This window comes from Apteryx mantelli, chromosome 2, assembly GCF_036417845.1.
Source record: "Apteryx mantelli isolate bAptMan1 chromosome 2, bAptMan1.hap1, whole genome shotgun sequence".
NCBI classification, from domain to species: domain Eukaryota; kingdom Metazoa; phylum Chordata; class Aves; order Apterygiformes; family Apterygidae; genus Apteryx; species Apteryx mantelli.
In genome coordinates, this window is record NC_089979.1 from 58,205,796 (window position 1) to 58,782,511 (window position 576,716).

Genomic DNA, 576,716 nt, shown 5'->3' on the forward strand with positions numbered 1-576,716 from the left:
TTTGGAAAAGTTTCATGTGTTAAAACACATCTGATGATCAAACTGGGTTAACAGTCAAAGTTGTTTTAGAATGATTGACAATGTAGATTGGGGAAGAAGTCAGTAGTGCTGTATTGTTATGCTGATAATCATGTGTCTAGATCTGTGATACAATTTCCCTTCTCCATTTGTATTATGTCCTTTTTAACAGAAAGCAGAGCTGATATCAAGCTAACTGGAGTAACTTTGGTGTTTTGCTGCTTGTTGCATGCACACAGGAATGGAAAGTGAACTCCTTTTTTCCCTCCCCAACGCCGTTTGACCTCTCCCAAGACACCAGCAGCCAGCTAACTACTAAACACAGTTCAAAAGGCCTTTCTAAAACACATTGTATACTTTTTTTGTACTAGCCAACACAGTTTGATACTGTTAGAACTTCTGATAGAAAAATAATTAGGCTCCTATGGAAAAAATTTCCATCAAAACAGCTTTTTGGAAAGTTAAATTAAAATTAAATTAAAAGACTAGTTCATGAGTAAAAATAAGATTTTTTTGTCCTTGATTGGGATGGGAGGAGGGAAGTGAGCATTAAAATAGTTTTCATTGAAATTGTTTCGATAGCTGATTGTTTTACATTTCATAGTGTTTAATATCTGATTAAGGTTCCCAAACATCACAACTCTGTAACTGCTTTGTAATATATGAAACTGTAGTCTTAAAGGAATAAGAAAACAGTGTGCTTTGACAATTGTACAGATAGTAGCTTTTAATAGTTTGGTATTGCTTCATTTATAACTTAGTACAACTTCAAATAAATGTTTTGTAAGTACTGTCATATTTTATTCATCCTAACGAAGAGTACTTTTTCTGATATGTATTTGTACGTTCCTGTGACAATGATTCTATGGAGTAACTAAAATTCTGAGCATAGTATCCTAAAAAAAGCATGCATATGAGCCATACAGAAATCGAAAACCAAAATGCAGCTTGATGTGGATTGTCCCATAATTTTATTAATCACGTAGCATTCTTCTCTAAGTCCACAGAACTGTAAACAAGACAGAAAAACCTTTAGGTATCTAAAAACTATACTAAAATGCGCAAGTATTACGGGTAAGATATAATAAAAATGGCAGGAAAATGACATGAAATGGCATAATTCTGAGCCTTGCATTTACCAGAAAAATTTTCTCTGACGATTTTGCAGAAATATGTAAATACATACAAAGACTGTATTTCATTGGAAGTAGTTATTCTCTGTAAATATATATTATTAAATTTAAAGTATTGTAAAAACAAAATGATTGTTTTTACGTCTATTCTAGAAGTGCTGTGAACTTAATCTGAATTAGATGCGTATGCAGAACATGTACTTGCATAATATTTAATGCAACTTTTGTTGCATCTTTTGTTGCAAATGAAGCGTTACTAAAAGCTGTTAACAAATCACAGGAATTCTGGGAGAGTGAAAGCAGGTTAATAGTTGTGCTACAGAATCTCTTCAATTTCCAAAGCAATCTATTCTTTGGAAAATGTATGCTAGGATTACTTTTACAATATTCTTTTCTATGAACTTCAGTGGAAAAGGTTGTACTTTCTATTTAGAGAACAGCTTCTAGATTTGTCTTGTTTTGAATTACAGCCTTGATTTCTGCTATTATGTTCTATTGGTTTTGGCATGGATATACTAAAGCATTTTATTTTAATTTTTTTTCCAGCATGTCTTTTCTCCCCTTTGGTTCTCCTTGTATTTACTACCTTTCTCTTTTTCTTCTGTTTTTTGTTTTGTTTTTGTTTTGGTGTTTTGTTCCTGTCTTAACTGTTTCAGGTATTTCTTTCCCCCTCTGGATTCCCCACGGGCTGGATCGAGATGGTCCAGTCATGCCCAGCTCCTTCCTCCTCCTCCTCTGATAGAGCACTCTTGCGATGCTGACACTGCCAACCTTCTGTATCCACACCCTCGCAGACGATGTGTCTCTCGGCCTCTTAATCTATTACCTGAGAATGAAGGGGTTTAACATACATTAAATAAACTTTAAAGGGCCTTACTCTGATGTTTGCAAATACTTCAATTTCTGGCTGCTTTTGTTTCTTCTTTCCTACAGAAGATTTTCAAAAATTGGGGGCTTTATTGCATGTTTTGCAAAACAAACCACAATATTTGGAACATGTTATTTGTGCTTTTGCAGCAAAGGAACAATTTAATCTGTACCCTTTGAACTATAGCAACACAAACAGTATTAACCATGAGCTATCTACAGAGTAGCTGACTTCAAAGTGCCTGTCTTTGTTATTATTATTATTTTGAAATCAGTTTATTGTGGTCTTGATTTTTTTTTTTTATATTGCACTGACAAATGTGAAACTTACTGTCAAAATTCAACATGCCTTCAAGAAGCTGTTCAGTAACTAAAGGATGATGTTGGATCAACTCATAAAAGAAACCATTCCTGTGTATACTGCAGCAAAAAATAGTTTGGAGCCTTGGGTTGCTTTAAGAATTTTCCATCTTGCTGTATAAATATTTAAATTTTATAATTGTATTTGACTAATAAACTTATTTTAAAAGGTCTTTATTAGTATGCTAGTTTTATAATAGGCTAATTTTTTTCATAACAGGTTCTTGCTCAAGGAGCTCTTTGGATTCAGGTGTCCATTCTCAGGACTTTGCTTTTATAATGTCACGTGCCATTCTGAATGTATAATGGCACATCTTATTTTTCTACCAAGTGTTACGCTCTTTGACTTTTCTCATAGTGTGCGGAGGGTCTGCAGAGAATTGTTAGATTTCAAATCAAATTATCTCTTTCTTCAGTGATTGAATAATTTATTTACAACATCTTGAAGAAATAGTACTGACTTTAAAGCCCTGTCTTTAGTGTGTTAGCACAAGAAAAGCCTTGCTGTGGGTCAACATGTTGACATTAACTGTCAGCTTTGGCTGGCTTGAGACACAGGAAGGGGAAGGATAAAACTGGACAAGTTACCACATGGTATTTCTACATTAACATTACTCCATTGCTGAGCTTGTTTAGCAGATCTTAGTCAGGAAGGATGAAGGTGGATGTTCTGTGCAGCACAAAAAGTGTAGCAGAGTATTTCCTGGTTGTTGATGTGCTTCAGACTAGGCTTATACTGATGGTCTCATCTTGGAAGGAGTAGTGTATGGAGAGGACAGCCTCTATGTTTGCTATAGCAAATTCCTGTGGGTTTCACTTTATTCTAAAAAAATGTGTTTGCTCTTTTATTATAAAGCTTTCAACTATTTTTGCTCAGATACACTATACATTTGTTTCTCTGTTTATCTTTGAGGAATTTAGTTTTAGTTTACTAAAGAAATGCAAGGTGGTAATGGCACTATGGAGCGCACAGAGGTAGGCTGCTGCTAATTTTCAGCTTGCAGGAATACAATTGTGAAATACCATGTGTATAAAAGCAGTTGCTTGTACCTTTTTATCAAGAAGTTAATGTTTTTATGGAACCATGCCAACTTTTGTATGGTAAATGGCAACAGAGATGTCATGTGATTAAAAAAAAAAAGGTTTAAATGTGGGTAGGAAGTGGGAATTTAGAGGTGTCTATAACAATATTACTCTGTGGGGGAGTGAGTCATACGAAAAAAAAGAGATCCAAACTATTGTACTGGAATTGATTCCTACAGTAGAAGAAATGTGTCTGTATATACAAACAGCAAAATATACTTCTGAAGGGTTAGCTGTTTCCAGAATTTCTATCTTATCCTTAAAGGATCCCCCCTCCCCCCCCCCACCAATACAGCAATTAATTTTTTTCTTATCAGGGAAAAAATAGGGCTCCTTTCTAAGAAGCTACCGAAGTGCTTTTGTCTATATATGTTGCTGTGTCCCTGTGTTGAAGGTTTGTACTACAAAACCCTACGGTGTTTGTCAGATATGCCTCAGTTACTGCAGTGTAACAAAAAATGGTGTAAAATACATGAAAAGAGAAATCTTTATATATACCCCTGAGAAGTAAGGGAAAGTTTTCCAAGGAAAAACTTTCTGCTAGTTTTTTTTTTTTTTTTAAACTTGCTGCTATTGTTATGGAGCCCAGAATAACCACTTACAGTAATTGGCAAGTAATGGCAATTGTTTGCAGCTTCTAATGTATTTGGTTCCAGTTAATTCAGCATGGCTACATTATTCTCCTCTATGTTGAACATGTATTATTAGATATCCTGACTAATTCCAGTTGCACTTTTTATTAATGGCAATATGCTATTACATATTCAGTGCAAATGAGTTACATTTCCAATAGTGGCCAAGTGCTTTGATCTCAATAGCTGAGCTCTAGTATTTTTGTGTGCCTGATAGTTGCTTTTTTTCCCTGTCTGGTATTCTGCGTTGATGTCTCTCCAAACCAGGTACTTTTACTTCATGTCCTTGACTGTCCAACTCTACTCTCTCAAACTCATGCTTCCCTCCTCACAAATCTCTTGTTCCCAGGAGTCCAGCTTATGAACACAGAGATGAACCCCAAGGAAGGATGAATAAGGTTACAGAAGGGCTTAGAGAGGGAGGATTACAGCATGTACATACAGTAAATTTCTGCAGCAGTTAATAAAGCTGTTGTCCCTTCTGTTTCTCTTCTGAAAGATGTACTTTACCCCATATATTGTTGACCCCTTGGAGCACATCTCAGCCTGAACTTCCAAGACTGTTTCTCCCCTGTCAGTTCTAGGGCCTTGTTGCTTTAACAAGTTGGTTTTTTTGAACAGGATGTGACTTTCAAATGATATTGTTATTTATTTATTTTTTTAACTCTGTTCTTTTGCAATGTCCATACCTGGAACATGACTGTAGAAGAACTGTATTGTAGGAATGTCCATCCTGGAGTAACACTGCATTCAATTTAGATTTTTTCAAATTTGCCAGTATATGTATATCCATATTTTTATGTACTTTGTTTTGAAGGTGCCCACTGGCTTCTCAACTCTTAGTATAACATTTATGCTTCAAAATTGAAATGATTCTGAATGTACTATATGTAAACTGTACATTGTCCAACCTCATGTAAATAAAGTGACTCACATAGCAACAACCGTAATGAACCATATAAATAAATCTGACTAAAGTTTTTCCATTGTGTGTGGTTATCCCCTGGCACAGGACTGCAGGGAACAGAGCGACTGGTAAACCATTACTTGTAACACATCTAAACGGCAACTCGGGGGCTACAGCCTCTTCTCTCAAAGACCCTGAGCTACTCGCCAATATTGCTTTCAAACATCATCAGTCTGCAATGAAATATCTAAAATAATCAATTTAATTATTTCCTTCTAACAATCTCTTGAGGCAGTATTAACCTAAAACTAGCTGTCTCCAGGTTGACTCTTTGGGGGGGGGGGGAAAGGAAGCTCTTTCCCCCAGCGCCCGCTGCCCGCTGTGGCAGAGGCGCCGCGCACGGCGGCCACCGCCGCGCTTAACGGACCTAACGGCCCGCCCCTGCCGCCCCGCCCCCCATCCGGCGGGGCGGGCAGAGCACGTGGGGGGCGGGGGGGAACTGAGCTACGCCACGCGCCCCTCGTCCAATCAGCAGCCTTCCCCCCAAACTTTTTCTTTCTGGGGTGCCCTGGCGGCCAATCGCCAGCTCTCGCTCCCTTCTTCTTGTGCGCCGGGGGGGGGGGGGGGCGAGCGCACCGCCCATTGGCTGGCCGCGGAGTGGGGCGTGGGCGGGAGGGAGAAGCGCGCGCGCGGGCTCGGTAAAGTTTGGGCGGTGAGCGCGGGCCTGCGCAGGCGCTGGGCCGGGCGGGCTGGGCCTGACGCTCGGGGCGGCGTGTGGGGCGGGCGGAGCGGCGGTGTGGGCCGCGCGCCGCGTGAGCTGGCGGGGCCCGCGCGCGCCCTGGGGGCGGAGGCAGGCGGTGCGGGACGGCGCGTGCGGAAGCAGCGGCGGTTTGAAGTTTTGGCGGTTGGGCTGCCGCTCGGCGAGGGCGGCCGGTCTCGGTTCCTGCCTCCCCCCTCACCTTCCGCTCAGGCGAGTAGTGACGGGACGCGGTGCACCCCTGGGGGGACCGGCCCGCTCCTTCCTCCGCGCCCTTGGGGCTTCGGAGGGAGGGTCAGGCCGGTCTCTTCCCTTCTGGGGAAGAAGCGGTCTCTCGCTTCGCGCTTCTCCCTGGCCCAGCCCCTGGGGTGGAGACTGTCGGCGGCCGCCAGGCAGCGGCCCCCCCCCGCGAAGCCGTGTGGCCGCCCGCGGGCGAAGCAGGCCTCGTGTCTTTCGCGGAGTCGGGACGCGGTGGTGAAGGGACAGGGCCGCGATCTTCTGCGCTGAGATCAGCGGCGCGGCTGTAGCCAGCCAAGCAGTGGCTCGGGATAAATCGCGTTATGCCATTTGTAACCCCCCAGGTGCTTTGCTGCTGTAGAAATGGAGGAAGGCTGTCTTGGTCCAAGCAGCTTTACAGGCTAAATATAGGCTGGCACCTCTTGCCGTGTCAGTGCTCTGATTTACAGTAGTGCTGCTCTTTTTAGAAAGTCCAAGAGGTTCATAAAACTCTGTGTGGTGCCCAAAAGGCTTGGGGAGGGGGAAGATTGGGAGTAGTTTTTAAACATGTTTGTAGATGAAGTGGGGCAATTGCCAAAGGATATTGGCTGTTGTGTATAGATACTTTAGTTTTGAGAGCACTACTGTGACTTATGTAACTGTATAGTTGTTTTGTTCTTATTTTCAGATGCTTCTGGACTAGGGCTGATGCGTTGCCAAGCAGAGTGTTATTTTGAGCAGCTTAATATTGTACAGGATAATGGAAGACTTCAGAACTATTGCTGATGAGACATTTCCAAGCTTCTTTGGCAATTCACTGAGTAGCAGTACAAGTGTAATGTTTGAAAACGTCACAATTTCCTCAAACCCTGGCTTACCTGTTGCAGCTTCAACTGTTGCCAAGAGTAAAACAGGCTGTGATAACAGGTGAGACTGTCAGTTAAAACAACTTAACTTTTTTTATTTTGTTAAATTATAAAAAAATACAATAGAATTTTAAAACATCTAACCTTTGGGGGGGGGATTTTTTTGACATCTTACTTGGTGGATGATAAAGCTATTCAGTAATCAATAGCATGGAATGATTGTATTAGCAGTGAAAAATCTTGGTTAAATTCATGCTTGTCATAAAATACTTTAAATTTAATCAATTATCCTTTAAAAGGATATTTCACTTTTTAGATTGGATAGATAATGATTTATTTTAACTCAGTTCTTCAGAGTTCAGTTTACTCAAGATTGAGATCATTTAGGGAATAATTTTTTTTTACACGTTGTTTTTATGTTCAATTAACTAGATCTGACACATTTTAGTGTACTGTAAGAACTACTACTATATGGATACTGGTTAAAATTCAATGTATTTTATAATAACTTGCTCAATAGAGAGTAGAGCAAAGAGTAACAATCAGAAACCTGTAGTCACTTTTACTCCATTCCCATATGATTTAGCAGGAAGTAAAATGAGACTTTTATGCTGTGTCTTTCCAGAATTGTATATTCCAAATGGGACAGAATCTTGCCAAATCAAAGCAATAACCACTAAAAATGAAATAAAGTATTTCCTTAAAGAATTTCAGAGGGTTGAAGAAGATCCTTTGGGTACTATGTATACCTGTAAATACAGATGTGTTAGAAAAGGCTGAAAATATTCAAATAATGGAATATATAGGAGAGCTGTGACCATCAAGATTATTTTTGTTGAGTCTTTGAAAAACAGGAGAGGTGTATGTTAAAACAATTGGGTGATGTGTGTTTCCTCCTGCCCTTACAGGCTTTCTGATGTCCAGGCATCTTATTTAGAAGAAGGTAGACGTTCACTTCCATCAGGATCTTCTCTCAGTATTCAGTCTGATCCAGAACCAGTGGGGAGATTTGCCCTCAGCTTTCAGGATGACATGTAAGTGATGTTATCTCACCCTTCTGAAAAGAAAATTGAGACAGCAACTAAAATTAATTCTGTCCTAAAATGCACATAGTGGTATATAGGATGTAGACGTATATGTACTATCAGCTAATGGTATATTTCAGAATTTAGAAAATAACCTTGGCAGCTGTAAGAGCCAAGTTTTGGATTTTGGGTGTTACATAATAATAATTCTGGCTTATATAAATCTAGTTTATATTTACTTAGTTTTCATTAATTTTAGATTAAGCTGATGTTTCTGATTCATGTCATATATACAAATAATGGTTTCCACTTATTTAAACTTGTTTCAGTTAAGTATCATGCTGTTTGCATACAGAAAGGAACATACATTTCTACTAACTTTAGCTTCCTTGTAATCTCAGTGTTTGCCATTTCTTAGGAAATACCTAGGGTGTGTTGTTGTGTAGGGACCAAGTCAATGAAATAACTTACAGCATTACTAGTGGTAGAAATGTTGGAAGCTGTCATATAGGTCAACTCTGTTCCTATTGTTGTGATAGAAGCAGCAGTATGCACCTTTCTCACTGATAAAAATGCAAGCAAGATGTCCCAAATAAAATGAAGAATATAAGATTTAAGAGAGTGAGTCAAATTCTTGCTTGTACTCAAGTAAAAAAAAAAAAAAAAAAGAAAAAAGAAAAATGGAATAATGGCATTTTAGATTTTTACCTCTATAAAGAAAACTATTTGAACATTTAAAGTGCTGAAGTAGAAGTATGTTTCAGTTTACTCAATGTGGAAATTTTAACATATTATATGGTTAGTCTGGCTGCGTGGAAGTTCTACAAAACCAGAAATGAGACTTCCTTTCCTGCAGAATTACAATAATTGATATTTAACAAAACTATATGGAATTTTAATAAGTCATGTTCTTTATGATTTAGGCCCTGTTTTAATGTTATGAAAGGTATGGTGGAGTTTTGGGCTTACGATAATCTTGTCTAGTGTTTGTGTGACTTGGATCATGGAACTGATCCAGCATAAGAGGTTTATGTTTATCCCCCTTTTTGCAAACAAGTAAGGGAAAGGAACAAACGGAGAAAAGTAGAGAGGCAATGATATGGTTAGCAAAGCTACCTTGAGCCAGTGTTTCTGTGGAACACTTTAGGTTGTGAAACTGCAGCCCTTTCCATCTTGTTAATTATTCCTTTATAATAAAGTGGCAGCTGACAGGTCTGTAGAATCTATGTTGATCGGGAACGGCAGAACTTCTAGAGACAAAGGCATTAAAATTGGAGAATGTATCAAATTTTTCTGTTGAGAGATGTTATATACTAATGTTGATTGTGTATGTTATTGAGCAATTTTTCATTGAAATAGTTCTCTTTCTAGGGAAGTTGTTACACAAATTAAAGAACCTCAGCCAACTTCTGTTAGTCTGAAAGAGTCCCACTCAGTATGTGGAGAGGAAGACCAGAATGTCATGGAGCATTCAAATCACAGTCAAGATACCTTGCTTGAGGTATTACCACTTGAACGATTGGAAGGTATTAAATTTTGAAAAAATCATATGCTTATTCTCAGTGTAATTAGCTTCTTATACTTTAGATGTCCTCTCTTGACCCTTTCAATGTTTTGTGGCATAGTGTAAATGAGTTTTGAAAAAGAATCTCTTACTTTGTAGGAACTGAAATAGCTTGTAGTTATGTTCTTAGATTTGTCCCCAAAGCACAAAGCTGGACAGGAAGCTGGTGAAAATCACGTTTGCTGTAAGATATCATAACTAGAGTGTTAGCAGGAATCTGAATTAATTTCAGGGACTTCGCTTGTGAAATAGTATATGTAAGTTGTTTTCAACCCCTTCTCTTTCAGTAGGTACAAGTCTACGAGATTGTATTTTAACTAATGTCTCTTTTCCTGTCCTGTTCTGATGGATGATATATGGTCTTTATTTACAGCTGTAGAAGCTAGAAATTCATACTTTTCTAGTGTGATGATGTATAAAAAAGTAGTTTAGAATACTTGCTATTAAAACTAAGTTTTCTTGAAACATGCATAGAGTCGTGGAAGCAAAATAGTATACTGTAACTTGTTTTAAAAGCATGGCTATTGATATTAAACTTGTTTGTTATTTACTTATGCCAATCCTGTGATTAGATTCCACCGCTTCTTTAAAATTCAGTAAATATATTTAGTAAATATATGCTTCTAGTCACTACCTCACTCAAAACTGTATCAAATACTTGCATAAATTTTCATGAGGTAACTATTAATAATAATTTAATAAAGAACACTTTACATTAAAAAGGAATATATTTTGTAACATACATGGGCCCTCACAAAACATGTTTCTTCTATCAGTGAACTGTTGACTTCAGTTGTTCATTTTTGTAGTCTTGAGGAAGTGGCAGTAACCATGACAATAAAAATCTCGACATTTTAGAAAACTGGGGCTGTCTGGTGTTTGTACTTGATAATGTCCAATGGTATTTAGTTACCCAGTTTTAACCTGTAGTTTATTCAAGGTTTAGGGCTGCAGTCTGGAGTCTGCTTTTTATTCCTATCTATGACTTAAGAATTAGGAGTCTTTTTTGCTAAAATTGGTATGTGCGTGTCTAAAACATTCTCTGTCTAATGGGACTTGCAATTTGATTATGGATGGATATAATAAAAAGAAAAGTAGGAGCTACTTGGAATTGTCCCAGTAGATGAAATGCAACAGTGAAGCACAGTGCGTGTTCCTGTTCCTACTTCTGCTGCTGTGGCAGCCTGGGATTCTTTGCTTTCTTTTCACTGCCTTGTAGAAGTTAAGGCAGTGATTGTCAAATGTGTGTGTGTGTGTGTTTGTTTTTTTTTTTTTAATAGTGCTAGTCCTGCAGAAGCCCTGCCTTTTTAATAACTTCCAAATACTACTGAAGTTTCAATCCGCTCTCCTTTTACAGGATAACTAGCATTTAATAGTATAACATAGCAAAATACTGATTACACCTCATTCTTTTGTTCCAGATTTGTCAACTGGAATATGTTTTCTTCCAGGCAGTAAGAATAACAAGGTAACAACTCTTCTAAATACGGGAAAGGTTTTCCTAATAATGATCTTATACTATAATTAACTCTGAGAGGAGGAGGGAGGAAACTGAACTCTTTATTGTTTTATGTCATGTATTCATTAAGCTTGTAACAGTGCTGAGTGTGTCATGCCTCCCTGTCCCTCCTTTTCCCAGATCACTTAATGTAGTTATCACCGTGGGAGCATGACTCCACCTGACCTTTCTCTGTTGTGAGAATTGTTGTTTACTCCTACCTTCTGTTTACTGTCTTTTCATTCTTTATCTATGTAAGGACCTTACTTCCTATTTCAGTAGTGGTTTAGCTTGATGAAGAGCTTTTGCTGAGGAACCTTATTGAATATTTTTGGAAACTGAAGTAGACAATATATACCTGATTTGACTTGCCCCTGTACTTGTTAATTGAGGAATAGTAGATTAGGGAGGGAGGACTTCTTCAGTGTCCTCAACATAGAAACCACACCATATCGAGGAATCCAGCCTTCCTGCTGCCTCTCGGTTTGTGGTGTGTGTGTGTGTGTCTCTATCTCAGAACTAGCAAATGACTCCATCACCTATTGACGGGTAGGGCTATGCTTCAGCTGCTTGCATCTACCATTTTAGAGAAGGTGGCAATGACTGGCATGGGGACAAAGGGCATACAGGCACCAGAGATGTTGTGCCCATTATAGGATGTAGCCGGATGCTGTCCAGGTGTGTGGTCCATGATGTGTCAGCTGATACTTACTAAATATACTTAGCTTTATTTCATTTTCCTTTGTCTAAAGAACACGGTGGGGATAGTAAGTAGCAGTTGAATGCTGACAGGCAACCATTTGAACACCCTAATATAAGTTCCTAGAAAAATATTTATTGTCTGCTCCTTTCTGAAATTTTGTTTTTGATAGCTGTTGAATATGATGTATTTATTACAAAAGAATCCAAGACTAGAACCAAAACAGACACTGTATCATGCTGTTTTAAAAAAAGCTCATATATAAAAAAGATTGAATAATTTCAACTTAGTCTACTTAACTGTAATGCTACTTCAGAAGCAGTTTAATGTTATTTAAAGAAATTAGAACAAAGGGTTAATTTGGGTGTACAGTTTCTACAGAAGTATAGAAATGTATTGAGGGTTGTCCTAGTTTGTACCTTAAGGTGGGATTGCAGCTTAATAAATGGAGGGGTTGATTTATTCAAGAATAAATTCTTAATGTGATGGTTCAGTATTTTAGTTTTGAAATCTTTGCAAGTTTCATGTCATTCAGTTGCTTTTTCTTCTAGCTCTCTTATAATCCCTATGTTTCTTGCATATATCCATTTTGGAAGCTAAACTGAATACCGGCAAAGTCCGCTGGAACTAGAATGTTACTGGGATAAGACAAAAAAGGGGAGTTTCAGAATGTTATCAACCTCATTAATTGTTTATAAATAAGTGGATTTATACAATAACTAGTAACTCCTAGAAGCATTTATATATGAATGTTTTCCCCAGGTTGGTGCATTTGAACCTTCTGAAAAGCTGATAGAAGGTGAAGTCCTAAGTGAGCATCTCAGCACTAGCCTTTCAAGTTTTTTAGAGAATGAGAAACTCTCATCTCTTGCAAGCTTAGAAGGAGACTCCACTGGTAAGTATATTTATAAGTTCATAGCTATCTGTGGCTATTTGAGTCTAGAATTCTGACAGAGTGTTACTGCCTACTTGAAAAGAAAGGTATTATTTTAATGAAGTTTTCTTTTTTTTAATGGGATTACACTTAATCAAAAACTTATATTAAGAGAGCAGACTTTGGCCTGTTCAGAGACCTGCTTGGAAGAGTCCCATGGGGTCCTAGATAGGGTCCTAGAAAGAAGAGAGTCCAGGATTGCTGGTTGATATTCAAGGACCACCTCCTCCAAGCTCAAGAATAGCCCATCACAATGAGAAAGAAGTTAAGCAAAGGAAGCAGGAGACCTGCATGGATGAACAAGTTGTTCCTGGCAAAACTCAAATGTAAGAAGGAAGTATACAGAAGGTAGAAGCAGGGACAGATAACCTGGGAGGAATGTAGGGATGATGTTTGAGTATGCAGGTACAGGGCTAGGAAGGCCAAGGCCTATCTGGAGTTTAATCTGGTGAGGGATGTCAAGGACAACAAGAAGGGCTTCTATAAGTGCTTCAGTAACAAAGGAGGACTAGGAGAAATGCAAGCCTGCTGCTGAATGTGACAAGGTCTCTGGTGACAAGGGATATTGCAAAGGCAGAGATACTGAATGCCTTCATCACCTCAGTCTTTACTGGTAAGACCAGCCCTCAGGAATCCCAGACCCTGGAGAGCAGAGAGAAAGTCTGGAGAAAGGAAGACTTTCCCTTGGTCGAGGAGGATCAGGTTAACGATCACTTAAGTAAACTTGACATACCCAAGTCCATGGGCCCTGATGGGGTACACCCATGAGTGTTCAGGGAATTGGCTGATGTCATTGCAAGGTCACTCTAAATCATCTTTGAAATTATGGAGATCAGGAGAGGTGCCTGAGGACTGGAAGAAAGCTGATGTCACTCCAGTATTCAAATAGGGCAAGTTGGACCCAGGGAACTACAGGCCAATCAGCCCTACCTCCATCCCTGGTAAGGTGATGGAGCAGCTCATCCTGGATACCATTTCCAAGCACATGAAGGACAAGAAGGTGATCAGGAGTAGTCAGCATGGCTTCACAAAGAGGAAATCATGCTTAACCAATCTGATAGCCTTCTCTGATGGAATGACTGGCTGGGTAGATGAGGGGAGAGCAGTGGATGTTGTCTCCCTAGACTCCAGCAAGGCTTTTGACACTGTCTCCCATAACATCCTCATAGACAAGCTCAGGAAGTGTGGGCTAGATGAGTGGACAGGGTGGTGGATTGAGAACTGGCTGAATGGCAGAGCTCAGAGGGTTGTGATCAGCGGTGCAGAGTCTAGTTGGAGGCCTGTAGCTAGCGGTGTCCCCCAGGGGTCAGTGCTGGGTCCAGTCTTGTTCAACTTCTTCATCAATGACCTGGATGAAGGCACAGAGTGCACCCTCAGCAAGTTTGCTGACCATACAAAACTGGGAGGAGTGGCGGATACGCCAGAGGGCTGTGCTGCCATTCAGAGAGACCTGGACAGGCTGGAGAGGTGGGCAGAGAGGAACCTCATGAAGTTCAACAAAGGCAAGTGCAGGGTCCTGCACCTAGGGAGGAATAACCCCACGCACCAGTACAGGCTGGGGGTTGACCTGCTGGAAAGCAGCTCTGCAGAATCCTGGTGGACGCCAAGTTAAGCATGAGGCAGCAATGTGCCCTTGTGGCCAAGAAGGCCAATGGTGTCCTGGGGTGCATTAGGCAGAGTCTTGCCAGCAGGTCGAGGGAGGTGATTCTCCCCCTCTCCTCAGCCCTGGTGAGGCCACATCTGGAGTGGTGCATCCAGTTCTGGGCTTCCCAGTACAAGAGACATGGAGCTACTGGAGTGAGTCCAGAAGGGCCACAGAGATGATTAAAGGTCTGGAGCATCTCTCTTATGAGGAAAGGCTGAGAGAGCTGGGACTATTCAGCCTGGAGAAGAGAAGACTTAGGGGGGATCTTATCAATATGTATAAGTGTCTGAAGGAAGGGTGTAAAGAGGATGGGGCCAGACTCTTCTCAGGGGTGCCCAGTGAGAGGATGAGAGGCAACAGGCACAAACTGAAACACAGGCAGTTCTGTCTGAGCATGAGGAGAAACTTCTTGACTGTGAGAGTGACAGAGCACTGGCACAGGTTGCCCAGAGAGGTTGTGGAGTCTCCTTCTCTGGAGATATTCAAAACCCGCCTGGATGCAATCCTGTGCAACGTGCTCTAGGTGACCCTGCTTGAGCAGGGAGGTTGGACTAGATGATCTCCAGAGGTCCCTTCCAACTTCAACCATTCTGCGATTCTGTGATTAGGAATATTAAAGAAAGTTAGTATAGTTCATCAGGGAAACTGGCTGTTTTAAAATAGTAATAGGAGTAAGGTGTTATGGAATTTGTTAGAGATGATCAGAAAGGGAAGTTTAATCTGAAAATTCTCAGTTGTTATTGTGAATCAAAAATATAGGGAGAAAAATAGGCATTCATTTAATGAAGTTGTAACCTTAGATACAGTTTCAGTTGGAATTAATTGAGCCAAACAGAACTTTTATGATGAAGAACATGTCCACGCAGCACAGCTGGCAACTCTTCTACTGGAGTTTTAGTCCAAACTCCTTAGGTGGCACGTATGCAGGGTGAGACCTAGGTTTGCAAGCAGGGATACAAGTGAAGCTTGAGTTTTGTATAGTGAAACAAAGGTTTTGAACTTCCTTGCTCCGACAGTGGTTGCTGCTGAAAGATAGACATGTTCTCATTTATTAATGCAGTAGGCTTTGCACATAACATGCTGCATGACAGGATATGTCCTCAAATGCCCAGAGAATGAAGGCAGAGTGATACATCAGTTTACTGTAGTCTGAATTCAAGGAACTCTGCAATCAGGTAGAGTAACTGGACTTCTCCATGTCTGTTGCATCTACTGTTGTAATAACTTGCTTTTGGAGTCTTTTGATTCTTTCTTGTTGCATAACTTTTAATTTCAATTGTGCATTAAGTGTATAAAAATGAAGCTACTAGACTGCTGAGTAAAAAATACAGATCATCTCCTCTCTCTCTCTTCCCCCTCCCCACCACCCCCAAAGATGGGATTAACTTAATCCCTGCACTTGGGAGTTGGTAGTCTTTAACTGGAAATACTTTTCTATTCAGGGTTCCAGTGATGATGGAGCTGATATTTTTATTTTTCCTGGCCAGCGGGCAACTCATGTTTTATCTTGTAATTCTGCATTCAGTGTTAATTTGATAGCCAGAGAGTAATGAATATTTTTAAAATTAGGCAGGAAATCTCTGGTATCTGAAGTGAAGGGCATTAATCTACTTTACAGTTATTTGGGAAATAGCAGATTATTATTTCAGTTTCGCCAAGAAGAAATTAAGGCAGAGCTAAATGAAATTAAATCACTCAAAACCATGTTGCTGCTAATTTGAGTTTAAATTTGAGTTGTGGGTTTTGGTCTACCATTCAGGTAACTAATTAATTCTTCTATAATTTTTAAAGCCCTGTGTGGATGTTTGTGTTAAGGATAGGCATTAGTCCTGTTACAGACTGAAGAGATTTAGCCTGCTGCAATCCCTCTACCTCCTCCAGTATGATACGTGGAAACAGAGCTATGATTCATATTTTTCATCTGCTGACTGTCAAATATAACAGGTCTAGATCACCTTGCTATAATATCAAAGTTGCTGGCCATGCATAGTTTCCAGTTGGCTTAAATCTCATTTCACTGAAAGACTGGAACTTGATGTTTCTGTAAATCAGGCTCTAGTCTTACAGGACACCAAACAAAACCAGAAATGCAAAAATAATGGTTACTTATGTATATTTTCTGTACATTCTTGGCATTGTGTAAACTTCCTTGGCAGAAGGAAATACTGAGAAAATTCCTGAGGATGATATTTTATTGGCAGAAGAATTGACATATGCAGTCCAAAGTCAGAATCATTGGGAGAACTGTCACCAGCAACCTGAAAACAAATATTTCTTAAATTATGCGGAAAACAAAATCTGATTGTGAGCTTATAAATACAGGGTCTGTTTGAGTATACTGTCTTTTATAAAGAAAAACACAAGCAGTCCTGTTTTCTAGAATTGAAAGAGTAAAAAATAAAAAATGTTAGATTTCCTCTTGAAATGTATTTTACAATGGTTATGAGAGTGCTTTTAATCATGTCCTAAAAAGCTGACTGATGTTTAGTTCTAAAACAACCCAAAACCTGAACTCCTTCCCCCCAATCAAAAAAAAAAAAAAGTATTGGTAAACTTTTCACTTAGTAAATAGCCATAGTGCTGGTCTTAATAATAGCATATAACATTTTTTGTCATTGAAACAAAACTATGCTATGTTACTATATATTACTCTTTGATGAGTATGTTTATGATTTGCTGGCTGGAATGTGGTGGAACATGGATTATGAGAAGAAGAGTCACTTGACCTGAGAGTTAAGATACTGGCATCTTTTTATTTTGCTGCATACCACTAATCACAGTAAAAGCCAATTACATGTTTCTGTGCCCAGTTATTTTGAGGGAAAATAAGATAATGCTGCTCTGACTATGTGAGTGTGTTACGAAAAATCAATACGTTAAAGATTGTGGAGTTGCTGTGACAGAGGCATTATGAAATATCTGTGGAGGGTGAATGGAATTTTTTCTTCTGTTTCGATAGATGATGATATTGATGATGAAGAGTTCTTTGATAATCAGCTAGAAGCCTATTTTGAGCAGCTGGTACCACCAGAAATGACAAGAGGAGACACCAACATGCAAGAATTCTCAGAATGCTGTACAGCACTGAAACTTTCTGAAAACAGCTTACTTCGAGTAGGTTTCAAATGAAGTTCAAAGCTCAGCATACCTAATGACTCTTCAATATGGTGATATATTGAATGTTCCCCGCCAGGGCAAACACTTCCTTTTCTGACCAACTCAAATACTCTGTTGGAGAATAGCCTATACAGCAAAGGATTTTTTTATTTAGTAGCAAATAAAGCTTGAAAATAGAATCAAAGCAGTTCAATTAGGATTTTGACTTCCTTTCCCCTCTGTCAGGTTTTCCCTGGGGGGAGGGAAAAAAAAGAAACAAACCATTCCTTTTTTTCTTTCCCCTCTTTCTTGTAGTGCAGATCCAACAGCTGCTACATCTGTTTGTCACAGAAGTTCCTGCTGTTTATGGAACAAGGAGTGAGGGAGTTGGTTAAGTAGCTGCCTGTCCCAAGAGGCATTAGTCTGGAGGTTTCCAGCAAAGCTGAGGAGTGTTGTGTTATAGTGCCAACTTTATTCAAGTCTGTGTTTGAGTTTGCCATCCCTTTCTACCCTCGCTCCCCGCACTCACCTTTTTCCTGTAGGTAGCCTTCTTTCTACTGGTAAGCAGTTCTGGTAAAGGATTTTGTGCAGGTCAGTTCTGTTGCTTTTCCTGCAATGGAAAAAATCCCCAAACCATAAAGATTTGTCTTGTCTTTGCGATGATGGGGGCTTGTCCTTAGAGGAAAACCTGTAATAACTAATGTAGCGTCAGTAGTAATTCCTGAAGATGGACTTTCAACTGGATTACTTAAGACTGCATTTCCTAATCCATATTACAAAAAACATCTTTTTAGATAAAGATATTCCACCTCTAAGCTGTGGGATAGTTGCTATAAAGAAAAGGAATAATGTCCTGAGCAGCACATTAATTGAGGATACATTAATGTGTGATATTGAATTGTGTTAGCTTGACCTTTCAGAGTAACACTAATGGAGGGTATACATCAGCACTTGCTGTAGTTAGAGCTAGACTCTCTAATTGACAAGTTTAATGGGTATTGAAGTTCACTGCATCCTTTCTGGATTGCTTTTTAGAGTTTTGGACCATGTACTTTAGTCTGATCTTATTGCACCTTTGAGGCATTCTTTGGAACATTTTAAGTATGATCTTTCTTCTAACATTGCTTCTTCTCCCAGCTTCCCAGCGGTTATTTTTAGTACTAAAGATGGTGAGATGTTGTAGATAAGCATTTGGAATCCTCTCAAGTCCCCTAAAGAAAAAAGGTATATATTGTCTGTAGCTAAGCAGATGCCTGTACTGATACCATGGTCTTGTGAAGACAGGATTTACTTTTGGTTAGCAGCCTCTGAATGCAGAGAATTCCTAATGAGGCATAAGGAGATGTCTGATATCTGTGAAGTGCTTGGTTTGCCTCCTTTTCTTTTCCCCCCCCACTAAACAAGCTGAAGGGAAACTAATACCATCTTTTGATCTTGCTTGTAACTTGCTCATAATTTCCAGGATTTTGGCATATTGTCTCTATAGTAACTGCTTAATTGAATCATATTTTCTGTGAGAAAACTACTCTCGGTAGTTTTGACTTGTTGCTATTCTTATTTAGAATTGCAGTTTCAGCTACAACAATGTTCAAAGGAAAGAATGGAGCTTTCTTTCAAGGCAATGATTAAACTTGTTGAAAACAATCTGTACTTGCTTCTGACAAAGGATTCTGTTTTATTTTTCATTTCTGTAAAATATTAAGACAACACTAGCACTAATGTTTATTTTTTTTACCATACAGCTGGTTTCATAATAGCTTTTGGATCACTGTTTTATTATCTTGAGTAGCAGTCTCCAAGGTTTTGTTAAGTGTATGGCATCATGGAGACTTGTTTTTCCAGGGGAATAAATGAGTCTCTTTAGATAGCAGTTCTGCATGTGAAGAGTAAGCCTAGAGCAGCATCTGTCTGCCTTTTAGTCAGTCACTGAGCAGCAGTTTGCTCTATCATGTACAGATTGCCTGGGGTTAAAGGCCTTTCCATTTTCTTGGTTTCTGCGTTCTTAGATGAGATCCTGGCAGTTGCATACTTGGCCAAAATGGGAAAATGTAATGGTTTTAAACCTCTAGACCAATCGTAGCTTCTGAAAATAGTATCATAAAATTGACTATTGCTTAAAAATAACTGTAGCAAGTAGCAAAGATTGTGATTCTGTTGAGGTGTTGCTCGACAAATTTGGAGATTTTGGAGTTTCCAAGCAGTGGGAAGTGGTATATTAATGCTTGCAGCAGTAGTCTGCACAGGCTGCCAGTTGCTGGATGAGTTTTCTGTGCGTTAGCTACTTGCGTTGGAGCAGTCATTCGGTCTGTAGGCCTGTACGTGAAGAAAGCAATAAGTGACTGTTGGAGACCACGTGGCTATTGAGAAGAGTGAGAATAGCGGAGTGTAGTAAAGGATTGCTCAAGTCCTCTCTGCTTGTACGATGAGGTGTTCTTGCTTCACTGCTGTCTAGATAGACAGTGGGGTTGGTACAACAGATTCCAAACTGGAGTTGTAGTCGTTTTCTGGCAGTGTGTTCCAGGAGGTTGAAGGGGAACAGGAGTAGTATGGAATGGGAATTGATGCCCTTGTTAAAGGGAATGAAAGGATGTAATAGGAGGAAAGAGAAGAGATCCTCCATCTTGTTGCATATGCCGTTAGTGGGGGCAAATGCATGGATTGGCATAGCCAGAAATTATTGCCCTCATCGGTGGTGCTAGCAGCCATGGTTGCCACTGGCAGTGGCAAATGAGCAAATTAAGTTTGATAAATTCTTTACTGGAGAATGTTTTAACACTGTAAAAGCAATGGAAGCTGAATAATTTCTTAAATGTATCTGTTGTAGTGGAATTTAAATCTTAATTTTTTAGGAGAACTTTCAGGTTCCTGGTGCTTATCAGGCTGTGACAGGAGGAGACCCTGGTACTACTAGTGATGAAGATTCACAAAAACAAGGGATAACTGGATGTCCTGTACAAAGAGAAACACTGCTAAGAGCAGTACAGCAACTGGTATGGAATTGTCATTTAAGTTTCTATTTATCATATCCGGAGTAAGACTATATTAAAAGACGGCAGTTCATTTGAAAATTTGTTACTTGTTGAACTAACAGCCTAAACTTTCATTACAAAAAAAGCCTAATAATACCACTTTGTTTTTAGATAAAGTTTTCAAACATAGTTAACTTAGACTATTTTGTACCTGTAATTATTAACATAAACAGATAACAAATGCAAAACTTCTGACACTTTTTGGTCATTATTATTGTTTTCTAAGAATTCCATGACTGGTGGAGATGTGCTAGATTCTTGCAGCGCTTTTGAGTTGAAGTTAGATTCACTGTATCTTCAATGCATGGACAGCGATAAAGCTGATGTTCTGGGTGCCCTCCCAAAGCAAGAAATAAAATCATCCGAGTGTCAGGTTTCTTCTTCCGATGCAGAAATATTACCCTCAGCAGGAGGATTTTTGGAGTATTACACCACTCCTAAGATTCCTCTTAGTGCAAGTGCAGCTGCAACAGATGCAAATTCAACTGAATGTGATGTTGGTCTTGCTGATACTTACCTGTCTCCAACTGCAGACAGCTGTGAGGATATGTGCTTAACTACTAAAGACAAAGGTAGGTTGCTTTAGAAATAGCCCATCTATAAAACTGAGACCAGACTCTGTTGCATGAAAAAAGAAATAAAATTGTAAGCTATGCCTTTTTTGCTCCTAATTGTGCAAGTTAGCAACAAATCCTACATTTCTTTGTAAATAAGAAAAAAGTAGTTTGAATAAATTTTTAGTTTTTTTTAAACAAAGACAACTAATGTTTAGTGTATTGCACTAAACTGTTGCTTGTTTCAAAATTAAAGTTATTTTTAGCTTGCAACTGCAGCAACTTGAGCTATGTTTTTTTAAAACTTGTGGATGACCTTTGGCAAGTGAATTCTTTCATACCCAAATTTAAGAGATTTTGCTATGTTCCTTTTATCTTAATCAACAGTGCAGCATTTGATATGTCTTTCAGGTGATATACCACATAGCATTGTTTATCAAAATGAAGAAGGCAAGTGGGTGACTGACCTTGCGTATTACACCTCATTTGATGAAGAGCAAGATTTAAATCTGTCTGAAGATGATAAAATAAATGAGGAGTTCATAACTGGATGTATGTAACCCTTTTCCTTCTTAGCTAGCTGTTATCTGTAGTAGTGTTAGGTAAACTTTTTTCCTCTTTGCTCATTTTTCACAAATCAGTGTTTGGTGTTGCAAAACTTCCAGTCTTTAGATACTGCAAATTATTTGAAAGCTGATATTGATAGCAGCTTATAATATTATCATTACCAGAGTTGATGATAGCGGTTTCTTTCTGTTTCCCACTCTTCTAGTGAAGAGGTTTTTTTTTGTTTGGGAGGTGTACTAACATGACACTGGTACCTATTGTATAAGTATGTTCATGTTCTTTATTTGAATTTTAATTATTGTTATCCTTTCATTCAAGAAGAATAAATGATAGTCATTCTGTATTGCATGATGGTTCTAATACAGGAAACCATTGTAAACGATAAATTACTGTGGCGCTGACTAGAATGTGGAAGTGGCTGCTGAATTCACTAGCTGGTCATTATGCAGATCTCCTAAATGTCCTGGTGTTTAGTTGTCTTAACCTAACAGTACTGCAATATGTTGGAATTTATTGGGGCCTTACTGGACTCCAGCTTCTGTCAAACTTCAGGCTCTTTGAACATCTGTCTACTTACAAATTTGTTCATTTTCCTTATACTATCTCAGACTGATCTTCATGGTAGCCTGAATGTTTGTCATCTGTTGTGCAGACTTGGATAGTATGCCTGCAGTATTGTAGACAAATTTGTTTCCTAGCACAAAAATGCAATATGATCATCTGTTTTAATGGACAGATTCAAACAATGTATGCAACAGTATTTCTCGTAATACTCTTCCAATGTCCAAAGTTGGCATCTGGATGAGCTAATGTATTCTGAAATTGTCTGTTGTTGGATATAACCACTCAAGGTTAGTGTTCCTTTCGGAGAGGATGATGTGTATGTTGGTGTCTAAGAGTTGTTTATTTTTAATGCGAGATCTAACAGGGTTGAGCTGTTGAAATGATGTTAGTCAACCCTGTGGTGCTTTCTGCCAGAACAAACAAATGAGGTCCTGTGTGCTGGAAACTCCTGTCTGTTATGCCAGCAAAGCAGCACTCCTCCATTATTTTCTAAATCCTAGCATATTTTAGACTCTCTTTGCATCTCAGACACAGGTTGTCAAATGATTCGGATACTTAATTGCTGTAACTCTTTTCCAAGGCTGTTTAACTTTTTCCCCACATGATGTTTTTAAAGGAATTCTGCTTTTCAGTTGATTAGCTTACCTCTTCATGTGCTAGACTAAGACCTGTGCTTGCAGATTGTGTGGATAGCATTTTTCTGGCTCCTAGTTTGCCTGTCTGCAGTGATCATTATGATGCTTGACAGTTGAGAGATTTATAGAGTCAGAAAGGAGATGTTACATCTGATGCTTCTGAGTCTCATTAATGAACATGTCTGTCTCTGTGAGCAAACTATGCACACTGTGTATCCTTGTATAGAATAGTGCAGAATTGCTCACTTGACAGAGTTCGGGGCTTTAGAAAGTCCCCAGAATTGCCATATGGCTTATACAGAGGACTAAAGATGAACCAATATTGATTTGGGGTTCAATTGGATATAACATTGTGTCACTGATGGTGCTAAGTTGCCTCTATGAAACATAGCTGGATTTCTCAACAAAAAAGTATTCCAATTTGTTATCTTCCTTAGAAGAACATATTACAACTTTCTATAAGTAATTTTATGGAAAACGAGCGTATTCACTTCACAACTTAGCATCCATTCTGAATGTATTCTTCCATTTATCTTGTGTCTTCCATGAGAAGGGATGCTGTGCATACAAGATCACATACTTTAAATGTTGTAACATGCTTAATGATATATTAAGATGGAAGTAAAGTGGTACAGCAATACCTGTTGGTGAGTAGTTTTTCAAATCATTTCACGGAAGAAACTTTAGGTATTCATTGTTCTGTAAATGCTAATTGTGAAAATAATTTAAGCATTTGAATTTAAAAGAAGCATTAACTAACTGGGCCTATGAATTTGCACAGGTATTTCATAAACTGGTATAAGCCAGTATTGTTTTGTTTGCTTCAATTTACAGGTATTACCTTGACCAAACTTTCAAAACCCGGTGTAGTCAAAGTTTTGTTTGGAGGTGGCCATGTGATGCAGAAATCTAGCTAATATGGAAAGCATAACCAATAAGCATACTTTGGTTTGGGGTTAACATCAAAAAAGAGAAGTTTCTTTATTCATCTCCAGGTTGTCTATCTAAATACTTTTTATTTTGGCTCCTGAAGTTGCAGGGTATACTTTTTTTTTTTAAAAGTGAAGTCTCCTATAAACTTTTTGTACTGTAATTTGGTGGAATAACTCCTGTTGTGTGCCAAAGTCTTGGATATAGAACTAAGTTTTGTGTTATTTTTCCTTCAAAGTTTAATAATGCAAAATAGTAATGATGGCACTTAATTACTTATGCTTTATTTTAATAAATGTCCTCTATGATTTTAAGCTGAAGCAGCGGCTATGATTGCACAAGACCAGGAAGAATTTGAGAAAGCACACAGGCTTGTACAGGTAAGTAATTATCTCAATGTAAACAGAGTAATTCTCTAATGTATTTGCAAGTAACAACTTCTGAAATCTCTTTCTCTGCAGGCAGAAAAAGTAGACTTTTTAAATGCATCTGAATTAGCAGATTCTTCGTGGAAATCTGCCAATAGCTGCATTCTGCTGAGAACATCTGATCTTAATAAAGATGCCAGTTATTTACGCTTGTCTTTGGGGGAGTTCTTTGGTCAGAGATCTGAAGCTCTTGGTTGTCTTGGTGGAGGCAGTGATGTGAAACGGGTATGTATCGTAATATTAAGAAACAAGGAAATTACAAGAAGAAAAACACTAGCACTACTTCTGTTTGTATATTCTCTATTTCTTCTGAGATTTGCTTTTCTAACTTTACTTGCTAGGAAAATTCTGTATGTAAATGACAGATCTGGACTGATTTTTGTTTCCAGGTTGGAATTTTTGATGTGAAGTGACTGGCATGTATTACCAGTGAATGCTGATCTTCATATTTTGTTCTGGAATGTGTGAGCAAGGGGAGGAAGAAGTCAAATACGAATGTGTACTTTAGTTGTGTCCTGGAGAATGAGTAGAGTCAGCATGTTCTGTCTTGGTGCATTCAAAGGCCGAGTGGCAGAGCATGCCTCCAGATAGAGTTGATGAGAGCATGTGTACTTTATTTTGTCTGACTAACTGGTGTGTATATATATATATTTTATGTGAAGTGCATGTATTTGGATTAGGCATTTGCCAGGCTGGGAAGCATACATTATTTCCCAGCCATATGAGAGCAAAACCTCAATTAGGGAGGTGCTGTGGCCGAAATTATTTTGCAGGGCCACTATTTACTAATCTGTATTCTGGGGTAACTTTTTTTTTATAGCCATCTTTTGGTTACCATATTACATCTCCGAAGAAAAGGCAACCTGTTGCTTTGTTAAGCCAGTCTGATGCATCAGGAGGTTATGCTGGCCAAGAGACTTCACAATTTTCTGAAGTGTTTCCAGGTAATAACAGAACAGAAGAGACAGCCTGGGTCAGTGGTTACATGCAAGTAATTATTCACTAATGTTGTAACTAGTGAAGACTGTATTAAGAGTAATCTGACACAAAAATTTTAGCTTTCTTTCATGGAATCATCTCCTGGTGTTAATCTCCCCCTTCTCCCTGCCCCCCCCCCCCCAATACAAAACAAATGAACCAAGAAAAAAATCCCCAAACGAAAACACACTTGTAAAAGAGAGTGTTCTAATACTGAAAACGAGCCTAAATTGTTTTAGTCATTTTCAGCATTTCCAGATACTGGTAAACAACAGAATGTACTGTAATACTTACAGTCTGTTCAGAGTTTTCCTGTTGGAAAAGCCATGTAAATGTATTGCAAAAAAGTTACTCATATCTAGAAAAATAGATTATTTGTCCATGTAATTACAGAGGATGTAGGGAAAGTTGGATTCCCCCCCCCGCAAGGAATCTCTCTCTCTCTGCTTTTGGCATAATTGTGGCAACATCAGTCTTTGTGAACCTGCTTGCAGAGTCAGTGCAGTGACTTAAATGCTTTTTGGCATCTGTGAAAAATACCCATCTGGCTTTTATGGACCATATTTCCTTAACATTTTTACACCTGTGACTTTTCCTTATGCTGACACCTTGCAAATATTTTTAATGGGTCTCAAATAGTAACTAAAAATATTTAGTGTTAGTGTGCTTTAATTCGCTATACAATAGTCTGGATTTCTGTCAGAAAAATTCTAGGAATTTGCTGAATTTATGATCTCTGTTCACTTAAGTGATAGCTACAGTTGTTACTTTGAATAGTAGGCAGGTACACTAAAACGTTCTGCAGTTCTCTTGATATGCGAGTTGCTATAAATGCTAGAGAAAGTAAGCATTTAGGTCACTTTTTGATAAAAATATTAATAGTTGCTGCCATCTGATTTTTCAGTAGTACTGCTAATAATAGATCTTTATCAGCAATATCAGTATGCAGTACCTCTTTAGGAGCAATAGATGGAAAAGAAGTTGAAAAGTCAGCAACCTGGAAAGGGTGTTACTTGAAACTAGGTTTATCCAAACCCAAAATATCTACTAAAAGCAGAAAAAATTTTTTTAAACAAAAAAAGCCAGGCCCTCTTAAACATAATCCTTCAGAGTCACCAGTTCATTCACATCTGCCTGTGTCAAAACCTGTCCCCAGTATGAGAAGAGAAAATTGGTTTTCTTCAAATTGAGCTGTTCTAGTTTTCTACTGGAGTCAGATCTGTATTCATGTTATCATTCAAACACAATGTAATGCGAAGGTTTATTTAGCTTATGCTAAAGTAGTAAAGCTACCTGAAAGTAAAATTTGAGGAGTGTGAACATGAAGAACTATACAGGAAGCAGTTGATACTATTAGACTTAAAGCCGCAAGATTTGGTGGTGCGACTCTAGAACAGTGTGTGGGGTTTTTTTTCCCCTACAGAAAACTTGAGGAACATGCATGTCGTAAGAGTGCAGGCATTTAGATAATTTACTTATTGGAAATTAATCCCCAATCTTTTTCTTTTGTCTTAGATGACTTGGGAGCACATATGAAAGAACATGCAAATTCTGCCAACTGTGAAAATGGATGGCGTAGAATGGAGGCTGCAGCTGGAATACATAAAAGCTTTACTACAGAAACTGCTACCAAAAGTAAAGCAAAGGTATTTCTGTGTATTTTCTACTAATTGTAAATATGAACTTGAAAAAAATTGAAATGACTGTTAGTATTCCTAGGTGTTTTTTGGGATAATGCTAAATTTGGACTGCCTTTTGTTGTATTAATCATTTGAATCATAGTAGGTGCACTATTTATTAGCAGATAGTTTCATTAGAATGCCATGACCCTGTGGAGAATCAGATGTTACCATCACCACCTCATTTTACTTCCTCCCCCCACTTCAGGAGCTGCTTGTCCTGACAGCCCCTTATTATTATTATTATTATTATTATTATTATTATTATTTTCATTGATATTTAGACTAATGGTATTCTGTGATCTGGAGCCTGCATTTCAGAACTACAACTATGTCTTTCTCCTTGGATTTTCTTTTCTTTAAAGATTTTTTGACTGAAGCAACTTGTATTTAGCAATCGAATGAGGTCATTTATTTGATAGAAGACCAAAATAAGTATGTGGCTTAAGTTTGAAAACAGTGTATTTTCAATTTGTGAATCCTAGGCTCGTACCTCCTCTGCCTTGATATGTAGTTTTTTGCTGAGCTTTATGAGGTTCCTCTCTGTCTAGCTGTCCAGCCTGTCAAGGTCCCTCTGAACGGCAGCACAGCCCTCTGGTGTATCCGCCACTCCTCCCAGTTTTGTATCATCAGCAAACTTGCTGAGGGTGCACTTTACCCCGTTGTCTAGGTCATTTAAGAACTTGAGTTCATTGGTAGAAAAAACTGTAGAAATAGCTCTGTCTTCCACCTATAGAGAAGCAAGTGATTTAAAAAAGTTAGCTGAGATGATACTGTGTATTTGGTTAGGGTAGTTTCTTCTCTGCTGTGTGTACGTTCATGATGGGAGTTTAATCCCAGTTCTTCCAACTGAATTACAAGAGACATGAAGAGGATTTTAACTGTAGTAGGCTCCTAAGTTTTATATGAGCTGGGGTATCCTAACAGGCAATCTTTATTTAGTTTTGGAAATACTTTTTTTGTGGAATAGATTTACAAAGTCAGTGTAATGAGAGAAATTATGCCTTTGCAGTGTTCGTTCTTGACAGTAGATTAAAAGTGTGGTAACAATGTGGTAAACTGCATTACTGTGGAAAGAATGTGCTGAAACGCAAAATAATAATAAAAAACCTCCAAAACCCCAAACAGACTTCTTCATTTGATGCTTAACTCATTTTGGTTTGTTGTAGGATGGAATTCATAAAGGCAAGCTTGAAGACAGTTCTTCTGATCATTCGGACTCTGTCCTGAGTATTAGTACAATTGCCTCTGCTATTGCCAATGCTTCTGCCAGTACTGATCCTTCCCAGCTAGCTGCTATGATGATGGCACTCTCAAATAAAAATAAAAAGAAGTGTTTCCTTCTTGGAATTGTTAAAGACATGGAACTATCCACTAATGGCGTTTCATCCAGCAATGTGGAAAATAGTGCATTTGATATGGAAAAATATCTCAAAAAAACAGATGAGATGGGACATGAAAGTGAATATGAGAGTATTGTGAAACATGAAGCATCTGTCCAGAACTTTCTTTATGATAGCTTTTTAGTGGATGAAAATAAAAATCAAGATACTCTTGCAGAAGATTTGTTAAATAATCATAACAAGCAGCAAGAAATAGAGAAGCAGTTTGTGGATTATTTTCATGAAGAAGGTGGCATTCAGGATTTCTCTTGTCCATCCAGTGTTCCCAAGGATGAAGGCAGAACTGCAAATAGTGCTAATTGTTCAGAAAAATTATCTGATTTAATAAATGGTAAACATTCACAGTCAGTGAGAGTTAATCTTGTATCAGATATGCTTGATACCCCAAACCCATCTGCTGGAAATGGAGCAAGAGCATGTGGAACTCCATTAGCAACAAAAATGGAAGTGGCACACAGAGGTCAGTTTGGCTATCAAACCAACGTTCGTTCTTCTAGATGTTATTCTAGGGAAGATGCAGAAACAGTAGATCAGGTAACAGATGCTGTTCCTGAACCATGTAATGGTTTGGTGAAAAAAACTACAGGAAACACTACGTCACTCAGCAACTTAAACCTTGCCAAGCAATCTAGCACATATATGTCAGTAAGTCCTACAAAAGCAAAACCTGTGCAGAAATTGAACAATCTTGAAAGGAAGCAAGGTGGAAAAACACCAAAGAGAAACAAAGATGCTGGTGCTGCTTGCAGTGGGAATGTGAAACATGTAACTTTTGAGAAGTTCTCCATGACTTACCAGAATAGTAGTGGTAAGTAAACCTATATAAAAGTAACCAGTTGTAGAAAAGGCTCTTCTTGAAAACAAACATGTTCACTGTGCTTAAATAAATATTGTTATTAAATTCTATTTACCAGAGCATAAATCCGCTCTTCCTGAATGTGACTTGCAGTCTTCAGAGGATGAGCAGTGCAGCTTCAGACCTTCAACTTCACCACTAATTCACTCATCTCCTAGTGATACTTCTGGAACAACGTTTTCAGGGTAAATTTCTTGGTGTAGCTTATAAGAATTATTAATGCACTGTGGTGATTTTTTGAGTGATTAAGTTTCAGTTGAAATGTTGTTCTTGACCTCAGTTTATAGAAGATGCTTATTGAGCCATGACTTCATTCTTTGACTAAGCTTTCTGTTTATTCTTATTATGTGTATAGGGAGCAGATCTTAAGCAATTGTTGGCTTTTTATCTTCCTCACTGGCATGATGAGACTGAGATGCTGGATGGGAATATGGTTGTTTCTGCCTGGGGTTGTCCAGTTTATAACGTAAAGGAAGAATGCAAAATATCCAGCTTGTTAGTTATTCAGATACCTCAGACACCTAAGATTTTGTGATGCTAGAGCTGTAAAATGCCCTATTTATTTTAACTGTTTTTCTACTGTGATTCATCCAATACAAATAAAAGCTATTTGATTGGTGGCTATGGTGCACTTGTTATACAATACAAAGCCTGACATGTCAGTACTGATGATGTTTTGTTGCTTCATTTTGCCACAGTGAAGTAGATCAGGAAACTGATTAATTTTAAAACCTACACTTCATGGTTTGAAACTGCAACTTGTATCTAGGGTTTGAGGATTTCCTAGCAGCTAAAAGGGCAACATTTTGAAATGAACTTTGTGAGCCTTTATTATTCTTGTTATTGTTGTTATTGCTATATAAATATAATTTATAAGATTGCCACCATGGCAGTTTTCTTTTTAACTTGAACTAGGTGATCATGTAGTCTTTAACATGTTTGACTAGTTTGGCCAGTAGCTGATGTCTATATATCCTCTTGTAAAAGAAGAGATACTGATTTGTTTGGCTTGATCTTTAAGTTCACTATTTGATGTTTAACTACAGTTGGTGTGTTGGAGGTGATATTAGAATTATGGAGTGTTTGGTATTTCTCAGAAATTAAAATTTACAGACATATTTTTGCAAGTGTGGAATACAGACACTAAGATTTCACTAAGATTTAAAATTATCAGTGATTTAATTAAATTATTTTCATGTTATTCTTCTCTTGTTTGACGAAAAAAATTCCATGTTTTCAGGTGTGTGAAATGAAGAGAATCTGATCAGTGAATAAGAAATACCAATGTGTGCTGCCTGAAATACTGAATGATTTCATTTTGGTATTCTGCTATCTAATTAGATGGTGTATTGATTTGCTCTTTTATTAATAAGTTGTTGTATTGTTTCTGTGACCCTAGTATCTGAGTTCAGTTTTGGAACTCTCGTGCTTTGCCTTATGAATTTATATTCAATGAAAATGAGTTGTATGTACATCAAGGCCAGAATTTGTAAAAGTTAATTGATAGTTAAGAAACTCATTTCTGCTGATTGTACTAAACAAAGCAGCTCAATAAGCTGATTTAAAATAGTATAGCTAACGTAACATTCATGGTTTTTTGGTCAGTGATGTAATGTATTCCAATATTGACATACTTGGAAACTGTTTTTCAGGTCTGAGACTGACTTTATTTCTACATCACGTTGCCAGAAGTCCTGCAATGAGACAGTGCTTCCTCAGTCAGTTTACTCAAGTCCTAGCATGAGCAGATTAACATATATCTCTGCATCTGACAGTACCCTTAAGAATACAGCCATAATACATAATCCAGAGATGTGTTGGGTAAGAAAATTTTTAACAGTAACTGTATACTAACTGTATGCTGTGTACCTGTGCACGCACACCCCTTTGTGCCTGCGTGCACAAGCCTGTATATGTATATAAAAAACTGTATACTTTTGGTCTCTAGTGAAAGCTTAGTGAGGCCTTCACTTCCTCTTAGGAATACCAACAGCAACTTTCCCTCATGCTCAGTCAATCAGGAAAAAGGAAGAGCATGTTCTGCGCTAAAGCCATTTTCTTCTAAGTCTAGCTGCTCTGGTAACACAGCGGAATATCTGTTCTTTTCTATCCTGGTATTTCCAGTGGGGATCTTAGTCCCATAAGAAGGAACCCAAGGGCAAATCTGAATGGGTGTGTATTTGTAGTCCATGCTGGTGCAGCATCAGCTCTTGATTCTTCTCCGTGTTTGAAGTGCATATGGTTCTAGAGTCTTGTCACCTCATACAACTGAGTGTTTCTTGATGCTTGTACATGGCTGGCTGCATACTAGTTTGCCCCTTTGTCTTGAAGAGACATTACTGTTTGAATTGTCTTTCTTCCCCAGGACAATTCAACAAGGAGATCCTCAAGCAGCTTTTTTGCAAAGTTCTGTCTTTGTACTAATGAGAATATTTATAAATTACTGTTACTCTGTTCCTTTGGGTTAATAATTTTTTGCTAAGAGAAATATGTTTATCTTGTCTATGCTTAAGAGCCACTTTCATGCCCCTGGCCTCAGGCCTCTTACAGACAAAAGGAATGTTTGTGTTGGTGTTATTTTCAGGTCTGAATACCTATTATAATGCAATCTGTTTAGGCAGTGGAGCTCCCCTCTCCCTTGAATGCTAGGGTCAGGTTGATAAGGTGTTTTTGGTTTTTTGTGTGTTTTTGGTTTTTTGTGTGTTTTTGGTTTTTTGTGTGTTTTTGGTTTTTTGTGTGTTTTTGGTTTTTTGTGTGTTTTTGGTTTTTTGTGTGTTTTTGGTTTTTTGTGTGTTTTTGGTTTTTTGTGTGTTTTTGGTTTTTTGTGTGTTTTTGGTTTTTTGTGTGTTTTTGGTTTTTTGTGTGTTTTTGGTTTTTTGTGTGTTTTTGGTTTTTTGTGTGTTTTTGGTTTTTTGTGTGTTTTTGGTTTTTTGTGTGTTTTTGGTTTTTTGTGTGTTTTTGGTTTTTTGTGTGTTTTTGGTTTTTTGTGTGTTTTTGGCCTGGAGCCATCTTACCTCAGATACTGGTGCTGAATGCACTTTTAGAGTGTTGTAACTTGCAATTTACTTTCCTGCAACAATCCAGTGGCCCCTGTCTTGTCCTTTCCCCTTCTTTCACCCTCCTTCCCTGACCTCCCAAGTCCTACTTGCTTAGTGTTGAACAATTGCTTTGTACTGCAAATGCTCTGTGCCTTCTTGTACAGCTTTTTTGTTCCTATGTCAGAGATCTCTAGGTACAGCTGTTCTAAGCCAGGGCCTGATTCTTCTAATATCAGACTGTCAAATTTGGTTTTTGAAACTGCTAAAATGGAATCAGTGATCTGGGTATGCTTTGCAAGAGAAATTTAACCTCTGTAGCATATCTAAAGAATATTTTCATTTCTGAATCTGCAGAGGAGCTACCTAGAGTTCCATCCGCTGTATTGTAAAGTCTGATAAGCGTGATGCCAGTTATGAGAGGGTGGTTCCCCTACGATCAATTCTTCCTCCAGATAATCTGTACTGACTAGCACCATTAATATTGTTACTAGTCATGCACAGTGCATGAGAGGGGTGTTCGCTTCTGTTCTTGACAGCTAACTCAACAGGAAGTTCCTTCAAACATGTTGTGTGTATGTGTATTCGTGACTCATACTTTTTTCTCCTGGTTTATTTACCAGTACAAACAAGAAGATTCTGGGTTTGAGAGAAACTGAGAATGTGGATGAGGTGGGCTCATTCCACCTACACCATGCATGTTTGCCAAAATGGAAGGTCTCTGGGCTTGAATGATTTCTTCGTGCAAGTGGACAAAAAAAGAAAGTGTTTGGATCAGTGCATTTTTATGTATCTCAGACTAATCCTTTTTGATTTAGTGATTTGGCTCAGGATCCTTCAGTTCATGTTTTTGTTCTTAAAGAAAAAGCTGGCAAGGATGACTTTAGTGGAGTTATCCTTGTTTTTAACAAATCTCTCTGTTATTATTTTACCATAATTTACTGCTTTAGTTCCTCAGCTTTTACTAAGAACTCTGCCCAAGTATAGATTTGATATGCTACCAAATCTGCTTTTTGTTAGTGGGCCCTAACACTCAGGGATTACTCAGATCTAAGTTTCTTCTGACAAAAAATGAGAAACACCTTTGCGTTACTTCAACAAAGTTGTAAAGAATGGGGAGAAATGTAATCTATATTGCTCTTGGATGCTGCTATTTAGGGCTGATTCTTGCATATTTAAATATGAAAATCCTCCTATATTGGACCCAAAGACAATAAATAAGAAAATTGTATTTGTTTCTCTCAATAAATTAATTCACTCATTTATTCATTTATTTTTTAATAATAGTGTCTATGAATCTGTCAGTGAGTCTAGGAAGCTGCCCCCATTTTTTTTTCAGGGTACAGTTACTTTCCCACAGAATGACTTCATAAAATCATAAATATTGTTGGCTCTGTGGAAGCTGTTTTAGCTGCTGGTAATTTCAGAGAGCAGAACATTCTTCTGGTATTAATTATTGGCTAGAATGTGACTTTAAATAACAAGCAGCTTGAAGTTAACAGTTTTTCTTTTTTGGGTTGAAGAGCCACAGATGTTACAAAAGTAGAACTGCAGACCAGACTTGACAAACTTCATCATTTACATTGAATGGCAATGTCAATATTAGTCTGTCTTGCTTTATGTACCCTGTTTTTCCTATAATTTATAATTTATATATTATATTTGTTTACCTAGAGTGAAAATGCCAGTGAACTGAGCACAACAATAATTCAAGCCAGCCCAACTCCTTCGCTGGAACATGAAAATCTAAAAGACTACTTGTGTCAAAGAAATAGAAAAGGAACACAATTTATTATTGATCAGAAATCAGAAGAAAAAGAACCTCTAAGTCTTAAAAGTAAACTTGAAAGTGAAGTATTGGGTGAAAAACTGTCCAAGGAAGGTTTTCCAACCAATGAAAATCAGGTTGCATCCAATCCTTCAAATGTAACATCAAATCATAAAGAGTTAGACCATGTTAAATCGGCTTTACCAAGTAAACCATGCATCTTTCAGCCACTGTCTGATAATGTTGATAAACCAGAAGTGTGGCAGGATCATACAAGCAACGCACAGAGACCAGGATTACCATCCTTAAATGTATTACCCATATATCCTGGATTAAGCACTTATATTCCGTTAAATCAGAACTCATCTGATGAACAGTATGTTCCTATTTCAAGCTTTAAGTCCCATGTCACTGCTTCTGAGAGTCAAACAAGTTCATCTGTTCCCACATTGCTTACGGGACGTTCACTTGCAACAACTCCATTTGCACAACAGCATCTGGGAAAAATACCATCTACTGGAAGTACGGCTTTGTCTCAGTTTCATGGCAGCAGCTCTGCAGGTTTTGGTCTTCCAGGAGGGCTTCCTGGCTCTGGTATCCCAGCAGGACATGTTCAGAATCCAGTTACTTTGGGAATTCCTTTAGGTCCAAATATTGGTCCTGGATCTTTGGGTGCAGCTTCACTTTGTAATCTCCATTCTGCTTGGAACAAGAATATCTTAAATATAAAATCATATACTGGACAACCTTTTGGAGTTGGTAGAAATGAGTGGGAGTTGTCAGTGTCACCTGGTTTTGGTAAGACATTTTTTAAAGTACATTTAAAATATAGCTGTGGACATAAGTGGCTAAAATGAAAATGGTGAGATTACAGTAAATAAAAATTGACTACTGAAATATAACTACAACTATTCTTTATGAAAGCTTAATATTTTAAAAAAGGTATTCCTAATTTTCCGTATTTAACAATGTTTTCTGAATTCAATAATCTTCTAACAGTCTCAAAGGATATGTTAGTAAAGAGGCTAAATTTCAGCATTCTTATGTTTTTGTGTTTATTTAAAAGATCCAGCATTGTCTTTGATAATCATGAGGAAGAGAAACTCTAGCTGCAGGTCAGGCTGGGGAGAAGACAAGACGGATCACACACTTGAAATTCAGTTTGATTTTAGTTGGAAAGTAGAAGGCATTTCTGCTCTTGCCAAACTTGGTATTAGCAGGCAGTTAAACCAAAAAAAGCAGGAGGAGGGTGGAAGGCTTAAGCCCTTTTCTGGTTATAAAGGGCAAAGAAGAGCTGCCAGTTGCCTTTGGTACTTTATGCATTTTCTCTGTATCTTGACTTTCATCTAAACCAAAGCAATATAATTAACTTTTTCATTTTAAAGAGTTTTTGTTTTGTTTTAAACTATGATCCCTTTAGTTGTTTCTGCGCTTTTTTTTGGCTAGTTCTTTGAGATGAAATGACAAGCTAGTGGGACAGAAGGTTTGCATTTGTTAGTGATTCACCTCTGGTGGTAAGGATTCTGTGGTTTTTTTGATCTTTTAAAATGAATACGATTACTGGCTTTGAGCAGGTTCTTGTGTGTTTGCTTTTTTTTTTTTTTAATACAGTTTATAGCTTATTTTCTCTGTATTGAACTGTAGAAGTCAGAATTTTATCATCGTTGGTTTAAGGAAGCATTTGTCAGATGAGGTTACGAACTTGACATAACGACAGCCTGAGTAGCCTGTGGTTAATGTCTTGCTTCTGGGTGCTTGCAACTAACAGGAGCATGCTTTCTTCCCAAGGACATGTGAAAGTACCAGAAGAATTGAAGTTTCCTAATGCTTGTTGTGTGGGAATTGCCTCACAGACGACTCTCAGCATTTTTAATCCAACTGAACGGTGGTTGCAGGTCAGCGTTGGCATAATCAGTACTTCGGTTAATGGGGAAAAGGTAAGACTTTATTAAAAGAAAGTTGTGAGCCTAATTCTATAACCTTATCAGAAGTCAAGCTGTAAAATTGTAGCAGATTGCAGCAGACTGCATCATGTGTCCTTCCAGGGGCATGGCTTCTGGTTTTGTTCTCAGTTCCTCTGAATAATTCCTTAAAAAAAAAATAAATCCACAATAGTGTGTGTGTGTGTACACATGAGTTAAGATTTCTTCCTGTTGTATTTATTTCCCTACTCACTCAATATCATGAGGCTCTTACATAGCTCTTCAAACCTGAGATTTATTTTTACTACTCTGAATAGCTTAGTATTGCTTGCAGACAGTCACTCCTGCTTGCAGACTGTTTGTGAATATGTTCAACAAGAAGCTTAAAGGCATCTGCACTAGGATTTACTGGTGACCTTTCCCTTACTCTTCTCCCTCCCCCTCCCATTTTTGATAGGAAGCACTAAGTCAGATTAATTGTTGTTGCTATTGATCTTTACCAAAATCAGGTTCTTAGCTACAAGCTCCTTTTCAAACATAACACATACTGTGATCCCAATATTAATCTCTACCACTAGATGCTGGATAGAAATCACAGCAACTTTCAGGCTGAGTCGTGGTTTTAACTCTTTTAATTTAAAACCAAATGCAACATTTGAATGATACGGAAATGGGACATAGATATGAAGAAACAGTAATTAATACTGCGCAAAAACATGTACAAAATCGATGTGCTGAGCAACAGTTACCAGATAAATGTATGCTGTAGGTGTTTTGAGGAAGCTGTGCTACAGCCCTTTTGCCTGAGAAATTGACAGAGATTTTTTTGTTGTTTGTCTGTTTGCTTTTCAGATGGATCCTGTGAAATACCAGTGTCTTGTGTTCAAGAACAAAACCATCGTAGGACCCCATTCTACTGATGACCTGAAAATACTTTTCTTGCCTTGTCATTCGGGAATCTTTCAGTGTATTCTCAGTATTGCATCTTGGCCGGTTTCTGCAGATGCTGAGACAGTGGTTCAGGCAGAAGCTTTGGCAAGTAGAGTAGTTCTGACAGCAGTTGCTGAAAATCCTAATATAGAAGTAAGTAGCTAAACATGTTTTTTTGTTGGAATTTTATGAATAGTTTAATGATACTGAAAATAAATTGGAATGCGAGGTTGTTTGTGAAAGGAACCAAGTATGAAGAATGAGAGTATTTGGGAGAGCAGTTATTAAAAGCTTAAAACTACTTAAGTAGTTTTATTTGTGGAAGGGCACCTTGCTGTGCATGAAGAATTATTATGCAAATGTCTGATAATAATGAATTAAAAGATACTACTTTTTCATTATTAGAAGAATTAGGTGAGATGATAGGATGAGAGCTTTAACATTTGATGCTTTCTCAGGATTTGTTATTGGCTATGTTAGATATTACCAGGCATCAAAATATAACAAATAACAGCATTCATTTCCAGTTCTAGGGATTTTTGTATTGGTTTTTGCATGAAGTAGCTTTTGTCTTGATTAGTTCTTACTTTCAGTTTATATAAGGGTCAAAGAGAATATTTTCTTAATTCAGACTAGCTCAAAATTAAAAATAACTGGAAGTATAAAATATTTTCTTCATCTTCTGTCTTAAGAAGAATAACCAAGTGCGAGAGGGTGTGATATTAACTCTAAGAATTAAATTTGGCTCTGTGTAGTCCTAAATTTAGAGTTATTGTGAGGCAGAAACGTGCATGATGTCACTTTCCAAATGTGCCTCAGGACAATATGTTATAGTCTGAGACCTTGCTGACAAAAGTTAAATTCTCAGTGCATTAACCACAGATAATTTTTTTCATTTTAAATTGATTTGTTAACCTTTTTTGGTTAAACACAAATTTTAAAGTAATTATGTATGAATGAATATACTGATTTTTTTGTTTTCATGCTCTTCCATAAATTTGAGTTTAATATTCAATGCACTTTTCATAAGTTTGGCAAAAATCCATCATTCTCAATGTTCTTCATGGTGTAGTTTGTTCAAACTTGCTTCATGTTTAAATTAAAATTAAACCCTATACTATATATCTGCATTTTTTATTCTATTTTTGAGGCTGGGAAAAGGCTGTATTACAAAGCCTGTAAACAAAGGCTGTATTTAGCTGCAGATTACAGTGCTCAAGTGTTCTTATACTAACAAAAATTAACTCCTCTTTACTTATTTTCCTAAAGTTTAAATAGAAAAAAATGTTGCAATTGATGTTTCCTACTTGCTAGTAATAATCATGGCTTTTTTTTTTTTTAAACTTTAAATTAGCCAAAATAATTTGACTGTGTACTGGGTTTTGATGGATAAATATTGCACTGAATTTGATTTAATTGATTCAGGATCAAAGGAAACTTTTTTTTTTTCTTACCTTTCAACTCGGATAGGAGGAGTGTATCGTATGTGAATATAGCGTTACAGGATGGAGTAGGTGAATAATATCTTTAGTGTCCTGCTGCCTTCTTGTGGTAGTGTGTTCTGGAAGCTTTCCTTCCTTCTTATAAGTGTTGCTTTGCTTTAAAACCAGGTGGAAACGGGAAAAACAGATTGCCTGGATTTTGGTGACTTGGCTTCTGGCAGTTGGAAGGCTCTTCCACTAAAACTTATCAACAAAACCCATGCTTTTGTGCCAATTAGACTTATTATCAATGCAGTAAGTACAGCAAACTTCCTATTACAAAAAGTTAACTTTTTGTAATATTTAATTTTAATACTAAGAAACTTTATGGTAACTCTCATTAAGAAATATATTCTTAATATTAGATGCAAAATTCCAAAGAAATCTAGGGTTAGTAAGAAAAACAAATTTTGCAGGGTGAGGAGCCTGATTTAGCTATAATGGTACCTATAAGAATGCTTCTGGGACAGTTGAACCTTGCCTGGGGCATGCCAGCTCAAACTCTGGGCTCGTCTTTGGTTGGTTTCTTGCATTTGGAACATCCAGAGCTTGCCTTGTGTTTCTCAGCTTTGCCAGCCTGTTATTATTAATGACAGTAGAGGATTTAATATTTTTAAAACTGTATTTCATTGACAGAATGCAGTAGCTTGGCGTTGCTTCACATTTTCCAAGGAACCAGTTAATCCTTCTAATGAACACTCCTTCCAAATGGATGCAGTTTCTCAGATAGCAGCTCCATCAGTTGTAAATCATGTGATACATGCAAGCTATGATGGACAAGTGAGTAGTTCATAGGTCACTGATTCTTATAGCTACTTACTGTCTGAAATGACAGTTCTGGATATCTGAATTCGCAATAATAATTGCTGGGGAGCTACCGATATGAGCAATAATTTTTTGTCGCAGTAACTGTTGTGTTTTTTCTTTTCAGTAATTCCTTCACCCCCTTAAGATGAGTCAACTGATTTCTTTTTCAGGATCCTGAAGCTTTAACAGTTTGGGTTCTGTTCCATGCACCTAAGAAACAAATTTCTTCTTCAGGTATGGCAATTTGATTTTTTCCTTTTAACTAAAAGTATATTTGATTTTTTTTTTTAATGTATGCATGCTTTAGAATTGCAGAAACAAGCTGCAAATTTGAAACAAAATGTTTCAGCTTTGGTTTGTGTGTCCTAATACTTCAGGTGCCATGTTCAGTTTTAGTAACTGAAGGAGAAGGAATATTTTTGTTATTAATTTGTTGTTTTTTCTGTGCTATGTATCAGTATTAGTCTTTTAGAAGTTAACGGGGCACTTACACTTCAATATCAAGCTATACAAAGTGGTTATCTACTGTAAGATGTGTGGAATTTTCTTTACTCCTTTTGCCAAGGAAGTTACATAATCACTTCAAGAGAAAGCCTGAATGCTGGGTTGATCATAGTATAGACAAGGGATCTGAAGAAGTCTATGAGAGTTTTTGGTTTCCTAAGGGAAGTAGTGTATAGTTTATCAATCTTGTCCTTAATCTTAAATAACACAAGATCTTAAATAAGATCATGTGAGACCTGCAAAAATTGTTGACTGGGTAAGGGAGAGTTTCTGTTGATGTCCCTGCTGAGGGAAGGGTTGGGAAGTATTGATGTGAGACTCAAATTCATAGGAATGGCCTTTGCTGCTGGCAGACTTGATTGGTTTTGTCACTTACGGAATTGCTCCTAGATACCTTGGGTCCAGCAGATGAATTCTCGGCAAGAGTTGATGTGGAAGTGGATAGTCCAGGACCTAGTAGTGTGATTAAAAATATTCCTCTTCGAGCAAGAGCTGGAACAGCAAGGATACATGCTCCGAAGGACTTACAGGTTTGAGTGGATTTATGAGGACAGTGTGTTTTAAGAATACTCTGCCTCTTACAGCCTACTTCTTTTTGTATTATGTTTGTGTGTGTGTGTGTGTGTGTGTGTGTGTGTGTGTGTATATACATAAATTTTTTTTTTTTCCAGACAATATGTCTGTCTGCTAGTGTGGGTTCGTCATCCAAACGGCAGCTGCCATTGAAAAATGCTGGAAACATTGGTGTATATTTAAAAATTAAGGTAGGTTGGCTGCTTCCTCTTGAAATCATGGATTTTGTACTGTAAACATTGTATCAAAACTAGAGCTAACCCTTGGGATGCTAGCTTAACTGTGTGGTTTCACAAAGGGGTTAACAAATTTCCAAGAGGGTGAAAAGTAGCCAAGAGGTCAGCTCACACCACTGGGAAAAACGGATAGGTGTTTTGTTGCTAAGCTTGTGTTATATTTGGTGAAAGCAGCAAATCATGTGGAGTAATGCCCATTTAGAGCAGAGTTATATTAGCATGAGGCAACATTTTTAATTTCTAACAAAGCTGCACTAATTTTCACTGGACATCTTGCCAAGTCATATATGATGCTTAGTGCTTTTCAGGTATATATGTTCTCTTCATCTGACTCTAATTTTCCTGAGAATCCATGGAAGTTATGGTCCTAGACTGAAACATAACTAGACTTATTTGAAACAAGCATTTCGAAGGCAACACAAGGAGCAATCAGGGCCACTTTTACATTTAAAAAAATAAATAAAATTGAGGGCTGTGAGGCTGTCATTTGAGACATTAAGTGAACAGAAGATCAGAGCTAAAACATGTGGAATTGGTGATTGTTCCAGATCGTAATTACATTGCAGAAATATTTTTGTGAATAACCTGAAATACTGCAGAACCATTATAGAAGTTCTTCAGAAAACATCAGCCTCTGACCTTTAGCTTCTGAACATATTTGAAGAACATGTTTTTAACTGTTCCTGAACATTTTGGTAATTGTTATAGGGACCATTCTAATCTGCTTAAATTCTGTAGTAGCAGGTGTTAGGTAACTTTTTTTTATCCTTCCTATGAGTTGAACTGATGGCACACTAGATCTATTCCTCATGGTTTTGAAATCCTGAGTTTAGTCCTAATTCACTGGGAGATGCTTAAGACTTGATTTTATTTTTTAGGTTAGCCTTGAATTGCAAGACTAAGACAGGGTAATGAAGATTTTTTTCTTGTTTCAAATATATTAAAGCTGTCAGTATTTTTGAGAGTTGTGTGATTTGTGACAATGATCTATTTTTAGAATAGGTAATCTTGCTGAAAAAAGGTTTTGATTATTTTAGAGCAAAAAATGCTTAGCTAAGAAGTTGGCTAACTTCCATTTGTTTTAATGCAGTGACTATTTTCCCAGTTTTCAACTGAGATTTAATGGCCTAATGTTAATGGTATTTTTTTCAGATGGCTATGTTTCAGAAAATGACTTCCAGACTTGGAAATGTAGTGTGATTTTGATTTGCATTTAGTTCGGTCTCTTAAAGGCTGTATTTTAAACAAAAAGTATGACTTCTGGAGTACAGAGTTGTAGCTTTTTGCTCTGTGGCTTTATGGAAGTTACAATCAAAGGCATGTGTATTGATTTACTAACAAATCACAACACTCTAATATGCTGAAATGATATTATATTTTAGATATACTAGAAATTAAGTTTAAACTAATTGCGGTTCATGGGAAGAATATTTGCATGACCTGTGACCTGTAAGGCCTTTTAAAAGAGATGTAGGTTTTCTAATACAAAAAAGTTAGTTTCTTTAGAAATGTCTTACAATGCGTCCATAGGATATTAAGGGATTAGTCCTGTTTCCAGCAGTCATAAATTGTATCCTGTGCATTCAACTAGCCATGCAGCTCATGATTTGAGCGTTCACAAGAGTGAATTTAGGAAAAAGAACTATTCCTTTTTAATGATTTACTGCCTTAAGAAAATGAGATCCATGATACAAAGCTGGTGGAAGGACAGCCCTCCATCTTTGCAGCATGACAATTCAGGTGTCAGGAAACCCTCTAGCATTAATCCTTGGTTTGGTAACATGGCTGAGCAGCATGTTCTACATAATATAGCAAGATAGTTAACTCAGAATCTGGACTTTACTCTTTTCCATTTTTACCACAGTTGCTACCAAATGGTGGTTTAACTGCAAACTCATCCAAATTGATGAGCTAATGGTCTTGATTGTCTTAGGGCAGCACTTCTGTACAAGCTAGTAATATCCCTCTTTCAAGATCTTCTCTTCTCCCACTGTTGAAGTTCATAGCCTATCCATTAAGAAATGCTAGCTTCTGACCTGGGAATTGCTTTTACACATAGGCATATTGTTTGGTTATAGTTGTATAAAATCCTCTCCAACTTCTGTCAGAGAAGTCTAGACCTAGAATAGAAAAATTCTGTGTCAGATTAAAAGAAAAACCCTTCTCTATCAGCCTTTGCTAGTAAGGAGCTGTACTATTTGATTCTTTTGAGATATCAGTAAACTTCTTTTTTTTTTTCCCCTGCTGGTATTGTGGTACTGTTAAATTGTGATATGAGGGGCTGGAAATAGTGCTACTTTCAGAGGTTTACTTCCAACCTGGGGCCTGCTTAGTCCAAGTATTAGTGTTCTTCTCATTTTGCTTCAGAGAGTTATGAATAATGATCACAGATAACCATTGGTACTCATCATTCCTGATGATCATCAGTGATTGAGTAGGAATGATAGAGAAGTGGCCTTATCTCAAGGTTTTCTTTTTGCATTTCTTGGGGCAGAGGCCATGGAAATAGGATGCAAGTCTAACGCGATGATATTGGGCGCCAATTGCGCAATGATATTGGGCACTAATTAATATTAGGATTGGTTGGTATCACATGTTGAGACTAGTGATGTTACACTGCTACTGGCATGCCACTGTTACGTTGTACTATTCAATTCTCTGAATCTCTGTGAGGTTCTTTCAGCATCATATATGCAGTTGATGTCTTAAGATGTTTCTGTTAGAGGTTTCTCTGCTATACCATCCAACTTTGGAAGAATTTAACTTGGGCAGGAATATACATAGCATCATCAGAACTTTCACATATTTAAATTGGCTGAAGTGCATGTATAACAGGGGCATAGTCAAATAGTTTTGCTCTTTGCAGATGTGTTTACTCCCTTAAAAGAAGTAACACACCCTCTCTCTCTTACTCCCTTCCCCCTTTTTTTTCAGACATCAGATCAGGACAGCTGCTTTTCTGTTGAACCTGAGGATCTTTCACTTCTTCCTGGAGAAGAACGAGAAGTGGCTGTCCTGTTTTTTCCAAAAAACTTAAAGACTGCAGAAAGGTAACATAACTGATTATATGCTGTCTTTTTTTAAACAGAGTTATTCTCGGCCTGAAGGTCATGAACAAATAGGAAGCTTTATCCATGGGGGAAACTTTGACATCAGTTGTTTTGGGGAGGGTCCTCATTCACAACAAAGTAGATATTTTGCCAGGATATACCTGCTCCATAGATTCCCTGCCTCATTTGCTGTACAGTGCTAAATGAGTAGCTCATTTTTCCATCATAGGTCAACAGGTGCCTTGTGACTTGTTTAGTTTAAATAAATGGAGCAATTCTCAAGAGCCTCTTATAAGATACTTGCCTCTAAAGTACCAAAATGCTTTAAAATATTTATCTTCAGCAGCCCCTTCACATGCTTCCCTCTTCTTCACCCCACTAAGGTGAGGGATATGTTCTTTCCATTTTACAACTGGTAAAAATCAAAGCACAGGTCAGGATCAAAGGTATTCATAAATTCTGGCTGCCAAAATTGAATGGATGTTCAGACCTAGGTTCTGCATAACACTAATGTGCATGTTCCATTTGCAGCTATAAGCATTCAAACATTTGTATGTTATTACCTATGAATCTCCTTGTTCTCTCCCAAATAGACTTGTTTGGTTCAAGTGACCATTTTGGTATCATGTAAGAGTTTTTTGGCAATGGAAGGGTCAGACTTCACTTCTCCAGAGCAGTTTTTCATTACATATCTTCCCAATTCTGCTGTAATGAAGCAAGAATGGATAAAGGAATCTGGCCAAAATATGTTCAGCTTCACTATCCAGCTTACTTGGGCCTAGCCAGTGATATTAGATGATAAGTTCTGTGCTAATGAGTATGATCCTAATGGATAGACACAAAGTGGTTAACTTTCCATATCATGCGGCCTTATGCATAACTTCTTTGCTTTACAGCCTTAAGGTACTCGGAGTTGGAGTCTTTGTAGTCCACTTGCAAATGCTTGCCAAATGACTAATAAAGTAATTAAAGCAATAACAAGTGTTAATATTGCCTACTGATAATAGAGGACTCTGTCAATAGGCTTCATAGAAATTCAATGACAGCTAGACTGATGGCTCTAAGTGGGTCTCTGGTATAGTGAGTACTTCTGTCTATTCCTTACAAGCTTGATTTTCTTCCTGCCCTATGGCTCTCTTTTTTCTTTTCTCTCCCCTCTCCTCCTGCCCTATGGCTCTCTTTTTTCTTTTCTCTCCCCTCTCCTCCTGCCCTATGGCTCTCTTTTTTCTTTTCCCTGCCCTCTCCTCCTGCCCTCTCCTCCTGCCCTATGGCTCTCTTTTTTCTTTTCCCTGCCCTCTCCTCCTGCCCTCTCCTCCTGCCCTATGGCTCTCTTTTTTCTTTTCCCTCCCCTCTCCTCCTGCCCTCTCCTCCTGCCCTATGGCTCTCTTTTCTTTTCTCTCCCCTCTCCTCCTGCCCTCTCCTCCTGCCCTCTCCTCCTGCCCTCTCCTCCTGCCCTCTCCTCCTGCCCTCTCCTCCTGCCCTCTCCTCCTGCCCTCTCCTCCTGCCCTCTCCTCCTGCCCTCTCCTCCTGCCCTCTCCTCCTGCCCTCTCCTCCTGCCCTCTCCTCCTGCCCTCTCCTCCTGCCCTCTCCTCCTGCCCTCTCCTCCTGCCCTCTCCTCCTGCCCTCTCCTCCTGCCCTCTCCTCCTGCCCTCTCCTCCTGCCCTCTCCTCCTGCCCTCTCCTCCTGCCCTCTCCTCCTGCCCTCTCCTCCTGCCCTCTCCTCCTGCCCTCTCCTCCTGCCCTCTCCTCCTGCCCTCTCCTCCTGCCCTCTCCTCCTGCCCTCTCCATCTTGAAGACCCTGGGGCAGCTGATTCCTTGTCTGTGGGCCTAGTATTCTTTCCTGCAGTGATCCCAGGAAGCAAAGTGTGAAGACAATCTTGGTTTTGTGTATTATAACACTCCCGTTGTGAACAGGACTTAGAGTTTAACTTTGAAACTCTTGGGTATCTCATATTTAGTAACAACTTCTTGAAGTTTCACAGATATTACAAAAGGTACTTCTTTAATGTGCGTAGAGACAATCAGATTTCATGTTTCTCTCCAAAATCAGTCTATTGAAGCAATCAGAAGTTAGCATGGGCAAAAAATAACTCTACATCACTGTAGTCTCTGAAATACTTACCTGAATCATCTCCAGATGAAACACTTCAAAAGACAGCTTGAGGTGCAGGGGCCTGCAGCCCAAAGGATTTAAAGTTTGCCATGTATAAAGATGACCTTTATTCTAAAACTAAAATAAATAAATAATATATAAATATGAATGTATATATGTATGTATGTATTTTTTCCTTAATGGAAAAGATAATATAAAAAGGCTTGTCTATTATTTTTTCATTTTTTTTGTATTCATCTGCTAATCTTATTTTGTGGTGAGGTCTTTATTTATTTACTTATTTATTTTTAAGTACTTTGAAAATCCTTGTGCTGCCTTCCGGGCCTCAGTATGAAGTGGTGCTGAAAGGCGAGGTGGAGAACATGGAAAACAGACCTGTGTCCACTGCTGCTGCCTGCACAGACATCCCACCCATTCTCTCCAACAAGCAGTTCATTGCCTGGGGAGGTGTAACGCTTGGAAGATCAGTGTAAGTATAAGTAGGGCAGCCATTCATACAGAATATTATGTTAAGGATTTTATAATGCATTTACTTACAGTAAAACCCCTGTATTGTCTCTATTCAGATTAACAATCCACAGGTGATAAGCTAAGCAGTTTTGTGCACTCAATGAGAGAAACAGTATGTTACAAATCTTTTTTTATACATAAAAATTTTGGAAACCAACTGTGATCTTCTTGAAACTTTTTGTATTCTTCATGACTCTTTAGTTATAGTTAGAATAATAACAGGTTTTGTAAGATTGTTATGTAAATAGAACTGTAGGAAAAAATATTTTCCAAGTAAGTTGATGTAAAAATTCTATAGATTCTTTTGACATCTATCTTTTGCTAGTAGTGAATCTTTTGGATTTTTTTTTCCACTTCGTAGGTGTTAAGTCTAGAAGAATCTGCTTTGGTAATGTTTGACCTTCTGAATAGCACAAGCTGTTGTATTTCCCTGAATTTGAATTTGAATGTATTCTGATATTAACACTCTTAGTGATGGAGAATCCATTGCACCCCTGATTATGGTTACCTACCCTTCAGACAATGAAGAGTTCCTGTCTAAATTTTTAGTTAGTTTCAAGTTTCCAGCTTCAGTGTTTCAAGTTTTAATGAAACTGTTCAGAATTGTCTAGATATGCTTTGCTGCTTTTGTATGTTGAGGCTGTAAGTTTTGCAGATTTCTGGACTTTTAAGTATTACTTTCTGGACTAATCCACTGTCATTTTGGTACTGAACTTTTTGAGTAATATAATGATGTTCCCTGTTAATATTTTTAAGTGATCCATATTTGTAGCCAACAAGTCTGTTAGCTACATTCCCTTTTTTTGTTAGTCAAAATAGTGTATTTCTAAAATAGTATCTTTGCCTGTTTGTTTGGGGATAACTTTCTCTTCCTTTTATGCTGCTACCTTTTTATTTTCTTTCCATCCTGAAAAATAGTTCTGTTTTACCACTGGGTTTAGGAAGCAGAAATTATTTTTGAAATTTTAGTTCCAACAGAATACAAAGTCTCTGCCACTGAAATTTGGGGGGAGGCTTTGCCCTCTCTTCCTCTTTCCATCCTTGCATCTAATTGCATGATTTCTTCCTTTTTGTCAGCCTTAGGAGTTGTTAGACCCTGTTGTGATTGGCTTTTTACTCACTAAAATGACAGAAGTTTCCTACCTCTGTTAAGGAAGGGTCTGAGTGCTAGAAGTCTTAAAGTGAATGGTGGGAGTGAGCAGCTGGTAGTAGTGAATGAGTTAAAGCGAGGAGCCAAACCTCTACTTTGAGCCAGGACAAGCCATTTTGTTGGCTTTCTGCATATGGTGGGGTCTTACCCTGAAGAAAGTATTAAGGGTTTCTGATTTCTATCTGTAATCTGTGTTAATTTGTAATTAATCTGCATTGTTACCAGAATGCTCTGCTAACATAACATTATTATAACATTTTAAAGAAAAAGTATCTAGTAAAGCTGTTGATTTTTGTTTTTCTTATTTGTAAATAACATGTTTTGGATACTTAAATATTTTCCAGTCAATGCCAGGATATGTCAGAGGAAAAATAATTTTTTTGATCAAACTGATGCAGCCATAACTTTCTGTGGCGCCATCATTGTTGAGAAGTATATTAAAAGGAAAAACTATGCTTAGCTTAATTTAGTTCTCTAATACTGTTCCAGTGAAGCTGGGTCAAACTTACTTCCCCTATGTAGGATCAGAGGGAAAGGTTTCATTTCTAAATTCTAGTCTCTTGAGAGTTAAAAAGAATAATTACAAAAGACTGAGGATTTTGAGGATAAAATTTTCAGTGATATATTCTTGTAATGATTTGAGTGAATATTACATTCACTGAAATGTAAGCCATTTCTGTATGACCAATAATACACTTAAATCAAAGCACTTCTCCACCTCTGTTTACTCTCACCTTTCTGATGGTTGAAGGACTTTGACTTTGCATAAATTAGTGGTCCTGAATATTTGATCATAACTACGTCTTTAAAATTTTTTTTTTTTAAGGAGTCTTTTGTATTGACGCAACTGCTGCTTGCTTCAAGAATTTAAGCTACTAAGTGCAATACTTGAGCTTCAGAAAAACTCTTTCCTGCATGAGGAGTGATGTAATGGTATATAATGTTGTAATGTGTAATTTTGAGAATGCAGAAATAACTCATGAACTAATATATTATGCTGTAACAGGAGGTGATTTTTTTTTAATGAAATGGCTGTAAAACTGGCTGTCCCACTTCCATCATTTCCATGAATAAATAGATGCATTTAATTTAAGTTTTCTGCACAATATAATTTAACTTCATATTTTTCAGTCAGCAGAAGTTAACTCTAAGAAATAACTCTTTGTCTGTGACTCAACATTTAAGACTCTTGATAAGAGGCCAGGATCAGGACTGCTTTCAGGTAACTAATGTAAACTTCTATTTCATGTTTATGACAAAACTATCAAGGTAATCTGTTTATAATAAAACTGTCAAAACTTGTTTAATACTTGTAGTAGCATTTGCTCAGTAATAGCTGAATTAGACTGGGAATCAAATTGCAGGGGACTTCTGCAATTGAATTTCATCACAGAAAGCAAATTTCAGATTTGCTATTTTGGAATAGCAGATCATTGATCTGCCTTCAGTCTAGAAGGGTTAAATGAGGTTAAGGGTTAAACGTCTAGTTTTGCTAGTTCAGTGGAACAGACCAAACTGAATAGTTTTTCTGCTTTGAATAGAATTTTGTAGGTACATTCATGCAGTAAGCATACATTAAGAGTTGAGGTGGGGAAATCTTTTTAATTTTCTGCCTGCCTTTCAACAATTGTTTTGGTTCACCGTGGGGTCCTGTATTGTTGCCTGCTTGATTCTGAAGCTGGTTGGGATCAAAGCTGGTTTACTCTTTTCTGCCTGTGGTCTGTTAGATCTTGACACTAAGGTGAGATGCCTTCCTCATCTTTGTCTTGGGAAGGCATCTGTAATCAGAGAGGAGTCAGACACATTCTGAAAATGTTATTGATGGACTTGTAACAGTGCTTGGAAAGATGTGGCACGTTTTAAGTGCCATATAGGTTTTGGATTTTGGACTTCTCACAGAGAAGAATTTTGCTAACTATATGTAATGATACATGAGATACCATGGTCATTGTACAGAGTTCTGGACATCAGGCCTGATTTTCATTCTGGAAGTACTTCAGAGATGGTTTTCCTGGGTTCATTAGAAAATTTGTCTTCCAGTTGTTAACTGGTTCATCTGTATTCTTTCCTTTGAAGGGTGGCTGGATTTCTCTGGCTCATTCTGGAGGATGATCCTGAGTTTAAGAATCTGAGAGATCCTTCACCAATATGGCTCAAATTTCATTACTCATCAATAAAGGCTGTTTCTGACCTGGACAGAATTGTTTAGTAGATTCTTGCTTACTGTTCCTGTTGTGACCAGAAAATCAACTGGCAGTGCTAGGTGCCCAAAACTTTTTTTATATGCCTCCCTCTGTAATCATCTCTATTTGTCCTGACTGCTTTAGAGAAAATAAGGCAACAAAATGAAACAGGTTGGCTGGGAATCTGTGGCTGGTAAAAGCTGTAAAAATGCAATACTCCAACTGAAAAGCCATGTCTCTCCACTACTACTCTGTTTAGAGTCATTGCAGCCTCAAATATTTCCTGCTGTCAACTTAATCCAGTGCCTGATGAAGTTAATTTTGGGTTGTTAATGAAGGAAGTCTTATTACTCTATATTTTCTTATTGTACTTGCTCACTTTTGATATCTTGTGGTTTTTTTAATAGTTGCAAAGTATATTTGGAACAGAGGAACGCTTAACTAGTAATTGGGAGCTCAAAATCCGTCCCAGAGAAGATACTAATATATACTTGAAGTTTGCACCTACTCGTATAACTTGCATGTTTGCAAAGCTGGAAATCAAACAGCTGGGGGTTCGATCACAGCCAGGAATTAAGTTTACTGTAAGAGTCCCATCCTAATTTCTACTAATTTGAAGCATTTCTTGTGTGTGGGGGTGTGTTTTTTTTTTTTTTTTTTAAAGAAAAGTCTAGCACTGAGTAGTGCTCTCTACTTAAAAATTTAAACTTCTCAAGATATTCAGTACGTGTATCTGTTTACTTGCTAAATATGGTATGGGCACTAAATTTTAGTCTGAACATTCAACAGCTTGACTTCACACATTTTCCCCTCTTGAAATAAAAAAGATGTTATGTAGTATGTTAAAAGTTGCCCAAGATTTTAACTCTAGAACTGTCAAAAAAAATTCTGAACTTGCCTGGTTTTATAGAAAAACCTTAAACTAATTTTCAGCAAAACTTGAAACTGAAGTTGAATAAATTTAGGCTTATTTTCTTCCTTGCAAAGTCATTTCAGTTCACATTTTGAGTGTTTTGTCATGCTGTGTAGTATATGCTCTTTGTATAGTTTAACCCTAATATTATCTTTTACAGAAATTTAGTAAGAAATACTTTTCATCTGAAGTGTACTGCTTATTTTCAGATACCTCTGTCTGGATATGGAGGAACAAGCAATATCATTTTAGAAAATGTTAAAAAACTGTCGGACAATTACATGATAACACTGAATGGATTATTGCCTGCAAGATTAAGAAAAGTTTCTTTCCGCATGAGAAACACAGGTTCTCGCGCTGCCTATGTTAGAGCATTGTGCTTTGCTGATCTTGAGACAAAAACAGTTATGGATCCTCATGCAATGACGGTGTCTCCAGAGAGGTTTGTGTTAAAAGAAGGAACACATGAGGTAAGTATACCTAATTGTGGACAAATTTCATTAATTTAAAATAGATGTGTTCAATGACTATGCATATCAGAAGTTTCTCATTAAAGTTTCACTTAACTTGTGTTTAACATTGTTTCACTTGTATTGCAGTAATTTTCCAATCAGTACCAACTACAAGAATTTTTTTCTGAGTATGTTGACTATGTCTTTTATCAGGTGATTACTGTAACATGGAATCCTGTGGAAAAAGAAAAAAACTTCCATAAAACAAAGATGTTATCAGCAATATGTTTTTTTTGGGGAGATGAAATTTCCAGACAGCAATATCGTAGGTAAGATGGAATACTGTGGGTTGCTATTATAAAGTAGACAGATGTTTAATAGAATGTTAAAACTAAAGGTGTAATGCTACCAACAGTATGGGTTTTAACATGCTTATAAAAGTGGCAAGAACAAAACAAAAGACCTTGATATGGAGAGTTCCAGTAAGTCTTATGTTTGGCAGTTTTTTTACATACTGCGGCTATGATACTAGTTAGTTTTCCTTTTTTTCTTCTTTTTTCTTTTTATGTTCTCTGAAGTTGTGCATATTGGTTGGGGGGGGGGCGTTTTTGTTTTGGAAGAGAGTTGTTGTTTCTCTTGTTATCCCTTTTCCAACATGTATGTAGCCTTAATTTTTAAACAAAATTCTTTTGAAAGGAGTAGTGTAGAAATTCAATAGTATTAAATTTTGAGCGAGATCCACATTTTCTTTTGCTGACTTAAGTTGAGGAAGATAGAGTGTGAGTGGATGTGTGTTTGAGAGAAATAACAGCTACATATGGTCATAACAGATGCAAATGAAATTTCTAGGATATATCTTACCTTACCATGCTTAAAGGAGGTCACTCTATTTCAATTTGTATAACTCAAATGCACAAAAATTGGCTGGGATACTCTGCTTCTAATGACACTTTTGTCTTCTACTGTGTATGGTGTACAATGATGATGCAAAACATTAAGAATGAGCAGAGTAGTAGGATGCTGATCATGATTCAGTGCAAAATTTTCTTCAATGGATGGCAGTCTCTTGCTATTGCTCTCAGATGTGATTGCCAGAAACTTTAGGAAAGCCATCATATTTATTATTATCTAAACCAAATATTAAATGTAACTGAATTTAAACGTATGACTTTGAATAAAAAGCTCATGAAATAGTTGTGTGTATGGTATTCTTGATAGCAAACCGGTCTGAGATTTTTCAGATGTTTATTACTGATTTTTATATGAACTCTTTCTGAGGCAGTGCTCACTATCTCTGAAACCACCTTGGAGGGCAGAATGCTAAGGTAAAAGATTTTCTCTACTGATCAACAGAAAACTAGCTGAGAAGCTTGGTACACCTGTGTAGGTAGTGTCTGGAACTTCTTTGTGTTTGGCTTGAGGACACTGATATGTATGTGAATGAAACTTCTAGTTGCTGGTTTTATTAGTCAGCAGACATTTAGGTTCGTGAACATAGTGGTCTAGTTGGTTGTTTCCTGGTGAGAGCTTTTCTGAAGTCTCCTTTGAATCCCAAAATAGGGACGTTCATCTCTTGAGGTGAAGGACTGTAGTAAGGCAGTGAAGCCCTATTCGGTAGGTGTGTAATACAGTGAGACCCTGATTTGGAATTCGGGCGCAACTGTGAAATGAAAAAGTCTGCCCAATGTGCCAACTTCTGGCTCAAGTTCTTTGCTCTGAAAATATACCCAGTCAGCAGCCCGGTAAGTGTCTTGAGACTTAGGGGGAAGAGGGGAGGTCACAATTACTCGTGCTGAGGCAGTTGGGTTCTGCATAGGCATTCCATTCTTGCTACCTTCAAGACTCTGACTCCTTCTGAAGTTTGAGTGCCAGGCTCTCCATTACTGCCCTGTAGCTTCCTATTCTCTCCCCAGACTATTTATATCCCCATGCCTGCCAGTATTTTCTGCTCCATTTTCAGTCATGTTCTTCAGCCCTGTGTCCCAGCTGTTTGCTGGCACCTGCTGCCACTCTGCCATTGACTAGTTGATTTTTCTCCCCAAGAGACTTTTCCTCAGCATCTAAATAGCATTCTCATCTTTACTGTGATGATTTAAAAATGACTTGTACACCTGAAGTGCTTACCAAAAATCTAGGTAGATGTAACTCAGGGTAGAGAATAAGTGTGCACCTTGGAAAGATAGGCCTATGATAGCCATGATTTGGTACCTTTTACTTTGCAGCGATAGAGCAGTGTGAGTTTTTGTGTGGTTTTTTTTTTTTTTTTGGTTGTTTTTTTTTCTCTCCAAGTTTTAAGCTTATGAGAAGGCTTCAAACTTAAAAGTATGTTCACAAATGTGAGCTTGGTGTATTCCAGAAATGATACAAGTTAAAACGATGGTAGATTCTTACCCTGGGAATCCTTTTCAGATTGATGTTTCCAGTAATATGTAAAATTTAAAGTCTGTTTCTTATCTCTTTAATAGAGCCATGATGTGTAACCCTCAGGTAGCAAAATACATAGTCCCAGAAAACAGTCTGTTGAGAAACATGATATTTGATGAAGAATTTCAAGGGGAGCAGCTAGTGACAGAAGGTGAGCCTATGACTTGTTAAAGGAAATATGTAATACTTGTTTTGGGGGGAAGAAATGTGATTTAGGCTTGAATTCTAGTTATTTTTCCATGATTTTTTGTTAAATGCGGAAGTGAAATGCCCGATTTGGACAAAACTTGCTTTCTTTTTTGCATACCTGTCCATTTAGACTTACTATGCTTTTCTCTGAGCAGAGCAGAAGCCCTCATCTGTGTGTTATGACACTAGAAATGTTCAGTTTATTCTGAGAGTTTTTACCTTATTAATACTTGAGAAAGACTTGAGGTACAATTTTACTGAAAGTTGCAGAGTTAATCTTGTACACGGGTAATATATTCTGTATCTGAAAACTAAGAGGCAGAAAACAAGTTTGCTGACGTTTGAAGATGTTTTTCCCCTCCCAAAGTAAGTAACTCTAAACTTTTCTTCAACTTCTGCTTGTATTATCAAGGAATTAAGAAATCTGCAATTTAGTCTAGCAATGTCCTTAACTTTAAGCCCTTTAACACCATATTTCTTGAACTAATTCTTCTCACCTATGGAAAGATTTTGCTGTCCGAAGGTTGTTATGACACCAGAGTAAAACTTATAGCCTGATTCTTTCCCTGTAGATCTTTTATACGTTGCTTTTACTTGGAGGGGTGATCATTCATCGTGGCTAGGTTGAGGTGAAGTCCTACTGAAGATACTTGAGGTTTTCATGTGTGCTCTGAAGTTGTTAACACACTGTGAGAGAGCCCAGACAGTCTTTGATTAACTATAGTTGGCTTATTACTAGTGACTTGCTAATAGTAGTTAAAAATACGTTTCTGTAGAAAACAAGGCCTACCTCTTGCATCTTAGTTGTTTTTTTTATTGTCTTTGACACCATACTTTGCTGAAATTGTCTAATGTAGCTTATTGTTTCTTATTTGGTCACAACCATTTCATTTACTCAAACTTATTTATCTTGGATATACAAAACTTGTCTGGTACGGCACTGCTTTCTGTACTGAAGTCAATAGATTTGAGGTGAAGCTGCTATCCCAAAAAACTGGGAGACAGGCTGGTGTAACACTGCAAATATGTCTTCAAGGATGGATGCTGGAAGTGTAGTTTTTAGAGTTGAATGGGTTATTTGTGCTTGCCTTTTTTTTTTTTTTTTTTTTTTTTAAAGCAGTGATGTAAACAAGACCTTCCTTACCTTGTCACCCAGTGGTGTCCAGTATGAATACCACAATCATATTCATAGTGTTTTTTTTTTAAGTGGGATATCTGTGGGCTTTTCTGTTACTTGTTCTCATAAGTCAAATATTTAGCTTGCCAGCAAACATGCGATTAGGAAGCAAACATGCGAGTAGGAAGCAAACATGCGAGTAGGAAGCAAACATGCGAGTAGGAAGCAAACATGCGAGTAGGAAGCAAACATGCGAGTAGGAAGCAAACATGCGAGTAGGAAGCAAACATGCGAGTAGGAAGCAAACATGCGAGTAGGAAGCAAACATGCGAGTAGGAAGCAAACATGCGAGTAGGAAGCAAACATGCGAGTAGGAAGCAAACATGCGAGTAGGAAGCAAACATGCGAGTAGGAAGCAAACATGCGAGTAGGAAGCAAACATGCGAGTAGGAAGCAAACATGCGAGTAGGAAGCAAACATGCGAGTAGGAAGCAAACATGCGAGTAGGAAGCAAACATGCGAGTAGGAAGCAAACATGCGAGTAGGAAGCAAACATGCGAGTAGGAAGCAAACATGCGAGTATTCTTTTTCTCTAAGATATCTTTCAATTGAAAAGTGAGTTTTATTTTTTCAATGTTTAACTGCTTTGTTGCTTTTCAACCTTTTAAATTAAAAGCGTGTTAAAGAGAGACTGTGGAATAAAGTTAAAAGATTAAAGTCAATCCTCAGAGCTGGGAAGTTCTAATCTGAAGCTACATACTGGTAAAGCTATAACCCTAGACCATTTTGGTCTCTATTCTACATTGCCTTAATCCACAGAGGTTTTTGAAAAATCTACTAAGAAATTATATTTTAACTTCAGTGTTTGAAATAGTGTGGTGTTAGTTTTCACTGGTCTGCTCACTTGATGTATCAGTGTGATATGTAACTATGTAGTTAGACTAGATGGTCAGCTTTCATACTCATAAGAGAACTAGAATCTTACAGATATTCCTATGTTTTGATATTGTCCTATATTCATTGTTAGGTTATGCGATTAAAAGCTCGTCTTCACACATGCATGCACAATGCAGAGCAGAGGAACAAGGGTGGATGGGGGAACCCGAGCAATACTCTGCCTGGGCTGCTCTTAGGGCCATTGCAGGAGGGGGCTCAGCCTGTAAAAAGCCCATTTATGCCTGCCTGCCTGCATGCACACACACACATGCGCATACACACACACACACACAGAGGTTGTCCAGGTGTGAAATGCACCCCTTGCAGGAAAGGCTCTCCAGATCACCTTACAGACTGCGGGAGGAGGGGGCGGGGTTATTGCCTAAGGGCTGTGGGACTCATTATGGGATGCAGGGAAGAGCATTTGGTGCTTGCACAAGACTTATTGTGGGGTCTTTATGGGGGGAACCAAAGGTGGGGAAAGGGAGGGATCAGGGTGGTTTGGGCAGGAACAGACATGGGAAAAATAGAGGGGTAATAGGATGCAGAGGGGCTGGTGGCACGTGAACAGGTTGCTGGTCAGTCTGCTTGCCTGGCCGTGCCCTGCACCTCATCGCCGCCGCTTGTCCTGTCTGCTCACCAAACTCTGTTTCCAGCTGTCTTCCTGGGTGAGGGGCTCTCTATCTGTGTGCATGTGCGTGCATGGAGGTCAAAGCGCCGGCAACCAGAGTCAGATGACAGGTCGCAGGGGGCCGGGTGCCTGCGGTGCCGGTGACTGGAGAGGCTGCTGTGAGCAGTGCCAGCACCAGGAGCGGGACTGCGGGTCACAGGGGCCCAGGTGCGTCTGTGGTGCTGGCAACAGGAGAGCCAGGGTGCGTGTGTCAGTGTGTGACCACTAGCAAATATCAGGCCGAACTAGCTGAGGAGTTAAGTGGCTTGGGAGCTCTGTGTGTGTTGCCTGAGGGACCCGTTCGTGTGTGTTTCTGGGTTTGTGTGTGTTTGTGCCAGCTGCTACACAGACTGAGTGTTTAAGCCCAGCTACTGGAGGGATCCACACTGTGTGTGTGTGTGTGTGTGTGTGTGTGTGAGTGCTGAGTGTTTCTGTCTGTGCTGATATCTGTGGTTGGCTGTGTGTATGTATAATCACATGTTGTATATGTGTGTTTGTGTGTGTGTGCCTCCTAGAAACACATGCTCCGCCTTGATGGTTGGATGTGGGGGCATGGAGCTGCAGCAGTCTTGCATCTCTCAGGCTGCTGATTCAGCTCCCTTACATTCAGTTGCTTTGCTGTAGTAGTTAAATTTCTCTTGCTCGTGTAATATATTTCTAGTTGCTAAGATGTGCATAAATTGCTAATTGAATAGATAAAGTGGTGGTTGTTATTTAATACATAGCGATTTTTATTCTAAATATTTTATTTGAAAGCAGTCTAGAATGTTTTGTGAATTGCATACTTCCTGTGTTGTCAAAATGAATCTAGTTTGCAATGAAGATTAGCAACTCATCTGCATATGCATATTTGTAAAAGAGCGGGGAAAGAATTTTGATCAAGTATCCTTTGTGAGATCCTCCTAAGAATAATTCATTTCTAGGTATCACGTGACATGCTTAATTACATTTGATAGAATTTATGCCTTTATACAAAATTGCTTGTCCCTTGTGGTTGGGAAGATTGCACCATTATGCTGTTTACATGCTCTAAGTCTGACCTTTAGTATCTGAAATATGTGCACTATGGCCTTACAATTGAGTTAACTTTAAATGTCGTCATAAACTGGTCATTTTGATACTTTTAGTTAATGAAAATGAGAGAGCACATTTCACTTTTACATCCTAATGAAGTGTTTTAAAACTGGAATTTCCTGACAGGAATGGAGTTCAAATAATGGGGTGGGGGAAGGAGACCAAAAATTGAGAGTAGCAATAAGGGCCATCCTACAGGTGAATATATTTCTATGCTGGGCTCTATGAAATATGACAGATTAGAACTCTAGTTGCTTCAGAAAAACATATTCTGCTAGAAATCCTTTTGTACGACTCCTGGTTTTGTTAACAAGTTCCAGGATGCATGTAAATGCTTCTATAGTAGGTGTTGCTCTGTCTTATCCTCAGCTGAAGTGTAGAAGCTATATACAAATATTAATAATCGTCCCTGCTATCTACAGTGCAGCAAAGGCAATAACAGTTGGCTCAAATGTATCCTGTGTGAGAAGTGCTCTTTTCCTCATTCTGCCAGTTCAAGAAGTAGCTTAAAGCAAAGCAGAGAACTTCTTTGACTTGATTAATTAAACATTTTGAGCTAATATTTTAGTATTTTTAAATGGTATTCTGACATTTCTGGCCTTTTAGGCAGTTATAGGGATATTGAATTAAATACTGAAGTGTTAATCCGTTGTCTTTGATTTAGAAGTAATTTCTGTCAAAATCTCACTTTCCATAACACCATTAAAATGTTCAGATTGCTTTGTGCTTAGATTCTTATGTTACATCTAATGTTAATGTTGATTTATGTTCCAAAAATTATTTACTACAGGTTCAATTATCAGGCAATCTACAGTATCTTAGCCACCTGATGATTGACTAGGATTATATCTCAAATCTCTGTGTGATTTCAGGGTATTGTTGATTTGTTCTTACTAGAATTGCTCTATTCCTCTTATTTTTAGTATATGATATCCCAAGAAGGGCAAATGACGTCCATCTCTTCTATGGAAATATGCGTAAGGTTATCCTTTCTGTAGTTGGATATTCCATTTTTGATCAGGATGATTTTCAGCAGTATCCTCAATGTCATTTGGAATCAGACAGGTAATGTGACTATAAAGATTACCTTCAGATAACACCAAACTGAACTGCATCTGCTTTCGTTTAAAACCTTTGAGATTTTTTTAAGGGTTGCACCCTTATATCAGTGATGAAAATTGACTTGCTGTGTGAGTGAAAGAGCTGACTATGCTGAAAATTTGCCTCTCTGAATATTTAGCTGAGTCTTCTCTGCATTTTTATATAGTCTATTTAAACTGTTAGGATAATTTTTAAACTATTCTCTAAACTGATGTCACTCACTTGCTTGCAACTTTCTATTCTTCATCTCAAAAAGCTGTTTTTTCCATGGGTACTTCCAAAGTGCATTTCTTATAGTCCCAGTAACATAATAAAGTTTTATGTCTCTGATAGAAATAGAGATATACCAAGGATTAGTGACCGTTCCTTGTCCAGCTCGTACGCCAATATGACTTTCAGTGTAGTACGTGCCACAGCTCATCAAGAGGATGAGCAGTGCTGAGGTTGATTTCTCCCCCCTCTCTCCCCCCCCCCCCCCCCAATCAAGTTGTCTGGTTCTGGGAGAATTTCTTTGGAGGACTGACAGAGACTTAGTTTGTAATTTGGACTTGTCATTTTTATATATTCAGGCTGTTCTTGTATTTGGAGCCCTGACATAGGGGAAGAAGCATCCAAATGCTGCACAGGTCCTTCTTAAGACAAGCCATTTTTACTTTGTCTTCATGCTATGTTAACTGTAAGAAAGATAATTTTATAGGTTGTTTCTTGAGTCTTCAAGCATTTTCCTTCTCAAGATCCTGTAACATAAGCACAGAAAGAGCCTACTAGTTCTGTTGAGTCTAATCTCTACATATGTAGCTGCTATCTTAAAATCATTTGTGCCTGTTGCACTCCAGATGCTGAACACTTCTGGGCAGTTGACAGACTTACCAGCTAGTGAGGTGTTTGCCAGACATACTGGGATTACACAACTAGAGGTTGGAAACCAGTATCTCCAGCAGCAAGCGGGACTTACTTTTTTCTTCTTCCCCACACACCCCTCCACTTGGTGATAGCCTGATCAGTTCTTTCTCTTTTGAATTTAACACAGGCAGTTCCATCTGAACATGAGGAAAAACTTCTTCACTGTGAGGGTGACAGAGCACTGGCTCAGGTTGCCCAGAGAGGTTGTGGAGTCTCCTTCTCTGGAGATATTCAAAAGCTGCCTGGACATGATCCTGTGCAATGTGCTCTAGGTGACCCTGCTTGAGCAGGAGGGTTGGACTAGATGATCTCCAGAGGTCCCTTCCAACCTCAACCATTCTGTGATTCTGTGAATTTATTCCCTGGTTAAACAGCATGAGGATCTTCACTTTTTGAGTGCACTGCAATTCTTAGAAATCTGATTGTGTTTAGTAATCTGACCATTATGAAATTTCATGTTAAGGAATTCTGTGAATCAATTGCCTTGCTGGTTCCATTGTTATCTTAAGGGATGAATCCACAGGTATTAATTCAGATGTCCTGAACTGAGTCAGGATTCTCAGAAGCATTAAAAAGTAAAAGTACAAATAATAGGAACAAAAGCTCTGTTTGCACAATGTTGTATGGATCAAGAGAGTTACCTATTTTACCTTTAACTGCTGATTTCTGGTTTGTATTTTAGTATTTAAAATCTACCTTGTTGTCAATTAAACTTGCTGTGAGAAATACTCTGAATGCTAGAATAAGAAAGCTTCTTAGCTTTCATATATGAGCTTATCTGCCATCTGTCTTGCAAGCAAAGATGTGAAGTGTTAGGCCATGAAGATGATTAAGGAATTGGAGCTTCTGTCATACAAGGAGAGACTGGGAGAGTCGGAACTGTTTAGCCTTGAAGAGAGAAGGCTCGGCAGGGAGGATCTTAACGGTGTGCATAAATACTTTATGGGGGTCAGTAGAGAAGATGGAGCCAAACTCTTCTCAGTGGTACACAGTGAATAGACAAGAGGCAATGGGCACAAATTAAAATACAATAAATTCCATTTAAACATAAGAACTTTTTTATGGTGAGGATGGTCAAACACTGCAACAAAGTCAAAACCTGACTGGACAAGTTCCTGAGCAATCTGCTCTAGTTGACCCTGCTTTTAGCAGGTAGGTTGGACTGGGTGATCTCTAGAGATCCCTTCCAACCTCAACTGTTCTGTGGTTCTGTGAACTCTTATTTCTCCCTGCAGTACCTTCTTAATCTGAATAAAGTATGTATAGAGAAAGCCTTTTACTTTATTATCACCTGAAAATAATTGTTTGTTTTAATCCCTTCCATTATGATCTTTTTAAACATCCTGTAAATAAGCTTTGTCATGATATAGCTGATTTAATTTTTTTAATAATGGAGAACTGAATTAAATTGAAGGCCCTTGTGAAGAGCTTTATATGTAAGTATGACTCATTTTATCGACTAATAAAAGTAGGTTGATACAATTACTTGTAAGCTATTTTTATGAATACTTTTGCTTAATGCAATTTTGTTTTCAGATTTGCCAACTCTATCAGACACATGAATGCAACTTTGGATGTTCTTCCTGTTAAAGGACCTCAAGGTCCTCCATTACCTGTAAAAACTGATGATATCATTCAGAATAAATTACTTGATCAACAGACTTGGGCTGTTAAACCTGAATACTTGATTTTGACATCTCCTTCTATTAGTGAGTATTTTTCAAAGTTAATAAAATAACCATTCTAGTAGTAAAATAACTGTACTACTTATCATGCCTGTAATTATTTTGGATTTGTAAATTTGGCTTGATGAGTAATCTTGCTGAAGTAGCATTTCATCTAAACAGTAAACTTGGTTTGAATGTAGTTTTGGTGAAATTGTCAACAGAAAGATGAATTGGGTAGTATACATGAACTAAACTGGAATTTTTATGATATGCAGTGCATTAGCAAGAGAAACTGAAGGCTTTAAAGCATGCAAAGGTAAAAATAGGACAAATTATCTTAATTGGTGCATCTCTCAATTTGGGACATCTTAATTTTTGTTCGTGTTAACTTTTTATAGCTTTTTTATATTACAGGTGGAAGAGCTGATACTGGACATGTACAAATTATCAACAATTCTAACAGGATGTTGACATTTGAGCTTTCTTGGCCAGCTCACTGCCTTACTATAACCCCACAACATGGAAATATTGAACCAGAGTGAGTTTCTTTCTGTAGGTTTCCTTAACTTATGAAAGTGTGTTGATGTTTTAGGGGAGTTTATTCTAGTGAGTTCTAGGTTGTAGTCTTTTTGTCAGTTAACATGTAAATCTAACTTTTATATTTCAGGATCTTATCCTTTTATATTTCCGTGCATAGGTATACATTTGTCACATGCAAAATTACATAGAAGCCAAGAGTTTTCTGTGCTGGGAAATACTGTTATTGTTCTTGTATAGTTCTCTGGGAACTGGATGGTTGACAAAGCAGAAGCTTAGAAAAAAATCTTCCTTTCACAGTAGTGTTTTTGTTAAAAATGTTCCTGTAGAAAAAGCTTAGCTGTTCTTATAAAGTGCTTCTCTTCCGGATATTAGTATGACTTGTTCACATTTTCTTTTGCTGATGTGCTGATAGTCATCTGAATTTTTTTTGTTGTTGTTGTTGTATTCTGACAAATCTGTTTTTTTGCTGCTTAATCTCTGGCTTCTCAATACTTGTAATATAAAAAGAATAACAAGCCAGTGTCAGGTCACCTCTACTTTACTATTAGTATTTTGTCACAATACTCATAACATTACTGCATGTGTGTGAAATTTCTCTCAGATGTCAGCAAAAAGTCTATCATGGTAAAATGCTTGAAAGTTCTGGCCACCTCTGATTTCTGAAATTCCTTTTTTTTTTTTTTTTTTTTTTTTTTTTTTTTTAAGGTCAGTACAGATAGACTTTTAAGATCCCACTGTTAAACTGGTCTCATTTCCCCCCAAATGGCTCTTGTTCCACAATAAATAGTTTTGCTGCTTGAGTATTATTTAATTTAGCAGTTGCTTTAATTTTGTAGATGTTTGTCCAAAGCAGATGCTTGCTTTTCAGTCTGGCATCACTGTTCAAGATTTGATGCATTTAAAAAACACTTAATTCTATCTTCATATATGTGTAAATACCTGGATATGTTGAGTGGGAGAGACTTCCATCACCAGTGAGAACAAGAGGCTTGTCTGGAGGGACTTGGATATTTGCCTCTCCTTGCAGATGCTGTCAATGCTAAGAACAACAGTTTCAAAAAGAGAAATAGCAATGAACGACTTTCCAGTAGCTAAAAGTAAGGACGTAGCAAGTGTCCTGTACCTTGGATTCATGATTCTCTGTAGAATGATTTCTTAATAAGAGGGAATTGAAGTGGTTCTTCAAGCAACTTTCTTGCTTTGCATAATTCTAATTTTTTTTTGACCCTTCATTGGAGAAGAATGAACTGAAACCTGGTATGTTGGGTCTGAATAAGTAGTTTGGATCAAGAACAGAGCTGCAAGTGGGAAACAGATCTGTGGGAACAGTTGACTTAGGCTCAACAAGCTGCACTTACCTGTTTTTCTGCTTTTCATGACCATGTCTCTGCAGTGCCAAGAGCAGGCATGCTGTCGGGTTAGGAGCCAGCTAGAATCTGCGTAATGCAGTGATGCCTGGGACCGCCCAGAATTCCTGAACTGATTTAGTCCAGGAAAAGGAGGGCGTCTGAGATCTCAGTGAGAGTGAAGGACAGTCCTAAGACTAAGAATGTGCTTTGCCATGCTAGAGCATGTAAGATCATGCTGGCCGCCCCCCTCTAAAACTCTCAAGTTCCAAGGGATGTGGTAAAGGCAATCACTAGCCTGTCTGAATATGGAATAACAAAGTCCTGTGTCCCTACTGCGTTTGGTAGCATTCTAACAGATTTTCTCATGGAGGAAAGTGAAACTAGCTTCTGGGATGTTGCTACTGCACCTCAGTGTTGGGAGTATAGATAAGTGCTGAGAAAAAAACTGCACTTTTGAAGCCAGGACTGTTGGAATCTGGAAGGGTTGCAAGAGCCTTCTTTGGAAAACATTTTTGGAGTTTCCTTTCTGGATAAGATTTGAAAAGATGCTTAGACTTTTTTCTGCTAGACTCCACTCCATTCAGAATGGAAGCAATGAAAGCAGAGAGGTAATATCTTTAGGTTTGGATATGACCCTTGTGAGAGACATATGGTCTGTGACTCCATGTGAGTTGGATTGGCAGATGAAGTTTGTAGCAAATGTCAAAAAGAAGCTGAAAGGAGCAAAGGCAATGGAATGGTTTGTGACAACAGATAGTAACAGAGATGGTGTGTGCACATTGCAAATCCTGTTCTTGCATACACAGCCTGTACATGAGAGAGGAGCACGAGTGCAGAGATTCCAAAGACTGCTGAGCATTAGAAAATTGTCATCTAGAGTGATGAAGCTGTGTTTGCTTGTTGTTTGAATGTACTTGCTGGCTGTACCCCTGAAAGACTTCCTGCTGCTGGAAACTAAAACCCCATCCCTTTCTGTTGAAAAGAATATTTCAAGAAATACCAGTATCCTGATTTAATATTTTAAAACTATTAACAGCTGTTCATTGAAGTTTATATGAGATGGCCATATTATGATTCCTGTGGATTGATTTTGCTCCTACACTAAACTTGTGTGCTGTGCTAATTACATCTCAAGCTAATTCTTCAGGTGTAACTTGAATAATTCTGCTAATTGGTTCTCTTTGCTTACTGTCAATGACCTTTATTTCAGTGATCTAGTGCTAATCTTGAAATTCTTCCTTGCTTACTTTCTGCCCTCTTTTATTTAAATTTATACAGTATAGAATATGGAATGCTCTAAATCAGAATATACTTATGTTCTCGGTGGTCAAATTCTGTGTGATGTCCTAACTGCTTCAAATGAATACTATTCTTACTATCTATAGAAACCACTGATAACATTGGAAGGCTTTTCTTTTTTCTCCAAAATTGGTGGTTCTGCATGGGAGAAAGGAAGGAAAGCTCTTTCTCTAAAACTGGAACTTTTTTCAAAGATGCCTTAAATGCAATTTGTGCAGGATAATTTGTTTAAATAATACAATTTCATTTTTGAAATTTGAAGCTTATTTTTTCTGAAACATGTAATCATATGTCTACTTCCTGTTGCCTGACAGGATGTGCATGTTAGTGATAGATGTTTTACTCTTTTCCTATACCTCCCACCCCATACAACCATCACTGACAAGTTTATAAAGTATGTTAGTGTTTCATGTTTCTGACTATTAAATCTCTATAATAAATCACATATCTAAGAATCTTAAATTTATCTCTAGATCTTTTCCACTTAGCTGCTATCCTAAAAATACATCCTTTCTTGAGCTAGTTACACATCAGTTATAGATGTTCAGTCTAATATGAGGATAATGCTAGCAATTTTTTCTTTTGATAGGAGCAGTATACTAATTCTGGTGAGTCCTAATCCATCACTTGCTACAAAACCTTCAGTAATCCCTTGGAGTGGCCTAATCTATATACATTGTGATAATGGACAAAAGGTACGTCTTACCTGAGAGATGGGTTGTGACAGTGTATTTTGGTTTGATGGGTAAGGACTAGAAGTGTTGCTATAACCTTTTAGGTGTAGGACACCAGTTCTGTCAACTTCATGTACTTTCATTAAAATCATTTTTCCCCTCCATAATTTTAAAGCTTTCCTAAAGAAAATGTTCTGAATAAAAGTAGCTAAATTGCTGTTCTGTAAATTGAGATTTTTGGTTCATTCATCTCTGAATAAATACTGTGAGGGGAACACATAGACTGAATTAATTACTAACAAAATTGCATCTGCTTACCCACCACTGATTTATGCATTGTCAGCTAGAAATTCTAAATTAATACTTCATATATATATATATGTAAAATAAATACGAAAAGCTAAAGTAAGTTATTGAACAAGACACCACTGCTCCTTTTGGTCTCTTTTAAGGTAAAATTAGCCTTCTGGCAGATGAGTCTGTGGGAAAGAAACAGTAGAACAGGTTCTTGATCTTCTTGCATTTTAATCCAAGATTTTTTCCCTGCTTGAATTAAGGAGTATATATGAAATCAATTTACTAAGTCAAGAGTTTTTTCTTTCATCAGTGTAAAAGCAGAAAGACTCTTTGGTAGTCTTCCCCAAAGAAATAGACATCTATTTGTGGATTTTTTTGGAATTTGCTTGGTTTGTTTTTTAAAGCCAGTATGTATTTTGGTGGTATTGATAGGGGTGCATGGAGAGAGAAATGAAGAAGACAAAGAATAAAACAGCATATCTACTTTTCCATATCTTCTCTTGAAGGAGAAAGATGATGTATATGATACAGAATTGGAAACTGCCTTTAAAAACACGGGGAAATTGATGAAAATAATGAGTTGAGAAGGCAATAGACACTGTACATGTCCTTAACTATGTTGTGTTCTGCAATATGAGAATAGGATTAAAGAGAAGAAAACTAGTATAACAAAAATAAAGGATGTAGCAAAAACAGTCGAATATAAATGATCTGGTAGTTGATAATACTTTTACCATTTCCTTGCTACCTGTCCAGTTAAGCAAAAAGTATTCTAATATTTTAATGGTATTAACCTAGGTATTTAGGAAGTTAGCTGTTAAAAATTTTATGGTTGTAAGTAAATACTGTTTGTAGGTATATTTATATTTATGGAAAACAGCTCTAGTGAGAGAGGGATTCAGTCTTAATAGGTTACTGTAATAGTACTTGCATATAGCCTATTGAATTAAACCCTCCAGTTGGTAAACATTGAGTAAATTTTCCTGTTCTCCTAAATTAATTTTTTTCCCTGAAAAGCTTTAAGCTTTATGAACTGAAGTTAGAGAAGACTTGGTTATCCAACTTGAGGTTTTTTTCCCACTGTTGGGATGTAGAGTTGAACGATGTGAGCTCTTACAGCTCAGGAAAATAGAGTTAAGTAGTATAACAATATTCAGTATTTAAATCTTTCTTACTCTCTTCAAATTGTGTTAAAGTTTATCAAAGTGCAGATTCGGGATGCAGTTGCACAGGATGCGTCTGAGGCAGGCTCTCCGTCTAGAAAACTTGATGCATTCACTCTACAGTCTGAAAATCCTATTACTTATATGGCAAAACCTCTTTCAATGCCCCCTTTAACAAAAATGGAAATAAAGAACAGAACTGTTGTTTTTCCTAAAACAAGATCTGGTGAGAGCTCAGGTAATTTCACTTATTTGTAATTGCAACATCTGTAGTATTTTGTGTTTAAAGTTTTTTTGTTTGCTGTATTGCACGTTTAGAAACTTGAATGCCTTGACTCTTTTTAATTCTTTTTTTATCTTGACAAGTGTGATTGGGCAGGTCTACTCTCTTGATTTTGTTTCTTGAAATGTTAATCTTTGTGATGTAACTTTTCTCTGAAATCTTTTTTGCTTATACAGTATAGCATTCTTGTTTTCTGTAGACAGGTTTGCATACAGATAGATAACTTGGCAATTTTTAGGCAATTGTGATGGATGGTACCATACTGTGCCATGGGCTAAGATGACACTGTGTGGTTACTGTGTTTTACTGAAGCTATTCCAGATCACTGCACTTCTGCAGTAGACCACATTCTCCCTGTATTTGTATGTGTCTCTGTGATGCTAGATAAATTTCTATGCATATAGCAGAGAAATAAATTACTTCCTTAAGCCTGAGGGAATGGTAACTACAAGACTGGCCATCTCTGTCTTGTACTTAAGGATCTAAGATGATGATGTTGAAAATAGAGCCTTGAATCCTCAGTCTGTATTTTTAGTTCCAATAATGCTTAAAATTCTCCAAATTACTATATGAAACTGCCATTCTCTTATCTAGATACCAGATTTTCCCTAGTGCTTAGTTCTCTTTTCTAGCTAATGAAGATTTTTGTAATGATTACTGACATTATAATTTTTTCATTTAGCAGTCCTTAGAACTTTTTTTGTAGTTTTTGCACTCTATTATGTGAAGATACTGGCCAAAAATCTGAATGCTATAATAAATTGAGACTATTAGAAGTGACTTGGAGGATATCTTTGCTATTTGTCATGTTGTTCTGAATTTATAGAAGCCAACTTCCTGGTCCAAACAGTGCATTCACTTCACATTGTCTTTGATACACTCCCCCCCAACCCCGTAAGCATCTTCAGTTTGATTCTTAATTAGAAGACTTTACCTCCAAATTTACTTTAAGCTTTCAAGAATTTTGATAGTGTGTTTTGTTTGATTCTGCTCTAGAAGTTTCTAATCTATGTGGCATCTTGAAAACTGTTTCTGTTAAACTTGTGTTGTGTCTTGAAATAGTCTTTTTGTTTAAACTCTTTTACCTAAAAATACAAAAGTTTAATAACACTTCAGAACAAAGACGTTCAATATATTTATCATTCTGATACCTCTTTTCTAGAGAGTTATCTGGAAATGGAAAATAAGGGGGATGAAAACCTGAAGTGGCATTTGTCATCATTTGCGCCACCCTATGTTAAGGTGAGTGAATGCTGCCTTGCTAATGCATGTTTTAGGCAAATCTCTTATTTTCTTTTTTCCCTTTCTTCCTTCCACTTTCTCTTTCTCCCCCTACCCTCTTCAGAAAGAATATATATTACATAATACACTTAAGTTTCTTCTCAGGCTATCTTTCTTTTCTAACCATAGTAGGGAAATATTTTACTGCTTTTTTCACCTAACGTACTACCTAACGGTGAATCAGTGGGCCAGAAACTGTCCCATAGAGCACTTACTAGCTCATAAGGTTTGCTGGTGCTCATCCAATACATCTTCCAGATTGCATTAAGTAGTCAAACATACATGAAAGATGTGTTCATTTCAGATCCAGAATGTCAGACTAACTTACCTTGTATTGAGACTTGTGCTGCTGGGATTATACTGTATGTGGTATCTCTGTAGGTAATTTAAAGTTAGGTCAAAGATACTTGATTCACACTGCTGCCACTCCTGCAATTATTGTAGCTGTAGTATTGATATTTGTAAATACTTTCCCCTCTGTGTGTGTTGTGTTTTTTTTTATTTTTGTATAATCTTAGTACTGTGATAGTTGTGCTGATTTTGTGCTAGAATCATTATGGTCTTGTCATGAAACGATAGAAAAAAGGATTATGAAACACTCTTAGCTGTAGCCCAGATTGTGAAGACTGTGTATGCAGTGTTCTAGCCAGTGTGCCCCTTCTAAATTGCAAGTCAGTAGTCATGATGATTGCATAAATATTGTAGTAGTTTCAATCCTTATTCATTTGCTTTGGGGATTTGATATTATCCTTTGACCTGAAAGTAGCTTTATTTGGTATGTTTTTTTCAGTCCTTTGCAAGGCTGATATATTTTTTCCCTCCAAATCTAACTCATAACTTAATTTGCAGGATGTGGATGAAAGTGGTCATGTTTATAGGGTTACTTACTCCGCTTTCAGATGTTCCTGTGTTTCTGGTACTCTTGAAGCTCATAGAGAAGAGAAGGTAAACTGCTATTCATATGTCAAGAATATTTGTTTGTCTTAACTGTAAAATAGTACCTTACATGACAAATTCTCTGAAATAGCAGTTGAATTTGTGAAGCTGGTTGTACTTTATCTGATAATGATAAAATACTGGCCTCCCATAATTGGGTACTGGAGTGTATCAGGTGTTCAGCATCTACTTACCCACAACTGATATAATGTCAGCTGAACTGATTATAAAAATACAGGCAGTCTGTAGTTTTACTTTGTGCAGAGTGTTTTTTTTTTTTTTTTTTTTTTTTTTAGTTCCAAAAGGTAAACCATTCCAGAACAGAAAAGTGTTTTAAAATGCTTTGTAAAATCTACAACAAAATCCTGAATAATACCCTGTTCTTATGAAACTAGTTGAGAGGACCATTTTCCCTTTCTTATGCAAGGTATTGTTGTACTTGTTCAAGAACAGTTTTCTATTCCTTAAGGTGATTTCATTTGACTTACAGTTTTATCTCCTGGCCAGTAGAGGGTTTCATAACCACAATGATAAAACATATCCAAGCACATCTTGAACAGGTTTCTGTGGGGCTTTTTGTCCCTCACCTCCCCAAGTGCTACTTTGACACTAAATGTTCATCTTCATGAACTCTCATTGATTAATAGTTATGTGTTATTGTGACATTTCTTACATAGATTATTCCTAAGATGATGCAATTTATGATCTATTTACAAGAAATAGAAAACTTGTTCCCTTTTCAGTTTGATTGGTTATCTCCTAATAGGGAAAAGCAGTATTTGAATTTAAACAAATGTCTCTGCCTCAGCAGTCCTAGTTCAGGTTTGTTTATTAGGTCTTATTTCATTATTGGCATGTCAGGCTGTTGCCTGAAGCTGAATAGGTGCAGACTGCTATCGTGATTTGCTGTTTTTTTGCAGTGACTATGATAATATTTGGCAAATAGATTCAGTTGTAGTGATCTATTCTGGTCTGCTATGCCCCTTCTCTTTTCTTTCCCCCAACTTTGAAATCAGTGCAAGTTTACTCTTGAACTAAACTGCTACAGCACTATATAGAGAGGAGTCTTTGTTTTATAGGTGACCTTTAAGGTTGTTCAAATGCATAGCCTGCAAGTGAGTTTTAATTTCTGTCCTCTACTAACTATAGCACTGTAGTTTACAAGTTTGCTTACAGATTTGGAGCTGGAGGGGTACAGTTGTTCACAGTTTAGCTGTTAGATGAAAGTATTGCTGCCTTCCAGCTGCAGGCATATTCCCCTCCTCATCCCCCTTCTCTCCTATTTTAGTAATAGAAACAATTGTACAAGCACTTACTGACTTTCCTTAAAGCAGATTAGCTGAACTCAAATCCTGTTTGGGAGTGCTTGCACCACCCATTTTGTCAGATCTTTCATTTGAGGGTAAAGGAGGATGGAGAGTAATGTCTTCTGCAAGATCATCTGTGTGTGGCATGTATATATCTATTTAGTGTGTAATTGTTGTGCTGGCTTAACTGTAACTGTATGTAGGTGAAACTGTGTAAACAACAAAAAAAAATTGACAAATGTTTTCTTTTGGTAGGTTGCTCTAATCTTTCTACCCAGAGATAGAGGAGATTACTCCCAGTTCTGGGACCTTGAGTGTTACCCAGTTGAAAAACCATATAGGAAACACAAATTAAGATTTCAGCTTTCTGGAGCAGTAAGTATATAAATATTATAAACTCTCTTTCTCCTAGGTGAAAATTCCTGATAAGCATCTTAATGTAATTATACAGTACTGTCTCTGGTATGCCCCAGAATATTTTGAAAGAATCTGATAATACTTTTATCTCAGACTTAAATGCACTATTTTTCTTATCTTACAAACATACCTTTCTCATCTTGCCTAGGGGATAATGCATTTTCTTTTGCCATGTAAGATGCACAATTTTTGCTTTCTGCTCAAAGAAAATAGAGAAGAAACTTGTCTTCTCTGGGAATTTTCTGTAGAGGCAGATTTGTTTATATCAGATGTTAAATACATCATGCTACAAAGAATTATAGCAAAGTACCTGACCTTTGTTATAATATGTAATGATGCAATCTTGAAAATTTCAAACATCCTTTTGGGAGATATGGGTATGTTTCTGATAGAATCTCTTTTTCTGAGCATTTTTATATTTAACATTATTCAATTATATCCTTAAGCTGTATTAACTACATTGATAATATTTTTTAATGTGGAAAAGTGATAGGGAATTTTACTAAATACATTATGTAGTTGGTTTGGAAAGAACTAGTAGTTTTCTGTTCATTTTTGATCCTCGTTTTAGTCCTGGCGCACTTGTAAGAAATGAGTGTTTCAATACAATAAACCATTATTTAGTCAGTGAATCTGGTATGATTTTAGGCTCATTGTTTTTTGAATTTACGTTCAGTCTGCGTGGGGAGGGACTGACTTGCTTTCTTAAGTGTGTGTTTGCAGATTTTAAGAGCATCAAAAACAATGATGAAAATATTTTAATTAGACTTTTCTTAGGATCTCTTGAATAGAAGAAAGCAGGAATTCAGGGGAAGAACGGGGGGTCAGGGAGGAAGGAAGGAATTAAGCTTGGGCTAATAAGGCTATGCATCCATCTGTGTGAAGATTGTTGCACTGAGTAATGCAGTACTGTTCCTGACCTACTTCTGAAGTCTCCCTTATCTCTTTTGTAAGAAAAAAGACATGCAAAACCACTAGGCAAAAAAAAAGAAAAAAAACCGGAAACTGTCAGGCATCTAAAAAGATCATCCTGTAAGTGTATAGATCAGAATAACAGCACAGGTGGGGTATTTTTTGAGGCTTATTCATAGGAGCAATTGGAGCTCCCCTTCAGCTCTCCTGTTGCTCCTCAGCTCTAATTTTACACTGAGGCCTGGAGATAGGGGCTTGGGAGTTGGAACTGATTTTCTGTGCTCTGTCCTTCGCTTGCTTTTAATCCCTGCCTCACTACCCATCTGAATGTGAATAGCTTTGTGCGTTCAGTATTGCATGGTCAATATATATGGTTTGCTGTCCTCTCCAGAAAGCTTGTGTTTTTTCTAAGTCGTCCAGATGAAGATTTGAGATCTTTTAGAGAACCAAGCCTGTTTTGGTAGTGAGAGTCTTGCTTGCTGTTGTTGCCAGCTCATCTTACCTCCACTGGAAAGCAACAATTGCACAGGATGCTTGTTCTTCCCAGTTGTTACTTATGCTGAAAAGGCGACCTGTTCGCAAAGTATATGTTAAATGACTTCTAACTTTAGGAAAAATGAGACCTGGGCAGTTTTTGTTTAAGAGGTTTTTTATTAAGCTTTCGTCTAATTCTTTTAGCTTTTCATCAGAAATCTAGTTATAAATAATTCACTTCTGAGAATGTGACTAGGTGCCAAAGTTGTGTAAATATTTGAGCAGCACAATTTGATATTGATGTTTATGAACTAGCATGTCAAATTTGTTCCTCTTGATTTTTCAAAGCTGTTAAAAATTAGTTCTTTCAAACATCTTGTACGTATGGGAAAAATTTTGTAGAAAATATTTGAAAAATGTCAAGATCACTTTGAAAGTCACAGCTGAAAATGAAAGATTTCCTTAATCAAATAGGTAAGGAATTATAAATCTGTTTACAAGAGGAGTCAGTGCAGATTATTTACTTAGATTGTTGCTTTTTTTAATCAGGTGCACTTCTAGTTGAGAAGACAAGTTAATTGCAATCTGTTATGTCCCAGGGATCAAGAGTTTAGTCTGCATTACTACAACTTTGAAAAGAGCTTGAATCCTGCTGGGTTTGCTGAGGCAAAGAGGGCTACTGCTATGGTTAATGTGACTCTTGATAGAATAAAGTGGGAAGACTGACTGTCATTCATAATGACTGAGTAGTATTTATTTGTAGCACCACTTCAAAAGAAATGAAAAATTTGAAAGAGCTTAGGAAAGAACTAAAAGAATGACGTGAAGTTAGGAAAATCAGTGATACTGTATTCATTTTTTTCCTTAAAACAACAAACAATTAACTGACTCGGATCATGCACTGTGTGCAGTTGCAGTCCCCCACCATTAGGAAACAGTCAGCAGCTCAGAAGGGTCTGTCTTTACAAAATTCCTCCTAGAGACAATGAAAGGAGGTATTCTGTATGCTCTTTGCAGCCCCTCCCAGTCTCAGTACTGGTTATTCAAACTTATTTTTTTCTTCTTCTAATAAACATTGATTAGGCTGCTATTAGGTACCTCACTGGTTTAAGAATGAGCATTCTTAAATCAATGACAGTACCACTGTGCATGCCAGTTCTGGATTATTTTGGTCTAATTATTGGTCCCTTTGGGATGAAACTGAACCAATAAGAACCTGCCAGAAGACTGAGGCAGAACCTAAGTTGTTCTGATTTCTCCTTTGTTATGTAGAACAGTCGAGGACTGCGTAAAAGTGACCCCCTGCCATAATTTGAACAAATGTTAACTGCATAACATAACTGCATAACATTTTTAATTTACATGGCTTATCTTCTTTACCTGTATAACTATGCAACTTCTTAATGTATCATTTTGCAACAGGGGAAGTGAACCAACTGAGCTGTCACTTAATGAATTTCTTAGTGAATAATTGTTTACCAAGATTCCCGATTGGATTACTGTTATCAGCAGTCCAGAAGCTTTGTTTTATTTTGTATATTCCAGGAGCAAGAGAAGGAGAGGAAGAAAACCTTTCTAAGCTCAGTGAGCAAAAAAAAATCCCATTTTAAGGCTAAATAGACACTAGTTTTATTCATACGCTCCTGAGGTTTCTTTGGAACAAAAGCACTTTAACATTGTCCAAATAGTTACATTTATGTACTGCTCTGGGTTTGAAGCAGGAAAAATCAGTAAATAGGGGTGTCAGTTAAATGATGCAATAGTAGAAGATGCCATTATAAAGACTGGGGAAAACCTCTGACAATTTTCCATAATGTTTCTCATTCTCATGGAGTAAACTTGCCTTATTGATAAATTAGAATTTGAATGATAACACTGAGGTATGGCACTCATCGTTTTTTTCCCTTACAAGCTCTTGAAGCAAGAGATATATATGAAACCTTTCTTGTCTTTACATATCAGGTTCTACTGTAGTTCACGGGTTATTTGCAACTGAAGAATATTCTTTTAAAATTAAGATAACTTGGCTGCTGCTATTTCTGACAGACTGATTAGAAGCTCTCTCAATAAAAGAAACGACTGTCTAAAAGACAAATTTGTCATACCAGCTCTATTGAAGATGAATCTATTTTTTTTAGCCTTCCCGGGGTAAGGGAATCAACTGCTTGTCTAAAATGTCAGCAGCTTTTGAAAAATTTGAGACAATGTTTTATGACTAAGCGTAGGAGATTTTCAGATTCTTTGACTTTGTCAAGGTACTGTGACCCAAGGGTATCAAACAGTATCTGTCTGGCTATGTCAAACAATGCAGAATTTGAAATTGTGTATCTGGCAAAGCATTCCCTTAGGATGATCTAGTTGCCTTGTGTTAGTGAGTACACTGAACGTAGGTCCCCACTGGCATAACAGTGGTAAATATTACGGCTGAATTTCAGAATGTAGAAGTTACAGTATAATGCATTTTCAGATTCTGTTTCTCTGCAGAGTTCTTCCTCTGTTGAGAAGGATGTATTGTTCATAATGCAAAAGCATTACAAAGCTTTTTGCTTTTGTGAGAATTCAAACTATAATGATGTCTTATTCCTTCCTTCTCTTTCTGAGCAGTTATTTTGCTGACTTTGCTGCTCTTGAGGCATATGGGTAGAATATCTGTAGAGATAGTGAGGGCTTTTTTTTTTAATCTTCATTGTTAGCAGTGGTCTCAAGTCTCCATCTGCGCTGCTAGTTTGTTGCAAACTGGCTTGTAACAAATAAAGTATTTGTAAGACACAGAAACACATTATAGCGTTCCTCCCCAAATCATTGTCCCTGTCACAGTGATCCAGACTCTGCTATTCTGGAAAGATACTATAAACATAAAACTTCAATTCAGAGAAGAGAAATGGTTTAAATACTTAAAGATTAAAATTTTAAGTGCAAATGTTAAAGACTACTTTATTTTTGTCAACAGGGTACTAAAACGGAAAATAAAACTTTAATTCTGAAAGCTTCCACAGATGCCCTTACAGAAACTGAGCTTCCACCTATACCAGGAAGGAAGGCTTACTCTGAAGCATCTACAGTTAAAACAGGGTAGGTATGGGCATAAATTGAAATGAGAGGTTCCAGCTGGATAGAACAGAAAAAAACCGTTTCTCACCATGAGAATAGTTAGGCAGTGGAGCAGGTTGCCTAGTGCTGTGCAGTCTCTGTCCTTGGAGGTTTTCAAGACCCAAGAAGCCAAAGCCCTGAACAACCTGATGTGACCTCAGAGCTGACCCTGCTTGGAGCAAGAGTTTGGACTAGAGACCTCCTGAGGGTCCCTTCCAACCTCAATTATCCCGTGTTAAACAGTAAATAGCTGCAGAAACATATCTGGCAAATCACTTAATGACTTTGTATTAGTCACAAGCAGTTTCCCATACCTTTTCCTTCCAGCTGGGTTCCAGAGTAGCCTAACCATGATTCACTGTTGTAGCAGTAAAATCTCTTGCACGCTCTACTGTTCTGGAATCTCTACAATATCTTAAAGTTGCCTTTGCAAAAGACCACTGTACTACATGTCTTAACCTTGCTGCTGTTCAGTGTAAGGTGGCTCTCCAAGTCTCATACTGTGGGATGATGTGGGTATCAGGGGAATAAAATCTTTTTGTTAAAGATGGCATCAAGACTTCAGGATGGTTTTTTTCCTTTTCATTTATTTATTTAATTTAGTATTGTCAGAAAATACAAGTATTGTTTTGAAGTACAGAATTAATATATTCAAACCATATAAATAGGAAATCTTAATATCTTAAATTTCTTTTCAAAATCAGACAAAATGGGATAATTCGAGGATTGTATGCACCAGAAGACCTGTATACCTTTCCTCCAACCAGAGTTGGGGAGTCACGCACATTAAAGGTCAACTTGCGGAATAATTCTTTTATGACACACTTGGTAAGTTTGACAGACTTTCAAATATATTTTTGTAAGTCAATGATTCAGTTGCACTGGGGGTTTTTTTGTTTGCTTCTGACAGAAGATTGCAATAGTATGCCACTCTTAACTTGTTAGTTCCAAAAGTCAATACTAGTAGCTATATTTGAAGAATGCTTTTTTTCTCTCATTTGAAGAATGGTTTTTTTGTTCTCCTGTAATTTTTATCTTTTCTTTTGTCTGACTCTGAACTGCTGAGGGCTTTTAACATATTTGCAACTGAAAAAATAATAGGTTGTAGTTCACATATATTTGTTATTAGCCTTATGTCTTTTTTGTTAACTTTGTTAAAACATCCTGAGATGTAAATTTTTTTTATTACGCAAAAAGCTGGGCATGCTTTATTTTTAAGCCCTGTGTCTATCTAAAGCTGTATTTGTAAATGACATGACTAATCTCAAGCATATGGGAAACTGAATATGGTGGTCTTGGATGTGGTGGAGTTTTTTAAGCATTTTGTATTAAATTACAGCTGAAGTTTGTAAGTCCCAGAGAACCTTTTCACATCAAGCACTTGAAGTACTCTCTAAGGTGAGTAATGCCTATGCTAACATTGTTCTTGCATAACAAAAAAAAATTAAACCCAAGTAATTCAGTAAGGTAAGTATCTTCTGTATATATACAGTGCTGACATGTAGCTATAAATATTCAATATTCTGGCTGTCTAGTTAAATGTATGTTTTTTGCTAATGCTGTGCTTTGTAATCTTGGTTAGAAGCAGAATGAGCCCACACACTTATTTCTGCATCTGCCAATTTCTTCCCTGCAAATTGTTTCTAACAGTGCTGCTGCTTTTGATGCTAAGCCTAATGCTTCATTTAACCATTTGGCATGCTGTGCACAATCAAGTCACTCCTTCCATTTATACTTTCTGCACAACAGACCAAGCAAATTGCCTTCATCATGCTCCTAATTTGACAGTCCTGCAGAACTGCACCTAAGATTCTTTGCAAATACCAGGTTTGAGCAGCCAGTGGAATTGCCTGGTTATACCAAGTATTTCAGCATATTACCTGCATAAAAGGAATATTCAAGCTGGTGATAACAATCCCTTCAAAATAGAATCCAGTCATCTTTGGAGTTGATTACAACAAGTATTTGACAGTACCATTAGTCATGTCTTCAGGAAAAAAAGTATCTTGGTCATTCAGCTGTAACAGTGGGATTGTCACAAAGATAGAATGCAACTGTTTGCATTAAAAGTCATCTAGCATGCATTCTTGGTGTTTCAACAGGTCCCAGTTTTAAATACAGGGAAACTAAGTATGTATAGAATAGAAATTATGTGAGCAAAATCACAAATGGAACTAGATCCTCTGACTCCTAATCTAGTTTCCTGTCTGCCAGTCCATGGCACATCTCTATGCAAAATGTCATAACTGCTTAGATAATTTTTCCAGTCTCCCTACTTAATTGGCATCTTTTTATTGTGTATGCCACACCAGACAGCATAAAAAGGTTTTTTGTGGAAGTAGTAACCAGGATCAAATCTAGTCAAATCAAGATGTCCAGCTAGATCTGTCTGAGGCTGTACAGCTGTAGACCAAGGACAGGATGACTTAGTAGTTCCTCCAAAAAGGATGAGTAACTTCACTGGAAATCACTTAAATATTTCAAAAAGATTTTTGAGGGATACTGTCAAAGCTATTTGGTATATTTTCTGTGAGAGATAGTAAACCCAGTTGCTTTTACCTGAAGTAGTTGGCAATAAGTTAAAATTCCACCTATCATTTATAAATGGTATCAAGTGAACACATTGTACCATTTAATAACATTCTATAAGCTTTATTCTAGCCACTTTGACTATTTTTGCTCCAGTTATAAATACTGACCTCTTCTAGTGTGGTGTGAGTGTTTTTGTTTTTGTTTTTCTTAATTCTTTTATCTGAAAGTCAGCATAGTTCTCTGAAAAAGCTTTCTGGCTTGAGATCATAAACCATAGAAGAGTTACTTGACTTGGAGAGATGCTTTTAAGAAAAGTGCTAAAAGAATTTCTTTAAATGGCTTTTATTTAAGGTTTATGAACAGTGTCAAGGAGAATTTAAAGAAAGCCAGTTAAGTTAGGTTAACTGAGCATGCTGTAACGTAATGTTCAAAAGTAAATGGAGAAGAAAACTGTGTTTGCAGGAGCTTGAATAGTTAGTCTGTAAATAAGAGTGTAAAAATACTAAGTATTGCCTAGCCACACTTTTGGACTTTGTTATGTAGTAAAGCCATGGTCTGTTGCACTCTCTTTGTTTTCAGGTTCAGATTTGAAAGTAATCCTCAGTAATCAAGTATTAAATCTGGGTAATGGAATTGCAGGGGTTTATTATATTTAAAATCAAGAGCTTGACCTTCAGAAGTTGATGCAGTGGTTTGCCAGTTTTTATTCAACTGGTTGTGTGTTCACAAGTACCAAAACTTAACAGTCCTCCTTTTTTCCATAGTTGGCTCAATTGAAAATAGTAATTGACTTAATCCAAGCACAGTATCTTGCAGCCAAAACTGCAGTGAAAAGAGTAAGGAATTTTAAGTCTTCACCAAATGCCTCAAAACATAAATCCTGTTAACCACAGAGGAATCATTTAGCTAGTATTGTAAGTCTTGCAAAGAATAGAAAGGAGTTGTCTGGAATTTGCATTCAAGAGAGGAGTTCTATTTGTTGATGAATAGTAGATTTTACTGCAAAGCTGAGTATCTTTAACAAGATTACTTTCAAATGATATAAAGATACAGATGAAATATTAAAACACTTGATAAATGTTCAAAGGTTTTTAGAGTTAAGTTCTGTTTCTGGAAGGACTATGAGACTATGCTTACCTAAAAAGAAGTTTGAAAACTAACGTATTCATGTTACTTTCAGCAGTCATCTGAAATAGGCTGATTATATAGTAGCAGATATTTCAAATAGTACTAAAAGGTAAAACTTCTGTTTGTGAATAATTGTTTCCAGTAGCTACCATTCTGGGTGTCAGAAGTCACTGTTCATTGCCAGTAGACCTGGTTACTGTGGCTTAGATAGAGCTTATCCATTCTATTCCTTTTGAACTTACCTGTTGCTGCTATTGTGTTTGGAGGACAACAATATCGGTTTGGCTGTCCTTGAAATAGCCTTCAGTCATACCTGACTGTTCAGAAATACCACTTGAAACTGATGCAGTATCCTGTGAAGCCCATGCAGTATTTACAGACTAATTGAGTTATAGACAGTGAAAAGTTTGAAGTAAAGTAAAACGTCTCATTATGAGAAAAATCAGTGCAGGTGAATTCCATTTGTCTTGACACTGCTGTACTTGACTGTTTCTGGCTACTGTACTTCAGAAATCCTCCAGGTTGCTTCATTTCTAGCAGTATGTATTCTGTATAGTAGCCCAAAGCATGATTGTCATTGAAGGAGTTTGAACTTTCCAGTTTTTTTAGTGGAAGAAAATGAAAATAGCTCTCTTCCTTTGGATTAGGACATATGAAGATTCAAGTGTGTTGAGCCATATCCTGGGCATAAAAAATCAACTCACTGCTACAAAATAATTTTCAAATAATGTCTGACTAATTCTGCTTTTAGAGAAGAAAAATAATGTGTATAGCACCAAATGAATACTTGAACTTCAGTGGTCAAATGAAATTCAATACAGCTGCTGTATGCTAAGAAACTTTGCTCTGCCCCAATTTCATGAAAGTCACATAATATGTATTTTGGAAATTAATATTTGACATCCAGATGTGGCCATCTCTTTGAAAGAGTGATACATGACTTACTATTACGTTTTTGATATTATAATTTTGAGTTTGGGTATGTGATTTTTTGAGTAAATGTTAGGATGTGTAGGCAAACATCTTTTTGGAGTGCTCTATTTGATAGACTTGTACATTCTTCCTGTCTTTCCTCCTAATGCTTTCTTTTTTATAGTCTCGGATGGACTGGTTGTATGGATTGAGTTCGGTCTTAATTCTTGCTAAAATTGGTGTAATCTAATACATCTGTAACATAGAAATAGTCATACTAACATTCCTCATTTGTAGATCAGGGTGTGTGGGTTTTTTGACTAAATGGATAGAGACACATCTTGGCAGAATTGTTGTACAATACTCATCAGTCAAGTATGAGACATGAAACCCTGATCTGACCTTACTCCTTTGCTGTATTGTGTATTGTAGTTCAGTAATATAGAATGTGTACTTTGTATTAACCCAATTAAAAAAAAATACAGTAGTGCTTCAGTCTGTGTTCTGAAAGTGTTCTCTTAGTAGATTGCTTGATTGATGAGGTTCTGTAGAAAGATTTCAAGCCACATTTTGCTAATATAACTATTCTGGCACTAGGGATAATGAAGCTGGAATCAAGTTTATATGCAGGGGGAAATACTGTGATTTCCAAATAGAGGAGGAGGGTCAGAACATAGACTAATAGGTTGGATTAGTGTAGAGGAAAGTGTGGAGCAAAGGAGAGTAAAGGTATAGGAGCAAAATAAGAAATAGTATGGGAAACATGTCAGAGAAAGTTGAATAATAGTAAATATACTGCTAAAGGGAGAAAATTAGAGTCATAATAAAAAACAGTAGTTCCTTCTCTCTCTGTATTACTAAGTGTTGCTGTTCCTTTTTCACTTATTCCAATATGCGCTTATTACTATTACTTGCCTGTTCTGGATCATGACTGTTAGATCCCACGGAATCTAATAGACTGCCACTCAGCATTTCCAGCTTTTTAGCTTGTGTAGCTTTTATACTTTTAAAACTTGCGCTCTAGGCTTTGAAAGTTAAGACAGTCACCTATTACATTCTACTGTGGTAGAATAATTTCTTTACCATTTGGAATGTTTTTATGCCTTCTGAGTAGAAGAGGAATTACAGAACCTAAAAGGAAAGACATGTGATGTAAAATCTTTCAAATACTGATTGAGCATGAGTATATTGATTTGCAGTGATTTAGCAGAATATTTACTCATGTGGAAAACATTAGAAGTAATTGAAATTAAATTTACTAGCTTCGAATTGATCAAGAATTGGAAAAATTAGTACACTTGTCAAGTGACTTCTGAAATAAGTGTGTATTTACTTTGCTGTAAATATAGTTTATACACTGTCAATATATTGTAGAAAGGCAGACCAGACTTATCCAGGTAAACTGGCAGCAATAGCTAATAAAATACTATAATACTTTGTCTAGCCAGTAGGAAAGCATCATCTTTAGAATCTAAGTCCCTCAGAAGAATAATAGGTAGTCAAAACTATAAAAATACACTTGATTTGATTCCAGTACATATCCTATGTACTATTTTGGTGAAAGTCAAAACTAGAAAAAAGTCTATATCTAATAGGATTTACTTGGTTTTAAACATCAAATATGCACATAATTGTCTTTTTACAGATCCCATCATTACATCAACGTGCCAGTCCAGTTCAAGCCAAAGGCAGAAGGCAGATATGAAGCTCTCTTGGTTGTGCAAACAAACAAATATGGCACTCTTGGTATTCGGCTATGTGGTAAAGCTATTGCAAAAGAATAGACAGGACAGTTTTAAAACATGTCACTTAAAATATTCAAAGATTTGCTACTACAGTTCCATACTGACTTCCCCTGTTTTTTTACCCTGTGATGCTGCTTTGATGGAAGGTCTGGAAGGTGAATCATGGTGCTTGTTTTACAAATCTGTTTTCATAGTAAAAAAATCTGAGAAATAATGTATGTTTTAAAGTTATGTTATAACTTACATTACTGCGCTTTTGTTAAACAGGGAAGTTTTCTATTTTTGCATTTATTAGGAGTGGCTAGATACTGATGTATTTATTTTAAATATTGTAAATACAAAAATAAAAACTATGTGCTAACAGTTGCTTCTACCTGACTTCTGTCTTTGGTTAAACAGTTCATTGCTGAAGGTAAGGGGTGACCAAGATTCCTGCCAGTGTTTTTTTAGGTGGGTGGATGAGGGGAATAAATTTGTGATACAGAAGCTGGACTGGTCAGGGTTGTTCCTCCATCTGGTAAAGCTGGGACTAGATATCTGACAGTTGGCCATTTTGCACAGTTCAGTGGTATGGATAAGTATTATTTTTTAACTGCCCCCAGCCCTCCAAATAATCCATCTAACCTAGCTGCTTTCTTTGGCCTACTTTCTGTGCACTTCCCCAGCATTCACTGTCATTGGATTAGGGATGGGAAGCAGAGTTTTCCACTTACTCCTTTTACCATTTATGGATGTGTTTGTGAATTTCTGTTCATGTTTTTGAACCTCCTGATACTCTGCCTCCACAACTTCATGTGGCAGCAAGTTCCAAGAGTTCACTGCTCTTTAAAATAAAAGTTTTTTTTATGCCTGTTGCACTGGTCTCTTACTAATTCCGTTGAGTGCCCTCTAGTTCTTATACTGTGGAATTCGGTGAACAACAGTTCCACCTTCAGCTTGTCCATTGTTACCACACCCTTTGTAGCCCTTGAACATTAATTCTTTCAGACTGATAGAAGTTTGAGTGAAACTCCTTTCAGTTTGAGATTGTGTTGAATCATGTTTTCCAACAACTGAAATTTGAAAGACTGAGGAAAAACCTGGAGTACCCAATGCTTTGCCTTTTGAACACTCCACCAGAATTATATTTAAGTGTAGTGTAGTTCTCCTACAGCTGCCACTAATTCACAAAAACTAATTTTTCGGCAGTCTGGACACCAGGAAAGGAAGGTTTACTGGGAGAAATTAAGCTAGCCGTAAAATGATTTGCCATCTCCTTATTTTTCCATCAACAAGATCCTTGCAACAAGATATTAGCTGCTCCTGTCTGCTAGCTACTGTGACCATGTTCCTTCTACTTTCTCTCCAACTGATGCCGTTTGTCACTTTCGCCAACTGGTGTGCCCGGTTGGTGTCCCTTTCTGCTCCTCCTGAATATTGAGTAGGAATGGAGAGGATCTTCCTCTGTCTACTCCCCTCCCCAACAGACTTGGTGGCCTCATTTGAGAAATACCTCAAGAATAGCCTTTCTTGGTTCAGTTTTAGGTGCACAATCATAAGTCTCTTCTAAAGTTGGAGAAAGTATGGAGTTCAGTGTGCATATCTTCAAAGTCTTTGCATTTTCTAATTGATATCTCCCAGCTGCCCTTGGTTCTGAAGGTGCCTTTGCCTCTTGATCTCAGCCTGTGCAATCAGGCAAGCTTCAGCATCACCTAAGGCTGTATCCTGAAGAGTGATTAAAATCAACATTTCTCTATGGAAGGGGAAATAATTTTCTAATCACTTAATATAACATTTCTTCATTGATGACAGTTCTTTTTACTGAATGGAGTAGGCAGCCTAGGGCAGTGGCTTCTTTTTAAGGGGTTTTAGTATAGAGAATTAGTACTATAAAAAAAAACCCTATAATTCTCAACAACTTTTGTGGTTGCAGCAAGCAGTTAAAGTTTTTGGTGAAGGTATGCACAAGTTACAATTACTGTCTGCCTATTTGGATGCCTTCAGTAGAGCTTAAAAAGGACTTCAATTTATTTCTCATCAGAAATTAATAAGCATTGATATCAACACTAGTGCTGATCTTAGCCACTTCTAAAGCCGTAGCAAGATGTGTTACCACAAGGCCTGTCTTGGAAAATCAAAATCATTCACAGCTATGATCATTTAGCCTACTGAAGAAGTCCTATGGCCCTGTAAATAAGATTTTGCCCTTATTCATAAAAAGACTACAAGTTTTGGCTGATAGCACAGGGACTCGGGATGTGCCTTGACTTGAGCTGGGTTTAGCTTGTTTTGACAACTCTTCAGCGGTCAAGTGACTATTGCCCCACCTGTTTAAGCTTAACCTCTCTAAATACCTTATATGGTAATGCTTTGAGGACTTAGGTGAAGTCAGGGTGTAACAAACAACGGCCCTTTATGTCAGAGGCCTGGGGGAGGCAACTGTGCAACTTTCAGATGTACTATGAGCCTGAAAGCACCAACATCGTGCTCCTTACAGCAAAGAGGAGGAAGTCTGTACCATGAACATACTCCTCCGGGTGAAGACCTCAGGATGCCAGCACCTTGTTTTAACCCTCCCCTGTTCTTGAGGAAGACTGGAGTTGTAAGCCTTAGGACTGAGAGGAACACAGAAAGAAAGGGTGAGCATAACACCCTTGGGTGTAGATACTAAGAAGTTTTTGTATAGCAATTTTAACTGTATTCCTTATGACGTTTTTCTGTGTTCTGTAGATAACTTGGAACACCAAACTTAAAAGGCTAATTGGATTGGCTATAAATTCTTAGCTCAATATGTAAAGTGTATTCCATTTTGCCTGTAAAAAGAGTAAGGGTAACAGTTCCATCTCTGGTGGAGGACCTTAATTTCAAGGGCAGAGTTCTCTTCTGTCCATCTACAGAAAACTTCGGCAGAGCGTATCGTGTCCCTGGGTGATGTTCAGCCCTTTAGGAATTTTAGTTAACTCTCAGAATTCTTTTATTAACCCTACTTACTGAGACCCTGCAGCCCATTTCCACCCGTTTCTTTATAGGGTTTTACCAGGTAATCTTTAAAGAGCAGGCAGGACTCCATTCATTATTGCCTAGAAATAGTCTGTGCCCAGTCTTAGTGCTGAAATGAAACTTCTGAAAGTATACTCCAGAGGCGTAACAGAAATTCCCAGTGCACCACCTTTTCACTGACCTCTTCAATTTTCCATCTGAAAAGACAGTTCTAAGACATTTTAAAATGATTTTAGATACTATAACCCAGAGTCATTTTATCCAGTTTTCTAGAATGTTACCTCAAAGCTTTTCTTCACTTTTCATAAGATCCTACTTTGGCAAAAAACTCAATTTACTGCTCAACGTAAATGTTACAGACCCAATCCCCCTATCCTTGAAATTGAAGGTATTTTACAGCAGCTGGTTCTTAATAGGAAGGCTGATGATCAGCACCAAGTGTCTGATACTCTGTTCTGAAGCAGTCCTGACCCCAGGTAGTTAAGGGCTGATGCGTACAATTTCTCATAATTGGTCTTTTGTGAGCAAACCTCAAGGAGAGGCTGGGCAGGCATCAGTTGATTGCCACACACACCCCTGCCTCCCCACCCCTCAACTAGTTCCAGCAGGGTTTCAGGATCTTCTGAGTCTTTCAGGTAGCAGTTCTAGTTCCTTATACTTGTGTGAGGTCAAATTTCACAGTAATTCCCTCAAATACCTCTTTTGAAACTATACACTCCTCATGAGATGCCTGAATGCTACCTCACTCGTGTTCAGAACAAACCAGACGTTCCTCTGTGAGAAATGTCCTCGTAAATAGTAGAAGTCCCTTTGAAACAAACCTCAGCATTTTAGTAACTGTCACTTTCCCAGCAATAAGGCTAAGTGAAGGCCCCTCCTGTGGTAAGAGTCTTCGTAACACTGATTTCCATAAGGACAAAATAATTCTTAGAACCCCTCAAAAATTTTTGTAAAAGATTGTTTCTGATTTTATTTATCCCAGAAGATTATTTTATGTCTTTATTCTTAAATTTTGTTCTTTACTTGCTGGAGTAAGTCTTCATGACTTAGATGTTGGACCAGCCTTTGTTCCTTCAATATTAATAGGACAAGCCTCTTCAAAAAGACCCCTTGTTTGTTTGCCTGTGGCTAAGAAATTGAAAGGGCTGTCAATATTGTCACAGCGAATTTCCTACTAAACAGTGAACTTTGTGAAAGACTATTACTGAATTGCAGCAAGAAAACTCAATTTCAGTTAATGGCTTACTTGATCTGAGTTCAAAATCATGTTTGTATGCTGTTCGTATGATAGGGCTGCTATCTGGGGCTCTGTTCACACTTTTATTGTAAGCTTTTCTTGAATTCTTGAGATGAGAAGAATTGAGAGGAAAGGATATGCCCTTCCTCTGGTGTTACTACTGGCTTGCACATAAGGGAGGAGGAGGGCTCACAATGTGCCATGATGGATACTCTCTGTTTAGCTGTGCTTTGTGTATGTGTACGAATGTGTAAATATGTATAGGTGAAACATGTTTTGAAGAACAAGTTTGGGTAGGTAGCCTCTGCCTCATACTCAAGGGAATTGTAGTTTGCAGCTGTTACTAAATGTTTTGGCATGTTATTTGCAGCCCATTTTTCTTGATTTGCTTCTAATAACAATGATTTACTTTGTAGCATGAAGGGGAAGGGTGCTGGGAAATATCCCTAGAACTCTTGTTCTCAGCTGTTTTGACTATTGGAATTATATTGCTGTGCTTGTTATTCACAAGACCAATCAAAATAATTCCGAGTGAGACAACAAGAAGGATAGCTTATCTTTTAATGTTTTAGTTATTCGTCCTCTTGGGCCCTTGTTTCACAAATGTTTATTTGACAAAAGTATCTGTTGGTGCTACGTGATATGTCATTATCCTACTTACTGAAGAATAAATTGGACACCACTGTTTGGTTTTTTTTTGAAGTACCCCACATGGTTACAAGAGTCATTGGAAGTATTGGAAATAATCAGCACTTCTAGACATGGACCTTGTCACATGTGGGTAGAATAATTATTTTTAGGAAAAATAAGGTGTATAATACATATATGTATATACCTATAATATAGGTATATAAGGTGTATAATACAAACTCAAAAACATTTTTTTCTGAGGGACAAAGAAAGTGAAGAAGTGGAAAGGAATACTTAAAGTGGAAGCCCTGATCTTTGCTGGATAGTTGTTTGGGATAAGCCTGTTCTCCAGTAATGAAGGTCCAAGAGTTGGAGCATTGCCAATATACTTTGAGTTGCAAAATGAAAATTTGAAGGGAGGAGAAAGCGAAGAGAAAGGAGAAGGTCATGATGTCTGGGAAGCAAGAATTCTGCTAGTTCTAGAAGTAGTCTAGGTTACTGATTCTCCTTTGAGGTTAGAGGCAGGCTTTTAGCAAAGGCTGCAGTAAATAACAATTGGTATGGTACTCTTTAAGAAACATCAGTGGGAGTTTAAAAGCAGTTAAAAATTGAGCAAGTTACTTGAAACTGCTTCCATTCCTTCTCTGTAAAATAAAACTGCTTCCTTTCTCCACAGTTGTGTTGTCTAAACAGATTATAAACTTTTATAGTCAGCAATCTTGCTTTGAGTTGTCCAGTACCTACTCTGAAGGAGCCCTGCTCTCTTTCCCTGCATCTTTTAATGATACGAAAAAAATACAACGAAGTTATTAAAAACAAAATATTTTGACCAATTCTCAAGCATTTCAAAGGCAACAAATTTAATTAAGAACGTAAGCCATGATAGTTTTGATAAAGGAACCAGAATTAGCTTTGAGTATAGTTCTTGCTTCTCATCTTAGTTGTTGTCAGTTTTGAAACCTTTTTCGATTTTCTCCTGTTGTAGGGTAAAATACTTTGTCTCAGACTGGGAAGATTGGCTCAAACATGCCAAGTAGGCAAACAAAAGCAAAAACAACAAAAAAAAGACTTTGTCTTTTTAATTATAGTAATCTTAGATGTTGGTTTTAAGAACAGTCAGGGAAAAAAGTCCAAAATAAATTATTTTTTAGAATTCATTAAGTGCCTACAGTCTTTGTACCTGATCAACCTAATTGGGATATTAGTAATCATAATTATTCAACAGCTTTGTGAAGTTTTCACATCATTGACTACAAATGGAGTAATAATACATTCTGTACACGTGCTTCAGTGTGTTTTGGAGATTGTTGCCCTGGCATCTGAAACTAATTAGGGTTCAGAAAACCTAGTAAAAGGGGCGTGTTGAGGCCTGGCTGTCTCAAAAATAGTTTTGATCATATAGAAAATTAAGAGAATTTTCATAGGGGTTTTTAGTGCATAAAACAAGCTTTTGGTGGTGATAGTGGTTTTTCAAAGTAGAGCATAAAAGGCATAGGGGCATTTCTATGGTAGGCGATTTCTATGGTGCCTATTTGGTGAAATGCTGGTATATCCTTTCTCTTAGGATTTGTGGAAGTGTTGGGGGCTACAGGGCTATCAAAGTTTGCTATGAGGTTAGTGGGTAAGGCATCCTATACATGTGCAGTATGTTAGGTTTCTGTATTATTGCATCTTTGGGTGAAATAAAGCATTATGGGAACAAAAGTTCATGGAAGCTAGTGAAAGCGTGAGCATTTGATGTAAGATCAGTTGTCCCCGGAACTGTCCTGGAGTATCCTTTTATTCACAGCTATCTTGTTCTAACTTTCTTACAAAACTAGGTCACAAGTTCATGCCCTACTCCTTTTTATAGCATAGGTAAAAAGTATGCATGTCTTTAATCAGTATGTAGGACACAGAATATTTGTGCGAAGAATCCACTTGCCTGCAGTGATGCCTGATATTTAGTAAGAAAGTTGACTGTTAGTAATTTAAGTGGCACTGTGAAAAATCAGTGTTTGTGAATTACCAATTTTCCTACCAAATCTACCAGTTAAGTAGAATGTTGATTCTAGTTTCCCATTTGATAATTTGATTTGGCATGAAAAGTAAAAGAGAGTTTTCTTCAATGTACTTATTAATATTAATGAATATTTTTAATTACAACATTACATTAGTTCATTGATGCCTCATCCCATCTAGAATCTGCCTTATAGGTTCCTAGGCACTGCAAACTTAAAGTACAAAAGTAAGTAGATGTTGCAAGCTGGACTACATAGGGTTAAAAGGATATTTTTATATCATGTTTACCTAAACTGTTCCTTAAACATTTCTGAACTTATTGTAATGTTTTGCTGAGCTATGGTAAGAACATGAACACCTTACTTGCAGCATAAGAAAGTTAATATAGAAAATGAACAATTCGGCTTTCAATAACTTACTGTTGGATCACAAAGCTTTCCTATGACTATCCTTCAAGCTCATGTGCTTTATTTTTGCTGTATGATTGCCTGAAGAAATCTACATGATCTGTTTTTAGATGTGAAATCGGGTGGATATAAAGTACTTAGATTAGTTATATGTAAATGTTATCATCTCGGAAAGCTTGTATGTCTGAATGGTGTATTTTGGCTGACCTGTAGACATTCTAATTTGAAAATGTTTGCTTTCTACCTCCTCTTTCTCACCCTGGGAATGTGTATTTCTGAAGCTACTCAAGAGCTCAGAATGATGCAACAACTTTTTTTTTTCTCCCTAAATATTCAAAATATTTAGAATCTCCTTCACCCCTATTCCCAAAATTCTGATCTTTTTCTGAAAAAATTGGAGGTCAGTGGTGACAAAATGAGGGTTTTAATAGAGAAATACCACTTAAAAACCTGGAAGCTTTACTAGTATAAGATACTTTGTAAAGTGCTCTACCTTAATGTTTTTCCTGATTAATGTTCCTCATTGCTCTTTTATTAGTCAGTTATTTGTAATACTACTTTATGTATTAATGTCTCAAAATGCTGAATTCTGAAATAGTTTCTGTGTTTGATTCCAGTAGCAGTTTGTAGTCTGGGGATGCATTTTCAGGTATTGTCCTCCTTATGGGCTATCATCTTTTGCCACCTGCCTAAATCTGACAGTTGAGCACCAGCTGGGAGTTATGACCCGGAGAAGCATAAAAGGGCCATGGAGAGACAAAATGATCCATCAAGTCCTACTTTTGTAAGTCAGGTCTCCAAACACGCATTTTCTCCTCTATAAATTCAAAATTAAAATACTAATGGGCATTCTTTTGTATTCATCCGACAATTGGTTCATTAGGTAAGTATGTACAAAGAGGCTCTGCTTGTCAATGCTGTTTGGCTCTAAAAGGAGGAAAAATCGGTAGGGGTTAGGCTAGTCGTGAAATGCCCCCACCCCTTTTTTACCTTCCTTCCATGTTTGTTCTGTGAGGCTGGCGGTAGGTAATACTCATCCTGCATAGAGCTGGTTTTCATTGTGAGTATTCTGTCAGCAGTCACAGCTGTCAGGTATGTCAGTCATGTAGTATTGTGGTGGTGTCAGAGACATAATCGGAGAGATTAGGTGGACACAAAGAGCTCTGAATGAGGTGGTAATTGCGTTCAGGGGGAAAAGAGAGTTAAAGAAAGAAACTTTCCTTTCTCACAAGATCCATTAAAGAGGTGACAGCTAATATATTAAAGCTGGAACAAGATAATTGTGGTAAGAATCTTTGTGTGTTCTCCCTAAAATGCAATGTGCTCACAATAAATATTCAAATGCTTATTTTGTGTTTTGAATACCAGATAACCATTTACAGTGAAATGCAACCTCTTTCAAAAAGTTTAAATTCATTGCCAAGAATGTTCTAGGAACAGTTATAAAACTCAAAAGGAATATTGGTGCTATACTGAATCACAAAAATGCCATCTTATGAAAGCTTCTTTGCAGGGATTTTCTTCAGATTGGTCTAAGTGATGGAAAAATACTGAGACGCCAGCCATGGGCCATACTCTTCCAGGCTTTACTCTCTTTGAGTAATACTTTGAATAGTACCTCCCCCCCCCTTTTTTTTTTTTAACATTGAGACTACTTGAGTATCTTTTTACATTATACTTGTGCTGTATTAGTGCCATGCTTCAGAATTGCTACTCACCTGTGGGATCCAGGAAGGAATCCTCTACCTCTACGCCCTACCCTTCCATGGCTTCTGGAAGGGTTTTTTACTTTGTTCCAATTTCCCTCCCTACCTTCTGGTGAAGCACTGAAGATTGCTACAAGTGTACCCAAAAAGTAGTCGGAGTGCCCTGGTACTTTCTTCGGCGATAAAGTCTCCCAAGCACCTGTTTAGTGTATCCTGCTTTCCATCACTAGATTTTGGGGTCCTCCTCCATCCCCTCCAGTCCAGATAGGCAGGGATGGATGCTTTGTGTTTCTTTATGGTATGAATCTCTTTCTATGATCCTTTGAGAGCTTCTAAAATAAATCTTCAGATATTCCAAAGACTTCAGAAACTGTTGATTCTTTGCTCTCTCCTGCTCTTATTCAGGGGCTCGTACTTACTGTAGATTTTAGTCATTTAATGTGGGCCAACGTTTTGCAAGTGGGACATTGGAAAAAACCTTAGTGGCTTTTGGGGTATTATATATTAACAGAAGAGAGGTTATGTAGACCTTTCTGAGTTAGGAACTGATTCCATGGCTAGTTGTGATTGTGGAAAAATAGGATTCCATGACCAAGGTGCCCCTTTCCAGCCCTGTCTTCTCTATGTGCTTGGTGGACAGCTACATTGATTCCCTGCCACTGCACAGCTACTATTGAGCGGTTAACCTGAATCAGCAGCACTGCTGAGCATTGGACAATATCAATCAGTGTAAAACTTCAGCTCAAAGCAACAAATAGTGGCAAAAACAGTCCAACAGCAAGTTTATATAGTATCAAACATAGCCCATCCATTGTAACATTTGTCATCGGAAAACATGAAAAAGCCGGTTTCATTTCCTGGTATCTTACTAGAATTTTAACATTGGCTGAAGTCTAGCAATCTTTCATCACAAAATTTTCACAGGCTTCATGAGATCTATGTATGTACAAGAGATACAGTGTTAGACCCTACAATGATGATTTTTTTGTGTCTGCCATAACATTCAAAATAGTATTTTGCCATTTTCTTTTGTAGCAGCGAATCCTAGTAAACCTTTTTATGATGGAAAATTAGAAATTAGTGATAGCAAGATAAAGGTGTCAGTCTGAAAATCTTATTTGAATGTTTCTTCATATAAATGAAAGTATTTTCAGGTTTCTCATAGTATTTCTGGTTGGCCATGGTGGTTTTTCAAATTTTCCATGTCTTGCTAGCTATTCTGATTGATACTGAAATGGTTTGAGAAGTGTCACCTCCAAAGACAGAGAAAGATTTGACATGTTTCCATTGTAACAATCCCGCAAGTGCTTTTAAGACACCTGAGCCACCATATGTTAGTTACTGGATTGATTAATTTGATCCTTTGATACAGGTAGACCAGTTTGCAGGTTAGTTCAGGCTATGTTTACTCTGATCCCTTTTTGAGGATACTATGTGTTTTAAAAGAAACAATACCAAAAACCTATACAGAGTGAAAGCTCATTCCTCCTTATTTACAGAGCAATGTTTTTCCTTCTAAACTAGAAGCCTAACAAAATGTCTTATTTTCATCATAATCTGTTACGAGTTTTTTAATCTATTTTTTTAAGTTGGCAATTTTAAATGGTTCCTGGTGACTAGAGTCCTGGTGAGCTTCAAAACCACACACAGTTTCAATGAAGCTGTGTGAACCTGCTTCAAAATCTCTGCAAGTTTTCCAAGCTTTTATGCTCTCGTATGGTTTACAGACAAAAACCTACAGGGGTCCCATTTAAAGCCTCCTAGCAGCTAAAAGATAGAGAAAAAATGGCTTTTAAAAAACCTGAAGTACCCTCTTATGAGTGCATTAAAAGCAATTTTGTTTGCTTTCCACTTTCAAAATGCTTCAAGCCGCCAAAGGCACGATGTTAGAAAATGACTCATGAGTACTAGAGAGAAACACTCTTTGAAAGTTTGTTCATAGTAAAGGATGCTAGCTAGGCAAGTGGGGTTTCTGTATTCAGAATGAAGTATCTTGTGTCCTCATATCGCAGATTTTTTTCTCCTTTTTCAATAACCCGTTCAGATGTTCTTCACATTTATCTTACAGGTTTTCAGCAATTGTGTGAAAATCAGCTCAGAACCTCTGTTTTTTCCTGCAGGTGCTATCCGTGTTTGGAGACCAGGGCCTCCAAGGAGAGGGAAAGGAATGTCAAAGCAATGAAGGCTCATATTTGAACCTGCCAGCACGTGTAAGATCCGAAGAGTGGGAACAATCTCTCTTCCTTTCAGGTAAATCAGGATGTGTCACCCCTGTTGATTCTTTGAGAATATCTGCCTGTCCACTGTCCTGTAGGGCTTGGGTGCTTTTAGTATTTGTTTTTATCTTCATTGCAGTGTCTGATCTTAGAGTGGTTTCTCAATTTATTTTCTATCTGGAAACATTGTGTGCAAATGCAAAGTATTAAAAAGTCCTTCTCTCTTTGCTCATCAGCTCCTCACAGTTCACTCTTTCTCCCCCAGTGTAAAAGAAGACAACAGTATGGATTAGATTTTCTAAAATTTAGGGGTGTTTGGACCTTTTGGTCTGTTCTGAGCCTCTCTCGAACAACTATGCTTTCTAAATTGTTTTGGTGAATATTAAAAACAATGGTATCTAATTTAATGGAATCTACAGGTTAGCTGACATCAAATTTTAGTGGAATTCCAAAATTTATTTTATAATGTTTTTAAATAGGTGGTACCTATAAGAATTTTCTCACAAAGCCATCCCTTTTGAAGAGTTACGTTGCCTACTTCACAATCCCTTCTATAGAATAAACTGAAATTGTGCATTAGAATCAGAAGGGTATTTCCTGCAGTTTGGTACAATCTCTGTTTTATTACAAGTAGAAACTTTACAAATGTAAATTATAGTAATTATATAAATATGTAGGTTGTCATTATCAGAGTATTGTTCTACAGAATAAGGAAAATTCCATTTTGATTTTTGTTTTTTAGAATTGGATGTACTGGCCATTGGAAAAGTCTTTCTTCTAAGTGTAGCGTATTTTATATGAAAACCATGAAAAATATTGACTAGCAACATTAACTTTTAATGTTTTAGTTTTCAAATTTTAAACTTAATAAACACATTTACCAGCCCTTAGCTGAAAATTGAATAAGAATTAAAATTAATGAATTGGAAGAATTAAACCAAAGGACAGAAGGGTAGTACAATGTACCTAAGCTGCATTGTCCACTGTGACAAAACAGAAAGCAAAATGTGTGTGAACAGTGAAGAAGATATGAACATAAAGTGAGATGATGAGATGAAGATTCTTACCTTTTTTTATTTGTGAAAACATGACCATGTGCTTAAAAGCTGTCTCTGCAATGAATGCTGACTTAAAGACTGGCAACCTATTCTGTAGTTGAATAGTATTGAAATATTTAAGAGGTTTGGTGTTTTTAGAAATGGAATAGATTAGATCATGGGATAGAATTTTCAAAGCATTTATGTACCTAAAACAGCAATTGATGCTTAGTCTTGCCATTTAGTTGCATAAACCATACAATGTAGGCAAATTACACAGTTTTCAAATGTCTTTCTGTTCCCTTTCCCACCTACCTAGCTTGTCCTGTGTTTGAACATGCATGTTAGGCAGCTGACTTATGTTAGGAAGTCATTCAAAGCCTGTTCCATATACTATGTATTCCTTGTGTAATCTTTATAGTTTCTGTGTGTCTGCCTCCCTGTTGACCACCCCTAGAGTCCTCAGATGAACTATTGTCATAGCTCCAGGCATCTGTGTGATGTACAGGAACTAGTCAGTTAGGATTTTCAGTACTGCTGTAAGCAAGTAAAGGTGTTTGAGTTTAAAAAAAGATAAACTGAGGCTATTTTTCAGAGCTGCTATAATATTACAAAATTATTTCAGCAGGAATTAAACCAACTATTCTATAGCAGCATAGTAGTTGCCCTGTTATAAAGGATCTAGTTAAGATATTTCTGCACCAGTTTAACTAGGAGGTTATCATGTATCTTATTTTATGGCATGGAGGCGCTCATCCAGACTTTTGTAGAAAGATGAATTTTATTTTGTGTAATTGCAAAGATGCATTTATGAATGCAGAATAACCTCTGCTGGATGGAGTAGAAGTTCATACACTGAAATGAGGCTTGCATTTGGAATATAAAAATGGTTTGAAATTATTTTTAATTTTGGTGTAACAGAAAATGAGAGAAATGGGTTGAAAGAAGTGTACAAACTTTTTGAAGGTAAGAGAGTTGCTACATCTTTTAACAAGGATTTTTGGAGGAGACTTTGGATACTTTGACACCTGGCTGTGCAGATGTTAATGGATTAAGCAGAAGATGCTAGCATTAGCAACACAGATGAATAATTACGCTAATATAATTTTTCTTGATTAATGTATAGAAAAGTGATGTATACGTCATGTAAACATCATTCTATACATCTTGAGTGATGTATAGAAAACTTGCATTTCAGCAGACAAAGGTGTAATTTATTAAAGTCACAGGCAGAAATTATTGCTATGCTTGTAGAAGAAGTAACTGCCCCTCAGCTGCTTGACACCATCTTTCAGCTGGTGATTATCATCATCTCAGATCTGCTAGTTGCTTGTGTAGGCATTCTCTAACCTGTCAAAATGAGTTAGCTTAGAAAGACTTTTTTTGAGTTAACATAGTTCACTTTGATGGAAACAGATTGTGGAGCATTTGTACTAAAGAGTCCCTCCAGGAGGTAATCTCTAGCAGAGGGGTGATGACAGGCAGCTGGAGATGAGCTGGAGGTGGTAACCTCTTCCAAGCTGGAGGATTTTTAAGACATTAGTTATTCCAAAACTCAGGCAGAGGCAAGTGTAGCTGCTGCAGGGGTCCTGGAGACACCCATGATCTTGGAAAGTTGCTGCTGGCATTACCACAGCCAGAAGCTACTCGGGCTGCTGATCTGTCCCCTTCTCCAGGCATGGGAACTATATGTGACCTATGTCTCGGTAGAAAGCCCAGTCAGGTCAGAAAGACATCCTGGAATGGAAAGCAGGCCACCTGGGAACAGTGGTACTATGGATTAGGATGCTTTTATCAGCTTGACTGAAAACCAGCCACTCCAGGGTGCCTTCCCCACCCCCCCCCACCCCCGAATTTCTGAGATTAGGCTGTGAAACCCAAAACCTCTCACCCCCCAACTGCAACAAAAGGGGGAATAGCTGCTTCAGCAGCAACAGCAGATATTGTGTGGTGTATTAATGACTTGGAGTGCACTTCAGTTCCTGAAAACTTCCTTCCTCAGTAATATGTACCCAATGTATATATGCCAAAGGGAGGTCATCAAGACCCTAAGATGCTTTTTTCTTAATTTGATAATGTGGGAGTTGCTCAAAGTTGCCTTGGGGAACAGTGGGTTCCATACATTGCACTTTTGATGGATAAAGCCCAAGCTGCTTACTTGAGCAGATTCTTGTCCTATGAAAGACATGGCATGAAGTGATGCACAAACCACCAATATCAACTGGCCTTTTCTCCTGGACAGAACACTTAGTTACTTTGACACATCAAGAAAAACCTCCAAGAAAGAAGGTGGGCTACCACTTGACGAGTTCTGAGAAAAAGATGGTATCCTGCTTCTTGAATAGGGAGGGTGGGAAGCGGCCTGGGGTGAGATTGCCCCTTTATGAACAGCAATTTTCAACAGGTCTGTAAACGGTGCAAAAATGAACTTAATGCCCCACTTAAAACAACAAAGCCAATGCAGGTTAGTGTGCCAAGACTTCTGCTCTTCTAGATGCAGGATGTGAGGACTTACTGATACGGGAGGCAGTTCTTCTCTGCAAGGAATGACTCCGCAGTGCTCTGCCCAGTTAAAATGTGTATCTGGGAATGTGAAACATTAGCATAAACATTAATGTCTAAAGGAGGCAAATTTTGATTTCCCTTTCTCTGCTTGACTATCCAGGGATAGGATTGGGCCCATTTACTGCAATAATACGCTAGTCCTCTGATCTATCAGGTCAGATTACTATGTTGTGCCTCAAGTTATCTTCCTGTTTGAAGATGAAGGTCTATTCGTACTTGGTCCCAGGGCCCAAGAAGCCATGACAGGGAAAGTGGGTGAACAGCCATACCTGTAGGATTAGGCATGTTGGAGCCTAACTCTGAACCGAAAGAGACAAAACCTCATCTTGTGTAGATGAAATGCAAGTAGAAATGGTGTGAGTACAAGGCTAGCACCACAGTCCTTGGGCCACAAGAATAAGAGCTGGAGGAAGGCAAGTCCATTGACCTGTTCTGGGATACGAAGTGTTGATGTGCACCGCTAAGTCCAACTTAGATAAGCAGAAGGACCTAAGTGGAGAGGGTGTTTTATCTGATCTTATCTCCTCTAATGATAGAGTATGGGCCTAAACTTGTAACTCCACGTTTCTGCATCTCTGTCTTGAATCACCAAGAACACTGTAATCACAAGGACTTTAGACTTCTTGGTATGACTTACAGACCGTGCTGGTAGTTTAACACAGCATCCCTGCATCAAGGTCAGTACTCCTGTTTCAGCACCAAGCTTCTGTAGATTGTCAGTCTTCTTAAACTGAAACTCTCAAAACACTGAAGGGTAACCCATGTCTATTATAGCTAACTCCTGTGATGTTTGTTTTAGAAATGATTCAACTACTTGTTTGCCCAAGAATGGTAAGTGTAAATTGCTGAAACAATCTACTTACTGGGATACAACTGAAGAAAAGGATTTTTCTTTCACACAGCTTTCTATCTGACCATCTCTTACTCAGTTCTTCATTTAGAACCCTAGAAGAAAGAGTGACTTGGAAGAAAGTTACTAGCTCAAGGTCTGTACTGAGTGGTAATATCTATTACAATAAAGGGATTTCATTATTGTATGACCACAGTGTTTTCTTAAACAAAAAAGCCCAACTTTAGTAATATTACCATTTTCTTTCTGAAATTTACCTTGCTGTGGCAAAAATCTAAACAATTTTTTTATGGAAAACCTGCAGTTGGGCTTAAAGATACGTATAGTACGTCTATGCAGAACTTAATGAGGAGCATGCAGCAGAATCATTAAAATAAACATGTTTTCCTGGAGGTGCAACTGCATGTGCCTGGTTAAAAGACACTTTTAATTCCTTTCTGAGATGGAATTTTGCAAGGCAGTTAGGGGCCAACTGATTTTAAAAGAATTACTGTGAGGCTGAGACAGTGTTGGGGCTGGATACTCTCTGAATGGCTTGATGTCAGCCTGGCCCTGTGCTGATTTTGCTTTCTTTCTTATTCTTATGGAAAAGCTAAATGACACCCATTCTTCCTCCTGTTGATGAGGTAATTTGTAAACATCCCTTTGGACTCCTAGATTCACCTTCTAGAGTGATCTCTCTCAGCTGAGGCAATGCAAAGTTCCTTTCATACAATTAATGGGACAATTATATCAGAATGATGAGATCATGTCTTTTGGTGAAAAGAATAGAGATCTTTCATGAACAAAGAGAGCTTTATTGAAATCATTGCAAATAAAGCACCATTTTAGTCAGTGGAAGTGGGTGACTGCTGTAATTTGGGCAGGCACAGCATGGCATGGAGGTGAACTCACTCTGTATAGAGCGGTAGGTAGAGCTTTGGGGTGTCTGTCTCTCTGTCTGAACAAAATAAGCAAAATGTTTTTCCTGCCTGCACCCACTGATAGAGTGGTGTGCAGGCAATTCTAATATTGTCTAAGAAAGCCTAAACTGTCCTGAAAGTATTTCATTTGTTTGTTAAATACATGTAGAAAATCCATTCTTGTTTTTTTCCCAGTGTATGAAGAGTTTTCATGTAGGTAGATACTGTGCATGCAAATCAGACTATATGGGTGGCTAGTTCTTACTCCAGGGGGCTACTGAGACTCATAAATTAAGGATGAGTTATGAGCCATATGCAGACAGACGCACAGAAAAAGTGTCCACTCTTGATTCTTTGGGCTCATGTGTTTGTATGAGAGGAAAACCCAATGACACTGCTAAGAGATACATTAAGTTTGAGGTATTTTTACAATTCCTTCTTTAAAATGCAGAGCATATTTTTTTCTTTCAAAAAGTCCTTCAGATGAATACTAACTTTAGTCTGACTTTTGACACTGTTCTAAATGACATCTGGACTTATAAGATCATGTGTCTGGTAGAAAGCTGAGACTACAAACTGACAAATACATTCCTATGCTCACGTAATTCTCTTTGAGAACAGACAAGTGGCAGCTTTATTGACTCCAGAGCATTTTTGTTTTATTTCTGGTGGCAGAGCACAGACATGATTCTGAAGTTCTCCTAGGCCTCTTTAAATGAACTCAGCATCTAGCCTAAGCCCAGATTGTTATAGTTAACTATGACATTGAGTCTACACCAGTCAACAGCAGGACTTGTGGAGGAGGAGAAGTCTGCTTGATATTGTTACTACCTCCACTGTAGCAGCAAGAGATCTGTGAAAGGAGAGCAGTTCAGTCGGTGAGAGGATAGCTTGGAGTCTCTTCCAGCAGCAGCTGTGCGGCCGCTGGCTGAACGCCCCATGCAACTGTTAAAACGCTCCAAGTTGTGGTGTTCCCTGCCAAGATCACCCTGCCGCTGTTGGGATGCGGTGCCAGGAATGGTGTTGAAGAGAACAATATCTTCTTTGCTTTGTTGTCCTGTCTCCAGCACCCAGCAGCAGGGCAGATATCTGGAGGGAGAACTGACTCGGAGATAACATTTTGCCCGTTTCCCTGGGGAAGCTGTGAGGTCCCTGTAGGAAAGGCCTCACTGCTTGTTGTATAAGTCAAGCTTTGATATCACACATCTCCCATGCTTTCAGGATAACAAATGCTCATGAGTACAGCAGAAAAATAAATATCATTGTAAAGAAGAACATACAAGAATAAACAGTACGAAGATAGTTCTAATAGCTGTGAGGAGCAATAGCCTTTATTGTGCTATAATTGTCTAGTTTTGAAGCAATGCAGTTTGGTATAGTTATGTGCTAAAAGCTGAGAATGACAGAGCTATATAAACCATAAGCACATGTTTATTTGCCCATGTACGCACCCTGGTGAAGTGTCTTGAAGTTTTAGGAACAAAGAGATTATTTCACACATTTGTCATCTTGCCGGAAAGACATAGCTTGAAGAGGTGAAATTTTCTGGAAACAATGTAACATTAATTGGCATAAGATATAGGTGTGGCTATAGTTTATACAAAGGTTGCCAGACTGTCTGACATAATGTAAGTGCATGTATAGTGAAAGTATTTATATGTACATGTATAACCTGCTTTAACTCCTTATTCTAAGTAAATTACCACAGGGCAGCTGTTTTGCATTAACTGCCTGCTTGCAAATTGTTATTGTCAGGTCAATGTGAGATAATTCAAAGCTGTTTATTTTCTCGGTTGAAGACCAACTACTTTTGTATTTGTTACTGGGGAAGAGGGTACACCTTATTCAGATTACTGCAGATCAACTGATTTGTAGTAAATTTGCCATCCTTGCTTAACTTGTAGCAATTTGTTCATGTATTCCTACTGTTAGAGAAAATGTGGTTTAGTGGGTATGATACTAAACAAGAGCAAGATGTTAATCTGCACAAGTGAGGTAGAGCTTCTATCAAATGGAGCTTCTTTCCTGATTCGTCCTTTGGGCAGTCTCCATTCTGTACATTGAAGGAGCAAACTACTGTAGAGAAGATAATATATAATAATAATAAAAAAAACTAAATTAGAGGTTAAAGTCACAGGGTAGATTGACCCTTACATTTCTATAAATGATACTATACCAGAAGAACATCTGAAGTTACGTTAATCTGCAACAAATGTTTTTCAATGTTAGAAATACAATCAACCTTTTCACTTAATGTTTAAAAAAATGATAATGTCTGGCATCGTTAGCTATTCTGTAAATTGTCTCCTAACCAGGGATTTTTTTTTTCATTTTTACATCTATATAACACCATTTATAATACAGTGTTTCTAAACAGTTTCAGAAAACCATCCTTCAACATAGTAGAGCATGCTTTCACTCCTTAGCTTTGGGAGAGAAAATACTTTTTTTTTTTTTTTTTTTTCTATCTGACATCTCATTATGCTAAACTTATGAATCGGGGTATCATTTTCACAACATGACAGGGCACATCTTGGTGCTTTAGCATTCACTGGAGAAATATGTGAATATATTGATCTGTTTAGGAGAATACATCTTATGGTACCAATATTGATGATATATGCAAGCTTTGGTGTTGAAATGTAGAAACATTTGTTTTCACAATTTTTTTAATATTTTTTTTTCCGGTAGTGTCATCTTTAAAGTGATTCAACTGTCAGTGAAGAGCTGTTGAAGATCCAGCCAAACGAATAGTCGGTGTGTTGAACAGAAAAGAGAGGTAAAAATTTATCATTTTTATGCATTTCATATTCTTGCAACTTGTTATATTGATACTAAAATAATTGGGAAAGATTATTTTTAATGTCCTTTTTTGTATTGGCCTCTGTTCTCTGGAGCTTATAAAGAACGCTTAAGATCTGTGTAGGTAGTCTGCTTATAAATAAATGAGAAGCTATAAGTATCTGAGATAAGAGACAGCAAATGTTAATGCAGTCATTCAGATCTGAGCATTAGAGCATGGTTTGTTTTTCTTCAGTCTGTTTGTAATCTAGTGATGAGAGTTTAGGACTGCAGGAATGAATTCTGCCACTCAGCTTCTCCGAGGTTGTTTCCTTGCGTATAGAATAGGAATAATGCTTGTGTATGTTTGAGTTGGTAAGTGCGAACTGGTTAGTGTCAGCAAAATGCTTTGAGAGCCTTTCATGAAGGGCACTAAACAGCTGTACACTATGTAGATTATTCAATATTAAAAATGTTACAGATGACCTACAAAAGCAGCAGGGAGGGTAAAAGGGTCACTGAGGTAACCTTTAACATTTAAAGAGCAAAGACTCCCTAAAATCCCTTTGGGAGCAGTCAGTTTGAGAGTAATAATGCGATGGTGTTGTTTTCAGTACTTCTGTAAGCAAAAGTAGAAACACATTTTTTCAGACGTGAAAAATGCTTTTGGTCACAGCAGCAAATGAAGCAAACCAGATGTGTAGTCAACAGCAGGTTGTATGTGCCTCTCATTGCAGACAATACGGGTATCTGATGCAGTGGGCGGTGTTAGCCTGTGATGCCTGAAGGTGACTGAAAGTTGTTTCTTAGACATGGAAGAGACCTGGCTGCTATTCATATGACAATATATGTGATTAGAGTAGTGGAATCTATCCAACCTATGCGCTTTCATTTTAATTGTTTTCCTTTGTAGTAAAACCTTCAGATCTTCAAAAATTCCAAAAAATTGGGAACCAGAATTCTGAAATGATTCCCTGGCTAACAAATATTTCAAATACCAAATTGACTAGTTTGCTTAAATGTTGACAGCACTACTACAATAAAAGGAAAGATGTATAGTAACTTCCACATCTTTCAGGACTTTCACATTCATTTCTCTACTTTACAAAGCAGGCAGGAAAAAAGCCCCCCAGTATGCAAAATAATAATGATGATAAAATGTTATTTCAAAATCCTCTCATAGCATTAAGGCATTTTGGACACAGCTTTAGTAATTTAGCATGTGAATTAATACACAGGATATACTCTGATGCATTTACAACAAATTTACAAACAAACATCCTATTTTCTGCTTTGCAAAAAAAAAAAAGGTCTCTGCTATGTGAAAGATTATATAAGATTCTTTTTTATTAAAAAAAAAAATCACAAATATATTTTGATTTTCATTTCTGATCCTCAGATTGATGTGTGTTGGAGGATAAACCTTAATATTTCCATGGCAGAGACAGAGAATCCAAGTCATAGAAGAAATGTGATTTGCCTTAAGGATGTACTATAAGAAGAGTCAGCATCATGAACTGATCTGATCTCTCCTGATTTATTCTACAGTGCTGTGTCTACTGGGCCACAAAGCAGCTATTGCCTTTGCTATGAATTAGGCTTTGATCTCATTTAGTATGTAAATTTGAATACTCTGAAAATATATAAGCACATGCAAACTTAAACTACTATGACTATTTCCATGTGCCTCTCTGTATTAGTGTTCAAAGAATTAATGTGTTTTATAAGCTTTAATTTGATATTTATAGATCTCTGACATTAAACTTGGGGATTAAAACAGTCCCCCAAATGCCTGAAATTACTTTCTATTCAAGATGTAACACCAGTAGCTCAACAGTGTACAGACCTCTCAGTGTAATTACATATCCAGGCACATTACCGTGATACTATGAAGGAGTACAGTGTTACAGTGCCCCAGCCAGAAATGTAAATGTCATCTGGTCATGAAGACATTTTTTGACTATTATGATTTCATTGTAATTATTGAGTAGTATGAGAAGAAAATAAGATGTAATTAAATTACAGTTAATACTTGTGTAAGAGGAGTTAAGAATTCTTGTTATTTTACAAATTTTGATTTTTAAAGTATTACCAAATTCCCCTTCCTCTCCAAAAACCTAGTCATAATTACTTTCTCAGCCACCAATTCTACTGTAGCATTTTATGTTACTTGTGGAGGAAGTAATTAGCTTGCAAAGCACTTTTAAATGAAAGAATTGCCAAACATTGTTGGACAGGATCCTAACTCTTTTGAGGTCCATGTCAGAAATCCCACTGACTTTAGCAGGATCAAGATCGGGCTCGTTTTACACACACACACACACACACACACACACCCTCAATAGAAAATGTATTTCGTAAAGAAAGCTATGCCCATCTTGTACTGAAATGTAGCCATGACCCAAAAACTTTGGATGCCCTTATAGGAAAAGAGGGAAGTCATATGAAAAGGATGCGTGACAGAACTGAATATCAGTAAGAGTATCGTCTTTTACACTTATTTGTAATGGGAGAATCAATATTACAGTCTGTGAGCCTTTGTCTTTTCTGTTCACTAATATTGTCATTCCTATTCAGCTGATCATGCTCCGGGCTTTCAAATCCTTCCCAAAGACTTGACACATCCACATGTTTTTAAAAGCTATTCTGTTCTCCCTCCTTAGGGCTTCAGAGAATTTTTTCATCTTTCTACTTAATATACTTCCTCAAAAACACCCTCATTTTTTAAGATAAAGATCATCTTCATTGTCCCTAGTACAGTACAGAGCACCTTGTCAATGCTTAAATTTTAAAATATAATTTCCTTCATTTTAAGAACACTACATTGCAATAAATTTCTTCTAGTTCTGCCCTTCGACTCCCCAAGAATAAAGTGAAGAGCTCTGAAAGTTTCCATTGTCTACTCACTATGACTACTCTTTTTCTCCCTGTTTTAATTTTTGGACTCCTTTTAAATTAATCACTTTGCGTTAATGCAGCACAATTTTTTATTTTAAAGCAATGCTGTCAAAAGGAAAAACTCCATTTCAGGTTAGGATTCCATTCTTTCAATCTATGCTGCCTCATAAGATGTTTGGTACATTTACAAGGATCTACTAACTCCAAGATAATTGATTTGAGGCTCTTTTATAGAGAAGGATAGCCAGCTTAAGACAAGTATTTAATATTTCTTATTTGATGATCAAGTATTATCAAATTGCTGCATACAATATTGACTCTATATAATAACATGTTGATACAGAAATCCTCTTTTTTACTGCTGTTCAGTCATCCAGCTCATCTTAACAGGGAATAAAATCTCTGTCTTTATTATGGTAGCATATGTATTAGGTAGTTTATACGATATGATCTGATTCCAGTCCATTTCTCTTGGTTCCTTGCAGCCTGGTTTCCCCATCATAGCTTCTTTGGCTGACTTGTCAGAAGCTAAGGATAGAACTGGCAACTTAATCTACACTCATTCCTAGTGGAGTTCTTTTTTGGATTAAACTTTCTTTTAGCAAAAAGGGTTAAAGGGCTTACTGCTGTTGTGGCTTGAAGAGCCTTGGGGCCTCTCTGTACTCTACTAGTTGTGTACCACTCCTGTGTAAATTCTCAGACAAAAACAGTTGCCAAAACTTTTCATCCATTGTTTTTTGCAGGCTCTAAGTTCAGTGGTGTTTTGGTGTTGTCTTTAGAAATGTCACCGTGACGAAAAGGACGGTTTTTTAAATTTCAACAAGAGAATGTATGTCCAACTGAGATCACTGCCATGCCTCTTCCAAGCTCTTACATTACTGTGTACAATAGCTGACTCTGGAAGAGTTCTACTCCGGACTCAGCTGATTGCCTTCTCTATGTTGCTTTGTCTAATCATGTCCTTTCCAAGACTTTTTATTGTCTAAAGTCTTTTTAAAACAAAGAAATCTATGCTCTGTAATGTTAGCTCATTGTTAAAACCTGAGGATGCAATCCAGATATTCACAGAGTACTCACTAAGTTTACAGTCTCACACTGCATTTTACTTATTGTGAAAACCTTTTTTTAGTTATGCCCAATAGGACGAGAACCAAAACATCTCTTACAGATTTTTGTGGTTATCTAAAACTGAGATTGACATCTAGTGGAGAGGTCTGCAGGGATGCAGGTGGAACTGGTGGATGAACAACACAGTGCAGAATGAGTGTGTGTGTGTGTGTGTGTGTGTATGTGCGTGCACACACATAAACAACATTCTAGACAGTATAATTTTAGTGAATGACTAGAGCAAATAGAGAATTTTTGTACAACAGCAAAATGTTTTAAGTAATTTTTCTTGTACTGATCTTCTTATAACCTTACATACATTTTCTTTTTCCTTGTCGCTGCTTTAATACCTATTACCTATTTAATAAGGCACACAGAGTGGTGATTTTCAGTGTGAAGCCACAGTCATTAGGACGACATAATTGCATACCAGTCTAACACACTGTTGAAAATAAAGTCTGGATTCTAGAAGCCCGTGAGGTCAAGGGACCGCACGAGTCCAGCTGCATAAATCTGCTTTTGACATCAGGGTGCAAGCTAAGGCCTTGTTCCCACTCTGAAGCTCTTTGCAGGCATAGTTCTCCATCCCTCTAAGACTGAAAGTTTTGGGGGCTTTAGCCATTTACAGTGCTAGAAAGTTTGCAGTCATCAGACAAGGAAAAATCTCAGCAAGTGCTAATATGGAAAATGGCAGCAGGTGGAAACAGGAACGCTTCAGAAAGGTGAGAGAGAGATTCCGACATTAGAATTTGCATCGTTAAGACCTTGAGCCACTTTGCAAAATTTCAGCATCCTTTATTAAAATATTTTACATCCCTTTTTCCTTTGCAATGACCAAAAATGTTTTGGCAAGTTTGTTTTTTGTATATTACTGATTTTTATAATTTTGAAGAGATTTGCTTTCTTGCCAAAAAAATATCCTGATACAGAAATTTTCTTCCCTGACTTGCTGCTCATAGCTTCCACTGTCCTTGGTTAGACTCTTGAAAGGAATCATCCAAGAAAAAAAATATAACTTCCTGGCATAGGGAGAGAGAATTGTTGCTTCTTTCTCTGCTGTCATTTCTGCTCTCACTGTCTTCTGCTGTGAAGAAAGCCCAGGGGCTTGACTGAGTGATGTCTTTTGGAAGTTATCATAATGGAGATTTTTCTGCCCCTATATATTACAGGGGGCCATTCAGGATGCAGTCTTTTTTTGCAAAACAGCATCAGGTTGCAATTGTGAGCAGCTTGCCTGCTCGTAGTGGACAACAGGGAGATTAATCTGTATGACCTGTGGGGTGTTTAAAAAAAAGGGGGGGGGAACTTATAGAATGTTCTTCTAGCTAGTTTTAGGTGCTTTATTTGTAGTATGCTTTTACTTGTAGTTTAGTAAAACTGGCTTATTACATTTTCCCATATGTTATTTAGCTATGTTCTTACTGCAGTTTGAATGTTTTTAATTTGATCTTCCTTGTTCTCTCAGTGTTAGAGATAATAGGAGTCAGTAATGCTTGGAATACACTGATTTGTGGCTTCCTAGTGGGAAACAAGGGGAGTCACCAGTAACCAAAACCGACAGCCGTTGTATCCCTGGATTCAAATTTGTTCCTCTTAGTTTAATTATTCAAATACTTACTTTCCTCACTGGCTTTATTCCTAGACACATGGCACATCCTGTAGACTGCAAGAGTAGGAGGAAAGAGATAAGTGTCAGGATCAGTAGCAAGTCCAGATAAGGGACCCTATCAATGATATGTATGGACACCCTGACCATGTGCTTCACCAGCTTGTGTGTCTGTTACAATATCTAATAGTAAGATTGGTCCAAGTCTTTGTTAATAGACTCAGTACAGAGCGTATAGATTCTGGTAGTCATCCCCTGTCCAAGTGCTTTGCCAAGAAGGTCCTCTTTAACATGGGAAGATGTTCCTGCACACCGCCACCCTCCCAGGTGAGGCTGTGCAGCTTTGTGGTGGACCAGTTCTGCTGCCTCCCAGGGGCCTTGGCTCTTTGCACTGAGGTTCTGGACATGGCACGGATGACTGATTGCTCCTGTTGTAGCCTTAGGAATGCAGTGCCACGTTGTCCACTGGTAACACTGAGTCACTCTTACTACCAGATAAATGATAAAGTAGTAAAAATAACAGTAATAAATAAATTAACCCCCCACCCCCAACAATCCAAATATTAACTACATTGTTACTAGGTTTAGACATGAGGGTACAGAAAAGAAAGAAAATCATATACAGCTCTACCTATGCCTTTAGCTCAGTTCTAAGGGTTTTCACTTGTTTGTCCAGGAAACAAACTGTCAGGATGCCTGTACAACCTTGTAGGTAGGAAAACCCATTATCACGAGTATTGTTTTCACTGAAAAGACACTTTTAAGATAGTCTCTTAATATGTACCCAAACTTTCCCTGGGATTCTCTTTAGAGTGAAACATCTACACTGTTCCAGGATCTCCTGTGATTCATAACTTTATCAGGAGATAAATGTTAACACTTCTCTTAGACTCTTCCTCTTTAAACTTTAGAAATGCTGGCATTCTTTAGACACATTTAAGTGGAGCTGTACTCCATCCAGATACTGAACAGAAATAGTAAGTGATAATTTCAATGATTAACAGGCAAGGAATTTATATCTGTGAGGAACTGTTGTCCTTTGGTGGGTTCCAGTGAGTCAGGTTTCAGATTGTATCTTCTAGGGATATCTCAGATACGAACTAGGGTACGGCAGTACTAAGTATTGTTATCTTTGTTTCACTTTCCTGGCATAGATGAATATATATAGGACTGTGTATGAGTCTATGTATTTTAATGTTTTTTTTTCTCTCTTCTTTCTACGTGCCCTAATATCCCAAATGGCTGCCATTATAATTCTCTATAAACTTCGAAGTGCATAAATCTTGGAGTCAGAATTAGATGATGGTTTGGTTAAAATCTCTGAAGATGGCATGAAAACTTAACTAATTTAATAGCATAAAACTATGGTATTAAATGGGAAATGAATAAACTTTGGGAAAATTTATTGACCTTTTGATGTCTGTCAGAAGTTAGAAAAAGAAAACTTGAAAATATGAGGAAACATAACAATACTGTGCATGTTTGTTAGCTGTAAGGAGTTATATAAGTAAACGAAATATATTTCTGGCAGTAGCTAAACTAGTAATTCTTTAACCTGCTCAACCAACTTTTGAGGATTCAGGTCTGACAGGTATTTGGCATTATGAACAAATGGCACAAATCCCTTCAAACCAACATTAACAAAAAAAAGAGCAGCACCTCCAAAAACATGGAGGGTTATATCTAAGAGTGTAATATTGTCCACTACTGAACTTGTAATAGATTATGCCAGTTTATATGGGACCATATGTGCCAGAAGTAGTTTCAGGGAAGAGCAGACATTCATTGTGGTGTTATCACAATAAAAGATTAGCTTTCTGTGTAAAAGTAAACAGAAATAGTCTACTTCATCTTTTCCCATATCTTTCCCTTCTAGAGGCAAATCTTTCTTCTCTAGAGATATTGTATAGAGATAATTTGTTACTTGATAGGTGATTTGCTATGCTTTGCACAGTTTTCCTTGGGTTAAGGATAGTAGTTTGCACATGGCAAGACTCTTTGAAGTGAATGACTTTTGTTTTCCTTGAAGTGTCATTGAGGAGAACAGGGCTGAAGCATGTCAAACTCATTTGGTATGAAGTTCTTGGAAACAGATTACTTAATTCTTGACTGCCAAATATAGAGCAAACTTGAAAGCCAGGTTTTCCCAATTTGAGTCAGTAAAAGGAGATTATAGTCTATTGGGGTGATTAGTAATACTGTGCCCTTTTTATACATTTGGAACTTTCAGGACAAGTAGACCCGGTCTATCCTCTTGATTTTTGGAAGCCCTTTTTTCCCGTCTTGTTTGAAACTTCTCTGGCTCATGGCTGATTCATCCAAAATATGTTTGCTAAAATAATCTTTAGCTCCTGATCTAACTATCTGTCCTGGAATTCACCCACTGGTTCGCCATTTTCTGTCACAGCCAGTGACCCACAGCTCAGACCACAAGCTGTCATCTTCAAGATCTTCCCAAGGTGGCCCATGAGTATGTAACTGTTGCTATCTTGTACTGCGTTGTATCGCTTCTGTGTAATGCTGGTGTGGATGTTGTGTTCATCAGCTTTTCCCACAGTCATTCTGGTGCCTTTTAAGCGTTGTGCCTTGTAGGCATAGAGAGTGCCTGTTGTTCTGGCACCCAGAACTGAGAAGCCCTGCTGCGTCCCAGCCTCCTTCAGCCAGACTTGCATCTTCCTTTTGCCGTGTTAAACTTGTTCCCACCTCGCGTGGACAGGGCTGAGATAAGCTGGTCATTTCACGGAAGATCCATACAGCAGCCCTATATCCCAGAGGGTGACAAGGGAAAGCTTGGCTGCTTTATTATACAGCACTGTGTTACTACATCCAAATGGACAGTGTTTGCAAGTGAACACAGGTTCAGTTCTCAAAGGCAGGGCAAAATCCTCCATTGGGTTCATGCCTAGAACTGGGTTTTCCTGTCTGGCAGCATTTTTTTGGAATGTCAAAAAATTTCTCCTTCTGCATGGGACACCAGAGGCGCCGGGCCTCCCTCTCGCGCGGTCGGTGCCGCCTGGCACACGCGGCCCAGCAGGTGTCAGTGTGGGCTGCGGATCCGCGCCGCGCAGGGAGGCAGAGAGGGAGGGAGGGAGGGAGCGCGGCCGCCCCTCCCCCGCTCGCTCCCTCCCTCCCCCCCCCGCCGCCGCCGCCGCCGCCTCCGCCCGCCCTCGCCGGCGGCCCCGCGCCGGCCGCCCCAGCCAGACGCGCCGCAGACAGGCGGCAGCCAGCGGAGCGGGGGAGGAGGCGGGAGGCCGGGGATGAGTTGGAGGCAGACGCAGCCTCAGCGCGCGCACACAGGCTGCCGGGGACAGAGCGGCGGAGGCGCCCGGGCGCCCCGTCCGCCCCGCCGCAGGAGGAGGCCGGCGCCGCGCCGGGGCGCGCCGCGGGAGGTGAGTGCCGCCGCCGCCGCGCAAAGTGCCGCGCAAAGTGCGGCGAGGCCCAAGTTCAGGGCTGCGAGTCTCGGGGGGACCCGTCCGGGCGGCCGCGTCCTGCTGGGCGCTGCGGGGGCGGCAGCGGGTGCGGGGCGCCGCCGACCTGCCCGCCCGGGGGCTGCCCCGGCCGGCCGGCCGCGGGGACGGCGCCCGGCGGGGGATGCTCGGGAGAGCGGCGGCGGTGGCGCGCGCCCGCCCCCGGCGGCCGTTGGCCGGCGCGAGGGCAGTGGTGACAGGTAGAGCCGTTAGAGCCGTTAGCGCCGGGCGGGCGGCGCCGCGGGGCTGCCGCCGCGGGGCTGGTCCCGGCCCCGGCCCCCGCGTCGCCCTCCTTGCCGGCGGAGGGGGCGGCGGAGCTGGCTGCCGCTGCCGCCGCCGCTGCCGCCTCGCCCGGCCGACGGCTGGTAGCGGGCGGCTCCGCGGGCTGCCGCGGGGGCGGGCGCGCCGGGGCACAGGGGTCCCGTCCTGTCCCGTCCCGTCCCGCCGGGGATCTCCCGAATAAGCGCTTCCAGTTGCAGAGGGGCGCTTACCTCGCCTCAGTTTTGTCTGGCTCGGGAGGGTAATACTGCTGCCACCGGCCTGTTATTTAATCCCGTGCTGCCCCACAGGAGAGATTGTAACAGAGATGTCTGCGTCTTTTAAAAGGAACTGTTCACTCAGATCCAAGCAGATAAGTTTTGCAGAAAGGAAAAGAAGCAACGTAGCTGCAGGGTTCACACAAAAATGACCTATATTTAACAAAGTTCTTTTTTTAAAAAAAAGTTTATTAGAAGTTTAGCAGTGCCTGTCTCTCTCTCTTGTCTGCCTACACTGTTTGCGTTGAATATATACATCTCAAATTTCCTGAATTGTATGCTAGTTTTTCCATCATGTAAGTGGGTAGGCACTTATATGTAGGTTATAATCTGATACTTGCTAAAGAGACAAATACACCATTGTATATATAAGTTCTCTATTGAATAGATAGGAAATAGGCAAAATCCAAAACTGACTTCTTTATGTTATGAGATCGTAAAGGAGCAACTAGAATGGTAAAGTTCTAGTGGGATTTTTTTTCCTTTACTGTTCAGGGCTTTTTATGAGTAGCAAACAATGGTTGTGCAAGAGAATAGAAATCCTATGAATAATTTTGTGTGGTACTAGAAATGGTGTTTGGTGTTATAAAAGTTTATTAATTTAGAACATAGGTAACTTCTTGTCCGGAAGGAAGGCTGTTAAGTATCTGTTCTCGTGAACAGACAAAAAAACCTCTTGCGTTAAAACGTTTGTGGAACAGAAAGGTGCACCACATAATATGAAGACTAAAATGTACTCAGCACCTTACCTCTGAGGCTAGCCAAAAAGGGAGAGAGTTTTTGCCAATAAGAAAGCCCAGGAGGCAGTTACTGGTAGGCACAAATGAGGTAAGAAATTAGATGCTGTGTAAGTACAGCGATGTTCCTTTCTGGAAAGTATCTTTTGCCTTTCATCCTTCAACCCCTGAGTATTGTTTGTTAGACAGAATTTTTGTTCTGCCTTCCAAGTTCTTTTCTAGAGTAATGTTTTAAGAAACCTACTCCTCACAACAATGCAGAAGCATTTAAATAATGTTTGATGCACTGTTGAGTAGAGCTGAATAACTGTGCGTGTGGTGCACACGTGTGTGGTTCCACTAATGAGAATATAAATATTATGGCTTCATGACTGTAAATAGAGCGGGAGGTTTTCCTGGAAGAACAGTGCACTGGTAGGAAGTAGTTGAATCAACATCCCTGCGTCCCTGTTAGCTGGAATGGTGATGGTGCTCTGAATGTCTATATCTGCACTGGTGTTTTAGCACCAGGTATTAAGTTACTGTGATGCATATAAAGCAACCAGTGAGGCGAACTTAACTTGGAATGTGTCGAATATACGCAGTTACGTCTAGAAATGGAATTTTTTTTTATGTATTGGGTTTATAGCAGTATATTTAATTCTGACTCTTATTTGTGTGAAGATCATTGTTGTGCACATATGACACATCTTAGTATTCTCCAGTAAATTAAGACGCCCATGCAGGCCTAAATGATGATAAATGTGCAACACAGAATGAGTTAACAATGTGAGACAGTGTATTTCAGACCATTGGTTTGTGTTAATTGAAACATTACAGGCAGCGTTTGATTGATGAAGTTTTGAGTTCAGTCTTCAGTGTCTCAGACTTGTTATAAGAACACTTGTAGAAGTAGGAAGATATGGGGATGCAAGATTGAGGCACAGTTGTCTTAAGTTTGGGAACATTAAAACTATTGAACAATAGTATAACGTAATACTTCAGAACTAACTTGTCCTTCATCGTTTTGAAGTAGATAAAATGCTGTTTTCTCTGCATAGGACCTTTAAGGTGGGACCCGAAGAGAAGAGATGATGTAGTTTTCTGTGCACTAAAGATACCATGTTGTTTATTTTTGTGGAGAAGTTTTCTCCCTGGTTTTCTTGACCAGAATGTAGTTATTTTCTCTTTCACAGCTGCCCTAGAGTATTCTGTCTAGCTGCTCCTGCCCTTCTACCAATAACTGGTTGCATTTAAGTGATGCTGTCTGAAATAATTTGGAATACCTTCAGGATATGATGTGCCAGAAAGAAGTAAATTATTATTAACATAATCGGTATCTTGAGAATAATTTAATTCAATAAAACCTCTAAGAGAAATGAACTGTTAAAAAGTGCCTGCTTGCATATCAGCTTTTTGTATGATCAGGAAGCATAGCTGCATTTAACTTATGCATGGCCTAGGAACATTTTTGTTCCATCTGTAGTTTTTCTAATAGTTCAAAACAGCTCCTTGCACATGAATTGCCATTTAGGGAGCACAGATACTTCCAGGAGATGTAAACCCAGTTTTGCTGCAGATTGGTTCTGTGGTAACCATGAAATTCTTCAATGGCACCAAGCTAGTATCAGCTGCTTGTTAAAGGCACTGAAGCCAGAACAGTGGTGCATCAGTTGCTGGGAATCTAGCCCTGTAGTCAAATGATTCATGCATATACATTTTCTTTTCTCAGTTGACAGCTATTTTTAAGAATAGCCTTCTTGCTTAGAAGGTTGATATCTAAGCGAAGGCAGCATAGATAGCTAAAAATTTCTTTCTCACCGAACATGATCTTATGTACTTCTAATATGTACACTAAAACATTTAAATTGAGTTGATTTTAATTGATTTCTTCTTGTTAAGTCTGTGTTGTTAATTAGTCATTAGAAAGGGATGATGATATTTTGAAACTGCTATATTGGGAAATCAGCAAAGTTTTGCACAAATCAAAATGGTAATTTTGAAGTAATTGACTGTCAGTTTAAAGCAAATTCTTTTTAATAATGGATAGTGATATCTAAAAGACTGCAGAGTACTTAATTAGCTGAAGACCTCCTTGACATTAGTGGGATTCTTTAGGTTTGTAAGTCTGCAGAAACTGTCTGTGAGAACAAAACAGTGATACATTTGCCCACTGTCCTTTACCTTTCTCCATGTGTTGCACAGACAAAATATTCCACTGAAAGAAAGCTGTTGACCTGTTAATGCATCCTTTCAAACTTTGTATTTGAAAGAGAAATATAAGAAATATAAGAAATGTTAGAGAGGAGTTTTATTTGCTTTCTTCTGAGATTGTCTTTTGAGTAATAGTAGGTATAAGGGGAATGCAGTAGAAAGAATGCTTGCAGATTAATAAAGAGTGCTCACAACATTACAGTGTTTCCTGTACTTCATGCTGGTGAAATGTCTCTGTATTCATCATTTGTATTTATTTAATATATGCATTTTGGTAGCATATGCTTTGATTTTACATATTTGGAATATGCTAAATGTAGGTACATTTTACTAAACGTTTTTTGTTATTGTGGTGTTTAGTTAAGCAATGGAAATTTGCAAATACCCATATTACCTTTCATTATCACTCAAAATAATAGCAGGTAAATTTAATCTTCCTGATTAAGATTATTTCAGTCACAAGAAACAAGGGAGTGAAAATGAGTCTTTTTCTTGATATTGTGCCGTGTCTGTGTTGTCTTCATCTGCCTTTCTTTTCTCTAAACCCTTATGAAAAACAGCACCCTGACCTTTTAAACTGTATTTGGAGGCTCTTGCTTTCCATCAAACTTCTCTTTCAGAGAGGAGACAGAGAAATTAAGAAGAACCTAAATGTAATTTCTCTTTTTATTGCCAATGGAAAGCTTTCCTAGATTTGAAGTAAGCTTTCTTTGTGCCAAATGGTTGACTTTTCTAGAATAAAATCTCTTTAGGGTATGCAAAAAGTCCTCTGGTTAATATATTGGCATTCCCAGAACCCACTAAAACTTAGGCAGGTTGCCAGACACCACTTAATGAGGATGCCGAATGTCTGGCACAAATCCGCATGAAAAACAGCAAAGAAGTTGGGGGTTGGAAGTGCGTGAAATAGGGAGAGGTCTGGGAAACCAGAGCGTCCATACCCATTATTTATTTTTGATGACTGCATTTTGCAGATACACTGATCAGAAATCCTTCGCACTGGATTTTGAAAACTTGACAGGCCCAAGAGTTTGGACATACAAAATTGACGTAGCTGTGTTCTTATGGCAAAATAGTTTTATTGTAGAAGGAGTTTATGAGTTAGGGGGCTTTGTTTTTGAGGAGGGTGCCAGAAGAGGATTGGAAGTGGTAGTGATTTTATGTTTTATTGTTTACTAAAACAGAAAAACATTTAAAAATTTTGTCAGACAGTTCTGGGGACATTGCAAGTCAGTGCTTGCCAGCATCCACACAGATAAACTGCTGAAGTTACACTGCAGGGATATATAAACTACTGCTGCAGGAATGCTGGTACACAATGTAAACCTGTGGTGTGGCTCTGCCTGATGCAACTGTGCTTAGGTTTTGCTATGTGATAAGAAGAAATATAGTTGTAATAGACTTTCTGGTCTGATGGCTGGCTAAACAGCTGTTTAAATAATAAGTCATAGAGTTGAATTAAATGTTTAGTCTTAAAGGTTGAAACTGATTAACCCATCAAATTTAACTATATTCTGAACTGAACATTATTTCAAACCTTTGAAACATTTGAATATTTTCAGTGTTTTTCCAGGTTTTAGCCTCTTTCCTACCCAGCCAAAAGCATTGGTCCTATCTAGACAAATTTGTTAGTAGGCATCTAGTTGATGGGCATCATTGAAAAAAAATTTTTTTCATCCAAAATAATTATTTCAGTTCTAATAGGAGCTACTTTGCTATTTGCATGTTTTATGACTAAATTCAGAAACCTGTGTGCATGTTACTTGCTTTTCAGTAAATGTTTCAGTCATGTGTTTTGCGGTTTTGGAGAGCTGTTCCTCTTACGAGGAAATTTACTCACTAGAGTAACAGCATGTACTTGACGTCTGCTTTTGGATAGGACTAAATTTAATTTCATTCAGATGCTCTTGTTCGGTTTTGCTAAGATGCTGTAATACATGGAAGTATTAAAGTCTTCTCTTCCAGAATGCACCCATGGAAAAAGAGATGAGTGTGTAGAGTATTTTGACAGTGGTATAGGGACCTTTGAGTAAGGTATTACAAAGTCTGATCTGTGGTGACACAGATTCCTAGCTGGCTATAGGACAAGGGAAAAAAGTTTGATGGTCTGAGAGTGGTGGACGTTGTACCCAGGTTTTCAAACTAGCATATGTTTCGTTCTAAAAGGCAGGACAGTGTCCCGTAGGAAAAGACGCACTGGTAAGATGCTGCACATCAGAATGGAGTGTGTTAACAAAGTGTCTATAGGAATTTCATTGTCTTTGTACCTCCTAGTACTCTTGTTTTCTTCCTTGCTAGGCAAAGTTTGATACTCTTTTTGTTAAAAATGAAGACTAATAATACAAGTGTGTCTTGTTACACAGGCCTAAGTCTGCATCTTAAAAAATATAGTCACAATACTGAACTTACTATTGCCTATAAAGCACAACTTCAGAGATTTTCTTCTCTTTTTTTTGGTATTCAGTATATCATTTTGACTGTAATCTCTCTATATATTCTGAAATTGTAGAAGGTGTGATGGCTTTTAGGGAAGATCGGCTGTTAAAAATGTTTGGATGATAAATATATTGGCATTTTAATGGTTGTGTTGTAATCCTTGGTCTCTGAATATTTTCTGTCATGATTTTAGAGCACTATATGAAATTGTCAGAATTTCTATTAGAAAGAATATTAATGCTTAATAAAGTAAAATCTGAAATTTCATCCATATTCAGAGAACACTGGAAAAACAGTGTTTTCTTCTGGAGAAATTCTGATTTTATTCAGAATTCTAAAATAGGAGTTGTCTGATCTGTCTAGTGACATCCAGTATATGCCAGTACAAGGCTACCCGTCTTTCATTTTCAGCTTCCAGTTCTAAGCATGTTCTAATGGTACTCTATTTTTTAAACATGACTTCTACTCTTCTCGGTTCCATAGAATATTAGAAGGGAAATGTGTGATTCTTTTTTAATTGCCTTTTTATGTTGCATAACTGTGCCTATTATTTTGACTTCTCACACCTGTAACCTACTTGTTCTCCATTTCATAGAGGGAAAGGAGGGGGCAGTCTGTGACTGAGATATGAAGCATCTTTTTAGCAACTCTTTTCTTCCACTGAGGCTTTCATGAAATTTTTACTGTGTGTTAATTAAGAATGATCCATTATTACTTTGGGCTTGTAAACACCTTTGAACGTTTCATTAGGTGTTAATGACACATGGAGCAAGAATTAATACGAATTTGTTAATCCTGTCTAGTAGAGATGTGCTATATGCAATTGCCTAAATTAAGAAGTGGTTTTTTTTTAACTATTGGATATAAATGGTACTGCCTCATTTTCTGCTCTTGCTTAAATGCTAGTTATTGGGTCAAGTAATGCTAATTTTGTATTTTGGCCTCTATATGCAGAATTTCAGCTGGACATTCATCGTTGTTTGCTTGGGCTTTTCATATATCAAAAGCGATTTGCTTGGCTTCTGCCCTTTTGGTCAGAGTTGAGGAGGTGTGGGAGAGAGGATGATGTGAGGAATATTTATAAAGTACCTCATTTGGTCTCTATAGCTGTTGGACTGACATCTATTATGAAACACCAAATTGCTATGTGTTCTTTTATAATTTCATCTTAACTGATTTTGTAGGTTTTGCTTAACTAGCCTTAAGCAAAATGAAATTGAATGTTTGTAAAATATGTTAGATAAGATACAAAGTATTTTAAGACTCCTAAATTAAAGATTGTACCTAGTAATATAAAACCTAAACTTTGGGCAGACTAATAGACTGTGGACCAGTGTAGCTGATGTGTAGATGTTTTGTTTTACAAAGGGTTTGTGTTAATTATAATTCCTCACAAAACTTGTATGGGTAGTGGAAAGCAAGGGGATGAGCAGGGGGTTCTGTAAACATTTCCAACACAGATGTTGGCTACGTTTGTGGCCTTTTCCCTTTCCTCTGTTTTAATAATCTCCTAACAGGTTTCTAGAAACAGCACAGTTGAGATTAACTTTTTGCAGTTATGTTAAATTTTCGCTTAAAATGTCTTAAATATGAGTTATCTTCATTTATTTGAGAAGCATAACATGTGATTCATCTGTCCAATCAAAACTGCTTGTATTATGTTGCATACAGGTATTATTTGATGCATACTTTCACATAGCTTATAATAATTAAAAAAACTTGCCATCTGTTGATGAACAGAAATACTGCCAATGTTTGTCAAATGTGTGCTTTATCTGACCTACTCTACTTAGCACCTTATGGCAGTGCTTCCTCATCAAAGCAATTTACAAATATCTTTATTCTTGTAATGCCTTATTAGTTTGATAACAATGGTATTATCACTTTTTAATGCAGAGATTAATGTACCAAGGATTTGGGAGATACCAATCTCTTTAGCTGCAGGAGGAAGTCACCTGCAATGGGTACAGAGATTAGGATTCTAACTCACACTTGTAAGTAAAAAACACTATTTTGTTCTATTGATCTTTACTGCCTTTTAGAGAAATGATGTGAAGTTTCTAAAGCAGAAAACTCTAGTAATCTGTGCAGATTGGTCTGCTGTACAGTAGGATTTAGGTGTGTAAGATATGCTAAAGGTACCTTGTGAGATGCTGAGTTGTTTCTTCAGTTGAGTATGCAACCAGCAGCAGACTGTGTCTTTTCCCATTCCCTGTTTTCCTCTGGGTATTGTTAGAGGTTGGAGATAAAAACCTTTAATCATGTCTACATGGAGACACCAAAGCAAATCAGCTTAAGTGTCAAGGCAAGACATTTATGTTAAAGTATGTTAAACTTGCGTGTGAATGCTATGTTGAATATAAAACAGCCTTATATCTCTGTAGCATGAAAGAATCAAAGGTCACTTTACATCTGAATAGGAACATCATTCAGAACATAAATTAAGTTACAGAGATTTAAAACCATTCTCTTTATGAATGAGAGTCTCCTGATATAGATGTGTAATAACCTTTAACTTGCATGTTTTATATCTGTACTTGATTTATCTTGGCTTTCCTCAGTGTCACTTATTATTGATCAGTTTTCATGATGCTGCCATCAAGTGGTGTCTTAGATGTAGCAAATTGTAAACTTTCCAGTAACATAAGGTAGTCAGGAAATGTCAGTTCATTGAACTTGAGATGTTTCATTGCAAGTATCTTCAATTTGACAGACTTTAACTGAAACTAAACTAAGATGCAACCTCTCCTTGAATTCTGGTGAACCATGTTTTGGCCAGAGGCCTGGTGTTTTCAGGGTCCGTGGTATGTAGCAAAGCTGCCAAGGATACTATGTTGTGGCCAGGGACACTGTTTCTAGGAACATGTTTTTCTTGGGCAGCTTGCATGAGAGGTCTGCTGCAGAGACCAAGACTGAGGAAATACTGTGGACCCACCTCAAATTTGGGACCTGTGGTGATAATGAAACTGACAATCCGCTTCCCAGTAAACTGAAAAAAAAAAAAAAAAATCAGTTCTATGGGGAAGTTATAAAACTGGAGTCTTCAGTTGATAGGAAATGTAGAGATTTTTAGGTTTTGTCTGCTTTGAAACAAAACCCAATAATAGTAATGAAAATTATCTTGCAGCTGAGAAACTGGCTAGTTCTAGTCTGAGCTGTGTTTCATTATGCATTCATGGATGCCAATTAATATCTCTCTTCCTATTTCTTTTCAATCTGGAACTCAGGTGGAGAACCAAAGCCTTCATTGCCTAGGGGCTTTAATTTATACTTTGTCTTGTCAACTCTGACCACAGAGGTTTGCAAGTCTCTTTTTCCTATGTCTTGCTTAGGAATACTTACATAAAGCAAAGAATATCCTGAAGCCTTTATCTTTTAGGAGGTCAGAAAGAACTGGAGCATATGTTCTTCAGGTTTCTGAGAAGGAAGGGAGATATTCTTATTTTTCTGTTTTTGTCCAGCTGAACTTGTCTCCCTGAGGGACTGTCTGATTGCAGAGAACAGGAACCATCCCAGTAAAGTAGTCACAGAGACTACCTAAGGAAGTCTCCTTAAAAGTTATGTGAATTAAAGCTTGGGAGCAGCTCTAATTTCAAAACCTGAACTGGCTGTAGAGCTGAAGATACTGAGAACACAAGTGTCCCTTTAGAACATGAAGAGGCAAGCAAGTTATGATATATTAGCTGTTGTACTTTTAGCTCACACTTCCAAGATGTTTGCATACTTGTTAAGTTTATGGCCTCTGCAGTGGAGGTAAATAGATGTTAGCATTTTAAACATCTCCCTTAGTGATGAATGTAGAGAAATCCAAACATATTCCCAGGGTCAGTGAGCTGATTCATTTTTTAAATTGAAAAGTTTTGTGACAAAGTTATAACAGTCTCAGAGATCTAACTTTCATGGTTTGCATGGTATGGTAGAGAAAATATTTTAAGAAGTCACCATCATGGTATTTTGAGTTTCTGACCCATCTTGTGTTTGGGTGAAGGAGAAGAGCAAACTTGTTATAGGATGCTACAGGATTCTCACAGTGTAAAAATGTCAGGCAATTTTTTTTTCCTCTTCTGTTTCTGTCCCTTATATGTAAAATATGTCTTTGTCCCCGCACGTACTTCATGTTCTCAGGTGTCCCTGACCCCTACAAAAAAACAGATGCTGTATGCAACTGATTCTGTTACCTTCTACATACTTCCGCTAGTCTTCCGGTCACTCCTGTCACTGTATAGCTAAGGATGTTTCTCCCTTTGTTTCAAGTGCTTTAGGATACAGACATTTCAGAGCAGTCATGCATCTGTAATGTCTAAATGGCTTCCTCCTCTTTCCTTTCCCCTTCCACACCAGTCAAGAAATTCCAGATGGAAGCTCTTTGGTGTCAGTAACAGCTGCATGGCAGATAATTTTTACATCCTCAGATCTGCAATACTTGTAACTCCATATATCTAGAGATGATACTCATTTAGATTCAGGATCTTCCAGTCTTTAAGTTTCCTTAAAGCTCTTCTGATCATCCTTGGTATAGCATTTTCCCCCATTTTCTGTTCCTGGTTAAAAGTAGCTTCTTTCAACAGAAAGAAGTTACAGTTCTGTTGTAAACTTGATTTTTAGCAAGTCTGATTATTTCAGAGTCTTGTGTTGTGATTCAAAAATTGTGCTCCCTTCTTTCATCTCTGGGGTTTATAATAAGGTGTCAGCAATGATCTAGTCCATCTGGGAGCTTGCATCAATACTTTGGAGAGCCATATGTGTCTGCCTCAAACAAGGCTATAGAAAAGTGTTCCACTAGCAACCAAGATGTCATCCATCTGCTAGACAATCCTGTAGCTAGTTAGCTTAATGACGTATTTATTTGACTAGATGTTTCTGTGTAGCAGACTCCAGCTTTCCATTCTGTTCACATTAATACCAAAACCTCCGAGCTCTGGAGAAAAAAAGCTGCCCATTCTGGAGAATGTCAGGAAGTTTGTGGTCTGATGGATTCAGACTATTTATCTACTGCAGGATGTTGCAGTCGTGGATTCCAAGTGAGCACATTGTTAGGAGATTGCTCCAGTCTTCCTGCGTAGGGAGCCTGTGCAGTGCAGGTGTCGGAGTGGCAGAGGGATCAACAGATGAGACACAAGACCTGTGTGACCTTAGATGCCTGTAGAAATCCAATCATGCTGCTACTACTTAGAGTATTATTTTAGCACAGAGCTGTGTGTGGATTTCCTTCTGCAGCAGTTAGAGCTTGAATTTTCATAGTAAATGTTTCACACAGATATCTACGCATAGTACGCTACATGATTATGCATTTCACTTTGTTGCTTAACATAATTTTTTTATTACAAGATTGAGGGGTTCATAGTCTTTGTCATAGATATTTGTATTCTTCGAAGATCCTGTAAAGTTAGAGCTACAGGAATTGTGGTGAAAATGTACTGTGGGAAGATAAACTCTGTAAACTTCACATATTGCTTCTCCTTACTGTGGTAAAATAGAGAACATGGGAACTGGCTGTCATTGATATTTTTTCCTCCAGCCGCTCTCTCTGCTGTTTATTTTTAGTCCAAAGAGGCTAAGTCACTGTTGCAAATTCTGGCTGATCTGATTTCTAATCTGTCTACGAGTCAGAGAGTTGAGTTGAGAAGGGGGCAAAACAACTGTTGTTTCCTTATTGTGGTGATCAGTAAAAACAGACAGCGTGACCTGAGTAAATCTACAGGAAAAATGCAAGCTTAGGTGAAAAGTGTTTTATGTTGATAGCAGTTACTTTAATCTTTGTTGAGGCAATTTTGTGAATTTAATGTGGAAAAACTTGTACGTGTATTCAGACAAGCAGCAATACCATCCGGTCCATCAGCAGATCTTCAATAGTATCTTGCAAGAGTTAGCTAAAATCAAAGCGTTTACATGCAGAGTCACATTAACTTTGGTGGGAGTCGAGAGAGCATCACAGTTCTTTCTGAATACAGCCATTTGGATGAGCTAACACAGTGCTACCTACTGAGTTTGGTAAATTTTACCTGACAATCCTTGTTTAAAAATTAGTAGAATTTAGGTCTTAAAGAATGTTGAAAAATAGATCCTAAAAAAGGCACAAAATTGTTTTGTTGCTGTACAATAGAAGCCTCTCTTCGGACAGGTCTAAAACATTTTTTGTGGGAATAATGGCAGCTCTAAGCTGAAGTTAAAGTAGATTACAGTAAAATCAGAACAATTCCATGGAGGAATGTACATTTGTCCAAGCAAAACAGAGATTGGAGAGGTGAACCGTACTCACTCTTGCTTCATCTTCTAATGATACAAAGAGATTTGTAGAATAATTTAGTTTGGAAGGGACTTCTGGAGTTCATCTAGTCCAACTCCTAGTATTAGTACTAAGGCTTTTCTGAAGAAATACTCTTGAATCTAGAAGTGTATTATTCAGATCTTTGTTTTCAAAACTTGACCTTTTCATACTTTTTGAAATGCTTGTGTTTAGGCATTAGCACAGTAAAGGTGAAGTGGACGAAAATACAGAGTAAGAAAAAAAGACATCGATTGCAACCTTAATTCTAAAGATTCTGAATAAGTGCTGAAAAAGAGCAAAGTTTACACCAATTCTTGTTGCAAGTGGGAGGGAGTTACAAACTCATGAGTAGCTGGAAGCTGTTACATGTGTTTAAAGCAATCAACAGTTTTATTTCCTTGAGATGTTCTCTGTGTGTTGTCTACGTGATTAGTAAAGAATCTTGCAGTTTTAGTTTCTGAGAAGGGAACCAGCAGGCAGAATTCTTCATTGATATGAATGTATGTATTTTTATATGTATCAGTTCCCCCCTTTATTCTACAGTGTTACTATCCAGTGTTAAGAAAACACAATCAATCTTTTCCACATTTTATAAAAATACAGTGTATATTGTTTGGTTGAAATCATCTCGGAGGTAACAGTCTGATGGGTTAGAATAATATTGATTGCTGTAAGTATTTGGTGAGAAAGTGATTTTATATCTTAATGGAAAGCCGACAGTATCAAAACTTTTCTGTTTTAAAACAATGATATTTTTAAAACATTTTTCCACAAAAGTAAAATTTATTTATTTTGGATCGGTTGAAGTGTTCTGCTGTAGGCTTGTATGATACCATGAAAAATAAAGTAAAAACATTTAGAATGAAAAATCAAAATGCTATGAAATGTTGTAAAATTTCTACCTTATAAAATGCCTATTTCAGCTTTTATTTCTTGATTAGTGTCATCAAAATGATACGTTACATGGATATATTTCTTCAATGCATTGTATTACTAATGGAAAACAGATCCACAGGAGTATTTCTGACAAGGTCTCTAAACTTCTTATTTGGGAACTTTGTTTTGGTTTCTATTATTTAGTTGTATTTTTTAAAATCTTTTACTTCCATTGCATTTTGTTGCAAATATGGAATTTTATTTTATGAGAGAGATTACTAACACTCTGTAGTTCTGATTCAGTGCTTCATTCCTCTTTGTTTGTTTTGTCACGTAAGAGCATATGTTATTATATAGAAGATATTACATAGAAGATCTTCTGATGAGTCTCTGCTTTGAATATGTTCGCCTTGATTGCTAGCTATTTCAATCTTCTTGTTATTACTTAAAAGTACAGATCCTGTAGAAGATACTCATTCTTTTGTTAATTTTTATATCCTCTACTGCTGATTTCCCAGTTTCATTTATCTGCTGCTAATCCTATGTAGTTGGTAGCTTCCGCAGATGGAAGAAGACTTATACTGAAACCTAATCATTCTGAACCAGCTCTGTGTTTCTCTTCACTTTGAATTGAGGCTAATTATAAACCAAACTATGTTTTGCTTCTGAAGAGCAGAGTGCTGGCTATGTCAAGTCTTTGCCCCGTTAGCCAAGTGTTTTACTTCTCACAGCACCTCATATGTGTGGATGCATATATGATTTTCCTGTCACTAAACGTTCCTGTCCATTGATGCCAAAGTGCTATGTTATAAAAGAAGATTATGTGCTTGACTTCTGCTCAGGCAATTAGCATAAAATTTGACTGTCTTATCCAATTTAGGTTATGTCTGCTAAGGTAGCTTTGTAATACAGACTGACCCAAAATAATTAAAAATAATATGCAGAATGGTGGTATATCTTTGTAATTTCTGGAATGCTGTTTCTTGGGTCTCTCAGTAATACAGGGGTTTTAAGTCACAGTATTTTGAATCTGGACGTTCAGGATAGAAAAAAAAATAGGGGGGTTGCAAGTATTTAACTTTGGAAAGCCCTTATTCACAATGCTGAGTGGTTTCTGTTTAGCACTGTTTTGTGTCACAACCTTTTTGCTACATATGTTAAAAGAAAAAGGTTTAGAAAATAAATGAGAAGGGTGTCCTTGACTTCTGCTTTCAAAGTTTCTTCTGTGAGCTTGCATGTGTGGTAGGCTTGAATGCTGTAAGAGCCAACAGGCTTATTTCAAGATTGCTCAACAGTGGGGCTAGACCCTGAATACACAATTAAGGATGGAGACAATGTTTAATAGGGAACAACCTATAGTGAGTTATCACATGGAGCCTGAACTACTAGAAATTGTAGATGATATGAAAAATTTGACTTTATTTTCAAGTATTGGCTATTTAGGTCTGCCAAAGTAATCAGCTCACCTTTTTAATTTCTGTTTAGCCATCTGATTGCTGACATGGCAACATTTTTTCTTGAAAGTTTTTCATATCAAAGTAAATCACGTGCTACAGGGCACATTTGTTTTGTGAACATCACTTTTAGAATCAAAACTGTAGGCTGCTGGATAAACAAGTCATGTTCTAATTAGGTATGTCTGTTTTTAGCAAAACTATGTTAGAATGTAAAACCATCCGATTAATTAGAGTTTGATTAAAGTGACATGAGTATCATTGTGCAATCTCCTCTGCACTGTTTCTGTGGCTGTGCTGTTAACACTGTACTCCCTTTGTAGTGTCAAATGGTCCTGCAAAGAGCTGTCCAGGGGAATTTTTTTTTTGCGTTGATGTTTTTTAATTAGAAATAATTGTTTAGCAAAATGACTAAATTTATGATGAGACTTACTGAAAACCTTGTTTTATCCTGATAACATTAAAAAATAATGCATAGTTTTGCATCCGAAATTTAGAGATCCTGTAAAAGGTAATAGAATGAATACAGTACCCAGATAACTGAGAGTTATCTTACAAAATCGATAATGCAAAAACCAAACATTCATATAATGCTGTAGATAGCTAATTAGCCTTCGAAATTTTGCTTGGTCTAAATACCGTTAAAATGAAGCTAGCACATAGAAAACCTAAAATGAAAGTTCTTGAATGTTTGAAATCTGGTATGAACTAAAGCAAGGAACAAGGCGTTCCCCCCAAAATTCCTAGGTATATGTTGCGGAAGCTTGTAACAATTTTACAAATACATACATACCTACATATATATATAGGGTATATATATACATATATATGTATGTATGTATGTATTTTAATTCCCTATGCAGGAGCAGCTTTTAGATTCCTGCCATCTCAGAAGTTTTAGGAAGGAACAAGGGTCCATTTCTTGTGTTCTTTTACACGCACTTGTTGCATATGCTATTTAATTAAAGTGGTGGGTGTAGGGGACCATCAGCCACCACAATGACTTCTGGACATTCTTGTCACTGTTAATTTAATTTTTATCCCACTGCTGATCAGACCTTTTCTCCATCCATTTCCCCACGCTTTGGGAATCTTTCCTCAGAAGGAGTTTATATAAACACGAAGGACCAGGTCTGTATCTGACCTTGTGAGTATTCAAGTCGCCTTCTTCAGTAGGTTATTTGTGGATGCTGCATGGGATGAAGAGCTTACATTATCACTCTGGTCCAAGAAACTGTGCCAAGGTATGGGGCAAATATCGTCACCTCCCCCCCTCCCCCCTTTTCCTTCAAGGCTGAAAAGTGAGACAGACATGTCAGTTTGTTCTTATGGTTTGAGTTCTGTATTTAAAAAACAAAAGCAAATCAACAACCTCTTCCCACCCTGAATTTAAGTTCACAGAAAAAAGGGAAAGTGGAGGAGATGGAAATGTATTCATAAACCAGTAGATAGCAGTGTATTTTCCCTGGTCAGTACTTTTAAAATTTTTAATAAAACATGGTTTTCCTCCCTCCCCAGGCCCCCCCTCCCCCCACTTATCAGGTGATTGTACTTAAATTAAATACTTCCTGTTTATGATTGTCAGAAATGTAAATTTACGGATCCCAATTCGGCAGGAATCCTGTGCTAAGATTGATGGCTAAATGTACCCACTGGCAAGAATATAGTTTGCAAGAGAAATTATAACCAGTAAAATGTGTTGAATACTCTCAAGACAGCTTCCCCTTTTATATCTAAGCCTGTGTTCATAAATGAAAATGTGGGATATATTCAAACTGCAACTTCCATTTTGTTCATGTCTGTAAGTGAGGGGAAAAATGCGTTCATGAGTAAGTTACTACATATTGTGTCTGTACAAATATAGGTCCTGCTGATATGAGGAGAGTTAGTATTGAACAGATCAGGGCTTGCTTTCTATAAAGTGTTAGCTAGATTCACATTGGCATTTTATGTATTTGGGAGGTGGGTAAGAGAAAAAGAATGCTTTAACTGAAGGTTAGTAGACTATGTAGAGGGATTCCAGCAGCTAGATAGTCCTCTGATTGTAGCTGTTAGAAAGAGAAATGTTAACAGTGTAATTTTAGCAGTGTGAACAAATCTGTGGTGATTTGTTCATATTTCATGCTGATACAGAAAATTATGGTTAACTGATAGACTTTCAAAAAGGAAGATTCTTCTTTTCTAAAACCAGCCCCAGACAGACATGAATACAACGTGACAATATGGCTTACTGCTCATGCTTAGGAATCAGCATATTTTGAGCATCTGAAGAACTTTGTTTTCTTGCTAGGTATCAAAACTGTGCAGAGTCAAATGCTGAAATTTTTAATTTTGATATGATGCTTGTGGTGTAATATTGAAGATATTGAAAGAAACAATAATTTTTTTTTATCCCAAAAGCAAAAAGAAAAGATTCTGCAAGTCTTAATATTAAATGATAGTAAAAACAACAACCCAGGCAACTGTAGCCTTCGTTCATGATGTGTAGTGTTCAAACTGTTGTTGGAAGTACATACGGAAACTTCAGGGAAAAGAAACATGCCTTAATAGACTACTCCATTGGTGGCACTGTTTAATGCAAACTAAGTGATCCATTTAGACGTTATTGGGGCTGCATTGCCACATGTTGAAAATTACCAGTGAGGTAAAAATAAAACATACTACTTAAGAAGGAAAGGCAAATAATTCCAGAAGGTTTGAATCCGCCAAATGAGTGCCTGATGTCTTGGCTGAACTGAGGAGCTATTCCAACACAGCATCCATAGGGATCAGGAAACAACATTCTCAAGTCTCTGAAAATGCAAATTTGATAAAACTGCCTGTGGCTCAGGAGAACTGCTTCCAATTCTCCAGACGCCTTGCCCACAAATCCGTCACTATGGCATACTGAGGGAGGTTATTTGTACCTTGATGTTCTGTTCTTGTTCTTTTTCCACTTGTCTCCTCCACTTCTTTGTTTTGCTGCCAGTGAGCTATTGTGGTCTCTTGCAATGTTGATATTTCAGGTAGTTTATTCCCATCTGTTCTTGCAATAAAATAAATGTTCTAACTAAATGTTACAGGTATTTATGAAGCATTTCTTTGGTGGGAGAGGATGGCATCTGACGTTGGGATTTAGGATACAGTTGCTTTCTTTAAGTTAAACTAAGTATATATTTAGGGAGGCAGAATAAGAGTACCTGGGGGTTTGTGTGTGTGTGTACATATATGTAAAGAAAAAGTGATTAGTGTTATCTCAAATGTTTTTCACACAGATCCTTCTTTAAAATAAATGATGATACCTGACTCTAATTCCTTTAGAGTGTTCTGAGCACAGTAACCCCGAATATCCCTTCTTCTGTCCTTTTCTCATATATTGCATGAATACCAGTGGGGTGGAAATAATGCCTTGGGTAGACCATTACCCTGTTGTTTGAACTATACTCACGTAAACCTAAAGACTATGGCAACAGTTATATTGGAAAGCGTGAGCAGATTATGTAGCTATCTCTCTGAGAGCTGCACGCTGTTCCGTATTTATACATGAGAACAATTTGTGTTCACAACACAACAGTGAAAATTGCGATGAGCTTGGGAATCTACAGAGGATATCCACATTACATAATTTTGTTGATCTATTGGGTTTTTGAAAAATAGAAAATAGTTATTTTGAAAGAAAAATAGGGCATAAGCTAAAAAAAGTGATTCTAGGATACTTTGATTTACAAAATTTAAACTGCTCATTGGCAGGCTCTCCCATGGTGCCTTGTGGACAGATAGCAAACTTGTGAATTACAGATTTGGGGTGTTGCATTAGGTTTATGTTGCATTAGGTTTGTTGCTATCATGCATACATCACATAAGTCTAAAAAGAACAGTCTCTGTTGCACATTCATTTTCTCTCACAGCACAAGCCTTGACCTAATTTCTAGAAGCACATTCCTTTTTCCCCCATTGCTATGCATGGGATATGTTCAGTACATAACAACTGTCATGTTCCTCTAATTTCATTTCTCTGGTAATATGAATTCATTGCATTATAATGCATTTTACCATTTGTTTTTTTCTTCTAGGTAAAGAATGACTTTATTTGTTGTCTTTGGCCATATACCAAAGTATCTCTAATATATGAAATTATTTTTTTCTCTATTGAAACATATACATTCATTGGTTATCTTATGCAAATCATACTCTACTTTGGAGTGGCCATTTTAGTAACGTACTGCACAGAAGCCTAGTTGGGCAGTCCGTCCTGTCTAAGGTGTTGTGCTCCTTGAATACCTCGGTTTCTGCCAGATAGATGTGATCTTTTACAAATATCCAGTCATCTAGTCTGTTCTGATGGCAGCCTGACCCTATCCTAATGAGATATGCTTATTTCCTGGCTATAGACAAGGCCAATCTGATGAACTTCTGATGTCGACTGTGATATTTTGCTTACAGTTAAATCATTTTGTAGAAGTGAAAACTGTTGTCTTGACAACTAAATTCCAGCTAATAATAGATAACTAAAAAAACTGAAAGTCCAAATATATCGTAATTCCATACAAAATTGAAAGTTATCCTTGAATTTGAGAGCTGATCTCAAGACAAATGTGTTTGAGGTTTAGATTTGTAGTAATGAATTCAAGAACATCACTATGACACAATAGTTTTACAGTAAATTTTGCCTGTATCTATTTTAAATGCTTTTTTTCTGCAATAAAATGTGTCTTTTAAGCTAGTTTGTTTGCAAAGAAGACTGTTTATTTGCACTGTAATGGCTCCTCCTTACATTTTAGTGATTTAAAATTTGAAAAGTGCATTGAGTTTTGTTTGGGAATCGTCATGTCAATCCAACATACTAGACATGGTTCAGAAGAACGGTGGCTTGTGCTCAGAGGCGCAAGTAGTAGATTCAGTGTGCTTTATATCCTCCACTAGGAAATTCGTCATTTCCTTTTTCTTCCCTACTTATTCTTTTAATCGCTTTAAAGCTAGATTTCCAGTATAATTTGTTTTGTGATTGAGAGGTAAGAGGGTAGAAACAGTGGCATGCAATGTGACAGTTATTCTCTGGGTTTCTTAATGCAGCAAGAAAATTTTAGGTGAATTTGGAAGTTGCTAGAATATGCTGATTTGTGAATTTTTTTCTTGGTATGAGCTTCAGTTTTCAGATTTGCCAATACCAAAGACAGAGATCTAATGATGAAATACGAAAAATGCTAAAAGAGCTAAGCTTCCTCAATTTCTGTTTAAGCTACACTGATGTAAAGCTCTGAACTGAACTGAACTATACTTTCTGCATCCAAAACCCTTTAGCTGGCATAATTATTGTTACTTCTTTGTCTTAAAATTACAGCTGCATTCATTTTTAAAAAAAATTTTTGTGTACCTTGATGTATGTATAATTCATTTTACTTATTTTCAAACATTGGAAAAACTGTTTCTCCTTCATATGGGGAGGAGCTGTTTAGTTTTACCATTTTCCTTCATTTTTTCAATGGGTCCATTCCAGTCCTTTTTAAGATGAAAGGCTGTTACCCAATCTTCATTCGACTGCACTTGGCAGATAGTTTAAGGTGCTTAGATTCTACAGTAATATGAATAATATAAAAGCATATGTGGAATAGAATATTAGACTAGTGTCTCTTTTTTGTCAGAAGAGCTATATAGCTGCCCAACACTTCTGCTGTGTGTGTTCTCCTTCCCAAAGAAGGATGTGAATAGGCCTCAAAACATGGAACCTAAGTTGTGATCCTCATTCTGAGGAGGAACAGTATTTCTGGCTCAACAGTAAGTTGTTCCTCTGGGTATGAGGTACTTTATAGGAGGTAGCATAAATAATTAATATCAGAAATCACATGTTGGGTTACAGCATGAAACAACAGAACTGAGCTATCTCCAAAACATTTCTGAAGTAGAAAGAGAAAACTAGTAAACAACCCTAAAAAGGTCCTCTGTAGTGAGGGCTATTGTGGGATGGTATTTTGGAGAGGGAGTTAGTGTTAGCATGTTTGGACAAAATCACATTTTACAGTTCCATCTGTGGTTTTAAAACAGAGATTTAACAGTCGTCGTCGTCGTCTTCTTCTTCTTCTTCTTCTTTTTTTTTTAAGTCTTAGTGAAAGAAAGAACAATATATTTAAAATCATTTATGCTAATAACATTACTACCCTACTGGCACTTTGAAAAATACACTCTAAGAAAAGCCATTTTATTGCAGAATGTTTTTATTCAGGAATACATCATTCAAACACCACATTAACACTGGAGATGATTGGGGTGTGATGTGACACTGTAACTGTGTTCCCCTCGGACTAGAAATACCCCCTTGCTGTCCATCCTGCTCTTCTTTCTGTTGCCTTCTGCAGGATACGCGCTGAGTAGCTGATTCGCCTTGGTGCCAGTCTATGAAGCCTTTGTACATAGCGTGCTCTGCTGAGGGTGGCAGGGAAGGCTCTCCTGTAAAATTTCAGGTCTCCAGAGAAGTAGCCTAAAAGCATATCTGTGTCAATTTTGTAACCTATAGGAATGTGAATAATCACTGTAGGCTATTTTACATGAAATTGCAGACACAGGAGGTGCTACTTGCACTGTTCAGTATTCTGTTTCACTTAAATTTATGGTAGAAAGATCGTAATTTTTCTCACATTTACTTGAAATTTGTATCTTAAAATCTGGTGTTATGGTGGGAAGAAAGCTGTAAGTCAGGACCATTAAATTGGTGGTAGGACATGCAGATTTTGAGTTTCCATTCTGTTATTTCTGGAGGATACCTTTAACATTATATACCTACTTTTTTTTCCATACCTCATTTCACATCTTTAGGTATTAGACTTGTAACTACTGCAGCTGTTTCTCATTGTCTCAAGTATGGAGAATTATATTTTGTGTCTGCTCAAGTGGAGGTGCAGCTCTGTTCTTCTTTTGCCTCCACCCAACTGTCAGGTTTAAATTTAATCTTGAGAAATTTTTATGGATGAGAATCCTCTCAAGTTTGGGTCTAACCAGAAGGAACCAGCTTTATGCTTTCTTTTGCCTTTTCCTTGGAAAACTGTAAAACTAGGCATTCAACAGAAGTTAGAGAAGCTGGTTGTGTCTTGAATAACATTTTTCACCTTTCATTTTTGTAGGTGATTTTGGGGGCTGTCGTGATACATAAGGCCTTAGTATCCCAATTAATAAAGCTAACTAGGTTGTATGGACAAAGAACTTAATTTTTCTGGGTTATGCTTAAAACTTTAATTTATATGCCTTTATGAAAATATCAGTTCAAGAGAAAAATTTCAGATAAAAAGTAGATATAATAATAACCTGCACAAAATACTTTCTAGTGATCTTCAGGAGTGAAAAATGCAAAAATGTTACACCATATTGTATATGAAGTAGTATAATGGGGAAATACATATTCAGCTATACTTGTAATAGACTGAGCATCTTAACTGAGGTTGCCTGTTGCTTTCTGTCATAAGACTGTTTCAGTAGCCTGTAACTTTCTCAAACTTTAACCGTCTGAGCTGAAATTTTCCATGCTGATTATCTGCTTTGGCCTGATTATTTTAGGCTGAAATTGTTTTGGCTGAAATAAATCATCTGAGCATGAGGTTAGGGAAGAAAACAATCGCAGTTCCTTCAGTGGGAAGGTCCCTCTCTGTGTTAGGGGAGCCCTGGGCAGTTGGTGGTTGACCACTGCTGGAGTTGTGTCAGTACAGCTGTTTGTGGGGCTATGCTTAAAACTAGGTTGCTGAAATGATCCAGGTTTAGAATAACCTTCCACAAAAAATAGAAATAGGAAGGGAGTTATTGTTAATGTGGATTGTTTCAGCCATCCAGTATGATTACAGTCCTGCAAGCAAGCATGCAGGCACAACTGGGATGGGGGAGAAGAGTGAGGGACAGCAATGTGCAGACTGTGGGTGGGACGACCAGCCAGGGTGGTAATCTCTTAAGCAAGTTTTGCTGCTGAAGCCAGTCTTCCATCTAGCAGGAGTACCATGTTATATTTTGCTCAGAAGAGTCTTGTTTAAGGAAATAAACTGTGTTTAAATGATAATTTCTTGATAGATTGAATCTAACCATCAACACTTTGGGAGCATATATGTATGCATCTTGTGATATTGGTCTGCCCAGACGTACATGAACATAGAACACTCATTTGTTTAGGGAAAATACCTCTCCAGGGGTCCTAAGTCCTGTATGCATTTAAAAAACTGTAGGAGGTGGCACTAGGAATTTATAAGAAAAATAACAAGAAAAACTATTTAGAAACAAGGTGTCTCTGTAATAGACCCAGTATGGAACCAGTATTGTAAAAATGGTTGTTGAATGTGTCAGCAGCCAGAAGTAGCTGTATTCAGGAGTAATTTAAAGAGGGAATGATATAGTGGGTGATGTGAAGAATAACTCTAGAAAAATAACTTTGCATACCACATTGTATCACATCCTTTGGATAGCTTTTTAAAATAACTGTCTTATGAACAGTTATAAAGGCATGAAAAGATGTCCCCTTTGGTTGGACTTATGTATATGATGCTAGTCATTGACTTTCGAAGTGCCAGGTTTCCACATGGATGGATGTATCCATGTGTATATTAGGATTTATCTGGTAAGATATGTTGTTTCTAACTGTCTTCCTATTTGTCCTTTCCATTTTGTCAAAATTATTCTGTAGGTTCTTGCAGAGGGATTGTTGATTGCCAGTGGGATTTGAAGACCTGCAGAATCCAAAAATTCCTGGATTTCTATTTAAAGGAGGAAGTAGTGAAGCTAATAGAATTATTTCACTTTAAGCCATCAAGCTAAATATAGAAATACACATTGTTATGAGTTAGGTCAAAGAAGCAGAAAAAAGAGGTTGCTGTAAAGTTAGCCAGTAACCTGTGTAATCATTCCCAATAAATAACAACATATGCTGTCATATAAAATGGAAATGGAACTGGAATGTCTGGTTAAAGCAGACTTCTGTCCATCTGTCACGCAGGCTAATAAGTAACTTCTCTTTGTTTTAGTGTTTAATAAGTGTAGCCCCATCAAAATGTCAATAAATATTGTTAGGAATGTAGAGGACCCATGTTGGTTCTGGATGGATCAGAGCCAGTGGAGTTTTTCCATCTTCTGTATTTGTAATGAAAAGAAAGGGAATACTGATGTACAAACAGAATGTGCTAAAACGTCTATATCCAGCTTTTGGGCACTTACTGAAAATGCTGTTTCATGTTAAGATTGTGTCTTTTTGATCGAGATGCGATGCAGAGAGCTGCTGAGCATCTCTGAGTTGCGCTGCCTCGTTTGGAAAGTGCATATCCACCTTGCAGCTCATGTTTGCAGCAGCCACCACTGTGTACAAGTGACTCTTCCAAATATATACAGTTCAACTTTGTGTCTTTTATTCATATTCAGTCATATATTGGTCACTTCAAAGTTGTTTTTCTCAATGCTAATAAGGTATGCACATTTTTTAAATATTAAAAATGTATTCTGTGACGCAACCTATGCAGGCTATGGTAGTGTCTTAGCCCTCTGATATCTAGCCCATATTTACATTAGAAATTTCACTTTGTGTGCATTTTTTTTTTTTTTTTAACATTCCAATAGTCTGATAGTCTTTTATTTGAAAGTGTCTGAAGCACCAGGATTCTTGTTCACATACTGCTTTCTATGATAAACTGTATAAGACAACATTTCTGTAGTACAGGCAGAGCACTCTAAAGAAGGCAGGGTGTGCTTGTGTCTCCCTGGGTATCTCAGCGTGCTTCTGTTCTACCCTGTTCTTGAGGTCTTTTTTTCCAAAACCCATTTGCAGTTTGTGCTAGCAACACAGTGAAACTGGAATCAGTCTCTGCCATACCCTGCAGTGATGCGTCAGTGACTGGGTAAGAATTAGTCAGGTTCGTTCTGCTGTTGGTGAAACACAAGCGAGGTGGTAACATCTGGAGAGCGAGTGTGGAGCTGCTGTGTAAGGTAAAGGCTGAGAAAGAAGCCGCAAATGGAAGCAAAGTGAACACAGTAGAGCAGGGAAGATCTGAGACAATACTGTAGGTCCGAGGTGGATGGGGATAAAGTGATGGACAAGCCACAAGCAAAACGCAGGAGTGGTGAATTGTGCCTGAGAAGGTGTAGATTCTGTTAAAAAATATCCAGAAATAGTAATGAGGAGCTTTATTACTATTCAGTTGTTTTTAATTCTTCTCATTTTTGAAGAATTTTGGAACGGGTTACAGTGAATTTCACCTATAGTTTATTCATTTGCTTCTAGCTCAGGCCTGAAAATTCTTACCTTATATTTGATGTCATGTGAACTCTGGGGCAGACTCACAAATGCACTAGGTTATGGTGCTCCTGATTTTCAGGTGCTTGCTTCTGGAGTGGATGTCTTACATCCATCTTAGCTCTCGAGAGCATTTAGTTCCCTCTGCAATGAAAAGGGAGAATTAAACACATGAAAATAGATTTAACACAGAAGTCAGTACTATGGCTGTGAAGCAGTAAATAAAAAACCCCCCAACAAAACATAAAGAGGAATGTTTTCCTTTTATCCAGTGAGTATTTAATGTAACGTCTTGGTGAGAATGACTGCGTTGAGAGAATCTTCCTCAATGGTGAGTTTCAGAATAAAGCTATTAGGTTTGGTATGCAAGTTCAATTTACTTTTTCTTTAGCCAGTTATATAAGAACTGTTCTAAACTTGGGAGGATACCAAAATCTGAGTTGAAAGTTGCATTCTCTTCTTGTTTTTTTTTTTTTTTTTTTGTCTTTAATTTCTAAGAAGTGCTGTGCTAATATCCCCCACTGCCACCACATGAATCTGCAATTAACCACTGAGGCAGCTAAGCACTGGCTGTTGACATACCTGTGCTGCCTGTGCTGCTCTCCCTTTTGCCTTTTGGATTTGCTTTATTGCATGGAGAGTCCCTGTATCGCATTTGGCTTATAGCTGTTCTGGATAAGATTTTTTTATTTTTTTTTAATCAGATTTTCAGCAGATCTTTTGCTACTTACATAAGCAGTTACAACATAAAAATACCACTGTGAGAACTTTCTCATGGGAGTGTAGCAGGGCTTTGTTCCCACTGCCTGTAGGTGATCGCGGCCATTTCTAGTGCCCCCTATTGGGTGCTTCTTACATAACTGCTTAGCCTTTGCAGGAGCAGTGCGACCCTTCGAGTGGAGACCGTCATTCGCATTTGAAGTGAAGTATAAAGAAGCGGCTGGAAAGAAATTACAGAATAGCCAACATTCTTCATAGGTTGTAAGGAGACAGCTTTGTTGCCATCAAGAGTACCCTGAAGGTACTGTGATTGCTCATTTTGCTTGAACACTCTTTGTGTTCACACATATGGCTTCCTCTTTGTATTTTTTTGGCTTATCATGACTATTTGGTGTGTTTTCTAAGTTAAAATACATGTCGTAGTAAAAATGCAATTACGGATCTATAATTCCATGTGTAAGAAATATTTCCATAGTTAAGATGATGCTAAATATTTCATTTGAAAATAGAAATACTTTTAATTTGAAGTTCATTTAATTTTTGTCTTAAAGCATAATTTCTGTACAAAAGAAAACAATTTTCAGTACTTGTTATATTCTTCTTCAAAAAAACCCCCCCCTTTTAAATAAAAATAGAGGAAAGTTTTAAATTGATCTTTGGCTTAAGCCCTATTTTTGTATGGCTGCAACTTAATGATTACAATGACTATAATTTAAAATTTTCTTCCTCATTTTGGGGTGGGACAGCATGAGCTATCAGTTCTGATAATTGTTGGGCAATTCAAAGTCTTCAACAATATTTATAGCCTTCAAAATCTGAAAATGAAGAACATAAAATGTATTCCCTTTCTGCTGTAGCCAGTCATATTCACACATAAGGGAATTCAGCTGGTATGGTAGCATACGTTAGCTGAATCTGATTTTAAAACCTTGGGAAAAACACATAAAACATCTTTGCTTTCGGGTTAGTGGATGTCTGTCTTTGACTAGAAAATTTTGTTAAAATCCTGTGGCTTAAGGTTGCTTCTTTTAAATAATAAAATTTAGAATAATTTCTTGATATATTTTTTACATTAAGAATTTAAGAAGCCTGGATGAGTGCTGTTGAGCAGTTTGTGATCTGAAGTGATCTTTTTGCGCAAGCTACACTTGATACACAGAGACTTAGCGGCAGAAACGTTATATACAGAGAGAGTAATAACTACCTGTATGAAATATCTCCCCCCACTCAGTTTCTGGAACAGAAATATTTTGTTGAAAATTCATTGGAATTGAGGCAAAAAGGTCAACTGTAAAGGATGCACCCAGGCTAGACAGGAAAGCTGACATAAGGGACAAATTGCTTGGAGAGGGTCAGTATGAAACGTTGTTCAAGTACTCCAATTTATAGGAAATGTGGGATCATCTATAACATCTGTGAGATGAAAATATGAATGTGATTAAAAAATAATAGTAATTTTACTGACAGTGCAGTTTTTTTGGAAAACAGAACATAGCCTTATGTAAAAGCCATTCCTTATTTTTGACTTGAATGAAAACATTCCTGTCAGAATAATGGAAAAATGAAATGTTTAACAGTTCACTAAGTGCAAATTTTAAAATAAATTTTCTGATAATAAAATATATTTTAGGTACTGTTTATATGCTCTCACAGAACTCTCTTCCCATATATTCTGTAGCTATTGTAAAGTATGTTTGAGACTGGTATGTTTGGGAAAGTGGAGAGTGTGCAGTACAGAAAAATTAACTCATGTTGAAATGTTTGCATCTGGTAGTTAGAATTCTGTTTAAGCTTGGTAGAATTTATTAGAAGTGTGTGCATTATGTCTAGCGACATGAGAGAATAAACAAATTTCCAGTTTTCCTCAAGGCACATCCTTAGCTGATGTAAACTATCAAAATGCCAATGATGATAATAGAGATTTGATTATGCTTTTTTTAACCACTGGAGAATCTGTCCCTCTGTTTCTCATTTCACAGAAGTGCTGCTGTTTTGTCTGCTTGACTGGAGTCATTTTTTATTAAGAAATTCTTAGCATTTAGAAATTGGTGAATGAACTCCAGATGAGCAGTTCCTCTCACTGAAATAGTGATTCTCATTTTACCCTTTCTACAGAAATGTTGTAACTTTTTCTTCTTGTCCTTTTCCATTGTCCTCCATCAGCAGCCTTTGAGGTTGGCTTGGTTCACTTTGGTTGGCTTAATTTAGTCCAGGACTGGAACTTGAGTTCCATAAAAAGAGAGGATAAATACTGTTAAATGTTTTTGGAGAAGAGGGTTAGGAACACAATCCAGAATTGGCAAATTTGGAACAATGCAAATGTGTTGGATGCATTTTATGTGTTCCAAAAGCATTTGATGCTCTGCATAAAGGAGATACTGTTTTTTAGAGTACATGGGATGTCTTTTATATTTTGTTTTGTTTTTCTAATTTGTATGTTTAAGGAAATTTGCGACAGCTTCTACTTGGTTAAAATAGTTAGATTGTAAATAAGACACTACAGATTAGCATAGCCAAAGTTTAGTTGGAAGTTCATCTGGATGACCTTGTTTTTGTCAAAGTTTTTGGACTGTAAATGGCTAATTCTGTATTCTACCCAGTGTCATTTATTGTTAGTTTGTTCCTAGGAAATGATAAAACTCGTGTTTTTTTTAATGTGTTCTTCTAAGCAAAGTGTTAAATGCAAGAGTCAAAAGGGACAGAGAGTTATTATATTAGAGTAATTCTCAATAATCAAATGATTAAAAACAAAACTGTGCTTAATGATAAGTGTCCTTTGAAGATGACCTGTGATTACAACCCATGGTTTTGCTGTCATTTAAGCTAGAGGGCACGTGTTAATGTCTTGCTCAATTGATGAGATTGGATGGATGATGGAATGATGAGACTGCAAGCCAGGTCTTTAGCGTGTCAACTCGTGCCTAGTTCAGAATGACAGTGTGCATGCAAGGCAAGTGTCTTTAGTCTGTCATATCTAGGCTTCTAGTTACAGCCTTCTCTGTGTGTTAATGCTGTAGATGCTCCGGAACAGACCAGAGAAGACAAAGATGGCCATGGACAGAAAGAAGAGAGTGTATATGACACTTGCTGGCTTTTTTTTTCTTTTAATGTTTTTATATAGAAATAAATATTAAGGAAATGTTATCTATGGATAAAAATACTTAACTGTCTGGCAAAACAGTCTCTGTTTTTATGAAATAAGTTTGCAGTTAACTGCCTGCCTTTACCGTTTCCAGAGCTGCTTGAGTCTGTTATCTTTCATTTTCCTTGTGATTTTCACACCCATTTCTACTGTTCTTCCCCCTTCTCCCTGACTTGGCTCTCCACCGCCAGATGTTTTCATTGCTGGGAAACGTGCTGATACTGGTAATAGTTAGTGACGTAATCAGTCTTAACTACTGCATGAAGCTGACTAAACTGCAAGGAGTTCCATATACTAAAGCTGCTGAAATCTAACAATTTCTGTTGATTTTAATGTTTTTGTATCTTATTGTACTGATTTTATTCCTACAGTTTAGCAGAAACCTATGACAGGAAAAAGGAAAGTAGCTGTCTGAACCTACTGTTTATTCAATGAACATCTAAAAAGGCAAAAATGAAATGCTGTGACAAGAGAAAATAGTTATAAAGTGTTACTGTTAAAGCAATTCAGATGGAATTGGGATCTTCTGGAAGTTGGTGTCATTTTATTATAGATGATATAGATTTTGGTTATATACTTTAAAATCTACAGACATAGTTACCAGTGAATCACTTTTTTCTTCCTTGTTTTATGTGGTTTCACAAATTAACTAGCTTATGAAAGAAGCTCTGCTTTCTTTTCAAAAATTCTTACAAGTTTCATAGCAAGAACCACTCCAGGGAAGATACTCCATATATAATAAATCTACCCATCATTTTTTCATAGGTTTTATTTTCACCCATGTGTTTTGCTTCACTCTATTCCTAGTGATTGTCGCCCCCTCAAAGTTGCAAGTGCTACTTTTTCTCTGTTTTGTTGGTTCGCTCGATCTCTGTCAGCCCTGCATAGTTACTGTTCTCTAGGCAGTCAGAGGCAATAGGTAGTTGGTTTTTATCCTATGATAGGATCAGATGAGAGTGGTATTTAATGCTATCAAGCAATGCAGAAGTGTAGGAGAGTATTCAGAAACAGTGTGAATTGTGTGCCATTAACTAGTTTTGAGTCCTAACAAGTCTAATGAGCCACGTGGCTTCCAGAGGCAGCAAACAGACGCAGCAGTTTGCGCAGCAGTGTTTGGGCTCTGACTAGAACTTGAGGATCTTATTGGAAGTTGTGGGCTTTCTGAGGACTCCCGAGGAACTAAAAGGTGATTGCTGTGAACAGGAAAGGGGAAGCTAGGCCAGGACAACTGCAGGAGGCCTTGACTTCTCCCGGGAGAAGCTCTAGCTAGGAGTGGCTGCTGCTAACGAGCTCTCTTGGTTGCCCCTGACCAGAGGGAGTTGGGGCCTTTGATCCCGGTGGCCCTTGATTAGGGCAGGTCAAGCACCCTCTTAGCCAGTGCTAGGGAGAGGCCTATATAAGAGCCAGGCCTAGAGCACAGCTCCCAGAGGCAGTGAACAGAGGCAGCAGTTTGCGCAGAAGGGCGCGCGAAGGAACCTTCGTTTCTGTTCCCTGTGGTGTACGTTTCCTCAAGTATGGTTGTGACACGCTGCAGAGCGCGTTCCCCAGCGGCTGTTGGAGTTGCTGTGTCAGAGGCTTGGACCCAGACCGACCCTCTGACAGTAGATGCAGCTCTACAGGTCTCAGGCTGCAGGGAGTGCTTGGGGCCTCTCCGGGAGGCCTGGGCTGGCAGCCAGCTCTCCTGCAGGAGGTGTGCTGCTGTTGACGAGTTGTCGTCAGGTAAGGGAGTTACAGGAGGAGGTCAGTAGGCTGCGCAGCATCCGGGAAGATGAGCAAGAGATAGACAGGGTATCCTCAGAGACTGTACAGCTCTGGGAGTCCCAACCCCCTGCAGCAGTGGAGTTGCCAGAGGGCTCTGTGCCGTGTGAAACGGTACATCATAACATCGTAGAAGAAGGCTGGAAACTGGTCACTGCTCATGGGAGGAGAAAGGCTCCTACTCCTCCCGAAGACTTGCAGCTGAAGAACAGGTTTAGTGCCCTCCAGGGTGAGGAGGAGATGGGCATGGCTGCAAGGGAAGTACCTGGGACAACAGACCCTGTGCCCTGCCGAAACGCCCAGAAAAAGCGGCGGGTGATTGTTGTGGGGGACTCCCTGCTGCAGGGGACGGAGGCATCTATCTGCCGACCTGACCTCATGTCTAGAGAGGTTTGTGGCCTGCCAGGGGCTCACGTGAGAGATGTCATGGAAAGACTGCCAAGGCTTGTCCGTGCTTCGGACTATTACCCACTGCTGCTCTTCCATGTGGGCGCTAATGACACCAAGGGCAAACTGGAGACCATCAAGCAGGATTTCAGAGCTCTGGGGATGGTGGTCAAGGGTCTGGGAGCCCAGGTGATCTTCTCCTCAATCCTGCCAGTGAGGGGGATGGATGAGAGGAGGAGGAGACGGACTTTCCAAGTTAACCACTGGCTGTGCTGCTGGTGTTGGCAACAGGGTTTTGGTTTCTACAACCATGGGACCCTGTTTGAAGATCGACAACTGCTGGGGAGAGATGGGATCCTCCTCACTAAGCGGGGCACGCGTGCCTTTGCCAACAGGTTGGCCAACCTGGTAAGGAGGGCTTTAAACTAGGAAAGACGGGGGAAGGGGAGAGTTATAGTGCCAGGGTAGTTGGCAAAAGACAGCTCAAGTCGGGACGCCTCCAGCAGGTGAATGCAGCCAGGGAAGTGCGCATGGGATGTGGCTATGGAGGACCCTCTTTTACCCCTCCTGGGAAACCTGCATGCTCGATCACCTCCCTGAAATGCCTGTACACCAACGCACGCAGCATGGGGAACAAACAGGAAGAACTAGAGATCCGTGTGTGGTCGCAGGGCCATGATCTCATTGCCATTACAGAGACATGGTGGGATAGCTCGCATGACTGGAGTGCTGTCATGGATGGCTACGTGCTTTTTAGGAAAGACAGGCCAGGAAAGCGAGGTGGTGGAGTTGCTCTTTATGTGAGAGAGCAACTGGAATGTATTGAGCTGTGCCTAGGGGAGGATGAAGAGCGAGTCGAGAGCTTATGGGTAAGGATTAAAGGGCAGGCTAGCATGGGTGACACTGTTGTGGCTGTTAACTACAGGCCACCTGATCAGGAAGAGGAAGTCGATGAGGCCTTCTGCAGACAGCTGGAAGTAGCCTCACGATGCCAGGCCCTGGTTCTCATGGGGGACTTCAACCACCCTGATATCTGCTGGAAAGAAAACACAGCTAGGCACAAACAGTCCCGGAGGTTCCTGCAGAGCATTGGTGACAGCTTCTTGACACAGGTGGTGGAGGAGCCAACAAGGAGAGGTGTGCTGCTGGACCTCGTACTAACAAACAAAGAAGGACTGGTGGAAGATGTGAAGGTCGGGGGCAGCCTTGGCTGCAGTGACCGTGAGATGGTGGAGTTCAGGATCCTGCGAGGAGGCAGCAGGGCACTAAGTAGGATTGCAACCCTGGACTTCAGGAGAGCAAACTTTGGCCTCTTCAGGGACCTACTTGGAGGAATCCCATGGGTTAGAGCCCTAGAAGGAAGGGAGGTCCAAGAGAGCTGGTTAATATTCAAACATCACTTCCTCCAGGTTCAAGAGTGGTGCATCCCTATGAGTAGGAAGTCAAGCAAAGGAGGCAGGAGACCTGCATGGATGAGCAAGGAGCTCCTGGCAAAACTCAAGCAGAAGAAGGAAGTATACAGAAAGTGGAAAGGGGGACAGGCCACTTGGGAGGAATATAGGAACGTTGTCAGAGTATGCAGGGATGCGACGAGGAAGGCTAAGGCCCGTTTGGAATTAAATCTGGCTAGAGATGTCAAGGACAGCAAGAAGGGCTTCTTCAAATACATCAGTAGCAAGAGGAAGACTAGGGAAAATGTGGGCCCTTTGCTGAACGGGGTGGGTGCCCTGGTGACGAAGGATGCAGCGAAGGCAGAGTTCCTGAATGCCTTCTTTGCTTCAATCTTTACTGCTCAGGCCAGCCCTCAGGAACCCCAGACCCTAGAGGCAAGAGAGAAAGTCTGGAGAAAGGAGGACTTTCCCTTGGTGGAGGAGGATCAGGTTAGAGATCATTTAGGCAGACTTGACACCCACAAATCCATGGGCCTTGATGGGATGCAACATGAGTGCTGAGGGAGCTGGCGGTTGTTATTGCTAAGCCACTCTCCATCATCTTTGAAAGGTCATGGAGAACAGGAGAGGTGCCTGAGGACTGGAAGAAAGCCAATGTCACCCCAGTCTTCAAAAAGGGCAAGAAGGAGGACCCAGGGAACTACAGGCCAGTCAGCCTCACCTGCATCCCTGGAAAGGTGATGGAGCAGCTCATCCTGGAGGCCATCTGCAAGCATGTGGAGGACAAGAAAGTGATCAGGAGTAGTCAGCATGGCTTCACCAAGGGGAAATCATGCCTAACCAATCTGATGGCCTTCTCTGATGGAATGACTGGCTGGGTAGATGAGGGGAGAGCAGTGGATGTTGTCTCCCTAGACTCCAGCAAGGCTTTCGACACTGTCTCCCATAACATCCTCATAGACAAGCTCAGGAAGTGTGGGCTAGATGAGTGGACAGTGAGGTGGATTGAGAACTGGCTGAATGGCAGAGCTCAGAGAGTTGTGATCAGCGGTTCAGAGTCTAGTTGGAGGCCTGTAGCTAGCGGTGTCCCCCAGGTGTCAGTGCTGGGTCCAGTCTTGTTCAACTTCTTCATCAATGACCTGGATGAAGGGACAGAGTGCACCCTCAGCAAGTTTGCTGACGATACCAAACTGGGAGGAGTGGCCGATACACCAGAGGGCTGTGCTGCCATTCAGAGAGACCTGGACAGGCTGGAGAGGTGGGCGGAGAGGAACCTCATGAAGTTCAACAAAGGCAAGTGCAGGGTTCTGCACCTGGGGAGGAATAACCCCATGCACCAGTACAGGTTGGGGGTTGACCTGCTGGAAAGCAGCTCTGCGGAGAAGGACCTGGGAGTGCTGGTGGACACCAAGTTAAGCATGAGGCAGCAATGTGCCCTTGTGGCCAAGAAGGCCAATGGTATCCTGGGCTGCATCAGGAAGAGTGTTGCCAGCAGGTCGAGGGAGGTGATTCTCCCCCTCTCCTCAGCCCTGGTGAGGCCACATCTGGAGTCTGCGTCCAGTTCTGGGCTCCCCAGTACGAGAGGGATGTGGCAGTACTGGAGCAAGTCCAGCGAAGGGCCACAAAGATGATTAGGGGACTGGAGCATCTCTCTTATGAGGAAAGGCTGAGAGAGCTGGGTCTGTTTAGCCTGGAGAAGAGAAGGCTGAGAGGGGATCTTATCAATGTGTGCAAGTATCTGAAGGGAGGGTGTCGAGAGGATGGGACCAGACTCTTTTCAGTGGTGCTGAGCGACAGGACGCGAGGCAACGGGCACAAACTGAAACACAGACGCTTCCATCTGAACATGAGGAAAAACTTTTTCACTGTGAGGGTGACAGAGCACTGGAACAGGTTGCCCAGAGAGGTTGTGGAGTCTCCTTCTCTGGAGATATTCAAAACACGCCTGGACGCGATCCTGTGCAATGTGCTCTGGGTGACCCTGCTTGAGCAGGGGGGTTGGACTAGATGATCTCCAGAGGTCCCTTCCAACCTCAACCATTCTGCGATTCTGTGATTTATGCAGAGGCTCTGTCTTTGTCTCCAAAGGTTGGACTATGCACGAGGGCATGAAGACTTTGTGAAAAGTACCCCACTCATCCTGCTGGGGACTCGCATCCCTTGCAGTTTTAGTGCTGCTCTAATTCATTAGACTGTTTCCACAGTATTATTTTCCAAGAAGTATTCTCTGTAAATCATGTATATATTGGTACTTTTAGTATTTAATGTTTTTTTCTAGTTGGATCCATAAATATTAGGCAGAAGATTTGGGAGGTCACCTAAGCTGCAGAACTTACAAATGTGACAGCAAAGTATTGTTATGTGGCTAAGTTGTTACATCAGGCTGGATGCTGTACGTTTGTTTTCAAGCCTTAATGTGGCTACAAATGCAAAAGTTAGGCACATAATTGATATGTTTCTTTTAATTTACATTTTTTAAAAGGGTGTGTGTTTTTTCTTAGCTATTTGAAAGAAAAGGCCTAGCTCTGGACTAAACTGTAAATACATGTTCCTTTTTTCCCGTGAAGGATGAAAGTAGCAACACGTGACACATTGCACAGAGTATCCACTAAGTCATATGTACATTCCATATGTATATTTGGCGTTAAGCATACATTGATTGGCATAACCAAATCAGTGATTCTGCACATAGGTTTTGGGAAGCATGAATATACTTTTAGTATTTTAAAGGGACACATGGAGTCAAATTGGGATTTATACTGTTGTAATTGTTGAAATTTGGACAATGAAAGTGACTACATTTGCATTCAGCTGGTTTGACTATAGATTAATAAAATATACAGGTATGAGATGTTGGCGTGACTGCCTACTTATTGAAGAAGGTCTTTGGGAGCAAGGTAGCAGGAGGTATTCTGTGCTTTACAAAGTGTAATGTGTAGAAGGTATGTAATGTGTGAGTTTCATCTGAATAACTAATATAGGCTATCAAGCACAATACAGTGTAAAGGGGGTATATCTTTGTCATATTGGGATACAGGTGTCTTCTAAATTTGGGTAACAGGTGGGATTATGGAAAAAATATAGGGTTGTTGCAGATATTTTAGCTTGTGTGTATGTATTTTTCCACAATCTTCTTTAAAAAATATTCTTGGCTTCCTCTGTTTTGTTGTTATATTTTGGTAGCAATATTTATTTATAACAGTACAGTACCTGTGCAAAATGTTTTGTTTTCAGAGTTTCTATCACAGAATGGTTTGCATAGCTCTTGAGATGGTCTTATTTTTTTTAGGTGGTTGTAGCTGGAAGAAGGTGTTCAAAGGTACAGGTTCCTAGGCAGCTACTAAGAGAGATCTTACAAAAAAAAAAATTCTTAAATCATAAGAGAATTTAATTCCCATTATGGCTGTGCTCTGGTCTGTAATATTCATTTAGAACTTCTTTTAAAAATTCACGTTGTATCAGTATTGGCTCACTTAAAAGCTAAATTGGGAAAAAAACATAAATGTTCCTTTGGAGAACGCTTGGAGAATGTTGAATGAATTTGGAGAATTTTAAAATGGAGAACAGATTCAGTATATTTCTAAGACAGGATACCTTAATTTACGTTTTTCTTGCTTACTTTAACAGCGATGAAATAACTAGCTGTTTGAAAAGTGGTAGTTGATATCTTTGTTTTCAGTGCTGCCTGTGTCAGTCATAAAACTCTGGGAAGCTACCTGTTGTTTTATCACCATTAAGTGATAATGCAAGCATGATATGTACAGTTTACTTGAGAGACTTAGGAAGACTAGAATTTTAACTAATGCACTTTCATTGGTGTACTTGCGAAGTAGGAGTATTTTCTGCAAATGCGCGTTCTGTTTATATAGTACTGGGCCAGAAAAGGGGTCTCAAAAACCCAGCATCCTTAACGTACCTCCCAGAATTGGCTTTTAGTTTCCATCCTTTTCAGGTATATAAAACCTGCCACTTCAGCAGTCAATTATCAGCTGTTTGAAACGATTTGCTGCAAAAATTTATATTATTTTCATAAAACTTGTCCTTCTTAACTGATGTGGCACTGCTCACCACTGCAAAAATACATCTTTCTTCCTCTGAGCTTGTGTAGCTCGCTGAGTTCTAGAAATTAGTATCCAGTGCTTTGTTTAAAAAAAAAAAAAAGCTATATATAGCAACAAGGTAGGACTTGGTAACAGCTTGTGGGGAAACAGTAGCCCCTTTTACTGGAAGGATGACTGAGATTTTTTCTATTCCTTTCACTGAAATTTTCTTTTGTCCATCAGCTTCAGATCTAGTGCTGCGGCTTTGTTCAATCTGGCCTGCAGGGTTTGTGTTCAAGGTACGAGGGTTTGCTCCCCATGTTGGCCTTTACAGTGGCCGAGTCGAGCATTGACTTTGGTTGTACTGGTTCAATCAAGACAGGTTGTTTTTATACTGAGGATCTCTAGTGCAGCCTGCTCTCGTCCGTCTGCCCATCCCACCCTATTCAATCATTCTTCTGTAAGATTCATTTTCTAGATTTAAGAAACAACAGTGCTGTATCTTTTAATCCCTTGAAATCCTTTTTTGTTCGTGTATCATGGCTGGGCTTAGCGCTGTTTCCTACCAATGCATTGAAACATTGTGTCACAACCTTCCCCTGTCATTGCATTGACAACTCACTTTTTCTTCTCAAAATACTGACTCTTGATCTTCCCTTTCCAAAACCCCGCAGTGTTTGCCATAATAACAACCTCTCCGAGTTCTTGTTAACCCAAGCGTACCGCAGTTTTTGTTTTTGAATATGTGTATAAATTAGATTTACAGTAAAAATTTCCACAAATCAAGAGACTCCAAAGGCTAGCAAAGAAGCTTTCCAAATAAAGTCAGCAACAAATGCTGGCTTGACAGTCTTGATGATAAAGTAATTGGTCCCTCTGCGGTTTGAAAGTCCCCCCCCAAGCCCTACCAGTGTGCCCTGACTCCTGATGCTGAGGTAGTTCCTTCTTGGTCTCACAACTGAACTGGCTAAAGAACATGAGGTCTGACAGTGAGTTGTGTTGTGAGGACTGTTCGTGGCCATATTTGCTAAGAATTGTGTGACAGTTTGTAACATTTGTGCAAGTTGTTTAACAGGGAAATGCCTTTATTTGAAAACATTTTTTAATTGTGTAGATGTATTGCAGGTGAAAACTTTGGTGAGCGAAGTGCACTGCCAATTTGCCCTGCAAATCTGTCTCTGAATTCCTTGGTCAGTGTGTCTCAGCTTGGGGCCAAGGAGGCAGGTCCGTTTTGGTGGCCTGGAACAGCCTCTCCCATCCTTCTGCACCCTCAGCAGTTTTCCTGATCTCTTGCCAGCACCTGCTTCCTCATTGCCCTTTCTGTGCTGTGTTTCTTTTTCTCAAGTTCAGCTGTAAGTCAGCTCTCAGGAATGCCTTCCTCTGCTTCTCCGTAGCTTCCTGTGTACTCGCCCGTGCCCTTCTCGCCTTCCCTTCTGTTGGGATGTTCTCCCTCGTGTTACTCCCTGGCTGTCACCTGCTCACTGGCAGCTCCTGCTTGTCACTGTTGGTGCCATTTTCCCTATGTAGTGTACTAAAAAGCTAGAAAATGCCAGTTTTAGGGCTACCTATGGAGCTTACTCTTTTCCACATATGACAAATGAAGTTTGAATTCAAGATCAAAAGCAGGGCCCTTTTCTGCTTGAGGGGAAAGATCAAGACCTTCTGAAAGCTGAGTGGTGTGTTCTGTGTGGGCTGGACCCTTGGAGCAGCTCTGATGCACGGCTGACTACCACTAAGTCTGTAGTGGGATCCCGAATGTGGGTGTCCTTTTACTCGGTTTCAGTTAATGGACTTCGTAACTAGGGGTAGTGATATACTGGCCAGTCACGCAAGCACATCTGGCACTTGAGTTCTAAAAAAATCATTGTGGGAGCAGGGATGAGGGCTTGCTTTGATCATACCATATCTGTGTTTTAATCCTACTTTTGAAATGATCTTGTGCAACTGCTATATTATGTTTTGTAAAGTACAGGAGTGATAGTTGCCTTCTTCCCAGGGAAGCAGATGTGCGAATTTTGGATTACATGGAAGTATTAGTCCTGGTCATTAGAGGAGGAGAGCCTGGAGACCTTGGAGCCCTAGGTGCAACTTGCAGTTCCTCTCAAAGGGGAGATACTGCTTTGTGGAGGAAGTTTTTTCTTCCACAGTTTGAGCTCTTGCCTAGCATATGGGTAGGTAGGAAGAGTTTGCCAAATGTGTGATAGTTACATAAAATGTGCAACGTTTGACAGATCTGAAAAGGGTTATAATAGACGATCTCTTTGCACTCCTCCCCCAAAAAGTGAAACAAAATGGAAAGTCCATCAGATTTTCTTTCCCATTTCTGGGATCCTTTATGTTCGTGTGGAAACCCTGGCTGTGAGCGTGGGCTACCTATGGTCAGATCTAGTTGAGAGCTTCCTACTAGGTGAATGTTAGGTATAATGTTATTTCAAATAACAGTTTTTGTTTTGTTTCCATTTGCTGTTGCTATTACGTACAGCATTGTCTTTGTGTATGTGTGGGAGATTATTCCCCATAGCTCATCTCCATTTCCAGTTCTGCATCTGCTGTAACACGGAGATACTACGGGCTGCTTGAAGTTCTCAGATTTCTTTTTGTCTCCTTTTTCCCTTTTCTGCCTCTCCCATTTTTAAAGCTGTATTAGTTTTCTGAGGCATAAAGTAAAGTTAAAAAAGTAGAGTTGTATTTGGAAACTAGGGATTATTTTGCTTTACTGGAGATACTTAGCCAAGTTGGTGGTTTGGAAATATTTTCATGAGAGCTGCTTGAGCTAAAAGTTACTGAGACAAAATTCCATAAAAATAACTGTGAACTCCAGTTTATAACAAGGTCATTGTTGGCAGCCTTCAGTTTCAAAACTTTCCATAGCTGCAAGGAGGGAAAAATTATGGAACAAAATGGTCTGGATTTTTTGGCAATTTTCTTTTTTTCTTTTTAATAAATTAACATTTGGATTTGAACTCCTCTGTGAGTGCTTCATTTCCATTCAACTTTTACTCTGTATCCTTAATAAGAATGACACTGAGGAACAGAGGTTGGGAAGGGACACTTTTTTTTCTGTTTAAAATTGGTTCCGCAGGATGGAAATTTGGCAACATGCGTGGAAACTAAGCAAATCTGTTTACACAACTCTCTGCCTCTTCATAACATCAAATGAACAAGAACTCTCAAATAGAGATTTTACTGCTGAAGCTGCATTTTGTTGAAATTTTCCTTTGTGCTGCTTTCTTGTTCTTTTTAGCTTTTTGAAATACTAGTTGTCTGCTGTGAGATGTAATATAAATAAGGAGGGTTCCAGTAGTCAGCCTGTTACCTGTGCTTTTCAGGCAACCTTTCATGGGAATGAGCCAGATTTAATGAGCCTGAAAGTGATGATGTCAAAGCAGCTGAGGGTGTTGCAGATATTGGTAGCAGCAAATGTTAGGAGGGGACTTCTGTAAGAGGTGTCAGTGCAGATTTCTAGTGCAAACTTAAGGGTCAGCCTGTGGCTGCTGTAAACACAGGAACATAATGGAGTAAGTGCAGTCAGTTCCCCATCTCTAACTCCCTTAAATAATTGTCAGATATATGTCGGATGGTGGGTATAGCCATGTCCTTCATGGTGTGCTAACAGGAAACAGGTAAGATGGGAAGATGGAATGACAAAATTCCCTATGCCATTAATATACTGATCAGCAAAAATGTGCCAACAGGGAGATGGAAAAGAATATATTAATCTAGCAAATAATAGTAGAAACTTATCTAAGAACAAGGAGAAAACTTGGGAGAAGTTGTGACTTGCTGAGTCAAAATATTTTCTAGCGCTGTGCAGTTGCCAGCAGTCCCATACATCTGGCAAACAGCGGTAAAATATTTAAAAAAATTTTTTGATACTCATTTACTTTTTGTTCCTCAAATTAAATGCTGTTAGAAAAATGAATAAGAGCTTGGCTTCACTGAAGAGTTACAAGAGGAGGAATTGTTGTTGTGCCTTTCCCATTTTTTAGTCATATGTGAAGTCATATATGAAAAGGGTGGGTTTGGAGGTACCTTTAACTCCCTGACTGTTGGCTTCAAAATAATCAAATGCTTATGATGCTTAAAAAAAAAAAATAGAAAATTACATTACTTTGTTACCTAAAGGCTTGTCTGCAAAGATACACAATTCATCTATTTCAAGGATAATTTATACTTCGTAAGGTGTTATTTGCAAATGTGTTACTTACCTGAATGAGTATAATGTCTGCAGGAAGAGTCAACATTTCTTTCACAAAGGAATATGACACATTTCAAATGTACTGAAGCCTTTGAAGGGGTGAACATACAGGTAAATAAAAAAGATCTGGATCATATTTGAAGGTCTTTGACACAAAGTTCTCTACCAGAAGGAAATTAGGCAACTGTGTGTGAAGAGGGAGGGTCATGTCATGGACTAAATACCTGGTTAAAAGATGGGAAAAGTAAAGTAGAACTAAGTGGTCACTTCTAACAGTGGGGGGAGGTCTTCAGTGTAGTCAGACTGGTGTGTTCAATATATAAATTAAAAAAAAAAAAGAGAGAGAAAAAGGGATTCATCAATGAAGTGGGAAAGTTTGCTGACGATATGAACTTGTTCAAAGTAGTAAGAATGAAGTGAACTATGAAGAACTGGAGGAGCACCTGACAAGGCTGTGTGCCTGGGTAGTAGAAGGGCAGAAAAAAATGCAGGTAAATGGGAAGTGATGGGAAAAAATAACTGTAATTTCACTAAAAAATGATGAGCTCTGAGCTGACTATTATCATGCATGAATCAATTATGAGGTTATGATAAACAGAAGTGTGAACATGAACTTAGTGTGCTATGCTGTTCAGAAAAGCAAATCAAATGCTAGGAATTATTAATAAAGTAATAGAGAATAAAATAGAGGGCATCATTATTGCCACTGTATAAATCCATGGCTCACCAGCATCTTGAATAGTATGTGCAGTTCTGGTCCCCTCAGCTCAGAAGCAATACAGTAGATTGGGAAAATGGGAGAAAGTTGCAGTTATGGTAAGAGAGATGAAAAGGCTCATGTGCAAGGAATGATGAAGAAAACTGGCACTCCTTAGCCTGGGAAAGAAGACACATTGGGGGATATGCTGGAGATCTGCAGTATGATGAGTGGTAGGGAGAGGGTGGATGGGTTTGATTGTTCACTGTCTCTTCCAGCACAAGTGCTAGGAGGCATCACCTGAAGTAAGAGCATAAACAAACAAACAGAGGTGGGTCTTCATGAAATAATGTGCCAGGAATACCGTGTTCATTCAAACTTTAAATGGGTTCACTTTCTGAAACTACATACTCAAGGAAAAAAGATTCCCATTCTTCTGTAATTGTGTGTAGGATGCAATGGATAGGTGCACTTTGAATCATAAGTGTTTTCTTTGGACTTTTGCAGTTTTGGGTAGCCTTTTATTTCCTGCAGTAGTTAACTACCACAGACCTGTAAGAAGTGAGATAAGCAAGTCATTAAGCTTAATTAAATGGCTTCCATATATGTATAAAATTATTTTAACCCTTTTTTAATTTTTGAGCAAAGCCTTTTTATTTTTTCTTATTTGTTCTCTCTCCTTCCTCAGTTGCTTAGGAGGATACAGCATCTTTACTTGGATTTAGAAAAACAGTCTTGAATTTAGTTTCTAGTAAATATTTCTATGATTTCCTTTGTTTGTAGAAAATAAGTCTCTCAACGCGTGTGAGAACTTCAGGTGCACGCATGACAGAAATACTTTCATTTATAATGGTGTAATTTCATTGGCAGCCCTGGTTTTTCACTAAGGAGCTGTGCCTGCGTTAGCCATGCATATTCTCACTACAGGTAGTGGTGAAATTGTGCTTTAGCCCTCAAACATGGCTGGTTCCTTCTTCAGCGTATTGCTACCTTATTCTTGAGCAGTCCCCCTTTAATCAGTGCTACTGAAATACTGGGTCCCAAGTCTGGGGCACAAAAGCAATTGTTTGTGCAAAGTAAGGTAGAAACTCTCTGCCTCAATATCCTCAACTTAAAACGTGACCTGTTTGCCTTGAATATGCCTTCCCCAGTTTTGGAGCTCAAGCTGTGTGCTGGTGAAACTGCGGGTGTGCTACTGAAAGCAGGAGAATAATGAGAACACGCAAAGCTTTTAGGTGCAACTCCTCCTGCACCTCCCCAGGGTGAGGGAGCTCAGCTCAGCTCCCTTCTTCCTCAGGTCACTCACCTCAGCAGCTACATACACTGTGTTCATATTCTGAGTGCATGTACATGCCTGTGTCTTATATGTCTTATATGCATGTTTTATATGCTTTATGTCCCCCTCCCCTCCCCCTTTATTCCCCTCCATCCCCAGGCCCTGCGCTGTATTCCCCTGAACCCCTCACCAGCGATGTTAGCTGTCATCCTTGGCAGCCTCACCAGGGAACCCCAGGCTGGTCTCCCTTGCTCCGCCTGTCGCATCCTCGCTCCTTGGGCTGCGTTTGCTCTGTGGATTAGAGTTTCCCAGGCAGCTGGAGCACTCCGGCGGGCACATGTGTGAGCCTGCAGTGTGTGCTGAGCCCTGGGGAGGGATGCAGCCTTTAACGCAGGGGCTCTGCCTGCCGTCATTCCTCACAGCACTGAGAGACCTTCCTTCATTTTTATTCTGATGACACTTTCTCTTTTAAGAAACTCTCTCTCTTGCAAGGTTATCTGGCTGTGAAAAGGGCCAGAACCCTTTTCAGTTATTCAGTATTTGGTGTGATACTCTGACGGACTTGTGTGTTATGTTTGGCTCTTAAATTGAGAGACAAATCTTGGGATGCTCTTGAACACTGTTGCAGAGAAAGCATGAATACCAAAGTTTAACAGGAGCCCAGGTTTCCTGATGGTAACTTGTTGTGCTAACAGCAGATTCATTTGTTTCCTAATTAATCAGAAAGAGTGTTCTTTTTATTTCAGCCATCTGGTGGAGAGCATGTTGTTTAGCTTCTTGCTATTGCAAATTGGAGCTACACAGGAAAAAGGATGTTTCAACTTCTGCTTTGGCTTGTTTTTCTGGGTTGAGTCAGTATAGAGCACGGTAAAGCATGCAGTAATCATTGCAATGGTCGCTTCTTGAGGACTGCAAAAATTGGACTTAAATTTTCTTTCCCGAAAAGACAAGATGATGATATTGGTAGTTTAATTGCTCATTATTACTTGTTTTATTCCGTGAAATTAACTGTCAGACAAAAATGATGTTTCCTTTGTGAACTGCAGAACTGTTCTAAGATACTGAATTTGTTACTGCTTGGTAGAGAATAGTCAATGTTGCTTTTACATTTCTTTTTTGGATTAATGTCAAAAACATATTGCCTGTCATAGAATTTTTGCTGAGTGTGCCGTTAGCTTGCTAACTCTTCACAAGTATCTTAAAACATTGCATTTTATTCTCCAGGAGTCCCACTTTATTTGGAGGCTGTATTGTTCTTGTGGAATATTTTCCAAGGAGCAGTCTGTCCCTATGTGATATTTACTGTATTTTTGCCTTGCAGCCAGCAGATTTTAGTACAGACTTGCCTGGGGGTGGCCTTGTCCTATTTTCCTCTTAGATGGTTCTGGCATTTATAGAGCTTGGGAGATCGTGCTTCTGAATTTTCCAGTCTGAAGCGCTCAAGCCAAAACAGCAGGGAAGATAACAAACCTGCACGTTGTTTGGCTTACAGCAGCTGGGCCTGTTTTTCCTTTGACCTAAAGCAATGGCAGATTTTCTTAGCTTTGGTGTGGAGGAGGGGAGAAGTGAAAAAGAGGAAGGATATAGGAGGAAAATCACTTTATCTCTTTTGCTTGGAAACAGCATACCTTTTTTCCTCCGATCCCTCTTCTTGCACCTCTATTATAGGTAAGTTAATAAACTTGAAGTTATTTTTATATCGTCTGTAGGGATTTTCTTTGAGTCAGTATCTGAATACTAATTACTGATGAGAAAGGGGACTGTACTATGTTTTAATATTGCATTAGCATTTAGAGCCGCAAGCCCTTTTTATGTTGTAGTACCGCTGAGCTTGCAGAATTGACTTTTTATTAGAGAGGATTGGCTCCTCTCTAGTTTTTAATGACACTTGATAGCTTCTCACCAAATTGTGTTATCTCCCGTCCTCTCCATCTTGGTCAGTTAAAGAAGCTCTTGCCAGTTAGTGCCCAGAGTCTTTGCTGGGGGGTGAGCCTCGATGAATGAATATAGGAAAATTGGAAACATCCCCACAGACAGGTGGCTCGGAGAATAGAGCGACTCTTATAGTTTGGCCTTGTTCTAAGAGAGCCTCTGTTTTCTGTAAACACCTTCTCTACAGCCTTCCCCTCTAAGTGAAGTTTTCTGTGGAAACAGAGCCTTCACTTCAGCTGCCTTTTACCTGTCCTAGGCCTATGTTTATTAATAGATGGTTCAGTTAAGTTTTGCATTTATGTAGCAGAAATATGTAGCTGTGTCACAGAGTGATTTTCTTCCTAGAGGAGTGGTTTTTGATGTGATTGAATTCCAAGCTTACGAATTTGAGGAGCATAGGAAGGTTTCCTAAGAAGTCTGTGAGACCGGCAGTGACTGTAGAGGCTTCCTACGTGTTTGAAGGGGAACATAACTTAGTACTGCCTGTGTATGGCCAGCAGTTCTAAGGGACTCACCCTGCTTAAGCCAATTTTAAAAACGTAATTTATGTAAAGATTGATAGGATTCTTGCTTGTATGTCTACAGCATGGGACAGACAACAGGCATACCCTGAGTGTCCTCGGCTGAACGTAAAGGGAGAGAAGGAGTTCTCTTTTTTCCTACCTGTTTTAATGTTTTCTCCTTTTATATTGTTTAGTTTGTAATTTTTCCTTATGGTATGTGAGCATCTTCATGACTACTATAGTAAAGACTGCGGTTTCTGCTGTAGTTCTGGCAACAGATGGTAGTGTAGAAGCTACATAGCTGCTGCTTCTGCGAAGAAGCTGTTTACCAATTTAGTTGTGCAAATGCTAATCCAGAAGAAAAGAACTTTCTTAACTGACAGCTGGTATAGATTTCATTCCCCTCTGCTTGGCCCTATTTGCAGTCCTCTGAGTTTGTCAGTGATGTACGCAAATTATGTTTCATACCAAAGGGAACCTTGTTTGGACCTGTGGAAGAAGCAAGGGGAGTGTCAGTCTGAGCAGATGCACTTTAGTCTGATGGTTTCACGCTGAGATGAGAAAGGTCAGCGGAGAGTTCCTGTGGGAGAGCCGCCGCCTCGGTTTCTCTTGGCGGAGTCATGGGAATGCTCAGACTTGCGAGAATGGGCCAACAAGGAGTTTTCAGAAAATACAGTGGCTTCAAAATTGTTACCAGTGAAACGAGAGGCCAGTATTATATCGGCAAGTGATCAAATTCTGTATAACTTGTGTATTTATTTGCTAGTGTTTTTTCTTTCTGTTCCTCAAACACAGTTGTCAGTGTTACGGTATGAGGCTTTCATTACTTTTTAGATTAAGTTATTACCTGTCATCTGATTGAAATACCTTCATGTTTTCAAGCTTTACTCTTTGTGCATAGGGAAACTATGTGTTTTAATTAGATACATTAAAAAAGAGTATAATCCATTTTGAGGTGGTAATTTATCTCATTTTCCCTTAATAATCAACTCTTTTCAGTACTTCTCAGTAGTGTAAAATACTGACTTCTTCATCTGACATGAACCTTTTCTGCTTTTTGTTGCCCTTTGTTTTACAGATCTGAACTGGCCTCAGTTAATTCTTGTTTCACATCTTTACCTTTTTTCAATAATGGTCCGAACTCTTAAAAACGAAACACAAAGAAAGGACCCTCAGACTTCTATGAATGTTTTCTGGCAGATTTTATTACTGCTCCCCATCTCGCTTTTTTCACTAAATATACTAATTCCCATAATTTGTCTTCTGATATTTAATATTTATGTCATTGCACTTAGGAACAGATTTCCTTCCCATGTTAAACTTACTCAAGTAGGTTGTAATCACTGCTTAATTCTTTTAATGTTCTCAAGAACTTCTTCCTCATCATTAAGTAGCAGATCTGGTAGATTCTCTGTTGGTATTAATTGCTGCATAACCAAGTGCCCTTGAAGTCAAAAATGAGCAGCCTTGAGCTAGCCATAAGAACAATGCTGGCTTGAATTTTAATTTAAAAATTTGAGGAGTTGGAACATAAAATGGTTCTTTAAACCTGAAATATGACAGAGTGGTACTTTTTATGAGACAAATTCTAATTGCATGAAGTATGGTATATCAGTGGTTAAAAATTAATTTTAGGTGACCACTCTGCATGCCAGCAGACAGTTTAGATACAGTTATGTATTACAAAAAAGCCTTGCTTTCAATTGCTTAAATATTTTTTCTTGAGTATTTTGAAGGAAGTGGCTTATTTATTGTGGCTTTAAAATAATAACTAAAGTCTTTCTTGAAATACAGTGTTTGCATCTTTTTTCCTTCCTTCTTAACTTAGTTATCATAAAAATTACAATTCTTCTGTAATAGCTCATTGTATTTTTCCTAGAAGGTGTATTATACCTGAGCCTTTTAGCTCATTAAAAAGTGCATGAGCTCTGGACAGTAAAGCATGGTTACACCATCCAACTAATTGTTTTGTTGGGTTTGGTAAAAGTTTATCCATCGTTGCATACAATATATGCAAAAATTGGTGGATGCAAAGTTATTTGCAAATACAGCCTTGGCAAACCTCCTCTGGAATTCTGAGAGGGTTTTCCAGCTAGACTTAGTCATTTTTTCCCAAATGTCTTGGCATAACTGATCACTCAGGAGTGACATATGGTAGAAACATGCTCTAAGGGACAACTCTCCCGGATGGCGCACAGCACCACACAAGATAGACAGATGGTGGCTTATTCAACCTTGGAAAAAGTTTAATCCTACATATTGGCAAGGCGGGCTGGGTACTGAGAGAGAGGCACATGCATGCCTGCGAAATCTGAGGCAAAGCTTTTCTGAGTTTGTTTGCTATTACTGAAAGAACTAGAAGGATTGAGCTGATAATATACAGCAAAGGTATCTGCAAAATTACATGTTGAACATGCTAGCAAGAAAAAAAGGAAGTTCTGTAGAAAAATAACATCCAGAGTTAGCAGAATACTGCAGAAAATAAAGGTCGCTTAACTTTCCGCAATATCTTCTAGACTGAAAAATGTTTATTCGGCAAAGCAGATGAAAACTTACCTTAACTTCTACAGCTGTAGCTGTTCATTAATTGAAGCGTCTCATAGGAGAAAGGATATTTTATATTTATATAATTATATTTTCATAGTTTTACTTATGTTTCAAGGTTTGCTATTGGTTTTGTGAAGAGCGTTAACCCAGAAACTGTAACCTTTCTCAGAAGATTAATCTTAAACGTAAATTCAAACAAAAAGTTTCAAATTCCATGATGCAAAATTATAATTTATAGCAGAGAATGCAAACTATATATTTTAGTTTCAAAAAACAAGCAGAAGAATTTCAAGCCTTTCACTTTAATATCTTTGTTTTTAAGACAGTTGAGAGAGGCATATGGTGTTACAAATGGGGAAATGAATCTGTGGTGTGGCCTGTTTAGATACCTAGAAAAGAATGCATCAGCTCTGAAAGCTTTCTGTAGCAATTGATTTTCTAAATTCAGTGCAGTGTTTTGTAAGGATTTTGAAAATACTGGTCCACTGAGAACACCAAGGATTGTGTGCCAAACCTCCTCCTCCTCCTCCTCCTCCTCTGTCGTCGTTGTCGTCGTCGTCGTCGTCGTCGTCGTCTTCACCCGCTATATTCACTGCCAGAAGGAAAAGAAGTATCCCCTGACTCTCTGGACTTCAAGGATATCAGTTATGTTGTATTGGGTGAGTGGACTAGACAGGATTTTTCTTCTTGAAACTTTTCTAGAAATGTAAATATAATTCAAATATATTAATCTTGTGCCAGTATAGATATACTTCAGTCAAGTTAATATCATGCCAATAACATTTCAGCCACAGCATCATGATCTTCTTGATACATATTTTATAGCAATAATGTATCTGTATGTGTCAGTGTGTGTATAGATATATACTCATATACATAACTATAGCTAAATCTTAATAGTAATTTTTAGCTGTGGGAAGATTTTAATGTGTCATCTCTGATATTTTTCTGTGGAAATATATTGGTTTCAAGGAATTCTCTCATGTTAAAGAGTTGGGGAAGGAAGGGAAAAGAAGGGAGATGCTCAGAGTAGCCAATGCTTGGATAATTATTTGCCTGGGTGTGGAAGACCCAGTTAATATTTCTGTTTTGCCTGACCAGAGAAAGGACTTGAAAATGAGGTTCTGGCCACTGATCTGTCAGGTCAAATGCCTCGTTTGGCATCGAATGGCACATTATTTTAAAGTGTGGTGCAGTGTGAGAGATTGAAAGACAGCTGCAGAAAGAGAGAAACTAATTCAATAACCTGATGTTTAGGATATGCACTGAAGAAGCACTATTGAATTCCTGCTTTGAGCTGGGAGTACTCTTGTATAATATAAAGTCATGCATGTTTAGCACTTAGTAAAAATAAACATTTAGTCTTCCTGAGGATGTGAGTACCTTTTAAGTACTTATTTTCTTGTCACCCTTTTCTTTCTTTTGCTGCATTCCATTGTGGGAAGTAGTGATGTACCATATCATAGCTGAACCTAAAGGCCTACAGTAATTGCTGCAGAATTAGTACAATTGTTCTGATTTCTTTTTTTAATCTACTTTAACTAATTATTACAGGACTTAGTCAATACAAATTTTAAAAATTAAATTTGTGCCCAAGTGTACAGTCAGCAAAATACAACAAGTATCGGTTTACTCTCTGCCTAGCCTCTACACGAATTTCTTACACACTGCACAGAAGGAATGAGTGTTTGGTAGCCCGTCCAGCCCCCTATGACAGAGTCCTGGCTCATTGTCACAAAGAATGCCTCTGGGCCTTCTAAGCATCGTTTATTTGTGAGAAAGAGAGCTACAATCTCGTGAGGTGTTTACAATTCTGCAGATCCACAGCTGACACCTTTCTGACTCAAACCTAAAGTTCAGACTCAGAAATACTTGAGTCCCTTGAAAGTTTGAGTTACGCTTCATGGAATTGATGTTTTTATAATTTATAAACTCGGTGTGATCGTAACACTGTTAAATACTAAACGTCAGTGTCTGTGAGTCAGCCATCTGCTGTTGGGGCTGAGTCTTGTATTTCCCTGGCCAGTGACAGTGGAGGTCATTAAACCATGATGGCTGTCATTCAGATGGGAACAGTTTGAGGTAATAATGTGGATGTGTCCAAAATAAAGCCACTTTTCTTCAGCATACTTGTAGGACTTGCATTTGGAGGCCTGAAAAGGAGGAAGAGAAGTTGGAATAGGGGAATGGAGACTTTGAAGACATAGAGATATAAAAAAAATAGGACACGTGAGAGGAACAAAAGGACTTGCTTTTATAGCAGGATTATTGAGTTATGCGAGCAGGTGAGAAATGGAGAAACTGTCTATGCAGGAGAGAAGCAGCCTTCAGGTTTTGGAAGAGAAGTTGCATATAGTAAACGTTTTTTTAAGAGGGCTCTGATCTTTAGATCACTGACTCTCACGAGTGGTAAGAAAACTGAGACAGGAAATGCATGTAGCCTTATTTTATTTTGTCTATTTTGTCTTTTATTGTGTACCTTGTGCACTTCCTAAGCAGAGAGTGATTGGGTTTTTCTGGAGCTCTCACAAAGCTTGTGCATGTTTTGCTTCAACCACCAAATGTCCTGGAAACCCATAATACCCCCAAGGCTAGACTTTCTTGTTAAACTTGCTGTGAAATCTGGGCAGGATGTGGGTTAGCACTAATCTTAGGAGCCTGTGGCATCTTGCTCTGCCAGGTCCTGTTTCTTTGGAGATGTGGAAATCAATACCAAAGAAGTTGAATGCAGAAACTGGGAAAGGATTGACAGGGAGGCAGTTGAGCCAAACCAAAGGAAAATTAGAAGATGGTTAGGACAGAGCACAACTGTATGTACAGTGGGGGGAAATTCTACCATACTAATTCACTCTAATTGCTTCCTCTGAAGTTATGGTTGAGCTGAAACTTTAAAAATGGGAGTAAAGTATCTTGTTGCACACCTCAAGGAATAAATTTAGTCTTTATCTATTGCTGCTGATTCCAAGACATACTCTCCAGAGGTGTGGCCAGACAGGCAGAAGGAACAATATAAAAAGCCTCACTTGGTCAGTAGATTGGTGGTAGGACAGTATGGGAAAGTTCTAGTTGTCTTCAATACTTTTTTTTCCCCCTTCCTTGTTGGGAGATCTTTTTTGAGATACTACTTTCCAATTTAGTACTTAAACCCCTTTCCTCCTTCCTCTCCCTGTCCCATCACCCCCCAAACAACACCTGAAACCCCACTGATTTAAAAACAATACCATGTGGATTTGATGTAACCGTGTGTAGGTAGCGGTGATGTGCACTGTAGGTGGTGTACCTCTCAGAATCTTAAATTCAGGTGAAGCTGAAAATGGCTGCGATCACTTTTATGCTTTCTGGCTATCTGCCTTTGTTCTTTTTCCCTCCCCCCTTCTGCTTATGCTCACTTGCTCGCTCTTTAGTTTAACACAGTTGAACAGCAGTGAAGTGTAAAATGTGCTTTTGCCAAGGTCAGTTTCTTGTGATTACTCGCCTGTGGCAACTTATGCCAGTTGCAACAGACTGAGTCTCAGCAGTCCACAAAGTCACACTGGTGCTTATGCAGAGGACTCCCAGTGTAGGTTATAGTAACCGTAGTCTGGAATAGCTTGCAGTGCTGCTGAATATTAGCAGCTTGCTTTAACTCTTCCCATCTAGTTTGCACTTCCTTCAGTGGATTGGAGGTTGTTCCACAAAGTGTAGGTAATAGGTTGTCCTGTTCTCCAGAGAGCTTCGAGGAAGTCTTTGCCTAGATGTTCTTGGTGTTTTTTTCTCTTCTGATAGGGGATTGCCCAAAATTACAGGCAATGTTCATAAATGAAAAGAAGATATAATAAAGCATTGCCAAAACGATGAAACACTGAAACAATATGTGTTTTAGAATGCTATATATATAGTTTGTGTGGCTGGCTTGCTTTTGAGGAGAGCCGTATCAAATACTGCTCTATTGAAATTGATGGAAGATAAAAGAGAAAATGTAGATATAAATAGTAAGAAGCATTATGGAAATGTTTAAGGACCTGCTTTTTAAAGCAAAAACTTAAAAGATAGAGAACATACAGTCTTTTTATCCCCTTTAAAAATGTTATAGACATTCATATGCCTCAAATAATTTTTTTTTTAGAAGCTAATAATGGTTTTGACTGCTGTGACTGGAGAAGGAATGTGAGTTTTCCCAGGCAAGAGCATCTGTTTCAGAGTGGAGATAGGGATTCCTGAATCCCATTCTGTTGTTCACACTGGACTGGCTGTATGGTGAGAGAGATCTCCCCTTTCCTTCCCCTTTCTCACCTATGAGTGAACTCATATATCTCTTTATGAGAAAATGTTATATTTAGAACAGAAAAGCATGGACTTCCTTGTTATTTTCCTTACTTGTGTTATCATCTATAATATACATATTTTTGTTCTGAAAGTATTCACTTCTGTAAGAAACATTTAGATCTTGAGCTCTGTAATACTGATCTTGAGGTTTCCCTCACTACTGACTGCTAGAAAGGCAATAAATCTAGATGGTCAGCTCAAATGCTAGAGCTGAACTTTGGTGATCTTTGAAATTCAGTTAAGTGCAAGATTTCATTGCTTAAAACTGATTGCTATACAGTTATGCATTTGATTCATTTTGAAACTGTGTTACTGTATTAAACAGTGCTCTCCTGTCTTTGACTTTGGCTTTGGAATGATTCCTGTAAGTAAAATAATGGCTCAGCAATCATGTCTTGATCTTGTAAACACTCTTGCACAGGGTTCACAATTCCCACTGAGCTCAGTGGAACTCCTCACAAAACAGTGGGCATTGAGAAGTCCAGTCATCTGAAACTTTAAGAAAGGTTCATCCGGTATTTTCTGTTTAATCTTGCTTCCAAGATTATAGGAAGGATTCTTATTGAGGAAGATGTGACAAGGTGCAAGTATTTTGTCGCATGTATGATGGTGTATGTTTTGGACTGACATTTGCTTATTCCTTATATGTTTTTCATAGCCTACCTGATTCTATCCCTATTTCAGCCCCCATTCCTTTGCTTTTAATAGCATTTTTATTGGCACAGCTCTTATGGAGACATACACTGTGATAGCTCCCTTCAAACTTTGTGAAGGCTCATCTCTAAACTCTGCTCGTCTTTAAGCTGGAAATTCGTGGTGGAAATGAGCAGTGTTTTGTGTCTGTGCTGTGGTATATAGGCTTGTAGCACTTGTGGTGATGGAAGTTGTCTTCTAATTATTTTAGAGAGAGATGGTGGAAAACAGTATCACCGTTACGAAGAAACAGCTACACTAGTAGAAGTTCAGTGATTGATCTTAGATCAGCTAAGAAATGAGCAAGTGAGTGTTCTTGGGTGTGGTAATATAGAAGAGTTGCAATAGCTATACTCACCAGAATTCAAGCCATTCCTTTTCTTTAATCTTAAGGATCTTAGGACAGGAGAGAACTACTCAGACACAGAAGTTGGTTTTAGAACATTTTTAATGACATTCCTGCTGCGGGCTGCTAGTGATGCTCGCTCTGAGGATTTCCTAATCGCTACATGCAGCCTGAGCAAATGGCTGACAGTTGAGATCGAAGAAGTATGCACAAAACCCAGGACTGATTCAAATCTCTGTGTAGAGCTCCTAAACAGTTTTTAAAAATTGATTAGACTTTCACTGTTTCTCAAGTTCTTGCCTCCTGGGTTCTGGGTGATAGCAGAAATGCTCTGCTGCGCACAGTGAAGGTAGGTAGCTCTTGTTTTATTTTTGGACCAGTCAGAATTCTGAGCTGCTGAAGTCTTGCAAGATTTGCAGCCTAATTTTTTAAACTCATGAGTTGAGATGGGAAAGCTTTATAGGGAATTTATTCATACAATTCCTGTTAGTTTAAAAGGGAGCTGAGTCAGTCTCCTGGTCAGCTTTGAAACATTTACTGTACTAGTTCAGATGTGCTGGAAATAGACATTTTACCATATGGATACAATTCTACCTTTTTAATGTTTCTGCAGTTTGCGAGTACCACAAGACATTTCCCTTTCTAAGAAAACCACTGCTATCTCACTGAAAAAGTAGAGGAGTGCCTAGCATTTCACAGACTCAATGCTATAATAGTTTTATTAGAAATAGAATGGGTAAATGAGCAGTGAATTTGTGTTGTGCAACAGTACATCTCCTCTGTGAACATTTGGTGTTTATCTTTCTTGGTTTGGGGACAGTGGAAAAGTCCCTTCTTAGCATTCAGTTTACATTCAAACATAGGAGGTAGCTGGGAACGAGGCAGCCATGTGAAGAGAAGTCAATAAATTTAGAAAGAGAAAACATTATCCAGTTCTTTATAAAAGATATTTGTTACAAGCCTTTATTTGGGTTAGCTTGAGGGGATGATAACTGTGCCTTGCCTCCTTGGAAGATGAAAGGGGCCCAGTTAGTATATCATATTTTTTCTGACTCTTTTTTTATTGGCAAGATTATTTTTAAACTTCTAACAACTTTTAACAAATGCTTATTTTATATTTCAGTTATGACAAGACAGCATCATCCTGATAGTTCTTTTTTTCATATCAGATAGGCAAAATTCGGTGATGAGTGTATGGGATTGGGAGGCAGGGTTTCTTATGGTTTGTTAATTCTGTCTGTGACATTTGAGTCATTGCATGGACTTGGATGGTCTATAACATAGTTTCAGTTTCCACATGGGAAATATTACCTAATAATTTTCTGTCTTATGAGTGCATGTGAAGATAAACTTTGTAGAATGAATGAAGCATTTATTAATAAACAATCATTTTTGGTATGTCACTTTCTTATTCGTAGCAGTGACACTGGTAATGTATTTACTCCTGAGAGGAATGTAAATGAGCAAACATTTAAATGTAAATAAAACAAAAGGCACACATTTAAGTAATTTTCATCACCTTCTACCAAAGCATCTGTATTCAGTAGCGTCCATGTTATTGCTAAATGTTTTGATGATTTTAAGATTTTAAAGAAAAAATGCCAAATACTGAAGTAGAACCCAAAGTCGTGCTCGCTTGTTGTGTCTTCATATCTCACCTGCAGGAGTGCTTGATAATCTTGCTTTAAAGGTCTGTTAAATAAGAGTATCAGAGGAGCAACACACATTTTAAATACAACTTAATTTAAAAAGTTTAACTTTGTTGCATGTTCTCTGCAGTGCAAGTATGATGTATGATTAAATTGCAACATAGCTGCATGACTATTTACTTTTTTTTATGATTCTTTACATTGTTTTGTAACCCCATTAAAGAGAAATAAAGTATTTTGCCAATCTGTTTCCAGTGTCAGAGCTGTCATTTGCTCTGTGATTGCAATACAGGAAAATGAGCATTACTTTGCGTTTCTTTCAATGGTCAACTTGAAGGATGTGACTGAACAGCACAGATTTTGAAGTAGTTGGATTTTTTTTAAGACAGTTGTTTTCACCATTTTATTATCTCTTAAATGAAAAAAGGCCTCTAAGTATTTAGTTTTTGCTTCTTTTTAGTTTCATTTAGACTTTCATGTTTTTTCTACTATGAATATTAAAAATAAACTTGTGATAAACAGCCTTTGGGCTTAAGCTGTAATTGCTTCACAGTGCTTCTATTTTTTGGATGTGGGTTGGTAAGAAAGAAAGGAGATAAATTTGAAGGACAGAGGAGAGGAAATGCACTTGAAAACCCAATTTGCTATAAAAGCTTGGCCACGGAGGTCATTGTTGGCATAGTGCTGAATATCTGAGCTCTTGTCTGAGAGGAGCAGTGGGCTGATTTGCCTGAGAATTTTTTTAGCGTTGTAGTCTAATTTTACCTGAATATTACTTTTAAAAAAACACAAATTCAGCTATTTTACTAAATTTCAGCTGCTTTTATAAATTTGTGTTATCTAAGAGACTAGCAATGACTGAGTTGCCACTTTATGCGCCTTTGATTGGAATTTCAGTCAGAGTGTCTCATTCCCTCTGCCCATGTGGTTGAGATGAAACCTTGCACTCTGCAGCTATTGAGAAGACAGCTTGGGAATGTGGTCAGACATGCTAACTAATTGCAAGATTTCACTGCCTGCAGGAGTTGCTGAAGGTAACTGGTCATGGTTTTGAAACATTATTCTGAGCACATATAAAAGAAATACTCGGCACTGAAAATCTGTAGTTAATTTATGTTATATTTTAGAGTTTTGTAATTAAAATGAGACCTTAAGACAATCTTCCATCTTGTGTTATTGATGGAGCTTTTTATCTCTCTAGAATGAAACCTGAAGCAATGAGTTATGAATCATACTTTCAGTGTTCCACTTACAGACTGGCTTGACTCATCAGTGATTTTTTCTTCTGGCATGATTTGGGGGAAATGCCAGTTATTTTTTCATGTGTGCTTGTTAATTATTATTGACTGTTGAATAAAGATAGAGATGAAGGCAGCCCAGCTGAACACCTGTTTTCATTTAGGTTTGAGCTGCTAAAGCATCACATGAAATATTGTATGATTGCACAAGGGAAACAGTAAGATGCAGACTGATGATTCTTTATTGTTAGCGTCAAACAAGGATGGTAACAAGTAAGTCCTAAGAGCTTATTATCATACTCATAGTTCCTTTGTCTTAATAGTTTCCAGATGTATAGATATCAGAAATCTCATATCTGGAAAACTAATCCTGTAAATAACCCCCAAAACATGGAGTTCTTTGATTTTTTAGGTTTTCTTTAAACTACTTGCTATCTATTGATAATATGCATATATAAACAAATTATACTGATCATGTAAATTGTGCTATACTTAATAATCCTTATTTTATTGGGTAATGTTATTTTTAATGTTACATTTATCTTCTAATATAACCAGATACATAAAATAGTCGATTGCTGATTTTGTGGTAACTTGAAAAACAAAGCCCAACTTCAGTAGTGCTCCAAGTACCTAGTTTATAAACATCTTGAACTTGACGCCTTAAAGCACTACAAAAATAGTTTCTCTTATTATTTTCTTAAGAGTAACCATACCCCCTTTTCTATATTAAACTGTTTCATACTTACTTTATTCTTATGTCCAAGATCTAAATGCTCTTAAGTCTTTTGTAGAAACGAAAAGCTTTTAGCTAGGCCTCTCAAAACCTTAACTTGTTTTTATTTACATACATTCATTAGCCCTGAAGATGGAAATCTTTCATATAAGCAGTAAATACTTCAATCTGCTCAATATTATATATTCTCTTCTTCTAACTATATACTCATTGTTGGAATTGACTTGGGGGATTCACTTCATGCAGTGTAGCACTTCTTTGCCAATTATGTGCAAGGAAAGCACAAATGGATGTGTCAGTTGTACAGTGATGGAGCTATGCAACATATTTTTTAAGAGGTTAAAATATATCTTTTTCTGCCATTTGTGAAGACTCAACACTCAATGACCAATTAGTAGATACTTTACCCTTCAATAAATTGAAGCACCTTTAAAAAAACAGTTTATATAATTTGTGATGCAAAAGTTGTTGAAACATCTAGAAAAGAGAGAAATGTGAGAGATATGTAGGATATCTGCATGCATAGATTATGGACAAATAAATGGACTGTAATGAAAATTGACAGATTCTCTCTGCTGGTACGTGAGAACTCAGGCTGTTCTTCTGCATCAGTGTTGGCATGTGGTCACTCAGCTGTGAGGAACCTACTCTTCATGGTAAACAATTTGGTGTTTACGTGGGTAAACCAGGCTTCTTAAATTACGGGTATCAATTTGAGGCAAATTTTTCTTTCCAGGTACACAATGAATGAGAAAACTTTGCTTTCCATAGAAGGAACAGAAGTGAATGATAAATGTAACAGTAATATTTATTTTAGGTCTAGCAATATTTATTTTAGGGCTTTTGGCTGAAGAGTAACCTCTCTGATTGACCAGCTCTTACTTCTAGATAACTTTCACCTCCTTTCAAACTGACCAAGCAGCAATCCTTATTTTAAAAAGTAAAGAAAATCTCACTCTCTAATTCCTCGTTTCTGTCTCTACTGAAGCCATCCAGTTTTGTTGATAATGATCTAATCTGTTGCATAACCAGAAAATACTGACCCTCCTGCTACAGCCTGCTTCTTTCTTGGCACTGCTGGAAGGCTTCAAAGGAGACTGTGTGTGAGGCGACTGCTCTACCAGCAAGGCTGAGAGGATCAAAGCATATGTTTAGAAAGGAAAAACAACAAAAAAGGAGTGATTTTCACACACCTGACACCCTGAAAGTGAGACCAGTCTCTCAAAAATGAACTATTGTGACTTTAATTACTTCAAAGTTTATAATGCCAGAAAAGAGCTGGGATTTTCAAGGAAAATTCATAAAGATTTTATTTTGTAGATATTTGATGTGAGAAGAATATTTTTCAGAATGGATGTATTGATAACTGGGAGGATTGGCTGATACACCAGAGGGCTGTGCTGCCATTCAGAGAGACCTGGACAGGCTGGAGAGGTGGGCAGAGAGGAACCTCATGAAGTTCAACAAAGGCAAGTGCAGGGTCCTGCACCTGGGGAGGAATAACCCCACGCACCAGGACAGGTTGGGGGTTGACCTGCTGGAAAGCAGCTCTGCGGAGAAGGACCTGGGAGTGCTGGTGGACACCAAGTTAAGCATGAGGCAGCAATGTGCCCTTGTGGCCAAGAAGGCCAATGGTGTCCTGGGGTGCATCAGGAAGAGTGTTGCCAGCAGGTCGAGGGAGGTGATCCTCCCCCTCTACTCAGCCCTGGTGAGGCCACATCTGGAGTCTGCGTCCAGTTCTGGGCTCCCCAGTACAAGAGGGATGTGGCACTACTGGAGCAAGTCCAGCGAAGGGCTACAAAGATGATTAGGGAACCGGAGCATCTCTCTAATGAGGAAAGGCTGAGAGAGCTGGGCCTGTTTAGCCTAGAGAAGAGAAGGCTGAGAGGAGATCTTATCAACGTGTACAAGTATCTGAAGGGAGGGTGTCGAGAGGATGAGACCAGACTCTTTTCAGTGGTGCTGAGCGACAGGACGCGAGGCAACGGGCACAAACTGAAACACAGACAGTTCCATCTGAATATGAGGAAAAACTTCTTCCCTGTGAGGGTGGCAGAGCACTGGAACAGGTTGCCCAGAGAGGTTGTGGAGTCTCCTTCTCTGGAGATATTCAAAACACGCCTGGACGCGATCCTGTGCAACGTGCTCTAAGTGCTCCAGCTTGAGCAGGGGGGTTGGACTAGATGATCTCCAGAGGTCCCTTCCAACCTCAACCATTCTGTGATTCTGTGATAATTCTATGCAGTTTAATTATTTTGTGCATGATTTTATGCTGCATCATGTTGCTTTCTTGGCTGTTTTTCCCTAAAGGTTGCAATGAATAAGTTTCTAAACGAAATCAGTAGGAAAAATTACTTGAAAGAAGAAAAAAGTTGCAGGAAAATTTAGTGTAGTGTGATTCCTTGAAGACTAGGTAGTTGTTTCAAGACTGTGTTTAATAAGCCTGGGAAAAATATAGACAATTTTTAAACTTCACAATAAAATGGAAACAGTTTATCTTCATATTTTTTGCAGACATTTTAGATGAAAATGCCTGATTGTTCAGGTTATCATCTAATTTATGATGTTATCTTTAAGTGAGTTTCATGAATTAAGATCTATTTAATACTCCTTGCACTCTGAATATGGTTTATATTATGACACAACAGTTCTAAAAACATTTAGGCTTAAATTGATCCTTTTCCAGTATCAGATGTTCAGGTTTTTCACTTTCAATTATGAATATCTTTTCTTTAATGCCCTCAGGAAATTCTTAATATTTACCTATGCTAATTTAGTAAGAAGTCATAATAGAAATGTAGCAATCTCAGCTGTATGTTACTAGTGAAAGTTCCTGTAACATACAGAATATTAAACAAAAAGAAACCATGTGACTTACCTGCTGACAGCTTTATGGCAGTGTTCTAGCCCATATTGCCTTGGTTCCTGTGATTTACTGTAATACTACTTTCTGTTTTTTATGAGAAGGAAAATTATAGTAATGTGTTTCATACACATCAACTCTCCATACAAGAAAGAGAGGCAAAAGAAAAGGTGGAGTTGCAATGAACTTACTCTCTTCTTACTGCCCTAGTTATTGTCTAGTTTTCTTGATGATGTCCCAATGTGAATAATAGTGACTGTGCCTTTTATTCCAGTAGTGGTTTGATAATTGGCATATATATAGTGTTCTTCGTATGCTGTGAATCCCAAGAAAAACTGCAAAGCACAATATGATTACTCTAGATAGACATGCACTAAAGTGCAGCATTATGAAAAAGCGTATGGAACTTTCCCTGTCTTCCTACACTTCAAAATCTTGGAATTATTTTATAACTAGAATTTTGGGCACTCCAGTGTTAGCAACACTCCACAATCCCTGTCTTCCCCTCTTCTTCCTCTTATTAGACATATGCCTTACTAATGCCTCTAATGTCTCTAGTCCATTAGCAACTCTCTAATGAGATTATGTTCTGATGATTAGAGGAGGAACCTCCAGTTGGGATTTCTGCTTTCATCCTTTGACTACTTTGCCCTCTGTGGTGGTGCCTGTTTCTTCATTGGTACTTCGTCATGGAGCAGGGAGGAGGGGACTGGGTGATGATGTTTTAGTAGTTGTTAAATATGCCTGATGTTTTACAGCATGAAGGTAAAATCTTTGCCATAATACTCTGGGTCCTACAGTCTTTTTGTTTTCTTTAAGCAAGTGGAATCATTAGAAGCTGCCTTTAGACAGATACAATGAGGTTTCCCCTTACACTGTGAACATGAGTGGTGGTGCTTCTGTGGCTCCTCGTCCTGCATAGCGAAGGTCTTCTGAGCTCCCCTGTGCCTGGGCTGGAGCTGTTCTGTTGGGGCTGTTTGCGAAGGGCTGGGACATGCTGGGGGGTGGGATGGTCTCATACCTGTGTGGGACAGTGTAGCTCAGACTTGCCAGCAGTGACAGCTCTGAAAGCCTGGAGCATGCTCCCTCAAAACAGACCCTTTGGAGACCGAGGCTGCAAAACTCTAGCTACATTTCAAAGAACAGGAGCAATCTGTAAGTTTTCGAAGATACGTTAGCCAAATTCAGAAATTATCCTGAGGATCACAGAAGATACTTTCCTTATCCATAACTACCCCAGACCTGTTCTTGAAAGCATCAGTCTCTGAAAACTTTTCTTTGAAAAGTCCATGTTTTTAACAAGGGGCCAAACAACATATTTTTCTTTGTTCCCTTCATGGAAACACCCATGCTAATTTGGCTGAAATTAAAATAATGTAAAATTTGAGCTTTGGGCATAAACTCAGCTTGGCAGGGTTATAAATAACTTCAGTGATGGACATGGTCTGGTCCCTAACTGTAATGCAGAGGGTCGGCTGAGAATGTTTTCTACTGTGCTATTTAGAAATTAGAATGTTAAACTCACTAAAACTGACTATACTGAAATATTAAATGATTGGTGCCTTCTTTTCCCCTCAGATATTTTTGAGATAAAATTCTGCCCACATTGAAGGTTTTCATGGAATAGCAGATAAAATGTTGCAGGTCTTTTTGTGTTTCATTAAGCACAGTCCATTCACACATTACATTTTTTGAGCTACTGTATAGTTTCCCTTAAATGTTACAAACTGCTGTCTACCTTGCTGTTAAAATAAGAGGGCAATTTCTTGAAGACACACTGCTGGAAAAATCATGCAGCTATTAATCCTACCTTTTGCTGGAGGAGTACTCTCACCAATGTGTTAATTGTCATAATAATGTTTGGCATGTGTGTTAAACAGCTATTTAATCTTTTTTTATATTTCTGTCTGTCATTCCTTTACTGGCAAAATAGATCAGTGGCAGTGAAGTTGTCTGCTTACTGGAGCCCCCTCTTCTGTTTTTGGGTCACTTAAATCTGCTTTTGAGAAGCTTTTGTACTCTGTTTGCATGTTGAGGTTATTTTTGACAGAGAGAGAGAACAGTCGATGCTTAGATTGCTGTTTTAGTTACTATGGAGAAGCTTTCCCACAGGAGGGCTTATGCTGTCTTTTCTAAAGATGGTCAAACCCTGAATCTGCCCAGCTTCCTCATAACTTCCAGTTATGAAGCTCATTTCATAATGGTTGTCTTTAGACTGAAGATTCCTTTGGCTCATATATGCTTTTTAGGCTTTTATTAGGCTTTGCAGTTTTAGTGTCCTATTACATCCTGAAAGAGAGGGAACCATTGTATGTCTGTCTGTCTGTCTTGGAAATGCTTTTTTGGGGGAGGTTCTACTATATGCCAAGGTATGTCCATTAGTTTTGCCACTTGCTGGTATGGTTTCCACTGAGTGGTCTGTACCGTACGCGGGATGCTAGACTGTGTTGTCCTCCTTTACATCATGGAACAGACAGGAGTCCTTCAAAATTTTGTTTCTTTGTGGAATGCTTCCTAGGTCTGAGGCTGAATGGAAACAAGGCATGTGCTTTGCTTCCGATGTTTTATTTTTTTCTCATACCTTCTGTAGTTTTTCTTTGATATATTAAATACCATTTAAAGAGCTAGCTACATTAAGGTACAGTTCAAAGTGGCAGAAAACCGTGTGAAGCTAAGAACTTTATCCAGAAATAGGTTGTGAAAGGTTCTGAAAGCATTTTATTTTCATCTTCTCTGTTAGTGTCTTTGCTGATTGAAACTTACTCTTAAGCACACTGTTCTCAGACTGGTTAGATTGTGTGATTTTATTTATTTATTTAATTAGTTAGTTAGTTCTCACCTCCTCCAGTGATAGGAAAGCAATACGGTATCCTTTGAAGGGCCCAGGGGTTTGATAGCATTGTGCTGCAATGCAGACTGTCCCATGCAGTCCACTGTGATGTGAGGGATAGGGGCCCTTTTCTCCTCATCCTTTTATTTCTTTTAAATCACCTGTTAAACATCTAAGAGGGAAAAGAATTTTGGGAAAAAAGTTCACCTATAATAAGAGAAGTTTGAGAAGAGGAAATTCAGAGAGGGGGTAGTTTTCTAGGTTATGTCTGGAGGATTATTCAGATACAGGAATGACTTCTCCCTCACAACATAGGGCTAGGACTCAAAATCCTTTCAATTTCTAACTGAACTAAAGACAAACCAAACCCTCATCAATTACCTGTAAATATAGAGGTGTTTTAAAGGCTTTCTTTGTGGCTGATGTTAGCATCAGTAGAGGTAGGAGACACTTTCAGGTCTCATTTTTCAAGGCATGATACAGTATGAGGAAGGAGTATGCTTCTATAGAGGGTCTTCACTCTTCAAAAACTGGTGGAGTAGCGACATTATTGAATAACCTGGGAGGAAATAGAGGCATAAAAACTGTCCTGCCAAAGGTCATGCTGCACCTAATTTTCAAGGGTTGGGATTAGAACCATGGTCTTTTGTCTCCCTCCTCCTCTCCTTCCCAGCTGTAGAAGTATAAATGTTTTTCTTCTAGCATTTCAGCACTGGAGTCCTTAAGTTAAATCTGAAGGAGCTCTTAAACTGCAGAGAAATTATTTCTTGAACAGATGACAAAAATAACTCAAGACTCCTGGGTCCTCTTCCTCTTTTTTTGTTGGTCTGTCTCATTGAGCTTTGCAAGCCCAAGCTTCTGAACTCCTTTAGAGGGTAAAGGCTGAAGCTTCTTGTGTGTAATCATGAGCGAGCTGACAGATATACTCTGTCAAAGTGACAGTTATTATGTATAAAAGATTAGTGATAGATGGGAAAGATTTTGTTATTGAGTCTTGCCCAAATTGTGAACATTTTCAGTTGTGTGATCTTTTCTAGTTTAATTAATGTAAATCTGAAAAGCACAGGACATCATGATTACAGAAGACAAATGCTGTTCAACCATATTACGGAGCTTGTCCTCTATATTTGGTATGAAGTCTGGTGTTTACTGCAGGATTACAAAAATGAAGCTTGTGCTTAACATCTTGAAAATTTAATTCACATCGAATGATCATCTTGAAAATTTAATTCACATCTAAGTTTTTTAACATCACCCATACCTCATTGATATTTTTGCTGCTACTAAGTCAGCTCTTACATATTTTTGCATAACAGTCTTGGAAGCATCAACACTTCCATTTCCATTTATAAAGAAAGTCAGCAGCAATTTGAATATGCACGGATGAAAAAACATTTCCTACAGCTGTCCCAGCGAATTTCAAGCCATCTTGAATAGCTGGTCCCCAGAAAATACGTAAGAAAACTGAACTGTTGATTCATAGTCACATACTTCCCAGTTCTTTGTGGGGGGGAGTGCAGCAGGGGCAAAATATTGACGATTCAGGATGCCCTTAAGTGTAACAATTTCACTGTGTGTTTATTTAAAAACTTCTGTTAAATTTGTTGTCTGGTTTGCCCTGTCACTGGAAATGCAGTTTATCTGCTCATAAAGCAATGGTTATATAGTCAGTGCAGAAAGGCTATGATGGCAGAGGATGTTACTGTCCTCTCCCTTCTGTTCTTTCCTGTGGGTGTTTGTTGCAGTCCTTCAGCCAAATTTTCTCTCCTACATAACTGAAAGTTCCTATTTCCAAAATTCTGGACACATTCAGTCTTTTTCTTTGGGGAGAGGGGCCTACATCAGCCTTTAAGATGAACACTTCTATAACAAGCCCAATATCACAAACTAGGGAGTTCGTGGGAGAAACTGAGCAGTGAGAGATTGCTTACGCAGACAGATTCTAGTGTACGGCAGCCAAAGGTCAGCACGGCACAAGAAGCACATACCCTTGCGGTGCCTTACGCTAGACTTTGGCCTACACAGGGCAGCAAGGAGGCTACCCCCATGTATTCCTCGCCCAAAGGGACATTCACCTGCAACATTAGGCTGTTCCTGTTTTCATATAAGGAAGCTTCTCTCAGCCTGAGGAGTGGGGACCTGTTAGCTGATGCTAAGCAGGAGAGTGCACAGAGGAGAGACCAAGGGCTGTGTCTTCCAGGGAGGCAGGTTTCAAGTCAATGTTTTGGAAATATGAACCATCTGAAATATATACAAGGCTTTCCAGGTTCACTCCAAGAACCATGTCTCCATCTGATAATGGGCAGCATGACCATCAGGTATTGTATCAACAAGTGGAGTCAGGAGAAAGTTGTTCCTGTAACACTGGAGCATAGAAGAGAGAACTGACTTTATCAACAGCTCATCTACCTTTATCTTCCAGCTCTCTTGGAGATCAGCTGAGGAGAGTGGCTCTTTGGATCACAACTGGGATATTAGCTTCACATTTCTTTGTGTCCCCGAGATGTATGTCCAGTTATATTGCAAATATATAAATTTACTGTTACTACATCAATTAACATAATGTGAAAGCTTAAAGAAATATATATATATAAACACAACTTCTGTGTACATTATCATTGCTTCTTAAATGTTGTCTTAATAGCTTATCAAAATTAAACAGAATATCCTGATGGAAAAAGTTCTTGGGATTTTATAACTGATATAGAGTTATATGCATGTATTTCTATGCTGTTCTTGAAATCAGAAGAAGAGGAATCCTAAGCCATGTTAGAAGAAACAATTGCTTTTTAACACTATTTTTGTGTTTATTATGCAAATGACCTTGTATGTACTTTAATTTTATTTTCCTGAAATATTAAGAAAACAGCATTTTTAGGATGCTTTCTAATTTAATTGTGCCCTTCTGTACTTACAAAATGGTTAGCTGTGAGAATATGTTTTGTAAGTCTTTTTTATGACTTGGCACTGTGTAGTTAAATAAACAATTTGCTTTTGAAATATGAAAAGGTCAGCACCGCTTAGATTCCTATGCTTTAGCAAGCTAGGCTACCTTTTTATCTGAGCTAATTCAGAAAACCACGTTTGTGCACATGCGCAGGTATCCAGGATCCAAAACAGGAAAGCAAAAGGATGTCTTGGCATAAGTATCTTTACAAAGACATCCTTAAACTTGCTGCGTAACGGGTCAGTGGAGTTTTGTAAAACTGGGATTTTTGAGGTTTGGAAGGCAAATCTTACAAAGACTTGTAATTTTGTTGTCTTTTTTTAAAGTATGGAAGAAGAGGAATTCTTTCCTGTTTTCATTTAGGCTTCCTCCCCCAGCTCGTTGACCAAGCAGGTCATACAGGGAGTAGACCTGTCTAGGGCAGGCTCCGTAGCCTGAACGTTATGCACGACGGCATCTTCTCGAGGGATGTTGAGAGGTCTCCCAGATGCAGCTGAGTCCCTATATCAATACAACTAGATCCTCACTAGCCACGCATGCACAACAACTCTGTTCTGGCATTTGAGGTATTTTGACAACATGCATTTTTAATTATGCCAGATACATATCAGAAACAACCAAAAATCCCATCTTGAACATTTTCTGGTTTTCCGATAGAACTTGGCATACAGATCAAGGAACTCCTTTGATTTTGGACTTCAATACAAAGCAGAAATCGTGCAGCTTTCAGCTATTTCTAGATGTAGATTCACATTTAGTGTGCTATTAGTAACTACTTCTTGAGACAATAATAAATTATTTCTTTTTCCTATTTTAGGTTATCAAAAGGACTGGTTTAATCTCATTTGGTTATGTGGCTTTGTCAAGTCCTCATGAGGTTGACCTTCTTTCTAAGGAAAATTCACAAGACGTGGTATTTCGACTGCAGTTTTTTATTTTAAATACAATGCTCTTTGTAGCAAAGCACAGCTTGGCTGACTACAGGTTAATGATAGTGCTTTTTGAAATGAGGTTTGTTTTAGAGCAGGAAGGATTGATGTGGCCTTGTGAGGGAAAGGTGATTAGGGAGAAGGGCTGCTTTGTTAAAAGATCTTACACTTTCCTTATTTGTTCTTGGGTTTAGCTTTCTCTGTTTGTCTCTGTTATTGAAGATATATTTCACTTCATAAATTGGGCTTCACAGAGGTGTTTTTGTGTTATATTCAGTTCAGTGCATATTCATTAGCAAAGCTATTTGGAAGAATTTTAAGTTCTGTTTAATTGTACAAAGTCATTTGAGTTTATTCTGAACTTGGAACTTTTCAGCATTGTCGAGCCATTTTAGTTTCAGGCAACTTATGAGTTGCATGCATTCACCTGAACAATATATATGTTCTGTAGTATATATCTGTGCTGACGTGCTGGTCACATTGTCCCCACTAACAGGCAATCCACTTTATTGGAATAGGAAATATTAACATTATTGTCAGTTACCTCAAAGATGTCAAGAGCTATATCATTGTAAGGGCCACAAACCCTTACACTTTGAGGCTTAACAAATGTCTAAGTTGTGGATCAATGAAGTGGGTTTTTTTTTTTGCACGTGCGTGCACACACACATACATGCATGCACGCACACAAAGATGAGTCTTAAATTTGTTTCTGGAGCATCCAGTTGTGGCTGTTGTCTAAGGTCATTTAATTAGATAAACCAAAAGTATCTAATGTAGTAGGATGGAAGGAATCCCAGGGATTTACTATGGCATTAGTAGCTGTGTTTTTATGTTAATATTACCCTTTCCCCTTTGTTTATCACATATGAAATTGATTACATTTTCAATGATATGAAATTATTATAGAAGGCTTCGGATTTAGGTAGAAATTAAACTTTTGAATAACTGTTCATTGATTTCACGTGATGTATGAACTTCCATCGAAGTGCATGAAAGTAATATCTTTTAAATATGCCATTTCAGTAATGTAGCAGTGACTATATGGGATATTTTGCTGCTTTTCTGGCAACTGAAGAAACATGGTTTTCACACTCTGGGTATACAATAAACTTTCTGAAATGTGTTCTGCCTGGAGAGCATTACAGCTTAAATAAGGAAAAACTGTGGAGTTGTAATTAAATACAAGTTGCAGTGCTAGAGCACACTCAACAAATTATCACTTGATAGCAGCTGCATGGTTCCGAGGATACTCTTTTAGATGTATGTAGATAAATGTGAATGCTCTTGCTTTCATGCTACATTTCTGTTATAAAAACTTACTCAGTTGTAAACTTTCTAGTTCTTATCTCTGCTTATAACTTGTTTGCTTTTCCAAACAATTTCCAATTTTTTTCCATAACACACATTCAGTAAAGCACTCGAGCATGTATTTTACTTTTTTTGTAAACTGAGCCTTGGTCATCAGGGCACGACTCTCTTGTTTTATTAAACTAAAACTGCTGGGAAGCTCTTTGGTGTTCACTGAGCTTGCGTTCTCTAGTTAAGTATTCCAGGTTATAACAGCAGCCTTTGCCACGCATTGACACTGTTTTACATTAACAGTATTTATTAAGAAAAGAAAAAAGTGTCTGTGAGGAATAACCTTGGAAGGTGAAGAGTTTGTGTTTTAGCATGAGCTGTTTGTTCAAAGATTGCTAATTATAATGTTGAGGATGAAATTGAAGTGAGGTTCTGGAAATTAAAGTATTTTTGCCAAAGATGTTTTTTACATCCTTTTTCTTGTTTAGTTGCATTTAAGTTTTCAGTTGCTGACTTTTAAACAGTCCGCTTTTTTAAACTAAAATAAATACATTTAGTGCAAAATTAACTTCCAATGTCAAAGCACGAGCAAAGAAGAACTTGGAGTAATGAGGCCTTTTTATATGAACATTTCACATTGAACTATTAACTAATTGCAAAAGAAAGATTTTTTTTCTTTCTCTTGGAAAAAAATAAGTATTTGTGTTAAATGTAATAGACTGCTCCTAAAGCTCTTGTCCTTTGAAAAATTATACAAAATGAAATCAGCGTGGTAGGGATTTTGCAGTTTTGTGTGGCTCTTTGGCAATAATCTGATGAAAACAAAGGAATTTGTGGGGGCTGGGGGGGGATCCTACTTGTAGAGGCACCCTTCTGCTCCCCTCCACCCTTTCAATGGGTGGTTTCCAGTGGATTCCACTGGATTTCATTTTAATACAGCTGAAGTTTGGTCTTGTTAATTAGAAAGTCCTAAGTTTGTTTTGGTAAGAATTCTCAGGAAGATGATGCATCTTTCAAAGCTGTTTTTTCCTAAAATAATTCTAATTTAAAGAATTCTTATCAAACTTGTAGATCAAAGGTGGACTATATAGGAGGACATTGCTATTTTACTAAATATTGTGGGAAATATATCATGAATTCATATTTAAAAGTGAATTCTAATAAAAAGGGATTTATAGACCTGATGATCTTGGCTGGCAGGCAATGAGAATTGTTTGTTTCCTGCCTGAATTTCAGTGCATTAAGTAGCTGCAACACTAATTAGGAAGATAGAGCGGGTTATCTAAATGTTTTCATTTCAAGTTTTGAATCTTCTGCTTTCTCTTTTGCCTGTGTTGTGCCTTGTGTTTATTTTTCTAGTGATTAAAATGTATTCCAAAGTGGGTAGTAGAACTATAGGTTTGACAGCATATCTTGTAGTATTTGCCTTGTAAAAGTTTTAATTCACTCTTTATCATTACTGTTCAGATGATGCTGAGTATATGTATGTTTTCTTTCATCGTTCTCTGATTGTTGTTCTCTGGTGTTCTTCAGTGCCTTACTATAAAGACGGTCTTGTTTTAATATATTATAAATATTCCCATCAATGCATCCTGTTACAATTAGGAGACTTCAGGTCTAGATCTTTTTTAGCAAATGTATTTTAGGTACAAATATTTGTACCTAATTTTCCTGTTGATATCCTTAACTATCTGACGTGTAATGTGATGTCTTTCAGCTTTTTCCTATTTCAGGGACTTTCTCAAGACACTTGGAGTTTGTGTTCTCAGCCCTTCAAGCTATCAACTTTTTTGACAGCAATTCTAAATCCTCTTCAAACAAGGACAAAGTTCCTTGCAGCTTTGTGCAATTTGGTATGCGGCAATTCCCTCAAATTTGTACTGAGCTTAGAAAAGGATGAACTGGATAGTGCCATATGTTTGATCTTTTAGTTTTCTCCTGAGCTGTGTGGCATCTTAGTGTTATTTTTTTCCAGCATTTCCTAAAAATGTTTCCCAGTCTTGTTTTTTCTGTGAGGTGGGTGATGTCCTGTTCTTAGTATCCAGCTGTCCTCTTTAGTTTCTGGATGAGTGACTGCTGAACTGCAGACACAGCTCCAAGAAAATACCATTGCTTTTTACAGTGCTGTCTCTTTTCCTTTGATAGAATCATGATGAATTTCATTCGGTGTTTAATAACAGATATATTCGATAGAGCTTTTTTTTTTTCTTTCTTTTTAATAAGAAAGAGATTGTTGCCTAGTAAGTAGAAAAGTAGTAGGAGGGAAACACAGCACAATTCCAAATATTGCCTGTGTTCCTTAGACTACTTCAGTTTGCCATACCAACGGAGCTGGAGCTCATCAGATGCACAACCTGTGCTCAAGAATGGACTGGAATTTGACTTTGTTACATTCAAGCCTGGCAAAAACGTGCCTGCTATGGAAGCATTCCTTTATGGTGCAGGCTAACCTAATTTTTAGTACCGTTTCAACTGGGCAGCTTTCTCTAGGCAAAATGATTGCAGTGTTAGTGGTGAAAGAGAATGCATGTTGAAGAGCTGAAGAAAAAAGCAAATAATTTCCTGAGCCTGACCTCACAGAGAAACCTATTCCTTCTCTGCAGCCAACCTTGATAAGATGTCATAAATTTTCTCCACATGTTCTAGCTGTGCTCAAGCAGACACTGCTAAAGGTTTGAAGCTGTAATAAGATATGTTTCATCCTGAGGAGGGGGATGGTATTTCACCTTGTTCCTTTCTGAATGTTTTCTTTTGGCTAGAGGTTTGAGTTATATTTGTTTTGTTTTATTTTTTTTTCCATGAGATGTCTGCTAGTGAAGGGTAACACTGTTGGTTGTACATTTCAGCATTTAATTTTTTGGCTCAATGACCCATAGCTCCTTTTGTTGATGTTTTTGGAAGGGAATAGGTGAGCGTTAGTGTCATGTCTTATATACAAGAGAAACTTCTTCATCCTGTAGTGTTAGACCCTAAAGACAGAGATGCAGAGCAAAGAAGATGGAACATGAACTTACAATGTTTATTTTGAAATTGATGTATACAGGTTAAAGTTTGTTTCTCTGTGAAATGTTAGCCAGAATTTTATCATGTAAATATTTTTCTTTATGACTGCAAAATGTATTATACTATGGTATGGTGATAGAAATGACTTTTAAGAAAAGCTGGACTTTATAATAAGACTAGTTACAAAAATATTAAACTAAATAGGTAAATTCTTAGTGCTTCTTGTGAAGCGCTGTTGCACTAGGAATACAGTTGGTTCAGTTTGCTTGCTCCTGTTTGTAAGATGAAATAGTTCTGGCTTGATTACCATCTACTGTTTTAAAACAACTCTTGAGTTCCTATCAATGCCTATCCCTGAAGAAGTTGCACCTAAATCTGGAAGAGCGGTCTCAGAATTGTAATTGCCAACCCAAATTTGTTAGTCTAATTCTTTAAAGGTTAAAGAATTCTTGTTGTCCTGCGCTTTCATAGCAGGGTCCTGCAGCTGATGAAAATGTGCCAACGAAGACGAAGCCTGTCTTTCCTCAGGAGTGCCTGTGGTGTACTTCAGAAATGGGTAAAGCCGGTGAGCACTCACAGAAGTGCCCAGGAACAAGGGGTCGGGGTGGCTAGCAGCCTAAAATTCTGCTCCTTCAATATGTTTGAAAAAACAGGAAAGAGAAAAGCAATTTTTTGACTACCAGTATTTGAAAGTTATATTTTTAAGCAGTGTCAACAATTTTAATAATTCTGAGCTAGTTCTGAATCTAGTTTTATACTCTAAACTGCTCTGGTACAGAAAGGTTTGAAGTGATTGCAGATTGCTGTGTGTGATTTGAGCCCTCCTACCTTGTCTGCAAGAAGATGACCTTGAATGTGCAATGGGGGAATGCCCTGCTCAGACGGGCAGGATTCAGTGACTACCAGAAATATCGAGTGCCAAACCGGCCTGTGACTGAAGAAGAAAAATCTATTGCAGACTGCTCTGACATCTTTTTGTATGACCTCAGATGAGTTCACTGGATCTCTCATTAGCTGGATTGTGTCTGCATATGAGGAAGGGTTGTGTTACCCTTTGGACCGGCCTCCCTCCCTTTGTGTACCTGTGCTGACTGGCTTCACTGGAGTTATTTCTGATCAGTACAGATGTAACATGAGAAGCAGGGTTTCTGTTTACATTGCCAAAATACATGTTTGATTTCTCTTAAACTTCAGCATTCAGCATCTGCTGTAGGTACAATATAGACTGAGAGATACACTTTCTTAGCACTGAGTATAAGAGGGAAAAAGTTAAGAGTGTTTACTCTTCAGAATATAAAGCTATAAGCAGGTCACAGATTATGATACTAATATTTAAACTACTCAGGAAATGAGTCTCTTTGGTGTAAGGCGTTAGGTTTTACATGCTGATGAATCCTGGATAAGTAGAGATGCTCCTGGGTGTCAGTGAGAATGTCAGTAAAGTTTTTTCACACTTCAAGGCTGTCCTACAACAAAACGCCATTGCAGGCTGGAGTATTCCTCCTCTAGATATGCTAATGCGCTGTGAAAGTGCACATCATGCCTGGATGGGCCCTGCTGATAAAATACTGCCTGGAGATCTCTCAACGTGCTAATGTGTCAAAGTGCCCACAAGCAGAGGGCGAATAATACTGCTTTATAAAGGTCATGTCTGTTGAAGTTAGCTAGCGTGCTGTTTTTGTGTGGAGTTGGATTCCACTTTGAAAAGCTTTGTTGTTGATTAAAAATCGCAAAATCCATGCTTTAATTGGTAAAAATCAGTAGGGCTGAAAATTAATTTAGACCATAGGAAAGAAAAGCAAACATTAAAGTCTTAAAGTCAATTGATTTAAAACTTGTTCACAGAGTTAGTATGGCTACCTGATTTTAAGTCTTATCTACTGCAATATTCTCCAAAAAGTTTGTTACATCTTCTGGGAATTTCCTTATTTTCTTCTCATTGCCTTTTTTTGTTTGTTTTTTGTTTCTTTACTTTCTAAGGAGAAAAACACTTCCACTTTTTTGGAATAATTGTTAGTAATGTATGACCATCTGCAAAACAAAGTGGTAGTTATTCTCACTAGAAGATGGACATTCTTAAATAGCAAAAAAATCCAACTATAACCTCATATTTATTTTTTCCATGTTTCATTTTGCAGTAATGTTCATTGTTGCATTCTGTATACTCCTGACACTGTAAGCCTTTTTTCTCTTCCGCTTTTAATTTTTAATATCATTCATGAAATACTGTGAGCTGTAGTGTATCATTTGTGTAAGTAACAATAAACAATAAAGTAAGTAAAACTAAAGTATAATTTGAAGTAGCTTACCTGTTATTATACCCTTGCAATTTTATTCAGGATCTGGTAATGCTTAAACACTTCTCATAAAACCTGTATATGTAAAACTTGCACATGCTGATATAGCTAAAAAAAAATCTTCAAATGACTTTAGCAGTAACACAATATATCAGACCTGTCAACTATTTTTAGTGTCTTGCTGGGCGTTTGTATTCATAGATAACCTCTTGTCCTGTACATGTTTATAAAGTATGTGTCCATCTTGCACATTCAAACTGTTTTATTTTAAGCTTACTCATATCTCTGAGTTTTACATGATTTTCCTGTGCATTTTCTTATTGTGAGGAAGAAACATTTCCTATTTAATGAGGAAAAGCTTTATCTCATCATTGCAGTTACGAGACTGCAGGCTTAAGAGAAGCTTTGTGGAGAGGAAATGCTCTTCCTCCTTTTGTTTCCTTTTTTGGTTCATCCCAAAGAATTGTTTCTTGACACCATATGGTTAGTTTAGAAGTTCTGTTTCATCAGACTGGTCTGCTCTCTAAATTTTTGCTTAAAAAGGAAAAGCAGTAGGAATCTGCTTTTATGAATATATTTAAGTAATGTTCTTGCCCTCTCTTCTGTTTGACGGCTGTTTCCATTGCTAGCTTTCAAGTATATTCCTGGTTAAATGGTTCTGTGTGATCGTTGCCTATTTCAGTTAGGAAAGCCATTGTGCAGGGTCACCTGGTTTGGTTTGCTTTTGCTTTTCCAGTCGTGGTATCTGTCAAAGATTGATAGGTTGGATTATTCCTCTAGATGAAGAAGAATTTGATATCTTAAGTTTACATTTTTCCTTTTCTGCTTCTCTTTGAGGCATCCATTTGTGGTCACTGCTGCTTCTTCACTGTTGAAATTAAGTTTATTCTCAAAAGCTCTCAAAGAAGGTTAACAGCTGATTTGGCCATATTACAAACTGTAAGGCAGCCACCTTCCCATGATGGTTTTTCTTTGTATATGTAAATAAAATGTAGGTATCCCCCTTCCTATCCTTATTCCAAGGTTAGGTTAGGTCGATGTTAATGCAAGTTCATTCCTTTGATATTTGTCTAGTTACAGCTGCCAAATGCTGTTCCCCGAGACATTTGCATGTTGCTTGGTGTTACTCTTGCTGTGTCTCTGCCTCTGAAACCTTAGGTTGTCCGAAGCCCCCGTGGAAGAGCAGCCGAGCTTCCAGCATTGCGCTTCCCGCCGACCGCTCTGCGACGCCTGTTCCCTGGCACGCACAGGGCAGTGTGCTGCATGAGGACTTGTGCACAAGGGTTGAGACTTCTAGGCAACAGAAAGGCATGATTTTTGTCAGCTTATTTGTATGTACAAGTACACAGCTTAAAAACAAATGGCACCAAGAAACCTTTTGTCGGAGTGGGGGGTACTCTGAGGACGTCTGTCGCGAGCGGGTGGTCTCGCTGAAGGAGGGTAGAGGCGGCCGCTGAGGTGGCGTAGACAGCGGCAACGGTGGATGCAGGGGATTCGCGTTAGGCAGCGGCGGGGGGGGAGCACTAGGAGGGGGTCGGCATTCCTTTCCGCCCAAGTCTCTGAGGTCAGCAAGGGGCGCGGCGCCCGCCCCTCTTTGAGCCTCCTCCGGGTGCACTTCCGCGTTTGCCTCAGAGCTCGGACCAGCCGGCTCCGAGGAAACTTCCGCTTTCTGGAACGCAGCGGGTGACGGCGCTGACGATGCCTCCCCCTCGGAGTTCTCCCGCGCCCTTTGCAGTGCCTTCCCGACAGACCGGCACACTGCCGTTAAAGTCTCTAGTACGGTGTTCCAAAGTGCGCGAACAACTTTCCCGTCCCTCAGTTCCAGCTTTTCCAGTTTTTCTGACAGCTGCTCAAACATTTTTAATAGTTGAGCCGTGAACGGCTTTGTCCCCATGGGGGTGGTAGGCGAGGCTGTGCCTGACGACTCCGGAGATAACAACGTCAGGGGCTCCCACCATAGCCTTGGCGGGGCTGTGCTACCCTCCCCCGGGTCCTGGGAGGCAGTCAGCTGTACTTCCACATTTTCGGCAGTGCTTGAGCCGGCCGGCTCGGCGGCAACTTCCCCTTTTTCTTGTGGGGCGGCTGAACCCCCCTGCAGCTTCTGTAGCATCTCCGCCACTGTGCGGTACGGCTTACCCACGGAGCCAGTCCCTCTGATAGCGAGCTGAGACCCGCCGCCGGGTCCCTGAGGGGTGCTACCTGGCGCAGGGCTCAACATTTTTGTAGCCGCTGCAGCCACCTCCCTCTCCGCCTTCATCGCCACCAGAGTCTCCAGGACTGTACTACAGAGGGTCCGTACCGCCTTGATCTCCTTCTCATCCTTCGCTCCACCCTCAATGGTCTTAGACCACATCGTTTCCCCAAAGTCTCTCCACTTCGATACGGAGAATAGCAAGTGTGTGTCTGAAAAATGTCCCCATTGCTGCCCTAACTTAATCAATCTGTGTAACTGCTTCACTGGGGCATCCACCCCTCTCTTTGAGAGGATCCCAGCTAGCAGAGTGGCTGCAGCGTCCGTTTCCATGCTGCTCCCTGGGAGACGGGGCGCGACCCCGACGCCGTGTCTGGCGGCAGCTCTCGACCAGCACTCCTCCCAGCCGTGTGATCCCCACTCCCGTCCTCTCGCTGCTTACCGCAGTCTCGGAGCTCTTATCGGAAGTCAATCATCCTCTTATCGGTAGTCTCGGAGATAAACCGTCCTCTGCTACCAGATGTCAGAGTGGGGGACGGGCCCGGAGAACGACCATACTCATATTGAGACTCATCGTTACTCCGGGCCCATCCCCCACTCCGACAACCTTTCTTCTTGTAGTACTTGTTACAGTCCAGTCCTCACCAAACAGACTGAGGCATATAGATGGATAACTCGCATTACTCATTGCTGCTTAATACACCAAGAATGGTCTCTAAGAGGTGCACGTTTGACAAGGGTTGTTAAACACCTCAAAATTGAAAAAAGTAACATTTAAAAATGTTTATAATTTCAAAACAGCAGCAAAACAAAAGCCTGACTTTAGTTTGTAGTAAAAATAAGTGACGTGTCTTACTAGCGATATCCATTGTGAAGAGGTATAACAATAATTTGTTTTTCTGAAATTCTTGTTAAATCCTGTGTTGGAAAACATGCTAAACATAACTAGGTATCTGGTGCCAGAAAAACTACACCGCTTATTTTCACTTGTTGGGATTTTTGAAGAATGCTGTCTAACAGGAGAACAAATCCAATTTAAAAAATCCTTTAAAAAATGGTACAGACTTGATTACAGTCAGGACAAAAATTCTGAAAATGATTTGAATTTGCAGAAGTAAATTGTAAACAAAATCTGAGGTGGTGTGTGTGTAGTTGTGATAAAATTGTCTTTCTAGTTGTACACTTGACTAGCAAGGTAACTAACATGTTCAAGACAGAATATTTGGGTTTATTGAAAGTAGGATGTTCGTACCTCAAGCAGGTCATTTGGTTAGCCTAAACATAGTCCAGGAAAACTTTACTCTCACTGTAATTGAACGATCGCTGTCCTTAGTTACTTTCCCATATTAGCACACGAAGCTATCTGATTCTTTGCCTGCATGCATTTTTATCCTGTGTTTCAGCAGCTTCCTCTTTTCGTTCCAGTGTTTTGGTAGTTCAGCAAACATTATGCACACACTTGGTAAATTACTTACCCTCCACCCTAAGTATTACACTTTTGAGCAGTTAGGGAAGTGCAGTACATCTCCGTCTGCTTTTGTTGAAACAGAAATCCCTACCCAAGCTCAGTTTTAACCTTTCCAGTCATTTTGCTCGGTTATATCCATGTGAAGCTTGCTGAGTAATTTTGTTCTGGAGATGCGAGCTGGGGGCATGGATGGGCAGGAAAAGGAGGCAACAAGGTTCCGTTTTATATTTGAGTTCATAGTCAAGAAAGAGTAACACACGAATGGTGATTTAATGAATAAGTAAGCAACTGGCACTGTACAGTGGGCTAATACCTTGTTACTTATCAGCTATACATCTCTTAACATTTCTTAAAGAAAATCTCATGATAATTGATAGCCACTTTTTTATTTATAATCATCAGTCATATAAAATAAATCTAGTCTGCGGTGGGTGCAAAAAGTGTTAATCTCTTTTAATCAATTATAAATGAAACCTTAATATTCAGTAAGTCTGACAGTTATTGTCGGGAATAATTTTTAAAAAGGACTTTTTTTGCAGTAATTGTTTCCCCAAATGTTACTATCATATATTGTTTCATGTTAAAGTTATTCAGCATTTTAACCTTACCCTGACTGAGTTTGTCTTGCTTTGTTTTTTCCACTCTTAGCCAAGGGAAAACTTTTCCCAGAGATAGTTTTTTTGGGGTGCAGAGTAGGGGTGAGATTTGAGGGGGGAGGAAAATTAGGAGTAAAACATAATTGAGCAAATATTTTAATTCTAGACTGAAAGTTATTTTGCCTCATACTTCAGGCTGATAAAGGTCAGCTAGCAAGTACTGTGCAGGGAAGGACCTTGGACCTCCCTTTGCCATTGGCTACCGAGCTACAAGCTTTGCATAGTGGTTTAGACATGTCCTGCCTGTGGAAGGTTGTATTTGTTCCCTGTTAAAGGTTTTTTTCCAGCTTCCTTACATTTTTTGGTGTGGAAAAAAAATCTGGTAAAATACAGTTAGTAGCAGGTAGTTGATTTATTAATTAGCATCCAGTACACAATTTCAGGAGGAATGTGGTGACACTTCACAAGGCCATGAAGAAAGTTTACTGGCTTATGGAGGCACCAGTCCATTGACTTGAAAGGCACACGCGCCTCAGTAGACGCTGCCAAGGACTGGGATTTTTTAATCAAAGAGAAAAATGACTTTTGCTTTTGCAAAGGGGCTTATTACGAGCAAAAGGATTGCTTTTGTATCTCGCGGGCACTGCTGCTGTGGAGAGAGACTCTGCAGTGTAAACACGGCTGCTCTAATTTGATAGAGTTTTGTATTAACTGTCTGGTTCTTAATGTTCTTATAAAAAGAGCATGATGGTAACTTCTGAAGGACTCAATGAAGATTTTTAAAGGTGACCTAAAAATTAAAGAGAAGGAGACACTTGAATTCACAGAAAGTAAATGACTCACAGTTGGTCAGACCATTTTCCAGGTCTGATGTCTTATTCATAATTTAATTTAAAAAGAAGTACACTTGAAAAGAAACCCTAATATTTAGTCCACAACATACACGAATCTCAGTCGGGGTTTTTATGAGCTCCCACTCTGTTTCACATGCACAAAATAATCCCTGGGTTTTCCTTGACACGTTACGATGAGGTTTTGTTTGGTGGCCGTGACTCAGCTAAACGTAAGGGCAAAGATGGAGCCAGAAAGAATCAAATTAAAAATAAAATCCAAAATCCAAATCAAATCAAAGAGTGAGCCCCGACAGGGTGACTCAAACAGCAGGAGGGGAGCAGAGCCTTGGCCCCAGCCCGTGCTCCTGGACCTCGGCGTCTCTTTGCGCAGGTCAGGGTGCCCTCCGTCTCCCATGTGGCACGGTTCTGTGCCTCCCCTTCCGTGCCCCTGCCGCAGAAGTGGGTTGGTCTGCATCTGCCCACTATTTCAAGATGTGCTATGACTAAGGAATGACGAGGAGAAAAATACACCCCTTTTTGTAAAGTTTTGGTGCTGTTAGGAACTGAGTCGTCATAAGTGATCTTTTTAATGATGATCTGCTAATATTAAATACTAATGTCCTCAGATCTCCTTCAGCTGGGGTAACTGTTGTATGTGATTTGCTTATTGTAGCTGTAAGTTCTCTGGGGTAACAACCTTTCGTACGTGGTTTGTAAAGCACTGTGTATACTGGTGGAGGCCTGCAAATTGCCGTAAAAATACAGAGGGAATTATAATGGCACGTACCCCTTCTATTCTTTTTCTCTTCCTAATGTAGTAAAATGATTCAGTTCTCTTTGAAGGAGGTATTGGCTTAATGTTGTCTAAATGCTGTTGCTTTCAGGGAATTCGAACGTATTTATTAAATATTTAGAGTAAAAAATGCATTATTTGAAAATTGGAATGTCAAAGTTTGGTATGAAAAATTCTGCTCTTAAATAGCAATTAGAAGGTAAACAATGTTGAGGATGTTTAAAAATATGTAGCTAACATATTCGTAGAAAACAATAAAGTGCTTCAGGCATGGGCTCTTTAAAAACTCATGTCATAGTTTAGTTTTCTTCAGATATTTCTAAACAGGAGCCAGTTTTGATTATAAGTTTAAAAAAAAAAAAAATCCAAGTTCAATCATGTTTCCAGAAACACCTAAGTATAAATGGCAGAAAAAAAGAGGGATTTTTCCGATTTTGAAATGCAGGTATTAATTTTTTTAATGCTTTATGCAGTATTTAGTGTGTTTTAAAGCTTCAAAGTGTGGCGTCAGTTGATCACATGATGGATTTTGTTTTCATTGGAAGGATGGGATGTGTGCAGCTCTGCTGGTTCAGAGAAAAGCTGGGGAATGCTTCCAAGGAACCCTGATTTGCTATTTTTGAAGTCTCATAATTCTGGGAAGCACAACCTGTGCTTTTTAAAAGCTTGAGTTTTGTGATACCCAGAGTACCACATACTGAACAGAGAATAATATTGAATGTTGGCTGCTGTTGTGTAGCAGTGAAATGAATGGCTGTGGAAAGTTTAAAGGTTATTATCTCATGTTTGTTTACTTTGCAAAGATAAGATTTCAGAGAAAATCGAATGGCACTGTCTGGAATCCCTAGTCATTGCAGTTCCATGGAGAATATCGATCAGTTCCTAGAGGTTGCAGGGGACTCATTATCTCCCTGTTCATTGTAGGATGCTGATGAAATCTCCAATATTTAAGGTTTGTGATTCTTTTTATTGTTGTTTTGGCAGTTTGTCAAAATTAAATGGCTTAACTAAATCAATATGCTGTCTTGCTGGTTAACATCTGCATTTCACATGTCCGTTTTTAAATGTAGCAGGACTGTGAGGACAGATTTTTTCATTTTGAATGTATTCAGTATGGAACAAGCCACAGGGATGACAAAAAGAGCCTTGGCCTCTAAAGCATGTAGGCTCTAAGAAAACTTTCTGGGAAATAAACTCTTCTCTCAGTTATGTAGTCATAGCTTCCCCTGAAATCAGTGGTAATTGCACACATATGCCTGTGGGTAAGCATCTGTCACTAAGGAGTAAATGCAGTGTCAGAAACAAAATATAAACTACGATGATCGTGAACTTTATTTAGAACATTATTTTGGGTATTTAATTATGTTTAATGGTGGGATAATTAATTGCACAGTTAAGAGTAAATGAGTGACTTCCTCTTTGTTGTGGTGACCTCCATTTCCATTGGGTGGCTAAGCTTTTCACACCAACTTAAGTTGTGGCAATATGTGGCTTTAGATATGTTTATCATTAGCTAAAATAACACAGCTGTCGAGTAAAGCTTTGTTGCCGTTCTTATTCTGCATGCTAAGCACATTCTGTGTACGAATCAAACAAAATGCCAATTTAATAGGCCCCCTCAGAGTTTCCAAAGGAGTGATGATGAAAGTTTGGCAAGTTTACTTGTGCAGTTCTGTAGAAAATCTGCAAGGCCATTATCTAGGAGACATTTGCAATATGAAAAATGCCAATGGTGATTTTACATTCTTAACAGTCTCATAAACTACACATGTCAAAACTACTGTAAAAAGTTGAATTATCTTAAGCATGTTCAAATATGGCAATACAGTACCTTTTTCTTGTTCATGGAGAATCACTCCTAATCATAATAATTAAAAACTAAATAGCATTAGAAATATTTAAATATACTACATGTATTTTAATACTTCCTTGGTGTACAATTGGATGGAAAAGGATACATGTTTTGGAAACTCCCTCCTGTGAATGGTCCAGGCTCAGAGCAGCAAAGCATTTGAGAGGTGTGCTGCCTTGTTATAGCTCAACTGTCTACCAGATATCCTCACCGTTCAACTCCACTGACCCTTCCAACTAGCAAAATCTAATATGGAGATTTACTTGCCATTTATTCTTTGAAGAAACAACATGGAGCCAAAGAAATGCATTTTGTTCTTGTTTTATTCTGTTGCAATTGAAAATAATTTCTTGCCTTTTTCATCACAAACGTCATTCTTTAAAGCTTGAATCCTTCTCTTCTGGTTTGGCTTCAGCATCACTAATGCTAAGCATTAAAAGAAAAAAATCAGATTTTTCTTTTTTTACCAAATCATGAAATATAATACTGATTTTGTTCCGCTTCTTTTTACCTTCTTTCTGTTATTTGAATCTGTTGGGGTTCAGGTTTTTCTGCTTTTCTCTGTGACTGAGTATTTTTGCAACCTGAAAACTGTAGTTTAGTACCCAAATCTATTTGTACCATTTCTGAATGACCACAGAAGTGGTCAAGTTATTGTCTGAATTGAGAAGTCATGCTATAAGAGAAAATATAAAATCTGTATTAAAATTAAGAGTCATTAATTTGGTCTCAATTTGTTTTGATCCAAAAAATGAAAGGAAAGGAAAAAGGCGTGTTTTAGCCACATCTGTATGCTTATGTGATACCCCAATAATAGATGTAGTAGGTTGTCAGCTTCAGGTTGCCAGGCATATCATACAGTGGTGAAAAGCTGCTTGTCACAGAGTGGACGGAGCACAGTGCAAATGGTCAGGATGATACTCTGCTTCTGTTTCTGCTGTCAATTTACTTTTTGCTTTGTTTAACTATCCAGTCTCTGCAGCCACAGTCATAGCAGCGATGGCCTCTCACACAGTCAGAAAAATAAAAAACTGTCCTTTCTTCAGGCAACATTTGAAGTTTTTAATAATAGACTTTATAATTTCCCTTTTTACCTCACATCAGATGACAGTTTGAAGAGCTGAGGCTGAGGGAAAGGGAAATTCAGGCTAACGTTTTTTCACAGAATCTATTTTGGGCGTCTGCTTTGGGTGCCAGGCTTCAGAGCGCCGCTTTGACTTAAAGAGCAATTGGGCAGTCTGACCTCAGGTCCCCTGCTAGGTTTCAGCTAGGGATTCAGCACCTCTGTCAGGTTCAAAATGTTTTAGACTGAACACCCCGATTTAGTGACTCTTTTTGATAAGCTGGACTTGCCTGATTTGCCAGAGGCCAAATGAACCCACCTAGCATCAGAAAAGAGTTGTCTGAATGCCCAGTTTTTATGCTCTGCTTTCCAGACTGTCTTCTCACGCCTCTCAGAAAATCTCGTCTTTAATGACAGGCCAGCAAATCTTTTAATCAAACCTGAAGTAAACATTCATATCGCCCCTTTTTAATGCCTTCCTGACTAATAGTAATCTTAAATAGTGTTGTTCATATTTGAGTTTCTTATGTTTGCTGCCTTCCATTTTGCCTTATTTATTTAAGCTAAGGTAGTATTTGAAAGATAAAGAGTAAATTATGGAGTATGTTTTGTAGCCACACTGTGTCATGTTCTTGCTGACGTAACTCACGTATAATCAATTTGTTTTTTCTACCACAAATGAGGGATAATTCAAAAATGAATCAGGATTGCTGAGTGCACAGGATAGCTGATAAGAGGTGTGCCACCTCCATGACTTCCCTGAGATGAAAGGCGAATGTTGCCATTACAGGGTACTGGCAAACGGTGAGTGATCAGCGTGCTTCTGGTTGGGCTTTTTTCTCTGCCCATCCCTGACCAGATGGTTGCAGAACAAAGCTGCAGTACCAGGAATAACCAGCTATGTTACTCTCACAAGAAAGGTATCTTACTGATGTTTAAACTGTCAGTCCTCAACACGTATGAAACTAGTTTTCTTGGCGAGCACCACCCCTTCTGCTAGTAGTTAAGAATTAACTACCTCCCCAACCCCGCTGGAAATTGTCAGTCCCCCTAAGCACAGCAGCAAAGTGATACAAAACTGCTCCCTTTACTGAGTTTTGTTCTCCCATCCCTGCCCCAAATGTCGCCAGGATTTGTATGCTTATTTTAAAGATTTTCTTTTAAATGGCAGTAGTATGACTTAGGCACAGTTGGAAATGAATTAATCTGGTTTCAACTACCAGCTGCTTTTTGGTTCACATAGGACTAAAATCTCTGCTCCTCATAAATTACAACTGAAAATTAGTTGGGACTGTGGGTGGGCTATGAAACAAAAAGAATTAACTTCAAATTACTGAACTTAGCCATGTTGGGATGACAGTGTTGTGTTAAGGCCACAGTGTGAAACAAAGCCTTGCTTAACTGACTGCAGGAAGCTTGCACTTTCCTGTGGTGCCTCTTAGCTTTAAAATCTTCATACTTGTTTGCTAGTAGCTTTTTCTGTAATAGTAATAATAAGCAGACCTGACCTGGGGAGTGGGGACATTATTACCAAATAAATTGCAGAATTAAAAGAAAAAAGCATGTTATACTTGATTCACTAATGGGTATCCAGTTGTGTATTGTGTTGTAAACTTGAATTCTGACAGCGGGTAACAAATGCATTTGTGTGTTTGTAGTCTGAAAATGTCAAATGGTAGTGCTTTTGGTTACCTGACAGTATTGTGTTTTTGATGAAGAAGCCAGTTATTTGCTCTTCTTAGAGAGAAATAGAGAGCTGGTGTCTTAGCAGAGAGAAAAATAACTGGAGGAAAAATTGGGTGGAAAAATGCGCTAGGTAACAGTGTGTGGTAGCATGAGAATAATACTGAAGTCAGTATTATTCAAGCAGTTGGCTGGTTTGTTGTTGTCTATGATGGCCACATCACTTCTGGATATCCACAAGTTTTCTATAGGAAAATAATTATAAAGATGAATGATTTAAGAGCGCCTTTAAGAAGACCTTTCACACTCAAGAAATATGCATACTTGCTAGTGGATATCATCTTGTGCACATATTGCCACTATTACATTAATTATTAGTAATTCTTCCTTTTCATTTGTACTGTTGGTTGAAAGTTAGAGACATCCAGTTGTATATTGGCATAGAGCATATTCTTCTAAAACAGACTCTGATGGGAGAAAAATCTAACTTTTGTCTGAGAAGAGAAAAACACCTCTTCTGCAGAAGACCATGATTCATCTTTCTGTGTTCAGCTAAGGCAGCCAGTAAGCAGGAAGCTGCTGAGCTCTGGAAACTTTTCTGCCTAAGCTTTCAGCTCTGAACACTGTTCTCCTGCCCCCTGATTGGAGTATTGTTGCTCTTAGTCATCAGAGCCCAGCATCTCACCAGGCACCTCTGCCATGTGTGTAAGAACACAACTTATGGCTGGGGGAAAAACTAGCTGAAAAATAGGTTTTGTTTAAGCACTGGGAAGTGGTTAGTCATTCTTACCACCTCTGATTGTAAGTTTCATGAAGTAGCATCCATTACTTTGAAAACTCTCTCTCTTGCTTATAAGTCCTCCCTGTTGGTTTACAGTGAAAAGCAGCTGTTGAAGAAGCCATGGATTTTTTTTTTTTTTCTGGTAGCTGGTTGCTGTTCCAAAGAGGAGACAAACTTTTCAGCAGGTGAAACAGGCTACTAAAACCTTACAGGGATTCTGGGTTTGCTGACTTTTTCTGCCAGTGACACTCAAGGTTTTCTTCCTATATTTCAGCTGAGGAAAGCTGAAGAAAAGTGGATGTGTGCAGGTGGAGTTAGAGGTGACCTCTGAGGAACCTATGATTAAAAAAAATGGCTAGGAGGGGCATGTGATCTTTTTTTAAGGGTTAATATCCAATGACTGTAAGCCCCAGGATTTTCATTTCAAGAGGCAGCACGTGATAGTGTTATGACATCATGTCGTCATGGGGGACAGGGATGGTGTCATAGAAGTAGCTGTCTGTGATGTTTATTTTCCAGCTCTCTGTCTCTAGTTGTAGGTGCTGCCTGCCGGTAGACTAGCTCTGTTTCCTCTGCAGGTGGCAATCTGTCTACCAGGTCCATTGGGCAGCCCAGGAGACTAGAGGTATGTTTATTAATGTAATATCTAAATCAGCCCTATGTGTAGATTCTCCAAATGGCTGCTTTCATGACATGGACTTTGTTTGACAGGAATCTCTCTGCAGAGTTGGTGCTATGTGGGAATGAGGGACATTTTGCTTCTTCACTTGTCCTCTGTCGTGCTGGCTCTCTAGACCATGTGTGGCTGGTTTAGAGAAACTGAGATAAGAGGCAGATCGTTAGGGGTACATGAAGATACTTAGCCAAGTTTCTGTGATAAAGCTGTGTCAGGTGACTCATCTCTCATTAACTGCTAATCAGTACAGTTCTTCCTGAGTGCATCTTGGGCTTGTCTTTCATGGGCCTAGGTGAAGGGGGAGAATAAGGGAGTATCATGCCTGGTTGGCTCTAGGTGTAGAGTACTGTAATGTCAGATGCTCGGTGAGAGAAGGAGCAACAGGACTTCTCAGGGTTTGTGACCTCCATATTCAAGGCTCTGGAAGGAGATAGTTTGTGGCCTTCTTACTTTTGATTGCTCTCTAAGTGAGTCTGCAAATCAATGACTCTTGAGTGTTAACTTGTAAATGTAAACACTTGAAATTTAATTCTGATTTTTGTAAACTTGGCACGAGGACTTTCTCAGGATTTATGTTCTGTTTCAGGTTTAAGTGGTGACCCTGAAAAACCATTGTTTGTAAGTACAGAGCAAACACCTGCTCTACATCTGTTCCTTCTGTTCATCTGACTTCTGATGTTGTTACTGTTATCCATCTTTTGTGTTCAATGCCAAAAAGTTAAGTCTGTGGTGCTCAGTTGTCCTGTTAGGAGGCAATAGGATAGTGGGAAATCTTCTGTGATTGGCGAGGGTATGTTAGCTGTGGCTTGTGATGGTATTACTTCTACTGCAGTGCATCTTACAGCCTCAGGCATCTGGATAGCTCTGACTTCTCTCCTGAGCTCTCCAACCGTTTTTCCCTTCTGCTGAAACTTCAAAAAGGCAGACATGCAATACTGTAGCCTTGCAAGGTCTGTTTTAGCTGCAGTGTATGAAACAGAAATTCAGTATTTTGGCCTTTTGCCTCTCATCCTACTCTAATAGTGGCTTTAATATTAGAAAGAAAAAATAATAACATATTCAGATTTATTGTTATCATTTTCTTTGCAAAATATTTATTGAAAGTATCAAAGATTCAAACAATTATTCTTCATATCCTAAGCATATTTTTGAAACTTAACTTCAGAAGTGATCCTGTCAGGATTCATTACTTTATAGTCCGTAATCCAGTTGAAAATCTAGTAGCATTTGTCTGTGTTGCAAGCATGTCTTTTCTGACAGTTGGGGTGATTAGTAAAAAGTGATGCAAACAGCTGTTATTTTTTTCTTCTAAATCAGATCTCTTTAAGACTTCAGCTTCTCTTCAGTTCTCTCTGACTGACCTTAGCCCTGGGTTTCTGATGGCTGTTTGGGTATTTTATGCATCTGAAGGATGTATAAAACTGAGCTGTGTAAAGATGCTTGTGTTTGCTGGATTGTGCCAGGTTTGACACAGTAGATCCTCTTCATGTAACCACTCTGCTCTATGATAGTTATTTTGGGCAGATCATAAATTCAGAGAACGTCGTGCAAGACAGAATCCGATTGAATTAATTCTGAACCTCAAAAAACCCCGCTATTTGGTGAAGCATAGATGCCTCAGGCAGATAAATGGTCTCAATAATAAATGATAAGATAAAACAAGTGTTTCTTTTAATGAAATATTATGCAGCAGTGCCTTTAGTTAACTAGAAGTATACAGCTTATATTTCAAATTGAAGAAACAATATAACTGAAGGTAGCATTCTCTTGAACATAGGGTTTTACGTGGCAAGTATGTCTGGAAGCTGTGATTTTCTGTAGAAAATGATTCTCAATAGCCCTCTGCCAGGATTATAAGAACAGTGTCATGACACTGTTTTCTTATGACATTATCACTTTGCCACATAGGTCAAAAGATTGCTGGCCAGCCAGGTGGGAAATATTTTTAAATGTTCTGGGATTTGAAAGCTTGGAATTAAGAGTGTTGCCTTTCAGGTATCTTTTAGTTTAAAACTAAAAGGTGGGTCCTACAGAATGGCAGGGAGCGAGAGAAGTGGTATGCTGTTATTTTTGTGCTAGCATAGCAAAACAGACATGAGAATATTGTTCTCCAAAATTTGTCACTAGAAATCTCATAATTCCAGTAGTTTCTGAATGTTAAAGTTCATCAAACAGTGCTGGGGCTGGGAAGGGAATTAAATGTGTGCCACAACCCTCTGCTTCTATCTCATGTAAGTAGAGCAGCCATGAAAAGGCCAAATTTCTGGAAGAGAATGAATGTTCGTTATGAAGAGCCTCTAGTAGCTGAACAGCACAAACATCTGGTAGCCTGCATAAGGAAGGTTAATTAAACCAGTTTATTCATGCTTATCTAAAACTGTCAAGATGAATTCAGGACTAACTTTCTGATCTTTCTAGTGTTTCTTCTTGTCTGCATGGGAATATTTAAAGAGGTTAGGACAGATTAATTGAATTGATGTGCATAAAATAAAGCTTGCTAAACTCGCATGTAGACACCCTGATTCACTCCTCGGTTTAGGGTATGCAATTCTTTACTTATGTAGCTATGACTTTCAGTGATTATAGTGACCCAAACAACTCGATAAAATATAATCTAACTGAAAAAAACAGGAGCCAGGCTGAACGGAAAAAAAATGGATTTTACGTACCAATCTACCTGCCTATCAATCCCACCAAAACCCTCCTTCATCCAGATATGTCAGGGTCTGGAAGTTGGGGTTTGCTGACCATTCTGGGTCAAGGATGGCCGTTTATCCCTCCGCAAAGTTCTTTGCTCCAGTTCTTTTTGGTTCTTTCTGCTGGTTGTAAGCGAGGAGCTGTGTGCGCCGAAGGCTCCTCCAGCTTCCCTCAAGCACTAACCACTGCGCCCCTGTGAAGCTGTTTGTTGTCTGCTCTCCTGAATCATGCTCTCTAACTCCTGGGTGAGTTACCTCTTTGTATTTATATGACAAGTCATACTAGTTCTCTTTTGTAGAGAATTGTAATCATTACAGAAATGAGTCATGGGTGCCATGAATTCTGGTGCTTAACAGCTTTTCAAAGATTAGACCTTCTGCAGCTGAGAGGAAAAGCCTGCTTCAGGATCAGATGAGGGACAGCCAACAGTACCTGAACATTGATAAGTGTGTGTGTTTTTTTTTTTTTTTTTTTTTTTTTTTAAAGATAGGTGGGAAGATAAATGCAGGAAAGGGAGATGAATCACTGAGTTAATGAGAATGACAGACTCAGTGTCATAGCAAGTGCCTGTTCCATGGAACAAAAGAATTAACAAGGTAGTAAATATTTAAAATGCATCTTATGTAAGATTTAGTATTTTGTGTTTAAAGGTAGGTTTATTATGATTGCCATTATGTAGCTTGCATTAGGAGGAGAGGGATTTTTGAATATACACTTTGTCCAATGCTTTTGTGCCACAGAAGGGATTTAATTGAAAAAAATGCATTTAATTTTGTTCTAAGAGTATGACTCATCCTTAGCAAAAAATCACTATGTGATATTAAATCAAGCATACAGAAGTATTTGGGTTATTTATAAAGTCTAAGAGGCAGATCACTCCAAACGATGGGGAATAATAAAGATTTAAAAAGTGTAGCATGAGTTTTTCTAGTGTAAGTACTCTGGTATGCGTTAAGAAGCTGCAGGATAGGATCAGACCTTACAAAGATCTACAGTAACTACTGGAACCAGTATGAAAGACTGCTGTTTGCTGTTAGAGCATTACTGCTCTAACTTTATGTATTATGTATTAAAATATTGGTTGCTTCCACATAGCCAAATCTGCTAATTTGCATTAGCTGAGACTCTTGTCACAGATTACCAAATTCTGTGAAAACAGAAGTAAACAAGCTCAGTCAGGCAAGATCACTGCATCACCCATCTCCTTTCTTTGTTTGGTTTAACAAGTGTACTTGGTTTTAACTTGCTGTGGTCCCAAACTTGAACCCTGGATCTAAAACCCTTAACTTTTTTAGTAAAATTCTGAATTGGGATTTGGACTTCACAGATTCTATTTTCTCTAGTTGGAAAACTTTTCCAGGCTTCTGTATATGCTGCATATTTATTTATGACAAGATAGCGACCCTTTTATATTAGGTGTTAAATGAACGTGCATCAAAGCCCTGGCATTACTTTTTATTGAGCTGCAAATAATCTGTGGGGTTTGGAGTCAGTTTATTATTTATTTACTGAGTGGTGCTGGTGTGCTCATCCCCAGCTTAATAGGAAAGGGACTGTGCTGAGAGGAGCATGTAAACTTCCAGCAAGGGGGAAAATGGCAAAATATCTGCTGCTGCCTTTTTCTCTTTCTTTGCTTCTCTTCCTTCCTGACTAACATGGACTGTACATACGACGCACTCTCTTTGACAAATATATGCCTGTAACGTAAGTATTGTTATTTGCCAGTATGGCAAGAGAACAGGGTCCTAATGAACCCTTAGCCTCTGAAAGCGCTAGGGGAAGAACTGCCTTCCTGATTGTCAATAATCACATTTGACAAGGGCATCCTTCCTAAGGTAATAATCAGTATAATGCTCTCCTGTTCCTTGGTTTCTGGTAGAAACACTGGGCTTTTTGACATTTCATATCTTGGGGTTACTATTTTATACTCTATCTGAATATATCTTCTGAAATTATTCCATAATCTCAATTTGGACTGACTGCATTCATAAACAGGTTTTTTGAATGTACATCTGAACCAGCATTTCAGACTTTTTTTTCTTTAAAGAACAAGTAAAAAGTTCAGAGGCTGTATCTGGAATTTTAAAAAGAGGATTTTGAATGTGGTGTAGAATTTTCCCATGGCACTTGGTTTGAAAACCCCAGAATTTGTACCAAAATCAAAAATTACTCAGGAAAGATAATAGTTGTCAATGCAAATGATTCCAGCTTTTAAGCTAGGTACCTAGTTACAGGTGAGTATTTTTTCCTATGTATTGTGGATATTGTTCCAATTCAGAGTGCACCAATGGAATTTATGTGGTTATTAGTGCTTCCAGTACCAATTCTGCAAAGCTAGTTAAGCTAAAGCTTTTCTTTAAGTGTAATGTTGACGGCATTGGTAATGATCTGTACAAATGAGGACACAGATGAGAGTTTTTAAAACGAGATTAGAATAATCACAAAGTAAACCTGTAATACATGGAAATAATCAAATGGCTTTCCAGGCTGATGGATTTTTTTGCTGATTACATTAACCTTTCTTCCAAATGCATGTGAGATACCCTTGTGCCTGTCTTGGTAATATTCTCTTATGGCCTGACATGATCAATTACTTGTTAACTTTCTTACTTCACAGCCAGTAATTTGTGATGTTACTCTTTTAAAGAGTGTCTTTAATCCCTTTTGTCCGGTAGAAGTTTGCATTATTTTTTGCATTTTCTTTTTGGGTAGTGTCTTTTTGTAGAAGATAGTTTGAAAAATTTTGCTGATTTCACATTTATCACTTGTACTGTTGTTGCCAGGAAATGAGATGGGTGCTTTGGGTTGTATTGTGCTTGAATTTTTTCCTGTTTTCCGTCCTGTGAAGTAGTCTCAATATTCAGATACTACTGAGAGGAAAATAATTTCAAACTCTTTAACACCACCTGCCTTTTCGCTGAGAGGACAAAGGGAAAAAATCTGTCTGCGTGCTGGGAAAGGAATCAAGAATCGTCAGCACGCCAAGATCTTATTTTCTAATGTTTGCTTTTGAATCCTCAGTGAATGCCTCACTCGGAGTTTAGTGATGGGGAAAAACTTCTTGCGTGCATGTTATAAAAGATAAATTATATTTCTGCTGGAAAGTAGGTGTTCAGTAGCTCATTAAAAACTGCCTTTTCCTCTGCCACATAGATTTGGTTGGTTTGTTTAACAGAACGCTTAAGTGAATTTTTATGCATTGGATTTTTCTCTAAGATTGAAGACAATTTTGTTTAATTGAATTTTGAGGTATTTAAAAATTGGAATAAGAAAAGCTGCATTGTTCAGGGTCCTAGCTAAGATTATAAACACAGCAGCTTCTTGTAGCGTTCCATATTAAATTTAATTAATTGCTACTTGTTGGCAATATGGTTGAGTTATTGTTGCAGTGAGACCGATAACTTTATGTCTAAACCTCAGTCAGAGCTTTGCATTAGATTCTTTCATTTAAAGATTCTTGATCTTGATCAAAGTTCTTGATTTTTTCATTTAAAAAACATTTTTATTTAAAAAGGTACTGATCTCACAGACTTTTAAAATGCTCTTGCTCTTTATCCTTCTATGACTAAGCTTTGGCACAAATTTGGTTAGGTTTATCGGCAGCTAAAAGAATCTTTACTACTAGATACCTGTTTAATGGTGACGTCCGTGTCATTAATTTAATCTCAGTCTGTTTTCTCTTGCACAGATGTTCACATTACAAAATCATTATCGTCTACTAGTAATCAGCACTGCTATTGGAAATGCCAATATAGTAATTGGGATTTAAATGGGTGCCTGAAGTCTCATCTTATTCTAGAGACAGTCTTTCCAAATGAGCAATAAAGGGGACTATATGAGGAAACAGAGTTTTGGTGCTTCTGATATGTCTGTTCTGCAGATAGAGGATGCTTCGGCCTGACCATTCACTCGCTCAGCACCAAGTCTTAATTCATTGAATAGGTATTTTTAATGAATAGCATAGGGAGTTAAATCCTTATGACTTAGTTATTTCTCAAGTGAATTGAAAGTCTGCTTCCATAGTGAATGTGAACTAAGAAAATGATTTGTAGTAAGTTTGAAGTAATGTAGTTGTGCAAAACTTTATGATCAGATGAAATTTGACCAAACTTTTCAGAAAGATTTGCATTTGATTATGAGAAGATTAAAGAGGTTGTTCTTTCCTTTGGCTGAAAATTGAGATAGATATACAGAGTGACTATGATAAGTATTAATCTATTTAAGTATGCATGTATTCTTTTTTTTCAAGCAGAATTTGAAAAAGTATATAAAAATGGAAGATTTACTGATTTCTTTAGAAAATATGACAACTTTGAGCTCTGTTCCCTTTGTATAAGGGAGAATGCTCTTGGGTTACTTAAAAAATTGCAAAACCTGAATATGGCTCCCACAGGTAAAGTTCTGGTCAAATTGAAGTTGTTGGCATGATTCCCATTGACTGAGGTAGGGGCAGAATTTCACAGAAACATAGGATGCTTGAAATCCAGTGCAAGGTTTAAAAAAACAAAACAAAACCCTAACTCATATCTGAAAAACATCTTTATGCTTCTCATATACTTCATATCCTTTTTAAAATAAAATGTGTGCTTATTTTTCATCAAACTAAGTCATATCTCTCTAGACAATATTACTAAGCTAAATCAGAGCGAGTTTGTTTATAGAAGATTGGTTGTCCACAGAGTTCATGAACACAATTAGTACCACACTAATAAATATAAACACTCCTCCTGTTTGATAACCTTGCTGTGTGCTTTTGCATTTCCTTTGACAGGACATAATACATCTTTGACAAAACATGTTAAAGGGTTAATCCTAAATGAGATGTGCACATTATCCCCATTCAAGTAACTTTATTTTGCAACTAAATACATAAAATGCTTTCATTTTTTAAAGTGACTTGACAGCACACCTTTTTGTTTTTAATTTGCATTATATGGTGATTCATACAAAAACTTCTATAACCGAAGTGGAGATGCTGTCTCTGTTGTTTTGTTCTGGTGAAGGAAGAGCTATCGGCTCTCATATTATGTATACGTGCACTCATTGGGAAATGTAATCCAGCACTGTAGTAAGATGGCAGCACTGACAAAAATACTCGACAGCCTGTTTCTAAGCTCTCACCTTAAAGACTCCCGGGGGCAAACTGTGTGCTACTCCCTTGGTTTGTCATGGCAAGACAGGGATGGACGTCCTGCCTGTTGGACCCCTGGACTAAACACTTCATGTGAAAGATGTGCACTGTGGCCAGAATCATTGATCTTGGCACTTTTAAGGATGAAAGAGCTATGGATGATGTGATGCCCAGCTGGGACTGATTGACAAGCACGGCTGTAAAATGTGCTTGGGAAAGGGGGAAGGAGCTACTTTCCTAGAAGTGGTCCAACAAATTTTCAGACCAAACCTGGACCAAACCTGCAGAGAGGCCTCCTTGAGCTCCTGAAGAGGAGCAAAGAGAGCAAACCGTTTCGCTCTCGGAGATCTCTGGAGCGGGACTTGGAGTTGGGAGAAGGGCCCTGACTGCCTAACATCTTGTAAGAGTAGAAAGCTAATGCTAGGCAAGGGGGGGAAGAAGTCCTATTGTATTTTTCCTCCATTTTCCAATGAAAGACTAAAAAGAATCTCTCAGCCCAGAAGGAGAAAGAAGAGACAATTGTTTTGTGGGTTGGTTTGTTGGTATTTTAGTAAGAGGGTTTTTTTGTTGTTTTTTTGGATTTTTTTTTTGGACTAGCCAAACTTCATTTTCCCTGCTATGTGGAGACAGCAGACTCTCTTAGCAGAGAGGAAAATGAAGCAGCTGTACCAGCAAATGAAGTTAGAAAGTAAGCTTCATTACAGTTATTTAAGATGTTCACTGCTGTTTGAGAAAGTAGCCCTTAGTGGGGATTATCCTATAATTTCTTGATAAAAGGCATTTTCCCTGATAGTATTTTTTGCAATTGCCTATTATAAAACATTTTGGCTTGGTTATTTCTTTCCTTTCTCACTTTACCTTCATCTCTGCTACTCATTTCCTTCATAAATTATCTAAACAGTTTTCACCAAACCCTAAGAGATCATACACTTCAAAGTTGAATTCTATTTCTTAACCATCAATACTACTTCTAGAGAGCTGTCAGGAGGTAGTTTATATTTGGAGAGATGATTGTTTCACCTCAGCAATTATTTTTAGTTGAGCATTTTTCCTCCAGGCAATTTCAAATGGTCTCTACTGGATCTGTAGTAACATACATGCTTTTATTTATTTATTTATTTATTTTTAAGTTGTTATTTGTAGTTTTGCCATACGTTGAATATACCCAGAGGCTGCACCTCCTGGAAGAAACATATTTTCATCCTTTTTAACATGAAGCAACTTTGGAATAAATTTGCTCCATTAACTGTATCTGAGTTAATGTTGTGAGCTTAAACACTAACCTTAAAAACGTTAGTAGAACATTTAGTCTAAATCAACAAGGGCATAAAGGAAAAGGCATATATTTTGGTAGTAGCATTGTTTAAACCCAGTTAGGAACTGTTGTAATTTGGCTATTGTATCTTTGGTTATGACTTTCCAGGTTGATAAAATGATTTGCTTGAGCTTTCTTCTGTATTAATCCTCATTTACATTTGCCAAAAATTGCTTTGTTATGATTTTTTAGGAGTCCAGTTTGTTTAAAAAAAAAAAAAAGGTAGAATTATTTCTCTGTGTTTAAAATGTTTTCGGCTTTCTGTTAAGAGCAGAGGAGATGTTTCTGCTTCCTCCTATCTCCTGTTTCTGGCAGATCATGGACTTTTAAGGAATACTATTGCTTCTAGTCTGTGTCATTGTAGCACTTACTTCCCATTTAAGGCACCTGGAAGATTGCTCCCCACCATGCGACTGGGGCAGGCAGTGATGCGCAGGCAGTGCAAGGCAGGGAGTGGAGACCCAGGTCTCCACCCAGGTCCTTGGGTAAAGCCCTGGCTGTGACAGCAGAGCTTTCTGTGTCCAAACTCATGAGAAGCTGGCTGGAGAAGACAGAGAAAATTATTTGCCCTTTCTTTTGACATGCTGTAGAGGATCCCCTTTTCCTCATGTTTTCCAAACAGAGTAAATTCACATTGTAATTGCTACTGTGTCATTAATATTTGTTAGTGATATCTGCAGTTATTTTGTCATAATGTTGACGTCATGGGATCATGACCATGTGCATGCCTGCCCTTGTACTACAAGCAGGTTGAAGCTGCCAAACAGATAAATTTTTTTCTTATTCCTGTACTGTGATAGTGGAAGATGCAGTATCTTGGTAATGATTAATAATTGCTGTCTTCTTGGTGATGTCTTTTGAAAGTGTTTTAAGAAAAATGCTGCAGTTGTTTACAAGCCTCATCTGATGTTTTTGAGGGAGTGATGTATTACTCTTTCATCATATTCATTATTTTTTTCTAATTCTTTTGCATAATCTTATAATATGTATGTTACTGTTGTTGCCTGTGTGTTGTTTCTTATGGGAAATGCTTTTGGGGAAGCCTCCTCTGAGATTTGGACTTCTGGTCCATGCTTTCTAGGATGTCCAACTGACGCAAATATGCCTTTAAATTCGGAGATTTCAAGTCTTAGGTGTTACATTTCTTTGTATATGTAAAATATATCAGATTTTATTTTAAATAGCTAGTGGACTCACTCCATGTGTTTGGATGGGAAGGTAGGTGTTCATATAAGAATAATGTCTCGGTAACTAACATACTATCTTAAAATTTTATGGTTACATTTTTGGATTTTATTTTTCTGTGTTACTAATGAAAGTTTTAGCTGTCATTATTAGTAGAATTATTTCTTGTAGATGTTTTCCATGGAAACTCTATTCGTTTTTGCGCTTCCAAAAGCAAGATGTGAATGTGTGTGAAATCTATACACATGCACAAACTATAAAATAAAGGTATATAATCTAGCTACTTCTTTTTATTAAATATTTGCTATTATATGATTGTTTTCAGCTGTTTATCACTTTGCATATCTTTAACTTTTGGACTGAAGTTTTCCATGCTGGATATTTTCCTTCCAGTGTGTTTTATTTTAGTCAAAAAGATTCCACAATTTCCAATAATGAGATTAATAAAAAAATAAATTTGGCTTAGTGGGAGAAAAAAAAAAACTGGTGAACTTTTCTTGAGACGCTTATGGTCCTCCATTACTTAGAAATTTGGCAGAAATTTGGTATTTGCTTCTTAACTTTCTACTACTACAAATACATACTAGTAAAATGCTTCATCTCACCTAGAGTACTCAGATTGAACTGATGTAATGAAGAACTCCATTAAAAACCCCTAAGGAAACGTGCGATTCTCCTGTCAGAGCAGGGTCTGAATAAAGTTGTTAAATAGGATTGAGGCCATATGTTGAGGACAAGGAGGAAAAACAGTATCAGGCATGCATATTTAATTTCTGAAATCACTTTCATCCCAGATCATGAAAAAAACCCATAAAGTCCATAAACTGCTGTGCTGGGGGTTACTTGGAAGAAAAATATTTTGGGTGAATAAAAAACAGGTCTAAGCTTCTGGGCTGCCTGGCTCCAGGAATAGCAGGAGTTTGAGCTGTCTTAAATTCAGCTGCAGAATCTCTCAGTTTAATTAGCTTAATGCATACTCACAAATAGACTGAGGATGACGCAGTCATTTTTAGGAACTTGATTTTAAAACCATAATAGTATTCTCTGTACTATGTATTCAAGAGTGTAATCTGAGAAAGAAACATCATGTGGTATCATCATTCCATGATTTGAGGGAATGAAAGCCTCTGGATAAGTTTGACAAGTCTTATTCAGACACCAACTAACTACATTCTTCTGTGTGTGTGCCAGGATCTGGGACAGAATAAAGGAAAAAATTCTTTGCAACTACATATCTCTAAAATGACCGTAGTGATATTTTTCTAGTTCTGTTGTATATTTTTTTTACACTTAAAAAACAAGTTAATATCCTGGAGACTTAATGGAGAATATTAATTCCATATAGCCATATTTAAGCACTCATTTATTTGCTTAGATGGTTGTTTTTTTAGAACTAATTAAGAAAATCAATTCTGTTCAAATAAATTAAACAAATAACTGTAAGTTTAAATAATATTTTTCACCACATTACTTGCCTTTGGTCGTGAGGGTCTGGCAAACCTGCACATGCTTCCAGTCATTTTGCTTCTTAGAATAATATCGGATGATCCCAAAGAGACCCTCATTGCCTGATCTTCCTTAACAGCAAGGACTTTGCAGCTGGGGACAGTCAAAACATAAATGCTAACAGGAACCCTCCAGATTTTGAAAAAGGCTTGGAAACCCGCTATTCACTCCTTATGGCGAAAAACAACATGGTTAATGAGTTGAGATGCAGCACAACTTATATACTTAAGAAAAAAAGACAACTATGGAGGAACGCTGCCAGTCAGTATTTGCTGAGAAACCAGGTGAAGCTTCAGGACTTGCGGAGGGCTTCACATTCTAATCTGCGCGGGGTGTGGGGCCAGCCGACGCAGGGACCAGGCGCTCGCCTCGGGGGGAGGCTCTGTGGGGCGACCACCTCAGCCAGCCCTGGTAACATGTGATGCAGGCACAGGCAAAGTAGGGCTTCAGGGACTAAAATAAGCCACTTACGGACCTTTATTTTGCTATGGTGGCGTTAGGAGCATTTGCTAGTTCAGAGATTTTGTTTGGGACGAGGGAAGGGATCACACCCTAAGGGACGTTCCTGTGCTGGTGGACGCTCCTGGTATCAGAGAGGCCTCTGCTGCCAGTGTGTATTTCTACATGTCTGTCTTCTGACCCCTCAAATAACTGAATCCAGTCCATGTTCAGCTTCACACATAGGATAAAAATTGACATAAGCTGTAAAGTATTGAAGTAGCCAGAGTGGGATATGAAACACTGGAGTTTGTTTAAAAGCTCACTCATGAGATGAATTGCTCCCTTGTTTGCCAGCTGAAACTTTCAGTTCATTTTTTAATGTTCAGACTTCAGAGGCCATGGATTTTAGTGAGAGAAACAGGAGTATGGTCAAGTCCGTGATGCCTGGTGGTTTCAGAGAGGACCAGGATAGGAACAAGGCAGTGATAATTAATATTAGGTGGCATGCCAGGTGTAGCTTCATTGACGAAAAAGTGAAAAAAAGGCATGAGGTGGATCTCAGTGTTTCAAAGAGGCGTCAAGCCTTGGAACTGAGGTGAAATATTTCAGCAGTGTTATTGATGAAGGGCTCTTAAAGTGCATGGAAAATGAAATAACAGAAGTCCCATGAAAGAGAGTGTCCAGGAACAGCCCCAAAACCACTGGTGCCTTTGTCATTGACCAAAAAAATCAAGTCTTGGTTTAAGAAAATTCTGGGGGGAAAAAGACAAACTTGACTCCAATGAGCTGACACAGGCAGTACAGTAATAATAAGAAACTTTATAAAACAAAGTGTCTTTTATTAATGTGCTGAAAAGCACTCCAGAGATTCTCAGTTCCCAAATGAAGCTATTAAAGATAATGGAAGGGCGGATAAAGTTTCTGCGCAATGACTGATTTCATGGCAGTGGCTTTGTTTGTAGTGATGTGAACAGAGGGCATTTGCCCAACATCTTCAGCGGGCCAAAGGGGAAGAAATAGGTCCATCTGTTACATTTTCCAGATTTATTGACATAATATGGGTGTGTTTGTTGCAGCTGTATCTGATGTACTTTTGTAGATTGTAAGTGTAGAAGTTCAGAACTTCAGTAAGAAAACAAAATTGGAAGTTTACTGTTGCTGTTGTTCAGCCAGGTTTCAATAATAAATGCACTTGGATAATAGTTGAGGGTCATGACTTTTCAGTGGTATCCATAATCTTAATGTAGTTCTTAGTGGACAAAAATGACTTCGATAAGCAGTGGTGTTTTGCTGCAAAGCTCATTAGAGGGGTTGAGAATTTGGAACAGACAGACTGACTCCCTTCCTTCTCATGCTGCCTTTTGTCTTCCCAAAACAAAGTAGAAGCAAATGTTGTTTGACGTGTGTGGGTGACACCCAGCACCCTCCTGACCTGGCCACCTAACCTTAACTCTTAGATGCATGTTTCCTTAAAGGAGAGGAACAACATTTCTATTGAGATAGTGAATTTTTCATCCAAATAAAAGGAGTAACGGAAAAAAAAAAGTACTCCTGGAGTATATTAGTTTGAATGTTACATGTTTACTTCCTGATGATTGTGGATGTTTCCCCATTTGCCTCCTTTCTATTTGTTTTCATGATAAAATTGATCTGCTAATCTCAGCAAAACTATCTGGAGGTAATACTACATTGTACTATTGTGAAGTGAATTTGTTTAATGTAAACTATTTTTTTTCTGTAATCAGTAAAATTTCTATGTTACTGCCATGAACTGCAGTAAAACAGCTTGTACTCCGGGCACCAAGTGTGTATGGGGTTTTATATAAAGATGTGCGAGTGTGCACACACACATACACAGACAATTTTGAGGGATACCCTGTCTGCATAGCCCTTACCGTGAAGGGGACAGTGGATACTGTTCTAATATAGAGAGGCTGCAAGAAAGCTCCTCTGTGGTTTGGGAGAAGGAATGTAGTTTCCTTCATTAAGCATCTAAAAATCTTTTTTTTTTTTTTCTGAAGTCATCACTTATCAAACTATTCATGGGCTTTCAACAAAACAAATTTTCACACTATGAAAACATTATTGGTGTTATTTGCAGTTTTAATTTAGCATGTTTAACTATTTTTTGAGGAAAGGATTAAAATAAAAAGTTTTTTTTTTTTTTAATCTCTTCCCCTCCCTCCCTCTCTGTCTTCACACTCCCTATCTCTGCCTTGTTGGGATGGAGGCATATTCCAGTTGTGAGCACTGCTAACTTCAGTATAAAATGCTACTGCATTGCCCAACTGCTTTGGCATCTTTGAATTAAAGTTTGGCATCGGAGGTTCAGATTTGTTGTAAGTGCAGTTTTGTGGTTTGTATTATGCAGCTGATTAATGGAAGGCAAAGCATGTGTGTGCAAAAAAGGCATTTGGTTGGAAACTGGAGTTGAACTGCATTCGTTTTGTCAATGCTGCTTTTAAGATTATGCTATTTTAATAGTTACCCAAAAGATATTGTTACTAAAGGAAAATAGCCCTTCAAGCTGGCATTTTTGATGTTTGCTTATGGCCACAGGGTAAATTTGGATTGATTGTTTGTTACAAATCCACAAATTCTGTCTGTAAATGCATACTGGATGGATTTTTTTTTCCTTGTCTGTTCTGTGTGTTTTTAATAAAAAGGCCCAGGGGCTTTTTAAAACTCCTATACATTAAATAAGTTTAGAGCTTCAGTCTTGCCACAAAGGAAAGTCTCAACTGTACAGTGAGTTCTGTCTTGATGTGTTTTGATGTATAGCATGATTTAACAGGAACAGAACCTTTGACATTTTGCTGGTAATCGAGTTTTAAAATTGTGAAGCTATACATACTTGAAAATGACCCATACAGATTCCATAATGTGTAATGAATTAACACTCTAGGCTTTTTTTGTCATCATGTTAGAGAACAGATTTTATATGGTACTTCAGTTTGGGTTTCTTGCATGTTATTTAAAAGTGAAGAAAAACACTAACAAACCCAAAAATATGGGTGTTAAGCCAGAAGAGGTGAGAAAAGACAGAAAAATGCCTAGGTAAAATGAGAGAATTAGTCTGGCTTGCTTATACATACTGCATAGCAACTTACTCCTTTAAAAAATTGGACTCTAAACAGAATAAATACTTCTTCTATTTGTCATAGGAAGCCAGACCTGTAGCTGCATGCAGTTCATCTGGATAGTGTCCCCTCAGCAGTAGTAACATGATGTTGTTATTTGTCTTCTGTCCTGGAAGATACAGTAGAAGACAGGGATGGCTGGGGTACGAGGCATATATTCCTTTGAGCTGGAGATGGGAAAATTCAGTTGTTCCTGCATATCATGCCTTGGGGGGGGGTCCCTGTATAAAGATTGCAGTTTGCTTGTGGATTTTGGGATCACCATCCTACCTTAGTAAGGTTTTCTGACACGTGAGTGTCCCCTTAGATGAGTGGTGTAAAGAAATACTGCATCCCTTTACAGAAAGTGCTCAGCACTTACAGGATCAGCACACAACCCTTAGGTTTTGTGCTTGATAAATAAGAAGTCAAAGTGTAGATATTTAATTTGTTGATAATTAACTTGGAACAGCATACCAAAGCATTTGACACATTTTGAAGTGTTTTAAAATCAAGGTTTCCATTTCTTTCATAGAAATATTGTAGTTGACCCAGTTTCCGCTCTTGACGCACGAGTGACTGGGTAACATATGATGAACTGTGTTATGTAAGATGCCCAAATTGTTGTTCCAAAATTCTAGATACTTAGCTCTTCTGGGGTCTTGGTTTTTCTTCTTTTATTTTTGTCTTGCTTTCTCTTTTCAATGTTTGAAGTGATGATATGAAGTTCTTTCCTGCCAGTGCTGTTTGTTAGCAGAGAGCTTACGTACATCCGTCTCCCCATTCCTTCGATACGGGAAGGGGTTGCGCTGTCAAGAGTTTTAACCTGTACAAGAGAGTTAATACTGGTGGGATATTTCCTGCTTTTCCCTCTGTTGCCTCTAAATAGGTTTGTATCTTGCAGTGGGATATAGTGGAATAAGATTCATCAGCATCACTGCTTCCAGCTGCCTCCTCAAGAGAAAAACTGCATTTTATCTGAGTGAGCTTTGCTGTGTCTTGAATATTTATAGAGGAAGACAGTCTCTCCCCTTCCTTGCATCTTTCCCTCCCCAAGTATTTGGTTCTTTGTTGCTTTATCAGTAAATCCAACACTTTCTTAGCTATATGGCCACAATGCAGAAGGCAGATGCCTCTCAGAAAATGTGCTGTGATGTTGGAAGCTTATTTATCAAAGGCACAAAGTCAGAATTTTAATATATTTCACTTGTTTAAAAAAAGAAAAAAAAAGCCAAAAGTATTGTTTGTTTTTGTTGCAAGACTGGTGATTGGTTATCAGCTGGATCATACAAAGCTATAACTCCATGGCTGAGCAAAGAAGATGGTGATTTTTTCTGCAGAGATCATAATTTTCTTCTAATATAAGATTGCACTGTTTTGGTTTGTAACTGTGAATCTTTAATTACACTTCATAATTGTCCATAAACTTAATCTGTATGGGCCCTTCCTATAGGAGCATAGGAGCAGAGGCTGGGGAGCGAGCGAGAAGACTTTTTCAATTTGCCAGGTAGGCCTCAGAGAAAAACCGCACATGTAGTCTAATGGGTGTTTGAAAGTAAACATTATGTGCTTGTACTTAAAAGGGCAACACGAAACTGAAAACAAAGCAAGAGATGCCAGATTTCTGTAAACGTGGATTGTTTGAGAGGATAACAGGCGAGTGGGATGTTACCTATGAGAAACAAAGCAGACAAATTTTTCTTGATAAAAATATCAGGTTTTGAGTGGTTTTGTCAAAAACCTCAGAGTATACTTTGATTTGAGTTAATTAACTGAAAAAGGTGCTATCAATGTTACATTGCTAGTGTGCTTTTTTAGTTGCCTACAGCTACAAGTGCTTCAGTTGCATCAAGACATGATATCTGAGCATAGCAGAATGGTTTTAAAATATAATACGGCTAAATTAAAATATCATTGCTATTAAAAATTATTGGTAAAACATAGACAGGATGTTAGATTAAAAAAAAAAGTTTTTTGGTGAAGTGTTTTGTTTTGCTGACACGGATTAGAACTGCTAACTGAATTACCACTGAAACGGGAGAGTCCAAGTTATGGTCACCTTCCTTATGCCAGTGATAGACAAGGACTTCTTGGCTAGTGGAATCACACAGATTTAACTGATGGCAGCAGTAGCTGCCATGCCTGTATGCTGTTTGTTTATGTGAAAAGCTGTCCCTCAAGGACAAGAAAAAATAGTCTCTTTGCTTTTGTATATTAACTAATGAGGGATTTGAGAGAATGAACTGTGTTCTCTGGAAAATGAGATTTAGCTGATCACTTCAGGATACTGCTTCCCCACTGTGCTCTCCCACTGAATTTTGTGAGTTATTTTGTGAGTTGTTTTTCAACAGATTTGTGTTTTGAAGAAGGCCAGACTTAAAGGAGAGTAGGTATTGTTAGTATTGTCTGGAAGAAAAATACTGCTGGCCTCTTATTTGGTAAACAGAGTTTCTTCAGGGTGATTTTACAACATGAATAGAGTTGTTTTGGATTTGCAGAAAGATGTGTTCACTGGAGCGAAACCAAATTAATCAAAACATAGCTTTAGCTTTTCTCTGATTTATTTTACTAATCGCACCCCTATTACCTGAGCATTTTACAGCTCCTTAATCTACAGAGAGGAGTTACGTCCGCTTTACTGATCGGATGATCAAGAGATCAAGTAACTTGCCTAAGCAACCAAAGGCTTTTGAATACATCTGCTAAGTCCAAAAAAAAATAACAGAAATGCTAAACCATTGTTTTGTTCCCTTTCTCATTTCCAGGCTGAAAGTGGGAGTAAAGTTGCATCATTAGTTGTAACTAAGATGGGTAAGATTGCTAAAGCCTTAAATCAAGGTTGTTTGTAAGCAATTACTTATGCCCTACTGGCTATCGGATTAAAAGTAAACACATGCTTAAAGGAGTGCTTTCTTCAATGTAGTCTAGATATTTAGTGATAGAGCAGGATTCATATCTGTAGCCTGACATGGGCAAAAAACCCCATGGGCTCAAGTGAAGCTTTTGCCTGGATATGACTTCTGATACAGGGCCCTCATTAATCTAGCTATTATCTAGTATCATTAAGAGGATAAAATTCCAAGAGATGCTCTGGAAAGGGAAACACCATGTTAAGGCAGGTGGTATGGGTCTCAGGATCATTAGGTTGAGTTCACAGCTCAGTCACAGTGTAGTGATAAACATGTAATTGAAACTTGCTGTTCGTGTTAGATACTAGAAAATATGGAGACCTGGTCTTAATGGAGGCAAGCAGGAGTTTGGATCTTTAGTGCTTCACGTAGATCATTGTAGCTTATATTGAAAATCAAAATCAGTAGAATATGAATCAACAAGCTTTTGGATTCCTCAGTTATCTAAAATTTGGTGGAATTCTGTAGCGAAAGTTTTAGCTATTTGCTATAATAAGAATCCTTTTTGGATAAAATATGTATAGTCATACATCCTTGTAAGCTTTCTGTGGCACTGGGAGTAAAATGCATTTGTGCAGCAGGTGAGCTGGATTGTCAGTATGAAGTAGTTGCAAGCCTTCCTTTGCGTTAGAAGAGACATACCCAGATGACTTGCTTGTTGCACCACCCACAGCTATACTGTGGGATGCTGTTGCTGCCAGTTCTGCTTGCAGTAGCGTCAGGAGCAGCCTGCAGCGGATGTGCCCAGGGACTGTCTACAGTTCTCGGGACGGGGTTTTGCTTGTGTGGATAATGTTCTGCTTGCATTTCTTTATAGAGCACTCAGAACTTGTTGCTCACTAAGACTGTAAATAAATTAGATTAATCCTTGCAGCATGGCTTGATTTGCAGGAAACTAGAACTGGATTTATGAGTAATGTGTAAATTACTAGTGGGCCTTTCCTTTACATTCCTTGCACTCCTGAGCAGCTGCTGCTCACAACAGTTGGACTTTCCCAGCAATGACTGATCCAGCCTTCTATGAAGATAGGAAACACTTACCAGTGCTCCTTCAGTATGTACGGTGGCAGTTTCTGCTAATTAAATTGGGTAGTGCATGCTTTATTCTTCAACAGAGAAGGTTTTTCTTTGGTCATGGTCCAAGTGCATAGGATGTTATATGGCTCTTGAGAGGGGCTGAGCACCTTCCTTTCCCAGTGGAGTGTGTGGCAAATCTAAGTACTATCCAGAGAGTAGCTTTTTTCTCCAACAGCTTCCTCACTCCTTGAGTCTCTTCGGCATCAGTTTATTTGCCATCACAGTCGGCACAAGTTCACTGTTCTGGTCTGCATCTTACACTTGCCGAAACGTGTGTTGTGTTGTGCTTTTTGTCAGACCAGAAGTTGAAGTGACTCTGGCTGACTCTTCTGGTTAGTCTCTGAGTTTTCACAATCCTGTGGGTGGCTGGTTCAGTAGTTCCCAATAACGTTCCTGGGAGGATCGTGCCATTCGGTGTCTGTGTGCTGTGTGAGATTTTCGCATGAGAGATACTGTTTCCGTACTTCATTTCCACCACAGTCTGCAAACAGATGTTTCTACTTTCAAAAACACAAGTGCAACTTTACCTAGTTTCAGACAGGTTGTTTTTTATGAGCAAAGTTGGTATACGCATATGTACCTTCACATGTGTATGCTGGGATTTTTGCCTGCTCGGCCCAATTCAGTGGGAGAAGTTGGTTTTGGCTCTGCACACCTTCCCCGGTGGGTGCATTGCCCTTGCCCCACAGATGTTGTCCCAGGTTGTGACTGCCTCACAGGAAGGGTGCCCCTGGGTCCCTAGGGATGGGGATGGCTGACATAGGTGCCATCTGTGGCAGGACAGGAGTGCTGCCAGGTCCCTTCTCTTGTGCAGGGTTTTTTCAGTGGAAACGACAAATGCCCGTGTGCTTTTCTTATAACTCAAAAATGAGATAAAAATAAAGAAATCAGGAAGCTTGTCTTGGCTGGCTGAAAGCTAGGAAATGCATGATGCAAACTTGGAAAATACAGACCTTATAAACAACATATATTGCTTGTGTCTGTGTGGTGGGGTTACTGAAATGAGTGAAACGGCTGGGATACGACAGCCCTGTGGGAGCTATGTGTTAGGCAGCCACCACTGCTCTTCATGAGGTGAACGGAAGCTGAAAGAAAAATTTTGATGAAGAAGCAAAGAGTTACTGTGGGAGAGGAGGAGGAGGAGGAGGGAAACTCGCATCTTCTGCTCAGCCGCACGTCAAAAATGCCCTTAGCAAGAGGGTGTCCATTGCCCTGCTCTGCTAGGGTGTTTCCTCCCCGGTAGGACACCCGACGTGGCACAGCAAAGTTAAACTGGTGACTTCTTTCTCCCCCTCCTGCTTATCGGGGTGGGCAGGTTCTGTGGCTACGACCCACACCCCCGAGTTTTCCGGTGGTGTACAGGGAAGCTAAATGCCATGAGGAGTGTAGTTACATGTGTGATACTCAGAATCACAGAATCACAGAATCACTGAGGTTGGAAGGGACCTCTGGAGATCATCTAGTCCAACCCCCCTGCTCAGCAGGGTCACCTAGAGCACATTGCACAGGATTGCATCCAGGCAGCTTTTGAATATCTCCAGAGAAGGAGACTCCACAACCTCTCTGGGCAACCTGTTCCAGTGCTCTGTCACCCTCACAGGGAAGAAGTTTTTCCTCATGTTCAGATGGAAGTGTCTGTGTTTCAGTTTGTGCCCATTGCCTCGCGTGCTGTCGCTGGGCACCACTGAAAAGAGTCTGGTCCCATCCTCTCGACACCCTCCCTTCAGATACTTGTACACGTTGATAAGATCTCCTCTCAGCCTTCTCTTCTCCAGGCTAAACAGGCCCAGCTCTCTCAGCCTTTCCTCATAAGAGAGATGCTCCAGTCCCCTAATCATCTTTGTGGCCCTTCGCTGGACTTGCTCCAGTACTGCCACATCCCTCTTGCACTGGGGAGCCCAGAACTGGACACAGTACTCCAGATGTGGCCTCACCAGGGCTGAGTAGAGGGGGAGAATCACCTCCCTCGACCTGCTGGCAACACTCTTCCTGATGCAGCCCAGGATACCATTGGCCTTCTTGGCCACAAGGGCACATTGCTGCCTCATGCTTAACTTGGTGTCCACCAGCACTCCCAGGTCCTTCTCCGCAGAGCTGCTTTCCAGCAGGTCAACCCCCAACCTGTCCTGGTGCGTGGGGTTATTCCTCCCCAGGTGCAGGACCCTGCACTTGCCTTTGTTGAACTTCATGAGGTTCCTCTCCGCCCACCTCTCCAGCCTGTCCAGGTCTCTCTGAATGGCAGCACAGCCCTCTGGTGTATCGGCCACTCCTCCCAGTTTTGTATCGTCAGCAAACTTGCTGAGGGTGCACTCTGTGCCTTCATCCAGGTCACTGATGAAGAAGTTGAACAAGACTGGACCCAGTACTGACCCCTGGGGGACACCGCTAGCTACAGGACTCCAACTAGACTCTGTGCCACTGATCACAACTCTCTGAGCTCTGCCATTCAGCCAGTTCTCAATCCACCTCACTGTCCACTCGGAGTCTTGAGGTATGCCCCGTCCCCTGCGTTTCCAGCAACCGCTATTTTCTGATGCAAGTCACTGGGACACAAGTCACAGACCTGCGGTCTTTTATCCAATCTGCTCAGTGTCATGTATGCTTTTACCAATTGTCTGCAAATTCAAATATTGCTGTGGTGTTGCTTTGAAAGGAAAAAAAACAATTGGAAACTGGATTCAGCTCTTACTATCTCTTCAATTTTTTTGGCAGATAAAACTCAGACCTTAGTTTTTTTTTTATATCTGGTTAGGTTTGTAGAGCAGCATGATTAATGACATCTCCTGACAAGTTCTGGTAAGTTTAGTCTTATTAAGGTCAAAAAATAAACAATGCAGTCTTCTCATTTATTCTGCATAGCACTGGTTGTGCAATTTCTTCCAATAATTATCTCATCCAAACCCAATAGCTTGTCATGGAGATTTTAGTAACTTTTTCACTGGATTTTTACTTCATTCTGTCAGCATAGCTTTAGGAAAACGCATGGCTCTTTAGTTTGCTCATAGAGATAGAAAATAGAGGACTCAAATTAATTTTCACTTACAAGATGAATGTGAGGAAATGTGGCATGCTCCTCTGTGTTATCAGTTATTTATAGGGTTTCTTCAAGTGAAATATGCTTTACTATCTGATTACCAAAAACTATTCACTATGGCATGAAGCTACTCAACAGACTGATTTTATATCATTGCTTCAGTTTGTTGCTTCTCTCTAAAAAGAAACAAATAGTAGCAGTAGTAGGAGAAATGCTTTTACCGAAATAATCATTCTTTTTCTTTAAGATGGGGCCTTGTCTGTAGTGTCTTTTGTAGCATGCTGTCAGCGTTGGCATTGGGGAAATAACTTACTTTCTAGAACATTTTCTTGACAGGCTAGGGAAAAAGATGTTTCATTCTGGCAACGTGCCTCCTTCCCAAGACCCATTTCCTGCTTCAGCTAATGCAGAAAGCCCACAACTGGCTTTGAGTGTTTTCTGGTTGCCCCCATTCAGGGAGTCCTGGAGGGGGGAGGAAGGAGAAGGAAGCTTGGACGCTATTCCTAAACAAGCTGAAGAATATCTGAAAGTATCTGTAAGACTACAACTTTGTATGACATAATTTAATGTGCAAACTCATTTCATCAATCACTGAGATTCACCAAGGTGAAATACAGCAGCTGTTTAAAAAGTCACAACTAATCTAGGCAACTACTGAGGACAGAAACTGAAAATATGTTTTATGTGAGAAAGATGTGATTAGATAAACCTATTTTAAACATCTGTTTTTTAGTTTGGATTGGGTATGTTCTCCTGTGAAAGTTGCCTTGATTTTTAAGTAGTCTTTGACTTATGAAACATAGTATTTCCTAAAAACTATTATTCATTTAGCACTGGTGCAATGTTATCTCAGAAGGAAGATGAATTATAGATAGAAGTAAATAAATAAATGAGGATCACACAGTAGAACATTACCATCTAAAAAAGAGTTGGTATAACTGGTAAATATTGTTATGAAGTTTAGAAGTCTCTCTGAGAAACAAAAACAAAGCCTGGAAAACTCGGGGTGACTCCAAAATGGGAATGGAGAGGTAAGCCATATGTGTACGCTTTATGCTGCAATTTAAATTGCTTTAGCACACTTTTAAACATTCTTTTGCAAACACAGTTTTATAAAAACAAGGTGTTGAAAGTTTTTTCCAGCCAGAAGCTTCTTAAATATATGTCCAAGTCTATGCTACCATGAAGTATAGGAAGTATAGGCCTTACTTCAGTAAAGTATTTAAGCATATGGATAGTTTTGTACTTGTTCTGGCTTCAGTCAGATTCCTTTTATTCTTGAATTTGAGGACATGCTGAACTCCGGCTGTGAGCTGCGGTCATGCTGCTGGCCTGGCTGCCTCTGCCCAGCGCTTCCCGCAGAGGCCGAGCTCCCAGTGGCGGCAGCACCTGCCTCCCGCAGGGCCCGCGAGGGCAGCCAGCGGCTGAGTTCAGCCTCTGCCCTTCCACCCCTCTGTAACCTCTGCTGAAAATTCAAGCAGTGAAGCCTCCCTTGATGCAGTTAAACTAAACCACAGCTCGCAGGCTATTCTGTAGATTTATCAAAAGTTTAAACATATAGGCTTACTCTGCAGGTGCTCCTTTTGTAAATTTTTTTTTGAACACTGTAGTCTAACACTCCCCTTTAGGAAGTCTTATGCCAAGGGCTACCCCAGGAAATGCTTCCCATAGGTGTAGTCTTTTTTAACAGTACACCCAGTGCGATCTTACTGCATGTATGTCTCTAAGGGAACCAGCACACGGCCAAAGAAACAGACTGTATACAATGAAAGGAAATGGAAAAAAAACCCAACTGAACTGCAACATTTGCATTTTGGCCGATGCTTTTGAGGAGTTAAAGTTGTTACAGAGATATCGGTATTGGAAAATATAATATTTCACTTCTCCTTTCAGTTCAAGTTCCTCCAATTATTTGTGAATCACTGAGGCTTGGTCCTGACTAACAATTTCATAATACTTCATAAAGTGTAGATGATATTGCAGGAGTTGATGACACTCACTGGCTGCCACTTTTCTCTCTTGGATTCTTTTTTAAATGGGCCCTTTAATACTGAATCTTCAAATATTTAGAAAAGAGGAATAGCAGGCTGACTAGCTAAATATACCGTGAGAATCTGTAACTTATGTAACGTGTTAAATAGTCAAACTATTTTCCATATGCAATTTGCATGAGGTTTATGTGGTGATATCTTTCTCAGGACTAAATCTGAGTAACGGGGAGAGGATGAAAACAAAAGGATTTGATCTTTCTCTAGGCATTCAATCATGTAAGTGCATAGTACCTGAAAATTTTTTATAGCACGGCTACATATTTTTAAAACACGTTTTGTTTTGCTTCTGAGACTTGTATAACACTCCAGTAGATGAATGAAAGCAGAAGTAGAGGCAGAGTTACTGTAACAATTGGAAAGGAGATAACAGATGGAGCAAGCAGGAAATACCTAGTCTTTTATTCTAGATTTTCTTTTTCGTCTGATCAGTATAACAGGATGCCTTCCCACCAGGGTCTCTGCAAGTTGTGAAAATGATAACAGTTACACAGAGCCATAAGAATATGTGATCTTCAAACAGTACTGTTTATTTTCCTCTCTCTTTTTCAGATAGATGTTTTCAGGTTTGGTTCCTTTAAACAGGTTCGTTTAACATTTCTGCACCATACTGGTAGGAAAGGGTAAAGGTATAGCTTCACTGAAGTTGGCAGAGCCACACTGAATTGTATCAGGAAGGGTCCTGACCCTTTCTGTGCATGCAAACACACCAGTTAGGAAACGCACACAAACCTCCTCTGTTTAAATGCCAGCTCAGCTTTGAAGGGAAAAGTTCTGAATAATACCAAATACGTTCGAATGGTTGCATCTTTATAAGCTGTTAAAGATGCAAGTTGCTATTTGTTGATTTGCTATAGTATTGGACAGTCTGCTTTGTCTTCTTCATCTGTATCATCTGTCTGTTGGAAATCTGGGACTTGCAGTTGTTGTGCGAACGTGACTGAAATTAACTAACTGACGAAAGGCCTGCCTTTTGAAAATACTCATCAAATCACCTGCTCACTGTGAGTGAGAAGCAATTTTTAAATATTGAAATTGAGTTCAAGTTGTGAAAAGGCATAGCAAGCTGTAAGCACTGTGCAGGCTTACCTCAGCAGTCTGCTCTGTTTCCTTAATCATGTCCTGCCATCCACCTCCAAGTTCAGGATTGAGTCTCTTGAGCAAAGTTTATTATGTGCCAAGGGAGAGAGTGCTTTTGCAGTGACAAAAAATGCTCACTTATGGCAATCATGAGATATCAGTATCTTTTTTCATTTGATGCCTTAAGAGCAGGCTTAACGCTAATGCTTCAGTGCACTAGCTTTTAAATATTAAAGTTTGAATGGACTCTGTATTTTAGTGTCCTATAATGTTGTTGCAATTATGTACTTTCTATCTGAAGAAGCAGTGGTTACTGAATGTGCCTGTATGGTAGAGTTACTTCAACACTGTTGGGTCTTAACTAGTTTAGCGGAAATGCTGAAGATGTGGAAAATATATTAGAGGTATATTATATCTAATATGAAGATGTAACTATTTAGTAACCACAAGAGAATTTCCCTGGATGCTAAAGTACTGAGGCACATTTCTTGAGCATCTCTAAGATGGGGAGAGAAGTTAAAATGCTGAAAATAGAAAACGTCAAAATTGTGGGTTTATAAACCAAAAGCAAAAGTTATAAGACCGAAAACATAAATGCAAATAGGAACTTATAAGGCTGAAAATATGAATGTAAATAGGGACCTAACCTTACAAATATAGAAGAAATTCTAGATAAAAATGCCTCTAGAGAAAAAACTTGGGAAATGTGTGCAGTATCCATCTGTAGTCATCATACAATGGTTAGCAAAATATTAAGGGCCAGGAGAAATTTGTCCTGCAGTGTGTCTGTGTGTATATATTTATATGCATTATACTTGCTCAGCAGTATATGCTTTAGGATAACATAACCTCATACAAAATGGTTATTAGTTATATAAAGCACTCTGAAAGGCTGAAAAAGCATTTTGAAGGGCTGAAGTCTTGGAGTAATAGCATGTTAAACACTATTCTGAAATTTCTTATACAGCTTTTTCTGACAGAAAACATTACACATAAAGGCTTTATTTTCAAGACAGGAAGTGGGCAGAGAGGAACCTCATGAAGTTCAACAAAGGGAAGTGCAAAGTCCAGGGGAAGAATGAGCCCATGAACCAGTACAGGCTGGGGCCTGACTGGCTGGTGAGCAGCTTTGCAGAGAAGGGCCTGAGGGTCCTGGTGGATGAGTTGACCATGAGGCAGCAATGTGCCTTTGTGGCCAAGAAGGCCAATGGTATCCTGGGCTGCATTAGGCAGAGTCTTGCCAGCAGGTCGAGGGAGGTGAACCTCCCCCTCTGATCAGCCCAGGTGAGGCCACACCTGGAGTGCTGTGTCCAGTTCTGGGCTTCCCAGTACAAGAGAGACATGGAGCTACTGGAGTGAGTCCAGAAGGGCCACAGAGATGATTAAAGGTCTGGACCATCTCATGTATGAGGAAAGGCTGAGAGAGCTGGGACTATTCAGCCTGGAGAAGAGAAGGCTCAGGGGGAATCTCCTAATGCATATAAATATCTCAAGGGAGGGTGCAAAGAAGACAGAGGACTCTCCTCAGTGGTGCCCAGAGACAGGACAAGAGGCAATGGGCAAGAACAAAAACACAGGAAGTTTTGTCCTAACATAGGGAAAAATATTTTTGCTGTGAGGGTGACAGAGCAGGTTGCCCAGAGAGCTTGTGGAAACTCCATCTCTGAAGATATTTAAAACTTGGCTGGATGTGGTGCTGGGCAGCCTGCTCTGGGTGACCCTGCTTGAGCAGGGGGGTTGGACTAGATGATCTTCAGAGGTCCCTTCTAACCTCAACCATTCTGTGATTCTGTTGTTCAATTTTTCTCCGAATTTTCAGCTTATGTGCATCTGCTTCCTGAGCTGGTTCTTACACTGTTATCTGAGGCATCTGGTGCTGATGCTGACAGTGACACTGGCACAGCGGGCTGCTCCGGTAGATGCACCTCAGGTCTAATCCTGTATTGCAAGCCCTGGCGAGAGTCATTAGTTGCAAATCCATTCATAGTTTTAAGACTCATCTCTGATGTGGTTTTCAGCTGCCCATGTCATTGAATTAGGGAACAGAGAGCCCAGCGTTACGACTTGAAAAAGGAGGATCACTGGGGAGTGAGCAGTTTCTTCTCCCAAGACTTCTTTTCTTTCCATGAGCAGCACCGTTCCATTCTTCTAAAATAATCTGCCCCCAACACATGTACCTGTCTGCCGCTTTCCTTCGCCCCATAAAAGTAAACGTATCCTAATTTTTAAAAGCTGGATGTGCAGCAACGCTGTGTTTATAGTGAGTTGCAGATGTCCTTGCCCCTACAGAGAAGTAGTAGTATCAGGAAAAACTTCATCCCCCTTTCTTTTATATAGCCTGTGGGTGTTTTTAACCTGACTGAATATCTGAAGACATCTGAGTTGTGCTACAATTGAGATTTTAAACAGATAATCAACAGCACAGATAAAGGTTTTTAACCTCGGAAGACTGATGTTAGAACTGCATGTGTGGCGTCAGCATACAGTGCTGTTTCCTGCTCCAGAAAAAAAGGGAAGCAGCTATATAAAATGCTAAAAATCTCACTGTGGTTTTGAATAGACTAGACTTGAGAGCCTTGAGTATTTTTCCTTTTCCCTTTTAACTGCAATTTTGTTATTGTATTGCTGCCCCCATCTCTGCTAAATACGGCTTTTGAAATGTAAATCATATCATGTTCTCAGAGATGCATATGACACCCTCAGCACTGCTCCTCTCTGCACTTCAAAGAGCTGTGTGGTCACACTTTGCATCTCAGCAAAATCACAATATTTGCCTTCTGAAGATCTCCTTTAATGTGTACAATCAATCCCTGATAATGTGTTTTGGGTTTTTGTTCCCTGGAGTCTGTTAATTTTAATGTTGCTACAAGTCATCAGGAAACATAATCTCTTCTTTTTTAATTTCTCAGTGAGCGTGCCTGAGGGGAGACAAACACGAGAGAGGAGAGACAATTGAACATCACTATTGGCTGAGACCTGAAAAAATGGTGCTGGATGAACAGAGGATTAGAACTTAATTGTGAAAGGGAAATAGTCTTGGTGGGCAATTTTCTTCATTTCCACATTCATCATGGCCCAAATTCTCTGGCTGGATGGCTGATGGGACTGTCTAACACTTGCTACCTGGGTTCAGTGCAGATCCCTTGTGCCTACGGCTCGAAAGACCTGGGATCAGGTGGGAATTGGATGATGTCAAATACGGGAATGGAAAGAGAAATGGACTCTGACAAGCTAAGATGGAAGTGACTTGACAGCTTCAAGCTCAGCAGTTGTCTCCAGTAAGGACAGGTTAAGATTGGAATCACAAGCTTCACTGGGAGAGCAGTATGCAGGAAGCTGGTTTTCAGGCCACAAATGCTTTCACAGGTAAGGACTTCTGTTGTTCTAATTCAGCTAATAATTTTGAGACAGTTTACTAGAGTTTAGAAAATAAATTCCATAGTCCCTGGCTGTAGTTAGTGCCTTTTAGTATATTAAATTTAAATAGTATTTTGAAATACTTCACTTAAGGAACAGTTCAACACTTGTAGTGTTAATAGTGAGCAATGCAGTTTTTAGATCCATATTTCAAGCCCTCTGAAATGGATGGTTATATGCCTTAGGGAAGGCGTAGCTAAGCTTTGCTCATTAAAGTACTCATTAACAGCTTGACAATGAATGGCCTCCTGGGTCAGTTGGGCCCACTTACAATGTATAAAACGTAGTCTATTAAGTTGCTCTTATATTTAACATGGGAGTTTGGAGAGGGCATAGAATGGGCAGTGTTCATCTCAGGAGGCTTCTCAGAAACATGGTAACATTGAACTTTATCTCTTCAGCCAGAGCACATCTTGGGCAGGACTTGCCAGGTGACTTTACTTTGTACACCCTCCCTCACCACCCCGGTTCAGGTGCTGTGATTCTTGAACTGACAAAACCAAAGGATTTAAATGATTATTGTTTTAGCTGATTCCAATGTATTTCCCTGTAGATGTGTTGAATATAATTTAATAAGAGAGATGGTGCAACGGTGGTGTGTTTCTCTGAAAAAAGCTCCCTCTAGTGTAAACTCCATTGGAATTCATCAAGCACTTTCAATGTCTGAACTGGTTTCTATTTCAAGAGGTGGAAGAAATGAATCAGGGATCAGAAGATCTTGCTGCTTTGTTTCCACATCTGCTGGCCAGCTGAGATCCTGTAAGAAATGAATAGAAAATCAACTGGATATTTCTCTTGCTTTAGAAGGGCTAGCTAGTGGATTAGTACCACAGTCAAATTGAGTGATGTGTGAGACATTTCTCTAATTTAAAATTTTTGCCTTTAGAAGAAGTTTACTGGATTGGGGGTTGTTTGCATGGGAGGATCATTTTCTGGCTCAGGCTGCTTTACTCTGGGCTCTTAGCTGTTCTAGGAACTCTTTGCAGGAAAGAACAACTAAACTGTTCCTTTCCCCAAGGGGCTGGCCCCCACTTTGTTCTTTCTCAAAGCAGATCCACCCTCACTGATGCTGCTCCCACCCTTCTCACTGCAGTGTGATGGTAGCTGTCTTGCCGGGTGTCAGCACTAGTGTGTTGGTTCAGAGTGGTTGTGCAGTTCTGAAGGCTATCCCGTAGCTGTCTCCATGGCCTCATGCTGCTCTCATTCACAGCACGGTTTCTGTGCATGTGAGCAAGATGCTTCTTGAAGGAAAAGAAATTGGAAGCTCTGCTCCAAGTATGCACCACTGCTGATGGGAGTTGTGAGGTCTGGAAGCCCTGGGTGGTTTGCAGCACCACAAGACCCTCCAGCCTGTGCCTGATGCGCAGCACCCTCCTATAGCACCTGCCGCGACTCCTGCACTGTTCCTGCATTTTTCTGCTTGCCACCGTCTGCCAACCCTCAGCTCATCCCTGTGACTTTTTACTCCTCCTCTGCATTCCATAGAGACTCTACCAGTTTGGATATCTGTTCCCTTCTTTGCCTGTCCTGCCTTTTGTGACTCTCCCCTTTGCTGAGACCCTTATTACTTTTAGCACCCTTTTAATATTATTTTGTATTATTTCCTCTCCAACTTGACGCTCTTCTGCCACAGCACCTGCTATTCCTTAGCTCCAAGAAGATAGGGACAGTTGGCATCTTGAGCAGGCAACACTGCTGAGGCTTCAGGGTGTCAGGGTGTTAACCTCATGACTGCCTCTGGGTAGGAGAGGACCAGCAAGGAATGCTGCATAAAATTCAGGAAGATGAAAATGGTGTCCAAGGAGGCCCAGGACAACAATCACATTCTGGTGACAACCCAGCAGATTTGTGCCTGTTGTGGGGACCTTAGCAGCGTGAAGGTTGCGCGCTCTTGCACTCGCTCGTGCTCTCTCTCATAAGGAATTCTTCTAATATTCTTTTGGAACTACTTTCAGGTAAAGATGTTGACAAACATTTTCAAATCTTGGTAGCTGTGCTAAAGAATTACTAAATGTTTAGCCCAGTTGCATCATACAGTCACATGACTTAAAAGAGAAACAAGTTGAAATATAATTGCCTTATATAAGAATATGGCAAGGAGTTCTATTTCTTCCAACTTGTATCAATTTAATATCCACGTTCGCTTTTTGGAGATCCTCCTTCTTCCTTTTTAGATTTGTATAGTGCATCCAGAAATAAGCAGTGGGTAGATAAGTATTTCTTAAAGCAATTCACAGGAGTGTATTACGCTAATATAAGAGCTGCAATAAAAGTGTAATGGCAGGTGCATATTGTTGCTCCTCTGATCCTTGCTATATTGCTTCTCCTGCTGGAATGCTGGCTGAGGAGTAGAAGAAAGCAGTACAGCAGTATCTCAGATGTTTTGTAGTTGCAAGGGCAGAGTGGGCATGACCACATGCAGAAGGGAGCTAATTTGTGTCATCAACATGTACAGAAGAAGCATTGATGTCTGAAACTTGTGCAGTGTCAGTACTGCATCTCGCAATGCTAAGTAATTGCAGCTATTGCAACAATCAGAGTAATCGCTTTCAATTTACAACTGAGCATAGTGCTGGTGAAAGATGCCTTGGAGGATGGTTGCTTCTGTGTAGCCACCTTTGGAGTATGTTGTCAGCCTCCTTTCTACCTTGCTAATACCTGTGGCCTGCGAGGCTTACGGTTAAGGCTAAGAGGTATTTCGATCCTGTCTCTATGCTCATTTTGCTGATATGGTTGCCAAAGCTGCCCTTTTTTGCGGATGGCTCCTGTTCCAGGAGATGGACTGATCCAGTCACTTTAACATGTAATACAAAACAACAGCTGACAGTAACAGCTTTTTCACTCTACTGAATGAATACTAATTTCAGTAGATCGTGTAGGTATAATAGGATCAGGATTACAGAATACGGAGAAGGCAATGGAAGGGAAATGTTCCTAGGTTTGATTAGGGAAAAGATGGTTGAGTGTATGATGGTGACAGCAATCATGGAAAAAAGAGAGCTCAGCATTCGTTAGAAGAGAAGAAAGGAGAGTTTCAGAATAAAAACAAGAAACTATGTAAAAAAACAGATTTCAGTAAGCTTATAGAATTGATAGGTAAGTTTTCTTGGGAAACAAACCTAAGAGAAAAAGAAATTGAAGTGTCGGCAATTTTTAAAGGAACTAACTTTTTCTTTGCAAGTCATGTTAAAGAGTATTAAAAGCACAAATAAAATGTGTACCAATAAAGAGAAGTATTGGAAGAGACAAAGTTGTATGATTTGAAAATTGAGGGGGACTTGTACAAAAAGTGGAAGCTAGATACATTACTAGAGGTGAGTAGAAGAATGCAACAGCCAAATCAGGCCAAGGCACAAACAAAGTACACCTAATAAAGGACAAGGGTAACAAGCAACCATGCTATATGCACAGTAGTAGTAAGAGGAAGACCGAGTTTCTGGACTACTAATTGACAGGAAAAGTCAAAACTGATGATCTGAAAGTGCAGAGAGGGCCAAGTAGCTGGTGACCTTTTTTGCATCGTTCTTTGCCAATAGGGGTAACTGTAATCAGGTGGCTAAAAAAAATTAATACTACTATGAAAAAGATAGGAATTCCAGCTAAAAGAGGAACAGAACAGGCTATAAAATAATTAGATAAGATAGATATTTTTGAACCAGCTGGAGCTTACTAAATTATTCCTGATGTATATGGTGAAATAGCTGAAGCAATATCTGAGCAATTAGTTGTTACAATGGAGAACATTTGGAGGACAAGCCAGGTTCAAAAAAACTGGGCAAACATTGTACCTGTATGTAAACTTTCCTGGGTCCTTCTTTTTCCCCTTTGGAGTAGATAGCTTATCTTAAATTCTTGGAAAAAATTCTGGACCAAATAATCAACTAATTATTTTTAAATAGGTTGAAGATGATAATGTGATAAGCAAATTGGCATGATTTTTTTTTTCCCAGAAAGTACCTTATCAGATGAGCTTAACCTCCTTGTGAGTAGAGAAATAGCATATCATCATTTTTTTAAGGCTTTTTATTCTTTCATAAGCAAGGTGATAATATGGACTACAAGAAAATACTGTAAGGTGGGTACACAGTGGAAAGCTGTTCTCAGAATAGTTACTAGTGATTCATAGTCAAGCTGGAAGGATATGTCAAATGGGATTCTGCCCAGGATCGCCTGAAAATATTCAATATTTTAATTAATGACTTAGATGATAGAATCTGCATGCAGAATTTCCAGATGACACCAAGCAGAGAGGGTATGTAAGCCCTTTCAGAACACGATTAGAATTCAAAATTAATATAGTTTATTGGAGAACTGATCTAAAACAAATATGATGCAGTTCATTAAGAACAAGTTCTAAATTGTGGTTGGACAGGAATAATCATCTGTGCAAACCAAAATGTAGAATTACTGCTGAGGTAGCAGATCTGCAAAAAACAGATGGGTAGTTGCAGGAGATCAGAAAACGGTTATGAGTCGACAATACTATGCTATAAACATTATGCTGGAATGTACGGACAGGAGTCTGTATGTAAGACATGCAAAGTAATTTTTGCACTCTGCTTAGCATTTCTGTGGCTGGTGTACTATTTCTGTCTGAGCAGCATGCTTCAAGCCAGCTGGAAGCATCCAGAGAAAAGCAAAAAGAAAGACCAGCAGTCTAGACAGCCTGACCCTTGAGAACAGAAGAAATGGTTGTGTTCGGACTAGTGTAGTAATTCTCAAACTTTCTGAAGATGTTTTTCCTAGGTCACCATGAAGCAGTGAGGTACTGTGCTGTGACGTGTCCATTGCATGGAGCTACGTGGCGAGCTGTGGCCATCATATGGCAGTGCAACTAAGGTCTGCTTTGCTGATAAGGACCGTCTTGCTTGTATGAAGTACTAGCCCTTCTTGCTCAGCCTGACTCAGTGCTGAGCCAGTGCTAGGGTGACTAGTGGCAGGGGAATCAGGGACAGTCAAAGTTTGGTTTTAAAAGTAGCTACTTTTTTCACCGGTGTGTGTTTTTAGTGTGTTGGTTCAGCAGAACAGACTAACTCTGAAATCAGCTTTCCATCTGTGGGGAGTGTGTGGCACAGGGACATCCTGGATGATTGAAAGTAACAGATAAGGGGAATACTATGGGATGGATTGTGGATCACACTATGAAACTTCCTAACCTCACAGGGTCAGCTTAGGTCCATCAGGATTTTATTAGCTCCAGCTCAGCATAAGCTCTGCCAGACCTGAGCTGACTCTTAGGTGTTCCTGCCCTGTGGCCCTCAGGCTGGAGGGTTTTTTAGCTGGGGCACTAGGGAATCTGGAATAAATATGAAGATATTGCTTTGTGTGGTGGACCTCTGCCCTTATAGCACTGACTTTTTCTATCACCTACTGATACCTTTCCGTCATAGCTTCATATCTTCTTCCCCACACTTTTCCCTGCTGAAGTGATTCTACCCTCAAATCTTATAATAATCCCTCTCAGTCTTATGTCTCAAGGTCATTGTCCCCGAAGCTTGACCTTAGGCCGTACCCAAAGAGGCAGAGTCTCTCCCAAAGAGGTTACTCCTCAGCTTGGCTGATACTGCCCCCAGGCCTTACTTTAACAGAGATACAGAATTCATCTGTTGGGAGTTCCTCATATTCATAGGGATGCAGCTTGAGGGAGCTTCTCCAGTCCCCACGCCTCTGCTCTGTATACCCATGGGATTCAGGATTTTTGTAGTATTTCCTGTTCTACCTGTCATGCTTTCCTCACCTCTTACCTTCTCCTCCATTCATGCCCATATCCCCTCTCTCCTTCTTTAGGTACTGAGACTCCTCCATGCCTCCCTTTCCTCCATCTGATCTCCCTTCTCTTCCAGATTTCCTGTTTGTTGTAATCGTTCCTAGTTTTCACTGCTGTCCTTCACCTTCTCTTGTTTCCAGGCTTTTCCTACTTCCAGACCAACTCATTGCAACTTAGCAGTGTGTCTGAAAGACTCTTTCCCCCCCCCCTTTTTTTTTTTTTAGACTCCCCCTATCTCAAACCCTTCTACTCTTCTCCTCTGCCCTCCTCTGGAGTGAGTATCTTTTTCCTCTTTGAATCTTCGAATCCCTGCTACAATTGGTTCTGCTGGTTTTGTGGGACCTTTCTTTCCAGGAAGACAATCTGAGAGCCTTGATACTCTGTTTGGCTCCTTTCCCTCCTCCTTGTTCTGCTTAACTGGTACTGTTTTGGGTGGAGATGTTTCTGGCATTGGGACATAGTTCCAGAATAGGGAGGCTCCTTGTAGGGATTATATTGGAGATGAGATAAATTAATTGCTCCAGCAGATTGCATATGACCCAGTTGGCCATTATTCATTTGGAGAATGAAAGAGTGAGGGAAGATGTGATAGCCATTAAAATATATGGAAATTTCATGTAAAGAGGAAGGTAATAACTGTTTTCCAGTTCTGCTGGGGATAAAGCAAGAATAGACAAACTTATAGTGTTGGAGAGATTTAGGTTAGACATTAGGAAAATCTTTCTAATGGTAAGGATAGTAAAGAACTGCAGCTGATTGATTGCCTAGGGAGTTTGCAAAGTCCCTGTTGCTGAAGGTTTTTAAGAACAAGTTGGATAAATATCTGTCAGGAATGGTTTATGTATAGCTGATCTTGCCCTGGGGCAGGGGAATGGACTTCATGAAAGCACTTCCAGCCTTACTTTTTTGTGATTCTATCATTACTGGTTCCCCGGATAATAAATGTTCATTTTAAAAGTGAGTAACCTACCTGCACTGCCCTATCTTTTTTTAAATGTTTAAGTAGATTCTGTTGAGCTCTTGGCGTAATTGATAAAGGATGGATTAAGTGTCCCCTATGTTTAAAGTCTTAACTCTTTTTGCTGAATTATTGCTCCATTGCATTCCTTGTAGCCTGCCTCAGCTTTCATTATAACTTTCTCCTTTTAACATCTGATTTTTTTGGGGGTGACATATAGCTGCATAAGTAGTATAGAGCAGTATTTCTATAACATTAAAATGTTTCTATTCTTCTGTTTCAGAGTATGCAAGTATTTTAAGAAATGCTTCTTAACACTGTCAGATAGTACACGTATTTTAAGGGTAATTGTTAAGAATTATTAAAGATAAGCCAAAGCCAAAACAAAACCCTTTAAAATTTTTTTCATTATTTTAAATAAAACTCTGCATATTCTACTTATCAAATATGCAGCTGGTGTATCTGATGCTGAAGGTAGCCTTCTTCCTCAACTTCTAATTGAGGCGCAATGTAAAACAGAAAAACAGGCTTGAAATGTCTTCGAATAAGTATATAATGTCATTAATATTAAAAGCTGTTGAAAACTCATTTTTACATTAACATAGGTCTACCACATTGCTGTTGTCATAATTTGCATGATTTTCAATTACAGATAAACATTTAATTTAAAAAATATAACTTGAATAAGTAGTAGAACCTTCTCGTTTCCCTCTGTGCCAGTTTCGTTTGCATCTGCTTCTTGAAGCTAGTCTGACCTTCCTAAATTCTCTGCAATTTTCTTACAAATGCATTCTTATTTTGTGAATGTTCAAGGTTAATATGTCACACATGGACAACTTTTGCTGCCTCTTAGTTCTTGGGAGAAACTGATAGCTTTTTGTAATGCCTTTTTATCAGCACGCAGATAGTAACAGATCATATTTTATTGTATTCCCTTAGATGCTTTATTTACAGAGTGCAATTTTTTTGTGCACAGGCAGTATTCTCAGCAAAAGAACTGGGAAGAAGATATAACCTCAATCTCTTAAGAGAGTTTGTTATCTAAATATGTTACACTCAGTAGCATTCAGTAGAACTGTTGTAAGTATAGTAATGCGTACCTCGGAAGTCTCCTTTTCAGGATAAAATGCTTTTAATAGAACCTTTAGTAGAATTACTGTGGAGCGAGAGACCACATGAAAGTCAGTTCAAGAATGGTGGTGCCACGTGAGAGCGATCGCTTTTGGTCTTTCGTTGTCCATACTATTGATGATTAGAAGAGCAGTGCTTCTTGCTTTAGATCATGCTTTGGCTCTGTGAGGTCGGCTTTTAAGTTTTGATCCCAAACTTGGTGTAGGCGAAACATTACGTTTTCTTCTTTACTTCCTTTCTACTCAAGAAAACAGACAGTTCTTTTCAAAAGGACTGTTTAATCTGTAATGGGACAGATAAGGCCTTTGTTAATTGAACTGTCTCATTCCTTATGCAAAAGAGAGGCTTTTCACACAGAGCAAGGATTTCATATTTTCAGTGCTTGTCCTTTCAAATTTTAATTTAAACTGGAGTTGAAGAACTCTTTGCCTGTTTGCTTGGTTCAGTGTAGTGCTATGTACTTGCCCGCTTGCTAAGGGCAAGGATGGGAGAAGTTGTGCGGCAATTGCCTCCAGGAGACGGCCTTGCTGCAGAGATTCAAGGGTATCTCTGCGAAATGTAGAGGCAGAGAGGAGAAGGAAAGGAGCCACCAGGACTGCAGCAGGAATGCAGGCGCTGCGGTCCTGTGCACAGGACACCTGGGAACGCGGGACTAGAGAGGAGCCTCCACAGACCTGGAATTCAGCCCGCTGAGATTGCAGGCTGCCGTGTCATGTAACACCATCCATATCACGCTCCATCCTAAAATTACTACTCATATCAGGAAGGCTTTTCTTTCGAGTTTTCATCTTTAATTAAATGCTCATTAATATTTAAGGTAATTTAGATTCGATTAAAAAGTCCTTTAATTTTTAGTCTAGGTGTATTCTTGCCTATATATGCACAGTCCATTTATTCTTATGACAGTTATTCCAGACCCCAAATGAAAGCCTGTGAGTTGTGCAGGCCGGGGCAAAAGAAGGTTCCAATTCAGAGAAACATTATGGCCATTGTTATTATTAAAATTATTCTGTGAAGCAGTGTAATGTTGGAAATGGCAAACTTCTCCCCAAAGTCATGGGAGAAAATGCACTAAAATTTTCATGGAGGAAACTGAACCTTGATCTTCCTCTCTGATACCCATTTTTAGCAGATTATGTTCTAAGCCAGATCATACCGTTTGCAAAGTTGATAGTCCCTTTAAAAATTCCAGTCTGCTATTTCTCATTTCATACTAGTACATGTCATGGTTCCTTTGCACAGTACTACTTAATCGGACAAATGGCCAATTCCAAACTCTGAATAGGACAATAAATTTAACTGTGAATATGCTATGTTTCAGTATTTACTCATAATAAAAAGGTAGACTTTTTGGATGAGCAAAATGAATGCATAGTCCCTTCAAGTAAAAACTGGAAAATAAAAACAGGTGAAAATTGACTGTAAAATTAGCAGTGTATGTTTCATGTTAGTTCTTCCTAATTAATTAAGTGCAGTTTCTTTCTTTCTTTTCATCTTTTTTGCCATCAAAAAAAAAAAAAAGAAGGAAATTTAGGCTATGCTCTTGGCTGCTTTAGGGTATTTTCACTACTGAAAAGATCTTGCATTCACAATTCATCTAGTAATGCATGAGACAGAAAATAAGCCTCTGACTGCTGTTCTTCAGAGTTGAGAGAAGTCTAAAGTAGGAGCATTTACTTTTTTCCAATAAAGTAATCAGATAAATGTAATCTAGCATAACACATCTGTTTGCTTTGGCCTTTTGTATGTCACTGTTCTGCTCCAACCTATGCTGTAGGTGTTTCATTCGCAAATGTTGGAGCTCAGCAACAAATGTTGGATGAGGACATTCCTCCCATCTCCACTTCTTAAAATAAAGCTTTCTCCAGAAAGAAGAAGGGGGACTGAATAACCGTCTTTGAAACCATCTGGCTTTCAATGCAGTACATTTCCCTGCAGGGGGAGCACGATATAAGATGTATTCCCGCAACAGTGTTTTCCCAAAACTGGCCTTGCAACATTGAGTGAGTCGATGATACCAATTCACGAATGAGGAGAAAATCCAAACAAAGAGACTGTGTTAACTTAGCACACCAGTATGAGCACAGGGAGAAATAAGGGAAAATAGGCTGGAAATACATTTCATTACAAACTGAAAAACATTAAAAGATAAAGCATAAAACCAAATTAATATAGAACTATTGAAGGACTTGACTGTGTCCTTTTGGAAGCTAAGGAGGTACATCATACTTATTTCATTTTCAATTGGCTGAATGGAAACATGAAAAATATTAGGAAAACCTTTCTGTTCGTGTTATAATGATGCAGGACCTTGCGCAAGACTTTTTCCATGTGCTCAATTCCAGGCAGTGATGTTCTGATTGAATGATGTGAAGCTAAGTTTTGGGCAAAAGTCTGACATTCTGCCTTTTTTTTTTTTTTTTTTTTTTTTTAAATATCAAGCAGGCTGTTTAGATCCATAGAATATATATCATTTTTCTTTTACCGCTAAATAAATAGTATGAATTAATGTTATGTTTCTTTGTCATAAGTTGAAGCAATACTTATATAAATCAGTAGTTGTCGTATCAGAGAGTATGGGTACATGAAGAAATGAAAATATGTAACTTTGTCAGTATACATGTTATAATGAAAAAGCCTAACAGTTATTGAGGAGAAGGTAATACCATATATACAGAGTCAAATGTTTTCTTTGTAGGTTTAATATTCCATCCATTTTACTTTTTGGTAGAAGAGGCCAGGATGCACGGGGATTAATTTACTTGCCAGGTTTTTGTGTGTGTTGTTTGTTTTGGGTTTTTCTTTTCAGAGCAAAGCTTCTTACTGTGCGAATGCAGTCCTTCCTTGACTCTTCCTGTGAATACGCAGGAAGTTCTGGTGGCTGTATGAGCTACACCGCCCCATGCCGGTGCTTGGCTTTCCTCACCGAAGAGCTTCATTACGAAGCAGTATTAAATCCACCCAAGCATGCGCCCCACACTGCGCCTCTCCCAGGTTTTCTCCCCAGGGCTTGCCCAACCCCTGCTCCAAGCCCTTTCTGGAGGGATCCTCCCACCAGCTTTAATTTCAGCTGAGCCCTCAGCATCAGTGAATAAGCAAAATCTACAGTTTCTAGTAAGATCATTGCTTGCTAATAGGGTGTAGCCTTCAAGTTCTGCCAGTCTGTTGCAAACACCCAAAGATACTTTTTCCTGTAAGAGAAGATGACACAATACTCTGATGGATCTATAAAAATACTTTTGCTTTCCAGGTTCTATCTTTCCTAAAGCTGTACTCATGTAGGGCTTGGAAACTGCTGATTTCTAAACAGAGCGTGCTTTGGCAGGTGGTTTTTGACAGTCTTTGGAGCCCCTAAACTTGGCTTTTTGATACAAAATAAGATTCCACCCATGTCATGTTCTAGCCTTTCCCTATGATTTGATAGTCACCCCATTGTAATGTGACTGTAAAACTTACCCAGTAGTTTGAGCAGCTGAGTCCCCAAGCTTTTTTTGAATGTTATCAAGATTCATTTTCCGGTGTTTTGAGCTGATATGTCTATGTAGAGATGGAAAAATGGGAGACCCCTGCACTTCACAGCTGCCTGTCTGTTTCTGTTGCCTCTCTTGTGCTGGGATTGGCAGTCTGTCTGGTCAGCTGGATCGGAGATCAGAGCCAGCTGAAAACTAACCTGCCCCTTCTGCCCCTCCAAGGGGGGGGGGGGGGCAAACAAAAAAGAAAGCAAGCTGGCTGTGCAGTTGTTAGTTCTGGCAAAAGGAGGAAGTAAGACTGCTCTTTCTAGCAGCAAGTTGCCATTAGATTGGCTTAATTGGACTATGAAACTGTGTCCCTAATCTCAAACCTATGCAATTGCAAATACCCACCTCTCCTGAAGGCTTAGAAACATAAAAGGTTTTAAATTAGCATTTTGGAACGGATTCTTCCATTTGCTAAGGGCCATTTCCTACTGCATAGACATGTGGCCTTAAAAACAGCTGGTGAAAAATGATTCCTGTACAGAGGAAGTTCTTGATAAAAGAAAGCTGATAAAGGTGGCCTGACTGCTTCCTCACCCTTGCCTCATGCCCTTGAAATAAGCAGCATTGGTGGTGTTAATGGGAGGAATGTGGTCAGGAGTGCCTGATCTTGCCTGTATGAGGTATTCACTGGGCGTTCAGTTTAGGCTCTTTACTGTCTTAATTTATTTTGGGCCAAGTGGCTGAGAATCAGAGGCTCCAGGTTGTAGTAAAGGACTGAGGCTGGAGTACAAGATTGTGGCCTCTCAAAAAATTGTTTTGGTTCCAACAACCTATAAAAACTGACCAAATTTTACTTTTGGCCATAAATGCTAAAATCTGTACATTTTCCATTGAAGTGCTGGGCTATTCAGCATACCCTTTGTTGCGGGGAACACAGTGGAGACTACTATAACACATGCCAATTCACAGGTAACCTTTCTTTTATTGTTTGCATGGGAAAGCATTTCCAGCAAGGAAGGGAGAGGATTCCCAACCACATTCACGTGTCCGTTCATACAGTGTGGATGCTCTCAGATTCCCCTACCCAAGCAAAGATCCCTTGCGGATCTTCCCAGCGGACTTGGGGATGTCCAAGCCTCCTCTCTGACCAGGTATAGGCCGAGCCCTGAGAGGCACTGTGGTCCCCTCTGGGTCCTCCTTGACATGTGGCAACAGCAACCACTGGGCAGTGAAGGATGATGACCTGCTGTGCCTGTTACCCACAGGGTTGGATGTTCCTGGTGTTGGTTCCCCAGGGACTCTACCCCTAATCTGGGGGTATGTGAGTGGTGGGTTGCCAATCCACACAATTGCATTACTTCCTTGTCCAGTGTTCCCACTAGTCTGTACTCTGTTCATGGGCTGTCCGTGTGTCATCTGTTGCAGAGTGAAAAACATCATACCTTTGCTGCTGTAGTTTTCCACTGTGTTAGCACTGCGCTGGTGGCAAAGTCTCAGATTATGAACTTTATACTTAACATCTTAATCCAGTTCAGGCTTTAAGTCAAAGGAATCCCCTGCAGCTCATGCTTCTGTAGTACTAGTTGTGGACATCTTCTTGTTATGGTAAGAATAAATATCACAGAGATATGTTGGAAGGCAGATATTGTACAGTGAAGAACAGACTGAGTAACAGGCCTTTTGTTCTCAGTGGTTTTTGATTTTATTTCTTAACATGTTCTGTCCTGTTGTGGGTTCTTCTGGAAGAATTTTTGTATCCTTAGCTTTCCTGTTTTCATAACTCGAAAGTCACTCCCTTTTGATTTAAGGGCAAGAATAGAGGAAGCTTTGTTGAAGGAGCGAGGAGTTAGTTTTTAATGATGAAAATCACCAAAGATACTCCTACAGCCAGCATCCAAGCAGCATCTTCAATCCATGCCCCTGAACATAAGCTTGTTTCTGCTGTCAGTGGGTAAAATGGCTTCACTGAATGTCTTTTGATCGCTGACAACACTGTGTGCATGGGCGTTATAGGTGCACATATGCTGAGATGGTGGGAGGAGGAGTACTCTAACCAGGACAATGTAGTAGCTTCAGAAAAGCTCAGAAGACTTGTTTGGATACAAATTGTTCAAGAATTGTCTGTTTATCCTGGAGGCTTAGACTGTACAAACCAGTGATTTATACTGGCTGAAGACAAATTCACAGCCTGGCTGTGTGTGTATTCAGTCAGTCCTTGATTTGAACGGAAAAAAAATGGAGTTTGTGGATGACTCGCTGTTTTTTTCCCCTTTCTGAGCTTTATTATACTTGATTTGTTTATCTCAAAAGAAATACTCTGTACAAAAATCTGCTTCCAGTTGCTCAGAGCAAGTATTCGAAGAGACGTGACTTGCCAGGACAATGCAAGAGGGGGTTTGGAAAAACTTCACTGTTGTGAACTGAGGATGTAGGTGGCACGTGTGAACTAAAGATACATTTTTTTCCGTAGAGAATGTAAATTTCTTGCCCCAAACAGTACTGTTTATAGAAGCTGTTGTAGACTTCCTGTACGGTATGGGGAATAGGGGTAAGCTCCAGCAATAAAGGCAACAAGTATGACTCTTCAGGATGTTTTTATTCAATGCCTTCTCTAGTGTATGCATGGAAAAAATGACACAGCATTGACTTAGTGGGTTTTGTGCAATCTCTCAAGTGTGTTGCAGTTTTAAAAGCATCATATTCTACTTTTTGATACAAACAAGTTAACATTCTCTCATGCGTATGGCTCCTGCTCTTAATGACTATTATTGCAATGACACTAGAGAACCTTTAGCTGAGATGGGGACTCCACTGTGCCATAATAGTGAAAGACAGCCCCTTTTAAAAGCTCCAAGTCTAAAAAAGGCAAGAGAGGAGCAGATAGGAGATATTGCTGTCCTCCATTTACAGATAGGTAACTAAGGCATCCTATGAAATATTTATGTGGAGCGATCTAGGAAGTTTGGCAGACCCGAGAACTAAAGCTATAGCCTCTGCATCTGAGCTCAGTATGAAGGGTGAGATTATTAACCACAAGTTACTAATGTATTTATTTTTATCTCCAAGTCAGCAGTATACTTATTGCACCATTTTCTCATATTTCCTCTGTTGTATCTTTATTCTTTACTTGCTGCTGTGAGGGGAAGAACATAAGTCAATAGGAGTTTTTGTGGAAACTAAAGGCTTGCTTTATGCTAGTGTTTTGGAATTGCTGGAAAATACAATAATGCTAGCTTTATATGTGGAAAGAATCTCTCTGAAGAATTACAGCTACCCGTAAAATATGTGACGCAAACAACACTTACCATCTGCAAGTATTAATTGTGCATTGGAAAAGGGAGATGCTGAGATATAAGACCATTAAGGAATATGGAATATTACTTAAAGTTTTTTTAAATAAATGTATAATTTAATTGCCAGCTAGAGAGTAAGGTTATTGAAACTTCTAGGAGCAAAATTTAATGAGATGAATGCAAGTAAAGCTGCCCATGTTAGTTTCAGTTTTTTTCAAGGATCTTTAAATGTAAAATATGACATTCATTAACATAATGTGGGCTCATTGCTTTTGTTGCTTTATACATATATGGATCAGACTTATATGGCATCTTAAGACCTGTTTTAAAGAACCTCAGACAGGTCTGTCCTTTTATGTTTATATAGCATGTTCTCTCTGAAGTAAAAAAGGCAAGGTTTGTAGAGAAAGCATATTTCTTACAAGAACTAGTGGTCAATTTGAAAAACAACAAAAAATATCAAAACATAGTAGTTTTCAGGCATATGAGCCCTTAACATCCAGGAAATTTGTAAATGAGTGTTTGAGATTCTTCAGTTTGCTAAAGGTCATCTTCTGCTACATAAACAGCCTTAAAAACGGTCAAGGACAGCCAGTGGGGAAGGAATTCTCATGGAGTGGAAATGGCTGTTTCTATATAAGCATTTCAGGTTTAATCAGTACCGTGATTGTGACCCAAATCCCCCAGTCATTCCCACTGGTGGCACTGTGGTCCAGCTCACAGGCAGTTTTGGTGAGTGCCAGTGTTAGCCAGTACTTCCTAACAGAAGACTGGAGAAAGTGAAGTTACTTTTTTCCAGCTCTTCAGTACTTGTGGCCTAAGCAGAGCCAGTGGGATGTTGAAGGTGTTAATGAGAGAAATATGGAAAGAAGAGAAGTGAGACCTAGGGACGCTGTCCAAAAGTGATGTGGAATTCCAGATTTCACCCTGAGAGAAGTATTGTGTCACCTGTCACCTGAAAACAGTGTTCGTGCAAAGATGGGGGGAAAATGTCACAGACAGTTTGACTTGTGATTGTTGCAGAAGGTCAAAGCTTGTGAAGAACTTCTATATACTGAAGATAAAATTATATATGAATATAGTGGATAACATTAGTCTTACAGACTACTGTTGTTACAACCACAAGGAAAGTTCTGCCAAGAGTGGGTTGCAGAAACCTTTAAATACTTGTACAAGGAATATACTCTTGAAATCTTGTCCTTTAACTGACAGTCTTGAAACTATTTCAGCTGGGAAGGAGCTATACTCATTTTTAGAAGTCAAGAGTATCATAAGCGTAGTGTTTTGAATCTCAGTTTTTCTGTTCTGAAATACGGAGCCGCTGTCTGAAAGTTGGATCCATGTGAGACTGTGTAGACATTATATGATGCCAAGAAATGAGTTCTCAGATATTTAACTATAAATAAACCCTTGATGTACTCCCATTTCCCTTTCTCTTCTCTCTGCTGTTATCTCAATGCATTTGCCTCCAGGCTTTCCATACTGGTTTATAGAGGTGCTGGTAATAGTTGTCTATTTTTGAATTTTATTCTTGAAGAAAATGGATCAATTATACAGTGTAGCACTTGTTAGGTTACAGCTAATAGCCGTAGCTGTTAACCTCACATGTTCTTTTTACCTGTGTGGTAATAATGAATCATTAAATTGAATGAAGCAGTAATCTTTGAGATATAAAAATAGAGATCATTTAACAAAGGTACTTCAAAATGATAACCTTAAAAATTCTTTTATTGAAGAGCATTGTGTAATACTAGTCAATACCTTATCACTGTTAGAAGAGTTTGTAACTTAAACTGTGAGAATAATGTGTAGAATATTAGTGTAGCCTGCTGCAGCAGGCAGCAAGCATGTTTTTATTGTACTAGGATCTTTTAAGATTATTCTTTATACATTTTTTAAAATAAAGAACAAAGTAGTTAGTCTTTGGATAAATAGCACAAGGGATCCCATTTTAATAAGACTTGAACAATTATTGTGAACGGTTATTTTTGCTAAATGCATCTACCAGGAGATAAAAAATTGAGTAATATGGCCTGTTTATTTAAAAAGGAATATTACCAGTCACATAATGTTTAAAAATAAAAAATAAAAAATAAAAATCAGATGTGCCTTTAGTGTAAGGAGAAGCTACGTTACTGCTCTGGTCCCCTGTGAAAATAAATGTATTTATGTATTTTCTCACTGCTGTACAAATGTTCTAATACAGTGATGGTATTCTCACCTGCTGCTGTTGCCTTTGTTGATTGATGAATGACTAAATAATTCATTAAGAAATGAGAAAATAACTTTTTCCTTCCATGTCCTGTCCTGTCCCTGTTACTTTCAGTTTGTTCTGCAGTTTTGTTGAAAATCATACTGTTCGTGTTTTCTTCTGTGAAGCTTTACAAAAGAAGTAGACTTCATAAGAAGGCGGTTACAAGGGGTTTTCAATCATTAGATTTCTACATTCAAAACAGGTGATAATCAACTGAGTTCAGCTATCAGGTTTTGTATATTAGGAAGAATTAAGGAGAATTGAAACAGCAGGCTCAAACTAGCAAATAGCCTTATATTAAAATAAGATGTTAAAAATAAATTCAGCTGCTTTGTGTCAAAGTGATTTCACTGGAAAAGAGATGATGCTGGGTTTTACTAAATGGGTCTATGACTATGTGGTTGAAATTTGGAATGATTACTTTCTTAACTGCTGTGCATCTGCTCCTGGCCCGCAGTTGTAGGTGTCATGAAGAGTAAATTACATATGATTTAGAGTTCAGATATTGATATTAGCAGGTGCATGGCTGTATAGTGTGTCAAATGTAATATTTATCCTCAGATTTATTCTGCTGGACTTTATTGTTAGATATTTGGAGATTCAGTTTCCCATGATGACTTACGCTGACATTGGAAGACATTGTGTGTCTGCTGATCTCATGTGTGCTCTCATTACTGAGCAGAGCTATTCCATTTGCTGTGAAATATTTGATGTTGAGCCATACACCCCTTTTTTAGTAATTTCTGCAAGGCAGAGGTTATAGGGAGTGGTATTCTTTTATTAGACAATCTGATTTAGTCGGAGAAAATAGACAAGCTGTGTGCATTACAATCCCTTCTTCAGGTTTCGGAAAAAGGCCCTGAATGATGGCTCTGTGTGTTCCCAGTGTTGTCTGTTTTTTTCATTTGTGTCAAATGATAATTAAAAGATAACTTCTCTCTTTATAAAGCTTGCCTTAATGAGACTGCTGTGTCTACAATAAAACACTACTTTGCAATTTCAGCCTTTGTCATTCAGGATACTTACCCTTGTTTTCTTTTCACTAACTGCCCGCATTAGAGTTACTTTTGGCTGCTTCACTTCGTGGCCAAGTTCTCCCTTCGCATTTTCAAGAAAGACTTGTCCTGCTTCACTCTGAGCATAGCCAGAAGGGCTAACTATTCTACCTAAGCGCAAATCAAATTGCGCTAAAAACCTGATGAAGCAGTTGAGCCTGTGATTTGCTTTTCAGTTTATTCTGCTCCCGTCCCCTGAGATTTCACTGCAGACTCCATTGGTAGCCACGACATGTATTTTGTGGCCTATCACATGCAATTCAAATGCTCCATGTAAAGCTTGGTTTCATACTCCTCAGCCAGATCCCCTTGGCTTTGGGGACACAGAGTACAGCTTTGTATCCTTGCAAAGGGAATTTTCCTAGAGCAAGTAAGCCACTTTCTTCGTTGTAGGATTTACAGTTTTTTGTCAGTTTGAATGTGTCTCCTTCCTCCTGACCCCCCTTCCTCTCTCAGGAGCTGAGCTTTGAAAATGCTCCACTGGCAGCGTCTGCACTGGAACTTTTTTGCAACTAACGACAGTGCGTGAAGACAAAACAGAAGTAAGCGTCTCCTCAAAACTGTACTGTAAATATGCCACCTTTCCCCCTTCTTTCTGATGCCAGATTCGAAACAGAAGAGCCTTTGGTTGAGAATGAGCAGCTCTGCTCAGGAGCTGTGGTCCAACGCGTGGCTTGCAGCACCCTGCCTGATGGCTTGCTGCCTCTTCTCAAGCGCGAGGGGGCAGCAGGCAAACAGGGGCTGCACGAGAAACCTCCGTGCCCCCAGTCCAAGAGGGACTGCACCTTGTGCTCCAGCCACAGTCCAAAACAGAGCGATGGGTTTCTGCCACCTCTGAAGGTGACCCAGCTGACTGCCATGGCTTCTGTAGTGCACCTCTGCTAAAGGAGTAAATGGTTGGAAGATACCCTCTAACAACGTATGGACCGGCATGCACATTTTGAGTTAGAACCCATGGTGGAGAACAACAAGATTTTTTTTTTTTTAAGGCCACTATTTCTCTTCTCATGGAAGAGGTGATTATGTGAGAAGAGCCTTGTTAATCAAGATTAATATTTGTTAGCTTAAATTAGAAACTTTCTGTCATTGGACTATCTAAAGGGGCTCTGTGTATGTTGCTTAACCCTTTCACTTACGTGCTAGTGTGGTGTGCAAGTATTTCTGATTCCCAGGTGTGTAAAGTGAGGAACAGAAATGGAGCAGAAAATTAATCACTATCTGGGAACTTCCAACCAGTTAGGAGCAGAAGCGGCCTGGGAATCTTGAAATCCTGACTTTTCTGGACTTTACATATCCTATCTTATGTTCATTTATTTTGTTTTTGTAAAGAATACATGGAGACCTTGCATGAGCCATCGTATAAGGTATTTTCACAACTGTTTAAGCACACATTAGAACTAACGTTCTTCCACTGCTGCTCCATTGAACTACTACTTTTCCTAGGACGAGAGATTTTAATACTAAAAAACATTTCTTGTTCCTGTAGTAATTTTTTCTTTTAATATTAAACTGGTGACCTGACAGACCTGGAAAATTTTCTGAAACTAGAGTTTTAAGACAGGCTCATGGTAAATTTCACACTTCATGAGGAAGAAAATACCCATGAAAAGCCTAGAAATATCAATTTTAAGAAAGATGCATCTCAGCTGCAAAGTGCAGATAGATTGAGAACTTCCACAAACTTCTGGGAGACTTAAAGTTTATATTTCAGTTCCATTTTGGATTTTATACATTGCTAAATGCTATTGCTGATATCAATGGTAGATCTTTTATCTCTTATTGTAATGCGTGTTTTTTATGCTGAGCATAATGGAGCCAGTTTCTATATTATGTTTCTATATAGTATGCATTAATTGTCTCATGGCTTCCAAAAAATAGCTAAAGCGGTTTTTCCCTTTGCATCATGGTTGGCAATAAATTTGTTTATGTGATTCATTAAAAAACAGTTGTGAGTATTTTTAAGCTTGGACTGGTCTTAATCCCGGGAGAACAGTGCATGTTGGCTGTCTGTGGTGAAAAAGGAAAAAGATATACAGGAAGCTCGTTTTCAGAAGGTAGCTGGTATTGCCAGCAAAATTAAGATTTGATCAATATATTTGTTCAGTGTGAAAATTTGGATGTTGCAAGGGTATTTTCAGGAGGATGATGAAAAATAGGAAAATCGGTGGAAACAGTCGAGAGAGGAAGCTGACACGTGAATAAGGCTGTCTCCTTTTGCCCCTGCAGGCACCGCAGCGCGCATCAGGATTTTGCTTACTGTGCCAGGTGTTCTCCTTCAGCACTAAATCTGCCAGCTCAGTAAATCCCAGCCACGCTTAATTATCCTGGTCATTTCCCTGATACAGGGGAGCTGGGAGAGGCACCAGGATCCTCCATGTGCTGCAAATACATCTGCACACTTTGGGACAGGTCTCGGGGAGGAGACTCCTTCCCAGCAGCGTATGGGGCTGGTTGCACGCGTGGCCTCAGGAGCGCCCGGTGGCCTGGGGCCGGCAAGCGGTCGCAGCAACACACGGTTCCTGGTCAGAGACGTGGCCTTACCAGTCCGAATGAAACTGGGCTGTTAAGAGACATATTATCACCGGTGTGTTAGGAACTGAGGGCACAGTGTCAGATGAAGGTGGATTTGAGCCCTTGACCTGTTGGTACTAGTGGTTGAATTGGCAATAAAATAAAATGGCTGTTCATGTTTTAATGGCAGTTGAAGCCAAGAGTTACTGGTCTCTGTTCACTTGTATGTCCTCTTAAATTCTTCTCTGACATACTGTGGAATAGAATAATAAACCAAAGGCAATCTCCAGATTAAAAAGGCAGGTTCAGTTGCCTGCTAATTGTGTTTTTATTTTTCTTCCTCTTTAGAACCTTTCTCAGGGCGCAGGGATGTCGGGGGATAAATCATAATGGCCGCAAGAGGAGTCTCAGAGCAGTGCTTGCTCATAAACTAGTAACTTAGTGCATTTTATTTTATTTTTCTTTCATTCTGAATTATCCCAGAGCCATTGAGAAATGATGAGTGTCCTGGACAGGCCCAATTCCATGGCCTCCAGGGTGGAGAGCTGACAGGGACATGGACAACTGACACAGACTGATGCACAGCTTTTTTGAAGAGTGCACATGGCAGCTTTCCATCTTTACAGTGTCTCATGTTTCCCACTAGTACTATTTTCCTACATGCAGAGATAAAGCATTTTCTTTTTTCTGACTGCTTCAATTTGAAATAGTTGGGGAAGTTATCATCAGGAGAAAAAAAAATCCTGTATACTGGCACAAGAAATGTATAAGCGTTGCTCCTTCCTCAGCGAAATCGTGATCCTGCAGTCTGGTAGTAAGTGTTAGCTTTATTACTGACTTCACTGAGTTTAGAGATTAGGCCCTGAATGGAAAAGACAGTTGAAGTGAACGATGCAGGAAGAATGTGGATTAGTATTGTAGGAGAATTTTTCTCATTGTTCTTCCATTAGGTGCTATTTCTGCCTCAGGAAATGAAAAATAAATGCGGCAAAGCTCCACTAGCCAGTTCAGCTGGCCTAGGAAATACTGACATGAATATTGTTCTTCACAGGTGGTTGGAAAGAGATGCTTGGATCCATGTCTGAACAAATAAAAGAAAGTGACTTTTCATGCTGGATGGGACATGAAAGTGTTTGGTTTTACTTTTTCTTTGATGGGGATAAATGTCTGGACTAAATGGAAGTTAGGAATAGCATTATATCTCATCTGATAGCTGTCCATATGGTACTGCTGAAACAGGGCAGCCAGTTTCCATTAAGCAAATCTGTGTGGATAACAGAAATTAATTAGTAGTTGAAAAAAATGGAACCAGAAAATTATTAATCGATACTGGTTCTCCTCAACACTTTAAGATACGTGATAATGTTATTCCGTTTGCTACCACCTTTCTTCCTACAGTCGTCACAAGCTTTACATACGTGGATTGTTTCACAGTTGCAGTAATGGCATTATTATTATCATCCCAGTTTTACGTACGCTCAGAAAAGCCAAGTGGCTTGCCAGCCGTTGTGTAGACTGCGGTAGAACTGCAGCTAAGAAAATAGTGGTAATGTTTTCGTTTCAGTGTCTTGATCTAGAAAATCTTGTGATTTTTAGCACTTCAGAAAGAAGAATGTCTAGAATTGTTAGAAAGTTAAGACAGCATAATATTTTGATCCTTTGAATCTTGTGGTGTGCAACCTTATGCATTTCCTTCATGACAGTCTATATTAGGAGACCATCCTTAGTTTACAAGACTAAGTTTCTCAAACTTTGCAAGTGCAGTAGTCCAGTACTGCAGGCTGCTCACTTTTACAGTATAGCAAATCTCTTTTCTACTGAACATTACGTGGAAGTAATTCAGGCTAGTCTTCTTGTCTGGCCCACTCATTTTGTGTGCACACATCAGGTAATGAGATGCAAGACAGAAAATCGTAGTATAGTGTAGAAGGAGTATTCCTTGTGTGTTTGCAATGTGCTTTTCCACCCTGCATTAGCTAAGGCATGTAATACTTTATATAACATATTGTTGATATATTGATTCTAAACCAGATGATTTTCTGTTCAAAATGAAAAATGTGTTTCCTATTGACATATGAGAATTTTCATACACAATAAGCTAATACTTTTGGGAGGGTTCTGTGTTAAGATTTTGAACTCTACATAGTCCTTATGAATAAGGAGTATGGAATAATTCACAGACTGAGTACTTTGTGAAGGAACCTAAGGGTCAGTACTGTACATCTTAAGCTACAATTATGCTTCACACCTTGTCCTACAATATCTGTTTCCAGCTTGCTGTTAGATGTATTCATATGACAGTATCTGTCTTTATATTTCTTATATAATGTCAGGAATCAAAGGTGAACCTTGCAAGGAGAGAATATGGGAAGACTGGATTTTTTGTTCTTTGATTTTATTTCTTTGTGAGATATGTACCTATATTTTCTGAAGAAGAAACTTTATTTTAAAAAGAAAAGAACAGTGGTATGATTCTTTCATTAATCAGGTTAAGTCTTGTTTTGCTGTTGATCTGTGGCTATAAAGATAAAAAATTTTAGAAGACACTTGCTGATATCTTTATGCAAAAGGCAAGATTTAGGATCTTTCTAGCCTGCTCTCCCATATCAGTTGCTTAGTTTTCACCATGTAGGTACTTGTCATATTTTTTTATTTCTTCTCTCCACAACATAAGAGAGAAAGAATGAATTATTTAATATTTCAAAAAATAAAAAAATGCCAAAACACTCTTCTTTTAATGTCCTGCTTATATCTTCTTATATATACATAGGAGCTCTCCACAGTCTTCCTCTGTATGGGTCACATTTAGTATCAAAGAAAACAGTGAGCAAGATATTTAAAATACACATTTAAGATTTGAATTCAGTGAAGCACAGTTACTGTTAAAATACGTGTGATTAACCCCCATAATCTCTCAGCAGCGATAAATAGACCCACTGCACATCAAGATACTGTTTAGACATTTAGTTTGCCTGCCAGTCATTGCCCATTTCCCTGATGTCCTTAATTTGAATACAGATGTTGTAGGGCATTTGAAGTATGTGAATTTCTTCCATCTTTAATGTCATCAAATAGAATTTTTTTACCCAAGTTTTGTCTCATGTAATGACACTTGTAAAAAGCTGCAAGGTGGTGATTCTCTGAAGGATCCCAATCTGCAGTTTCAAAGTTAAAATTAATTCTTTTCTTCAGTTATTCCTTTATGGGTGTCTCTCTTACACTCAGCATTTTTAAGTGTTTGTCCTAACTTAGCAATTTAAGAGTTACAAAAAACCAGAATCTTACAGCTGCATTCCATAGAAATCACTCAGGAAGTCAAAAAGAGACTATTTAGTGTCCTGAGTAATATCTGTACTGAGAAACAGAGTAAAACTGAATCCATCTAGTCTGAGAGCAGAGGCTTTGCCATAACTTTGTTTTTCAGGAAGAGTTAAGTGGATACTCTGCCATGTCCCTATAATCTCAATGCTATTGTTTTAGTCAAAAGAAAGTATAATTTTTCTTTTATTAATGGTATGCTTAATGTATGTTTGTAGAATGTTTTTTTTATTCTGTATTTTAAGCTTTGCCGAAAATACAGCTGAGTATGTGAGCTCGTGTTTGGACAACTAGAAAACATTGTGTTTAAACCAAAACTGTATTCTTCTCTCTCAAATGTACAACCAATTAAGTGATGCATTTAACAGCTACCATATATTCTGAAGTCTGTGAGTTCTTACCTGTTTTACATGCATATCTGTTTGTTTAAATAAATACGCTCATCTCTTTTAACTGGTTAATTCCAGTTTGAAGCCTGTTACAGCATGGTATTGTGTACTAGTAAGTATCAGTGTTAATTGATTGTTTAAAATTAGCAATCTAGAAAACCTTACACATAGAACTTTGTTTTTAGGAAATTTACCTTATATTTCATAGAACTTTTTCCTTGCTCTATTTTCAAAGGAGCTTCCTGCCCTTTTGAATTACCTTTTATCAGGGTAATATACTCTTGCCATAGCTTCTTCTATTTATCTGTCTCTTAGGTAGTAGAGCACATTAAATTATTTTAATATTATTTCCCCGCTGTTATTAATTACAGCTTTTCTAGCTGAGATGTAATGACTGTCTGTGTGTCCCTAATCCATTGTAACATAAAGTTAAAAGGGTTTGTATAAGTCATTGCTAAAGTAGTTTAAGCGAACACTTTTGCTTAATATTGCAGCAGACAAGCAGTGTTTACAATGGAGGCTGCATCTCAGCTCAGAGCTTACAGCCGACAGGTCTGGGGCACTAACTCAATGAAATGGGCTAACATGTTCACAGTGTTCATTTAATCATATCCTTATGAAGAGCTTGAGTGGGATAAGAAACATCAGGGAACCCTATGTTACACTATTTTAGAGTTTCACTCACCTTTAAATTGAGCTCCAAATATTTGCCTGCTGGATTGCTCTATTCCCTATTTTGGTAACTGTTCAACTTTCTTATTCTTTCCTGAGGATGTGTGCTCATTCTTTTTATGTTCATCTATGTGAATGCCTGGATTTTTGAATGATCATCTCAAGAAGGATTTTTATATGTTAGTGTAACATTCAGTAATAAAACATCTTATGTTTTAAAGAAATCTTTCTTAACGACAAGAAAAAGGAAGCTGTTTAGATGGTGTTTCTTAGTGTTTCAGCATAAGTTTTTAAACTCCATAACTCTACTTTGAGGGATGTTATGGAACAGGCAAGGAAGCTCTAACAAATATTTTGTTCCTTTGTTTTTCCTAGAAAATTAGTAGTATATTTTATTAGTTGGCTCTCTCCCATTATGAGCACCCTATTTGAAGTGTTCAGACGAGAAACAAGTGCTATGAAGCTGACCTCAGTTTAATGATGTTGGCTTGGAAAATACAGAAAATTATCACCGTCTCTGACTGGATTAGTACTAATGAGCTGGTACAATATGTGACAACCTCACCCACAATTAAAATACAATTAGCTGCTCTTGAGTTACTGATGCTCTGGCTGTTTGTTCTCTTGCAGTGGATGATATGTTTTTGGGTGGTTCTCTGTGTTCAGTGCATCACTTGTATAATTTTTAACATGCTTTAACTTGTCACTGATACAGCGATAATTTGAGCTGTAACCAGAGATTTGTCCCAGCCCATCTCTTGTCCACACCCCAAAATTTCTGTAGGGCTTCTGACAGATATGCACTGGCAGATTAAAATTAGATGGCTGGAACAGTTATCACTACCAGCCGCCTACCCTGTCTCTCTGATAGACGTTGCTGTCTCAAGGCTGGCATGGCTGATCTGCATATCAACTGCTGTCGTTTGCCATCCAGCATATTAAGATAAACCACAGACAGAAATAATGTCCAGAAGAGCCCTAAGCTTGAGCTAATGTGTTAGGATTTTGGGGTGAGGTTTGGAGATCCACTGCTGCTTGGCTTTCAAATATGATGCATGTTTTGTTGGTAAAGTCAGCTTCGTAAGTCAGTGGTCCCCAGCCCTTCGCGTGGCTCCGAGAAGCCGTCTTGCCCCCGTCCGCCCTCAGCTCCTTGCTCTGGTCCCTTCCCCGGACTGCCCAACTGCTTAGCCGCCTCGGTGCTGGCTGGCTCGAGGGGACTGTCGGATCAAAACTGCCCTGCTAAAAACCTCCTTAGTTTCTCTGTCTTCTTCAGGGAAGTGGCCGCACACGCAGGGGAGTGGCAGCTGAAGGCGGGCTTGTTGTGCCTATTTATTAAGTACTTCTTCATTTACTTACACTGTGTATCTGCAAAGTTGAGGATAGCTTTGAGAAGGAAAGCTGTTTGTTTTGGCTTCCTTTGCCATAAAGTTACCCAAGATACTGCATGTTGCATGGATAAGACTCAACACCGCGTCTAGTGTCACATTAATTCTGTGTTCATGTTCAAAACCAGGAATGTTTCCTAAATTCTAAATCTTAAATAAGTTACTGTTTTTATGATATAGTTTCAACAGCAGCAAAGATTTATATGATTGAGATCTCCTTGGGATGTCTAAATCAGGGTTTTCTGCATTATTTATTTTGCCTATAAGGACTTTGTCCAGGAAAATCATGACATAATCTTCGTTAAATGGCTACTCTGTGGTCAAATATATTGGTGACACTTAACAAACATGGCCTAATTGTAGCATGAAAGAATCTTTGGTGAAAGGATGCTGCTTAGGTTGCTAAGTGAGGCAAACAAATAATAAAATATTGACTTTACTCTTTCCTATGCAGTCCCAGTTCTTCCCTCTTACGCATCTGTCCTGTGTGTAGCACGATGGGAACACTTGTGGGTAAAGGAAGAGCATCCGATGGGAGTAGTGAGGGCTGCACCTGGCAGCACAGATACCTGGAAGTGAAACTGAAATTGTTTGCAAGTTTTGGGGAGCAGAGCCCATCCCTTTTCCCCACCACGACTGATCTGTCTTCTGCTGCTTGCACGGTATTGTTCGTGCTCTTGCTCTGGCAGTGATACCATCTGAGCCTCACCGTGCCTGTGCCTCTTAGTTATTTTGGAGCGTTGCCAGAAACTCTCCTGACAGAGACAATTGAAAGGCAGGCGATTTTTTTTTAACAGTTTATATTTCCGTAAAAGCCGAACAGAGTTTCCTGGGACAAAGCAAAGGCACTTCTATAGCCTGAGGGTGTCCTTTGTGCTGCACATCAAAGCCCTCCTGCAGTACAGTGGAGGCGCAGGTGGGAGGGATTCACCGAGCCTCGGCTTTAATGGAAAGTGTTAGGCAACCCTAATGACTAGCAGCTCCCCTGTAGTATGGAAATGCGCAGGGGTGGGAGTCTGTATACTTTTGCCACGCAATACATTTTTGGGAGGGAGTGTTAATGGAAATTGGCTGGAGGAGATGGCAAGGGGTAGAGAAGAGGAATTTTCTAATTGGAAAAGCATGTTATTTTATTTAATTTGTTAAAAGTCTTGGCCACAAAAATCCAGCCTTCTGGGAAAGGTACTAAGGTGAATGAAATAAGTGTGACTCATTTTTTAGAAAGAGCTGAATAATGACTGAAAAATTAAATACTGATTGATATAAGACGGTACTAGTTTGTGAAAATAATTGTTTATGCTGTAAGATGCAAGCCATTGAGAGCAGTGTATTTGGCTGTACTTTATGTGTTATTTTGCTTGTAATTTATGTTAAATGAACACTCAGGCATGGTGACCTGAACTGGACACTTTTTAGATAATTGGACCTTTATTAAAGGGAAATCACTTTCAAAGTACAAAGACTTGACTATGACAAGGTCTTTACTATAGGACCATGTAAATCTTTACTGGTGTGGATTGGAGAACATGTCACTGACAGACATCCATAACTAATCACATTCAGAGCTTCACAGTATGTAATAAAAAGCTTGTCATTAGTCACATTAGTGCACATTGCACAATTCAAATACTGCTGAGAAATTAAAAGGGAACTCTTTTCTCTATTTGCATCTGAAAATCACTTTACAGTGGAAGCTCCCTAATGATCCTGCATCTTGACACATAGTAAATATATCTATTTCTCTTATAGTTTTTGCGTGGTACATGTAGGAAGATGTGAAAAATCAGTATTAGATTGATGTTTTCTGAACAGCCATCCAAAACATGGTATACTTGTGTTTGCATTGCACATTACTTCTATGGAAGATCAAATTCGTAGGTGTATTTCACAACCCTACTGCTTTAATAATGTTACGTGATTGTAGATGAGAATGGTATTTATTCTGTATTTTGGTACTTCCTAGGAGCGGTAACAACAGATGCACGAACAGGACTGGAAACAGCTCCTGCCTTAGAGGGGTCACAGTCTTAAGTAATATGACCTAATTTAATAATGTAGAAAATATAGACAGGACTTCTACTGATTTCCCCCTCCTCTCAGATATCTAACCCTCACATGCTGCGGCCACCGGGTGCCCTCCACTGAGCCCATTTTCAGAATTGTAATCAAAACTTAGCAATGCATCTGTCAGGTGCCCTGGTTTGGCTTGTATTGTTTTGGATTCAGGTATTACAATGTTACCTGATAAAAATGGTCTAGTCTTGAACTATTCACTGTGCCAACAATATTCCAGAAAAGAACAAGAAGTTGCTACAGTAATATAGTTTTTTCATTTTATATTCCTCTAACTATGCAGCTCTCTGCAAATCTGGAAAGTGATACTCCTTTGATTATAAAGGCTTTTTTAACCAACTAACGTAATTTTAAAATTCATACCATAATGCAGGAATTCTTCAAATTATATGAAAGGAGAACCATAAGTTAAGAAAATCTCATTTGCATATACCCTGTTTTTCTCATCTGCAATTGCATAAACTTCCCTGCGATAATGACAGAGTGCTTGACAAAAATTTTAAGGCATATATTAAATGTATTTTTAATTGTCTCTTCATGTAATTTCACAACTGAAAACGAGAGTGCCATTAGCTGAGTCACCAGTGCCTGCTCCACATACTTGATTAGGGAAGCCCTGGTGGAGCCTATAGAAATGTCCGGGCGCCGCGGGGGCCGGGGGCTGCCGGCAGAGTACTGGGTACCTCTGCGTCCCTCCGCCCTGAGGGTGCAAGGCCCCAGGGGCAGCCCTGGGTGCTGGGTACCTCTGCCGGCACCGCTGTGGTGTCATGGGGCAGCGACTGACAGCCCCGGGCTGGGCTGGGCTGGGGCCAGGGCTGGCAGGAGGAGCTGGGGGCAGGCAGGGACCGGCAGGGCTGGGGAGGACCATGACGAGAAAATTCCCAATATTCATGCTGGCCTGCTTTTTCTTCTCCTAACGGGTATGTGTTGACTGCGCAGTTTACCCAGCTCCACCTGGGTTAGCCTAGCACACCGGCAGCAGCGGCGCTTTGCCTCTGCTCTGACCCGTGAGAAATGTGAGGCACTCCCATGGCTCCGTTCAAGTATGCTGTGGGAAAACCAGCCCTTACGGACTGCTCAGCTCCAGATTGGGACCCCCAGTGAAAGCACTCCCTGTCTGCCAGCTTGACAACTGCACGCGTCTGCCTTGGCCCACTGTACCCTCCTTTCCGCGTGCTCTGTCCCAAGCCTCTCCTGGGTCACAGTTGAGCCCCCGGCGCAGCTCAGGTGTTGGCACTGACGTGCGTCCCTGTTTGGCGGCAGGGGCGAGCACGGGGCACGTGATGCCAGGGGAGCGTTTCTGCAGGAGCCTTGTTGCCAGAGAGGATGACGGGATGCTTTGGTGGGGGTGTGAAGGAGCGCTACCCGAGTACGGAGCAGGGGCTGCAGTTCTGCTCAGAAGTTGTGGAGTTTCAGTAGACATAAGCTCGGAGGTGACTTCCAGTGCAGGAAAAGGGTGTTGGGAAAAGGGCAGAAAATCCAAACCCAGCAGGTGGGTGGAATGAGTCAGCCACCATCAGTATGCTTATTTCAGAAAAAAACAGGTTTAAACTTGGTGTTAAAGCAGAACTTAGGCTTTAGCCTATGAAAAAGAGCAAAGACAGAATGGCTATAAAGCACTGTCAAAGCCATGTCAGAATTTTTGTATCTGGAAAACAAGAGGTTTAAGTGTAAAAACTGCATTAAGACCATGGATTAGCTTTGCAATGAAGTTATGCTGTAAAATAAGTATGATCAAGTGTCCACTGTAATGAACAAGCGTTTTTTTCAATTGACTTTAAAAGATAGGATATGATGCCATGTGATTAAGATGTAGACATTAATATTGTCAATAAAATAACAAAAATATGTTATTTCCATGGGGATGGGAGACTACAAGGTGAAATTTTGAGCAAAGCCATAGATTTGTAGATATTCAGAGTAAAACAAGGAGCTCTCTGTACTAGTTTTAAGTATTTTTCCAGCATTCTGATATTGTCTTGCAGTTTTACGGAAAGAGAAATAAGACCGAAAAGATTATCCATGAAGATGGCAGTAACAGAGCCTTTCCTTTAATTGCCTTTCCCTACTGTGGCAAGGCTGGCTAAGTGGGTAAGCCTGATGGTCTTCAAGGTCACCTCGGAGAGGGCTGGCAGTTTGAGAGGAGCGCTCTGATGGGCGCTGTCAGCTTTTCATTGCAGAACAGCCCTACTCGGGGGAGCTGCCCGTCCCAGCCGTGAGGCCGTGCTGGCCTGCTAATTTCGGCAAGATGGTGATTGAGTGATAGCCAGTCTCTTGAATTCAGCGTTGACGGACAAAATCTTTCCAGTGCTGATGAAAACTCCTCTCGCAATACCCTGATGGGCTTTAGAGGGAGGCCTTTCTGTTTCTTTTCACACGCTTAAGCTTTTTGAAAATTATTAGATGACTGTGGACAGGTATATATTGAGGAAGAAAGATTGCAGATGAAAACCAATTCCACTGACAGTCTCAAAATAAAGGAGTTCGTTCAGCTGTCCCCGTGGTGTCTAATGTAATTTTGTTCAGGCTATTAATTAGGATAAGCTTAGTGAAATGTCCTAATGTCAGTGAATTGAGGAATTAAATAGTAGATTTTACTGCCTGTATGTCAGAATATTATGCTTGCTTCCTTTAGTTACCGGCAATAATAGTAAATAGTTAAACTGCATAGTTGAAAGCTGTGGCTTAAGAAGAAGATGAAAAGATAATTGCTGGATAAGCAAGGGTGCATGGGGGACTGAAAGATGATAGCAGCTCAACAAATGAAACTGGTTTTGAACCAGTAACGACCTTCTTTGAATCAATGTGTTTTTGAGGTTGCAGTCTCCCCTGGGCAGTGAATGGCGGTTATTCCCCATTTTGTGTTGCTCTGTGAACAGTCTCTTCTGTCCTGCGTGAGGCTTTTGGGCAGCGAGGACAGACCTTTGACTATGGCTTTACAGCTCTGTTTCTTATTCCGCATAAGCTGATCCGCTTTCATTTTTGCTGGTATTCTGCTTGGCATTCTTTTTATGAAGTGTTTTTTTGTTTTGTAAAGACCTTTTTATCCCTCTTTTCCCTGCGCCAATGGAGTTTTATTAGATCATATGGCAGCCTGCCATCTTCCTTATTAACAAAGCTTTTTCCCAAATAAACATGTTCCTTGTATGCTCTGCCTTCTATTTATGATTTACTTCCCATTATAAAGCTACAATCTACAATATTAAAAATAATACACAGACAGATGTTTATCAGAGGTTGAACAGGGTTTTATTGTAGTGACTCTGGTATTTGTGGGTTTTATGTCTTTAATCTCCAGTGAAGTGTGCTTCCTCCCACCCTCCCCAATTTACCCCTTCTGCCTCTTATTACCCTTACAACAGGTGATGATGCCCTGTAAACATTTTCTTTCAGGCCTTTATACATGGAAATCTGGAGAAATAATGAACAGTAATATGAAGAAGAATGATACTTAAAATGGAGCTCTAATTTAGGAAATTGGAAGTTAAGCCTTTATTCCAGAGCTCTAGATTGACCTAGAGACAAAGTTTTTTTCCTTCTAGTTACATTATGCCAATAAAGTATTTGATCACCCTCTGCTGCCTGTGTTGCTAGGGTTGTTACCAGTTCTCTGGATTTGAGGAGACTGCCTTTACATCCTTAAGTCCCAGACATTGTTTAGGATTTCATTTTGTGTATTTGAACTGTGTTACTACAGCTTAGCTGTAACAGTTTTAGATCACCGGCTATGTATATGGTTTTGTATTTTTATTTGAATGGATGGAACAGAATTATGCCCCTGGGTCAGATAATCATCCCAGACCTGTTAAATAAATAGCTGTGACATGCATCATAACACTGGCCTAAAACACCACATTTTTTCAATATGACACTTTTTTTTTTTTTCTTTTGGCCTGTGGTTGGACTTATATTACAAAAACAAACAGCACTTAGCTATAATTAAAAATGCCCTACAGTAAGCGGGATGACAAAACAATAGGAACACTGTTCATATGTATGAAGTCAAGTGTAAATGAAGTCTAAAAGAATTAAGTGGAATGCAAGGATAAAATTATCTTGTTGGATAGGCACGGAAAGTGTAAAATAAGCATACACAATATAGCAGACCTTGCATTTCACATTAAAAAAAACTCTAATCAGAGTAGTTTTTTGTATCGTGAGGCAAACTTATCTTTTGTTGTTGCAGCTGAAACATAACCTTCTTTTAATGATTTTAAATGCTTTCAGTCATATATTAATGGGTATTTGTATGTAGAGGGTTTATACATAAAAGCCTCTACTTTGAACATTTGAGAAATATGCTTGTGTATACTAGTTACATACAGTTTCTAAAAATAGGAAATATACATAATCAGATTCTTAGTATTCTCTTTTTTTCAAGGTAGACTAGTTCTGTCTGGACGCATGTTTATTAAAACTTCATTTTCACGAGTCACTATATTAGCAAGATATATTTTAAAATTCTGTTGCAGACAATTATAAACATAATAAGAAGGGCTGTTTTTTCCAAACTCCAGCCATCATCTTGCTTCAGGTTTAGCTGTAGTAGTCAGAGTCTTGCTGACCAACCTACTGATGTTGCACTAATTGCCACTTGAAAATGAAGAGGAAAATTGCCTGGCTTTGAAAAGTTATTTATGAAAGAATGATGGTGCTGGCTTGTTTTCAGAACTGGAGCTTTTCCCCCTCCTCTCGTCTAGACAAGCCAAGTACAAGACTTTGTATTGAAAAGAGCTCTCGGGTGTGTCATTAGGCTCATTCGGCTAGTCTGGACTGGTCTGGATTTCCCTGTCAGGGCGTTTTGAGGTCACTCCTCCTATTTTGGTACAGAGCACTTCAGCTTTATTTACTAGCGTTCAGTTTGACAATACTCCAGTATTTGCTTTGTGCTATCTATATCAAACTGACTTTAATCCATCTTGCTTTAGAACAAAGGCTTCTGTTTTGGTTTTAGTAAAAGCACACGATGTCTAAATGCATTTACCATGCAAACTACTGTAAGCTGCTGAATTTTAGTTTATAAGTCAGATATACCTAATGCTAGGTATATTGCCTGTTTGAAAGTATCTGTATTTTTCATGGAATAATCTGTTTAATTCATTTGTCCCATTCCTGCAACACATTTTTCCTTTGAGTATTTCCTTTAGACTTCAATAGAACATGGTTATGCAGGTTAAGTTTTGCACTATTTTGTCCTCCATTAGGTATTAAATTCTGTTAGATGTCATATGCAGCCATCATGGTCATTAACATCAGTATTTGTGTCTCTTTGTATCGATCCTTCATTTAAAGGAAGACCTAGTGAACTATAGCTCTATAGAGAAACCATTTTTAAATGCTTGCAAAGTTTCTGGGTTTCCATACTTTTCACTGGACAGTGCAAGAGTGAGGACGTAGGAAGTGCTGCTCTGTATTAGCCTTTGTGTAGTGTTGACTAATGGTCACGGTGAGCAGCTGTCACCGTGCTCTTAGACTGCTCCTTACAGGACACTTCTGGCTTCAGTGGGACCTGACATATATATTTTAACTATCCCCAGTCTTAAGACAGTCCAGGACTATCTTTTTGTCTGACTTCTTTGGGAACGGAGTGCTCTCTCTTGGCCAAGCTTCCATAGGCAGCTGGTGTTCCTCCCCTGAAATATTTCAAGTTCTGTATTTTCAAGACTTAGCACTAACACCTGGGGTCTCTGCTCCATTTCCAGGAAAACTCCTCTCTGTGAAAGCCTCCCTACAGCACAGGAGTTGTCAAAAAACTGACATTCTCCTGGATTTAGACACATTTTGTTCTCCCTGGGTGAGGTTTGTTCTGATAGTTGTACTGATTACGTTACTTCTGAATGGGCACGATAGCACCGCTTTCTTGGCAAATAAATTTGGAGGGAGTTCACAATGTAAGATGTTTTTGACCATACAGGCTGCTTTAAAAGCAAAAAAAAATTCCTGCAGTACAGAGAGCAACTGTCCGGTCAATGTGGGGACTTCAATAGGGCAGGAAGGGCCTGATGACTCTTTTTTATTCACCTTGACGATGGCAATGTTCTTGTATCTGAGGGAGGGAGGAAGTAGGCGTCAAGTTTTACAAGAAAAGTTGATTCTGCATCTTAGTTTTCAAATCTAAAATTTGGACGTGATATGTGATATAGGGCAAAAAACCCTTTCAATCACAAATTCTTTTCCATGGTTAGTTTTCTTATAGTAATGTTAGTTAAAATACATAACTTCAAAACTTCAAAAGAGCTACTGAAATTAATGCTTGGAGTTACTTCTTCCGTTGGTCTTTGCCTGAATTCCATATAATCTGCTGGCAAATAGAAACCCAAACTTGTTAGGTTTATTTACTTTTGAGCTGACATCTTGCTTCAGTGTTTTATATCAGTCTTTGGGGAAATGTGGAAAGCTTTATACTAGATATCAACACGAAGACACTGGGAAAGAATTGAGTATTTTGGCCAAAGTAACATGCCTAATGTTTTAACTTCAAGCAATATGGTGTTTGATGTTTGTCTTTCAAATAGAAGCAGCATGTCCTTTACCACACCAATTTTCAGAAGGTGTCGGCATTTTATGTATACTTTATAATATTTCACTCTGCCTTTGTGTTGCACTCCTCATTTAAAATATCTGCAAATTTTGAACCCTTTCAAGCCAACCTTTCTAGTCTTCCAAAGCAGCCTTTTTCTTTTCTTGTTACAGTTTCTTATTGTCTGAAGTTGCAAAAATGGGTCCTAAAGTGCTGTAATTATCAGATTGTTAATATTGAGGCCAATCTTTCAAGTCTCCTTTGCAAAAGTAACTGTTAATGACCTTCTTAGTTCCTTGAGTTTCAAAGGCTTTCTCAGTTTGCTTATGTTTTTTTTTTAAACTCTATTGGGGAAAACAGAAAACTGTGCGCTTAAATGGCTCTTCTTTGTTGTTGCAGAGAAGGATGGGGGACAAAGCAACAGGAGAAAGATTTTTTTTTTTTTTTGGTACAATATTTTCTTGTACAATTTGAGCTGTTTAAGTACTACAGGGTTGAACTGAAAAAAACTGAATCTTGAGAATCTTGTTTGCGCAAAATACTTACTGATTTTTAAATACAGTTTGACTAAGATTTGAGCCAGTGCAATAGGAAGATAAATTTGAAAGTATATGGCAAGTGCTTGTTTTTCTTAAGTAGTATTTTATGGTTTTTATTTTTATTTGTAAGTAGTATTTTATATGTTGCACATGTTGCTGCATATATTTTGCGTGAGCAGATTCTCGCTGGTATGTGTACCAAAATGTCATTAATACTGTTGATGTAAAGGTTTTGGAGTGAAGTCCACAAATCACTTCTATCTACAAAACAAATATGCTAGGAAAAATGATTTCATTCTCTTTCCCTATTTTTATTTCCCCCTTTGCTATTCCTTGCTTATGTTGCAGACCAGATATATACATGAAAATATCATGCTCTGTAGCTGTTGCAAGTGCTTTTTAGAATTATAGGTCCTGTTTTCTCAATTCAGTTTGAGCCCAATCCATGTGCTGTTAAGATTAATGTAAAGTCTCTTATTAATATTATCGATGACCAAGTTCTAGCTCATTGCTGAAGGCCCAGAGATCATCTCTCTGTTAAGCCCAGTCAGCCAGCCCACATTGTAGCCCTAGAGAAACCCAGGGTTCAGGAAATGGCACTACTTTAAATGAAATACTTGTGAGTGGCCTTTGTTTTTAATTCCATCCACTTTCCCATTGCTCAGGAATGCGAATCACCCAGAAGTTGTTGTCAACATTCTGGAAGTGTGATCATTAAATTGTAATTTTTCTAGATATTATATGTCCTCTATTCTATATCTGTAGCATATTTATCATTGGAACAAACCTAGCAAGAAAGCTTTTGATTTTGTATTTATATTTTGTGAATATTTCTTAATTGCGACTCAAAAACATGCTGTTAGGCTTCATTTCTGGAATTGACATTTAAATGATCTGTTTAGCTGAAGGGCAGTGGAATTTTAATGATCAGCTATAGTAGACATCCTTAGTACATACTGCCTTTTCTAAATATTAGGGTATTACCGTTTCAGGGAGAAGACAAGTAAGTGAGACTGAAGGCCAGCTTGCAGACTGACAATCAGAGAAAACCATCCAAGATGACTAGGCACTGTGCAATAATTTCCCTAAAAAGCTCCCTGGTGAGCACCTACTGAATCTTTATCAGTAAGCAAAAGGGCAAGGATGGAGGGTTTGGCAGCCCTGGCAGAGCAGGTAACCGCATGGCTCTCCTCTCGGGGTAAAATTTGACAGAGACACGAGGTGAAGTGTTTTCCCTTTACACTTGTTGGAAGAGATGGAGTTCAGTCTAGTGCGGTGCCTTTTGCAGCACTGGCAGACGTCCTGCGTCCTTCTGCGCACAGAGCAGAAAGGGAGAGCGATAAGAAAGAACTTGAGGGAACAAAGCTTTTTGTTCCAGTGCTTGCTCACATACGAGTTGTTCCTGCTGACTGAACCGTGTGTAGGGGAAATCATTCATTTCTTCATAATGAACAAGATGCAGAAACTGCAGCCTGCCTGCCTGTAGCATCCAGACAGTTTAAAGAGGTTTTAGAAGTTTACAGACTTTGTAAAGCAAACTGGCCTGTGGGAGTTCGGTGTGCAGACACGGAGTGCTTGATTGTAATTAGTTGGGAGACTGGCAAATTGGCTTTGGGAAGGTAGTTAAGGAATAATTGGCTGTGTCTGGACAGGATTGTTGCTGGTTACAAACTACGCTGTTGCCTTACAGCTGAGGCTGTTTGACATTGTGCAAGTCCTTTCTCATGTGGGGCAATTACTAGTTTTATTCATAGCGCTGTCTTGCCCCAAATACGCGAGTGCTGCACAGATGTGCAAGAGCGCACAGTCCCTGTCCTAAGCAAACTGTAAACAGTGTGACCTGGAAAAAAACACTGTCTGTTTTTTTGGTGAAAAGAGCATAAACATCAGAAGTTGAATTTCCCCAGATGGCAAATCTGGTTTACTAGTAGATTGATTCTGGTGGTCTGAAATGTGTCATGTATAGTTGGGTATCATCTATACTTGCAATGCTTAAAACTACTGCATTGTTTATTTTGGTGATAAAGTGCCAAATACCTTGCTACTGTTACGGCATCTACTTGAAAAATAATTCATTGCTTTTAACTTTCATTCTAGAGGTGAGGAAAGTAAGCACCGATTTCCTTACCAATTTTGTTTTGCTTTGTTTTTTGCCTTTCAGAGTGCAAATTCACCTGCGCCAGTGGTAAATGCTTGTATCTTGGTTCATTGATTTGTAACCAACAGAATGACTGTGGGGATAACAGCGATGAAGAGAACTGTCTGCTTGTAACAGAGCATCCACCTCCAGGCATCTTTAGCTGTAAGTACTTGCTCTTTGTGAGCCTCTGTGTATGTGGAATATGTCTGCTACCTCAGAAATCAGCGTGTTTGCAAACTTGGTCTGCAGTACGATATATGGGGAGGATGAGACAGGGAAAGAAAATATAATTTTCTCGGTGATTTGTAACATGCTTTCTCTAGGTTTCTAAATCTGGACGGCTGTAGTTATGCAGAGGGAAGGGAGGAGTTTGTGTTGCAGGTATTGACGTGATGTTATAATTTTATGGATCATACGTGCTTTTGAGAAAGACAGTATAATATTACAAAAGCCAAAATAATTTGTTTGCCAAGGTTCTAAAAAATGTTTTGTGCTCTGTCAGTTTGTCAGTCTTTATATGCTATTAAGAAACTTGTAATGTTTGCAGTCAACATTCCTACTAATCAAATAATTTTTCTTGATGATGAGATCAGCATCACTTGATAGGCCACTGAGCTTTTGTTGGTACATATTAAAAATAGCTTTGGTTGCTATACTTTGGTGTATAAATACCTCACACAGAGTGATAGAGCTTATCACTAGAATTACTCTCTTAGTGCTTTGCCCTCAGTGATGTACACTGAAATCAAGTTTTTATTTTATTTTTTTTCTATTCTGCAATTATTTATTTTGGATCACAATCCAGCTCTCTGGTGGGAGGAGTAATTTTCCAATAATGCTTCTGGTCTACAAGTACAATAGATTTGCTGTTGCTGTGTTGATTTCCTGTCGTACGTCATGGCACAGTATTACCTCAACATTTTCTTTAAAGAAGATTAAAATTCTGCTTTTGGGAATGCTTCATCTAATGCAGGGATAGCAGAAACAAGTACTGCTTGTAATAGGAAAATGACTTTTTTCATATGCGCCCTAAGCCATCTCCTCCCAGCTAGGACTGAAAATTGTTTGGCTGGAAATCAATAAGGCCATACTACATTCAATATCTACTAGAGAAACTTCCATATGGAGTGAGGTGTCTGGCACTGTTTTCCAAATGTTTTGGTTCTGTCCAATATTGACATCTCTGAATAAGCTTTTTCAGCTCTGACTGTGAGTATGACTTAGGCATATCTGTGTTATTTATGGTGTTGTTATTAATGGAAATTACAAGCACGTACCTGTAATAACAGAAAGTATATTCTCAGCATTTTGAATTTTCACTAGAGTGGATTCAAAATGGAAGATTAATGCAGGCATTGGATATGTTCCCTTCATCCCCATCTCTCAAACCTCCAGTTTAACATGTTTTTAAATGACTGGTCTTGTACTTCCACAGTGATTTCAGAGGGTTTGAAATAGTAGTGGCCTACAGATGATTGTATTGTATTGTATTGTATTTTAGTGGTTTTTTTGGAATGAAAATCTTTCCAAAGCTCCAGTATTAGCTGTAGGCACCAGTAACAGGTCCAGATCAAAATGTTAAAGGTATTATACTCCATGAAGTTACGCTGAGTTTGGCTTTTGAGTAGTAAAAAATTATTCTCTGTTATTTGTGCATGCAAAACTGAGAGCATATCTTTAAAGTTTAATTAGAGGGCTTTTTTGCCTTAGATGCTGTGCAGCTCTTGCCCTGTGAGAGCGAGTCGGCCTGGCAGTCGTGCCGAGGAGCTCTGAGGGCAGTGCGGTGGTAGGCGGAGGCAACGCGCAGCTATTGGGGCACTGTCTGATCACACGTTTCATAGATCTTGGGACCGCCTTGTTCTAGGATGATATTACAAGTATGAGATCACAACTGTATTAGGTCTGAACATTTGTTTGGTAGCTCATTTGGTAGCATTAATTTAGCGCTCGAATTCCGAAAAGCCGGCACTGCCCAGGGTCCGCAGACTCTGCGGTCTGCCCTCATTGCCCCTCTCCCCTCAGGCAGGCGAGCAGCTTGCTGATGTGCAGGAGTGCAGGCCTGAAAGGCAGCTTTGCCGGTCCCTTGGCTACTCCTCCTTGTCTCAGGCAGGATGAAGTATATCCAGACCAAACCTGACAAAATTTGTCTCCAAGAAACCTTCAGTAGCAGGTTGCCTACTTTTTCCATAGGAACTTAGGTTGATGTGCTTAATGATCCTTTCTTTGGAAAGTTTTGTAAATTAAGGTGACTCTACTTCTTTTACTTTCAGCAGACACGGGGAAAATTGTTTGCCTCCTTCTTATATCAGCCTTTTACAGATCTGGAGACTTATCATGTGTCTGACAGTTTCCCTCTGATAGGTTTTATTTTTTTTAATCTAATAAAACCAAGCTCTTTCACATAAATCAAGTTTCCCTCAATTTGTTATGTTTGTTCATCTTCTCTGGTTCTCTCTAAAGTATGGTGCCCAAAACTGTAGTTCTGCTGCTTAAGACCTCCCCAGTGCTGAGTGAAGCGGAATAATTACATAAACAGTCCCGTTAAGTCATCCAAGAATTATATTTGCTGTTTTTGCAACAACATTGCAAATTGATAGTTTGTAGAGGAAATATTTGATTTATTGCTAGGAACATTCTGAGATGTTTAACTTTTTGCTTACCTTGTGGCAGAGAGAACAGTTCATGTGTTGATGCATTTTTGGATATTGATAGCAATTGTACTTTTTTGTTGCAATAGGGAGTGTGTTATGGGAGCTGGTAAATAAAGGGACATCCGTTTTAAATCAAAAAAATAAATAGCATGGTAAAACAATAGTCCTAAAGGTGAAAAAAAGAGAAAAAAGATCAAAGCCAAGCAGAAAAATAATACAACCACAAACAGTATTTAAAACAAATGGGGAATACTGATATTTATCGTGTTCTGGCTATTAACTGTTAAATGGTAGAAATCAGTGCCAACTGGTAATATGAAAGAACATTATTATGAATATGGCAGTTAGTTGTATTGGCTTATTCCAGTCTTGAAAGCAAGTTTCTAGAATACTTGTTGAAGTGAAGTCTCCAGGCTTTAAAGGGATGACATGTTGAATTAAGAAAGTTTTGCATGCTTTTCCTCAATGATTTTAATGGGGATCCCTACCAGAGCTTTAGTTATATGTTGCAGCTGACACGGCTACCTTGCAAAATAGAAGTACCTATGTGGATTGGCCTCTAATTAGTGACAAGAATGCAGCACTATAACAGGAAAATGAGTGTTAAAAAAATGACTTGAGGTAAAAAGCAGAATTTTCTTGGATCGGTCAGTATTGTGTTACCTCTGTTCTTGCATGTTCTTGCTTGTTGTGCACACTTCATGAAGGTGCAGGGAGTCGTTGAAAGTAGCAATGTATAAATATGTGTTACTCTAAGTTTGACCAGGATTGCCTCTCTCTTTCACCTTGGGATTGCTTTTGTCTTTACCTAGAGGAGGTTGGCACTAACGTGGTCCTTCTTTTCTGTATCGTTTCTCAAAGAATCCCTTTCTCATACTGTATTCAAACCTTGTATCATCCTGTAGAAACAATATTCATTGTGTTTCACAGTAATACATAGACTGCCCCCAAAGGACATCTAAATAAATTTTCACAAGGGAAGTCCTGCTTCAGTTTATTTAAGTGGTACGAACCATGGCAGTGGTACCCTGTATTTCCTGGCTACTGAAGCATTTCTCATTTGTGTTCTTGCTGGCAGCCAAATCCAGAATGTCTCATTGGTGCTTATTGTGCAGTTTGGTTGCGTGAGCAGTGGTATAGAAAGATGCTTTTTGTGGGTGACCTGCTCCCTGGTTTTGTGATCATAGTAGACACTATCGCATTGTGTTAGAGTATTTTAAATCTCATAGACCTAGTGTTCATTTCTCCTTACTATTCTTATCCAGCTCCCTTGTGAAGGCTGTTGATTCAGTCTTTCTAAATATTGCGTTTGAATGCAATAAAACATGTCTCACATATGCAAAGTTAAACAAATAACATATGTTTCTGCAGTCCTTTGGTTTAGTAATTTTCCTCTGCTGACTCGTAGGTAGACTTTCCTTATGCTGCTATGTAGGCAATTTATTTTTGTATAGCACTGAGAGATTAGGGGGCAGTTAGGTGAAATCTTTATCAAGTAAAAGATGTATTAGCTAATGTGTGTTAAAATCTGATTTTAGACAGCCAAAGTTGCAGGTCCAGCAAGTGTTAGTTGGTCAAAGTAAATGCTAAGGCATTTAACCTGAACATGTTAAAATAATGGCTTGCTTTGTTCACATTGGGATTTTTAACACAGGTTAGTTAACGCGTTTTAAAAATATACCTCCCCTTCCTCAGTGAAGACTGAGTGTTTTTCACATCTTGCTCGAGATAGCCTCTTACGAAGCAGCCCATGTCAACTTCTGGTGGGTCCATTTGTTATTTTTATTTTTGTAGACTGTAAATACTTATTAATTATCGAGATAATGGAGAAGATTATTACTCCAGCACTGCTCTGGGGTCTACAGTGTGCTAACTGCATAGAGTTATGATATGAAAAATGAGATTAAGAGTCGACTTTTAAACATTACAGCCTTGGCCTTGTCGGCAGCTTGCCGTCACATGTGACCTGCAAAATTTGGACTCTGAGGAATTGAAGCAATGTGCCTGCTTCTAGCAGGCCACAGTTCGTTTGTTAGAGCATTTCCCTTTGTTTCACAATAAATGATCAGCCTGCCTTGTCCTGCTAGGAGTAAATTAGATTTTGAAATGGAAAGTGTAGTCTGCTGTCTGTTTGCAGACTGCAGTATTGAAGTCATGTCTAACTGGAAAGCGTTGCAATTCTTAGAGATGGTGGCGATTTTAGTTCTTGAACTGTTTGGTGGAAAACAGTATGGGTAATTATCTTTGCTGTGATCTGTGTGCATGGGAATATTATTTAAACACAAAAAATTGATACCTATGAAAATCTGAATGAATAATAAAATAAGGGAAAATATATCCCCCTTGGTCATGTGAAAATTATTTCTGCATCAAATTTTAAGTTGACAGCAATGATGGAGCTGATGTGTCAGGAGTGCTTGGGCATAGTAGAGCTGGAGTTTGCTGTAGGAGTTCATTTTCCTCTGTGAGGTAAAACATATATATAGCTTTCTTTTTCACCACCCCCCACCTACTTCTGTCAGCTCTGAGCCTTGTAGGAATCTGCAGGGGGTTGAAGAGTGATTCTGTTTTAAAAACAAAAAGCTCAGTCAAAGGGAAATATTTTGTTTAAAGAGACCTTTGGCATCCCCCTCTGACTGTGACACCAAATTTGTGCAGATAAAAACAACCACTTAGATTTACATTTTGATTGTGCTTCTGCTTTCATGTGTGCCGGGCTGTCCCACTCAGGTGAAATTTATCCATTTCTTTAAATATTTAGCAGTCTAGCGTTGATGTTAATGAAAGTCTGGCACTGCTATTTTGAGAATTGCAACAATGATAGTAATTTTCGGTGTCAGATTACTGCTTCTCAGAGGAAAAGGGAGATGGGAGGAGGGAAGAGAGAAAAAAAAATTGTTTCGGTTCTAATAGAGTTTGTCATCAGCCTGGCTGTGCCAGACAGATGGATCATGAATACTGTCTAGACGCTCTCTGCCTGAGTGGAGCTGTGGTCTCTAAGGACAAGCAACGAGACGCCGGCTTGAGTGACTGGGGAAAGTCAGGACGCGCTCTCCTCTAATCAGATAGCAATCAATGCAGATCCCGCTCGCTGGGCTAGAGAAAAGGCCCTCTGTTACTGATAACAGGTCAATACTGGCTTCAGCTGAAACTTGCCTGTTATCCAGCTTCAGGGAGGAAAGGAGAGGGAGAGTGTTATGACACTATTGATTTCAGCCGTGTATGCCCAGAGACTGCAGAATGATTTAATTCAGCGTATGGAGCTCAGGAGGGCTGGTGGGGTGCGAGAACCATCATCTGGCCATAAAGCACAAACATAAAACCGTTCAGTCACCTGTATGTATTGATTGGCTGAGTCGCACGATATACTTGAAAATGCTCTGGTTGCTTACTTCTCCTCGATTTGGCCCACTAGTTTGGAGAGATTCATCGCTTCTCCCTCCCTTTGGCTCTTCATGCCCCTTGCTGTTAAGGTGAGGTTGCATGAGGTTGCCTGCAGTTTGCAAAGGAGAAGCTGTGTTAACCAGGTAAGACCCTTAGCCTAAAGGAGATCTTGCTCAATTTAGTGATCTCTAATTCTGTTACTTTTCATTCCTCTGTCACTGAGCGCAATTAATGATAAGGAAATAAAAATTTCTGATGCAGACACAGTGATAGATATTTTTGGACTGGTGGAGCTATAACAGAAACATGGTTTGATATATATGGTATCTTATTGGGAAAAGCAAGGGATTCTTTGGGTTTTATAGTATAAGTATATGGTATACAGTATAAGCCATTGCATTCCTGATTTTAGTTCTGTGTATATAACTAAATACTAGATAGATATTTACATTTAGAAAATCCAGTTTGTTTTCAGCCTTTAATGCAGTCTTGTTTCTTGAAGTACTGTAAACAGGTTTTGTGCTTTGTTTTGAAACTGCTTCACCTTTGCATATTTTTGAAGCTTATCATGGAAAACTAGCTGTTAATATGAGCTTGACTATTGGACAAAGCAAAGCATTAAGGTGAATTTTACATTTTCCTTGCTTTACTATTTTATATGGATTTTCAAAAAATATCGTCTTTCCTACTGTTTAATATTAGACATGAAATAAAATGCTAGTCCCACGAATGCCATAATAAAACTGCAGTGGGATTTGGTAATGCTACAGTTTACCCCTTGTTCTTCCAGTACATTATGGTATTAGCAACTCAGACAAGCCAGGCACGTGTATGTGGCCAGAATCGGCTATGAAGTATGCAGGTACAGCGCTGGGTATATGCGTCTCCTTACAAACAGGGCTGAACTTGACTCCTGGTAAGGAATTTCCATATCACAAAGTTTCCAGCTGAACATTAATCGTATTTTTGCAGGTAATGAGAAGGAAAATAGAAGCTCACAGTCCTCTGCAGATGAATTTCAATAGCTCTGAAATACTGTATCATTCATTTGCAAAGTATACAGTACAGTTGTATCACCTTTAATCAAGAAGATTTAGAAAATAAATATGTTGGAATTGTTTTTGTTTGTTCTTCATACACATTTTATTCTCCCCTCCTCCAATTCCTGTTAGCTTTTAGGAGCCTTTGTCTGTACCAAACATTACAATTTGCGAAGTTCATGCTTGATAAGCTTTTTCTCTCTGCTTTTTCTGCTGCTGGTTTCTTATAGATGCAATAGAGAATTCTCAAAGTGTACAGTGCATTAAAATCATTCAAAGACCTGATTTTCATGTATCTGAAAAATTGCCTAAATCTCCAACTGGAAATCTCAGAGCAATAATGCCATGCCTCAGCTGTGATGCCAGTTTCTATCTTACAGGGGTGCTTGGCTCTGCAAGAGACAGGAGCTTCTTGTGGACCGCTCTGAAGCAAGGGAATGGACTCCCATAGATGGAGGGCACAATTTTTTGAAATAGTTTTCTCCACCATAAGGAACAAAATACTTCATAAGTGCAGGCCTAAAACTAAAGCACAAAATGCACAGCCCAATAGCACACCACAGGCACAATTCTTCCCCAGGAGAGGAAGAGAATAGCCTGTGGGACAGGTTTTTTTTCCCCTCTTCTCTGACGTTATTTAATGCACAGCTAGTAGGTGCTCAAACACTGCATCAGAAATTATATAGAATGAAACTGAGCAACTTCTGTTGATTTTATTTCAGTCTACATTAGGAAGTATTGTTCATTGTTGTTCTTTCAGTACGTTTTCATTTGCAGGGGAATTTGGTTACACTGTAAAACGCGCTAGGAGCTGTATGGCCAAGTTTTAGACAAGGTTTCTAAAATCCTCCTGTGTGGATTTGAAAGCCACCTCTCTCCATTTGTCCTTAATTCATGCAGATCAATTATCACTAATAAACGCTCATTAGAAACATTGCATCTGTACTGTTTTTGCACTTGGCTAATGCAAACATGGAGAGGAGCAGTCGCAAATTATTTCTTCTGTGTAGCATTGGAAACCTTTCAGGTGCTTCACTAGTATAAAGATTATTTCTATTTTGATAGGTTTTAAAGCATTTCAGAGAACATGCTTTGAGGCAGCTTTGGAGGAAAAAAAACCCCTTCATAATAAAGGGACATAGAGTCAGACTGGACAACCTTTATTCTCTAGGAGTGTTGCAGACTACCGAGTGTTCGACTGCTTTTTGTTCTGCAGGTGCATATCTGACCCCCATATCTGGCCATTAGTGTGTAACTATTTTCTCAGACTGGGAAGTCTGAGAAACCATATTACTCGAGTTTCACAAGCATTCCAGACTGGCGTAAGCCACTGTTGCCCCTTGTGTTGTCCCCTCACTTGTCCCTGTGCAAATGTTTGTGCAGCCACACAGGAATTGGGTCGGAGACCTGATCAGGGTCTGATTAACTCTGCCATGGGCAGGAGTGCTGCAGCCATTGCTGCTGTCTCCTTGGCTGGTTTAAGGTTTTCATGAATCTGTAGCGTTATTAAATGTCTCAATCTCTGTCTCAGTCTCTGTCTCACAAAAGCACTTAAGCGTGTGCTTGAAGACCTTTCCCTGAATACAGACAAGTTTGGGAATTAGGAGCTAATTGTTGCTTCCCTTCCCCCCCCCCCCCCAATTCTGAACAGCTCCATTCAAAATGTTCTCTCTCTTGCTCTTTTCCTTTCCTTTCCTTTCCTTTCCTTTCCTTTCCTTTCCTTTCCTTTCCTTTCCTTTCCTTTTCTTTCCTTTTTTTTTTTTTTTTTGTCACAGAGCAACAACACCAAAGAATGAAGCATCAGAATTTAAAAGAGAGGGTCTTTCATGAATGTTTAAGGATTTGGGTTCATTTGGAATGAATCCATGCTAATAGAGTGTAACATAACATTTCTTTTTAATAACAAAGTCCAGTTTGGTTTAAGACATGGCGCTTTACTGGAATAATGTTAGCTAGTTAAATGAGTTCATAGGAACAGCTGTCCTGCGTCAGATCAAAGGCCCAGCTAGCCCAATATTGAATCTGGCACTGACCAATTGCAGATGCTAAGTGAAAAGAGTATAAGAAAGTCAGATAAACAGTTATGCTTTTCCCAGTAAACCTAGTTCCCTGGAGGAATGCTGTACTGGTCGGCACAAAGCGCACTGGCTCACTGTCCTTCTGGGGGAATGCGGCATCTGCAAAGGGCAGGAACAGAGGGGAAGGAGAAAGGTCCCTCTTGCTAATTTTGCAGGTGAAAGAATAAGAGAAGATCCGTCAACCCTTTGCAAATCTCATTCCAGAAATCTCTTTCAAACCAGTAGACATGAGGACATGTTGTTTTCTTCTGTTCAGCATATGCTTTTCATGTTAAGGCATTTTGAATGTAGGACACAAAAGCTTGAAAGTGCTGAATTCATCTTATCCTGAAAGACAATATGCCTGAGTCTTTTTGCTTATTTTATGAGGAACAGATATTCTTAAGTTCTCTAAACTTACTGTTTTCTCTGAGTGGCAGTGGGTTTTTTTTTCTTCTTCTTTTTTTTTTTTTTTAAGTCAGGACTTGTAGACTGTGACAGCTTTATATTTGATAGTTAACCAAATTCATCTTGTGATGAAAACAGGCTTGAATTTGGCCTGTGATGTTTAAAAAAACAAATGCATGCACAAAACCTACTACATGTAAAAAAAGCCATAGTTAGCACCTGTGATTTCTCAGCACACAGGCATCTGATACTGTGGGAGTACATATGTGTGTTTTACAGCAGACATACACTAATCCTTCTTTTATTTACGTGCACATTTTATGCAAATATAAGAAGAGAATACCAACTACTTAGCATTAAGAAAATGTCAGCAATGATGTATAAGATGTAAAGATTTGTACCTCAGCTACTATGAAAACTTAAATTGTTTTTTTTTTTTCTGTTTGTAATTGAAATAGAGTGGGTATTTCTAAACAGATTTAGGAATAAAATTGAGGCTAAAATATTTTTTGTTGTCTATTTAGACCATTATCAAGAAAGTTGATCACCTCTACACTAAGCCACTGGGGGGTAAGGGAGAACAGTAGACCAGGAGAGAGAAATTAATTGCATTCTGTATATGATAGGTGACTTTTCTTTCACTTATAATACGGTCTGTGAGGATAGAGAAGTGTATGTAACACAACATTGGTACAACTTATCTTTCCAGTAATATTGCTATACTGGTAGCTTTCCTCCTCCTCAGATTTCTCCCTCCTCTTCTGTTTCAGTATTGCTGTGTAATAGGTTCATACAAGTAACACAGATTAAGAACCTGAGGGGTACAGAGGTAGATAATGACGCACTATGTGAATATAGAGTCTAGCACCTAGTAGCACCTTGATAGAAATAGAAAGCTGTGATCACAGTATTAAAATATGCTAACAAGCTGAAGGAGCTAATGGGCTGAATTTTTACAGTGCAGATGTTCATTCGGCACTTGTGCTGAATGCAATAACAAATGTGTGGGGGCTGATGGTGATATTATTGTGGTCTTGGCAGCACAGTTCTCCAAAACAATCTTCCCCTTCTTTTACATTTTACTAAGGTTTGGATTGTTCTTTAGAATATAAGCATATATAAACAAATCAGTATGAATAAGGTTACTCAGGCTAGGGTGGCATTTGTTCAAATCCATGGTTCTGTGAGAATATGTACATTATTGTATGTAGTGGGAATCCACTTCTCAATTTGTGGATAGCTCATGTTCTACATCTCCTACTAAATTATATATAGTTGGTTTTTGTTTTGTTTGTTTTTTAGCCTAGCTCATTTGGCTAGAATAAACTATATGCTTTGAGAAACTGTAGACCCACAGTCTGATTTAAGGGTTGTCTTCCTGGTTTTTCCCAAGATGATTCTGTGGTCTCCTAGAAAACAATTTTACAGGCATGTAGTCTGCTCCAGTACCTCAGCCTTTCTACCCACTTCGTGGTACTTTACATTCTCCATCTCCCTCCTTCATGTTCATTGCTTTATAGATAATACCAAAAATAATATTGCTATCTTGCAGAACCTTTCAACTATTTCAATAGGAAACGGTTTTGACCTCTGCCCAGTAGATTGTGATATCCCTGGAGAAATTACCATTCATACCAGTCCAAGATTTTCTAGATAATGTTTGGAATCATTATGTTGGAAACTTACTCTTTTTTTTTTTTCTCGCTGGCAAAAGTGTGTTTACTTGTTTGTTTTAATTACCAGGATGAAAGGCTTACATTGCTTTTGTTAGTAATAAGCTGTAGCTCTCATTGTGCTACCTGTCACTTTTGATAGGCTATTACAATGTAGATGATCAGTCAGCTGGTCATGAATATTTGGTGCAGGCAATGCTTCTCCAGGAAATGTATTTACTGTGACATATAACAGAGGCTTCAAACTATGCCCAGTTTTGACAAGTCTATTATAAGATATAGGGAAAATAAATTCCATGGATGTTGGAAAACTGAGAGAAGGGCTGAAAATGTGACGAATGGATGACTTGGTGTTCAGTGAACAGGTCTCACCAACAAATCCAGGTTTTCTTGGCAACTGTGCCACAGACTTCCTGTGCAATCCTGAAGAAATCACTATTGCTTTTCTTCCTTAATTTCTTTATTTATAAAAAGGAGATAAAGATGCTCATCTACTTTGCAGAAGTAGTAAAAGAGGGTGAAATTCTTAAGTGATCATAGTAACTTGCAAACAGATGTTAAGCCATAATAACATCAGAAAAATGGGTATTATACTGGAAAAAATGCAATGATAAACTGATAGTGATAATTTAAAAGAAATTCTTAGAAAAGTATGTTTTATGTTGTTTATTAACATTAGCCAATACTGTCCAGTATTAATAGGTTTATCTTTAATTTTTCATTTGTATGTCTACATCTAAGAGTGAGGAAAATGGATATGCTAAATAGACTCATAAGTAGGTACATAAAAAATCCATTTCCATTAAAATGTGGCTGGGAACAGAAGAATAGGAGTCAGCTTCATCAGTCAAGTACAATTCCAAAATTGGAGCAGCATATCTTAAAAACTTAAATGTAAAGTAATGAAATTTGGTTCTGTGGTTTAAGTTAGTGAAGTCTGAAGAGGAATATCAAAAGGATTTAATCAAATGAGGTCAACAGTCAACAGAGTGATGGATGAAATTCAATCTTGACTAATGCAAAGTAATTCATACTGGAGGGGAAAGTATGTGCTATTAATACTGCTTATTGGATCCTAATTAATTATAATTTAAGAAGAAGAACCTAAGCATCACTGTGAAGGGCTGAGTGAAGACCTCTTTAGAGAATATAGCTGTGGTCAGATAAAATATTTTGGATCAATAAAAATAGGATGTGAATGTTATGATGCCATTACAGGAATCAACACTTCACCTTTATCTGGAACGCTGGAATGGTTTACCTGGAATCTTCAAAAACATACTGCAGATTTAGAAAACATAGGAAAAGAGCAGAAAGAAGTTATGAAGAAACACTGATATGAATAGAGACCAAAAAGTTTGGAATTGTTTACTTTCAAGTGTAGATAAATAGTGGGGAAATAAAAAGGTACACAGAACTATGAGTGTTGTACAGAAGGTGGGTCAGAAACTTAGGTTGTGTCATAAGACTAAAAGATCACTCAGTACAATTCTAAACTGATGAAAAGGAAGTATTTTTTCATACATCCTGTGTAGGCTTTAGAGCTTATTCCCATGCAGTGTTGTTGAGAAGAGAATTTAGCAATATTTAAAGAAAGGTCTCTGAATACTGTGCGTGCAGTTATGTAGAGTATGTCAAGAGAGTAGTATTTAGGAAATATATCAGGCTGAGGTTTCAGGTGTAAAAGATATTTCTAACTGTAAGATCAGATTGAGAGCTAGAGAGATACATGCTTCCTTGGTCTTTTAGAGAACTGAACATCCTTATTCAGGAGGACACTGCCTGGGTTCCTGTGCGTAATATGAAACTGAAGCCCGTAATGGGTCCTTTCCAATAGTGGTTGTGTGTAATTATGATTAAAGTCCCTACGTGCAGTTTCCCTTACTAAAAGTAATTACTCATATTGCGTGTAACAAACTTAGCCTTCATATCTTATCGTATCTTCTAAAGTGCAAATCTGACCTGTCTGACGTGTATCTCTTTCAGAGAAGGTGGTTAACTAGTTAGGCTGGACGCTGAGTTGCCTAACAGTGAGAATGGAGAAAGCTCTGGCAGCCTGTGCTGCGTGGCCTGCTGCACGCCAGGCACCAGCTGCAGGAGCGGTGCTCGGCCACTCACCGCTTCCCAGTGTGGGACAGCAGGCTGAGGGGAAATGCGTACCAGCAGTGACAGGGGGAGCCAGGTGAAGCAAGCAAGGTTTAGTAGTAAACATGTTGCAGCACGGATTAGTATTTGATTCTTTAAAGCTTCTTAACAGCCCTTCTGTCCATTCTGCTTATGTAGTTAATAATCCAGACCTGCAGAAACACTACTCTTTAAGCATAAAATATCGTGCTCTATACAGAAATGTTCGACAACAGTGGACTAGATTTCTAGATCTTCTATTGCAGCAGGTGATAACAGTTTCTTTGCTTCTTGCAACACAAGCCGGCCATTAATTAGGACTTTCAGAGAGAAATGTGTGTAGGCTGTGAACATGCAGAATGATGCAGAGAGGTGAGAAACAGATGTGTGGTCATATATGCTGCACCAGTGAGATATTCCTCAGATGTTCTCCTTGTGCTAATTAGCTGCTGCAGTGTTGACTAACATTGGTATTGGTGCGATTAATTGAATGCAGCCCTGCATTTGGTTTTCACACTTGTCTTAATCTCTACAGTGCACCATAACTAATGTGCTTCAATTAAAATTGTTTTGCAAGTGCGGTCTCTAGAAAACTTCCTTGTTGCAAAAGATTAATTTTTTAGAGTAGATTAATGTAAGCATAGGGCCATCAACATTTTGTCCCAATGCAGGTATGGCATTGGGTTGATGCTGTAGATGTGACCTGACTCATCCATTGTGCTTCCTGCCATGCTAACGAACCCAACCAATGCCATGTCAAATTTAAGTGTTACACCCTTAATATCTGCTGTATCTCTTCCAGTTGAGACTCAGCAAAGAGTAGCCAATTTCCGAATTGCCACAGCTGGAGGAGTCAATGATAATGTTACCTGTATGCTGAACAGCTGCTTAGGAAAGCTACTGCAATTTATATGTAGTTCCCATTTTTCTGTATTACATTGACGCATTTAAACACAGGTATTAGTATTGCCAGTTGCTATGCATACTTTATGTAGTTACATTCTCCTTCTCTCTCATCCTGCTATATATACGTATGTGTATACATATATATATATATATGTATGTGTGTGTAGAGAGAGAGAGAGATTCTAGAGCAATCATTTTTCCTTTGTGAAGTCCAGATCCATGACAGTTTTCAGACCCTGCCTGTCATTATAGGAACATGTGGCAACACACAATACAATTAATGTTGGCACACTGGGTTACAAGTTGTATATACTGTGCTGTCTTCCAGGTAGAAGAAACATCTGTAAGTCACAACGAATGACTCAAAATGCTGTTGCCAAAACATAAAAGTGGAGATGATATTTGTCTGATCCCATTTCTGCATTTGTAAGATGTTTCTCACACTTTCCCGAAACAACTTTCTTCTCCTTTTTCCATACAAAAAAGCTTGTAAATTAGAAGAGAGCTTTTAATCTTTTCCAGGTAGCTGGGGAAATAATCTTTCTCTCTTCCCCGCTCCCTTCTTATATTCCCTCCCCACAGAATGCTAAAACATTGTTATTCCTCCCACAATTGAAAGGTGTGTTTCACAGAATACAGATGAGATACTTGTTGGCTAATAAAAAATAAAGCGAAACAAGAGGCATGTCTTTCAAGTACAAATGGGGCTTTGGAGAGCTCTGTTGGAAAGCGTAATTTCTGCATGAGCACAACTGTTTCTCCATATTGCCTGGAATACTTCAGTTAGATATTTGGCCACACTTTCTATTATGGTTTCTATAAAGACATCATTTATCAAGCTAATAATTGTGTACAAAAATGTTTTTACACAGTAGAAAGGGATTTCAGAGAACTCTGAACTGCACCTACAGATAAAAAATTTCGCAGTACTTCTTTGCAATGGACTGAGCTCAGTCAGATACCTGTTTTTTTTCCCTCCCTTCTGCAGGTTTAACTGAACTTACTTGCTTGTTTAAACCATATCGTTAGACTTTTTTTTGGTCTTTCTAGTGAGGAAACTGAAGTATTATTTCACTTTCAAGACCTTGCTTTCAGACTGCTTTTCATGACAGTTATGGTCTTTGACTTAAAAAGAGCAATAATAGACTTTATAGCGTTTTATCTAGATGGTTAACTAGTGATTGTGGGAAATGTACATTTCTTTTTAGATTAATAGAAATTTTGCCCTTAGTAAAATACAGACTGCTTGAGTTATTTATAGAAATTCTTGTCTTTGATAATGCCATATATAAAACCATATGCAAAAGATGTTTGTACCTGATTTCAATGGCATTTAAGTCACTTAGGAGATAGACACACAAATATTTTTCTGTATCTGATTATAGTAGCTATTCAAACTAAAGTCACTACATAGGATTTAAGTAGACAGAATATAATTACCCTCATTGCGAGACTAATGCACAAGGGAAAAATGCCATAGGATTTTGTAATAGCCACAAGTGGTCAAGACATTACATTTATGCCTTGCTAGTTTTACCAGCTGTATCTCATTCCATTTTTCAGACAGACACACACCTCTTTTGTAATTAATTATGCTTGTCAAACAGTGCGGGGAGAGGATCCTCCAGAGGTGATTTTCCAAATAAGCCTTCAGAGTGAGGCCACCAACTGCTAGAGATCTGCTAATATGATACAGTGCTTTTTGTGATTAAAAAATCAAAGTATGTTCATCACATGGATTTTAAAATCAGCACAGTTATGAGGGTTTTCATAGTGATCTGCTTATCTCTGTGTAAAAAAAAAAACAAAACTCCCCCTGAAAACCAGACACCTTCATATTTTCTGCCTTGTGTTGTGTGTGAAGTTGCATCTATGCATGATTCATAGTGGTAATACGTTACTGTGGAAAAAATGGGAAGGCAGAATTACTCAGTGCTTGTGATGAAAACCATGGTTTTAAGTGTTACTTAGAAGTAGGCAAGTATAGGTGATGACCCTGCATAACTTGCATTGCTGAACTTTTTACTTTTTAAAAACACCTTATATTCCACATGGCATAATGTTTGTCACAAATGATACCCTGTTCTGCAGTCAAGTCCAGTATTTGGAGGCAGAGCTTGCTGATCATAGACAGTGAGAAATTTTGCTGAAGTGAGAGCAGCTGCAAATAGACAGTCTGATCCTGCTGAAATAAAATCATATAGTTTTTGACAGAACAACAGATTGAAGGTTGTAATGTAGACTTTTTTCCCCCTTCTTCCTTGCCAGAAGGCTAGGACAGAAGATGGTCTTTTCCAGCTACTTGGGTATAAGTAGGGGTAAGCATCTAAGCCTTTCAGTTGCAGCTGCATTTCTTTTCAATGTGATTGAATCACTTGGCCTTCTGATGGGATAAGCCCTGATCTCTGAATTTCTACAACTTGGCCCGCGGGTCTCCTCAATTTTTTGCTTTGTTTTGTTTTAAAGAAAGTAGAGATGTGGGCCCTGGGAAAAAGAGCAGCATCTTGACCTGGTAGCCTCCATTTGATTCCTTCACGGGCTACTTGTTGGACCTGCTAGCCTTTGGAGGCCATGCCATATTGAAGATAGAAATAGGTAAAACACATTATATTTCATGGAAATGCAGCCCTCCCTTTGCACCACAGTTTTTATGATAGTACTACTTCTTACACTTGTAGGAGTGACGACATACACTGACAGTACATTTAATTTGTTACGTGACATGTTTATAGAGTACCTGGCCCAGAGGAGATCAGTTTGGCGAAAACCTTTAAAATCCACTTCAACATAATACTATGTTGAAGTATTAAAACAGTAACAGTCCTTAGAAAATGCTGCTGGAACCCTTAAAAGAGTCAGAGTATTTTCAGTGTATCCATGAAGGATGGAGAAATAAAAAGGGACAGTAATAGTTTGAGAGAGACTAGATCGACTTAGATTTGGTAGAGACTGGAAGATGGATAACTTGCAGCAGCAGGAGCAAGGCTGCTCAACTAGTCAGTCTGTGGGAAAAAAGCAGGGGGTGTGGCAGATTGTGGGAAGAAAAGGTTGCTATATTTCCCAAAGACATAACCCTGCCTTGTATAGCTATCACCATCTGAAACTCATTGTGTACATACACATTCCCAGCTGCCCATCCTGGTGATTATCTTGAAGTCCTGTTTATTGTAACTCTCTGGGATTTTTGGTTCTTCCTCTTTCTGCAGGAATCATGTCCGTGAGGCTGATAATCAGCCGTGAGGTTTTCGGTGCTCCGTTTGCAATCAGTTGCTGTGTATATTGCCTTAACAGCAAAAATGTTGCTCCAGGTGGAGCACTGCAGATTCTCATTTATTCAAATATATGATATTTCAAGCACCTGACTGTACTTACTATGTTTTCGTGAAGAAAATGAGAGGCAATAATCTATTGTTCAAAAACTGGTAGGTGCAACTGGGAAATTACATTAGATTAGAGTCATAATTACTCATATATGGTATCTCAGCTCAGGTTAGCAATGGAAATAGACCTTGTTCTTTTTTACATGTCATCATTCCTTCCAGTCATAAGTTAGGCAGTCATTTAAAAGATCCATAACTGGAGTTGTTCAGGGTCCTCTGATAGGGTTGGATGGGAGGAACCTTGCACTGAAATTATATGCATTGTGAACCGAGTCCAAAGGAGCTTTGCTGATATAGCCCTGCTGGATATCTAATTATTCATCTTGTCTGCAACTTTCCTAAGTACTAAATATAAAGTATTCACAAATTAAGAAAGAAAACAAATGTTTCAAACATTGAGTGTATTTCAGACCTGTGGTTCACTGACAGATTAGATAATCAAAGGCAATTGCTTGTTTTATTCCAATATGTCTATTCATAATTTTCTTTTTTTGTGAAAATCAGTGGCAAGTTAATGGGGAGAGGCACCAAACTGGGGCCCAAATTGAGGCAAAGGTAGGAGGGAATTCAGTTCTTTGCATCGTGTTTCCCAGGGACCAGGCAGCACATGCATGGCGCAGTGTAGCTGGGGCTCTGCTGCCTGCACTGATGGGACCAAAGGAATATGAAAAGAAGACCAGGACAGAGGTTATTACCATGATTGGTGGTACTACAGGCTAAATGGCATAAATCTGTAGGAGGCTGGGGTTTAATAGTTCTTTTGTTCATAGAAAAGTTGCTTCATGTCTTCAGTTACTTAAATATAAGGGACTACTACTAAATATAAAGGGGTTACTACTTTTTGTTTTAGTTTCAATAGAAATTGAGAAGCAGAAGGCTGGAATGCATCCAGGCAGGTCGTTTTCATGTGGATGTTCAGAATAGCAGAATTGGTACCATAAAGGTAGCATAAAGGGTGTTTTCTTTAAAATGCTTCATGATGTAGCTAGCAAGCATCACAACAGATCTATGTAGTGCATAAACTTGAGTAAATTCCCAGTTAGGAGAGTGGGACGTAAAAAGTTGATGATGGGAGAACAGTGGTAAAGTATCTCTTAGTGGACAGCTATATTGACACCTAGAACTGACCCCGTATATGGCATAGCTGAGAATAGACATGCTGCAAATAAATAGTACAGTGGTACAAGTCGTGAGGAGTTGAATTCATGCTCTTAAGCAGAAGTGCCAAACTTCAGTAAATTGATTTCCTCTCACTCAATTATAGCTGTGGCTTCAGCTGTGCATTGCTGAGGAAAGCAGTGAAAGGGGCTTGTTAGATCAGGCCTGATCTCCGTTCATTTAAATCAACGCCAAGGCTGAGACTAGCCAGTGGTCTTGCCTCATTGTTCTTGCTTCCTGCCATCTTTTGATGTTTTGCATCCTAAAATCCTTTTAACCAAATCAATCCACTTCCTGCTGTTCAAAGTACCGGAGTTGCGAAGTCCTCGGAAATCTGGAAATGTGACAGCTTTGGGCTTCCTCACTTTCATTCAAACACTTGAAGAAGGATAACGAACAAGCAAGGCAGATAAAAGAAGTTATTTAGACTTAGGTTTCAGATAAAAGAATCAAGGTTGGTGACATATTGCAGGCTAACAGTATCATTTCTGTTCTTCGTGGCAAAATATATTAGAATAAAGTGAACAAAGAAGTATTCAGTGCTGAATCTGCCGGATGTTTATCCTGCTGCGTATTGTGAGCCAAGCTTGGAGCTACTGAGAGTTTGATGAAAAAATTACCTGTAATTTCTTTCCTTCCCTTCCCTCCCTCCCCTTCTCTGGGCGTTTGAAAGCGTCTGCTCTGGCCACTGTAGGGGAGGAGTTTTTAGAAACCAGTTCAGGGTCAAAGTCTGGATTTTATAGACTCATGTCAGGTCACGGGATTAATTTGTGTGAGTGTTCCTCTGTCTAATGAGCAGTTCCAACTAAAAAAGATTTATTTATAATCTTATTTATATATACTAATCTATATTATTTCCCCAGTAAGAGGTAGACTCTGTAGAGTGCTTTGTAATAGAGTGTATTTACTGAAAGACTCTATAGAGCTAGAACTCCATTAAAAAAAGATCTAGTTTATAATGAAGAGCTATTTTCTGGAAACTTAAGAAGTTTTTTGGAGTAGGTCATTTGGGTCTATATTAGCTTTAGCCGAGTTTTACAGATTTTTTTCCCCAGAACTTAATATAAACTTTGTCTTTCTGAATTCCCAGTGTTACGTCAAATGTTACAGCAATCTGCAGGAGGGATTTGTACTCTGTGTAAAATGAACTTTAACTGAAACTTGGTATGTGGTTATAGGTCTTCTCAGAAATAGGCTGCATTTAGGCTGTGTAGTTAAATTCTCCAGAACAGCGCTTATTCTTAGAACTAGATGTTAATTAAACTGCTAAAAAGAAGAGTGCTTCACAGGAAAAGAGGGGGGAAAAAAGAAATAATTTTTGAGAACATCAGATGTAGTTCATTTATGCAGAAGGACAATACAATCCAAATAAATTAAATGCTATTATAAACAAATGAATAAACTAAAATTAAAATTAAATTAGTAATTACTGACATTAATATTTCATGTTAATGTTAATTATATTTAATATTCATTTATTTTAATATTTATTAATGTTGAACCACTAAATAATTATTGAAATAATATACTGTTGAATGGAGCCACAATGGAACAAAATGTTCAAAAGCAGTTTTAACCTGTTTTCCTAATTGTGCTGAAATAGTAGTTGTTGTTCTCCGAAGTTTCTCTTAAAACTAATTTGGATACGTAAAATTTTGTGCTCTTTTGTGTAGTCAGATTTGGGTCCTCTTCATTGCTCCTGAAGAACTGGATTTGAATTTCTTCAGCATGCCTCCAACAGCTAGCTCTGATTCAATAGCTTTCAGTCATTCAGTCCAGAAAGAAATTGGGAATTGTTTTCATTGAATTCTTGTTAACGATTTTCAATGAAATGAGCACAACTGATTTCTTCCTTTGCTCTTCCCTGGGAGAATGACATTGTCTTCTGTATTTGGATTTCCCTTCTCCCTTTAGATCTGCCTTCTTCACCTGATAGCAGTGATACAGTGCGTGGTGTTTCCAAGTTGACCTAGTGACGACTAGTTTTGCTGCCTGAGGAAAGTGTCATCTTTTGCCTCTTGCTCATGCACTTGCACTTCAGTATTTGCAGGTTACATTTACTTCTGCATTATTTCATTACTGACTAACAAGGCCAATTTATAGTCATGGTAGTAGAAACCTTTAATTTTCAACAAGTGTACTGAGAAAACCCGGTGTATGCTTTTGCAAGAAGGAAAGGATATAGTTAAATTAATCTTCTCCAGTGAACTGACCATATTCCCATAGACCCTTCCATGTCTTCCATGCACAAAAGATTATTGTTGTATCTGCCAACAAGGGTTGTATGTTTGAGTCTTCAGGTATGGCCATTATCCTGGCTATCGGCGGTAACAAGAGCCAGTCAGGTATGCATTTGTTAAAGGGAAATGTGACGTACGATACTACTTTTTAAAAATGGTTCTGAAGGGTGTGAAGGGTGTTTTGGTTTTCTGAGCAAAACAGGAAGGCTAAAAACATTTTGATTAGAATTTCGAAGCCAGCATTGACGTAATAATATAAGTGGTAAATTGTGATATGTTCGTCAAATGGGAATGAGATGTTTTTCATATTTGAGGTGTGATTATGATATATACAGGAAGTGTAACAATATTAGTTGGGATCTAAAGTTCGTTGCTGGAAAGAGAAATCTGTCTAGTTTGGTCTTTGCTTCCCTTGGTGTCACTGGGGCTATGCATGTGTTTTGAGCAGAAGTACTGAGCCTGTTCAGATTAATTGGAGTGATGGGTACTTGGCAGCTAGAAAAGTGGCCCTCAATCTTCAGGATCTGTGGCCGCTCAGTCGTCTCCCACCAGTGACTGTCAGATTGTACCAGACCTAGCACCTCATGTTCTCTTAGAAGAAAAACAAAAATAGAGCAAATAGGAAAGGAGAAACCTCCCGTTTCAGGTTTGGAAGTGCCTCCTTGGGGAAGCCATCATGCAAACAGTTTGCTCTAACCTAAAATGAAGGAGAAAAAGTACAAATAGGCACATTGAAAGGCAAAAAAATATAGCCAGCTCTTGAAGAGTTGTGCTGTACACTTTTTTTTTTTTTGGATGATGATCAGTGCCTGTGATAAATAAAGCTGTACAGAAGGGAAATAATAGTGGAAAAAGCCCAGCTTTCTTGAAGAAATTTCAAAAGCAGGGGAGCACCCATTGCCTATTAACAAAAGGGCTCTGCAGCATATGGTGATGCATTAGTGTATTTATTTGTCATAACTGCTTATCAAACCAGAAGCCCTTGGAAATACCAGCAGCACTATAGAAAACTCCCAAACCCAGGTCTGTAAGGGCAGAAGCTGATGATGGAAAGAGCCACGTTACATGAAAGAGCAAAGGACAGCATTCAAGTTTATCTGACAGGACATTGCACTGGGTGCCCATTCTCGGTATAACTGAAGAGACTTTGCATAAGGGACTCCTAAATTAGCATCTTCCAGGAAACCTGCATTTTTTTCACTTTATTTAAGGTCCTTGTACACTGACACACACATTCCTGGAAAATGTCAACATCAGCAAGCAGGTTAGCGGGTAAATTTTGTTGACATGTGCCAGTGAATGACCGAACAAGGAAATATGGAAAACGTGGAAAATGAGAATGGGAGGCCAACCCACAGAAAGTGGGATAAAAGGAGAAAGGTTTGAGACAATGGAGAGAGAAAACACTATGACGTGTACTTAAAATGTTGAGAATAGAAATTAGCTCAATGCCTATATGAGGTTTAAAATGTATATTCATATGGAATTAGGAGATTAAATAGAACCTTATCTTTTTTAAAAAGCTTCAGGAGTAAAAAAGTAGGTTTTGGATGCTTAGCATGTCTTAGGACCTGTCAGCAACAGCCAGTGGTTTGGTAGGTTCTTGTAGCTTTATGTGATCATTAATATGTTTGTGTTTTAATGTGTTTCCACTAGGCTCTTATGTAAAGATGTCAAGCTGGATAGTCTAATGGTCTGCACTGTGATCTTAACTATGGTGCCCACCACAGACTCCCAGGGATTTGAACCTATTTTACCTGTTACACATGCATGTATAAATGTGAGCACACATATACACATATTTAATAGATTGTATTCATATTTTTATATATGTATCATATAAGTAATATTAACATATTATACATATAGACTATATACTTAATATATAAATAGTGTAATATATATTATAAAATAAGCTTTACTGTGTCCTTCACAGGTGTACTCTCAACACTAAAAAACTGTTGTAACCCAACTTCTTTACTTCATGAAATGATGTCTGGCTTAAATGCGTAATAATAATATATTGGTCATTGTATTTCTCTGTTGATAGGAATTTATAGCATGGAATGGAATTGTGAATAACATAGTATTTTTTCAGGGTGATTAAAACTTTTATTAACACCCCAAATTTTCAAATGCTACAGCAGAAAATGTTATAATTGAACCTCATGAACAATTTGTGTCTAATTATAAAGAACACTGAGTAAGCTGAATTTGATACTTTTTTGGAAGTCGAGGTTAAAGTTAAGCAGGAAGGAAAACTGGGTAATGAATTTTCTGAGGGGAAGAACAGATAAGTAGTACATAAATATAACTTCCCCAGACACAGACTCTATGTTGGACTACCCGACCTGAAGCTAAAATTAATCAAATTTATGGCTATTACTGCACAAGATCAGAAAAGCATCTCATTCAGAATTGGCAGCTGCCTAATAATTACATTGTGGTAGTTAACCACAGTCTGCTGCCTGAAAAAGGTATCACATTTGGCATCTGTTGAAGTCGGTATTATTTCACCTAGGTTAAAATATAGAGTCCTTTATTGTTCACCATGTTTGTAAGATGCTGCTACTTGGATTTCTCCAGCTCTTTGAAACCTAAAGAGTGCCCTCCCTACTGAGACAAGTCTTTGGTGGATGACTTTGTTTCTGTTCTACAAGAGCATGAACTGAGCAAGAAAAAAGAACAGTCCAAATCATTTTCTCTTATTTGTTTAGTCAGAAAAGCAGGAGTTGTTGTCTCTGGTTGAAAGTACAGAGACCAGATTACAGCCAAAAGCTTGTTTTCCTTATCAAGAGTCAAGCAGCAAAACTGCTTTAAATTACAGCTGTCTTTAATTAGAAACCTGCTAGAAAGCCATAGCAATTTTAAGATAAGTTTGAAGTTTCTCTTCCAAGATAAGCATCTGATAGTCACTGGAATTTATGGAAGAATACACAAGAAGGAAAAATTGTGTCTCCATTTTATGCTTAGTATGTATTAATTTATGTGATACCTCTGTTTGCTAAAATGTGTGTGAGAATGCATAAAATCCATGCATATAACACTGATTAAAGAATGCAGAAAGAGCAAGGTCTGCAATCAAGTGGTTTTGGTTGTTTTTTCTCAGTAAGCATATTGGCTCTACTTGAGTTTCCTGCACCTGGTGGTAAAACAATAGACAATTCAACTTGGACTGTATAATATAACCTTCCAAAATTTTGAAGCGTGTTATAAATAACTTACTCGGAAGCCAGAACAAGATTAACATGTTCTTGCTGTTACTTCTTCCCTAACATATCCTGGAAAATTTTGTGCTGTTAAAATATCCTAAGGTAGCGGAGTAGTTTGGAAGTTGATACCCTGTCTTTGGTTTCATTAAAATGCTGGTGTTACCAATCCTTTATCGAGTGACCTCCTTTCAGATAGGGCATGATAGCTTGGCTTTTTGCTCCTTGGTCCCCATTTCCCCCCATCTTTTTTCAAGGTTTTCCTTGCTGCAGCTTTTAATAGGGTAGGGAGGTTTCTTTTAAAGAGGTCGGGCCCCTTGGCCTTCAGGTCCGGGAGGCGACTGGGGCTGCAGGCAGCACCCTGCGCTGTGTTGTTCCCCGTCGTGGCGTTGCTCCCAGCCCAGGCTGCCCTTGGCAGCAAGTGGTGGGTTAAGGATCGCTTTGCCTTTTCCCGCATTGTTCATGATATTAGGCAAACACCTATATCAGGAAAATACTTATTGGTCTAGCTTTTTTAGAGAGGAAATCTTAGGAAAAAACCTGACAGTTAGTAGCAGAGGAAAAAAAGTCAGAAGAATTTTTGATCCTATGAGATAAGTGTTGAACACTAATTCTTTGCAGAGAGCACAGGAACACCAGCTGGCAATGCATTTATTTTTGCTTCAGAATGTACTTGAGCAGTAAACAATTTAATAAACTTTCCATTTTAGTAATTTTTAAGCCTTTTCTAGAAGACAGCTATAAATCGTGTCAAAAAAGTTATGTATAATTCTCTGTCTCTGGTATGCATCAAAATTTTTATTGTTCAGAGACTTAAGGTTTTTTTCCATTGGCTTAATGGTAGTACTGACCCTTTAAAACAGCCTTAATATCGGTGGGTGGGAAAGCAGCTTATATGAACTCTCAAGCAAATCTTCACTCTGTTGTGTTTGAATTTGGAGAAGTCTACTACTTTCAGACTGAGAAAAAGTCTTTGGCGAAGATGTGCCATATCTTTAAAGAATTTTCTTAAGATGCTTTTCCTTTCTCCTTTCTCATCTTTCTGTCCTGGAGATTTGCCTTATTTGAAGCTGTTGATGGCAAGCCAATCTAAACCTTTAGTCTAGACAGATAAAACTGTTATTTGTACCAGCTCAGCTTATCTTACTCACAATCACAGCACTTCCACAGGTGCATAGAACAAGTTCATACTGGATTTATTTTGCTCTTCCTGGTAGCTTTTGCCTGTTTTTCTTATGCAGATGGTCCACTGATGGCTGAAATTGGTGCATTGGTGCATGTACAACATAACACCAAAAGATGTGTCCATGTGGATGCAGTCATGACTGTTGAGGTATCCAAGCTAGCTTGGTGTCAGAAGCATGAATATATTAGTGTAGGAAAATGGCACGCTACCAAGATAATTGAGTGCCTATATATGTTTATGTAGGCCTTTATATATGGCATTTATATAGGTGTTTATATATGAACACATTGTCCTGTGTAAATGAACCCTAAAGCTGCTGTTCTGGAGCCTGGCCCTGCGCTCTTCTTGGCATAGTGTTATATCTTCCGGTAGATAATACAGAATGTATTGGAGCAATCTTGCTGTTCCTAAACTTAAATAGGAAAAACAAGAGTGTTTGTCCTGACAGACCAGACCTTAATTGGCCCCTGAGGATGATTCCCCTAAAAGGAACCTCAGATCTGTTATTTAAGAAAAAAATATTTTCTTGGAAGCTAGAAGGAGTTTTCATTTTGTTCCAGTAGACTTCTTAATTTTGCTGGCAAAAATAGGAGCCATTTTTCATCTGTCAATAACACTCTTCTCCATTCTGCTTGAATCTGGAAATAATGGCCTTATGCATCATCTTGTTTACTCCTCCTGGTTGAAAAATGTTATAAATTCAACATCAGGTTAGACAGATGCATTTGTTTACAAAACCTATGAGGCTGTTGAGACACTGGTTCTCCAAGCAGTTTATAGATAGCGGTATTTTAGGCTGGAGTGGAGGGGTGAATGGAGACGCTTTGGAGGGAGCGTGTGTAGAGCTGTGACCTGAAGCAGCAGTCATGCATGAAATTAGATATTGTACAGTGGACACTCTTATTTTGGCTAATGTAGCACAAGGCAGAAAATTCTCTTGCTGCATCCTTGAAAGAATTTCTTGCTTTCATTTCTCTTTCACCTTGTAAATTAATTATTGCTTTGTACTTCTCAAATGGTGAATTGGTCATTTTATTACAGAGAAAAGTGCATGGCCATATACTTTAAAAACAGAGAATGAAGGTGTGCTTTTCTGCTGACATCACTGTGTCCCAAAGTTGTTTCCTACTGATTTTGTTTTGTTTCCCTCAAAAATTTGTGCACCTCCTAAATGTCCTGATGTTCAAGGATGGCATCGGGTATTTTGGGGTTTTGGTCTGCCGAATTTTTTTGTTCATATTTTCTTCACATCATTTATTAATGGCTTTTCTTTTTCTAGTGGAAGTACCCTGCGGGGACTCAACAGTTCATGCAGATGTTCAAAGAAGATTAACTAATAGGAATAAACAGTATGTTTTAATTGCCAGCTAAGCTACCTTTAGAATTTTGCTGCTGTTAGACATATCCCACAATTTTTATGTAAAAGCAAGAACACAAGCAAACATTTTGGTAATAAAACATCTTCAAGAAGGGCAGGAACATTGGTCAGTAATATCTGATAGAAGATGATAATTTATTGCCAGGAATGTCCATCTGTTCAGGTTAGTTATGTGTTAGGGCACTGAACTGGAAAGCTTCAGAGTAAAATTGAAATGTGTATTTGTTAAAATATTCTCTGAATTAACTCCTGTGGGTATGTGATTCTATAGGATTACTATTTAAAATATATAAAATGAAGACCAATTCAGGAAAAAAAAAACCAACCTCCCTGTATTTTTCTTAATATTATGAGATTCTTGTGCTGCAGAATTGAGATTCCTGCTCAGTCTTACCAGAGTACAATTTACATTTAGGTTTGGAAACAAGTTAATGCGTTTTTCAACCTCTAGCTAGTTTTCAGTGGTCTGGAGATTATTTATCATCCTCTGACCAGGTAAACCGAGGATGAAAATAACTCATAGCTGATGTGCCGTGCCAAGTAATGTGTGAGCTGCCTTGGGTAGTCCTGGGCTTTGGTGCCTGCTGCTGATCTGGTGTTTGGGATGTGGCCCTGGACTGTTAAAACAAATGGCATTGGTTCCTGCAAGCAGGCAATAGAAGAAATAAGTAAATCCCAAAGTGTCTGCCTAGAGTTATTTCGAAACTTCAGGAAAAAATAATTAGTTTTATGTGTCTCTACAGCAATGGTAATATTCCCAGTCCGTCTGAAGTTCTGCAAAATGCCATCTGATTTACTCTTTGCAGTGCCTGGGGTTTGTGTTGCTGTTCGTAGTGCTTGGGGCCTATGACAGCTGACTGCGCTTGCTTCCTTCGGTAACGGCAACCGTTTCCCATCGCAGGCGAAGTTAGCTGCGCTGCTGTTTTGATAGGTGTTTACCAGGCGTTGCTGTAAAATTATTTTAGGTATGGAGGTAATTAGGTATTAATATATTACATGATAAAATGGGGATGATGGCCTGCCTGAAGCAATCTTGCTGTATTTCACTTTATTTCAGCAAGACGTTTAACTTGAATTCCAAAAGAGCAGGCAGCACTTAAATTAGCACGCTTATTCATCTGTGTGAGTTGCATATTTTGGGCCTTTCTTTTTTTCTATTTTTTTTCCTTAAACAGAGGTAGTCACTATATAAATTACTGAAATAGATAAGTGAATCTTATAGCTGTCTGTAATTTAGCCCAGGAAGAAAATGATTAGTATTGCTTAGAAATGCTGACTGATACTTTTTTCCCTGTCTGAAATTAAGTCGTCTTTAAAAATCTGATCTTTCTTTGTGTAAAAGCTCCTACAGATTTCAAACCTTTTTTTACACAACTTGCACTTCTTTTTTAACTGAACTTTTAAAATCTCTTCTTTATATTTTCCCAAGCAAGCAAGTAGAATGAGAGGGAGATGAAAAGGTAAAGAACTCAGTGTAAACTCACAACAAATATGTTTAGTTTTGTTATTGCTTTTAAAATTACACAAACCTAGCATTTTTCACCTTTTTTTTGTCGTCAAAACTTCAAGATTTTCATAGGAACAAATGATGATCTTTTCCCCCAACTAGCTCCAAGGAAGATATTAATTACAATATGTAGAAATATTTACCTTTGTTTTTTTCTTGGAATTGTTTATCCCTTAAAACATTTGCACTTTGTAGCTTCTTCAGTTCAGGTGGATCTGTTGACAGATCTACCTGACAGTTGTAATTATTGTAGGACAAAGTAAAGAAGCAAAATTCTGATGTTATCAGTTAGACAGGAAGAAGGAATTAAGCCCTCCAAAAGGGGGAAGATTGAGGAAATTGGATAAATCTGACTCAAAGGTCTCCTTTTTTTCAATTTTGATATCTTTTCTTACTATAAATGCTTACAATTATTACTTTGTTTGTGGGTATATACCAATTCAGGGGTGGATTTTGGCATAATATTCTTCATGTATTATAAATACTGACATCAGGCTGATCTATGCAAATTGCCACTCATTCAATCTGAGCATCTGCAGTTGATTAAACAAAAAATGTAGGTGTGAAAACATTTGTATCTCACATGCCCTGCTAGATCCTGGCAGAGGCTGAGGGAAATGCAAAGGCCCGGGGAGAGATTTGTCCCTGCGATGTCTGCATGGTGATCTGGAGATCTCATTGCACATGACACCAGCCTGAGCTGAGTCACTGGTGGGAGTGGAGATCCAAGAATGTGAACTTCAAGGCAGTCACTTGAAGATGCAAGTCCAGCTCATACTGAAACTTGTTTCTGTGGCTTCAGCAATATTAATGCTCAAATCCATGGGATTAAACCTAGTTGAGATGTGCTTAGGTATCCTGCGATCCCACTTCCCATTGTATTGTTGCCGTTGCTGTAGGTGCCAAGCTCGTAAGTGTCACTGGGCTCTGGAAGTGCCTCAGGGCAAACTTGCTGCAGCTGGTCATTTGAGAGATTTGGGGGGACCATGCAAGGTGCGGAGTGGGAAGCCTCCTTATAGCAGTCTGGAGGAGGCAGCAGGTACAGGATTGCTTAGACCCCGCTGGATCTTTGAGTCTTTTATATTATCCAAATTTGGCAACTCTCATCCTTGTTTATTTTTCTAGTTTGCCTTTTTATTCTGTCCTCTTTCTACCCTTTCCACATATCCCATATAATGTTTAGTGCGCTCTGGGCATAACCATGGAAAATATGGGTAATGAGTAATAGAGTAAATGAGAGGTGGACTTGCCAATAACTGATCAGACATCCCATAATCATGGTTTGGCTTTTATTGACTGAACAGTGATTACAGCAGTGCTCAGACAAGGATCAGAGAACTAAATCAGTCCATTTTAGTGAATCTGCCTATGGATTAAATCAGTGGCATCAACACGTGAGCAACAGAGAGCCTGTGGGTCATTGCTTGGGAGTTGCTCAGTGTCTGCTCCACTTGATGGAGCACTTGCAAGAGCAGCTCCCATCACAACGGCGAGCATTAGCCCAGGGTACTGACTGGCCCACCTCTTTGTGGAAGCACTTCTGTCCGTCCTCTGAGAAATCACAGAGGAATAAATCACAATAGTCCCGTGATTCTGCAGTGAAGAAATGTTCCTTAAAGTAAATACGCACCTTAAATAACTGTTTTTCTCAGTTTCTTGAAAGAGGCGCTACCCTGTGAAAGCATAGATTTTCCAGCAATGACTCACACAGATTTTAATTAAGGTAGCAAAGGCATAGCAAATCATCAGTTGAGGAGAAATGTGAACTTCATTCAATACAATACATTTAATTGAGATTTACTGGTTTTGATTTTGTCCAAGTGAAGAAATCTTAAGAGTGAAAAATGAACTCCTTTCAGTGTTTCTAGGGAAAACTATTGTACTATAGGGCTGGCAGACAAATCTGATCTATTTTAGAAATACTGATTTCACTGAACAATATCTTACAGATCCCCAAAATATTGATGTTCACTTAAAACTGAGGCACCCCTTTTTGATCATTTGTTGCTCTCATAAGAAATTTGTTTAACTTAAAAAGACTTTTTGAATTACCGCTCCTTTTAAAATAGAAACATTTTTTTTTCCATGGGAGCAGGTAAATATAACTCAGTTGTATGATTACATGCAGAAGTGCAATCGTCCTTCTAAACCAACAATGGCAACGTGAAACTCTGGAGTGAAAACCACATACAGTGTAAGTGCATGTAATTCACTTACTTTACAGAAGCTGAGATAGCCTTATTTAAAATGGGATATTGACTTTTAAATCTGAACTTTGGGCAATAAGGATATGCACTAGTATTCTCTTGCCTTTTTGTGGACAATAATCTTTGCTTTCTACTGGAAAGATGAAATAGTGGTTTAAGACAGGACTGCTGTTAGTTTTGATGCTTGTTGGGCTGGTCTGGATTGAAGCAACTTCCACAAAAGCATTGCTAACTTTGTGATTTTTATTGTTTTGATTTAACTTCCTGATATTATTATTTATTCCCTGGTGTTTGCTTCTTTCCTACAGGAAAGTCTATCTACTATAGTGAAGTAGATTTCATGAGAAGTTCAAGTTTCAGGTATAAAAAGTGCCTTCCTAACATCTCTAAAAACGATGCTTAAGAACTGTAACTGCTCAGAAATTGGAAGGAAATGAAAAGTCAAAGTCCATTGCTTATTAAAAGAAACCCCTGTTTTTAAGCCAAATCCAAAGTTTTGTGGCACCTGACTCATATGGCTGAGTACTTGATTTGGCAGTACTATGATGAGAAGAACATAAGGACACTGATACTGTGAGTGCCTAATGCAAGCCTCAGCTGTGAACACCTTTTATGGTCTTCAGGTGAGTTAAATTACTGACTTTGTTCCGAAACAGTGAGAGTGCCGGCTGGGCTGATGGCTTTGTGCTGTGGACACTTGCACAGTACACATGGAGGTGAGATCTTCTGCAGGCTGTTCAAGAGCCATCCGGTCACAATTTCATCACTGTTCAAACTCGTCTTGATACAGCATATTCAGCTTTTCCCCTCTCTCTTTTAATTCATGTGAACATTCTGTGTCTCGTCTTTTTCAGCTAAGTAGTCAGGGTTTTTTTGTCTAAATGCAGAATAGTTAAGGTTGTCCATGATTTAACTTCAATTTTTTTGTTCTCTAAATATTTTTCTCCATGTTTCCCTGTGGTGGCAGGACCCTGCAGTGTCCTGGCCATTGTGCAGCTTCAGAGTTGCCAGAGAGAAGGCCCCAGTCTCTCCATGGTTGGTTAGTTTATACTTCTGTTGCAGGGTAAAAGTTTACTTGTACTCTTCTTTGCTTAATTCCGTATTCTCCTGACACTGCTCTGCTAAGAATGTCACTTCGTCTGTAACGGATAGATTATTAGGACCCAGAATCACAGCTTTTACTAATCTTTGCAATTTGACATGGATGATGGAAGTTCTGTTTTGGTAGTCAAGGCATCCACACCCTTTTCTTTTTTTGCATCTTGAAGAGCTGCATATATACGTGTGTGTATGTGTATATGGATGGATGTGTGTGTGTATATGTATAATATAGTGAACAATGGCATTTTATTTAATTGTGTTATTCTGCATTCTTCACTCACTACTTACAGCTCTCTTGCGTAGAGGTGATTACTTTTTGTCCTCCTCTTCCTCTTGTAGCCGTCTTTTTCTGGGTTTGCAAAAATGACATGGGATGAAAATGTCGTGATGTTCCTTCCTGATGTCTCTCCTGACTCTTGCTGACAGATATGCAGTGTAAGCTCTGCTTCTCCATTTAGTATGGATCATGTTGGCAGTAAGATCAAGGAGGAGGAATCTTGGGAGATGCCAAATAGTTTTTATCTGGATTCTTACAAAAGTCAAGTTTGTGTTTTGTTGGGTTTTTTTTAAGTATAAAATGCTTTTTGTTCCTCCTTTCATCAGCTCCTTCCATCCTCCTGTGTAACTGCAGAATTTTTTGGTTACTTTGAGCCATGTTTGTGACTATCTTTTATATTGGCAAAATGGTCAGTTGAGACCACTCAGTTGACTCTGGAGAGCTGCAACAATTCTTTATAGATATTCTGGCCACAAGTTTTATAATTGTTATTCTGTTGTGAATTAATTTCAGAGTAGAGAGTAAGGATAAAGCTACCCCTATACTCCAATACCTCCAATTAATATAGCTTTAAAAATTTTTATAAAAGGAAGTTTCTTAAATTCAGTCTTAAGAAATTATCAGGTTTTTGTGCTGTGCGCTTGTGAGGTCAGTCAGTAGGCAGTAGCCTGTCTGAACTTCGAAAAATTATCACAGCTTAAAAACCATTTCCTCGAGACTGGTTGCTGTTTATATATATTTTAGTAAACATTATTATTTCATTTTTTCTTGTTAGTTGAACAGATACCTTCATCCTTCCATCCTTGTCCCTCTGCCAAAAGCCTTTATAGCGGTTCCCGCTGGTGACAGCAGACGTGATGAGCTGCAGACCGCCCCGCCGCGGAGCTCTGTGCGCTAACAAGCCTCTCCTGGCTACCACAGGCGTGTTTTAAAATGGCTGATCGCAAGCGCCGCTTGGCTTGCTCTGCACACACTCCAGAGGATAATTTTCAGGAGGCAGTCTGGTTTTGAGTTTTTTGCTTAGTGTTTGGCAATATTTGGAGGTATGCAAAACTGTGTCTCCTGCTTGTAGTCCTGCTTCTGTTTGCTCGGGGGCTGCTTCACGTCAGGCTGCTGGGCCAGGGCAGGCGATTGCTGGCCAAGCGATGCGCCGACAAAAGTCTGACGGATGCCTAGGTGTTTTCCCCTATGAGAGCAACTTCGCTCTCTTTTGTTCTTGTTTGTTTTCTACTCAAAATAAACTTCTACTGCCTCTAGGCATTGGCTGCTTTTCTTTTGTGTGTATCTGGATTTTTATCAAAGGGAAAACGGATCTTGGTAGATGAATTGCTACCAATTCCTGACATCTGATATAGACTCTTCTGTCCCCATTTTGCCTTAAGAGTTATTAAAATGCCAGGTTTTATCAGAACTCCAATAAAAGATACTATTTTAGCTTGTCTATTAACAGTATGATCCTGACCACAACCAAACCCACGTTACTCTAAGTTCTTTCTGGTATTAGAGTTCAACATGTCATTGATTTAGCTTGTGTTAGTTTCCAGAGAACAAAAAACCATTTGTTATTGCTAGGAAGCCTTAAAAAAGGGTGTGGGATATAGAAGGTGTTTTATATCAAACAAGAGTGTATAGCCTATGGACATGTAGTTTACCTTGTCCTTCATTACCTCTCCTTTCCTTTTCTCCCTTTCTGTGTGTTTACTAGGAGGACCCAGGTTTGTTTCCGATTTGCAGAAGTAACTGAGGAATATTCATTCTTGTCTGTGTTGGTATGACAGATCAACCCCTTGGAAATATCACTGAAGTAAGAAATTAAATCCCAGCAATTGGATTTTTAATTCTCCTCATCCTCCACTGAATGGTTAAGAAGTCCAGGCTTTTTATGTAAGCAACTAAAGGGAGGCGAGAGTTATTGTTGAGTGTGTTGTTGGTCCCTAGAAGCGTCCTGCTGGTAAGGAAAGTCCCAAGAAGGCTGAGTCCAGCATGTCCCATCAAAGTCAAACTTGTGTCTAGACAGAAAAGCTTACATAAGCCATCAAGAGAGGAAGGGTGCCTTGTGTAATTGAAGTCCATAGCAAATAAACACTCAGTACCTCTCATTATTTGGCCCATAGATGCTGAAAGCAAAAAGCACTTTTATGTTTCTTACTTAGCTCACTGTAGCTGACAATGCATGAGCTCATTCTCTTTCATTGATGGTTTTTCAAATACATGTTTGTCTTCCAGTTGTTATTACCTTACTTGAAGGCTTTACTCTCCTGCTTAAGCCAAACTACTTTTCCGAAGACCCCATATAAACCTGCTTAGCTTATTTAAAGCAGATATAGCATGTTAGTGATTTTAAATGGCCTTGAGAGATTGTTGATGGCATTTGGCAAACAGTGCAGACACTATGCAAGTCACCAGAGACAGTGCAGAGTGGTGTTCATAAAGACAAATGCTTTGTCTGTATGTAAAAAAGTAAGGTAGCTTTCTAGTTTGTCTTTAAAAGAGTATGATACTGAAACTTCAAGCTGTTGGGATTCTCTTATGTGTACTTCAGTCTGTATACCTCAGTACTATAGGGGGACCTCTGGCACCCTTCTTGTGCTGAACTTGTCCCAGAGCAACGTTTTGCGTTGATTTTCCTCTGGTTGAATGTGAATTTCTGCAGGTGAATATTTTGTGTTTTACTCAGTCTCATAAGAATTGTCTGTTGATTTTTGGAGCTATTCTCAGAGGTGCTCTCTGTCTATTTCTGCTATAGAAATTACAATGGCAAAAATAAGTGTTTTTCCTTTTGATTTGGACATAGCCTCTTCAGCAATTCATATTATGTCTTAACTTCAGTTTCTCAGGTGTTGCCCCTAGCTTTGCTCCTGTCTATACATACAACTTTCTCAATGCGGTTTGTTGGTGCTTCACACTCAGACTGGCTAATTTGCTCGGTGGTAGGATCCAGTCAAGCACCCGGCTGCTTGTGTTTGCTGTGTCACTGCCATCTCGCAGGGAGTCTGCAGGCTAAATGACTTGAGGGTTGACAGGCCTTCAAAGCCTTTGCACAGCTTCGGCTCCCTACAGCACGGACAGACAAGTTTCTTCCATGACTGACTACAAAAGGATGTTTGGGAACGGATGTTCAGCTTACAAATGCACAAAGAGTGACATCGGCCTCTAAGGAAGCATGCAGTTGTGTGTACCATTAAAGAGAAAGTAATGTTTGGAGTTTGGCTTTTCAGTGTGGTTGTCTACATCTGGGAGACAGTAGTCCAGGTGCTTGGCTCTGGTTTCCAAACCCCAAATAACTCTGAATGATGGCCTGCACCTAGGTAGTCAAACTCTTCTCTTGCCTTTTGGAAGGCTGCTTTAGTCCCTCCGTTATTTTTTCCCTACTAGAGCATGTAGTTAATATCTTTGTAACTTCCATTTTATGGACTAATTTATACAGTGCTGTGGCCTTGCTGACACCCAGTTTTTTTTCCTACACAGAGTATATATTTACTTTCATTATCTTTTATTACAAACTCAAGGAAAATACAAGAAAATTCTTATCAGTCAGACTGAAGCTCTCGAGGGAAAAAAGTTATCAGTAGTTCTTCCTTGTGAAGAGAAATGAATTTTTGTACCATTGCTCAGCTTTATGAAATTAACATTTTTTTGGCTCCACTCTGAGAGCAGAAGCCCAGCTAAATTATTGTTATGCTCTCAGATACAACAATTAACTCTGTGACTCTGAATGCTCCACCGTCTAGTGATGTTCTTTCACATGCTCTTAAAGCATTTGCTCTTAAAACTTAATTTTATAGAATGAAATTTAAACAGTCTCTCCTTCTTAGTCTGTCTCTCATTCTTTCTCTTTTTTTTCTGCCACCTCCATTACCCATAAGAAATATTTCACAAATTTTGAAGCTTGATTTAAAATAAAGTTACAGACATCTCTGGTAAGAGTAAAAATATCGGGTTTGTACAGTGCAGGGCAATAACAGTGAACTTCTGATGGGCTTTTATATCATCTCCCAAGACTCTTCTGAGTGCAGTTACCCCATCAAAACATTTACTGTCCTTGCATGTGAATCAACTGGAGAAGGACAACTACAGCTTTTTCATATGTATATTCTGAAAATGTGAGTAGGCAATTTAGAAAAGGAAATATTAACCCATTTTATAAGTTTCACATTACTGCTCAAGAGCATTTGGGTTGAGCAGAGCTGCTCCCACTGCCACCTCAGATGGGAAAATCGTGGTTTCACTATGTGCCCAGGAACCCAAACATTTATTTCTTGCACTGGGGGTCTAAGAGCTATTAACTGTGAAAGGTTATCCCACTCATTCTGAAAATACCACTCTTTGGGAGGCTAGATGGTTGCATTGGGGTGTATAAGAGGAAAGGAATAGTGGTGACACAGGGTATTGTCTCAAATTAAATGGATACATATTCAGGGACTGGTGTATATACTGGATCAGACTTGCCACTGTCATGCAAAATGAGCAGTATAGTGGGTTTGGGTGGGGGAACTAGTAATAGCCTTTTCTTAAGTGGAGAGCAATGTGGCTAAGGAACATAACAGCTCATGCACTTTTTTATTTCACTGGGATTGCTTTGTGAAGAGTACTTGTGCTCCTTTGATCACGTCCTTGAGCACCTTCCCCTTGTGCACGCCTTTCTGCCCCACTCCCTTCCAAATAGTTCCTGTGACAACAGATACTCAGACTGAAAATATTTGCCATAACTCATAAGTCAAAGTACTTTCGATCCCAGAATAGAGGAGGCTGCATGCAGACTTCATTACACAGTATTCATAACATAAACGAGCTTGCAGTTATGTCATAGCAACAAGCACTATGCTTACATGTAAGTTTGATTCAGGTCTCCAAGAGTGGAAGACCTTTGCATCCAAAATATCACAGTGACCTACTTCTCTGAAAGAGTGCCCTACATAATTTCAGAAATTAGATATGACACCAATATAGTAGGCCATATGGTGCCTTTTGCTGGTGTAGGGTGAACAGTGGGATATTCTTGGGGCCACACAAATGTCTGTCGGCTGACTAGGTGAAGTCAGCTCATTATTAGTTGTTGGTGTGAGGTGTGATACTTGTTTTCTTGATGTTGTGAAGGCAACAAACTCAAAGCACCAGCTGTTTTTTTAAAAAGGCATTTGCTAATAGTATGGGCATGTTCCTAAAAAGTGTTACTTTTTCTGTTGCTGGAGGTGGGTTTTTTGGACCAGTATGATCTGCCTTCATTTGCTGCTGAGAATCCCAGAGGCTACATCTAAAATTATTTAAACAACTCGGAACCTCTCAATAATTAATAGAGAGACAGGTTTTCCCAGGAGCAGTTAGCTACATTTAAGAATTGGTCTGGAGTTCTTATTTTTCTCATGTGCTTTCCCCAGATTGGCTGCAGTAGTTGTAAGATGTGTGTTGCTGCCCGATGGTGTGTAAGGGCCTAACCAACAGCAGGAGAATCATTATCTCTGGTATCTATGTCAATGGCAAATAACATTTGTATGTTGTTCAGTCAAAGGCTTCTTTGGGGTTTTATGTAAATATATGCTCTATCATCAGGCCTCTGAATGAAGAGGCAGTATAGCATGCCTGAAAGGAGGATGGAAAAACACGTGGGAAGAAAGGCAGAAGTGACAGACTGTTCCTCACCAAAGCCCCCTACACAGTTTTCCTTATCATTCTTGACAAATGTGCATTTAACCAAGAGGGCAGTGTTGGTGAGCAAGTGTATGGGCCTGAGTCAAGTGCACGCATGCTGTTAAAGGTCAGGCGCAGCCATGCTTTCCCAGCTGCAGCGAAGGCAGGTGGGGCCAGCAGCGTGGGGCCTCTCCCTGGGCAGCCCATTGCTGGTAGGGATGGGAAGAGGCAGCTCCAGGCGCCAGCTGAGGCACTTGGAAGCTGGAAGGGCTGCTCACTGCTGGCCCCAGGCTTTGGCGCAGGAGCCGCAGCCCAATGGCTACCTATGAATTTTGCTTGTCAACACATTAGGATAAGAGAGGAGGTTCAGAGAAAGCTGCTGCGTTGTATGAGGTTCACCTGGTTTGGTGGCCTAGAAAACTCTTGAGCTTTTGGTCCTTGTCAGAATACCAGATTGGTGTATCATTTTTACATATAGTACATTTTTACTTAGTACATTATTCTCATTCTATTGTATCTTGTTGAATTGCGATGAAATAATATCCCTCCCAGGGATATGGGATAGTACCTCCCCCCCCCCCCCATTTGCACATTATTGTAGAAATGCTGTTCACAAATAAAAAACAAGAAAGTACCAAAGTACCAAAGATTCTTTCTTTTTCCTTTTTTTCTTTTTTTTCAGCCCTTTTTCTATAGTTCCATAGTTCCCGTAGGCCTTTCCCCTTGCGGTGTTTGGTTTGTTTTTTGTGATTTTTTTTTGGTAGTAACTTTGGGTTCTGCATGAAGTGAACTTTTCTGTGATTCTGTGTCCTACAGGAATGTTCTTTTTCCAAGGACTGAGCACATTTTAGGTATCTGCTTAATAGGTTTTCTATGTAATAACTCTTGGGTTGAAGTGTGGTCCTCAGCTGAAATACTGATATAATGAAGTCCACCCTGGGAAAAGAGGAGGCTGTACTGTTCCGGGTATACTGATGCTGTTCAGGTTATACCACTTGAGCTGTGCATAGGCAAGGCTGTGCATAGGCAAGGCTTTAAAGCCCAAAATGCAACATGTTCCCTTTAGCAATACTGCAGTTGGAGCATGTCTGGAGTCCTTTCCGACTGGGGGCTGCAAACGCTGCAAACGTAGCATTTTCGTTGTTCACGCTCTCCTCCCCTCCCTCCTGCCAGCCACTGCAAAGGTTGTGAGCGGTTATCGCTCTGAGTGAGCTGGCATCTCTTGCAGGGCTTTGCATGTTTATTAGGTGGCATCCGTGGGGATAATCTCATTTTGGCTTTTAACCATAAGGTAAATGTTCAGTGACCTTCGGGTGATCTCTTCACATAACACCATGTACTGCCAGCTACTTGATATTGGTGATGATAGTGTTTCTGGCAGAGCCTGCAAGGTGGTAACATCATTGTTTGGGAGTTGCTATGTTTATTGACAGACAGGATTATTTTCTTTTGTTGCCAGCATGAAGGCACCTGCTGATCAGAAACTTCTTATCACAATGCTTAATTTGCTGTCTCGCAATTTTTTGAAAGGGAAGACTTTTATCTCTTGAATTTGGAAATGAATGATACAGTTATACTAAGTACATGATGCCTATCTGTGACTGAAGTTAATTTTTTTTTTAATAAAGATTGCAGTTAAAATAAATTGCAGTGCAAGTGGCTCAGCTGCAGACGTGAGATGATTCAGGTCTGGGTAGCTGTACTCCTGTGGGGAGCGTCTGAGTTGTCCTAAAGATGCCCTTTGCTGAATTGTCTGTTCTTGCTCCTTGTTTCTCTCTGGACCAGATAGTTACACCTGAGTTATGCAGTGTCTCTATGCTGAATATTAATGCAGGATGAATTTGTTGTTTGTTTGTTTTTTTTGATTGTCTGTTTTTGAGACAAAGCTGCTATTTGCACTGATGGAACTTACTTGGGCTTGAAACCAGCATAAACCCCACTGGGAAAACAGCACCTAGGACCAGTCCTGTGGCAGTGTTCAACCAGTGCTCTGTGCTGATGGAAATTACTAGACAAATGCACTGATGTGATGTAGATTTTTACTGTATGTTTTATAGAAGAGTGGCCTTCCTGTGTGCCATGTTCGGAAATCTTGAAGTCCTCTTAAACTGGTATTTGCTTGTTATATTTTAAATACTTGCCCTAAATCAAGTGCCAGCACAGCGAACTCTCCTTGAAGAATGTTTTAGGGGTGGACTCATAATTTGAGCTGATAACCGTGGATGGTTGAATGATCAAAATATCCCTGAAGGTTAGAATCTGTCTTATTGATTATACTGCGTAGAGTTTCTGGGTAGCAATGCCAGATCGAATGGCATTTGGACACAAATGATTCTTCTCTTAATGCTTTATAAGCAGAGCTTTGTGAAATGTGGTGGTTGTGTGGGTAAATGTTGTGGGGTTTTTTGTTTGATAGGAATGGTTTTGTATTCTCTGTGCTTTGTGTTGTATCTGGGATTCAGACTAAAATGAGAATGTAATAAAATTCATGCTCAGCCAATGACCTTCAAGTAAAGAAGGAAAAATTGATGAATTTTGAGTGTGATGGTGGTTTTTTGATTGTTGTTGGTTTTTTTTTAACCTGAAATGTGAACTTCTCTCATCTATTTCCCTTCACTGAGTTGAGAGGCAATACTTTGCCCTCAAGCACATGTATGTATATCTGTAGTTCCCTGTGTCCTAAAGGTTTTTGCCTACCCCCATTTCTCCTTGCTCTTGCCTAAGGAAATTAAGTGATTTGGCTGGCTCAGCCATTCCTTGTTTTTAGCATTTCCACAGCTGCTGGCCGACTACCTCAGGTTTTGAGGTTAATTTGGCTCTGCTCTTGGAGAGAGCTGGCAGAGATGTGGGAAGGGTGTGGGATGTGGCAAGCAGTCTGCCAGCTTTCTTAAAGCTGCAATAACAAAACCCAGCATAGTCTTGAAGATCTTACTGCTGCCTTTCTACTGCTGTGGTCCAGGGAGATTGTAGGGGCCTAAGGGAGTGAAACTTCTCAGAGATTTGTATGAATCCACAAGAAGAGAAGAAAGCTCTTTATATAGAAATCCAATTTGTTTTAATGTAGCTTTGCATTTCTGAGTTTTATTAATATGGTAACTCATATGAATAATGTATAGAAGTAGCACACTGTTTATGGCCACCTGTGCACAGTGGTCTATAATCTGGCTAATAAAGAGAGAGAAGCTCCCAGACATGTAGTAGAAGAATGCTATTCATTAAAAAGTCATTGGGGACGAGTAGTTTAATGCTTCCAAGTAGCCAAGGCGGTTGCACAGACACAGTGAGATATATAATGAAGATTAAGCTGTTTAGTACTAATTAAACTGAAAATTACAATTATATATGGTAGAAAAAACTGTTCTGGGTGGTTTTTGCCCATGGAGAAGCCATTGTATTGACGTCACAGAATTTAGAGCCCTAAGGACTTCATTAGATTGTTTAGTTTGAGGGATTAAGTTGGATAAAATTGTTGCATGCCACATTCAGAAGACAGATCTGAAAAGAGGTCACACCAAAAGTTCAAGATGCCCATGTTGATAAGCTAAGATAGCACCTTGAATCCTGTGATTCATGTACTGTGCTAAAGAAGAACGCAAAAATATCATTAGACTACTGCAGGAAAATTCCTTTGGGGTTCCAAATCTGGGGAGATGCTGCCAGTGTAACCAGTCACAGCCAAATAACACACACCAGTCTAGGCACAGAAAAAGTAAAATTCTCTGTGTTACCATAGAATATGGTTCCATCCTATCCAGTGCCTCTTGCTATGGCCTAGCACTGCTTCAGCTTGTAGAAGAAAATAAAACCAGGATGCACAACAGGGGAAAAACTCTTTCCCTGTTTTTCCTGTGACAGGCTGAAGCCATGAAGTGTGGCTGTAATTGTTGCCTTATGCAAAACTGTAAGTATTATTAGCAGTTGAGTGCGGTGCTATTAATTATCTGCCTGTGGTTTAACACAATAAAAGGTTGAATGGGGGGATTCTTGTGTTCAGGGGTCAGAATTGATCACTGTAATTATTCAGCTTGACCCTCCCTGCTAGTGTTAGCCATTTAGTTTTTTCCCATAAATTAGGTGGAAACATTTCTTTTTTAAGAGAGGAGTACAGTCTTTCTTCAAGACTCCAACTGATGGTTAGTCTACCACCTAGCAACCTGTTCCAGTGTTTAATTACCCACACCGCTAGAAAATTGAATCTTAATTCATGGTAATTTATTTATTCTAGATAATAAAGCCTTTGGGGCTGTCTGTCCTTTTAGTAAGTGTTTTTACAATGCCTTGCACAAAAGGATCTCTGACTCCTGATGGGAGCCTAGGTGCCACCAGAATGCCCAAATAGCTTGTTAACTGGGAAAAGCAGAACGTGTTTCTGTTTACTCAGATGTTCTTAAAGAATAGAAGATTAAGGAGTTAGGTTCCTTGGTGCAGTGGCTTTTTTTTTTTTTTTTTCCCCCTCTTATTATAGGCTATATGGTGATATTTCAGTAAGGGAATGAGTGTTGTTTTTCACTTCTGTTGTTTTCTGGGCTGGCACTAAAAATGTTCCCCTTTTTCGATTTGTCAGCTGCGTTGACAAATTACCCTTTGGCAGGGAATACAGCACAGTAATCTTGGAGTATAACTTTTCTGTCAGTCTGGCTTCCTTTATTTCTGCCAAGGGTATTGCTGGGAAACTCAGAGATATGGCTATGTATTTTGTAAATACACTAATAAGAATGTTGGTCCTGGCATACAAAAAAAATTTAGAATAAATGTGCTGATCGGGTCGAGGAATACTCAAAGTTGGCAGGAGGTGTGCAAGGTGACTACACATTTGGCTGATTTGGGGCTGCTGAATTATACATTCCATATAAGTTGGGACTAAAAAGGTGTTGGGTTTTTTGAATCGGCTGCCAGTGGCTCCAACAGGCTCTTAGAAAGCCAAGGATTAGTCAGATGGAGGAATGCCTTGGCCAAAACTCTCTTTTCTCTGGCTAAACCCACTCCCTTGGCAGCCCTGAATTGTATTCTTATTAAAGCTGCTGTGGAAGCTTGAGGTCAGTGTAAGATTTCTTTATGGATATTGGATCCTCATGGGACCACTTAAACTGTATTTAGAGCTCCTTGCCTTTCTGGAATGTAATGGTGAATAAGGGCTGTTTCGAGGACATTTTGTTTATGAACCTGCTTCTTCAGATTCCCCTTTTGTTTATCTGATTGGTACAAATGACTCCTTGACAAGATTCCCAATTCTCGACAAGGTAGGTGGTTTTTTTGTCTGTCATGTGTTAGAGCAAAGGACTGATGGCTCCTAACAATAGACATGGTGTTCCCATCTCAAGATGTCAAGTGCAAGCGTCTTTCAGCTGTGATTACTGGCATGCCGTCTTTGGTTCCATCTGATATCTCTTAATCTTCCCGATGTTAGGAGGACAGCTTGCAACAAACATTACCTAGCAACAAAAATACCTCAGGTTGGCTCAGGGAAGGCAACAGAGGAGTTGTTATTAATCATGCTGAGATGATGCATTGTAGTTAAAAAAAAAAAAAAAAATTGGAAGGGAAAGGCCAGATTAAATATGGACATTTACTATATTCCAACTGTGTTAGTTTTCACTTGGCTGACATGGGAACATATATGCAAGAAAAATGGGAAATAAAACCCCTGATCTACATTCTCTTGGATGTCCCAAAGTAAAAAAAGTGATCCGTTATTTGGAGATTTTGCACATGTAGCCTTCCAAGCTGAAGATACCTCAGCCTCTTGATTACTTGTCATGAGGGCCTGCAGTGTTTGAGTGTCAAGGTTACAGGGTATACTGTATTCAGTGGAACACATTTCATTTTAAGTGAGAACTTTAATGAGCTCACTGTTTTAAAAATGGGTCTAATAAACAGATGTCATAGTAGTGAAGGACCTGAGACTGACCAGCAGCCTACAATGTGCTATATTTAAAGAGTAGATTTCAGTGAATTTCCAGCAGATGAAAGTCTAGAAGCATTATGACTTAGCCATGAAGTAGAGACGGCTAAAACTATAACTTCAGAAGGCTAAGCCACTGGGTCAAGTTTAACCTTAATATAACAGACTTCCTTGATTTGAATGTCATATGTTGAGTTACACTAAAGATCATTAAAAAGGGGTGATATCATGACCTATTCCTGAAAATATAAATAGGTTATATTCATATGGGAAAGGACTGTGGTTAGAAATGAGGAAGGTACTGTTGTATGCAGAGGTATTTTGATGTTAAAACATACTATTCTGGAAACATTACTAAACTTTCTGCCCTGCTCTTCAGCTTAGGGGTGGTAACATTGGAAGCGATGTGTGCACGGTGGTGTGGGTAGTGTGAGTAAACAACGGCAGGAATGGGCACAGGTGGGTGGTTGAAATCCTAATTCACTTTTTCCTTCATATGATCTTCACTGAACTGAAGTGGTGCCAAATAAGTCATTTTTGTTTTGCTGAGACCGTTTCTTTCCTAGTGGTAGCTTTTCACTGCAGACCCTAGAGTGTTAAATGTGTTAGTGTGTGTTTTCTGTCCGCAGCATTCGGTGAATGGAGATGAACACACAGTTCTGTGGAATATTGGAATTGGAGGAAGGACTGAAATAATCTAGGATTAATCTCTGTAACACATTTTAAATTAATTGATTAGTGCAAGGAAAAGACGTTCAAGGCATTACTGCAAAAGTTCCTTTGAAAACCAGAGCTCCCTGTTGACAAAAGAAATACTACATAATTTTTTTTCCGTTTGCTGCACTTGGTTTCAGTAAGCAAATGTTTTGTATTCATCAGCCCAAGAAACAACTTTAGGCTTGCTGCTTGCAATGAGTTGGTTTGTTTGTCTTCTGGAGAGAGCTTAGTTTTACAGCGTACGTATGCAGACTGTAGGACTTTAAGGAGAAAAAGAAAAATTATTTCCTAGAGAGGCAGGATTGCTGAGAGATGATGTAGGTTAGGGTAAAGTTTTGAAGTGATTCATACAGTCTTCTTATCTCTCTCTCTCTTTTTTTTTTAAGCTGATGCAGTATCCTGTAAGTGGTTGAATAGTGTCTTTCCTCCATTAATAGCCATAGTTTGTAGGTAATGGCTTGTCACTGTTGGTTCATAAAGATCAGCTTTGTGAAAATGTTTGCAGCCCTTTTTCTTCCTTGCCTGCCACCCAGAGGGTACAACAGAAGGAAGAACAAGAGGAGTGGGAGTACATGGCAAGGAAGCAATCAACTCTTTTTTATTTTCTTTAAAAAGTGAAACCTCGGTATTAAACAAAATGTGTGCTTTTGGGTGAAGGAAGTAATTATAGAATATCATGTCTCTAGTGTTTGGAATTGCTAGAAAATTAACTAACAAATTAAGATGCAATTCGAAGTTTGGACTTTTTGTGTTAACATCAGTGGATTGCTGAAAAGCAACAGGCCAATATGAGGTGATTCACGGGAGAACTTGCAGTGACTGTAGTCTGGCCTGCAGTTGCTGGTACAAAAGTACTACCGAAGACTGAGTCAGAAGCTAAGCTGTATAGGAGTTTGAACCATAATGCAGGTTTTTCTTGGAAGCAGTGAGATAGAAGCTTGCTGAGAAGCAAAGTTTAGAGGTGGCTAAATCTACTCAGAAATTTGGATCCCACTTGGTAAATAATTTTTGCCAGAAATATTTCAGGGAAAAGTTTTGCGTTGTCAAAACATTTCATTTCAGAACTTCTTTAAATATTTAAATTTCAAAATAGTTTTTTTCCCAAACAACTTACTAAATATAAAAAAGGTTTTATGTTTGTTATTCATTGAATTCATGTCCGCAACTCTCCCATTTCTATTTGCGTTGAATGCAAATTGAGTATTCTTTTTAGTCCTGTGGTTTTAATACACAATTGGAACACGGCAAATAAGAAATGTTTAAATTATTTATACACAGAAGCTTTCTGCTGTCAGGAAAAGATCCGTAAACCTTGCTTTCAGTGATTGGGATTCAGGAAAGCCATGTTAGAGAATTTGCTTTCTTCCTCTTTTCTCCTCCTCCTGAGTTGCTACTGCAACAGGTTGGGGGAGGCAAGAGGTTTGACGGTGAGCAGGAATAAGAGCCCTTGTCACTACTTAAGGGCATTTGGGAGAATTGCTTCAGCAGCCTGGAGGGAAGAGTGAAAAGTTCACATCAGCCTAGAGGTATGCGTGAGATTTGCTGAGTGACCTTTGTGATAGATGCCCTTAGTACACCATGTTGCCAAAATCCTCTTGAACTTCCTCAGCTGTGTTTTTTTGTTATTTGGCTCCTCCTGCACCCCCTTTAATTTCCTTGTGCCCTTGGTGTGTCCACCAGACCTCCCTTCCCAGTTACCAGGCCTGATTCCTAAAGGCATGTTTGGGACCGCATCTGATTGTCACAACTACTCTGGTGATCACAGAGACATAACCACAGCTTTCCTGCCCAGGCTGCCAAGGCTTTCACCCACAATATGCCCCATATTTTATGTTGCAGAGAATCTTGCATACCCAACAATTTGCCTCGCTCTCTTTTCTCTACTTGGCAGGACACCTGGAAGGCAGTGTTTTGGCTCAAACTCTCTACAGCACTGATCCATGAGGCACTAACTTCTCTATCTATCTCTGAAAAAACTCAGAGAAACATCCTCTTCTTCATCAACTTGTCAACATAATTCTGAAAAATTATTAAAAGAACCTGGGCATCCTTGGGAAGGCTAAGTGTCACAATAGGAATCTTGTTGCAATCTTGGTTTCTTTATGTCTTGTCATTGGACTTTGTCTCCAGGGTGGAAGCTGGATGTTGCTGAATCTCTTTGCTAAGAATTTCCTGGGGGAGCTTCAGTACAGAAGGAGAGAATAAGTGAGTCAAGGGCATGAGACAAGAGGTATCATTAACCTGTCAGGGTCCTGGCATTCAAAAGCAGCTGTTCCTGATTACTGTGTATTGGTGACATCATGGCTTAAAATTGGAATTGCTAAAAATAATTCAAGTATTTTAAAGTGAAATTGTCCTTTGTGAAAAATGCTAACTTGAGGGTTCTAGAGACAAGAACTCATTTTAGCTCCCCCCCCCCCCCCCAAATGGAAGCATGTGAGGAAGCATGTCAACACTTCAGTGTGCAGTACAGTCTGATAGTGTTCAATACCTGGATACCATTGCTGTTTTGCAACTGTCATATCCAGCCTTCTCCTAAATAGACACATATTTTGCTACAAAATATTGATAAATCTTTTTAATATGTCTCTTGCCAAATCCATGGCAGTCTTTTTTTGTCAGGGCATGACCTGAGAAGTCAGTGTGCGGAGAGCATTCAGTACCGCTGCCTTGACAGCTCAAGGAGCTAGAGTCTTGCTGGGTGAAGAATCTTGTTTTGTGATCACAGTAACACTGAGCCTACAGATTTCATTTTTAGCTATGCTTTTCTTCACAGTGAGGGAAGAGTTTTTTCCTTGTAAGTTGGACTTCTGCTCCCACCTGTCCCTAAATCTGAAAATGGGCTTCTTTCTTTGTGCTCTGGCTTGTAGTCAGGCTGCGAATAGTCACCGTGTTCTTGCCAAACAAAGTCACGTTGCTTTCTAGTTCTGACACAGGTCTCTGGTTTGTTTTCTGTCTCAAGTTTGTGAGATATCATTAGTATGTGGAGCACATGAGAGGAAAAATCTCACTTTGCTTTGGAAGGATTATTTACGTAAGTCTCCTCAGTTTCAGTTCTTCTTGCTGTTTGCCATAAAGAGCTCTCTGGAAGCAACTCTGATACCTTCTAACTCTACTCCTCATGTAGATATTAGTCTTTCTTCACATAAAATGTTCCTTTTATGTTTTTGAATCACTGGTTGTGAGGAATAAGAAACAAATTTGTAATGTAATTGTGATGCCTGAGCAGCTTCTTCAGCTGAAACTACAAAGAACTTGACTGAAATATGTGAATATAATGCAAGTTAAGAAGTCTGTATTATGTCTACTCTGAATTGGTTGAACCCCAAAGAAGCTAGTACACTACTTTCATGTGGTAGACCATGTATTTTAAATATTAAATCTGGTGCAAGGAGTGGTTATGGTGGAACCAAATGGAACAGCACATTTTGAAAAGACAACATATCCTGAAGCACACAGGACAAAAATGAAGAGTAGAAGTGCAGTCTTAGGTATGTGTATGCTGCATTGTATCGCAAGTGGTAACAGACTTAAAACTAAAATGCTCATCTATATACTGGAATCAAAGGGAAAAAGTGCACTGAACATATCCTCACCCTCTTTGATGCTATGTGATTTAAAATGTGTGCTGACATTCAAGAGATGAAAGGCAAGACAAGGAGAAAAATAATTTTCATGAAACAGATTTGCTAGCAGTTTTAGAATATCTTGTTCAGTTTTGATACTGGGAAGATTGTTTTAAACATGTTGAAGTTTTGAACAAAAGAAATGACCGCATTTTATTTTACCCAGCATTCATACAGTTGTGCACAGCAGCAGAATAGAAATAACTATTTTGAAAGGCAGGCTGTAGACATCTGTGTGTCTGACCTGAGCTGGAGACTTGCAAACTGGTTCTGACCTGGGGGCCGGGAGCCCCATTAGCCTGTCACACGACCAGGGCTGCTAGGCCTCATTGGAGGTGACGGATGTTTAGCCTGAGCTCACCCCTGTTTTAGTGTTTGCAGACTGGAGCAGGTTTGCACACAACTGGCTTACAGCATGGTAGTTTCCCAGGTGTGGTTGTACCCATTACACTGACACACCTGAAGACTGAAAGAAATTAATAGGGGTAGTATTGAGGTGGTTGGAATCTGCTGTTCTAGAGAGACCTTACTCAAAAAGGAGGAAAATACCAGTTTATATTTATGGCAATTGGATAAAGGCAACATTAAGACTTTGAATATTGTTATATTTGCTGAAGACAAATTTTCACCCTTATTGCTATTTCTAACCAAATACGAGCCTCCAGTAAGCCCTGTTGTGCCCTCAGGATATTATTTTAAAGTGGACTTTAGAGCTCAAAAACAAATGATCAAGAAACTAAAAATGTAGCAAATTGGGCAAGGTTTGGGGGATTTTATTTTTTTGTAAGGCTCAGAGCTGTTTTTGTTCTGTGACTGTCACAGAAAGTAACTGAGTGAACAAGGCCAGGGACATGAGACACTCCTTGGGGAAATCCTGGCTCCCAACCCTGTTCTTATATAACAGGTCCATATCCTCCTCTGTCATGAAATCTTTTTTCCCTTCTTGGTCCGTTATGGGGTAGCCATGTCACGGTGAATTCAATGGCACTGCTGTTCCTGCGTGAGTGTTTAATTCATCTCTTACTGTTACTCACTCTTTCATGCTCCAGACTTCCCGTAAAGCATCTCTTAAGTTTTAGAGCTATGTTTATGAAGCTCCGAGATGGACAGACAGGTTCTCACTTCTCATTAATGTTTTCACTTTGACATTTCATGATCTATTCTGCTTGCAAAGAAAGCAAAGAGGTTGAAAAGACCCCTCTGCGTATCTACTTAGCAGTGTTTTACGATAAGCTGCTTTGTTTGGTGTTTTGGGTTTTTTTGTTTGTTGTTGACAGCTTGATAGAAGAGGTGGCTCTATTAATATGCATGTAAAGTTGTGCATGCATAAGAAGAAATTGTGGATGACCACAGTATTGCAGTGCTGAATGGAAAGTGGTTTTGCGAGGTACAATAAGGAGGGAGAAAACATGCTATGAGTGAGAAAGGTATCTAATGCTACAGAAATGGAGTAGAAAAGATGAGCAAGAAGACAAATGCCCAGTCCTTCGGTAACGAAGACGACAGGACACATTTGAGGGCAACACTGAGCGTGGAGAAGAATTTGAAGGGGGGAGAGCAATGCTTCAGCTATGAGGCAGGAAGTGTAGGCGATCTTACCTGGATCCCTGTGCCATCTACACCCTCAAAGTTAGCAGGTAAACTCATGCGTATTTATAGTGATAGAAATAATAACAATAATGAAAATTGGTAGCAAAATCAAATTAATGTGGTCTCCTGCAGCAGAAATATTTACCCGATGTGTCCTGCCAGTTAGAGAGATTGGCATTAAACCTAGACATTACCTCATCTTCCTGGGCAGACAGCCTATTTCTATGCTAAGCAAGTCTGCAGGAGTGAACAACTGAATACCTGCCTGATTAGCTGTGCAGCAGCAGATCCTGGTTAGAAGCAATTTCCCTTAGCGCTTTCTCTCGTTTGCTTGTCTGCTTGCTCTCCACAAGGTTTGTCAGTATGCATTATCAAACTCTGTTTTTCATCTGGAAGGGCACGTTGCAGGGAAGATCTGCCAGACAGGTGGGCTAGTATAAATGCTGAAGCAAATCAGAAAGGTCAAGATGAACAGAAGAAAAAAAAGTAAAGTGTGTATATGTGTGTGTGTATCTCCCTCCCTGTCTCTCTGCATGTGTCAGTGCCAGCTAGGTGAAACTGGATTAATGAGGAAGGGAGAGATAAGTGCTAAGAGGATTGTGCTATAAAAGAAGATTTTGGTTTTTGAGAATAGACGAGGGTTTCTTTATGAAAACTTTAATTGGCTACCTTAGATCATTTCTTCAACTTTGTTCCTGGGTGGCAAACCATGAGTTTCCTGCTGAGTGTAAAATCATAGCATAATTATGATAGTTGGCCTGTGTAGAGTGTCTTCTATCACAGACTCCCAGCATGCTGTATATTCCTTAAAAAAATTAAGCCTCATAATGCGTTTCAGAGGCAGGTAGGACAAGCAGTAATACAAATAAAATAAAAAGCCCCCAAATGGAAAAAAAAATCCCCAACAGCTACAGTTGATTTTGTTGAGGCACCTTTAAAAGAGTGTCATGTTATCTACCTGCTTGGCTACCGCTACTCTTTTTTCCATAGCAAGGCTCAAGGGGTCCAGGATAAAGTGGTGATGTTACAGATTTGTTAAAGTCTTCACAGTAATGCCCTTGTGCATTCAGGAGCTGTGGATGCCCACTCTGGTGGGGTGATCACCCTGGACCTTTGTGCTGGAACCCCAGTATTTTCCCGTGAATAAATATATTTCTGTTTCACTCCAGTATGAAGCTGGCTGCCTCTGTGCTTTTTCTTGATTTGGCTCCATTACTTGCCGTATGAGGAAGACAAGGAGAAAAGTCACAGTGAAATTAAGCCTTTTGTTCTTCTGTTTTGTTCAGAAATTGAAAGTCATTTTGCACATGGCTAGTATTTCTCCAGTAGATTCCTTATCTGTTTGAATCAGTAGAAGTATTTCTGAATTGCAGTCAGCTCAACTGTTAAAAACAGCAAGAAACTACCTCATGGAGAAAAGACCCTAATTGATTGGCATCTTCCACTTTCTATCCTGCCAAAATAAGCATTGCTTTTGCTAGAGCTGCTCTATCAGGTGTCCACGTGCTGTAAGTAACTTTTCTCCTTATAGTTATTTGTCTTAATCCTGAGAAAGCATTTCCCCAAACATGCATCACTGTCCTGGGAATGGCGGGAGCAAGGGAGTTCTCTGTTGCTAAACAGTGGCCAGTTGCTCTTTCCTGAGTGTCTTAAAGGAGGAGGAAATCCTTTATAAAGAATCTCTTCTCCTATATCTCTTAATGACAGTGTTAAAGACACTGTAAAAACACAGCAGTAGACGCTGATTCTCCACTCTCTAATCATTAATAGAGCTGAACATTTTAATGTGTAAGACTATCACTTTGGTTAAGTGGCAATTAATATTTCAGTTAGAAATGTTAAAGAAAACCCACGAAGGAGTAGGAACCAGATGCTTAACCTTGCTGAGAAGGATTTTATCATTGTTTTTATTAAAATCATAGAAATGGTAGCACCATCTTATAGTGTGGAGGGATCAGATTATACAAGAGGATAGGATAAAAAATGGAGTAAACAGTTTGGAAGTAAACATCGCCATCAGCAAAAAGGGAACCAGGATCCTGACATTAGTCAAGGGAACAGTAGGAACTTATGGCCCCCACCTCTGGAGCAGAGAAGGAAAGGGATGTTCTCTTGATCTTGGTAAACTGTTTCAAAGCCGTGTGTTTTGTCAAAATACCTGAGGGAGCTCTGAGCTAATTGTTTTTTCCTCAGCAATATAAAAGATAATCAGATTCTACATCATTCCTATATTTTTATTACATTGTAGTCAAAAAAGGGCAGTGTCCTGTTGGTAGTGATTTAGCCTAATTTAATGTGGACAAAAGACCTTGAACACATTTCAGACAGGTTATCTAAGTGGTAAAAGATTCAAGAGGATGGATTGTCCTTTTTATGAAAGGACAAGCATACCACTGAGACATTTCTGGATATTAATTTGTAGCTAAATTTATAAAAGTAATTTGGCTTGTTGATTTAAGAACTTAATCTTTCAGAGAGCTAGGGCCAGCTAGTGCAGTGAAAGAGTGAGCTTCCAAAGTTATCAAAGTGTACAAGCATTAGCTTGTCAGATATGATAGGTGCTGGTACTTTAAACATGAGTTTGAAAGAGTCATCTCCTTGTGCCTGCAGGCAGGAATGACTAACGGAGGAAGAAAAAAGTAGCTAATTTCTGAAATAAAGTGGTGTTTCCATTCTGTCATCTACAGATGAAAAGAATGGACATTGGGTTATGACACAGCTCTCTAAATTTTCTCAAGGGAAAACAGAAACTCAACATAATCTTCTTTTTTTCCCCACAATATTTCTTCACTTAAGGCAAAAGCAAGAATATCATTGCTTAAGATGTGACAGAAAATATTACATTGTTTCAATAGTCTTGTACAATGCCAGCATAACCCGTGCTGCTTTTTGGCCAGTAATCATGCAAGAGTGAGCAAAATTCTTTCAGTATGTCCCCAGTAAAATTTTCTTTTTACATCCCAGTGCTCAGTGAAAAAAAAATCTGTAAGTCATTAGTTACAACCCTCTTCTTTAGCATGTATTTTTACTTCCGCTCAAAAAAGAGAAGTATCTAGAAGTTGTCCTGTGGCTTATCTTGTGGCATAACAATTTACATCGTCATCTAAATTGGAAATGTAACAGGTTGCTAACAGGGAGGTATGGTTGCTTCCTGAGTACTTTATCATATCAGTAATCTCTACCTGCGTCAACATGACAAAGGGTGCTGGCACTATATACCTGGTGGCAAATGCAGTTACTTGCTCTTTAATATATATTCTTAATGGCCTTGAACTCCTAGATCCATTGAGTGAATGTTGTGATCTCTGTGTTAAGCAGCTGTATCCTTTTATATGGTAACTGCAAACTCTTAGCCCCCCCATTGTGATCTCTGTAAATTTTCTTGACTTAGTTGTTTTTTTTGTTTTGTTTTATTTTATCACTTCCTTATAAATGCTATGATCCTGTTCCATAATGATTTTTACCCTGGGATATGATGCAATTAAAATGTAACAGCTATCCCATTTTACTTGCATAAATAAATAAAATACAGATCAGTCAATAAATAAAGAACAAATAAATAAAGTGGAGAGCTTCCTTTTCTGTAGTGGTGCTGTTAACAGTTGTCAAATGGATAGGCATATAACTTCAATTCTTTAGCTTACTGTTGTTATTCATCTACAGCAGTTAAGATCATATACTGCTTCAGATATTATTAATCTAATTTTGCCAGTTCCTTATGGTTTATTTGGAGTTGCAGTTTTCTCATTAAAACAAAATTTCATGGCCTGTTACATAGGAAACATTTTAGTTTGGTGTTCTGCTATGTCTTTTTTAAGAGGCAAGGTTTTTGCGTATTGTAAAATGACATGAATTTAAATATTCTAATATGTCATACAGTTGCAAATGAAATAGACAAAACTCAGACCTGTGATGAGACTGCTGGGTCTCTGCTTACCATGCTCTGCCAGTGGCAGCCAGACCTCTAGGAGAGCTGGCAGGGAAGAGGCAGGCAACATACTGAATTTTCAGCTGCCTTCCAGCTGCAGAGGTGCTGGTGCCCGGGGCAGGGGTGCAGCACTGCCTGTGTGCTGTGTGCCCAGCAGTGTTATCTGTGGCCCAGCACAGGCTGGGAGAGAGTGGCAAAAGCCTCCTGCAGCTGCAGGGAGAGGTGCTCAGGTGGCTGCTCTCCCCGGGGACCAGGCTGCTGAGGCTGCATCACCACTGAGCCAGGAGCTCTGGCCGACTTGCTGTCTCCGTGAAACTCAAACTACATTTCTGATGCTGTGAAGGATATTTTCTTCTACTAATGTTTCAGTTGCTTATATGTAAATGAGAATTATTGCATTTCTTATAACCAAAAACATTGCAAAATATTGCAGAATTCCTGCAGGAATGAGGCTTCAGTGACTGTGAATGCTGTGCACGTGTGTGCATGTGTTGTGCACACAGACATGCACCTGCCTGCTTGTCTGCCTGCTTCTCCCCTCCAGCATGTTTGGAACCAGTTGTCCCCATTTTGGCCATTCTGGTGGAGAAGCAGGTCTTGGAGATATGGCAACTTCCCCAGAAATGAAAAGCAGGTGAAAGAGACCCTATTTGCGAACCCACTGCATGAAAGGCTGCTGGAAGAGCCCAGCGTCTAGGGAGTGCCAACATCTGTGTGGGAAAGGGATGGTATGAGTAAGCTTGTCTGCACATTTCATTGAAGCCCTTCAACAAGGTATAGAGTTGCTGCCTCCAAGAGCTAGAGGGAGTTCCCCCTTCCATATCCATTTACCTCTTGTCTTTGTGAGTCGGCCAGGAAAGAAACTTGCCAAGTTGAATCGGTTGTCATGGGGCATGTTGTGGTCACCGCTTCTCCAGGAGCTGGGCTGAGACCTCAGATTCCTTTTACATAAGCCAAAAAGCCTTTGAGATGGTAACTGATTTCAGTATCAGCAGTTAAAGAGGAATTTGAGTTGGGAATTGAGCAGCAAAGGATTGTATTCTAGCCTTTTTTTTTTTTTTTTTTTGTGGGGGAAGTGGCGAGAGAGTCCAAGCATGTTCTTTTTTTGCTCACTGGGTGTATTAGGTTTAGTTCTGGTGAGCTAATTCTCAATTCACAAGGTTTATTGTAGATTTTTATGTTCATATTTCTCTATCTAGTAGTTAAAAACAGATTTGATCTTTAAATAGTCTTTTGTCCTTCAGTATTTGATTTAAGGTTGTATTTGTAGGTCTTTTTTTCGTCTATCCCTCTAAAAATCAACAGAACGGATAGCTAGATAAATTATATCATGGTATGGAATACAGAGTTTTATTGAAATGATTTTGCAATATCCAATGTATTAAATACACTAAAAAGGAAACAAAAAGCATGTACAATATCTTTTAGTTTTTACTCACTTTCCATTAAAGTGGTGTTAGGTGATTTTTCTGATTGTTTTTCAGAAGACCAGTGTTTCCTTTCAATTGCCTTACTAGAGACTTCTGAAATCTCAGTTTAGAGGTTGCTGAAACATGTTAGTCTACCATCTAATGGCTTTAACCAAACATGAATAATATTTTTCAAAAGTAATGGTAAGCATGCAGCATGAAAGAAGAGGTATCAGCTCCAGAGAATTTACCTCTGCTACAGGGCTGTCCAAAATGTTAATTTTATTTTTCTAGCTGAATTGTTTCAAGTTTGGTGATTCATGAGATTACTTGGGCTGTATTTGCTGATCTTCCTGCAAGATACTATGGGGTGTACCTGCAGAAATGCTTAAGAAGAGACTAAACTGAATTAATATCAAGAGTTGAGTGGGAGATTAAATAAAGAGAAGAACATACTCTTCATAAACTCTTTTGATTTATGGAAAATTAATAAGTAATGAATCGCAGAATCTTAAGTGTTCTTATTTCTCTGTCTGCTCCCAGTGTGTATCTGTCTCCATGTACACACAGCCATGTGTGGAATGCCCTCCATCACTATACTTGTTCAAATAAAACATTGTGTGCTTACAGGAGGATTTAATGAATTCCCAAAAGAACAAGGTCACACAGTTTAGCATCAGTTGAAAACGAAGCTACTTCCTGGAGTAGTTTTTCTGGGTTGTGCAATGTTTGAGAATAGGAAAGAGAGCTTATGTGGCGCTAGGAATGTTGTAAAAAGCACATATGAATAGATGCAGGTGTGTGCATGTGTTTAGTTGTTCATACATACCTGTAGGTTTCATGTGTGTATGTATGTGAGAGAGAGTCAATTCCAGCCTTCTGAAACTTTTGGATCCCAGGCCAAGAGTTTTTCACATATCTTGACTGTGTGCAAGTCATTGCTCTTTGCATGAATCATAGAGCAGATATGCAGACAAATGACGTGTTGAATGTGACCGTTAAACAAGTATAATTCAAACACCTCCTTATCCTGAAGCTCTTAATATAATTCTCAAATAACAATTAAGTACCACAATAACACCATCAAAATGGAACTGATATCATATCCCCCTCTTTTTTTTTAATAACGGAGAAACTGAGACATAAAGAGGTTGTGTGTATTTTCCCGTGTTTTGCAGGCAATCGTAACCGACATCAGTCTCCAGAGCTTCTAACTCCGAAACCTGTTGCATTAGACTATTATTAATGCATGAACTTACTTGATTCAGCTGTGAACACCGTTAAATGTTCATGTGTGATACAGAGTGTTGAAATCCAGTCATATAAAGCTTTGGTGCATTAATATGGAAAGACTGAGTAGAGGAAAAGGTTATACTTACATATATAATGCCAAGTTATACTGCCAAGTTACTTACCAGCCTGACTTTTGACTTATTGCATCTGCTTAATTGAATGATCATATCTTAAATTTACTGTCAAAATGTCTGAGCTCCACTTTATACAATGACAATGGTGCATGTTTATACTTAGGAAATTCAAAATGCTTGGCTGGATGTGCAGTTGGTTCATATTGCCTGCATTTGAGTAGTTTCGGGTTTGAATACTTGGTCCTATGATGCTGTTTAGAACTGAAAAGAAGTCTTCTGGTAAAAGGTCAGAAAGAACTCACTGTCCAAATACAGTTAAAAGAAGCATCAGAATGGAAAAGAATGAAGAAGACTGCTGCTGAAAACAGAAAACTGATGCCATAACCATAGGGCCGAAGTGTTAGGACTGCAGTCCCAGGTGTCTCTACATGATATTATAAATGCATGGCTATGCAAAGAACCCATGTCTTGCAAATGCTTTCCTTGAGTTTGTTAAATGTATTTTAGTCTTTGAAAGTCTCAGGGCATGGGGGGAGGGAGCAGAGGAGAGTGACTGTAACAGGTATTATAATTTGCACCTTTTTTGCTCAAAGCTGAAAAAAGAGACCATACAAATCACCAAGTGCTGGAGTGTTAGAGAGAAAACATTCAGGCTACTAAAGGTGTAATAAGACTTGATGACTAAAGCAGTAAAATTGTGCATTATCCTTATTGCTCATGAAAGCAATACTGCACAAAAATGATGTCGCTCGGGCACAATATCATGCACACGAGTGTGCAGTCACCTGCAGGATGCAGGTGATGCATCAGTTTGGCCATTACGATGGCGATGTCACACATTGTGACATCGTCTCCATCATAGCAGTGTGCGGGGCAAAAAGCCTCTCAGTGCTGAAAGCAGTTGAGGAGAGTTAGATGCATCTTGGATGATGAAAAGGATTTGAGGTACTTTAGTTGTTATCTAACTGGAAGCATTTCCCTTCTCAGAAGGAAAGGGGACAGCATGCTTCAGAGAAGGCTTTTTGTTGTTAGATTTTATAGTTATTCTCCTGGCAAATATCTCTTTGAGAGAAGAATACCAGTCTAAGGCCTGCATAAAAAATCTGTATGTATTTGTTAACAGTGCTCATTTAAAGCTGTGTTCTATAACCCTGATGCCTCCAGAATATTTTATTATTAGACTATCACACTAAATCTATTCTCTAGCTTTGAGTTGGCTTCCATTTGAAGAGATGGATTTGCTGCCCATCGAACCTTTAAACTGACTTCAGTAGTTATGATCTATCCCTGCCTGGAGCTGCTGGACACAATAGCTGTTATTCATTGATTGCACACCAAGAGTAGTTTTCAAGTGGTAGTAAGATCTGGGACTTACAAGAGGTTGAAGGACAGCTGACCTCCCTTTGTATTATTGTAAAGACCATGCCACCACATATCCAGAGTTGTGACTTGCACATTGTAGATGAGGAAAATAGGAGAAAGAAGATGAGATGTTGGTCTATAAACATCCCATGACAGATGAGTCTAAACATTTCTCTTCTACTGAGATTTTCTTGGTGGATATGTCTGTTCACATGTGTGTCTGGCTAGTTCCAATTTTTTTTCCTGAGAAGACAGAGCTAAAGCAGCTATTAAAACAAAATTTTGAAATCCCTTTAAGATGATGCTGATATGCAGTATCGTATGTTATGATGGTTGGATTTGTACTTGGATACAGATGAACTGCTCAGATTGTATTGACCTAGAAACTTACTATATGCCTGTATCCATCCATCCATTCCAATTATGTAGCCTTTTCATGCAAGAAGAGAAGCTTCATTGCCATGTAGAACTGGGATCCAAGTGTCTGTAAGACACTTCTGTCTGGATATGTGGGTATGCAATCCTTGTGTTGGTAACTCATGATTTCTAAATGGATTTCAAGGACTATTCTGGAAGTCCCAGAGTTGCCATGATGTAGACTTATTGGAGCTAATCAGGACTTAACGATGCTGCATGTTTCCTGGGAACACAAACCCAGTGGCTGGGTGGGTCAGGCTTAGGGGTGAGGTCTCCAGCCAGCATTCAGACATAGGCAGAGACAAGTACCATAGAGGACACAAGTCCAAGATGGAAGCATCTTCAGAGGCAAACATTTGGGTCAATACATCATGGAGCAATGTAGAGTGTGGAGTGGCAATTGTGTGAGGTAGAGACTGGTGCAGATGCAGGGCTTCAAGCAGGGTGCACAATAAGTGCAGGATACTGTGCTGAGCATGTATTTTTTTCCTCTGGACCCCTCATATGCTTGTCAATTCCTCTTGCAGGAGTTGGTCAAAGCTAGTTTGCAATAATTCAGTAGTGATACAAGTTGCAGAACCTACCAAGAAGTCAGCATCTGATAACCCTTCCTCAGTCATTGCAAGGCGTGATGTCAGTGCTTTACTGGTTATCTCTAAGACCTGACGTGTCATGTGAGTAAAGATGATGGTTTGGTATCTATGGATGGTTTGTGTTTGGTGTCAAGTGTCATAGGCAATATCTCTTTGCCAGAGAACTGTTTGATCCAAGCTCAGGGAGATCCACTTCCTGAGAAGTGACATGTGTAGATACCAGCTCTCAGATTGGCCATAGCAACTTGATGGAAACACACTCACTTCCTGTGAATTTGAAATTCCTGCTTAATTAATGGGCACTCAGCAAATTTACCTCCACAAACAATTTGATATGAATGTATTGTTTCTGAAAAACAAAGTGTTTGTTGGGTTTCTTTGAACTCGTTCTTAATACCAGAGAGGCTTAAGGAGAAAAACAAGTTTCTGCTAACAAATCAATGGGTTAAAATTTTTATGATAATACTGGAAACAAACTTGCAAGAAGAGAAACATAATAAATCACATGATGAATATTTCAGGAGCTGTTATTTAGGACCTTTGAGGCGTTAACTTAGCAGTAGAAGCAGAGAAGCAGTTCAGTGTTCTTCTAAAACTCTCAGCTCTGACTTCCCTTCCAGGGCACTATTTTCCCAGGAATACTTGGAGATATGAAGCATCAAGCTGTGTTCTGAGCGTCCTCAAATTTCCTGTGTGACCTACTGCACACAGCTTTGTTTAGATGGCCTCTGTGAGAACGCAAATGAAACATTTGTTGAACTTGTTTGATGTTAAGTTGGGACATGGAAAGGGTGCTTTGGAATGCTGATCTTCTATTTTTGGTTTACTTTCCTGCCTAGGAAGGTAATTGAATTGCAGTTCTACCCGGTTATCCTGTATAATAAAATTTTGTTTTTTCTTCATAGCTTTGCAGCATCATACAGTCCATTTATGTGAAAAAACAATGCTTTAGGTGTGTGTGAGGGAATGGCAATAAGGGTGTGTTGTGCCTCCACCTTTTATTTTGGCATTAATATGGTGTTGCTTTTGAGCAGGAGAATCTCTCTACTGGGAATGTATGTAGATATTTAGCAGGATTTCTTTTCTGTTGACTAAATAGGTAAATACCAAAATCTTCATCTGGTTAACAGTTTACCTCTTGCTAATTGTGTGTGGATTCAGTCTCAGCTCTTAAAAAAGGGTTGGGGGGAATAGCATCACACAGTTCTTTGACCACTTTTTTCATGTGTATACACCTATCATGATGTAATTGTTTGCGTGGGTGATTATTTTCTCTTTGGCATATTCTCCTTTAGTATTCTGTGAGTTTAGTATGAATAAAATGTAGCTTCACCATCCTCTCTATGTGTTTTGGGGTTTTTTTTTGCTTATTTACAGGTTTTGGATAAGTGGCATCCCTACAAAACAAAATGAAGGTCTTTCTACTCTGTCAACTGTGCATTTCCACAGCCTTTAAACATTTAGATATCATGTCAAACTTGGTCTTTGAATTGCAGTGCTTTCTAAAGGTACTATTTACAATGTCTTACAGACTTTTTTTCTCTTAAACTATTGTCATGTTCTCTAAACTTTAAGTCAAATTATTCATTTTGTTTTGTGAATGGTGCTATAGTGGAAATGAGACTGATATATGTATTATGAAAACTAAATGGTTGAGGGGGAAGGATGGGAGCAAAGTGTGTGTGTATTTGTCATTACCATCATTTATGAAGTGCTTTGCTTTGGAAGTCTACACCTCATTCAAATGTAGGTTGTGTAGTCTTGTTTTGATTTTGTCAAAGATTTATCCTGAGGACTTCTGCTGTACAAATGAAGACTCCCAAAAGAAGTGTGTAAAATAGCTCTGTGTGTGTGAATGTTTTTTCCATTTAGACTAATGCTTTTCTTCAGAAGTTAGAACTGCCCAATACAGTTTATTAGATCACTGAGAAGCTAGAGTCTGCTTAGTCTCTATTTGAGAAATAAATTTATTAATGCCACATCTTCTCAGTTTTGGGGTTGCTCAACAGATGTAACTATTTTTGGCAATATATGAAGACCTCTTGAGGAAGAAAGAAGCACGTCTGTGTTACCTGTCTATGGGCTCTTGTGTTCTCTTTGATTTAGCAGCCGTAGCTGAACTTTGTCTCACATATTGCATGTTAATATCCTAATGTGCTTTATTTTTCTGGGGGTATCACTGTCTGGTTTTGGAAATAGAAAAACACAAAACAAAACAGAAAAGCTTTCAGTTTGAAGTTTTGAATGCAGTTTTGACATTTGCTTGGGCAGCTACTTACATTATATTGAATTTCAACAAAGTGGATTTGTTGAATCCTAATTAATCTTAGCACATATTTCTTTCAGTTTTTAGGCAACTGCAGTGCTAGATCACTCTGTAGGTATTCAAACTTAGTTGCACCATATTTTCAGTGCTTGTTTTGCAAAGCACCACAGAGCACAAAGTTATTTCTGTTAATATAGCTTTTGCCTACATTATGCGTTAGACTTTTTGTTCATCTTTCCTATCCTCATGGAAACTGTAGTTAATCACATCTACCTACACAGGGCTATGCTCAGATATGTCTTGGGGATTGCTTCTTCTAAACAGTTCCCATTTATGCCATTCTCACCATATCCCAGGGCACAGGTGTCTTCAGGGGATGTGGTGGTGGAGACAGGGAGAAGCAGTGGTTTAAGTACTCCAGCTCCTAGCTGTCAAAGTATGTTTTAAGGAGTTTTGCCATCTGATACATGTTAAAGCAGACTTGAAGCTTGTCTATGTTTCAAGGCTGGACACATAAGTAGGGACCTGGAATTGTTTTTCCAACCCTCCTTCCTGCTGAACCAAGCAGAAATTCTATAGAGAAGAGAACTTGGCCCATTATTTTGAATAGTAATGTTAATTGTACCTCATCATCCATTACCTAATTCAGGTCATGCTTTACTTTGCTCAGTTTAAATTATCATTCAGATTCGGTTAGCCTAGCAATGCAGAATAGTGACATTAAATCCTTGGTTAATTTGATGATCTTTGGATTCAGCAAATCTACCTTTAAATATCAGTAACAGAATGTTGGAATAGCAGCAGCATTCTTTCAGCATAGTATAATTTTTATAGACTTGATTCCTCATACTAATGCCTTTTTGGTATATTTCCTCACATTTGCTTCCAGGAGAAATTTCAAGTTGAAATAAAAAAGCAGGAGAGTGAGCAGTATTTTTTTAGTGCCTCAAAAGTTAGAGAAATAGAACTATTTCACAAAAAAAGATATATTTTTTTTGCTTTTGCATATACAAAATAAAAGTGTAGCTGCAATTAAATAACAGTGTGTATCCTTTAGAAGTTTTTGAAAGTGCTTCCACTCCATCCAGTCAAAAGCTCTTCTGGTAACTAGCAACTGTTTCATCATGTACAATGGATCCCTGACTTCTTCCATCAAACATGACATGTTTTTACATTTGCATTTACTTTCTTGCACTTAATATGGTATAGACCTTAAATGCAAACTGGGGTATAAAATTAGATGATCATTCTTGCAGTGATTGGTCTGCCTAGATTCTTGTACTGTATCCATTATCCATGGCGTGTGATTGCCTTTCTGTGAGTATCAAAGAAATGACAGCTTTATGAGATTGATTGCAAAAATTTGTTTTTCTCCACTTCCTCAAATGCTGCCTGTAAAATTGGATCCACCTGTTCCTGATGGGCTTTACAGAACTTATGGTAACCCATCATCATCTGGCATCTTGCCACTGCTGAAGGACTTAATAGCTTCACTGGTTTCCATCTTGTAAAAGGCTTTGTGCTTCATTAGTAATAGTTGCTATGTCAAGTCCATTCTGGTGGATATGCTAGCAGATCTGAGCAATTATCATATTCAGATGTGCATAGTTTGGGGGGGGGGGGAGAAGACTGTATAAGGAGTTTCAGCAAATAATTTCTCATCCACATGTGATCACTGAAATCCTTTTGTATCTCTAGTGTGGTTTGTGCTGAGCTGTGACAATAATTTTCTTGCTTGTTCCTCACATTAACTCTGCTTAGTATGTTATAACTTTTTGCTAGAACAGTAGATTGAGTTGAGATTTAGTCCTTAAAGTAGGGAGCTTGTCATCCGTTTTTTTTGTATGAAACACTGTATCCCTGTCTCAAGCTCCCAAAAGTAGTCTTAAAGCTGTCTCTTTGAGATGAATACTGTATCCCATTTATGTATATACAAAGTGTTGATGTCTATAAAATGGGAACTAGATGCAACTTAAAGGCCTGTGAACACAAAATATAACCTGCCTTTAAGATGGCAATCTATAACACTGTGAACCCTGCAAGCCCACAGAACCTGAAGCATCCATAAAGCAGCCAAACCAAGTCCAGGTTCGTTATTTCAGCACAGAGACTCACCATCCGCCTTTCTCCATCCTTCTAGCACTTGCTTTTTCCCTTCTTCAGGTGGCTGGTTACAGCATGCCATGGTAACCACAGACGAGCGGCCACAGTGTTCAAGCCACAGGGTGCGCAGCAGGCATGAGCGTCAGCACTGACGTGCACGGGGCTGACGGCCTGGATGAGCCAAGTGTAGGCAAGAGGGATGGTTTTCCCCACTGAGTGGGGATGGTAGGCAAGCGCCCCACGTGGTCCTTGGGCAAGCTAGGAGGATAACCCAGGCCTTCTATGTGCAACTCCAGAGTCCTCTCTGTCTGGGCTCCCTCCCTGGCAAGGGAAAAAAGTTTCAACACTTGAAATACATTGAAAGTGAATAAGTGGAATTTAAGGAAGATTGAGTATAAGCTTCTTTATTTCTGCGACAAGAAGGGCAGAAGACATAAATGCTCCTCTCTTGCAGTATCACAGAGGAGAAAAGTTCTGGCCATGCACCTGCTTGCCAGTGGCAACGACCTTTTAGGAAGAGTTGCCTGGAGAATATCACATTTTCTGGTTTGTTCTTTGTAGACCGTAAACTGCGTAGCAGCCTAGAATTAAATGGAAGCAAGCTACCTTCAAAAACCAGCCTGTGATTATTGAAAGCTATCTGGGTGTCCTGTACTCATCCACATGCAAAAAATGTAGAGAATGCACACAGAGAATCTGACAGCCCAGAAGACAGGCACTGTATGATGCAGTACTTAGGAGAAGCCCTGTAGGAAGTTTGACTGCTACAGAGTTGAGATCACAAAGCCGAAGTAAATAATACTTGCTGCTATGATGAAATCTATCAGGTTGATTTGTGAAGTGTGTTTTTCATGTCCGTATGCCAGGAAGCATGAGGAGAGCTGACAGTCACTCCAGTTTTTAAAATGCAGGGAGATGTATGAACAAATAATGGCTAGAAAAATTCTTTCAAATATTGGTGCCATCCGTGAAAGTGTATTTTTGGAAGACAGCATACTGTCACTTGGCTACACATTGCTCAAAAATATCACATCCTATTTCATGTGTTTTGTAGTTTTTGTGTGTGGAGAGAGGTATCCAGTAAAGTCAAAATTCTGAGGAATTCAAGCCTCTTCTGGATTCATTTAACACTAGTATGAAATGGGAATAACAGTACAAATCAACAAAATTATTAGCATGGGAGAGATTATGAGATCTGAGTCAGGCCCTGAAACCCAGCTTTTAAATGTGACTAATGAGTTTGGATGCCTTCATTTCTGAAAGCCTGATTTTAAGGCAGCTGAAGGAGAGGCATTGTCATATTTGCTGCCTTTGATGAGGTTGGCACATAGGTGAATATATAATGATAATGATGAAGGAAACTTTGTCTGACTACTTCATCCATGGTATATGACATGCTAGAATGCACAATAATAGCATCATAATTACTCACTCAGATTTAGTCACATTATTAATTTTAAACCTAAAGAGTTATCATTTTCAATTTTAAGAACACTAACATTTTGGGATTTTTGTTTCCTTGCAGTGTGTCTGTAGTTCGTGCAGATACTACACTTACAGCAGTGTAGTAAAGTTGATATATAGTGTGGGTCTGAATAAAGGTAAAAGAATGTAGAAATTAAAAAAAACCTTTGTTTACAATAACTGTCCTCCTTTTAATAGGAGCAGCTTTACTAAGCTTTTGAATCCTCTGTAACGTCTATATGATTGTTTTGCTGCCTTTCATTATAATTAATTGGGTAGCTAAGCTTTTCTTCAATGGAACTTTTTCATAGTGAAGCTAACAGCAAGGAAATGCTGAGGAGAGTCATGTGAACCTCAGAATATAACCTTGGTTTGTTTTTGGAATAGAATATGTAGAATTATACACAGTTGCAAGAAGAGTCTTGAGGAGTCTCAGACAATTTACTATTTTTCTAAACTACTTCTGTTTCTCTCCACCCTCTCATTTGGATAAAATTCACCATTTCATGTTTTGATTACTGCAGCGTCCTTTTCTCTTGCCCTGACAAATGCAGTATTGCTCATATCCATGGCAAATGGTTCTGCAAAGATTGTTGTCCCAGCCTGTCACTGAAGTTGGTGATGAATGCTGGCACCACTGGTTGATCAGAGGCAGGAGCTGGTATTTCGGTGAGAAATGAGACATGATAGGTAGGAAATGAATAGGCCTTGAAAGAAAAGACAAGCAATTTCTGTGACAGAGATTTTACTGTAGAGAAAGGGGAATTGGTGGAAGGATTAGAAGAGAAGAGTGACATGGGCTAACTTCCCTTAATTTTGTGCTTTCCATACTGATGCTCCTTCATGAAAATAAGTTCTTGATATCCTTCTCAAAACTCGCCTTTGCTGTTGTGTCTCCAGAGCTTGGCAGTGACGAGGTTAGTATGTTATTCTGACTAATACCACCCCATGATTTCCTTGCACTCTGTCTTTTTATATTCCTCTGCTGTGCTTTGTCTTAGACTACAGGGCTCATGCAGCTGGAGAAGAAAGAAGGGAGCCGTTCTTAGCAGCCCTCTCTGCTCCTAGGCGTATTCATCAGACTTTGCATACTCGAACTGTTAACTCCCGTCTAACAAGTGGCCCTTCCAGTCCTTTGCCCGCATGTTAGCCTGGTGACCCAGCATTAAAATTAACTGGATGGCCCCGTATGTAAATCTTGCCCCAGTCCAGGAGTCCCTACTGACCCTTTGCTTGGCTGCCTGTTGTAAAATGTGGACCTTCCCTTTCTGCTGAGTCTCTGCAGCCTTATTCTTAGCCATAACCCCTGCAGTACAGCCATCTGTCTAGCTCAGTAGTACTTCTTGCCTTGTAAATCCCTCTCCATCCCAGGTAGGTCATGTAAATCATTTAGCACGCTGCTTGTTGTACAGCTCTTTCATAACCATATAAAGGAAGAGAAAAGACAGAGATGCCAGGACACAGCAGAGGCAATGGATGCAGAAAGAGGGGGTGCAAAAGGGTAGTGCAAACAGGTTTACGGGTGAGGAATACAGGAATTGAGCACCCTGAGAAAGACAGTTAATGTCAGCTACCTGTGTGGCAGAAAAAGTGGATTTAGGAATGCTAGAGCTGTCTCTCTGCAGAGCCACTTCCGGTTTGAAAAGGTGTTTTAGCTGGCAAGGAATCACTGTATGGTTACAGCTGAACTGTTTTCCAGGTAATTTCAACGGTGCAATCACTTGTCATCAGCATAGAGCTAGCTCATATGCCCTGGTATCCACTGGGGTGCTCCATGCAGAGTTGCATGGATGTTTGTGCACTGAACTCCCTGTGCCTTGATCTGGTGAATGCACATTAGTTCAGCTCCATGCTGTGCCTCTGGGCCTGAACTAAGCTGTCTTCTCTCTTGTATAGTCTTCCGAAGGGCTTACGCTGGGCAGGAGCTGATGCAAGCCTTGGTGGACCACCCTGATCCATGCGGTGTGCTCCAGCTTTCCTCACACTAGTTTTGGGGCACCCTCATTTGCAGGGTGCCAGGGCCATGGGGTATCAGGCTCCCACTGTGAGCTCGACCCTCACTAGAGAGGTACTGAGCACTTGTCCCACTGTCCTTGTGTCACGTCAGTTTTAGCATCCTGGGGGCAACTTAGAGTGGTACTGAAAACTCTTTCTGGAAGGTCCTTGGCCTAACCACTCCTTGCCTTTCTAGTCATTTGTGTGGTCATTTGGTCTCTAAACAGCTCTTGGGAGGGAAAATGCCCCATAATTATTCCTAAGTGAACCCTCCCAGTTTCGGAAGAATGCTAAAAAAAAAAAAAAAAAAGACTTTATTTTGGAATACTTTTTTTTGAGGAATGTTTAAAAGAAAAAAAATATCTGCTACATGTTAAGCTTCAGCTTGATTTCTCATCTTGATTGGCTTAAACCCAGAAGTCAGATGCTTAATATTCTTGCTGAATCTTTAACTGTTGTAACTCTGGACAGCCTTCTGATCTGTACAGATGTCATCATTCACTTTGTGAAATTATTAGCCTTAGCAGCTTATCACAGCCAAGTCCACAGTCATCTGCATATTGCAAAGAAAAGTGTTTCCTTTTATGATAGTAGTACATGCTATTATATTCGTATTTCTCAAGGCTTGGTATGCCAAGGTTTAGATTTGATCAAATTGTAAATCACTCAGTATCAGAATTCATAACTACTGCAGACAGAGTCCTAGAATAGTATGGCTGTATGCTCCTAGAATAAAAATAAACTCTTATATGTTATTTTTTAGGTCTAAAATAGTGAACAAATATTAATTGTAACAACATATGGAAAGGCAGACAATTCTTCTGTTTTGAATCTGTGAAACTGAAGAAGAAGAAGGAATTAGCAGAACTTGGAAAGGGTTCTGACTTCCAGTTAGGGTTGTTTATCTATTAAAAGAGGGGCCAAATTTCAAATTAGAGGACACTAATTCAAAACACCTGACTCAAGCTATTTCTCAGAGGATTGATTCTAAATATTAATAACCTATTGAATATCTTAGATAAACAAAGTACATGTTTGGAAGGAAAGTGTATAGCTGGTGGTAAAAAAGATAAGAAAAGTTCCTTTCTCTGAGATAAATTAGACTGAGAAGAAGTTTCCCATGAGAAGTTGTGGAGGTCTTATTGCTTCAGATTAATCAACACAGTAGAAGGCCTACTCAGCTTTGTTTAGGAGAAATATATTGGTATAGCTGTTCCCTCTAAACTGTGATTCTGTAGTAACTGTGATGCACTTATTTTTGTTTAAAATGTTGTAAACACTGAAGCTTCAAACATTTTTGTTGGCAGTAAAACCCAAAATAGAAAAAAGCCCACTGCATCAGAAAAGTCTTAATATAGCACATGTGTATGTTAACCTACATGGTCTAAGACAAAAGGTCTGGTCTTACTGAAATGGCTGGATCATTGTCCAGGATATGGTAAAATTCCTTTGATATTTTACTGACAGAATTGAATCTTATATCAACTGCAGTTACAATTATGCTGAAGAATTAATTTGATACCATTATCTCTTAAGTTATGGCATGCTTCATTTTGTCTGTGTAGCTCAGACTCAAATGACTTACAGATGTGTTATGGGAACTGAAGCTCTGTGCTGAGTTATGACATGATCAGCGCCTGGGAAACATGACTGTGCCCTGTGGGAAGACTGGGAAGTGGAGTAGTCCTTAAATATTCTTTTGACTTGAGCCTAATTTTCATAGATGGGACATATTTTACTGAGGATTTTGGAGGGCTAGCAGCCTTTGTACTTGAGATATCATTTTCTTATAGTCATATTCTGTTGAATATTGAGTAACCTTTTATCTTTTGCTTCCTGACTGAAGGTAAATTTGGATGACGCTGTGAATAGAATAGGTGCCAATCAGTAATGAAATTTCCAAGTGCGGTTTATGTCAGGCACACTGCTTTGACCTTTCTGTTTTGTTTTTGTAGGAGATGTGCAACAACAGAGTCTAATCTTACTCTTTCTAAAGTCAAAGCTTGTTTGGTGAGGTTTCAAATACTCCCATCTGATAAACTTATCTGGCAAGGTTTATGAACCTGTTAATATTCCTTAAATTAACCCCATCATCTTGATAATTATGCTTATGCAATAACATGTTAGTAATTAATTTGATTTCATATCTAGCTACATGCGGTCTTTTAAAAGTTTTATGCAACACATACATTTGTATACTTTTATCTGTAGCATTGAGCTACTTACCTGAAAATTGTTTTCAGCCTTATCTGTTCTTCGGAGGGCATGACATGTCTGTACAGACTATGTATGACTGTGCTAAGCATCCTGCCTGTACCTCATTTTTACTCTTTTGTAGCACGAGACAGAGTGGTGACTCTTCAGGAACTATTAAAGAGGGTAGTACATTCCTCTTAGGACTGTTGTGCATACAGAGATGTTGGGAACTGTCAGCTTCAAGTAGTGTAGATACAGACTCTTAGTAAACAAATACGTATCACAAACAAACTGCAGATTCTGTAAAACATATTGAACATAGCATTTATTTGGAGTGTTACAAGTAAGTTTTAAATAAAGTCTTTGGGTGAAAAATATTTTGTGATACACACACAGATTTACTCCTTTTTTGCTATTAAATATTTACATTTGTATGCAAGGCTTCACTGTGATAGTATATGTTTCAGCAGGCACATGTAAATACATTCCATCCAGTGATTTATCAGTCTGTACACTGTTCCTTTATAAGTGTATTGTATTTAAGTAATATGTCACCCTGGCTCTTCAAAGTTTGTGTGTGGCAGCGTCCCAGTTCTTTCAGAGAGCTGCAGAATGCAGTAGACCAACAATTTTCCTGGGCTCTCCACAGCTAAAAGCTCTCCATGCTGGATCAGCGACTGGCTTGATCCGTTGCTGGTGAAGTCAAAACACCTGCTCTCTTTTGCAAGTGCTACCAGCTCAGCTCTGACAGCGGGCACATCACTGCCGCCGGAGCGTATCAACTGGCAAGTCCGCGGGAGCTGTCTTTAAACTGCTTACTGCAGGGGCAACCTTCTGTTGTGCTCTGACCAGCTTAGCTGTTGGAGGGTCACTGGGTATGGAGCAGCAGATTGCTCAAAGTGAAAATGTCCTCCAGAGCTTCAGCAGGAGTTACCAAAAACAGTGCAGCGCAATAGCTGCCTCATCCAGTTTTTGTAAGTTTTTTGGGCCCTTCTTAAGTGACTTGCTTTGCTTTGCTCACTGCATGAAAGATAGAGAACTTGGAATAAAACCCACTGCTCCTTCCTGCTGCTTTTCTCGCCACCAAAGTTGGGCCCTGCTGGCGTGTGCGTGGCTGACATCTGTGTGCATCTGCAGCCTCATTTTAAGAGACGTCCATATTTTCCTCTAGCCATTTAATTGTATAGTTGGTTGCAAAGGAAGACTAGGCTAGCTAACCTTCTGCTCTGTGTTAATTGTCTGGAGATGTATCGGGCCAGTGAAATCGTATTTTGGGAAGCTTAATGCAGTTTTAATGGAAGCTTTGTTCCATTCCCTGAAGCTTATTTTCTAATTGTTTGTTTCTAGTTTCTGTAGAACAGTTTTTAAACTGAATGAATTAAAGTGTTGCAAAGCTTAGCAAGCTCGGAGAAAGTCTGGGGAACATTGAAAACAAATGGGAAACAAGACTTTAACCAAAATCTAGAACAAAAATGGACTACAGGTCTCCTGTGAGTTGCCTGGCTTGCTTTCCAACCCTAAATTGTTTCCATGCAGCAAATTTAGCAGGGTTAGATGCAACAGGCACTGGTTGGGAGTCCCCAGGAATTTTTCTTATTATTATGACTATTTTTAATTTCCATCTTAGGAAAATCATGCTTTTTGTTGTTTACAATATTTGGCATGGTGGCAGCTTTAAAGAGAAGGTGCTTCAGAGAAAAAACAAACATGAAAAGAATATCCCTATCTATATTTGATAAAGCTAAGTAGACCCCTCTCCTGTGGGACGACTGCTGTTTCCATTCATCGTTGGTGGTTTGCCAAATGGGCCTTATCAGGAGATACTGCCCTCCCTGCGCTGCTCTTCGCTTCCCTCTCTGGCATGGCTCTTGCCACCAGTCTCAGCTGCTCTCTTGGCTGGAGATGTTCTGCTGCTCTTTGCAGTGATATCCTGACAAAACACTGTTTGCTCAAATCAGACCGGTCTCCTCCCTGGAAAAAACAAATGAAAAACAACCAAAAACTTCCAAGTGAGAAATAAGTCTGAGCGCTTTTATCTCTTCACATCTTCCTCTGTGCCTTCCCTTTTAAATTAAAACACACATCTTGATCTTTTATCTTACTTGGAAATGGAAATCTGAAGGAGTGCTGGTGGGGGGAGTGGAGAAATAATGATGAAGGAAGAGATAAATGTAGCAAAGGTGGAAGTGATAGTTTATTCATGGTGTTACATCTCCGTTATCTTGATCTGGCCTGCTTGACGATTGTGTTTTCCCATCCGAGCTCCTTTGATGAGTGTTGATAGTTCTCTCCCACTGCTGTGGCCCTGGCCCCGTCCTCTGGCCCCGCTTCCCCCACAGCGAGCATCCACGGTGTGTATGTCGTGTATATTATATTTCACATGGCTGAGAGTAGAAGAGGCAAAAAATAACCTTCCCTGGCACAGTAGGCAAACCATCCATCTGTCTTCCACCGGTTCCCACATCTCCTGTTTCTGAAGCTGCTGCATCTATTTTGCAGCTGACTGCCAGGCTCCAATTATCATGCTACCATAAACAACTGCTAGATGCTCTTCTACTTTTTCTTATTTTTCCTTCCAAGAACTGCAGCATAAGTTCAATGTATTTCTAAAGCTCAGCTGTTGTTCATTATTACTCTTTGAGTTAGGGAAATATGAGAGTTATTTTGCTTTAGTTTTGCTGAGAGACTTTCAAAGCCAAGACAACGTGGGGATAGTTTTCTGTTCTTGCTGCCAATTTCCTCGTGTTATTGAGGAATTCATTTAGGATTAGTTTTAAAGCAGAGTTGTTGGGGGTTTTGTTTCTTTTTTTCTTTAAGTCTTTGATATTGCTAACAACAACTATTAAACTAAGTTTTGAGCCAGTCTCTCAGAATCATGATTAGCTTAAGAATCATGAGCCTTTAATAAACAGGTTATTTTCTTGAGCTTTTGCAGACTACTTCAACTTTTCAGGCTTTTCTGTGTAACCTCTGCAGGAAACCTTCTTTAATGGAAGCTGATTCTCAGGTAATCAGTTGTTTTCAAAAGCTATGACTTTAAATAAAGCATCATGAGACTTGCAATAAAATTGCAAGGGTTGGCAACAGTAAGTCTCTTATTCTGGAAGCTTTACAGTATTTTAAGTATTTACAGTATTATGTTTTTGTGAGACATTTACAGTGGCACTTCCCCCCCCCCCCCCCCTTAATTCCCTCATTTGAAGCAGTTCACACAGCTTGCAACATGGCTCTGTCAAGGTTCACAGAGATTCCAGCTTCTTTCCTATGTGACCCAGACGTTCTGTCCCTTAAAATGTGCCAGACGGACAAGAGGTTACTTTGAGAAATAGTTTGCACTTTTCCCAGACTCTGCTATTCAGCCTCTCTAACAAATATGTAGCTGAGGTAATGTCACTGCGGATAGTTATTTGTACATCTTTTCCAAAAACCAAATTTTTAAGCTACTAAAATAAAGAAACTTTGTTGCAAACTCGATTTTTCTGTTTTTCCTTCTGTCACTACTTTAGGAGCATTTATAGGGACAGCTTAAAGAGTTCTTTGACTGAAGCAGAAACAAAGGACTTCCTCACCAGTTTAGAAAGAATTTGTTTGAAGATTTTCTGACAGTAGCAAAGAAGTGCATTACTTTTTTTGCAGCTGAACATGCTTATGTTTCCATTCATTTGCATTGAGAAGAGTGTGTTACTAGGCAAATGCCATTTAAAATCAATTCATCCTTCTTTCTTTTAATGCACTTTTTATTAGCAAAATGAAACAAAATCTTCATTTTTCTTCTAGATATCTTTTTCTCAGTTACAATGTAACATTAATGATTGCAAGATTCATAATTCTTTGCCTGTAATTTTCATAACAAATGTGTTAAACATTTACAGTAGCACAATATATTCTGCTCTAGTTCTTTATAACGTGCTTTTGGAGGCTTGTTACAGATTTGAATCAGAGTAGTTGAGCCTGCAGAAAATTCTTATGAAAACTTAGGAAAATGTAAGAGTTGCAGTTAAGGGCCTATCAGAATATTTGTGCAGACTAAGGAGGAATTTGAGATGAATCAGATTATTCCCAGCCCCATAACAGGGAGGGCAGTCGTTGGGTGTCCTGCATCCCACCTCGGTGCCATGCACGCAGAGCTGCTGCCTGCCCCAAAGTGTGCCTCGTCCTTGCTTGGTGGAGCTCCCACCTTGGGCAGGTATTTATGAGCATCGGCAGATCAGCGCAGGGACCAGTGCCGTAGTCTAACAGGGAGGGCACTTGCTTCCCTAGTTAGGGAAGATGCAGGTTCGAGTATTTTCTTCAGAGCAGGCAGAGGGAATTTTCCATACTTTGGGCGCTCACAGTTCGCTGGGCCTCACTGTGCTTGGATGAGTTCAGGTTAGTTTGCTCTCTCTGATTATCCTTTTTCCCCCCCAACCATTCAGTTCTGTTTAAAGGTAGAACACTTCAAATTCTTCTCGCTTTCTGGGTTTGATAGTGATCTATTATTGTTACAGAAAACTTGGTGCCTCTTATCTGCTCGGCAATTAGAAAAATGAGCAAAAACTCTGTAGAAACAAGAGCGTTGCACCATAATGGAAACCGGGAAACAAGGGAAGGTTGGACAGACAACAAAAGACACAAAAAGCTGGGCAAACGGTGCGCCATACAGGTGAGCGGAAGCCTGCAGTCCTCGCCTCAAGATGTTGATAGTCTATAGGGAAAAAACAGAGAGGGAGCAACAGCGGGAGGGAGGGAAACAGAGACTGAAAGAGGTAAAGTGACTTTCTCAGAAACTCCCCAAGATTTAGCACCAGAACCTCCCTACCTGAATCAACCACCCTGCCCTGAATTTAAGTCCTGTGCCATACCCAAGAGCTGTCTATTTAAACTCAAAAGTGTATTTGTACACAGGCAAAACACGATTTTCCCAGTGTCACAGTACACCGCATAAACTGACGTCTCCTTTGTTAGTCATTTCTTGTGCATCCTTGATGGGATGGTCCTGGCTGAAATACAGTGTTTAAACCTTCCCAGTGACTCTTGCCTACCCCAGATGGGGGGGTGGAGTTAAAATGGCAGACAGAGGTATGCCAACTAGTAACCTATATATTCTGGTTTTCAGCTATTTAATTAGAAGCGCAGTCAACATTTGGGATGAATGTGAAGTATTCAGTGTCAGGAACAATAAACTTCTGGCTCTGGTTTAATATAACCAGAGACTACAGGGGACTCATCTAAGGGGTGGGGAGGCAATGGGGCTTGCCATGACCATCACTCTCAGCTTGCAGTGGCCTGTCCTAGAGACACTCCTATAGGGGTTCTTCTTGAAGAACACTGGATTGCATGGCTACTGAAGACCCTCACTTTTAGTAAAGATGAGGGAAATGGTAACTGGCTTCATTTTATACAAATTCAGTGTGACTCTTCGATGAATTGCAAGTCTGATGAAGTGCAAAGTAGCCTGATGCTGTAAAAAAAATTTTTTTTTATTCAAGTTTCATTGGAAAGCCAAGTTTTTGGAATATTTTAGGTTGATTTTCTGTCCCTCCCTTTTTTTTTCCCCTCTCTCTCCTGTTTTTCTTTTTCTGCTGTTTTTTAGTTGGAAATTGCCTCAGCGAGACAGTGGCCTCATTAGCAAAGCAAATGTAAGAAACTTCTGGCTCTGTGCATCAATTTGCCACCACCTAGGTTTGGCAATATGACTGTTGGTGGGAGCCTAGTTGCTGAGCCATCATTGAAATGGTCTGTGTGAAAAAGGCCATTACAGAGCAAATAATGAGTATTGTTAAGCTGGATACATTCACTGATCTGTTTTGCAGCATGGCACCACAAGCAGTTTCTGTGACTAGTTGTGGTGTACGTGTAGGTGAGCGGGACCCTTTGAAGCCGAGCTCAATGCCACAACCAGCAACTTGTCAAAGGACACCCATGTCTGCTACTCAGAAACCTGAATTAGTTTGAGCACTAATGGTGGGGAGTGTATTATGGAAATACTGTAAGCCAACCAAGAAACAATTACAGGCTTCTCTGACTGTTCCGTCAGTTCTCATTTATTTCCCAAAGTCAAAGTTTTCAACTGTGTCCTTTAAAGCCTTTCCGCTCTTCAGATAAACTCATAACTAAAACACTTTATGAAAGGTATTCCAGCCTGGCTGAAAGCAGAAGATGTGTTTATGCTACAGGTTCTTAAATATATTTACAGCCTTTTTTTGGGAGCTCAGTGGGAACTGTGCTATCATTATTTATCAGTCTGCTTCAACAGCTGCTGGTTGAAATTAAAGGAAATCTATCGCCCTGATTTGCAGAAACATTATAAATTGCTTTGTGTTATAATGAGTTGTAAGAAAGGTAATTCGAGTGAAGCCCAACACATATTGTTAGTTATAGTATGTCAGAAAAAATGCTTAGTGTGCAATATTCAGATAATCAGCATCAATCTACAATCAGTCATCTACATGTTCTTAAGCTGTAATAGAGTTTTGATGATTTTTCCGGATTTTTCCATTTCCTTTCTGATTTCTTGGGGTTGGTCAAAGGGACTAAAGACTGTGGTTTCACATTCAAGTCAATGGTTGTGTCTTTCAGCTGGTGCCTTCCAGGCACTCCTTTCTGCCTGAAGCTACGTAGATACAGATGTTTTGCACCAGTAAACAGTCAACTATTTCAGGAAATCTATCTGGCTGAAAAATTACTTCACTCTAATGCTCTCCCTCCATCCCCCTATATTAGTCACTTCATGTACCCAGCAGTTTAAGCAGATGCTTCTCTAGACTTCTGTTCCTTGGGAGCTTTCAGTTTTCAGTTAATTCTTTCAGGCTGTTCTTTGAAAGAAGTACAGATGAACTCAGCAAAAAAGGTTTTTATGTGGGTCTCTCTGCCTGCAGGTAGTATGCAATGTGGACAGCCCCATACAAAACACAAAGACCTGCTTCTGAATCACTGCTTGTATTCCCTCGCCACACTTGTGATCCTTTGGCACTTTGCCCATATTTTTGTCTTCGCTGGGAGCCTTCTGCTTTGATTCCTCTCCTTCTCTGAAGTGGCCAGTGAGTCAAAGAGCGTTAAAGCCCCCTTCAGGTGATGGGTTATTTGCCAACCATAGACTTAGTGTCCAGACTTGAAGGATCAGTTTGCTGGCAGCTCTTTCTCTGTGGTTTTATCCACCTGAATGGACAGTCCTTGCAGTTATCGATAGGCGTGAGTGACGTCACATCCAGAACGTACCTACTCACTCGGGGACTATAGAGCCGAGGTCAAGGCATTAGGCTTTTCTGAAAAATGGGCTTAGAAATGCAGTGAAAACTGTTGAATAAATATAAGTACCTAAAAACAAGCAGAATTTGTAGGTCATACAGGCAGCTAGCCAATTCATAATGTGTGTGAGAATATGTGTGTAATTATGTTGTTTCAAAAGATGAGCTAGCTCTGTAGGGCATAGACTTTCCTTGCATCATTTTTAATTTTATTCTCCACATAAAAATATATTGTTGGAATTCACTCAGCTTCTACAGTGTATTGTAGTTTTCCATTGCCTGTAAGGATAGATTAACAGTAGTGTCAAAGTTGGACAATGGAAGTAATTTTTCTGCTATGTTTTGTCCTAATTTTCATCAGGAGAATACTGTGTTGAGTTTTGGTTACCACACTATGAGAAAGGTGAAATTCAAGTAGAGAAAGTTCTGAATGATGAGAGATTTAGAATATGTAACCTTGGAGAAAAGACTGAAAAAATTGGCTTACTTAGTCTGCAGAAAAGAAGCCCAAAGGGGATATAAGTCTTAGATATGCAAAATGTCATTATTTAAGTGACAGTGATCAATAGTCCTCCATAGTTTCTGGAGGAAGGAGAAGTCAATTTAATATGCCACAGAGATGATTTAGGCTAAATGTCTGCAAGACTTTTCCATTGCTAAGATGGTGAAGCATCGTAACTGTCAGCCTAGGAAGGCTAATGAAGTCTCCTCAAAAGAGGTTTTTAAGAACAGCTTAGATATCATCAGTCATTGGCAATCTGTGTGGATGTGATTCTACCTTAGTGTAGGAGGTTGGACTGGCTAATCTCTGAATATCTTCAGCACCAGATTTCTATGATTTTATAGATGAATAAAAAAACCCTACAGGACCCTGTGGCTAAAATGAAGGACTTTTTTTAGATCACTGTTTGCTCTCCAAAAGTAATTTTGTCTCTGTGTGCACTTGGTCTTGCTCCACCTTTGGCCACTTGTTCTTGCCATCTCCCTTGCTAGTTCTCGTACTGCTATGAGGTCACCTAGGCTGTAATGCTTACCCAGCAGCAAAGAACCCAGAAAGGAAGAAAGATGACTTTCATATAATTTATTCAACTCATATAGCCATTTAGTAGATATAATGCAAACATATTATAGTGGTGATAGTGTATACTGATGTGCTCTGTCAAGAATGTTGATTAATAGGCAGAGCAGGATACAGGACCAAGTCTTCTGAAATTTTCTCCAGGTCTACTGATAACTTGGGGAAGTCACTCAGCAATTTAATCTTGTTTCCTCATCTGTCACATAAAAACACTTCCCTAACTTGGAAGAACTGTTCTGCAGCACCTTAGAATAAAGTTTTAAGAGGGGATGAAAGTCTGAAAATACTAAAAAAAATTTTATAGGTCACAACAGCATTTTCTGATAATTGTAGTACAAAATTAATTTGAGCTGACATAATTTCTTATCTCTATATACCAAAATAATTTGTCTCCTGTGAATGTAGATGCTAGAGTCAAGGAATCCACTCAGAGAGGAATTTCTTATACATTTATCACATTGAATGCAGCCTATATTTTCTTCCTTTTATTCCAACCTTATAAGGAGAGAATTAGTGTTTTCCCAACTATTTTTGGAGCTGTTTACAGTCAAAATGAATTGAATACTGTGGAAATGCTGCAAAGATTTGTACATTTGAAAAATGCAGGCCATAATCAGGAGATTGTGATCATGCTGTCTTTCTCCTCTCCAGAGAACTGGAGAGTTCAGAGCCGCGTCAACTGTAAACACACTGTGTCATCTCTCCTTAGGCTCTAGCAACAACATGAAAGTCCTGACTGGTGGTTTTGGCACATTTTACTGAAACCTCATTGATGTAGAACCTACCAGGCCAAAGGTGTAAACATCTTTTGATCCCGTATAACTCCAATGGGAACAAAAGTCTGGAAAACAAATACGAGTTGAGGTTGGTTTTAGGAGTAGCACTTGGCAGTCCATGCGGAAAAGTATTCTGCTTCTCTCCACGGCAGTGATTGACTATGTACTTGTAGGATGTGTCCTGTAAACCTGTCTGATGAAGCGTAGGCTCCCTCTTGGACTGTAGTAGTATTTATATATGGATAATTGAAGCTGATCCCCAAGGGGTTTTGAAACACAAAGAAGTAAGGCTGACCCTTACGCATAAACACTTGTGTGGAGTACAGCAAGACAGACTGAACTGCTGTCGATGGCTGCCTGCCCTTCTCTAACTGTACACTTGTACAGTGTTTTATCAATGGTTTGGCCAGTATTGCACAGAAAGCCTGGACTGTAATTTGCAGTTGATGCTGCTCACAACTTTATTGGGATTTCGTGGCCTGATTCTCTCTGAAGTTAATATCCAAGTTGGGGTGCGTTGTTATTGCAGGATTACAGTAACCAATGCCTGCAATCTTCTGGCAAGTCATGCGTTGATTTGCATTTTCTTTAAAACCCACCTTCCAAAGACTACTATTATAGAAGTACTTACAAATTTGGGGTTCACTGGAGAAAAGGTTAATTTCTAGTGCTCTCAGTTGCAAAGAAAAGCTTAAACACATGATCCCTAAAGGCTTTGAAAGTAGATAAAATTAAAGGATATAAGAATATTTACACTCTCCTGGTATAAGCATTGCTATAACTTCTGAATAGTTTGAAGTAGCAACTCATGTCATGTTGATTGATTGCATATAATATTCATTTGTTAAATATCCCTCTGTGTGTTTAGTTGTGCTTTTATTCAGTGCCAGTGTCTAGACCTGAAATTCCAGGCTCTGATTATTTTTTTCCAGTGATGACAGCATATTCAAGCATAGACAAAAATATTAATAACAAAAATCTTTTTTCTTCTTGATCTTATTGACAGTGCCTCTATATATGCAGCAACTGTTTTTCTGTCTTTAGATTTTTTAGATAAGTTTAAAAATATAATTAGTGGGCTGCTTACTCCTACTCCACATTCTTTACTGAAAGGTGCTGACCAAAATGAATTGCTAGTGTAATCTCCTTACATTCATGTCTGTTCTCTGTATCAAAAAAGTCTTTTGTCATAACTGTTCTTGAAATACAATTAATCCCTATCTGGATTTTCCAGTTAGTAGTTTGCATTTATGGTGAACACTAGGAAATCCTATCTGCTCTGAGAACTCTACAAGACTACAGTGAGAGAAGGTCAGTCCCACAATAGACGCAATATGCAGTTTTAAGGCTTTCCTACAGAATTTTATTAATAAAATTTAATAAAAGGTTTACTAACTTTGAGCTAACAAGAAGTAAATGCAGCTTCAAAGATTATTGACAAACCTAAGTAAACCCAATCAAAAACCTCTTTTATTTTTGATAAATTGTAATTAAACAGTTTAACAACCTCTCTTCTTAATGGGAGTTCTAATTTAAGTTTTTACAAATTTTCTCTTTGGGAGAGAAATCAGAAACATTTATTATATGTAATGAACCTACAAATATCATGATGTAATTTGAATTTTAAAATTATTTTAATTTAGTAGCATCCTTTCAATAGTTCTTTTGTGAATCCATTAATATGCCATTGTTAACTTGATATTTTTGTGAGTCCATTAATATGCTGTTATTAACTTGAAAAGTTTTATGCAAGCAATATTTCCTGTTCAAAAAAAAAGAAAAAAAGTTGAACACAGTTGCTATGTAGCTGGACTTCTTACCGGGCAAGCGCAAACGTGGTAATGTACTGATGTGGCTATGTTGCTTTTAATGTAAGGAGGTCTCTAGACAACGCTTCACTACAGGGTGTAGACATGCTGTTAGATGATCACGTTTCCGTAAAACAACAGAAGCTCAAGTTAGTATATTAGGTTTGCTAAAACACGTTTGCTTCCATGTCTTATCTTGTTTTCATTGGATACAATCAAATACTCCATCATTCAAATAACAAAGTGTGCCAACTAGTAATTGTATCTGCAAATTTCAGGCTGTAATTGTGTGAGCATATGCAAAATTGCAAGCAAGGAGAGAGTAACACAGTTAAGTTGAGGCTGAAAATTGGGCTTATTACATACACGTGCTGTTTGTGACAGAGGGGGAGAGGCAAGCGTTCTCCCTGGGAAGGAAGAAGCCAGTATGGTGTTGTCATTGCTCTTTCATGTGCTTTGCCAGCAGACTTAAAAAGGACTTTTAAAAAAAAATCTTTTTCGAGTTAAAGTTTTATTTTAGGGACAGTAACAGAAGTAACGAGCTGTAAGTAAGAGCTGTAACGATATTAAGGCTCTTCTTCTGCTTAGGAATTAATGCTCAACACCTGAAGTATGGAGAATGAAAAATATGTAAAACAAAATCTCAAAGCAAGAAAATAATCTTACTGCTCACTAGCATTGGAGTGAATTTGTAGCATGAGACCTTTGTCATATGGTAGTTTATGGGAATAGTGAGTCAGCAGCAGACCCTTCTCATTATCCCCAGCAGAGAAGGGAGGTGTGTGTTTTGAGATACTCTGAAAAGGTAAAGGAGAATAAAACCATCCTTCTCCCACACGTTTCAGCATGTATGTTTCTGTTCCAAAAACCATGGGAGTTTTTCTTTTATGTTAGGGTGGAGGGAGTGAATTTTCTAAACACAAAGACCCCCTTTTTCCCCTCAGTCTTTTCTACTCTGACTGTAAGTCCCTGCACAAAGCCATGCCACCTTTCAAGCTAAAGGGAACAGGATGCCCATCCCTGATGGGCCTGGTCCAGGCTGCATTGGAGCCAGGCAAAAGGGCTGTTTTGGAGGGATGGGAGGTTTATTCTCCCTCAGGCCTCAACACACCAGCTTTGTAATGCTCCTAGCCCTAGTCACTGAGCTAAAATCTCTGACTCTGACACCACGCACAGCAGCACTGGTTATTCACTGGGACGGTCAGTTTGGGTCTAGTTTTAGGATATGAGTGAGGATTGCTTCTTTCAGCCGTCTATATCTTTTGTAGAATACCAGACCTCTTTCCCCATTTACTGAGCTGACCAGGAAACCTAAGTGGAAAAGGTTTCTGAGATTTGTAGTTTCTTAACATCAGTTATAGTAATGTTTGGTTTAGATTGCAAGAAAATCTGACATAGAAAGCCCAATTATTGCAGAATAAATCTCTGGAATTTAATTTTATTTGCATGCCATATTCCTTAAAGCAAATAAAAAGTGCAAATTTTGAAATGTTTTAGATGGAATTTTCCCAAACCTCAACAAAATCTGTGATCTCATTGTTTATAACGTGTTTTGTTAAATTCCATATCTGGCCTATGCGTGACAACATTTGCCACTGTACTTCTCACAGCTATGTTGAGTCTACATATACGGTTCATTTTTTGAAAGAGTTTTTTTTTTCTTGTCCTGGCTTGTTAGGGCAGTAAACATATTTTACACAGTTGCATCAAACTAGTTTGGAAAGGATTCTCTATTGTGACCGTCTCAATCTTTATCTGTTTCTCTGGGAGAACATCCAAAACCAGTCTTTGTCTTGAAATGCGTATTTTACATTTTGCCCTGCACAAAGATGATACATTTATTTTGATGCTGGCATAGTGTATTTTGACTTCTACCCGATTCCCTGATTCTCTCCTGTGCTCTCACGTTGCCTCAGCAGTAGCCATTGGCTTGTGTTTTTAATCTTTGGGAGCCGCTCGTCTGTTATTGCTCCCTCACAAATACCTCCTGAGCATGGAGCCCATTACAGAAAGTACAGTGCAAACCCATGCAGTGCTGCACTGTTTGGCCTGAAAAGGTTGCAATCTAAAAATGAGCTTGATGATGTCTAGACAAGACTGTAAGTATTTAGTACCTTTAGAGTGCTTTGAAGATGCAAAGCACTCTACAGACATTAACTGATTAACATAACTGCGCCATCTGTTTTGATGTTTACATTTTGTGCAGGCAAAATTCCTGCTTTGCTTTATTACCTCTTGCAGGTATGTGGCTGTCGTTATTACGGCCCTTTAGAGGATGGGAAAGTCAGGTCCACGCTTGTCTGCAGTAACATTTTGCCTTAAAACTCAAGCCAAGCCGTGGGGGCCCCCTCGCTGACCTGGCTGCAGTGCTTGGGATTATTTCCCTCTGAAATTTCAGCCTCTGGCCTGCAGAAATTGTTCCCAGGGCTGCTGGAGGCTGCTGCCTCCCCTGTCCCTTGGCTGCGCCACTTAACTGTTTTCTGCCTGGCCGCCGACAGGCAGCAACGCATCCCACAGCGTGCAAGCTGCTGCACCAGCCGCTCCTGGGCAGAGGGCTGAAACATCAGCGAGGGCAGGCAAAGGGGAAGAAACCGTCAGGTGAGTGGAAGAAGGCAAGGTCTGCCTCTGGTCGGCTTTTGGCAAGAGGTTGTTTTTCTCACTGGTGCTCTGGCTATGTATCCCCTGGCTTCATGCACGGCTACCAGAAGTGTCATTTTCTTTCTTCTTCTTCCAGCCTGATAATTGAGGTTCTGCATAATTGAGAGGCTTGTACCGATTGAACCAGTGTTAATTCTTCATTTCAGTTTAAATTTCTTCCTAGTAGATTGATGCTAAATCTGTCATAAGAGTGATTTAAACCCAAATAACATTAGCATCAGCAGGCTTTTGAGTTGAAAAATCTTAAAACCAAAACATGTTGTTTATTTTTTCCTCTCTCCTTTCTTTTTTAAAACTCCTTCCTATTTCCATGTCCTGCTGCCTGAGTGATGTTTCAGGTTGATCGCACAACCTAAAACTATCTTCATTTTCCAGTTGCCACTTTGTTTTGCAGACAAACCCTACAGAAACCATATTCTATTGACAGTAATGACAGATGAGCAATGTTTTGATTAGGGGAAAATTCATAGGACATTCTTCAGAGATTTCATAAGAGATTCATAAGAAAGATGCATCATGAGAGATGGCAATGTTGCAGTGTGCTGGCAGACTTGATCAGTTAAGGAGTAATTATTCAAAATCTGAACTCAGTTTAAATTGTGCCTTGCCATCTTGTGGGAAATCAGCTTTAGCTGAGAGGAGGCATGGCTGCCTGTTAGGTTGCGAGGAAAGGCCCTGCTGTAGTTGCACCTTATTTTTGAATTGTGCTGTGTAGAGAAGCAGATGTCACACACAGTCCCAGAAGAAGCTCTTTGACAAACTCATTGTCTGGCATGGTTCACACCATGGCTTTAGATGTGACCTAAAGGCATTTGCAAGGAGGATCTTTATATAAAGACCATAATGAATGTGCAAGAGCCTCGCACAGACAAATTTGCAGTGGAGAAACCAACAAAGCTGGGCCACTAGGATATAAATACAGTGAAAAGACAGACTTGGACAGACTGAGATGATGGGTGTGGTTTTTCTGAGGATTGCTTTTTTTTCCTTTTTTTGCTTACTCACTTCTAGTAGAGACGTTTTGCTACACTTACAGGCTAGGATATAGAGATGGGGAGCAAAACTCTGACAAAATGGAAGTCTCCTTTGACAAAGTAATGTTTGAAAAGCTGTCAGTTGATGCCGAACATCTTCAGGCTAATATTGGAGGCCTTTACAGAAAGGTTGAACATTTTGTAAAAGATACGCTTATGTGCAACCATGCCTATTGGATTAGTTGAGAAAATCCCTGGGTCCTGTATTATCCCTGGGGTCAGATGAGATGATCGCAGTTGTTCCCGTCTGACTTTGAAGTATATGAGCAGAGTCAAGTGTGGCTGCGTGCCGGCAGGGGCGGGCAGGTGAGCTCTGGGCCCCGTGGTACCTGTCCAGAGCATCAGGGGAACGGCCAGGCAGAGAGAAACCAGACTCTGGGCTGCAGCATGCTGGATGCGTTTGGCTTGACCTTCAGTCATTTGGTGCTCTCTGCTAATAGCGCTCTGCATGTGTATTTAATGTAATGCATAGATACCATCTCTTAGCATGCTGGGTACATTTCTGAGTATATGGCTTAGCCTTGCTTGTTGGATATTTGTCTGCCACTAAGGTCTTACGTCGCAAGGCAGAGGCTCTTACTCACCAGAGCAGTAGATGTCTGGAAAGAGCCTTAAGTGTTGGTGCTCTTTTTAATAAATTTTCCTCCTATTACTATTTCCTCCTAAAGTTTCCTCCTGTTGTTTTGGTTTCTTTCACGTGCTTGCTGTAGCCCTTCAGTTGGTTATTCTGAGAAGGAAGAGTGTGAAGCAAGAGAATTGCAGCTTTTGCTATGAAGTTATTTGTGGTCAGTTTTACAAGATGGTGGAGTACCTGCTGTAAACTATTGAGTATCATTAGCTCAAATGGAATGAATTATATTGAAAAAAATGCAGCACTCTGTAGTCTTTGCCTTTAATATAGAATCCTACAGCACTCAGAGTGAATTTTGCATCTTACAAACTGGGCAGAGATGAATTGTAAGCTTATATTCCATGTGATTGCTCTTATTAGTCTAAACATTTTTTTTCCTCCCACAGAAAGGAACATATTCAACAGCATTTGTGTGTTCTGTGAAGGGAAAGTGTTTCATATACTCCACGTAGTTACTTCGATCATCTTAGACGTTGTTCTTTCATCATTTTACCTCCTTATTGATGCTTCCTGTACCTCATCTGCAGGACTTCTGCCTTTGCAGTCCTAGTCTTTCCTTCCCTCCTAATTTTGGGGGCATGAAACTGCAGTATCTTCAGTTAGACTGTAATGAGATCCAGCACAGGAAAAAAAACTTTAGGAAATTTTTAGGTAATTTTGGAACTAATTCTGCTTTATTCCATAAGTAACGTTGATATGCATTTGATGGCCTAACATCTCACATTAGGAAAAAGGGGAGGGGGTCTGTCTTACTGCAGTAACACAATGAAGTTTCTGAAAGTCTGTAAAAGATGAAAAATATTTGCATGTAGGCACAGAGGGAGGCCCTGTGCAAGCATCTAATTGCAACACTCCCTGCTGACTGTTTTTAACGTGTGTTGGTTTTATTAAGCATTCTTAATAAAAAGTTAGAGTTTTGTGTAGGCAAAAAAACGTAGTAGAAACAGCAGTCTCATTTCTCAGATTACTGAAGTGCATACAGTCAGAAAAGCCTGTCTGGATGCAGTTAGCTAGGTGAATTTGTCCCATCTGTGAAAAATGATAATGAACTGGTTTTGTGGTTCTGAATTGGCAGACTTACCTTTTGTGTGTGTGTGCGTATGCATATATGTATCTTGAAGTTTTGGCTTCACATGTTATATCATGCATTGCATATGAGGGATGAAATGTGTGTGACAAATTGCAGATCCATATGGCACGGTGTTGTAACATTCGGTACTTTCAGGCAGCTTCAAGGAACTGTGTCTGGGGAGGTGATAAGGGAATCTACCAGTGACTTCTCACCACAAGCGACTTTTCTTGAAAACTCTACAGTCAAACACAAAATGGTCAGGGATCATCAGTGCTAGAGCAAAAAGCAGTATAAAAATAACGTACCTCTGTATACTGATATATGGTAGCCATAGGTCATTTATCCCACTGGAGAGATTCATAGCTTTGCTGAGGAAGACGTACGTTTTCTTCTAGCATGGGAAGAATTCAGATTTACAAGTCTTTAATGATGTGATATTTCTGGTTAGGGAGAAATTACTGCAGACCATTATTAGCTGTTTTAGTAGCTCCTTCTGACCTCTTCACAGTTATACTCTGACTCTGGCCAGCTCTGTGGTAACCTAAAGTTGTGCCATTACTAAGGACAGTAATTAGTAATGAAGTAGTTTTACACTCTTTAGCACTTAGTTCAAATAGTTTTCAGTGGCATACATGGAGCAAGATGCAGTATTGTACAGATTTATCAGCTCTCACTTTCAATGACTTTTAAAATGCATTCCTGGCTTTGTCCTCCTAATTAACGTTTCCATCCCCACCTGTGGCTCTGAAACCTGTAGGCTGTGCTACATGATGACTCACTCGTTCTAAACAAACCTTGTGGTTCAGTTCTCACAACAGACTAAATATTTCGCTTAAGGTAATTTCCTAACTTCAAAGGAACTTTCATAGAAAAGTAATAATATCAAAAAGAGCCTATATGCTATAAATAAGGTATAAAATTCCACATTAAAGATATGTATATATTAGAGGAATCTTCAGAGCAGTGTGAAATATAATTAGGACCTTCTTCTGAGGCATAAAATTCTCCGTAATATGTGCTAATCTTATTTGCTTGGAATGAGATGGGAATATACCTATCAACATATCTTTTGAAATACTTGAATTCTTTACTTCCGACTTTCCAGTCATACTTGTCTGACTTGATATTTTTTCCTCGTCATTTTTCTATCCTGCAAGGTTTATTTGTGAATAAGCTTTCTCCTCTACTTTGGCAAAGTCAGAGGCATGAAATTTCAGTAAGATAATTAGGAATTTAGTGAAATGAAAAAAGCTTTCTAAGAAAAGAGGAGGAAGAAGTAAGAATAAATAAGTTTTTGTGTGATTAAGCTATGTGGTTTTCACAGTATTTATTGATTGCCTCACATCTCATGTTGCAGTTGAAGGTAAATCAGGTTATTCAGAGTAGTGCCATTACTGTTAAGGCCCTTTGTCTAAAGTGTCTCATTCTTAAAACAAATAGATACCTGTTGGAAATGAATATTTTTGATTAACATACAACTCTTACAATGAGAAAGTTTTCTATTTGTGTCCTTGCTTACCTCTTCTTTGTCTATCCCACATCCAAAGTATTTGTTCAGAAGACATCTGCAAAAATAATGCTTTAATGGCAATTATTGATTAGGTGCATAAGGGTTAATACTTTTACCTCTTGGTTACCTTCTCCTGTCTTTTTGGGTCATGTCTCCCAGTGCATCTCTGCTTCTTGGTGTGCCAGAATGGTCTGCTCCCAGTGCCGGCGAGGCAAGTTGTTTGAGGAGCAGGCAAAGTATTGCTTTTGTCTGGAATAGAAACACTTCTGGTCTTTGATCTCTGGAATTTAAAGCAGCGCTTTTGCATGGAAAGTATCATTACTATTAACATTGTACAGATGGACAGACTGAGGCAGAAAGGTCCAATGACTCAAAGAGCAAATCACTGATGTAGCAAGGATGGGACCGAGCTGTCCTGCCATTTCAGTTTCCTGCTGTACCAATTACTGCCATGTCTGATTCAGCCTACTGAACAGAAAACAGTTTGGAGTGGTTCTGCTTTGCGTATCATTATGTATCAGGACTCCTAAAAGGTAGTCAGTCAACAGAATACTGATTTTATAAACTTTTTATTGTTTCAATGATGTGGAAGGAAACAGAGTTTGGGAGGAGCTTGTATGTATGTGACAACTAATAACAGAATTTTATGCCTGTACTGTGATATATCACATGACATGTAGTAACATATAGCAAGAAGAAAAAAAGTTACCTGAACTAGTGCTTACATTATTTTCCAGTTCATTTTTGTCTTTTTAGTACTGTGGAGATATTTGCTGTTAAGGTAGGGTGTAAAAGGTTTTGAAACGTTCTTCAGCTGTACTTGTCATAACTATTTGCTATAGGTAGTCATCTTTGTATCTATCTGCTAAAATAAAATAAAGCCAGAATACACTCACTGCTTTCCTAATAATATATTCCATGTGAATAGTAGTTCTAGGTGTGACGTGAGCAATATGTGTCTGTAACTGGGAGGGTTGGCTCATGCCAGTGCTCTCTGTTATGACATGGTGAAGCTCTGTTGAATAGAGTTGGTGAAGATGTTCCAGTGAAATATTTTTCTGTTGAAAAAATTGATATGCAATCAAATGGTCTGCCATCTTGACTGTAGCACGATTTATGGAAATAGGCAGGTCTCCTCCAGGAAGCTTCTCCGATTGCTCCCAGGGTGCTTGCTTTCCTGCCTCCTCTGCAAATCAGGGGGTGACCCCCTGGGGACCTGCACTTGCAGGATGCCCCGCCATCTCCTGACCCTGAGTGCAAGGGGCAGCTTACCTGGGGCCATGTCGGAGCAGGAGGCCTCACAAACTTAGGGCTCTGAGGTTCTTCCCAGGCATCTCAGAAGCCTGGTTTCTTCTCTGCCTTGGCTATTCAAGGGAGGTGATTAGGGAAACCCTGCTTCTTGGTGCTCCATCTTCCTTGGAGTCAAGACAGCAAGTTTATTTTGCAAACTCCAAATTTGATCGCTGTCATGAACATTGCTATTTCCAGAAAGCCACTTCTGGTACCAAATAAGATAAGTTTTTTGATATTTGGGATGACTTAAAAAATGTCCACAGAACTGAGCAGCTTTTTCTTTGAAGAAGTTTTTTTTGATAGAAATTTGGCTTCAATTTTGTATGGGATTGGAATGAATTTTTGAGCATAGTTTCACTTTGCTTATCTAATGTGTGGTGTCATGAGATACTATTTTCAGGTTGCCTCTTATTCCAATTGACTAGGTATATGAATGTAATAGAGCATCATTATTTTAACTTCAAAAAATGTGCTTAAATCTGGTTCCAGCATGTGTAAGATACAAAGAGACCTTTGCAAATAAATTGCTTTTATTATTTAACTAAAGCAAAGTAGTATGATCAGGTCTATTCAGGACGTGTGTGTTTTAAAGTTCCTCATAAATTTTTTCCTTCTGACTTGCTGGAATAAAATAAGAAAAAAAGTAATAGGTTGATATCATACAGACATAATAAATTAGTTCCCATAGCCGTTTTAATTTAGAAGGGTTCTTCTATCTGCGCATCACCGTTGCATTGTTTACTAGGGGAAGAAGAAACAGTAATAAACAAACACAAAGACTTAGGGCTAGTGACCGCCTGCATATCACTTAGCAACATCAATATTTTTGTGCACAAATAAAGGTCTCCTGCACAGTGCATGCTGAAAGGCTGTGTGTGTGTGTGTGTGTGTGTGTGTGTGTTTCTCTCTCTGTAGAGCTGACCTTGTGCGCAGGGGGATCAGTGTGTTGGTGATTGGTCACTCCTTAATTTGGATGTCTAGACATTTCAGGCGAGAGAGTGAAAGGCAGACATCTAAAGACGTGAGAGAAGATTCTAAGGGACACCAGGACCTTAAAATAATTCTCCAGCAAACTGCAAATATATTCTGTTCATTTTAAAAACATAGGATGATAATGATTGAATGGAACACATGACTGAAGGATTGCTTTTTTATTATTACCATTAATTAATACACTTGGAAGTTTTCGTGGCTGTGATGTAAATAATAGATAAAGCTTCCTTAGAGATTGTCTGTAAGTGTGATAGAGTTAATACAATGAATGGTTTTCTGGCTTTGCGGAAATGTCTTTTCTTCATTCGCTGAGTGACAATCAGAACATTCAGAAAATAAATGAACTACATTTAAATGAAATATCAAATCCTAATTTATAATGTTTAAACTGTAGTCAGCAATATTGTCCAGATGAAGAGGATATTACTGTCCACCATCTGTATTTTATTTAAAATCTCTCTATGGGCATGTGGAAGTGTGCATACCCATACATGAGAAGGGCTCAATCCTGCCAAGTGCTGGGAAGCCTCAATTCCCACTGATGCCGTTGGGCATTTGAGAGTTTCCAGGGCATTAGCCTTATGTTTGAAGAACAGTGGCATGCACATACATTTATAATGGCCCAGATTTTCAGCTGTCCTTTTAAATATATGTGCAAATAGGACAGGTGATTGCTCAGTTATCATTTGCATGGATGTTTGTGTTAGGGATATTGGATATTTGTATAATGGGTTAGAATTTGCCTTTTGGAAAAACTGTTTAAATTGAGGAAGCTGTATCTATTACCTTAGGAATATTTTTCTGTAATAATAAGATCTGGAATGTGACAGAGCTGGATGGAGCTATTAATATCCTTCAGAGATCTATTTTAGTTTTTTTTGTTTTTAATCCTTTCAGTCATAAATCCCAGAAAACAGCAACTGGTGCTTGAACAGCAACTAATGTTCAGAAGCAGCACTGCACCAACAAATTCTTTTGAAAACAGTGTGAAACAAATACAATTTGATTGCAGTACTGGTACAATATTCCCAATATCAGAGTATTCCCATGTGGGAATAGTTACAGTTGTATTACGGGGAAACTTCCATACTGCTATAGATGTGTCTACATGACAGGCTATGCTGGTATAAACTGTTTTGGTAAGAATCACACCTATAATTGAATCAGGTATATTTGTATAGAAACAATAGACCAAATTTTAGAGCTAGCCTGTAAAGGGAAGATTCCCAGCATAGTGTTAGCAGAATGATTACCCTGCCATAGGTGTACTGATGTGAAACCCTCCCCCCCCACACCTTTGAGAGTAGTTCATTTCAGAATGAAAATTCATTTTTGAATAAGTATTTGCTTTAATTCTGTGGGCAAATTGCACATCTAGAAGTTTCAGGTATTCACTCCTGTGAGATTGTCCTGTTCCTTTCAATTTTTCCTTTTTCATTTTCCCCCTTTCCTAATGTTTGGCTCAAATACTTCTAATAAGCTACATTGCTTACTGAATTTTGAATCAGAGAGGGTTGCCGTCCCTAAGCAGGACAGACCTGTGTAGACATGGTGGGGGAGTACAGCCCTGCACGGACACACGACAGCAGGGCCCTCATGCTGCGGGGTCTGTTAGCGTCGTTGGTTTTGTCCCCATTGTCCCTCTGGTAAACCTGTCCCGTTGTAGAGGCAGGCCACAATTACTGCCTGCCCCTTCCACTTTCCCTTCAACAAAGTTTATCTCTATGCAAATATTAAAATATATTCAGACTCCAAACCTAGTGTGACTACACTGCTGATGAAACTTCTCCTGGAGCACCAAAAGGGCATGTAAAAACAGGGAAGAAAAGTTTTGGGTTTTCTGGTTTTGATCTTTTTTTTTTTTTTTTTTTTTTAGGAAACACTTAGAACTCTAGCAAAGAATAAATTCTTCTTTAAAGTGTTGTAACTAGGTAAAATAAACAGCAGTGGGGCTCTCCTGCACTGGCCTGCCCCTTTTTTCTGTGCTAGCATGTTAAAATGTTTTGTTTGCAGCATTGCCTGCTAGTTCTTGCGATTTTATTGCGTATCTCACAGTATTTTGTTTTTTTCTTCATGTTGCAACTCTGAGGCTCCCGTGATTATCTGAGAGTTTCAGCTTTAATGAGAACACATAATGCAACAAAACTTGGTGAGACCTAATGGAAGGGGAAGGCGATACCTATTTTAAAACCGATTCCACTCACACTTGTTCTCTTACCGATTTCACTCATGCTCTCACATCCCACAAGCTCCAGGAGACGCTTGTCCAAGTGATCTAGCCAGGATCAGCTGTGTGTGACTTGGAGGATGAGGGGCATCAGCTGTCAAGTCCTCATCACTTTACTTGGATTCTGCCTGGTTGGTGATGACCTTCTGGTTTTTGGATAAATCTTTTATATCCTTTGGTAGTCAACCACATTCCTATGGGGTATCCTTTTGTTTCCAAATCTTGTTTCCCTGACCTTAGATGAATCTTAGTTTGCTGCCCATTTTCTGTGTTTCCCTGTTGTGGCTGTCTCTCTAGCTCCAGTCTGACATGTGGCCTGGTTGCCATCCTCCTTTCCTCGCAGCGCAGTCTTGGCTAATCTGCACTGTGGATTTAGCGGAGCGCAGGTCTTCTGGTCCTGATGCATGCACCACATTCCTCCAGGTTTGCCTGTTTGATTGCTGTCAGTCATGCCCATGGTTATCAAAACAGGGCGTTTTTGTAGCCTTGCTCTGTTGTGTTTCCTGGTGCTTTCTGCCACGGACATTTATATTCATGCATTGTTCAGACCGATCTTAATATTTCTGCTAAAATCTATATAGAACAACCAAAACCAAGATTCTGGTGGGAAATATTTAAACCTGTGACTTTAAAAATTACAATTTAAGGTATCAATTATAACTTACATTTTATCTTAGTAATTTTGTAATGTTGTGAATTTATATCTGACTGTCATTTGTGTCTGGCACGTCCATAATTTGGGTTGCCAGTATTGCAGCTAAAACTGGCTAAAAGGACGTTTTAAGATATTGCCTTTTCTTGTAGTCTAGACATATTTTCACAGAAGGTCCAGGCATCGCTAAGGGTCTCTGTAGGTTTCAGCACAATCCAAATGCTGCTGCCTTTGGGGCAGTCTTTGAGCTCCCTGGCCCTGAAAAAAATATATGAAGATTACTTATTTATGGCTGTATTGGCAAAGCTGTTTGAGCGGTTGCCACCTTGTGCAATCACTTCGTTCCCATCCCTGTGCTGCCTCCCAGGCTTTGCTGGCATTAAAGAGTTGCTTAAAATTTTTCTGATCCTGTTTGCTGTGTGGCTGCACAAAGGCTGCAACCGCTACAGCAGAGTGGGAATGGCAAGATGGGGAATACCAAGGAGCTATTCCTCAGTCTGGCCAGGGATTTTCTTATATGTTACCCAGGGTGCATTACATCAAAAAGCAAGTACTGAGTACGTACCCAGCACCTGTACTGCAGTATCCTAATGTTGATGAGCTTCCATTAAGGTCACTTGTTTTTGAATCTTTGTAGGCATATTGCTAGGTATTACAGTATCCTCTGAGACAGTAGTGCTGAAATCTGAACTGACTGAAATGTGAAAGAGTTGTATTTTTTGAATGCTCTCCATGGCTTTATGTACAATTTGGCTAGATACATTATTTAGCTGGTTTAACCTGGGCATGTAACTGAGCTGTTTTTCTAAGTGGTCAGCTTTAATATTTGTATGTTCCTGGTAGTTAAAGTTACATTTTATGGTAGCAGAGAGTTATTTTTTGCATACATTTAGTAAATATATAATGTGTTCCCATATCAAGTCCTTTGACAAGGTATTATCTAAATGAGCACCACAGAATTGTTTTAATTCCAATTCCTCCCTATTTTTTTTCTTCTTGTCTGTAGTGTTCCCAGCAGTGCAGTAGCCAGGATTTGATTTCTGTCAGAAATGATACTGCTTCAGTCTCGTCTCTGTAAGTCTCCTCAGGGAGGTTAGAGGGTGGTTATCCTCCAGCTGGTCTGGACTTGGTCCAGCATTCGATGAGAATGCAAATCCCCTTGAAAGCAGATACTTTCTCTGCAGTGATACTGCCTTTATGCTGTGTGTGCTTCAGGAAGCTTATGATAAGTTTATATTTGCATTGAAATACTGTTCTTTTTTAAAGGTACCCAATCTTTTGCACTTCCAAAAGCTTAATAATGTTCCTAATTCTTTTCTTTTCTCTTTTTAGTAAGAGAAAGGAGTGAATATAATCTGACTCAGGGCCTTGCCACAGCAGTTCAGGAGATTATTGTTACAGCTTCATGAGAACAAAAGTTGGATTGTCAAGGCTTTTGCTGTAGTCCAGCATATTAATTTTTGTGATTAGTGGATTCCAAATCTCCCTTGTTTTCTAAAGCGTAGCGTGGGAGCGTGAACTTAAGCAAGCCGGGCTTTCCCTTGCATCCCTGCTGCACGAGTGAGCGGTCCAGGTATGGAGGCTTTGAGTGGAGGCTTGCTGGCAAGTCACAGGGTCGGTATTGGTGCCGCTCAATTCCAATGGATGAAGCGCCTGTCAGAGCAGATGTGATGCTGATTTTGGCCAGCGTCTGCTCTGCAGCGAGGCCAGAAGGCCCAAACCCAGTTTTGTGGCAGCAGTTGCCCACTGCCCACTCACGCAGGAGCATTACCAGCAGCATCGGGCCGGCTGCTTCGGGGAGGAGTGCAGTGGATGGGTTGAGACGTGCTGACTCAGGGAATCCCGGCGGTGCTCTGCTGCCCAGCGCCCAGGTGGCTCCCCAGGGAATTTATGGATGCTTAGCCTAATCCCCGACTCTGCATCTTGTTTCTGATGGCAAGCTGCACCGTGTGCCTGCAGAGGTAGATTGGGCTGGCAGGCTGGGTAGCAGGGGTGTGCTGGAGGAGCAAATGCCGTCTGCATTTTGATAATGGGGATAAATTCCCCATTTTAAAATGTCAGGCCTGATTCCTGCTCACACTAAAAAGCCTCTTTACCCTTCTGTAGCAAAGCAGATTGACCTTAAAGTGGTTGTAAATCAGTTGTTCCCTCCTAATTCAAGTTTTATCTTGCTCCAGCTATTCAAAAATAACCATTAGCTGTAGGTCTGCAAACAGATTTATGGCTGTACGTTTAAAGGATCCAGCTATTTCAGTACTTTGTCGCTAACGTTGATTGCTGACATAATAATGTGGCTATAAAAATCAGCTGAATCAAACTTCCCTGTACACAAAACCGTCTGTTGATTGCACTGTTGTCACTCCCTTAACAACTGTCACCAAGTTTTGTTTTCACGTCCTACAACTCTCTTCTATTCAAGGCTCGCTGTAATGTTTCCAGAAAAAGAAACCTCAATGAAAGGCGGCCTGGGGCTTTGGCTTTCCAGCGGTTTTTTTTCTGCCTTCACTTCTGCTCACCAGTAGGTGTCACTGATGTGGAAGGAAATAAGATAGTGTCTGACAGTGATACTACACATTCCTTGCACTTCTGGAGCAGCTTGCGTTAGCAGAGCAAAAGAACGTAAGCCTCTTCGCAGGATGGTGCCCAGCAGAACTGCCACATTTCATGGCACTGATGCTATCTTCTCCCTTCCTCTGCCCCCAAACAGAAACGTGTGCTGCCACAGAGCCTCTCTGATCACACACAGCATGCTGCTCACCTACACGGTTCTCAGTCAGAGAATGTATGATAACTGAGTATTAAAGTAGGGAAAAAATAAGGTGCTTCTCTAGGTTCCAGGAAAGAGCAAGGGTCTAACTTCTTGAACCGTCAGTTTGGGGATAACCAAAAATAAATACAATTTCTTAATGATTTAATCAAGAAATTAAATTAATAATTTTATTAAAACTGTCATATTTTGTAAATAAAAAAAATTAATAGTCCCTTTCTCTATCCCTCCCACATCTAAGCCTTCCAACAAACTCTTCAAAGCTGCATAAAGATAAGGCTTTTTTTTTGTTTTTAACTTGAGGGGAAAAAGTAAAGAAAGTCCCCAGCATTTCTGCCTCAGGTGAGGATCCGATTTCACTAAGCATTTTCCATTAGTGGAAGTCAGACATCTTGTAATCTAAATAGGTGAGACAAAAGAGTAGTGGACAGACGTCATCTATGCAAAATGTTAGTGTTATCTGTCTTAGCTTGTCACATTTTCTTCTTTGCTCATCCTCTAGTCCTTTCTGCACTGATGTTGCATTTAACCATTTCAGTCCCCAGTTAGCACAACATGTTCCTTCTCCCCTTGGTGATTGTGGCTCTTTCTGATTTTGCTCATATTTATGTTCTCCAGGGCTTGCCATCTCTGTTCGGTAGCTCATGATAGTGTCATCCCTGACTAACAACTGTTTTGTAGCTCCTGTGAACCTATTCTGGGGCTGAACTGGTGGGACAAATTACTAAATTCTCTGTCACTTGTCTCAGTAACTACTTTCTTCTTTATAAACCCTCTAGAAGATGTAGAAACTTCAGAATAGATCCATAAAATCATTGAGACATGCCTCTGTTAGGAAAGTGGGCTGCATTTTAAATTGCAATTGCTAATATATTTAAATTAACCATTTTTAAAGGATTTTTTTTTCTTTTAATTTAGTGTAGACAGGGTACCTTGCATTTTAAAGTTGTGAGCTGTTCTTCATCTGATGTGTTTTTTGGCTTTGGAAAACTCTGACTTTTGCAACCTTGTAGAAGATGTCATCTCAGTGAGCATCAGCTCAGTTCTAAAGTCATCTATGGCCTAGTTTTCAGAGATGCTGAGGATCCACTGTTTCCTGAGTAGTCAACAGGAAATAGTGATCGGCATCTTTGAAAACAACCTTGTACCATAGAAAAATTGTTATTAAAAAAAAAAAGGGTAGATGTGTGAACGCTAGACTGATAGGGTACGTGGCTCTGAGCAGGCCTCCAACTAGCTGAGAGGCTCGAAAAGTTAGAGACACAGTAAAAGTTAAATACGGGTTCAGTGGTTTCCCTAAGAGAGGTTGACTGGTAGTGATGGTGAAGGGGCACTTTTCTGAGAGTTCTATAAGAGATTTTGGTGTTGATTTTTAGTTGTTATTAAAAACTAGAACAATATTTTAAGCATCTTTTTTTTTTTTTTTTTAAAGGGAGAGCGACGGCTTGAACAACACTAACTTCTTTTGATTGTTTGTGTGTATTGATATAATTAACCTCCAGAGAGGTTACTGAGGTTAGATTTTTGAACAAGACAGATCTTTAGACACGTTATTACGCATTCAGGAGATGTGAGGTACTGAGCTTTTTTAAGGCTCAGCATCTTTGTATGCTGAGCGCTATGGAAAATACAGCCCACAGTATGGAGTTACTGTGCATCATTTAGAAAAAGAAAAAAAAAAGGTGCCACTCGAGGTAGCTGGGAGGATATTGCAGTGTTCAGCATGGGTTTGGAGCAAGGGTGGACAAGGAATGAGAATACTGCGTATTAAAGGCAAGGAGCACATCCTCTGAAGCCCATTTACCTGTCGTGAAGCCCGCAAGCCTGCAGCCCTGCGTGCGCTCCAGGGCGCTGGGGCTAGCGCGTGGCCACCCAGACCACGCAGGCTGCTCCCAAACAGCCCGTGGGCTGTGCACCCTTCCTGGTGAGGTGCGCCCTGCCTATGGCTGCCCCACAAGTCAGTCCTTTACAGCACCATAAACACGGCCTCGGGTTTGCTCCTCAGCTTTGCTGCTCGCCTTCAGCTAGTGCTCAGGACAGTGGGTTCATCCCTCTGTGCTTATTTCTCTACCCTTTGCCTTTTATGTCCACTAACACTGGAAATTACTTGTGGTCTTGTTCTGTGTGTGGACTATGCATGGCACCGCAGAGCCTCGGTTTTGGCTGGGCATTGTGGGTGCCGCGCTGTTACACAGCACCACACTAGCGTGGGAGTTTCTTACTTCAGGGCCACTGAACTGGAACAACTTTTTCAGTTCTGTGTGTGCCTGTGTGGGTTCTGCATATGCAGAGAAAGATGGTAATAGTCATCTCAAATCATCTTATCTCACAGCTGAGAGACTGCATCCCCACCAGTCTGACAACTGTTAGAGGGTTGGGGTTACTGGGGAAGCTGCACCAAGCACTTTCTGTTGGTTTATTGTTCTTCAGTCTGAAAACTTAGCAAGTTTCCGTTCTGCTTGATCAGACTTTATCCAAGCTATTTTCACTGTTATTCGGAAGGAGTCATTTTTAGGGGGAAAACCTTCCTATCCTTTCCTTTCCCCTCCCCATTTCTGAGGATGATGATTTGTCAAAGATCTGAGCTGATGGACTAATCCTCTAATACCGGGATGATGGTGTACTTAATGAACCTGAACATGTTCATGCTGAAGGACTATATAACATGAAGAATCTAAGATGCATAAAGCTAATACACAGGAAGAATTGTATTTAGGACATAACAATAAATTCTTGTACAGAATTTTTCTATGATTGTCTGTAAAAAGCTTTTACAGAGAGGGAGCTATCATGACCTATATCAGCAGTGGAAAATCAAGGCATGAGGGTTTGTGTCAGAGGTGCAGAGAAGAGTGGAAGAGACTGGATTATTTCCAAGCCTTTGTAAATTTTTCAATCCAATGCCATAGTGTTTGGATCATGTTGCCTCCCACCTAAAGTTTTTGTCCCTGCTTACCAGCTTTGAGTTCAAACTGTTAATGGCTTGTGATGCCTTAGTAGAATGTTTGGGGGGAAAAAAAAGAATTATCAAGGTCTCAAGTATCAAGACAAGTTATCTTGAACCTAGCTTAAATGTCTGTGCTCATTCTTAATTGAGCCTGCTTTAACTTGTTTTGGTTGTTCTTTTGTGTGGTGAACAGACTACTTAAGTATCTAGAATATCACGTCTTTTTGCTGTGGAGATCCACATTAACACATGTTGAGCTGTAAATGTAGGTATACTCTGCTATTCCCTCTTCTATAACTAATATTTTTATCTAGTTGCCTCCTTTAACTTCTGTTCCTTCCAATTTCTTTACTCTCAGTTATAGGGATCATGTAATGTCTGTGTTATCTAGCCTGCATGGCAACCAAAAAACCACCAGTTTTCCCAGTACATTGGTAGTATTAGTAGTGGTCTTCAATATCAGGGCCAAAAAGATGCAAGATCAAAACTTGGGGATGGTTTCTTTATGTGAAACACATGCTATTTAGATTGTGCAAAGATCTGGGAAACCTTTCCTTCTTAATTTTGTTAATATACTTACTTTTGGTGTAATCTCATCTTGTATCCATCTGAAGCACAATACTGACTAATCTTTTCATTTGCTTAACCTGTTTATTAAGCTATGAGTTTCCCAGAGCGCCAGGGATAACAAATGAAGGTGACTCAGATACAGTTTAAGAATATAGAGCAGCTGGGTGTTGGAATAAAAGGCTCAAGTATAGCAAATAGGAGTTGTTTTCAGTAATTTAAACTAATCTGTCTAATTTTGTATGGCAGCTGAATAGAGAGCCCTCACATGAGGGGGGCAGTGATGTTCAGCACAGGGGTAGTGAGTTCTCAGGCTCCCCTGCAAGAAGAGATTGAACATGCGTTTGCTCTGGTGTCCATCCCTTTTGCAGCAGATGCTATCACTAAGATAAGAAAAACCAACCATGCAAAATTCCCTGAAAGCTTTCAGATAGTTTTACCAATCATAGACAAGGGTTTGCAACTTCTTCTCTTTCTTCTTAGACAGTTTTTAATCCCTCTTTTTTGTATAGCTTTAGATTGCCACTCCAGATTTATGGTGTTTCAGTAATCCCATTAATGAACAGACTGAACTTGAGAACCTGTATTTTCAATTACTTACAGGTACCTCAAATACTATCTTTTGGGGATGAGAATGCTCTTGCTTTCCCATCCCCAGAAATGAATTACTTCTGGAAAAGGAGGTAAAATCTATTTGGCTGTTTTAATCTGTTGAGTTTAAATAGAAGGTCTTTCACCTGCAGGATTATCTTTTTCAACCTTTTTTGAGCTCAGTTTACTCAGAAACTTATCTCTCTGAACAAAGGAGACCTTCATGCTTTGGCATTTGTCAAAGGTATAGTTGTGAAATAATCAAAACATGGATTTTTAAATGAGTTTACTCAGTTATAATGATTTTTTACCTGGTTTCAGAAAACTTCATCTCCCATTTGCTGCTGATGCTAATATGAATGATTTTATAATATAGGGTGAAGGAACTAGCTATCTTTATGCGCTTTTATATTTTTGTTAGTATTTTAATTAGCATCATTTTTTTATTATGTTATGCCGTTAGTTTATCATATACCATACTTAATGGGAATCAGAGTTGAGGTTTCATGTGCAACCACCGTGTTGTTCTTTGTGCCTGGTTCTGCGTCTACTTGCTTAACACACACCCAAACGTCTTCCCTTTATTTTTTAGTTTTTAATTTGAAAACATTAAATTTTTCTGAAAAATTGTTAAGGAGGAGAGAGAGAGTCTATAGCAAAATGATCACGGTACAACCCACCCAACTGAATCTCTTGACGAAGACAACTTTCTCTGCCTTTGAGCACAGAGATGCCATGTCATACAATCAGTGCTTGGACAGCTAATGTAAATGTTGTGTATCTTTGAATATCAGTAATACAATACTGAAAACCGAGCATTTTTCAGCTTAATTATCGATAGATCTTACTGATATCTTTAAATGATTTGCCTTCAGTAGTCTGACAGTATCTTTTCTGTCGCCCCAAAATTTTCTGTGCTGTGAGCTGTGCCCTTGTGAATGATTTGAACTTGTGGAAGTGGCAGGGGCAACTTTCGGAAACATGTAGGTGCCAAGTTTCCTGTGCTGCGAGCTTAAAATAGCCCAGACTGGGAAAAGAGGGGAGGACTGTCACCAAGCGCTGCTCTGCGTGTCAGGCCTGTTTTTGCTTGATCTATATCGGCTGGTGCAGTTCTTTGTGAGCAGAAGAAAGAAACTCACCCCCACCCATTTCCTCTTTTCGGTCTATTTTGGGCTCGCTGTGAAGTTCGCAGTGTACTTTCTCAGCCAAAGCGGCATTGTGAACTCCTTCTGGTAAATCACATTTTCTCTTGGGGGGGGGGGGGGCAGTAGGGGGAAGGGAGGAATTTGTGTTTAAACAGGGTTCCCCCACACCCCCCCGTGTGTGTCCGCGAGTGTGTTGTCTCAATGCACTTGCTTGTTGCACTCAAGAAAATATTCACAACCCCCCTAAAGGGCATAGCACCTTCCAGAATATGCCCATGTATCAGGTTTTTGACCAAATCCACATTCGTCACATTTTGACGTGTGGTGCATTTGCCTGCATAGCTTTCATGAATGCCAGCAGGTGGTATTGACATTTTCTCTTTTCTGTTTTAAGGAGTCATTATATTTAATGAAGAGCTAGGCCCAGGAAGAGGTATCGGGATCTTAAGGAATTTGTGGAATATTCAAGCTGAGTATTCTTATTAGTGCATGTTTAAAAAATGTCACTGCATAAACATACTTCACCGATCTATTTCTGTAGTGAGGCAAGAGTCTGAGTCTGGTTTTACTCTACGTTTCCACCAGCAAAACTCAGTTGTTTTCACTGAAGTTTTTGTTGACTTCAACCACAATGGGGAAAATCAGAATCCCGCCCTTGGAGTCCAGTTTTCAATGTCAGAAAATGGACTTAAGACTTCTCCTGTCCTTACTTACATACATATATCCCAAGAAAAACATCCAGAGGGGAAAAGAACTTCTGAAAGATGATATGGAAGCGTGGGAGAACACACTCTTTTTATATTTCTCTGCATAGAAAATCTGTGGATGGTCTGAAAAATACATGTGTAAAAGGACAGAAGGAGAATTCTGGGTTTGTGGTGGGGGTTCTGAAGGGGTTGGTTGGTTGGGTTTTTTTTTACTGCTTTGTGCAGTAAAGGGTCCTGCGGTTTCTCAGGTCCTGAAGACTCTTCGGTTGCTACTTGAACCTACTGAAAGTGGAGCAGTTTAGACAAGGAAGGATTTGTACTCACTGCAAAATATTCTCTGTCTTGTCGTGAATACCAGCTTAATCCTAGGGAACATCTGGTTGAAAGGCTACACTTAGTTAAATGTCAGCACTTGCTGGAGGCCACCATGAAAATGTCCTCTGCAGGAATGGAAAAAGTACTTATTTGATTTTTCTAATCTCACTAAGGTTAAAATTCAAGAACAAACCAGGAAAAGATTATTCAGACCTTCCTGCATCATAATATATCATCATAACAAAAAAAAGACATGCATTCAGTATTTGAAAATTCTTTCAAATCTGCCTTTGGAAGAAAAACGCTCCTTATGCAGGCATGGTGAGGTCAATTGACAGTTCCTGACTTCTCAGCACTGACTGATATTTTATTTTTTGCACTGTAAACACATCAATCTTCTGTGTGTGTGTATACCCCAAAGAGGTACTTTTTGGTATCATTTTGCTTCAGGAGCAGGTATTTTCTGGAAGAATCACTTGTCTTTGGCCCCCAAATTATAGCTATACCAGTAAGAAATGTTTTACTACAGGTTTTTACCTTTGCCCTTTATGCTTAAATTGGATCTGAAGTCTTGGGGAGAGCTGAGAAGGAAAGGACTTGTTAAATTTAAATTTCTGCATGACTTATTCTTCATTTTGTTTGGTCTGTATTAAAATCTTAGATAAAAGCCCATGTTCCACTATTAACACATGAGAATATTTTGCAGCTGTAGAAACTTGGAGTGATTCCTGATAGTGCTGTGTTCTCCTGGTACCTTTATGTCGTCCCAGCTCTTCCCTGAGCTGATGCCTAGAACATCTTATTATTTTCATTATAGTGGCTGTTCATCAAGCCTCTCTTGCTAGTTTTTTAGTCACGTGCTAGGTTAACACCGTGCATATTGTTATTTTTCTCAAATATACGTCCTTGAAACTTGCTCACTTGTTTGTGCACCAAAAACAAAATACATTTTCTTCAGTACTCTCTACCTTTCTTGTAAAGTTCCAGGGTACTGGCTTGCTTTTTTTTCCCCCTAAAATTCAGAAAGAGGATCACAAAGCCTCAGCAAAAAAAAACAGGAGGCTGGAGGAGAGGGCTGAGGAGTCTAGGTTAGGTTTCCAAGCCTGACTTCTCCCACATAGCTTGTTTTCTGGGGCTGACAGGACTAGACAGTGAGTCGAATGTATTATATTCAGTTGTCTCAAAGCACTTGCTTGTTGCACTCCAAGCTCTGGGGTTTTCTTAATTCTTTTGCAGCTAAACATCTCTTCTGCAACCTCCTGCCCCTCCACTTATGGGATCTTAAGTTAATATGAAATAGCATATCCATCTGGGGGTGGTGGTACAATTCTTTAGAGGTCAATCCAGAGACCTTCAGGGGGTCTGTTTTAGGGAACCCAAGCTCAAGTACCCATAAAAATCATTTGAAATAGCTCTGTGTGAGTATTTCTCGGTCGTAAGGTTGTTTGGTGGCGGTGGGTCATGGGGAAGGATGGCTGCTGGGGGCTGGATAAGAAAGGGGAAACGCACAGGGTTTCTCTCTGGGGGAGAGCGGAAGAGGTTCCATCCTGATGAGCCAGGTGCAGTCAGGACAGCCCGTCTGCCGCTGTTGCATGAGGCAGGTCATTGTAAGCGGCTGAAGTGGACGGGGCTATAAATCCTGGGCTGCATCGCCGTCACAGTCAGTGCCAGGCCAAACGCGGGAGCCTTCCTCCTTGCGGCGTTGGTCCGGGTGCTCGGGGACGGCACGGAGTTGCATATTTACAGCCACAACAGTCTGTTGCTAGCAGTTGCTCACACCACGCAATAGGTCCTCATTTGTAGTTGCTGGGTCATGACATTGGCGTAGGGCACTTTGCACAGCTGGACCGTGCCGGTGCCAGATAAGAGTCCCATGGTACGGGCTGACCCAGCTGCACTGAGAGGCTCAGCCTCTCCTCCGTTATTTTCTTAATCAACAATGCAAAGTGAGGGTTACAGCTAATGCAGATTCTTGCATACGTGTGCACAAAATACACAGACATTAAACAAACACAATTCTGTTCTTTCCTATTTTTTTATGCATTGTAAAGGTTTCTTATTAAACATCTGCAGTTGTCTAAGCTGCATATTTTGCTCTAGTTAAGGCAGAAAAGTTAAAAAAAAAAAAAAAAAAAAAAAAAGAGAAAGAGATATCCCTATTTTTCATTTCAGTTCCACTTATTGAAATAATGCAGGCTGAACATTTTTCTAAGAGCACCATTTTATTTGAGTTGGAAATATTGAAACAGTGTGCATTACACAGGTCAACAACTAAAGTACAATTACATACTTATTTGTAAAATGTCCAATTGCAAAGGGCAGCAGTCAGCTTTTCTTCTCCAATCTAGAGTGTCTTATAGGTATATATTTACAATTCTTACACCAACTTCACATGCATAAAATGAGTTCTAAGTCTCTTAGTTGCCTTGGGATTTTTCTAGATTGGGAATGGACTTTGTTTCCAAAGTTTGTCTGTAATTCCATGAAGAGGTTTAAAGCATTACTATAAAAGAAGAGATACAAGAATACAATTAATGAGTATTGGATAATATTGACTAACAAGTAGTTTTTAATCTTCAGTGATTGTAGTCTGAATCAGGATTTGGATCAGAGCAAATCACCAATTTGAACCAAAAAAGAGAATTGCTTAAAATAGCGATGTTAAGCAAAATCAACAAATGACATCAAACCAACAAAAGCTTCCAGTTCTTTTTGTTTATTTTCTGGCTTTTTGTTTCCTCTTGGGAAACTCTGAAGCCAGATTTTCAGGCTATCCTCTGCAAGCATGGGAACCTGGAAGGATTAGTTTTTAAACAAAAGCCAAATTTCTCAAGACAGAACATGACTCCAGGAACTGAGGCTTTAAGAAAAAGTCCAAATGTCATAGTATTTGAGATGGATTTGCTAACTTTTGACAAGATTATTGTTCCTACCTGAGTAAGAGTTTCCCGCAGGCCAGAACAGCTGTTGTTCTTTACAACCAACGAAAATGGTACACGACTGCCATTAAGATGCACTTGGAAATGGCTTGATGTTGGCAGTCCATAGGTGCTAAATGCTCTGTGTTATCAGGCCCTAACTAAGCAATGACAAAGTGCTTGGAGGGGGCAGCGTGTAATAACGGCAAGGAGGCACTAGTAAGAGAGGCCTATTGCTGTACGCATGTCTCCGTAGCTCCGGTTTGTTTTTTAAATAGCAGGATATGGAATAATGTAAGAAGCGAAAGGTGGAGCTGAGTGCTTGCATGAGTAACATCTGCAGGACTGGGCCTGATCCTCTGCCCATTGAAATCAATAGGCATCTCGCCAGCCCCGTCAGTGGGAGCAGGATCTGTGCCAGCAAAGAAAAGGGAAACTGATTGGGCTATCTGCACGGCTAACTCAAGGAGAAAGTTTAAAAAAAAAAAAAAAAAAAGTCAGGGAGGGGAATAAATGACTATTAAAATAAATACTTCTATAAGGACATGTTTTGTAAGTAGTATGTGTCTTTAATTCGGATGATCTTCCTTCAAACGTACAAGAAACTTGGCTTCTAGTGTGCTCTCCTGGAGAGGTCTGTTTTCTGAGACGTGCGATGTGAAGGACTGGAAGAGGAGCTAGATGGCTGTTGGCATCCCCTGTGCCAGCCTCACACTGAGGGCAAGGAATGCATTTATCTCAATTTTGGAATGGTGCGCTGTAGCTTTAATCCAGGTTTTTCCTTTCTTTTCTTCTTTTAGTGTAGTTAATCTTACTTCTTACTACCAATTTTCTTTCCCCTGTGGAATTTAGTGGATAAGGGCACCTTTCCCTCATTCTCTACCCCCAGTTAAGTTTTTGAGATGATTTTTCAATTCTGAAGAGGGTTTTGGGGATTGTTTGTTTAAGTATGATAAATTATTGTAGAAATAGGTCAACGATTAGTAACTGCTGATTTGCCTCTAAAAACAAATCATATTAAAAATGGCCTTTGTATTCCTTGGTATATGTGCCAGCTATGTGTAATTTTAGCTTTTGGTAGTGGCAGTGGGTCATTCTGGGCAAGGGAAAAAAAAACGTGGTAAGCCGAGGTGAGAGTAGAGTAAGGAAAAAAATTAAAGCACGTGTAATTATCTCCTAAAAATTTTAGTATCATGGTGAGATTTCAGGAATCCTATGTATAGGACAGCTACAGCTTTGTGAACTATCATGTTTTGAAATTTGCTTACCTTTGTAGTGCAGGCATACTACACTGCAAACATAACTCATTGACTGATTTGAGAACTTTTCTGTTTAAATTAGAAAAAAAAAGTTTCTCCATTTACTGTTTTGTCACAGTCAGCTTGTGGGCCACAAGCAGAGCTGTTAAAGTACTAGCACATCTGAAATCATGTTTTTATGTTACCTAGAGAGTACTTCAGGCATCAAACATGCTAGTACCAATAATATCCAGACTGTGTTATAGTAAACTGAAAGGTAAAATGTGTGTACTTGCATTCCTTAGACCATAAAGCCCTTCTTTCACTGCTAAAATTTTGCCTTGCTCCTCCAGCACTGTTAATTTTTGATTTTCTTAAGTATCATAAGGTGCTTTTCCAAAATTGACCACAATGACTGTGTTGAACTTTTTGAAAGACAAGTCTCATTTCTAAAGGAAAGATTATCAGTGACTTGTTTGGTAGACTTTTAAAAATTGCTTGACATGTACTTTTGAATTGGTTGGGGAGCTCCTTTAAACTTGTTGTACTCAAAAGTTCTCTTAGTTAATGACTGCAGCTTAGTCCGCACTGGAAAATGTTGGTACGTCAGCGAGGGTTGTGCATAAATCAGTCTCCTAACACATTCAGCTGTGCCAGCAGAAACTGGAATGTAGATGAAATGATTCTTTAAAAAAAAAAGAGACTATTTTGCTGGAATAGCTCTTTTTTTTTCAAGAAATGGCTTTAAATTATACTGGCTGAAGGGCTCTTTGCTAGCTTAGGCTGGTTAAGGGTAGGAGACAGTTACCTGCATAGCTATATGAACTCTTTTATGTGCACTCAAGCTGGGAGAGGGAAATATTTCCTGTTGCCAAGATGGGCCTGTTCTCAGAAACTCTTGCTAGCCTTGGTTACTTAGACCCAAGCAATAGCAATTGAATGTTGTTGTTTTTTTAGAAATTAATTCACTTTAATTAGTTCAGTTCCCTTCTTGTACTGGTGAGTTAAAGAGTGTTTCTTAAAGTCAGTCCAGTCAGCCGAAGCTAAGTTGCAACCTGATCTGGGTTTAGTGTTGACCCTGCTTGGAGCAAGGTGTTGGACTAGAGACCTCCCAAGGCCCCTTCCAGCCTGAACAGTTCAGCAGTTCTGGTTCTTCTGTCAAGGGCTGTGCCAGTTTGTGTACATTGGTGCAATATTTGGGGTATGCATAAAAATGACTTACACAGCCTTTATTGGTGCTGGCTAGGTGATCCATGAAAATTGGCTGAATGGACTAAAAAAAAAAAAATCTTTTGTGCCATAGACACTTGCAGAATGCCCAGGCCTCTCCTCTGCTTCATCTGGTGATCACTGTGGTTCCTTCTGCCCTTTGCCATCCCTGGCAGATTTCAAAGATGCAGGGCAAACAGTGACAACACTGTTAAACTATGATTTTACATTTCCTGTAGTTTTTCCGGTGCTGTATGTTCCACATGCGGTGGTGCTCACCATGTAGAATGGCTGTGGTCCATCTATCATCTCCCCCTTGCACTCAGTAACCTCAACAGACTAGTAGGATGAGGGAAAATACTGCAAAACTTCCCAATTCATCCTTCAGTGTTCCAAAGGCTTTTTTAGGATCTTTTCCTTCTCTATGGCACAGAGATGGTCACTCACGTGGATTTACTGAGGGTGGTTGTGGGGCGTTATGGAGCTTTACATCCCCTCTCCTGCTTCTTTTGCACTGTGCTGGCCCTACTTGTGTTCCCAATACTGCAGCACCTCTCCAGTTTCCTGTCTCTACATGCCAGACTGTGGGAGCTAGACAGTCAGCAGCGCTGTACTAGGGCCAGAGCCAAAGAAGAGGAGCAAAAGATGTGAGCAAAATTCTTTCCTTGGGTGAAGCTCTGCGCTAGGGTCTTAGGTTATTTACTTGAAATGACTGATCCAAGTCTTTCTAGCAATTTGAAGGCGGGGCTTGTAACTGGAAGCCCTCCTGTCACTTTTTTTTAACACTATCATATTCCAGCAGTGTTGCCATTTGAGCTCGGTTTAGATGCTGTGGAGTCTGCAGGGCTGTGAAGAAAAACGTGGAACTCCCATATTGCTTTGCTGTTGCTACACCATGCACTTAGATTTCCCATTTTGTTTGCCAACTCATTCTTAGGCTAAAGCCAACATAAAGTCCCAGTCTGCTTCATGTGAATGCTCAGATCCTGCAGGAGAAAGTTCTGTAAAGGAGGCAGAACGATGACAAGAACAATGACTTATTTTTGGACTTCAGAGACAGCAGTAACTCGGAGACTATGGAAGTCTGAAATGGATAGCATTTAGCTAAGCAGAGAGATCTGTAGGGTTCTCTGCAGAGCTATAATCCTGGTTGGCTGGACCCTTGCATAAGCTGGAGAAACAACCCCTGGTGTAGGGTATTAGTCAAAGTGTCTCACACTGGTAGAATTTCATTTTTTGTTGGTAGAATTGATCTATTTTACAATCCAGTGCAACCCGAGAGAGAGGAAGCCAGTTATGCTGCCTGCGCTTTATGAAACTCCCTTTACAAGATCACCAGTCTCTCCAGCGAGCTTCTTTCCAGCTAGCATGGTGCAGGTTGTACCGTGGCATTTTCATCCTGGGTTTGCTTTCAGCTGCTGCCTAGTCCCTGCAGATCTCCCTTCATTGCTGACATTCTTGCTGGCTGTTTGCCTGACAACTGGCAGACTGTTGCTGGATTCCTGATCTGAAACCCATCAGTGGAGTAATTCAGCCCGGCTCACTTACAGGGACTATCCCATCCCTTCCCTTGTGATCTGACTTAAACCTGAATTTTCAGCATCAAAGACAGGTGAGCATGTTTTTAATGGCATGGGAAAGCTCACCTGAGAATAGGTTCATAGTAAGCCTTTATGATCCAAGACAGACAGAAACCCAGGTTAACAATATGATCTATCAGTTGTGTACGTGCATCAGATTGTGATAGCATTTGTGAGCTGTTGAGCTTTTGGATCACTGGGTGCATTTCATTTTGGGTGGTTTGTTTGTTTTTAGTTTTACTTTGAGATGTCACTTGGCAAGAGATTTTTCCCAGTCTTAAGTTTAACAATAAACTGTTATCTGGAGGTGGGTGTAGATTTGATAATAACAGTGTTTACAGAATGGTTAGTTTTTGTTTTTGACAGATCTTTCATGTGATAGGAAGCATGCTTTGGGGCTGCATTCTTTGCAAAGCTGAGAATGAAGAAGTTCTACAGGGTTTAGGGCAAAACAATCTCTTCTTCCCTGGCATCCGGTGGTGAATTGCTTTCACTTCCATAAGGAAACCCAGCTGAGCAAAGCCTTTTGAAAAGACAGAAGCTTGGTACTCACTTTCTGTCAGCTTGCTACACTCCTTCTGGACATGCTGCTCTACACTAGTTGCAGATTACCACTGTAAATAGCTTCCAAAACTCCAGCAGTCCTTGCTGCTATATGTCTTTGCTTGTTAGCATGGCCGTAAGGTTTTTGTATTATTGCAGCACAGCTCTTCTATTGATACCGCATGGTAAGAACCAGTTTATGAAACACTTCAGAGACCAGTTTATTATGCTTTGTGTTTGTTAGCCCTAGCTGATCATGCATTTCTGCTCCTGCAGAAGGAATGAATTGGACATCAGGAAACCTGAGTAATCTCACAAGCCTGTAATCATCCAGCCTCACTGGAGGCATTTTACCCGAGGGCCGAACTCAAAACTCTAAAGTCTTTGGAAGGAATTTGGAAAATATTAGCTGGAAGGGGATGCAGAAATCTAAAGCAGCATTATTTTTCCAGGATACCAGATACAAGTAGCCTGGTCAGAATGAAGATATTTTCACTAATCCTCCTTTACCTTATGTTCAGGACGTTAACGCTGTAGGAGTGGAGATGGAGGCCATTCTTTAACAGGTTGTGCATAAGTCGGTTTTAGGCAATTTTAATCAGCCAGAGCATGAGGCTCACTGCATCCATAGCACAGTTTCTTCTACAAGTAGGATTTGATTTGTGATTGCCAAGCTCCCATGTTATCCGGCTCTTCTGAGGAGGTGGGGTAACGTGAAAGCTCTGGCTTCCTAGGAGCTACATTTTTGTTCATTTTCTACATTGTTTGCTCCATCTAAGTTAGTGAGGTACCTGTTTTATAATGGCAGGTACCGTGTCAGCCTACATTGACGTGATCTAGCTCCCTTTCTACATATTTGCTTTCATCCAAGTTGTACAGTGTGAGGAAAGACTTGGCATTGTCTTTCTGACTTACCAAATCTTGCATTAGTCATGTCTTTGGGAGATGGTGGCAGTTTTTCACCTCCCACGCTTAGCCTAGATACAGACTTTTACCAGGCTCAATATGGATTAAAAAAAAAAAAAAAACCTAATTCTCAGGACTCCTTTGCAAATGGAAATAATTCATAAATGTTATAGCTGTGTCCGATGAGATTGGTAGCCTAGGCTATCAGCAGCATTTTTTGCTTCCCTTCCCCCTCTTGCTGTTGCGGTAGGGTGAATTGCATCATTTTTTAATAAGATTAGAGCTATTTGCATTTTAAGGTGTTCAGGGTATTAGCTGGCGGTGTGTCAGTTTAGTCTGTCTGAACTGGCTTTGGTCACCTCCCATAAAGGTTAGAGAGTTCAAGAATATTGTGCCTTATTGAACTGAGAGTCTAGACATGTCTGGAGAGATCCTTAGTTTTTCAGGTTTTGTCTGAGCTTTGTTTCAATTGGGGTGTGAAAGCTATAAAAAATGTCACGCTCACACCAAGGTTTGAAAGTCATTTGAGTACTATGTGGGTGAGAAATTCCTGTATCTGTGCTCTTAGTCAAGGAACAGTGAAGGGGCACTCATTACAAAAAAGTACTGTCAAACAAATGAAAGACCCTTTATTTGTGAGGAGAACTGGAGTTTGGGTTTGCTCCTCTTTTTGCGATAGAAACTCAGGTGTGCCATTCGCACTCCTCCCTGTCAGAGGCTGTCTGCTTGGGCTGATACGTGGCAACCTTTCCTGGGTGTCAGACAGGTGTGACAGCCTTTCCTCAGACTTCAAGAATGCAAGAAAGGGGCAATAACTATGCAAAGGATGCCTCCGGCGGGATCTGTGGCCTCTGGAGGCCCGGCTGGCTGTGGCTGCCTGTGCTCCCCGCGGTTCTGGCCGAGCCTCCATCCTGCACTGCGGGGACTCCCTGCCTGCTGCCTTCTTGCTGCTTAAGAGGGTTTTCTGCTGTGAAAATGCCCATTCCCTTTTCTCCTCCTATTCCAGCAAGCCTTATTTGCTAGAAAAGAGCATATTATCCAGGAATGTGTTTTTCAGGGGAACATTTCGAAACAAGGAGCAATACTGCTCATCCGCCACAATTTCACTTTTGACCAGCTGAGAGTTTAATGGGTCTTAACAGGATTTAGAAAGTTGCCTGAGCCTTGACAGATGCTGTTGTGTATTGTATGCTATCTGTGAGGGTCCCTGCATGCTGGGGTCATCTCGAGTTATGTAGATACTTCTGTGAAGCAGCAGTTGAAGGTAGGAGTGCTTAAGAATATGCCATAGAGAACACTTTTGCGATTGCAGACAGACGGACCAAACACCCGACTTACACACTGTCCTTTCCCCAAAGAGCTGGTGATTTCTCAACTAGCAGATGAAGAAACCTGGGAAAAGGACAAAGGAACAATAACCTAAGCAAAATATCCCTGCTGAGATTTCCTAGAGAGGAACTAATGCAGAACAGTAGCTGTTTGCTCCTGCACGTTTCTACGGGCAAATTACACTCTGGACCACTCTTCAGCTCTCGAGGTAGCTGGAGTATTTTAAAGCCCTGATTGATGGAACTGTATAAATAAGAATGTCAAGTTTCATTAAAAAAATGTAATAAAGCATGTTTCTAGCCTTTCTGACTGCAGTCTAAATCTTTAAGGTATGGCCTTAGTAAACTCAAATGGTCCTAAACAATAGAAAACAATGAAAACCCTGTGGGTTTTTTGGTTTTTTGTTTTTAATCTTGGGATTAATTTCAAGTGGGCAATATTACAATTATCAAACCTTCATGGTCATTACTGCCAAAGGCTCTAGGATTTAACCACCTCAGTAGTTAGATTTAATTTGAACTAAGTGTAGAAAAAGAGAACAGCCAATTTATTTCCCTAGTTATTTAGGCACCATTGGTGATATATTTGTGGGTTTGTATATTTAATACAGGCTTTGATGTTTTCCCTTATGCATCTTTTTATTATATAAATAGTGTCCTTGTTTCTTAGTGTTTGTTGTTAGTGTGTGCAAATACATTCATCTTTTGTTTCACCCTTCCCTAGTGACCTGTTACATTTAGTTATAGGATATGCAGAAAGGAAATAATTAGTCTAACTTTGATCTGCCCTTGAAATTGCGCTGTGCTTTTAAACTACTGTAAAAGATGAACAATAAGTACATGTTTCTGCTCTTCTCAGCAACAAAACACAAAGTGAATATAGACATTGTAAACTATTGTCTTAAAATAGCCTAAAGAACCACCTTTTTACAAATGGGTTCTGTATAGAGACGTTCTTTCCAGTGCTGAGACACTGGAGATAGGGCAGTTGGGTGCCAGGAGCTCCTGAACTGTGAAATCAGAGGAGACAGTTAAATCATCGCTTCTGAGCATCTGCTTAGGTGCATATTACACCTCACCCATTTACTTTTATATAGCCCCTCACCTTAATTTTTTTTTTTTTGCATTTTTTGAGACTGCAGCTTAGCTTGCCATTGATTCGTTTCTATTTGTCTGTATTTTTTTTTTTTAATTTGGCTTGGGGCACTGTATGAGCAAGTTATTAAAGGTTCCCTGCTCCAAAGAGCTTTGAGAAAAAAATTTCTGCCAGCAGTTATTTGAAGTGGGCTGTGAAATTTTCAAACTGTTACAGGAAAACAAAGTATAGTTTTCTGTTCCTGGTTTGCACAGTCTGGAAAGAAAGTAGAGTTTGGGCAATAGAACAAAAACTAAGTAGCTTTGTGCTTTGTTTTTTTCCAGCTTCTAATTGTGAAAAGACTCTGTTAGGTAATATGGACACAGCATTTCCTTTGTGTATCCTTCTAGTTCCTTTGCTGTTACTTGAGTTGAACTTTTCAGATAATGTTTTGTTTTTGTTTTTTTTTTAAGTTTTAATCATTTTCCAGTATATGTTGTTTCTTTAGAAATCAAAAATACTAAAGAATTGGTATTAGGAAAGAGCTTTATTTGTAATACTATCTTGGCCTTTTTTCCCCACTGTTTCTTTTACTGTTCAGAAAAAAGAGAGTACATTTGGAACTCAGAAAATACGAAGGATGCTCATTTCTTCTATTACCCCATTTAGTCTGGCTGTGTGTTTACTGCGTGTGGCTTGGTGGGAGATTGTCCTGCTGCAACAGAAAGCTGTCCCAGTGACTCAGTAGGTGGTACCTGATATATGGGAAATACTTTCTGTTAAAATCCTAAACAGGCTTCCTTCAGGCTTTCTTTTTTATGATTTATTTTCTGACAGTGGCTAGGCAAGCTGGTGAGCTGAATGTACCCAGGACTGGGAACAGTGGATATGTGCATTTTATTCCTTAACTGCATCCTCTTCTTTCATAAGCAATTCATTTAATCTTTTTTGTTGTAGTGGTACATCTCAAGATAGCAGATGTAGGGACTGTCTTTTTTAATTACACAGTGCTCAGGCCACTAGAGCTATGATTCTTCACTGGAGAGATGGTTGTGTTTCTGTAATACAAATAAATAGTGAGAGTGAACTAATTTTACCAAAATGTTGTTAACAAGCATGGATGAAGTGTGAAACCAAGGTCTTTGTAGATCTTCATAATTAAACATCCCACTGCATAGTTTGTATTATTTATTATTACTATTTATATTATGTGTTATTATTATTTAGCCATGATTTCTAGTGAAGTTCAAGTATATATGTGTCCATTAACCATGTATATTTTCTGCCCGAGCCATCGTGTTCTGCTGCTTTAAGATGATGACATCCCGTGTATCCCAGAGCTAGATGCAGTAGCATATGAAAGTGTCCTTACACACTTCACAGTGTTATGATGCTAAATTACTTAGGTTTTTGAAAAGGCATTTAGTCCTCTGCTGAAAGATGTTTCAAATGTGTACAGCAGCGATGGTTATTATTTAATGTATGTTTGTCCATAAATGCATGTTAAAGGTAGAGATGTTAGTTTTAGTTTCACTGAATCTACAAGGCTGGAAACTAAATGTAAATCTGAGTATGTATCTCGCTGTTGTGTTTTGCCTCTAGCAGCTTTTAGAATCACAAATGCACATTTTTAATGACTAAATGTAACATTAACAGGGAGCCATTCTGCCCCAATTGTTTCATTAGAGAATGGACTTGTCAGAGACTGCTTTTAAGTAGGCATGTCTATGTCTAATCAAGGTTTGCCCCCTCTCCCCCTGAAAAAAAGAATATTAAAAAACAGAGAGAATAAAATGATTTATTTCTGTGCCAGCTTTTGGGTGTTAGCTGGAATGTGATGTAAAAGGAAGAGGTCATGTTGTGTGGCTATGTGAAATACACTTCTCTCTGGAAACTTGTATTTTTATTCAGTCCTATCGCAGATGTGAACGAGGTCGTACAGTAACCCTGAGGCTGGGGTTTAACAATGATGTTACCGTGAATAACCTGGTATGTCCTCTGTGCGTTTGCGTGCAAAATCCCGACAGTGATGGAATACCTAAAAAGTGGAGACTGTCGGGCTATCACTTTTTTTCGGTTTTTAAGTAATGCATTGCTGCATTAACAACAGAACTAAACCATTTCGAAAGGTGACGTTAGCCTTTCCCTCCTTTCCATGTTTCACGTTCTGGTTTCGACACCCCAAAATGCAGAGCGCTGCTTTGCTTGATGCCAAGGGCTGAGAGGAGAGGCCAGGGCAGTGTGGCTGCCTGCACGCTAGCTCTTCGCCGCCGCCACCTCGGGGCAGGGCCCGTGCTGTGGTGCTGGGAGCAGCCTCCAGCTTGAGGAACAGATATCTGAGTCCTAGTAAACAGGTTTTTGGATTTGAGTGGCCTGTGAAAGTAAAGGGAGCTTGTCCAGCTGTGGCCCTGAGTGTACTGTTAGCTCTTGTTCTGCTTCCTCTCCCCTTTTCTTTCCCAGCAGTCTGCAACTGGTCATTCTATATTGAATGGTTTCTGCTAGCTCCCAAATGCTTACGTGACTATTAAGCAGCACATGGCAAGGCTCACATGAATAAAAGGCAGAGAAATCCTTGACCATCCCAAGTGCATACAAAGCTGCGGAGCCGGCTGGTGGTGAGGTGAAGCTCTCCATCCCATGAAGGCCAGCGGGCTGGGGAGTCTCTGCCTGGCGGGGCGTCCCCCGGCGCCCTGGCGGGCAGCGTTTCCAGGGCAGCCCGCTCTTGCGCTGGCGGATGCTTCCATCAAACTCCTGTTTCACAGCATGAAGGAAACAGCGCTGGGGGGAGAGACAGCCCAACAGCCTTTAGGAGTATGACCTTAAAGGAAGAGGAGTTGGAAAAGCCAAAGATAAAGATGGCCTAGAACATCCTTAAGGCTGCCAGGGTTAAAATTAGACACAGACCAGGCTTTGTTTTCCTTGCTGGCTCATATGGCTCCCGCATGCTCCCGCAGCTGGCCTGGTGCAGGAGCAGGGTGAGTACTGACACTAGCGAGCACTTGACTCTCTGAGAATAGGTTTCTTGTGACTTTCTGTGCCCCACTCGGTCACGGGATGGGAACAGGAGGTGATACGGCAGCGAGCTGCTGTCATCTGCGGGCACGGACGGTGCCGCGCTGCTGACGGCAGCTATCCTGGGCCTGTTGCTATTGACAGCTAGGGAACTGTTGACTGTGGTGAGGATCAAAAATGCTATCAGTGAGCGAGTAAAGTACCAAGAGCAATCTTTGCATTAGGAGGCCATGTACACTACAGAATTTGCGGTGTCACCTACATAATGTTTTAAACTACGGGCACTGGATCAGGAGTAGACAGTAGAGGGCACTGGGTAGCACATCCCCAGCACATGTCGTAACCCCTCCGTTACAGGCTTCGCTTACATTTTGGCAGGACACGTGCTAATGGTTATGCCAAAAACCCCAACTTTTGTCAGATGAATAAAACGTTTGGGCAGAGCTTGGTCATTTTATGAGGGTCAGAACAACGTCAGAAGCTAGTGGGATTGCGCTTCTATGTAAGCATGGTTTAAGTCTCATGGTCCTGCATTAAAACTGAGTAGTGTTACTGTACAGTCACTACTATTTAAGATGGTATATCTGTTAAGCAGACATGCTGTTAAATCACACGTACTCGCTGAGTTTTGAAACAGGCTGAATATCTTAATTTTATTCAGAATTCACTTAGCACCATTGTATCCACTTTGTGCAGCAGAAAAGCCTGTTTCATAGGCGCCTGCCTATGAGCTTTGCAATTGAGCAAGAGCGTCTCTTCTTTGCGTGTGAAACTGCTAAGAACTCTGAGACTGGAGTGGTTTTAGAGGGGACGGGTACAGGTAAACCCCGTTGTGATTGTGCCTTTGATTTATCTGCTAGCTACTGTGGGCAGGGATTAATTGGCCAGAATGTTTCAAGAATGTAGAATTTTGTGTTTTTCATTTGGCTTCTCCCTGTCCGTCTGTTCCCTCCTGCTGCCTAGGGAAAACAGCGCTTTTAGAGCTTCCTCCTTTAATCCTCTTTGACTGGACTTTAATTTTAGCTGAGTGGTACCTATATTACAGGGAGGGAGAGGTACTGAGAATAAGACTGCACTAAGGGTTTTACACTTGTCTCCTGGCTCGCTGCATAGGGAGGATAAGTCGCAACTGTTTTTCCAAATCCCTATTAGTTTTTCTTCAAAATGAAGTGATTAACTTCTGCTGTAAACTTCCCCTTGTCTAGGGCATCCAAGCCTTGTGCTGAGCTTGACAGCCTTCAAGATCTCCTGCCCACGTAGACTATTAGGTTCTGCTTATCCTTCGTTTCCACTGCCTGGTGAAATATTAGATAACGGGGAAAGAGCTTATCTTACACGCGTCTGAACTGACAAATATGGCAGCCTTTCAGTAAAAAGGCTAATGCAGACGAGGCCTTCTTCCTGGCTAGAATAAGAATGAGCCTCGCACTTGTCTTCTGCCGTTGACGATGGTCAGATGCGTACAACGTGATTTCCATAGCAGCCAGACAGTCAGAGTACCTAATATCTACCTGTCTAGTCAATACATCAGCTTTGCTGGAGCAGAGAGCTGAAGTTTGTCATTGAGACTTGTTTCTAATGCATCAGGAATGGATCTTTTACTGGCACTCCAGAGTAAACATTGTAAGCTGTGTGAATTTATTTACCATCAGTGACAAATAACTGTGTCAGTCACTTTTGTTTTGCTCCCTGAATAAGATATTCTCTGTAAATGCCCTTATGGATTTAATTTTCATAGTTTTAAGCAGAAGAGGTTGGCAGGCAGACGGAGCGGAAGGGGGATTTCTTACTGTTTGAACAATACTGTTAGCTTAATATCAATATTCATCTCCCTCAGTGTTTCTGTACATGAAAAATTAGTGTAATAATTTTCAGAGGGACCCATTTCAGGATTTAACAATTTGAGGGTAGTAGCTGGGAAATATTGATCTGATACCAGTATTGAGTGGAGTCTGTTTTAAAAACACAGCTGAAAAACAAATCTTTATTGTGGCGGGTGCTACCTGGCCAGGGGAGTGGAGAGGGAAGGAGACGGTTGCTTTGCCTGCACAGCGGTGAGCGGGGCCTCTTAGTCATTTCAGAAGTTTCTTCACTTATCTCAGGCATAGACCTATGCTTAATGCTTCCATTTTCAGAAAGAGAATATTCACCATTACAGTGTTGTATAGTTCTGCATTACTTTCACACGAATGTTTTGGGAAATTGTTTTCCCAGATATAAATCCTAATCTGTACATTTGTTACCAAATTTGCTTTGCCATCAAAATTTCAACCAGCAGCTAAAAACCAAAGTGTCAGGGAATCCATAAACCTGGGGAGCTAGTGGAAGAAGCCGGTAACCTTTTCAGAAATGAAAGAATAGCAGTTAATGCTTGGGTTGCTGCAGTACTGCAAAATATAAATGTGCTCTGAATGTAGGACCAGGAAAGTGTTGCTAGTTGGAAAGGCCAGACACACCTAGACAGCCTTCTGAGCTGCTGCCAACCCACACCGGCTTCTTGGACTTTATCCTGGCTTTGTTCCTGAAAACAAATTGTTCAAGATGGGAAACTTTGAAGATTGTGTTGACCAGTGAGCCACGCTTATGTGTGTGTCCGTGAGGGAGAGAACCCAGGTTTGGGATTTGGGCTGGAAGTTTCTGGAGAAAAGAAAAAGCAATGAGAAAAGTTTAGCCTATGTTTTAAGCAGTTGCAGAAGGTGGTCTGCAGAGTTTTTTTTCTTTCATATAAGCAGGATTAATTCTAGCCTTGGAAATTGAGTAAGGGACTGTCAATCCAGTTATTTAGTTTATAGCTATTGTCTTGCTTTGTAGCAGTTTCCCAGCATATCAAATGAGCACTTCTGTATTTATTTCACAGGAATAGCATGTGAAGAAATTAAGTAATATCTGTAAAACATTCTGAATATGTAAAACAATAGGTATCTGCTAACTATTATTTATTTAATGCTTTGATAGCTATGTTGCAAAACAAATGAGGAGGTGGGGAATTTCTTTTGGAAAGAAATATACTGCAATGCCTGCCTCGATCTGCGTTAGACATCTGCACTGTGAAGTGTAAGTGATGCTGAAAGATGCACTGAGAAAACAAATGGGTTACGGTACTGTCATGCTAGAAATGGGAAAATGTGTAGGCAATAGAGAAACTACTTCAGTCACAGGCAGAATTGTAAAGTATTAACTGAAGAAAAATAGCAGCAAAGATAAAACACTAACATTTTGGAAACTGGGACCCAGCCAGTTTATGCAATGGAAATTCACACTGTGCTAGAAAAATCAAGAACAACAACTTTTTTTTTTTTTAACACAAGAACAGACCCACAAAATTCTGAGATTTAACACTTGGAAACTCAACTCTTACCTCTAAAAGTGGAAGAAAAAATAACTTTCTGAAAATGTTTGGAGGTGTTCAGGTTAAAGCTTCCTTTGAGGAAGACACCTAAAATGAACAAAAAATTCTAGTCTGGGCTTTGAGAGCAAGAAATATGAGAGATCATGAAGGGCAAATGCCCAGGTTCTTTGAAATTCAAAATGTCTAAGCAAACTGACTAAAAAAGGAAAAATTCAGGTTGAGTGCCGATTTGGGTTGTATGACAGATTCAAGTTCCCTATATGCACTATCTTGCATTGAGCAATTCCCTTCCTGCTGTCTTCTGTGTGTAAAACAGAAGCTAGATATATTGACAACAAGGTAAAGGTAATTGACGTGTCTAAAAAAACAGGATGAGAACCATAATGGGTGTGCCTTTTCTAATTCATTTAGCCAAACTGTGCTCATACAATGCCCTGCAACTTTCATGTCAGGAAATGCAGCATTTAAGGTATCAGCAGCAACTCAGCCTTGCTGTGCTTACTCAGTGTTGTATGGCAACATTTCTCAAACTTGATGTATGCACCATCAGTGATGCACTGAGATTTTTCTGTGGGACCATTTTGTGTACTAATTTAAGTGAGGGGATCAAATTCCTGAGAATAAAGGTGATCCAGGGAATTATGTTTCTGTGCTGAATTTATCAGCAAGACCAAAAGAAATTAAAATCAATGATCTGTTGTTACATGGTGTAAGCTTTGTGACCTAAATAATTACAAGTTTGTTTTATATTTACTTGAGACTACAGAAATAGGAGAATTCGCATCTGTGCAATAAATCTGCTTTGGGATGTAGTTTCTTCTCAGTGTGTATTGGTATCATCAAACAGTGGAAGTGGAGGTTAATGTCATTCTGCTAAAACTCTTGTTCTTTGCTCTTCTGACCACGTTCAGAAGGCACATTTCTACCACTGTTAACTTTGTTTAAATGAATTTGGTGCCTGGGTCTGGTTTTAAACAGACTGTAGTGTGTAGGTGAAATCCTGATTGAGAATCTAGTCGCCTGTGGATGATTTGTGTCAACGTCTTCGAGAACGTGGTGTGCTGCAGTGAAAGGATTCCTTATGTCGTGTTGCTGACTTTGGAGCAGGGGTAACTGGCTATTTTGGGGCTAAAAAAGCTCCCCAAAATGACAGTAACATCACAGGAGGTTAAGAGGTCTCATCATAGGCCTTTCCAAGTGTATGTCCGAAGTGTGATCGCACAATCTCACGACTCATTGTCCATGACTTCTGAAGGGCGAAAAGCCTGGTCTGAGCTCATGTTCAGATCAGGATGCTGGGTGTCCTAAAATCCCCAGCAAATCCCCTTAGCCCGTTTGGTAAATCTATGACTGGGATTTACTCTTGTGACAGCACATCCCAAGCGTGGTAAAAATAGCCCGTCTCACAGCACTGTAAGCCTGACTCGTGTTCCACAGTTAATGGGTGAGCAGTCAAGGTTGGTGGTTGTTGAATTGTTTCACAAATGCACCAAGCGCAGTCATGATGGCAGAAGATCACAGGGCTGCATTGCGCAGAGTGTTCGCCTGACTCAGGCCAATTCTCTAGCTTTGGCTTAAAATTCGGCAGATTGGAAGTATTGTGGAGACCCCTCCTGAAGGGGAGGATTGCGGGATCTTTCTGCCCTTTGCTGCTTGGGAGGCTTGTGTCTGCCTTGAGCTTGCCTTGAGACAGCTGGGAAGGTGTGTTGTCCCTGTAATGTCCTCCCCTCCTAGTCTGGGATTTTGTTGTTTGAGCCTGAAAACACAGCCCTCTCCTTGGAGCCTGCACGACAGGTTGGGTTTATTTGTTCTTAATCCTTTACCTTAATCCTAGTGAAAACCATGTTCTTCATTAAAAATTTCAACCTTGCCAAATTTGAAGCATTAGCAGTTTTGCTATTCCAGTGGGATGATGTGTACAAGTGAGAGTGAGTGAACATGCTTCATACTCTTTTTGCACTGTGCATGTGTGTGCACATATATATATGCAAAACAGGAAAGTGCTGTTTTTTTCTTTTTTTCTTTAAACATGAAAACATTTTACTCACTCTCAGACTCATCTTTACACACAGATTCACACAAAAAAAATTCATCCCACCCAAATGGGATGTAAGGTATCTCTTTTGTGGACTTGACCAAAACGCTACTGGTGAGTCACTGTAGGGTTGGATGTACAGTTGTGCAGAGCGGGAACATGCAGTGAAGTAGTTGAAAACGCAGCCTCCTGTCCAAAAATACCAGCCAACCAACTGTAAGACACATTAGCTGTCAGCTCCCAGTGTGTCTGATGAGATTTCAAGCAAATTTTGTTTTTGCTGTTGCACACAGAAAAATGCTATTGCAGCTGTTTGGGGCCTGCCCTTTTCTCACTGGAATCACTTGGAATTTTGCCAGCGGGCAGATTTTGAAAATGCACCTTTGTGGTTCAGGAGCTTACACGTCATTTTCCAAAGTGGCTTAGCAGCCCAAACTTCATACGGTGCCAGTACCACATAGTGTGTGAAGACTGAACTAAGTGAGGCCTTCATCTGTGCAAATGCTGCATAGGTGCTACTGTGATCCCAAGAGAAGAAGAGTGGGAGCAGGCCTGGAGATCTGAGGTGACTTGCCTTAGATTGCTGGCAGGTCTGTGATAGAGCTGAGGAGACAAGCTGAATCTCAGCCCTACCTTGTGGCTACTGAACCGTGCAGCCGCTTAGGCCTCTTTTATGTCATGCATTTGGGACAGTTTTATGTTTTTTTGTATGCAGGGTGTTTTTCCTTTTCTCTCTCAGTCACTGTGTAAAACCTCTGTTCCCTGAAGCCCTCCCATGAAACACTTCCGGTGTTCATAGTAGCCTATGTGTTTCGGGGTAATGCTGGTAGTACAGGACAGAAAGCAGATGGAGAAGCAGTGTCAGAAGGAACCCAGTCAACCTCTCCGAGGCCCCGTTTCTGTCCTGGAGCATGTTCAGAAACTTTCCTCCCTCTCCACCTGCCTGGCCTTAGTAACATCACTACCCACAGGGTAGTGGCACTGTGATTCTTCATGCTTGAAGCAACACTATGTCGCTTGTATCATTAGGCTACTGGTTTTGTGTCCATCTCTTTGCTTCAACCTGGAAGCGACTGTGTCATTAGGACTGCCTAGAGGCATTAGGCACCCTCAGGCACGGTACGAGAGGTTAGTGATGGTCTGGGCAACTTGGCGAGCTGCCTACCTATTGCGGCCGTAGTGTCTGGGGAAGGAAGTGGCTGGAGTTTGTAGATTCCATTGATTCTGCTGAAAACAAGAATACCAGCATTGCGTGGGTGTGAGCAGCTTCATTTTATGTAAAATAGATGTGGTTTTCAGGTTCTTATCAAGTTGTTAAGGTGCTCTCCATCAAGCGATATTTGGAAATCTTTTTTAGGAGCTGCACCAGTTTTGACATGCTGCTTTAATATTTTTCTGGCTGCAATATGGCAAGACATAGAAATCTTGTGTTGTCATCACACAGAGCTGTGAAGCATTCTTTTTTTTTTTTCTTTTGCTTTCTCTCTCTTGCACTCTGTCATATGGAAACTAGATCAAGATTATGAAATTATTGCCCACAAACTGTGATCTTTTTTCTCTTTTGTGGTGGGAACTGACAAGTCAGTGATGGCTTAGTGCTGTTTGTACTAGCTGTTCATGTTGCACACATTTGTATGTATCAGGAAGTACTGAACTTGGCGTGCTTTTCAGTTGGCACACAGGCTGGTGAAACGTCAGATTTTTAATCGTGATAAAGTTCAGGAAAGAAAAAAATTACGGCAGATGTTTCCTTTTGTCAGAGCTGAACTGAATCATTAAAATGTGATATAATGTACTATGAACGAGTCAGTGTAAACACCATCCTTGTGAACATGTCAAAAAGACTGAGGAATGTAGACCATTCATGGTAATGTTAAAAACCATGTGGTGTGAATGCTGTATTACCAAGCTATTTTGTTTAAAGGCAAAGTATGAATCTTATGAATTTTTATTGCCTTTATACAAAATGAAAAGATAACATAGTCTGCTCTGGCAAAAATAACCTAGTAGCTTCTGCAACTCGGTTGTCATTTTCCTGGTTATTCAGCCAAAGGTGTACTTTATACAAGCAGAGGTGAGGTATCTGATTCCCACTGAGCATTGAGCTCTCTCGCCTAATTCCTTCTCTTATATACGATGCGTTCTTGGGAAGTCATACTCTTTTGCCAGTCTGAAAGAAGTGGTAGAAATGTTGCTGTTTGCTGAGGAATGCCTGTGATGGTACGTTAAAAAATAAAGTCTATGTAGAACAGTGCTCTTTTGTAGATATTTGCTCTCACTCTGATAATTTCCCAGCTATTTAATGAGAGGTAGCCTGTGCATCCCTTCCCCTTCATATTGTAAAGACAACGCAAGTTAGAAGGCAGTATTCTACCTTTGCTTGTTGGAACCTGGTAAGTGGTTATGGGAGAACAACAGGAAGGATCCTGAGACTGTTGCTCTCTGTGGTCTTTCTCTCCCCTCTCCGGCCTCACGTCTCCTACGCGAGGATTATTGTGTACACAGTCACTTAGGCATTAGTCAGAAAAGAAGTGCCTTGTGAGAAACTTCCCTATGTTTCCCCATGAGTTGAACATGTTATTTCTGCAGAAGAAGCCTTGAGTAGGTTCTGATTCTTGCTCCCCATGTTGTTAGTTCTCATGATTTTCCTGTAAGTTGAGTGACTTTCTTAAAGCTTCAGCTGCTGAAATCAAGGGATCTCCCAAGTGTGTCCATTTTGACTTAAAGGTCAGAGAAAAGCTGGAAAGATGTGATCGAAGTGCATCCCACAGTGTCGTTTGATGCCACTTTTTTAATTTGAGGGGACCTGACTTGTGGTTTTTAAATGCTAGGGGTTGGTAATAACATACTCTGTTATATGGTAACATGGGGTATAAGCTGTAGTAAATCTTAATCTTATTGCATGCCAAAAATCTCTGTCCACATCTTTTTCTTGGGTGCAATGCGAGTGCATTTAAATTGTGTCTCAGTGACCCCAGATAATTATATTGATTTATTAGCAGAGAAGAAAACTTTTTGTGTGTGTGTGCGTGTGGACATACATGAATTGTATGTATACATGTAATTTCTTTTAAGCAGGGCAGCAGAAGCCAGGAGTAATGAACTCATTTTTGTAAAATGGTCCTACACGATTCAGTGTTATCAGTTGTTAATGGCAAAGCATCTACAGCTATTGCACCACGGACTTTTGTGGATATGCAGTATGTTTTTTTAAATTTGCATAAGTTTTTGCACCTCTCTTACACCATAGGAACTTAATCCATCATGAAACCTCATTAGAAGCTGCGTGATTGTATCCTGAGGCAGATGTGAAATTTGTGTGAGTCACTGATTTGTGATCAAGCTGCAGGAAACTAAGTCTACAATTCTTAGGAAAGAAGCAACCCATTTGGGATCCATTTACGTAGCTCCTTTTGTATAAATCATTAATGCTATAAACTATCCATTACTGTTAGGAGAAGAAATTTAACAATGCAAATAAAACAAATTACTGTGGCAGAACAATTTTATGTTTGATTGTAATGTTTAATGGCATGTTCTTATAAAGAGATTTTCCCATCCTTCAGACCTATCATGTCTGTGACTCACTTGGCTTCCATTCGTCCCCACATCCCGAATTTATTCCTAGAGTTGTTTTCTCCTCAGCAATTTCTGTAAACGTGCTGCAGCATGGGGTTATCCAAGGTTAATTTCATTTATGAGTACTCCTGGAGACGGCATGTATGTAAATAGTGCAAGACAAATGATAACAAAACCATAGGATAAAAATGTAGAATATTACTCAGAAATCAGTTCCTTCGTTTTACTTGTAGATTCATTTATTAGTATCAATCTACTTCCCCTTCTTCACTTTTTACATTAAATGTTAACAGTAATTTATAATGGCATTGTAGTTTTTAAAACTTTTTTTTCTGACCTCAAATGGTGCATTATGTTTATTCCTGTTCTGCCCCGCACCCCTTTGGATACCAGGTTCCTTTCTTCATCCATCTTTTTCCAGGTTCCTCTCTTCATCCTTTATTTTGAGTTACTCAGTCACTAGACAGTACCATCAGTGAGGTAGAGTTTTATATCCCTAAACCAGTTGATTATATTCATGTCAGAAATAAAACACAGCTCAGCATCTTCTGCTTATATTTTCTCTACCTTATTTTAATCCTGGTTCTGTTTTCTCTCTGTACCTTGGTTTTGTGTCTTAACCTTTTTTTTTTATTTTTTATTTTTATTCCCCTGATTTTTTTTAATAGATTGCTGGAGTTTCTTATGATTTTAAAAGGTTTCTGCACCATCCAGCTTTGTGAAGCCTTTCTATGCACCTTAGCCAGAAAGTACTAAAATATCTTGATAGTCTGTTAATCTGCAGTCAACTGCCCATTATTTTCTTTTTCTGACTGCCAGGGAGTTTGCTGGCAATTGAGATTTATGGAGCGAATAATCCACCTGGCAGGAAACTCTCTGTAACTCCAAAGAGTATGCTTTAGTGGAAGAATGAACATTCCTTTTTGTGTGTAAAATACAATTAATAGCTTATTTAGCAACCTGTATTTCTACAACAGGGCATTCAGTTTTATGTTGGAGGTGGATTCTTGCATATGCATAGATTCTAGCACCCATGCTAATTCTGTCCCTCATTTCACTTTTGCCTGTTTCTATGGTAGGATAACGTATGACGTATGACATTCTCTCTCAGGTTTTTAATGTGGTCCTTAGTGCATGTATTCTAGCTCCTGTTTGAATAGACTAGGAAAAAAAAGAAGAAAGGCACCCAAAACACACAAAAACAAAGAAAAAAATCAAACAAAAAACACCCTGAGGGCTGATTCTTCTCTGCACTGTCTGGAAATTGCCTGGTAACCCAGAGGAACTTAGGGTAGTGATGCCTCAACCACTGAGACTCCACAGAGTCCAGCACAAGGTACTCTACTGCATTTATTGTTGGGAAAACTGGATAAAAATGGGATTTTTTTTAATGATCGTAGCCCTTTCTTACCTTAATTTAGCATTTTCTCTTACTTAAATGGCTCGTTTTTACAACCAATGATTGGATTAGAACATCAAATAAGCCAAAAGCTATGAAATATGATCAAAATAAAGAATGGAAGGGGTTGTACTATTTTCAGTACAGTTGATTGTGTTCCTGAGTTTTTAATAGAATTAAATGGAGGATTGAATTAGTCAGTGATTAAATTAAGTGGAAGTCACTGTATACCAGTGTTTAAGGTAACAGATACCTGCATAGAATTTTGATTCTCAGCCACTCAGTTACTTTTTCTCTTTAGGGATATTTTCCTAGTCTGAGTAGCTTGGTCTTGATTATCACCCTCAGATTTACAGCTGCCTTTCCGTGCCCGGTGTTTCTCCTTTCTCTTATGCATCAGCACTAGGAAATTCTGTACCTGTTTTTCAGCAGGGGCATGGGAGCACCAAAGTTAGCAGCAGTATAATCTCCAGGGTAAACAGGGCCGGGGTGCTGTTATCACTGTGCCTTATAACCCTGCTAGAGGAGACATCTGTAAATTACCCGTGTCCAGCCTGCCTGCAAGGACTAATAGAGCTGCAGTGAGGATAATTCATGAGCAGATTTTCTCACTCGCCAGTGTAAACAGAGCTAGGGCTAGTCAGGTCTGAAATGTTGATTACTTTTAAAACGGCATGTTATAATTCTGTGTCCCAGGTTGAACCCTCCTTCCAGCACAGGAAAACAAACTACCACATGCGTGGCCAGTGCATGGACCACGTGGGCTGTGTAACGCTACAGATCAAGGACCACTGTTTTTCTAGGAAACAGGATTTGGAGGGAGCTCTTTAAGTGAGGATTGCAAAGGGTGATTTAAAAAAAAATCAGAAATCAATTTCACAATCCTTCCTATTAATGCAGAGTAAAGAACAGCTTTAACAGGAAGTTAATTTAGTGGCCTAAACGCTGTCATCTTCTGCATTAAATCCCTCCTCAAAACTTGCTTCTTTGTCACTAATCTCCACACTGCTCCCATCTGTTTGGTTGCTTGCACTGAATCACATTAAAACAAACACAACAAAATAATACATCTACCTATGCACGTGCTGACAAATAAGCTACCTGAATTCACTCTAAATGAGGAAAGCACTTATCCTTTCCTGGTTATGGTATCATTTTTTAGTATCTTTTTCTGATGAACCTAACCTTTGAGAGCCAGACTTAACCAAGAAGGTGCAAATTCACCCCAGGAAAGGAACAAAGGTGTCAGCTTGAGAGGTGGGGACATGGGGCCTTCAGCGTGGGAGCCTGGGGTTGCTGGAAGCTAAACTCAGGGCAGACCAATGGAAATGGGGTGGTCTTGGTTGCCTGCCTGTCCCTCACCACCTTGTTTCTGTCTCTTTTTATGGTGCCAGCATCAGCATTCACTCAGCTACAGAGCAAGCACTTTAATTTTAGATTGGTTTTCATCTGGGCAGAGAGCTGATCCAGCTGAAAGCCTGGCTGTAACTCAGCCAAGTCGCTTGCTCTGGTACCCGCGCTGCTGCTGGCACAAGGAAGGCAGCTGAAAGAAGGCGGCATTGGCGTTGGGGTGGCCGCCCTCAGACCCAGCCTGCACCGCTGGGAGGTGGAAATGGGGCTGTGATCGCAGCAGGAGGCGGCGATTATCAGGATAGTCTTGAAGATCCACGGGGCTGCCTGCCGCGGGGGCCATGCCCAGCGGCTGGCCGTGCCTGCAGGGCGCTGGTTTCGTGGTGGTGTTCGCCGCCCCGGCTGGGGGCGTGAGAGTATGAATCCCCTGTGAAGGGCACCTGCTGTCAAAAAATGGCTTAGCCCGTGAAGCATCGTTCTCATGCCTGGATGAAAGAGGCGCGTAACTATGTGTGACTGTGCCCAAAGCATTAATAGTTATATATTTGTGCTGATCTCAGGTGATTTTCTGGGCTTAAGGTACTTAAAGCTATTTCTTGGCATAGGAAGGGAGAAGCACCTCTGTGCAGAGGTTCAGTGCACCAGCCAGATTCACAGTGATCCAACTAGCAGAGTGAACTGCAAACAGGAAAAAACATCCCCTTATATATACTAATTTCAAGTGTTTTTTTCTTACTTTTTAGCAATCTTTGTTAACAAAGCTTTGTTAGGAGCTTCTTACCTTTTAGGGTTGGCTGATAGCCTGGCCAAAGTCAGTAAGGTCTTCAGAGAAGCAAAGAAAGAAAGGGATAGGAAGCAGCATAATTGGGAAACTACTAACATCTTTAAGTATTAGTAAAATAAAAAAGCAGTTTTTATTCTTGTGGGTTCCAGAAAGACTTTTTTTCCCCAGTCAAGACTGAGGAAATGGGGGACAGATCAGTAAATACATCCTTTAGAAAATCTCACTTAAATCTTGAGTTTAACTAGCCCTTGGCTTTATCATTAATGTGCTAGACTTGTAACGGCTTTTAGAGGAGTGTTACAACTCAGTATGCCAAAGCCAGCGAAGGGAGCTTTCTGCCCCCTCCCACAGGGCAGCTGTGTTGGCGGTAGTTCACTGTGCAATCTGGGTTCTGAGGAGGCGAATTTTAGGAGGAAGTAGGTCCCCGGCCTTGTTGGAAGAGCAGCTTTGATGCGGTGTTTGGCACTTGCTGAGCAGTTGACTCCTAAAGGGCTTGATTCACAATGAAAACTTGATGGTAAATTCTTAATAAATCGGTAGTGATCCTAATACTGTTCTGAGGGTGTTCTTGAGGATGCTTCGGGTGCATTGTTTATGGATACGGTAGTCTCTAACCATTTGTGACTCACAGGGCCTGCTCTTGTACAATAATACGTCATTAAACAAATGTTTGGCGGGTAGGGAAGTAGTGAGCTATGGAGGCAGTAAAGTGTGTCAGGTATCAGTCTTCCTGTGCAGAGAATGTTGGTCGTGCCAAAGCAATCATTTCATGCTGCAAGTTAATGCCCCTTAAGAGCTGAAAAGAAGTCTAAACATTCAGGGATGTTTCTTCGATTGTAAGAGAACAAAGTAAAGGAGAGCACTAAAACCTCCATATTGATTTTATTTTGTTTTCTACTTATAGTCTTTAAACTGGGCTTCTCTGAAACCAACTTCTCATTTTAAACATGAAGTCTGGGAATGATATAGGTGGGTCAGTTTTTGGCTTAGAGAAATTTTGTTTTACACTTCAGCCCTAAAGCCTTGGGAATGGAGAATTTACAACAGAAAGGTAATCAGCCTCAATAGTGACCCTGTGTGCACAAAGTAGGTCGGACCCACACAACAGCGATGTATAAAAAAACAGTCTGTAGAATTAATTATTTCCCAAGTAGTGCTAGAGTGACAAGATTCTCATTTTGAAGGTGCTCCACATCTGTTATCTGTTCTGAGTTATTTCCCTCTGCTGGTAACAGTGCTGTAGTCGGTAATACTCAGTTTTACTCAACATATAATTTAAACTCCTTTTAGTCTTCTTGTAACCCCTCAAAAGGATATTTATTTGTTGTCCACAATCACTATCCCCCAACTTGGCTGTATTATTTGAATTGGGGCCTTAGACCTAGCAGCGTTCAGCTGCACATCAACTGTGGTTTAATAAATCTAGACGAGGGGGGAGACTGCAATGACATGGAAGGGTCCTGGTGCCACTAGCCCGATGTGTGGCTGCGAGCTGGCTCACCGTGCTGAGCCTGTGTCCCCTCCTGGCCTTTGCTCCTCAACTTTGAGCAGAGAGGCCTTTGTGCTGAGCCCCGGCCCTTGGGGCGCGCGGGTCTGCACAGCATGGGGAGCGGCAGCCATGGTCGCCATGGTCGGCCTCGGGGAGTTTCCTGGAAGGGGGGAAATCCCTTTTCCTGCTCATGTAGACACACATCCAGTCGCACCCGGTGCTTTGGGGTGCTACTGTATTGCAGAGAAACAGCTCATAACTGGAGAAGGGCTTGGCCGCGCTGGTTAAACAGGTACGGGGGGAAGGTCCTGCAGGCCAGGGAGCCAAAGGCAGCCCGGGCTAACTGCGCCTGGTGGCGGAGCGAGCGCTGTCAGTCCTGTCTCCCCGGGCTGCCCCTGTGCACGTGGAGCTGCCGCCCTCCTGCGCGGTGGCACCACTGTGAGGAGGGGTTGGCATGGGGCAGCCGATCTGGCTGAAAAATAGCCAGGTGGAAAGAGCTGGCTCGATGGCGGGGCTGGGGCAAGCAGAGGGGGTAAAGGGAAGGCGGATACAGCTTGAGCCAGGAGTTTTGCCAAAGAAACACACATGAAACTGGAGCTCAAGTCTCAAAAATTCACTCTGGTATTTTTTCCTTCCCTTCCCCCTCTCTTTTTCCTTTCTAAGTTTCTGTGTACAGATTGCTTGAGGTTACATGGATTATTTCTCCTGGTGGTTATTGTTTTGCAATATTATGCCGGGATGTGTCACCTTAATATTTTAAACCCTATAACTCTCCCTAAAATGTTTCATAATAAATTTGCAACTTCAAATTCTGAAGGTTTCTGTGGTTGCTTTTAATGGCTGTATGCCCGCAACATGGGAAAGATAAGCAATGAAGAACTGGGGATAAAATTTCCTTGCTGACACCTTTTTAAATTAATGGAGAAGGAAGAGGCACAGAACAGTCTGGACTGTTAAATAATTTGGAAAAGTTTATTGCTTCAGGGGGCGATTGACCTTTTTAGAACAACTGGCGTTTATACACTAAGCACCGCTTTGCAAATACAGTGGAAAACTCCCAGCGTCTATAATTCAGATATAACGAGATCTCCGAGCCTGAAGCTTGCGTGTGATACTTGATACCAGTTGTGCTTAGTTCCCCCCCTTCCCGTGGAGCGACTTTCTGCATTTTGCTGGCGCCCAGCGCCGATTCACAGCGCTGCCCGAGCGGCGGCTCGGAGGAGCCGGCTGCAGGCGGCCCCTCGGGCGAGCAGCTCCGCGGCAGCCTGCTCGCTGGCCTCTCCGTGGGAGCTTCCCAGTGCTTCCCGGCGCCCAGCCGCGGCAGAGGAACGTGTGCGAGCAGCTCCCCGCAGCCGGAGCCTCCTTGCAGCGCGAGCCAGAGGGAGGGAGGGAGCAGAGCAGAGCGCAGGCTTGACTAAAGGAGCGAGCGCAGGGTTTGGGGCCAGGAATGACGCACGTCGAGCTGGATCAGAAACGCGGAAGAATTAGGAGCCTCTAAGTGTCAACTGGTCTTGGTTTAAAGAGCAACGCAGCTGAGCCGTGAAGCTGTTACGTGTGTGGCGTGGGTAAGATATGCATCTTTCTTTTACTTTTCTCTTTCTCTCGCTCTCTCTTTCGCTATCCACCGACACGCAAGTCAAAAGTCTTGTGGCAGGGATCAAGAGAGAAGGAGAAGAAGAAGAGTCGAGCTTTGCAGATTTTTTTTTCCTCTTGTTGATTTTTTTTTTCTTTCATTTTGTTCCAGACAAAGCCTAGAAAGATTGTGTTGTTAAGAGTTTAAGTGTACGTCTCTGCTGCCTCGGTGTGTCTGTGTGCATATGTACACACCGGCGGTATCCGTATGTACGCTTTTTTGGGTAAACAAGAGTGAAAGTCTGCTTCAGCTGGTCTGAAGATAGGAGACTTGGACTCTCTATCGGTTTCCACGGCACCGCCAGGTTCCTGCTACTTTGCGACTTGCTCTCTGCTGATGGCAGTTGATAATTGGTAGCCACAGTCTGCGGTCTGAGCCACAGCATTTTGTCTAGCGCCTGGGCCGGGCCCTGCTGATATACGGGAGAGAGAGAGAGAGAGAGAGAGAGGGAGAGACAGACAGACAGACAGACAGCAAACACGCTGGCTGCACCTGTGTGGCCCCGAGCGAGCGGCCGCGAGACGCGATTCCCCCGCGGCGCAGAGCCAGAGGCCGCCCGGTGATGCGGCGCCTGCTCGGGGGGCTCTCGGCAAGGCTCGAATCCCTTTTCCAGAGGACACGATTATGTCCAGTGAGCAGCTTAACAGTACAGCGGTGAAGGATGCACGGTTAAAAGACCTGTTATTGGAAAGAGGTACTCCCATTTTATTTATTTAATGTATTTGCATGACTAGAATTACTCTGAGTTTAGTCCCTGAGCTCTGTCTGAGTGAAGTGGAGTGAAATCCCACGTGTAATACTGCCGGCTCGGCTCGGCTCAGAGAACGGCTTGCAGTGGGAGCCCTACGACGTTGAGGAGGGCTTTTATTGCTTGCGAGACAGAGCTTGTTTTCAAAGGATAATGTAGGGTGATGATCCAGGTGTTTTCGCTTGTGTGATTATTGATAGGATAAGAAACTATTTCTTCTTTTCTTATTTTTCTGTGAAGGTGTTTTCTTTAAATACATAATTGCCTTTTTCCTGTTGTGCATTTATGAGGAAAAATATTCTGGGAAAAATGTACTATAAATTTTATTTCCTGTGTGTGAAGAAATATATATGTGTGTGTGTGAGAGAGAGACATGGGGTGGTAAAAGTGTATCATTTCTTTCTTTCTCCACCTTCTTCCCTGCTTAATTTGTGGGAAAAAATCCATATTAAGGAATACACGTTTATGGAGTGGAGCGCCGTGGGTGCCAGGGCTTTTCACACACGCGGACACGTGCCACAGACTTCGTCAGAGGGGCAGGAGGCAGGCGGGGGGAGAGGAACCGAAGTGACTCAGTGTGTCAGCAGCCGTCAGAAACTGTTGGCGTTGCCTTGAGCGGTGTCGGTAACTAGAGACTGCTTCTGTTCTTGTCTTTTTTTCTCTTTTCTTTTGCCTATTAATAACCTAGTGATTAGGAGGAGGACTAGTCAGGAGCGAGAAAATGTTAAACATCTCCCTCCCCTTCCCTTTTCCTCCCCTCTCCAGCGAGAAAATCCTCTCAAACATCATTGGGAAGTTTTGTTACGTTTTAGTGTTTGTAATATAAAGCTGAACTTGGAAAATGGTGTACGCGCACGCCTGTGCGCTGTGATTTTGTAATATGGCCCCGTTTCAGTCATTTATTTTCAAATGATTTTCGCCCCAGAGGGAAATGCTCCCAATCCTAATCCTTTACCTGTAGAGGAGAGGAGCGGTCCCCTGCCCCTGAAATGCTGGGGCCTTGATAAATTTAGAAGACTCTGCCCTTGGCAGATATAGAAGCAACATGTCACTCCAGTGATCTTTGCATTCTAGGAAAGCCTAAATCAACATTGCTTGTTTTGCATGTTGCCCTTTAGCAACAGTCTCTCAGCTTCCCGTCATAAAATATTACATGGTCCGAAAAAAAAAAAAAGTTGGGGGTGAAGAAACCCTTTGATACTTACTATTCACAGAATCTGAATTGCAACATTTGTCTTTTGTGTCAAGTCTGTATTCTGCACTTTTGACCCAGGAAAAAATTGGCTGTATACTTAAGCATTTGTTTTGTTTTGTTTTGTTTTTTAATTAATTTCTGTGCTTGCTGCTTTTGGATCTTTTAGTGCTGACATCATTAGCTTCCAGTGCCTCAGGACAAAAAATGGCACAGAGGCTGCTGCATATGGGTTTGATAGCAAAAAACAGAGGGAGGCTGCAAAGCACTGAGTAATGAAATTATTCATAAGTGTTGACGGTGTTACTAATGAATGGATGGTACTTAACAGAAAAGAGAAATTAAATGATAGACATATTGTTGCATTGTTGAGGGCCCTTTAATCTTTCTGTGGCTTTGAATAAGTTCAGCTACTCATGGGAGGATCGCAGAAACTCACTGCTTAGATCTTTGCACGCTCCTGCCCATTGCAAACTTGAGGCAAATTGCTGGACTTTCAGGGCACAAGCCGGTGTTAGCACATCTGGAGCCGGCCTCCCTCAGGCACCAGCACCCTCCCAGGTCTCGAAGACTGAGGTTTTGTTTGGAAGAAATCTTAGAATAATGAAACAAACTTGGGTTTCCTTTAGTTCCACCGCAGGACATTTTGAACTTTGAGTGTGAACAGTACTTTTCTAGCTCAGCTTCATAGTCATACTGTGTTTGCGTAAGCTTCAGCTACTGTTATTGCACAGAAGGGTGAGATGACTACAAATGAAAGAGTTAAGTGAGAAAGCTTATTCTCTCCCGTATATTTGCTTTGTCTTTTTGTTTTTTTAACTTTTGGTATCTTTTTTTCCTCATTGGCTTTTTAAAAACAGGAATTTACTATCGAGTTCCTAAAGTCACATTTTGGCACCCAAAAGTAGTGTCATTTTTGAAAAGTGCTGAGAACGGAGCGACTCCCACCACTTCACTCCTTTTTACCTCCCCGACAACCAAAGACCTCCTCCCGTTAACTGGAGGTTGTCTTTGAAGATGAGAGCGTCCCCTGTGAGCAATGCAGTTTCCATAGAAATACCAGCAACTGCGTAACTCCAAGGGGCAATATCTTCCCTTAGCTTGCTCATCCATGCTGCTCTGCTATAGCTGAAAGGGTACAAGAGTGACTGCAAGTGATTTGATTCTAAATATACTTTGTATTTGTCGTACAGGCAGGATTTTTGATAAAATGATGGGCTTTTATGGTGTTCATTGTGTTGTGTATCTTGCAACAAGTAAGCCCTGATGTCATTTTTAACCATAAAGGAACATGTCTTGGTTTAGAGTACCAGAACTCTTTTTAGACTTTTAAATGTATAGCAATGTACTAAAAAGTGAATTTTACTCTAGTTGGAGGGGAGTAAGTAACTGAAGAAAACACTACCCATAGGTTCACGAGGACAAAAGTTTGTTTTCAACTTGGTTTAGGTAATGTGAGTTAAAGACAAGGCTGTTCATTGCTTTCACACTATTTAGCTGATTAAAATTAAGGATAGTCTCCCCCCATTCCTTTTTGGTAGATAGAGTCTAACAGCAAAAAGTTAATCATTGAAATACTACATACAGTGTCCCGATTCCTTTCTCCGTGACCCCTGCTTTGAAGCTTATGGAGCCCTCTTAGCCTCTGTTTGTATTGCAGATGGCTATTAAAATAGTTTTTATTTTTTAAAGTGGAATTGTTGTATTATCCAAAGGATCATCCTTGGTGTTTCTGCTGAAGAGCTTCTTACCTGTGGGGGCTGCAGTGAAGGATCACTGGGAAGTTTCTTACCTTTGATTGGCAGCCACTCAGTATCGATTGATCAGCACTGCTGAAAAATAAAAAAGAATTCATTCTTTTTAGGACACATATTTCTTTGCAAAATTTTGCAAAATGGACACCAGTAAACATCTTAATCTGGATCAGTTTGATGAAGTAGTGGGTGTTTTCAAATTATTGCTTTGATTACTGACATTCTGTGTGTGATTGACATTTTTCTTTTCTCTCTTTTTCCTTGTTGCAGCTGAACTGGAGTTTGTTCAAATCATCATTATAATTGTGGTTATAACTGTTATGGTGGTAGTGATCATCTGCTTGTTGAACCATTACAAACTCTCGACACGCTCCTTTATCAACCGACAGAGCCAAAGCAGAAGGCAGGAAGAAACTTTGCAGACAGTGAGTATGAGCTCCCCTGTACCAGCTTCCTTGACTCATGCTGTACTGGTCTGTATCAAAGGCTCCTGAGAAGCTCTCATATGGGCAACTGTCTGAAAAACTTCTGGTTTCTGCTACTGCTTGTAGTTAGGTTTGTTGCTGATGTTGTATTTATCAGTAGACTAAAATTGAGAACATGAGTTTAAAATGTACTGCCTGTGATTATTTTTAGGCCCTGCTTTGTTTTATGTAGCTTTTCTTCGTTTTGGGTTTGGGGGCTCAAATACAAAATCCTGTTCACTGCCGCTGCTGTAGTTTGAAGGGGAGTGGAGGGGACTTCCCCCCCTTCACACAGTTGGAGTGTGAAGAGTTAAATACATGTTGCTGTGGCTTTCTGTATATTTATTAATACCATCTGGAGTTTTACCACTATTATTGTTTTGTGAAACTGCAATAACAGTTTGCTGGATCCAAAATGCTAGTCCAGTAATGGCCCAGGAAAATATAGCATTTTATCTGTCTCGCTCCAGCAGCAAGAAAATATTAGGCAAATGATCTCTCCCCAAGGAATTGGGTGGTTAAGATGCCTTGTTATAGAGCCGAAGGCTTAAGACTGAATCTGAGTCAAGTCTTGTGGTAAAGTCTGTCCTCTGCCAACCCAGTTAACTTGGCTTGCGAGACATGTTTACCAGTTGGGATGCATCGCTCTCTTGTTTGGGTTAACCACAGAGCATCTCTGACCTTGATATATCCCCCCAAGTTCGCAGTGCCACAGAGTATCCCGTGCTGTTGCAGGGAGATCCTTTCTGATGTGCTCTTCGATGTCCTCAGAGTGCTGCTCCTGGCCTCTTTGCTGCCTGATGTGGCTGCAGGGCCATTTGTGAGGGTAGCTTTCATGGTGCATTGAATTCCTGGCAACAGTACTGGGTTCACTGCTTCATTTTGTTTCACTGTCAAAAAAAAAACATACAATTTTGACTGGAAGGCACTGTCCCATAATAGTTTAAAAGGCTGAGTCCACTGTCTCACCTTTCTTTCCACCCCTGTCATGTGTTCTCATCTCTTTGCTTGTGCTCCTTGGGGAGCTGGTGATGACACGGTGGGAGGCTTCAGGGAGCTCATCTGGCTGAAAACTAGTTGCTTTTTTGGCCCAGTTAGATTTCAACCAGATCAGCTCCCTGAACGAGTGAAGGGCATGGGCACAAGCATAACACTGCTGGCACAGGAGGAGGCAGGAATGGTGGCACCAGGATTTACCCTGAACTGCTGCCGTGAAGTTGCGCTCCATGCAACTTTGTCCTGAAAGGCACCTGTAAAACAGAGCAAAACTAGAGCCCTTGAAGCTCTCATTTAACACATCACCTGCGCTCTGTTGCTGATATGAATAGCACTCGCACCTCAGAGGCTGCATCGAAAGGAAAGGAACTGTCTCCTCGAGAGAAGGTAGACTCATTCCCTGTCACTCTGGTAATTCACAAATACTTAGTACTAATTTGGTTACAAATGAAGTTAGAGCTTGTGAAACTTTAACCTTGTGGACTTCTGTGCTGGAAAAATTTGTTAGATTAATTTGAGAATTTCTTTGAAATGGACACAGTAATTCAAGAACCACACTTCTGTCTGAAAAATGTTAGCTACATTTGCTACGAGTAGTGCCTAAAATGAAATAATTTAAGATAAGGGAAACGTATTTTCGTCTTTGGAAACCTTTTAAAACTGCAGTAAGCTGTCAAATGCATGAAGTAACTCATTATTTTCTTTGTATGGTTCATTAGTATTGTCTGTTATTAGAGTGAATTGGGCCTTTCTCTTGGAAGCAAGGGAGGAAACATCATCTTTTTGTGATTAAGGACATGTGATTAGGCAGTGGGGACTCAGGAGCTGCTTTAGTATCCAAAACTGCTCTTAAATCATTTTTAAAACATTGACTCAGTTTCATTTTGATGACACCCTTTTAAGTAATGATAATCATAGTCAAGTGAGTATTTCATAGGAATTGATGATTGGTCGGCAAGAACTGGTTACTAATTCTTCTGAAGACTTTCTGGTACAGGTTTGTCATCACTATTACTCATCTGGGTTTCGGATAAGCCAAAACTGTTCTTAAAAGATTGTCATATTTATGCAGAACAGGACTTCAGTGGTCTCTGAGATCAGATGTCATATGTTTGATTTTTCCTTTGTCTTTGGTGTTAGAAGGAAATTCTGATGGAAACTAATTATGTGCTATTCACACTACAAATAATAAAAGCAGTGTACAATGCATGAGAATCAGGAAATGAAAGCATTTATTCTGTGAAGTGAAACTGGAAATGACCAGTCTATTTCATTGTCCAAAGCTGAGTGAATTGCACAGGGTAAATAGATATGAGTACATGAGTAGTAAAATACAAGTTAGATTATACCCTTCTAAAATACATTCATGTTTTAACCAGGCAGGCTTTGTTCGGTGCGTGAATGCTGTTGGTAACTGGGATGCTTCCCAGGGAACAGGGTTTTTATGGTATACAGATTCTGAAAACAGATTTAAAGGTTTATTAACTACTAGTGTCTAAAGAAAATACCATTCTGACTCAGGCCTTTTGTTGTTTGAGAAATGGTGAATGAAAATAGAGGAAGTTAGCAGTACTGCTTGAAAGAAAATAACAAAGTAAATGAACTGGCTGTTGGCCAATTCCTGTAGTTGACTATGAAGTGAAACCCCCTTCATGTTAGTTGCAGGGGTGTATCAAGAAGCAGAATCTGGCCTCTCTGATTCGATGGACCATTTTTTCCATGCATGCATTATGTTCAATTTTGTTCCTTTTTCTCAAGCCAGTCCTATTTCTAGACAATCATGCGTTCCAACAGCTGAACTGTAGCTGAATTGCACAGATTTCTGATGCCATAAAGACCCAGTATCCAACAGCTGATCTTTTTATTCTGTATCTTTCAAAAAATGTAATGTAAGTGGACAAGTAAGTTCTCTACCACCTTTATAACCAGCCTCACACCTTTAAAACTCATGGAGTCAGGCCTCCAAAATAATGAAAAAAAAGCTGTGCATATGGGTTTCTTCTGTGTCTGGCTAAACTTCCTATGTGTTTTAAAAAAAAAAAGTGTGGAATTTGAAATTCTCATAGTCTTCTGAATCCAGAAATTAGAGGGTTAAAAGAACACCAAATATCGTTAGACTCACAAATGTTAGTAACACACAAAGGGCAGAAAACGGACTGATCCCAGAAAAAATATCGGTTGCTCTATGGGAAATGCATGCTGAAAAGTAGTTGTTACATTCTTGTACTGTAAATGTACTTTCCTTTGTGTTCATCAGAAGATCTTTACCTTTTTTCCTTTTTTTCTTTTCTCCTCCTTTTTTTCCCTTCTGGAGTCTTATCTTCTTCCAAAATTTTCCTTGGTCTGTCTTTTTTTTTTAATTTTAATTACCTTGATTAGTGTGCTGAGACCTTAGATCACACACTGGGCAGGGTGATCTGAGTGCTCAGAAATACTGCATTTTCCTATAGTGGTTTTGCTGAGGATTCCTTCCAGCCCTGCATGGCAAGCCCTGCGCCCTGCTGTCTTCTAGCAGGGATATTAAAACCTACAAACCCTGTTTGCTCCATCAGTTCAGGTGGAATTTAATCATGGCTTTAATATTAGCAGAAATATGAGTTTTGGCGACATTAACTGTGAGGGATCAAACGGTGCTGAGTGACAGCCACGTTGACACGAAAGGCAACCTGAAGTGAGCACGTACAATGCTGAATGGTGTCCATATCATGATGAATAAAATATTAAACATTTCCCCCTGCTGGAGGATCCCTAAGGAGTGTTTGGCTTTGCAGCCGGGAGCGAGGCAGCCCAGCTTTGCAGAGGAGCTGAGGGGCAGGCGGAGGCTGTACAGTGCTGCATATACCATGGACGGACCCGCTAGTGCTTCACCACTGAAGCACAACCTCTCCTTGGAGAGACATGGCAATGCACGGGGTACGTCTGATGCCTCAGGGGAGATGTGTGCTGAAGAGTTGCTGGCTGTGGCTTGCAAGGACTGACATTTTATAGGGAGGGCAGCGTTCTTGGTAACCAAAATGATTCTGCTGGAATGTAGATAGTGCTGGCTGAGTGACTGCCACGGTACCATCCTCTTTGCTGGGGCAAAACCAAGATAAATCTTGCTTTCTGATGATTAACTTAGTGTCATCACTGATGATTTCCAGGAGGGCACTGAGGGAAAGCAGATCTGAAAAGTGACTCATGGGGAGATGTTTAATGAGCTTCTGATGTTCCTATATTGATTCCTTCTCCCCATCCTGGCTGCTTGTCTCTTTGTGTCTTTTTCTCTTCTAAAATGGATGTTAAAAGAGTACTGAACAGTTGATTGTCCTAGACCCACTCCTGGCAGAAGTCCCTGCGTGCATCATGCCAGGTGGTTAGCCCGCCTGGCCCCTGCCTCCAGGCCTCCCACCTCGATGGGCAGCGTTGCTGGAGGATTGTGTCAGCTTTCATTAGGATGAGCGCTGATAATGCCCATCTCGAATGCCAAGTTCCAGGAGAGCAGTTGTAAAAATACTGTGCTCTTCCCTGAATTTAGCTGGAACAGCTATTTTGGAATAAAAAAGGGAAAAATCAGGAGGATGACAGATATGTTGGTACTCAGCAATATTGATAACTCCAGGGATTTGTTCATGGTTTCAAGTGTTGGTCCTGCCTCTTATGCCCCACCAGTGTTAGCATTATTACTTCTGTTCCCTGCCGGCATCCCTGACTTGCTCATTCTCGTTTTGTTATATCAACATGCAAAGCCAGAAATCAGTCCTGGTGGGAACAAGAACCCAGTCTATAGCCAGGAGAGAGCGTAAGCGGGTGAGTAACTGTATAGACCACCCTATTGGCCAACCCCATTTCCTTCCTACTGGGCAGCTGTTTGTGGGTGTTGAACGTGTGCTCTGCTCTCCTGCTGCCCATGCGAGGAATGCAGGGGCTTGCCTCTCTGCAAGGTGTGCTGCCAGCAAGGACAGCGTGTGCTGGCGGCTGCTGTTTGAAGCCTACTGCGGTAAAGGCAGAACGTCTTTAATAAGGGCAGCACAGTCTATGAAATCTGCAGGTAGGTCTAGCTAGGAGCTCCTGCTTCTAGTTACTACTGACTCACTGTGTCACCTTGGGCAAGTTACTTCATCTCCAAATAAAGGAGGAAGGATAATAGCACTTACTTCTTCCGCTGCATGAAGTGAAGATTACTTAAGATTGTATGGTAAAGCGCTATGAAGTTGGAGAAATAAAGTCTTTAAAGCTTTAAGCAGCAGAAATAATCACTATGACTATAACTCTAGGGAGGCAGAAGACAAGTGAGAGGTTTGGTTCTCTCCGTAATTATTTCTCCCTTTTTCGTACCTCTTCTCTTTGATACTATGCACCGTTCTGCCAGACACTGTAACCTTTCCTGCCCTTGGGAAATACAGCTTTTAAGGGAAAGAGCAATCTTGCTGTAATACTTGTCATTCTGTTATTCTGTTAGGGCATACACAGCAGTTTTTCTTTGCTTGTGTTCAGAGGGAAAATGTTATGATTTTAAGAGCCGTGATGGTCTGTATAACCCAAGAACAAGTAGAGAGGAAGGAACCTGCCTGTGTTGTCTTCCCAGAGTATTTCAAGTAACCCACTGCTTTAACCTGGTATAATGTATTACTGCCACCTAGGGCCAAAATCAGAAACTACACCTGAAACATTTCATCTGCAAAAGGCAGGAGTGTATTAAAAAAAGGGAGAGGGGTTTAGTCAAGTGTAAAAGAGGTACCTTCTATGTGAAAACAGATGGGAAAAAAAAGGAACAAATTAGTACCTCTAGTGCATTTCAGTAAATGAAAAACTAGCTTCTGCTTCTCAGGTAATATAATTTCAGGCAGTTCTATTTGTCAGAAGCTTAAAACTGGAAAGAAATTTCCTTAAGAGAGTCAGTAAATAAGCATAGTAAACACAGAATATATGTACAGACCCAGGGGAGGCTGGCAATTGAAAATAAAACCCATTCCAAATCAGTTAGGGGTTTCCAAACCACCCAAGGGTTGGAAGATACACTTGATCAGAAGATAATAGTAGACCTTTTTGGAATTTGGATCATATAGGTTGCTTTTGCTTCATTACAGTTTGAGGAATTTTTCTTACTGAGCATAAAATTTTATTTGTAATTTATCTTGAGTTAAAAACATCAAAATCTGTCTTCCAGCAAATCTTTTTCTTCCTGAACCAAGTTAGCTGGATGGCACTGCATGGTCCAGGAAGCCCAAATGGCCTTGAAAAGTCACCTTCCTAAACTATTTAATTCTTGAAGCTTTAAATCTTTGTAAAATACAAATTAAGCAGATTAGCTTAGGTTTACCCAGTCTCATAAGTTTTAAACCTTGACTTAAATAATCATTACCTTAAGATAATTAAGTAATCACCCAAAGTGATTTCTCAAATACTACTATTATTTCAATAACTAATCCCCCAAATTATTTCCATAAATTATCCTCAAACCTAGGAACATCTAAAGGGAAGCAAAAGATCTAGCTGGAACCCTAAGATTTTTCTTCCTTTTGTATTATTTGTAGGGCTGGGGTTTACCATGAAGACTCATATCCTTTTTCATTCCCAAACCTAACAATGTTGAAAATGAATACAGTTTATGGGACAAATGTGTATGCTCTCTCATGCTTTTAATTATAAATATTAAAACACAGGCCTGAACACCTTTGGTCTGTTTCAGACAGAGAAGATTGAAGTGGGTAAGGTTAGCTATTGGGTGCATATAAGAAGGAGGTAAATGATATATTGCCCACAAGAAAAATAGGTAAATTCCATTTACTTGGGTTTATCCTTGGCTGTACATAACTTAGAACTGCTTGTACAAATCCCTGGGCACTTGGTTTGAGAAGGTGTCCAGGACCGCCCACTCTGGATTTGTTAGCTGAAAATGCCTGTTGGCACCATGCCAGGCAGCATAGCACCATGACTGTGAGCTTGCACCGAGGCTGTGAGCTGCTGCGGCATCGTGCTGTGCTGTATTGCCTGGGCCCACTATTGCCCTGCTCATGGGATGGGAAGTGGCTCTGTAACACTGGCGAGGGACCTCAAGGCCACTGCTTCTGGGGTGCCAGGCATTCACCTCCCATATACCCCAGTATGGCCAGTCTGAGATATGTCTCTTGCGTTCTAGCTAAGTGGTCTTTGCAGATCTGTCTCGCTCTGCTGCTTAAACTGTAAGAGCAGAAAAGAAGTGATCTGCTATTACTTTTAATACTGATTTCATTCCTAGTTTTATTATGATGAGAACATGCAAAGAGGCACTAATGTACACTATACAGGGGCAAGAAGCTTCAGGAGATACAGATTTCTTATGGCTCCTCCATGACACCATATTTGGCGAGAGATTTCCTTCAGAGAGAATGATAAACTTGCCTCACCTCTGAAGGGACAGAGCTGCCATTGCCTGCCCTAGGTGCAGAGGTAAAAGAAAGCTGAACCTCAAACAGTCACATCTGCTTTCCTTGGGGAGACTTGCTTCCTGTAGGCCATCGTACCCCTGTGGGTTGGCAGGCTGAGGCAGAAATTGAAGGACAGAGCAGTATTGGCTGATGTATTCAAAATTGTAGTTCCTTTCTTTAAGAATAGCACCATATTTTAGAAATTTATTTTTAATAAATTGCTTGGTGAGAGAAGCATATTTGCTTTGTTGAAAGAAATAAATTTCTATCATTCAGCCTTGTGTCCTAAGGATCTCGCAGCCTGGAGTTCAGCTGCTTATCAAGCCTTCTGCCTCCTCATGTAGTTAACCTCAGGCAGGAGTGCCTTGGGCTCCTTGTCTTGGGCTCCATAGTCTTGGCCCAGGTATCCCAGCACCCCAGTCACAGGCTGTGGGGTCCCTGCAGCACCTGCAGTGCCTCCAGGCAAGGTCTTTTCTTGTACTGGGATTCAGGTGTCAGGAGTCGAAACCAGTAACTGAGCTCATCTAACAGGAGGCTGTTTCTGTTGGACTTGTCTGGTACAAGGTCTCATTCTCAGGTCTGCAGGCCCAGGCTCAGCACGCAGATCCAGTGCCATCTCAGCACGGGGAGCTGTTCCCCACATACCTCGTTGTCTCTCTTGGCTCTTCTTACTCTCCTGCTTTAGGTGAGATGGGTCTTAGGCTGGGAATTATTGTTTCTACTTCCACATCAGCAGCTCTCTTTCTTAAGAGGGTCTTAAGTAACAGCAGCATTGCTGGTGGATAGCCTTCCTTTCTGAGCTGGGTCGTTGTTTTCGACTTTCCTCTGTTTTGAGCCTCTGAACTGAGATTGAATCGGTTGCATGAAACGTAAAGCTACACACTACCATATTTTTCAAACTACCACCCAGAGGAATCTGCTGCTGGACTACATATGGCCTGTAGCTCATGAGCTGTTGATTGGGCACTTTAGCTTTGACTAATATGTTTTACTTAACAATTGCAACAGGCTGGGAGCCTGCTTGGTCAGCTACTCATAACTTGGTTGTCTTTAATTGTGCAAATACGCCCTCAGATATTTCAAAATGAGGGTATCTGTGTGATGGAGTGGTGGAAAGGAAGGTGGGTACCAGTATAACTTGAGCCACGACAGTTAAACAATTATTATTTCTGCTGCAGACAAAACTTAATATAGCCACAGCAGTATGAGAATCTACCTAAGATTTGTCCTTCATATCAGGTTATTCCAAATGAGGATGTTTGCAAAAGGAGGTTGGAAATAATCACAGTTGTCAGCCTCCTTCTGTATCTGCTTTCTAAGGCTATAGAAGAAAAGTAATTGGCCAGCTTTGTTATTCAAAGCATTTCCCTTAACAGCTGAATCCTGTGGGAGATTCCTCTTAGAGCAGCTTTCTTCTGTGGTGGACCATCTTGACAAGATCACAGAAGGCTTTTGGTCTTGCACTGTCATGATCATCATCTTGTTAGGTCTATTTTTACTTCTGAAATACACTGAGAGGTGCTACAGTGAGAGAAAGCAGGAGAGTAGGATTTGACATCAGTCTATACAGGGTAACACCTTTTGGGACAGTATGCATTTTCCTTCCTGTTCTTATGTCTATAAAATCATAAAACTTGATTTAGCTCCAAGAAAATGGTCATGGCCATATAATGTTTTGAGTTTCTTGCACTAAGATTGAATTTCTGTGCTTTGTAGCTTTTCTGATGTGTTCCTTTCAGCTTTGAAGTTTTCAAGTAAAATAAAACCTTTGCAGTAGTTATTGCTACTCTAAAAAATTATTGAAAAGAAAAAATAAAAATACACCTTAAGCTGTTTTCCCTTATTGACATGTTGTTCTTCGCCTTTTTACTCTGCCCTGAGTGTTGGTAAAGTGTCGGAACAGGCTTTCAAGCCGCAAGAGAGAAAATACTTCAGCCTGAGAAGATAGTTGGGGAAGTGGTTGAAGAGGGGAATTGGTGACTGAAAACTCAGTTGCTTAATTGCTGTTTATGGTGGGAATTGGGCAACTGACAGTTTTGACCAGAGTATTCTGGGTTCAGAAGAATGTCATCTCAATGAGATTACAAACATTAGGTTTTGCTGTAATTGTTTGACTCGTTTGTGTAACTGGGAGCCTGGCTGGCAGCACAGCTCCACCAGACCTACTGACCTTTCTGATGTGGCCTCATCACATTAGGAGGTGACAGGTACTAGCTGAACATGGAAGTGCTGAAATGCTCTTGTCCCTGTGTGTTGCCAAACGCTTATAGCCTTGACTTGCTTGCCGTGTCCTTATGGCCTGTGAGACTGGGTGCCGTGGCTGGCATCACAGCGCTTTCCGAGCGGACTGAGCTTGACTTGCTTGAATACAAAGCTGCTGTTTGCTCTGTGTTCGGAGTGTTGCCAAGGGCTGGGGGCAATGTGTTAATCACCTTTCTGTAGATGGAGGTAACCAGTTGTTACAAGCTGACTGCTCTTAAAAGAGTTGTAGTATTGAGGTGGGTGGTCATTTGATATATTAATTTTTCCCTTTTGTTGTTTTTTCTGCTTTCCAGGAAGGGTGCTTGTGGCCTTCAGAAAGCTCGGTTTCGCGCCAGGGTGCTTCAGAGGTACAGCCAGTTTTCTTGTTGATCTTCAGCAATGTGCTTTCCTGTTTCCCTTTATGTGTATTTGCCCCCTCTTGAAAACATGCCCGCTATTTAGTAAATAAAGCTTTATCAGCATATATCAAGAACCAGGATCATGTGAACATCTGAGCCTGTCTTAACTCACATTTCATAAATGTCTCAGACTTTTTCATTAAGGCACCCACCTTATGTCTCTCCTCCATCAGCAGCTCCCTATATCGTAGTAGGCGTTCACAGGTAAGTGGTGGAGGTACCTGTCTTTCATGCAGTGGCTCAGTAATTTGAGTATTCAGCAGAATCTGGGAGACCAGTTACTCTTCTGCCTGTGTTTTTTCTCTTACAAGTAACTTGTCCTCTAGGTTAAAGACTCCTTCTAATTCCTCTTTCTCTGTGGCCCAACTGATTTTAATATAAAATGCATATGGAGTCTTGTCTCCTCCAGGTGAGTGCTGTAATTATTAGGGTTCAGCAAACAAGCACCCTCTTGCCCTTGCCCCGTGAGTGTTTACAGCAGTGAGGCAAAAAGAATAGCTTCAAAAGGCAAGAGTGGCTGACCCTCCACACCACAAAATGGTAGCATCTTGAAAGCAGGTGGTAGCAGGCTTCTAAGAAGCCTGAGGTATGGGTTGGAACCCCTTCAGCTAATGTAAAAATTGAAAGAATTTCTTATACCTTCTGGGTAAGTCCTCTAGCTGCTAAGCTTACTACAAAAAGGTGGGGTTTATTATTGCTACTTTTTCTAACTCCTTCAAATCTCCTTCCTACATTCCTCCATGCACCAGGCTTTCAAAGAAAGGAATGGTGTCCTTCTTGGTCTTAGCTGCCTAGAGAGGCTCTTATGGGCAAATCTCAAAAGAGAGAGGGGACATAACTCCCGGGAATATAAAGGTTAGGTAATAACAGTCAGCCCTGGACGTGGGCAGGATTTACAGCACATATCCTATCGCCGATGTTTCCTATCATGCAGCTAGTACAGCTTCCTGCTCCACATGCTCATTTGTGGGTACTTTGTTCTGAGCTACCTGGTTCTCCTTAATTAAACAGTGAATCTTCCTGATGGCAGGGCCAGGGACTAAAGACCCTGCATGGACCTAAAAATGAGAACAGCAATTTGATAGATGTAGATCTGAGAACCTGGGGTATCTGTATATGTCTGGAATAGACTGAGTGAGGAGCAGAAGTTCCTCACAGTCTTCTGAACTTTTTCTCTGGTAAATCCTGCCCTTCTTCAGGGCTTAAATATGCCAGAGACATTTTTTTTCCACCCACAGTATAGAAGCCTTTCAGATCCCCCCTGGAGGCTGAGCTCTGACTAAGAACTGGGGGGGAGGATAGCTGATACGCTGTCGTAGTGAAGGTGTGAGGTATGCTTGACCTTTCTATAAATGTACTAAAATGACCATCTGAATTCTTTCATAATGCCGGGTATTACATTAACCTCAAGTAGGAGAGGGAGACTCAGGCTGCAGCTGAAATTCAGTATTGGGACATTTCCATAAAACTAATTAATTTTCAAAACTAGAGAGAAAACTAGCCTGGAGTGTTTCGCTATGTACAGATACAGAATCTTTTCTCTCCATTCTGCATGTTTTAATAATGTCAGAAGGAGCTGTGTGGGATCTTCATCTTCCTTCTTGAGGCTGTTCTCAAATGTCTTGTCCTTCCTTCAACTCCTGCCTTTTCACATCCACATATGTGGGAGCCCACACGCACAATATTTGCTGGATTTAATCTCTAAGACAGGTGGCAAGAAGAACCATTTTCCATTTTGTCAATTCTTCATCGGGAGCGCCCTCAGAGCTTTGCTCAGATGCAGAGTCACATGTTTCTCTCTTCCTGTTTCAGATTATGTATGCTCCAAGGTCCAGGGACAGGTTTACCACCCCGTCTTTTATGCAGCGGGACCGTTTCAGTCGCTTCCAGCCCACTTACCCTTACATGCAGCATGAGATTGACCTTCCTCCAACCATCTCCCTTTCTGATGGGGAAGAACCGCCGCCGTACCAAGGCCCATGCACGCTGCAGCTCCGGGACCCAGAACAGCAGATGGAGCTCAATCGGGAGTCCGTCAGGGCACCGCCCAACCGAACCATTTTTGATAGCGACTTGATAGACATTTCAATGTACAATGGGGGCCCCTGCCCACCAAGCAGCAATTCGGGCATAAGTGCAACCAACTATAGCAGTAATGGAAGGATGGAAGGACCACCCCCGACATACAGCGAGGTCATGGGGCATTACCCAGGCTCCTCTTTTTTCCATCACCAGCACAGCAATGCGCCTCCTTCCTCGCAGAGGGGGAGCAGACTTCAGTTTCAGCAGAACAATTCAGAGAGCACAATAGTCCCTAACAAAGGCCAAGACAGGAAACCAGGAAACCTGGTCTAAGTTCCTCTCCCAGGTGCATTCGAACTGAAGATGAGAGATTCGAGCAGGGCGGCGGAGGAAAACCCCCACGCTCCGGTGCGCAGTGTTGTTACGTTTCAAGTGGTACAACTTAGTAAAACCAAACGTGCAAACCAGTTATTTGTTTCTGATTCCTTTCAGGGGAATTACACGATGCAAATCACATAGAGAGAAATACAAACTTCCATTCAGTTTGTCTACGAGCAGTGTTTCAGAGGAGAGGGGGGGGGAATATATTATTTTTTTTAATAAACTATTTCAATTATTTAATTCTAAAAGTAAACTTAGCACAGAAATGAGGCTTGTACAGCCTGTTTTGTACTCACTGAATGGCAGAAAGAAGAAGAAGAAGAAGAAGAAGAAGAAGAAGAAGAAGAAGAAAGTTTTACTAGATAAATGGGGGAAGAATTGGCCAGTTTGCTTTTTTTTTCTCCCAGGGTGTGGATTTTTTTAATATGAAACAAAATTCCTGTTTTGTGTGCCAAGGTATAAAGTTGAGAACTTAGATGAATGCAAGGAATTAATTTGTGTTGTGATAAATGTGTTTTAAAAAGTTGCACTATCTTAATGTTTAAAAATATATATATGAGGGAACTGTTTTATGTGAAGTTCTTCTATATGTTGTCTTTTCACCTGTGGAATAATGATTGAGCCCCAGAAGTAATCTGGAGGAGTTTACCCCCCTCCCCCCCCCCCCCCCCCCCAGTTTGCTAGAGAAAGGGGACAGGATTTAGCCCTAAGATCTCTTGACTTACACAAATCAAGAAATACAGGGGCATTTAACTTGTCTTTGCAATAATTTGCATTCAAATAACAGTGCATCAATGAAGTGTCTTGGAGACTTTTGGCTGGAAGGAGACAAATATGAAATCCCAGCATTTTCCATCAATTAGGGTTTAGCTATTATGTGGTTTAGACTATTTGTTTCATAAAAGGCAAAACAAAATCCCAGATGTGCTAATTTATATTGATTCTAACTAAGTGCTGCCATTCTTTTCCTTTTCATAATGCAGTATCATCAGTACTTAAGGTTTTAGAAGTTTCTGTCCTCACTGTAGTTTGAAATGTATTTAGTCACATATCATGGCATTATGCAATAAATTGTTTAAAAATGCAAGGTGGGGTTTTTTTCCCCTGCAATGCTGTTAAAATACATGAGACTGTTGTGCTTTTCACTCCCCATTTCATCTTTTAGATACTACAATTCAGCCCTGGAGATCTATCGTGTTGAAGCGAATGGACTTTGGTAGTTATAACCCCCCATGCAGTTTCTGCAGCGGTACTGGGAGCGCCAGCAAAAGCAGTGCTGGCTTCTGCAGCATCACTGGAGGTGACTTGGGTGCCTCAGTTAATCTCACAGCAAACCATTGGAATTTTGCTGTGGGCCCTGTCGTACCAACCCTCCTCCGTGCACATCATCCCATTGATGCCAGCAGGACTATGCCCATGGGTAAAGATTACTTACGTATTAACTAAGTGTATGTAAGCCCTAGTTTTGTCACACTGGTCTTAAAAGTAGTTGGAAGATTTTACCTACCTGTAAAATGGCACACAGGGTATTTCTTCCTTGGCTAGTTTTGTGTGGAAGCAAGTGCAGCACTGGAAGGCAGTTGAAAAATGGTGATAGTGGCATCACAAGCACATGAAAAAGCACAACTTGCACTTAAAATGCATTTCAGAAACGGACTTAAAGTTAAAACCTTTAGAGTCTTAGTTTGAATAGTTTCTAATATATATATGTGTGTGTGTGTGTGTGTGTGATAGATTTTTTCATTTTAAGGTCTTTCACTTTTTCTATGTTTGTAAGCCTTGCGCTAGGTTAATGACAGCAGCAGGTGAGCGCCGCAGAGGAGCGCTGTACCGTAGCGCCTGTCCCGCTCGCCGGAAGTTGGGTTTCTGCATGGCTTCTGCGTGCTGGAGGCGCTGATAACTGACGTGAATCCTTGATCTATGCAGAGTTTTAATGCCAAAACAGTGTGCATCTGTGTGTGTGTGTGTGTGTGTGTGTGTGTTTTGTGGGTCTCAGTGTAGATTATTTCCTTCATAAGCTAATTCGGTCTTATTTTAGTTTAGAAAACATTTGAATAACTGTTAGTCTGAATATGCAGCCCCATTTGTCACTGTAATTGTTTCTTGGTCTGAATCACCCTGATAATGCAGAGTAAAACTGCCCTTTAATTTATGTAGTATTTGAAGGAAGAGGTTAGAGATTATATGACTGGATTCACTTACTTTTTTCCGCTCAGACCCACAGGACAGAAGTTTAGGAGAGGACTAGGTGGCTGTCTGTGAACTAGGGCTCTTGTCACGTCTAGTTCCTGGGAGTAAAAGTTTTGAAATTAAATTTTTGCAGACAACCTATGAACATAATCTTTAGACAAAAAAGCACAAGATGTTGCTTTTTGGTCTTCAGTGACTTTGCTGTCCTTTAGAAGTGAGCCTTTAGTCAGGCAATGCGTGTGCCTATGCAGATACTTTGCTGTTGCCTAAATATGGATTGTTCTGCTGGGAGGCCTTTAGGGCAAAGAACAACTGGAACTCAGTCGTCATGTTGTCAGGACACACCTGGGCTAGGCCCTGGCACTGGACCAGTTAAATACTAATTTTTCCCCATGTACAGATCTCATAGGAGTAGGCCTTGAACTTACCTTCAGAGTCACCTCTTGGGAATATGCTTTCTTTGAAGACAGCCCTTTGCCACCTCTGAGTGCCAGTGAGTTTGCACACATCCCATTAACCTTGTTGGGTATGATGCATGCGCAGAGTTGTCTCTTAATTTGCCTTGACTGAGGGTTAAAAACTGTATGGAAAAACTAACCCATTTTATCAGTTCTGTAGGAAAGATTCACTTAAAAAAAACTTAAAAAAATAGTACTGTATTTGCTTACATAATGGTTGTGATTCTTCCTACATCTGCCCCCTCTCCTCTGATTCTGCTGCTAATGGGCAGCCGTTACACCTGTCTGCTCAGAAAGCACAGTCATCTGTTGCTTGCTGTAGGGGAGCTTGCAGTCCATTCATTTGGACAGAGTCAGCTATTATAGTAGTAAACATGGTATTTTCTAATGAATATTAGTGATCTCTGATGGGAACTGTCAACTTTGTACCATTACAAAAGCCTGTGTTCTCTTCCTCCTTTTTTTTATGTTGTTGAGAGAGAACATACTTGCTAACAGGACAGAAAGCTAAAAGAAGGAATATCAAAATTAAATAGAAATCACTGTCAATCTGTACAGGCTTAAAAATTGGTATTCTCTTAAGTCAGGTAATTCTATGAAGTATTTCTGGAAAATTCCCCTTTTAAAATATCAAGGATTAATAAACTGTGTTCCATAGCCACTCAAATGCAGCTTTGTAAATTATTAAAGATTTCTCTAAATATTGTAGAGTTAATCATATGGATGATACCTCCATACTGGGGTTTTGTTTTAGGTGTATCATGTGCAAAAACTACATAACACATGTGTGGAGTTTTCTGTGTAATGAATTGCATTAGCCTGAATTTGGTTGCTTCTCCTGATCTTTGCCCAATAATGCATCTTCCCTAGACTCAGTCCAGTGCTGTCTCCATTTTAGCAATTTTCAAGCTAAAAAACCTTTTTCAAATGTACCTTTAAGTCATGATGACCTCTCTTCTACCTATCACAAAAGATCCTTTTTCCATAAGTTACTTGACATGAGTCACTTCCTGCTCATAAATATGCCCCTTCTTCAGTGTCTTGTCCTATAATCTTCCAGGGCTAGAAAAGGCCGGGTTTTCAGCTGTAGAAAAGAGGTTTCCCTCCTGCTTTCCCAATGGAGTACTTAGCACTTAACTCTAGTCCTGGATGTACTTTCAGCCTGACTGTGGTTGGGTTTGTCTCAACACTGTACAATTAGGCTCTTTGTATATGAAGCACCTTCTTTTAAGATATGAATAAGGACTAGGAAAACTAGTCCTGTTCAACTGAGCAGTGTTAGGATCACTTCTCTGTAGTGTGTGTAGCACATGCAGGATACATGATACTGCAGTGTGATAAGATGATTTTGTCAGGGAGGACTTCTTTAAACTGCTCCTAGTCTTGTCATTGATGAACACAGCACTTAATACAGCTTCAGGCTGATGTGAATTTATTACAGCATGTTTTTTTCTTGCAAGTATGAAAACTCAGACACATGCCCTGTGTACAAAGTCTTGATAGCTAGGGAGAAATGTATTTCTGTTCCTGCAGTCATGGGATCCACTGGAACCATGGATCAAATTGTGCTCATTTTACTCCCTTTTTATTGCCTGCCCCCTCTTCTCCCACCAGTTTCTCACAGCTGAAAGCTGCTTCTGGTATCCCAAACCTCTGAATTTTTGTGTTGCATTAAACAAGAAGCACCACTGAGACTTCTTTTCCTGTGAATGTGGTTTCGGGGAAGAGCAGGGAGTGAAATTACATTATTCCTGAAGTAATGAACTTTCTTTGGAGTAGGGGAAATGGCTTTGTCCTGCTAAAGAACCTGGCATGTAGGCTTTCTGGAACCGTGCTGTCTGAAACCTTCATTTCTAACCCTGCCAGGTAGTGAGATATTGAACTTTAAAACTGATGCCCTGATTTGTAAGGAATGTTTGAGTGTTTTAGGGAAGATTGATTACTAACCTTTCTCTGACTCTGTGCCCTGAACACTCTCAGTAACTAAGGTAACCTGGCTTCACCGGCAAAGAAAAAGAAAGTAGTAGTGCTGGTGAAAATAAATGTTCCAAAATTGTTCTTTGCAATTTTTTTCAAGGATAAGCAATATGCTTGCTGGTACATTTGAAAATATTTAGATATTTAGGATTGTCCCCAAGCTCTCTCTGGTCATTACCATTGAGTCATGTCCATGTGCGCATGTGTGTACACATGCCAGCATGCAAACATGTGCCTGTATCCTGTCTCTTGATTATTTATGTTTTAGTTAATACCAAAAAGCACCTTCCAGAAATGCTAAGTGTCTATAGATTGTGCTCTTGGGAACAATGACAGGTCATTTGTCAAACAGCTGAAGGTATGAGGAAGATTTGGCTTTTGCTCCTGCAGATGTCATGCCCTGTTTTTATCAGTTGGGGAGTTTCTTGCTGGGCAAATTCTTACCTGTGACCCAGTGTGCTAGTGTATTTTCCATCCAACGGCTCTCTTTTTTAAGCTGGGCTTCGAAAAATCCCCGTGCTTTTGGGACAACCCTAATGTAGACTTCATGTATTGATGTACAGGAAGGAAATGTGCTTTTCAAGTCTCAGAAGCATTAGTTCAAACCTAGCGGATGCTAAGAATCAAGTGATCCATTGAATAGTGGGTTCAGATGAAGGTTGGCTTTTGATTGCATCTTTGGTTTTTTGTTAGTCTAAAGGCATTATAAAGAATTTACTTACATGTACTGGCCTTTCCCCTTACTGGGCTGCCTGCTTGCCAACCAGTGCAATTATAACTGCTCTCCTAAAACAACCCCAAATATTTTAAATCCCTGTAAAGAGGCACTCTTACAGTATTGTTTAAGACATATTGAGGCCCTCTAGAACATGGAAAAATCTCTTAGGAGGATATATTGAAGTTACAGAGGTTGCCCTGCCAAAGCCTCTGAATTTCTCTCACTGAATTTCCTTTATTCTGTATGTTTCACTAGGACATTTAAGTTTTTGAGAATGGCCCAGCTGAAAGTGTTGGTTGGTAAGGTTTTTTTGTACTTAAAAGTTCTCCAGTCCTTGTTTGTTAGTCAGGGGTATAAGTTACCTTTTGACCCACCTCTCATTGCCATTGCCTATGCTGGCAAAAGCCCCGTGGGGCACACTTACACCAGCAAAAAGGCCATTTTGTTGGTATGGCTCTGTTTGAGGAATTAGCAGAAGCTACACCAGTTAAGTTCAGCCTCCGTTGGCAACATCAGTCCCCCACTGCCTCTTCCCAAAAGACTTTCAAGTGTAGATGATGGCTCAGTTTCAATGATGTGCTTTACCACACCAGTAAGTACCACTGACATGCAAATGTAGGACTCCACTGGTGTTTTCTCGAGAATCACAATTTTTTTACATTAAATGTATTTTAGAGCCACTAATGCCATTTTTGTAACCACTCACCTTATTTCTCCTGCTTTCAAAAGAAAAAGCAAGCATGGCTTTGTATTGAAGAGTTTTGCAAACTTTCCTGGCTCCTACTTCTGCCTTGCTCTAGTCTACGTTCCATTTTTAACTGAACAAAAGCAACCCAGGTATTGCTAGTAGCGCTTTAATGCTGAAAGAGCTTACCTTTTTATGTTGGTTTTATGATAAAGAGAGAAACAAACACGTAACATAGATACTTCCCCCCTCCGCTCCAACAGCTGCCCTCCGTGTGATTTACTGCCAGAGATGATGCTGTCATTTCTTTGCTATATTGCTGCTGCTGCTGCTGCTGCTGCTGCTGCTGCTGCTGCTGCTGCTGCTGCTGCTGCTGCTGCTGCTGCTGTTTTAAATGGCTTGGTATGTGAGCTTTCTGAAACAGTGTGGTATGTGTAGGATCTTGTGGGTGACAAAGCTGTCTTTTTTTTCTTCCTCCTTTCCCTCCTTGGTTTGTGCTTGTCTGTCTGCTGTGGTAGGGTTATTAATAAATTAAAAGCATATGTGTTAGGTATAGTTTTGAGGAGGTTTGCATGTCAGTAGTTTGTAAGCAACTAAGGTGCCTCATGTTCAGGTCTGAGCAGATAGGAATCCCCTTGCACTCTGCAGGGCCTGAGCCACAGCCCGGTGAAGGCGGCAGGAAGGCTCTTGCCGACTGCGCTGGGCTTTGGGTCAGGCCTTTCGCTCCCACCTTTGTTGTGCCTCACTTAAAATGGTGCTTTTTCAGTTGTCTGTCTTTTCTTCTGTTTTTTTTTTTCTTTGTATGGTGCTGTGTATAACTTGAATATATTATGCACATATCCTACCCAATGGGTAGAACAAACAAACATACAAAAACAAATAGATGTTGTTAATACTGTAAGATAATGTATAGATGATACCAATTTTAACACAAAAATGGCATAGACTTTGTGAATGCCAACTTCTGTGCTTGGTCCTTTTTTGTAAGAAAATTTGCAAATTAATGCATACAAATGACAAAAAGTCTATGTATTTTATTTTCCTATTAAATGTCAATATAATATCATAAGGGAAAAGGTTTGAACAAATCCTTTTTGACTAGCCTGTGTATAGCAAGTGGTTGTTTGATGCATCTTTGCTGTGAAGATTTGTTCTTTTTTTTTTAATGTGTCACTTTAAGAAAAAGGAAAACAAAAGAAAACAAAACAAACAAAACCTCCACAGCTTTAACCTTGCAACTAGATGCTTCTCTTATGGGTTGTTGCTTTGCTCTTGCTGAGTTGGACCAGTATTAGTTACTACTTCTCCAGCAGATACATTATTTATTCTTATCCTCAATTACCTTTTTTTTTTTTTTTTTAACCTAGAAATGGGCGAAACCCCTTCAGATCTCTTTGTCCACAGCCTAGGTTTGAAGTGAAGCTCAGACAAATGGGAACTGATCCAAACCATCCCCGCAAAATCAAAAATAGGACAACAAGAGTTTTGTAAAAACAACCATCCCTTGTTTTATGCCTACTACATCGAGGTACATAATCCTGCCATTTTCAGTTGTTCTTAAGACTTGGTCAGTAGCTGGGAGTCGCTGAAGGTCTGGGTCACTGCTGGGGTGCAAGCCTTAAGGGTGGACAAGAAAAGCTGCAGTCTGCAGAGAGTTGAATACAGGGTTCAGACTGCAGCTTTCCTTGCCTGTGCTTGGGGTCAGCAGCACTGCTGTCATTTTGACTGCTGACAGCAATGGCTAAAACCAAGGTTCACAAAAGATTATGGAAAAGGCCTAAACCTTTTCAGACCCAACATGACACAAAAAGCAATCGAGCACTTCAAATGTCTGCTGGTATGGTAGCGTCCGTTTGGGAGCTGATTTGTTTCGGTGGCGTTTCTGGAGGTGCAGAAAGCCCAGCGTTCCTGCAGTTACATCTGCAGCAAAGTGCTTTTGCCCGCCTCACTCGCTTTGTTCAGGGAAATGGTACCGATGTTACCAGCGAAGGCACTTTTGCCCGGGTGACTGCGGCTGTGCTGGGCAAACGTGCGAGCCTTCCTCCTGCACAGCAGCTCTCACAGTTTTGATTTTGAGGTTGGGGCGGGAGCCGTGGTTTTCTCAAAGCTGAGGAGGGAAAGGGAAGCGGCTTGGCAGACTCTCTTGGCACGGCCAGCCTTCCTCGACGGTTTGGTTCTCCCCCGGCGTCTCCACATGTTTGGCTGTCTGTCCCCGTGCCCTGCGCCTGTTCTCGGCATGGTTTGTTTGGAAAAGCAAATACCTCAGGAAAACTAAACATGAAGTTCTAGTTTAGAGAATTGCAGATACTGTACTTATTTTTCTAAACTGTTTGTTCTAACTATCCCAGGACAGTAGGTGGTATAAAAGTTTATCAGTCCAAGACAGAATAATCCTCTCTCAAATGGATGCTGACTAATCTTTCATAGATACTCTTGTCTATATGTAGCTTTTTTATACTTGTCAGGCTTTAACCACAGATGCACCGTAGCAATGTGTTGGGATATGGTTGAGATGGCATTTTTGTTTGGTTTCCAGATGACTAGCTCAATGCTAGGCTAAAACTCAGGGGGCCTTATCCAGGGCCCAGTGAAGTCAATGGCAAGACTTCCTCTGGTTTCAGTGGGCTTTCAATGTGGTCCGTAACCCGCAAGGATTGGGACTTGGAGCACAGTCCTTTCCTAGCCTCTGGTGACTTCTCTGTTGACCTGAAACTTCAGCTATACTTTTGTCTGTAAATATCTTTTTAAAAGCCCTCACAGGCATCCTCTATCTGAATGTTGATCATGGTAGTTGTTTTGTTTTCTTTGTTTTAAAGAAATGTGTGAGTTTTATGGCCAGTTCTACATCATCAAGCCCTTACAGGTAGCTTGTATCCATCCCTCTATATATCATGCTGTTTTATCAGTAGGCATGTACCATAGTCGAATATGCATATTTTATGACTGTCATTTGTTAACTTGTTTATTGTTTGTCAGGGCATAGAGTAATTGTTTTGAAAGTATGCCTTGCTGGCCATTTTCACGTTTCTGTTTGCACTGCAGTACAGCTTCTGTGCGTGAAGGAAGAAAAACAAACAAAAAACCCCAGGCCTTGACTAGGATGAATCTTTACAGAGTAAACCTTGTGCAGGAGCAATCTAGGATATGATTTCTAATAACAAAACTTGCATACTGAGTGGACCAAACATGAGGATGTTTCCCTTGAAAGGCACTAATTTGCTTTGAAGCTGCAGTGGAAAGAGTGGAATATCTAATAAGTATATTCACAGCTGTGTGTTCACACTTTTCCGTTTACCACAAAGCACGGCAGGTAACCATGATTTAAAAAAAAAGTAAAAACAGAAGTTATGAGAGCCTCAGGCATCATAGAGCTGGACAGCAAAAATAAAATAAGAACACTCACCTTAATATTCTTTAACAACCTTTTTCTACTTACAGTACAAAGACGACATAAGCGTTGTTAGGGACTTGATCTTTGTATAGCTATCAACTGCCCAATGCTGCTGTGCTCAGAGCATTTCATGATGGCATGTACATCAGTCGGGCTGTTATACCTAAAATTTACCATCAAATGCCTGTTTTCAGAGTGTTGGCCCTTTCTTTGTTGTTTCTTGCTAGTTATTTTACAGTGTAAAATGCTTTATTGCTGTATGGATTTTCTTGTATTTCCAACATCGTGGCTTTCAAGATCACATTTTCAACATGTCTCTTACTTTTGTCCATTTTGTTTCAAGTTATTCTGAAATATGTACAGCACTATCAAGAATATTTAATCTTTCTTTTTAATTTTATTATTGTAAAAACAAATCTATTAAAATAATAAGTCTTTTTACAACTGTATTGGAATTTCTCAGTAGCTGTTCATGTGAAGCTATGACAAACCTGGCTTGCTTTAAAAAGAATTTTTTATTTTCCTTTTAACACAGTTAATTTGTTGCTTATTTTCCACTGTAACTCCCAGTTATATACAGGAAAAGATTTCAACTGTTGTGTATCTGACTCTTTTAATTGAGCAAATGGTGATGTCCTAGTTTTTAGACCTAAGGTCTGTTATTGCAATACTTTTAAAGGAAGATGTTGCTCTAAGTGCTGTTGTTAGTTTTAAATACAGATTTTATGCTTGTTCTTAATATGCTATGGTTAAACCATAGCACAAAATTATTAAAAACCATGAAATGCATTTGTCTCCTGTTGAATTTATTTTCTCTTTGAACCAAGAAAAACAAAATGAAGGTGAAACACAAGGGTGGCCTTCTGTAAGACAACAAGTACTTGCTTGTCTTTCTTCCTCATCGGTTTGCTGCTGGCAATCAGGTTGCTGATCATTAGGAATCAGAGGACAGAATCAGTGCTTTAAATATCTGGGAAGGCTCTCAGAAGCGAACATTTGGTGAGGATATTACATCAGTGTTCTGACTTTCAGTCTCTGGTGATTAGCACAGGGATGATTTCAGAGGTTTCTGCCCTATCTCTCTGCCAGAGGATGGTTCCTAGTAGAGAAGACAGCAGTGTCAGAGCCCTTGCCTGTCACTCATGGTAGTTAACAGTCTGGACTATTAATCTGAGCCATTAATGATTGTCAGTTCCTTTAAGATAAGAACCTCACCTCAATCTCATTTAGAGCACTGGATGTTGGTGACTGTCTCTGACATGATATCAGAGTAGACTGACCACCTGGTTGATAAGCAATGGCCCCAAGTTCTTGAGTTGAAAATTTTGATTCAAAAATGAACTTTCAGGTTATGGTTCATGGGCAACCCCTCACTCCCCTCTCATTTAAGAAACCTGGGTAATGCTTTGGCCAGGTGTTAATAGTAATCATGGCATAGTATTGTGGGGGTGGAGGGGGCAGGGAACAGAGATGATACGGTTTGTAAGAGGTTAGAGACAAGGATCTTAGGAAAAACATTCATCTTTGGTAATACAGATCCAACTGTTCATGGGTGGTGTCTGTCACTCTGTGATGAGAAAGCTTAAGAAAACTAGGAGAGTTTTTTCAGAGCAGTTAATTTCTGTTTACACATACATACCAAGGCACATATAAAGTGATGCTTCATTCAGCATTGTTCACTTGTGTTATATTTTTTTATCTGTGTTTGCTGGAGTTTGATCTCTCTGTTATTGAGATACAATGCTTAGAGGGAGGGAATAATGCAAACCTGAGGCTTTATTGCTGGTCTTTTCTGGAAAGAGAGGTCTGCTCGGGTATCCCCATTCCCGGCCCATTTACAGCACCTGCTTATAGAGCAGCCATTACCTCTCAAATAGGAACCAAGGGAGTGTTACACTTGCTGCTCCTCTTTTCAAACGGCTTGGTTATTTAAATGTTACATTACTTTTTTTTGTTCAAAAGTCACAATTTTCCTTTTCTATAACCACCTTGCGTTAGCTTTGCCCCTGCTCTAGCATTTTAATTCTTCGTCGGTGCTTAGGAACTAGCTGGTTCCTTCGCGGTTAGAAGTGCTCCAAATCTCCACGCTTGTGCCCTTCCTCTGCCGTCTGAAGCCTGAACTCCCTGGAAACTGCGTTTTTTGAGATGGCTTTGATCTTTTACTTAATCTGGTTTTAACTGTATTTATATTTGTTTTATAATATGCCATTCTGTTTGATTGTGTTTTAATATCTTTGCCAATGGTAGCTAGTCAGAACTCAGCTGTAAATGGGATGTCTCATCTCAGTAGGGTTACTTTTTCCTTTTGAAAGATTAATACAGTGGCTGCTGTAGTCCTGTGAAACCTTTAGGTCTTGCTTCCAGGCTCCCAACAGTATTGATTCTCATTACAAACACCATGTTTTTAACATCCCAAATCCTTTTCTTCCAAAGACCACTTTATAATGAGACTTCGTTACTTGGACAAAAATTAATTAGGCTTCTCTCATTATCACTGTTTTGATTGGTTGTGCTTTAAATGAGTTCTAATTAAAATGCACATTTTAAAAACCTTACTGCTGAAGCCTATTCTAATAGCTGGCTTCTGCTGCAGCAATGTCCTGCTTTTGTTCGGTTTTCATTGTATCGCTTTTACAGAACTCTAGCACTGGTTAATATAAAAACTTGCACGATTTTTTTTTGCTTGTTTTCTACCTGTTTTTTCCAGATCAACTGCCAAATGTTTGCTCCTGAAAGCAGGGTTTAGAGTGGAGATAGATAGCTAATTTTTTTAAATATGGTGAAACTGATGAGCTAAGTTTGACCGAGTTTCGCTATATCATCAGTAGCATTAGTTGTTCCCAGAATATTTCAAAATGTAAGGGACAAAGTAAGTGCTATATTTACTACTCGTTAACTGAGTATTTCTGCTTACCTTAGGTGTTCCAAATTGCCCTTAATATATTATTGAAGTTGGCACGACTGCATGATCCGTCCCAGTGAAGCCCATAATATACCAAGCTGAAGGCAAGTTTGCTGGGATTCCAGGGGATGTAGTAACTACTCCTACGGGGGAGCAGGTTGAAGGCTTGTCTTCCTGAACAGAGGGACCATTTGTAAGACAGAAGATCCATATTTTATTTTATGTAATGGTTTTCACCATGGAGTGCTAATAGGTGCTAATACTATTTTAAAGCTGAGGAAACATGCATTAAGGAGGGTATAGCAGATCTCTGTGCAGTCTATGGCAATGCTGGGAATAACCTTCCCATCACCATGATTCACAGTCCCTCAAACTGAGACATGTTTCTTCCCAGCTCACTTCTAACATGCATGTACTGCTGCCTTGCGCAGAGCTATTTTTTTGCATCTTGCTGATAATTGCAAGGTTTTAAGCAAGTTGGCCCTTGACCGTTGGCCCTTGGTGTAGCCATCCCTTGCCCAGAGAAAAAGGGTGTTTTTTTTCATGGAGGCCAAAATGCCATCCTTGAGCTCCAGCAGCTCCCGTCCATGCCAGCACTAGATCACTCCAGATTAATTTAACATTTGCAGACATTTTGGTGATTAACAGTAGAGTGGAAAATTCCAGTTTAATCCCACTCTGTGTGCCACAGACCTAGGCTTAGACAGCTTGACCTACATTTAACCCTGGATGGCAGGAAGCTCTTATGGGGAAAAAAACCAACAAAAAACTATTTTTTTTCTCAAAGCAGTGAGAATATCATTCCAGCTTATTACATGCCTGTATGTATATACACACACGTGGCATTATGTTACAATTCTGTGAATATTTCATGGGCTGAGCCAGGTTTGCCCTAGTTGGCTTTACTTGATGCAGAAGCCATGTAAGTCTTGATACCCTTTCAAATATAAAAGCATTAATGTGTTCGCATAGCCCTTCAGCAGGGTTTATGGCACCAGCAAAATATATAGGAGTTAGTTACTTATTTTCTGACAATGGGGTTAGGGTTGTAAGTGCTTTTGAATTTGCTTACAACTGCAAACTTTATAGCTCTCAGAAAATACTGTTGAGTTGGTGACTTTCCCTAATGTTTTGTCAGGAGAACCCTAAGAGGTAAGGCTTGACTTATTGTAAAGTGAATCCGGTTGGTTTGGCCCCATTTCTTCTGCAGATGAAAGGCTGTGATGATAGTTACTCAAAAGTTTAACTGTATTTGTTTTGAGTAGTTGCTGGCACAGTATTAGATGACACAGTTACTCAGTGAGAGGTGCACTGGTGCATGTTAAAAGCCATATGGCTGAGTGATAACTACATTAGATACTCAATATGCAATCCACCTCACCTTTTTAAATTATGCACTATATTCTGCTGATATTATGCCTATAGATAAGAAAATATGCATGCTAACTGTAGCCATATGCTAAGGGAAACAGACACTTCCATCTAATGTAAAGTTATGCTCTGTGACGAAAATGACATTAGATAGATACACTAAAATCACCATCTGACAAGTAGCACGGAAGAAATAAAGTGCCTGTATGTGGTAAAACTGTACTCTTATGAAAGTAAACTGTGCAGCTATCATTTAAGTGCTGCTTGTGCATTGACAGTTTTACTTTCTTTTTTGAAGTAGATTGACTGTGTGCAGGGACATACTATGCAGATATATGCAAATTGCTTAAATAGAAGACTACTGCACAACACTTCTGCAATGTAAAATATACAGTTAGTGACATTATGCAGAACTCAAAGTACTCCTTATGTAAAATTATACTGTAGTATCTCGATTTCCATGACTTTTCTGCTCTAAACCACGATAAAAGATAAACCCACATATTTGTGATGAACCAAGGCATTAGCCACTAGCCAGCCAACACTGAGCGATTCCCCCCTCCACTAAAATTCTTGATGGTGTCTCCTTATGCATTAAAATCCATAGTGACACATTTCTAATGTCTCTGAACTTTGTAAATGTGTTCACACCTGCTTTTTAGGGAACGATGTTCTTAGTCAGCATTATGAAGTGCTTGGATGAAGCACAGTGCCACAGGTGTGAATGCGCTAGCAGGAAGTGCTAGTCGGTGCCAGCTGAGGGCACTTCACACCGCTCACCACTGAGCCTGTTAAGCATGAAGTGTAACTGCAGCGCTGCTTCTCATCTGTAACTCCTCAGGTCTCTCAGATCCAGGGCCTCACAGTCTTGTTTGGCACATATAGGCATATCCATATGAAATGATAAAAAATAGCATGCTACCGGTAAACTGCAGCCTGTGTATTTACAGCCCAGCAGTTGATCTGTGCTCTCTCACCACCTGCTTGGAGAGCCCCTGCTGGGCTGGATGCTGCTGGTCAGAGGAGAGGCTGGCTACAGGCAGAGTTTGCAAGGCGCCTGCACTGTCTTTCCTGGCCACTTTACTGCATGGAGGCTGCCCAGACGTCATCCGCCCAGACGTCATCCCAAGGGGTCAGCTCTGGTTCAGCTCCATCACTAAGCACCTGGCAGTGCAGTTTTGGTTTTAGATGGATCTGACAGAGTAGCTCAAGTGGAAATCATGTCAGTTTTATGGCTTTATTCCAACTGCAAAAGAACATAAGATCCTTGATTCAGCATAAGATAGAAGAACGAGGACACCGACTAGTTGTTCCAGCAGTGAGTCTGCCAGTGGAGCTGACCTAAAAACTCCCACGTTTGAGCCAGCAACGCGAACTTACACTGTGTCATGCTTTGTGGCAGGAGCCACAGCGCATGCAAGCTGGTGCTAGGCGTACCAGAGCTGGATTTAGCATGTTGGCAAACCAACACTACCAAAACAGAATCACAGAATCGCTGAGGTTGGAAGGGACCTCTGGAGATCATCTAGTCCAACCCCCCTGCTCAAGCAGGGTCACCTAGAGCACATTGCACAGGATTGCATCCAGGCGCATTTTGAATATCTCCAGAGAAGGAGACTCCACAACCTCTCTGGGCAACCTGTTCCAGTGCTCTGTCACCCTCACAGTGAAAAAGTTTTTCCTCATGTTCAGATGGAACTGTCTGTGTTTCAGTTTGTGCCCGTTGCCTCGCGTCCTGTCACTGGGCACCACTGAAAAGAGTCTGGTCCCATCCTCTTGACACCCTCCCTTCAGATACTTGTACACGTTGATAAGATCTCCTCTCAGCCTTCTCTTCTCCAGGCTAAACAGGCCCAGCTCTCTCAGCCTTTCCTCATTAGAGAGATGCTCCAGTCCCCTAATCATCTTTGTGGCCCTTCGCTGGACTTGCTCCAGTAGTGCCACATCCCTCTTGTACTGGGGAGCCCAGAACTGGACGCAGTACTCCAGATGTGGCCTCACCAGGGCTGAGTAGAGGGGGAGAATCACCTCCCTCGACCTGCTGGCAACACTCTTCCTGATGCACCCCAGGATACCATTGGCCTTCTTGGCCACAAGGGCACATTGCTGCCTCATGCTTAACTTGGTGTCCACCAGCATTCCCAGGTCCTTCTCGGCAGAGCTGCTTTCCAGCAGGTCAACCCCCAACCTGTCCTGGTGCATGGGGTTATTCCTCCCCAGGTGCAGGACCCTGCACTTGCCTTTGTTGAACTTCATGAGGTTCCTCTCCGCCCACCTCTCCAGCCTGTCCAGGTCTCTCTGAATGGCAGCACAGCCCTCTGGTGTATCCGCCACTCCTCCCAGTTTTGTATCGTCAGCAAACTTGCTGAGGGTGCACTCTGTGCCTTCATCCAGGTCATTGATGAAGAAGTTGAACAAGACTGGACCCAGTACTGACCCCTGGGGGACACCGCTAGCTACAGGCCTCCAACTAGACTCTGTGCCACTGATCACAACTCTCTGAGCTCTGCCATTCAGCCAGTTCTCAATCCACCTCACTGTCCACTCATCTAACCCACACTTCCTGATCTTGTCTATGAGGATGTTATGGGAGACAGTGTCGAAAGCCTTGCTGAAGTCAAGGGAGACAACATCCACTGCTCTCCCCTCATCTACCCAGCCAGTCATTCCATCAGAGAAGGCTATCAGCTTGGTTAGGCATGATTTCCCCTTGGTGAAGCCATGCTAACTACTCCTGATCACCTTCTTTTCCTCCACATGCTTGGAGATGGCCTCCAGGATGAGCTGCTCCATCACCTTTCCAGGGATGCAGGTGAGGCTGACTGGCCTGTAGTTTCCTTGGTCCTGATCCTTGCCCTTTTTGAAGACTGGGGTGACATTGGCTTTCTTCCAGTCCTCAGGCACCTCTCCTGTTCTCCATGACCTTTCAAAGATGATGGAGAGTGGCTTAGCAATAACAACCGCCAGCTCCCTCAGCACTCGTGGGTGCATCCCATCAGGGCCCATGGATTTGTGGGTGTCAAGTCTGCCTAAATGATCTCTAACCCACTCCTCCTCCACCAAGGGAAAGTCTTCCTTCCTCCAGACTTTCTCTCTTGCCTCCAGGGTCTGGGGTTCCTGAGGGCTGGCCTGAGCAGTAAAGACTGAAGCAAAGAAGGCATTCAGTAACTCTGCCTTCTCTGCATCCTTCGTCACCAGGGCACCCACCCCGTTCAGCAAAGACCCCACATTTTCCCTAGTCTTCCTCTTGCTACTGATGTATTTGAAGAAGCCCTTCTTGCTGTCCTTGACATCTCTAGCCAGATTTAATTCCAAACGGGCCTTAGGCTTCCTCGTCGCATCCCTGCATACTCTGACAACGTTCCTATATTCCTCCCAAGTGGCCTGTCCCCCTTTCCACTTTCTGTATACTTCCTTCTTCTGGATGAGTTTTGCCAGGAGCTCCTTGCTCATCCATGCAGGTCTCCTGCCTCCTTTGCTTGACTTCCTACTCATAGGGATGCACCGCTTTTGAGCCTGGAGGAAGTGATGTTTGAATATTAACCAGCTCTCTCGGACCCCCCTTCCTTCTAGGGCCCTAACCTATGGGATTCCTCCAAGTAGGTCCCTGAAGAGGCCAAAGTTTGCTCTCCTGAAGTCCAGGGTTGCGATCCTACTTAGTGCCCTGCTGCCTCCTCGCAGGATCCTGAACTCCACCATCTCATGGTCACTGCAGCCAAGGCTGCCCCCGACCTTCACATCTTCCACCAGTCCTTCTTTGTTTGTTAGTATGAGGTCCAGCAGCACACCTCTCCTTGTTGGCTCCTCCACCACCTGTGTCAAGAAGCTGTCACCAATGCTCTGCAGGAACCTCCGGGACTGTTTGTGCCTAGCTGTGTTGTCCCTCCAGCAGATATCAGGGTGGTTGAAGTCCCCCATGAGAACCAGGGCCTGGCATCGTGAGGCTACTTCCAGCTGTCTGCAGAAGGCCTCATCGACTTCCTCTTCCTGATCAGGTGGCCTGTAGTTAACAGCCACAACAGTGTCACCCATGCTAGCCTGCCCTTTAATCCTTACCCATAAGCTCTCGACTCGCTCTTCATCCTCCCCTAGGCACAGCTCAATACATTCCAGTTGCTCTCTCACATAAAGAGCAACTCCACCACCTCGCTTTCCTGGCCTGTCTTTCCTAAAAAGCACGTAGCCATCCATGACAGCACTCCAGTCATGCGAGCTATCCCACCATGTCTCTGTAATGGCAACGAGATCATGGCCCTGCGACCGCACAGGGATCTCTAGTTCTTCCTGTTTGTTCCCCATGCTGCGTGCGTTGGTGTACAGGCATTTCAGGGAGGTGATCGAGCATGCAGGTTTCCCAGGAGGGGTAAAAGAGGATCCTCCATAGCCACATCCCATGTGCACTTCCCTGGCTGCATTCACCTGCTGGAGGCATCCCGACTTGAGCTGTCTTTTGCCAACTACCCTGGCACTATAACTCTCCCCTTCCCCCGTCTTTCCTAGTTTAAAGCCCTCCTTACCAGGTTGGCCAACCTGTTGGCAAAGACCTGTGTGCCCCGCTTAGTGAGGCGGATCCCATCTCTCCCCAGCAGTTGTCAATCTTCAAACAGGGTCCCATGGTCGTAGAAACCAAAACCCTGTTGCCAACACCAGCGGCGCAGCCAGTCGTTAACCTGGAAAGTCCGTCTCCTCCTCCTCTCATCCATCCCCCTCACTGGCAGGATTGAGGAGAAGATCACCTGGGCTCCCAGACCCTTGACCACCATCCCCAGAGCTCTGAAATCCTGCTTGATGGTCTCCAGTTTGCCCTTGGTGTCATTGGCGCCCACATGGAAGAGCAGCAGTGGGTAATAGTCCGAAGAATGGACGAGCCTAGGCAGTCTTTGTGTGACATCTCGTACACGAGCCCCTGGCAGGCCACAAACCTCTCTAGACATGAGATCAGGTTGGCAGATAGATGCCTCTGTCCCCTTTAGCAGGGAGTCCCCCACAACAATCACCCGCCGCTTTTTCCGGGCGTTCAGGCCTTGCCTAACCTTTTAGCAACTGCAGCATGAAGCAACCACCATAGCAATATTGCTGCACAGCTTATGAGTTACTCTTAAGGTGATGCTGAAGGCCAGAAACTGCAAAGTGAGCCCTTGCCAGCAGGACCCTTTGCTCTCTCCCAGAGCCCATCTGCATGCTACTTTCTCAGGGAGAGCTGGGATGCAGGAGGTTGCTCGAACCTCTGCTCTTCCAGGTAGGACTCTTCTTTTTTTGTAAACAACCAGGTTTAGGAAAATGGGGCTTGACCTTCAATGATGATCACCAACGTGGCCACCGTGGCTGGTGGCAGAAACCTGCTTTGGCTGCTGTGTCCTGTGAGGAGCGCGGGCACTGGGGGCATTTGCCATGGGGGGCCAGGTGCTGAGCAGCGCAGGTTTTATCCACTGCACTTTAAGAAAATTTTATAAAAACAGTGCTGAAGAATTTAGCTGGGGTAGGTTCTCCTCAAGTGGTGGTTTAGTCTCTTCCTGGCCACTTGGCCAAACACAGAACTAATTAGAACTCTTTCTTTAATTATGTCTCTTTCTGAAATCCTTCCCCTGTTAAAATAGGTCTGTTTTTTTTTTTTCTTTTTCATTCCTAACCAAGTGTGTGGTGCCTCCCCTGGGTTCTCTCCTCCGCGATTGTCCCATCAATTCATCAAACAACAGAAAAAACAAACTTAAAGCTACATGTTGCCCTGCAGGCACGTGAAATCAAGATGTATTCCTTCTACTCAGAAGACTGTCTTCATCAAAACAGCCAGACAGTCGCCAGGGGACGGCTGTGACTCTCTAGCGATTATTGTGGCTGACGGTGAGCGGCGCGGGAGGAAGGGGACAGCCTGCTCACCTGAGCTGACACCCTGGGGGAGATGCCGCCCGCTGCCGGGCCGTGCGGGGACAGCGGGTCTGGCCCTGGCCCGCATGTGGTCTGTGATGGTCTGTGATGTCGTGGTGGCACGTCACTGTGGTGGTCTGTGACGTCGCGGTGGCATGTCACCGTGGTGGTCTGTGACACGTGCTGCATGGGGGGTATAAGGAGGGCTGCGGCAGGGCCAGCAGCCCCACTCCCAGCCCCCCGGTGGGGTGTGGAGACCCACAGGCTTTGCGGGGGGGCTTGGAGAGCCCCGGTGCAGGGGCCTGCCCGGAGGGAGGAGCGGATGCCCACACCGCGGGAGCCTGGGCTGGAAACACCCCGGTCTCGCTGCTTCCTCGGGGTCAGTGGAGGAGCGTCCGGAGGAGGAATCCTGGCATGACCACGGAGATGCCCACTTGCAGCTGGCCTTTGTGGTGTTGGCAGTGAAGCCGAAGGCCCCCAACCGAGGGAGGAGGGTGAGAGCAAAGTGGCTCTGCGGCTCCCGGCTGGGCGCAGGGGTTTGGGGTGGTCCACGTGCAGCTGCGGCTGGTGGTGGTGGGGAGGCAGGAGCTGCCCATGCAGGGCCTGTCCTCTCCTTAGCGCGAGGCCCGGAGTGCAGGGAGTGACATGCTGGGAGGGAGGGCTGCATGGGGAGGCGCGGTGCTGCCTGGGGCTCCCCGGGGGTGAGGGGGCCCACGGGAAGGGGCAGAAGAGGCTGGGAGAGGAACAGCGAAGGCAAGGGCAGGTCGATGGTGAGAGGCGCTGGGGCCAAGGAAGGAGCTTTCCAGCCTCCCTTTGGGTCAGCGTGGGGCTTGGCTGGGAGCAACAGGGGCAGGAACTGGCATGGGGAGGGGATTTCCGCAGAAGCAACATGTGCTGTGGGGCAGACAAGGACCGTTTAACCAACTCGACAGCCTTGTATGATGAGATGACTGGCCTGGTGGATAGGGGTGAGAAATCGATACTGTTTACCTTGACTTTAGCAAGGCTTTTGACACTGTCTCCCTCCCATAATATCCTCATAGACAAACTGATGAAGTATGGGCTAGATGAGTGGTCATCGAGGGGGACTGAAAGCTGGCTGAACTGCCAAGCTCAGAGGGTTGTGATCATCAGCACAAAGTCCAGCTGGAGGCCAGTCACTAGTGGTGCCCCCCTGGGGCTGATACCAGGGCCAATATTGTTTAACATCTTCATTAATGACATGGACAATGGGGCCAAATGCTCCTTCAGCAAGTTTGCAGATGATACTGAGCTGGGAGTGGCTGATATACCAGAGGGCTGTGCTGCCATTCGGAGGGACCTCGACAGGCTGGAGAGACAGGCAGAGAAGAACCTCAGTAAAGAGGAGCGCAGAGTCCTGCAGCAGAGGAAGAAGTATAGGGTGGGGGCCAACTGGCTGGAGAGCAGGTTTGCAGGGAAGGGCCTGGGGGTCCTGATGAACTGCAGGCTGACCATGAGGCAGCAATGTGCCCTTGTGGCCAAGAAGACCGATGGTATCCTGGGGTGCATCATGAAGAGTGTTGCCAGCAGGTCGAGGGAGGTGATCCTCCTCCTCTACTCAGCACTGGTGAGGCCACATCTGGAGTGCTGGGTCCCCCAGTACAAGAGAGACATGGACATACTGGATCAAGTCCACTGAAAGACCATGAAGATGATTAAGGGACAGGAGGATTTCTCATACAAGGAGAGGCTGAGAGAGCTGGGACTGTTCAGCCAGGAGAAGAGCAGGCTCGGGAGGATCTCATCAGTATACAAATAACTGATGGGAGGATGTAAAGAAGATGGAGCCAGACTCTTCTCAGTGGTGCCCAATGACAGGACAGGAGGCAATGGGCACAAATTTAAACACAGGAAATTTCATCTGAACATCAGCAAACACTTTCACTGTGAGGGTGGTTGAACACCAGAACAGGTTGCCCAGACAGGTTGTGGAGTCTCCTTCTCTGGAGATATTCAAAAGCTGTCTGGATAGGGACCTGGGCAACGTGCTTTAGGAGACCCTACTTGAGCAGGGGGGTTTGGACCAGATGATCTCCAGAGGTGCCTTCCAACCTCAACTATTTTGATTCTGTAACTGGCTGTGAGAGCAAAGCCCCAAGCAGTGTGGGGACGCACTCTGACTTCTGATACCCAGAGATAGCCTTCCCCAGCCACTCTCATTGCTCCTGCCCAATTCGCGCCTGGACACCTGTTGTGACACATTTCTGCACTACCATCTTTCTCTCTAAAGCCACAAAGTACCCTTCCCGCAGCTCCAGCCCTGCCTGTCACCCAGCAAGGCAGGGACAGAGTGGTCTCTTGCAGGGAAAATCCCAAGGACAGAGAGGTGCTCAGTGGCTGTTGCATTTACTCTCCCTCTGCCAGTGTGTGGGCTGTGTCACTGGGCAGATGCTGACCCTGATATTTATGGGCAGAAAAGCTAGAAGGATGGTCTCTGCAGCCATGAGAATTGCCTGCTGAGGTTTCCCTGGGGCTGCCCTCAGCTTTCCCCTGGCACCCCAGTCCAGCAGCCTGTGATCACCACCCCCAACCTGGCAGGACCACGGTGTGGGCGTGCACCTTGGTCTGTGCCTGTGGGAAACCCCATCCCAAGAGCTCTGTTCGTGTCAGCTCCTGCTCTGAGCAGAGCCAGCACACACACTTCCTAGAGACCCTTTCCTGAGCTCAGCTCAGGCTCTCCTCATCTGTGCCAGCATTGGCATCTGCTCAGCACAGCATGGCCCATTAGGCCAGCTCTGTGGGACTGTCCCATCCCTCTCTAGGGCATTCTCAGTCAGTGCCTTCCCAGGCCACAGCACACTCTGAAGAGGCTCCCACCTCTCTAGGTCTTTGTGCTGCTTTTCTGGACCAGCTCGAGGGTAGGACATCCTGGATCTGCCTTATGCTGAGGGCAGAGGAGGCTCATGACCTTCTTTTCTTTCACCTGCAGAGAACCATCAGGGGAGGCAGACATGCCTTCACAGGCCTGTATCAGAGACACAGCCAGTGTGATGCCAGCTGGTGCCCTTATGCACAAGGCAGGAAGCAGGCAGAAGCGGGGTAAGTCACCAATGCAGCAATTTCCCTACTACCTGTGTGGTGGTGGATGCCTTAGTCCCAGTTTCACTAGCTCTTGGAAGGCTTTGCTAAGAGGAGCCCCCCCCCCCCCCCCCCCGGGATGAGGGACAGGGAAAGGGACAGCCCTGTCACATGGGGACGCTGAGCTGCCAAGGGAAGTGGGTTGCTCCTGCTAGCAACCCAAATGAGGACCAAATGGTCCTCAAAGAAAAAAGTGTGTGTGTGTGTGTGTGTGTGTGTGTGCGTGCACGCGCGCGCGCACGCGTGCTTCTGGGGCTCAGCCCACACTCTTTACCTCCCCAGGGGCTCCGGGAGCAAGGACTCCTGGCACTCAGTGGGAGCCAGGTCAGGGAGGTCTGTTTAGGCAGGTTTGGCTGCCTCCCTGGTGTCACTGCCAGCCCTGTCTGCCATGGCCATCAACCCATTTGCTTTCCCAGACTGCTCCCTTTGCATCTTCTGCTCCTCGTGTGCTGCCAAAGGTACCTTCTGATGCTGCTCTGCCTTGAGGGACACTGCAGCCACGTCAGACCATAATGACTGTAGTGGCCTGGGCACTGACCTGGGCCCTCCTGGGTCTGCAGGTGCTCGGGGTGGTGCTGGCAGAGGCTCTGGCCCATGAGAGCTGGGGGCACTGATTTGGCCTCTCCTGCCCTGAGGCTGTGGGGCTGTGCTGTCCTTCTTGCTTCCTCTTACAGTCTCTAGCAGGCAGTTGGAGCCAGCCCACCCCAGCACCACCAGCCGGGCGGTGTTGCGCCACAGTTTGCCAATTCCTAAGAGTTCACAGTTAAAATGCTGGTCATGAAATCATTACTGTTGGCCCTGAAGAGCTAACACTGCCCAGCCCTGATGCACTGCCTCATCCAAGAGGGACACTGTCTTCTAGCCATGTCAGTAGATAGATACTATTCTAGTTTTGCGGCAAGAGCTGTGAGATTTAAGTTACAAGTTAGATATAAGGATGAAAGCCAACTTTGTCCTTTGTGTAGCTGGGAACATGCTGGGTACCCAGGACCCTAGGTGGCCCAGGAACAACTCCCCAGCTAATCTCTGCACTGGTGAGACAACGGCCTGATTCCAGCCAATGGCCCAACCTGAGACAAGGTCACTGACTGAACCCCTAGCCACTGGCACAACAAAGCCTTTGACAAATTGTTGTGTTAGCATGTCAGTGGGAATTTTGAACAGTCCTGAAGAAGCTGTGAACCTGTCCTAGGAGGCCACCAAGGGTGCTGCCCCCCCCTCCTCCCCGGGCCAGCGCACCTCCCCGTCATGTGCAAAGGAGAGCCCAGTCCTATGAGCTGTACTGAGAAGCCCCTGCATCCAGCACCAGCCCGCCAGGATGACCCTGAGGTGTTCCTGGGCAAACATTAGGTTTTGCATGGTGCTGCAAGATACAGGCAACACTGTCCATGAAAATGGAAAACCAGAACAAAATGTCAACTTCAGAAGAACATGTGCATGGGGCCAATAAGGAATCCCCCCCCCCCCCCGCCTCCAAGGGGATTCCCGCTCCCTCCCCCAAAGCCCATGTGACCCAGAAGACCTGGCCAATGGCCCTGTAACTAAGAAACTGTACTTTGAGGTAAATGTCACACAGAGAGGTGTTCTGGTGCTTTGGGGGAGGCGGGTGCTCTCTTCGTCCACAGCTGTGGGGGCTCTTACAGTACCTGTAAGCCTATTATGAGTGCAGGCTGGTGCCAGCTGAGGTGAGTACACAGCCCACATGAGCAGAAGAGGGGCAGGACTTCTGGGCAAGTGGGACATGCAAGGGCCAGTAGGTGGAGGACTTCCCCTTGCTCCAAACAGCACCTGTTGCTTCTTTTCTTAAATAAAAATGTTGTCCTTACACTACTTAGGCCAGTTAGAAAATTTGACAGAGAAGTCACAGAACAAAAAAAAATTTTGCCTCATAGCTAGTGGCCTGGAGACATCATGGTCTGATTCTACTGCATTTGAAGTGCTGCATCTCAGTGAGAAGCTGGCTCCTGAAAATTTCAGACAAGAAAAGGGCAAATAGGCTTAATGATTTTTTTTTTTTTGAGGAGTAGTATTTAATTTTTTAAAATCAGTTAAAACATTACATTAAACCAAAAATAGGCTTTTTGTTTGAAGTTAATTCTCAGGCAAAAAAATACATGCAGCACGAGGCGATACTATTTCCTGGTCTGTTGTCAGATTTGTATTTTTGTTTAGGAAGATCTGCCAAATACATTCACTCATATTTAGCTTCCAAATTAATTGCCTGTATTCTAAGCTTAAAGATTAGCTTCCCAAAGGCCTTATTTTGACTGTTTTAAGCCTGAAGCATTCAGTTAGGCTATAGCTTCATATTATACAGAATTCAGTGGCAACAGTGGCTTAGACTTTTAGAAGGAAACACTAGAAGCTAGCATTAAAGTATCTCTTATAAGTGCTTCCTGACCCATCTGCTTGCTCCCACATCTGCATTGTAGTTCACCTTCCTTCTCACCCACCATGCTGTGACTTGGACCGGGAAACTGAGCTCCGAAAATTAATTATTTTTTTTAATCCTAGATGTGCTTCCTGATTTCCTCAAACATTGCAGTGACGTGAGCCAAACATGCCACAGTGCTATAAGAACAAAACGCAAAACAGACAGGAATCTCAAAGCTGCTATATCCTGCTTAGAAAACTGGACAAGATCTGGTTCATCATCCCTGGTAGTCAGAAAGGGAAAACAAGTGGAGGACAAGGTGGGTTATTCTATTTTCCTGCTTGTAAAGATAGTAGGTTACTAGTCCAGTAAAGTCTCACTCATACATCAGCTCAGCTTAATATGACTATTTCAATGCATAGGCTAAAAGCAGGACTGGATTTGTTAAGAGGCTTTTATGCATGGAAGCCCAACAGTTCAGATGGTAAGATGAGTTAAGTAAGTCTGCAGCAATAAATGACTGCAAATTAGCAGTTTTAGTGTCTGAGCATTACTTTAAAAATTTTTTAAGACACTAAAATAGGATAAAAAACATCTAATGACTAAGCAATCTGACCATAGGGCTCATCTCAACAGCATAAGAGTTCACAATTAGAGAGACTTATTTTTTAATAATATTCAACAGAAACATGGCACTTTACATCTTCAGGGCACTGAACATACAATGATTATTCCTCACAACATCCCTGTGAGGTAGGTGTTAGATTGCAGTTACTATTCAACACGTGGACAGTAGCAGACAAGTATGTAATCAATCTTGCACAATTAAGTTAACAAATTTCAACCCACTTAAACATGGACAGGCCCTCAATGACTTGACTGAAAGCATAGGAGTGGGGCAAAGCTGATATTTGATCAGCTCTATTCTTTTATCTTAGTCAGTTACAACTCTTAGAGTCCAACCCTGTTGCTCCCCCATATCACCCTGCAAAAAAACCCTTGTTAAACAAGATAAGCATGCAGAGATTTGTTAGAAAGTGAGATCTGTAATAGAAATAGGAAAAAAAACCCCAAACTTGAATTCAGCCTAAATTTGAATAAAAACAAGAGAGAAGTTTGCCTACCCAGTCAGATAGAGCAGTTTCAGCTTTAGTCATTTATGTCTCTGACACAGCATTCCAACCTTCAGCTCTGAATAAAAGTATTTGCTTGTCCTAAGAACATCTAGAGGAAAAAGTCTGGTAGACTGTGATCACTGTCTCACAGAAATAATGCTTATTTTAGGTAAATTCTTCTTCTGAAGTCTGAGGGATTCTTGAGTAGGAGGGGGAACTTTTGGGTTTAGCTCTAACTTTATGTTTTTAAAAAGCCCCATTAGTATACCAGTTAATCGAGTAAACTTCTCCTTTTGAGTATTTTTTGTTGGTGTAGGGCTACCACAAAATAGAATTTTTGTAAGCTTTAACATAATTAAAAAAAAAATCTAGTTTTTAATATACAATTATTGATTCATTTTATTTAATAACATTCTACTGTAAATCAACTTTAGGAAAAAAAAAAGTATACCTGACAATATGTCTATTGTGATCAACTAATCTTCCTATCCCCTTCAGTTGAGAGATTTCTGAAAAGTTAAGACTCTTTCCAGGAAAGGTTCATATCCTCAACCTGTAAACTGTCAAAGCTCAGCTGAAGTCAATGTAGTTGTTACAATTTACACAGGCTGAGTAGCTAATCCATTGATTTCTTCATGTGCAGTATCTGTGATAATGGTCTGTCTCTGAGTTGAGAGATGACAATGGCTAAAGAGCCTGGCTACACATACTCTGAAAACCAAAATATATAGTCTTCCCCAGTAGATAAATCTTCATTCTTGTGTAATGGAAGATTAATTCTGACAGAATAATAATTGTGCATTAAGATGGGGCAAGAGTAGAAAGGTGGCTTGTGGAAGAAACATCTTCATTTTGAGGAAAAAAAATGGGGAGGAAGTGTTGACACTATTAACCACTGGACAGATGAACTTCTAATCTGAGATTCATTTTTGCTTTTATAAATGAAAATTTTGTTACAACTACCCTCCCCCAGGGAACTTTAGCCTTGGTGAACGTACAGAAATTTTTAATCCACAGAGCAATTGTAGTCTCCAGACAAAAAAAATGAAAGCTCAGAAGTGCACTTCGTATCTCCTGCCTCAAAGGATTAAAGTGCTAAGTTTGATATATCCAATAATTAAGCAGCTCTCCTAGTCCTTTATTTTTTTAAATGAAACTTTATCTTTGGTTTCCTGTATCTTCTCTGTAATTTTATCCTTTGTTTCCTCCATCTTCTCTGTAATTTTATCCTTTGTTTCCTCCATCCTATCTTGCAGATACTCCTTTACTGGTGGTGGTGTGGACATGTAGCCACTTTTACGTAGATACTTGACAGTGATGGATGTTCCTCCTAAAGTCACAGTGTATCTGGCAGGAGTTGCAATCTTAAAGAAACCAAAGAACACACCATATGAAAAAAAAAAAAAACAGGAAAATATTATCTAGGAAAAGGTATTTTTAATATTAAGAATTTATTTTGGCCAGCATCAATGTCACATACTAAAAATTCCATTTATAAGGAAATAAACCAATTTACAGTACATTCTCCAGAAACACATACCTTTTATTTAAGGTATCCTTCTGAAAAAACTAATGCAGGCATTATGCTTTCTTTTTAAAAAAAACAACTCCCTATGCAGCTTGTGGAAAGAGCATTAGGTATCTCAGAATGCAATTCAGAACAGGCAGCCTGTGCACATTAAGCCATCTAGGCAAACAGGAAATACTGACAACCGGATATGCTTTAAATTCCAAACTTCACAAGAGTATAGGCATTTACCTTTGGGTCCAAAAATAGGAACCACATATAGAAAACTAAGGCTAAAAGAGACCTTGTGAGGTCAGCTAATCTGAACACAGTGAACCAGGTTTGTTATTCCAGATAGATTAGACTAACCAGTTCTTTCAGAACTTCAAAGATAAAGCCTGCACAATCTTTCCTTTGCAGCCTATTCTACTGCTTCCCCATCTTGAAAGTTTCTTTCAATACTGCCAGATCTCCCAGCTATAATAAAATCTTTGTATTCAACCACATGTATATATTGGTTTCCTTTAGGCACAGGAATAATTGGCAAAATCAGTGCTTTCACATTTTGTTTGGGAAAATAATCCCTATAAGTAACAGATAAGAAGTACATCACATTTCAGAAACCAAATAGGATGTATTGCAAGTGAAGACAGTAGTTCATTTTGTTGCATAACATCTGACATTTTTAACGTCTCCCAAGCATGGACTGTGCACATGCAAAGTCAAAATGATACCCAAGCCTGACTGCAAATAATTGAATCAAGTGGACAGTGAAAGTCCTCAACAACAATTGAGAACTAAGGCAGAAAGAAAAACTAAAGAATCCTCAAGGAAAAAAAATACCTGTACTTTTATCTGAAAATCACAAAGTATTTAAAATTTACCTCTTTACCCCTGTTAATATGTAAGGGATATAGAGGAAAAACTTAATTGTAATTAAATCTCTGAGGGCAGGCAACCATTTGGCAGCAAATGAAACAGTTATTTTAAAAATACAGATGGGCTCCTTAAAGCTACACAGAGCCCATATCAACTTGCATGTGACTATTTTTACTACAAGAATGAATGCTGAAATATAAATTTATATCTATGAAAGGGAGAAAACAGCATTAATTCTTTCTGATCTAAACAAATGAACCCTGTTTAGTTCACTAGGCAAGATTTAGAGCTTATTTACAAGCTATTATTATACTTACTTTATACAATGCATATGCAGTTAGTGCATTTCCACTTTGGGAATTTTTCAGGATGTTTACTATGCTGTCTGGTAAGCCAATCAATTCTAGGAATGGAACAACATTCACTCCTCTATCAAAGAGAAAAAATTTTTTTAAATGAATAGGGTGGCATTTGAAACTTGAACAGTGATTTACAGTACCATATGCATTCTTATATTCAGTCATATAAACTTTGTAATTTGATAGCAAAATGGTCATACAGGCAAATCAAATTTTGTTTTCAGCATTACCCCTATAGATGAGCCATTTACGTTATCATTGTTGGGCTGAGCAACTACTAGCATAACTTGTGTCCCAGCTTTCTGTGTTTGGAGGTAAGTAGATATAGAAGTGGGAAGACAGCTACTTTGCGTCCAATTGTGCAGGTTAAACTTGATGTGACGAAAGATCTGTTTTGCCTTAAAAGAACTTTTCTCTTTCTTTTTAAATTTTGGACTAATCTGCAGCATGCCCAGAAGTCTAGAACCCAGAGTTTTCCATTCCCTTTCCAATATATCAAACAAAAGGAATCTGGCAAGGGAAAGGAAGGGACTGGTATATTCACAAGACTTCAGGGCTCTTTTGCCCATCTGTTCTACCTGGTCAATACAAGGGGGCAAGATGGGCCAAGGGGGCTCCTATCACAGTTTCTTTCTACTTGAAAACCAGGGAAAGCAACAGGAACACCAAAGAAAGAGAGTCCTTCTTTACAGGAGAAAGCGACATGCAGTTATGGAAGACTTGACTTTCCAATATTCAGGAATGTTGTATTATTATCCATTTCTATCAAATATTTTAAGCATTTTAGTCTTCTGTGCATGTGATCACTTTATTATCAGAAACAACAATGGGCAGTAATTTATTAATAGCTACTAGAATCTACAAGCTAGATGTCTATCCTCAGAGCAGAAAATAAAATAAAACCTAACAAAATCTGAAAGACAGCAGTATTCAATGTTATTAAATAAACGACCATGGTTTAATCTTGTATCATGAGCAGTTATTCTGAAAGTTATTTTTCACTTCAAGAGGTGCTGCTCCTCTAGCATGACAAATTGAAGCTTTGTTATAATTAGTTTCTAATTAAATATTTCAGTTGCTTTCATTTGTCAAATATGTATTTTAGCAGCTAACTAAAATATTTCAAGAATAAACTATATACAATCTGAAATGTCTGGATGCAAGCATAAACTTGGATTCACCTAAAGCAAAATATTTTAATAGCTCAAGACCTTTATTCCTCTCATATGAGCTAAATTTAGAATGACATTTGGATTTATAGCTCCTAGAAAGGGCAATTATGCCAGCTGGTTAGAGTAACTAAAGCAAATACTTGTGTGGTAAGGCATTCTGATGTTAAAGCCCCATCCTTGCCACCACAAACTGCCATTGTTTCATGCTTTCTATTATTAAATATACAACACTAGCAATCCAGAGATAAACATTTACTCAGATTTTGCAAACCGTTTGCAGATGGATAAAATCTCTTTCATCTGAACTAACAGCTCATAGCTGATGTAGTAGTTTTTTCTAATAAATGCCATTTTCCAAAATGGCATCTGGCACACACTATAGCTGAAAGAAAGAAACTAAAATTAGAACTATGTAATATATATACTTTTTTTGCCGAATATTTAGATTTCAATTCAAAAGCGTGGCCTACAGTAGTAACTTCTTCAGTGGCGTAACAGGAAAGACAGGAAACAGAAATAAAAAAAAAGAAAAAAACCACATGGCTAGTGAAAAGCTCAGAGTGAAGTGAAAGATTTGAACAACCAGTGATGGGGGCAGACTGAGGTTAGAGCGGAGGAAGTGGTGATATACCTTTCAAGTCCAAAGACAAAAAAGAACACACGGATCTTTGTCTACACAGATCTCACCTAGCAATTCATAATCATGAGTGCAAACCACTACCTTTACCTTGTGACAAGTTACTAATCGGTTCCATACTGTTTACATCCATGTCTATTTTGGGGGGATTTGCATTCCTTCAAATGTTAACAAAGTATTTGGTATACAGCAATAACTGCATGCTAATAGTACTTATATGACACTCTCATGAATACTATATATTTTTAATATCAATCTTGGGCTTTAACTAAAAATGTAGCCTCCCTTCCCTATTACATATAGAGGCGGTTTCTGACATGTAATAATAATTTATATTGCAGAAATTCTTTCTTTTCACCTGTGAAAGTCAGTCTCAATTTAACAGCAGTATTGGGCACTGCAACAAAATATCAACTTACTTCATGGCTGCATAGTAAAAGGATCCAAACCATACAGTGGAAGTCAAAAGATGCACTGGAATCATGACTTTTCCATACTGTTTAAAAGTTTTCTTGAATCGCTGAAAAAGACTAATTGATTTGTCTTGTAATGGATCAGGGTCTGAAGAATCTGATTCTACAGGGCTCTGCTTGGGTATATCACTGGCTGAAGTCAAAGCATTTCTCTCTTCTGGTACTTTGTGAGGAGTGTTTGCTGGCTGGGATGAAAATACACTTTTCTTTGAGGCAAACAGTGCTGCACCTGCATGGTGACATCGTTTAGGAGGGCCCAGTGCCAAAATCGCTTTGCATCCAACATTAGATGAGACTGATTGTTCTTTTAAGCACTGTAAGATATTAGTGGGAGAAAAAAACAAACATGTCCCATGTGCCAGCTGAGATGCAGTTTGTAGTACGCTCCTTTGCATTTTGATGAAGTGTGGCTGAAGTTCCTATAGAAAGGAAACAAGGACAGAGTGAAGGAATTGCATTTCAATAATCTTATTTGTAATTGCTTCAATACTACTTGAAAATATCATCAAATTTTAAATTGCTTTCTATTTCAGGACAAGCAGCGCTAATTCTTTTAACTATTTTAAAAGGTTTTCCTTATCTTGCTTTACAGAAATGCAGTTTCTTCTAGAATTAAGCACATCATTTCAGATCTCACTTCTTCAGTATTCTGAATTAAAATGGCCCTTTACTTAACACACACGGCCCTTCACAGTTAAAATGCTCATTCTGCTCCTCTAAAACCATGTTTAGATGTTCAGTGGTAAGTATTGCTTTCATTTGGTTAATCTGGCACAGTTGTTGAAAAGTTACCCTTGAAGCTTCACTTTTAGTAGCAACTGACAGTTCAAGTGATACCTCCAGCCTAAATAAATGTAGCGCGACCTCACTAAATTTTTCTAATAATTATGGGATGCTCTTGAAGACAGAATAGTATCTGTAATATAACTAAAACTAAATTTTAAGTGTCAGTACATTCTCAGATTCAGTACCCTTTTTAATATTCTATAATATTCTGAACTGTAAGAGTAAAAATTCACACAGTAAAATCAATGGAGTTTTAACAGTAACAAACCTAACAACAGCAGCCTGCTAGTATATATCTGTAAAGAATTGGGATGGTGCTGTTGCATGTCAAGCATTAACAAGAGCAAATTTACACTGCAATCTCAGAAATATTACAATGAAAAGAATATTTTAAAACTGCGGACAGCCCTGTTAGCCTTCTGATTTTGAGTACCTAACAGTTATTTCTGAAAGTTCAAATGACCTGTATTCCCCACAAAACAGAGGGAGGAATTTTGTTTGGCATGTATAGACATGGAGAAGTCATTTTCTTCCACAGATTGGCAAACTATGAACTAATGAACGCAATACTAACCCTCTTTCCTTTCATTTATACAATGACCACAAGTTACATAACTACCACATTTCGTTCCCTCCAAGAAAAGCACCACTGACTGATTTTGTGTAACAAGTGCTGGCTAAGTTAGTTACCTTACAACTTTCAAATCTTTTTGATGTTTTTAGATCTTTTATTACCATAACACTTCTTAAGCCAAACTAGAAATCATTCAAGTTTAATTCAGTCCCCACTATCATCTTCATGTCTGGCTTCCCCTTCACCAATAGCCTTGGCTATATGTCCATCAGGTGTTTTGATAGCAAATTTGTCTAGACTATTGAAAAAGATAAATACTTCATAATGTAAACAGTTTTCAAAAAAATATAAAAGCATACATACCCTTTATTACTTTACAGATATACAACAAAAAACGTACAAGTTTTTGATCTTTGAAAACTTTTTCTTCTTCTGCTAATTCTCCACCTTTCAAATATATTTCTTGAACATATTGAAGACTCTGCCAAAGTAGAAAAAGGCACATTTAGAGAAACAGAAACAGAACAGCAAACTAGTATTGAGAAGATTTTTGGTCAGCCTGAAACCTTTCTTCCTGAAAAGGGTATCAGTGTAATATCCCATTTGGATACTAGTAGGCTAATGGCAGAGTTTTTCTGGGTAGCTTAAAGTTCCTTAACTGTGAACTACTGCCTCTTTCCAAGTGATAAAAGTTGTATAATCCAAAAGCATTCTTGTTAGAACATTTCTGCCTATATGTTTTCTAGATGTATTTGCTACGATCACTATGCTATAATTGCAATGCTTGACGTGGGGAAAAGACTGGAAGAGTGGTACTGAACTCCCTGGAAACCTCTCTGTTCTGCATGTGAAGCACAGACACCCACTTTTGTTGAATTCACACCAACAGAGGAGGTATTGCCTCATGTGGGGGAAAAGTGGACTCTTGTCTCTATGTAAGGAAGCTGTTACTGACTCCTGCTGAATTATAAACTCAGTGGGAGCCAACGAATACTGCTGCTTATAGAGCAGTAAATCAACTAGAGGTACTGCCTCTCAACAAGTCAGTCTGTGCCAAGGTACCTGTAAGAATTCACTAGAAGTAAAAACCGCCTGCTGTATTTCTGTTTTTATGAGAAGCAGAGGTTTTTATTGTGTTCCTAGATTCAAATGCAACCATTTTTCAAAACAAAAAGTGATGGAAACGCTAACATTCAAATAAAAGCGTTAAGATGGTGATGCCACGCACCAACCACCTCTCTGATTTATAGAAATAACAGTAAACTGGGAAAAAGCAACCGTTACCATTTATACTACCTTCCTGGGGAATAACACTCTCCACAGAGGATTACTTTCCCCTCTCGCCTAGTAGTGCACAGCATTCTGAGCATTTGCCCCAAATAGGCATTCACAATATCCAGCCAGCAGACTCAGCAAGGATAACTATCCATCTGCGGAAATTCAGGAGCTCCTGAGTCAGACTTCCACTGTATCTCATAATTCACCTAGCTTTCAGTGGATGGTATCCTACCCAAAAATATCTGTTCCAAACAAGCTTTGGAAACTATCACCATACAGCATGGAAGAAATGATGCTGACCACTCTGATTCTGTTTCATTACTGTTAACAGGATTCTGCATTCCAACAGTCTTAGAAGATGGTGAGAATTGTCACTATCATTCTGTGTACAGAAATTGATGGCAAGAGGCAAGAAGAAACTGAACAGCTATATCTGAGTTTTCCCACCGTTTGCATTTCTCAGAGCACCACTTCCAGGTTTTGCTGTCCAGCATCTATTTGATGGTGCAAAGGTAATATTGTACCAAGCTGCTGATTAATTGCTACTGTTGCAGAACATTAGGATATGAAATGGTTCCAGAACGCCCACCAAAATTGTAAGAGAATTCCCCTTAAGAAGCAGCAGCAGGTGAGCATTACTATCTGTTCAACAGTCCCTAGTCAGTAGTTAACATACTGGTGACTGGTAAATGAGTTTCAAGGCCTTTGCTCACAAAATTAAGTGCACTATATCATGAAACCTAATAGTCAAAATGTCACTGATGTCTCTGAAGTAGGGGCATTACCAGAGTCACTGTAAGACTTACCATGCCATTTTTTTGTTCCTTTCTCACCAGACAGACTTGAAACTCATCAACTAAAGCATTTCTCCAAGATGCAAGACCTAGCTGGTCAAAGGGAAGATTCTAACTGTCGGGGGTAAATCCTGAAAAGATTCTGAACCTTAAAAGCATAGATGGCAGTATGATTCTAGCTATTATTATGAGAATCAGCTTATCTTTGTTTCTCTGCTTTAGAAAGCTTTTTGCTAGATACTTGATATATACAAAAAGGTTAAAATGCGAGTCAAAAGTGATAGTGCTTACATTTGGAAGAATGAACAGAAAGAGGTTTTTCATAACAAGACTGTAAATTTCCAAAAGATCCTAATGTATTTTATAGGTACTTGCTTTATTTTGCACATTGTAATGAACAAAGAGACTTTTGAGGTGTCAGCAAGTTGGAGAAGATGCTACTATTGAATAGCACTACTGACCTAGAGGAGGAAAGTGTTACATTTATAATGGTGACAGCAGAGTGTAGGAAAGGCAAATGAATAAAATAACAGATTAAAGTAACAGATTAATGTAGCATGTACTTTGTAAATCAATTTTATTAGAAATGAATATTTTAAGAGGAGATGGGTGCAAATGCTCAACTGTAACTTTTTAAAAATTACTTGGCAACATTGCAAGAAAATCTTAAACAGAACAGACAGCTCAAAGCACACAAATGTGGCTCTAGCTCACAAGAAACATGAAACACTCCATAGGAGAGTTCCCACTCAAAATCCATGAGCCTTTTCCACTCCCAAGGCACCATTCTATGAAGTCAGAAAATTAATTTACATTCTTGCCATTTTTAGTGTAAAATCAAGCAAACTTTGAGGCTTGGGTGTGGTATATACAATACAATTTTGAAAGGACACAAACCAAGTTTTTGGAAATCCATTTAAGATCACCTTTGCATGAAAAAGTATAAAAAAAAGGTAGAGATCTCATCTAAGCTACTCAGTAAAGCTTAATAAACCAGACTTTATAATTCTTTACTAAGTATATATTTTTAAAATCTTAAAACTTGTTTTCATACTTAAATTTGTTCCTTTCAAGACCTTACTGACAGTATAGTCTTAAAAAAAAAAACTTGCCAAACATTAAGCTAATAAAACAAAACGAGATAGACATAACTGAACAGAAAACATACTTGGGTTGCATAAAAGCTGGGAACACATTTTAAAAGCATTTTAACAATAGTGAATACATGCAAAGCATCACTGTTTTTTGAAATTCAATGTAAAATACAACCAACTATAAATCTCCTAGTAACTGAAATGGTTTAGCATAGCATGCAGTCACTTTCTATGGATGTGAAAAGGTAATGTATTTGCATTTTTTATTCTCTGCATCAGTACCTCAACAGTATCTGAATGAGCATGTAGAATTCACATTTTGACCTTAGTTACATCTGCAATGTCCCTGGAACAATCTGTTACTTATTCTGAACTATGAAATTGGTTGTAATTTGAAGTTTTGGTACCACTATCTGTCTGATCTTGTCAACCATTCAGGGCAGTCCCAAAAATTATCACCCTACATTTTAGGCTAAAGGCAGTAATGCAAAATAAATCATGGCAAATTTATTAAAATCTTTGTCAGAATCATCTCATCAAAACACAATGCAAGGATAAACTCTTGTAGACAAATTATCCTAAAACATTAACCCCATTACACCCCCATCACATCTATTTTCTACAATAGCTTCACTTAGTAAATGCTATGCTATTATTTTTTAATTTCTGATATTACTACAGTACAGTACTGATACAAGAAGAGAAGCGTCAACCACCTTTTACCCTTATTTTATCTAAGCTACTCTTGTTCTTACTAAAACTTAGTCATACGTTTCTGGTAAAATAAACCTACTGAGATCACAGAAGTAGAATAAACCCTCAGACATGGTCCCTATGTACTTAGCAATCTTTACTACTATGATCTTCTGATACTTAAGTATTAGAAATAGAAAGCAGAACAAAAAGTAACTTTAAATAGAAGTTCTTACAGAGCTTTAAAAATTCTGAATGTTTAGATTCAGAAGGTAAATAAAGCAGGAGAACCTCATACAATGACTACGTGTTGAGTTAGAGATCTGGAATGCTAAATAGGAGGCTTGACAGCCAACCTGCTTCCAATCAAATGTGACAGTGGTATCCCCCTTTTCCTCTTCCATCTATTGAGCATGATGTAAAAGTATGAATAAGTTATCTCTCTAATTCTTCTAAAAGAAAACATCACAATTGTTTACAGTGCTTTCTGCTCTCCAGAACTATTTTTTTTTATTGACTGGTGCTATTCTATCTCATTAACTCCATATTCCAGCTTTGAAGTATTGAACATCTATGCTGGGTTCTTTCCTTCAGAAGTTCCATTCTGCCCTCTACTGATTTTTTACATAAATACACCTCATACACTAATACTACAAAGGTCTAATTAGCAGCTCTTCTCACCACAAACAGTCTTCCCAACAAGTGTAAATCTGCTGGATGATCTTCAACATTGGTTGCAGCTCCATAAAAATAAAAGGCAGATGTTGAGGGTGGGGGAAAAAAATCATCCTGGAAAATCCAAGGATGGATCTTAACACAAGTGACCAATTTTCCAAGCATATCAGTCTTTTAACAACTTAGAAAGGAATTAATTTTTAAACGAAGTAATAGGTGCTTTACACCAGCAGGGATCAAACAGAGAGGGAAAGGTGATAGGGCAACAGTACCTATGTTATTTCCAGTTACAAAATTTGTACATATCATTCTTTTTCTCAGCAGGAAGAAACAAATATATGAGAAACACTGATAAGGGAATAGATCTACAAACAAAACAACCTGCCTTTTAAAATGTCATTCAATTGGGGTTTTTGTCCATTTGTCACTCTACACACAAGTGACTGTAAGAAGCGAGCTGGAAAGTTATGCTTTTAGAGGTTAATCGAGCCCTCCTCAAAACTAGGCAAACATGTCTATGCTAAAAAGGTTAAAAAACACTCTGTTAGGTCAAAAGAGGGATTGTACTCATCTGCTTATCATTTTGCCCTTCTGTTTATTACTTTATAATAATAAACAAAATCTTCCACTACTCCCAGATCAAATTCTATCTCCTTTCTACTCCCTTTGGTTGTATGTTTTCCCAAGCAACCACTAATAGCATCTTTCTTCCTTATATCTTTCAATGCATCATTAGTTCATTCCCCTCAAAACACCTGTGTATTTTGTTCAGAGGGTTTTCAACTAGAGGGCCATTAACATGGGGAGCAGGGGTGGCAAAGTAGTGGGAAGTTTCTACTAAATAACCCCAAAGGGCTGCAAAAGATAATTTACAGAAGCAAGCCTAATGCCAGCAGTTTCCTACATATGGCTTTGAACTCCCTTGGGAAAAAAAAAAAATCAGAACTGGTGATGAATAAATACAGATCACTTTTCTATACTTTACTGAAACAGATTATGATTACTGAAAACTGATGATGATTTCAGTTTTACCTGTCTCCATGACAGTTCATCCAACTTTCAGTTGGCAGATTCCTCACCCCTTTCAGCTTTCACCAAGTATCTCAGAGTTCTCTGCACTTCAACACGCATCGGAAAACATTAGAAACATGACTATTATTTCTATGTCCATGGTTCAGGTATTTCTTTTCTCAAGCTCTGCTACTTCCATGCACATCTCTTTCAACAACAAAGCCATCAATAACAATCAAAAGATTACAGTCCAAACTGAACTCCAGCTTGCTCAAGACTTCCTGCAAACTCATTTTTGAATTCATAGTTCAGACACCAGTATGCAAGCTCATTTTTGGATTCATAATATTTCCAATCAGTCAAGACTTCACTGACATATAAAATTTAGATTACAATACTTAAACAGCTCTTGGAGTTATAATCAAACATTTATTCCTGCAAGGAGTAATGAAAACTGCAGACACATTGAGAATATTGCAACTTTCACTATGACAACTTGTGCTAACCCTAACAGAGTTCAGCCTTTGACCGGACCATAAAATAAGAGCACAGGTATTCAAATACTTTCTCTTGACTAATTTTAGAAGGTAAAGCTAAACAAAAGAATTTGGAATACGCTTAAATTTAGACCTTAGTATCAACTTTGTGCAGCGTTCTCCCTTGTTTTGCATTGTGGCTTCCAAAACCATTTACTTTCTGGTCTTGGCAAATGCTATTTTGCTCCCTCAGGTCTTTGCATGTTGTCTTGTCTCATAGTTCTGTGTCCCTGACCTCAGTAATCCAACTGCAATCAACAGTACTAATTGTAATGCAATTGTTACATCACATATCTTGCATTTAAATTGTTACAAACCACTTAAAGTAACAACCCCCAGCAAGTTGACAAGTCTTCTACCTTTCAAATTCACTAGAAGTGCTTCTAAGACTTTTCAGAAAATGTGCTTACAAAAAACCCTGAAGCCTTACAAACTAGCAATATACATAAAACAGCCCCAAACCGCAAAAATATCAATTTCAATATGAACAGAATTCACAGTGGAAGCATTAGATTCAAGATTTTCTTTTATTCCCTCACCACATTTATTTCACATTTTCAAACACTGCAAAGCTGTCATTTATTCAGTAAAAAATGTTCAGCTTTCAGCAGAATCCTGTTGGCAGAAATCCACTTCCAGTATAAATCTTTTCTAAATATTCCAAAGCCAGTGTTGAATTCTCTGTTGTGAATTCAAACTTGCCCATATGGGGAAATATGTGTAGTATCAATCAGAAAATCTTGAAAAATTATGTGTGAAGAGGCTGATCATAACATTTACAGAACACACACATGCTCAAAAACACACTCTTCATCTAATTGTTTTGTAAGTGCTATTCCCCACATTTCTACAAGTGAATGTGACTGTTTTTATGAAAGAAGCATTATTGTTACTAAGGTCTTGTCTACATGGAATGGTATTTTTGATCGCTGAGTGGATAAACAATCTTGCCCACCACTAAATTTAGTACCTTCTACATCATCTTTTGCTTGGTGAACATGATTGCTAATATCCCCACCCATGTAAAGAACAAAATGACACAATCTGCAAGTGTCTGAAAGAGCACCAGAAGCACGGAGCAGTGACTTCAGACCAGAAGGAACTCTGACAAAATTTCAGTAATAGGACCCTAGGACCTCTTGCTCAAGTCTTACTAGGTATTTTTAGAATAGGCTACCAAACTCCTGTATGGGCTTCCTTTCAGCTTACAAAGGGGTGCCTCAAAAGAACTCAGACAATCCCATAAGCACCAGCAGGAGCCTTTCAGTCAATGAGGCTCTCTACAGCTTTCTGACTTAACCCTTCCCATGCAACACCAAATCTTTGGGCCACTATCGGGATAGGAATCCTAAGGAAACCAGATTATAGTGGCAAAAACATTTACTGCCTTCAAGGTGGAAAAGGCAGATAGTAATGACATTTTAAAAACTAGGAATTAATTTCTCCAACCTAAAAGTCTAGTAAAAGATTTTATAAACTAGGAGGATAGAAGTAAAGCTGCAATGCTAGGAGAAATTACATCATCATTAACCACAGAGAAAAACATAACTTGATGTTTTGATTTTCTATCCATCTTAGTAGTATGGAAATTTTTAGAGAACCCAATATGAATAGTAAAAATACCTCCATGGTGAGTGGACTGCTTTCTATTGATATGTTTAAAGATTTAAAGGGAAAAACAGGCACATGTTTAGCACAGGACTCTATCAGTGATTCCACACCATTCAGAAACCCTACCTGTTCAAATCTAGAAATAGAGTCAGGCTGTGAACTCTATACAAACTTCAGACAAAATTGCTAACGATTCCAAGACAGCAGGCATTACCTTTTGCCCTCAAAAAGTGCTAACTGCAGAGCCAAGCGAAGAGTACATGATACGAAGCCATGAATATGGTCCTCAGGATTAATTCCTCAATGCCATCTACCCAAATCATCTAACTTCACAATGAACTACTGTTTCTATGAGATATCTTAGAAGGTTATGGCAGACTTCTGACAGGGTAGAGTAGAATATGAACCATGAGATACCTCCCTAAGCGCTGGATAGTTACTGGAAAACACCACATGTGCCTGACCTGGAGCTCTGTGAATTCACAAACTTATGACTGACACAGCTTAAACTGATGAGCCCTATTCACAGCCTACATATTGCTACTACTATTGCTTAGGAAAGAATACATAGTCAAAAGAAGACTTTCTAGTCAGCATCTGCTGCATCTAAAACACCTCTTTTAAATCATTCCTACTAGCTATGGAAAATAAGTTATTCTTGTCCTTGTATGGTCTGCTGCAATACTTACAGGTGAGACTGTACATCCTCCTTGTTTCTGTCTCAGATACTGCCCTCCCTCTTTTTAAGAGCAAGAATTCTTGACAACAGAACCAAGGAAAATTGACTTCCTATGGATTTTTGTCACAAGGTTAAATTTGCTGGTGTCAAAAACCCAAGAAATTCAAGTGAGGTTCCTTCTATAGTTAGGGCATGCACAATACCTCTCTCATGCATACTCCTGTGTTTGCTAAAGACCGAATTTAAGTTGTAGACATTTTTTTCAGAAGCATCACAATAGGATCTCTTTCTTCTACTTGACTACTTTCATATAATGTCCATAAATTCTGTGATTTCTACCCCTCTGTCAAAACTATTTAGTATTATCTGCTTGCCCAGTCCTCCTAACTTTCCCTCCTAACTCTGGTGACCACATATGCTTTATGTTCCTAGGAAATTATGCTCAAAATTAAAATTACCATCCATCCAACTTCATACCTACCTCTGCTGTCCAACACTTTCAAATGCCTTATTATTTACAATCACGGAGTAGCATAAACTATGCAGAGCTGTATACCTACCAGCACAGCAGAATAAAAAATTTATCTTTTGAATGAGGAAAGTCTGCATAAGTTTGTTTTTGATGAGTTATCTCTGTAAACACAAATTCTATGACTTAAATATTTTTGAAACAAATTCTAAATAAATTTGCTCACGTTTCATTCAAGGGAAGTAACAGCAAGCAAATTAATTTTCCAAGTCCTGTATTATCCATTCTCGATTTTAAGACCAGATCAAAGTAATATGGATGATGCTAAAGACATAAATCTCAGAATGTTTTATACACAGTAGCAAGATCTACTAGCGCTACAGAAAAGAATTAAGCAGAGTGAAGCCTCTGTTTACCTACCTCTTGAAAAATGTTTGCCTATCCTATATGAAGGGACATAGAGACAAGTTCAAGTTTACTATGTTACTGTACTCAGAAGAATCCCTTGACTGAGACACTGTATCCTTTGAAAGCACACTGCATTCTAGGAGTTGTTATCAACAAAAGCCAAGGCTTGTGTTTCAATACAGAAAAACCTCTTCTTCAGAAAGAATTATCCTATGGCCTGGGATAGTGGGAAGAAAAAGATGTCATCTAATTTTATGATTAGTAAAATCAGCTTTTAAATCCACAGAACATTAGGAAGAGCAAACAGCTAACTGACTGGCAAATCCTGGGTCAAAACACTACCTTAACAGTTAAAATAAAAGTGCCTTCACATTCTATTAAACTCTTTCATCAGTCACTTTTGGAGGAGACTTACAGAACAGATGTATAGGTATTTATTTTATTTTTACTTAAAATCCACAAAACCCATCTATCTAAAACCCTCCTGTTGTCTCTCATAATCTGTTCATGAGGATTTGACTGCATAACCACTGTTCTCTTCCCTCCCCCTACTCAATGTTGCAAGAGCAGACTACCCAAGTAGTTTGAGAGAAGGGGGATTATCTGTTACAACTCCCCAGAGCCACAATCACTGCTATTCAACTTCTGGTTTCGTTTGTTTACGTAACAACTGTTACACATGGTCAAGGGCAGTTTTGGACAAGATCAAATAGCAGATCCATGGGATTGAAATATACAGCCCAGCTAAGTGGCACTTCTATTTTTCAGTGCATGCAAACAGTCAAGACCTTTTAATGACTTTGTTTAGAAGGAGCAGCATCATCTCTGGAAGCATAACAAAGTTGTTTTCACTTTTTGTTGAATCATACTATGGTAGCTCGTTTGAAGATGACTGGGGGAGAACTGAGTGATGGGGGAGAATGGGGAATACATCTCCCGGAAATGTAAAGTTCATGAGAGCACAGATCACTACTGTTTGCGCTACAGAAGAGTCTAGACACCAATCTGGCCAAAGCCCTATTGTATAAACCCAGTGCCTCAAAGGAAACAATTTCTCTTTTGAATTGCCTGCTTACCAAGAAAAACAGACAAAAGGTGGCATACATAGACAAGTCAATGTGGCTTGCTAACATCCATTAAAACCAGAATGTTCCTGATGGTTTGAAGCAATATACTCTTGATTTAATAAGATGATGTCATGTTGAACTGATCACACACATACATGTGTTTTTTGCCTTATCAAATTCTGAAGCATTCTTACTGTCCAGGAAGATTTCAAATATTTTGTACCCAGGTCTCAGTGATTTTATTCCATTCTCAATACTGAAGTTTCATTGATGTTGAATTTGTTTCAGCATGTAATTTTCAAAATACATTCAGCTTTAGCTATTTGGGTTTAGAATATATCAACACCAACTAGAACTCTATGTTGGATCTCCCTCCCAACATGCAAAACTGACAGCACGGAATATTATGGATTCAGCCAGTAGTTTCACAAACATTTTAAAAAACTATACTCCTTCTGCTTCTGCCATTGTTCTAGTTGTGTCCTTATCCTGAAGGCCAACACTGAGGTCAGAGCTCCATCTAGGAACATGACAGATGCAAACTGAGGCCAGTTATCAGAGATAAAGGGACATCAGGAACTCCCTGTCTTGCAAAAACAGACCTTAGTTTCCTAATGTGCATATAAACAGAGCCATGTCAGCTTATTTGGAGAAGAAAGCAACTACAGCAGAAAAAATTAAATGGATTCTTTTAGAAACAAAAATCACATCACACCTTTTCCTGTCAGCTACTATGGTCTGCAGGGTAGATTTGTAGGTAGTCATGACTAGACAAATGTTTTTAAACTTCTTACATGCCTTACACACTCAAATAGTCTGAATTTGCCTACTCAGTTTTTGCCAAGTGCAAGCCAGCTGATATTTACCCACCCAAATCACTGAGTGATTGTTTTTCCCCCTTGATGGAAATACTTCTCAAAGTGCAGTGAGCGCACTTTCTCAATGCTGCCACAGAGGCCAGTCATGTCCCTTTTACCTCAAACAGCCCTGAATAGAAAAGGAGGTAAGCACCTGCTGTCAGCTCCATTGGAGGAGATGGGTGGTGGGGACATATCCTCTGTGCATGCATTTCCCGCACAGAAGCAGCTGCAAGTCAAAAAAAACCATTGGCATAGGCAGCAATATATATCCTAAATTAGGAACCTGCTCCCTGCATCTCCCTAAACTAACACGTAATTTTGGCAAAATTTTAAAGTTTACACTTATAATAGCAGAAACACCTTGGGGTTTAAGTAAGTTGAGCAATACTTTCAGTTGGAGTCTGCTTAATGATTAGGTTCAGTAAGAATTCTGCGACATGTAACATGCTGCTTTCCGAATTTATGCTTCTCTTTTGGGCCAGCTTATAGAAGGCACTTCAAAAATGGACATGAATGGCACTGAACATGTAGGTTCTTTGTTTTGTTTTTTAAGTCTGGCATAAATCCACATCCTATCTAAAAGTCAAAGATGATTTAACTGATCTAACAGTTTTATCATAAAGGCTTATGATTTTTAACAATGTGATTCCCTGGATAACTCCCCTGGCTGATTACCAGTAGCAGATGCACACCCTAATGCACACAGAATCACAGAATCACTGAGGTTGGAAGGGACCCCGGGAGATCATCTAGTCCAACCCCCCTGCTCAAGCAGGGTCACCTAGAGCACGCTGCACAGGATCATGTCCAGGCGGGTTTTGAATATCTCCAGAGAAGGAGACTCCACAACCTCTCTGGGCAACCTGTGCCAGTGCTCTGTCACCCTCACAGTGAAAAAGTATTTCCTCATGTTCAGATGGAATTGTCTGTGTTTCAGTTTGTGCCCGTTGCCTCGCGTCCTGTCACTGGGCACCACTGAAAAGAGTCTGGTCCCATCCTCTTGACACCCTCCCTTCAGATACTTGTACACATTGATAAGATCTCCTCTCAGCCTTCTCTTCTCCAGGCTAAACAGGCCCAGCTCTCTCAGCCTTTCCTCATTAGAGAGATGTTCCAGTCCCCTAATCATCTTTGTAGCCCTTCGCTGGAATTGCTCCAGCAGTGCCACATCCCTCTTGTACTGGGGAGCCCAGAACTGGACGCAGTACTCCAGATGTGGCCTCACCAGGGCTGAGTAGAGGGGGAGGATCACCTCCCTCGACCTGCTGGCAACACTCTTCCTGATGCACCCCAGGATACCATTGGCCTTCTTGGCCACAAGGGCACATTGCTGCCTCATGGTTAACTTGGTGTCCACCAGCACTCCCAGGTCCTTCTCAGCAGAGCTGCTTTCCAGCAGGTCAGTCCCCAGCCTGTTCTGGTGCAGGGGGTTATTCCTCCCCAGGTGCAGGACCCTGCACTTGCCTCTAAAGCTGTGCCAGTTGGCAGAAAGGATTCTGTCTAGTTCAGCCAGCCACTGTCTCCTATGGATTCAGAGACCTCCAAAGCTAATCCAGCAAAATGTAAGAGAAGGAAGTGCTAAAGGCTCAAGATGGTCAGGGAAACAGAATTCAACTAATGAGCAGATAAGAGGAACAAAAATTTGAAGATTTCTCAATTCTGAGACTCCCCTACCGGGGGAAGGCAGCCCTTTGCTTGCACTAGCCACATGCCACAAGTGAATGACTAAGAAACGTACAAAACATTTATTAGAGAAGGAAATCTTTGTACAAGCACCTTAAGCAGAGTCTAAAAAGTCAAGGCATATGCAGATGCAACTGTCTCAGGAGAGAAGCATCCCAAGGAGTGCAAGCTAACTACAGACCTTTAACAGTACAACTGCCAAGAGACTCGCGCCTAACATTTTTCACGCAAGACAAAGCAGCCCTAGAGTCTGCAGGAAAAAAAAAAAAAAAAAAAAAAAAGCAGCGAGGAGGACGACGCGGAGCTCCGACTAGGGGCATTCAGGCCCGGCGCCTCCGAGAGGACCGTCCCCTCTGGACATCAGCGGCCGCAGATCAGTTGGCCCAATGCCCCGCCAGTGCGAGGGCAAAATCGGGCTCGGGACTCCGTGTGCGGCGGGGGAGCCTGCCCGGCGGCTGCAGAACTTGCCACCCCCCACGGCGCCGCCAGGCCGCGGCTCCCCGAGCGCCGGTTGCCCCCGCGCAGCGCGGGCGGCCCCGCCGCGAGCCGCTCCCCTCTCCCCGCCGCCAGCGGCCCCCCTCGGCACCCGCTCTTCGCCCGCGGTCGGGCGGCGGCCCCTCCCCCTCGGCCACACCAAGCGGGTACCTTGTGGCTAAGCCACTGCTCCTCCTCACGGGCCCGGAGCCATGGAGACGCACTGGGCGGCGGTTGACCCAACGGTCGCTGCTGCCGCGCGCGCGCGCGCGCTCCCTTCACCTCCCCCTACCCCCCTCGCGCGCGCGTCAGGGCAACGTGCAGCAACGCCCGTCCCCACCATCACCTTGAGGCCCAGCGGGGCCCGACTGCGCACGCACGCCACCGCCCCCCCGCGCAAGGCCTCCTGGGGCTCGTAGTCCTGTCATTCCTCAGACCGAGACCGAGGGAGAGAGAAGTCACGTCCTAAGCGTGCGCGGCGTCGTATTCTCTCTCCCCTTCCCCGGATATGACGCGACAGCCCTTCCGCCGCGTTGCAGGAACGTCACTTCCGCAAACAGGATGGCGGAGCGCTGTGCTCGGTGAGTCGTGCGCGCCCTCCTCCCGCACGGCCTGGCGGCGAGGCCGTGGGGCGCGGACCGGCCTGGCGGCGCGTCGGAACGCAAGGCGGCGACGCGGGCAAGCCGGCGCGGGCCCCCACACCCGCCTCGCGCCGTGGGGCCTCCGCAGCCGGGCGCTTGAAGTGGGCGGGGCGGGACAGAGGGGGTGGGGCAAGCCGGCGCGGCGCGGGGGGGCGGGGCCCGAGGGGAGGGGGGCGGGCGGGCAGCATGCTGTGCGGAGGCCTCCGCCGCCAATGGGTGGCAGGAGCGCCGGAACTCGCTGCGTGATGTCGCGGCGGCTTGTGCTTCTTCCATTGCTGGCGAGGGGAGGGCCGGTTAACGGCCCCGAGCGGCTCCCCCTGAGGGGAGGTCAGTGCTCGCTGCGTGTCAAAACCAGCTCCCTCGCTCTGCGCAGCCGCCCCCCGGCCTAGCGCGGCCAGACGTCTTCAGGGCCCAGTCCGTTAACGGGGCGCGGGGGGGCCCCGGCGGCTTCCAGCTCTTCTTTGTCCCATCCGACTTCACGGGCCGCGAGTGCAGTTTCCCCCCGTTGTTTGCCTTGGTGATTTGAGCCCTTCGGCTTTTCTTCTGACGGGGTCTGATGCAGCCCCGTGGGCACTTGGTTAATTTAGTGGCAGTTTTAAAAGTTTTGTGTATTTCTGAATTTAGGTCAGAGAAGCAACTGGTATAATGCTTGGAACAGCTGAGTGAAGATAAGAAAGAATATGTTTCTTGGAGAGCATTAGAAATAGATATTTCTAAAAATTGTGCTTAGAGGTGGTGCATTTTGAGGAAAGCCTTTCTGAGGCCTGTTTATGACCCACTTAATAGGTCTCTTGTGGCCCTAGTTGGGAGGCATAGGCCTAAAGACAGTGAAGCATGCATGTCCTTCATTAGACTGAAATAGGTTACTGTTTTATAAATGGAATGGCCAAATTATCCCCTCCTATGCCCTGCTGAAGAGTGGGTGCCCTGCTTCCTCATCATGGTAGAAAGAAGGCTGGGATGTACTAGAGCGTAAATGAGCTTCATACCAGTGGTTTGCTGCCATACAGAATGTATAGATATTCATAAAGTAGAGAAACAGAAAGGCAGTTACAGCTGAAGAATCTTAGTGTTAAGCTTGAGACATAGTGGTTATTCCTGGCAAACTTGAAAATCCAGAATTGATACGAAAATTTGCTATGAAGAAAACTTGATTTTTTTTTCATCTGTTTGTTTAAGGGTATTCCCTTTGAAAACATACCAGATTAAAAGATGAACTTGAGGTATTTTATCAGCTTGTGCTTCTAAACAGAAAATGATTTCTAGGTTACATTTTACTGGGGGAAAAAAAAGGAGGGAGATTGCAAATTCCAAAAGACAAAAAGCTTTGCAGGTGAATAAATAAAGATAGCTATGAGAGACTCAGACGTGAAGAACAGAGATATATCTTCATTGGTCTTATTATAATGAGAGTACTTTGAAATTCTGTGTATTTTATTTGGCTATCTATTAAATTTGGAGTCTGTGTGTTATATGTTATCTATGCCAAAGGCCTGTCTTATTTTTTCATAATAGTATTATTATGATTGAAAATCATTACAGTAACTGAAACTAAGCTAAATTCAACAGTGAAAACAGTATTTTTTTCTCTGTAGATTTCTGTTCTGATCAACGAATGAGGAGATTAACGTCTCAAAAAATGACTGATTTAACCAAGATAGAGGAGGAGGAAGTTGAGAAGAGTTTGTCTGAAGAAGCAGAGAGAACATCTCGTACTTTAGAGGAAGATTCAGGTATCAGTTTGGAAGGCAATAGCTCAACTTCAGGTACAGGGCACTCCACTGAAAATGAAAAAGAAATTGCTAGTGATAATCAGGACAACAGAGCGAAAAAGAGGAAATTAGATCCTGAAGATGAAGCTCCTAGGAAAATAGTGAGTATCATTTGTTTTGAGCTATGTTCAAATTCTTGTTTCAAAGCCTTGGCCCAAGAAAAGATTGAAAATATTTGCACTAAGCATGTGTGAACAAGTGTGAACCACCAGATGTCAAAATTAATTCTGTGGATAGCTTCCAAGCAAAATAACAGATGCAGAAGTTATGTTGGACTCAACAAAAGAGAAAAAGGGGTAATAATTAGAATGTTTAAAAAGTCTGATCTCAGGACATGCTGGAGATGGAAATGAAGTCTAATTCTAAAATTATCGTTCTGTCCTCTATGTGGTATCAATCTGGTAGTGTAGCATAGGATTTACTGGTCTTAGTCCAAGTCATGTATCTTGAATTAGTATGTCTTGTGTTTTGAGTTATCCTGTGTGTTAGTGTAGTTGTCTGTGTGTGGAAGATTCTTCCATGAGATATTTTGTCCTTAATCTCCTGAATAAGGTATAATTTAGAAAACTCTAGAAAGTGCATCTTCTGTGGTATAACTTTAGTATGATTTGTTAAGAAGATGAAGGACTGAAGGCTTTACGGGTACCTGATATTTCATTTTGTTTAAAACTATGTGTGAGAACAACTGAAAATACTTCTCCTTCTAACTGGGAGGGTGAAAAGGGAAATAAGGAACAGTTTTATACAAAACATTATTATGTATGCACTTGTAGAAATTGATGTTATAATGTCCAGTCTAACTCTGACCTTTTGGGATGTTTAAGTAATTAATTAATTTGAGAATGTATTTGATCTCAAGATTTGTTGAATTTATGGCTACATAATCTGGTAAAATAAAGGGTGCTTTTTGTTGTGGTTGAAGCATTATTAAATCTTGTATCTTTCTAATAAAGAGCAGTTTTGGGGTCAGGTTTAGAAGATCAAGAGAAACATTTTTTTTGTGTAACTTAAGGGTGTAGAGAGGTGATTACTTTGGATGCAGCTGCCTGTGCACGTTCTGAATGTTACCAAAATTATCTGAACCACTGAAGAATTAATGTAGTATATTAAAGCCAGTCAAACCTTCTTTTCCCTTGAGAAACTGCTATTTTAATGATAAGGTGTCTGGATATTGACTTCTGAAGTGGATTACTGTTGGGGATACTGTTTAATTGTGTGAACTTGTAGTGGCTGGACCTTTGTGGGATGCTTGTGAGTTTTGACTGATGAGAAGCTTTCATTCCTGTTTGTACTGTTATTTCAGATGCTTTAGCCCACCTCGCACAAATTGTGTTGATTGATTGTCTGTTCTGTTACTTTGTAATTTATGTATAATTTACTTTTATTGCATATTATGCATAAAACTGACAATTATTTAAAAGGGGAGAAAATCTTAAGAAGGTAATACCCAGGTACAGAATGCTTCTCTATATCATATGGGGCAGAAATCTCTTGGACTGATTACATTTATGGCTAAAATGGAGACATTTCTACAGCTAGCTGTTGAGTATTGAGTGGAGTACTGTCATCAAGCTATTGCTCACATTGGTAAGGCAGAGAAAGTAAGGTAGTTGGACTCTGGAGTTACAAATGGTCTGTTCAAAGCTTTAGCATTGTGATCCTTCACTTAATGGCTTTGAATACACAAAATCAGCAGACTGGCATTTTGGATAAATTGGCAGTGTGTACGCTTCTGTTAGATGTAAATACTGAATTTCAGATGCAGGATTTTTGAGAAAACTTAAACCTGAAAGAGTTCCTAGAGAAGGTACATCCTCCTCTTGAATCCCTGGCTTTTGGGTGAACAAAACTACTTATCTGAGAGTGATGGGAGTATTGTTAAAGACCTGAAACTTAAATATTTTCTGTGAATGAATGATGCTGGGCATCATCCTTCAGAAATTACTTGAACCAATGGAAAATGAAATTAAATTTTTAAGGGAGTTGTCTCTGCTGTAATTGAACTACTGAGATCAGTACCAGGGCAGATACAGGAGATGTTTGTATGCAAATAAAGCTGGTGATCTTCATGTCATTACTTGTTTACTTTCTTAAATCCTTAAAGTGAACATATTTCTTTTGATTACATGAAAAAATAATAAAAAGAAATCACTTTTTTTGTCTGTTCTCTTCCTCATCTCTACAGCATGAGATAGGCCATGGGCAAGCTGTAGCTGCACATTATAATGAACTTCAAGAAGTTGGATTAGAAAAACGCAGCCAGAGTCGCATATTCTACCTCCGAAACTTTAATAACTGGACAAAGAGTGTCCTCATTGGTAAGATTCCTTAACTGATTGCATTAGACTTTAACAAAATGTACCTAATGTTTGTACAAAAATGTAACTATGTTCTGCTTTCTGATGCTGATTATGGCACTTACTTTATGTGTGTTAATACAGTAAGATCTTAAAGTGGAATAAAATATCTTTATTTGGTTTTATTTTGCATCTTTGTGATGCTGTCTTATATTGCTGGAGTGCCAAATAAATCCTAAAGTTTCAAAAATCAACTGACCTGAAAACTGGAAAAAGTTCATATTGGAAACTGTTCTTCTTTCTGCCTTTTTTAAAGAAGAAAGGGTCAGCTTGCTTTAAACCATAAAGAATTTGTGTGTGTCAGATTGAGCTGTTCTTTTTATTTAAATCCATCCGAAATAATTTCTTAACATTTTTCCCAAGGCAATTTGTCTTCAGGTCCAGGTTAAGCAGAAAACTTGAACACACATTTTCTATGTTACCCATAGTCAATGGTTTAAAAAGATGAAAAAAATAGAGAATATAGTTCTTGAGGAAGAAGATATAGCAGCTTTTTATAAAAGACAACATCTACCATCCCACAAATCTAATTCCAAAGTGAGGAAACAAAGCCATCAGATATCTCCAAAGAAAGAAGAGAATTATTGGCAGAGCACCATAGACTCATGAAGAGGGAGCTGTGCCAGGAGATGTTGGCACCATTTGTCTTAGCATGCTGCATTTTGCTGTGTGGTATCAGAGCAGATAGAGGCAATATTTAGGTTTATATAAAGCCGTTCACGAAGCCTGTGTTGAAGCCTTTTAGTCGTAATGAATTTAAATAGTGTAGCATTATAGTGCTTGTATCAAAACATATTTCATGTCTCTTACTGTGAAGAAAAGTTGCTAGCATGCTGATATGTTTTGCATAATATGCCAACATCAGTCAGAGCAGAAATATCTAGAGAGAGTGGAGATAGAAGAGAAAATGAAATTAGTATATGTAGGATAAAAAGACAGCAAAGGAATATCTAGTTATTGCAAGGCCTAGGAAAGACTGAGTGGAGAACATTCTGCACATCTGTAATGTGACAGCAAGAAAAGGTTGCACCTGATACGTTGTTTTGCTCATGTTTCTTTTGTGTTTTCTCTTCTGCAGAATGCTTTCTCATACTTTTAGGTAAAATCTGCCTTTATTTTAAGGATAGTGAAAGGGAGCCCTGCTCTTTACTCACACACAGGTTGCTGTTAAGCAACTGTAAAGTTTTGCCTTTTTCTGCCAGGGAGACAGTTCAGAGCTCAAGTCACACTACCTGCAAAGCACATTAAGTATGGAAAGTATTCATTATCTTTTCTATAGTTTTAGGAATTTGTAGTTGTTGTTTTCATTAGTGAACTGTAGAAAGAGAGATTTAAGTCTGTAATGCCAAGAAGGCTTATAGGCAAAGTAGATTCTGAGGTATATTAAAATTCTTGAACCCTTTAGGGTTCTCTATACAGGGCCCTTCAGGGATCTCTGTACAATAAAAGTGAATTACAGAGGCCTGCATATGTATTCTCTCTTTTTATTTCCATAGGTGAATTTATAGACCGGGTACGACGGAAGAAGAGTGATATAACTGTTTTGGATCTAGGATGTGGCAAAGGTGGAGACTTACTTAAATGGAAAAAAGGCAGAATTAAAAAACTTGTCTGTACAGGTAAGAAGACACAATAACTTTCTAGGAAAAGTACACGAGTGTTTTATGGAAGAACAAGCACATCTCAGGTCTTTTATTCCTTCCTTTGTTAATAAGTCCAAAAATGCGGTGACATACCTCTTGTTGCAAAGAGGGTTTTTTTTGTCTTTTAACCTGAAAACCTCAACTTTATTGCCAACATAAATATAAGAACAACCGTTGTTTTTTTTTTCTGTGTAATCAGCATTCATTTCAACTCAACTCAAAGTTCGTATAAGTAAAGAAACACAATTGCCAGCAATTGTCTTTTTGTATTTCGCCATATCTTTTCTCCAATGTCTAAACTTTTGCAATGTTTTTACCATTCTGAAAATAAACATGGAAGAGTTGCATTAAAAAGAAAAAAAGCTGTGTTATGGAAGAAAAAACAGTGGTCTTGGATACTATCATCAACTAAAAATTTTCAGAATCAGAAAGGGGAAGAGCTGAAAGCTAATGAAATAATCTTTCGCTCTTAAATGAATTGCATGGATGTTGGGAAGGAGACACCATCTTCCCCTCCCTAGACAAAAAAGCACTGTAAGGGTAGTCTGGGGAAGCAACAGTTATTAAGTAAATTAATTGCTCACTGTTAGTTTTAAAATTATCTGAACTGTCAATATTCAGTGAAATGAACGCATGAGATAGGAACAGTCTTACAAGAAAAAAAAAATCCATGAATATATCAGCATATATCACAAATCATTGCATTTCAACATTTTTTATATTTGTAAGACTATGAAGAGCTTTCAGTACCATTTTGAGAAACTGGGAACTGAACTGTTCTAGCTAATTCATATTAGACAATTAATGCTAACTGCACTTAATCACCTAGTATCTATCACTTCAGATTTTGGAGGCTTTCTTTGCACCTTTAAGGATGGGAGCATTTTAAAATCTTCAGGTTATGACTTTTGTCTGAAATAAAGACAGAAAACTACATAAAGAGTTACAGTCCCAAACAAATTAAATTCTTTTCCTGCAAGTTGTAAATAAAACTTCCTATCTGAGTGTAACTGAAGACAACTTTTATCCATGCCCTAGCATGTCTGCTCTGCTCAATAATCTTTCCAGTTTTCTTGTTTGAGGAGAAATTTGCATATTTATTTATTTATTTATTTTTAATAGATATTGCTGACATTTCTGTGCAGCAGTGCAAGCAGCGGTATGAGGACATGAAAGCACGATGTCGCTATAACGAACATATTTTTGATGCAGAATTTATACAAGCGGATAGTACCAAGGTACAGTTGCCATGCTTTATAATACTTTGGAGATTTGACATTCTTATTTTAAGCAAGTATAGGAAGTGATGGTAGTGCTGTGATGTTTTGGGTATGTTATATAGTTTTAAGATCAGATTGTTGCGCTAACAGGAGAATCAACCATATTTTACAGTTCCATAAAGCATAGTTATATGTGTTTGGCTATTGTTTTCCAGTGTAACAGTTTTGCAGCTTGAATGTCTACTTTGGTTAACAAGTCTAGTGCTTTCAATTCTTTTCACCTGACAAGGGGAAAGGAAGGAATACTTATTTCTGGAATACACCATGAGATGTTGGCAATTGGTCAATGTATTTTTTATGCTGGAGTGAAAAAAGGACATCTTGTGATTTGACTTGTACATTTTGCTTATCTCAGTAATTTTTCTAGTAGCATTTTAACTCCTGTAGTACATATCTTTAACACTTGTGTGGTAGAGCAGATTTCTTAGACTGTATGAACCAGTTGTGGAATGCATTGCTGAGGCTTAGGAGACTGTCTTCTACCCAGCACTGCCTTTGCTTCCTGGAGATGAAGTCTGAGCGTGCCCTTCTGTCACAGGCTGAGCGGCAGAGCCTGGCTGGTTCCAGTGTGTTGATGGAAAGGCTGAACCTGTTCTTCCCAGCCCTACAGAAGGGGTCTGTGGCTTGAATTCTTGGTTGCCTCCCCTTATGAGGAATCCAGTCAGTTGCAGGCTTCCCATATGATCTCTCCCTTGACTTGAAATTGCAGTCAGGGAAAGGGGAGAAAGCCTTGGACAGGAAGAAAAGGGATATTTTCACATTGCTCTCACAGCTCAGTCTTGTATACAAGTGTATTGTCTGTTGTGCACTCTGTTCTGTCTGTACACACACAGGTTCATCTCCCTGACCCTCCCTCCCCCTCCCCCCCGGGTTGTACATTTTATGGGTATTTTCTGAGCAAGAGAAATGTCACTTCTGATTACAAAGACTTGATAGACAGAAATTTCATTTTATTATGATGTTTGTTTCCAGCTAAATTGTGGCTGGTTATAAACCCTGAACAGCAGAATATCTTTGGAGACTATTAGGTAGCCATTAGTTTTATTTTTGACCTCTCAGGTGTAGAGATGCAGTTACTTGACCACTTTAAAATAATGTTGAGGAAATGATAACTTTGAAATGTATATGTGTATTCTTGTTGTTCCTGAATGTTGTGCATGGTTTTCTTGTAGCTCTGGGCTTCTTAGTCTCATCTCTGATTGTATCGTTTTTGAAGGTGTGAAGGTGTGGGGGCTGAAAGGAAAAACTTCAAAGAATTAAGTGAATCGTGCTCGTTTCTTTAGCTTCTGGCACTTTTTTTTTAATCCATTTCAGGATCTCCTGTCTTCCAAATACAATGTTCCACATATGTGCTTTGACATTTGCAGCTGTCAATTTGTTTACCATTATTCATTTGAGACATATGAGCAGGCTGACATGATGCTTAAAAATGCTTGTGGGAACCTCTCTCCTGGGGGGTATTTTATTGGCACGACTCCAAATAGCTTTGAGCTTGTGTAAGTACTTTCATTTTCTATTAGTCTTTCAAAAGTGTGTGAAGCATTATTAAGTGATAGTCGTTCTTACAGTGCTCTGATATGTTTGTGCAAAAAACCCCCAAGTTTTTCTGCAATGGTTTTGGCTTCTAGTCAGGAAATCTCACTCATGAACTTGGATCAAATAGATGAAGCTGTACTAACCCTTGTCTTGTGCACCCAGGGCTCTTTTCGGTTGAGTCTAGATCCTGTGTAGACCTGCACTGACTTTAAATAGTGACAAAACAGCCACAAACTGGAGAATACCTGTTAGGGTTTTGCTATGGTAGTTCCAAGAAAGCCTCTTCCCTATAAACTGCCTGAGCTGCAGGTTAATTTCTGGGTCCGTTTAATCCTTGGTACATTGTGTAGGAATGATGAACTGTTAAAACCTAGTATGCCTCCTTGCTTAATTTCATTGTTTTGACGTCTTATTTAATAAGGGGGCTGGGAGAGTACAGAGATCACTGAACTCCATCCTGTGTAGCACTATGAAAAATACTTTCAGGTCTCTTATGGATTATTTCTCTGTCTGTAAAATTTAAAATCTGGTCAGTCAGTTACTATTTGTTTATATCTCGTTTTATAGAAAACGACTTGAAGCTTCAGAAACAAACTCATTTGGGAATGATGTTTACAGTGTAAAATTTGAAAAGAAGGGAGAATATCCCTTGTTTGGCTGCAAGTATGACTTCCACTTAGAAGAAGTGGTTGATGTTCCTGAGTTCTTGGTTTATTTTCCGTTACTGGAACAGTAAGTTAAGTTTTTAATCCATTGTATAATGCGAACAGTGAAATGTGAATAAGCAGTTGTTTAGCTTGTGTATCATTGCACAATACTGTCAGAAAATAAAAACATTTTGACCTTCTTAATATATTTTTCTCTCCTTCCTCATTTTTGTTGTTGTTGCTCTAATTTGAGAAGTTCCTCACATTTCTATCCAACAGTTCACGTAATCTGGCTTCTGACCATTTTACTCAATTGAAGGTGTTCTGGTCAGAAGCTGTGAAGACTTACACTAGATTTCACATAGGAATTTCAGTACTTGTTGGGCTTGATACGCAGCCAGCCTTTAATGCAGTTATCTTTCTCTTCCTTTAATCTTAACTTTTTTGGTTTCATTCTACCTCTCTTTAGTCCTTTAGAAAGTCCTCTTGTGTATCCTCTTCATTATGGTGTCTCTTTCTTGTCTTCCCCAAGTTTTTTTTTTCGGATGTTTAGGAAGGATTTTTCCTACAACTTTTATTTTCCTTCCTCTGCATTTACTTCAGCTGTGAACATACTTTTTTTTCTATTACCTCTGCATGAACTCAGATTTGGCTTTCCCAGCCTGCCTCCTTCTGAGGTATAGTCAGATGTTTCCATGTTGTGTGTGTGGTTTTTTTTTTTTTTTTTTTCTTTCCTCCCACCGTTCAAGCTCAGGATGGATGTAACACCAACACTGAGCTTTCTCTTCAAAGCTGTATCTTTTCACCCACTTTATTTCTAGATCACTATGAAGAATATCAGCATCTGTCACTGAGGCCTGTAACTTCAGTGTTGTTTGACCACAGTGCCTTTACATGTAATTTAAATGTAAATCTAGTAGAAGGTGGGAGTCTCAACATTTCTGTAGTAGCTAATGTGGCAGGATGGTGATACTGCAGGGGCAATAACTTTGTTTATGTGGAAACTCAGATGGAATTTATGAGCTTGTGTGCGTTGGGAGAAGAGATGTTTTTCTATTGAAATGTTTGTATTGAGTTCTTTGAAGATTTTTGTTGACATAAATCTAAAAAGTACAATTTGCAGTAGTAGTGCAGGCTCTTTTCATCTAAGTTCCTTTACTAAACAAATTATAGAGAGATTGTAATCCTAGTGAATACCATAAGATGTCACTGTGGCTTAAAACTGGTCCTTTGTAAATAAAAACGTAGTAATTTTGTGGATTCCCTAACTAAGCATATTATTTTGTCAGAATGGCGAAGAAGCATGGTATGAAATTGGTCTACAAAATGACATTTCGGGAATTCTATGAAGAAAAGATCAAGAATGAGGAGCATAAAATGCTGTTAAGGAGAATGCAGGCCTTGGAGGTAAATACAGGGTTAATTTGTTTCATTTACGTAGTGGTTTACATCTTGCTGATTATTTGTGCAACAATTGAAATTCTTGTTGTGAACATTCTGCAATTAATTAAAGACTACCAATAGAAGAACTAAGCTCCTATGGCTGAAAGCACAGTTCAATTTTGTAGGTAAAATTTCAGTTTTGAGGGAAATTTTCATTTTTATTAAATAGTAGGCAGAGGAGCACATTTTTTGCTTTTATTAGGCCAGGCATGTTTGCTTCTATTTTTTTGTATGGAAACCCAAGAATCATGTCTGATGTTACATAGCGATAACTGTAATACATTTCTCTCTCATCAGAGGGAGACTGAAAAGTGGATCTTTGTGCAAGAAATATTGATTGGAAAGACAGAAACTAATTTAGTAGGAATAAAAGGATAGGCTGTATTCATATAAGAAAATGGCACTTAATTGCAACTGAATTTATGTTTTTGCCCAGTGCCTCAAGCTGTTATACTGGATGGCTTTAGCAGGTTTAGGGAAGCTTTCCAACAACATTTCTGAGACTTGTTTTCTTACTTGCACTTCTCTCTTCTTCCCTCCTCCCTCAAACAGTAGGTGTTTTTGGCATAAAACTATCCAGTTGAATATCTGTTGGCATATTAAACATTTGTCATGTGGGCTGCAGGTGGACTTGACTGTCCTCTTTGACTCTGAAAGGAACAGTGCTCTATATGGGCTCATATTGCCAGTAGCACAGTGACACAGCCTCTTACCTATCAGCTTGTTAGAAAAGTGAGAATTGTCTTAAATTAGCGGCCACTTACTATTGAGGACTGCATTGGTAAGTACAGACTATTTTGTGCTTGTATATAGTCTTGAAAAGAATTGGATACTTCTGTTTATAGCTCCAGTGTCTCATTTAGCCATTTTAAGCATTCTGCTTGAAATCTCAGTTGTCTAAAGCTCAGTTCTCTGTACTTCTGCTTAAGAAATGTCATTTTGTTCAGTTGCTGTTCTGGAAGAGTTACATGAGGATAATATTCGTGATGAGCTCTACAAGGAGAAGAATTTTTCTGGCTTATTCCATCTATCATGTTTCAGAGGCATAATTAGAACTTAATTGATAAGTCCTAAGTGTCACTTTTTATGGGAAGTAGGTAATATCACACCCAATCATACGGGCTTTTTAAAGGAGGCATCTAAATTTAACAACCTCCTTATAAGTTCTGACCTCCATTTTGGGCCATGTCGTGATAAACCTTTGATTGATCTGGTCAGTGTATCTTACCACCTAATCAGTATTTTTTCTTTCTTTATTTTTTTTCCTTATGTTCTTCAGCCATATTCTACTTTTGGTGATTCCAAGCTTGTTTCTGATAAACCTGATGATTATGAGCATGCAAAAGAGTTTATCAAAGATGGCAAGGCAAAGTTACCATTGGTAAGTTCCTTCTTACTTCACTCGAATGAAGTGTGTTTAAAACTTAGGTCCTAATCTTGCAAACTTTTGGTATCTTCTTGTTTCAACTGCAAAACGAAATTGGTGTGATTGTCTCTGTGCATGTGAAAAATTACACAACTGCAAGGCCAAAGAGTTTGTCTAATCTGTACCCCTTTCTCAAAGAATCACATTCACTAAGTTGTTAGCTATTAGAGACTTGTAACAATGCAAAAGGATGTTTTGCCATCTTCCTTGGCAGCTGCTCTAACACTCCTTATTTTGAAATACTTTCTTTGGTTTCTGAATCTTCACACTACATATTTAACCCTTTTTTTTTTTTTTCTTCTTTTAATCCTCTGACATAGAGGTCAGTTGAAAATTTTCTTCATAATGTTGTATGTATTTGAAATCTGGAAATGTTTTTGTGCATTTCTCCTATTTAGCCAACTATTTCTCTTTTTGAATGCCTACACTTGGTTTATGACTATAGAAATAAAAGAAATATGATGCCATGAACTATTTTTAGTGGAGGTCATACTAGATTTGAAATCATTTGTCTAATGTAATAAGACCTTTTTTTCTTTTTCTAATTCTAGTCCTGTCTTCAAGAGGACTTACTACCTTTCTGAGCTTGTTGTCTTTCTCAGATTTTTATAAAGCGTTTTTCTTTCTTCCGTAGTCCTTAGGAGTACATGACAATCTTGGAGTCCATTGGATCCATTTTTAACAGTTGGACCCTATTTTTAACATCCTCACAGTTAGACATTGAACAAGCCTCTCTTTGCTTATGACTTTTCAGCCAGCTCTGTGTCCTCCTTATGTGGTCTAGTTGGGAAGACTGTGTCAGTTTCTGAGAGTTTCATAAGACTAGGGTAGAAGTGTTGAAGGTAAGGTAATGTGTGCATTGCTTCCTTTTATGTCATGGTCAACAAAAGTAAGTTTGGATTGCTGTGATTATTCTTGATTAGCTCCGTTTGACTTTTTCTTACAGTGTAGATGTTTTGGTGCTTATAAATTCTTTTATTTATTTAGATTTTTAAAATTAGGGTTTTTTATTTATATTGGATCTTGGACTATAATCAGCTTTTTTAAAAATAAGTGTTGTGCTTGCCCTTCTGCCTTCCTGAGACTGAAACAAAAAATAGGAATTAAATGTTTCAGTCTTTTTTTGTACTGTTTTTTTGTTTACAGTCCAAGTTAGGAAATAAGGCCAGTTGTTTACAGAATTTTTTATGGGCTTTTGTATGCTTTGCAAGAAAGAACCCAAACTGGAGCCTTATAGTTTTAGTAAAGTCATAAGCGGTTACTCCAAGATAGCATCCTACTTCATTGTGATGGATATAGCATGAGGCAAGTCAGCTTGAAATTTTTCACTTGGAGTGTGTTTTTTTTTGTTTTTTTTTTTTTTAACCATTGATTATTTACTGTTCATGTTCGGAATTCCTGAAGATACATGCCTTTTACTATGTGTATATATAAAAATCCTACACAAAGAGAGAGAAGAGATCCACTCTCAGTATTTGAAATCTAGTAGTTCTAAAAAGCAAATTGCAGCTTTTAAGAAATATGCTTAAGAACATGAGAATGAATGAGTTGGATGAAAGACTTCTTTTGCCTGATTTTTGTTCTTCAACAGTTGGCGAGTAGGTGTTGCCTAGGAAGAAGTGTAAGACAGTGGTGTGTTGCCTAGGAAGAAGTGTAAGACAGTGGTGTGTCCCCTGGCAGAATAGAAATCTGCTTGAACAAGCCTTTTTTTGCTAACTTTTAAAAAGATAAATTATTTGATCAGGATTGGCCAGTGGGTAGTTTATGGGCTAAATCATGCCCCCAGCAAGGACACAGCGGAATGGGATGAAGTGGCCAGAGCAGAAAATCAGCTTGTTGTTTGTCACCTCATGCTTCTTAATTGGTAGGGTAAATGGCAGTAGCTTTTTATCTTGAGTGCTTCCCTTGCTGCCCTGCTTGTGTCTGAAAGGCTGGGCTAGGAGTAGGTTTCTTAGGGCTGTAAGGCAGACTGTTGTTCACAATGTCTGAGCTGGGGTGGGAAGTGGCCTCCTACAATGAGAGCTTTTGTGGGCTGCAGGGAGATGTTAGGTCAAGGCAGACAGCGCTCCTGGGTAGGGTGGGTAGCCCTGTGGCATATGGTCTCTTCCTGACCTCTGCACGAGTGTTGGGAAAGGGGGGCTGGAGAGTGGCTTGAGTCAGCAGGAGTCACACTGACATGCTGTAATGGACCCAAAGTGCCTCTGAGTTGCAGTCCCACAAGCCTGTTGGCTCATTTTGCTATACCTATGTAATTCAGGTATTTTCCATGATCTGGGGTATCCCAATCCCCTACCATCCTAGATGTCAGAGTCGCAAGCATATGTGGTCTACAATAATGCTAATCTAGTCCCTAAATAGACAGCTAGTGTGAGTGGTTAGAAATTGGTCTGTAAAAGATTGATTATCCCTGAGTTAAATCTGTGTTTTATTTTTCCCTTGTACTCTTGTTTATACTGCCTGTTGTGTCCTCTTCTAGGGAACCTTGAGTAAATCTGAATGGGAAGCAACAAGTAAGTATTGTTTTGAAAACTCAGTGTTGACTGAATGGCTGGGATGAAAACTATGTAAAATACATAGGCTGCAAATTCTAAATAAAATGAGATATTTTGTGTATGTTATTCAAATGCCCAAGTATGGATTATTTAGTGTGCATGTTTCAAGAAATAGGGGGAAATGCATAAAAGAGATTGAAACTTTGCTATACTTAAGTAGCTTCTAGCATGCAAACTTTTTGAGTATAAATGTAGTTTGGGGAAGCATTACTTAGAATGTAGGAGAAGGGAATGCCAAACTTAAAGGATTATTTGGCCAGAATTAAAGGGTTTAATATAATACTTCTACGCTTTTGTTTGGTAAACTTGGGTATTATACCAACTAGAAACTATATCAACTAGAAAGCAAACTTCACTTGGAACGTGTGTTCTTCAAAAAAATATCAATCTGTATTGGGGAGACAGGGACTGAAGCTTTGCTCGTTGCCTGTAGTGATTAATACACTTTAGGAAGAAGCAATTAAAGCATAGCTAGTGAAAAGGTATTTAGTGGTTTGTTTATTTATTTATTTATTATTAAAAGTCAGTGCCTCAGACACTGAAAAGGATTTGATATTGTTAAATACGTTTTTGAATGCTGTGCGCAGATGTGTTACTTTTGACATTGGGTTTTTCTACTGTAAATTTAATAAAACACAGATATAAGGGGCTGAGAAGACTAAGGGTAAAAATTTTCTCGCAGAGAGATGGTTACTAACTTCTGTGTAACTGTAGCCAACCAGGATTTGCATTTTTACAGATAGTTATACCAGTTGTGCTAACAATTTAAAACAAGGAGACAAAAGTGCTGTTTGATTCGTGAATGAAAACATTTGGTTAATTTTTTTCCTGGTATAGAAAATTATGATTCACACCTTTTTAAAAATTAGCTAATAAAGGTAGACATTAATTCCAGCAATGTAAAAGTGTTACCTAAATCATGAATTTAGTTGAAAGGGGCTTTTTATACCTTTAAAAGATAAATGATTACTGTATTTCCAAAGTGGTCTCTTTCTGGAGAGATCTGGCATACGGTGCTTCTTATGTTTAGGGCGTAGACTCAGCTTGCCCATTAAGTGGAACCTCACTTTGCTTCACTGTTGAAGAATGTATATCAGGCTGGTCTAGATGGATTTTCCATGTAGCTATGGCACCTTATCCATTAAAACAAAAATTGGTTCAACTGGAAACCTGTCAAACTGGCCTCATGGTCTCTTAACAAACTAGTTAATTTAGCTGTCTGGTATGAAACATAAGAGCCTCTGACATGGCTGGCACTGTTTATATGCCAAGTAAGCATCTCCCAAAGGTGCTGGAATAGACTGAATATCAATTTCTAGAATGATGTATGTTTTGGACTTGAAAAAATGCCATCTAGTGTTTATAAATATTTCTTCTTTGTCCCTGATGCTTTAAAAGAGTAAAATTTCTTACCATGAGTTTGTTCACTTTTTAATTAAAAATGAAGTTGATCATTCCAAACCTAATTATCCTTTAATGCGTGTATAAAGGAGTCTTCAACTTAAAATTGTATATGACCTTTTATGCACCAGTGAATGTTAATTATGTGTGGAATGGCATAGTTATGGTTGCATGCTAATTTGTGAATTGCATTCACATTTCAGTAGTGTCATTAACTAAAGTTAGTGTTACATTAACAATATTAACAGTATTTAAAATATTTTGCTTTTATGCATGGCTAGCTCCATCTTGAAAATATGCCTACAAACTGAATTACAAATATGTTTGAATTGAGTCACTGTTAGAATTCTCTTTTGTGAGTTTGCTAGAATTGCTGATTAGAAAAGCATAGCAATTTTTATTGTTTCAGTAATCTGTTAATAGATTGTTTGGGTGAAATATCAACCTGTTTTCATTTTGAAAACTCACATGAGTGGCAGAGGAAACTGTAATTTTAAAAACTTCATTTTCTTTCTCAGGTATTTACTTGGTGTTTGCCTTTGAGAAACAACTGTGAAACTTCATATACTGGATGCAGCAAGAAGAGATCATACCCATGTGCAAGTTGGAATGGTCTAAAATCCATTGTGGCAACTATTTTTTTATTTTTATTTTTTAATTATCAGAAGTGTGCAGGGCACTACCAAAAAATGAGAGCAAGCTCATGATTCTGAGTTACATTTGCCTGTCTGTGACAGATGGACTTGTGTGTGTATATATAAGAAAGATTCAGAACCAGTCTTTTTAAACATTTGTAAGTAGTCTGCATGCCCTCAGAACTCGTGTTTGAACTTGACACAGCTTTATGTTCCAAACAAATGTATTGTTAGTACAAATATGTTTGTGATTACAAGCCTGATCCTGCACTTCCTGAAGTTAATGGAAAATGACTGTTGATTTTGGTGATGCAGAATGAGGGCCTAAATATTGTGCTGCAAAGCTCAATTGATTCATAATGAGATATATTCAGACATATAGGGTATGTCTACATTGCATGCAGGGCTAAGTGGCAAATAATACCTGAGTCAATTTGAGTACCTCTGTGCTGTGCTCTGACCTGCAGTGTAAATCTACCTTAGTGGTATTCAAGGTGTAGTTTACATGGTAAAGTTCCATGCTGTTTTTGGTTTTTGTGCTTGCTGATATGTAGTGTCACTTTGTGGTGCTTTCAAGATTAAATTGGTTCGTTCTGTACAAAACTGCTTTGAAAAAACTGATTTTCTAAAGGTTTAAATCTCCAAGTCATTCTTCTAAGTATGACTGTGCAGTAATCAATAACAACTGCTGAACCTAGATTACTGAACATTTTCTATTACATTAAAGACTCTCGTGACTCTCTTTGTAGTTTTAATGTTTCCATTGTTCGTAGTTTACCACTGAAACTTCCTAGATGGATCTTTTTCCAATATAGGCATGTTTCCCACTTGTTTCACAAAGTTTCAAATGGTCTTCTCAGCAAGATGAGCTGTTGGTGGTGGTGGGATCCTCAATCCAGTCCTTAAGGCATTAGGAATGCACTCAAGTAATGGATCATGAACTAAAAGAGGAACCTGTATAACATTCGAGGATATTGGTAATTCACTCTGGGAGGGAGGGTCGTGCATGTGCGTGCATGCACACAACCCTGGACATGTGGATAACGATCCCCAAATTACAGCCAAAAAAATTTGTTCTGGAACATAATCTAGACGTATCAGTAAGTAAAATTGCAACTAACTACAACCCTACTGCTCAAGTCTCTTAGAGCTGGAGCAGGGATTTCCGGTGTGATGTTTGTTCTGCTTTCAACATCCCTGTAGCAGCCCAGTAGTGGGTGGGCATGGGTGCTTTCTTCAATTCTCCCCTCCACCCAACTTGCTAATAGTAGCTTTTTGCTGCTGTTGCCTAGTGTAGTTTACATACAGATAAAATGATAAAATGTTGATGGTATGTGGATATTTTGCAAAACTATAATAAACCTAGGAAAGAACATACATTTCTGTTGGAATTAAACATTCAAATTATTTGAGCTTGTAGTTGGATAAGCTTCCCTCTCTAATCAGATCATATTTTTTCCTCGACGGTTCTTATATATATATTTTTAATCCTATAAAAGGTCATCTGTAAACTTCACCAGGGCAGTGCAGTCACAGTCAGTACTGCTGCTGAAATTAAACAAACAACACTTTCTGGGCTGCTAGAAATAGTACTTATAAAACTAGCTGAAAAATGCTAATGCTTTAGAAGTGCCGAAATGTTTCATTGAACTTCATGTGTGCATCAAAACTAGGTCTGTTAGATTTCTTATATCAAATTTTATTTGATAATATATTATTGTACTATTTTTGGAAGAAATCATAATAACAGAAGCAGGGAGAGGGAAATACAGTGAAGTGTCTTTCCTCTTTTAGGCAAGTTTCAACAATTCCTGATATAACAGTACCTACCTTCCGAGTAGAATCAAGTGCAATGAATCATGGCCCTAAGGATTGCTGATGGATAAAAGAAGAGGGGAGTGCCAAGGTCCTCTCAGTTGGATGATTTTCGCAATAGAACGAGTTGAGGCAACCCATTGAAATAAGAAAGACTAGAGGAGCAATGCATGAAGGGTGCTGCAACTTTTAAGAAGTGGTTCAAATTCACTTTACACAAAATTAGAAGGGGCAACTTCAATTCCGTTTACCAATTGTCACCTAGATGCCGCGACATACGTGTTGGGAACAGGAGCTGAAAGATCTATAACCTTTTCCTCTAACTCCTGTGATGGCAGACAGTTAGGAACTGTAGTGGAACCCAGTTGTTCAGCATGTAGTTAATGTGGAGAGCCAGTGTAAATGAAAAATTGTTTGCACTTACAGCTTTAAATAGGGTCCCTGCCTTAGGAAAAACCTCAATTCTCCCTGAAAGTGGTATGTGAAATCCTGTTTTAACTAACTTCTTGATATGTTCAAGAGAATGGTGTATCTGTATATCATTAGGCAAGACATTTTCCCCCAAAAGCCTTATTACTTTGGCAATAAGTGGATTGCAGAAGTGGATTTGTTATCAACCCCTTGATTACTCTGCAGATGTTTTAAATTTTATTGCTTCTGAAAGATGTGTTTTTTGAGGTAAGGATGGAAGACTTCAGCTTGTTCAAAAACAGGTATGTGTCTCGCACTGACAATTTGTCCTAACTTCTTTTTTTTCCTCCTGTCTGTCTATACTTTTGAAAGAGACCTTTCTGTATTTTATTTTCTTGTCTTTTAGTTAAGGTTGTCAGGGTGGTTGCCCTAGCAATCTACAGTACAGGTAATTGTTCCTTATGGAGCTTAGAATATTCTGCAACCTTACAGCAAAACTCATGAAATTAAACCTTATATTTGTGCAGCAAGTGTATCATGCTTCAGTGGGTTGCTGCTACGTTAATGCCGGATTGTAAGGGTTTGCTTTAATGAACTACACACCAGTGTGGTAGAAATTGCTGCAGAGGACGTAAGCATGTGCTTTGTTTTGTACTTAAATTTTAAGCAAGTGCTTAAGGAGGCTTGTTGCATGGTAGAATGTACTTGACTGATGTAAGAAGTTAGGCTTGCTTCAAATCTTACATGTTTTCCTGTTACAATATTTGAATAGTTTAATTTACATAATGAACATCTCATTTCTTTGACTGAAACAAAGTGCTTTCCTTTTGAGTCATAGTCTATTTAATAAAGCACGATCTCATCTAAAATCTATTTTTATTAAAAAGTAATTATATGCTGTCTTATAATTGCTAAACCGTGTTTGTAAAGACTTTGAAAATAGTTAATTTAGGAAACATTAAGATGGATAGCAATAAATTTAAAACATCTGTAGAATAATCAAGGGGTTGATAATGAATCCGCTTTTGCAATCCACTTATTGCCAAAGTAATAAAGCTTTTTTGGGGGGTGGGGAGAAGGGGGGATGGTTTGCCTAATACTGAGCAGGAGTAATAGTTGCCTGGTAATCTCAGTCCCCAGAGTTCATTGCATGCTCCAGATGGGAGCCTCCGCCTGTAAGAAAGTGAGGAAGCAAAAATCTGTATTGTTATTTATGAACATAAATAAGTGTCCTGATTTTTCGGAAGTGCCAAGCACAAAAATCAGGTCATTTAAGTGCCAAAAAACTTGGAGACAACAGTAAGTGGTTTTTGAAAAAAAAACCTCATTTGAGATTTAAAAAAAAGTGTCTTATGAAAGCTGAATCTTTGTGCTGATGACATTATACATACTTTGTACTGGACTGAAAAACAGTTATCCTGTAGTTTAGTTTTTTGCACCTCCAGTGTGTAGCATTTTACATTTGTGTACTAGTGCTGGTGGAATGGCTTTCCCTCAACCTTTCTTGCAGCATGCTTTTTGAATGTTGTATCACCGTCAGATTTACTGTACTGCCTTAAATGTTTCTGCTAGTTAGAGATCAGTTGCAAGGCAGAACACAACTAACTTGATAAACAGGGTTTTGATAGGTTAAAGGTTTTCTGATGGTGCATAAATCCTATTTTGATGGAAGCTGACGTCCCTTCTTCATTTTAATAAAGCTGGATCTCAAAACTGTGGTCTTCTGTTTGCTTTAATGTGTTTTCCAGCAATTGAAGTTCACTTTCAGGGTAGGGTATTTGAATATATAAAGGCCGATTGATCTGCACTATTAATATAGTTGAAGCTTAAGCAAAGGATAATCTTGTAGTTCACAGGCCATACTGTTTCAATAACCAGCTTTGTAAGAGTCACACTACCTTTTACAGTCTTACAGTCTTGTCTAAGTTCATGCAAGCAGTTTCTGATGTCCTGTGATAGAAGAATGTGCTTTTGGTCATGTCTAGTAGGAATTACTTTGCAAAGACATGAATATAAACTGTGATTAAACTGGAAATTTGCTGCTCTTTACAGTGGAATGAACACATCTACCAGGTTCAGAGTAACAAGGTTTTAAGTTTTTTTAGATCGGTACTTCCTCACCCCTGCCTGGATGCTTGGATTCTTTTCCTAACTTCTCAGACTCTTACATAGCTTCTCGGTAAGATTACTCAGCTGATGACTCCTCCTTGCCCCCAACTAATAACGGCTTCTTTCTCAGTTTGTACTGCGTTTATCTAATTTGACAGGTAATTGTTCTCAGTCTTCAAGCACAAGAATGGTTTTTGTTGGTTGGCTTAAAACTTTACAAAAAGGTGCATGAAGTAGTGAACACAATCTTGGTTTATATGTAAAATACAGTTTAAAAATCTCTAATTTTTATAGTCCAAGGAAACTGCTCTACAGAGTAATAGTTTTCCAGTAGCAGAGTTATTCTGATTTCTTTGGCCGAGGTAGTCCATTTCTTTCTTAAGTTCCCTTGCTTCTGACATCTGCTAGTGTGTATCTTTGCAACAGGCAACTGGAACTGAAGCCTGCTTCTTCATAAAAAGAGCTGTGAGTGAGCTCAACAAATAATAATTACAAGGTTGGAAATTGTTGGCTTCCTTGTTTAACTGAATCTTTTATGAATTATGCATTTCTTGTTCAGCTGGAAGCAAGTCACTGCTTCCTCTTGAAAACAACATTGAGAAAAAATTGGATTCCCTGAAGAATGTGTAAGGCCTCCTGCACCTTGAGTATAATGGTATGGACTGTTGGACCTCTGAAACTGGGGGACCAGAGATGGTCTGCGCCCAGGCTTTTGGGTAAAAATATGGAACCTCTAACTGATAACCTAAGGCTGATTACATAATATACAGCCTGTTTAATGCCAGTTTAAGGTGATTGTGTAATAAGGAACACAGTCTGAAAGGAAGACATAGTCCTAAGGCTGCCCTAAAGACGTGTATCAGTGACTAGCTTGAATTTGTCCCTTTGCTTGTGATTATATTGCTTATGTGTGGTGTGATAACATTTGCAAGCCAGATGCTGTCCAGACACGCAAAACATACAGTTTCTGCTCTGCAGAGCAGTCTTTAAATCAAAGGCAAATTTTTTTTTTTTTTTAAATTGTCCTGCCTGAGTGGACCTTTGCCTTTGATAAGACCATGGATCTACGCCTGAATAGAGGTGAACTGAGGTTTTATTGTAATTTCGTAAAAATATTTTGGCAATTTATAGCAAGACAGCAACATTTTATATTATGTTGGTATTTAAGAACATAAAAAATGAGTGTATTAATTGACACTTTATGTAATTGTTGACACCACATAACCACATCATTAACCAGGAGCCTAATACGACAGAAAATAAATATGTGCATTAGCCCTCCAGATCAGGGTTTTAAATACCAGAGCAGCAGCTGTTAGCCCAGCATCTGAGACAGGAGGATGAGCAGGAGGCAAAGAAAACCTGTAAATGGCTGAGGAAAAGCAGAATTTCAAGTCTCCAGAGCTGTGTCTCTAACACTATGAATGAACCATGCCTTCACTTCTGCATTTGCATAGGCAAGACCTTGCTCTCAGTCAGAGCTCTATAGCAACCAAAAGTCTACTGCTAAGATGCAGTGTATGCCAGTACGGTTTTGTACACTAAGGTCATATATGGTTTTTTGAAGAGCCTTTAGATAATAATTCTAGTTTCTATGGAGTCTACCTAGGACACTTAATGGGTGCAATAACCCATTTGTTTGCTGAAGATAACTGTCTGAGTAAGTGCATGTTATTTACAACCACTTTGACATCTTTGAAATATTTTCTTGTTCTTGCCATATTTTCATCCCAGTCAGAATACAAGTGATAAATCACTGTTATTTTATGAAATTAATTCATTGACGAAGATTGGGTTACTGTTTTGCTAAGCAGTAGCGCAGTTTTTGAAAACAGGGACAGAAAATGCAGGTTTTATGTTTTTCCTTTTCAGAGGTTTCTGTTGACTCCTGAGGTAAATGGAAACTAAATGTACAATTTGGCTGCCTTCCTGAGGATTTTTGTATGCCAACTAAAGTTGTATCTCTCTTTTTCTGAGGAGTGAGGAGAGAGGGAAGGATGTCCTGCTCGTAGAAGTCCATTCATTCTTCAGCACCATGACCTGTTATTCTCACAGCATTATCTAGGAATCTTGAAACAATGGGGATTTATAGAGGAACCACTTTTAAAAGACCAGCTAAAATGTGTGCTAAATTTATTTATTTATTTATTTATTTATTTTTAAGCTGACTTTCCTCTACAGTTGGCCTGACAGGAGTAGTCACTGTATTAAACTGCCTGCTTCCATTCTGATGTTACTTTTGTAGTTCATTTTTTAATTTCAACTGTCTGTCCTGTTGTCAGTGTGTCCTAACTCTAAAAATGAGTTAGATGCATTAACTGAGAGCATCTGCAATGTAAAGAGCAGGTGAGTCACAGCTGGAGCCTGCTGTAGAATTATTTGGCTTGGCAACTAGTTCCACTGGTTAATGCTTTAAAAATGGTTTGTACCGAGTAGGGCACTACACTTTAAAATAAACAAAAGAGCAGATAAAAGGACTTCTTTTTGGTGTTTTCTGTGTTTTCTTTTTTTCCTCATTCTCTATTCTGCTGTTAAATGCTGTTCTGAAAGAGTGTTTTTCGCATTTCCTATGGGAGTCGATCAGTTCAATTATTGTAATCAAGAAATTGTATGGAGAATACTGTGGGCAAAAGGACTTTTTTTAGTCAAATGCATTACTGAGCTTTGCAGGATTTTCGTGTCTATTCTTTCGAACTGTAGTGAAGAATAATCACTGTTCATTTACATTTGTTTCATGTCCAGTGAATCTCAGTAAGTGGTGATCACTGCTTTAAATAATCAGTTCCCATTAGCTGTATGAAATATTTCAATATTTCATGTGTGAAAAGGCCATAGGTCTTCAAGTACAAATAAGCTTTTGATAGAAGTATGCATTAGATAGCAATATAAACATTCTGGGTCTAGCAGGCAAGGAGTCTTTCATAAAAAAAAATCCACAGTAAGGAAAATACAACTTTCTTCTTGTAGATTCTTCAGTTGGGCCAGAAACAGTTCACAGAACTGAGAACATGCCCTTATTGTGTTTTGCTTAGCAATTTCTACTTTAAAATAACAGGTTAAATCTGGTGAATATTTTCTTTCATCCTTTCTTGAACATGCACTTGTCTCTAGACAACATCTGTGTTTTTGCTTGTCATGTTTTCTCCTCTCTCAGCTGCCCTTTCTAGCAGTAATCTAGCAGTTATAAACTGAAGCGTATCTTACCAGGGGGGAAAAAAAAAATCTTTCACAGGTGTGGTTTTTTTCATTCAAAGTGCTGAACCTCCTATAGAGACATGAAACTAAAATCCTGATTATGTATTAATGTTGCCCACTTCATCTAGTATAAAAACGACTGTGTTCAGTGTGGTGGAGAGAAACTAGTTCGTATTCAGGCTTTCTGTACTCAGTGGGGCTAACTGCATTTCTCCTCAACCGAAATAGAAAATGGCATATACTCCCTACAGGACATAGTAATTTTTCTTTCTTTCTTTCAGTAAGAAATCAAGCTGGATAATCTTGAATTTGCATTTATACAGAAAAGTATGTGTTTCACTTCTGTCACCTCGAAACTTTTCTTGGATTTAAGCTTGTTAGCTCTAAAAATATAATCCAGTTTTGATCAACTAAGGTGATGATGTTTATGTAGAGAGCAATGACAGGGTCCTTGTAGAGCATTCACTAAGACCACAGTCTTCAAGCAATTCACCTTGTGCTGTGAGGCAAAACTTTGTGCTGTTGTCTGGCTTGCTTGACAGAGGATTATACAAAGAGCTAGTAACAAAAAAAGGTCTCAGATCTCTAAAATTGGACTGAAGAGGACTCTAAGTATTTGGACTTGAAATTATGATCCCGCAAACCTGCTCAGCAGATTCAAAATTCCTCTAAGAACCTCCTCCTCCTCTTTTCCACTCCCCTTGTTCTTTTCTTTTCTCTTAAGTATAGTTTTGTCTGTCTCAGAGTCCCTGAAAACCCTGACCCACTAGGTTTGCTAAGACTATGTCCAGTAGAATCAGCATTGCTTAAAAGCAGTTTTTTTCAGGTAGGCTTCATTGCCATCATTTTTTGCCAAGGGAAAGGACAACTAGAGACCTAGAATAAAGGGGCCAGGGAGGCAGGACAAGTATGGAGGCAAAGTGTGTTAATTCGTATTTGTACTATAAAACTTACACAACTTTAGCTGAAAAGTAATTTCTCTTTTAGTCACTGGAATCAGCAATTAGAAACTAAAAGGGGGACTAGCTCAGATTAGAGTGAACATTTATTAAGAAGTCAAATAAGCAATAAAAGAATTTCTCAGACTCTTGTTCACCTGAGCTTAATAAAGTGTGAGGTAATGAGTTTGGATAGATTGCTTGTTAACAGGCTACAGCTTAATCAAGGGGATCTGTTGTCATGAACTACCAGAATGAAGTATAAATGTCTATAAAAATGTCAAGTTCAAGCTGAAGCCAAAGTTTAGAGATTAGCTTATAATCACTTTTGTAATATACAGTGAAGAGCTTTTACAAGTAAATGATATGCCATTCAGTTCTGCTGTAATTAAAGAATGCTAATAAGACATGGCAGGCAGTACTGTGCTGGGCAATTACACCAATTCATTTAATGACATAAGGCAGGCAGCAGAATGAATGCAGGGTAGACCTACAGACTAACAACAAAAGCTCAGAAGTCTGGGAAATGCTGAGCTATACAATCACATAGGACAACCCTATGAATAAGTAATTGAATTCTGATATCTATTGATATTCTGACAGACACAGAAAGATGCAAAGTGACTAAGCAAAGGCTTTGAGGAATATTGCACACAAAATATTTCTGGTCTCCTGGACAGTTTACTGATTTGATCAGAAACTGGTTCGCAAGCTGCAACAACATTATTCTGTGGTATTTTAGCACTGTTGTAGATTAATTTAAAAGCTTCTAGGTTCTTTTTCAGGTGCTGGTTGTGTGCTTCTAGGTACATAACATAGATTTTTTCCTGCCTGTACCAAACATCAGTAGTTAATGGATCCAGGCTGGTTTGCTTGTCTTGCTCCAATGTATTCATTTACGTTCATATACAGTACTGATAAGATGCTCTGTCTGTGAAATTTCACCTTGGTCTTTGCTAGAATGTCATTCTCTCAGGTCCGGTTTTCCATCAGGTAGAATTGGGGCTTGTCTTTGTTCTTGTTTTGCCAGGAGCATGGGTCTGAGAGTTAATTCTTTGGACCATGCCTAAATCGAGAGCCAGAGCAAAAAAAGTCTTTCTTCAGCCCACTCGTTGTAACCCTTGACCAGAACCTTCACTGTGACTCCTGTACCCTCTCTGGCTCAAATCCACACTAAAAAGATCTGGCAAACCACGGTCTGTATAGATGATCAGAAATAGGAGCAGGGCAGGGAGGGAAAGAATGAAGTCAGTAAAAATTTCATGTGTACTTCCCACCAAAGTTTATTCCCAATCCTCTTCTAAGTTCTCATAGTTATTTCCAGAGGCCAGAAAAGTCAAGAGGAAATAGGTCAGTCAGTTCTATCCTTATGAATCAATTTAGTCAGCGCACATTTTTATTGAATGAAGGATGTAAACTATTTATGATTGTGACTGCTTGGGAGAAAATAGAGCTGGGAAAGATGCTCAGATCTTCAGGGAGCCCAAGCTGTTGTCATCTGTGATTCTCTGTCACTGTGGGCTGGTTTGTACTTACTGTACACCCCAGCCACATCTGTACATCTCCAGCTTGTTGATGAAAAGTGAAGTAGCTGCTATGGAACAGTCTCCTCAGCCAGAAGCTTGCTCATGCTCTCAGAGGCAGTCCCTTACTTAGGCAGGGCATCCTCAGATTGCAGTGGTGGCAGCAGCAGGATCATCCTGAAATATGGTGAGAGAGTATTTCCTTAATGTTTGGTATGTGACTTTCTCTGTAGTCTCAGGTTTGGAGGCAGCGTTTCTCATGTCAGATGCTGGCAGTAATGAAAGTTGTATGGAGCAGAAATAAACTGAGGTCTAACTTGATTGATATGCCCAGTAATTAACACCATAGAAAAATATGAGCAAGGTACAGTTTTATTGAGGGAAGTAGTGTAAACCTCTAGATATTTTTGAATAGATCTGTGCCAAAATAGAAATTCTGTTTACTTTCAATCTTAAAGGTATGACAAATGTGAAATTCCTTTTTTTTTTTTAAATCTAATGAGTCCATATTTGAACTCCCTCAGGCTTTCTAAAAACCTTGGGCTAGTGCCTGCTACTAGGATGAGAAGCTGCATGGAAGGGACATCAAGTTTCAGTCTGACTTCCACTGCAGTCAGAGGGAGTTTTCCCATGGTCCTCTGTAGTTTGCACCTATTTTGCTGAATATGTCCCACAGCTATGCAGGAAACTATGGCTGTATCCAATTGGTGCACTATACCTCCATCCAAACTAAAAACACACTTCATTTTATGTAGTTAGCTATCTTCTTTTAAAAGCCGGTTGGTCCCTTGCCTTGCTGGTTTCATCAGTAACTTTCCTTTCTATTACTGGAAACTAAATCATGTCTCAACACTTTGAAACTGTTTACCTAAATCATGTGGGAACTTTAAACACTTTCAGAAGAAGAATTTGCCTAGGGCTGTAATGCAGAGACAAACCCATTAGTGACACACACAAATTACAGGCTGATGGAGGAAAAGAAGTCAAGTATAAAATAACTGAGATAGATGCTCTGATGTGATTAAAGAACTACCTAACTGGAAGGGAACAAAAGGGTACATGGTTTTATTAGTAGATGACATGTTCAGCCATTGCGGCCTGTCTACCTTTAAAATCACTTCCAACATATCTTTAAATTCTGCTTTTTTTGTTCACTGTTTGCCTTTGGTGATACATTTGTCTTCAGCTGCCATCTTTGCTTAAAAGCATTTTGGCATTTTTCAAATGCAAATCATCAGGGTAATTGTGTATTATATGATGTCTGTTCTGGAAGATATTTTATTCAAAAACATGCAAGTATGTCCTTCCATTTGGATTTACTTTTCCTTGCACAGAAACAGCAGTACTGTGTGCATTGTACATTTAGGCTTGTGTATATGTGCCCTGTTGTATTGTAAGTATGATAGTTTTTTAACATAATAATGTAAAGACTCTTTAGACAGGAATCATCTTTAAGATCTTTTTTAAACTCCCAAAATAGCATGGACTGGGTGTTTCCAAGGAAGTTACAGGGAGCTGACTTTGGTTCAAAAGAAATTGTGATTTTTGCTCCTTTGGATGTTTTAAAAATTGTAACTTCCGCCTATTTTCATTAGAGGCCGGGGTGTAAAATACTGTGAAAAGAGTAAAGTTCTTATTAGAGACTTAGGGGAACTAGGATTATGTGGCAACTGGGACTCATTCATACCTTGTGTTTAGAAGTATCATTGCCCTTTCCAGTTTCTGGTTCTACCAAAGAAACACATGTGAAATGCTGATGCAATCAAGGCTTCTTGTGCTGGAGCTGGTCTATTTTTGCTACTGTTCAAACCCTAAATGTTAGAACCATTATACCTTATACCTGGGGTGGGAGTGGTACTCCAGGGAGGTGATCTATAATTTTCATCTTTTTTCATCAGTCTGCACAATTATTCCTTAAATCTAGTTCACAGTTCAACTTGATCCTTAGTGTTGATTTTGCACAGATGGGCTGTAATGACAGTACAGGCTTGTCATATGGTTCTGTTAATTTTGAGCAGTCTGGTGGTTACACTGATGTGAATGTCAAATATGATATCATTCCTTTGCTGGCACTTGCCTTTTTCCTTTGCTAAGTGGTATCAGATGTCTGCAAGAGGTTCTGTCAGCTTCCTAGTAAAGGAAAAAACAGTGGTGCTTAACCTGGGAGTGCCATTAATGTGCCTATGTTCTTTTTTGTTTAGCCCCTTATTTCAAGACCAAGATCAAGGTCAAATTTCCTCATGGCAGTTTTGCATTAGGAATTTACACGTCAGAACCTGAGGCAGTGGCTACATTCTCCTAAGGCAGTGTAACTTTTTCTTTTCTCCAAACTGACTGTACCAAAAAACTCCGAGCAATCCAGGGCACTAGCAAGGCGAAGCGTACTTTTCCAACAGTCAAAGATTGCTCATTAAGTGAGGGGGGGAAAAAATACTTGTAAACATGCGTATAGCCTTGTGAGGGGTAATGCCCATCCTAGCAAAAAGCTAGACACTCTGCTCTCACTCACACAATTTATTGCTTTTCTTTGCCTTTTTTCCATACAGGATGTGTTTTCTGAGACCAAATATATATGCACAGGCACAGTTTTAGACACGTTTCCCCAGTCCCTCTCATAAATCTAAATTAGTGCCTGTTAAGAATTATTCATTCACAAGTGATAAGTTGGGTACCTTACCTTCGGAGTACATCCTTAGTTATACCACACGGAATTAAAATAGCATTGCGAAGGGACACTTGATGGCTTACTTATCTTCAGAGTCTTTGATAATGATGTATGAAACTGATTCTTGAGTGTAAAATGGCCAATATATTAACTGGACTTCAGACTGAGTTTCCAGGCAAATACACTGATAGCAGAATCAGTAAAGCACACTCCGGAAGAAAGCTGTTCTTCCTATTTTTCTTGTACTGAGGGAGCAGGTCTTCCAAGATTTTGTTCTACACTGCCAGAATCCTAACATTGATCAAGTCCTCTTTATTCACAAAAAAGGTCCATAATATCCTGTTTCCTTGACAAGTGTAGTAATCAAATAGCAGGGATAGCGTCTTCCAGCCCTAAATCTCTTCTCAACCAGTACTTTAACAGAAAGCTTCTTCTTGGCTCCTTTTCAGGTATTTTTGTGTATCTAATATATAATTGTTCCCTCTCTATGTTCTGTGTGTATGTTTCTGCCTCAGGGCAGACATGCAACTACAGTCCAAATTTGTCTGAATTTCGTCACAGGCAACCTGTCTTTGAATAGACGCTAAATCTTAACAAAACACATTTAACTGGTCCCTTGTTTAACTGAAATGAAAGGAACCTCTTTTGTGGCACTACCCACTCGCCAAGAGATTTCTTTCAAACATTGCTCGAGACTTCTTTATGTCTATGACCATTTGCTCAACTCCAGTAAAAGTTTTCTTTGACAAAGACCAACATAGATGAGGTAAAGATTGCTGTCTTTCCCTCTTCATGTAATGAAGTTTAGCCTCTGATTTAAAGTGTAATAAAGTCATTTTGGCTTTTTCTTAATTGTAGAAATTCAGTGTCTGGTTGTACAGTTAGGCTGTGGTGTTTAGCATTTCAACACTTAGTCTGAATTTGTATTTAGGTAGTTTCCAAGTACAATGCTGTAATAAGATAACTCTTAAGTATTCTAAATTGTTTTACTATAATCCCTCTTCCTCACCGGCTGAATTCTGAAGGCATTAGCTTACTGTTCACTATAAAATAGTTAGCCTCATTGCCCAGTGGACTTATAATCAAGATATATGTTAAAAATAATAGATGGAGGATGTAAACAGTAACTAGCCAAACCAGTACTGTCAGTAATGAGTTTTTAAAGTTGCTTTCATTAGCTGCTATAATGATTTGTGTGCACTGGCGTTTGAATGCCAGTATGTAGCATATAACAAATGTAATATGGTAGTAAGACCTACAAACTTAGGGTAACTTCTTCCTCTTACCCCTGAAAGCAAAATAAGAAGCTACCAGTAGTTACTTTTATGTTATGCATTTGTCCTCCATCTACCGTGTAGCAATACAATATGATCATTTATAACTTTTTCAGTCTTGTCTTTTCTCTAGTACATCTAATTATTAAAATGGTCTACTTTATTGCAGACACACAACATAATTTGCTGCTCTCTTGAGACCTGGTTACACATGTACATTGAATATTGAAGATTCTGTTTATCACTATACTTTTTTAAGTTTCAAAATTTGGTGGCTGCACAATTAGTCTGAGCAAGTGAGTCTGAGCGCAGCATGATTACGCCTCTTGTTTCTGTGCCAGACAATTAACAACGGATGGTAAAGCTGCTAATTGCTGTGGCCAGTCGCAACAGGCTACCTAGTTTCTTGTTTTTGCTAAGTTGAATCAGTGCAGGGGATCTTTAGAGAGGAATCTTAGATGTTTTTTAGTGATTTGGCAATGAGAGTTCAGTACTGACTTTAGTGGAGGAGGCAGTTTTGTAGCAAAATTCTGCTCAGTAGGACTTTGCTTACTGTTCTTTGAACTCCAGCAATAGAAGGTGCACAACAGTTAGTAGCCTTTACTCAGTGCTGAGTTTATAAGAAGCAGTTTTGGGGCAAGGCTGGGATCACTTTTTATTAAATTTTACATGTGTTACACATCTGGAAGAAAAAAAAACAACCAAGAGAAACAAGAAGAAACCAATATTTTTTCTTTCACATTCATATACTCATTAGAAAACACTGACAAGAAAAAATTTGTTTTGAATTGTATAATCTAAAAAGGGGTTGGGGAAGAAAACAACCTGCCATTGAAGAGAATACACATCTGATTTTACACTTTCACCCTGTATGTAATAATGGCAGCCACATACATTCAAGAAGATTGGGCCTTAAGACATCAGTAGGATTTTGAGTAACTTTCTAAAACTCATGGTCAAAGCAACTTCCAACAAGTTCCATGGGGAAAATCTTGATGTAATTATCTTTGATAATAACATAGGAACTGGGAGCAGCAAAGGGGTGAATTTCTGGACAAGGCTGTCACCACACCTGAAAGTCACACCAGCCTGTTCAGCATGACATTCAGCTCCTATCTGTTTGAATCTGTTCCTTGAAACTTTTATAATGTCCTAGTCAGTGGTCAAAATGCCCTTGAAGAGGAAAAAGTCATATGAGAAAACAAATTGTTTTGAACTACTTGTAGCCAAATTTACCACCATGTGCTTACGAGATTAGGTAGAGAGCTCTTGCTAAAAGCTAGAGGCTGGACTTTTCATTAAAGCAGTGTCCTGTTGATATTCTGAGAGCTCCCAATGCTTTCTCTGAAATCAGTGAGTATTTCTGTGCGTGAGGATAGGTCACTGTGCCTTCTCTGTCAGTAACAGTTGAACTAGGCATGTTATTAAGTCATAATTTAAGATAAATGTAGAAGTATGTTTATCTTACATTGCTCATCAAAGTTTACCTGAAAGCCTTCTAAAATTTTTGACATCACTTTAATGGTAAAATTCCAATGTGACTATTTTGGCTTAAAAGAGACCAAATTACTTTAATTTTGTATACTTAAATATGGTATTTTCTCTCCTGACTGAAAACAAAGGGCAGAGTTTCCTCTAATGGAATCAGCAAAATACTATTAGTGTATCACTTCTGTTACTAAGGAAAAAGCCCACTCATCTTATGGATCTAGCAGAGGGCACTAGCTTCCCAAAGGCTAATTACAACAGAAATGATCATGAAGTAACTTTTTAATTTGGGCCAATGAAGAAAAACTGAGAATGGTGGAATATATTTCTGTGGCTTCCCTTAACTTCTTGCTGCTGCCCGCCAAAGGCAAGTGACCCTGTCTCACAGAGCGTGTCCCAGCCTGGGATTACAGCCTTCTCCTGGTCCAGCTCCACTGTTTGAGAGCGTATGAGACTAAGACTAATCTCTCCAGCAGACTGTGATGATCAGCCCTCAATGTGTGTGTCTACCCTGGGCACAGATCCAGCAGTTCCACCTCTTCAGCACCTCATGTATCTCCTCTGGGGAATAAACCACTGCTGAAATGAAAGTTCAGTGCATGTGACCAGCATCTGCTGGGGCACCTGCCATTGCCTGCACACCGCAGGCAGGGTGAGTCTTTCACTGTGATGGGCAAAATGAATGCCTGAACTGAGAAACAGCTACATTAAAAAAAAAAAAGAAAAAAAAAGAAAAAAATCTGACTGAAAAACAAGACATGCTTTACCAGAAAGGCTCAGGAAATGTATGATTTGACAAAAAAACAGGCCTCATATCTGTAAGGGCTTGTCTGCATGGTTGGTTTAAGGGAAAAATTTTAGAGTACAGCTTTTCCAAAATCCAACAGCACTGGGTATTTTAATCAAGACTCTAGCATCAGGCTTGCATCAAGGCTTCTACACTCATTAACAAGGGCAGGGATTACCTTGCTGACATAGTTGCTCTGGCTTTTTTCAGACAGCAAATAAAAATACGCCGAACAAATATGTCTTCTGTCCTTTTCGTGGTTGTGTGAGAGCCTTCAAATGCTCAGTTTCACTAAGGACTTCCCTATATGCCCCAGCTGTTTTGCACTAGCTTCACCAGTCAGGTGAAACTACAGCTTCCAGCTGGAGGTGTTGTTACACTGTTATAGTTCATTCACACATGGGAAGAGGCATATGCTATATAAGAAACATTTCTACCCACATTAAGTACAACAAGGCATGCCAGCAAAACTATTCTAGTAAAGATGTCACACCTCTAACTGATATAGTTATATCTTTCCTAAATTAGATGAAGCTTTCACTGGAATCTGATCTTCCTGTCATGAATGTGTAGGTTTCCAGCCTTCAAGGCAGAGCTGTAAAAAGATAATGACACAACAGTATATTATTTACAGCTTTCTGTTCCTGGTCCTGCCTCCTGTCCAGCCAGCGTCACTCACCCTGAACGTGATGCCCTGTGTCAGAATCAGAGATGCTCCTTGGTTGAAGAAACACCAAAGTAAACTCTCTGGAGCTGGAAAAAGAGCAAGCAAGAGGCAGCCACACTCCCTTAATAGTAGCTGGTCATCAGGACCCTCATCTGAGAGAGGGAAGGCTGGTATTTCTCACCTTCTTCCCCAGACTAAGCCTTCCTCCTCTCAGATGAATATCTGGTCTTCCAGGCAGCCAGTGGCTGTGATTAGGTCCAGATCAGGGGAGGGAGGAGCAGACAGGTACCATCATCCTCCTCCTGCTAGAGGAGGCAACTCACTCCCTTCATCTACTAATTGCCTCCCTCCAAGTTAAGTAAGTTTTTTCTGAGCTAACTCCTATCCTCAGTAATTGTGCTATGCTTCAGTAACTATGAAAGCTATTTGCTATGCATCTGTATTCCTATTAGCAGAGTTTGTTAGCAGATGCACATCAACAAATAAAGTCAGTCATATTTATTTTATCTGTGTATGGAAACGATTTAAACTAGCAGAACCATTTTGGTTTCCAAGGCTGTGGTTTGACATGTATTTCTTTTGGCAGCACTGCTGGCTGAAATAGTTTCTGTCTCTCGTCCCTGCCTCGGCCACTTTTCCCTCCCCCTTACTATTGCACAGATCTTTATTTGGGGATATACTCTGGAGCCCAAATCTAGCAGAAAAATAGCCATCCTTTTGAGAGGTTACTTTTTTAACCCAGAACTGTTCCCTGATGTGGTTTGTCATATGGCTCCCAAGTATTCCTGCAAGCCCAGCTGCTGTGGAGGCCGGAGTGGGAAGTTAGGGCTGTTTAAGGGGCCTCAGCTATGGAAATAAATGGTTATCCAGTCATGCTATTGTGTATGCATGCTTGTTTCATGGTTTGGTTTTCCAGTGTTCAGTTGAAAATGATAATTTTCAGATGCCAAAAGTGCCAAATGATTCAGTTATGCCAAAGAAATAGCAAAGGAGCAAAACCCAAACAGCCCCCCTTACACCAATATATCTTCATAACTCTGGAAAGGTTTTCTAAAAATATGTGCTTGGAGTTAGCCTTTTAAATCAATACTTAATGACCTGAACAAATGTCCTGAATTGCAAAAGTGCTGACCATGCTACTGTTAATGAAAGGTTATTTTAGAATGTTTTTAGGAAAAAGCAGTTCAGTGATTGCTTAGTACTACCTCAAGAAACACAAATAATCAAAGATTAAGCAAAATAGTATAAACTGCCCAAATAACAAGTGGTCTGAAAGACTAGGAAGGCAAATTTTTAGAAAGGGCTGAAATATGACCCACTATATTTTGGTTTTATTGGCTGTGTGTGTAATGGACACACATTGACGTGGGAAAAACTGTACTACCATGATTGCAAGTAGTTAGCCCATTGCCTTGCAATGTTAAAATTGGTGAGGACCTGAACTGTAAGGAGTGTAGGGACTATAGTCTGAAGCAGCAGTAAACTTAATGTTTCTTCTACTCTGTCCAAAAATGTGGCTATGTAATGTAAAGGACTGATACAATACAAACTCATTCAGTTGGTTCAAATTTGTTTAAACAATTTTGATGGGTTGTTACTGGCATGCTTTATGGCATTGAATTGCCTGTCTGTCCCATTCTAACTCTGTAAGAGGCCAAGTGTTGAATATCCCTTTGCTGGGCATAAAGTCCATATTGTGTGCTAAATCTAGTACAAGCCTATGGGTAAAAAATACCACATCCACTGAATCAGGGGGCCTGGACTCTTCTCACTGTATTCTCTTACTCATAGCAGCAGTCCTTTGTAAGAAATTCCCATGGACTCCCTGTTATTCTCTTACACTTTGCAAGCTCACTGTCTTAATCTGAAAATAATGTAAAAAGAAGGCATTAAAATGAAGCATTTAGTTACTGACAAATTTACTGTCTTTTAGGAAGACTCTAATGAAGATGAAGAAGTGGAATTTCCATTAGCTGATTAAATTATCTCTGTTATATTAACAATTCTGTAATAGTATTAAACTTTCATTTTCCTTTGTATTTTAATCAATTGTATTATTTATAACTGTGAAGTGCTATAATTTTTTCCTAGTTTTGTTTAGTCTGTTAAGTACAGACTTCTACAAATCTAAAAAAGAAAACTATGGCTTATTTTTATTTTAGTTTTCTCATTACTATTGTCATCTGCAATGTAGCAGTTCATTTTAACTCCCAGCACAGAAAGCAGTGTTCTTAGTTGTAAACCTCAAATTAACTTGACATGTTCTATGAGATAATTGATTTTCTCTAGTTTGCTTCTCACTGTGTATTAGGACAAAGCTCTAACTACCCTACAGCTAAGGGTGAATTGGGGTTTTATTAGGAAGTATACTTTCTGTTTCCTATTTTTCAGAAGTGATGGTGTCATTGAACTTGATATTGTTGGTATCACAGGACAACATTGATTCTGTTACTAAAATTATGATGTATACTAACCAAGTGCATTTCTTTCTCATTTACTGGAAATCAGGCTCCTTTTGTTTCATCCTGTTTTTTGAATGAATGCCATTAACCTGCTTTCTCTTCTCTTTGTCCTGATTCTTCTAATTTGTCTGAAACTTTGGAATAACTTGTTTGTCCTCTTCTCTTGAATAAAAGATATTTGCACATATTTAAGATGGCCACAGAGCTATTACTTTTCCTGAAGCCAAAGTAACTTCTCTGCTACTCCTTTGTGGGTTCATAAGTAGGTGTTTGGATCTTAGTTGTTTCCCCACTGGTTTTTAGGGAATTTTTTGTATGAGCTAGTCACTGACAGGACACAGCTGACAGCGTAGGATGTACTAACAAAAATATACCCTATTTTGAGAATCAGAGACACGTTCTGTAGTCATGTGATGTTGCTGACATTAATGGAGTTATGCTAGTGAAGAAGGCAATCCTTGCTGTTTAAACTTTGATAATAATGCTCTTGGTGGCTCTGTATGACAAGGACTGACTACAAGGAGTACAAACATAGTCACTAGAACTGGACACCATGGTGTTTTTGTGGTATCAAACTGCTGGTCTATGAACATGTCTTATATGAACATTTGGAACAACAGCTCCTGTCACGGCTTTGTTCTTCCATAAGCTTTACATGGTTGCATTTTGCCCCCTGACACCACAGTGATCTTTTCAAAGAGCACTTGAGCTTCCTGCCTGTCAGCCCTGGAGACCATGAAGGCTGGCAACTTGCATGTGAATTCATGGGCAAAATTTAGTTTGATTTTCCCCCACTCCCACCCCCCTCCTTAAGATTAATATTTCATTTTTTTCCGAGTTTTGAAGTGTCAGGTTTTTATCCCTCAAATGGAAATATTTTAATTCCTTTCTTCTTTTATATACTGTTCCAGCTGCATTTCAGGCATTCATCATCTTTCATAAGCACAAAGTTCATTTTTTCAAAGACAGCTTTTTACCACTTAGAAGGCTGTGACTTTTAGCCAGCACTGACCTCCAAATTGCAATAATTGAGGAGCCCAGCAGGAGGAGGTAAGAAATATCAAAGATGCCAAGCAATTTCTTCTTTTTATTTATCAGCAATTAGAGAGGGTATGAAGAAATATAATTCAGTTGAGAAACTATGGAATAGTCTAGCTTAGCTCTCTCAGAAATTGATTTCCCAACTGATTCAGCAGCAACCCATTTTTTTTAGACACCGATCTGCTATCCCTTTTATCTGGAATGACTCACCTGTGCACTGGGCTTCCTGGGTTATTTTCATTAGAACTGGAGCTTGATCTAGAGACAGCTGTCTCTTTGAAGGCATGCTAGGTTTTTTTTTGCAAAAAAATGTGCACACAGTCTGTCTGCCTATACACGGTAGGATTAAGAGCAGAAAGTATTTTTTTTGCTCATAATTCAAAACCTGCCATAAAGAAATTCTCTTCTGGTTTTCTTTTATAGCCAGACATTTTGTAAGTCCAGGAAAGCTGGAAAGTTGCAGCTTATTTGCAGCCTTACAAAACCAATATGACAAGAAGGTTCTGCTTCACTCTAAACAGTGGCTTAGAAGCTGAGTACAGCATGGTACATAGCACCTACTTTTGTGAGAGATTAATGCTGACTGAAATTTAAAATGCCAAGAATTTTGGGGGCTCATGAGGATCACTTGATCTTTGCATGTCGCTGAACTGGACCTAAGGTTACTGTGAAGACAATGCTTTAGCATAAACTGATTTAGGCTCTCACTGATACAGCTGAATCCACTGGTAACTTCACTGAAGAGGATGGTCTTCTGAGTTCTAGCACACTACTTGGCTTCTTTCCTTCCTCCAAATCTATTTGTTTCTAGCTGACATCTGTGTGTCTTTTCCTTTGCTATGGCTGGGAAACCAAAGATGCCAAATCTCCACATATTTATTCCTGAAAAGGTAAATGCTAGAAAAGAAGGAGTTTCTACTCCTCAAATAACCTGGTTTCCATTCTTTTTTCTTTCAAGATACATTCATTAAAAAAGTCCCATCCTGACTTTAAAAAAGGATACTGTACATTGGAAGCCTGTGTTGTAGGAAAGCTCAGAAAAAGTAGAGTAGTAGGGGCTTGACAGAAAAAATTCAGTTCTGAGCTAAATGGTTAAGATTTAATTCTCTTTTATGGTGCCTTTATACACCTCATTAAATAAGAAGTAACTGCATGTGTGTCACCCCATATATCAGTATAGAGAGTGAGGGAAGCACTTGTATATCAGTGGAGTGAAGTTAGCAACATCCCTGAAAACTACTTCTAAAGAGAGAAATGTTGATGTTGCAGTCATAGCATTCTTGGACGTTGCCTAGGTAGGATGCGTATTTACATCTAGTCAGCACGTGTACACAATCAGAGAGATCTGTCCCTGTCTGAGTAGGATCTGCGTATGCACATTGCCGTGCCTGCAATTTTGCTTGTGTAATGATGACTCTTCATGGGTACAGTGATTTTGTGCTTATTCACACTGTTTGTATTTTCTCTAAGTTGCCCTTCAACAACTTTGTCATCTTTCCACACCCATGTTGGGCTAATATACCCCGAACAGACCACTCAGCACAGGATGGAGAGACACTGAGCTGTTACGGCTCCCCGTTCAGGGACAGGGAGAGCCTCAGCCCCACAGGAGGGTCCACGCTGTGGTCCTGTGCTCATCTGATGGGAAGGAAGAGGGAAGGGGTGGGAAGAGCAGCTGTTCAGGGAATCTCTGTAGACCAGAAGTTTATTTAACACACACCCCCCCCCCCCCAAATCAGATTTTTTCCCCACTCATTTTAAGAGATTAGGTGGCTTTTCAAAATCAGAGGATATGCAGGAAACTGCCAGGGATGGAGGACCTAAAGGAAGGGGCACTGAGTTTAGAAGGTTTGCTGTTTTCTAGTAGTCAGTAATCACTTGCTTTTTAATCTGTTATGTAAATGCAATGCTGTGCTTAGACACTCTGTGCAATGCCTGTTTTTGCATGAATTTATTCACATTTGTTTTATGAAGAAGATGCAAACTCTAAACCAGGGAGCTCACAACTTTGATGAAATTCAAGGAAAGGTATGGTAAAGCTGCAATTCTGAATATAAAGACAGGATATTATATATCAGGAAGGTAGGATATTATATGCCAGTATTTACTAAATTGCCTGTGATCACTCTAACAGGGCTAGAATGTCCAAATATCAAAGTCTCACTGAGGAACTGAATTATACAACAAATTAGCTGCACTTTATACAAAAAAATGATTCACATGTGCAAGCATTTCATGAAACAAATGAACAATGTGTATTAGCTCTTAACATTTGCCTTTACTGTATTCCAAGAAAGGTTACAGAAAGGAGACATGGAATAGCTCATAATATATAATTAAAGTAGCATTTTTAATCACTTATTTTTTATAATTATAGTACTGCAGAAAGATATATTAAGTATTAAATATATTAAGATATATTTAGCCTAGCAAAAATACTCTATTACTGCAGGAAATACTTTCCTTTCTCTTATAGAAAGTAGTATCCAATAAGAACCTGTTAAATGTTCTTTTTCAGTCTGTTAGTGAATACCCACTCCTTTCTGTCAGACTCATTAGTTTCTACAGTCCAGCACTGGCCATCTCTGCTTTTTTGAGACTGTAGCTAGCGCCTCTGTATTATTCACCAGGTCTGTACTGCTGACCAATGCCCTCACAAAATGTTAGGGGATCAGTCATTATTGGAACTGGCTCCCATTAGAAGAGACATAAGAACAATTATTAATAAACCTCTTATTACCTTTTTACAGTTTAGGAGCTAGGTAGGACATTGTCCAGTTTGGGTTATTAGGATATATCTTTCTAAAATGCCTTTTACACTGACTGTATGGCATCCTTCTCAGCTTTCTGTTGTGCTGTGAGAAGCACCACTGATATGTGGTACTAACTGAGAGTGGCCAGAGATTATCTCAAGCCATTCTGAAGCACTCAGGTGAAAAGGGGCTGATGGTTACAAGTGCTGGAGCAGTCATATTCTCAGTAAGTATGGCTGATCCTACCTTTTGACAGGGCACGGTTTATATGGTGTTTTGATATCTCTTTTGGTCCTGCTTTTCTGTGTTTCTTTTTGCAAAATCCTTTTAGGCATTGATATGAAGATTAGGGCCAGGATGTGAAAAACAAACAAACAAACATATTCACCGTACCACTGCCTACTGCAAAGCCTAACTTTTATGCTTTCAGCTGTCCCTTCCACAGGGGAGGGGACTGAACTACCAGCATGTGTTGTTTGTTTTTTTTCTTTAATTGGGGATTTTACTGGCTGTATCACCACCTCATCCATCTCTTTTTCATTTAAAGAAAACAAAGTTTGCTGCTACCCCCCCTCCCCTTTTTTCTTTTGATCTGGATTAATTGCCTGCCTTTATTAAAGGTGAACTGGTTCTTTTGGTAGTATTGTGGAGGTAACAGTGGGGGCCTTGATGGGCCTCAGCAAAAGCTGCTCAGAGCAGAGATCAGGAGAAACAGTTTTCCCAGTTTCGAGAAGTTAGAGAACATATGTTATAATATATCCAAATGCAGAGAAGGCCACAATCTCCACTTTTGTCCTGGGTCCATGGATTATCTCTACAAAGCAGAATGCAGTTTGAGATGACACTCTGTGGCTCTGAAATACTATGCTAATGACAGTGCAGACAAAGAATAGACAGAAGAGAGATTTCATAAACAGGCCAAGAGCACCAATCCAAAACTAAGTTATGAAGGACAAATAGCTACAGAAGGACACTGGAATTAAATTGATTTAATGTATTACCTCTAGACAAGTTGTGTAGATTTTTATTGGCTTCAGTAAAACTGTACTCTGAATCCATTAGAATTAGCATAGATTAATACCCAAATTCATCAGAGTGTAATAAGCTCTTCCTACAGAAAGATTTTTGGGGGCACATTGTACTGTGGGCCTCATTTCAGCATTCATTGGTAAAACCAGTATCTGGCTGTGATGAAAGTAATATGCAATTTGTCTTTTACCCTTTGCAAAAACACATTCAAACAATGGGAGAAAAGGTTATCCCAAATTTGGGGTCTTATATGTGAATTCAGTGAGAATGCAGATAAGTGATACAGACAGGCATCTGGGGTACAATTCTGTTTTAAAGAGAAGACGGTGCAAAGTCTTGCTTCCTCAGAGCCCAGGTCTTAAATAACTGGGAACGAGTTCACCTGATCACCCTCCAAATCTTCAGCCAGCACCATGGCCCCAAGGATGTAGCTCCAGGCCCGCTCGTTTCTACGCTGCAGCGAGACCATGCATCCCCCCCGCAGGCTCCTCAGTCGGGCCTCCCTTCCTCTTTCCATTTGTGGAACGGAAATGTAGGTTTGTGGGCTGCACAGAGGCTTCAGTGCGTTCCTCCGGGGGCCAGCTCTGTGCGCTCAGGGATCAGGCCCTGCGCTGTGTCAGTACAGCAGCCAAACACCGACACAGGCTCTGGGACGCACAAAGTGCTGTCTCCCCATGCTGGCTGTCCAGACCTGACCTTTGTGGCCTCGGAAAGCACTGAGTGCCAATGTGTCTGGAAAGACAGAGAATTTATTTAACTGAATAGACAAGGGAGCCGAACACCAAGATCATGAGCATCTGAAAGACTAACATATTCGATTAGGAGTCCTCCAGTTGGAAGGTGAAGCTGTTCTTGGACTCTTGCAATATCCTTCTTGATGCAGTTCAAGAGAATCAAATGGTCTTTTCCTGTGCTGCTTTACTTACAGCCCTGACCACTTGCCTGTCTGCATCCACTGACTGCTTATTGTGTGTCCCTTTAGCTACTTGCTTGTCAAACTTTTATGCTTATAGCTGTTTGCTGCAGCGGTATAACCATGAAGCTTATTTTTTTAAAGAAAGAATTATTTTCCCATTTCATCCTGTAACATAAGCAAATGACATCTACACCACTACCCCGTTTTACAGGCAGCTATTTTTTTCCACAAGCTTTGTAAATAAGAGAGTTTCTTCCCTCTAGCACAGTCCCTTATATCAGGGTTTAGGCTTACTGTGTCTGGCGTGTGAAAGAAGAATCCAAAGGCTGATTCAGAATTTTTATGTGAGAGACCTCGCGTTGTGCTAAGGGATAAGAGCCAAACCGTCCAGTCTGATGCATGACTGATTTCCTGTAATCAGCTGGTCTACTGAGTACTAGAAACAGCAATGAGAACAACTGTAAAGGCAGCTAAGCTGAGCTGCAAAGAATGTCATTAACAGTAAACAGAATGTACAGGCAAAATTGTATATGAGAAGATGAACAGAATTTAAAGAGAGAGAAGATGTCATAAATAAACAATTAGTGGACTGGAAGGGAAATAACTGGAAAGAGCATAGTGTCTGCACAGTTCTTGGTAGATATAGGAACCATGAAAGAAGAAAAATGTCTACTTTTTAGGTGTCTGATTTCCAGGATTTGCAATGGAAGGATTAGAAACTATACAAAATTCCTAAGAAAACTAAAACATACTGTACATGAAAAAACAGGGAATTGGAGATGGGTCTATTCTTCTATTGGGTCTATTAATGCATTCTTTCTTTTTGGGTATGGCATAAAAACTATGAGTTCAGATTTGGCACACAAAGGAGTTAGACACAGCAGAGAGTTTTGTCTGTTTACTGGCACTGCTCAGATTTAGCAGCTGCACTTGACAATAGTTTGCTGTCTCCATTTTGTGATAATCAAAATTCTCTTTGGCTTTAGTGGGGAGAAGGGGCATGCAAAGTTCATCTCCAGAATATAACTGCATAATGCTAGAGAAACTGTTTTACTCAAATGAATCAAAATGTTTTCACTGTCTCCTTTGGTGCAGGAACTATTCATATATGAGTACCTTTCATGCAATGGCCCAGGTCTCTGAATGTTCCCCTCGTGAAACTAGCAATAGCAATAAAGGATGTTTTCTGTAGCATATAATAATCAGACACGTGGATTTAGCTCCATTATAACAATAAACTCTATCATTTGTAGTGCCTGGACACTGAAAACTCCAGCATGGTATGGCATATAGTTTGTTAAAGAAATAAAGTTTGTGCTTGTTGGTGGTTATTCTTTAAGAAAACAGCTATACATTAAAAATAAGCATTTTAAGCTGTTATATACCACGAAAAAGACCCTGATTCCTGGAAAGGTGGTGGTTAAGAGAAGCAGAGACTTTTTTTCTCAGGCTAAATTCAAATCTTGCATGATACATTTGACTGGCGGATTAGCAGATATCATGCAGGGCACTTGGTAGTGTCAGGACACTGTACACTCTGGACTCCCATCAGCCTGAGCACAGGAGAAGAGCCCATTTATTAAAGAAAAGACTACCATTGATTTTGCCACCTTTTGGGTAAGGCCCAGATGAGCAGGGACAGGCTGACTGCTAGACCCATAGAGGTACTCTAGATGTTGCAACACTAAGCACTAAGTTTCCTGACTCTTCAACCCCGTGGATCCTGGGGGAATTTACATCTGGCTCAGGGAGCCCTGGCTCCCTGCACAGTGCACTGTTTACTCCATCCATGTCCACATCAAAATCTCTATTCTGGATCTAGCCAGAACATAATTGTTTATTTGTTCTTTTTAATTATTATTTTTCCATGCATATTACTTGGCTTACATCTTCTGTTGGCAGCATGAGAGCTTGATTGTGTGCTCTTTTCTGAGTTTTGTGATAGCATGGATCTAATTCCTCCAAAATTATAACTGAGAATATAAGACGAATGCTTATAACAAGCCTTCTGCTTTAATAAAGGTCTTCTGGATTTGCCTCTTCTGGATTATGATTACAATACAAATTTATTGTCAGTCAGGACTAGCAACAGCAGAGAAGTAAAACCAAAACAACATGTGAAATGTTTTTGAAAAAGAATGTGCCTACTGCATTTTCCCCTTTGATATCATTTTCCCCTAAGGATATATTAAAAAGTAAGAATTTTAAAAGGCTTCATCCTGAATTTTAGATCAGAATCACTATTAAGTTAAAAAAAAGACAACAAAAGACCACTAGATGGTGGTAAAAACCCAAGCCTTTGCTGACAGAATCTGTGAAAACACAAGTTTAGAGGGGCAAAGAAGGGGAGGAGGAGCCACAGTTGAGTACTGAAGTCATTATGGCTCGGGGACTATAAAAAGGGAGTTGCACAGTAAGTAATTTATACGTGGTCAGCCTTGACTTTATGGATTTGCTCATTCCTTTTCCTCTATAATGTCATCAGTCCCCACCAAGGAGTCCCCAGCCCCAGATGCTGGATGAGGAGAGGGGATGAAACTTCTGCTCTCTGGTGGAAAGGTTGCAGGCGATGAAGAGGAAGAGCAACTGAAGGAGCAGCGTTGATAAATAGGTACAGTTACTTCTTGATTGCAAATGAAAGGTTACTTTTAAAAACTGAAAATGTTTTAGCTTGAAAGGCTTTAAGTTTTATTTGCACTGAGTCACTGACAATCAGCTAGAAGTGTTCTCTGTATTAAGAATGTGATGGCTTATGACTTGCCCTGAATATTCTCTTTGCTGAAAAAAACATTGAATAAAATACTCCCAACTTGGAATAGAAAACTTATTTTTATGGAAGAAATCCACCCATAACAACTCTGTAACCTTAATGTATCCTGGAATGTACGGATTTGCCTTGGTTAGTGGCTTAATACGATGCTTTTAACTGAGCATGTTATTATAGCAAAGATACCCTGTTTATAATGCAGTTCATGCAAACTTAAGAAGTACAAAGGTCAGGAAAGCATTTAAATCTTTTACTGAAATGCTCAGTTCTTAACTGTTGTAATAATTCAGACATATATATCATAATCAAGTGATCAGGTTCAGCCTGACCTAATACTGTATTCTTCTGCATTTCTGGACTCTGATGATTGAGATTCTCAAAACTATTTGCTTTTTTGTGTTCTGCAGAATTTCCAGAACATTGTGCTCACTTTTGGGAGATCGAATAGAACAAATTAAAAAATGAATGAAGAGTGTATAAATCTCTTCATTAGTTTGTGATTTTAATTTCCCAATAAGGAAATAAGTAGAAAAACTCTGAGCCAGTCAGAGGTTAATTTAGAATCAGTAGAGAAATATGGTGTGGAAGAGTCAGGACGTGTACATGCCAAATTAAATAGCTGCTATTTGTTTAGTCAACTTCTGCCTGTTCTCGTCATACTATATTTTTTTTGGCAGGTTCCTTGGCCTGTTGGAAAATGCATTTATTGCACTCTTTGACAAGTCCCTCAGAAAGAACAGAACATATTTGCTTCCAGAGATGAACATGTCCTCTCCACTGTACATTTCTGAACTAAACCTGAGTGCCTTTGGCAGCAACTTTACTGTGCCTACTGTCAAGAGCAAGTCATCACCATGTGAGCAAGTGGTCATTGCAGCTGAGGTGTTCCTAACTCTGGGCATTGTAAGCCTCCTTGAAAATATCTTAGTTATATGCGCAATAGTTAAGAACAAGAACTTGCATTCGCCCATGTATTTCTTTGTTTGCAGTTTAGCAGTAGCTGACATGCTGGTCAGTGTGTCTAATGCTTGGGAGACCATAACAATATACTTAATAAACAATAGGCACATAATCATGGAAGATGCCTTTATCCGTCATATAGACAATGTCTTTGATTCAATGATCTGTATCTCTGTGGTGGCTTCCATGTGCAGTTTGCTGGCTATAGCAGTAGACAGGTATATCACTATCTTCTACGCCCTGCGTTATCACAACATCATGACAGTGAAAAGATCAGGGCTTATCATTGCGTGCATCTGGACCTTTTGCACAGGCTGTGGCATTATCTTCATTCTTTATTATGAATCAACTTATGTTATCATTTGTCTCATCACTATGTTTTTTACCATGTTGTTCCTCATGGTCTCACTGTACATCCATATGTTCCTCCTGGCTCGTACTCATGTCAAGAAAATAGCAGCTTTGCCTGGATACAACTCTGTCCATCAAAGAACCAGCATGAAGGGAGCCATCACTCTGACTATGCTACTTGGCATCTTCATTGTTTGCTGGGCTCCATTCTTCCTCCATCTCATCCTGATGATCTCCTGCCCTCAAAACCTCTACTGTGTTTGCTTCATGTCTCACTTCAACATGTACCTCATTCTCATTATGTGCAATTCAGTGATTGATCCCTTGATCTATGCCTTTCGTAGCCAGGAAATGAGGAAGACCTTCAAGGAGATAATTTTTTGCTATAGCCTAAGGATGGTCTGTGGGTTATCGAACAAGTATTAGGAAAGCCAAACCAAACCAAACAGGTTTATTGGTGAAGAGAATTGAAATGCAACATCTTGCTGCTGTGTGTAATTCTGCTGAAAGGCCTATGGAACATCTTTGTTCATTTTTCATGATTTCTGTGGCAATCAAAACCCTTTTTTTTAAATGTAAAACCTTTCTTGCACTCCATGCACCTCCCTCATGCTGGTGGTAAGAGCTACTCACTGCATCTTTATTAAGGGGAGAAAAAATATTTTGAATCTTATATGCCTACTGAAGACTCTGGATCTTTTAAGAGGCATGTACAGGGAAAGTCACATTTTCCTTTCTGCCAAATGCAATGAGTGTGCCCTGCCATGCAAATGAGCCCATTGGCCTCTCAGTGTGCATTTATCTTGATATTTGTCTCTCTAGATACAGCATGACTGATTTTGATCCCCAGAATAAATAGTTTATTTGCTGTTTTCTTCCTAATACATGAATTCACAGAAGTAGCTCCAATTATCAGCATTCACATACCTTGGTCAACACAGTTGTGGCCAAGAATATATGCACGTACCAGCAGCTGTGTATTGCAGTCATGACTGTTACCGTCATAAAATATGTATTATGTAAGATAAGATAGATTTCCTGGTCAGGATACAGTATTTTTGTCATATCTGACAATATCTTCTTATTTCTTATCACTACATCCATGGAAAGATGTACGACAGGCTGATTTTAAGCTGGTAGTACCTGAACATGAAGACTAAGCTGAATCTAGTTTTTCTGTTTTCCTCATTCATGACGGCTGGGGAAGTAAAAGATGCATGGCTTCTTGAGAAGTTTTGTGGAGAAGTAAAGATTGGGCCAGGGGCTACCTTTATGTAGAGGTTAGAAAGACATTTCAGCTAGCAGTAGCTTTTGTTATTGGAAGAAGCTGTACTGTAGATTACACCTTTCAAGCTGCTAGAGGGTGTTAGTCGAAACAAATTTGGTTGTCAGGAGGGACAGCAGACATTGGTAAAAGAGGGATCTCAAACTCAGGCACATATAGCTATACAGAATCATAACTCTTGCTCCCAAGCCAAACTGTTTTTGTCTTTTTCGAGAGTCTTCTATGGTTCATAAGACCTGGAAAACCCCATGCATTTTGTGTGAGCAATTTGCATCTAGTCATAAGCATGCTGTTCTGTAACTGCTGTGTAATGTGCAGTTTTAGTGGATTTAGTGGATTTGTCCCAGATGAGGGAAGTACAACTGTGGCATTGATTTCTAGGCAAATATTTTAAGCAGTGGTACCCTACTAACTAGATATCAGAAAATAGCTTGGAAAAATGAATTATTTCTTTCAAAAGCTCAAAGACTAGCCCTCGTTACATTTGGTTTAGAGGATGCTCTAAAACTGTTGTTGCCTACAGAAAGACTATGATTGGCTCAAAGGGTCTTGGATTACCCTTCTATGGAAGAAATTTTGGTCAGCTGTAGGAGAAATTTTTTTAACATAAGGGTGTTCAAACATTGGAACAGGTGCCCAGCAGTTGTGCAGTCTCCATCCTCAAAGATATTCAAAACTTAACTGGGCACATCCCTGAGCAACCTGCTCTAAGTTTGAAGCGGGCTCTAACTTTGAAGTTGGCCCTGCTTTCCTGCTTTGAATGGTGAGTTGGACTAGACAATCTCCACAGGTCCCTTCCAACTCAAATTATTCTATGATTCTCTGAACGAACTTGTGTATTATGATAAAAATGTTTCTTTCTTTTTTTTCTCCTAATTTAATCTCTTGTGTAAGAAGAACCTTAAAATATTGTCCTCCATACATCTAGAAAGATAGCGTACTCTGTGTCTTCATTTGCACTGGAGGTCTCTGGCAGGCTAAGTCAGGATAAGTGAGGCACCCTTTCAGCACTCTTCAGTTGCTTTTCTGCCGCAGCTTGAAGTACGTACTGCCTCCAGCTCTCACATGTCTCCTTTTGACATGAGTGGGAATGTTATTCTCAGTGGAGAGACCTGGTTATTTGGCTGTCAATACAATGGTTACAGCAATGCAGTAGATGCTGTATTCTTCCTTCAGTTATGTCTGGGAATGGGATTTCAGAGGTATGTCTGTCATCTGGTAGTGAGAATCTTGCCTTGTTTCAGTCCACTACTTAACTCTGTCCATAAATGGGACCAAAGTGGCACAGACCACTGAGTGGGCTCTTGCTACTATGAATGTAAAAATATAGCAAAACCTGAGATAATACAGTTTGCATAGTGAAAGGCACCAGCTCGTGTTGTAAATAAATCATTAAATCTTCACTTTGTTTTGCAAATAAGATACTCTTGTACATAACTGTAAACCAACAAATAGGAAGCCAAAACTGTAACAGCTTTGGGTATTTTCTTGAATTGTACATTATTTTTTTGTGTTGGAAGTGTATCTGATGTATAAACACAGACACATGGAGAAACTATTAAACTGGATTGTTGGAAAACCCATGATTATTGGTTATTCATTGTAACGTGTCCACTACACTTTGTAAATCATTCACAGAAGAGACTATTACATTCCAGGCTCTTGCTTCTCAATTTAAACAGATGCCTTACTAAAAAACACACTCTGAAAGAAAGTTGAAAGACTCATAAACGTGTTTACATTTATATCTATGTTCCTCTAGGTGTCAGCATCATATCCTCGTTATAAGCCTTACAGGTGGGAACTCAGCCAGCTTAAGGGGAAAATGAAAGTGTTTTCAAAAAAAACTAGAACAGTTCCTGCAAAAAAGCTATTTACACTATAAGAATACGTATAAAATAAATGTCTCTTTGAGGCCATTACCTGTTTTAATGTATTTCTTTCTCCTGCTTAACCACAGCAATGTTTAGCATGTTTTCACTTCTACTAGAGTTTGGAAAAAGCTGAGTATTCTCATAGATTGGAACAATTGAGCATAATGTAAGCACAAAATTGTCTGTCAAAGGACAGCCATGAGAAAATTAGCTGCTAGGCTGTCATTGCACCATGTTCCCAGAGCTTACAGCACTACTTTTGCTTGCACTGTCATTTATAGTTTGGTATCAGTCACTGAAAAGAATCTCACATCCTATTATTTCTATCCCAGACGTCCACGCTATCCAGAATGCTATTGGCTACTGCTTCTTTGGTGACAGAACATGTCACTGCCTCTAACTTGTGTGTCACTATTTTAAAGTTTTTAATAAGAAATTATCTTGAACTCATACATGTTGCAGGTGAGTTCAACTTCTGTAAGTTCGCAAACGGTGGTGAAATTACACCTGCATTTTGAGTAGATTGGTAGGAGCAGGCAGGGTATTAAAAAAAGAGTTAATCCTAAAAAAAAAAAAGGGTTACACAAGATGTAATCTATCTGCACCAAAATTTCATCTAGTGAAGCTGAGCACTGGATTCTTCACTCCATAATAATGCATAAAAGGGTTGATTGTGGGTAAATGACTCTGTCTCCAGATCACATCTAAGCTTGCCCTAATTTTGGCTTGCTTCAGTAGACTCTAAAACAGCTGGCTCTTGCAAGAGATGTCATTGCTTGGATATTCCCATAACCAACATGCTCTGTACTAGCATCAGGAAAATCTGAGTATTTTCTCTAGGCCAGAGCCCCACTAAGGTACCTGAAGATACTGGGTTTCCAAAGTGCTTTAGCATCTCCTGTAACACATAACAGTCATAGACCGGAGGAAAAATGTGGCTTATGATCCTTCTGCTTTCATTATCACAACCTGGGCCAGCCCTACTTCCCACATGGGCACAAGTCTGTTACAAAGGGGTCTAACTACTTACTGCTACTGTCTCTAGGGCTGGGCTGGGAGCCACCAATGCTTCCAACTCTGCAAGCTACAGGCCTGTGCCCTCTGTGTGCCCAGTGTCCAACTCACTTTTAGGAGAAACACCAGAAACTATAGGAATTTCTCGTATATGCAAACTTTAAGAAGGCACAAAAAAAAAAACAAACCTGTGGTAAAACAACTAACCCCTTCACACAGACTACTGGCTGAAATTTCTAAGGACTCTGTTTTGTTTCCAAGGCTTTGGTGGGGTGTCTTTTGCCTCTCTTGCAGCAAAGCCTTCTTTCGTTGCTGATTGGCTTCTTGCACAGAGACCAGCTTGTGGTGAGTCCTGTTGTGTTCAGGGATTGCAATGGACAATCTCAGACTACAGGCTTGTGGATTTGTATGCACAATGCCCTTCCTTTCAGGCAGAGGTGGGTGAATAAGTAATGGGAATGGGGATGTGGAAATGGTGATCCTCACATCAGGGATGGGGAGTAAATGAGCGCTGGTAGGAAGTCACACACACTCAGAGGTGTCTGGATAAGTTCCTGTGCTAGGTCCTCTCATGATGAGATGCTTTCCTTCTTTTTCTAGTCTTGTCATGCATTACAGCCTAAGCTATGTGCATCTTGGATCCAGCTGGTTCTTGATACAAGACAGAAAAGGAGAATCTGAAATCTATGTGTGCCTGTATCTAGCTACATATGTATGAGGTGTTTACTCCCAAATATTGAGTACAATCACAGGTGATGTCAAATTAAATATATGTGAGGATGTACTCTTGTGTACTAGTTCCGACTTTTTCCCTAACCTTTCCATTCCTAATCCAGTAATTTGTTACACTGCTTTCCAATTTACAGCTTGTTTCTCACTTATTCCCTCCAACTGTGGAACTAGCTAACAAGGATCTAAATCTGAAGTCAAAGAAAAAAGCCACAGCACTTTGTGTATCCTGAGATTAAAAAAATTAAAGTGAATCAGTGTGACAGAATAAAGAGCCTAGCACCTGTCACACTAAAGATCTAGTAAAAAGAAATTTAAATTGTTGTGGTCCTTAAGTATGATCTTTAGAACAGTTTCTTCTTTAGCTGCTTGCCCCAGCTCCCCCCAAGAACCTGTGACTGACTGTACTGAGCAACGAAGGGTCTTCATCAAAACAAACAGCAACTGTTTACGGAAAAAATGCAAGGGCTGGACATGTGTATGATAATCCTTTAGAATACCCCTTCAGCTTCCAGCAGGCTTTGGTTTAGGGAATTATTGGGTAGGAGGTTGTACTCACAGCTTTGTGACTAATAGCTCTTAATGGATATTTCTTCCTTGAATTTATCTAATCAATTTTGGGTCTCTTTATACTCTGTCATCTGCAACATCTCGTGACAATAAGTTTCACAGTTTAGATACACTGCATGGAAAAGTTATTCTTTTTTCTTTTAAAGCATCTGCTTGGGGGTTTTTGTTCAATGCCCCTGAGTCCTTATGTTGTAAGGAAGAAAAATGACTGGTCCCCATTCACTTTCTCTATGCCATTCACAATCCTACTTACTTATATTCTCCCATAAACTCTGTCTTTTCCAGCCAGAGTGTCCTAGTATATCTAATCTCTTGTGGTATTTTCATACCATGTTGTCCTTGTGTTGTTATTCTAGACCTACTATATTCTTTCTGGGGGACCAGATGGGCATATGATAATCCAGATACAGGTGAACAATGGATTTCTGCAGTGCAAAATGATGTTGCATGTTTTGTTCTCTAATCTTTTTTTAACAGTATCTAAAAATACACATTCATTTCTTACAGGATGCTTCATAATTAGGTAGATTCCAAGATCTCTAAGGAATTCCCTCTCAGCAAGTGCTCATAGGAGCACATACTCCCTATTCTCTAAATAGCTGTACATTTTCAACAGTTAAGTCATATGTCAGCATGTAAAACCTGTGATGAAAACATGGAGCTTAGGAGTGCTTCTGAGCTTCTGGGTCCAAGTAGGTGCCTTGCCATGTCCCAGCTCTACAGCAGGACTCATTCGAGGCCCACAGCTTCTGCCTTGCCCACCTCAGATGAGGAGGGAACCTGGCTGCACTGGCTTCAAGGGATTTGCAGCATGTACCAGTCATGCTCGGGATGACTGAAGAGCAAGGATACCAGGCTCAGACCCAAACTTCTTCTGGAAACCTGTCATTTCTTTGGGTAGGTTGGTAAGAAGTTCATTTGCTCACCTTTGTCCAGATGGTGATTCGTTACTCCTCTCCTTTCAATTAGGCTGGTTTTACACCTGATTAAAGCAAGACAAGAATCAGACCTATAAACTTTGCATGCTGGTTCCAGATGATTTTCAAAGGCACCAAGTGAACTCTTTTGATCACCTGCTGCATTAATGTCCTAATTAACAGCAACAAAGAAAAACAAAACACCCCAAAGAAAACTGGATTATTTGTTCTCTCCAGTTTTCCATTTTCTAACAGGAAACAGTCACTTCTGGCAAGTAATAAATGCTGCCATCTGCTAATTGGCTTTTTCATTGGCTCTTGTATTTTGCATAGAAACTTAATGCCTTCTTCACCCACCTTGAAAAGATGGCCCTGGGAATACCTATCATCTTTGTATTATGCCTCTTGTTTGTCATAGTTTTGCTCTGAACTGCTTTCTGCAAGACATTGCATGAGTTTTGAGACAGGAGCTAAAACCCTGTATCTCTTTATCCCAGCGGTTCATACCGAGCTTATCATTACCTCTTCTCCTCACATAGATACCCACGTAGTAGGACTTCAGTATTCAATAGCTCTCTAGCTCCTTCCTCCCTGGAAAGGCAAATATAATTATTTTAAACATTAGCAGAAAATCAGTGTATGAACAAATACATTGATTCTTACTTATTGGCTGGATTTGCAGATACCAGTTTATGGGATTTCATTTCTCTAAGGGCTTGCTCTTTGAGTTGTTCATTATTTGAGACCAGGTTATCTCCTTCATCTCTCCAGGAGATAAGACCCATTTGCCCAACTGGATGTGGGCTCGGTGACACTGACTGGCCAAGTCCAGCTGCTTTTATCATTATTTTCCCCTCAGTGCAATCCATAGGTGGGAGTTTTGTGCTTGCACTCCACAAACCAAGAAAGCACCAGCTCCTCTGAAATGGGCCCCCTGGAGCTCTGTCTGGGGTCTCCACAAAGTCAGCTTCTAGGAAACCTGCCTAAAGGACGGAGAATAGGTAGGTTAAGCCCTCGGCTTCTCTGGTGTTTAAGTGCACTGCTTGGTAGTCACAGTTTGTGAAGCAGGTATTAAAAAGTCTTTCTTTCAAATGACAGAGGAAAGAGATGAATCACTTGAATTTCAAGTGTAGTTCCAATGACAGTTCATGTCCCTGCATAAAGTACATAAAAAATGAGGAGGCAGGAGGTAAGTCCTTGAAAGAAGTCCAGGTCTTTCATTTCACAGTGAAGCTGCTAAATATTCAACTTTTTGCTATGAAAAGGGACATTGGCACAGCCACCTCCCTGGAGGTGGCTTTTTGAAGTAAAATTTTGTGAAGAAAAAAATTGTGTTTGGTGTGTAGACTACTATTTTAGCTACACTCCAGGAAAGTCTGAGAGTTTCAACCCCTCAGGTGAAACAAGTAGAGAAACACCTTTTGGGTGAATTTTGGTTGGAGTTAAAGACAGGATCTGAGATATTTAGCCCTAGATGCCTCTAGATGTATCTACCTAAAGAAGTGCTTAGGTTCCAGAAAATTGGTATGTGCAAGGAATTTAGGCACAAGTGATATGTGGATGTGCCTTTGGATTTAGGTGCCTAGCTCCTCATTTAGCTCATTTTGTGTTGACCACACAATACCTGGCACTCCAATCACATGCAATTAATAACTGAACTTAGCATGGCATTTTAAGCAATGCATTGAAACTGTATTTAAAGTGCGGGATATTGAAAAAATGTCCAGCTTAATTAGAAGTGAATGGAAAAGAGGAAATGCACACCAGAGCTATCTCATTGGAGACAGACCTGGCATATAGACAAGCGGAGGATCAAAGGCCTGTTGCACAGTGTAATGAGTAAATAGATGACAAGAGTAACATTGGTTCTGGTGAACCTTTAAAAGGGAAAGCAGGCAATACGAGGAACACCATGTGTATTTCAGATGACCTTTTGTTGAAAATGTCAGTTAGAAAATTGTACTGAATTTATAAAGAGGATAATAAATAACTGGTTGGAATAATGAAAGGTTTAATACCCAGACAAGAATGAGAACAAAGACCTAGGGAGGCTGAACACCTGGAATTTCAGATACTTTAAAACTTTGCTGAATTAATAATGGTCAGTGAAGTGGTAAGAGAATTGCTAGTGCTGAAAACAACCTCATCTAATGAGTAGAATACAGCTGATAATAATGAAGGCAATGCACAGTGGACTCACAGAGCTGGTACAGGCAGTGCAACGCTGGGAGGGAGAAAGGGGAGCCTGCTAATTTTGCCTTTTAAGCAATCGATTTAATGAAAAAGGGGAAAGAAAAGCAAGTAGTGCTCCCTGTCACCTCCCAAAGCCCCTGTTAGGAGCAGCTGCTGGCCTGGCACTTGGCCCAGCTGTGGGAGGAGGGCTCAGCCAGGGCCAGAGGTGCCAGCAGCCGGGGGAGCGGGGTCTGCCAGAGGGGTCAGCGGCTGCCAGGACGGTCTTGCGGCCTCCTGCTCCTTGCGGCCACCTCAGCTGCTGTGGAACCTCGCAGGGAGTTGTACTGCCAAGGTCCCGTGGGCCAGGCTCTGAGCCGGGACCACTGGTGATGCATGATGCTGGAGTCACCTCTAGCTTGCCTGCTGGGGTAGGGTCACTGGGTACATGGCCCAGCTCCGGGTACCTGTCCCATAGCTCAGGCAAGGACCAAGGGCTGGGGGTCCCCGAGGGGGAGGGCAGAGCACCGAGAAGGCTGCTCGCAGCCCTGGCGCCCGGTGGAGCTGCTTCCCCCCAGCCCCATCCCAGGCCATGACACTGCAGCGGGGCTGGCCCTGAGCGGGGGCGGCCAAGCCTTGGGGAGGGGTTGTGCACAGGGCCCTGACAGCCAGGGACTTTGGAATGGATATAATGAGCCTTTTCCACAGAGGAATAGGGAAGTATTCCATCTCCAGCTGATTTTTTTTGTTTTGCTTTGCAATTTACCATTCTATGATATTTTTGATGTTTCAGCTTGACCTGTGAAAATAACTTCTGAATAGAGCTAATTAGAATGTAGAATTAATTTAGAATATATTAGAATATTTAGAATTCAGCAGCATCTCCCTTCTGAGAATCTCAAAGTATTTTGCAAACAGCAATGAATGAAATCTCATACCGTTGCTGCAAGATAGCTTATAGAAGCATAACATCACCATATGGCAATGGGGGTGAAGGCAGAGAGCTCCAGACAGGTTCTTTTTGAAATAAAATCCTGATTTGACCTTTTTGGAGTAAAGCATCATTTCTTCAAAGTCACCATGTGGCCTGAGGAACTAAGCTTTAAGACTCAAAAGACACCCACAGCGTAACACTGGGTGGTAGCATATTCTCAAGCTTAGTTTCCTCTTGTACCAACCACCCCTGAGAGAGTGGTTGTGCTCACGGATAGCAGCAGCGGCTGGAGTCGCTGCCGGGCTGCAGGGAGACGCAGAGGAGCCTCTGCTTCACCTGCCTCTTCCTTTAGGCTGCAGGTGGTGGAAAAAGCCTGTTTCTAGCCCTCATTTTTCCATCTCTCCTGAATCTCAGTCACGGGAAGAAATATCTGGGTACCAGAGCAGTGTTTGCTGCTTGAACAGTTGTTACCTCAGAGTATATTTCTTTTTTCTAGTTACTAGCTGGTGGCCCATTGCCTGTGAGTGGCACATTTATCACAGGTCCAGAATCTTTTTGTGACATGAAAACCTTGAAGCAGCTATATGATCACGGCAATGAATGGAGCTTGAATAAAATAAACAAATAGATTGCTAAGACGCAGGTTAAGGGGAGGGAGTGGGACACTGGGATTTGCAGGACATGAACATCTCCGGATGTTTGTTTAAGAACACTTTGCACACTTTGCCTCGCTAGTAAGCCTGCCTAATGAATCCCATGTCCTCTGAAATGCCTCTGCTTCTTAGGCCTGTCCTCTGACAACAGAGCAAACACAACTGAATTTCTTTATTAATTAACTGAGACAGCCATAGTCATTAGGGTTTCATATTCATTCCTACTGATTCGGATATTAAAAAGAGACTTAGCTGATAGGTCAGGTTAGACTTTATGAGGCTGACATTGTTTTTCTATTAAGCCAGGCCACAGGGGAAGCATACTTTATAAGCTGTGTTTGATGGGTTTCTGTATTTTCCCATGGATGTTTTCATTAGACTGGACTTTCAGTAGAATACATGCTTTCATATAAAATACTCTCCAGACAAGGAAACTTTGTAAAGCAACAGCAGGATATTGCTAATGCAAAGATACAGGAAAATACCTCTAGAATGAAGTGATCTACTTAATTCAACTCAATAAACTATTGATTTTTAAACTTAATAATTTGCTATTAGAATTCTTACCAGCTACTCTGATATGAGCATTTACATCCATTTTTTTAAAAATTTTGACCTGTAGTGTGGGACCTAGCAGTTTTAGAAGGAAGCATACACAGACTGTAGCTCCAGGGCTTAGAAAGGCGATGATTTTCTGAGGGGGTTAGAAAATTTTCCATGATAAAAGGGAAGTTAGAATATGAAAAGCTCTTTCTTGTTCTTGAAACGTGCAAACGAGTATAAATTAGATGGAGATTTGTTAATGAGATCCACATTTTTAAGCTAATATTTTCCCCCAAATTTAAGTATTTGTAAAACCAAGGGGAAGTTTTTTTATACTTCAGAAAGGATTTTTCTTGTATAGGGTAAGAATCACTTGAAAGTCTTTTCTACTTCTCTGCCAAGGCAAATGTGATGCTTGGCTCAGTTTGCTGGGGGCGTTAGTTCTGTTGCTCATTAGCTGTCAACGACCCTCTGCCTCTGTTTCCCATTGCTTGTGCTGCACATGAAGCAAACTTTTATTGCACCTATGATGCTTTTATTTCCAGTTTTGCTCTGTCACCAACCTACTGCTCCAGACTAGTAGTGTTAGGGGTCCACTGAGGACTCATTCTTTACGTAACTATGGACTTCCACAGCAGGCAGTGGTAGGTGCTGGCTGTGCTCCCTGCAGCAAGACATTCCTCTCTCTACAGAAACAGGCTAAATTTAAGATGAGTTCCTCCAGTGTGTGTGTGGGGGTGAGTGATGTTTGAAAGCAAGTAAAACTTTTTAAAAAAACCTTAGTTTTTACCAAGGCTGCTGTCTTTAATTGCTCACCATATATGTAGCCATCTGGTCAAAAATCCCCTTAGTCTATCTGCAGTCAGATGGTTTGAGGGCACCTTTTTTAGTCTTCAGGTTTTCCTTTGAAAAGCCTTGTAGCTCATTGGCACCTGCTGTTCATTAACTTTATGGCAGCACTTTTGATTTTGTCTCCAATTCAACCAAGTGCATAAGCACAGGCTGCTCTTCACAAGTGCACACTGTCTTTCTGAAATCAGTAGGCATGTTTGCATACTTGATGACCCTGGGGTAACAAAGCAGTGCTGTAGATCCCATGGCTAGATCCAAAATCTCCGCAGAGTGAAGGAAAATATGGCACAAGGGCTCTGACCTGAGGCTCCAAGGTAGTTGAGCCACCTAAGTATTGTGTTGTGCTTGGGCTAACTGTAACAGCCAGTTGCTGACAGCAGTGTCACTGCGTGTTATGTTGCTTGCAGTCTTGGAGCCAGCTTGTTTAGGGCTGCTTCAGAGATCTCTGTGCTGTGGCCCATTGCAAGGGGTAGATGTACCCTCAGTAAAATGTTCAGCTGGATCACTGTCTCCAAGTTCTGTACTTGGCAGATTCAAGCACCTACTGATATTAGGTGACTCATTGTGTCATTTATTTTTGCAAAGTGTTATTAAACTCTGCCCTTTCTTGTGTGGCATGCACATATTTCATTTTGGAGCTAGAATTAAACAAGCAAATATAAGTAAAAGGATAGTGTAGAATCACTTCCTGGATAGGATCTCTAACCAGACATATCGAAGTTTGAATTTTCTTTTCTGGGGCCACTACTGTATTAATATAATGAACTGAGAGGCTACGAAAGCAACTGTGGCAACGACTTGCTGAAACTGAGTTGTTAATAGTGAGGAGTTAATAACTCAATGACTTTGATGCAGAAATCACAAAATGAGGCTTTTATGATCTGTATTATGAAAGTCAGACTGGATGATTGTGTCAATCTGCTCTGGTCTTAAAATTTTTGAATCAAGTTTCATGGAAAGCTAGAGAATTTTCAGCTCTTTTTCCCAAGAAAGCTAATGAACAGTGAAAATAGTCCTCAGTTTAAGTGGCCAATTAATATGGTCCCAATATGTTTGCTTAAATTTATAAATATGTAGGTTAATGGTAGAAGCTTTCCTGAGACAAGCTTAAGACGTATCAGAACTATATGAACTTTAACACAAGAAATATGCGAAAGCCAGAAATTACAATGCAAATGAACAGCCTGAACTGTGAAGTTTCTTTGTACAAAATTTTGCTTAAACTGGGAAGCTTTGGGGGAATAATTCATTGCTAATAAAAAAAAAACATAGAAAGATGAAGCTCATGGAATATGTTAGGTTAAAATTCATTTATGCAGGTCTAGCAGTGACACGACACATTTAATTCATCAGTTAACTTACCTGAATTGTTTAACCTTATTTGAATCAACTATGAGTAACCTTATTTAGCTTTGCATTAATTAAGGTTATTGCATCCTCAATCATCCAAAGCTATGGTTACTTGTGTATTTTTGTTTCCTCCAAAATATTTAGCACAGGCAGCAATGAACTACAAGAATTTAGAAGTGCTAACATGTGAACGAATAATTCATACCTGTCAATATTAATTTTTAAATTCACACAGACAAAAGGGTGCGCTGTCATTTTAGACATCCATTCATCTATCAGGATGATAAGCTGTGTAAATAATATTCTAAAAGTTAAATGATAGAATAATTCCTGACTGGGATGGAGGAACTTATTTGGGATAAATTTAGAAGTAACTACAAATGATGAGTTATTGGTTTTAGAGCAGTTCTGAAGTTTGCAAGTGTACATTTTACATTTAACTTGGTTTGAGTAGAAATTCCTGTTAAAGACTGATATATGTGATATGTGATAGCCAGATATGTATTTTTTTAATAGGCCCAGAATCTAGCTGGTTAAGAATTATTTTCAAGCAAACTTCTTTACCTGTTAGTGCTTGCTTGGGGAAAATTTCAATTTACTCAGGTTTTTTTTTAATGGATCCTCATAAAACTGGTTTGAATTCTCCTGATGCAGACAGACCACTGTGGCAACTTCTCTGTCTGCAGAGCAGGGAGTGCAGGGCTGTTAGGAGTTGCCAACACCTTGCCATTTTGCTGCTTTGGCACCCAGTAGCGTGGTGAGGCATGGTGTGATATGAAGACTCTGGCCAAGTAGTAGATTGGCAAACATATAAAGGCATCATGAGTCCTTATGTAGCAAGCAGGATGTTTGGAAGAAAGACACATGTTCCAGATGTCCTCTGATGGTAGACTTTTTTTTTCCTTTTTCTTCCATAGAGAAGATGAGAGGTTTGGGGAATTTTAAAGGGCCTGGTCACTTGCCAGTGAAATGAATGGAATTATGCTGATTTTCATTCTACACACCTTATTATATAACCTATGATTAAGCTAAAAAATAAAAGCCAGTAACTATTGGTGACTGTGGAGATTTTCTTCCCCCTCTATGACTGTTTCTTAAGGATTCTTGCTACAGTGTTAACAATATTCTTTTTTAGAAACTTTTGGAAAAAAAAACTTTTCTTTTTTTGGTCTAAAGCTATCTAGCTGCTTTTTCTGATGGACATGCCTCAGCCTTTTTTCTAAGACTTAAAATTGAGTGGCAATGCAGTTAATGCAGGGTAGGAATTTTTGAAAGGCAATTTCAGCTGTCGAATGCCATTAGACATAAACCACCTGAAAGCATACATCTTAAGCCAACAACAGATTTCTTGAGGATGCAATAGACTTTTAAAACAAAGAAAAAATGAAGAGGCAGACTCTGCTATATCTGTATCATACTGAGGAACACTTCACACTGTGAATTATTCTATTTATTTCAACTCAAAAACTTGTGGGCTAGTTGTAAATGAAGCAGAATTTTTCTCCTCTCTTGTGGCCTAAACTGAAACTTAGAGCCTGGCCATAAGGGAAAAAAAGAGTCCTGCACAGCTGCAAGTAGATGAAAAGAAAAAATACCTATGAGGTTTCTCTCTGGTTCCAGTCATGTCATATTCTTGCACTCCCCTCGTTAGACAGAGAAGGTAAATGAGAAGCACTGGCCCACCTTTCAATGTGAGTCATTTTGCCCAGTTATGACAAAGCAAATAACTCAGGGGCAGTGAGCCCTTGGGATTGTCCTCCCCTGTCATCCATCCTGTGCCCCTGGGCTAATCGGCCTGGAAGCTGGGCCCAGTATTAGGACTGTAATAAAGACATTGGAGTAACTGCTATAACTACAATCATCAATCTCCTGCTTTATGTAACATAAATGAAGAATAATTTATAGATGAACCATCACCATGCATTTGCCAGTGTAGGTGTGGGTATAATTAGAACTTAAGGTTTTAATACATTTCATTTAGTAATTAGAGAACTTTCTTAACTGGAGGAAAAAATGCAAACCTCTCTGCTGTCTCTGCCAGCCTTTTGTGCTAAGGCTGATGAGGCAGGCTCATAATGCAATTAAAACAATGTTATTCTCTTACACAGACTGGCTTAGCACATTTTTCTCCTTTAAGGTTTATGTTTTCTGTCTACTGTGTTGCCTTTCTGTCTTGGAAAGCAACTTTTCAGGATTGCTTACCAATCTCATAATTATTTTCTGTGTATTCTGAGCACTTAATTAGCAGAGATACCCTAATACATTGGAGTGGTTTCCTGAAAGAACAGACATTATTTTAGGGAGTGGATGGGGAAAGAAGAAAAGAATTAGTCACATAGTTTGTCTGAGAAGTGAAAAAAGAAGTGTGATTAAGGTAAGTGGAACATAACAGCCTGGGAAAGTGGGTGCGGGGTGCAGAGAGGAATTGCATGGGGCTGTACACCAGCCAGGCAGAGCAGCAGGCCGGTGCAGGCACAGCTGTCTGTCAAAGTGACAGCTTCAGAGAGATGCCCAGGACATTAAAGACCTGCTAAAAAAGTGTGACTGCAGGGGCTATAATGACAAGAGGTTTTGATCACAGCTTTGGATCCTGATGTCCTTTGCTCCTCTTCAGTGTAAGTAAAATGACCTTCTTGTTCTTGCATCCTGAAAAGGGAAACAGCACACTCTTCCCATCCACCAGTTTTACAGGTAACCTGCTTATTTTTTGTCCCATACCTATTGCCATGCTATTTGGGATGTCAGTGTCCTTAGGATCTTGACCACTGAAGCCTTCTTGTGTGTCTCCTGTTGGCTCTGAGATGAGGCAGGCTGTTCCTTATGACAGCTGTGAGCTTTCCTAGGATTTTTTTTTTTCCACCACTGATATTATATTTAAGTTGGTCTTATTCTCTTAACCTATTTTTGCTGTGGATGCTCATGAAATCCTTACTGGGTCAATGGCAGTTAATTCAAAAGTAGCGTAGGCAGAACAGAGCTGATAAAAAAGAAAATGTTAGCAAGATGTAGTTGCTGTTATTACCTGATTTACTCTGAGGAGTTCTTACCCCATTTTTATGAAATGTAACCAGGGGTGTGTGTGTGTGTGTGTGTGTGTGTGTGTGTGTGTGTGTGTGTATTATTTATTTATTTTCCTAGAATGCCCAAAGTTTGATTTAGGTCTCATGCTCTCTTTCATTTCCTCTGCCCCCTTTGAAGTGACCAGGGACCCTTTGGCTTCAGAAACCTTCCCATAAAAATGTCTAATATACTTTTACAGAATGACTTGGCTTTAGCAATACAAGACAGTTCTGGTACTGCAAAAGCCTTACTAGAAATGGGGTAAATGTTGGCCATTCAGTATATTTTACATTATATTTTCAACTTCAAACATACTTCTATGAAAATGCAGTATTTTTTAAAACAGAAGTTTTTTTTTTTTTTTAATTAATTCATCCTGCCCATACTTGGTTGTTTTTTCATTATACTTTACTGGGGAAAAAGATTAAAAACAAATGAAAAACGAAAAGAAAGAAGGAATTTTTTAATTTGGCTTCAAAAGATTGTTAAAAATACTTTTTGGAAATAAAAGCTAATATTTTGAGAGGGGTAAAAGTTCCTAACATCTCCAAATGCATTTACTAGTTTTTCACCAGCTCCACAAGATCTAGAATAATTTCAGCTGGCCAAATGATTGGGTCTCACTTGCTAGCTTTTCTTTTTCTCAGAGTTGAGACTATGAGTTGCTGTAGCTCATCCTATACTGTCATAAGCACTCTCATAAATGAAAAGCTTTATTTACCTCAGAACAGCCAGCCAAACATCTGAACAACAGCTACCAAAGGGAAAAACACTTTGGATCTCTTCTTCTTATGGACTTAAGCTCTGGCTTTGGGTCTAATTTTCCATGCCCAGTTGAATTGATCCAAAATGCTGCAGAGAGGAGCTCACAGCTGCCATGTTGTGTTATTTTCTTATGTAATTATCCAGAATAAAATATTTCCATCTGGTAACTGTCTTATATCCTGAATATGCAATATATGTGAATCTTTTGAGGATAGAGGTTTTTTGTGTGTGTATATGTCTAAGACACATCCAGTTCTGTTTTCTGTAGGAGCACTAATGGGGAAGCGCTGTTTATCTGCGAATGTATTTGGAAGGATGTTATCCCTGAAGGAGTGTAGTCTTATGTTCCCTTTTTCTTAGAAAAATCAATAGTGACAAGGCCTATGAAGCCAGTTAGGATTTAAATTTTAAATAAAATTACTCCAACTCTTTTTAGATCTAAAGGAACGTATTTCAAATATTCTTATGTATTCAGGCTTATCATTTTACTACCTCCTTTACATTTGCTAAGAGATGGTGTCACTTGATTTTTCATCACTTGATTGCTACAAAGGAGAGAGCTATGTGATTTTCTGGGGAGATGAATTATGTGACAAAGATTGACCTCCCTTTAAAGACTAGAAACAGTGTCAAAACATCAAATTTTTCTATTTCCTTTGAATAATTCTGTTTCAGTAAGTATTTAAAATTTGTTCAATAATTCCCAAGAGAACATTGTATGTATAATTCCCTACAAATGTCAACTTTTTAAAGGAATACTTTTCTAGTGGAATGTGGTAAGACTTTAGATGGCAGTTAGTAAAATGTGAATATCTGCTGGGCAAATTTCATTGCTGTGGAGTTCTGTCGATGTATCTTAATCCAAGTTTGCAACAAACATGTTGTTCCAGTGTTGATCCTGCTAGATTGGCTGAACCATTATTAACCTTAAAGCCCTTAAGAGTCATGGGAAAAAGATAACAATATTTAATTCTTTTCTGTATGAGCATATGAGTATCTTTCCTCAGAAGTCTGAGCTTCCTTCACTTGACAAATGAGGAAGCATAAGCTCTTGACTGTTCTCAGTATCCTGGTGGAAAGTGAGATACAGTAGTGGGAGCCAAAAAAGGAATACACATGCTGCTTCTTCATTTTAACTTAGTGAAGTTTCTTGCAACTTTAGGTCATCTCAATGTTAGCTGTTTCTGTAGAGCAGACACAAAAGTTAGAAAAGAAGAGAGCCAGCATTGGCCATAGAAATAAACAGGATTTTTGCTCTCCTGTGTAATGCATTGTTGAGGAAGCATTCATGTGTAACAATATATTTATGTCTAAAAGAACCTTAAGCAGAAAAATACAACCCCCCAGAAGTTCTGTATGCAATCTCAACCTTAACTCTGCCTCTTTCTGAGTGTATTCTAGGACATTTTACAGTTCTTTTTGGAAAGTGGTCCAGTAGTATCATAGAGTAGTACAGAATATACTAAAAACTACAGGTGAAAAGCTCATAGATACTTAGACTTTGGAGTTCCATCTCTAAAAGCAAAGGGGAGCCTGAGAGACTGATTCTTGATGGAAAGGTAATAGCATATTTTTGCTTGCATCAAGACGGATTAGGTATTTTATTGTACCAAAGCTCTGTCTAGTGTTCCTGTTATCTTCTTATTTCAGCTTTACTGATGGCATCTTTCCAGTATTGGGTTGTTGTTGTTGTTTTAATTGATAATACCTTCTATAACTGAAGCAAATATAATTTCCTGACTCCGACTACTCAGAACAGAACAGGACTGACTCATTACTGGAAGAAGCAGAAGAGTGTTTCATAACAGCAACAACCTTGCCCTCCTGCAGTGTGGTGCATGAGCTTCAAGCTTAGTGTCCGTATGGTCTTCTGAAGAGCTAATTCCAAATAAAACTCTGTGAAAGAGTAATTTCGTAAGGCAAATTCTGCTCCAGCAGGTCGAAACAATGCAGGGCACTGAGAGCACATCTCTGCAGAACTCTATCAACTTTTCTGGCTCTTTGTGGCATTCTGGGTTAAAAAAACAGTTTCCATTCTCCTCAAAGCCTTTGCTGTGCTGTTGGAGGTAAGGGGATTATACAGACACAGAAATAGGTACATGCAAAGCTGAAGACAACTTCACTGGAACAAGACTAAGCAGTAACAGAGGTACTTCACAGCTCTCAGGTGACCCATGTTATTTTGAATGTGTGACACTAGAGTTCGTTCAGACTTTGCACTCCTGCTTGTTCTGTCAGCAAGGTGAAAGAAAAGGAAGAAATTTCCCTCAAGCAGTTTTGATCTGCTTGAGCAACCCAAGTGACAGAGAGCTCTGTGATAAAAGGAGAAGCTGTCAAAGATGATTCAAAAAGTTTGGGGAGAAGCAGAGAAGTTAATGAGTTGGCTGGCATGACTTAACTTTCATGGAAGGATAGAGGGGAATCATAAATTAACTGGCTCCCTTTTCTGCTTCTCTCCTTTTCATAGTCCTCCTATCACGCTCACATACTTACAACATCAGTACTATCCATATTTTTTAAACTAAGTTCTCTGTTTATTAAGAAACTTATTTGTCAGACATAGCCATAGGTAGCATCCCAGCACACACCAACAGACTGACTTCTTTTTCCAACTTCTTCTCTTTTGCAACCTGTGTTATCCTTGCCAAGTTGTTTATCTTATCTTTTTTACAGTGATTATTGTTGCTGAAGTGTTTTTGTGCAAGTTTTTGACAATTCAGGGGGACTAGAGGGATTTTGAGGCTATTAGTTCATCTCTGAAAAATAGTTTTACATTCTCCTGGCTGCTTTCCTGCTACATCCTGTTAGATCTTGGCACTTTTCTAGCATGCAGTTCCTTGCAACATTCTTGTCTGGATCTCTGCTGGTTGCAGGGTAATGGCTTCTTTCCTGTGGTTACTATACCACTTTTGTCATCTTCATGTTCCTTTCATGGCTCAGACTTTCGTTTCTTCTATATAAAGCAAACTGATGTTTAAGGTTTTTTCTAGGTCTTCCTGCTTTTGGTCTTGTTTGCCTGGGTGAGCCAAGTAGTTTTTTGATTTGATCCACAGTTGTTGTCAGGTTACTGCCAGCACTGTCCTGACTCTTCAGGTGATCTGAGCTTGAACCACTGTGCTTAGTCTGCTCTTGTGAATGTCACAGATTCAGTCCTTTCCTGGAAAATGAAGTCATCCTTCCTAAGCTGGCGTTAGTCCTTCCTCCTTTCCAAGCAGGCCTGCTGAACAGCCCTGCTTCCTATTTCACAGGTCTCTCAACACTATAGAGAGGGAGAGAAGCAAGGGGCCTAAACCTGACAGTGAAGTAACATCACTGAGACCTCAGACTACATGAGTAGAGACTGCTGAGGTCAGCAGTAGTGGCAGAATGGAGCAGCAGATAGGCCCAACCTGTATTAATTAAACTAGGGGAAATGAAAATGACTGGAGGAGAGAGCCTGTGCTTCAGTTGTAGGTGGGATGAGACCATCTGTTCTCCCCTTTCTGTCAGTCCCAGGAGAGCCAATATCAGGATTCTTTTGCCAGTCCCTCAGTGAGCCTTGACAGGCTTTAACAAAGTGCAAGACAGCTTCAAGCAATTTAAGAGCACAAAATTAACGACAGACTTCTAATAGAAGCTTAAAATCTGTAAGTTCTGGAGGGAAATGTGGTGCATGCTTAGAGCATGCAACACTTTGAAATCATACAGTCATGTATTGACAGATGACAAGGTGGTGAAGGAAGTATCCCTGGGAAGGCTTTTCCTTTCTTAGATAGTGTGCTTCTATCTCCGTGTGCTCTCTTCTTCCAAGCTATTTTGCAGGGTCTTATTCAGCACCCTGGGCCTCTTTCTTTGCAGTAACTTGCTCTTAATATTGATCATCAGATTGTGGGTGTGAGAACATTATAAACTCTTCTACACGTGGATGAGCTATTGGAAGCAAGAGTTTCAGGTTTTACGTGCTGTGGTACTATGTAAAAACAACTATGAGATGGATCTTGTGTAGTTAAACCCATAACTATTGAATGTGCATCTATGGCCTGTGTGATTCCACATGCAAGTGCATGTGGACAGCTTCTGCATGGAGGGCTACTGTGGGTGTGATTTCCTTATGATCCAGAAGATGCTACAGGATTACCTCACATAACTCACTTTAGAAGATTCAAACCAACAAACAAAAATGTCACATAGAGCTAAAATACTGGACATAGTACTACTCCTGCTCCAGGCTCCACGGTGAGCTTGGCTTTATGTCTATGAAAGAAAGAGTGGACTTATATGGGAACACTCTTGCTGTTTTACGTAGACCAACTACACAAACAAGTCCTTCCCATGGAGAAAGGAGTCATCTCTCAGTTGGAAGCCTGCCTCCATCCCCCATTTCCCAAGTGTTTGGGAAGGTCAGGAAGCTTGGTTTTACCCTCATGGTGCCAGGGAGAAGATCCCACTGGTACCACAAGGGGAGGAGGTAAAGGGATACCTCTACCAGATGCTGGCAGGGACATGATGTTTATTTGAGATGGGTTCCAACACGCATCAGTCCAGGTCTTTTAATGTAGTTTCCCTGTGGCTCAGGAGTGGCAGTGACTTCAGGCATCGAAGAGGGAGTGATTGCTGAGCACGGGCATAGGCCTGTATGCTGAAACCCCACATGTGGTAACAGAATTTGTCCTTTTAAGATTATTAGGAGTGGGAAGAAATGTGAATGCAAACACAAACCTGAAAGCCCAGTGCATTATCTTTGTTTATGCTGCTGTGCCTAAACAAAACATCTTCTAATGAGAAAGCTGGTCATCAGCCAGCAACAAGGTGCCGGGCTAAGCACTCTTCCAGGGTGAAATATGTGACATTCCCAGCTGCCTGCTTACTATTTTTCTTTTTCTGTGATCTCTCTGGAGCTTACTGCATGTATTTATTCTATTGACTATGAAGAAACTCTGTGAATCCTCAATTACTCACTGTAATTATAATAATAATAATAAAAAGAAGCTGAAACATGTTTCCCTGAAATACAGATATTTATCTCTAGCTGGGTAAGGGACTAATTAGTAACTATTCACTCCAACTCTGTGCAATTTTAGGCTTTTTTTTTTTTTTTTTGGCAGTACCATTAGGTTTGTTTTCTCTACTCTTTCAAGATCTTTAGTTGTGCAGCCGCTAGAGATGGAAAGGACTGTGGTTACTGACCTTTGTCCCCAGGATAGCTGCCTTCGTGTTATGAAAATGACCTTTACCGGTTCCATTGATTGTCTCAAGTAACATGTACAACTTTCTAGCTCCTGAGGAAAATTTGGGGCTAGTATTGTTTGAAATATTTTATTTTTATCATAAGCTTTTTTTTTTTTTAAATAATGTCAGTAGGTGGTCTTTTTTGCAAGAAAATTAGTTTCCTTGCAGAATGCTGTTTTAATTAACTGAGAAAAGGTAAATTTTTACAGAAGATGAGACACTGATGGAGTTCTTTTTGAGCAATTTCTATTTTTATTAACACTATTTATTAAAACAGGGGTTATACTGGCTAGAAAAGCTGTGAAAAATACTATAAATTTAGCTGCCATGGTGATAAGGATGGTGCAAGTACTTAGATTCAATCTGACATTACTAAGTACAGAAATAAGTTTTTATTTCTATGGACTTGGTAAAAAGGAAGTGAGGAACTCATTGCTTTCTGATGACCTTAGCTTCAAGTAGATTCTATAAATCTTCCTGTGAAAGATAAAGAAAACTGTTTCCCTTCATGAGAACTCACCCAGATGTCCTGTATCTGTTTATAATCCAGATCGGGATGGATCCTATAGAAGGCAATAGATTTCCCCCTTTAATGGAGCTTCCATGATTTTTATTTGGTTAATTACTATAATTGCTTAATTTTTTACTTGGTAAGACATGCAAGTGATTAGTAGAGCTTTCAGAGGTCAGGCAAAATAATGAATAGACTGCAAAATATTCTAGAGATTTCTTTCAATGATCTTTTCCTTGGCTTTAAATCAACAAGTGCTGTCGTGGCTGGATACATAAAGTTATACTGTGCTTACATTCAATGACAAAATAAGTGCTTTTTCCATCCAGAGAACCCAATGCCTTTAAAACTAATGGCTATAGTAACTGATTGTGAATCTGTCCTATCTGTTAAAGAGATGAATAGAAATAGCAAGTCACTTACAGTCTGGCAAATAAAAACCTGTGCCAAAATGAGATGGGAAATAAGACATAGCTTTATACTTCCATTTTAAAAAACTTTGGCCCTTTCCATAGACTGCAGTTCTTTGTCTAGCACTGACATGAAAGCCATCTTCATTAATAAAATCATTCATTACATTCACAGAGTCTTTGTAAAAAAAAGCTGCAGTTGTAATTACTAGTAAGAAGCTTCTGACTCTACTGTTTCAGATTCTATTTTTTCAGCATTAAGATCAATAATTCTTCAGATTCTTTAGAGGTTTCCTGTCATCATCAAGATATTGGATCTCATCAGTGTTTTTGACGGCAACTCCAATTTTGTTTTTGTTTCTGCTCTACCAAGGTCAAGGATGTGAAGTTCCTATGTCCACTGAAAAAACACCACCCCTTCATGTCCACTTCTCAGTGGGAAATATTCAGTGTCCTTTGTGCTTTGATCCTATCGGCCTCATCAGTTTTGGCTGTTTCTGTGTGTCCTTTACAAAAGATGTATCTTTTTTTTCCTGATCAGTCAGCTTCCATCTCAGAGACTTTTGTACAGTTTAATTGAGGGGGTAACTTTGCTCCTAAAGTGGCAAAAGAACATAATAATGATATAACATTATCATCTATTTATCCTCCTTTTCTTTATTCATCTGACAAATGGTACATATTGGTGTTAGTCAAACATATCTGCAACTCCTGAACAAAATTTTAAGCTGGCAATATAATCTTTCTATCTTTTTCCACATACACAAACATAGCCCTATGGAACTGCATCCTACTTCACAAATAAACATAAATAGCATAGATGAAAAGGAATACGTGGTTTAAAAATTCATTCAATCTCATGGAGACAAACCTGTGGGATGACTAGTGAAATGTCAGAGTCACCCAGTAGTTCTTTGCAGTTGTTTTCAGGGTAGGTGGAGATCATTCCCTTTAAATCAAGGTGTGAAGCTTGCTCTCTGAACTGGGTTCTTCTGAGAGCCTCTGTCTAGACCAGAAGCTGTGTGAAGAGTGTGTCCCTCTGGCTCTTTCACTCTCTCCCTGCCTCACAACAACTTGTGACCTCTCCCTAAGGGACCTAAAGCCGTAATGGAGTGATAGCTCAATTCTTTTATAGGAAACTTGTGCAACCAGCTGGGAGCTATAGTTGGGAAAGACATGTTTGCTAGAGCAAAAGGGCACTGAACAACAGGCATCTGTATGCAGAGCCAAAGGTCATAGGTTGGAAAGCTAAGGATAGACTTAACTGAGTTCTGCAACAGCAGGAGAGACACGCTGTCCTTTTCGGTTCTTCCTCTTCTCCTGGTGGATTATCAGCTTCTCGCTTCCTCATGTCTTAAAATAGGGTCTACTTGCACTTTTTCTCCCTGATGTTTGCTCTAATGCAAGACATTGGTGGATGGGTGAAGCTCTTCTTTGACTTAACCTCTTTTTCTTGGGTGTTGCCCTATTCAACCTTGGAGGGTAAAATTCCATTTCAAGTATATGAAACTGTGGTTCTTGTATAACACATTACTTGTCAAATGATCTATAAAACATGCCAAAAGTAATACACCAACTTACTGTAATTCAGCTGAGGAGAGACATCTGAATTTTGAACATATGCACAGACATTTGAAATGGAGACAGAATGGTGTGGCCAGGGAGAGGAAGCAGTGTTGGCTGAAGTAAAATATGTGTGGGTACAATCCTTCCATATATTATAGCTAATTTGCTCTCATGGAAACATATATTTGGAAGTTTGTTTCCAAGTATCTGTTTTTTACTCTCAACATTGTTTTGCTGCAGCAGTTCTCCCCTGGAGGGATGCTAGTATTCCTTAAGAGAAGCTAGTGTGTTGGCTAATAAATTCTGCACAGTAAATCCACTACTCTTGCTAGATCTCTTTGGTAAAAACAAAAGAGTCAAAAAACAGAGTTAAAAAGAGAACAATCTTATTAGAAAGCTCCTGTGACTTAACCAAGGGCCAAAATCCCATAAACACCCACACAAAGGTCAGTTCACACTGCTAGGTACTAAAACTAATTAATTGACTGCTCTTCTTGTTGTAGTGAAGATTTTTCTACCTTCAGATTCTTTTCTACGGGGATGAACTGTGTTTGAAGAAAGTACAACTGTGCTTTCTTCGCTCCCTGGAGTCTCAGCCTATGGCTCGCCTCCTGTTCCCTTGCCTTCCTGCTCTGCGATGGAAGCTGGATGCATTCTAGCCCTTATTTCCAGATACAGTCTTTCATGTCCAGCTAATTATGATTTTGTCTTTTATTTCCATATACTAACTCACTTAAAGACCAAGTCTTTCAGCTACGGAGAGCTACTGGTGGGTGCATGTGGTTAATATCACAAATGTCATAGTTCTGGGAGTCCTTTAGCTACAATGGTGAGGATGGGATGAACAGTTTTGTAGCTATCCCCTATCATGGGGCTCAGATACTAGTGTTAGTCTGGCTCACCTTGACTGTTATGGAGGAAGGCATGTGAGAGCTTTTACCTCTGTTATGAGAGCATGTCCTCTGTGTGATCAAAATGTGGCCTCCCCACATTTCAATATATTTCTCTATTACTGAATCATGGGACCTTTTCTCTGGCTAATACTATTGTAATAAACTTGAGCAATGTCATTTAAAGAAAAAATTCTGAGGTAGCTAGTCTGAGAGAATAATATTAAGCCGTCATCTTGGAGGAGTTTGAGAAAGGGGTGAGTGGGCCATGAGAAAAGGACTGAAGATTCAGCAGCAGCAAAGAACAGGTATTGAAAGTGTACTCTACAATTTTTGAAGAAGTGATTTTAAATGGCAGCAAAACGTCTCTAGTGTTGATGGATAAAGGGGATTACAGAAAATACAAGCTTCAATATACTAGAATACCCTTCAAAAGCCAAACATCTCAAAAATAAGTGTTCACTTCAGGTAATTCATAGATTGCTAGGCTTGAAGCAGAAATGTTTGAATTAATACCCTCTTTTCCCACTCCTGAATTATATGCTGTTTTAAATTTAAACCCTAATATTCTAGCTTTTGTCTGTTCTCATTTCTTGCTACTTGAATGTTGTGAGAATATTGTGTCAAGGAATGCTTTCCCAACCCACACCGGAGTCCCGCTTGAAATTTTTTCCCTTGATTATTCTAACACTGCTTTCACTGTTGCTAGAAAGCACTACTAGAATGAAGCAGTTGACTCCCTTGCCTTTTCTTTCTCTAGGGTTACATTTGCCAGAATCTCCTTTGCTAGTGCTCTGTGTCACCTGCCTTGAAAATCTAGCTGCCTCCCTGTCAGCAGCTGCCGCGCTCTGCTGCAGAGGTTTGTTCAATTGGGAGAGCATGGCTTCTTTTATCCACTTTCAGAAATGGCTTCTTATCCATACCCACTTTCAGAAATGGCACATAGACACGGGCTGGTAAACAGCAAGATGCAGATGCTAGAAAGCACTAGATTTCTCTGTCGTGGGAGAGACTTCTTCCACCTCTGGCTGTCTTGTACTGATAAAGCTGTGCTCTAGGCACCTGAGCTCACAGGTAAGACCATCTATCTCGCAGTCCAGCACAGAAAAGTTGGTAACGAGTGAGATGCACAAAACAGCCCAATTATGCCTTTCCAGGACTTATTAGGCAGAGCTGAGCAAAGATATTTATTGAAGAGTTTTACCAATGGACAAAAAAGTGTGTCTCATTTTGAAATTCATGTGAGAAGCATTAAAGTGATGTAAAAACAACACTTTCATTCCCATATAGCACCATCTGTGACACAAAAATATTGATATGAAAGTTTCATTAACATTAACAGTAGAGATGGACTTCTGAACCTCCAAATGCTGTTTCTGACTCTTGTTCTAGCCATTTGTTTCACAATGCTGTCAGGCAGTAAGGCATATTCCTTGTGGTGGAGGCTTTGTCATCAACATAGCTAGAAGGCCTGGGAAAGCAGACTTCCTTAATTCAGAAGATCTTTTGTTTTCCCTCTCATTTCAAGAAAACATTTTCCAAAACCCTTAAACTGAGAGTCTGGGCTTTCAGAAAGCTAACTGCAGGCAATATGAGATCATTCAATAAAGTTAAATATATCTGACTTTTCCTGGGTAGAAATTCTCCATCATAGGCTTACTATAATACAGAAGGGCTCTTTACAAAAATGTGACACTTTGTAACTTCTTCTAAACCAGATCTTCCTTGTAAGCAGGAGGAGGCAGGATTGCTTGCACTTCTCACAGATTTGCTTTGCAGGTGAGCTTGAAGGTGGGAACTGGGGCTATGTAGTACCTTTTTCATACTCCCTCTTAGCCAGTGCTAGGGAGAGGCCTATATAAGAGCCAGGCCTAGAGCACAGCTCCCAGAGGCAGTGAACAGAGGCAGCAGTTTGCGCAGAAGGGCGCGCGAAGGAACCTTCGTTTCTGTTCCCTGTGGTGTACGTTTCCTCAAGTATGGTTGTGACACGCTGCAGAGCGCGTTCCCCAGCGGCTGTTGGAGTTGCTGTGTCAGAGGCTTGGACCCAGACCGACCCTCTGACAGTAGATGCAGCTCTACAGGTCTCAGGCTGCAGGGAGTGCTTGGGGCCTCTCCGGGAGGCCTGGGCTGGCAGCCAGCTCTCCTGCAGGAGGTGTGCTGCTGTTGACGAGTTGTCGTCAGGTAAGGGAGTTACAGGAGGAGGTCAGTAGGCTGCGCAGCATCCGAGAAGCAGAGCAGGAGATAGACAGGGTATTCTCAGAGACCGTACAGCTCTGGGAGTCCCAACCCCCCACAGCAGTGGAGTTGCCAGAGGGCTCTGTGCCGTGTGAAACGGTACATCATAACACCGTAGAAGAAGGCTGGAAACTGGTCACTGCTCGTGGGAGGAGAAAGGCTCCTACTCCTCCTGAAGACCTGAAGCTGAAGAACAGGTTTAGTGCCCTCCAGGATGAGGAGGAGATGGGCATGGCTGCAAGGGAAGTACCTGGGACAACAGACCCTGTGCCCTGCCGAAACGCCCAGAAAAAGCGGCGGGTGATTGTTGTGGGGGACTCCCTGCTGCAGGGGACGGAGGCATCTATCTGCCGACCTGACCTCATGTCTAGAGAGGTTTGTGGCCTGCCAGGGGCTCACGTGAGAGATGTCATGGAAAGACTGCCAAGGCTTGTCCGTGCTTCGGACTATTACCCACTGCTGCTCTTCCATGTGGGCGCTAATGACACCAAGGGCAAACTGGAGACCATCAAGCAGGATTTCAGAGCTCTGGGGATGGTGGTCAGGGGTCTGGGAGCCCAGGTGATCTTCTCCTCAATCCTGCCAGTGAGGGGGATGGATGAGAGGAGGAGGAGACGGACTTTCCAAGTTAACCACTGGCTGTGCTGCTGGTGTTGGCAACAGGGTTTTGGTTTCTATGACCATGGGACCCTGTTTGAAGATCGACAACTGCTGGGGAGAGATGGGATCCTCCTCACTAAGCGGGGCACGCGTGCCTTTGCCAACAGGTTGGCCAACCTGGTAAGGAGGGCTTTAAACTAGGAAAGACGGGGGAAGGGGAGAGTTATAGTGCCAGGGTAGTTGGCAAAAGACAGCTCAAGTCGGGACGCCTCCAGCAGGTGAATGCAGCCAGGGAAGTGCGCATGGGATGTGGCTATGGAGGACCCTCTTTTACCCCTCCTGGGAAACCTGCATGCTCGATCACCTCCCTGAAATGCCTGTACACCAACGCACGCAGCATGGGGAACAAACAGGGAGAACTAGAGATGTGTGTGTGGTCGCAGGGCCATGATCTCATTGCCATTACAGAGACATGGTGGGATAGCTCGCATGACTGGAGTGCTGTCATGGATGGCTACGTGCTTTTTAGGAAAGACAGGCCAGGAAAGCGAGGTGGTGGAGTTGCTCTTTATGTGAGAGAGCAACTGGAATGTATTGAGCTGTGCCTAGGGGAGGATGAAGAGCGAGTCGAGAGCTTATGGGTAAGGATTAAAGGGCAGGCTAGCATGGGTGACACTGTTGTGGCTGTTAACTACAGGCCACCTGATCAGGAAGAGGAAGTCGATGAGGCCTTCTGCAGACAGCTGGAAGTAGCCTCACGATGCCAGGCCCTGGTTCTCATGGGGGACTTCAACCACCCTGATATCTGCTGGAGGGACAACACAGCTAGGCACAAACAGTCCCGGAGGTTCCTGCAGAGCATTGGTGACAGCTTCTTGACACAGGTGGTGGAGGAGCCAACAAGGAGAGGTGTGCTGCTGGACCTCGTACTAACAAACAAAGAAGGACTGGTGGAAGATGTGAAGGTCGGGGGCAGCCTTGGCTGCAGTGACCGTGAGATGGTGGAGTTCAGGATCCTGCGAGGAGGCAGCAGGGCACTAAGTAGGATTGCAACCCTGGACTTCAGGAGAGCAAACTTTGGCCTCTTCAGGGACCTACTTGGAGGAATCCCATGGGTTAGAGCCCTAGAAGGAAGGGAGGTCCAAGAGAGCTGGTTAATATTCAAACATCACTTCCTCCAGGTTCAAGAGTGGTGCATCCCTATGAGTAGGAAGTCAAGCAAAGGAGGCAGGAGACCTGCATGGATGAGCAAGGAGCTCCTGGCAAAACTCAAGCAGAAGAAGGAAGTATACAGAAAGTGGAAAGGGGGACAGGCCACTTGGGAGGAATATAGGAACGTTGTCAGAGTATGCAGGGATGTGACGAGGAAGGCTAAGGCCCGTTTGGAATTAAATCTGGCTAGAGATGTCAAGGACAGCAAGAAGGGCTTCTTCAAATACATCAGTAGCAAGAGGAAGACTAGGGAAAATGTGGGGTCTTTGCTGAACGGGGTGGGTGCCCTGGTGACGAAGGATGCAGCGAAGGCAGAGTTCCTGAATGCCTTCTTTGCTTCAATCTTTACTGCTCAGGCCAGCCCTCAGGAACCCCAGACCCTAGAGGCGAGACAGAAAGTCTGGAGAAAGGAGGACTTTCCCTTGGTGGAGGAGGATCAGGTTAGAGATCATTTAGGCAGACTTGACACCCACAAATCCATGGGCCTTGATGGGATGCAACATGAGTGCTGAGGGAGCCGGCGGTTGTTATTGCTAAGCCACTCTCCATCATCTTTGAAAGGTCATGGAGAACAGGAGAGGTGCCTGAGGACTGGAAGAAAGCCAATGTCACCCCAGTCTTCAAAAAGGGCAAGAAGGAGGACCCAGGGAACTACAGGCCAGTCAGCCTCACCTGCATCCCTGGAAAGGTGATGGAGTAGCTCATCCTGGAGGCCATCTCCAAGCATGTGGAGGACAAGAAAGTGATCAGGAGTAGTCAGCATGGCTTCACCAAAGGGAAATCATTCCTAACCAAGCTGATAGCCTTCTCTGATGGAATGACTGGCTGGGTAGATGAGGGGAGAGCAGTGGATGTTGTCTCCCTTGACTTCAGCAAGGCTTTCGACACTGTCTCCCATAACATCCTCATAGACAAGCTCAGGAAGTGTGGGCTAGATGAGTGGACAGTGAGGTGGATTGAGAACTGGCTGAATGGCAGAGCTCAGAGAGTTGTGATCAGCGGTGCAGAGTCTAGTTGGAGGCCTGTAGCTAGCAGTGTCCCCCAGGGGTCAGTGCTGGGTCCAGTCTTGGTCAACTTCTTCATCAGTGACCTGGATGAAGGGACAGTGCACCCTCAGCAAGTTTGCCAACGATACCAAACTGGGAGGAGTGGCGGATACGCCAGAGGGCTGTGCTGCCATTCAGAGAGACCTGGACAGGCTGGAGAGGTGGGCGGAGAGGAACCTCATGAAGTTCAACAAAGGCAAGTGCAGGGTCCTGCACCTAGGGAGGAATAACCCCATGCACCAGGACAGGTTGGGGGCCAACTGGCTGGAAAGCAGCTCTGCGGAGAAGGACCTGGGAGTGCTGGTGGACACCAAGTTAAGCATGAGGCAGCAATGTGCCCTTGTGGCCAAGAAGGCCAATGGTCTCCTGGGGTGCACCAGGAAGAGTGTTGCCAGCAGGTCGAGGGGGTGATTCTCCCCCTCTCCTCAGCCCTGGTGAGGCCACATCTGGAGCACTGCATCCAGTTCTGGGCTCCCCAGTACAAGAGGGATGTGGCAGTACTGGAGCAAGTCCAGCGAAGGGCCACAAAGATGATTAGGGGACTGGAGCATCTCTCTAATGAGGAAAGGCTGAGAGAGCTGGGCCTGTTTAGCCTAGAGAAGAGAAGGCTGAGAGGAGATCTTATCAACGTGTACAAGTATCTGAAGGGAGGGTGTCAAGAGGATGGGACCAGACTCTTTTCAGTGGTGCCCAGTGACAGGACACGAGGCAACGGGCACAAACTGAAACACAGACAATTCCATCTGAACATGAGGAAACACTTTTTCACTGTGAGGGTGACAGAGCACTGGAACAGGTTGCCCAGAGAGGTGGTGGAGTCTCCTTCTCTGGAGATATTCAAAACGCGCCTGGATACAATCCTGTGCAATGTGCTCTAGGTGACCCTGCTTGAGGGGTTGGACTAGATGATCTCCAGAGGTTCCTTCCAACCTCAGTGATTCTGTGATTCTGTGAATGGTTCATGCTCCACAGTTTGCAAAGGCCAAACAGCTTCTACTAAGTTCTGATTTTGCGCAGAGCATGTTGGGAGTGGGTCTAACTTCTCACTGTGCTCTTCTTTTGCACATAGGAGAGAAGGGAGTCTGGAGAGTTGATTTTTAACCTGTTTTCTTTCTGACTAAAGTGAGCTTCTGTGGTGGCTGGAGAGTAATCCAGAATCCTGCTTAGGTCTAAGGATTTCCAAACTGGGTATGGACACAAACAGGTGTCTCAAAATGGGGTCTGAAATATCAAATACAGTGACAAGGGAAATGACTCAAAGGACCTTGTGGGGTATGGACCACATACCTGAATTTCTCTTTTAAGAGCAGGTGATCAACCCCTTCCTTTTTGAAGGAACTGTGTAGGAGATATTCTTATAAAATGCTTTCATTGTCTTGGCTGTAAGGCTATGCAATAGCCTAATGTTTAAGCCATCCCTGAAGAAGTAGATGAGCCTGGATTCAGCTCTCTTTTACCTGAGGGAGTCCTAGCTCAGACTTCCTGGGGAGTCATTTTGTCATATTTTTGCTGAAGTGAGCAAAGCAGCATCAGCAGTGCAGAGAGGAGGGCCTGGATCGCAGAGCTCCTTGACCCAAAGAGAAGCTCCTGATGCACAAGTCTCTCTTCCCTCCACTCCAGTGAGTGCTGGTTTCTTCACTGCACAGTATCAACAGCAAGAACATCTTCAAGCAAGAGCAATCAGAAATTTTTCCACCTACATAAAACCCTGTGACCCAGTAGTTTTTTTAGAAAGGCTGCAGATGTGGTTTCAAATTTGTGCCATATGGCAAGAATGTAAATCTTGGTCTCCCATTTCCTGGGGGTTGCTTGTGGCACTGAGTTTGTGGGCATTTGCTTCCAAAGAAAGCAGAAATAGCTGCAAGTGTTCCTGTTTTGGGCGCCAGTTTCCACCTAAGTCCTTTATTTTGTCTAGCCCTAGATTCTTTTTTCACAGTATTGCCTTTTATTCACAATTTTTTGTTACAAATACAAGAAGGCAAACATTTGAATAAACTATTGAATGTTAGTACAGGTATTATGTTAGGCATTTTTAATCATAAGCTAAATTTATGATTGTGATCGTGATTGTTGGGAAGACAATGAACTGAGAAAAGTATACTGTAAGATAGTTATGGAACAGATATAAAGTATTTTGCCGATATAATGCATGAAGTGTATTTCAAGATCTCAGCATCCGAGTTTCAAATGACTGTATAATATGTTATCAGATGATTTTGGAAATATCAGAAATAGTTTCACATTAAGCCATCAAGCACAAATATAATCCCTGCTTACATCATAGATTCTTCAGGACCTGTTTTGGGTTCCTACCATGAGATATCATAGAGCTTTTTTTACACAGATCCAAACAGATAACACAGGAAATGCAGTTTAAGGCTTCTTTGGTCACTGAGTCAGATGGATGTAGGACTGATACTGAAACTCTGTGTGAATTCAGTAGAAAGGACCTTTATGAAGAAAGCAATATGAAGAAGGTATATCTATCTGTATATCTGTGAAAATAACTATGATTATTACAATTTCTTTGTGGCATGACATTGAGAAGAGCCACAGCAAGAGATCTGGGTGAGTCAGATGGGTTTGAGCCTCACAGTTCCCTCCAGGCGCGAGGCACTCCCTCCAGCTGCTGCCACCACCGACATCCCGCCTCCTTGGCAGTGGCAGTGGCTGATGGTGCTCAGGATAATTTTTCCCCATTAATCATTTCTTCACTGGGATTTCCAATGCAAGTGCTCTTTCTGCCATGTGGTACTGTAGCTCTGACACTGATATGTCAAACAGAAATTACTGCTCACACTCTGTGCCTCCTCTCTATACCTTGCTTGAGTATTGCCAGAAAATGTAACTTCTGGCATGTCAAGAGACTGATGTTACTTCCAGAAAAAAGGTTTTATCTTGAATGACAGTTGATAAACTGTAAAGCTCTGGACCATTCTGAGAACACTTGTGCCCAGCTGTCATGGATTATTCTGTTATAAAAACTGACTGGCATGCATTTTCAGAATAAAACATTATTCTTGAGTGTTCAGAGTATTTTTGGCACTTGGCAATTATTGTCTATCTTGACAACTAACTTGACACTTTTGGCAGTTATTTTCTATCAAGACAATAGTGCTAACCTCTGAAGCTGCATTAGTATCATCCCTCTGCTTAATTCAGACTGCCTTCTAATGGTAAGAGGGATTTTCACCCAGTTTTCGCTATCTGATGACAGAAAGCTGGCACCCAGCAAACAGTGCCATGTGTATCTGCAAAGCTTACTCTCATTGGTTGAAACAAGAGGAGACTGAGTTTATCCCAGTGCTTTAAGGTAAGTGGATGTCCAAATAAATGTTCATGGGCAGTGTAACATTATGATCTGTGGTTCATTGCCTGTTAGTCCAAATCAGCATTTTCCTGTCAGTGTGAGGTGCTTCAGCTGGGATCTCTAAGAAAGCTGGTGGGAATCCACTAAACTATTTTACCTCAGGCCATTTTCATTCACCTGTGGTTTTGCCCATCCTTGCAGTCTTACTGCATCTGATCTCTAGACTGCAATTGTCCTGATTTGTAGGATTAATTGATACTGAACAGAAAAGGTAGCTGAAAAATAGAAGATTTTTGGGTGTTGTTACAAAACAAGAACAACCACACCATTCTGCATGTCTTTACACTTTTCACTCAGCTCCTGACATTCCTTTGCTTTCCCGTTTGACCCTGTTACTTTTTTCATTTCCACTTCTCACTCAGCTCTTTGCATTTCTCTCAGTTCCAGGATTTAAGATGAGTATGTCTTCTCCACCTCTTCCTTTCTCTGTTCTGGTTACTGCCATGCTGTTCTACCCAATCCTAGAAATTGCTTCTATTTTCCCATCAAGGTATCAACATCGCACTGTTCTTTCCTGGCCTGACCTGGTCTTTGCTGGTAATATTTCCAACCTTGGAGCCCAGGGACCTAGGACCTCTCTGCCCTATGAGCTTTCTTATGCCCCTGATACTCCTGAGTCCTCAGATAATGGCTTCAGTCAGGTCCCCCATATATAAAAGAGATTGAACGATTGATTTAGTTCATTTAAAACTGTTATTTTTAAAAAGGATTATTCTTCAATGGCACTATTCTGGAGTTTTCCCTGGGCCCGTTCCCAGGCTTCTAGCAACCTCCAGTGCCAGTTTCTCTAATAGGAAACACTGCCAATCTGAACCCCCTATTAACCAGCCAACTCTCACTTACAAGGTTGTGCTTCTTTCATCTGCCTTCTCATCTGAGCGCCAGGACCTGCCTTTTATCCAATTTTCCCCCCTTTCAAAGACTTGGCTGTGATCTGAGAGGAAGCTAAGCACAGATGAGAGATCTGAGGCCTCAGTTCCTCTCAGCTTGCCCCCTGACATAAACTGCTCGGTGCTGGGCTGAAGTAAATTTTTTCTTCTTCCTTTTTTCCTCCTTGTGCAGACTGGCAGTTAAGACAGATTTAGTTGTCGGAGCAGACAATGTGATTATCCAAATTGCTGGGCTGTGGTTTCATTTCTCAAGTAAATGAAAATTGAAGATAGTGGCTAAAGCAATAGTCCAAAAGCATTTTTATTGCTTTGTTCAGCTCCTTACCCCAGGCTTTGTCACTTTTATTCTCATCTGCTGTATTTCTCATGCTTACTGTTTTATGTGTTCAGTTCTTGTTTTAATGAATTATGAACTAAAGTGGCATTTCTGCTTCCAGACTGCGACTCTGGGGTTGATTCAGAATAATCCAGTTTTACCTTGGCATTGCTTTTTTGAATCAGTAGAGTTAGACTGCTATAAGCCTGAAAAGCCACACTTGTGGAGCAGGCTTTAGATCAGTTTTGGGATTGTGATCATTTTTTAAAATTCAAGTGAAAATTCAAATACATATTTAGCATGGTGAATAATACCACGGTGGCTTGAAAGGGGGTAGCTGCAGCAGTCCCTAGAATGGGGAAGCTAGTTCTGAGTTTGAAGACACCTGGACTTTTAATGCCACCCAATATTGAGACCAAATTTAAAAGTACAGAACGCTCCAGGTCAAGAAGCGGCAATCAGCAAGAAAAACTTCTGCTATGTATTTTAAAGAGGCTGAAGATATACTTATTGCAGGTTTTAGAGGCTGTATTGAACTGCTCGCTGTTATTCTGAACTGAATGCTCTTACTACATGTTGCAAAGGGTCCTGCATATTTTGAAGCTCTGGGAAAGTGTCTCTTAAGGCATTCTGAATCTTGTAAAGCTTATATGATGACAGTGTGGGAGAGGTAGCACGGGACCAGAGCTGGGCTGAGGCAGGGCTGGGTGGTCGTCTGTATGTTGGAGCTGGGGTGGGGGTCAGGGAGGCCCATGGCTGGGCTGGGACAGGGCCATGGTGGGGCTGGAGCCGGCAGCACTGCAGCATCACGGGGCAGGGACTGACAGTCAGAGGCCTCTTGAAGGAGCTCCTTCAGTTAGCAGAGGACTTATGACTAGCTCTGTGTTTACTCAGACAGTTCATGCAAAGTTTAGGCATAATTGTTTGAGGACTGAAGTCGTAATAAATGACAGTGTAAAGGTGCCTCCAAAGTAACAGAATATGGTGTAACAAAACATCTCATGGTCTTATTGCAAAAAGAATTATTTCAGTGGAAAGTAATAAATAATTTTATTTACCTACTAGGCATTTGTCCTCTGGCTGACTTAGCTGGAATTACTTGAAAGTGGCCGCTCATTATACTGTATGTGACAGTTCAAAAATATGATCTTTGTGTTATAGCAGTAATTTGAGGGGATTTGCAGACATAAGAAAACTACTTTCAAGTGAATGTGAAAAGTTTTCTTAAATGGTGCTACTCATTTCTCTAGAATTATACTGTAGCTCATCCTCTTTGAATGAGAAACTCACAACGACATTGTGTCTTCTGCAAAAGTGACACTTCAAACGAAGCTATATCAAAGCACTACTGAATGATGAACACATAATATCTTCATAGATGGCTATCTATCTGCTGTAATTACACTGAAAGAATTAAAGAACAAACCCTGTACCTACTTGGGGAATAGATTCTGTCTGAATATATGTATCATTTGAAGAGTTTAGTTCAAATGTGATTTTAAAAGTTTTCTTAAAAAAGCATTGGCTTGAAGTATGGATGTATAGTACTGAAATAGTCATTTCCAAGCCTCCAAGGCTATAGCAAATGAATAGGGTTGTGAACATAATCGTACTTCAGTAGTATTAAAAGCAGTATGAGCTTTCATGATAGATATTTTAAGATCCTTTTATTGTTTTTCTTGCCTGAAATGTTAGCTACATATGAAGTATTTTGCTCATGATTTTAAAAAAGAGAAGGCTAACATTTGGCTCTTGACCTATTAGTTTTAATCTAACAAAGTGGCCTAGTTGTCAAGCTTTTGGACATGAATGCTTGCATATGCACGTAGCCTTTGATGGTGCTCAGCACTTCAAATCAACTTTCTTTTCCACGTACTCAAATATTGATTGAGGAGCTAAACGTCTTCTTCAGCCAACAGGAGTCTGAAACACCTACTTTTCTGAGTCTTGCCCAGGGTCATAATTCATGGAAACAAGATTTTTGTCCCAGTTGTATTTGCCATGGTATTTTGTGAACAAAATTATACTGCTGTGCAGGTCTGTCCTTCACTGGCATGCCAACTGTTTCAATGGAATTAATTCCCCTGAGTGCCTTTATCAGATTTGTTCAGTTTGTTCCTAAACATGAAGTTCAGTTCAAGAGAAAACAACAGAAACAGAGGAGGAGCTTTTCTTCTTTGGCTTTGCAACAAGTGACTGGAAAAAGTCCTGTTGCCACAGGCACGTGGAAAAGTTCTGTGGGCCCTTGCGAATGAAGCATCTGTGGCGCTGTTGCCTGTGATCTTCATGGGGCTGGATTTTCCAGGAACCAGGGTGGTTCCTTCCAAACTTCTTAGTTTCTGGTAGGATCCAAGATGCACTTAGTTCTCCCAAAGTTAAGGTACAGTTCTGGCTCCCAAACACTTGTAACTTAAAGCTGGGCAGATGAAAGAAAGTCACAAAATCTGAGAAGAGTATTCAACATGAAATTATACATTAAAATATCTGAGTAGAGTTTCAAGAGCAACTTCAATAAAAGACAAGGAAGGTTTCACAAATCAAGGACTAATCAATCAAGTACTCTTGTCAAAGAGCGACACAGGGAAATAGATGGAAAAATTAGTATATGAAACAGAAAAATTTATTTTCTTGGAGACTGCACAACTGCTAAAATGCAAGCCAAATTTTCAGCCAATTAGGAAATAATATATGGAGATTTACCCATCTGCTGATGTGCAACAAACACTGGAAGGCTTAAAAAGAAAAATCTACCTAGAAGTTTTTTCATTTGAGACTATTTTGTGCTCTTCCCAACTCACCTTCCCAGAAATGAAAAATTTTCAAAAGAATGCTTCATTCCAACAGAACTAGAGAAAAATTAAAAAAAAAAATTATATGTGTCTTTTGAATTTTGTATTTACTCTTTTGGGCTCTTTTACTCTTTTACAACTCTTGGGCTCAGTTAGAGGTCTAATATTCTGCCACAGGTTTCAGAAGTATTGTAAATGCATAGGATCTGACTTTCCTATGCATTTACAAAGGAAGTATGGTAAGTTCTGTTTTCTTGAACACATTAAAAATGAGCAACAACAGGCAGTTCTCTTACTCATAATTTACAAGCCTGCTTTCTCTGTCCTTCATCTTAGATCCCCTTATGTAATGGCTTTTTTCCCCATCTTGCTAGCTGTCAGGGTATTAGTTAGAGACACAGTCTAACAATAACAGCCATCAGGTTTCTGCAATCAGTTTGAAGACAAAACCCCAGCCTGTAAGTTTTAGTGTTGCTCAGGCATCATGACATGAACAAATGTTTGGGAAGTAGTTTTGTGTGTTTCCATGAATTAGACCGGATAGGCTACAAAGAACAGTCTTGCTTGTGGGGCCTGCGATGCCTGTGTTATGGGTGATTTTGTACATGGTTTGGTGCCCTTAGGTTCTCAGGCAGAGGGTGAGGCTGGGGCACATGTAAAGAAAGGAGGGGCAAGCCCAGCTGCTTGCAGAGAGGTCTGGGTCCCATGCAGGTTATGCAAGGGCTCCTGGAGCGGGCCTGGGCCTGTGGCAGGAGATTCCTGCTGATCCCTGCTGGGGCCTGGTGCCTTGAGGCTGTCGGGGAGGCAGGGGAGTGGGAAGAAGGCAGTTTCTTGGGAGGTAGGTGGGGCTGGGCGTGGTGGGGGCCAGTGCCTCATCCTGGGCTGCTCTCCCCTCCGCATGGTCTAAGGGTCAGGCTCTGCCCCAACCTGGGCTCTCATGCTTGTCCCTTTCCTAGTCCTGACCTCAAGTGTCTCCCCAAGCCAAGTGGTCCTCTGCAAAGGTAGCCAAGCTGGGTGTACTGTGGCAACTGAGGCTGGGAAACTTGAGCTCAGGTTTCTCAGGAAGGCAGTCCAAGTCCTGGCACAGACTAGGCTTTGGGACTCCTCCTTTTCCTGGGGCAAGCTCTGGCATAACTCTAGTGCGCTGTCCAGAGAGGTTATCGTGGTGGGGTGGAAACCAGGGCTTTTGTGGGCAATAAAGGGTCCTGAGGGTGATGGTGAGAGTGGTGTAAGGTTTGGAGGGGTCTTCTAAGACTAGTGTGTGCAATGGTCAAAGTGGTCTGTCTCCTTCTGGCTCAGCTTCTTCAGGAGCCTGTGGGAAATGTGGACTTTATACAAGATTTCAGTAACGTTTTCTGCTGAAGCTTGGAATTTGACATGAGTCTGTCGTGAATGTTTGTTTCTTTTTCCAGTGCTGAATGTGTGTTTTTTTTAAGAATTGCTTCTCCATGTTCTGAAAGTATGAGGTTAATGTCTTATTATACACAATTTATTAAAATTTACTTTTGGACAGCTCAGCCTCAATGTGGAGATTCTGCATACACAGAGTTAGAATGGACTTCCTCACAAGGTGCAGTGACTTCCACTGTAGTGGGTGCCACTTATATATGTCAGTGTTCAGGGAAGGGGATGGAAAATAAAGTTTAGAGGAAAGGTGCTTTTGGTGAATATTTTATGTGTTGCAGACTTAACATAAGGGCTGCGTGAACCATAACTTTCTGTCCAATATTTTTTTATCATTTTGAAGCTCATCAATTGTGGGCATAGGGTATTATGGTACTGTAGGTCTTTTGTTCTGACTTGTCTTTAATATTGTATAATTATCTTTTTGCTTATTTTTGTTCAGTTCTAACAGTCATCTCTTGCTGTGCAGTTTTACATTTGTTTCACTTTTAGTGGAAAAAATTTTTGTTCAAGTAAAATATGTGAATGACTGTATCTGAATTCCTTTTTGAACTTGCATTTTATAGGTAAAGGCTTTTTTGTAATAAGTACACAGGCTTTTAAATTTTCACTGTAGTATCACTTTGCTCATGTAAGATTTTTACTTTGCTAAGTTCTATAAAATCTTACAGGTTTATTTCCTTTCTTCCACCTGTATCAGTAAGCCTAACTCCATCCAAATACATATAATTTGGTCCATATTCCATATATCTTGAAATTCCTGTCTGCTTTCTTGGTGTACCATCAGAGTAAATTCTTCTATTTATCTATGAATTCTGATAGGTTTTCTCTTTTCCTCTCCCTCTTGTCCTAGCCATGCCTTGGCTGTCTCAGTTTCATGGCTGGCTCCTACTAAATATTCTCTCTCTGACACAGCTGAATAACTCTGTTCAATTTTTGTGAGGTTAATTCCTCACCATATGGTCTGGACTGGTTCAGAGGGCTGTTAGAAGCCCTTTCTCTTCTTATCCTTCTAGCTGGACAAGAGTGTTTTGCTGTGAAAAATATTATTTCTTAAAGTTTTTGTGAGTTTTGTATTATTTTGGCAGAGACAATTCAAAATTTTCCCACTAGGATCCTGTAAATTACGAACTGTCTTGTAGCATCCTTCCAGTCTGGGTAGCTGATTCCTTTTCCAGGTGGCTAACTTCCCTGGAGGCCTTTGAATTTTCTCTGGTATTTTTCCATTTCAATTCTTTGTTGCAGTATGCTTAGAAAGTCATGGCTTAATCAAAGTTCCTTCAGTTTCTGCAAAACTTACTTTATTAAAGCAAGCTGGCCCAGGGACTTCCAATGGGGAGCTGGCAAGCTCAGCAATTCACTTTGCTTGTCCAAACCTGAATTTGGGTTTTAAACTTCAAAATCTGTCTTTGATGCCTCAACGATTTTATGTTGGAAAAACTCCTCTTCGATCACTAAAAAGAGCTTTTAAACCAAAATATCGTCTTCTCTTGGACTCATACTGCAAATTTTAATTTTGTTACTTAGAGCACATTAATTGCCTAATTTTATTTTTGAAACTTGGCTCACACTAATTGCCTAATTTTAAGGGGACTAGATGTAAAAGAACAAAATAATGACATTGCTCTGCCAGCAAAGTCCAAACACATGTCTATATTTACCGCTTTCTCATAAATTTCTTGTAAATTTGCAGTTTAGAAACAAGAATTCATCTCACTGTGATTTAAGCAACAGATTTTTACAGCAGTATTCGCCTTAAATTGGAATTACTGATACAAAACGGATTGGCATAAACTCATTCCTGGGGTAATGCAATACTTGCTGCAGAAGATTTACACTTGAATTTTTCTGAAATGATGCAAGATAGTTAAGTTGAAGTTATTTTTGGACTGTTACATTAAACTTAGCAGTAGAATGAACTTATGTAATATTTCTGGAGGTCTGGCTGGCAAAGATATTTGGGCATACTTAGTTTTATGTATTCTTTGGTAGCCCTCTGAAAATCACTGGCATTATCCTACAACAGTAGTATTACTTTGGGTATGATTACTAGCATTTTTAACTCTGCAAACTGATGTTACAGAGCACTCCATAGGCATACTTCTATAAAATTCATCTTTTGGTAAGTGTTTACCAGTTCCAGTTTGACCTGGTACAACAGAACATTTTCTTAAATGTACTCCGTAATTCTGGGCTTCGGAATGCATAAATCATGGGGTCAATGATTGCGTTGCACATTATGAGTGTCCCGTTCACATGAAAAATGGACATGTAGCAGGCACAGTAAGGATTATGTGGGCAAAACCTTGCTAGAAGGATGTGAAGAACAAAGGGGGCCCAACAGCAAAGGAAAACTCCAAGGAAAATAGTCAGTGTAATGGCTCCTTTCATGTTAGTTCTCTGATGGACTGCACTAGTTGGCAGTGCGGCAATCTTTTTAGCATGAGATCGAGCCAGGAGGAACATATGGACATAGAGGCACAGTATAAAAAACATCATTAAAGGAAACAGAATGGTGAAGGGAATGACTGTAGCTACTTCATAGGAGAAGAGGGCGATGGCAATACTACTGCCAGCACAGAACGTCCAGATGATTGCCAAGATGATCAAGGCCCTTCTCAGTGTCATGATGTTATGGTACCGTAAAGCATAGAAGATGGTGATGTATCTGTCTGCTGCGATAGCTAACAAGCTGAAGATTGACCCCAGTAAAGACAAAATGAACATGGAATCCATAGCATCATCCAGCTTTTTCTCGAAGTCCCCACGACGTGTCAGGTACCCCATTTTGCACAAGATAATAAAGATGTTCTCCAGAGTTTTGTACAAGCTACCTAACATGTCTGAAATGGCTAAACTACAAATAAAAAAGTACATAGGCAAGTGCAGATTCTTATTCCTGATGACGGCAACAAGGACGAGCAGGTTTTCGAGTATTCCAACAGCAGCAACTGTGAAAAAAACTTCTTCTGGTACCACAACCTGGGTGCAGTCAGTGATATTTAAAGAGAAATCACTTATATTTTCCAGGGAAGGAATGCTTGTCTGCCCTGGATGTTTAATTATGTTGGAAGGCCTCTCAGTGCTCATTTCTTCTGCTCACAGAAAGATTTCTGGATTGTTTCTCAGGCTTGGTTTTATTCTGAAGCTGTCCTATCAGTCAGATCATCTTTCTTTTGATGAAGCCTTCTTCCTAATCTGGCACAATTCTAAGACTTAACCGAAATGTTTTGGATTTCTCCTAGAATAAAACACACAGAAACGTAAATATCAAGAAGAAAATTCCCATACAAATGAGTCAAAAATAAACATTTTAAATATCACTTATTGGAATAGAATGAACATATATCATCATTAGAGAGAGGCAAAGTTTGTTTGGATAAAATAAGAGCTCCTCCAAGCTTCACTAAGCCTCAAAGGAAAACAAGGTGCAAATTCCCTTTTAGGTTCAAAGAAGTTTTAAAAAATACATGTAGTTCTCTTTACCAATGAACATCCCACATTTACTGAAACTTATCTCAGAGACTTTGACAGTCTGGCAGTCTTTACTGGCCCAGCTTTCTCTGTGTAAGTTTGGCATTTATCACAAGATTTGTTGTATTATTAAACACAAATGAGACTAATGTCAAGAGAAGCTGTTGTCTAGGGCAGTAACACAATTACTACCACACTGATGACAGTGAAACAAAATGCCCTCAATTTAGCTGTGAACACTGGTAAATACTGATGTTTTCAGAGGCGAGTTAGATATTACTGAGAAGGTGCCTTTTCATGTAAGCTGAAACATTTCTTTGATTTGATGAACATACTTCTAATGCAGATTAAGATTCAAAGGAAAACCTCTTCTCGGCTGTATTTTACAACTGTCTAAAAGACCAAACCCTCTACTTCAGTATCAAGATGATCTTTCTCTTTTTCCACAATAATCCTGATTTGAGTTCCATTAAAGTATATAGGAATCATTCCAAAGGATTAGGCTTTTTAGGCTATTCATTAATGTATAAATGGATGTAATAATAATTTATCTTGGATATTATCCATAGACAATAGGAACCACATTTTCTTCTAGTTGTTATAGCCCCATTCGTGAAATACAGGTGCAGCTGCTACTTGAAATATTCCCCCTTTTTTAAGAATTGAAAATTTTTCCCTCTCTAAGTTCCAAATAGCTCTTAATTGTTTGACACTGTTGTACCTTTAAGTTTTGAAATTCCTTTAGACATTGTTTTATAGTCAAACTTACCATTTCAAAGGGAGAAGTCAAAGGTTTAATTTACTTTTGTATACAAACAAAAACCTCTGTAAGTGTCGCTGGTATCAGGAATGGGCACAGCTGAACTGCTGCTTGAATGTGATTAGCCTTAATGCAGATGAATGTGTTTGCCCACTTTTCAATGGAAAACAGAGGTTTTTAACCTGGGTTTTCCAATGTTATCTGCTAAGATTTCCAGTAAGGTGCTACTTGAGAAAAATGTTGAGACTTGGACCACCAGCCATCATGAACTCACCTGAATCTAGCCATTACCTCACTTAAGAGAAAGCATCCAAGGAAGTGCCCATATTTATCTGAAAACGAAGGCTCTGCAATGGAATAAATGAACTATATTGCACTGCAGTGCATGTGGACATTTCCAAAGACAGTTAAGTCTTAACATCTTTAGTATGTTAAGTAACATCTTTAGTATGTTTAGTAAAATCTGTTAGTATGAGAAGGAAGGCGTTAATATCAAGAATAAGAGACTCAGCAATGTCTGGAATGTTTTTTCTATTGTTGGAGCTCCTGTCACAGCTAAGTTTTATGATTTCTAATCTATCAGACTACTTAACAACTTAATTTTCATTATTATTAAAAAGCCAACACAGACAATCCAAACAAAACCTCACTTCAATTGGATTTAAACAGTACAATCAGTTGGCAAAAATGCATTTATTAAACCACTATTCTCTCAAATCTTTGCTTCAGTAATGCTCCTTTGTTGACACACTCATATTGCTGAACTGCACTGCCTGACCAATGTGAAGGTTGCTTCACTGAAAACACAGAGGCATGATATGGTACAGCTGTGCTTGTAATCTTTCGATAACTTCATGTTAAGTACAGCAGTTGGTTAAAGCAGAGATTTTATAAAGGCTTTAGAATAATTACAATCACTGAGTGATTACACTACATCACGTAATGTTGTTTTGAGACAATTAATAGAAAGACAGAAAAAGATGTTTTTATTTTAGACATTCTTATTTCAGCATATATATATGATTATTGCAGACTCCTGTCAAAGATGTTCCCAATTATCTCCTGTTCTGATGCTTCAGTGTGGTGCACAACTGTGGGGCTTCCCACACAGAACTATCTGCCTATATGCTGTTGTGTATGGGTGGTAAATGCAGTGCTTCAAGAAACCATCTACACATTTTGATTTATGTATCTGCAGCAAATCCCTCACTTACAGAATCCTTTCACTAGTACAGTAGACAGTGCATGTGGAGGAGGTTTAACACTTCTGAGTAGTGCAGGACAGACTGACTACACATGGGATGTAAATCTGTTGTGTACATGATCAGTAACCTCAATGTGTCCTAAAAGCTAGTGGAAAAGAAGACAGGAATACCTTGGTGCTTGGATGCGTACTGAACTACTGAACTGAACTGCTACTGAAATAAGAGCCAAGGTCTTTCCACACAAAGCTGTGAAGAATCATCAGACAAAAGCAAAGTATATTCTCTTGTCTCTGTTGTACCACCAGAGACAACCTGGATGTTATAGACTTCCTTTCCACTGTCAGTACCTTGCCAGTTTGCTTTCTCATTATATTGTCCAGATAAAGGATTCATGTAGGTAGCAAGAGATTTCCACCAACACTCTGAAAGACCTCTGATTTATCTTTTAGAGGTATCTGCAAAATCAACCTTTCATAGCTAGTGCTTATATGTCATTATTGTTAAAAACAGGACACAAAAATTAATAGTAAAAAAGGGCCTTATATTACAATCTTTTTTGCTGGAAGTGGCTGGAATATTTTCATTTTGCCTTTCTGGAGGTTTTTCACAGTCTAAACAAATTTGCCTGACTGTAGCAAGAAAGGTTAAAGAGTCAAAAAGCACCGAATAACAAAAAAGACCATTTAAGTTTGAAAAGCATTTGCAAATTTAGCTGTGAAAATTGCAAAAAAAAAAAAAACCTCAACCCACTCTCTCCTATATTTAAATTAGATCCCAGAGGGAGAAATCAACAGCTCAGTCATATTGGATATTGGGAAACATTTTTAGAAGGAGATATAGGAAAACGAGTAACTGGCTAGTGACAACAGTGGAGTTGCTAAAAATGCATACATCTGTAATATTATCAGCAATTTCTATTTAATTTATAATTAATCTAAAGCAAGATGAAGCAGGGAACTGGGGAACAGGAAACAGGACCTGGAAATTTACTGACAGTATTGTAGGAAGTTAAGAAACAGATAGAATTGTGATTACCTGTGTCCACCCTGATTATGGTTTGGCTCTTCACAGCACTCTGGCACTTGTGGAGCACATTTGCGCTGCCACATAGTGCACAGCTAAGAGCCAGTCCCAGTACTTCAGCTTGTGACAATGCTGAGAATGCCTCAGTGGTTGCCGGAAGTCCTCAGCACTGTGAGGGATTAACCTCGGACATAAGGCTTAATTCCCTTCCATCTGCCCAGTATCCACTGATAATGAAAATACAATTTACTGTGCAGGAGAGCTGCAACGACTTAGAAGCACCTGAAAGATCTGGGAGTAATCAGGTCCGCACTTGATTTTTTTTTTTTTTTAATTGGATAAACATATATTCATTAAACAAATAAACAATACACTTCCTTCAATCCCAGAATATAAAGTAAACTGGCCTGGTCAACTTTAATTGTACCTAAAAGTAATTTCGGCTGTGAACTATAATGATAAGACATTATGATATAGTAAAGAATTTATATACTTTAAATATTGTATCACTTGCCAGCTTTCTTTGCCATCTATTCATTTTTTAGTGGAAAACCATAGTTCCCCTTGTTAGAGAGACTGCAGCTGTATTTGCTCTCTAAACAGCTGGCTATAACTAAAGACTGAAAGGGTATTGAGTAGTCCCTTTTACTTTTGGACTGCACAAACCAGCTTTGATAACTTGCCAGTTATATAAAGATGATGACTTGTTTCTAGACTCATGAAATGTATTCATTCCCTATCTTTCAACGGCTTTTTTTTGGGGAAAAAAGTCATTTATTAGGAATGAAAAGAATAAATGCTGTGTTTTTGCAGAGACAGTATACACAGTATACTTTATAGCACATTCAGTATATACAGAGATACTACTTGCCACTTAAAATACCACAGCCTTTCTCAATCCAAAAAACCCACTATGTGTTAACAAATGTCTTCTGATGTCATTATCTCAAGCATTTCATCCCAAAAGCTATTTAGTGTAAAAACTCTCACTGTCTTAAAAAAAAGCACCTCTGGCATCAAGGCAACTGGAAATCTGTTCACTTTGACTCTCCGTCTAAAACCACCCTTTTGGAGGTGGTTGGACAAGCTGTGTGTAATTGGTCATGCTGCCTGTTGGGCTTCTTAGGATGACCTTTTTTATCTAAAAATGACAGTACAAATCCCCTGTTCAGTGGGTGGGAGCCATAGACATTCCCAGTCACTCCCATTCTAGCCATTACAACTTTTTATAAAAATACTTTTGACAAAAGCTATGGATAATTACTTTTTTTTTCTTGTTTCCAGCTTTTTGGGTGCAAGGCATTTGAGAAAGGAACATATCAGTTAAAATCATTGTTGTGGAGTTTTAGGTTTTAAAGCTGAAAAGCAAGTGGAAGGACAACAATTTATTTTTCTTCAATAGGTGAGAAATGGCTTTGTGGAAGAAAAAGGGGACTGGACCTGTTAAAGGAAGGTAAGCCATGAGATCAGTCTGTTCCCCACGCTTACTCACTAACAGGCATGTTTGTTTTTTTTCTACTGGCTGGGCTTAACCCTGAATAAGTAAGTAAGTGGAGAAAGAGCACATGGATGTGGTAAGTAACGGTGTCAGAGGAATTACCTACAATACTTACAGGCTTCTAAGGGCATTCTTAACTTGAAAGTTGCCTGCTCTGCCTCCTCTTCCGATAGCTTTTCTGGCCGTAGCTAGAGTGAGAGTCAGTGGCTGACTCAGAGTGCTTAAAATCTTACTGGTTGACCATGGTGAAGGTCCCTCAAGATGGCCTGTATAAAAAAATCCAGCTTCCTTGAAGAACAGTGGCAGAACACACGTGAAACATCATTAGCTATAATTCTTATTATCATTAAACTCTTTAAAGAAATAAGTTTCATCACATGGGCTGGATTTTACAAAGTTTACCGTTTACACCAGATTGTGTAGGAAGCATCTGAGAAGTTGCTGATTAACTTTAATGGCAGCACAATTGTTCCCATGAGTGTCAGGATGACCTGAGCTGCTGCACCTACAGAGAACTGCACTGCATTGGTGCTGCAGCTCAGCAGAAGAGCCAAAGGATCACTTGTCTCTCTTAGACATGAAATGTCATTTATGCTGTAAGTAAGAAGCTGGTGGATGGGTTCACAGTTCTATCATTAATAACGAATTAACATTGTTCCTTTTTGATCCAAGTCGTGAACCAAAATTTGGAGCTTTTTGTCTGTGCGGTGGAGAGCTGATAGGTGACTTGATGAGAGGTCATGGTTTCACAGCAAGCCCTGAGCCAGCTTAGCAGCTCACTGCTGCTGAACAGCACAGTTCCAGCTCTCCTTCCCCACCTGCACTTCTCTGTTTTCCTGCCCTCTCGCTTCTGTCCTCTCCCTTGAGCCTATACAACCTTCTTCTTCCCTAAAGAACAATAGCAATCCTCAGTGTACATATATTACATTTCCTCCTTAAACCATGATCTACCCTGAAAGCGAGGTATGCAGGTTAGTGCAGTGACTGCAGTGCTCTGTACTGACATGTGAGGTAGTTGCAAGTGTATTACCCCAGGGAGCAGTTGGAGCTATAGGAGAATGGTACTCGGCGGCAATTTGCTCGGAGTAAACTAACACCCTGGGAGCACTTTGGTGCAACACTCCCACCAGTCCCAACATCATGCTGTTTCCATCTAGCTCAGGTATCCCTAACAGTATAGTAACAGCCCTTTGCCTAAACTGCAGCATGAATAGGTCCTTGGTTTTGACTTCAGGTGCCACGGTTACTTCTCTGCTAGGTCCTGATTAGCCAGATTCTTCCTCTTAGGAAGAGCCTATTCAAGACCCTAAGGACCTTTCTTCTGGGAATCCTACAGAGGTCTAGGTATTTCGCAGTAGCAACTGAGAGGGTAAAAGTATGCATTTGATCAACTTTCTTTTACACAAAACTCCAAAATGTCTGTATTTTAAAATACTCATGTTACAAACTTTGTGCAGGAAACACTGAGCAAAACAGCATTTGTGACTGCAAAAGAGTGACAGCATCCATTTCTGTTCTGATCTGAATGTGAGTACTCTCAGTTGCTTACCTGTAGGTCTAACAGAAAGAGCCTTTTCTAGGAAAGGCCTTGAAGTAAAACAAGTGGTCCTCTGCTTACTACTGTATGTAAATGTTTGAACAAAATACTGTGTATTCACAGAAGAGTGAGATAGCTAGACTGTGTGCTTATGCTTCAGTGTTCAATTGCTAAAATCTCGTTCAGCTCATTGAAGTGAGTATATGTCCTACGTAAAACTAATTTAATACAGAATGCATTAATCTAGGTATTGATATAAGTGCAGTCCTTTTCCTTCCAAACTATTTTTTTTCCTTTAAAGTTTCAATCTAGGTAAAACAATATCAAATAAGGGCATGAGAAAACTATGGTGAAAAATTAAGATATGATGTGATAATACCTGCTGTTTCATCTTATCATCAGTTGAAGTTTTATTAACAACTCCAATTAATATTCATAAGCTATGAGATCATTTATTCTTTTGCTTTGATCTCCCCCTAGTGTTCAACAAAATAGAGTTAGCCAGCTATTAATGACTGATTACAGCTATTTGTGTTTCTTTGCATGTGCCTGGAACATATATAACATTATATATTCCAATTTCAATTTCATGAACTGCCATCAGACGTAGATAAATGTCTGTTGGATCAGAGGGTTCACTGCAGTACGGCTTGGAGACTTACTGCATCAGAAAAATAAATAGATATCCCATATGATTTCAATGTCTAGTACTTTTTTAGAAATAACTTCACAATGATTGCCATTGAGACAGTACTTTACAAAGAAAACAGCAAAGATGTAAAAAGGGGGAAATGTATACATATACAAGTTAAATACAGAAGAAATATTGTGTCTAAAACCACACATATACTAACTGGGCTAATTATCAACAAAATAAATTGTTTCTCACAGTTATAACTGTGATTTTGTTATAAGCAGCTTTTCTAGAGTTAAATTAGGCTGCAAATCACATTTGCTGAAAAATTAAATGTCACATGTATGTATATGTTGAATAGAATTCTGTATAATAAGTATTTTCTTGACTTTGGAAGTGCTATAGAAAGAATTTTCTGACTTGCTTAGAAACTGGACAGACTGAAGGTCTTGCAAAGAATACAGACGAAGAAAATCTAAAAGGCATTTATTTATCTTACTGATACTGCTTTCGATTTTCCCCTTAAAATCAGCTTTGAAATAACACAACCACATGTTTGTTTTATGAATAAGGAGAAATGTCACTTCAGGAAACCCAGATTTCCCCATTCATTTTTAAGCTTAGGTATATTCAATATGGCACAATTTTTATCAGACAACTACAAATGCAGTAGAGCATCTAAGCTATACAGAAATTATTGTGGGTAGGACTAGTTCTCTCCATACAGTATTAATGCCGCTTCATTCAAAAGATTATGCAGAGCTCCGGGTATTTCAGCAAAGATACTGAAAACAAGAAAAGTAAAAATGATTAAGAAAAGATGAATTGAGTTCTCAATATAATTAAAGTTTTTGCAATATCAGAGAAGGAAAGGAATTGTTTAGGATGTTTATGATGGAAATGCCAAGGAATATTAAAATGACAGTATGAAAAGTTAATTAAAGCCAAAAAGTCAGGAAACATTTCTTAACTGATTACTTCTTGAGATGATAGCATTTTTCACATACAGTTGCTGGGACTTCAAGCTTTGCTGTTATCTCAAATATCTGGAACTAAAAAAAAATGTATAAAGTGTTGGAGGTTATATAGTTAGCTTAAAATTCTTGTCATTTAGTGAGGCATAAACACGGAATGCCCACAAAACCTTTAGTGAAACAACTCATCCTCATATCAAAGTGGGTGGATAAATTTATTGAAAATGAATGATTTAGAGAGAGAAAAAGCAGAACTTGGAGGAAACCGAAGGCTGTAAATGCACTAATGCACTACTGACTGATGCTTTGTTTGCACAAGCAGTATCTGCACTTTGGAGGGACCTTCTCACCAGTGTGGACAACATGCTGCACCAAGGGGAGGGGGAGCACTTACAAGTCATTTCATGAACTGCTATAAGAGAAGGGAATGAAATTCAGTGAAAGTTTCCCCTATCTTTGCAGGTTGACAGTAGATGTGAACATGGGAAATTATGTTTTTGGAAACATGTGGAGTTAAAAATATCACTCTTCACAGAGCTGCTGTTGCTTTGTAAATTAACGATATATTAAGAAATATGATTACTAGTCTACTGTAATTTGTAGTGGCATAATCTACCTAACGGAAAAATCCTGCTGCTCCTGATGCAGGTAATTGCTATGGAAGTAATGTACTTAGACCCTTGGGTCACATTCTCAGCTTTTGTAGATCAGTCTCACTCCATTGGAGTGATTCGGTGACAAGCTGCCATGATTAGCAGGAACTAAATATATGCTTCTTTATTAAGATTGTAGTAGATTGGATCATGTTTTTCTGAAACAAAAGTTACTGTGTTCCAGACTTTATAGTCTACCTCTATTACACTATTCTTTCTTATTTACTTCCAGAATAAATTAATTTTAAGCCTATATATAAATGTAACTTTCTACATGGAATGAAAAATAACAGTGAATTTGGATACAGGACAAACAGTTCTCTGCAATCATTTTAAAAATCAATCAAGAGGCCTTCAAGTGACATTCCTGAGGTCACTGCTCTGTTCTTATTCTTTCCAGTAAATCATTAAGTATACCAGTAACAGTGCCATCACAGAGATGTTGTTGTCAACAGGCATCAAGGAAACCTGCTCTAGAAGAGAACATTAACCATTTCATGAAAGAAAAGTTCTGTGTTTGGGAGGAATTTTACAGCCTGCTTTCTCTAAAGAAAGCTGACCTCTGTGGCATTTTTTAGGAGCCACCCATCTTTTTCTCTGACAATGATTCCTCCAGTAGTTGTAAATAAAATTATAATAAAGGTAGATGGAACAATCAGAATAATACTTTGAATTTTTAAATGACATAAAACAAGCAGGTGATGTGAATTTATTCTGCATTCACTGCTATTTATGCACGTGCTCTTGTAAATCCAAGTATGTCTTATTGAAAAACAACATATAAAAGAAATGGAAACTTACTTCCTGGAAGCTACTTAAAAATACTATAGTGTTTCTAGTCTTGCCACCAAGCTAATATATTTACATCTCTTTAAGCTAAAAAGTAAAACTAGTTAAAAGACCATGAGTAAAGAATGAATTCAACATATGGTTACTTTCTCTGGGAAAACCTGTGGGATGGGGGCAGGATAGGGAAGACAGGCCTTTGAGATGCTTCTTTTTAGAGCTGTGTTCCTGCCCATCTGTTTGAGGTGGAGAAATAATAGATACAAAAACAAACATGTAGGGAGATTCAGTCCTGAATTCTGCAAGCCCATAAAAACTTGCCTGCTTATAGAGTAGTGGCTACATAAAGCTCTGGTCCGATTGCCTGTTGGCTTTTGTCTAGTGCTGACAGGGCTTTCCTTATAGGTAAGAAGTAGCTGGAGTCTCACTGAAAGAGGTATTCTGTACTCCCCAAACAGCTCTGGTCATGTTTCCTGGAGAGAGGGGAGTTTTATGAAGATTCTCCAGCTTAGGTCATTCTAGCTTGTCTTTTCCATGCATTAGGATCTGGAGCCACATGGCAAGGGTGCTGTGGCTGAGCAGCTGTTTCCATTTCTACACAGGTATCCCAGAACTACAAGCGTGTGTGTGTGTGTGTGTGTGTGTGTGTGTGTGTGTGTGTCATCTGGCTTTTGCTTCTGGTCTAAAAAAAAGGTAACAGGGAGAGCAGGAGGATAATTGTTAGTTCAGACATTTACAGCAGTGTGTGTTAAATGCAGGCATTTACTCTGCCCCAATTTTCCTTGTGGCTAGCTCCTTCAAGAACAGAGAAAGACCCCTGCTATGCTCTGCCTTCCCTTGCTGGGTGCTGCAAACTGGCACAGGATTAACTATCTAAGAGTACTGGCAGTTACAGTACAGTGAAGGACACAGTCTTCTCTCAGTTATACTGCTGAAAATCAATAATAATATCAGGTAGCTCAATGGAATTGCTCAATATTTATGCTAGAGTAAGTGAGAACAGAATTTGGTCTTGCTACAGCAGAGCGATTTCTGCAAGGCTGTATTGGCAGGACTAGCACTCCCGGCGTTATTCCCAGTCCTGATCCAGAAAAGAGTTCATGTTGACTAGTTAGAAAGTCTCTGAGAGAGGTGCGATCTCTGGCTGATGCAGTGAAAATACTGAACTGAAGCAGGGAAAGCAGTATCCAAGAGATCCAAGAAGCATTTCAGTGGAAGCTTTCCTACTATATAGCTTAACTTCTTCAGGTGGTAAAGAGGAAAATCTGACTTAAGCTTATTAAAAGAGGCATAAAACCCCTGCTGAAATTTTGCGTTAGAGAGGAATGATTGCAAATTGAAAGATTAAGGGATCATTAGAAATTTGGAACTTTCATTCCACAGATCATGCGACATCTTTTCTCTACTTTTTCCAAGAAGGATTTCTGAGTTTTAGATAGATTTAGTAAACCTCCACTTACCTGGTTGTGAAACAACTTGTGAGTCTGTGCTGGAAGCTCTGGGAGCAAGATTACTTATAAAGGGAAGGAAGCCAAAATAGTCTTTGCGTAAAGGAAAGACTGGAACATCTAAATCAAAGGGAAAGACAGTTGTCTCATTGGCATAACCTTGAATTAGGGTCATTTTAAAATAAATCATCAGCTTTCTCTAAAAAACATTTAAAAGAAAAGATGCACAGTCAAAAGAGCCATTCTGTGTTTCAGGAGGGTTACTCTTTCAGCTGTTCCTTCTCTTTATAACAACCCCTCTAAATATTCAGCAGACAGTAAATCAAGGAATCTATTTACAAAAACCCATGTACTGTATTATAAATAGTGTTTAATCATTCTGGTAAATGGTTGAGATGTCATGGGACTTCTGCTGCCAATGGAACATCAAGAAGATTGTTGTGTTTGTGTCTTTTACCAGAGACAAAATTGGAAGTAGGGCTGAAAAATTAATGAGGTAGCGAGAACTTGGAAGCATCATGGTCCAGCTGCACTAATCTGGACAAATTTAAGTGATCCTTATGGGGAACTGAAATTCAGGTCAGGAAGGTTAAAAAATATACCTTTACAGTAACTTTAACAATATTTCACAAAGAGGTGGTAGTATCTGTTACTGAAAAAGGTGTGGGGGGGAGGCAATAACATAAGTAGTGACCTTAGAGAAAGACTTCATATTTGGATCTATAAGCAAAGGTTAGCAATGCCCAGAAGCAGAATCATATTCTTTACTGTTTAAACTGAGAAAATTTGATTACTGCCAAGGAACCAAACAAAACCTCAAACCTAATGTAGAAAGGGTGAATTTGGGCTTAGGAACTGAGGGTTTCATTCTTTTCCGTGCGGAATGACTGATGAAAACTCAAACCCTCTGTAATTAGCAGTTTCTTATCCGCAGTGAGAGTCGTGTAGGTCCCTGACACATAACAACTGGAGAGGAAAGGATTTAGAAACATGTTTGAGGACACCTGAAGAAAAAAAAAGCTTTAACAAATGGAAAATCTGCTCATCGTATTCCAGCTTCTTTTAGATTTCCAAGGAGGAAAAGAAAGCCCCACTCCTCCTCTCCACATCCAAATGCACACATAATTTTCATCTTTGTTTTTTTAAATTCATTTTCTTTAGACCAGCTGGAACAACTGAGTGCCATTATGATACACATGGATAACTAGAAGTAAGAGGTTAATGTTATGGAAGTAATGGTTAATGGCATGGTATGAAAGAATAGAATAGTGTCAAGAAAACTGATGTTATGGGTGTGCAGGACACTTTTTTGCTTTTTTTTTTCTTTATCCATTGTTTGAATAATCTCCTTCAAATATATCTGGCCATGCTGCTTGCTGTTGGGTGCCAACTTCAACTGCACTCATTCTGCATCGTGTCAAGCGGCACTCAGCTCCTTACAGGTTCATGTTCTTCGCACTGCTTTGGACCTGAAGATACTCATTAGGTGCTCAGAAGTTAATCCTGGAAGGCCTTCATCTTTTCTACTGCTGTGAATTTCTGTTCTAGTCTAACAGTTCAGTACACAGGTGCATCGCATGCACCAAAAAAGTCTGTACCATAAGGCTCAATAAGGACAAAAGAAATGTCTGTAAATTGTACTTACTTTTTTTTTTTTTTTAATTTAAGCTGCAGAGAAAATAAACACACTGGAGACACAAAAGCCTCTTCACTCAGCTTTGGACAACAAATAAGTTTGGATCAGGTCTGCTTTGACAGTGAAGTAGAGTCAGAATGCATAGTATGGACGTTTAGGGTCACGTACAATACAGAAATTCAATTTTATATTATTCAATTTTATATTATATCCTCACTGTCAATAGAGTGGTTTACAGATTTCATTGAATTCTGATGGTTTACCAGGTTATTAAAAAGAATTGGAAACATAATTTGTCCTATGATCATTTTATTATCTTACAGCTTTTGAGAGGAAGAGCAGGAGGCCCTTGGATAAATCTTCTTCAGGTTACATCAGCCTAACGTGCTAGGATGTCTCTACTAATATTTCAAATATCCGTGTGCAGATGTAATGGGTCTGTTACTTTTCCCAGGCCAACAGAGCCAGGTTTATAGGGATGACATTGTGCCTTTAGTTTTAACTACAGCTAACAAAACTTTCAGCCTCCAGGAGGCATATTAAGTACAAAGCTGCAGCGGTATAAAAGTCGCAGTTGATTTAGAGCCTTATATGGATTTACTGTACTTTTGACTTGGATACAGAGGCTCTCCTCTGCTCCGCAGAGAAGCAGAGGAACACACATGATGCTATGACAAAACTCTCAGTGAATTTTTCTGCAAGCCCAAAGAGGAAGAAACATGAAGCTTAGTATTCAGAGATTGATTCTGGAAGGTACTGAGAACCCTTAGAGAGGGGATTGGGTCCACAGATGAGCAGAGATGAGGAATGAACTAAACCACATCTAAACAAACCAACTGCCTAGGCATAAAACAATACAACTTTAGGGAGATCAATTTTCTACTGTTAATATTTTATTGTTTTGTTTTGTTTTGTAAAGGGAAAGTGAATAAAGATGAAGGTACGTGTCAGAGAGGAGTCAAGAGTTTTTAATTTTTTTTGATAAAATATTGCTATGTAAAACAAATGTATTATGGTGAATTACAATAAAAAAGCAGTTAGAATTGCATGTCATAAATGAGAAATGAATTCCTGTTGTCACATTGTATAAAATATATTGTTTCTATCTACTGAGCCATGAAACCAATAGACAATTCTAGTTTGAAGGTTGGCAATGCGATGTAGAGAAAGACATTATCACCTGGAAAAGCATCTTACAATGATTTTCCAGTTCTGTGCTTACAAAATATAGCCAAATCAATATTCATATTGTGTATTTTTTCATCCCACTGTGTTTCAATTCCAAAGAGCACACCAGGAAATAAACAGTGATTTCATAATGTGTGAAGCAAGGAAGAGACATACCAAAATGTTAGCTGCAAAGAATTCTGTAAATAGACCAGGCTTTCGAGGAGCAGTCATGATCAGTAAGGTTGTCGAGAAGAGAACTACTGGGATACACCAGGATCAGAAAGCAAACAATAATCTTTTGGGGATAGGTAGCTAGAGAAGACATTAGCAGGAGAAGAGATTTTTCTGGAGCAGAAGACAGCCTAATTGTGATTGTCTTATAAGTCCAAAATATGTGAATATTTGCAATTTTATTGTCAATTATCTAGTCTTTGTATAAAAATGCTACACATTCTTGGTGACTTGACAAATATGGAAAGTATGACAGAAAATTAAGTTCTAGGGAATTTCTGGAGGCACACCGGTAATGAACTCATCCCTGGGGTAATGCAGAAGTTGCAACAAGAAAGCATTCAACCAATTCTTTCAGATATTAGCATGTTTTACGTTGCCCAAGGAAATACAGCAAGTGTGAGGGTAACAGGAGACAATAGCTGTCTCTGGTGTTCTGCCGTGAGGGCAAGGGAAGGAGAGCTGGAGAATCAGCCTAGCTGGGTTCCCTCTGGTTATCGAGGGGTGGGAGAGAGTGAAGGCAGGAACCAGAAGCCTGCAGCTGGGGGCATGGCACCAGCACCTGGGCAGGCTGGAAAGGGTAATAAAAGAAGGTGGGAAAAGGTAAGGATGGATATGTGACCATTCTCTGCTTCAGACTCCTTTAAAATACAGCCTTAGTTTCCTGATCCTCTACATTCCTCTGAGGTTAGCAGCAGTTCTCCTCTGGTGTCAGCCCACACCAAAGGCTGCAGATAATTTTGCTAGCTCAAAAGTCAGAAGAGTGCACTGTGGAGTTAAATGGCTTTTCATTGCTGATGAGTATATATTGCACATTGATGCAAAAATAGATCTCATTTGCCCAGTTCAGTTTTTTTAAGAGGAGTTCTGTACAAAATTCTGTTTAAAGCCAAAAGTAACAAGGGCTGCATTAGACTCAGTATGCGTAAGAGTTAACTGCAGTTTAATGTTAGCATGTGCTAGCTTTTAAATTCTTGGTTTTGCTGTTTTTGTGCTTTGTTGTTGCATATGTTTTAGGTGTAATAAGACTATTCAATGACAAAGATTAGAATAGTTTTAAAAGGAAAAGCTGGCTATTGCTTTTGTCCTCAAAGACAGCTGTCAAACAGATAAAAGAGTGGTCAGACATCATTGCTCAAGTATTGGTATTCAAGATCACCAAAATATTTTCCATGGATGTGCAATACATAGAATCAATAGCAAGACGGGAATTTAAGTCATCTTGCAAAAAGTACATTGACTTCTTGAGAAGTGCCAACAAGTTTAGTCAAAAGAACTATATGTTTTACTAAGTGTGATTGCCAGTCTAGGATGTCCTCCTTTCTTTCTTAATTATTGTGCATTTTCCCTGTTTTCCTTCTTTCTGGAGCTTTTGGGGACATTCTAACCAAACAAATCTAAAGGATGCATTCAATAACTATTTACCGCATAATTATCCATTATCAAAATAACTATATAATTATTTTCATCTTTGAAAAGCAAGGATTGTGATGCATAACAAAGAATATCCATTAGCTATAATCTCACATCATTAATTCATTTCTATTAAGAACTCATTTGCATTATTCTCTCCCATTTGCTTAATTCCCCAGACTTTATATTTGCTTTTTCTTCCTAATTTTGGTTTTGGAGTACTGAAAACAGAATAGTTGATCTTGATGTAATTTTCAATGAAAGCTATTTTCATTCATATAATGGCCTTTAAAAATAGCCATAAATATACAAATATTATACTTAAATAAATGATAGCATTTGTATCTGGGATCATTATATTTGTCATAAGTCCTGGTAAATATGGTAAAGATCTCATAGATATTCGGTATTTTAAGAATTTAAAAACAAAGCCTTCAAGATATATACAGTTTTGTTTTTCTTTGACAGATCTAGACTTTGGAAGTTCAGAAGATGGCAATACATTAGAAGGGATTTAGGACTTTGCATTCTTCCCTTGAAGAATCTCCTACAAAGTAGGAACACTTTCCTCTTCTCCTTCTAGCCTTTTTTTTTATGCTAAGCATTACTAATGATGACAGATTGTAGCACAGGTCAGGGTAGCTTTTCACCTGAAGTCGTATTTGGGATAGTTGCTTCTCTTGTCATTGTCTGATGGAGAAGCTGTGTGTTGCTGAAGTGTAAAACATGCATTGTAGTAATCAGCAAAAATACATTTCACGTAAGGAGATAATCTGTCAATTGGCTCTTCTTGTTTGCTACTGACAAGCAGAAATTTCATGTCACAGTTTAGTTAGTCTAGTTAATTTTTTTTTAAATCATAAACTTCCAAAATGCTTTGTATAGGATCACCATCAATGCAACACGAGAAGTTTCTGAATTTCAAATTTAATGTTATTGTATTTGACTTTCTATATTTCATTTAAAAAAAACTCTAAAGCAATTTAAAATCTCTAAATAAAGTTTTCCTTTGTGCTTTCTCTCTAGGTAAGCTAAGAAAGATTAATACTTTTTGCACTAATTAAAGCTAGTAAATGAAAACATGCAGATGAATAAGTGTAATGACAGTATTATTAAAAAACTCCACAAATTTCAAGACAGCAATATCGTTTGTCAATTTATTGAAATCTCTAGCTGATGATTCAGAGATTGAGGAGTTATTTCAGCTGTTTTACTTTTCTTCTTTCTTATCTTACTCAAAAAATCTTGAGCCCTTGGCCCCTCAGTGGGAGTGTCTGAGGGAAAGAGCAACCATCTGTCTGTTGCTGGTGCTGAGGAGGAAGCGAAAAGGAGGAAGAAGGTAATCCTTTGATAATGTAGGTTGAACTTCTCTTTTTAGTTTTTCCTACTTGCTTTTCCTCTTGCGCAGAGGGCTGGTGATGGAGTATGTGAAGCATTCGCGTCAAACTGAGATAGCATCCCTACAGGGCTAGGTTTGTAGCTGCAGTTTGCCTGACCACCTGTACGTACCTTTTAATCTAAAAAATGCTGATTTATCTTCATACCGGAAGTTTTGACAATAGAGTTAAGCTGAATGGGAGGGACAATATTGGAGAGAAGATGACTGCTTTTGAAGTATGAACCTCTCAGTGTTACAGTACCTCTAATATAGTGACTGTGTAAATGGAGGAAGATTCACTGGAATGTCCAAGGTCCTCTCTGAATGTGTGGACCTCTGCCAGATGTCTTTCTTTTATTTGGACTTTCTAAATTCAGACATCTGTTTACGGGAGAAGGAATTGAGCACAACTTGCCTTTTTGTTCTCGCACTTTAGGTCTAGCTTTAGTAATCAGATAATTTTTTAAAGTGCTGTTTGTGTACCTTCCATATTCTATGTAGTCTGAAATGATTACTGTCTAAAATAACATACTTAGCATTTTCAACATGCAAAGAACAGAGGGAGATGACCAACATAATATCTTGGCCTATTGCCTTTCCTCTTCTAAGCCATTAATATTCAGGTTTTGTTTTAGGCTCATGGCAGAAATTGAAGGAAAAAAGCATTTTTTCAGGTGTTTGTATCTTTTTTCTTTGACTATTAATTAATACATAGCATGCTTTTATTGAATACTTCATTAGTTTAGTGAGATAGAAAATCAACTAAGATTCACATTTTGCTTTCAATCTAGTTTGTATCTATCTGTCTATTATTTCAACTAAACACATTTTCCATAAACAATGTTTGGTTATCTGTTATATATAATTGAAAAGCCTCTTATATTGTTCATTTCTCATTCTCAGCCATGCATAGGTATTGAGACTCCGAGCAAAAATTTGAAAGTGTTTGCATCAGTAAATTGATTTTTTTGAGTCTGTACTAATCTGCACAAGTGATGTTTGCGCTCAGTAGGCAATAAAAGAAAGAAAAAGAGAGAGATCCTGTTTTTTTTTTTTTTAATCTTTATTTAGGTTCAAAGCCAGAGGGTAGTTGTCTTGGCAGTAGGTGGAAGCAGTGGAGCTTGTGGAAACTTGATTTGTACTGTTTGGTACCGACTGCTTAATTTCTGTAGCACATTTGTATATCAAAACACATGTAATAATGAAGGTATATAAAAGAATAGGCTTGCAGCAAAAAGCTTCATTAATATAAGAAAGTGATATAAGGAGACAATAGAAAGCAAAGGAAGAAGACAATATTAGCTTGCCCTCTATGACGGCAGTGTCTGAGCACATCATCATCGACAATGTGTTTATCTGCACAGTACCCTTGAGGTAGGACAATGGTCTTAACTTATGTTTTCTAATTGCCTCTGCAAATGGGTAACTGAGTCATGGAGAAGCTGAAAAGAGCCTAATTACAGTGAAATGTAAACCCCTCTGAGCTAGTTTTAAACTAGCCATCTATATTGGCAAAGTGGTCATGGAACAAAAACTTCACAAGGGCTGCTCAGGACAGCCCTGGAAACTGGGTTTACTCTGGCAGTCGAACCCTTAGACCACCTCAGTGTAACATGCAGTGGCTAGTTTAAAGGTAGCCTGGATAAGCCTGTACCAACTTCAGTAACGGTACCTCCTCTGCTGCAGTGCAGGCTGCCCGCAGACCCTGCTAGCTTGCTTGCGATCGAGCTGTGCAGGGAGCCAGGCAGTCTGCCGAGTCCCTGGGCAGAGCCATACATAGCAACAGTACTTCTTTCTGGAGCTGATTTGGCTGCTTTGCTGTCTATAACTACAACAGGGAGCACTGGGGCAAGGAGACAAGAGGATGATGATGAAACGGAAGTTTTCAATACTAACCACAGATTTTCCCAGTAGGGGCTATCTGCAATCAGGCAGAGAATGATCACTCTCTCAGTGATGGCACTAATCTCCATGAGGGGATGTAAGGACATGGCTACAGTGAGCAATGGTCAAAACAAGGTTCATTTAGTGAAGTATCTTGTTTACAGCAGTAACCGTGTGTGGATGCCTTAAGCACAAGAACAGGGCAAGCAAATAGGATCACAGAATAGCTGGGGTTGGGAGAGACCATCTGGTCCGACCCCCTGTTCAAGCAGGGTCACCTAGGAGAGGTTGCCCAGGACTATGTCCAGTTGGGTTTTGAATATCTCTGAGGATGGAGACTCCACAGCCTCTCTGGGCAATCTGTTCCAGTGCTCTGTTACCCTCAGAGTAAAGAAGTTTCTTGTGTTCAGGTGTAATTTCCTTCTATTTGTGCCCATTGCCTCTCATCCTGTCAATGGGCACCACTGAAGAGTGTCTGGCCCCCTCCTCTTGACACTCTCCCATCAGATATTTATATATTGATAAGATCCCCCTGAGCCTTCTCTTCTCCTGGCTGAACAGTCCCAGCTCTCTCAACCTCTCCTTGTACGACAGATGCTCCAGCCCCTTAACTGTCTATGTGGCCCTTTACTGAACTCCCTCCAATATATTCATGTCTTTGTCCTGAGGAGCCCAGCACTGGACCCAGCACTCCAGATGCTGCCTCACCAGGGCTCAGAAGAGGGGAAGGACAACCTCCATCTACCTGCTGGCAAGGCTCTGCCTGATGCAGCCCAAGATACCATTGGCCTTCTTGGCCACAAGGGCACATTGCTGGCTCATAGTCAACTTGTCCACTAGGACCCCCAGGTCCTTCTCTGCAGCCAGTTGGCCCCCAGCCTGTCCTGGTTCAAGGGGTTATTCCTCCCTAGGTGCAGGACTCCGCATTTCTCATTCTTGAACTTCCTGAGGTTCCTCTCCACCCATTTCTCCAGCCTGTTGCGGTCCCTCTGAATGGCAGCACAACCATCTGGTGTATCAGTCACTCGCAGTTTTGTGTCATTTGCGAACTTGCTGAGGGAGCATTTGGTCCTGTCATCCAGGTACATAAGGATAACATAAGGATGTTAAACAATATTGGCCCCAGTGTGGACCCCTGAGGGACACCACAAGTGAATAGCCTCCAGCTGGACTTCATGCTGCTGATCATAACCCTCTGAGCCTGGCAGTTCAGCCCATGGGAAAGACATCCTGCTTTTATTGTTTAGACTATGGCTCCTACCTTTTTCATTTTGTGAAGTACAAGTTGGCTTTTTGGACTGGGGGGAAGAGGGAGGTAAAGGCATGTTGAAACACATAGACACATTTTTCCTTTTAGATGATGTCCTAGAATTGGTTAGTCCCCCTCTCTGCTGAACAATGAACTTTTCTTTCTCAGTCTAGGCACTGGGGTACTGTGTTTTTTCTGACAGTGAAGAGGTTGCCTCCGGTTTGGGATTTCTGGGCAGTTTTGGAGTATGTTCTTCTGTAACTCCAGCATAACTTTCCAGAGGGTTTTAAATTTCTGAGCTGCTTTTACTATTTATGCTTTCAGGAGTAAAGACAACTGAAGCTTAAACAAATATAGAGTCTATAACCAGTTTCCAAGCCAAATACACTTGTCTGTAGATAGATGGTTAGAAAAGACAATACACATATCTATGCGAGACATTCAAAAATGTGGGCAAAATATTCTGGTTTCTTTTTTTTCTCCACTCTAGAATGGTCTTTGAGCTTCTGTTGACTCTGTTATGGAGGGCAGACCTTTATCTGCCTGTTCATGGTTACTTTGCATCTCTGACATCCCCTCTCACTCTTGGAAAAAGCTGATTGTTTTTGGCTTTAACTCTTTCTTTCCAAATGGACTCCTCCCTGAGTAGTTTTCTGTGCCTTTTCTGTTTTGTACAAGACCTGATGGTCTTGTAACTAGAAGACACATTTCCTTGTTGTGACTTGGTGGTAGTGGTGCTTTTTGTTGCCCAAGGAGTTGTTTCCATTTGAATGCAAGATTGTCAAGGTTTAATGACTATTGTTGTTTATGGTCTTGCATCAGCCCTTAAAATTGCATTCCAAAACGTAATTAAAAAGCAACAAAGAAGGAAAACATTGGAAATGAGGGGATTCTTGCTTTTTAATCTGTCTCAGTTAAATATAGTGAGTCACCAATACTGAACAATTTATAAGTGGCACATGGAAAAATTTCGCAGATCCGTACAGATGTTTAACTGTTTATTAATCAAAAACGATAGTGAAGATCTTGCAACAGAAATGGTCATTACAGATAATAAAAAGGCCTCAAAGAATGAAATTTGCCCTTTCAAAACCTGAATGGCCTATTTTGAACAAAGATCCCATTGAATAGGGTCGTGGCAACCTGTCTGATTCCTGCTAACTTGCCTGTTGGTGTCCTAGGAAGCCTGCAAGGTAGGGTCACAGGGAAAACCTGCCCTGGAAGAATGCTCCAGTCAAACTCCGTATATGCTTATATCTCACAGGATTTCCAGAAAAAATGCTCGGGAGACAGACAGACTTCCTTTATTTTTTTGTATCCCAGCATTCCTGCATTTTCCGTGAATCAGGAAGCCAGGATACATGGCTCCCAGGCAATGTATGATACTCACACTCTAAGAAACAAGTCCTCAAGGCTTCCTGCAACCACAGCTGGGACACTTCCTTGTCAAAAGAGTTTGACTTTTATACTTCTCTTAAATTTTGACTGGCTGACCACAGATATGTAAGTAGGAGAAGAGGTGAAGACTTCATATTTCTTATCCTTCCCCTAGAGCAGGATAATATTACTGCTGCAGCCTCTATGCTCCCCTGACTTTTTCCATGTTTTCAGTCGTTGAGCTAAATAAATGAGGCAGAAGGGAGGCCAGACCACTGTCAGCCTCCCTCTCTTGCCCAGCAATGGGCACTACAACTGAATGGCCCCAGGGCCATAAGACTGGAACATGGGGCTGGCCACACTTTGATCAATGTCTAAGGTCCATCTAGACTGAGATCCTCTCTCCAACAGTGAAGAAAAATGGATGCCTGTATGAAAATATCAGAACAGGCAAATACGTATGATAATTCTTGCATCTACTCTCCCTTCTTCCAACCATTTTCAGGTCAAGCACCTCCTGAACAAGATGTGGTTTCTATCTATATAGTAATTCTTGGGGCTTTTGACGTACTTCATCCATTACAATAAATTTGTGGGCTAATTCTCACTTGTAGTGTGAAAACAGAATGTGTCTGTGAAATATGTCCAGCATAAACCTAGTTTGGCTAGGGAAGCATTGACATAAATTGACTATGATCTTAGTTGTTGGGTGAACTGTATCTTTCAGAAATCAGTTAAGAAATGTTTTTTCCCACCAGGAGTATTATGTACAATAGCTAAAATTGAAACATTTGAAAAACTCTTGATTAAAGGCAGAAGAATAAACACATCTGTATGGATTACTTTGATCTGGACAGCTAATCAGGAATTCATGCACTTTGACTTTGATATTTTGTATTACAGTTAAAGAAGGCTATCTCCTTCACCATTTTAATCAGAAAATGTTTAGCTACAACAAACTGTGTGTGCTTTAACTGTTCATCTTATGCTTTTATAGTTCAGGGCCACTAAAGAGCTATATTTGCTCTAAATGGAACTCAAAATCACCAGCTTTTTATTCTGAAAAGAAGGCGCATAATTACATTAAGCCTGAAGAGATGGAGTAGTTCAGAAAGTGAAATAAAAAAAAAGATTTCTACAGTTTGACACAGCCAGTGTACAGATTATGAAAATTATTTCTGTTTAGAGTTATTAATGATAATGGAGTCATACTAATTTGCTTATGGAATATAAGGCTAATGAGAGAAATTTCAAAATATAGCAATAATGAACAGTCCATAATTAATCAGAATGTTATTTAAATCTGAACTTTGAAATCATTTTAATTAGCATTTTTTAGGATAATGATACGGTAAAAAGGAAAGAGACTGCGTTTTACTGACTGTGAGAGATTCCTGCTCCTGCAAATTCTTATGCACAACTATAACTGCATGTGTGTTTAATAGTGGAACTGGGGTTTGTTAACAATTGTGCTTTCAATTATGGAATGGAAAGGTTCTTTTATTATCCCACTAAAAGGAGTCTGTGATAGATGAGGGAATATCAGAAGCTCAAAAAGAAACAGATAGAAAAAAGTAGTGAAATAGCCAGGCACTGTGTTAATAACATGGTGGAGAGTGCCTTAAAAAATTTCTGTACATCATGCCTGTTTGTTATTTCCTATTTATAAACTTCTTACTTTGTAAGATCCCCATTGTAAAGGGCATAATCATGCATGCAGAAATACTGAATAAATACAAATGTTTTTATAAGCTGTCCATGGATGTTTATGGATTCTTTATAAAAAGTGCCCCAGACAAACTCTAGGGCATCACCAATATTAAACTGAAAAACAGAGGGATAGAAGCCTGTCACACTTACAGACTATGTACTAGGGATAATTATTTTCTTGCATAAGAGCATTTGTATATTCAAAACACTGACTGTCCTTGGATTAGATACCTACTAACACTGGTGCAGGGCTAGCTCAAAAAGCCTACATGCTTCCATAGTTTGGAAATATAATTGTTTGAAAATTTGCCCCACAATGCTACAGATCAGTATTGTTTTCTAAATTTTGCTGTGTCAAGTTTTTGCAGAACTGTGCAATCTCTAAAGATATGTGCAAAATATTTTTTATGTTCAGCCTACCTACAAAGAGTTGACTCTGTAGTACGGTATAAAACAAGATGTTAGTTTAAGAGATCATTAAGGAGTGACCTGAATACAGCTTACAGGAATCCAAGGAGCTATAGGAGCTTCAAATAAAGGGTTTAAAACTCTTATTCATGTACAAAGGCTGAGAGTTAAAGATGATCGTATTCAAGTTAATTTTTTTTACAGTGAACAAAGTTAACAATAGGAACACTGTGTGGAGAGTTAAGAAGTGACAATTTTAAATCAAGATGCTGCTCAAAAATATAAGTTCTTGTTACAGCACAGATATTGGACTTGAAGCAGCAATTAATGCATAGTAGGTCTGTGGCCTATATTGTGCAGGGTGCCAGAATACACGGTCAGTGCAACCCAGTAATTGTTCCAGTCAGAGATTTTAACCATAAACACCATCTTCGCAGAGAAGTTTAGCCACTGATTTGAATGAAAATGAGAGCCTGGACCGATCACTTAACTCAGAGAAGTGTCCAATGGCAGAGTGCTCTGTAGGCAGTGTCTGTAACGAGCATTTCTCCAAGAGCTACCACTGATGCAATATGCAGAACTAGCAAGGCATTACTAACATCTAGCAGCCACCTACAGTCTCACAATATTTAAATTTTCTTTTTCCAAACCTGCTGTCAAATTTTTCATATGATATGGAAAAACAGATACTTTACAGGTACAGTTTATAATGGCCACATTCAGGGATGAATCTTTTGACTCTTCTTGGGAGAATTCTATTTGTACAGCTGTATGGGAAAGCGTGGAAGAATGTCGAGGAGATAGGCGATGGAAGCTGGCCAGACCGTTACATGGGAAAAGGAGCATCAACAGGGCATGTTGACCCATAGCCATGTAGCTGGGCCTATGCCAGTGTGGTGCTGCACCTGGGCTTTGACTTGAGACTAGTGGTGAGCTCAATGTGCCCACTGCGCATGTGTATAGTACACAAAACCCACGTATAGTGCCCCCCCGGCGTTCCTCGCCATGGACTGACACTCAGCAGTGCCAGGGACTCTCCTGCTCCATTATTGTCTCGATCGGAAATCACTGGGGAATCCCTGCTCAGACGCAGAGGTAATAAACACTCAGTATCGACCTTAGTGTGCCTTGTGTTTGTGTATCTGTTCCTGTCGGGAGTCCAGGCATCGCCCCCGCCGGACCCTTACAATAGCAGTTCTGGCTTATTTTTTTGCCTTTGTTAGTGCAGGTAAAGGGTTAACTCAGATGAACCATGTTTGCAGAACTGATCCTCTTTATGTGAAATAAATATCTTTGAATTGACTAGTCTTCTACTGTAGTCAGTTCTCCTATGCATTTCACTTTAACTATTGGTAAGAAGCGGCTTTTTACTAATTTGGTTATTCCTTAAGTCTCTGCTTTGGGTAAAGGCTACCAAATGAAACTAATGTTCACTTTACAGATATTCTAGATGTTTCCAATACCAGTCTTTGAGTTTTTTTTTTTTTTTAATCCACCTGCCTAAAATAAAAAATAGTCCATTATGGTCTTTTAAAGGTGGATTTATTAGGGATTTTTTTTGACTTTACTGTCTGCTTTTACAAAAATCACAGTTCCCCAAAGCACTAGTTGGTAACTGTAAATATTTTAGATTTTTAACATTGCTATTTTGGCAAATACTTGTATACTATTTTTACATGAAATGTCTTATTTTGAATTAATTTGTGGCCAAACTGTTTCTGAGGCAATTTGGTAGCATTTGTGAACAGTGGTGGGGCTAGAATGCAGCTCATGAATACCTTGTTGTGCCAAAAGCTGAGATGCATGTGTGTTTAACTTGATAGTTATCGAGTTATAATGTGAATGTGTGAAATGAAGTTTTAAAACTTTCTAGGTACTTAAGCATTTCTATTGCTTGTAATCTTCAAAGTTTAGTCTCAAGACTTGTTTGATGAAGATCAGCTTATTCCCCCAGCCCCTCTTGGAACTGATTACTCTATTAATTACTTTATAAGAAAAAGTCACAGTATCATTAACAGGAGACTGTGCAGCCTAATTCTGGAAGATTCAGGGGAAAAAGAGGATTGCATTTCATACTTTGGTTGTTTTTACGCAGGTCTGGAAAGCTGGGGAATTTCTCTGTGCTGCAGTAAATGCAAATAACTAAATTTTCTACTGCATGAGGAATGGTAACTGATAATACCTGTTTTCTCCTCCCTCCACAATACTCTTTTGCTTCTTTGCCAACCAGTTTTTTGTTAAAGATATCAGAATTTCCCTGCTGGATTGTGTCCTTGAATTGCAGTATTTGTTTCATCAAACCATAGCTTCTGAACTGATTCATGTGCTGATTAAAGAGGTAGGCCTTTTGATTGCTTTCTGTTATCAAAGAGGGAGACGTATAAAAATGTGACTATGCAATGTTGCAGATAATGCAGATGGGGGAAACACAAACACCTTTGAATGTGATCCTTTTTTCTTTGTCCTTCCTTCTTTTTGTTTTTAGTCCAAGTTTAATTCATGTTGTGCATACCTTTTGCTTCTCCTATTCCTTTTTTCCCTTCAGATTTAAGAGCCAGAATGGTCTGACCTTCTGTACTAGGCGGTAGTTGGTACGTGAGATATGACCTCAGATAGAGGTAAGCTCACCTTCTGTCTGCATTCGGAGCTGATTTGGGACTGGAAGCAATGTGGATGCATTTGCCGGATGCAGAATCTCAGCTAATGGCCTCAGTTTGGAGTTGATTTGCACCTGATTGAACGGAAGAACAGGCAGAACTGGCTTGTGTCTGTCTGCAAGAGGCTGTGCAGACATATCCAGCATTATTCTCGCATCGAGATCTGCACCTTATTGATAGGTTAAAGCCTATCTTTCAGAAAGGAGTGCAGGCTTGATTTAAAAAACAAAAACCAAAACGCCTAACGATGGAGAGTTACTGGCTGTTTTCTAGTATTATACTTTTTAAATACATAGTTACACACAGAGCAGGATTCTGCTAAAGTAATGGGATGCAGGTTAGAACTGTGGAGCGCTAATGAAATCAGAGTGGAAAGTGCAAATAGAAAGCTGTTACTTTTTCTGATTGTTTCTCCAAACTGCTGACATCTGTCTCCCCCTCATCAGCTTCTGGTGAATTCAGTGCTTTTAATCAGTATAAAAGCCGTTGCTTTGTATAGAATTTTTCTTTTAAGCGTAACTACGGCAAAGCAGTTTAGAGTAGCTGAGGTGCATAGGGAGTGTAATGAAAAAACACCCTTTTTTTCTAATCTCTCTCAGATAGATCTGGTAGTCAAGATGTGATATTTCACAAGTGCAGTTGTAAACACATATAAATAGATGAAGAAAAAAGGAAAACCCTCTTTGAGGCAGTGTCACAATAGCTAAATAAGAAGAATATTAGTCCTCTAGCAAATTAATATAATTAGATAATTACTGACTTTCTGGTTTGCATAAGTCCTCTATAATTTGCCCTAACACTGCATTCATGCTGTATTGTGACAGGGTGATGGATTATAAGGCTCTTGTTACAACACGTATAGCCTAAGGCCTTCCATAGACAGCTTTTGTGATCTCTGCTGTATTAAGGTATAGAATAATTACTATTGAGTTGTTTGGGCAATTGGTTTGGTTAGCTCCGGTAAGGCTACAGAAAATAATCAGAAAATAGGGGTGAACTAGTCTATTCCCTGACCCCAAGGCAGAAATAGCTACATCTATTTTGTTTTATGCAGGTGTTTTTCTAACCTCTTACTAGAAATCCTTTACTAGTGGGCATTTTACAATCTCCTAAAGCCAGATTCTGCTGTTGCTTTTCACTATTGCTACTGTTAGAAAGTGTTTCCTCATATGTAAATTAAATTTCTCTCGTTGCAATTAAAGTCAAAGTGATATGGAAAATAGCATGAGTTGAAAATTCTTTGTTGCAATTGTGTTTTGACAAAAGATTAGGTTTCTAACAGAACACTTTTTTTTCATAATAATGATTTGCTTTTCCCTTTCATAAAAGAAAAATGGAAAAAAATGTAAGTGCAAACACCTGACAATGAACTATTTTGATTTGGGAAGCCTGTAGCAGCATCCTATGAGAGTTTTAGCTTAGCCTTTCCCTGGTCTCATTTTTTTCTGTGGAGTGGGCTTTCTGGCATACTGTATTTCTATAACTCTGGATAACTAGTTCAATACCACACACTGGTTTTAGCCATTCTGCTTCTGCAATCCCTTTAATTTAGTTCTCACTGGATATTGGAAGCCTTCTAGAAACACAAGATCAAAGAAGGCCACCTGTGGCAAGTTCAGTCCCTTGCAGTAGCAGGAAACCAAGCAGTAGAAGTAAATCAGAAGTCATGTCAGTTCATTCTCCTCAAAGCACAAAACACACAACAACTCTCTAACAAACAAAAGGGATTTTGATTCAATGACTAAAAGACTAATCACTGGCAATCTACCACAGGAAGGGAGCAGAAAGCTCGAGGGACACTGCCAGCAAGCTAGGAATAGCACACAACTAGTGAAGGAGTTCATCAACTAAAAGAACTAGATCATCCTGGGAAGTAGTTTATGTCCTAGGCTGCCAAAAACGGAGGAAAAGCAAACAAACCAACACAGCAGTCACCCACAATCTGACTTGGAAAAGGACATGTCTTATCTGACATTTGTTATTTACTCTTTGTGTGAGGACGAGCTGGGTGCATAGGCCAGGCACCAAGAGGTTTCTCTGTACCCCTAGAAACACCAGCACACTTGTCCCAATCTTTTAGCTACAGCCAAAATCTGAAGCTTTTGAAGGAAATCTCTTTCCTCCTCACTCAAAAGCCAACATGTGCATGTGAGTCAAACAACAAAGTCCTAAAACATGTGATTAATTACTTAAGTGCAGTACAAGAGGCACATGATAATTAGTTGTTCTGTCACATCGATGAATCATACCCCTTGCAACAGAAGTTTTAATTGTTAATTCCCTGATCAGCTCAGACAATCCATTCTGTCAGCCTAGCCATCTCCATCTTGAAACAATTTGGAGTTATCCCCACCAATTTGTTTGGAAGTCCCTTCCAGTACTTTGCTGATAGTAAAACACTTCTTTCTAATGTTCAGTCTAGATGAATTCATTACTAGTTTATTCTCCTTTGTACCAGTACTAATTTTAATCCCCTGAGCTGTGGATAGGTGGAGGTGTTGAGAGTGCTGAGAAGTCTCATATATATTTGCCCTGTTCTTATGCTTCCCCTCAGGTACTGGTCACTGGCCCCTTCTTTTTGTTAGACCTCCCTGCCACTCCCAGGCACTGTTCCTACTGGTTTTCCCCTAAACCAAATGCCCTCTTCCTCCACCCTGAAAGAAGAGGAGGATCCAAGAAGGGAACCAGGGAGAAAAACAGATTGTTATAGGGAACAAAGAATGAAAAGGGGAAGGAGTTGAGCTTCAAAGGGTTAAAGTTTGGAGCTAGAGGGAGACAGAGAGCATTCATGAAGGTGTCCCAGGAGCTGGCAGATGCTGCTTGGTGGTGCTGTCTGGGGACATGCCAAAGATGAAAGACTTAAAATAGCTATGGCAGGTATGCCCTGTGACTTTGTGGGACTGTGGACTGGAAGAGTTTATTTAAAGACATGAAGGGAAACATACAGCCCAAACATCTCAGGGGAAGAGGGCTTTCAGCCTGGCTTGCTTGCTGTATGTGCGTGTCAGGGTCTCCCTCTTTCCATGGAAAGGCTACGAGTCACAGGTGTCTGTGAACTGCTCTGTGAACACTCCCAGAGTCCCAGACTGCTCTCTGGAGGATTTTCCAGTTGGTGTGTGGGGTGTTACCTTGGGGTGCCAGCTGGCCTGTCAGGGTTCCCCGTCCTCCTCTGGGGGTGAGAGATGCCACTGCTTGGTGCTTTGGTGCAGGGCGTGGATGTAAGGCTTGGGCATAGAGACATGAGAGTGAGTAAAGGCAACAAGCATAGCATAAGCATGTAGGGATTTCCAAGGCAAGGATCTGAGGCAGATGCTTCAGATAAACACTCTGCAGTTGTCTCTTATGTCGCACGTAGACCACCCAATGCTCAGTGAGAGCAGCCTGGAGTACAAACAGTCCTGCCAAAGTGGGTGATGATGGCTGTGATCATCCTTGGGCACACAGATGAGGGGGTTGTGCAGCTAGGGGCAGCTCAGCTGGGTGACTCCCCGCCATGTGGCTCACTTCCAAAGAGCTTCCAGGTCTTGAGAAAGTCCCAGTAAAATACTGGTAGCTCAAATAAGTCATGGGTGAGACTTCTGAAATTGAGGGTAATACCAGATGGTCATATCAGAGCTCCTCAGAGGTGGAGGAGAAAGGCACAAGCCTGCGCAGTCTGTGCCACACCACCTGTGTTGTAATGAGATTCTACAAGTGTTGGAGGTGGGAGGTATGGACTTCCAGGGGCCATGCACACCTCTGAAATGGAAGTGATGTTTGTACGTATTTTATCTAGTTAAAAGTACGCATACGAAATTGGCCTCCTACCAGTCACATTGATAAAATCCTGCTTAGGCAGCTGATTTTGAGTGATGACAACTAGCAGGGTATTTGGGGGTTTTGTTTGTTTATTTTCCTGTGTTTTTTTTCCTGTGAAGTGGTGTTGGCTCACATATAACACATATTGTTGGCTCAAGCCACTTAATGGGAGCTCAGAAATCTCCAGGATTAAGCAATACCTAATCAGTGATTCTGAGAATATCAGGGTTGCCTGAACAGTGACTCTGCAAGAAGCGCTTTTGAAGGAAAGGCATAATCAGATGGTATATAAATTATCTGCCACTTGATATTGCAAAGGATTAATTTGAGCCTACTAACTTCAGAGTCTGTGAATGGGCTTCTGTCTCTCAAGAGTTTATATCAGGACAAAGAGAAAACAAATAGTTTTGTCTTCTGCCTGTTACTGTAGTTTGATGAGAAAAGATTTCTTCAAATGGCAATGATTGCTACATGTGCTAGGTTAAATTATATCCTGTCTTGTATGAACCGTGCTTTACTTATATATTTTTGGATGATTTATGTGGTGTAAAATACTTATTGTCATATTTTCTGTGGTTCTTGTGGCTTTGGCACCACAAAATACCCATTTTCAAAACTACATTTCAAAGTAAACTGATAAATGATCCAAAATTCATAGGAGAGCAACAAACCGTTCAAAAGACTTGAAAGCCATAGTTTATATGATAAAGTTAACCGATGTGACAGTGTTCTTGCTAGCAACATAATCATAAAGAAGCGATATGCTTGTCCACAGTCATCATAACTAGCACAGGAATCCATTATCTCCAATTATAAGTCAATTAAACAGAGTAAGAGGGATTTTCTCTTTAAATTGCAATGGATAAAAATTAGGTTAAGCATTGTCAGGGTTTAAGAACTGCTAAAGAGTACAGTAATCTATTGGGACAGTTTAAGCTAACATTATAAACAAGAATGCAAAAAAATTTGTGACATTTCAAGCTACCTCTGTTGCTCTGAGGTTCTGCATATTTTCTTCTTTTTTTTTTTTCCCCGCTCCAGGTTGTTCCAGAACAATATCCTACAGGTTATGCAAATCAAAACAACTTTGATTTGATCAATAGGTCAGATGCATAATTCAAAGTCAGAAATAACAGGAATAGCAACTGCTTGGAGCAGAATTACTATTTATTATTACATTGGACCAGGTATTATTTCTTAGGTAAGAATCTGCATTGTGCTTGGTAGTATAGAGGCACAAAGGTCTAATCCTTGTTCCAAAGAGCATATGCATGTTAAGAAAACAAATGAATTTATAAGTAAATACAGATAGAAAAAAAGAACTGAAAAGGCCAAAGAAAAGCAAAAAGGAAGCCAACAAATCTATCTGTCCCTTTTCCAAATATGTAATTATAGAATCATAGAATAATTTAAGCTGGTCATCTGGTCTGACCCCCTGCTCAAAGCAGGGCCAACTTAAAACCAGGTCGTGCAGAACCATGTCCAGTGAAGTTTTGAATGTCTCCAAGCAAGGAGACTCCAACACTGCTCTGGACATCCTGTTCCTGTGTTTGACTACCCTGATTTAGAGATATTTCTAAAGTATTGTAGCGACAGGCCATTATATTGTCTGTGTGGAAGGGGCATGCTTTAGGCTAATGCCATAACTCTCCTGACAACTAGTCTCAGGCAGTGTTTTGGTCTTATGTGTGAGGTGATGAAATACATTATTATAAGCAAAGATTGACATTTTAGTGTGAATGGGATGTGATATTTCTTTATGAAGATATAAGCACTATCATGAAATATTTTGAGATTTCCCATCTTAATTCATTCCACACATCACAGAAAGGTAACAGCAATAATTATTTTTATATGTGTAAGAATACGGTAGAATACTACTTTCAGATAAGCAGAAACAATAGCAAAGTTTCAAAATTACAAAAATATATTCACCTCAGTAGTATATTAGCCTTGAGATTAAGCCCATTTAAGTGCTGACACTTTTCAAAAATTAAACTGAAGAGAGAAAATATTATAAGCTTCTTCACTGCTGTTAAATCATATATGTACCATAAAAGTGGTTTTAAATAAGACATTGCAGTCCAGACTGCAAAGCTAAATACTTCAGGAATAATGCCATAAACCTGGAGGCTCTGAGCTTTTGGCTCATCAATTAGAGACAAGAGAGGCAGAGAGTGATCTGACTGTAATTGCCTTAGACTGGCTATGAACTGTCAGTGAGATACAGTTGTGAATAAATAGGGACTGAAATATCTCCTGCTCTCAGATGGATGGTCAGCCACCTGGCTATGTTGCTTTCTCTGGATGAGTACATATTTACTTGCACAAGGATGCTGAAAGGAGAGGTTGAGAGAATATAAAAAATTCTCACTGGTTGCCAAATTTGTTGTTCATGTGTGGAGGCAGCTTTCCTATATCCTACCTGAAAAATGTCTAGCTTTGTTATGTTAGTTAATCCCTGTCATTTCCTTTGAACTTTGATCCCGGTTAGCTGAACCACCAACTCCTGCTCCACTGGTTTCTGAAGATCCCTGCTATAAACTATTATCACTGCACTAAAGGTTGTGTGAGACAGCAGTTGCCTAAGTCAATGCTGGATCTGATTGTATTGGATCCTGTCCCTGAAAACTTTACAATCATTTCTAAATATATTATTCATTTCATAAATTACTGATTAAATGCTCGTGGGGATTAGTGTAATGATGTCAACTCTCTGGCCAAAAATGACAAAATAACAAGAATGATTTATAGTACACTGTTTTTGTTTTTTGTTTTAAATGACACTGTTATCTATTCAACCCATCAGGTACAGAAAGTGAAAAGAGAGTCAATTAATACATCAGCCCAAATCCCTAGGTGCCATTTTCCTTCCCCTAGGAATAAACCTGAGTTTTGATATCACTGCTTTTATTATAAAGGTTGGGCTTGTTGTCATTCTCCAGCTGTTCCCAGCTTGAGGAGGTAGAAGCTGTTAACCGACTGGCAATTTTTTCTTTGAGATCTGTTGCTCTGCTTCAAGTTTGCAAGACAGCTTTACATTTTTCAGTATTCTCCTACCAGACAGATGTAGTTGTAAGAGAGGAAAAAACATGTCTGTTAGACAGTGGCTGCTGTGCCTTACTTTTTTGAAGATCTTACTGAGTGATCATTAGCAATGAACTAGTAGCATGTATCCTAGCCCTATAAACTATTAATTTTACAGGTGTCACTTGTTAGAACATCCCTTAAGATGCAAGGTAACCCAGGCTTGGTGAGGGTCACTATGAATCTCAAACCTGGGGAGGGGGAAAAGAGGAACCAGTTGCCTAAACAAAGGTGCCTAATGTTATTTTCAGTGGTGTTGGGTACACCTCCAGGTTGCTAGTTGCTACTCCTGAAGGAAACAGACCTCCTGTAGGTCTTCTGTCAGATCTATCAGCCCTGTGTGGGTATTGGGCATACTTGATGGGGTCTCAGATGACAGTAGGCATCCATGCTTTGGTAGCTGAGTCCTGCACTAAGACACATAAGTCCAGCCAGTGGAGTCTAAAGAGCTATTTAGCTCATCCTAAAGAACATACCTACATGTGGTCAGCTGAACAGCCCACTAGGATAACCTGGCTGTATAGACCACTGATTATAGTGGGTACTCAGACATACTGCTCATATGTGGATGCCAGTGTTGCAAACACCTGAATTAAAGTGTCTGAATCTGCAGCTAAAGTACATCTTCATGGAGCAAAAGCCCTCCTTTATGGTCAGTACCTAGACAGAGTGTCTCCCTGCCTCCTGTTGCAAACACTTTGGCTGGGTTTCCTCTTCCTACCTCTGGAAAGATTAGCACACACCTTATTCTTGATTTCACTGCTGGCTGGGCCAACATGCTACACACACAGATCGTCAGCATACTTCTATGCCTGACCTGGTCTGATACTTCCACTGTTCCTGGTTTAACAGCTGAGAGTTGGACTGCCTCCTTTTATTACTGAGATTACTTGAAGTTGCATTTGTGACCTAAAGAGCCTATTCCCCTAGTAATAACAGAATAAATAACTGGAGTGGAGCCTAGTAAAGCAAATGCAATCCCAGCAAAATGAGTGAATTGCTGGGTGCTGCTAGAAGAGATTAACACTTTTGGATTTTACCAAACTCAGCATGGAACCATGCTGAAGACATCTTTCATTTCCTAAAACTCTGTTTCCCCCAAACCTTTAAATTACTTGAATCTTCTCAGTTATATCAAAGTTAGATGTTGTGTGTAGCAATCCTTCCTAAAATAAAAATTGATTTGCTTAGGTATGACAGCTGATAGATGAATGGCAGGGCTCTGCATAACAGCAGTGATATTGTGAAAATGCTGAACCTCTTCTACCTCTTTGTAAGACTGGATCTGTAGGGAATTTAATGTAATAAAATTCAGTGTGAGATCTTATGGAAGGGGATTTCCAAAATTTACAAAATCATTTAAGTTGACTTTGCACAGCCATGCTCTCATACCTGCGTCCTCCCAGGCATGAAAACATATATGTTGAAGCAGACTGTCCTGGATCAGCTGAGTGCAACCTCAGACATGGGGAGACATGGGACACTGGCTTTTAAGTCATATCTCAGGGTCCTTTTGATTGGTGATGACAAACTAGTTTTTGGACAGATCTTTTATACATTGTAGGAACCTCCAGCTGTCATGGGTGGTCTTTTGCCTCAGAATCCTGCCTACTTCAGCTTCCATAAATCTTAAGGTAGGTTATTGCTCATTATCTGATTTTCCTTGTTTGGAAAATGTGTTTGAGATGTAGATTTATAGCTTGTTTTCCTATTGTGCCAACTTGTGCCAGCTTGTTTCCACCCTCACGTTTCTGTGTGCAGGATCTTACATTAAAGGGTTGTTTGTACTTAGGCTTTACCAGAGCACAGCCATTGGGGCTGGATGGAAACAACAGGGTCCTCAGTGTACTGCTGGGAACAGTGTTCTGGGGCTGCAGTTCTGCATTAGCAACACAGGCTGTTTTTTCTGCTATTTCTTCTGGCATTTATACACATATTTCCATTTATACTTCATTCATAACCCTTTCTGTTATGATTCCCCTTTCTGTGAAGCTCTTCCTTAGTCCCTATTTGTGTGCAGTTATTGGAAATAATAAAATGGACATGTACAGCAGAAATGGAAATGCTAATATTTTAAATGTCATAGTAAATGTCATTGCATGTTTAAGAGGGTGAAGTGGTAGGATGGAGGTTATCTGTAAGGTGGAAAAATGGATTATCTCTGTAAGTGTGGAATAAATGTAAGAATAGGAATAATTGAAGTAATTTTTCTTTCAGTATTTCATAGGGCATTTTGTACTGTAGTATTTCTATGTAAGTCAGAATAAAATTAGGCTGAAGTTGTTTATTTAAAATGTGAATAAAAAATGGAGGGGAGAAAATAAGGGCAGGAGGCCTGTAGCTAGCACTGTCACCCAGGGGTCAGTACTGGGTCCAGTCTTGTTCAACTCATTCATCAATGACCTGGATGAAGGGACAGTGCACCCTCAGCAAGTTTGCTGACGATACAAAACTGGGAGGAGTGGCCGATACACCAGAGGGCTGTGCTGCCATTCAGAGAGACCTGGACAGGCTGGAGAGGTGGGCGGAGAGGAACCTCATGAAGTTCAACAAAGGCAAGTGC

At 39.7% G+C, this 576,716-nt stretch overlaps 7 protein-coding genes across 22 annotated transcripts in view; 5 read left to right on the forward strand and 2 right to left on the reverse strand.

The window, feature by feature from the left end:
- Positions 1-2,551, forward strand: part of SEH1L (SEH1 like nucleoporin) — a 13,585-nt gene extending 11,034 nt beyond the window's left edge. Inside the window, exon 9 of one of the 2 annotated variants that reach the window (XM_067290734.1) lies at positions 191-1,896. In XM_067290734.1, coding sequence (XP_067146835.1) covers positions 191-203 — 13 coding nt within the window. In that variant the 3' untranslated portion in view covers positions 204-1,896. Of the gene's footprint in view, positions 1-190 lie in introns of both variants that reach the window. The other variant, XM_067290733.1, reaches the window with a different exon arrangement.
- A 3,301-nt stretch (positions 2,552-5,852) lies between these two features.
- CEP192 (centrosomal protein 192) lies at positions 5,853-81,333 on the forward strand. 2 transcript variants are annotated; one of them, XM_067290732.1, is made up of 44 exons: positions 5,853-5,970; positions 6,662-6,900; positions 7,748-7,873; positions 9,236-9,390; positions 10,850-10,896; positions 12,389-12,521; positions 17,165-17,319; positions 20,151-20,291; positions 20,557-20,902; positions 21,296-21,436; positions 23,896-23,960; positions 24,042-24,233; positions 24,829-24,952; positions 26,502-26,632; positions 27,835-28,876; positions 28,983-29,109; positions 30,577-30,745; positions 33,634-34,525; positions 35,516-35,664; positions 36,502-36,732; positions 38,190-38,315; positions 38,697-38,840; positions 39,038-39,101; positions 39,762-39,901; positions 40,043-40,135; positions 43,115-43,230; positions 45,635-45,811; positions 48,134-48,224; positions 49,593-49,769; positions 50,308-50,568; positions 50,764-50,879; positions 53,016-53,125; positions 57,884-58,025; positions 60,501-60,673; positions 61,046-61,169; positions 64,409-64,514; positions 65,987-66,191; positions 67,399-67,478; positions 68,367-68,462; positions 70,016-70,135; positions 74,514-74,635; positions 75,358-75,481; positions 75,993-76,051; positions 80,871-81,333. In XM_067290732.1, exons 2-44 carry the CDS (start codon positions 6,734-6,736, stop codon positions 81,007-81,009), a joined length of 7,638 nt encoding a protein of 2,545 aa, XP_067146833.1. In that variant the 5' UTR covers positions 5,853-5,970; positions 6,662-6,733; the 3' UTR covers positions 81,010-81,333. The 2 variants fall into 2 exon arrangements, with proteins under 2 accessions (XP_067146833.1, XP_013797922.2); XM_013942468.2 differs by lacking the exon at positions 5,853-5,970 and having other exon boundaries at positions 6,623-6,900.
- Positions 81,334-88,848: 7,515 nt separating this feature from the next.
- On the forward strand, positions 88,849-407,313 carry LDLRAD4 (low density lipoprotein receptor class A domain containing 4). 6 transcript variants are annotated; one of them, XM_013942419.2, is made up of 9 exons: positions 88,849-89,008; positions 92,051-92,180; positions 100,192-100,279; positions 117,158-117,255; positions 222,204-222,660; positions 260,196-260,336; positions 394,012-394,166; positions 404,146-404,199; positions 406,063-407,313. In XM_013942419.2, the coding sequence occupies exons 5-9, from the start codon at positions 222,621-222,623 to the stop codon at positions 406,603-406,605; spliced, it is 933 nt and encodes a 310-aa protein (XP_013797873.1). In that variant the 5' UTR covers positions 88,849-89,008; positions 92,051-92,180; positions 100,192-100,279; positions 117,158-117,255; positions 222,204-222,620; the 3' UTR covers positions 406,606-407,313. The 6 variants fall into 6 exon arrangements, with proteins under 6 accessions (XP_013797873.1, XP_067146837.1, XP_067146839.1 ...); XM_067290736.1 differs by lacking the exons at positions 88,849-89,008; positions 92,051-92,180 and having other exon boundaries at positions 99,994-100,279; XM_067290737.1 differs by lacking the exons at positions 88,849-89,008; positions 92,051-92,180; positions 100,192-100,279 and adding an exon at positions 109,260-109,281.
- A 25,021-nt stretch (positions 407,314-432,334) lies between these two features.
- FAM210A (family with sequence similarity 210 member A) lies at positions 432,335-453,027 on the reverse strand. 6 transcript variants are annotated; one of them, XM_067290741.1, is made up of 6 exons: positions 452,864-453,026; positions 439,549-439,666; positions 437,772-438,244; positions 436,987-437,097; positions 435,502-435,613; positions 432,335-434,162 (listed from the first exon to the last, which is right to left on the reverse strand). In XM_067290741.1, exons 3-6 carry the CDS (start codon positions 438,218-438,220, stop codon positions 433,929-433,931), a joined length of 906 nt encoding a protein of 301 aa, XP_067146842.1. In that variant the 5' UTR covers positions 438,221-438,244; positions 439,549-439,666; positions 452,864-453,026; the 3' UTR covers positions 432,335-433,928. The 6 variants fall into 6 exon arrangements, with proteins under 6 accessions (XP_067146842.1, XP_067146846.1, XP_067146843.1 ...); XM_067290745.1 differs by having other exon boundaries at positions 439,586-439,666; positions 452,864-452,938; XM_067290742.1 differs by lacking the exon at positions 452,864-453,026 and adding an exon at positions 452,689-452,830 and having other exon boundaries at positions 439,586-439,666.
- Positions 453,028-453,059: 32 nt separating this feature from the next.
- On the forward strand, positions 453,060-470,592 carry RNMT (RNA guanine-7 methyltransferase). 4 transcript variants are annotated; one of them, XM_013942388.2, is made up of 11 exons: positions 453,369-453,485; positions 454,754-455,031; positions 457,116-457,248; positions 458,784-458,906; positions 460,053-460,168; positions 461,525-461,706; positions 462,314-462,478; positions 463,683-463,800; positions 465,116-465,217; positions 467,739-467,772; positions 469,734-469,863. In XM_013942388.2, the coding sequence occupies exons 1-11, from the start codon at positions 453,371-453,373 to the stop codon at positions 469,769-469,771; spliced, it is 1,404 nt and encodes a 467-aa protein (XP_013797842.2). In that variant the 5' UTR covers positions 453,369-453,370; the 3' UTR covers positions 469,772-469,863. The 4 variants fall into 4 exon arrangements, with proteins under 4 accessions (XP_067146840.1, XP_013797842.2, XP_013797828.2 ...); XM_067290739.1 differs by lacking the exons at positions 453,369-453,485; positions 467,739-467,772 and adding an exon at positions 453,060-453,098 and having other exon boundaries at positions 469,734-470,592; XM_013942374.2 differs by lacking the exon at positions 467,739-467,772 and having other exon boundaries at positions 469,734-470,592.
- Positions 470,593-497,456: 26,864 nt separating this feature from the next.
- MC5R (melanocortin 5 receptor) lies at positions 497,457-499,439 on the forward strand. Its single transcript, XM_013940459.2, has 2 exons — positions 497,457-497,534; positions 498,368-499,439. The coding sequence occupies exon 2, from the start codon at positions 498,450-498,452 to the stop codon at positions 499,425-499,427; it is 978 nt and encodes a 325-aa protein (XP_013795913.1). The 5' UTR covers positions 497,457-497,534; positions 498,368-498,449; the 3' UTR covers positions 499,428-499,439.
- A 40,854-nt stretch (positions 499,440-540,293) lies between these two features.
- MC2R (melanocortin 2 receptor) lies at positions 540,294-541,253 on the reverse strand. The gene has a single exon (XM_013940440.1). It carries the CDS (start codon positions 541,251-541,253, stop codon positions 540,294-540,296), a length of 960 nt encoding a protein of 319 aa, XP_013795894.1.
- Positions 541,254-576,716: the final 35,463 nt, after the last annotated feature.

Excerpts from the sequence above, each read along its gene's own strand:
- CEP192 (XM_067290732.1), top strand. The coding sequence starts at position 6,734 with ATGGAAGACTTCAGAACTATTGCTGATGAGACATTTCCAAGCTTCTTT. Across the intron at positions 20,292-20,556 it reads TAAGAGCAGTACAGCAACTG|AATTCCATGACTGGTGGAGA; the intron begins GTATGGAATTGT and ends TTGTTTTCTAAG. Across the intron at positions 67,479-68,366 it reads TTGCGCCACCCTATGTTAAG|GATGTGGATGAAAGTGGTCA; the intron begins GTGAGTGAATGC and ends CTTAATTTGCAG.
- LDLRAD4 (XM_013942419.2), top strand. The coding sequence starts at position 222,621 with ATGCAGGAAGCTGGTTTTCAGGCCACAAATGCTTTCACAG. Across the intron at positions 394,167-404,145 it reads AGGAAGAAACTTTGCAGACA|GAAGGGTGCTTGTGGCCTTC; the intron begins GTGAGTATGAGC and ends TCTGCTTTCCAG. Across the intron at positions 404,200-406,062 it reads CGCGCCAGGGTGCTTCAGAG|ATTATGTATGCTCCAAGGTC; the intron begins GTACAGCCAGTT and ends TTCCTGTTTCAG.
- FAM210A (XM_067290743.1), bottom strand. The coding sequence starts at position 438,220 with ATGCAAAGGAGCGTACTACAAACTGCATCTCAGCTGGCACATGGGACA. Across the intron at positions 437,098-437,771 it reads TTTTACTATGCAGCCATGAA|CTATAGTGTGTGCCAGATGC; the intron begins GTAAGTTGATAT and ends TCTTTCTTTCAG. Across the intron at positions 434,163-435,501 it reads CTGCATATGCATTGTATAAA|ATTGCAACTCCTGCCAGATA; the intron begins GTAAGTATAATA and ends GGTTTCTTTAAG.
- RNMT (XM_013942374.2), top strand. The coding sequence starts at position 453,371 with ATGGGTGGCAGGAGCGCCGGAACTCGCTGCGTGATGTCGCGGCGGCTT. Across the intron at positions 457,249-458,783 it reads GACAAAGAGTGTCCTCATTG|GTGAATTTATAGACCGGGTA; the intron begins GTAAGATTCCTT and ends TTATTTCCATAG. Across the intron at positions 460,169-461,524 it reads TACAAGCGGATAGTACCAAG|GATCTCCTGTCTTCCAAATA; the intron begins GTACAGTTGCCA and ends AATCCATTTCAG.
- MC5R (XM_013940459.2), top strand. The coding sequence starts at position 498,450 with ATGAACATGTCCTCTCCACTGTACATTTCTGAACTAAACCTGAGTGCC.
- MC2R (XM_013940440.1), bottom strand. The coding sequence starts at position 541,253 with ATGAGCACTGAGAGGCCTTCCAACATAATTAAACATCCAGGGCAGACA.